Below are 572,089 nucleotides of genomic sequence, written 5' to 3' on the forward strand. Positions count from 1 at the left end.
GGCCATGCCACAGAGTGTGTGGGATCCTAGCGCCCCAACCAAGGATCAAACCTGCGCCCCTTGGAAGGGCAGAGTCCTAACCACTGGACCACCGGGGAAGTCCGAGGAAGCCAGGGCTTAAGCCCAGATGGAGCTGAGGCCCAGGGAGGGTGTCAGGCACAGACAGCCTGAGCGTGGGATGATGATAAGACCCACCCCTCAGGGCAGCCCCAGCCCCGGCTGGCCCTTCCTTCTCACCACAGAATCCCAGCCCAGGCCTGATGCCACATCTCAGGGGAGCACAGTGGTTAGAGCTGGAGATGGATCAGGGCTCCATTTCTGCCACTTCGATGCTGGGACACCTGGGCAGGTGTGTGGCCCATCTGAGCCTCGGCCTCCTCCCCTATGAATGAATCCTTCCCCAGAGAAGAAGCACAGCCTGCTCTGGGGTGGGCCACGGCAGCTTCCGGGACCCCCAGCCCACTTGCCCTCAGTACCACCGCCTCCTGTCGGCCGCAGGTGGTAAGAAGACGCAAGATGAACCCAGGGCCAGGAAGTTGAGACCAGGGCGGGAGCACTGTCCTGCAAAGGGCTTTCTTGCAAACTGTCCCCCTGGGCCCCTCACAGCCCCACACATCGAGTCATGACAATTACCCCGCTCTATGCTGTAGAGGTGGAAACTGAGGCAGAATCTGGTGTGTGCCCCCGGGGGTTGGTGTCCGGGGCTATACCATGTCCCCAGCTGGGGTGTGCGTCGGTGCAGGGCACGTGGGCACACGGGACCCCACCTACCCATGCCCACTCGCCCATCCCCTCCTCAGCACCCCCTCTCCAGGGCCTCACTCACCCTTCAGCTTCTCCCCAAACATGGTCAGGAAGACGGTGAAGTTGATGGGCCCAGGGGCCTCCTTCACCATGGCCTCCAGCTCCTCGTTCTTTACATTGATGCGGCCTGGGGGAGGGTAGGGGTGGAGACACCCACACAAACAGTGAGGGTCAGAGGGGACCCTGCCTGCAGGCAGCCCAGAAGCCCAGAGCTCAGGATCCCAGCGTCTTGCAGAATCTCCCAGCCCTACTGTCTCTCCCATCCCTCCACTCAGCCCTAAGGCCCTGCCCGCCTTTTGGTAGGGGGAGGGTCTCAGGATGGGGGCACATTTAGCTATGGGCTGCCTCCAGCCTCACCATCCCCCTGCTACCACCTCAGTCTCCCTGGAAATGAGAGCAAGTTGGTGGTTATCCCCATTTTACAGATGAGGCAACTGAGGCCCAAAGAAGCTGCGGCACATTGGAGTGGAAGACCTGGGTCCCAGGGGCTCACGTGCTGCAGGAGGGAATCCACTGGCTGCCTAGAGGCGAAGACTCTGGGATTCCCTGAGTCCCACCTCTGAAGGTCTCCAGCCTCTTCCTCATCCCCAATGCTCCCCCAACCCCACTGCCCTGCTGACTCCTCCCCCAGCCTCCCACTCCAGGCCTCTGCAAGGGCCACTCCTGTCCCTGAAATACCCACCTCCGTCCCCTGACCAGTCCTCTTCTAACACTGGGGAGTCCTCCCTTGACCTTCCAGGCAGAGCCCACCCCTCCTGGGAGCCCCCAGAGTACACCAGCCCCTCGGACCCCCTGCGCCAACCACCCTGACCTGCCCTCAGCTGCCCATTGTTTCTGAAAGGCCTGGACTCAGCTCCGCCCCAAGCCCCAGGTCTCTGGCTGCCGGTCACCCACCCAGGGCAGCAAAGGTGTCCCTCAGGTCCTCCTTGTCGATGAAGCCGTCCCGGTTCTGGTCCATGATGGTGAAGGCCTGGCAGAGACACGGGCACTGAGCAGCCACCCACCCTCCCACCCCAACCCCTCCCCAGAGGTCCCTGCGCCCTGCGAGGGGCGGTCCTCCTGCCCCTTGTTATCTCAGCAACCTCAGTGCAGGCCCTGGCCATCCCGTCATGAGAGCGATGGCTAACAGGAGCTGGGCTCCTACTGTGCACCAGCACCCCCTGGGGCTTCATGCCCATCCCTCATTTCATGCTCCCCGCAACCCCACTTTACAGAGAGTGAAACTGAGGCGCAGAGAGAGGAAAGGCTTGCTGGAGGTCACACAGCAAAGACTCAGGAATAGAGGGGGTGGGGCTGCCTGAGGGCAGCTCATCACATCTGGGGGGGCTAAGCTGCAGCCTGGCAGCCTCTAAGAATGACGTCACCACCCCCAGGGACTGAGGGCTGACCCCACATCTAAAGGCTTTCCGTGCATCCCAGTAACCTCCCAAAGCCCCAGGGGCAGCTGACCGACCTCTTTAAACTCCTGGATCTGGGACTGATCAAACATGGAGAAGACGTTGGAGCTGGCTCCTCCTTCTGCTTTTTTCCGGGCTCTTCTGGGTGCCTGTGAGGTTCCAGGAGAGGCTTTGCAGAAACCCCTTTGTTGGGAGGTACCCCGTTTGTGGCACCCAACCCTCAGGCCTCATCTCCTGAAAACAATGCCTCCTGCCCCTGCCAGGACTCTGGCAGAGACACCAGGCTCCTGAAGTCTTACAGGGAAGCAGGGTGTTTCCCAGCCCCCAGCAAGAAGCCTGCAGAGCGCCCACCCTGCAAGGTCATCCTGCCGCTTCTCACCCTGCCCCCCGCCCCCGACTCCAGCAGGCAAGTGGTCAGCGTCCAGCATGTAGAGCAGAGAGGGGTGTCCTTTCTAGCACCAGCCCCCACGTGGGGGGCCCTCCTTTCCTGCCACCCTCCCCAGTGTTCAGGGTAACACCCAGGTCCCTCGGTCCCGCGAGGTCTGTCCCTTGCCCCCTTCCCAGAGCATCCTCCCCGACCTGGGTCCCCCACACCTGCTCTGTGTGCCCCGCTCTCTTCATTTGCTCCTGCCCTTCCCACTACCTGGGGCACCTTCCCTGGCTTCCATCAGCAAGTAGCTTCATCCTTCAGGCCCAACTCCTCCACCACTGCCTCCAAGAAGCCTTCCCTGATCAACCTTGACCCAAGACGGACTAAGAGCTCCTGCCGCCCCCACCACCCCTCCCCACCAATCTTGGGCTTCCACACCCCGTAGCCCAGAGCACGCCGTCCTGCCACACCTCCCTGGGTCTGTCCCATCGAAAGTGGTGGGCTGCCTTCCCTCACCCAGGGTCTGGCTCCGATTGGGGGCCAGTTTGGAAACTACAGCCCCAGAGCTCAGGGCCTATCTTAGGGCAGCGGGTAGAGCAGGTGACCATCCTTGTGGAGGGTCTCTGGCCAGACTTCCTGTCTCCACAACTTTCTCTCCGATGTCATGGTGCCAGAGAGTCCACTCTTGGGCCTTTGCTCTCTGTCCCTGAAGCCCTCCGTGGCACCTTTCCTTCAGCAGCCATCACTAGGGCCCCCGTGTGCAAAGGAGCCCCAGACTCGGCTCATGATGTGGGAAAGGACAGCCGGGACTTCACAGAAAGGGGGAGGCGGAATGGGAGCCCTCACAGAACCCCCACGCCCACTCCCTCCTGGCCTGTACCACCCTCTGTGCCCAGCCCTGCTACCCCACCCCAGAGCGCGGGCTGCGCTGGTACTCCCCTCAGGGCCTGTGTGGTCCCCCCTCCCTCCCCTAGCTCATTCCTGTCCCCCCACCCTACGTCCCCACCCCCACACTCACCCCCATCTCCCTGGGTCCCTGGGCTCACTTGAGGAGCCGCAGCGCCTGGCTGACTTATAATTAGCTTTTACTCAGTCCTTTGTCTCCACTAATCCTTTGAAAGGGGGCTGTCAGGGCAGCCAGGACGTTCTGATGCTGTAAAACCCCTGTAATATTTATAAATCCCTTCAGACATCATAAAGAAAAGAACCTCCCTGCAGAATTCATCTCACATAATTACAGATACATTTCCTTCTGATTAATAAAAGCGATCACTTCCGTCTGGGGGGCATATTCTGCCCTCACTCTCCTCAGACCTCCCCCATCGGCCAGGGCGTGCCCTGCCCCTGTCTATCCCCAGCCTTTCGTGTCATCTGGGGAAACATCACCCTATTGTGTGCCAGACCCTGTTCTAGAACCGCTGAAGGAAGGAAGAGGTTGTTTTTCTGCTACTGCACAGGCAAAACTGAGACCCAGGGCCCTGACCGGCTTTCTGATCTCCTAGCTGGGACCCCTCTTCCAGCCCAGCTGTCTTAGAAATTCCCTTTTATAATGTGTTTCCGAAGGAAATATCTCAGAGCAGAAGGTGGGTCACCCAGACCTGAGTTCTAATCGCTGCTTTGCTGTTCACAGCCTCTGTGATGTTAAGAAAATCAGTTTTCTGCCCTGAGTCTCCTTTCTAAAATGGATATCACGCCTCCCTCAGAGCATCTGGGCAGTTTCCCTGGTAGCTCAGCTGGTAAAGAATCAGCCTGCCATGCAGGAGACCCTCGTTTGATTCCTGAGCTGGGAAATTCCCTTGGAAAAGGGATTGGCTACCCACACCAATATTCTTGGGCTTCCCTGGTGGCTCAGATGGTGAAGAATCCACTGGCAATGCCGGAGATCTGGGTTCGACCCCTGGGTTGGGAAGATCCCCTGGAGAAGGGAACAGCTACCCACTGCATTATTATGGCCTGGAGAATTCCATGGACAGAGGAGTCTGGCAGGCTACAGTCCATGGGGTCACAAAGAGTCAGACATGACTGAAAGATTTTCACTTTCAGAGCATCTGGACATTTATCAGGTACCCGCTGACCCAGGTGCCCAGTCGCACGACCCGGAACTGAGTCAGACCTGGTTCTTGTGCCCAAGGGGGTCACAGTCCAGCTAGGAGACAGACAATTGGTAGAGAGTGATGGAGGGAGGGGAGATGCTGAGATTTCAGAGAAGCCGCTGTACCGCTGCGTGGTACCTCCCAGAGGGGGTGACTTTCAGACTGAGGCTTGGCCGAGTTAGCGTTTTCAGGTCAAGAAGGACTGATGAGAGCGTGTGAAATGGAGGCATGAAAGGACAGCCCCAGTGAAGGCCCACAGGGAGCCCCAAGGGACTGGAGCCCAGGGACAAGGGGAGGGTGGCAGGGCAGGCCCCACATGGCCTGAAGGACCCCGCAGCAAGGCAGCAGCCCCCACGCCAGGCTCCATAGGACCCCGGCTGTCCTAGAATAGCGACCCCAACCCCCACTAAGAAGCATGTTCTCTCGGGTGGGATCAGAGCTCCTCTTCTGTCCTGAAACCTCCGAACCTGGCCCACCCTGGCCCCCTCCATCCTCCTCTTCCTTGCCTCCCCGCCTTTCACCTTGGCAGCAGGCCCCACCGAGTCCAGGAAAGCAGAGACCCAAGTCAGGACCCCCATGGGTGGACTGGCTGGGAGCAAGGATCACATCAAGGGAGAAGAAAAGGTCAGGACCGGACACAACATCAAGGTCAAGGATGTCAGTGAGAGGGACAAGGTCAAGGTCAGGGTGAGTTCAGGCAATGAGGTGAAGGTCAGAATCACAAATGAAGTCAAGGTCACAGGATGAGGTCAGGGTCAGCAGGCAGGGCAGCGCCAGCCTACCATGATCTGGAGGGCTCCCTCGAGTGCCGGCAGGGCTGGGGGAGCTCGGCGACGGCTCTTTAAATAGTGTTCCAGGGCCGGACAACAGTTTGGAAGGTGACAAAGGACACAGTGGGGGCAGCCCTGCCAGGCACCTGTCTGGGGCCATTCCGAGTGGGTGGGGTTGTGGGTTCCGGAGACCGTTCAAGCCACAAGGATCTTTGCCAGTGGGGGGCCAACCGGATCTCTGCAGCCAAGGGCCCAAGGCCCAGGAAGGGGCTCCTGGCCGTGGACACACAGTAAGTTGAGGCCTGGAACCAGCTGGGAAGACTTGGCCCTGGACCACACAAGTTCGGGAGAGCTCCCAAGGCAGGGCCACCCACACCAACTGGGGAAACCCCGGGCCGGGCCACAGCCCGACCCCTCGAGCCGTGTGACCCTGGGTGGGACACCACCCTCCAGAAGGCTCGGTCCTCTCATATGAGAAGTGGGGAGAACGTGACGCCCCACCCCGGTCAGCCCACGGAGGGGGTTTCTGCATCAGCGTGGCCCCCAAGGGCCCCTCAACCGATAGGACCACGGCCACCGTTACCAGGGAGCTGAGAAAGGAAAGAGACAAACGAGAAGAATGGAGGCGACTCTGGAGAGGGACAACGGAGAAATCACGCCCCATCCATCCGGCCACACGCACACACTGGGATGGGGCCCGTCCCCACCAAGCCTGGTCCAGCCCAAGAATTCTCCAGTTTGTGTGCCAAGCCGAGCCTGCACCTGCCCGTGGCAGGCCCCCCATGTGTCCAGTGCTGCCCCGGCTGCCCGGTCCGTCCTGCCAAGTCGGCCCCCGCCCAGGACCGCCACGTCTGATGGGCTGCCAGGCCCGGCAGTGCTGGGCTCAGGCCGTGAGCCCACCCACCCTCAGGCACAGGACAGCTTAAGTGTCCCCGGAGCTGGCCGTAGGCCGCCAGGCCCCGGTACGGCTGATCCCCCATCCTGGGGGAGGGACTGTGATGACAGTGAAAACAAATAGCTAACACTTGTAAAACACCGACAATCAAGCTGTGTTCAAAAGCCTGTATCTTCACCCTGCCTCCTTTACCCCACTTTACAGGTGAGGAAACTGGGGCACACAGGGGTTAAATCACTCATCCCAGGCTGATCTCAGTGCTCCCCTCCCTGAGCCACCTGGACTGGCTGACTCTGACCAGACTCCTGACCTCTCCATCACCTCTGATGGAATTTTCTGCTCTGAGCTGAGGCCAGACCCTGCCATACTGCCATACTGGTCCCCTGGTTGGACAGGGACCAACCACACGGGCCACAGGTGTTCAGCAGGTCAGGGTGAAAGGAAACCGGCTCTGGACGCAGAAGGTGGGATTCCAAGTCCCTGCCCTACCTCGACCCACTGAGAGATGAGCGGTGTGAGCATGGCAGGTGCCCATCCCTCTCTGGGCCTGAGCAGAGGGGCAGGTGACCACTGTCTGTGCCAGCCCTAGGGGAGCAGCCCTTCCTGACCCATCCCTGAGCCTTGCCCTGGAGCCTCCTGGCTCGGGACTTGCTGAGTGCGGAGAGATGATGCCATCCAGGGCTACCACCCCTGCTTCCTGCTGGCTGGAGGTGTCTTTATGGATGTCCTTGGGCTCCTGCCTCTGGGGGTCACTGCCCAGGACCATGCAGGGGCTCCTGAGGGCGCAGGACAGCTCCTGAGCACACGGAGAGCTGCCCAGCCTGCCGGGAGTGGGGACATGCAAGAGGGGATCATGATGAAACCCAGAGTGAGTGACGGCAGAGCTTACAAGTGCTTAGCAAACGAGTCCCCACGGTTTCCCCCACTGGGCTCCTTCTCCTTCATATTAAGAAAGCAGGAAGAGCTGATCAGAAATCTGGTGGAGACCATGGAAACCCTCGGGACAGATGGTCAGGAAACACTAGTCCCCGGGGTAGGGGAGTAGCGGGAGAAGTGGGGAGCATGCAGCGGTCCTGAGTAAGAGGAGCTCTGAGTTCTGCCCGAGCTGTGGACCCTCATCAGCAAAACACAGACCCTCAGTTTTTCCCATCTGAGAAATGGTGCCAGCAACCTGGCCGCCTGGAAGCAGCCATCAGGCAATCCAGTGTTATGGGAAGGAGGTGGGCTCTGGAGTCACTGGCAGAGTGCTTGCCGCCCACCCCCCCACCCCCCGCCATGGATGGAATTGTTGATGAAACTCACCATCTCAGTCCCCCTTCAGTCTGATGGGGCCATGGCCAGTCTGTGGCCACTGCTGGGTCACGTTGTTCAGCTCAGCTGACCACAAGGAGATGGCCAGTTGCTGGGGTCAGAGAGACCCTTGAGGGGCTTGTGCTCCTAGCCTGGCACCTTCCGGGGTCAATGAACCTTGGAACTGGAATTCCAGCTTGGCCCTGGGGAGTCAGAGGACTTAGCTGCTTGTGAAGAGCAACCCACTTTCCAGAGATCAACCGTGAGGTCTCCAGGGTGACCAAGCCAGGAGGGGAAATTGAAAGAGACCAATTGCCTTAAAACACAGCCACCCCCCTGCAGGGTGACAGCTGTCACCAAGACCACATGAGAGCAAGCTGGAGCAGGTAACTTTACCAGTCACCCTCACCCCTAACTTCTCGCCACTAACTCCCCATGATCAACAGGCTGTCCCCTGCCCTCCCAGGCCCACAGCCCTGGGACACCACCCCCCCCTCCAACTGCTCCAGGCCACCGCCTTGACTTCCGATGTTTTCCAAATGCTTCCTTCATTCTCCTTCCTCTAAGCCTTTGCCCAAGTCACACCTCCCCTCCCCCACTGGAATCACTGTCTCCAACCTCCACTCTGCAGAGCAAGGACCACCTGCCTCACCACGACTGCCCACCTGGCCTATCGGAGCATGAGGGGGATCCATCAGCCCTCTGAGTCCAGCCCTGCTAGATGCCGAACATCTTTTAAAACTTTCCCATCAAGTGGCTGTTCCTTGCATACCACCTGTGATGGGGAACTCATCTTCCGCCCCCAGGCAAAGGCAACTCAAATTGACACTCGTTGACTGTCTACTGTAGCCCTCCACTGCATGTTCTGGAGGAGTAAGAACTTGTCCTTGACAATCCCCGCACTTGTAGTAACCCAATCAGACAGTGTACGCTTGAGTTTGTTCATTCATGCATCAATTATTTAGTGGCTGCTGGGCACAGCGCTGAACAAAACAGGCGTGGCTCCCAGAGTGGGGACACAGACAAAAAGTGCACCACTGGGACTTCCCAGGGGGGCCAGTATGTGGGGATTCTGCGCTTCCACTTCAAGGAGCACCGGTTTGATCCCTGGTCTGTAGCCCACCAGGCTCCTCTGTCCACGGAATTCTCCAGGCAAGAATACTGGAGCCCTTCTCCAGGGGATCTTCCCCACCCAGGGACTGAATCCAGGTCTCCTGCCCTGCAGGCAGATTCTTTACCATCTGAGCCACCAGGGAAGCTCTAAGATCCAGCATACGGGATTTTAGTTGTCAGTTTGAGTTTGTCAATTTGAGTTGCCCTTGCTTGGTGGGGGGATGAGTTCCCTATCACAGGTGGTATGCAAGTAACAGCCACTTGATGGGGAAGTTACAAAAGACGCTCAGCATCTAGTAGGGCTGGACTCAGGGGGCTGATGGATCCCCTTGTGCTATGATAGGCCAGGTGGGTAGAAGCCTCTTGGTGGGGCAGTCATGGTGAGGGAGAGGCAGGTGGTTCTCACTCTGCAGAGTGCAGGCTGGAGACAAGGCCAAAAAAAAAAAAAGTGGCACCACCCATGCATTCAGAGGGGACATTTTGGGCTGGAACCCAATGAATTGGGCCATGAAGGATGAGGAGGGCACAGTGGCAGAGGGCATTGCTCTGGGAGGAGGGCAGATAAAGGTGTGGATGTCTCAGGGCACCCACAGAGCAGCTCAGATATGAAGGTGCTGAGTAGGAGGGGCCAGAGTCCGGTGGGAGAGGGGAGGAGAAGGGGCAGGGCTGCTCAGTGGTGACATCCCAGCCATTAAGAGGTGACCTCGAGGGCCCAAGCAGGACTCGGCAGAGTCCCCAGACCTGGCTTGGGGCTCACTCTTCTCTTGGTTTAGGGAGACTCTTGGCTGACTTAGCAGAGGAGTCCTGCCCCTTCTCCTCCAACAGCCTTCAAACCCTCGGTATTTTTATAGCAGGATGCTGTGGTCACAGGCCCCTTGAATGGGGTGCCTCTCCCATGCTTCTGCAGACCGAGCACGCTCGCCTGCCTTCTCTGCCGCAGCTATAAAACAGGCAGGAGGCATCCCGGGAGACATTCTTCTTTTCCTTTGAAGGCTTCCTAGTCTTTTCTAAGTAGCTCCAAATGAGAGGAAGGCTCCAGACAGGGGCGGGTCTGGGGAGGAGGGGATAGCAGGGAGTTTGGGAAAAGTCAGGCCTCCCCTAATTGTCCTCAAGATCTTAGTCTCCAGTCTGGTAATTAGAGAACTGATGGAGGCGCAAGGCAATTTCCTTTGGGGTAAGAAGGGGCAAGGGGGCTTCCATGGTGGCTCAGTGGTCAAGAATCCACCTGCCAATGCAGGAGACAGGGGTTTGATCCCTGGGTTGGGAAGATCCTCTGGAGAAAGAAATGGCAACCCACTTCAGTATTCTTGCCTGGGAAGTCCCATGGACAGAGGAGCCTGGCAGGCTATGGTCTATGGGATCACAAAGAATTGGACACAACTTAGCGACTAAATAAAAAGCCGCAAAGGGTAAATTGGCCGTAAGTCTGGGTTCTGCTTGAAATATGAACTGCAGGTCGGTGGCCTGAGTCTGGCCCCTGGTCACTTGGTGGGGGCGTTGGGATGCCTCAGGCGTTTGCACGGGGACTACTGTGCCTGCAGCAGGGGTTGGCTGTCCCTCGGCCAAAGCCGGATTTGCTGGTCTGGATCCTAAGTGGGGAGTGTAGTCCTCAGGAAGCATGCACCTCCCTGGTGTTAGGGCCCCGCCTCCCAGAGATAATTAGGGGAGCCTCCTGGGAGTAGAGGACTGCCCCCTTTGCCCAATCTCTGATCTCACGACTGGGAAAGGGATGGAGAGGTGCGGGATTGTGAAGAGCAGGTATAGGAACCCAGACATCCTGACTCTTGGCTTGATCACCCCACCTCTGGGGCCCCCAAGGAAGATCCTTCTCACACGCTCACATCGCTGAGTGGCAACAGAGGCGGACGTGGCAGTTTAGTGACCAGGTCACAGCCAGGAGGCTCCAGGCACCTGGGGGTGGAAGGGAGAGCCTCTCGCCGCAGTACCACCGTTGAGAGTGAGGGTGACTGACCTTCCCAGCTGCAGCAGCAACAAAGCAGGTCAAACCTAGCTCTGACTTGTACTGCGGAGTCGCAGGGACGATAAGACCACAGGAGCAACCCAGGGATTGTAGCTCAGTCAGTTCAATTCAGACACGTGGGTGTACAAGTGCAACTATTCTTTGTTGCTGGTATTCAGTTGCTAAGTTGTGTCTGACTCTGCAACCCCACTAGCACGCCAGGCTTCCTTGTCCTCCACCACCACGTGGAGTTTGCTCAAACTCATGTCCCTTGAGTCAGTGATGCCATCCAACCACCTCATCCTCTGTCATCCCCTTTTCCTCTTGCCCTCAGTCTTTTCCAGTGTCCAGTTTTTTTTTTTTTTTCCCAGTGAGTCAGCTCTTCACATCAGGTGGCCAAAGTAATTGGAGCTTCAGCTTCAGCATCAGTCCTTCCAATGAATATTCAGAACAGATTTCCTTTAGATTGACTGATTGGATCTCCTTGCAGTCCAAGGGACTCTCAAGAGTCTTCTCCACAGTTCAAAAGCATCCATTCTTCTGTGCTCAGCCTTCTTTATGGTCCAACTCTCACATCTGTACATGACTACTGGAAAAACCATCGCTTTGACTATACAGAACTTTGTCCTCTTGAGCGCATTAACAGAGGTCTAGGTCCTCAAGCCAGGGAGATGACAGTGCTACCTTCTGCTGATCTACACAAACAATAGTTGACTTAGGTTTGGTCCTAGTACTGCACTTTGTGGGGAGGGATTTTTGGAGAAGAGCCACCTGAATTGTAGCTGAGGGGCTGGAAACTCTTAGCTGGAAAGGAACAGTGTTAGCTGGTGGGTTGCATGATTGTGGCAATTTATCAGCTTGGCCATGCATGGCCTGTACCCTCTCAACGGTGATCATGCCTCAGTTCTCCAGCCTCTATCTTTTTTCCCCCTGGTATTTGCAGTCAGTCTCATAGGCCTTCTCCAGGTTCAGTGCCTTGGAAAGAACTTTCCATTATCCCATTTTAATTCCACCGTTTGAATTATTAGCTAGTGCTATGTAAAGAATCACTCCGATCACAGTGGTGTGTTCACAGTTCTATGGGTCAGACATTCAGAAGAGGCATAGTAACAAGGAAGGCTTGTCTCTATAATGTCTAGGAATAAGTTTGGGGGTGGCTGGATAGCTAGCACTGGAAACATCTGAAGGTTTAACCACGCATGGGTTTGGAGTCTGGGCAGGGAAAGGGTGAGGGGGACGAGTGGTGAATGGTGGGGATCAGCCCCCGGTTCACAAACCACAGGCCTCATCCCATCAGACAGCTGAGAAAACTGAGGCCTGGGGCAGAGAAGGGCTGGCTCGAGTGCTGCTGGAAGACTTTTTCCCCACCCCGGAAGGGATACCTTGGAGCCGAGCTGGGGAGGTCCAGATGGGTGTTCCCCTCTTCAAGATGTAGGCTTCTGTGGTGGCTCAGATGCTACAGAATCTGCCTGCAGTGCAGGAGACTCGTATTTGATCCCTGGGTGGGGAAGATCCCCTGGAGAAAGGAATGGCAACCCACTCCAGTATTCTTGCCTGGAGGATCCCACGGACAGTGAAGCCTGGCAGACTATAGTCCAAGGGGTCGCAAAGAGTCAGACACGACTGAGTGACTACCACACTTTAACACTCTTCAAGATGCAGGGCATCCTGGCAGCAGCTCGTGGCATAGGGGATGCTTGGACTTGGGGCCCTCCCAGGGGCCTGGAGGCTGCCAAACAGGCCAATTTGCTGTACTAATGTGTGCTTTCTGCTGCTTGGGGGCCTCCTCACACCCTCTCCTGTGAGCGGGCCAGAGGCAACAGAATGAGCTATAATTATGTCAGGCCACGCCCTGCTGCCCTGGCTCAGCAATTAGCCAAGTGGCCCCGCACCCAGTGGAGCACCCAGCAGCTTCCACCCCCGCCTGGCTCCGGACGGGGTGAATCAGAAGCTGGGACAGGGAGGGTGGGGTGGGCCACCCTCCTTTTTCGTGCTTCCTCCTGCTCCCTCCCCGCCCCAGGAAAAGAGCCTGAAAATGGGCCTTCCTTCTCCCGTGAAAGAGATCTCAGACAGTGCACCTCCCAACCCCACTGGTTGGAGCACCCCCAGTGGAGGAGACAGTGAAGAGCAAGGCCCTCCTTGGAAGGTGTCCCCTCCTCTCCCCAGCGCCCCGGCTTGTGGTTGACCTGCAGGGGGACCGGCAGTACAGCCACGATCTCCTCAGGGTCTGGGGGCTGTGGACAGACTAGAGCTTGCATTTGGGTTCGGGTCCTGCTGGACCTGACGTCTCTGTAAACTCTGGCACATCACTTACCAGCAGGGTTTCCCTGGTGGCTCAGACGTCTGGTAAAGAATCTGCCTGCGATTCAGTTTGATCCCTGGGTTGGGAAGATCCCCTGGGGAAGGAAATTAGCTACCCACTCCAGTATTCTTGCCTGGAAAATCCCATGGACAGAGGAGCCTGGTGGGCTATGATCCTTGGGGTCACAAAGAGTCGGACCTGACTCAGCGACTAATGCTGACTTCTATGTTTCTTTGCCTGTAACCTGAAATTTTTTGTACTTTTAAAAGTTTACTGAAGTATAGTTGATTTACAATGTTGTGTTAATTTCTGCTGTACAACAAAGTGACTCAGTTTTACCTATACATATTCTTTATCATATTCTTTTCCATTATGGTTTATCACGGGATATCGAATAGAGTTCCCTGTACTATACAGGAGGACCTTGCTGCTTATCCATCCTATACTTGAGAATTTGCATCTGCTAATGAAATTAGTTATGTTTGTGCTCAGTTGCTTCAGTCGTGTCCAACTCTTTGCAATCCTATGGACCATAGCCTGGATTCTCCAGGCAAGAATACTGGAGTGGGTTGCTATGCCCACCTCCAGAGGGTATCTTCCTGACCCAGGAATCGAACTTAATTAATTAATTAATTAATTAATCGTAAGTGTCTCTTACGTCTCCTCTCTCGGCAGGTAGGTTCTTTACCACTAGCGCCACCTGGAAAGTTGTTATGAGGATTAAAGTATTGCAGCTGGAACATTATCGGCGCTTATCAATGGGGGCTCTCTGGTCAACAGCAGAAGACACGGCTCTTGGTGACAAGATCCCCCAGTTTCAAGGCTGCGTGGTCTAATCGTCCTCTGGCTCAGCATACATGCCAGCTGTTGTGTCACCGTACCTGCAGATGGTGACTTGCAGGGGAACGTTGGCTGTGTCTGCATCACCCCAACACTAGCTTGTACCCCAGCCCGAAGCAGGGGACCCAGACCTCACTGGGCATTTTATTCTTGACAGCTGTGGACTGGGCTTTGCGTTGATTCCTTCTTCAGATGCTGGCTTGACCACAGGCCAGGCTTGCATCCTCCACTCTTCTGGACTCAGAGTAGCTTTGAACTCACACCAGTTGCATGGTAACTGTTCTTAGAGACGGTCTGGAAAGATCAAGGAAGCATCAGCATCTTAGATGAAATGGAGCGCAGAGATACTGGAAGGATGGTGGGTGGGAAATGGTGGGGGTGTGTGTGTGTGTAGAGATGAAAGCTCACCTCCTTTAGTAGGAAGTCCTTAGATAATCTTGACCCTGACAGGCCAACTGGTAGCGACACAAGCTTGTTCTTTAGTGCCACGGAGGGAACTCCGGAAGAATCATCCAGAATTGAGAGCTGTGGCCTCTGAGGCGGGGGAGCAAAGGGGCAGGACGAGGGGTAGGTCTGGGCAACGAGTAACTACACGGCTCTCACCACAGCTTCTAACTCAGGGGCCTACCTCCACTTGACAAATTAAAATTGAAAGGAAGAAATATGTACTGTTGAGTCGGCCTCGGTCTCCCCAGTCTCGGGGGCCCGGGGGACCCTCAGGGGAATGGGGTGGGGAGCAGGGCTGCCTTGGGCTTGCTGCAGCCCACGCAGGGCTGGGCACAACGAGGTCCTCGGGGAAGCCACCCGGGGTCACCCTCTGGCTGTCACTCAACCCTGGGGCGCAGCAGGGCAGCAGACGCCTGGCGCTGACCCCGGGGTGCTCACGCTCTGGGGAGCCTGCGAGGCGCCCGAGTGACCCAGGGGCACTGTTTGAAGTCCCGGTACCTTCTAAGGATTCAGTTTAACGAGCTAGGTGCTGCAGGCACCTGGATGAAAGATGCTATCTGAAGACATGAGATAATTACCAATTAAAACCATTTTCTTAGAAACAGGAAGGTCCCATTTGCCAAGAGTAAATAGTGGGGGCGGGCCCAGCCTGGGAAAGTCATTTTGGGTGGGCTCCGAAGCCAGTGTGAGTCAGAGTGCGGGGTCAAGGGAGGCCAGAGTTCCCTCCCCTGAACCCTGAGGGTGAGAAGTCAGCGGAGATATAGTGGCAGAACCCCCACTCCCACTCTGGGGCGGCCCCAGGACTCTCCACCCTGCCTGGCAGGAATGGAGGAATTACTAGCCCTGCCCAGATGGTGGGGCACCTCCACTAAACACAGGGGCATCCTGACCTCCTCTGCGGGATGTAACCTCAATGACAGCACCAGCACGGGGCAGAGGACCCTCAAGCTGCCTTTCTTTTCTTCTTTTATTTTTTTGGCCATGCCACATGGTTTGTGATCTTAGTTTCCCGACCAGGGATCGAACCCACACCCCACTACAGTGGATGTGCAGAGTCTTAACCACTGGACCACTGGAGAAGTCCCTGGAGCTTCTTTCCACTAATTCACAAGCCTCTGATGAAGGCCTCCTGTGTGATGCTGGCTTCCTGGGAGGAGACAAGCACACCAGCCATCCTAGGTCATACATCTTTGCAGCCATGCCTCACTGGTGCTTATCACAGACCAGACTACTCTGCCGAGTGCTTTAGGGGCTGGTTCTTTTCACCTGCAACCTGACCCTAGAAAGTGTTCTGTTAGGATCCCCATTTACAGAGGAGGCCAAGTGACTTCCTGAGGTCCCTCGGCTAGTGAGTGAGAAGCTCCAGGCTCTGAGCTGTAACCACTGCAGCACTGTCCCGTCTCCTGGGCATCTGCCCTGCTGGCAGGTGGGAAGTTGGTAAGCAGACTGGCAGCCATCTCCTGATGGGCAGCCTCGCCCTGCAGACTCCCAGCCCACCTTCTTTCCTGGAAGCCCCTCAAAGCCGGATCTGGGAGTCTGGCACTCCCGCCACACACCCACACTTGACTGCTTCCCCATCACTGACACCCATCCATTCACACTTCCAAGCCAGCGAGCTGGGACCAGTTCTGACTCCGCCTGCCCCCCACTCTCCACATTCTGTCAGCATACAGAGAGCAGAGGCTTCACGTCTCTGATGGGCCAAGTGGAACCGGGGGGCCAGGACCCAGCAGCCCAGAGCAGATCCACAAACAGACTCGGCTCCTTTTCCCACGCACCCTGGTTCCCTGTTTCCCATTGGCCGATGGATAATTCCTGCTCCCCTGCCCATGGGGAAAGTTCTTTGTAAATTATAAGGCCCCTAATAATGGAAGCAATTCTTACAACACTCAGGTCAAATGTACACGTACAACTATTTCCCAAAATCGCATGCTGCTTGGAGATGATGGTATTCAGCATTTCACAAAGTGACCTGACACCTACTCTGTGCTGAGTGGATCTCAGATCTTAGCTGCCCCAACGTATCTCCAATAACCCATCCTCACAGATGAGGGGCTTGACCGTCAAGGAGTATAAGTTCTGCCAGAGGGGAGGGACTGCTACATTGAAGAGCAGCTCTTTCCACGATGCCTCCTGGATTAGTTTCCTGTTGCTACATAAACACATAACTGGAGAGTTAGTGACTTAAGACAGCACACACATTTGTTATCTGACAATTTCCCTGAGACAGGAGTCTGGGCACAGCTGGCTGAGTCACCTGCTCAGCATCCTACAGTCAAGCCATCAGCCTGGCCGTGTTCTCATCTGGAGGCTCGGCTGGGGAAGAATCTGCTCCCATGCTTATTCTTGTTGTTGCAGAATTTGTTCCATTTCTTGGGATCTGTATGATTGAGGACTTTGTCTGAGTCTTTAACTAAGGCTCCATGCCATTTCCTGCTACCTGGACTTCTGCAACATAACTACTTGAGGAGCCCGGTAACAGGATCCTCTCTCCAGTCTGCTCAGAGGGAGTCCTCCATAATGTAACATGATCATGGGAGTGACATCTCAACACGTTTGCCATATTTTTTGCTGTTCTCGTGAAAAGTTAAGTACAGGGACTTCCTTGGTAGTCCAGTGGTTAAGAACCCGCCTTGCAATGCAGGAGATGTGGGTTCAATCCCTGGTCGGGGAACTAAGATCCCACATGTCACAGAGCAACTAAGCCTGTGCTACTGAGCCTGCATGGTCTGGAGTACGTACGCACAAATGGAGAGCCCAAGCTCTCTGCAACTAAGACCCAACACAGTCAAAATAAATAAATAAATAAAACAAAATAATTTTTTTAAAAAAAGGAAGTTACAGGTTCACCCACACACAAGGGGAAGGGATTATACAAAAGGGTGGACAACAGGAGGAGGAAATCACTGGGAGTCTTTGCCTGATGTGCCCCAGGAAGGATGAGGGACACTCCCCAGCCCAGTGGGGTTGTCACCGTCAGGCCTCCAGAAGGTTGTGCTCACATGCACACACACACACGTGCATATGTACACACACCCACACACACCCCAAGCATTCTCCTACTGGGAGCTTCCCATCAAAGGCTCCATAAAAAGTTCTCACTTTCTTGGATTCCCATTTCAGGAAATCCTCACCAGATCCCCTGAGCGGGAGGCAGGGCAGGGGTTACTGTCCCTTCATGAGCAGGAGAAACCAAGGCTCCCAGTGGGTCTGTGACCATGCTGTCCTCAGGCCTCTTGCCTCCACTCAGCTCCTCCACCTGGTGCACAGCCCTCACCCTGGTGCCGAGGCTGTCACCTCTCCTGTCCCGCAGCATCAGCACGGCCTCAAGCCAGCGCACTCCCTAAGCCTCGGAGGAGTCGGGGCATCACTTACCGGCAAGCGTGTTTCTGCAGCCTCGTTTACAGTTGTTGAACTATTTTTGTCAAATTAATTAAATACATGCTAAATCTTCTCCAATTTGTTGTACAATAAATTAAAGATGCTAAGATTGTGAAATGCACAACAAAACCTGTTTATTCTGATAAAAGCCCGCATGACAGCCCCGAGTCAAGCTTCAGATGGTCCGGAATCTGCTTCTGCCACTGGCTTTATCAGAACGGGGCTTCCGGCCACCAAGCACCTCGGTGGCTGGGGTCCCAGTGAGCCCACGTGGCTACCTGAAATGGGAACTTGAGGCTCAGAGAGCAGGAACACATCCTGCGTGACCAGAGAAGATGCTGCATGGAGGCTGGGACTGCAGAATGCAGAGTCCCTCCCCAGAACCTCCTGGGAGATTTCTGCTGTCCCAGGGTCAGCAGCTTATAGGAATATTATCTAATGTGGATCTGAGGTTGTAGTATATAAACTCAAGTAATCCTCATGCAGCCCTTGGAAGGAGGTGCTGCTATTACCCCATTGCACAGAGGGGTAAGTACAGGCATATAGCCCAGAACATGGAGGAGCCTGGGTGAGGCAGAACAGTCTGGCTAGAGTCTGTGCCTCTCACCCTTTGTGCACGGGATCCTCCTTCGGCTCTGGCCACCCATCCCTGGCACCACAGGCCAGGCTATGCTCCCTGTAATCGAGGACACCTACCACCACCACCACCACCACCCACCCCACAGCTAATGTCCACCTCACTCCTTTGCTTCTCAGGGCAAAGTGCTCTCTTTGAGCATGAGCATGACAGGTCACCTGTGAGAATCCTTTTTACCCACACAGGGGCCTCCTGGAGCTCCTGGGAGGGAGAAGGCAAGGGCATTCCAGCCAAACTAAGCCACAGAGAGCCTTGCATCCATCCATCAGCCTGGAACTCCGTCTTTTCCCGAGTACGTGGATGCACAGATCCAAAGTGACTCCACAGTCACCGCCTATGTGGGCTGCTTGGCAACCCCCAGAGCTGTGTTTTATTATTCCCATTTTGTGGATGGGGAGACTGAGACCCAGGGGAAAAAAGGGACTTGCCCAGCTCCCATAGAGAGATGGCAGGAGAACTAAATTTAGAGAAAAGGTTGAGCTGCCAGCTTCTGGCAGCACAGCCTGGTCAACCCTGTCACTCAGCATCCTCTTGGCCTAACCAGGTGCTCTGGGCATCTTGGGGGCCAGAGAACACTTCACAGAGGTCCCAATGTAAGAGAAATGGGGCCTCCGGGATGCACCCCCCACTTTCTTTGACGTGGGTAAGGGGGTGGGTGTCATTTGGGCTCAGTCAGGGAAGCAGAACCCTGGTGAGTATTGTAGTGTAGGAACTAGCCTTCATACCCCTGGGGAGAGTCTTGGAAGGAAAGTCCAAAGTAGGGAGCTATGTGGGGACCAGGGACTGTCACCAACCAGCCCTCCTTAAGCAGGGGTGCAGGTGGAGCATGTAGAAAAATCTGGAAGCCAAGTGGGTCTGGCTGCTGGAGTAGGAGGCCAGAGCCAGTGTAGACACTGATGGAAGTGTCTTCACAGCCTCCGCTCTGAGGTCATAGCCAAGCATCTGGTGGAAGGTCAAGGTCATTGTGAGGCAGGAGGCCCAGCAGTCCACAGGAGGAGGACGGAGGAATGGACAGGGATGAACTGGAACCTGCTGGCATCTCTGCGTCTGTCTTTCCCAACTCCAGCCTTGATGGTCTCAGAGCACACGTTTCTCTTCAGGCTGACTAGGGAGGAGGGAATTCTGGGAAACAAGGTTCCCGCCCACCTGACCTGGCACGAGCCACCTGGAGGGAATGACAGAACCATTCGCTAAGACCTGGCTCCCAGGAGGGTCACCTGGTGTGGCTGTGCTTGCTGCTCACTGCTCAAGAGCACTTGGCTGAGAGATCAGTGGGGGCTGAACCCCTGACCCTAGCATGGAGCTGCACTTACCTGGCTTCAGAGGCATCTTTTTCCAATTTATGTAAGATGCTCTTTGAGGGAGGGTGCAAGAAAAGAAGATATATTCCAGGTGGGATGAGGAGTATCTAGGTACCTGTAGGGATGGCCTTCCCCATCTGTAGCCAGTGCTGAGGAAAGGACCATTTTCCTTTAAGGGCTGGGCACGCAGGTTTCCTGTTAATGATTGGACTGATCAATAATAGGTATGGGGCATAAGACAATCATCCTAAATCCCCAGGGAACTGAGCTACGCCAGAGGAAGAGGCACAAAAGTGGGCCGAGGGGAGCTTACTCTAAGGGAGAATTCTGCCCTAGGCAAAACTATTTCAGATATAACTAGCTGCTTTTATAGGTGATGAGGCCCCTGGCAGTGGAGATATGCAAGCAGGGCCAGAAGGATGCTTAGAGAGTCTAGTACAGGGGATGTTATGAAGCGTCAGGTGGTCTTTCAGCTATCTGCCCCTCCTGAGCTGAGTCAAACAGGAGAGGGATCTCTTGAGGATGGGAGGGTGGGGCTCACCCCACCCCAGCCCACCCCCACACTTTCTCTCTGCTCACTTCTTTTTGGAACTGCTTTGGGTATTCAGAAGATTAATTTTATGTTTGTACAAAGCAGGGGATTAGAAGGGAGGAGACTGAAGTTCTGTAGGTTGTTAGGAAAACACTGTCTTAGACTGGTAAAATCGCTCTGGATACAAGTTACAGTTGAATGCCCTACTTACCACCAACAACCCGGGGCTTTTCATTGTCAGTAATTTGCTCTTATGTTCTGCAGTCTCAGAACCTAAACCCTTGGGCTCTAGGATGTTAAAAGACACAGTGTGGTGGGGTGGCCTCCATCCCTCAGGGCAGGGAGAGTGGGGTGTCCAACCACCACCCCTGTTCTTGCCAGGGTCTGGGCTGCAACCTCAGACAGAATTCTTCCACGGGGTCCACCGCTCCTCTGTCCCCTGCTGCCTCCTGTATCACTCCTCAAGGAACCAGGGGAGCGAGTGCGGCTCAGAGATGGCACAGGCTCACCCCAGTATGCACAGCAAGTTGCTGACTCCAGGTCCAGGGCTCCTTCTCTGAGCTTCCACTTGCTCTTTAAGATCAAGGTGGTGGGAGATGCTGGACCACAGCAGGACTTTCTGTGGGGAGTTGGTGGGGGCGGGCCTGGGAGACACAGCTCATGCCATCCAACATCCTATCCCTTTTTTTAAACAGCTTTGGTTGCTGTTGTTCAGTTGCCATGGACTGCAGCACACCAGCTCCTCTGATCTTCACTGTCTACCGGAGTTTGCTCAGCTTCATGTCCGCTGAGTCAGTAATGCTATCTAACCATCCCATCCTCTGCTCCCCGCTTCTCCTGTTGCCTTCAATCTTCCCCAGCATCAGGCTCTTTTCCAATGAGTTGGTCCTTCGCATCGGGTGGCCAAGTGACAGCTTTATTGAGATATAATTCACATACCATACAATTCACCCATTAAAAAAATGTAAAATTCAAGAGCTTTTAGTATGTTCAAACTGTTGGGCAACCATTGCTACAATTGAATTTAGATCATTTCTATCACCCCCAAAAGAAACTCTATACTTTTTAGCAGTTACCCTCCAAGCCCTCCCCGTGGTTGCCTGAGCCTTCCCCAGCCCTTGCCAATTGCTAGTCTATTTTCTGTCTCTATGGATTTGCCAACTCTGGATATTTCATGTAAAAGAAATCTTATAGTACTTGGTCTTTGACTGCCTTCATTCACTTAGCATGACGTTTTTGAGGTTCATCCATGTTGTAGTATTGAACAGTACTTCATTGCTTCTTATGGCTGCGTAAAACCCCATGGTATGGATACACCATGCCTAGCTTATCCATTTACCCACTGACAGACATTTGTGTTGTTTCTGCTTTGGGGCTATTATGAATCATCCTGCTGTGAATATACGGGTACAAGTTTTTGAGTGGATGCCTGTTTCCACTTCTCTTGGGTGATTCGATTCATAAAAGAAGAGAAAGGAGCAGACCAGAAGTGTTTTAAATGAATCTGAGGATGGGTGATAGGAAGGGCAGGCAGGCAGACTTCCTTGGTGGCCCAGTGTTTAAGACTTTGCCTTCTAATGCAGGGGGGTACATGTTCGACCCCTGGTCAGGGAGCTAAAATCCCACATGCCTCGTGGCCAAAAAACCAAAACACAAAACAGGAAAAATTCAATAAAGACTTTAAAAATGGTCCACATCAAAAAAAATTTTTTTTAAGTTCAAGCAGGAAAAATCACAAAGGGTAAGGTAGCCTTGGCAGGCTTCCTGGAGGAGGAAGCACTCCACTGGGGCTTAGAGGAGAGATGTGAATTAGAGAACGTGAACTAGAGGAAGAAGCTGGGGAAGGCAGCCCTTATGGCAGAAACAGCCTCAGCAAAGGCAGGGAGAGGAGGTGATGAGGGCCCTATCCTAGTACCCCGAAGTATTGGACAAAGCCTTGGACCCAGAACTGTGGGAGGTGTGGGGCCCTCCCTGGACAGGCAGCATCAGCAGCACCTGGGAACTTACTAGAAAAGCAGATTCTCAGGCTCCACTCCAATCTGCTGAATCAGAGACACTGGGGATGGGGCGCAGACTGATAACTCTTTCCAGTGTGAGACCCACTGCTATAGATGCTGTGGGCTAAGGCATCACACCTAGGTATGAATGGCATAGAGGGAGAGAGGAAAAAGAACCAGGACGCCATCACTGTGGCTCCAGCCCCTGTCCACTCCCAGCCCCGAATCACAGCTTCCAAGCCCTATCTTTGCCCACATCTTTCCCTCCCCTGGGGGATGTGTCCCATGTTTTAGGATGTGGCCTAAGGCTTACCTCTTCTTTGTCATGTATCATCCCACCACCAGCTGACCACTAGCCCTTTCTCTGTGCTCCAATCCCCACCCAATCCCAACCCAACCAGTCTTTATATCCTCTGCAGGGGCCAGTGTGAGCAGGGCATACAGCAGGTGCATTACACAGATCACAAACCAGGAAAGAGTCAATGAATCAATGATCCCTGGAGGCTCTGGGGATGCGTCCTCTGTCTGCGTGCTGGTGTCTTGGCTGTTCACGCTGGCTGAGAACTCCCCATCCAGACCAGGAAGGATGGCCCAGCAATTCCCACCACCACACAGATGACTCTCACAGTCACGCATGTCCAGAGGAGCCAGGCATACTATGGTACTGTGCGATCCCATTTATCTGCGCATTTATCACCACATCCCTGGTGACTCAGATAGTAAAGAACCTGCCTGCAATGCAGGAGACCTGGGTTCAATCCCTGGGTCAGGAAGACCTCCTGGAGAAGGGAAAGGCTACCCATTCCAGTATTCTTGCTTGGAAAATTCCACAGACAGAGGAACCTGGTGGGCTACAGAGCAAGGGGTCACAAAGAATTGGACAGGACTGAGTGATTAGCACTTTCACTTTCCACACTGGTATGTGCACAGGAGAGAGTGGATCTGATTTTCGGACAGATCAGCAGTGATGTTGGGAATGAACTGAGACACTCAAGAAGTTTTTCTGGAAGGAGAAGATTGGGGTGGAGGGCAGGGAAGACCAGGCTGCTGTCGGCACACATCTGCAGAATGCCCAAGAAAGAGAAGTAGACTGACAGGTCTGGGACCTCAGATGGCTGAGCCATCAGCAATGGGTTGATGCTACAGACAGAGTTGGATTCAAATAAGGAAGTCCACTTGATGGAGTGCGTTCCCCCCAGGGGAGGTGTATAAGTAGAGACTGCGCCTCCACCCAGCTGGGATGGTTTGGCAGGATTCCTTCATGGGATGAGAATCCTCCAGTCCTGAAATTCTAAGAAAAGGAGATGAAGAACAGGAACAACGTGAAGGAAGGTAGAGCAAAACAGGGCCCAAGGCAAGAAAGGAGATGCTGCAACAGCAGCTGCTGGAACAGCGGCTCAAGATGGAAACATGCCCTTATTTGTGGGGAGTTTGTTTCAGCAAATGAGAGACAGTGATGGTGACCAGGCTGTCTTCTGAGATGAATACCATCTGGGAAAAAAATACCAAATTCAACAGGACTCATTTCTTCCCCCCACAAATGAACTAAGCCAAGTTTTGTGCCCATTCCGATTTATCTGTTTAGAAAGAAGCTCTTTCTTTCCAGGAGCTGGACCGTCCTTTGGCCAGACGAGGGCTCATGACCACAGAGAAGTTCCATGTCTGAGGCTTTTTGGTTAAATGACATTTCTTGTGAAATGTATCAGCTCACACAGAGTAAATTAAATGTATAGGTATGGTTTATCTGATAAACATGATCTTGACACCCAAGTACCTATTCCCTGGATTAAGAGCTAGAATATTACAAGAACCTTAGAAGCCCCCTGTGTGACTTTGAGGGCAACCACTGTTCTAAACTTCGGTTTAATTACTCCCTTGCTTTCCTTTAAAACCACCTACAGTTCAGTTCAGTTCAGTTGCTCAGTCATGTCTGACTTTTTGCGACCCCATGGACTTCGGCATGCCAGGCTTCCCTATCCATCCCCAACTCCAGGAGCTTTCTCAAACTCATGTTCATTGAGTCGGTGATGCCATCCAACCATCTCATCCTCTGTTGTCCCCTTCTCCTCCTGCCTCCAATCTTTCCCAGCATCAGGTCTTTTCCAATGAGTCAGTTCTTTGCATCAGGTGGCCAAAGGGATACATGTAGGCCAAAACCACCTATCTGTATCCCCAAGTAGCATGTTTTTTATTTTGCTTGCCCATGACCTTAAATGAACTCATACTGCATACGTATTTCTATGACTTTCTTCTTTTGCCAAATTTTGCTTAGAGGTTTATTTACATTGATGTGTGTAACTTTGTGTGTGCTGCTATGTCCAACTCTTTGCAACCCATGGACTGTAGCCTGCCAGGCTCCTCTGTCCATGGGATTTTTCCAGGCAAAGAATACTTGACTGGATTGCTGCTTCCTCCTCCAGGGGATCTTCCCGACCCAGGGATACAATGCATGTCTTCTGCATCTCCTGCATTGGTAGGTGGTTTTTCTACCGCTGAGCCATCAGGGAAACCCCTATGTAACTATATTTACTTCGTTTTTATTCTCCATAGTATCTTACTCCATGAATATGGATATTTTTGACTGACGTGAATTGAAGACATTTTTTTAAAAAAAATTGTTAAAGCATACGGGTTTTCTTGTTATCTACTTATTATTTATTGGTAAGTTAATTTTACTGTGGTTCTAGAACAGTCTTACAATACACATCCTTTGAAATGTGTTGAAGCTAGCTTTATGAACTAATGTGTGGTCATTTTTCATAAATATTCATGTGCCTTGAAAAATATAAATATTCCCCTCTGGTTGGGTATTTAATACAATGTTCTCTGTGTATCCGCTTGACCAAGTTTGTGACATATACCATTAAATCTTTTAAATACTTTCTGATTTTTATCTACTTGACTTATTGATTATTATAGGCAATAATTTTAACTGTCCCATATCATGTTGGACTTTTATATTCCCTGTTATATCTCTCCATTCTGGCCTTAAATATTTTAGGCTATGTTATTAATGCATTAAAAAAATAAGAGTTTGGGACTTGCCTGGTGGTCCAGTGGTTAGCACTTCACCTTCCAACCTGCAGGGGATGCAAGTTTGATCCCTGGTTGGGGAGCTAAAACCCCACATGCCTCGCGGCCAAGAAAACACACACACACACACACACTTATATGGGCTTCTCTTGTGGCTCAGCTGATAAAGAATCTGCCTGCAATGCAGGAGACCTGGACTCGATCCCTGGGTTGGGAAGATCCCCAGGAGAAGGCAAAGGCAACCCACTGCAGTATTCTGGCCTGGAGAATTCCATGGACCGTATGGGGTTGCAAAGAGTAGGACATGACTAGCAAATTTCACTTGACTTCACTTTGTGCATATATATATATATATATATACACACACACACACAAAACAGAATCAATATTGCAACAAATTCAATAAAGACTTTAAAAATGATCCACGTCAAAAATATCTTAAAAAAAAATAAGAATTTTTCTACCTTCCTGGTGAATTAACTCTTCTTATTCCTCATTGATCTTCATCTTGCATAAAACTTTTTGCCTTAAGGGCAATTTTTCCTGACATTAATACAGCCTTGCCATTTTTCTTTTCTCGTCTGCTGTGACATATCTTCCCATCTTTTGCTTTTCGATCTTTCTGTGTCCTTATGTTTTACGTGCATACCTCGTAAACAGCAAATGGTTCAGTTTTATTTTAATGTTGCTTGACAGTCTTTGTCTTTTAACTAAAGAGTCTTTCCATGTACATTTTAGTGATTGGTGATCAATTTGGGTTTATTTCCACCATCTTATTTTATTTTCTAACTTGACCTGCATTTTCTGCTTCTTTCCTCCCTCTTTTTCCCTGTCTTGTTTTGATGTGTGTTTTGATCTTGTTTTGATATGACTGCCATAATATTGCAACGGATAACCTCAAACTCTGGGTGGCTCATAACTACGCAAAGGTGTTTCTCACTCTCAGTCTGAGGTTGGGTACAGCTCTGCCTGCTCGTCCCTTTATTCTGTATTGTGGGTCGACTCCCAGAAGACTCGCTGAGACCGGGCTTAAGGATTACAGGCTCTCTAGGGCAGGTGGCAGTGGCAGGAATGCCGGAGACAAAGCCAAGTTGTGCAAGGACACCGAAGCCTCTGTTGGGGCCACATCTGCTCACATTCCATTGGCTGAATCTAGTCACGTGGTCAAGCTCAAGCTTGGTGACGTGGAGTACCTATTCTTCCCATGGAATGAGGCATAGACGGAGTGAATACTTGCTAACGGATAATACATTCCACCATGAGTGAATAAAGTTTTTAGGGGAATTTCTTCTCTCTTTATTTTTCCATTTTATTTTTCCACCTTGCCCCCATTTGTTTGAGTAATAGGTTATATGTCTATTCTTTTAGCCTTTATGCTATTTTAATAGGCATACGAGAACCCTAGAACTCTTTAAGTGAAATCACTTCTTCCAATTGCCATGCTATTTTTGACCAGCCTTTTAGTGTTAAACCATTTCCCTGAACATACATTAGACATTATTCTGTTTTATATAGGCAATGTTTATTTTTGCCCCCACATTTTCCATTAATTTTTTCCCTTTATTCCTTTTCGCATCTCACTCTTTTCACCAGAGAGCATTTGCATTCCTCAAGCACAACCAGATTTTATCTTATAAAGGTCTGGCAGATGGGACTTCCCTGGCTGCCCAGTGAGTAACACTTCACCTTCCAATGTAGGGGATGTGGGTTGGATCCCTGGTTGTGGAGCTAAGAGTCCCTGCAGCCAAGAAAAAAAAAAAATCAAAACATAGAACAGAAAAAATATGGTAACAAATTTAATAAAGATTTTTTAAATGGGCCACATTAGAAAAAACTTAAAAAAAAAAAAAACTGTCCGGCTGAATTTTCACGTATCTGAAAATGTCTTTATCTCCTTGCTGTTGCTCAGTCACTAAGTCCTGTCTGACTCTTTGTGATCCCATGAACTGCAGCATGGCACGCCAGGCTTCCCTGTCGTTCATCTCCTATTCAGGCTGAATATAGAATTGATTCATTCATTCAGCATATACTCATTTAGGGGCCTACTGCATGCCAGGACATATTATAGGGATTCGGGATGCCTCAGCGAAGAAAACTCCAAAACTTCCTGCCTTTGAAGATCTTACCTTCTAGAAGACAAGGCAGGGATAAGAAACAAAGAGGACAAACCAAGTGTCTTGTATATTACAGAGTGAAAACCCACATCAAAAAGAAAAGAGCAAGATGAGGGAAGTCAGGTATGCCTGCAGAAGAGACGGTGGTCAGAGCAGACCTCTGCGGAAGTGACTTGTGAATGAATATCTGAAGGAAGAGTATTCCAGTTGGCGCAAAGGACTAGTGCAAAAATCCCAAGACGAGAGTGTGGTTGGCACATTCAAGGCACAGCAAGGCAGACTTCCCTGGTGCTCCAGAGGTTAAGACTCAGTGCAGGGGGCACGGGTTCAATCCCTGGTTGTGGAACTAAGATCCCACAAGCCTCAGTGAAAGTGAAAGTCGCTCAGCCGTGTCTGACTCTTTGCGACCCCATGGACTATAGAGACCATGGAATTCTCCAGGCCAGAATACGAGTAGGTAGCCTTTCCCTTCTCCCGGGGATCTTCCCAACCCAGGAATCCACATGTCTCAAGGTGTGGCCAAAAAAAAAAAAAACAAGGAACAGCAGAGAAGCCAGAGTGGACAGAACGCAGTGTGTGAGGGGAAAGGACTGAGAGGCAGTCAGAGCTAACAGAGGGTCTTGCAGCTTTTGTAAAGGCTTTGAGCCAAGTGAGCAGTACTGTAACATTTCAAGCAAAATGACATTTATCTGAGTTTTTGTAGTGATCCTTCTGCCTGCTGTGCTGATAGATAAAAGTAGTTTTATTTCAGCACATTGAAAATACTATTTTCCACTGCCCTCTCACTTCCATTGCTGCCGTTGGGTAGTTAAGAGGCCCCAGGAGATTCTGGGGTGCTGGTGGGAGACCCAAGTGGGGAACACATCCTCCTCCCCCATGGGCCTTGTAGCTGGAAGTCCCTGGGTTCTGCTGGGCTCCCCCTCCTGGCCCCAACTGCAGCCATCTGGGCCCATCATCTGCACCCCACTCATGCCTTGTCAGCCCTGGGGAGGAGGGGGCCACCTATAAAAAGTCTGTTGATGACCATCATTCACTTCTCCTACCTGGAATTTGGGAGTGGGGCTGGGGCATGGGGAGCAAGTGAGAAGTAGGGGGCCGGGGAGGCTTGGAGCACAAGCAGCCCCTCCCTTCTGGCCAGCCCACCCCTGAGGACTCTGCAGAGGGACCTTATTAGTGACTGGAAAGCTGGCCCTGCCATCTCCCCAGGCTTCGCAGGAGCTGAGAGGTGGAAGCCACGGCCTGACCGTCTTCCTGCAATCTGTCATTATCCCTTCCCTCGCCCGCTCCCACCACCAGGTAATTCCATTGTTAATTAAAATCCTGCAGCCTTTAATAACACAGCTCATAATTGCTGTTTTCACTAGACCTGGATTGGCTATGCAGGCCTTGGGGGGACCTGGGCTTTCGTTTCCTGAGCCTGACTTTGGCAGAGCTGCTCCAGTTGTATGTTCACCCACTCAGATGCAGCCAAGTGTCCCCCTGGCTTCAATGGTGGGACGAGGGGCACCAGTGTCCCCCAGCCTGGAGGCCACCCCAGAAACCCCTTGATGTGTCCCAGGGAGAGAGGTTAAGGCAGGAGGCAAGGCTCCAAGGTGTCAGCCCCAGCAACACAGCCTGGGCGAAGACTAGATCCTGAACATCCAGTGGGCCCATGCAGGCCTCCCACTGAGCTTCTTCACGTGTGGCCAAGCTCATTCGCATCCCCACCTCCTCCGAGGCTCCCACTGCTCCAATTCCCTGTTATGCAAGTGAGGAAGCTGAAGATCAGAGAGGGAGGAGACTTTCCTGAGGCCACACAGCAGGCAGGCAGCAGAGTCAGGGGCCTGGTGTCCAGACCCGCCGTTCCTCCAGCTTACTCTCCGCTTTCTTGCTCACAGCCTCCACATCCTTTCCCTCCCTCCCAGCTCACTCCCACTCCCCGCAGCCCTCCTCCTCTTAGGTGAGCATTTTGGGAGAGGACCTGGGGGCCGGGATTGGGGAATGGGAAGGGGACCAGAGGACCATGGTTCGGGGTCACAAAGTCCCAAGGCGGGGGGAGGGGGACCCTGTGGCCACAGTGGAGCCAGGACAGCCACCCTCATGACCCACCAAGTGGGTGCTCTACTGCCCACTCCAAGTCTCTTTAAGGTCCAAAGGACCACCCCCACTGGTTGGGAAAGTGTTCCTTTGCTGAGAAGAGCCACACCACCCGAGGCCAGATCCTTGCCTGGAGCAGGGTGCAGGGTGGCGAAGGCCCAGCCCCAGCAAGGAGGTCCTGCAGGCTGACTGATGTCCGTCTGCAACTCCCAGCTCTCCCTCTGTGCCCCCCGCTCCTATCCCCCGACCGGGGTGCTGATCCCTGAAGCATCCCTATTAAACTCCCCCCCCAACACACACACACACACATACACACACCCCATCCAGAACCCACTTTCAGGGACCCTGACCTTCTAGAACCATCCTTCCATGTGGAATTCCGGGTCTTGCTCTCTTCCCTCTGCCCATCCCTACTCCCTCCTTTCCCCAGAACCCCAGACCCACCACCCCACTGTCTGTTACCCCAGCCCAGCTCATGCTCCTGGCTCCTCTGCCCCCTCAGAAGGGACGACACTGCCATCAAGCTAGAAACACCACCAGGCACCCCTGTCGAGAGTCTCCGGAGATCAAGGACCCCTCAGTGGCCTTCATAGCTCCGAGGTCTGCTGTACCACTCTCATCTTGGAGATGAAGGAGCATCATGTGCACAGCTGGAACATGTCAGCACTCAGGCCGCAGCTGGTTGTCATCCAGCACCCAGCTCACAGCTGCCTCGGCCGACCTCCTAAAACAGCCTCCCTTGCTGCTGGCTTTGTGAAAAAATCAGCCTCTTCACTCCCCTGCCCTCGCTGGTGCCTTGTAGGGAGAATCACGTTTCCCAAGGACTTCTTTCATTCATTCACTCCCCCTATTCATTCATTCACTCATTCATTCATTCAACAAATACATTTTGAGCCTCTACCTTTTACCTGACACTGTGCTTGGTGCTGGGGGCACCTTGGTGAAGAAGTTGGACAAAGTCCTTATCCTCTCGGAGCTTATATTCTGTGGAGGGAGACACACAATAAACACGATAAATAAGTAAAACAAATATACGCTGGGTCAGGCACTTCCCTGGTGGCCCAGTGGTTGAGAATCCGCCTTGCAGTGCAGAGGACGTGGGTTCAGTCCCTGGATGAGGAACTAAGAGCCCACATGCCATGGAGCAACTAAGTCTGTGCACAGAAACTGCTGAGCCCACACGCCACAACTAGGGAGTCTGTGAGCTGCAACAAAAGATCCCACATGATGCAATGAAGATCCTGTGTGCTGCAGCTAAGACCCAATGCAGCCAAACAAATAAGTAAGCAAATATTTTATATACATACATACACACACGAGGTCAGATAGTGGTAAGTGCCAAGGAGAGAAAGGGGGACTGAAAGCCTTGGGGTGGGGCCAAGAGGGTGACAAGACAGCATGACCAAGGGAGGCCCCACGGGGAAGGGGACATTCAGCTAAGGGGTGCAAGGCCCACTGGCGAACGACGGGGCATGTGGAGCCCTTTTCCTGGGCTCTTGGTGGGGGTGGGGACGCTCCTCCACGCAGGGTCTGAGCAGAGTAGATGGCCACCCCACCACGCCCCTACTTGTCTATCCAGTGGTCCTGATCACGTGGCCAGCAGGGCTCAGGGCCACCCCCCCAGGGGAGGCAGCCTGTGAGAAGGCAGAAAGCCCCCTTGTTCCTGGGGGGACAGCCAGGCTCCCTAACTCTAAGCTCTGCCCAAGCCCAACTCCCCACCCTGGAGGCCCTTCCTAGCCCCAGGACCTCGGGTGTCTCCTAGCGCAAAAATACCTGCGTGCTCCTTGAAGAGATGACTGGGTGTTGGCAGAACCCAGAGACCCCACACAAACGGAACCACTTGCCCAGAGGTGACGTATGTTCCCCAGAGCAGATTCGAGCGGGCCCCAACTACTGGCTTCAACCAGGGCCCTTAGGGCCTGTGGAAGATATACCTGGTCAAGGTCATCCTGGGCAGAGTTCCTGGGAAAACCCGACCGTCAGCACATCCCACAGATGCAATTAGCTGGCCTCCATGTCCTTCTCTCTGTCAGGCACCCAGCCAGGGACAAGGCCCAGGCCCAGGCTAGATCACTATGGCCTGCCACTAGAGACCTTTGGTGAATCTGTGCTGGCCGCCCTCTCTGATGGCCAAAAGGAATGGGAGATAAATGGGCATTTATTCTCTCCACTATGTGACCAAAACATGTCTCTTTGGCTCTTTATATGTGGAGGAAAGCCTGAGGAAGAGCCAAACGGAGGACTGAAAACATGACCAATACAAAACAAACTGCACAGGCTCCTTTGGAACTGAGGTGACCCTGGGAGGTGTCTGAATTCACAAAATTCTTAGGACTATCGAAAGTGTTAGTCACTCAGTCATGTTCAACTCTCTGCAACCCCATGGACTGTAGCCCGCCAGGCTCCTCTGTCGGTGGAATTCTCCAGGCAAGAATATTAAAGTGGGTTGTTATTTCCTTCTCCAAGGGATCTTCCCGACCCAGGGATTGAACCTAGGTCTTCTGCATTGCAGGCATATTCTTTACCGTCTGAGCCATGAGGGAAGCCCCTAGTGGACTATAGGGAAGTGATTGTTATTACTATTTTTACTTTTTGGCCATGTCATGTAGCATGCAGGATCCTAGTTCCCTGACCAGGGATCAAACCCTTCACCCCTGCAGTGGTAGCTCCGAGTCTTAACTGCTGAACTCCCAAAAAAGACTTTCTTGTTTTTTTTGGCCATACTGTGCAACATGTAGGATCTTAGTTTCCTGACCAGGGATCAAAGCTGGGACCCCTGCATCAGCTGATTGCTGCTGCTGCTGCTGCTAAGTCACTTCAGTCGTGTCCAACTCTGTGCGACTCCATAGACGGCAGCCCACCAGGCTCCTCTGTCCCTGGGATTCTCCAGGCAAGAACACTGGAATGGGTTGCCATTGCCTTCTCCAATGCATAAAAGTGAAAAGTGAAAGTGAAGTCGCTCAATCGTGCCCGACTCTTAGCGACCCCATGAACTGCAGCCTACCAGGCTCCTCCGTCCATGGGATTTTCCAGGCAAGAGTACTGGAGTGGGTTGCCATTGCCTTCTCCGAAGAACAACATTACTCAATGCTAAACCCAGGTCTGAGTAATCCAGAAAGATCAGCTGCCTATCAGGGATCACACTTGCAGTTACCTGTGTCCTGATCCAGGTTCCACGACGCAGAGCTCAGAGAGAATGAATATAACTCACAGCCCATGCTGCCCATGTGCATTGTCCTCAAAGGAGAGTCCACTCAGCAGCATGATGTGAATGCAGGGGTTCGATCATCCTCCCCACCATCAACACAGAGCTGTAGGGCCTGCCCTCAAAACTCGCAAGGTTTTGAGATTAGTGACATTAATTCCATCTGCAACCTTTTTTCTCCCTTGCCACCGAAGGTGACATCTTCACAGGTTCCTGGGAATAGTACACGGGCATCTTTATGGGACAGATTAGGGAAACAGTATTATTCTACCCACCACACCCACTTTCTTTACTGGGTGGTTATTAAATTGATGAGTTTGGGGAATTCCCTGGTTGTCTGGTGGTTAGGACTTGGTGTTTTCACTGCTGAGGCCTGGGTTCAATCCCTGGTTGGGGAACTAAGATCCCATAAGCCCTGTGGTGTGGCCGAAGAAATGAGTTTGAGTGATGAGAGCCTCAAGCCCAGTGACCATCAAAAACTGATGTCTGGGACTTCCCTGGTGGTCCAGTGGCTAAGGCTCTGTGCTCCCAATGCAGGGAATCTGGGTCTGATCCCTGGTTGGGGAACTATGTCCCTCACCCCACAACTAAAGATCCCACATGCCACAACTAAGACTCAATGCAGCTAAGTAAATAGATAAATATTTTTAAAGTAGATATTTAATAAGTGGCGCCCCTGGGTATTTGTTTTTTACATTAAATTATTTAATAAAAAGCCATCTAGCGGGAAGTGCAAATGCAATGAGGAAATGCAAATCAAAACCACAAGGAGATATCACCTCATATTATACCTGTTAGATGCCTGTCACCAAGAAGACGAGAGAACAGGCACTGGTGGGATGTGGAGAAAAAGGAGCCTTTGCGAACCGTTGGTAGGAATGTAAATTAGTGCGGCCACTACAGGAAGCAGTATGGAGGTACTCAAAAAATTAAAAATAGAACCACCAGATGATCTAGTCATCCTGCTTTGGAGTATTTATTCAAAGAAGAAGAAAATAGGATGAAAAGATGTCTGCTCCTGTGTTCATTGCAGTGATGTTCACAATAGCCAAGACCTGGGAAAATCTAAGTGTCCACCAATGTGTGAAAATCACTCAGTCATGTCCAACTCTTTGTGACCCCATAGACTATACAGTCCATGGAATTCTCCAGGCCAGAATACTGGAGTGGGTAGCCTTTTCCTTCTCCAGGGGATCTCCCCAACCCAGGGATTAAAACCAGGTCTCCCACATTGCAGGTGGGTTCTTTACCAGTTGAGCCACAAGGGAAGCCCAAGAGTACTGGAGTGGGTAGCCTATCCCTTCTCCAGGGGATCTTCCCGACCCGGGAATCGAACCGGGGTCTCCTGCGTTGCAGGCGGATTCTTTACCAACTGAGCTATGAAGGAGGGAAGCCCACCAATGGGTGAACACTAAAGAAGATGTGATATATACAAATTATGAAATATTATTCATCCATGAGAAAGGAGGAAATCTTGCCATTTGTGACAACATGGATGAAGCTCGAGGGCATTGTGCTAAGTGAGATAAGCCAGACACAGAAAGACAAGGTGTCACTCACACATGGAATCTTAGAAAAAAAGAGTCCAACCCTCAGACACAGAGTAGAAAAGTAGTTGCTGGGGTAAATAAGGAGAGATTAGTAAAAAGGCACAAACTTTTAGCTTTAAGATGAATAAGGTCTGAGGAACTAATGAGTAACACAGCAACTGGAGTTGATAATCCTATGTTATATAATTGAAATTTGCTGAGAGTCGAACTTGAGTTCACACACACACATACACACACAGGATAAATGTGCGAGGTGATGGATGTGTTAATTAGCTAGATGGGGAGACTCCTTTCACACTGTTAGTGTGTTCCAATCACCAAGATGCATCTTATAATTTTGTTTGTCAATAATACCTCAATAAAGCTGAAGTGAAAAAAAAAGATAGAATGTGGTCACCTCACTAAAGGGATCACTTACAGGATCCATGGGGGTCTTCACTTGTGGTCCAGTGACTAAGGATCCATGCTCCCAATATAGGGGGCCTGGGTTCGATCCCTGGTCAGGGAACTAGATCCTGAGTGCCACAACTGAAAAAGATGTCACAATTAAAGATTCCTACCTGCCATGACGAAGATGGAAGATCCTGTGTGCTTCAACAAGACCCGGTGCGGCCAAATAAATGAATAAAAATAAATATTAAAAAAAATGGATCTACGGGCAAGTCACCCCTGCACCCCCAAGCCCATCCCTGGTCAGCTACAGGCCTGTCCATGAGGGGGTCCCTGGGGCAAGTTCTCTCCCTTGCTAGAGACCCTCAGCCCCCTGCTAGGATACCCTCCTGGGAGGTGAGCTGGCCTGAGTCATGTGCCAGGATTTAATTAGCCCTGGCACAATCAGAACTAAAAACTCTGGAATTGCTGGGGGTGATCCAGACCTGGCATTCTCCTAAACAACCCCAGGTGCAACGGGCTGGGGGGGCCACCTCCCAGTCAGCCCAAACCAGCTGGCTCCTGGCCTCCAGAAGTGCTGGTACTTGTGGCCCACTGAGCGTTCTGGCTCTTCCTCAGGTGTTTCAAAGAACCCTGGCCTAAGTGAATTTGCTACTTGAGGTCTTGTGCACTTAAAGTGAAATTCAAGCCATTGATTCCAGGGTCTGATGTTATAGGCTTGTTTTACAAAAAACGGCATGCAAAGTCCTAGGATCCTTCAGTCCTTTTCCTTGAGAGACTGGAAGTCAGATTTCTCTTGTGAGGTATGCCCTGCATCTTCAAAGGTCTAGGGAGGAAGAACAAGTTTAGGCTCTCAAGTCCTCACTGCAGTGGCAAGCCTCCACTCCTGGCTACCATGGACAGTTGGGCAGTCTGTGCACTGCACAAATGTACCCGGTTGGGGTGTGGGAAGGGGTGGGGGAGGGGCTGAGATCCAGCCCACACTGCACTCTCCAATGGCATGTATGACCTCCAGTTGGCTCCTCCCACAGGGGGAGGCACCAAGGCCCAGTAATGGCTCGAACTCAGCTTCTCAAACTAGATATCCATCAGGGACAGTGCATTATCCCACTGCACACCATCAGGACACTGCTTAAGCCAAATGTGACACATCTCACAATTGTATTGTCACAAGTTGACAATGGCCAGTTGTATTATATGATATCTATTTTCTGTTCAAGGAGACAAGGCTATGGGTCAAAGCTTAGCTATCATTGCAATGTCAAATTTTCCACTCGATTGTCTAGACCCTTATGTTCAGTTTCTGTGCTCATCTTATCTGGACCCTACAGGCACGGGGCTTGGGGGGCAGCCCCGCCACACTCTTCGAGACACTCTTTGAGACACCCCCAGGGACACTCTGGGACCTTCTGACCTCACTTTTTGGGAGACAGTCAGAAAGCAAGGGCAGATAAAAGTTGCTAAGAGTGACCTGAGGTACTGGAGGACTGTCCAGAGGGGGAGGGCATTGAGGCCCTCTTTCTCAGCTGGTGTGGACAGGCCATCTCTGGTGTAACATGACTCTCTGGGCTTCAAAAGGCTGCCTGGCTTGTGTCTCATTTGTGAGAAGGCTGATATTTGAAACCTCCGTGTCACCCCAGAGCCCAGATGCCATGAGCAACACGAGGTGTTCTGGTGGTCTATTGCTACATAACTAGCCAGCCCCAAACACAGTGACTTTAAAAATGTTTTTATTATTTTCCTCATAGTTTTATTGAGCCAACCAAGTTCATCTGGGTGAGTGGTTCTGGCCTAGGGTTGCTCATGTAGTTGCAGTTAGGTGGCAGCAGGAGTGAGAGTCCCCTGAAGACTTGACTGGGCCAGAAATTCAGGATGGTTTCTTTATTCACACATCTGGCACCTCAGTGGGGGCCTGGGCCAGATCCCTCTTCCCCTTCCCTCCCCCTCAACCCCTACCTCCTGCACCAGACTTCTCTGTGTGGTTACCTTGGGCTTCCTTACAACATGGCGGTCTCAGAGTAGTCAGACTTTGAACATGGCAACTGGCTTCCCCCAGGGCAAGCCTTACCAGAGATCCAAGCGGGAGCTGCAGAGCCTTCTCTTGCTGTGGGCTTAGAAGACACATAGTCAAGTTCACCGCATTCTATTGGTGCCCACGGGAACAGCCCATATTCAAGGGGAGGGGCTATGACTAGCAGGAGGCATGTTCATTGTGGGCACCATCTTTGGAGACTACCTACCACAAGGGGGTCTTCCTTACAGCAGGGGTGAGGGGATGGATGGGGGAAGAAGGCCAAAGGCAGCCAGGAAAGGACAATCTGACTGTTCCCTCTGGCTCAGAAATAAGCTGGACTTTTTCAGAAAGATCGTCATTCACTAATTTCACAGTTGTTCTCTGGCACCTACCACAGTGATAGCTCAGCAACAGCCCTGCCCTCAGGGTGCCCAGAGTCACCTATTGTCAGGAATGAAGTGAAGTGAAGTGAAGTGAAGTCGTGTCCAACTCTTTTCGACCCCATGGATTGTAGCCTACCAGGCTCCTCCCTCCATGGGATTCTCCAGACAAGAATACTGGAGTGGGCTGCCATTTCCTTCTCCAGGGGATCTTCCCGAACCAGGGATTGAACCTGGGTCTCCCACATTCCAGGCAGATGCTTTAACCTCTGAGCCACCAGGGAAGCCCAAATACATGTGTCTATTTCCTATAGGAAGTTGTCCTTTAAGGTGGGAAAATAATGTGGGATATTTCCATCCTCACCATTCAATCCAAATCATTGATTAAAGATCTATATTTTTAATTAACTACAGTTCACTTTATGGTCCAGCTAATTCAGAAATGCTTGGGAATTTTGTCCTTAAGCACAATCTCAAAATTACTTAATTCGCTAGCTGATTTATAGCCAGACCAAGGAAGTACGCAGCTCTATATCTTTCCTTTGTGTGATTCTGACCAAGCTTTTCCCTTTTCAAGTCTTGGTGTTTTCTCCTGTTAGAGAAAGGATTACAGGAGGGAGGTGAGGTTGACCAGATGACTGGACTCTAAGAGACACCATCATGACCAATGGGTTCAAAATAGTAGTTAGTAGTTTAGTTGCTAAGTTGTGTCCAACTCTTACAACCCCATGGACTGTAGCCCACCAGGCTCCTCTGTCCATGGGATTCTCCAGGCAAGAATACTGGAGTGGGTTGCCATTTCCTCCTCCAGGGGATCTTCCTGACCCAGGGATCAAACTTTTGTCTCCTGCATTGCTGGCAGATTCTTTACCATCTTAGCTGCCAGGGAAGCCAAAATACTTCTATGGCCTTGGGCAAGTCCCTACCCCAGTCAAGCTCTTAACTTCCCACCTGTAAGTCAGACAAGATGACTCTAGGGTCCTTTGAGGACTATCATTCTTTAATTCAGACTCCCACCTGGACCCACTTAGGCATTTACAAAAATGCATCTATCACCTTAGAACTGGGATTTAAGCCCAGCTGTTCAGTGCAGATTGTTACTTCCAGATCCAAGCCCCACCAGCAGTTCAAACCATTGTGGACAGACAGACCCTGCCATGGAAACTTATCCAGAATCCATTCACTCACACCCAGCTACCACTGAGTGATGGGCCAGGCTAGGTGGCAGTCTGGTACAGGAGAAAAGATTGAGATGAGGGGTCAACCAGGCTGGGTAAAAATCCAGCTCCTACTTGGGAATGCATGACCTTGAGAAATTCCTTAACCTTTCTGAGTCTCATGTTCCCCATCTATAAAATGAAGGTCCCAATGCACACCTCCCAGGAGAAGCCCAAGGATTCGAGATTCTATCTGAGGATCTTGAGGATCTTGATGTAGTGTCTGATATTCTCCCAGCTGCACGCTGGAAAGCAACGTCTGTCTGCAAGGCAGTGGCGCTGATTCTTGTCACTGGTGCAGAGCCTTCCCTGAGATAATTTAGGAGATCTGCTCTTGGGAGGGCTCTGAGGGCAGAGCTGCCATCTCCCGTCGGCCACGGGATGGATAGGTCCCTAGCCAAGCTGGCAGGGCCATCCATGCTGCCGCCTCCAAAGATGCTCTGGGCTGTCGCACTCTCCCGCACGCCGTGCTAAAAAATGACTCCAAAGAAAAGTAAGCAGACACTCCAGGCCATAAATATTTCAGAGCGGAATGAACGTCCTTCCCCCAGCACCGACTCGCCGTATATATTATTTATAAAACCATAACTTGAGTTGAAAGGTAGTCATCTAAAGAATAGACAGTCTCGCTCAGATCTACTTGGTGGCTGGAAAAACACCCGAGAAGGAGAGGAACTGGTGTCTGGGCTGATGCCACGGGAGGACGTGTGGCCCCACCCCCCGGCTCCCGCCTGGCCCAGAGGGGCAGGACTGGACCGCAGGGAGAAGCACTGGACACCAGCAAACTGCTGGGCTTCCACAGCCCAGGGCCTCCCTGGGTTTACAGGAAGTCTCCAATAAATTACAAACAAAACTCCACAAGTTAAAAAAACCTTCTAGAAAAATGGTACAGATGAACCTATTTGCAGGGCAGGAATAGAGATGCAGACGAAGAGAATGGACATGTGGGTACAGGGTTGGAAAGAGCAGGTGGGACGAATTAAGAGAGTAGCATTGACATATACACACTGCTGCTGCTGCTGCTGCTAAGTCGCTTCAGTCGTGTCCGACTCTGCGACCCCATAGATGGCAGCCTACCAGGCTCCATCGTCCCTGAGATTCTCCAGGCAAGAACACTGGAGGGGGTTGCCATTGCCTTCTCCAATATATACACTACCATGTGTAAAACAGATAGCTGGTGAGACGCTGCTATATAGCACAGGGAGCTCAGCTCGATGCTCTGTGATGGCCTAGATGGGCAGAATGGAGGTGGGATGGGAGGAAGGTCCAAGAGGGAGGGGATATATGTATACACATAATTGATTTTCTTCACTGTACAGCAGAAACTGGGCTTCCCTGGTGGCTCAGCTGGTAAAAAATCCGCCTGCAATGCAGGAGACCTGTGTTCAATCCCTGGGTTAGGAAGATCCCCTGGAGAAGGGAACAGCTACCCACTCCAGTATTCTGGCCTGGAGAATTCCATGGACTGTATAGTCTGTGGGGTCGAAAAGAGTCAGACAGGACTAAGTGACTTTCACTTTCACTTTTCATAGCAGAAACTAATACAACATTGTAAAGCAATTATGTGCTTAGTCTCTCAGTCATGTCCAACTCTTTGCAACCCCATGGACTGTAGCCCACCAGGTTCCTCTGTCCATAGGGATTCTCCAGGCAAGAATACTGGAGTGGGTTGCCATGCCCTCCTCCTGGGGATCTTCCCAACCCAGGGATTGAGCCCAGGTCTCCCGCATTCCAGGCGGATTCTTCACCAGCTGAGCTACTGGGGAAGCCCAAAAAACAATTATATTCCAGTAAAAAAAAATCTTCATCCACCTTTTTAGTAGGGAATGGAGTTCATCAAGAGAGAAGAGGCTGAGAAGGGCTGTTAAAAGCTAATGGGTGAGCAGAAAGAGCCCTCAACCAGGAATTGGGAGACCTGGATCCTAATTCCGGTTTCGCTTTTTCATGCTGTGACATCCGGCAATCACTGTGCCTCCTGGGCTCGATTTTCCCATCTATGAATTGGGAGGCTAAGTGGTCCATCAGTCCCAGCATCCCTGTCCTACAGCAGATGCTTGGTAACATCTTTTCTCCCTAGAAATAAAGTTCATTGGTACTTCAATCTACCCACATCAGTTCAGTTCAGTTCAGTGGCTCAGTCGTGTCCAATTCTGCAACCCCATGGAATGCAGAACGCCAGGCATCCCTGTCCATCACCAACTCCCGGAGCTTACTCAAACTCATGTCCATTGAGCCAGTGATGCCATCCAACCATCTCATCCTCTGTCATCCCCTTCTCCTCCTGCCTTCAACCTTTCCCAGCATCAAGGTCTTTTCCAATGAGTCAGTTCTTCGAATCAGGTGGCCAAAGTATTGGAATTTCAGCATCAGTCCTTCCAGTGAATATTCAGGACTGATTTCCTTTAAGATGGACTGGTTGGATCCTCTTGCAGTCCAAGGGACTCTCAAGAGTTTTGTCCAACACCACAGTTCAAAAGCACTCAGCTGTCTTTATAGTCCCACTCTCACATCCATACATGATCACTGGAAAAACCATAGCTTTGACTAAACGGACTTTTGTTGGCAAAGTAATGTCTCTGCTTTTTAATATGCTGTCTAGATTGGTCATAGCTTTTCTTCCAAGCAGCAAGCATCTTTTAATTTCATGGCTGCAGTCACCATCTGCAGTGATTTTGGAGCCCCAAAAAACAAAGTCTCTCACTGTTTCCATTGTTTCCCCATCTATTTGCCATGAGAGATGCCATGATCTTAGTTTTCTGAATGTTGAGTTTTAAGCCAATGTTTTTACTATCCTCTTTCACTTTCATCAAGAGGCTCTTTAGTTCTTTTTTTTTTTAATTTTATTTTATTTTTAAACTTTACATAATTGTATTAGTTTTGCCAAATATCAAAATGAATCCACCACTGTAGTTCTTCTTTGCTTTCTGCCATAAAGGTGGTACATCACTTAAAAAATCAGCGTAGTAAAGTGTTAAGCCAGTGATGTGTACCTGTTCACACATTCATCATGAATATGGCATTTCCAAACGCAGGCTGACACTGTGCTCTTGTATTGACCACTCAGATACCACGAGAGGCCTTGCATTTGGGAATGTGATCGTCTAACTGAACAGTCTCGGTAAAATCCTGCAACGGAACAAAGGACTATCTTTCTCAATTTTCGCTGTAGTAGCTGCTTGGGAGACTCCATGTGGGTTAAAACCGTGCAAGGGGAAAAAAAATTACTGTGTATTAGGATGTAAAACACACTTCAGTTCTCAGTTCAGATCATTCTAAACAGGTTTCTCACCCAGAGGAGTATCTGGCCAGATATTTACAATTTGTGTGGGATGCAACAACCTTTCTTCGTGGAGGGGGACTGTTGGGCACACTACAGTCCCAGGAACCCCCCTCTCAGCCTTGTGATGACCGATTAAACACTCCCCTGTAGTCTAGTGGTTAAGAATCCGCCTTGCGATGCAGGGGTGGTAGCTTTGATTCCTAGTCGGGGAACTAAGATTCCACATGTCGATTCCTAGTCAGGGAACTAAGATCCCACATGCTACGGAGCAACGAAGCCTGTGCGCAGCAACTACTGAGCCAGTACACTCTGGAGCCCCCTCACCACAGCTAGCGAGTCCATGCACCACCGCTAAGACCTGATGCAGCCAAATAAACACATGTTTTTAAAAACAGTCCCATTCATTGTCCAAAACATCCCCAGGATGCATAAGCCCATGGAGAGCCACCAAATAAGCTGTTCCCAAGGCCCTTCTGCGTTTCTCTGAGCGACTGATGCCTCCCACAAATGGCTAAATGAGAAACACGAACCTTAAGGCCAAGCTGGCCACAAGGTGACCACTTCAGTTCCTGCCTTGCTGTCACATTCTGGTGGCAGCAGTGACTGGACTGTCCAGACACACCCACCACCGCTTGAATGGACGCTGGAACCAGGGTGTGTGGAAGAGATGCCTGATCTTTCCCCTACTCCACTCAGCCCACTGGGGAAGTCAGGGGGTCTAATGGGCACCCAGGAAGCAGGGACTCCAAGTCATTCAAACAGCAGTGCCGTGAGTGCTCTAGAGGAGGTGAAGGGGGCTGAGCCAGGCTCCCAGGGCTGTGAACACCGGTGTCCTGAATGGCAGCATCCAGCCTGTGGGAAAGGAGCAGAAAGGGGACAGCTGCCACAGACAGGTGGCAAAGAGAGCGTGGATTTTGCCTCTGAGCACTGGCAGTGGTGAGGGCTTGTTGCTAGGTTGAATGTATATAGATGAGCCTTAACTCTTTCTTGTGTCCCAGTTGGGGAGCAGCGGGAGGGTCAGAAATGAGCTGTAATTAACTGTAAGAGTCAAGACGTCTTGAAGATAAAAGCTGTGCTCCGGAAGGTCTAGGAAGTTCCTGGGTCCTGCCTGTGAACAGACATCTCCCCCACAACCTTGCAACTGCCACATCCCATCCACAGCCCTGGGCTGCCCACCCTCCTCCAGACAGGACCAGACACGCAGAGCCCTAGGGGGCTGTCATTCAGGCCCAAGAAAGGTTCCCATTGCAACTGCCTCGGAGGGCTGGTGAGCTGGGTTTGGTTTTAATTTTTCTATTATGTGATCACTGTAGGAAATTGAGAAAACACACACAAAAAGCATGAAGATAGAAATAAACATCACCAGTAATTCCATGACTCAGACGCAGTTCCAGTTGTTAGCATTTGTGGGTTGTGTGTGCATGTGTGCACGCATCTATACATATAAATATATACATACACACACGTGTGCATGCATGCTAAGTCACTTCAGTCATGTCTGACTCTCTGTGACCCCATGGACTATAGCCCTCCAGGCTCTTCTGTCCATGGGATTCTCCAGGCGAGAATACCACAATGGGTTGCCATGCCCACATAGATACATATACATAGATATGCTACAGAATAGTAAGAATGAACTTTAATTAACTTAAACTTCCCTATTTTTGCTCCCATCTAAGCTGTGGGATTCCCAGCTTCCTGTAGGAGAGTGATGGTCACCCAGGGCCGTGCCCTTGGAGACAATGAGATAGGTGAGTCACAACAGAAATGTGAGCCTCCTGGCGGAAGGAAGAGGGCTTAGGAGACCCAGAAGACCCTTCTGGCATCAAGGCTGTCCTCTGAGCCTGGGATGCACAACACTTGGGGGCTGATGAGGAAGGATCGGAATCCAATGGGGCCTCTTCGGCCACGTTATTTGACGTGAATACAGCACACTCTCACCTTCCCAGGGCTTCCCTGAGAGCTCAGTTGGTAAAGAATCCGCCTGCAATTCAGGAGACCCTGGTTTGATTCCCGGGTTGCGAAGATCCAGTGGAAAAGGGATAGGCTACCCACTCCAGTATTCTTGGGTTTCCCTTGTGGCTCAGTTCAGTTCAGTCACTCAGTCGTATCCAACTCTTTGCAACCCCATGGACTGCAGCGTGCCAGGCTTCCCTGTCCATCAGCAATGCCCAGAGCTTACTCAAACTCATATCCATCAAGTCGGTGATGCCATCCACCTTGTGGCTCAGCTGGTAAAGAATCCTTGGGCAATGCGGGAGACCTGAGTTTGATCCCTGGGTTGGGAAGATCCCCTGGAGAAGGGAAAGGCTACCCACTCCAGTATTCTGACCTGGAGAGTTCCAGGGACTGTATAGTCCATGGGATTGCAAAGGTCAGACACAGCTGAGCAACTTCCACTTGTCACTCACCTCCCCAACCAGAGGTTGCCCTAACTTCCTGCCCTCTGCTGGCAGTCAGCAAACAGTCAGGGACATGGGTGTCCCCATCAGAGAGGATCTGGGTCTCTGGGAGCCACTTTGCAGCTGCCTGGTCTGTGCCAGGAACCAAGAGGGTACCAAAGCTCTGAGGGTGACACCCAGACCTGGGCTCACAGCTGCTGTAGGGGGCCAGACCCAGCCTGGAAGCCATGGAGGGACATCGCATAGCCGTGTGCCAGCATGGGGCGGCCTATGCAGCGCCTAAAGGTGGCCTTGCTGTCACACTGCTCTGTCACTCACCAGTTGTCCTCTAAGCCTCAGTTGTTCAGCAGAAAAATGGGTATAAAGACTGTGCCCACATTATCAGTGTGTATTAGGGGGACCCAATGAGACAATGCATGTAAACTGCTCCATAAACAGTCACCTTGTAATTATTCTGTTGAGAATTTCCCCAGGCCTCTCCAGCCACTTTCTTATAATAAGCCCCATCCCCTTCTAATGTAGGACCTCAGCCCAAAACCTCACCCAGCAGCTAAAAGTGGTGCTTTCTCCCTCCTGGCTAATCCACTTATCTGCACAGGAGCCCCTTCCTCTCTGCCTGCCAGGACATCCCCATCTGCAGTCCCCATCCAGAACTGTGTCCCTGTCACCCAGGCTCTGGGCAGAGAGCTTGGTACCTCAAAATCCCACAGTTCCCCAGCCCTACTGCCCCAGCTCCAGCTGGCAGCTGCCTCTGCATGGACCAGGTCCCAGGCCAGGGACCAGGCTGGGTTCCGCTTACCTTCACCCCCTGTTGAGACTGATGGCTCTGGGTGGGGGAGCCCATCCCCCCCATATGTTCAGCCCGCACACACTGGGACATTTTTCTGTGCCCACGGTGAACACACACCTGCCACCCCAAATCAGCCTATCAGGGTGCAGAGCAGTGGGGTATTGTGCAGGGGGAGGGGTGGGTACATGGGCTGCGAACGGTCTAGAAGATGTCTCAGAAAAAGCAGAAGGTGAGCTGGTAAGGGCCGATGCCGAGAGAGGGGTGGGCCTCCCGGGAGAGAAAGGGCGCGCACCCAGGCTCCAGCCACACGCAGATGTCACCTGGCCAGCTGGGAGCACGCAAGTCCACAGCGTCCCCCAAGGAGACCCTCCCCCAGGCGCTGAAGCCTCGGGCACTCTCAGGCTTCTTAAGGTCAAATACCTTTTTCTCTCCCCCAGCGTTTGAGAGGAAAAAGAGCACGCTGCCCCATTGAGATGCCAGGGAACAACGTCTGGCATCACCGCGTCACTTCTCGGAGAGAAAAGGCTGCCCTGTGTTTGCAATACCTGCCTTACGGGGCAGAGGTAAGAAGAAAGGGCAGAAGTGGAGGGACAAGCCCTAGACCGCAGACTGGGCTGGTGTGTGTGGCTCTGGGGCCTTCATGCGCGCACAGGCAGGCCTGATGGAATCTTCCAGACCGAGAGCATCTGTCAACGGGACGGCACGGCACATCCCAAGAGGCCTGCTCCGGCCCCAGGAACCTCCCCAACTTGCTCACAGAAGGGCTGTTCTGTTCTTCTAGCTGATAGGCGTGGAAAATCATCCAGGAAACATGCTATGTGGGCACACGCCTCCTCAAATGTGTGTTTCTACCCCCAGGCCCCCGCAGGGGGACCCCTGTCCCCAGCTTAAGCCTGGATCCACCTTCCCTCGAAGTCTATCCTCAACAGCCCTCAGGCACTCTCAGAGCAGCGGCCTCAGCTCCGCCTCCGGCCCCCACCAACCTCCTCCCCATCTGGAACGACCCACCCCCCAAATTAAAGAAATAGACATAAAAAAAACTGGACGAGTTAATTTGCTAAAATGGAACGGAGTGCAATAACTGATTACATTTTTCCCCAAAGGAAACTTGAGTTAATTTGGCTGGTGACTCATATGCCAGGCTGCCAGTTACAACACACCATCCCAGACACGACTCCTCTCTGGGCCCAGCTGGCAGCCGCCCTCCCCACTCACTGTTGCGGGCCCCACTGCCCCCCTGTGAGAGGTGGGGGCTGGGGGAGCAGAGCGCCCACCAGATAGAGAGCAGTCTGTGACACTTCTGAAAGTGTGGGGCACACACATGTATGTCCATACAGAAGTATGTGCGTCTACATCACACCAGGCAGAGAAGCACACAAGTGCACACACACACATATCCATATATGTGCTTGCGCACGCACATACACACACATGCACACTTGGGATGCCACAGTAAACTCTGAGATGGGCCACTCAGTAAATCACCCAGCGATAACCTCTGCATACCAATACTGGGGGAAATCCAATTAAAGTAACTCATTTTTGAGTCATTTCTATTTTCCCAGCATCTTAGAGATCCTGGGGGTAGAAGAGGCTAGCCAGTGTATGAATATGAAATCTGCTGAGCTTTGGGTGGAAATTTCTTGCCAGCATCCCGTGGGTAGATGGGCTTTCCTGACTGTTTGAGATGAAGGGAATATTAAGACCCCACTCCATCTACCAATATGCCCCACTTGGCCACATTTCTAATGAAAGCAGCTCCCAGCTCAGGCAGAAACCCTCAAGGCCCAATCTTGTTATTCACATGCTGTGTGACTTGGAGCAAGGTATGTACCCTCTCTGAGCCTCAATTTTTCTTTATATCTTCCACATCCTGTTGTACAGTAATATGAATGCACTTAATATCACTGACTGGTACACTTAAAATAATTTCATGCTATTTATTTTATCACTGTTCTAAAAAATTGGGGGCAAAGGTCATAAGGTTTCCACCCTTTTCCCTGCTTGCCACTAGTTGGGATGTAGAAATGATGGCAGGAGCTGGGGCTGCCTTTTGGGACTCAAATATGGAAGTCACCTGTTGAGCGTGGAAGAACAGCAAGATAAAAGGATAATGGTTTTGGTGACATTATAGAGCTGACATATAGGCCCTGGATTGCTTGTGCTTGGACTGTTATACATGAGAGAGGTAAACTTTGCTTCTTAAAAAATATTTATGCTCAAACATGGAGAAAACTAAAACCATTCAAAAGGGTTCATTCATTGGGACAAGAAAAAGAGATGCTCCCTAGGACCCCTCACCCAGTCATCCCTAGTGAGGGCACATGACCCCAAGGTTCTGGATTCTGGCCCAGCTCATCCACCAACTTCTGTGTGAAGTGAAAGTGAAAGTCACTCAGTCCTGTCCGACTCTTTGCAACCCCATGGACTGTAGCCTGCCAGGCTGCTCTCTCCAGGCCAGAATACCAACTTCGTGTAACTTCAGGTAAGTTATTTTTTTCCGGAAGTCCCAGTTTCCCTATCTGTCTTCTGACACTAACACTATCAGCCTCCATTTTTCAAATCTGGTTGATGAGCGGCTCAAGCAGCAGGAGCTTGAAGGAGTGGGGAGGGGCAAGAACAGGGTCTAGGTGGATCTGATGGAGGGCCACAGCAGAAGGGGAGAGGGAGCTTGCAGCACCCCAACATGGGCCTCTCACTGAACCTATCTTATAGGAGAGGAAGCTGTGGAAGAGCAGGGAGGCCCAAGAGGCTGCAGAGCCCAGGGAGAGCCAGGAAGAGTGAGCGGATGAGGAGAGAAGCAGGGGCCTCACCATGCAGGCGCAGGTGGTCACAGCTTTCTGGAGCTGGTGCCTTTGCTCCCAGACGAGAAAACGGGAGCAGAGGCCCCCCGAGTTCAGGGCTCTGTGTGGTCTCCCAGCCCCTGCTGTGCCCCCTTAGTCTGTGGGTCTTCCTGGGGCACTGTGGGTCAAAAGGGCAGCCAATCTTTCAGAGGAAGACAGCAAAGACCCTAGGGGCCAGTCCTGGCACTTCGGGTCGAAGAGGGAAAGGAAGTCCAGGGATAGGGAATTGCCGGGAAGTGGGGAGAGGTGGAGAAAGGTTTGCTGGTCTCCCAGGAGGGCCTCTTGCCTCCTTGGGAACCCCAGGAGTGGTTATCAAAATGAAGGACATCAATGCCTGACCCAGGATAAAATCGGAGAAATCTCTCCCTATAGGTTAAGACTCGAAGCAGTGTTCTCTTTGTTAGTTTCTTTGTCTATTGGTTGTTCTGGCCAGGTCATGTGACATGGAAGATCTTAGTTCCCCCACTAGAGATCGAACCTGTGCCCCATGCATTGGAAACACAGAGTCTTTACCACTGGGTTGCTGGAGGAAGTTCTTGTGGGCATTGTTAAGGGAGGCAAAATTCCACCCCAGATTCTTGCCTAAATTCGGGGCCCAAAACCCAAGCACAGAATAACCATCCACCCATAGGGGAGTGTGGGGAGAATGGATACATGCATACGTATGGTTGAGTTCCTTTGATGTTCACCTGAAATTATCACAACATTGTTAATCGGCTATGAAAAATGTTAGTTGTTCAGTCGCGTCTGACTCTTTGGGACCCCGTAGACTGTAGCTTCCCAGGCTCCTCTGTCTATGGAATTCTGTAGGCAAGAATATGGGAGTGGGGGACTTCCCTGGTGGTCCAGTGGCTAAGACTCTGCGCTCGCAATCCAAGGGGCCCGGACTCGGGCCCTGGTCAGGGAACTAGACCCCACATGCTGTAACTAAGACTAGGCACAGCCAAATAAATACATATTAAAAAAAAAATACTGGAGTGGGTTGCCATTCCCTTCTCCAGGGGATTTTCTCAACACAGGGATCAAACATGGGTCTCCTGCCATTGTAGGCAGATTCTTTACCATCTGAGCCACCAGGGAAGCCCATACTCCAGTATAAATAAAAAAGTTTTTTGTTTTTTTTTTTAAAGAAAAGATTTGGAGCTAGATTCTCACACACACTAAAAAAAAAAAAAAAATAACCACATTCACCCATGACATCAAAGGCCAGCCTAGCAATGGCCAGGTTTCTGGGCAGCTGGCACCAGCTGTTCCCACTCTGAGGCTCACCCTGGCCCAACCATGACCTTGACACTGGCCAGGACCCCTGCCTTTAGGCATTTGGACAGCCCTGAGGCGGGTTGAGCCCTGGTGGAACCCTTTGTCACTTAAGGAGGTTCCCTGGCAGAGGAGGTTTTAAAACCTCCCAAAGCTTCAGCCCCTGCCTCTGTAAGGAGGTACCTACCCTGGGGGATAAATGAGTCTGAGGCCCTCAGCCAAGGCAAACCCCCCTCCCTCCCCCTCTACCATGGACATCTGTGGCCAGTTTGCTCCTGGGAAGGGCATTACAAAAGGACAAACAAGCCTGGTCAAATTTGTGGTCGGCATCCTCCAATTTCCACAACCATTGTCATTTCAAGAAACAAAACATGTGCTGACATGTCCCTTCCTCTCCAGAATACAAAGACTCCGGGCTCGGCCACCAAGGAGGCTCAGCAGCTGCCCAGGTCCATGAGGCCCCCCCAAGAGCATCTGGGTCTCGGTCAAAGCTTAGTGTGCTTCCCTGCCTCCCTCCAGCCCCTGCCTCTGCGCATACAGACCCTTAGGAGCACCTTCTGCTCCTCTGGGCGACGTCCAGGGGCGGCCTCTTCCTCCTGGTCTCACCTCCATCGAACCCAGGACCCAGACAGAGCGCCGGGGACGAGGTGGCGCCGTCGCTTCCCGCCGGCGCCGCTAGGTGGCGCCGCGCTAACGAGGATGGGGATAAACCGGCAGGTTTGCGCAGCGACAGCCGGTGCGTCGCCGTCAAGCCCTCCTACGCGGGCCGCGGCCATCAGGGTCCTCAAACCTCCCGGCCCAAGCTCTCCTCAAGGCTCCAGACTCGCCCTGGGACTCAGGGCGCGCCCCCTAGGGCCCTGTCCACCGCCTTTGCTCTTGTCCCTGGGCAGCTCCTCTGGTCCCACCAGCTTCCCCAAGGCCTTATCTTCTCTGGAGGAGGTGACCCTGCTTCTGGGCGCTCAGGGCAGAGTGGATAAATAGGAAAGTTGGTGAGGAGGAAGACACTGAGCGTCTGGGTTGGGGCCAGCCCCTCAGGCAGGTCCTTTTCCTCCCTCTGAGTTTATCTATAAAGTGGGATTGATCTGGGCCAGTAGAGTAAATGAGGTCGGCACAGATGAGTCCTGGCATGAAGCATGGCACAGACTGGGTGCTCCGTTAGCAGCAGTGGCTCAGTTCCCCCTTACATCTCCCAGTGATCATACCTGACCTGTCTTTGCCTTCACACAGAAAGCCAGAGCAGAGACTAGACATAAACCAAGGTTTTATAAAAAGGGGGAAAAAAAGAAGACCAAAGGGGATGAATTTAAAGCACACATACTCACTCAAGAGGCTGGGGAAAGTGAGATTCTAGAATGTAGCTAGAGGGGGTGACTGCTGGGAGTGCCCTGTGCTGGGCACTAAGCCTCTGCCCCACCCCCACCCCCACCACCACCACACTGCATCATCCAGTTTGTGTAACCAAGAAAGCTCTGCCATCCACCCGCCAGGACTAGTGGCTCTGACCACCTACAGGTACACGGGGCTTGTTCAGACCAGGCCAGCCCCTCTGTCCCCAGCAGGCCAGAACCCCACCAACACTATACTCTTCCTATCTCAAGCTGAGATTCTCCGAGTGTTCTGGACATTGCCCTCCAAGATGGCATCATATGGGATTTCCCTGGCAGTCCAGTGGTTAAGACTCTAAGCATCCACAGTAGGGGGTATGGGTTCGATCCCTGGTTGAGAACTAAAATCCCACATGCTTTGAGGTGGACCCAAAAAAAATAAATAAATCAACGGCTTCATGGAGCCAGCCCTGGACTGGGGGTTGAAGTAGTTTCTGGCCCTGCTCTGCCCCCGACCGTGGGTAACCCTGGGCCCTTCTTTGAGTTTCATCAGCACAACAGGGTGGGATGGGTGGACTCTGAGCAGCGCTGTGCTGGAGGCAGCTCACCCCCTACCCACTCTAGAGAGAGGCTGTACCCTTGGCCACAGCAGGAGAATCCCACCATGGAAAGCAGCAAGGACTATGCTTCTTCCTCTCTTTCTTTCCTTCTTTCTCGCCATCTCTTTTTAGAGCCAGTTGTTAATCATTTATCTTGAAGGCTGGGGTATTTGTATATGTGCTAAGTCACTTCAGTCATGTCCAACTCTTTGCAACCCCATGGACTGTAGCCCGCCAGGCTCCTCTGTCCATGGGATTCTCCAGGCAAGAACACTGGAGTGGGTTGCCATGCCCTCCTCCAGGGGATCTTCCCAACCCTGGGATGGAAGCTGTGTCTCCTATGTCACCTGCATTGGCAGGCAGGTTCTTTACCACTAGCACCACCTGGGAAGCAGGGACATAATTCCTCCTCTACCAACAGGACTGGCCTGCCCAGGAAGGCAGCCAACACCTCCCAGCAGTGGACCTGGGTCCTCTGGTGCCCTGGGGCCTGCCGGCCACACAGAACAAGGACACAGCTTCTGTTCTGTCACTTCTTTGGTTTCTTCTTTCTTGGGAGCACGGGAAACCGAGCTGATCCCTCCACCTTAACTTGCCACATGCCTTGAGCTTGTCTGGTCCCACATGGCCCTGGAGGAGACAATACTTTTAACAGAGCCACCTCTAGTCCTCACAGGGACCATCAAAAACCTCAGAAAAATGGTTTCTGAGGTTCGATGCAGTGGAGAGGGTGGGTCGCCCGGGGCACCCAAGTTACCGAGTGTCCGCTCACTCCGCCCGGAGGGACGGCAGAGAGATCAATCAGAGAGCTTGGAAGGCAGGGCTCTCACAAATTCAGGCAGCCCCAGCGTGCAGTTGGCCTAATTTGGACACGGGCTCAGCTAAACCTGGCCTTCGAACACTCTAAGGAAAATAAAAAAAGAAAGGCTTTACTAAGCTGTAAGGATTGCCACGGAGATGCTTAACTTGCTCAAGGAAAATGATCACTTTCAAACACTTTTAAGGCAGGGGGTTTAAGCACACCCCAGACTGATAGCCTGATTATGACTGCCCTTTGTTCCTAGAGATTGACAGCCTCCTTAGCTTTACCCAGAAGGCAGAATTGCTGTTCCTGCTGAGTGTTAATAAAACTCCCTTTTGAGAATATGCAGCCGTCCATTCGGCCAGCCAGCTTTGCTCTTTTGCATTTAGCAGCATTTCTTGAATGACAGCTGGGGCCCAGTCCTGAAGAGTCCACACACTCAGGCACTTTCTGGGTCACACTGGCCTTGCCACCACCCCCCAGTTAGGGGATCTGACTGCATCAGACCACCGGCACCCGCAGGTATGCAGGCGCTGTAGCTGGCTTCCCGCCCTGGTCTTACTCCCCACACGATCGATGTCGGCTTGATGGGTGTTGACTGGTCCTGCTCACGCCTCCAGCAAGTGGCTGGCAGGGGGAACCCGGGGGTAGAAAGCCTATGTAAATGCATGCTCTGGATAAGCTCACTGGCTTTTCGTTCTGTTTCAGCCACTGAACTCGCTTTACACGTGAAATCACAGGCAGGACCCTGGAACGTAAAACATCTGATCCACCAGGGAAGCCGTGAGAACACAACAGTCCAGCTGAAGTGTGAGCCGCCAGCTGCCCCTCTTCCTGGACCTCCTCTGAATCTTTCAACTTTAATGACCTTGATTTCCACTGAGACCTGATCTTCCCCTTCATCTGGGAACCCAGGTTTGCAGTCACTCCAACACAGGGAAGTCGAAAAAAGAGTGCAGGAAGCTGGAGCTGACAACATCAAACTCCCAAAACAGGGCTTCCTCATCTTCCCGAAAGTGGAAGTGAAAGTCGCTTGGTCGTGTCCAATTCTTTGAATTCTCCAGACCAGAACACTGGAGTGGGTAGCCTTTCCCTTCTCCAGGGGATCTTCCCAACCCAGGGATCAAACTCAGGTCTCCCTCATTCCAGGTGAATTCTTTACCAACTGAGCCCCAAAGGAAGCCATCTTCCTGGGCTCCACCATTATCTTGGTTTTTTGTTTGCTGAGTCACTAAGTCATGTCCGACTCTTTTGCAACCCCAAGGACTGTAGCCTGCCAGGCTCCTCTGTCCATAAAGTTTCCCAGGCAAGAATACTGGAGGGGGTTGCCATTTCCTCCTCCAGGGGATCTCCCCAGACCAGGGATCGAACCCACGTCTCCTGCACTGGCAGGCAGATTCTTTACTGTTGAGCCGCCGGGGAAGCCCTCACCTTTATCTACTTTGCCCTATTTAATCTGTGGATACTCTCAGAAACCTCCAGACAGGAATTTTTTGTTTCCTGGTTGCTGGCAGCTCTCTCCCCTCTACTGCTCCAGGTCACTGTGGCAATGATGGTTCTGGTACATGTGTGCATGCGAAGTCCCTTCACTTGTGTCCGACTCTTTGTGACGCTATGGACTGGGGCCCTCCAGGCTTCTCTGTCCATGGGATTCTCCAGGCAAGAATACTCGAGTGGTTGCCATGCCCTCCTTCCAGGGATGGAACCCGCATCGCTTATGTCTCCGGCATGGGCAGGTGGATTCTTTACCACTAGTGCCACCTGGGAAGCCTGTTTCTGGTACAGCCTCTGCTGGATCAGTGGGTGTTGCGCCCTGTCCCCTGCCCGCACCTGGAACAGACTAGACCAGGAGCCGCCTCCATGACAGCCCCAATGACAGCCCCTCTCTCAGTGGTTCATTCATTCAACATCACCTACATGCCAGGCCCTGCACTGGGTACCAGAGACCAGATGGGGCCCAGGTGAGACAAAACTGCTTCCTCCACGGAGAGTGAGCAGGTGATGGGAAGGATGGAGGCAACTCCGGCCTGGAGTCCTATGTGCATTCCTGAGGGTGGGAGGGGAGCCTTTGGGGGCGCGTGGGGAAGAGCTGGACTCAATCTCGGTGTCAAGGATCTGTCAGGACTTTGCTGGTCTGGGAAGCGTCCCTGGCTCCCAAGGCGCTATGCCCTCATTTTCCAGAAGGGCTCCTCGTGGGGCTGAGAGGTAGAGAAAGAGCCTCGCATTATTGTGCACTTTTTCTTAAGTCTGTGATAAGCTCCTTCTATTAGACTATAGATCTCGTCCCATAAAATAGATTTGTGGACTCGAAGCCGGGGGAAGCCGCGTTGCTGAGCCGCGGAAATGGCTCATTTCGGTCCCCCCCTCTTCCTTGAGTAACTGATGGTTATGAATTTTTCACCCAAATGTCGCCACTAAAGATGTCACCAGCCTCCCTCCCCTGGAGATTTTATGATCTGGCTCTAATGGGGTGGGGGTGGGGGCAGGGAGTGTAGGGGACGTCTGTGTCCTGGAGCCGGAAGGACTCTGAATGTAGAAGGTTGGGGGTGGGGGGAGGAGTGGGGGGACAAAGGCTGGGGTTTCAGCTCTGTTTATTGAGCAGTTACTGTATGGCTGAACAGAGCCAAGGACTTTCCTTTCACTAACTAGTCTCAGCTGCCAGCAAGCTGGTGAGGGAGGTGGGCACATGGGCTGGGACTCAGAGAGACTGAGTAACTCACCCGAGGTCACAAAGCTTGTTAAAGTGGCATTGGGTGAGTATGAGGCTCCCGTTCCCACCTCTGTCCGCCCCCCACGACCCCAGTGCCAGACAGGAAAGAAGCGGGTCTGGAGGTTGGGTGCACTGAAAGGTAGGCTAAGGGAAATAAGTCTTAAAAGCAAACACCAGAACCTTTGGGGGCTGGAGAGGACAGATCAGCATGGATGCAAAGCTTCCATGTCAGGGACAGCTCTGGCCTCCGTTTTCACCCTGCCTGTGACAAGGAGCTCTCTCCCTCCCAAGCCCACTCAGCCCATCTTACAGCTCCGACTGGAGGTCAAGTGGACTCAGCCCCTCTGTAACTCTGGCCTCTTCATCGAGCTGTTCTCCTGGGGATTCTTAAGGCAGTTGTCGGTTCTTCCCAGGTGGCACTAGTGGTAAAGAGCTCACCTGCCAGAAGACACCAGAGACGCGGGTTCCATCCCTGGGTTGGGAAGATCCCCTGGACTAGGAAATGGCCACCCACTCCAGTGGGTGGAGTGCCTGGAAAACTCCACGGACAGAGAAGCCTGGTGGGCTGTATAGTCCATGGGGCAGCAAAGAGTCAGACATGACTGAGCACAAGACAGTGGGCATCCAGCAATGGCGACCCCACCAAGTGTCAGAGTCGGCCCCAGGGCTCCCAGAGTATCCTCGTGCCTGCCGTCTACTCAGCACACAAGCCTGTGAGGCAGGAAGCCCAGGCCAGGGTTACTGTCCCATTTTTCAGATGAGGACACTGAGGCCTCATATAAAGGTAATGGAGGGGGCAGCTGGAAGAGCAGGGCTGTGTCCCTGCTGGGCACCTGGTAGCTATGCCCAGTCCCCGCCTCCCTCTTCCCCCTCCCCAGCTTCACATCACCTGCTGAGAGCCAGCAGCAGCTGGTCTCTGGCCTTGCTGTGGGTCCAGCCCTGACTATGCTGAACCCTCTGAATCCGCTCTGCCAGGCCCCAGGCACCAGGTGGGAAATCAGGGTTACCCAAGGAGGCCGGCTGTAGGGGCAGGGGCTGTCCCCAGTCTGTCCAGCCTGGTTCTGGTCCCCTTCCGTCCCTCCTGAGCAGAGCCTCAGTTTCCCCCTCTGAAAGATAAAGGAAGGGGCTCCCGATGAGATGAGACCCTCCTTCGCATCCTCTACAACCCAGTTACAGCCAATGCATCACCCTTTACGACTTGTTGCCCACGAAGCTGCCAGGACCTGTGACTGGGGGTGGGGTTATGTCAGCTGGGCCCTGTGGCATGAGTCACAGTGAGGTGTCTAAGAATGAGGGACCACAGCCCTTCAGCTTTCCAGGACAAGTGGAGGTCCGGGCCTCGGCCACTCTGCACAGCCCCGTCCCCAGGAGGCCCAGCCCGGGGGCCTCCTAGAGCCTGTGGGAGGGGCCAGCAAAGCTGAGTGAGGGGTGGGGGCCACGGGGGATGGGAGACCCACAGCACCCTGCCCCCCGGGGGAACTAGAAAACGTCCAAGGATTGATCGACACTTTACAAGAATCAAACACTTTGCTTGTGGCACTCCGGGCTGCAGCCAGATTATTGCCCTATAAATGGGTAAAGAAGCATGTTGACTGATTCACGACCAGGAGGAATCCAGCCCAAGACAAGTAAACAGGAGATTACAATGCAGCCCAAAAACTCTTAATAGGTGCGGAGGCTCAGAGCGCTTGCTGAACCAGTTACTAGCTCTGCCCAGGGCTAAGGAGATGGCCAGGAAGACTTCCTGGAAGAGAGGACAACTCAGCTAATAACCATTAGGGGTGCTTGATTCACACCCTGGGGTGCGTCAGCTGTGTGGAGAAGAGAGGGGCTGGTGCAGTGGGGGAGGAAACAGGGCTGGGGGCGAGCTCCACATTGCCTCAAAGCTGAGAGTTTGGGGACTTCCCTGGTGGGTCAGTGGTAAGAGTCTTCACTCTGAAAGCAGGGGGCCCAGGTTTGATCCCTGATCAGGGAGCTAGATCCCACATACTGCAACTTAAAAAAAATTCTGCATACCAGTACTAAGAACTGTTTTTAAAAAAAACTTAGCGTTTTATCTTGAAAATACATTTTCAAATTACTTATCACACTCATGAGTAGATAGATCCATGGGACAGAAAAGCAAGCCCAGAAACACATGCTAAAACACACTAGAGTTTAGGATGTGATAGAAGTGGCCTCTCACATCAGGGTGTTAAAGATGAGAGTTTTAATAGATGGTGTCAGAATAAACGGGAAGCCATCTGGAGAGCAATAAATCTGGATCTATTCCTCACCAGAACACCAGGAGAAACTCTAAGTGGATCCAAGATTTTGATGTAGAAATTAAAACCATAAAAGAATCAGAGGAAAACATGAGTGGATCCCTTTATAACTGTGGCATGGGGAAAGTCTTCTAACCACTCAAAATCCTAAGGCCAGAAAAGATGAGTTAAATAATAATTATTAATATTATAATGGGCTTCCCTGGTGATTCAAATGGTAAAGAATCTGCCTGCAATGCAGGAGACCTGAGTTCAATCCCTAGGTTGGGAAGAGCCCCTGGAGAAAGGAATGGCTACCCCTCCAGTGTTCTTGCCTGGAGAATCCCATGGACAGAGGAGCCTGGCAGGCTACAGTCCATGGGGTCACAGAGTTGGACATGATTGAATGACTAACACTTTCACTGGCATGAAGAAAGTCTTCTAAATCAAAACCCAAACGCCAGAAGAGAAAAAATAATGAGCTAAATAATAATTATTAATATTACTATAATAGTAATACCAAACTTCTACATGATAAAGAACACCATAAGCAAAATCAAAGACAAACAGGGAGAAAATATTTGTGACTCACATCCTAGTCAAGGAGCTTATCTCCCTAATAGGTGAAGAGTTCCCAGAAAACAAGGAGAAAAAGACCAACAATCAAACAGACAAGTGGGCAGTAGATTTAAACGGAGTGTTCAAAGGAATTGAAATATACATGGCCCTTAAACATATGAAGGAATAGCTCACCTCATTCAAGTGAAAAGAAACAGGGATTAAACTACACTGGGATGCCATTTCTTACCTACCAGATAGGCAGAAATCCAAAAATATGACAACACAGCCTGTTGGTAAAGTTGTTGTGTTGGGAAATAGACACTGGCACATGTTGCTGGTAGGAATGCAAAATGATACAACCTGATGAGGGACGGTTTAGTCACCTCTTGTCAAAGTTACAGATGTTTTTACCCTGTAACCCAACGACCCCACTTCTGGGAATTTACTCAACAGACACCTTGGACACGTGAGAAATGAGGTATGTACAAGCCTTTGGGTCACAGCAAAAACTGCAACAACCCAAGGGTCTATCAAAAAGGACTAGAGAAAGAAACAATAGTACATCCACACAATGGGGTGGGGGGAGGAAGGGGAGGAAGGGGAGAGGGGGAGAGGGGAGGAGGGGAGAGGGGGGAGAGGGGGAGAGGGAGGGGGAGGAAGGGAGGAAGGGAGAGGGGGGGGGGGGGGGGAGGGAGGAGGGAGGGAGGGGGGAGAGGGGAGGAAGGGGAGGAGGGGGAGAGGGGAAGAAGAAGGAGTATGAGCAGGCAGCTCCTACCTTCTGATATGCAGAGTCTCCAGTATATATCATTAGGTAAACGCACAAGAAGTAGAGCAGCACACGTGCGTGCATGCTAAGTCGCTTCAGTCGTGCCCAACTCTTTGTGACCCTGTGGACCTGTGGACCGTAGCCCGCCAGGCCCCTCTGTCCATGGGATTCTCCAGGCAAGAATACTGGAGTGGGTTGCCATGCCCTCCTGCAAGGGATCTTCCTGACCCAGGGATCGAACTAGTGTCTCTTACATCTCCTGCATTGGCAGGTGGGTTCTTTACCACTTAGTGCCACCTGGGAAGGCCGGAACTGCAGAGATGTATGCAAATACCTACTACTTTATGCATGTACATAAAGGAATACTGAAGGACACTTAAGAAAGTGCTTCTCTAGGAAGCAGGGGCTGGGACATGGGTGGAAAGTTCTGATGAATGCTTTCTTATAAGGATTTCAGACCATGTGACTGTATTATACATTCAAACTTTGATAATGGTGTTAAAGTAAATAACTTGCCAGGTAAGTAAACATCAGCGTTGACAGTTAGCTGTTTATCCCTAAGACTTAAGCCTGTAAGAACTGTCCCTCAATTTGAGAAAAGGGCTGTCGGCAGTGGGTTCAGAGTAGGGTGGGCACATGGGGGCGAGAAAGCCCACAGCCCTGCCACCAGGGCTCAGGGTCAATGGACATCTGCCAGCAAGGGGACCTGTGGCCAGAGTCCTGGAGGCAGCTCTGGACCAAGGCAGGACCTCTGCCAGCCCCAGCCCCCTCCAAATTCCCCTGGAGGCTGCTTTCTACTAAGGAGGATTCTCTGATTTGGGGAGAGAGAAGCCACTTGCGGCTCAAACGGTAAAGAATCTGCCTTCAATGCAGAATACCCAGGTCCAGTCCCTGAGTCAGGAAGATCCCCTGGAGAAGGGAATGACAACCCATTCCAGTATTCTTGCCTAAAGAATTCTATGGATAGAAGAGCCTGGCGGGCTACAGTTCATGGGTTCACATAGAGTCAGACACAACTGAGCGACCAACACAAGCCACTGCAGAGGCTTCCCAGGTGGCGCTAGTGGTAAAGAACCCACCTGCCAATGCAGGAGACATAAGAGATGCGAGTTCGATCCCTGGGTTGGGAAGATCTCCCAGAGGAGTGCACAGCAACCCACTCCAGTATTCTTGCCTGGAGAATCCCATGGACAGAAGAGCCTGGTGGGCTAGAGTCCATAGGATCACAGAGTCAGACACAACAGAAGCAACTTAGCAGGCATGCATGCAAGCCACTGCAGTGGGCTTAAATAAGCCCACAGGAGCCAGTTTCTGAGCCCAGGGTCCAGAGGCTGGTCTGGCAGGACCCAGGGCCTCAGTTGATATGACAGCAGGTGGCCAGGGAAGCAGCTCTGGCACTCAGTGGGCACCTGGTGGGTCCCTCTTCTTCTTCCCTTTGAAAATGAAGACTTCCTTCCTGCCACAGACAAGGAATAGGTGGGGAAGAAGAGATTCCTAGATAGCTCTCCACACCCTCTCCTACAGGAAGCCTTCCTGGGTCCATCAGAAAGGTGGAACACCTCTTCATACCCCTTCTCCTGGGTGGGCTGCAACCTGTCCAGGGCTGGGACCCTGGATCCTGGTAGCACATCACCCCAGGAGCTTCCCTGTCAGCACTGGCGTCTTGTCGTCTGACCTGGAGCACCCAGTCTTCACTGTCCTGGACTCATCACGGGTGGGGCTCTGCTGTCTGTATAAACACAGCAGCAGGAACATTTTGCAAACTTTAAAGGGCTGTGCACCAATAATGTCTCTCTGGGGTAGGGGAGGGAGAACAGTAGGCTGTCTGACTTGGTTCCCCACCACAGGCCTGGGTTTTACTGCCCGATCTAAATGCCGTGCCTGCTTCCACCCCACCCGGTGGCTTGTACACACCTGTTCATGGAAGGTTGTAATTTTTCTGCATGAATCATGGGTAGGATCACACCCAAGTTACCGGCACTCTGCTCCTTAGGGCGAACTGGCCGGGCAGTCGCCTTTGTCTTCCAATTATGTTGTTTTTTATTGCTCTTTTAACTATAACAGAAACACCCAAAGAGGCAGGGAATGGAGGGCAATTAATGACATGGAAAAAGCCACATAAAGCCATTAGATTTGAGGCCCGTAGGAAGCTCTGTGTCTGAACAAGGCACTGGCCATCTAGCTGGGTGTGAGGTTGTGTGGGGTAGTAGCTGGCGCATGTGCTCTGGCATCCTGCAGGTTCTGGTACTAACCAGCTGTGTGACCCTGGACAAGTCACCTCACCTCTCTGAGCTTCCATCTCCTTTACAGAATGATGTTGCGGATGGTGTGCCACGCACTCCGAGTCCCCAGCAGGCCCTGCTGCTGTTCGTGCTTATAGTTTCATAGACATGTTTCTTCTCCCTCCAACTTCCTGTCATTTTCTGTAGCCCCTCGCACACTGTCCTGCACGCACTAGGTCCACAGGACAGCAGAAAGAGCAAGGGGCTTTGGAGTCCATTTTTCATCCATTCCATAAATATTAACCAAACACCATGAAGTGCCAGTTGCTGGGGGTCTGGAGACCCAATTTCTCCTCTCAAGGGGCTCACAGTCCAGCCAGAGAGGAGACCCAGAGCAGTAACAGATGAGACAAGGCAGGTGGCAATTACTGCCGTCAAGCCCAAGGGGCGTCCCTCCACTTCCGGAGTGGGCCCAGGACTGGCTCGAGGGTGCCCAAAGGGTGATGCACGCCTGACTCTGTGCCCTGGAGGAAGAGTGGGAGGGAACCAGGTAAGGAGGAGAGCCATGTCACAGGCTGGGGAATGGCTTGTGCAAAGGCCCAGACGTGAGACACGCTGGAGGAGGTGCTGAGAAGACTGCACCATGGAGGGGAGGACAGAAAGAGATGAGGTCCGAAGAATCACTAGACGTGGGATCTGAAGGGGCCTTTCCACCCAGGCAGAGGCATCTGAGCTCTATCTAGAGGACATGAGAGACCCCTGGAAGCAGGTAAAGTGTTCTAATGGGACTTCCCCAGTGGTCCAATGGTTTAGAATGCGCCTTCCAACCTGCAGGGGATGCAGGTTTGATCCCTGGCCGGGAAACTAAGATCCCACATGCTGTGGGGCAGTGAAGCCAGCACACCGCAATAGTGAGCCCCACCGCCTCCCCACTGAAACGGAGATCCAGTGCACTCAAAATAAAATAATTTTTTTAAAAAGATGAAAAATAAAGTGTTCTGTAGTTCTACTGTTAAGGGTCCGGGGAGGGGACGTGAGCTACGAGGACAACAGTGGAGGCAGACAGGTCAGAGGCCACCGCAGTGATCCAGGCAAAAGATGGAGGGGCCTGAATCTGGGATAATTTGGAAACTCCTTGGCCACCTATGAGGCAAGACCCTGGGGAAGGGATTTCTACTCCTGGCCACCATCCCTCACTCCTAAATCTCAGTAGCAATGCCGAGTTCTCAAGGTAGCAAGAGTAAAGAGGGATTAAAAGAGAACATAATACACTGATATAAATATATAATTCTCTTTTCCTTTCAGTTGTGTCCGATTCTTTGCAACATTATGGACGGTAGCCTGCCAGGCTCCTCTGGCCACGCAATTCTCCAGGCAAGAATACTGGAGTGGGTTGCCATGCTCTCCTTCAGGGGATCTTCCCGACCCAGGTATCGAACCTCGGTCTCCTGCAGTGCAAGCAGATTCTTTACTGTCTGAGCCACCAGGGGAGCCCACACTGATACAAATCCATAATTGGACAAATAAACAAAGGAGGGAGAAAGGATCGCTCTTCCATACACTGAACGGCAATGCCGTAAAACGGAAAAAGGAAATAGAGAAGTACCACGTGGCAAACACCCCAGGAACAACTGCTGCAAATGGTATGTACCAAAGGATGCTAAAATTAATGGACAAAAGTCTGAGGAGAAACAGGAAGTGCCTCATTTCAAAGGCTCACTCCTCAGATGTATTAATCGACAAGGGAAAGACAGTGATTGTAACCTTAGAGGGAGGAACCTGGCCGACACAGCATAACCAAATGGTCAAGGCTGCCGAGGAGAGGAGATGTCGGAGCACTGAGACAGGTCTCCGTGTTCAGCCGAGGCCTGGGGTCAGCAGCCCCCTGGCTGCCCCTTGGCTGACCAGCAGAGCCGAAGTGCCCTTCCACATTCAGCTAGCACCTGCTGCGAGAGCCCTCCTGTCCCCAAGTTCAGCATCACCTTGACCCCGCGGTCCCCTCCAGCAGAGGCACCCACAGGTCTTCACATTCCACATGCATGTTAACCCTGTGAGTCACGTGCTCTCAGGGTCCCTAACGCCCATGGAGAAACTGAAGCTCAGAGAGGCGAAGGCATGCACTCAGCATCACACAGCAAGTGGAGCCCAGGAAGGACTGTCTGGCCGCCCCAGGCTGACTGCTCCAGGCTGGGTCCCTAACTGGACCACACCTCTTCCTCAGGAGCCTGGAGGCTGACGGGAGGTGTTGACAGAAAGCTGCCCTGGCGCTCTCTCTGCAAACAGGGGCGGGACGGACAGCCCGAGCCAGGATGGGGCCATGTAGCCTGAAGATGGCAGCATTTGCATCTCCAGGGTGCCTGGGGCCTCAGTTCGGGAAGAAATGCATTCTCACTATGGTGTGAATGACTAATAGCTAGTCCTTTCCTCAATGGGAGAGAGCACATGGGGTTATACGGGTTCCAGAAGCAGGAGAAACGAGAAGGTATTAAACAGAGAGACTATGAGCCCGCCCCCTGCCCAGGTGCATCCTTTTGGGAGTTATGACCCCTTGAGGGCCTCACTCATCAGCTGCAGGCTTTCACTTCATTCTTCACTTAAACAACAGATATGGGAGCCCTCCACAGCTGGTGGCTGTGTCACTTCTCTGGCTTGGATGCCACCAGGGACAGGGCGTTTTGCTTATCAGGGGAGTTCATTATTTAACCACGGTTACTAGAAAGTTCCTTCGAGGGGTTCCCTGGCACACTTGCCCCTCCACTTGCCCCTCCACGAGCAGCCCCTTTGGTTAAAATATGGCTTTCCAAAGGCTACTGTGAGGCACGGATGTGGGAGACAGTGTGATGGGAACCCAGGCCTCAGAGTCCAGAGTTAGATTCAAGATGAGGCTTCGTCCCCAGACTAGGTGGGATGGGGGACAGCGGTCAAGATATCACCTCTCCGAGACACACTCTGAGCGAAGCAGAGCCCGGATGCCCAGCTCCCGCGGGCCCTGACGTGGACTCCCTGCTAGGACGGTCCCACGCATAGTCCCACCCCTGCAGCGACTATGGGACTCGGGGATAAAAATTTTTTAGAAGGGTGAAGTCAGACAGAGAAAGATAAATATCATATGATATCATGCATATGCGGGGCCTAATTTTTAAAAAAATGATACAAATGAACTGATTTACAAAACAGAAACAGGCTTACAGATACTGAAAACAAATTTCTGGCTGCCAAAGGGGAAAAATGCCGGGGAGGGACAAATCAAGAGCTTGGGATTAATATATACAAACTACTATATATAAGAGGGGCTTCCTCAGTGGCTCAGTGGTGAAGAATCTGCCTGCAATGCAGAAGATGTGGGTTCGATCCCTGGGCCAGGAAGATCCCCTGGAGGAGGGCATGGCAACCCACTCCAGTACTCTTGCCTGAAGAATCCCCATGAACAGATGAGCTTGGCGGGCTGCAGTCCACGAGGTCGCAAAGAGTCGGACACGATTGAAGTGACTGAGCACACACATGTATAAGATAGATAACCAACAAGAACCTACTGGATAGCACAGGGGACTCTACTCAATATTCTGTGATAACTCATATGAGAAAGGAAGCTGAAAAGGCATGAATACATGCACATGTAGAACTGAATCACTTTACTGTCCACCTGGAACTAACACAACATGGTAAGTCAATCAAATTCCAATACAATTTTAAAAAAATAAATGAATAGAATTTTTTAATGTAGGGATTTCCCTGTCGATCCAGTGGTTAAGACCAGGCACTTTCACTGAAGGGGGCATGGGAACTAAGATCCTAAGATCCTGAGTGCAGCCAAAAACAATTTTTTTTTTTTTTTTTTCAAAGGGACAAAAGAAGCCAGGCTCTCCCCCTCCTCCCGTCTGTCTGTGCCCACATTCCTCCAAGGCTGACCCACCCCCGCCCTGTTCTCCCAGGGACACTAGGCCGCTGCATCCTCCCACCCAGGCCTCCCTCTGCCTCCATCCAGGCCCCCTCCCTCCCTGCGCAAGGCTGCAAACGCTTCTGAGGGCTGGAACATCTGGCTAATGACGGGGAAAGTGCTGAGACGACAGGTTATTTCAACACTGCCATCATCCGTTGGGTATTTCAACACTCAGTGCTTGTGCAAGAGACATAATGGGACCTGTCATAAACTCACGCCGTCTCAAAGCTCGGGCACGTCGCGGCGGGGCCGCCTGCAGTTGCTGGGGCTTCGAGATAGGCACTGTCTTGGGGCCGGCAGCCTCCTTAGGGTTATTTTGGCTCCACTGCGCAAGGCCCCCGAGAGAAATCTCAAGGTGTCAGAGAAAACCCAGAGCAATTACCTCTCGGGGTAATTAGATGGTGGCTGAGATAGACCGCCGCCTTCCTGCCTTCCCTCCTTCTCTCCTTCCCTCCTCCTGCCTGCCAGGGACAGGGAGGGGGGGCAAGACGGGAGGACCAGCCTGTCCCATCTCACCCGGCCGCCCCCACCTCCCCCAGCCCCCTGCGGGGAGGAGGCTGCAGATGACCTCATGGAAGTAGCAGCTGTGAATCACTGCCCTGACCATGTTCCCACTTCCCTGGGGGAGGGCAGGCATGTGGGTCCTCAGAGGACCCATGGCTCAACGCCCCCCAGCTGCACCCCCTTCCCACCAAAGAGCTGCGGGGAGGTTCTGGGACCCCCCACTCCCAGCCTCTCTGCAGCAGACCAGAGTCACAGCTCGGAATCCCTGATTCAGCTCAGCCCCCATCTGAGATTTCATCTAACTCCCAACCCCCCCGCCCCAGCCTTGGGAAGCCAAGTGGAGGGTGGAGGTGGCGTAGAGCCAGCTGCAACAGGGAGGTGAGGTCCAGGGGAGGGGCACTGCCAGCCAACACACCTGGGGTTCAAGCAATGCTGAGTCCCCCCATCCACCCATCCCCAGCTCTCATGGGGTGAATCAGAGTCACTGCCTTGAGCTGGCAAAGTCACAGAGGCGAGTGATCAGAGACCCCAGCCCGCCAAAGCCAACTGGAGTCCAGGCTGAGCTCCTCCAGGCTGAGAGCTGGCCCCCACCCTCCTCCTGAGCCTCCACCCCCATGCCTACCCTGACCCAGACACACACATCTCCAAAATGTTCACAGGAAAGGGTCTGGGTGGGGAGCTGCAGGGACCCTGGGGATAACAGGCTGGGAAGGGAGCTGAGGAGTCACAGCCCTAGAGATGAGGGGGCAAGAGGGGCGGGATGAGGACGCCAGGGAAAGGGAGAGTGGGGAGAAAGGCACGCAGCCTGGGCCAAGCCATGGGCCAGGCGGGGAGCGTGCAGACCCAGATGTGGCCAGGCCTCAGGCAGGGAAGGCGCAGGGGTGGGGATTCCTTTGATTGGGTGCTGGGGAGCCAGAGAAGGTCTTCGACCACCAGAGTTCCCAGAGCATAACGGTGCCCTGAGCCCCTTCTGAGGCTCCATCTGGCAGCCAAAAGAGCAGGTAAAGAGTTCCAGGGGAGGGTAGAGGAAGGCAGGAGGCCAGAGCATGACCAGGAAGCCGGACAACAACCAGACAGGGGACAAAGGCAGAATGTAGGGGGTTGGGGAGAGAAGCACAGAGCCGTGTGGGCTGGAGGACATTTTGGTGGGGGGCGGGGTGGGGCAGGAATCCCAGGATCAAGTTCTATGCTAGGAACGCTGGGGTGAGGAGGGGGCCCTCCTAGAAATGGGCCACAGAGGTGGGAGGGGCTCACATGGGACTTGGGGATCTTTGTGGACATCAGCCCCCATGGGACCCTAGCTGGTGCCATGCTCTCCACCAGCAGGGACACTCAACTGTTGGCCTTGATGAGACTTTTGGAGCTCATCAGGTATTCCCCAAGGGACACACCAACCAAGAAAAGGGTTCTATAATGTTCTTGGCTTCTGGTTCAGGACCCAAACCCCTTCCTCCCCACAATAGCCTTCTCTCCCTGGATCCCACCCGCTGGCCCATCTCCTCTTTTTCCAGATTCACCTCCCTTAGCCTCTCGCAGGCTTCACTGAAGCCCCCCCCCAACACTCCGTAGGGTCTTCAGAGCAGCCCTCCGCAGCCTGCAGCCCCCTCGGCTGACTCCACAGGACCCCCACACACAGCCCATGCCAGTCCCTCCACTATTCAGTCTGAAGCTCAGCCCCCACCCCCCTGCTCCCCCCAGGCAGGCTCCCACGGCTGAGTCCCCACAGGAAGCGTGGGTGCCTTGCCCTCAACCAGACAGCCGCTAGTCCTGGGGCAGGGAGCTGTCAGCAGAGCTGTCATGTCCCCTCTGCTAGAGGCTGATTTCCAAGTGTTGTTTTTATAGGAGAGCATCACCACCTCCAGACAGGCAGTGGCTGGGCAGGGCCACAGTTTCCTCTGACTGGCACCTGGGTCAAGCTGATACTCACGCTTGTCTTATGTGCTGGGGGCTTTCACCAACCCCTTGTACAGGTGAGGGACATGCCTCTCCCAAGTGGCGGGGCCCAGTCCAGACATCCCTGCCCTCCAATGCCTGGGATGCCCTTGACCACAGTCCAGTAGCCTCGAAGTGGGTATGACCCTGGCCTTGGAAGTGCCAGTCCCAGGTCTGCCCTTGATTATTGTGCCATTGTCTTGGGGAGACATTTACCATCACGGGATTTCCTTTTTTAAAATATATGCGTGTGTGTTAGTCGTGTCCAACTCTCTGTGACTCCATGGACTGTAGCCCGCCGGGTTCCTCTGTCCATGGAATTCTCCAGGGAAGAATACTGGAGTGGGTTGCCATTCTGTTCTCCAGGGGATCTTCCCGACCCAGGGACTGAACCCGGGTTTCTTGCATTGCAAACAGATTCTTCACTGTCTGAGCCACCAGGGAGGACTTATTTTTATTTTACATTTTTTCCGACCTCTTATTATAAAACACATCTTAAAATTAATGAATAGCTTATGTTTTGGTTTTATTTTGTTGTTGTTGTTGGGTAGCTAAGTCATGTCTGACTCTTTGTGACCCCATGGACTGTAGCCCGCCAGGTTCCTCTTTCTATGGGATTCTCCAGGCAAGAGTACTGGAGTGTGTTGCCATTTCCTTCTCCACCGTCACAGGATTTCTGCCTCCTCCTCTGCAAAGGAGGCAGTGGCTTCCATTTCTCTGTTGAGGACGTGGTGTCATGACGTGGTGGAGGCAGGCCCTTGAGCACAGGCTGGTCACTGGTCTGTCAGCTGTGCCTGGAAGCCATCCCTCCTCTGTCCTGGGCCTTGTTTTCTCGTCTATAAATGGGGTATGATGCCCTCTGTCTCATTCAGAGCCCAGGGTGGGGTGCACAGGGGGTTCTGGGGGATCCTTTCAGTGACGGTCAAGGTTCTAGAACCATCTACAGTGCCCTGACAGATCATCTCCCCAGGGCACAGCTCAGCAGCTCTGAGGCTGGACCACCAACCCCTCGCCGAAAACAGGCCCGAGGTCTCAGTAAAGCCGCAGCCACAAACCCAGAAATGAGCCCCTTCCCCAGGGGCCCTCAGGGAGCTGCCAGAGCCAGGCTCCGGGACTCTTTGGGGGCTGGACACCCCTGAGGCTGGGCAACTGCCCGGGGGACACCGCAAGCCCCTACCCACCCAGTGGGGGCAGAGCAACTCTCCCCCTCACCCCACCGCTCATCCTCTCCCCATATCCCCACCTGCCCCCAACCCCAGGGATGCTCCCACCCAGGACCTCTTCTTTGCCCTGGACGCGTCCCTTTCATTGTAAGGCACATTCAAGGGATTTGAGACTGAGCCCCACGACAAGATAACCAAATACGGAGGGAGGCAAAGGCGCAAGCTACTCAGGATGGGGAGCGAAGGAGGGCTGGGACAGTGGCTCAGAGGAATGGCTGCATCTCCTAATCCAGGCTCAGTGCCAGCCTCTGGGGTCAGAGGTCCCCGCTCCCCCCTGCTCTAGGAAACACTCTCAGCCCGCAGCAGGTGGCCCCCAGGGTGAGGAGAGGCCCCCAGCCCTGTCTGAACGGGGTGCTGCAGGAGGCCCCAGAGGGCGCCCCGTGGCCCCAATCCCCCCGGGCGCTGGAGCGGCCTGGCCGCCTGGCATCCTGCTCATCCAGGGCTGGCCGGGACACTGGCAGCACAGGCCCCGGGCCTCGCGTGGCCGCCTCCCCCACGGCTCCGCCGGATGGCACCGTCTCCTAATGCATCTGCCTGTTTACATTCCCCCAACGAAAAGCAGCTTTGTTTATGGAAAAGAGCTATTTTAGTTCCACGTTTTCTCTCTCAACTCCTCCGGCTCGCAGGCAGAGTGGCTGCTGCTCTCTTGAGGAGCTGAGACGGGGATGGAGCCCGTCTCCTCGCCCGGGGAAGGTGCCTCAGGCTCCCACGTGGGAGACCCAGGACTGGGTACCAGGGTGCAGGGCTGTCTCCTCCCAGCATGTCTTCAGGAAAAGCACCAAGGTCCTACATAGGTCAGGCAAGTCTCCCCTAGGAGCAGGACAGTGGTCCCTGCAAGCTGGTGACTTGGGGCACCACCTCCCTCAAAGCACCCCCCCACCCACCTTGGGCTTCTCAACGAGGAGCCCAAGTTGAGGAGGCTCCTCCCCCTGCCCGGTGAATAATGTTATCCCCATTATACAGATGAGAAACTGAGGCTCCCAGAGGTGAAGTGGCCTCTCTGATGTCACAAAGCTAGAGACAGCCAGGGGCTTAACTCCAGATCTCACACCTGTTCCCCACCATGCCGCCCTGGGATGGGAGGAGATACGCCTACCTGATGGGAAGGAGTAGGGTAGGACTCCATCATTACAGCCACTTCTGTAAAAATCCACGGTAAACATTTCCTGCCAGGCTCCGGAAACAGCGAACACAGCGTGAGCGGGAATAATCAAATTCAACCACATGGGTGCTTCTCCAGAGGGAAGCTGTTATTTTCCAGATGGGAACCCCAAAGATCGGAAAGGGTAGGAGGAATCAAGCCATGACATTCCTCTAAGAAATAACAAGGGGTGGGTTCCCTACACCCAGTGCGCCTGCCTCCCCAGGTGGGAGAAGAAGGGGTGCTGGGTGACAGCAGAGGGGCCTACCCAGGGCTCGCCATGACCCCCTGCTGGATGCCTCTCCCACCCTCCCTTCCTCCGTCCACGGCCCTGATCCCTTCCTCCGTGGGATTTGTGGTTTCTGGTGCACACACGTCCGCTGGATTGCCAAGGCAGGTCAACAGTGGTCACCATGACAACAAAGAAAAAGAAAGGTTGATGGAGGTGGGACACAGGAGCTGTCATCGACGACTAGCCAATGGATGAATGAGCAAAAGGACAAATGGAAGGTGAGGAAGCAGATGGCCCCAGGCAGGCCATTGGATTGGGCTGTGATGTCAGTTCTTGGATCGTGCCAGATAGCAGGGTTCCCTTGCCAGTCAGAGCCTCCCCCTCAGTGTCAAAGAGTGCCCATCCATCATTCCTTTGCCTGCCCAATGCTGCTGAATGTGCCCCCTATGTCTGGGGAGTCTCCCACCTTCTGATTGTCCATCTTCTTTCACAAAAACCAGTCATCTCCCAGCCTCCCTTGCAGCTAGGATTTAATCATATGATGTAGGCTCCTCCAGTGACACACCTGTTAGATTCAGGGTGGGAGAGGGTGACCCAGGAGGCAGATTCCCTCCAGTCTAACTGGAGGGAGGTGGATTCCCATGGCATTTCCAAGGGCAGAGCTGTGACCAGTGTGGGAGCCCATGGGGGGCCTGGCTCCCATCTGCACTGGGATCCTGGGGATCTTGTTTCCCAGGGGAGTCTGGGCTACAAGGTGATTTTGGGTAAATTCTTTGTGTGCCTCGTCCAGCTGGAGTTGGCTTCTGGGTCTGAAATTCCAGACTCACAGTGATAGAGTAAATGCCCCCAGGAAGTCTCATGCAGGCCTGGCCTTGTGCGGGGCAGCAGTTGGGTGGGGAGGGAATGGAGGTCAGCAGGCTGGGCCCTCCCTGGCTTGTGAGGGACCAGGACAGGAATCTGAGTGGCGGGGTGCCCTGGGATCCCGAGGCCAGCCCCTGGTTACGGGTGTGGCTTTCCTCTCCATGCCTCTGCCTCCCTCCCCCAACTCCCACCTCCACTAACTCCTTCTCCTCATCCTTTAAGACTCAGCTTCTCATCATCTCTTTCAAGAAGGTTCCAGCTCCACCCCTTCAGGGCCAGGTGCCTCCATGGTGCTCCCAGGTCACAGGAGCTGCCAATGCCCTTCCACGCCGTATGGTAACTGCCCATAGCCATACCTGTCTCTCTACTAGATGATGACCCCTTGGGGGCAGGGGTCATGTCTGGTCCACCCTGAGCAGTTGCACCAAGCATAGTCCTGGCAGTTAGGAGCCAATCAGGGAATGTTTGCTGAAAGACTGAGTGGCAGTGAGTGTGCTCACCCTAGGGAGAAGCCAGCAGTCTCTGGGCTCCAGAGAGGAGTGATGGCAGGGTGGCCTTGGGGCTTGGTGACCACACCTACCCTGGCCAGAACCGCCCCTACTCAAGTCAGGCTCAGCTTGTGCCTGTGCAAAGGGGGTGTATAGGGTGGGGCAAAGCCTGCCACTTCATCCCCTGTGGATTTCTCAGAAAATCTAGTGGGGAAAAAAAATTCCCAGGAAATAAATCTGGAGCCACTGACTGGCTTCAAGGCCCCCATTCTACCACACTGATCTGAACTTGGACATTTCAACCTCTCCATTTGTTTGCCAGGGACATTTGTCAAGCAGATGCCCAGGCAGGAGGCAGCAGTAGAGATTCCCTGAGTGCACTGAGTAGAAGTCAATTCATCCCTTTGGAATCACGCTTTCCACCTGACATGTAGGCAGGGGAAGTTCCCCAGAAGCTCTTGGAGGGAACCAGGCCAGTGTCCAAGGCTGCAAAGAGTCAAAGCATGAGGGGTCTCGGCTCCTCCATGCAGTGGCCACCAGAGACTCACGTGCTGGTCTTGCCAGCTGGAGTCAGGAGGGTCATGCTGACCCCTGCAAGGCTACACCAGAATGATCCACAGCCCCTGGATGGTGGAGAAACGTCAAGTCCTTTCCAAGATGGCTGTGGAGTCTTGGGTTGAGGACAAGACTGGTCGCATCTCGGTTGTCCTTGACCGGGAGCCCTGCTTCTACTGAACACCAGTTTGGAGACGGTCTCGGCTCCTTGTTTAAGACGCCTTAGTCCTCCACCACGGCCGCCCTGATATGGAAATTCTTTTCCTTAGCTTCTATCCTCAATCCCACTCACACCAGGCATCTGTGTGGGTAGTAGGTTTACTGACGGTTGGAGAGGCAGAGGCATCTGCTTTGTAATTATAGGAACCTGTTAAAATCCCTCCCCCTAGATGTCTGTCTGCCATCTCTGCCCTGCCATTCCCCTTTCCCCCTCCTCCTCCCGCCCCTCAAATCCTGCCTCCTGTCAAAGCACAACAGCCCAGCCCCCGTGGTCCTGTTCTCTAGAGAGTCCAATCAATTTTCTGAAGCAGGAGGATTCACTTCTCAAAATGATGGGGTTTTTATCCCACTGCCCTGATACCAGACTCATCATCACAGAAGACACAGTAGTTCCTGACACTTCTTGCTTTAGGGGCATCCAGAATTGAATGGAGCCCTGATCCAGACATCAAGGAGCCCCGAGATCAGGGAAGCCCCTCAGAAGACCTCCCGGGCAGAGCAGACGGGAGATGCTTGGAAAAGGGACCCACGGTACAGACCCAGGGAGGATGGATGAGGGCAGCTCCCTCTACTTGGAGGAGCCACAAAGCTTCACCAACGAGGTGACGGGAAAAGTCATCCTTGAAAGGTCCACCCAGGGAGGAGGCAGCGGAAACGGAATCCTCCGTCAAGTCCCAGCTCAGTCTGCACTGTCGTCGTCAGACTTTGTGTCTGCCTCTGTCATCAGACTGGGAGCTCCTGGAAGGTGATCTCCTGTTAAGGGCCAAGTCTCAGTACTTCTCAGAAGGAAAAAAGGGAGGAAGATGAGTAGGGGTGGGACCTGCCGGGACAATGAAGCATGACAGGCAGCCCCACCCCGTGTGCTCCTGAGCTCCAGACCTGATGCTCCAGGTGCGCTGGAGCCAGATCTTAAGCCTGGTGACAGTCTGGCTACAGGAACTCCCTCCTTAGGCCAACGGACAGTAAAGGAGTTTTAAAAGCAGAATTTTGCTGTGGTTTTTGTTAACTTTTAATTTTGAGATATTTCAGACTTTCCAAAAAGTTGCAAATATAGTACGAAGAATTCCCATATAGTCTATCCAGGATCTCTAAATATTAACATCTTACACAATATGATGATCAAAATCAGGAAACACTATGACCTAATCAAAACCCTTACTTGGATTTCCCAGGTGGTCCAACTCTTGTTCTTTTTTCTGATCCAAGATTCAATGCAGGATCACTTTGCTTTTAGTCACCACGAGCCCTCGCTGCTGCTAAGTCACTTCAGTCGTGTCCGACTCTGTTCGACCCCACGGACAGCAGCCCACCAGGCTCCCCGTTCCCTGGGATTCTCCAGGCAAGAACACTGGAGTGGGTTGCCATTTCCTTCTCCAATGCATGAAAGTGAAAAGTGAGAGTGAAGTTGCTCAGTCGTGTCTGACCCTCAGCGACCCCATGGCACGAGCCCTTAGTCTCCTTGAATCAGAAACAGTTTTTCGTCGTTGTCTTTCATGACCCTGACATGTTTAAACAGTACCGGCTGCTTGTTTTCTAGAATGCCTCTCTATTGGCATTTTCTGATGCTTCTTCACCATTAATTTCAGGGTAGGCATTTTTGGTAAAGATACCACAAAGCAGGTTGTATCTTTGTTGCTGCATCATACCAGGGGGCACGTGATGTGTTTGTCTCTGATATTGTGGATATTAATTTTGACTTCTTGATCAAGTTGTCTGCCAAGTTTCTCCAGTGTAAAGCTGCTATTTTTCCCTTTTGCTATTAATAAGTGTCCAGTGGGGAGGCTACTTTTAAGACTCCAAATATCCTGTTTCTCATATACTTTTTTTTGTCCATCAATTTTAACATCCATTCATGATTCTTGCCAGAAACAATTCATAGTGTGGTATTTGCCAAATGGTGGTTCTCAAGTCCATCATTCTTTCTACATGTATTAGTGGGAATTCCACTAAAAGGAAAAGAAAAGCAGGGTATCCACACAACGGAAAATGGTCTGCAGGGATCAAAATAGTCTGCTGTATACATTGTAAATCACATGCCAGACAAGGGACTTGTATCTAGGATATATATATTACAAAAAAAAAAATCCTTCCAACTCAATAATAAAAAGATGAATAACCCATTGAGGGATTTTTCTTTTTTTTCTTTTTTATTTATTATTATTTTATTTTTGACTACACTGGATCTTCACTGCTGCATGCCAGCTTTCTCTAGTCGAGGGGATCAGGAGGGCTACACTCTAGCTGTGGTGTGAGGGCCTCTCATCAAGGTGGCTTCCCTCGTTGCAGAGCACAGGCTCTAGGGCGCAAGGGCTTCAGTACTTGTGGCTCGTAGGCTCAGTAGTTGTGGCACACAGACTTTTAGTTGCCCTGGAGTATGTGGATTGCATGGTATGTGAATTATATCCCAATAAAGCTGTTATTTAAAACACACACACAAGGCTTCCCTGATGGCTCTGGGGTAAAGAATCTGCCCGTCAATACAAGAGACTCGAGTTCGATCCCTGAACCAGGAAGATCCCACCTGCCAAGGAGCGACTCAGCCCGTGCACCCCAGCTATTGAGCCTATGCTCTAGAGTCCGGGAGCCACAGCTATCGAACCCAGTACACCCTAGGGCCTGTGCTCTTCAACAAGAGGAGTCAACAAGAAGACCCACACCACAACTACAAAGTAAGCCCTGCTCTTTGCAACTAGAGAAAAGCCCGCAGAGCAACAAAGACCCAGCAAAGACAAAAATAAATAAATAAAATTATTTGAAAAATAAAACACACACAATAGCAGCAACCCTCTTGCAGCCTCAGGGGAGGAAGAGGCCTCCACATACCCGCTCAGCCCAGCCAGCTCCACTCCTGCCTCCAGCAGCCGCTCTTTCCCTGCAAAAGTTACTTGCTCCCAATAAGCCAAGCAGAAAAACAGCACTCTCAGGCTGAACCAACCCAGTACCAACTGGACAGAGTTTCTCACGATTCAGACTAGGGAGATTCAAAGGACTTCCCTGGTGGTACAGTGGCTAAGACTTGCACTGTAGGGAACTAAGATCCCACATGCTCCTCCTCCCCTCAAAAAAAAATCCCAAATTCCTATCCTAGACTAGAGAGATTCACAGGTGCATTTTGATCAGCTATCTCTCCCGTCCCTGGTGAAATATCCTGAGCCAGACTGTGGTTTTGTGACTAGAAGTCCGAGGTCATGAATCAACATCATCTACTTATCAAGGCCAAAGGCTGCAGTCACCGAGACTGTAGAAGGAACAACTCATACTTCTTGGCGCCTTCACGCCAGAGGGCTGGGCCGCACCCCAGGGCCACGGGGGGCTGCGCACAGGAACCTGCCCGACTAACCACACGCCGCCCAGGGCCATAGCTTCCCCGCCGCCGTCATCGCTGTGCCGCCGTCACGGGTGTGCCACTTGGAACCTGGCAGTCTAATTCTCCACTTACTGGGTCAGTGACTCCTGGTGGGTGATTGAGGCCATGCCAGGCCAGCGCTGGGCTCTCTGGCTTTGGCTCTCTTGCTCTTGTTTGTGTAATGTTGTAAAACACAATACCACGAGAAGTGAGAGAAGTGGGAGCTGGGGGTTAAAAAGTACAAACTTCCAGCCATAAAATAAATAAATGCTTGGGATGGAATGTACAATGTGGGGACTATCGTTAATCATACATTTGGAAGATGCTAAGAGAATAGGTCCTAAAAGTTTTCATCCCAAGAGAATAGGTCCTAAAAGTTTTCATCCCGGGACTTCCCTGGTGGTCCAGTAGTTGAGACTCTGTGCTTCCACTGCAGGGGCGTGGGTTCGATCCCTGGTCAGGGCACTAAGATCCCACATACCATGCGGAGAGGCCAAACAAAGTTTTCATCCCGAGAAAAAAATTTTGTAACTAAGTAGTGACGGAGGTTAACTAGTCTTCTCCTGACGATTACATTGCAATATATACAAATATCAAATTACTATATTGTACACCTGAAACTAATCCAACGTTACAGGTCATTATATCGAAAACAAACAAACAAAAAACACAACTTAAATCAGGACCCCTTCCTTGGGTTAAAGCCCTTCCCAGGATAAAGACAAGGTTCCTGAGTTTGGCCTGATGTGTCTTCTGGAAACCCCACAAGCTCAGAGACTTCCCAGCTCATGGCCACCACAGTATCCTCACACTGGCCTTATTTCAGCTCTTCCAATTCCCCTGTCCCCTCTCCCCTCCAGGCCTCTGGACAACCTAGTAATTAATTCACTCTGTCTTGAGTCTCCGGCTGAAGAGAGTTTGTGGAAGCCTTCTCGGGTGCCCCAGGACGCCTGCACATCTTTCCGACACTGGTCAGCATGTTAACGTCGGTGAGATTTTTAATGTCTGTCTCCCTACCCAGGCTGTGCACCCGCTGCGGGCAGAGGCCTGTCTGCTTCACCCATACTGACACCCACCTCAGCTGGCCCAGAGCCTGGCACATGGCAGTGATTCAAAAAGCCTCGTAGGACTTCCCTGGTGGCCCAGTGGTTAAAAATCTGTCAGCCAATTCAGGAGTCACGGGTTCAGTTCTTGGCCCAGGAAGATTCCACATGCCAAGAGGCAACTAAGCCCGTGAGCGACAACTACTGAGCCTGTGATCTAGAGCCCACGCTCCGCAGCAAGAGAAGCCACTGCAAGGAGAAGCCCGCGTTTAGGGACTAGAAAGTAGCCCCTGCTCGCCGCAACTAGAGAAAGCCTGTGCACAGCCACAAAGACCCAGAGCAGCCAAAAACAAAAACGAGAGGAAAAAAATGTTAAAAGCCTTGTAGACAGAATGAAAGGATGTTGTTCTAAACTCTCCATGAAGCCCATTCTTACGTTCAGCTTCCTAAATTTTCCCATTCTCCCCAAACACAGATCAGATCGCAGCCCTTCTGTGCCTAGAACCCTCCAGAGGCTTCTCACCATGAGGATAGTAAAATCCAAACTCCTTGCCTTGATGGACAGTGTCCTGCGCAGCCTGGGCCCTGCACCTCTCTCTTGGATCGTTAGGGGAAGGCCCTGGAGGGTGATAAGCGGAGAAAGGTCTTGACTTCTGGGCTGCCACTTTGACCTCTTTATGCCCTTTGACCTCTCCAGTTCATTTCCTCCTTGTGCCAGATCAGTCAGAAAACAGGGCCAGCACTGAGCAGGAAGAGTCACCTGCCAGCCGCCCAGGGGTCTGCTCCCCTGCAAGACAGCAAGAGGTGGACGGTGGGCGCCGGCTGTCCTGGTGCAAAGGAGCGTCTTATCCATGACATTGTTCAGAATTGCCAGCCTACGATGGCAATAACAGAGCAAGTGATAACAGAGCAAGCCGACTCTGAGTCAGTTTTGTTGTTACTAAATTCTCTACAGATAAGGCACCCCCTTAACACGTGCACCTAGGGTCCCCCACTTCGCATGTCGCTGCTTTTGGGGACCACGTCCACCATTCACTCCCCTCTCCATCAAGCATAGGAAGAGGGAGGCTGCAATCTCCAGTCCACCCCTCAAGGGCTGTATGATGTAGGACGAGGCGGACATGGGCATGGGTTTTATGTCACCCCTTACGGCTGGGCAGGACAGTCATTTCCTGCCAGGTAGGGGAGTGGGGACTCAGTGACGTGATCACACTGCAGGAATTCAAGCAGTGACAGGCTCTCTGGATCCGGGCTTGGGGAAGGGCTCTGCCATCCCCATAGAATCTGTTGGCTTCCTCTGTGATAAGCACGGGGGTTCTGAATTCTTCTTTTGAGCCCTTGTAGAGGCGGGGAGGATACTGGGCTATGGGGCTGACAGAGGGGGAGGGGGTGGGAGCAAAACAGGAAGAGCCTCTGAACATTCTTCCTGGCTATTCCCTCTACCGGGCACTCCCCTGACCTATATACATCTCACCCTCATATCAGGGAGGCCGAGTTCTCTGCGTTTTTCTTCAGTTGAGTAAACTGGGCCAGAGTTATAGCCAGTGGGGAGTCAGCTGGTCAGACTGGGGGTGGGGGCAGGATGAGAGGGGTCTGTGCCACTTTCCTTGTTGGTTCCAGTTGGCCTTCCTAAGCCTCTGTCCCCCGCAACAATGGAGCTGGAACAAAGGGCAGCAAGAAGGAGCAGCCGGGACTTCGCTGGTGGTCCAGTGGCTAAGACTCCGAGCTCCCAATGCAGGAGGGCCCAGGTTCAATTCCTGGTCAGGGAACTAGATCCCAAACTAAGAGTCTGCATGGCACAACCAATGATCCCACATGCCAAGATGAAGACCCCCGCAGCCAAATAAATAAATAGTTTAAAAGAAGAAGAAGAAGAAGAGGCAGGATAGGGGCTCTGCTCTCAGAAAGGGTCAGATGAGAGCCCGAGTCATCGCTAGTTCGGCAGTGGAAATCCTGTGCACTGTAATACTTCATCAGAAACACCCTGAAGGAAACCCTGCCCAAACAGGCAGAGAAACCTTGGCCAGGAAAACAGATTTCTATTCCAGTTTCTGCAGGGGGATTCAAGACAGATCCAGCCGCTCACATCCAGCCCTGGTGAGGGGCCCACCACTGGCCCAAGCCTGAGCACACACATTTTGATTCACTTTGTCCTCACCCCAACCCTTGGAGGGAAGGACTGCTTATGCCCATTTTACAGATAGGGGAACTGAGGCTCAGAGAAAGGCTATAACTCTCGGAAGGAAGCCATGTTCTCAGCCTTCTAGCCCAGGGCTCTTTCCACGGAAACACAAACTCCAACCTTCCCAGCCCACCCCTACTACCCCCACTGGTTCCCTACACAAGCCTCCTCCCCTCCATGTTCTCAGCAGAGAGAAACATGATCTGATCGACACTTTTTTTTTTTTTTTTTTGATTGACATGTTTTAATTACTCGGGCTGCTGTGTGAAGGATGGATGGCAGGTAGAGGGACTGTGACTGCTCCAACATGCAGGCAATGGAGGATGGCAGAGGAGACTGGGGTGGTGGCCGTGGAGATGGTGACCAGTGAATGAGGTATATCCTGGAGCTGAAACTTACACAGTGTAACGTCAAGTTAGAGGAAGAAGGGGTAGAAGATGGAGGTGTCAGGATCCCAAGTTTCTGGCCTGAGCAACTTGGTGGAGGGTGGTGATATTTCCATTTTTAAAATGTGGCCACATCGCACGGATCGAGAGATCTTAGTTCCCCAACCAGATATTGAACCTGGGCTCTTAGCAGTAAAAGCAGCAAGTCCTAACCACTGGACCACCAGGGAATTCCCAGTGGTGATATTTCCTGAGAGGAGAAAGAGTAACAAGTGAGTTCACGACACGGGGAATTGGGGCCTGACCCCTGAGCTTCCCTGATAGCTCAGACGGTAAAGAACCCATCTACAATGCAGGAGACCTGGGTTCAATTCCTGGGTCGGTAAGACCTCCTGGAGAAAGGAATGGCAACCCACTCCAGTATTCTTGCCTGGAGAATCCCATGGACAGAGGAGCCTAGTGGACTACAGCCCATGGAGTCGCAATCAGAGATGACTGAGCGACTAACACAACCAGTAACAACATCCCTGGAGTTAGATAGGAAGAGGTGTTGGGGCTGCGAGCTGTGTGGTCTGGCTCAGGGCTGAGTGCCAGTGGGTCAGAGGGTGAATGAATGACTGGAGGGGCCAGATGGGGGCCAGATGGGCACGTGGGTGCTGTTGCTAGGGCCCTGAACCTTGGAGTTACGCTTGAGGACCTAGGAGGTAAGACTCTCTGTGTAGAGAGACCTCACATCTTGCTCTTCCTCCTTGAAGGTGCAGGAGAACTCCAGGGCCACTGAGGACTTCCACTGACATTCCTGCAGTCTCAGGGAGAGAACAGGCATTGGTGCAGGCAAGAGGGATAGAGGTGGCGTGGGGCAGCCCCTGGTGGGGAGGAGGTAGGGAGGCAGGGAGGTATGGCCTGGGAGCCCCTTCCTCAGTCTGTTTGCACAGCTGTCCAGGCTGAGCTGGGCAGAGTGAGTCACTGGCCGCCCTCTACTCCCTCTACCTCCTGGGGAGGGTGCCTTGTTAAGGCAGGGAACTCAGTGACTGAGTCCTGGCCCTGGGGACCATCCTCTTTTCTCCTTCCTCCCCTCCCTCCTCCCGTGCTTCTCAGAGCCCCTCGCAGAGCACCCCTGCACCTAGAATGTCCTCTCCTCCCTGCTCCCTCCCTGCCGCCTCCCAGGGCCTAGATCCCTTTCCCCTCCTATCTTTGACACTCCCCATCTGAATGAGTGGCCATCTCTGTTTTCTCTGTGTCCACCACCCGGCCCCACATCACAGCCTATAGGACAGCATCCATTTCCAGTCCCACACTAGGGTGATGGCTGAGGACACATCCTGGGTAGCGCTGGCATCTTTCACCCTCGCACCCTGCACAGAAGCAGGTGCTGAATCAATGTCCGGTGTGTTCAATGAAAACTGCTTGATTTGGGACGCCCCTGGCAGTCCAGTAGTTAAGACCTGGCACTTCCATGGCAGGGGGCACAGGTTTGATCCCTGGTTAGAGAATTAAGATTCCAAGTGCCACACTGTGGGGCAAAAAGATAAATAAAATTTTAAAAATACAATACAAATAAATAACAAAAAAATTTAAAGGGCTGATTCATAGTTCTCAAGCTCTGAGTAAGACCTCTCTCTCTCTCTCTCCTTTTCCTCTGAGATGATGGGTGTCCAGGCTGGGGGTTGGAGGGCTTCTTCTCCAGGAGACTTGCCCCAGCTCCAGATGGTTAAGGAATTTTTTTTTTTTTTCCCTCACCCAGTTCCAGGTCTGCAAAGTGCACCACCCAGCCTTTCCTCAAGCCTTGCTGAGCCGTGGTGCTCACCGTACGGCAGGCACCGAGCTAGCCTCTTGGCCTGAGTTATCTTGGTGAGTCCCCTCAGCATCCCCACAACGTGGTTGAGGGGGTACATTCAGAAAGGTCAGGGGACTCAGGAGGGTCACTGACTTCCCAAGGACAGTCAGCAGCCACCCTGTGACCAGTCTGGCCTCGGGGCCTCCGCTCCCAGTCACTGCCTTCACGTGCCACTTGGAGGGACCTGGGCAGGACCCAGAGCATCACGGGAGGAGATGACATGACAGTCACTCCGCTCCCCAGTCCCGCCCCCTGGCAGGTGTACCTCGACCCCCTCTGTGACGCCCCCATCCCAGGCCAGCCCGAGAGCCAAAAGCGCAGCGTCTCCAGCCTGGGACGGAGAGATGCAACCCTCACATCGACACCAGTAACGGTTTACCCACTTGGCTTCCTGTTAGGTTTTGTTCTTCCTTCCCCGAAGGGGTGTCTCTTATCTTAAACTTCTTAGGGGGGTTTTGGCGCCGGTTGTTTACTATTCAGTGACAGTTGGTGCCAGAACCAGCCTCTTGGGACAAGCGAGGCGGAGCCAAGCAAGTCCCCTCGGTCACCTGCATGGCTGCAGGGTCCATGTTGGATGGGACATGCCAGGGCCCATGCAGTCAAGGACCCCGTCCAGCTGCCCTGCTGTGTCAGGCTCCGTCTTCCACACGGGGTTGACATGGGCGAGTGGAAGTGAGTTGGCCTGTCCTGAGCTCCTTCCGCTGTGGGGAGAAGGCTGCTGCTGCTAAGTCGCTTCAGTCGTGTCTGACTCTGTGCGACCCCATAGATGGCAGCCCACCAGGCTCCCCTGTCCCTGGGATTCTCCAGGCAAGAACACTGGAGTGGGTTGCCATTTCCTTCTCCAATGCATGCAAGTGAAAAGTGAAAGTGAAGTCGCTCAGTCGTGTCCGACTCTTAGCGACCCCATGGACTGCAGCCTACCAGGCTCCTCCATCCATGGGATTTTCCAGGCAAGAGTACTGGAGTGGGGTGCCAGGGGAGGAGGCAGGGAGCTGCAAAAAAAAAAAAAAATCCACCAAGTAGATAACTAAGAGGCACTGGGTCTCCTGGGCTCAGGGACTTGTTATGGTCTCTGAATTAGGACCTCTGGGTTCTTTGTGACAAAGCACAGTGAGAAATTGGCTACAGAAACTTAAGCCTCCTATTTCCTTGGGTAAAGACCTCCTGACGCTGGGGGCTAGGAGCTCCATCGGACCCCATGGCCCAGTACTAAAAAGTGTCCTTCATTCTCTTGGGCTCTACCCTGTCCTTATCAATCTGCTCAGAACGCTTGGTGGTCTGGGGTCACATCCACACCTAGCCATCCTCATCTCTCCCAGACACCAGAGCCCTTCATCAGCCTCACTCAGCACTGCCAGGCTGCCCGCCCATCCTCCTAAGAGCTCCTGTCCCCAGATGCCCATCCATCTAAGATACACCACCTCCTGACCAAACATTACTCTGCCTCTCACCGTGGGAGGCGAGGGTCTGGATTCCTGATCACCAGTCACTGGAGGTCAGCCAGCTCCCAAGCCCCCTGAATAGCCCTCGGGGCCTGTCCAGGGTCCACGTTCAAGGTCGACCCAGATCTCACTAACCTTGAACCTCTGTCCAGTTCTCCCAACCTGTGCATGTAAGAAACAGATGTGACGAGTGAGCAGAGAGGTAGAGATGAGTCGGGTCCAACTGGAAGAAATTCCCCTACACCAGGGACAGAGGCATGGCCTCGGACTGGGTTGGCCAGACTCTGACCAGGGACGGAAAAGGAGATTTTTTTTGACTTGTTATCTTGAAACAGATTCCTTCTGCCAGGGAGAGCTCATGGAACCAGACCCCTGGAGTCCAGACTTTAATTCAGGCAATGAAAACTCAGAGGAAGGGCCCAGATGGAATCGAAAAAGCGTGACCACTCTAGAACTCTGAGATTTTGCAAAGAAGGCAGTGCCTAAGAGAATCATGGCATTTCTCAGATGTTGCCACAGATCATGGCCGTGTAGCAGGTGAGGTGTAAGTGAAAACGCAACACCTGAGGAGGGAGGAGACCGTGAGAGAGCCAGGTGGCCATCTTCAGTGCCCCTGCTGCCTGGCTGCCCCCGCCCCTCAACACACATGCGCACACACACACACACACATGCACACACACATGTGCACAACCAGGCAGGGAAGTGCTACCTGGGAGGTGATTGAGGGAGGACAGAGAAAAGCAAGGGACGGAGAGACAGCTGAAAATGCAGAAACCGCTGCTCACAAACTGCACTGTGAAGGCTCAGGTGGGGACCGCACATGCCCAGGACCACGGGCAAGATGGGGACACCAAGGCCCCTGGGAGTGGAAGGAAAACTGACTTGTTTGAAAGTTTCTGAAGTCACTCATCCGCTTTCCCATTCATTCCCTCAACAAACATTTATTGAGCATCTTCTAGGTTCCCTGGTGGCTCAGATGGTAAACAATCTGCCTGCATTGCAGAAGACTTGAGTTCGATCCCTGGATAGGGAAGATGCCCTGGAGGAGGGTATGGCAACCCACTCTAGTATTCTTGCCTGGAGACTTCCATGGACAGAGGAGCCTGGTGGGCTACAGTGATGGGGTCGCAAAAGAGCTGGACACGACTGAATGACTAACACGTCACTTTCACCTTCACTAGGTTCATAGTCCAGCTCAGAGCCAAGAGCACAGACTCTGGGGCCAAATGGCCTGAGTTCAAATTCTTGCTCTGCTTCCACCCCTCCTACCCCACTACCGCCCGCCCCCCTGCCACCTGATTTATGTTTACTGTTGGAAAATATATATCACACAAAATCTACCATCTGAAGCATTTTTCAATGAGCACTTGATCAGTCTGTACAAAGGGATGGTCTATGCTCCTGGCTCCACCTAGCAATATGGTTTCCAGTGCTTTCTGTCTCCTGGGGGGCAAAGGCTGGGAGGGACATAATACTGTGGATAGAAATCCCGGGACCATGGGCTTGTCCCAGCTGAGCCTCTCTTAGGCAAGTTGGCTTCCTGTGTGTGTGTGTGTTGGGGGGGTGAGTCCCCAGGGAAGAGTCCCTGCACTTCACTCCCGCACCTCCCCAGCCTCCCCTCTAACTTTGAAAAGCTCAGAGGTTGGGCCACCTGCGAAGTGACTGGGGGAGGGGGCAGAGGCAGACTGGACCCCATGCTGACCACTCTGAGATGCAAATCCCCAGGGGGAAGTTGATGAGTGGTGGGGATCAGGGCTAGGGGGCTTTAGAGGAGCCAAGGCCTGAGGGAGGGAGGGCTGTGATGAAGACCTAAGAGGTGAGAATGGCCAGAAATACAAAGCCTGGAGGGACAAGGTCACCTCTCCCACAGAGAAGGGAGGGTCCCCTGCTCTCCTCTGCAGGGACAGAGCAGTGAGTGTTCAGGAAGGTGGGTTTGGCCTGGCTCAGAGACAGATGCTCACCCAGAAAACGTCATGGGCTCTGGAATGTGGAGGGAATGCAATGACAGGGGCCTGGCAACAGGCAGGAGGCGATGAGGGCCCCGCCCCGTCCCCACCCAAAGCCTGGTCCTTCTCCTTCCACCAGCGACACTCACAGGATCACAGGTGACTAGAAGGGGACTCTCCGAATGTCCCCACTGGAAATGCCCTTCCGGTGGACAAAAAAAAAAAAAAAAGACCGAAACCATCTGTGGTACAGACTGGGGGAAACTGAGGCTCAAAGAGGTGGTCCCAGCCCCTGCCCACCCCCACCCCGCCACCCCACCCCCACCCCGGCGTGCAGTCCTGCTTTGCCCCGCCAGGCAGGTCCCCTAAGGGAAACCCTCTTAAAGAGTTTTTCCTTTCGCGTGAACTCACAGCCTCCATCCAGCGGCGCGGTCTCAAAGGTGAACATCCCTTAAATGCGTTACAGATGTTCCTCCTCGCATTTTTGGCTACCGCGGCGCGGCGCGCCTGGAGCGGAGGCGGCCACCGCGCGATCCAGGCCGCGTTTTCCGTCCCGCCCGCCAACTTTTTCAAGCTGTAGTTATTTGATAATGATTTTTTTTTTAACCTCTCCCAATAATTGTTATCCTCCCCGCCCGCCCGGTGCAGCTCAGGTGATGGGCACAGGACTGCAGACGCCTCCTCCTTCTCTGAGTGCCGAGCTCCCGCCCCAGGCGAGAAGCCACTGTCCAGGCGCCTTCGGCAAAGCCAAGGTCGAAGTCCGTGTCTGACCCAGCCCGGCCGGCAGGACTACCCCTGACTGCCCACAGTGAGGCCTCTGCAGAACCCAGCACCCTCCTCCTCCCCTGCTCCCCCGCCCTCACCCTGCAGCCCACTGTTCAGGGTGTATGGATGTCTGATGGATGGCTGAACAGAGAGGGTGTGCTGGGCCCAGCGTTTCATGCTGCAAACATTTATTAGGCACCTACTGTATTCACAGGCCCTCTAGCAGAGTGCTGGCCTCAAAAACAAGCAAGATCCCTCTGCCCTCAGGGACCCCTGTCCAGAGGAGACTGGGGCCACACAGCCCTTATCTGGGAAGACTAGAGGGGCATCCAGGGTGGGATTCCAGACAGAAGCAGCTCAGAGCGGCAGGACTGTACCAGGAGGGCTCAGCTCCCAGCAGAACTCCTCCCGGCCCCCATCACCTGCAAAGGGTCACCACCAGCCTGGAGGAAGGCTCTCTCAGAGCCTTTTCTAAGAAACTGCGTGCTCAGTCGCTCAGTCGTGTCGGACTCTTAGTGACCCCATGGACTGCAGCCTCCCAGGCTCCTCCGCCCATGGGATTTTCCAGGCAAGAGTACTGGAGTCGGTTGCCAGTGCCTTCTCCTTCTAAGAAGCTACAGGGCTCAAAAAATTGGGTCCTCCAGGTGGGGTAGTTAGGGTCAGGGCCCAGGCTCGCTGAAGCCACCCAAGCAGACAGCTGAGAGGCAGGCCCTGGACAGAAGCACTGAATCTGTTTGGAGTTTGCCCCCCAAAGGGAGGAGCTGGCTGGGGAGCTGAGCACCTGCCTCCCCACCTGAGGATCACGTGTGTTTTTGATGCTAAACCACAGTGGTTTGAGTGGAGCCCTTTGCCGGGTTAATGAGTCCATGTTCAGCTTGGTTACACCCCCAGAGAGCCCGAAGTGCTTTCCTTAACCCTGGATTAAGCTTAAGTTTTAAAATGAATACATTTGAGGTGGAATTTGGGCATCCAGCAGCAGGGGGTGAAAGAGGAGGAAGTGAACGGTGAAAATGGCAGAGGCGCAGGGTTGGGGGTGCTGGGAAGACTGGGGTGCTGGCTGGGGGCTGCTGCTCCAGAAAGGGGTGTCCTTGGACAGAATCAGGGAGCAGGGTGGGTGGGAGGTGTGCCAGTAGTCCCAATGTCTGGAGAGGATTTTGTGGGGTGTCTGGGAGGGGCCCCAACTTGCTCACTGATAGTGGTTCCTCATCCTTTTCTAGGTAAAACCAGTCTCTCAGTGTGGCTTCATGGGCCTCCTCTGCTGTCCGTCCCTTACACAGATCGGTACCAGCTCCTGCCTCGGCCTGGTCAGAGCAGTAGAGCTGATACACTCCCTGCCCAGGAATCACTCTGGGTTCAGAGAAAGCCACAGAGTTGTAACAGCAAGGCAATCCCCTGGCAGTCGAATGGTTAGGACTTGCACTGCTTTTCACTGCTGGGCACTGGGTTTGACCAGGTGAGAACTAAGATCCCCCATAAGGAGCAGGGTAAAAAAAAAAGATTACCCCCGCCCCCTACCCTGGGTGCCACCTCCAGCCTGAGCACACCTCCACTGCTCCCTGGTCCTAACACCCCCCATGTTGCACTTTCTTACATCCTTCTGTGGAATGCCTCCCCACACACCCCCACCAGGAGCTCAAATACTCATTCACATTTTCTGCCCAATTTCCACTCAGCGAGTAACAGGTAACACCTGAACTTTTGCATAAGGCACCAGCAGGACCAAAAAAAAAAAAAAGACAGAAAAAAAAAGTTTGCTGAATTTTCCTTGCCCTAAAGTATTCTGAGATGATCAACTCTTCTCTTCGTATTTGTCCACCACTGCTAAGCCTCAAAGTAATTTCTGTTGATACTTGTGATTCCATAAATGGTATATTAAATTCATCATTTGACAATTTAACTGGCAGCCACCTAATAAATTTATTTTGCAGTTCTATTTTTAAAAATCCAACATTTTTGAATCAGAAAATCTAGAAAGAACTCTTTCATTCTTCACGTAAGTTTTATGATTTAGGGTTTTAAGTAGCTTTTACAATTTTCAATTTTCTATGGGCAGGGCGTATCACCTGCCCAGTATGGTAGTTGCCCAAGGCCCAGATCAGAGATGCCTCCTCCAGGAAGCCTTCCGGCTCCCTAGGCTGGGTCAGGTTCCCTCAGCCCCTGGACTTCCACTGTTGCCACTCCAACACACAGTCTGTTTGTGAATCTCTCTCCCTCACTGCAAGCCTGTGGGTGCAAGAAGTGGGGTATCATTCTTCCTAGTGTCCCCAGCAGTGCAAAGAAGCTGTCAGGAATGGTTGGAGAACTGAACACCCATCCACAGGATTTCCCTCCTGCCCCAGCTTGTGGCTCTGAGTCTTTCTGGGATTAGGTATGCCCAGCTGACTCTTTGCAAGCCTGCCCACCCCAACTCCCTGCACCCCCAGTGGGTGTTAGGACCCTCTGTGGAGCCTTGGACAAATCCCTGTCTTCCTGTCTCCCTGAGTCAGCCGCAGCCTTCACATCATCTCCCAGAGATGTCTCCCCTTCCAGTGTAGCCTGGAGGAGGGGGATCAGATGCAGGGTCGGAGGCCCCTTTGTCTGCACGGAGGCAGGATTTATCTCAGTTTGGGGAGGTCCGGGGCCCCGGAGTCCTAGATCATCATTAGTTCCATCAAAGAGGCGGCTGTGATCTGAAGGGGCAAGATGCATCGTGTCCAAATTGGAAACAGCCTGGTGGGCTCTGGGGCAGGAGCCCGGGCGGGGAGAGGGCTCGGGCCGCCCTGGGGGAGCCGGGACACCAGAGGAGTCCCACAGACAGTGCACAGGAAGAGGAGGAGGAGGAGGGAAGGGAAAACATTCCGCTTGGGCTCCAGGGAAGAGAGCCGCGCAAGATGGAGTGGAGCCAAGCCTGCAAGTCAGCGCGACCTCCCCAAGGAGGCGGGAGGAGGTTGGGGTGGGGAGGAAGGGATCCCGCTCACGGGACAAGGGCCTACCGTGTGTCTGCCCCCCACCTCCCCTACCGTGTCCACTCTGACTCCCAAGCTGCCGAAATGGAAGGCAGAGCTGGGGTGCCTCGCTGAAACAGTGGAGCAAAAAGGAATTTGGGGTTCATCAAGTTCTCCATCCTGGTACATCCCTGTTGGCGGCCAGCACGGAGGCTGCACTCTGATGATCAGCTCCAGGTTTAACACAGAGATGGAGAAACAAGACAGAAGTATCTTCTAAGTATTGGGAAGGGGCGAGATTAGCAGACAGAAATGAAAAGCAAATGACACGTTCAACTAGAAAAAGAAATTGAAAAGATCTTTCCTATCCTGTTGCTTTTTGCTGATAATCATGTTCTTTCTAGACACACACACCCCCGTCTCCAAAAGTGTCCTCTAAGCTCTGTACCCCAACAGGTTTCCTGGCATCTGACCCCCACAGTCCCCAACAAGCCCCTCTCTCCAGGGGACAGAGAGGCGCTGGAGCCAGAGCCCCTGTAATAACTAGTGGTTGGCCACTTGGCTGTGGTCCTGCCCCTCCCCAGGCTTCAGTGCCTGGCATGGGAGGGAGAGAGGGACTCTGGCTTAGCAAGTGCAGCCTCCAGTCCCCAGAGGGGCCCCTGGAGGGAGCCCAGGAAGGACACTAAAATGTCTGCAAGGGAGATGGTTCTTTAGTCAGGTGACGAGGCAGAGCAGCACTCAGTCTAGGAAGCCATCCGGATGGAAAGGGAACAGGAATGAGTGACAAGGCTTTTCTGCCCAAGGATGTTCCAGAAGCTTCTAGGCAGGCCTCATTTTATCCCACTTTGCTTTATGGTGCTTCTCAGATACTGCATTTTTCTTTTTTAACAAATTGAAGGTTATGGCAACCCTGTATCAAGCAAGTCTACTGTCGCCCTTTTTCAACAGCATTTGCTCACTTTGAGTCTCTGACCACATGTTGATAATTCTCAAAATGCGTGCGTGCTAAGTTGCTTCAGTCATATCCGACTCTTTGCAACCCCATGGACTGTAGCCCGCCAGGTTCCTCTGTCCATGGGATTCTCCAGGCAAGAATGCTGGAGTGGGTTGCCATGCCCTCCTCCAGGGGATCCTCCCGACCCAGGGATCGAACCTGTGTCTCTTATGTTTCCTGCATTGGCTAGTGGGTTCTTTACCACTAGTGCTACCTGAGAAGCCCAGTTCTGGAAATAAACATCAGCAAAAAGTTGACAATTCCCTGAAGCCTCAGATGATGGTTAGCAATTTTTTTTTTTTTTTTGGTCATGCCTCTCAGCATGCAGGATTTTAGTTCCATGACCAAGGATCAAACATGTAGCCCTGCATTAGAAGACAGAGTCTTAACCACTGGACCCCTAGGGAAGTCCCTGATAGTTAGCACTTTTTAGCAATAAAAAAATTTATTTTTTGGCTATGCACTATATGAATTTCAGGGTCTTAGTTTCCCAACCAGGAACTAAACCCTGGTCCTGACAGTGAGAATGCCAAGTCCTAACCACTGGACCTCTGGAGAATTCTCTAAAATATTTTCAGAACTAAGGTATGTACATTGTTTTTTTTAGACATACACTATTGCACACTGAATAAACTAGTATAGTGTAATTGCTCAGCTGGTAAAGAATCTGCAATGCAGGAGACCCTGATTCAATTCCTGGGTCAGGAAGATACCCTGGAAAAGGGATAGGCTACCCCTCCAGTATTCTTGGGCTTTCCTAGTGGCTCAGATGGTAAAGAATCCACCTGCAATGCAGAAGACCTGGGTTCGATCCCTGGGTGGGGAAGATCCCCTGGAGGAGGGCTTGGCAACCACTCCAGTATTCTCGCCTGGAGAATCCCCATGGACAAAAGGAGCCTGACGGGCTATAGTCCATGGGGTCACGACTGAGTGACTTAGCACAGCACAGTGTGCCCTGGAAACGAAAACATTTGTATGACTTTACTGGTGTATTCGCTTAATTGGGGTGGTCCGGAACAGAATGAGCAATATCTCCAAGGTATGCCTGTACTATAATGGTGAAAAATAGGAATCAACCTAAACTTCCAATAGCAGTTAAGTAATCCCATGTGATGGACTATCATGTAGCCATTACAGATGGTGCTCGTGGACTTGGTTTATCGACCTGGAAGAAATGCTGTCGATAAGACATAACTGTTCAGTAAGGTAATTTTCTCTCTCTAAAAAAGAAATTCAGGTTCTTTTCCTTTGTAGGTTATCATAAGATACTGGATGACTTCTCTGGTGGTCTCATAGTTGGGAAACTGCCCTGCAGTGCAAGGCACATGGGTTGGATCCCTGGTAAGGGAACTAAGATCCCATATGCTGCAAAGCAGCTGAGCCCATGCAGCACAAACTCCTGAGCCCACACACCACAACTGGAGAGTCTGTGCGGTGCCACGGAAGATCTCAATCCTGCATGACGTGAGGAAGATCCTATGTGCCTCAACTAAGACCTGACGCTGCCAAATAAATTAAGTTTTTAAAAAGATATTGAGTATCATTCCCTGTGCTGTACAGTAGGTCCTTGCTGTTTATCTACTTTATGCACAGTAGTGTGAACGTGGCAATTTTCTTAAAGGACCCATCGCAGTGCCTGCATGTCACAAACACTCAGAAACTGGTGACCCTGGCTGGATGTGATACAAGCAGGACTGAGAAAACTGCATACAGAACAACCCCAACCTTGTAAAACAAGTACTTCACACAGACACTGAAAAAGGCAGGAAGGAAACGCAAGAGAATATTGTTGAGTTGTGAGATTAGAGGTTTGGGAGTTCATTTTTCCATACTTGCCAGATTTCAACAATGAGTAGCTATTTTTTAAATTCATTCTCATTTGTTAAATTTTTCCAGCATTTTATGATGAATGATTTTAAATATACCACAAAGTTGAAATGATGTCACACATACCTCTTCCTAGGTTCTCTCCTGAATTTTTTTTTTAAGATTTTTTTTTTAATGTGGACCATTTTTAAAGTCTTTATTGAATTTGTTACAATATTGCTTCTGTTTTAGGTTTTGGTTTTTTGGCTGAGAGGCATCTGCGATCTTAGCTCCCCACCTGGGCCTCGAACCCACACCCCCTGCATGGGAAGGCAAAGTCTTAACTACTGGACCTCCAGGGGAGTCTCTGAATTTTTTTTTTCAATAATACTTTATCCTGTATCCATCCATCCATCTATCCCTCCCTCTGTCCACCCATAAATCTATTATATTTTTTTCTTATGCATTTTAAATTGCAGACCACAGTACACTTCCCCCTAAATACTTCAACGTGCATGTCAGGAAAAAAACATTGTTTTTAGTAGTTATTGAAAAGACAGACTCTGCCCTTACCCCTGAGAAAATCATCCCCCAGACCCTCCCTCCTTGCAGAAGGCAGGTCAGGAACAGCTGGAGCTTGGTTAGGTTCAGGCCCCACCCTTCTGCCTTACTCTCTGGGTGACTTGGTGAGTCCCTGGAGCACTGAGCTTTCTCCCCACATGGGGCAGGGATAAAGAGATGTAAAAAAACCTCTGCTCTCTCCATCACCTGGGGTTGTGGTCCAGATTCCAGAGATAAGGCCTGCCCTCACCTTTGGCTTCTTTCGAGGAGAAAGTTCTCAGATTTAGCAGGTAAAACTATGGGTGTGTGTGCTTAGTCACTCAGTCATGTCTGACTTTTTGCAACTCCATGGACTGCAGCCCACCAAGCTCCTCTGTCCATGGGGATTCTCCAGGCAAGAATACTGGAGTGGGTAGCCATGCCCTTCTCCAGGGGATCTTCCAAACCCAGGGATCGTACCCAAGTGTTTTGCATTGCAGGCAGATTCTTCACCATCTGAGCTACCAGGGAAGCCCAGTGAAATATAAACTTCAGATAAACACACTTTTTAGTATACTTTTTGTATAAGTATGTCTTTCAGTATAAGTTTGCAATATTTGGGACACACTTATGCTAAAAAACGTTATTCAGTCTGTGTTTTATCTGACAACCCTATGGACGATGGGGAAACAGAAGCCCTAGGAAGAGACACACGCCAAAAGTTCAGGCTCAAGTCGGGATTTGTGATAGAAATGCCTCACGTCTGTGCTGTGCTTCATATTTCACAGAGTGTTTTTCTGTCCATCATCTTGCTTAAGACTCGCTGTCATCCTCCAAGAGAGTAATATTTTATTCCCATTTATTTATTGAAGTATAGTTGATTTACAGGGTCACGTTAGCTTCAGGTGTACAGCACAGTGAGTCAGGTTTGTTTTTTTTTTTTTCAGATTTCTCTCCTTTATAGGTTATTACAAAATATTGAGAATAATTCCCTGTGCAGCACAGTAGCTCCTCATTGGTTATCTATTTTATATATAGTAAAATTATATATGAGATTAACTATATGTTAATCTCATCCTCCTAATTTATCCGTCTCCTCCCTTCCCCTGTGGTAACCACAAGTTTGTTTTCTATGTCTGCGAGTCTATTTCTGTTTCGTAAATAAGTTCATTTGTATATTGTTTAGATTTCATATAAAACAGTATCATGTGATATTTGTCTTTCTGCTTCAGACTTCCTTCACTCAGTATGATCATCTCTATGTCTATCCATGTCGCTGCAAGTGGCATTCTTTTATTCTTTTTAATGGCTGAGTAGTATTCCATCGTATATACATACCACACCTCCTTTATCCATTTCTCTGTCGATGAACAAATTGCTTCCATGTCTTGGTTATTGTAATCAGTGCAGCAATGAACATAGCGGTATGGATATCTTTATGAATTATAGTTTTCTCAGGGTGGAGAATGGTAGTTCTATTTTTATTTTTAAAAGGAACCTCCATACTGTTCTCCATTGTGTCTGTACCAGTTTACATTCCCACCAACTGTGAAAAACCTATGAAAACACAGCAACCCATCCTAGAGTTGGAGAAACTGAGGCTCAGAGAGATCCAGGGCCCCCACCTAGCTGACCAAGTGCAGAGTCAGAACTCAGCCTCAGTGTCTGGCCTTCAGGGGAGGCTCTCCCCCACCCTCCTTCCTCTCTGTGACCCTGGAAGAACACAAACGTCAGCCCTGACACCCACCAGTGGGGAGTCAGGCCAGGGCCTGCCCAGCCCACTGCCCCAGTGCTCTGGGCCCACGTTTACCTCTGCGATGGTTCATTTCATGCATCAATTTGACCGGGATACAAGATGCCCAGATATTTGACTAAGCATGATTTCTGGGTGGGTTTGTGAGGTGTTTCTGGCTTAGATTAGCATTTGAATCAGTAGCCCAAGTAAAGCAAGTTGCACTTCCCAAGGTAGGCAGGCACCATCCAATCTGTCTCAGACCTGAATAGAACAAAAAGGCAGAGGGAGGAGGAAGTGGCAGGTCAGGGCACCCTCAGGTGTGACACGTGGCTTCTGGGGGAGGGCACAGCTACAGATGATGGCAGTGTGGAGTGACAGGAACTGCCTGATGAGGCTCTGCAAACGATAAAGTAGGCATCCCTGAGCTGGTTAACCTTGCAAAGCCCTCCTTCTAACTCCCCAAACCTGTCTTGTCCCATCCAGGGTCAGCCACCACCTGGAGCCCAGTGCAGAATCCTCAAAGGAATCAGACCCAGAGTCTGGAGTCTGTGGCGAGGAGGCTGGACCAATCGCCCTGCCACCCTGCCATGCCTCCTGGGCCTGGGCTCTTTGCCTCCAGCCCACCAGACCATCCTGTCCGCCTGCCTTCAGCCACGCTGGAGACTTTCCCTGTCACCCATTCATTCATTCATTCATTTGGTAGAATCTGATTGAGTCTTTGACAGGCAGAGGATGTTCATGTACTGGCACGCAGTGATAACTCCCTCTCCAGCAAGAGAGGGAGTTGACAAGGTGTCTCCGGCTCACTATTTTTTCCAAAAAAACGTATTTATTTTTTTGAGAACCTGTGCATATAGTTTCACAAAATAACATGGTAATTTCTAAATGTGTCCTTCCGACAACCACATCTCATTCAACTGGGCAGCCAGTTTGGGGAACTGTGAGTTAAGTTTTCAAGGGTAAAATATGGAAAGTGAGTCCATCCCAGGGCCAGCTTCTCAGAAGTGAGATGTAACTCACAAAACCCACCACCTCTCAGATGGTACCACGTGGTTCTCTGAGGCACCACCAAGCTCCTTCATTTCCCTTGTTTTGGTAACAGCAGCTGCCCAGATGCTCTTAGTATCAGACCCCAGATCCATCACAGGGTCAAAAATGTACCTCCTCACCAGCCACAGGGCTTGGCCAAGCTGGGGTCAGGTGCAGAGCTGAGAGGCAGGCGGCTCATGGACGATGGTGTAGACGCCCCAGTTGGGATAAGTCATCATGTCAGAGGTCGGGCTCTGGTGAGACTCAAGTTCTAGATTCATTCTTCCATCGGGTCTGCAAATGCATCCCATATGTCTGGCCATTGCTTCACATACTGGTACATTGCATTTAAACAGTTGTTTAAAAACATAATTTGTTTTGCTGTAATCATTTGCTGAAAAGCCCGCCTTTAAATTTAGTAATACAGTAACCAAACCTTTATGAGTTGACTATTGTTGGATGCTGTTCTGACAAAACAGAGAAACATTCACCATCTGAATTTCCAAGACCTTCCCCCCACACCACACACACCCTGCCCCATGCCAGAATTTTTCTTCTCTGAAGGGAAGGGTTTTTTCCCTTTTGTTTTGCTTTTACTTTGAACCCCCGAGATTAGTTTTTGGCAAGTTTCCTTTGCTCTCCACCAAATGGTTTTGAAATAGTCATCATTTCTCTGAGATGATAAACACTACAAGATTGCTTTTACTTTTGAAGGCAATGAAAACACGTCTATGGTTTTGCTTTGAAGCTCATCAGAGGGGGGCGAAAAAAAAAACCCTCCTATAACCTTTAGCATGTGTACAGGAATTCTCGTTTCATGGGCCACCTGTGTGTCTGATCATCATTTAGCAATGCTTCCAAAGTTTTGATAATCTTTGGGAACCCCTCAATCGCATCAGACAAAGCTGGTGTTGGACCCAGTCTGACTTCAACAAACCACTTTCGTGTTGCTTAGACCATCCTGTTACATGTGTTCTGGGTAATAACCAATCTTTTCCCAGATGAACATATAGCTTAGAACAGAGTTGAACGCAGTATGTCAAAGGTTCTTCCTGTTTCTGCAGTCCTCAGCATTGCCGTATCCAACTAACAGGCGTGATTGCTTCTCATGCCATGCTGCAAGGCAGCCAGGTTTTCCCCGTGATGTCAGTGGTGGATTTGACCCTCCCTTTGTTAGGAACCCCACTTCTAAAAAAATGTTATGTTTCTTTAATTTGTATTTTGGCTATGCTGGCTCTTTGGTGCTGCTCCCGGGACTTCTCTAGTTGTGGCACTCGGGCTTTGTTGCTCTGCAGCATATGAAATATTCCCAGACCGGGGATCAAGCCCGTGTCCTCTGAATTGGCAGGCAGATCAGCAGGTCTGGTAGTCCTGAACCCCTCTTTGATTTGTTGCAGATAACACCTTTTTTAATTGAGAAAGTATTTTTTTAATTTATTATTTATTTCGGCTGTGCTGGATCTCCACTGCTACCTGGGCTTCCTTTAGTTGCAGTGCACAGGCTTCTCTTTGCCGTGAGTTCTCTTGTTGCGGAGCACAGGCTCTGGAGTGTGCGTGCAGTGGTTGAGGCACCTGGGCTCAGTTGTCTTGCAGCAGGTGGGATCTTAGTTCCCGGACTAGGGATCAAACCCATGTCTCCTGCACTGGCAGGCAGATTCCTAACCAGCGGACCACCAGGGAAGTCGCGTGATGTGCTGCAGATAATTCTTTATGACCACATCTACGTTGATCTTCATCATCTTTTCAATACTACAAAAATCCGTGCATCTCTATAATTGAGAAAGTGATGGGGATTTTTCTTACATAAGCTCCAGTGATTCTTTCACGGCCCAGCCAGTGGCCTTGTCACATGTTATTGAGTCAGGAACTAAAGATTTCATCTGCTGTGTCTTGTAACATTGCAGCTTTTATTTTTGCCCCTGATTTCATTTTGAATTTGCTAACTTCTCTAGGCATCAACTGATTTATAAGTTAGAATACTTCGCTTGATCTCTTCTAGCTACTCCCTCCAAATTGCCTTTATTCACAGATGAAATATACTTGTCATGACTTCTTAACGCTAAACACTGTTTTCCAAAGAATAAAATATGTTTAACTCCGAATTTCAGGTATGTTCGAATTTCCTCAAGCTGTTATGAGTGAACAGATAATAATTTGTTAGTGACAGTTTCACCAGGAAGTCTATATTCTCTTCCTCCCAACTGCATTGATTTCAGATGTCTTTGATGTCTCCTGTGTTTTCAGAATTTCTATAAAGATTTTTTTTTTCCTTCCAAACAGAGACTCCTTCTGAATAATTCTCCTCTACAGGTGTATTTTGTTGGCAAAACATTGACACAAAGTAGGGAGCATGCTTTATCACCCCAATTCTTAGCCGTATGAATCTGAACACCAGGGGTCTTCAAAGCTTCCAGATTTACCTTAAACTCCTCATATATTGTGGCTTTCCTGGTGGCTCAGACGGTAAAGAATCCACCTGAAATGTAGCAGACCCAGGTTTGATCCCTGGGTCAGGAAGATCCCCTGGAGAAGGAAATGGCAACCCTCCTCAGTATTCTTGCCTGGGAAATCCCATGGACAGAGGAGCCTGGCGGGCTATAGTGCATGGAGTCTTTCAAAGAGTCAGACATGACCTAGTGACTAAACAACAGCAACAACAAGCTAAAATTTATTTGTTGTGTATGAGATGTGTGTGTGTTAGTCACCCCTGCATTGGCACGCGGATTCTTTACCACTGAGCCACCAGGGGAGTCTAAATATTAGCTTATCCATCATAAATTTCAAACTATGTGTGGTCTCCTGCCTTGAAGCCCTATTATTTTCTATATCGATATTGACATCATTTCTATATAGATTAATGGCTGGTGATAAGAAAATAAAGCCCAGGATCCCACCATCTGGACTCCGTCTTAGAGAAAAAGAAACAAACAAATAATATATTACTGGTTTCCCTAAGCACCAAGGGGTCAATACCCTCAGGGTCAGACCATCCTGTACTTGATGTACCCATTGAAGCCACTTTTTAACTATACACATGGTTTTTATTTTAATTTTATTTTTTACACATAATTTTCAGATTGGCCCAGCTGAACTCTTAGAAAGATGAACACAGACTTTGGCTTTCACATCTTTTTCCAATAATCTCACTTACTAAAGAAAGAAACCATAGCTGACCATGACCAATATATCCGATAATTGAAGGAGAGTAAGACATTTGTCTTGCTGGCAACACAAAGCTATGCACTTGTCAACGTGAACACAGGGTTTACTTCAGTGATCCGGCCGTCTTTGTCAAGGGAGAGGAGGTAATTGATGGATTCTGCTACCGTGCAGGCGGTGCTGTTGGCTTTCATCTTTTATCTTGATGAGAAGACGATTTTTTCATACTACGGCAGCATAAAGAGAAGTCTGAATTGTGTTTTCCATGTACGCAGCTAATTCCTTGTCTTTTGGACTCTATCACGTTCCTGACAGGTTAAGAAGTTTTTTCTTCTCCCTCTCTTCAGAAAATCGGAGTAGCTCCTGGAATGCTCCATTTATCCCCTTATTTCCATGCACAGCTGGGCTCTGAGCACACGAATGACCTATCCATCCATATCCTAGGAAGCTCATAGCTCAGAGGGCAAGACAGATGCTAACCATTCTAAAGTGTTTTTACCAGCACCAAAGGTGTAGAGTTTTCCCCTGACACTAACCAACCTTCCAGGTGCCAACGGGGCATCCTACCATTCAATTCTGACACTAACTCCCTGGAGCAATGGCAGACCCCACAGGTTAAGGGCTCAGTCCCAGAAGACTGCTCCCCAATTCAGATGGGTCTTCAGGCGGGTCTTCAGGCAGGTAAAGAACCCGCCTGCCAATGCAGGAGACGTAAGAGATACGGGTTCCATCCCTGGGTCGGAAAGATCCCCTGGAGGAGTGCATGACAACTCACTCTAGTATTCTTGCCTGGAGAATCCCATGGACAGAGGAGCCTGAAGGGCTACAGTCCATGGAGTCACACAGAGTCAGACACAGCTGAAGCAACTTAGCATGCACGCACGTATGTATTTTTAAATCTTTCCATTGTGAAGATGTTTCATTTATTTATTTTTAATGTTTATTTATTTATTTGACTGTGCCGGGTCTTAGTTACAACATGTGGGAACTAGTTCCCTGACCAGGGATGGAACCCAGGCCCCGTGCATTGGGAGCCGTCTTCGCCACTGGACTACCAGCTAAGTCCCTGATTATGTCTTTGCTCATTCTGCTGCTCCACTTGCATACCCTTCCACTCCTTTTGTTTTGTGAACCCCTATGCATCCTTCAAATCAAAACACAAAATCCCACTGTGGAGCCCTCTGTGACTGCCCCGGGCTAGCTTCTCCATCTTCTTGTGTTCTGTCCACTTCCACACCAGCATATATCACACTGAGCCCTGAGCCCACTTACTGTCTACTTCCTCAACTAGACTGAGTTGTAGTTACACTTCCCAGTGCCCACAGGGCTGGTTGGTTGAATCAATGAATAACATTTCAAAAACAGTGATAGCAGATTTTTACCTGGGATCATCTTTGAGAATAAACACTCAAGACCACATGATAAAGGAGCAACCTGATTTCTATTTCTACCATCTTTCTTCAAGTTGTAAAGACTCACTAATGTTTCCAAAAAGGAAGAAAAATGTGAACAACTCAATAAGAGGTTGGACTTTTTTTTAAATATTAGAGACATAATAAAATAGAAAACCTTTTTTTGTTTGTTTAATTAGTCATTATGAACAGGTATTATGGAAACAACTGGATGTTCACACTCAAAATAGACAATCATCTCTCCATTGAACAATGTGTAATCAACACAGAAGTTGGAGCTTTGAGAGACAATCTTCATCCCTTTGATAAGTGCTCCTTGATCTTGAGTGATATGGTGAGAAATCAAAAGTCAATCCCTGGGGACTTCCCTGGCAGTCTGGTGGTTAAGAGTCTGTGCTTCCACTGTGGGGGGGCATGGGTTTGATCCCTGGTCAGGGAACTAAGATCCTGTAAGCCAGGATCTTAAAAAACAAACAAACAAACAAAAAAAATACCTCAATTCCTGCTTTCACAGGCACCACAAGTCAACAGGCAACGTCAGCCCCCCTTGTTCTGAAGGGAGAGGCGTGGTCAAGGGAAGGGGTGACAGAGCATGTTTGCACACCAGAGGGGAAAAGACCCAGCAGCAAGGGAGAGGAGGTGAACCAGGTGGGAGAGAAATGTAGGGGCAACATCCTTGAGAAGATTGGGTGGGGACATCAACATCAAAAGGGAACTTCTTGGGATCACAGAAAGTTCTAGAACTCGATGGCAGAAAACTCTAGACCTTGGAGGGGTGATGGTTACGTAAGTGTATACAATCATCAATATGCACTTAAAATGGGTATATTTTACTGTATATAAAGTATATCTCAATAAAGTTTATTTAATAACATTGATTTATGTATCACAATAAAGTTGATTTATTCAAAAATATTCATCTATTTGTTTGTTTTTGGTTGCACTGGGTCTTCACTGCTGCCTGCAGGCTTTCACTAGTTGTGGCCAGCGGGTGCGGCTCTTGGCTGCGGTGCACACGTTTCTCGTTGCAGTGGTTTCTCTTGTGGACCGTGGGCTTTGGGTGCACAGGCTTCCGTAGTTGCGGCTCATGGGCTCTAGAGCTCGGGCTCAGTAGTTGTGGTACACAAGCTTAGTTGCTCCAAGGCATGTGGAATCTTCAGGGACCAAGGATTGAACTCATGTCCCTTACATTGGCAGGCAGATTCTTGTCCACTAGACCACCAGGGAAGTCCAATAAAGTTGATTTAACAAAAAAAAGTCCTGGAGAGGAAGAAAATGGCTGTTCCTTATGAGTGTCCCAGGGAATGTTGCATGAGGGCAGGAGTAGATGTGGAAGAGAAGATTCTGAACGCGAATACGGTGAGTTACAGGTATCTGTGGTCTTCTGTTAGAAGTGCCATCTTGAACACTCAGCATCAGCTTCACCTGGTGACAGACAGTGTCTCCTTGACCAAAGTCTACTCAGGCTCCCCAGAACTTTGTCAACTTGGCCCTGACTTTTGGACTTCCGTGTTCGTTTCTGTGTCGCCCAATTGTAGCAAGAATCCTGCTAAGTCAGTTTAACCAGAATCCCACATCCTCTGTGTCTGATCACCCTTGATATTTGACCAAATTCCTCATCCCCTTCCACCCTCCCCTGGTGATGTCTTACCACCCCTGCCTGCCTTCTGCAAGAATTCTGTGAGGTTGGTTTAACCAGAGCCCCCTGATCCCTGATGCTTCAGTTTAGTAATTTTCCATCGACTGAACTCCCTTGCCCCAACACTTGGCTACAAATTTCCACTTTCCTTTGTTGTATTCAGAGTTGAGCCCAACCTCTGTCTCCTGCAAGACGCCGCTGTAGTGGTCCCTCTACTGTTGCTCAATTGTGTCCAGCTCTTTTCGGCCCCATGGACTGTAGCCCACCAAGTTCCTCTGTCCATGGGATTTCCCAAGCAAGAATACTGGAGTGGGTGGCCATTTCCTTTTCCAGGGGATCTTCCTGACCCAGGGATTGAACATGGGTCTCTTGCATTGGCAGGTGGATTCTTTCCACTGAGCCACCAGGAAAGCCCTTTGCTTACAGTCTTCAGAATGGGTCATTGAATTATTTTCCTTTAATACTGGGAGCTGGTTAGGAATGACTAGATCTCAGGCTCCACCCCAGACCTACTTCCCAGAATGTGCACATTAATGAGATCCCCAGGTGATCCTTGTACATGTCAAAGTCTGAGAAGAGCTGATTTAAGGGGGCTGGAATAGCTCCCATGAAGCACACACAGCTGTGAACACTTACAGCCACAGGAAAAGCAAAAGGGACAGACGGGGTGGTGGGCCTACATGGAACACCCCATTCCTTAGGTGGCAGGCTGGTCAGAGCAGGAGGGCAAACTGAGGAGTCCAGAAGGAGTGCTGATTTGGGTCCTGGCCAGTTTCCCAGGGAAAACCAATCTGGTCATCTGACTGTCAAATTCACCAAGGGCTTTTCATACTTTCGGTCTTATGTGAGTCTGGTTTAACCCTATGAGAGTGCATTGAAATCGGAATGGGCTTTATCTCAGCTTTAGAGGTGAAGAAGCTTCAGTTTGGAGAATGCAGACACCCTCAAGAAGGCCCAGGTGGGTGGCCTGCGGTTGTGCTGCACAGCTGAGAGGCTGGGCTGGGTGGCTTCATGGGCAGCTGCAGGTGGGCCCTGGGAGAATGGGGCTGGCTCTGGCTTGGAGGGCCTTGCCTCGGCAGGCCATTGCTTGCCTGAGCGCCTGGCTCGCAGCTGGCTGGATTTCCAGGAACTCAGGACAGCTCCCTGCTTTACCCCCGCAGACCCAGGTTTTCCGGGATCAGTCTGACCCTCGGGGACTGTACAGACAGCTGTGCCTGTCACCTGGATAGGCCGGGCCCTGGGGAGCTTGACCTCAGCCACAAGTGCCCACTTTGAGGCTCACGCCTCCAGCAGCTGAAACCACGGAGAGGTGGGGGCTCTGGGGGGTTGGGGGGGCACGGGGCAACACTTTGCGGCTGTAGCTGCTTCCTGCCCTCACCCTACCCGTAATCCCTCCACCACAGTTTCGTTAGCTGGTTCCAGATTTCAAGTTCATCTGTGTTAGTTCATCTGTTGTTCAAGTTCATCTGCACCCTCGGAGTGCAGGCCAACCCTTCATTGTGCAGAGAGAGAAACAGCCAGAGGGGGAGAGGGAGCTGTCTTGGTCACACAGCAAGCCAGTGGCCTAGCCAGCCCCGCACCCAAGCTTTCCCTTTTCAGAGCCTCAGTCTGCTTGTGTGCCCCAACCTGGATGTAGCCAGAGCCTTGCTCACAGGAAGCAATTCCTGAGCAGCATCTGTGGGCCACACTGTCTCCAAATGCCTCCTCAGGGCCTTTGCACTTGCCATTTCCTCTGTCTGGGATGCTCTTCCTCTCAACATCCCCAGGGCTTATTTTCTCAGGACACGCTGTTCTCTGCTCACAAATCAGCTCGTCGGCAAGACCCTCTGTGGTCCCCGTTTGTAAAACAGCCCCCCTCACTGTGCTCTTCACAGCTCTGAGCATCCCCTGACATTTTCTTCTATATTGTTTTTATTTTGTTTATTTTCTGTCTTCCCTGGCCTGTGGAAAAGCCAGAATGGCAGGGACTTTGTTTTGTTAATTGCTGTATTCCCCAGGACCCAACACTACTCGACATTTGAGAAGATCTCACTAAATATCAACCCACTCCAGTGTTCTTGCCTGGAGAATCCCAGGGATGGCGGAGCCTGGTGGGCTGCCGTCTATGGGGTCGCACAGAGTTGGACACGACTGAAGTGACTTAGCAGCAGCAGCAGCAGCACTAAATATTCATCAAATAAATGAATTAATGAATTCAACTTGTGCTGTCAGGATCAGAGAGTAATGAGGAATTCCTTCACTAGTATGTTGGGATTTAATTTTGGTGAATGTTCCCTTTTTTCAAAGCTATGGTTTTTCTAGTAGTCATGTACAGATGTGAAGAGCTGGACCATAGAGAAGGCTGAGTGTTGAAGAATAGATGCTTTCGAATCGTGGTGCTGGAGAAGACTTGAGAGTCCCTTGGACTGCAAGAAGATCAACCAGTCAGTCCTAAAGGAAATCAAACCTGAATATTCTTTGGAAGGACTGATGCTAAAGCAGAAGTTCTAATCCTTTGGCCACCTGATGCAGAGAGCCAACTCATTGGAAAAGACCCTGATGCTGGGAAAGATTGAGAACAAGAGAAGAGGATGAGATGGTTGGATGGCATCACTGACTCAATGGACATGAGTCTGAGCAAACTCCAGGAGATGGTGAAGGACGGGGAAGCCCGATGTGCTGCAACTCATCAGGTCATAGCGTCAGACACGGCTTAGTGACTGAATGGCAACAACACTTGTTTCCACCCTCTATCTCCTCCGTGGTTTGCAGATTCAGCCTGTCACACTTCACTTTTCCTGGGGAGGTGGGAACCTCATCTTCCTCTTGACCTTGGATGGCTGATCTTTCCCTTCCACATGTGGCCCTGACCAGCAGCACTACCTCCATCCCCAGGGTCCTTCTAATTCCTCATCTGAGAAAGTTCTCTCCTACCTCCCTATCAAAGTGGCAGATAGCTTGCAATTCTGTGTCATTGCTTCTTTAATCTTCACAACCACCAGAGAAGGCAGACATAATTACATTCAGAATCACAGCTCAGGAAGGTTAAGTAACTTCCCTGAGGCCACACAGCTAGTAAAGAAGCAGAGTGGAGGGACTTCCCTGGTGGTCCGGTGGCTGAGAATCTGCTTTGTGATGCAGGGGGCATGGGTTTCATCCCTGGTTGGGAAACTAGAATCCCACTTGCCACGGGGCTACTGAGCCTGCACTCCACAACTGGAGTCCATGCGCTGCAAGAAAGATCTTGTGTGCAGCGACTAAGACCCAGTGCAGCCAAATACATAAAATAAATATTTTTTTTTAAAAAAAGAAGCAGAGTAGAGACTCAAACCTAAGTTTCCTGAATTCTGTCATCTATCTGTCCCCATGGATGCCAGTCCCAGGGTCTGGGTGAGGGCCTGAGAACCCAGACAGGGCTCTGCTCATGGAGTTTGCCCTCCTGGAATGTTGTCTGACAGGTCAGGCAACGCTCTTGGGTCCCAACCTTTAGAACACCCACCAGGAGCATGTGGGACACGAGTCTATGTCACACCACACTGGGTACCTCTCTCCCGGTTTGTAGATGACTCCAGTGGTCAGGAGCAGAGGCGGGGCTGGGTGGGTAACCGGGCAACCCAAGAGGGGTCCAAGCCAACCATCCCAAGCAACCTCTCTCCCTGGGGTCCTGATGCTGCAAAGAATAAGTCCAGCCCTACCTCCATGACTTGCTACTTCCTGTCCTCAGCCTCTGCAAGTAAGCAGTGACAGACATGTTATTACCCCATCACATTTCCTGACAGCTCTGATGGGAAAGAATGTTCTTGCCTACAATGAACTGAAACCCTCCTTCCTGGAAGCTTTGTGGCCTCACAGAACAATCTTTCTTCAGGGAAGGGAGGGTCTCTTGTCCCTGAGTTTTCTCCCAGTGAAATGATCGTGGGTCCCTTAACTGTTCTACACATGACACAGCTCCTGCATCACCCTGCTCCTTCTCTAAAAACATATTCTAGACAACAGGATTGTCACCTCCCTTTTTACAGCCATTAGGCCTCTTGTAATGTAGCTTAAATTCACATTTGCTCTCTGGGCAGCCATCTCCTAGAGCCTGAAAGCTAGGATTCTGAGCTTTGAAGAATTGACAGGATTTTAGTCCAGCATCTAACACAGAGATGAGCAGATTGTTGTCCTAAAAAGTACATAGAAAGTAGGTAAAGAGAAGATGAGTTTGGCCAAATCTGTGAAGCTGGGAATGACCACGGCCTTCTTGGAGGAAAAACAGGTCTGGCCAAGCCAAGGATTCACGAACAGGGAAGTTGGGACAGATCATGGGATGCCTTGAATGACAGGTTTGGAGGTGTGGACTTCTTGCAGGTCAAGGGAAATGACTGAAGGCTTTTTAGCAAAGTCTTTGATACAGTAAGTTTATGGGATGGACCGTAGGAGTAGGTAGAGGGGAAGGAAGCCCACATTAACAGGCTGCCCTACCATCCAAGCGGGAAATGAGGAATTAAAAAACATCACCCTGGGAGGATAACAAATGAATGATCTATATCTCCTATCATCCATAGGTGAGAAAATCAGGGCCCGGAGAGGTAAAGTGACTGTCCCAAGGTCACACAGCTACCAAGGAACACAGGCTGGCCCAAATATGATTTTTTTTTTTAAACTTTTCAGCCCAGATGTCTTTCTGCTACATGGGCCCTCCCAGGGGGGCAATTCAGACCTTGGCACCCAAAAGATGTTCAAAAAATAAACGTGGACTTGGTTCTATGTGCTGCCTGATCTAGGTTGGTGGTGATAAGGAGGCATTCCAGAACAGGCAGCGAGGAGAAGAGATCAGGGCAAGGTTCCAGGGTAGGTCTGATGGAAGGGGAATTACTCCAGAGCATTTCTTCCAGGGGTCAAGATGCTGAGGGGCCCTGTGGATGGAGATGGCTTCAGACATCTCCCTGGTCCACAAAGCTGGGGTGCAGGGACACCAGGGAGTGGTCCTCCTGACCGCTGGAGAGAGGTGATGCACAAAAATCCCCAGGGGGCCTGTAAAGAGGGCATCCTGGGGATGCTCTGCCATCCTCCCTCCAAGGTGGGGGACCCAGCACAGGAGAATGGACTCCACAGAGTCAGCTGAACCAGTGGGCTCTCCGGGTGACCCTGAGCTCATCACCTCCCCGCTTGGTGTCTTGGCTTTCTCATCTGTAAAATGGGAATGATGATACTTACCTACCTCATCGCCGAGTTATGAGAATTAATTAATGTTTATAAAGGACTTAGAGATCCACAGATGAAAGGTGCCATAGAAGTACAAAGTATCATTACTGTAATTACATTACACTATTATATCTCAGGCCAAGGGCTTTCTGCAGCTTTGCTTATTATCAAGATTGGCGATGGGGTGGAGATAAAACCCAATCTCCCTCAACCATCGCTCCAAACTCCAACCCAGCTCAGTCCAGATCTCAACTCCCAGAGATTCCATCAGCCTTGGAAGACATGACAAGCGTCTCCAGTCCAGAATTCCCCAGGGGCAGGGAGACAAGTCGTCTCCTCCTAGGAGCAGCAGTTCTGGGGGGTCTGAGGGGGTTGGGGGCTGGACCCCAGAGGCCAGTCTGGCTCTGGGTCATCTGGCCAGCTTTCCCTTTGGGAGGACCCTCTTTGTGTTAAATTGGAGTCCTTCCCACAATGCCCCTGGCCCCAGAGTCAGACTCAATTTCCAGACCGAAAACAACAACCAAAAACAGGCCGCTTGGCCTCAGATGTCGAGCTCCCCCGCGTTATTGAACCACCGATAATTCCACGCTCCTCCATCATCGCAATTTCACAATACCCTGACCTGACCGGGTAAGCGAAAGCTAGATCAGAAAGAAATATAATTACCTTTTTTTACGAGCTTATGACATGGTTGCACCCTCCTCGCCTGCCAGCTTGTCCAGTCACTCACAAATGATGATATACATACTATAAATTATATCATTATCGACCTATAATTACAGGCAACATCTATATGAATCCCCCTGAAGGAGACTGAGGCTCCAAGATTACGTACCCTCGCCCCTCGGTCCCTTGGGAAAAGAGCTCAGTTGCCAGGAGGAGAAGCTACTTTCTTCCAAGTTTCATGGACACTGGGTTCAAACAGAGACCCCCTTCCCATCATCATACACACAACCGCAGCACCCCCCCCAGGTTCCCCCAGAATGGATCAGGTCTCCCCACAGAGCACACAAAGCCTGAGAGAGGTTGGCATGGACAAATCAGGACATGTGAGGGCATCTCTCTAGGGGAGACCGAGAGCAGAAGAGGACCTGGGTATGGGGAGCTCTGGGGGGAAGGGACAGAGGGAGGAGACCCTCGGAGACTCCAACTCAGTGGGCTGGAAGCCTGGTGGCTCCCCTTGGGGCTCAGAAGACATGCTCAAGGACACCTCTGCCTCCCAGGACTCACCGAGCAAGGGTGCCCTCTGAGATGACCTCACTCATCTGGGCAATACCCAGGGCCTGACCATGGTCTGGTGATACCCACAGCTCTGCCTGGTCCTGGCTGAGGTGGGCTGTGGCCCCTTGGCTGATGGCAGAGAGCAGGAAGGTGCTGAGACCAGCTCAGTTAGAAGGGAGATGGCAAGCTGGACGTGAGGAGAGGACAAGGACTGCTTTTCCAGGTCGCACCCTCGGCTCCCCATGGGGTGCAGGAGACTGACATCCACTTCCCTTTATCCCTCTTTCCTTATTCTCCTTCCTTCCCCCCTTCCTTCCTTGGGCCTCCTCTTGCAGCTCTGAGCCAGGCTCTGGGAGGCAGCCATGCGAAAGGCACAGGCCCATCCTTAGGGAGTTCATAGCCAAAGGAGCCCCTGTGTGTGTGCTAAGTTACTCGTCACGTCTGACTCTTTGCGACTCTATGGATGGTAGCCCACCAGGCTCCTCTGCCCATGGGATTCTCCAAGCAAGAATACTGGAGTGGATTGCCACACCCTCCTCCAGGGGGTCTTCCCGATCGGGAGATCGAATCCACTTCTCTCACACCTCCTTCATTGGGAGGTGGGTTCTTTAACGCTTGCGTCACCTGGGAAGCCCTAAAGGAGACCCTACGCTGAGATAAACGTGGGACCTGGTCAGGACTCGGGGGCAGGACAGGGGGTCCTGGGGTGGGACTGGTCAGGGAAGGCAGAAGCTGGGATTTAAGAGGTGGCTTCTGGGTAACCAAAGAGATTATGAACAGAGGGAGCATGCCCCCTCCCAATAAAGTCATAAGGGACGGAGGAGAGAGTCTGGTGTGTTCAGGCATCGGGGGACTTCCTGCAGGACACACGCAGCGCAGTGCGGGGAGGGGGCTGTCTCCCGCCGGCCTACCCCGCCCACCTCACCACCCGTTCTTCCTCTGCGATGCTCCACTTGACCCACCCGAGTCCTCCGTGTCCCCTCCGTTTCCCAGACGCTCCTCCGGTCCCTCTCCCTTCCTCCTCCTGTCAGTCCAGCTCTGGGTCCCCCTCCCCTCTCCAGCTCACAGAGCCCTCCTCTGTGACACCCCCTCCTCTGGGTCCCACCAGAAGGTCTGGTGACACTGGGTGTGCAAAGGTCTGGGTCATTCTCTACCCTGATCTCCAAATAGCCAGGTCCTGCTGGATTCTGGAACCAGCTCCCAAACCCATCCTCCCCGCCGTAAGGAGCAAGTTGGGAGTTGGAAGGGGTGGGCACCAGGGCTCTGCCCAGAGTCCCAAGTGTCAGGTTCAAGGCAACAAGGAGCCACCTCCATCTGGATGGCAGGTGACCCCAACTGAGGCTCATCCTTGAATCACATCTTATAAAGAATCATTTGCACATTTGAATTCAAAGCCCCTCAAACCAGTATAAACACCACCACCCCGAGTACCATAAAAACCACGTTGAGCGTTTATGGAAACTAAAACATGTGTATTAACATATGGCAAAAATTTCACTTGCCGCATCTTTTTAGCATTGGGCTGATGCAGGAGGCATCTGTGCTGAAGGCGTTCGAATGGAAGCTTCAGAAAAGAGCATGGTGAGAAAAAGGCTGTCACAGACTGGGCTGCTTGGCGAGGCTGCGAGGAAGCCTGAGGATGGGTCCCTGGCGACGGCGGGGTGTGGGCCCACCAGGGTGTACATGCAACATGCTTCCTTCGTCCCAGGCCCTCCAGGTCTGGCTCGCCTCTCCTGCCTACCCCTCTCCTTTTCTCTTTCCTCACTCTCTTCCCCTCCTATCTCAAAGAGCATGGGTCTCAGGGCAGAGGTGGTCAGGGTTGAGAACTGGAGAGGGATGCTCTCTTGGTTCTTTTTTCTCACCTCAGGTCCCAGCAGGAGAGAGCTGAGTCTTCCAGTTCCCCGTCAGCCAACTCTGATGGGGTCCTGGAGCAGGGCTCACACCAGCTTCTCCCTGGAACCAACAGCCCAGAGTCCCCTGCAGCTCTCCGAGGTGGGCTGCAGCCTCCCTGGTTACTCCATTCCAGACAAGACAGCCCATCTGGACTGGGAACCTCCATGGATTCTTCTGGACGGCAACTTTTGGGGTCCACCCTGGAGATTTGTTCTGCACCAGTGTCCTGTTTATCATCTGATGAGACAAACTGAGGATTGCTGGTGCCTTTCAAAAAATAGGGAGGCCCCGGCTTACAGAGAAAGAAGAAAATTAACCCACTGCCCCCTGACCTGTAAGAGAGCTCCAAGCTGCCCCTAGAGGCGCAGTCTGCAAAGCTCTTTCATATACATGGTTGAGATGGGCAACCACCCTGTGGGGAAGGAGTCAGATGGTCATCTCTCTCTCACGTGTAGGAGACTAAGAATCAGAGATGAGAACTGAAGTGAGCAGCCCAAGGCCGCATGGTGGATGGTCAGTAGGGACAGCCCTCAGAACTTTGAACATCGGGCCTGACCCTTGTTCCATGGGCCCCTCTCCCCCCAGATGACCACAGCCGGGAAATCTTGACCCCTCCACTGAAAGCCTATCTCCAGAGAGGGACCCCACCCCCGTGTCTTACACCCTGGATGCTAGCTGGGTGTTTGCTGACTCCTCCCCAGAAAGTGACTTCTTTTAGTCAACCCAACTGCCTGGTCCTCCATCTTGGGAACCATCAGAATCTGAGATCGAGACAAAATAATATCTGGCTTTCCTATCTTCTTTGATAAAGATCAAAGCTCCAGAGACTTCCCTGGTGGGTCGGTGGTTAAGACTCTGGGCTTCCACTGCAGGAGGCGTGGGTTCCATCCCTGGCCAGGGAACAAAGATCCTTCCTGGTGTGTGGCATGGCCATAAAAAAGAAAAAGATCAAAGTCCCAAAGGTAATGTCAAAGGTCATCAACCTTGCCCCAAGCCAGCATCCTGGATTTGGGGTTTACCCCCAGGCTGGTGGGGGTTTATGGCCAAGCAGAAGAGACACAAGCCTTCCCAGCTCACCCCTCCTTTCTTTTCTGTTCCTCTTAAAAGAGAGAGAGAACAAGCAAGCCTGCGGCACAAACTGTGAGGAAATAAGATGATAGCCTCTTGCCACCTTCCTGGTATTTTGACGTCCAGAGATGGCATTCCAGTGCTCGCCCTGGCAGAGAGAGTGGGATCATTGATCTCCCTTATGACATCTTTCAGAATGGGCTCCTCCCTGCTTTAATTTCAGCCTCAAGATGTGGAGAAGCAGGTTGCTCGCCATAAAACAAGAAAAACACATCCTCCCGTTAACTAGTGTTCAAAATGGTTGCTAGCCTTTCCCACACCTGCAACCAGAGAGGAACCTCCCCCCTCCCACGCCCAACGACTAGGGGCCCTGGATTGTCCAGGGACCTCTTCATCTGGATCTACCCCCAGCTTCTTCCTCCTGTGGATGAAATTCCGGGTCCTTCTGTCCTGAGTGGCCATGGAAGCCAGGCTGTGGCCTCTGGAATAAAGGCCCAAAGACAAACGCATAGAAAGGGAAACACAGTCATGGAGTACAGGTTGGATGTTTCTGACATTCAGTGCTCCCTGATGGGAAGAAGAGGCCCTCCTGATTTCCCAGGGAACTTTGGGTGGCCTCCCTTGGAAGCAGGCATTTGGGTGTCCAGTGGATATTTGCCAAGAGGCAGGACCTGGGATGGGGCTTCCCTGCTGGCTCAGCCGGTAAAGAATCTGCCTCCAGTGCAAGAGACTGGGGTTTGATCCCTGAATCTGGAAGAAGGGAAAGGCTACCCACTGCAGTGTTTTTGCCTGGAGAATCCCATGGGCAGAGGAGCCTGGCAGGCTACGGTCCATGGGGTCGCAAAGGGTCAGATATGACTGAGTGACTAAGCACGCACGCAGAACCTGGGATAAAAGGCTTGGAAAGGGGGCTGCTTCACAGTAGTGAAGAGGGGTGGAGACCCAGTCAGAACGTTTAGCCCACACCTGGGGAAAAGGTCACCTAGAGAACCTGACCACTACTGGCTGGATGACCTCATGCTGTCGCTTCTGGTCTCTGACCTCAGAGTCCTGCTTTGTTGTAACAGGTGATAACTGACCTCCCAGAGCTCCTAACAGGTCAAGTGTGAGGGGCATACAGAAGCCTTGTTCTCCATCAAGCACTCTTCAAAAGTCAGGAGGAAGCCACATGAGTAGACGTTGGTCCACACCGGAGTGACATTTCTGAAGTTCCCCTGAGTATCCCTCACCATCTGCATTCCTTTGGGAAGAGGCTGCATCTTAGAACAGCCATTGAGGAGTGGACAGGAGTGGGTATATTTATCGTTTTCAGAGGGGAAAAAAAAGGATCATCTGCACTGGCTGGCTCACGGTCACACAAAATTTCTGGGTCCTTCCCAAGCAAGCAATGACATCTGGTAACCCCATTGTCTGCTATCTGCAGGAAAGAAAGTGTTAGACACGAGGGGCAGATGGAGTTTGCCTAACGTGTCTGTTCTCTTCTTTGCTGCCTTTTCAACTCTTCTTGGGAATGCAGCAAAATAGCAGCTGTTCATAATTTCATGAATAAAGAACTATGTAAATTTCAACTATGAAAATGTGTTGCATCTCTTGTGGGCAAAGTGTGGGGTAGGCTCCCGCTCCGTCTCTATGCATATCTTGTGTGCATCTTGGGGTTTATCTAAACGGCATTCTCCAGGCAACTGCTCAGTTTCAGAAACCATCTTGGCTAATTGATGACAAAAGGTATTACTCTCTGTCCCTCCTGGCCAGAGCAAGAGGCTTGTCAGCCAGGTTCCTGGGTCCCACCTTCATCGCTTCTGAGAGTCAGTCTCTATGTGTTTCTTTTTACTGATCTGTAAAATGGGTATATGATGCTTCTGTCTTTCATGGAACACTTGCATAACAATTACATATTTGTGAACTACCTTTCTGCAGCCTTGGAATGGGGAGGCCAAGCATGTTCACAGTCTTCTTATAAATACCTGCACGTGGTAAAAACGTGTCAGCAAGGATTCCATCTTGATCAGGTCCAAAATCCCATTTTCTCTAGTCCTGGGGCTTCCAGGAAGCCTCCAAAAACTGTATTAACACTATGTTTCTGAAAAGCACGCTGTACTCATTAGTAACAATCTTACCAGCTCAGCTCAAAAATGGCGGGAGGGTCCCTCTAGGTTTGATGGGTGTCATATGGAGAGATAGCAAGCCTCTTGTGAATGGATCCAAGGTGTGGAGCTAGAACCTGTGGGTGGAAGCTGTAGTGAACCCAGATGCAGCTCTTTAAAAGGGAGTATTTTTGGTAGTGCCATAAGACAGTGGTCCCCAACCTTTTTGGCCCCAGGGACTGGTTTTGTGAAAGACAATTTGTCCACAGATGGGGGTAGGGGTGAGGGGCAAGGGGATGGTGCAGGCTGTAATGTGAGTGATGGAGAGCAATGGGAGAAGCAGGTGAAGCTTTGCTCGCTAGCCTGCCGCTCACCCTTTGCTGTGCAACCCCGTTCCTAACAGGCTGTGGCCCAGGGATTGAGGATCCCTGCCCCGAGGTGGACCACGTCCCTCTGGGAGGATGGCTAGTTGATCAGAATGCTATAAGCAAGTGCCACTGTTATCCTTCACGATACACGTGACTCACCTGAAGGAAGACCTGGTTAAAAGGCAGATTTGACCCAGCAGGTCCAAGGGGGGGCCTGAGGTTCTGCATTTCTACCCAGCTCCCATATGAGGCCAAGACTGCTGGTCCCAGGACCACACTTAGGACAAGCTGATCTCTGACCTCTCCTCCAATCCTGAGTTCCTACACTTCTGTGATTCTATGATCAGATGACCATAGAGTTAATTGCCCCCAGGGTCCTGGTCAGCTTGGGCAATGGAAGGCAGCCATGGAACATTCAAGGGCCTCCCTCCTCCCTAGGAGCGGTCTTTCCAGTAACTCCCACTTGCATCCTCCTAGACCAGGGGCTTTCTGTTTTTTGATTAATAAGAAAGACATCCCTGGTGACCAAGTGGCTAAGACTTCACGCTCCCAATGCAGGGGGCCTGGGTTCGATCCCTGGTCAGGGAACTAGATCCCACATGCCACAACTAAGATCCAGCACAGCCAAATAAATAAATAAATACTGGGGAGAAAAATGAGAAATCAGTTGCTTCTGACACTCCTCACTATGGCCATTTGAGAGTCATAGATTTGGGATGCTTTGGAAAGCTTGGTCTCAAAAGGCTTCCGTGGAGACTGGGGGCCGGTGTGGTCAGTAGGTTTCAGAGACAAAGGTCCTTTCTATAGTCAAGGTGAATAAAAGAGAGCAAGTGACAAGAAGGTCATTGTGCCCACAGGTAACTGGCTGGCCCAGCCAAGGGACTTAGTGAGCATGACCTTGTTTCTGCAACTTTGTCTTGTTGCCCGAGGCTCCCTCCCTATCCAAGCCCAGAGCACTTCTGCTCACTCCCAGAGACACTGAATTCCATCACATCGGGCCCAGCATGCAGTTTGCTAGGGTTTCACACCTTTGGCCAGATAGCAGGATTGGCTCAAGGGAGCACAGAGGTGGACCAAGCACAGGTTGGTACCCTGTGCTTGTACCATGAAGACAAAGCAACCAGTGCACACAGAGAGAGGAAGACCCCTGTAGACTGAATTAATCAGGGAAGGCTTCTTAGAGGAGGTGAGGTTTTAGGTAGAATTTAAGAATTATAAAGATAAGGATCATGGAAGTGGGTCAGAGGTAAGGATGGGGAGGGGGTGAAGAATGCACATCCTAGAAAGACCCCCATAGGAAAATCCTATTCAAGAAGCCCCTCAGCCTTTGGAAAACAGTCTAAAGTTCCTCCAAAGTTTAAATATAGAGTTAACCTTTAACCTAGCAATTCCACTCCTAGGTATGTACCGAAGAAAGAAGAAAGCACACGGTCTGTTCAAAACTTTTACATAAATGCTCACGGCAGGGTTTCCCTGGTGGTCCAGTGGTTGAGAATCCGTCCACTTTGCAACACAGGGGACACTGGTGTGATCCCTGGTCCAGGAAGATACCACAAGCCTCGAAGCAACTAAACCCTTGCGCCACAACTACTGAGCCCATGCTCTAGAGCCTGTGAGCGGAAACTAGCGAAGCCCGCGCCCAAGAGCCTGTGCTCCACAACGAGAGAAGGCGCAGCAACTGGGAAACGACACACCACAACCAGAGAGTAGCCCCTGCTCACGGCAACTAGAGAACACCCATGCAGCAAGGAAGACCCAGCACAGCCAAAAGTAAACAAATTAATTGACTGATTAAATTATATTTTTAAATGTTCATAGCAGTCATTACTCACAATAGCCAAACAGTGGAAACAGCCGAAATGTCCCTCACCTAATGAATGGATAAACATGATGTGGTTATATGTGCAATGGGGTATTATTCAGCCATAAAAAGGCTTGGCCTCATAGAGAAGGCAAATTTAATTTGAAAGGACTGTCTTAGGATATTCTTTAAAAATAGCTGCAATAGAGAACATTGCTGCTGCTGCTGCTGCTGCTGCTAAGTTGCTTCAGTCGTGTCCGACTCTGTGTGACCCCATAGACGGCAGCCCACCAGGCTCCCCCGTCCCTGGGATTCTCCAGGCAAGAACACTGGAGTGGGGTGCCATTGCCTTCTCCGATGCATGAACGTGAAAAGTGAAAGTGAAGTTGGTCAGTCGTGTCTGACTCTTAGCGACCCCATGGACTGCAGCCCACCAGGCTCCTCCGTCCATGGGGTTTTCCAGGCAAGAGTACTGGAGTGGGGTGGCATTGCCTTCTCTGATATAGAACATTTCTAGAACCCAATTCTTGAAGTCTCTTCCATTCTTTCCTTGTTTTCTTTTTTTTTTTTAATTGAGATAAAATTCACATACCACAGAATTATTTCTTGTTTTTAATCTTTTCTCACCTTCTACTGTTTGAAGGCCTTTGTAGTACAAGGCTCACCCTTGAAGGAGCAACACCTCTGACAGTAGAGAAATAAAGACCAACAGAGCACTTAAAATGGTGATAATGACAGTCAAGAACTGACCTGCTACTTATTGGAGAATTGGGAAGTCACTTCTTATTCAAAGAGCTGGGATTCTTAGAAAAGTTATATACTGTGTCTCTTCTTGGTTATGTATATAAACCATTAAAAACATCCATGGGAAATAAAAAGAGACAGGCTTTCCCTTTGAATATTTTTTCAACAAAGAAGAAGGGAAACTGCAACTTCCCTGGTGGCCCAGTGGTGAAGACACGGCTTTTCAATGCAGGGGGGTTTGGGTTTGATCCCTAGTCAGGGAACTAAGATCCTGCGTCCTACTGGGCATGAAACAGAAGCAATATTGTAACAAATTTAATAAAGACTTTAAAAAACAGTATACATAAAAAAAATCTTTTGGACATTTAAATTAAAAAAGAAAAAGAAGAGAAATTGAACTTAGGGTATTGTAGCAGCTTTAGAAGGAAATAACATACAATGTTCTGTCTCACAAATGAAAGCAAGTTGGATCATCAAATTGCCTGAGTCACCTGAGAAGCCACCTTTCGATACCCAGAGCTCCTATCTCCAAATCAAATTAAGCAGAAAAACAAGTTTAAAAAAAAAAATCCTTAAATAATTATGGAAGTGGGCAGAGTTTCTTTTTCATGATCGAAACAGCTGATAACGCTTGTATGAGGAGTGAAAAACATCTCGTATAAAAATTTAATCTGAGTGTTTTTGTTGTTAAAAATCTCATGTGAATCATGAATTATGAAAAACACGACTGGGGAGAGCTGTGAACAAGTTGATTCAAGTATTTCAGGCATCCGATGATCTCACGCCCCAGTCCGGCTTGGCTTCTGGGATCGTCAGGATTTTATCAGGTTCAGAGCTTGTTGATGGCCTCATGTTGGCTCCAAGCCTTGGCTGGCTCCTTTCACAGGCTCAGGGAATCATGGAGGACCAGAGCTCAGGCTGGTCACCAGTGACCATGGTGGTTGGTGGCTGGTATTCCTCTGCTACTGTTAAATATGAAGAAAGCGAAACCCTGGAAATGAAGGGCATGGTAAGATGGACTTAGACCTCATGACCCTTGACCTTTGACTCTTAACTCGGGAGTAAGCCAGGCTCATTCCTTCCTTCATCATACATTCATTCAACCCCTACTATGAGTCAGGCCTGGGAATACAAAGAGAAATAAGACAGGTCCATGTCCTCAGATAGCTTAGTTTGGTGGGAGAAACAAACAAAAAAAAACACAAAATGTGGTCAAACAGATTGCAGGTAACATTTGATTCTGGAATGGAAGCTGTGACATGGTCTGGGGCACCAAAGGATGGCCTTGACCTCAAGTGTCACGCTGATGGCTGCACTGCCTGGTGAAGGGGCCAGCAAGGCTCGCCTGCCCCTTGCATGGGTTGGTTAAACTCTAGGCAGAGAAAGAAGTCAGTGGGAATTCCCTGGTGGCCCAGTGTTAGGACTGTGCTTTCACTGCAGAGAGCGCAGTTTCAAACTCTGGGGAGATAACTAATAACCCGCAAGCGTGGTCAAAGAAAAAGAAAGAAGTCAGTGACAAATCAGCAAATCTGGTGCCTTCGTGTTAGAGAACTCTAGCAACTCAAACAGAATAGATGGGCCCTGACCCATCAGAGTGGACACTGGATCATCAGAGGACTAGCCAGGCTTCACTTGGGTGAAGGTTCGTGAAGCAGGGAAGAGTCTGGTGTGGCTGGAGCATTGACTACAGAACCAGGAGAAATGGGGGGAGGCTGGGATGGTGGGTGGGGCTGAGTTAATCTCTTAACTCAGGAGCCGATGGGGGAGAGCCTGAAAGACCAGCAGAAGAGAGACCGGAAGAGAGTGTTTCAGGATGCTCCCCTGGGTGGCCCCGTGTTGTGCCAAGTGGGTGAACAGGTCCCTACGTCCTGTGTATCTGAGAATACTAAAGCCGCGGTGGACGGGATGAAGGGAGGTGAAGGGCAGAGAGCTGCGAGTCATCAGTCCCCATCTTCCTCTCTTTGTAAAGTACCAGGCACTTTTCACATATCACTTAAGTTTTAAGTAGGCCCTCCTCAAAATCACAAAGTCACATATTACATTCCTCAAAATGGGTCCACAGTGGTGGGCGGAGTCCAACAAGAATGTCAGGCCATATGCTAGGTAAGTCTTTGGCAGGGTGACCAGCTCCTGCGCGCTTGCCTGCTGGCCTCCAGTTAAACTGCAAATTAGCCTGGACCAGAGACCTTCAGGGCTGGTCCCAAATCCTGGGATCCACGAACGTTAGGTCCACCTGTGCTGAGGGTCTACAGAATTATCACCACTTTAGAGATGAGGAAGCTTTCCTTGTAGTGGAATCTTTCCCATTTCCCACCTAGGCTTAGAAACCACAAGTCTCCCTGGAGAGCCAGGTGGGGCACACCGGTGTCTCCTGTAAGATTGCCTAGGGTCCATTTGAGCCATTTTCAGGAGTCTAGAATTCTTAGCTGCCTTTTCCACTCTCTGTGTGGCAGGAAACAGATTAAGCCTTCCCACCTTTGAGAACATTGGCTAAGTAGCTCCTCTTAATCCTTGCTGTTATTGTTCAGTCGCTAAGTTGTGTCCAACTCTCTGCAACCTCATGGACTGCAACATGCCAGGCTTCCCTGTCCTTCATTATCTCCTGGAGTTTGCTCAAACTCATGTCCATTGAGTCGGTGATGCTATCCAACCATCTCATCCTCTGTCGCCCCCTTCTCCTCCTGCCCTCAATCTTTCCCAGAATCAGGGTCTTAATCCTGAATTGATGCTTTCGAATTGTGGTGCTAAAGAAGACTCTTGAGAGTCCTTGGTCTGCAAGGGGATCAAACCAGTCCATCCTAAAGGAAATCAACCCTGAATATTCATTGGAAAGACTGATGCTGAAGCTGAAGTTCCAATATTTTGGCTAACTGATGTGAAGGGCCAACTCATTGGAAAAGACCCTGATGCTGGGAAAGATTGAGGGCAGGAGGAGAAGGGGGTAACAGAAGATGAGATGGTTCGATAGCATCACAGAGTCAGTGAACATAAGTTTGAGCAAATTCTGGGAGATGGTGAAGGACAGGGAAGCCTGATGTGCTGCAGTCAATGAGGTCACAGAGAGCCGGACGCAATTTACCAACTGAACAGCAACAACAACAAATTCTGCATGCCAACAACAGGGGACAAAGTGAACCCAGTCCTAACTGAATTCCACCTTGCCGAGTTGCCTGTTTTCTTTATTCATTTTCATTCACTTTGATATAAATTAAATATATAGTTTGAAATTCCTGCTATATCAGTCAGAGACCTAGCAGGAAACAGAATTAAATGTAGATGATTCAAGGGACATGAAGAAGAGACAAGGGACCACATGTGGACAAAATAAAGGGGGTCAATTAGGGGTGTAGTGGCCCCCAAGATCAGTAATAACAGTAATAGCAGGAACTTCCTGGTGCAGTGTCTAAGACTCTGGGCTCCCAATGCAGAGGACCCAGGTTCGATCCCTGGTCAGGGAACTAGATCCCAATTGCTACAACTAAAGATCCTATATATTGCAATGACGATCAAAGATCCTGTGTGCCACAACTAAGACCTCGCACAGCCAAGGAAATAAAAATAAATATAAAAAAAAAGTAGTAATAGCAGAAAGCACTACCCCTAGGCCAGGGCAGGGGGGCGTGGCCACAGGGGCCTGGTGGAAGCCATAGATGTAGGAAGATGCTCAAATTCCAAACACGAAGACAGAGTGGGGAAGCAAAGTTCCAGTCTCTCCTTCCTCCAGTCTCTACTCTCGTACCTCCTACAAAGCAGGCACCTCCATAAGCCCAACCCAATGGGAAAAGAGTGGAAGGGAAACAACAAGAGTTGCCTCCCTGGGGCTCAGGTATGGGATTCAAGGGCAGACGGTGGCTGCAGGTGTGGAGGAGGTAAATCAGAAGACCTGTGAACCTCTCAAGGATTTCAAGGATTGGCGGGGTGGCGCAGGACTTCTCAGGGAAATAGACGAAGGTGTCCAGGGCGAGAGCGTTCCATAGGTGAACGTTGCAGAGACAGTGGTGTTGTTGATAAAGTCTTATCACAGAAGGAAAATGAAAGTTAGGTTAGCTGGTTAAGATTTAGTCTCAAGTTGGGAGAAATGGGAGGGAGGGGTGGTGAGTGCAGTAGCTCCTCCCCCGCCTGTCTGTATTGATCAACCAAACCGATAACTGCCAGCTGTCCCATCCCTTTGTGCTGTGAATTCACAGCCATAATGTGTGTGCATCTGGCCCTTGACGAGAGTTCATGGAGGCTGAGTAATGTTTGGATGGAGGGAAAAAAAAATGATTGCGTATGGCAATATGATCCCCGGCAATCGACAGCTGGTGATAGAGGCGCTTTCAATCTTTTATTTTGTCTCGGGCTGAGCAGCTAAGTCTGGTGTTTAGCCGTATTTTGTATTGATTTCCAAAATGACAAAGAAAATTTCCAAAGCTGTCAAACAAACACGAGATGTTTATGAAATGAAGTGACGTTTCCCTGCCATTTCTGCTTTCTTCCTCATCTATTATGGATATTTCATTAGCGATTAGTCAGAAACTTTTGAAGCTAGCTTTGGAGTTTGTCATTTAGAGCTTTCATATCAATTTCCTTAAAAACACGAGAAATATCACTCCTATAAATAAAGCACAAGGCTCAGCACAGAGGCAGGGAATGCAAGACAGAAAGGCAAACATGATTTCCAAGTATATGCAATTATGAAAAATAGAATAACAAAGTAGGCAATATTTCAAATTAAGTTCCTAAATGTACATTTCATTTAAGCTCAATAAAATATCACTTAGATTGCAGTAATACCACTTAATTATTAAAAATCCTATCCAACCAGATTAATAACTATCTAAGAGATGCTTGTCTAAATTCTAAATTTCCCCTCCACTCAGCAGCCCCTCATTATGAAGACTATCCCTCATTTTAGAAAGAATTTTCTTCTGTCCCTCAAAGACCTGCTGAGAACTCATTTTTAACACTGTAAATTATTTACATCAGGAGCTTGGAAATGCAAAGCAAAACAGGAACGTTGTCACAGATGTATCGGTTAATGTTTATTTTTCAGCTACTATATCTTCTTGGGCTCAGGCGAATTTTAAAGAAATGTCATTCCCAAAGATCTACAGCTAGCCTGAGCTGGTACACGTGCTAGGTACTTTCTCAGACTGTGAACATCTGTTATCTTAATTACTCTTTGCAAGAAGTCTGGGAGGTAAGTATTACTGCCCCCGTTTTACAAATGGGAAAGGAGAGGCTTGAGGAGGTGAGGTGGTCACTGTGAGTAAGCAGGAGGGCCTGCTGACTTGTCCTGCCTCACCATTTGAGCTTTGGGGAAGATTCCCTAGAGTAGGAAATGACAGCCCACTCCAGTATTCTTGCCTGGAAAATTCCATAGACAGTGAAACCTGGTGGACTATAGTCCATGGGGTAGCAAGGAGCTGGACATGACTGAGCACGCACATACACCACTAAAACACACGGCTAGGGCAACTTGCAATAGTTACCACTATAACTCTCAGCACCGCTGTTCACCTCAAATTCCATCGCCTTGTGGTCTGGGTCAGTAGCGACCTTAGCGGCTGATAACAGCAATAGGGCCAACCCCCTTCCTTGACACACTGTGTGAGTGTCTCTAAACTGATGCTTTTATTAACCAGTGATTCGCCATGGAAGTTCAATCTCACAGAGAAAGAGTTTGGGGACTTGGGAAACAGGACATGCTGAGGGAAGTTTCTGCCTACATTTACATTTTGTTTTTGAAGTTTCTGCTGTCCTTTGTGGTTGCCTTTGACTTGATGGTTATTGTAATCTCAGCCTCGGGACACTAAACAATCAGTTCTCAGTTGCTCAGTGAAATCTGTGTTGGGTGGGGAGTCTGTTTTTATTCCGTGGGATCCATTGCTTCTTTTGTTGAGTTTGGGCTTCAGAGCCTTTGGGCTCCAGGGAAGCTTCAGGATTCACTCAACTGTGGCACCGTGCTGGCAAGTCAGGGTGATGAGGCCAGTAGTTCAAGAGTAGAGGCCCAGATACTGAGGAAGGCAAGGCCATTACCATGGTTACAGCAAAGCCCAGAATTTGACAGGTTGTATAGTGAGGGTGCGGAGGAGGCAATGGCACCCCACTCCAGTACTCTTGCCTGGAAAATCCACAGACGGAGGAGCCTGGTAGGCTGCAGTCCATGGGGTCGCTAAGAGTCGGACACGACTGAGCGACTTCACTTTCACTTTTTACTTTCATGCATTGGAGAAGGAAATGGCAACCCACTCCAGTGTTCTTGCCTGGAGAATCCCAGGGATGGGGAAGCCTGGTGGGCTGCCATCTATGGGGTCGCACAGAGTTGGACACGACTGAAGCGACTTAGCAGCAGCAGCAGCAGCAGCAGCATAGTGGGGGTGGGAGGGAAGGATGGTGGGAAATGACAGATTGTCCTTCCTCCTCTATGAACTGGGAGACAAGGAGACAAGGAGACAAGGGCCATCCACTCCCAGTACTATTTACCCCAGAACTTTCGAGGCATTGAAGGAACCTTGATCCAGAGATTCCTGGCTGGGCCTGAGAAGGTCTTCTGTTTGGTTCACTACCCCCAGGGACAAAGCTGGCTCATTGTGGATCATTAGCATATGACTTGAAAACAAGATAACAGTTGTTAATTTCAGGTCCTCCAAGAAGAGAGGCTGTCACTTCCTGGCTGCGAGTCATTATTTGTCAGTATGTTAGGCAGGCCAGGGGCACGTAAGAGCACTTTCTTTACTTTTTAAAAAATACACACTTTAGAACAGGGTTTGTTTGTTTGTTTGTTTTTAATTTTTTGACTGCACTGTTTGTCTCAGAGGACCTTAGTTCCCCGACCACGGATCAAACCCTGGCCCATGGCAGTGAAAGCACCGAGTCCTAACCACTGGACCACCAAGGAGTTCTTAGGATAGTATTAGATACGCAGAAATACTGAGCAGATAGTACAGAAGTTCCCATGTTAGGAATCCCATTAACATTTTGTGTTATTATGGTACATTTGTTACAATTAATGACCCTTATTGGTGTGCGATTATTAACTAAAGTTCACAGTTTACATTAGGGTTCACTCTTTGTTTTAAAAAAATCATTATTACTTTAAAATTTTTCTTGAAATAGAGTTGATCTGGGGGCTTCCCAGGTGGCGCTAGTGGTAAAAAGAAAAATCCTTCTGCCAGTGCAAGAGACTCGAGTTCGATCCCTGAGTAAGGAAGATCCTCTGGAGTAGGAAATGGCACCCCGCTCCAGTGTTCTTGCCTGGAAAATTCCATGAGCAGAGGAGCCTGGTGGGCTACAGTCCATGGAGCCACAAAGAGTGGGACGTGACTGAGTGACTGAGCACATACATGGTGATTTACGCTGTGGATTTGCTTCAGGTGTACATTAGTGTGTTATCAGTTATACATGTGTATATGTATCTGTGTGCATCTGCACACTCGGACTAAATCTCTTCAGTCGTGAATGACTTTCTGTGACCCTGTGGACTGTAGCCCGCCAGGCCCCTCTGTCCATGGGGTTCTCCAGGCAAGAATACTGGAGTGGATTGCCATTTCCTCCTCCAGGGGACCTTCCCAACTCAAGGATCGAACTCATGTCTCCTGTGTTGGCAAGCATTTGTTTAATACGGAGCCACCAGGAAAGCCCGATATATATATATATTTTTTTTCACGTTGTCTTCTCTCATAGAATATTACAAGATATTGAGTATACGACCCTATACTATACAGTAGTATCTGTTTTATACATGGTGGTGTGTATACGTTAATCCCAAACTCCTAATTTATCCCTCCCCCTACCCAGGGTTCATTCTTTGTGTTATGTATTTATTGCGTTTTGAGATATGCATAAGGGCGTGTGTCTACCATTGCAGCATCATTCAGAATAGTTTTCCCCCTTTAATCTGCAGTGCTGTGGACCCACTCCTCAGGCATTTTGATCATCTTGAAATTCAACAGAAACCGTACTCCCGGAACAAGAAAGTGTAGACAAGTCTCTTACTCCCAGTGAGCTGTGAACATTCTACAACGTGGAGCTGGTGAACAAACACTGTGATAGCTAGGAAAAAGTTAGAGACAGAAAAGTATAAAATGGAGTTGTCAGGGGAGAGGGGAGCCAAAAATTCCCTTCTGGAGTGAGGAATAAGGAAGAGGAAGCATAAAACTTTACTGAGTGATGTCCGTGCCCATGTCTAATACTTTCAGTGTATTAATTAATTCTTCAATCCTACAAGGTAGGTACAATAATTCTTTTCTTTCACGGCTAAGGAGGAACAGGCACAGCGTTTAAGCAGTGTAGGTCCAAGGACATAGAGAAAGAACATGTAAGAATTAGGATTTGGATCCAGGCAGCCTGGGAATGCGCTTTTAACTTCCATCGTGAGGCAGAAGTCAGTACATCACTTCATCTGTTGTTCACCACAGCCTTGTGGGATTTATCATTGTTGTTTAATTGCTAAGTCGTGTCCGACTCTTCGAGACACCATGGACTGCAGCGCACCAGGCTTCCCTGTCCTTCACTGTCTCCTGGAGTTTGCTCAAATTCATGTCCATTGAGCCTGTGGATGCCATCCAACTATCTCATCCTCTGTCTCCCCCTTCTCTGCCCTCAATCTTCCCCAGCATCACGGTGTTTTCCAATGTGTCAGCTCTTTGCATCAGGTGGCCAGAGTTTTGGAGCTTCAGCTTCAGCATCAGTCCTTCTTTCACCCTATAGGATGGGTTAGTTTTGATTCAGATAATCCAGGAGGGGACACGGAGGCTCAGAGAGGTTAAGTAAGCAGCTCAGCTACTCGCCTAGCTACGAAGCTACAGAGCCTAGGGTTTGCACACAGGTCTGTCCCGTCTGAAGTCCATGCCCGTGACCTTCTCTGCCCCTTGGCCGGATCTCCACTGAGGAGGGTGGGTGAGGGGTTTCACTTTTCTGCTCCTCTGAATAGCGGTCGCTGCAATTGTTCCAGGGAGCTCAAGAGAGGCAGTTTTTAAGAGAAGCGGCGGCAGGAAATTTGGTCTATTGTTTGAAACAAGAGGTGCAAACAAGTCTCCTCTTTGAAGTGCTGAATAACAGATTCCACTGGGAATGGAAAGGCGAGAAGCTACAAGATTCTTGAGCTGGTGTCAAATGAGCTCGGCCGAGGGCAGAAGGGGAAGAGGCGGCCCTCAGGGAAACTGGGGCAGGGTTTATTTGAAGACAACGTCTTAAATAGACCAGGCTACAGAGGACAGGAGCGGGGAGGGGAGGGGGCGGGGGGGTTGCCAGCGATCATTCCTTTCCGCCGCCCCCCCTCCACTTAGGAGCCTGTTTTTGAAGGAAAACATAGCATCCAAAGGTGTTGGGGGAAGGCGACCGGCTCAACGGTAAAATGCAGAGCTGTTTCAAAAGAAAACAAAACCAAACCCCACCACCTGGTTCGACTCGGTTGGTAATAAAAAGCTATCGGATGAACGGAGCTTGTGTAAACTAATCCCACCTCCCACTCACGAGTCAGCATTAAATTTTGGAAGGAGAGAGGGGAAGATACCGAACTTGGAATGACTTGTAATCGCTTTACTAAACTGCACGCCTTCAACTCTGATAGAGTATCCAGGACCCCACCCTCCCAGCCAGACTCGAAGCCGGAATGGGATTGTTAATCAGATCCTTCCCCAGACAGTCCATTAGACCAGACTCCCCGAAAGTGAGGAAGTCAGAACCCTGGGCAATTAGCAAGGAGATTCCCAATGATGACTAGGGAAACATTCCCTTCTCCAACTGTTTAGATTGCCAAACATCCCGTCTTCTTGTACTTAAGGGGGACTTTTGACTCTGCCCATAGTCTGTCTGTTTGCAATCGATGACTCATTCAAGACCAAGGTCAGGTGATCGATCTTTATTATAGATGCCCTGGACCAGGGTGTCTGGAGCCTTCACTGCTGCAGAGAAATGTCTGGAGACGATAGCTCCCCCGGGAAGGACTACTGGCGAGCGGGCTGCTGCAAGGTAAGATGGAGGGAACCCATCCTGGGCAGGTAATACCGGGCACTTCCTGAAGGGGTGGAAGAGAGGCGACCTGTCCGACCTTCCAGGTAAGTTGTGACCAATTTGGGGCTCAGGTGTGACGGAGCATCTTCTTACATGTAAAAGGGGGAGAAGGCTTCTTGCTTTGCACACCTGCTTGGGGATCAAAGATAAAGCCGTGTGTTGGACAGGACAGAGGGCAGATGCCGGATGGATAATGATTGTTGTTATTAGACGGTTTCACAGGCAAAGGTGACTCTTCCAGGCTTGTGACTTTCAATCTGGCCTTTCCACCCTCAGGACATCAGTAGATAATAGGATGCTCTACATGGCTCTCTCATCCCCTCCCAAGAGTTCCCATACATGTGTTTCATTTGGGGGAGGTAGGACCTCAAAATTCCCCAGAGGCGAACGATGTCTAATGGAGGTACAGGACTGAGGCAGAGTGGGGCTGGGTGCCTTGGACCCTGATGTCTCATGAGTAGCAATACACCATCGTATCGTTGGGGTTTTCGGGGACTTTACCTCCACCAGAGACTATTTTCCTGCGCCTATCCAATAACCTGCAAGACGGAACCAATTTTGTGTTTTTAATGTCTTCTCAGCCAGATTGTAAACTCTCACCAAGGCCGGAGCTGCTGTATTTCACAGGGCTTTACCTACATCCGCTACCTTGCCGTCTCAACTCCAACTTGGTGCACATGCCCGTGTGCACACACACACACATATTTTCCTTTACTTTTATTAAAGTGGTCCAATGTTTCCCTACCATTAGCTGCTCCAAGATAACACTAGAAAAGCATCCTGTTGCAGTTTTATATACCTTAAGATGTGTTCTAGACTAGCATAAGCATTTGATGATGGGACAGTGGGCCAATAAATCCAATATCATGTACAGAATACAAAGACAAGTTTATTGAACAAAATTAAGACCTTCACAGTTCATAGTTCACTGAGGCTAAACAAAGGCTAGGTAATTTTTAAAATCCTTTACAAAAATTTCACATATGCATCCCCTTTCCCCCCAATGATTAAAATGGCATACCCAAATGTTGTCAAAACAGAATTGCTTCGGGAACAATTGCAGGTTTGGATTGCCTTTATTTCATGGCATGTTTGGGAAAGCTGGAAACTTTGCTTCGCTGTTGGTGGTTGTGGTCTCAATTCTGATGCACAAAATGAAAGATTCCCAGGTAAACAGGCCTGGAAGCAGAACACCAGCGTAGTCCTTGCCAAGGTCAGGCCTATCAAAGGTTTTATTCTGGTAATAAGGGCTTACGTTGCCAAAACAAAGAAGGCTGAAGGATCACAGAGCTCTGTGGCAAGAAGAATGAAAGTCAGGAAAGTGAAAGCTGTTTAATAACCAGCAACAATCTGGCAAGAGATGGGAGGGCAGTATGGGGAGGTCCCCCCTCACTTTGGGATTTCTTCTTGTGGTGCTCAGGTGGACAAGGAGCAAGGAACACTCTCAGGCTCCAAACCTGGCACACAGCAGGCCCTCGAAAATAATTGCTGGAGGAATAAATAAATAAACTCATCAATTACTTCTGAGAGGCATTTGGGAGGGGGCAGCTGGGATCATGTCATTAAATGGTGATCAGAAAATCAAGCAGGTGCTTGGCAGCTTGGTTGAAAAAAAGATCCAACCTCTTCATCAAATAGCTTTTGGGTGCTCTTTTGGGTTCACTTCAGTCTGCTTGTCTGTAAAATGGTATGAAAATATGAGCAGGAATGCAATGAAGCAAAGTTAGGGTAGGTGGTTATATTGCAGTTGAAGGAGATTAAATAACAACAACTGACTTTTATGGGGTGCTTAGCGTATGCAGGTAGAGCTCGAAACATTTTATGTGATTTTCTGCTTGACATGTGCAGATAGACTCGACAAGGTTAGATAACATGCACAAGGTCAAAGCATTTTTCACCAGGATCTCAGCCCAATAGGACCATGTAGCTATGTGCTTCAGTGCAAACTGCTTCTCCTTAATGCTGTTGTTTAGATGCTACCAATAGGGTAAAGGTCTTTTTGGAGATGATGAGCTGAAAACGGACTTTCTCCTGGAAACGGGTCATTCTCTGGAACAGCATGCCACTTGGCAGCACCATGGCTCATCATCCAAAATGGCAGACTCCCACTTGCTTCTCCCCAGATGCCGCCAGCTTCGTCCCACTTGGCCAGCCTTTAAGATCCCAGCCTGCTCTCCGCCTCCTGGGCTTCGAGCCAAACAGTCCACTTGCTGTTTCCATTCCTTTTGTGAGCTTTCTTCTGGGCTACCTTGTGCCTTCTCCTGACCCCACATACCATCCCTGTTTCTTTCCACGTCTTACATCCTGCCCTGTCCAACACCCCATCATTTCTGAACTCTTTCACTCATGTCAACTGATAACGAATCTCAGTTCATTGCTCAGATCAAAACTAATGCTCTGGGCGCGGTCAGCCTTGTATCAGTTCCTTCCCTGGGTATTGTCTTTTGCTTAAGTTGAATTGTTGTCTTCCCTACTCCCCACATGTTATTGCTCTATTTCCAACAAAAGTGTAAGCTTCTAAGTAAGGGCAGAGGCCTTTCCCACTGTTTCTGTGTTTCTTTATAGTGTCTGACCCAGTGCTTTGCTCAACAGATTGTGATTGGTGATGAGACAGTGGACATCCCAGCATGACTGGTACAACCCTTATCTGCCCCCACCTCTCAAACCTTTTTTAAAGAACACAGAATTCTACACACCCAGTTTGGCATCTGGCCTCATGATTGTGGTCCCTTTCTCCACTCGACCATAATGACTTCAATTTCTCTCTAACACCTCTATCTTTTAATATCCACTTCAATTAGCAATAATAGAATAACACTTTGCACCTTTATATGATCTTTCCTTAGAGAACGCAAAAGCATTTTACAAGAAAGTATTAATTATTCCCATTTTACAGGCAGGAAACCCAAGGCAAAGTCAAAGAGTGACTCAGTGGCAAAATTAGGAGAGGATCTTTCCCTCTCTGTTTTCAGTGGTCTGTGCAATCATTAGATCATGCCACCTCTTCTAGTTTAGAGTTAAGTTACTGTTGAAAGACAATATACCAGGCCTTTTCACCATCCTTTATTTTACCATCCTAATATTTCCTACATTATAAAAGTACTATATGCTCATATAGAAATTATATCAAATAGAGAAATATTAAAGAAAAGAAAATTTACTCATAAATTCATTGTCCAGAGACACTCACTGTTGTTTCAGCAGTCTATGTGTCTATGGAACATTCTATTCTTTGTAACTGAGCTCACTGTATATCCTATTTTCCTCTTAAATAATAAATGTTTCACCATGTCACTACACATTTTACTAAACATAATTTTTAGTGGCTACCCAATATTTCACCATTTATTTAATAATTTCTGTGTTGCTCAGTTATGTTCAACTGTTTGAGGCCCCATGGCCTATAGCCTGCTAGGATCCTCTGTTCCTGGGATTCTCCAGGCAAGAATACTGGCATGGATAGCCATTCCCTTCTCCAGGGGATCTTCCCAACCCAGGGATCGACCTAGGGTGTCCTGCACTGCAGGGAGATTCTTTACGGTCTGAGACACCAGAGAAGCGTACGGTTGGACTTTCATTTCGCTCCACTTTGTTGTTTTTGGTTTGTTTGTTACCAGAAAAATCTCTTTGATGAAAGTATTTGCATTTTATTCTTTGCTTTAACATGTATGCTTTCCAGATTATGTGTGCTTGAATACTCCCATAAGAAAAAAATATTGCTAGCTTAGAGGCCCACTTTCCTGGCATCTTCCCTCGATCTGACAAACAAACAAAATTCTGACATCCTGTGAGATCCTGCTACTAAACCTCTAAAGATATCCTAATACAGATTCTCAAAGCTGACACTAGATCGAATATTTAATGTAAATGAGCGAATGAAAAAACTTTCTTACTCCTTGCTAGATATATCAGATTCCCTCTTTTCCACTGGAACAAGTTTTCAAAATCTTACAAACCACACTTACCCAGGAAAAAATAATATACAGTCTGACAACGCTTATGACAAAAGAAAATCTAATTACATTTCACGAAAACAAATCTTCATTCAACTCCAAGTACAACTGCAGAGATGTGTCATCAAGGATCTTGCGGAGAAACAAAACAATATTTTGCTTCATGACATGAATAGAATTTCAAAAACCGTGTCCCTGCCCTAGAAGTCCTGGCACCGGGGACATGGATGTGTGTTTAAAATATTGGATGGCAAACTGATATTTTAAAAGCAATATTAATAAGGAAAGGTCAGTATAAATAGAATGCATAGGGTTCATGTCTCCCAGGAGGAAAGAAAAGGAATTAATATAGGGCCTTAGCACAGAACATGAACTTTGCATTAAACAAGATAATAATAATATTTATATAGTCCTTGACATATATCAAGCCTTTCAGACTACTGACGATATACACTATTAATTTCTAGTGATTCAGCAGTGACATCAGTGAGAGTCATACAGGATGGCGTTTATTTCAATAGCATACAGGAAATATGTAATATGACACATATGTGGGCCTCTAATGAGAAAGAAGAGGCAAAAAGGGAATTGAGATGTGATATTCTAATAAACTCTGAACTTTAAGAAAGTTTATATTTGAACATAAGTTTGGTAAAAAGAGACTGAGACAGGGGCCATGTGGCTGGTAAGATGGACTTTGGGAACTTGTGGGGTGATGAGGAGTCCTGGATCCCTCTTAAAGGGTTGGAAGTCCCAAGGTTGTGAGCCCTTGATTCCATTGTGTTAGTGATTCAGTCACGTGTGACTCTTTTTGACCCCATAGACTGTAGCCCTCCAGGCTCCTCTGTCCACGAAGTTCTCCAAGTAAGAATACTGGACTGGGTAGCCATTCCTTTCTCCAGAGGATCTTCCTGACCCGGGGATTAAACCCAGGTCTCCTGCCTTATAGGCAGATTCTTTGCCATCTGAACCACCAGGAAAAGCTAAATGTATTGTCTAAGCATATGATGGAGCTCCATCTGAAAGATCCAACAGCAAGCCTTTTTGTTTGAGACATGCAGAGAACACAACGTAATCATTAGAGGTGTGGAAAGATACCTAGAGCTAGCGACATTGACATATGCTGTCCAGAAGTGGAAAGCAGACTTAAGTGGTGGGCCAGAAATTAAGTCTTTGAAGATTCCAAAAAAGGGTCTTGGAACTGAGCAATGCTGTCACCAGAGAGAGGGGCTGAGGGGGTGGTGAATAGGAGAGTCTACTGTTTAGAAATCATTATAGTTTGTTCTTACAAGTTTGGCAGATTCTTGGTACAATTATACAACTACACATACATTTGGCGTATAGAGATGAATTATGTACTCTGCAGGTAATTACATGTAGCAAAATGTGTACTTTTATTTGGTGGGTATTTACATAGTACAGTGAATCGTGTACTCAGAAATAATTAACATAAAGTATTATTTAGAAAAAACAAAACAATTAAAAGTAGTTTGGTTTTCTTGAGCTTCAAAAAAAAAAAAAAAAAAAAAGAACCTGGAATCTTTCTTTCATTTATTCCAATAGTCCATGCCAAATTGTTCTGGAAGGCCGTTGCCAGAGAAAAGGAAGATGCTGTAATTTCCCTCTGTTATTCATAATCTTTTGATTTAAAGAAAAGGCCTTTTCAAAGTTAAGTGTCTCAACACTGCTGTCTGGACTGAGATATTCTTAAATTTAAAACATTTGCAGTTTCAGTCAACTTGAATGAATACCTAGATATCATTTTTAGCTTCTCTATTTGTAAAACTGAGATTCTCATATGACTTATTAGGAGTATGACTCGTTTTTTTTTTTTTTAACTAGACATCAAAAAGTAGCCATGTCTTTATGTTTATTTATGAGTAAATTATAAAGGACACATTTAGCCTTATGTATTGTCTTTGGTTATCCGAAATATTTCTTGTTGGAAACTATTCAAAACCATTTCTAATTTGAATGCAAAAATACTCAGAAAGTGAATTAAGGTTTTAGAACTGAATCTCTTAAGTTTTGTTTTTAAAACTATCCCATGGGACACAAGATTTCTGAATTTTTTCATTATTCTTGGAGTTGGGTTAAAACCTATTCTCCAACTTTTTCTGGAGATAAAGTTTGTAGGTGAAACTTAATTTTAAGAGTTTGTTATAAATAAGATCTTAGAAGATAGGGACTCTTTTGTGAGGAGTAAAGAGAATGGCTTTTTTTTTTTTTTTTTAAATAATGGCCTACATTGTAAGACATTTTTCAGTTTGGAAGAAATTCTTGATGTTTAATTCCTTGAAGGAATCAGGTTAACTATATCAGAATGATTACTAAATTAGAATCTTTAGGAAACAGGGTAATATATTTTCCTTTATTGGGGCTATCAAAGGAGGACCAATTTAGTAATAATCAACCCATATGGCATTTTAGAGAATTTGCCAATTTTCACCTTAATTGATTTAATCAAGTATATGTAGCTGTCGGGAGACAAGAGGGTCCGCCAATGCCAGGAGGGTAGGAAAGTGTGAACTTCTGAAAGTGCTTTATAATGTTCTGTAAGTTACATTCATTAGTATTATCACAACCCCATTATGGCCCCTGAATTTTTCTGAGGCAAGATAAAATGGGTCAGAAAAGAAATTTAGGCATTCTGGAGTCATATTTCTTTGTCTGATCTGGTATGAAACTGTAATTGTTTAAAGGTTTCAGGAACAAACATCATTTTGGTCAGTCCTCCCTTCTGATTACTTGGGGCTTGATTTTTGAAAGATTGAGATGGTGAATTAGTCATATACTTGGGAACTGGGAGTTTTCTTTCCCTAAAGGGAGAGCCTGAATATCAATGTCTCTGGGTTGTTTTTTCTTGTGCTTCATTCTAAGTAATACCGTTTTCAAGTCAAGATGCTTCTTGTTTCCTGGGCCAGTTATCTTGCCAGCCTGTCATTGTCTCACACTTCGTTCTAGGTGCTTATAGCCATTACTCTTGTAGATGCTAATACACTTCTAGGTCCTAAAACCTTTCCACTTTCCGAATATTTTATATAGTACACAGTTTATATATCTACTATATTTGGATGTTAGCAGGTCCTCATGATCTACTATGTGGAGGTTGAAAGTCAATCTAAAAAAAAAAAGGAAGAAATTAACCTTTTAAATTAGCTCTAAGTTGTTCTTATTCTATGTCTATCCTCAAGAAAAGTAAAATGTTCTTTAAAAAGTTTTTTCAGGTCTCTGCTGATTCTTTCAGTCAGCTAATTTTTGATCAGTGACATATCTATAGTGCTTTTCCTTTGAAATGGTAACATGTTGTGGTGCTGGCAAAGTTATTCTAAACTCCCCCTCCCACCCCAAAGAGCAGTTTGCCTTGTGTAACTTAAAACGTTGGTAGAAGAAATCTAAATTTTATTTTAAATAGAGCTTAACATCTGGGCCAGTCAATGTAATGTTTTTTTGCCTAAGTCCAGTTAACATCTAAATAACGTAAATATTACCAGAAATGTGACCAGGGTATTTAATACGCATCCAAATTTATTTCTGAAATATTGCCGTGGATTCAGAATCTTGAATTCTAACCAGATGTATTTCTGGAGTATTACACAGGTCATATATATTTCACTTTATTTTGGTTCAAACCCTGGGGATCGACACGATAATTAGATTGAGAACATCTGCACCAAATCCAAACCGTTTCCCTGATCCTTCCTTGAGCCTTCCCCACGGGAGGGTTTTTGTGTTTTTTTTTTAACCCCTGCACATTTTATTTGTCTAGTCACCTTTAGGGCAATTCCGAGGTCTCGACTGTCTGCCACCGCACAAATGGGAGGGAAAGGCAGACGTATCCTCAAGTGTGGGATACAAGAAATCTTTAGATGTGGCATTTCGTCGGGACAGGAGTCGCCAGAGGTGGCCGTGCCTTTTCCCGCCAGGGCCTGGCTCTGGGACAGGGCGTGGCCAGGCGCGGGTCGCGCGGGTGGGCACGTGCGCAGGGACCCGAGGACGCGAGTGTCGGGGCGCCGCTGCCCTCTACCGGGCAGCGCGGTCGGAGCTACAGCGCGGACGCCGGCCGACCGCGCGCGGGCTCGGGCGCCCCACACCGGGGCGGCCCTCTGCGTCCCGGGGTCGACAGTGCCCTGCCTGGCGCGGCGTCACTGCATCTAGGGCCGAGGCTCCCGGCGCCCGCGCGCTCCCACCCACCTGCTTCCTGCCCCCGCCGCTGGTCAAAGCTGCGGCCGAGACGCCCAGGGAACCCCCCTTTGCGGACCTCGGGAGTCGTGCGTTGTCGAAACTGACGCTCGTGGTCGCCAGTGCCAGACTTGGGGGCGCGTGTGTTCTCCAAATCCTGGGGACTTTCATTTCCAGTCCCTTCATTCAAAAATGCAGAGTTCACTCCAACGATCAGCGTTAAAACTTTCGAACTCAGTTGAAAAGCAATTATATCCCGCTTACATATTTTATTTTGTATTCCCTACAGATTTTATTTACATATAATTTTCAAGATTAAGGAATTTGGGGATTTGTTTTAACTAATTACACGTTAAATGAAGTGCGAGAGAGTAAAAGAACTGTATTCCTACTAGAAACTCAAACTCACACGTGTGTGTAATCAATTAAAGATGACGATCATAAAACTTGTGCTTTTTGCCAGGTTTCTGCGAAGAAAGAAATCAAAAGAGAATTGACTTTGGGGTTTTAGCATTCCTGTAAGCCGGGGACCATGCTTTTCCTTCTAAGTGTACCCACACTTTCCAAGTTTTTGCACCCAAACCGATGTGTCTGAACCACAGGAAGTTTCTGGGGCTGTTTCGCTGAAGCGGTGCGGGGGGATACAGAACTGGGCTCCAAGACTTTTCCTGTCGTGGCCCAAGCTGGCACAGCTCGGGCAGGTGGGGGCCATTGGGGCCCCTGGCCACCGGGGGTGAGGTACGGCGCGGCTACCGCGCGGCCACTGTGCGGGACGCTGACGGGTGCAGCGACACGGGGGGTCAGTGCTGCCTTCTCCCGGCTCCGGTATCCCCCAACGTGAAACGCTGTTCCCGGCTGACTCGGTCTCTGAATCCGGCTGGGGCGCAGCCAAGAGGGGTGTGCGGCCGCCGACCGCCGGCACGCCTCGTACCCGCCCCGCGGCCATGGGCCCGGTTCTCGCCGGGTCGGGGCTTGGGCAGGTGGTCGCGGCGGCTCCGCGCGCTCAGCGCCCCGCAGGAGGGCGATCGCAAAGCGGCGCGGGGCCGGCGCTCGCCAGACCAAACGGCCGCCTGCTCCCTGCCCGGGATCCAGGAGGGGCTGCGCGGAGTCGGCGACAGCGACCCCCGCCCCCCCCCGCCAGCCCCACCCCCGGCGCGCCCGCAAACCGCCCCAGGTGAGCCAGGCTCGGGGGGCCTCCCGCTGGGGGCCCGGGGGCGCCCCGCTCCCGTCGCCCTCCAGCGCCCCCTCGGGGCCGGGCCGGCGGCCGTCGCTGCCGCCCCGCCGGGGCCGGGGTCTCGGGAGGGCGGGGTCGCGGGCCGGGCGGCGGGCGCCGCGGGGAGCGGACAGGGGCCGCGCGCGCGCGCGCGCGAGGGGCCCGGGCGGCGGCGGGCCGCCGCGCCCTCGGGCTCCGGCTCCGGCTCCGGCTCGGGCTCGCCATGGCTGCGGCGGCGCCGTGAGGAGGAGTCCGCGTGCTCCGTGGCGGCGGCGGCGGCCGGCTCCAGGCCGGGTTTTGGCGCCGCCCGCCTGCTGCCTCCTGGCGGCTCCTGAACTCCAGCCCCCTCTCTATCAGCCTCTCACTCCGTCTCAATATGTCTCAAGATGGCGGCCAATGTGGGATCGATGTTTCAATATTGGAAGCGCTTTGATTTACAGCAGCTGCAGGTCAGGCTTCTCCTCGCTCGGCCTCTCGCCCGGGGGTGGGGGCTGCGGGCGGTCGCGGCCTCCCCCGGGGACCCCGGGCCGCCTGGCCGCCGGGGGGCCGCGGCGGCGGGGAGGAGGGGGGTGCCGGGGGAACGCGGGGCCGAGTCGGGGACAAGTCCCTCTCGCTCCCCGGCCCCCATTGATAACTCGCTTGATCAGAAATTGATCCTCTTTGTTCAATTCATCGATCAGCCCAAGATGGCGCCGGGAGCCGTCGCCGCCGCCACCGCTGCCCCCGGTGTCGGCCCCCACCCCGGGGCGCCCCCCCCCCCCGGCCCTGCGCCGCCGCCGCCGCGGGACCCGGGGAGGGGGCGGCCCCGGCGGCCCGCGGGCGCGCGCGCGAGCCGGGGGAGCGGGAGGCTGGCTGGCGGGCGGGCGGGCGGCGGCGGCGGACGCTGCGCCGGGAGGGGCTGCGGCCCGGCGGCGGCGGCGGCGGCGCCCGGCCGCGCGCCCCGCGCCCCCCGGCCCGCCGTATTCCCGGGGAAAGTTTGTGGGGAGTTGCTGTGGGGGTGAAGCGCCTGCCTCTCCAGGAGGAGCCGCCGGCGCGGCGGAGCTGGGGCTGGTGGCGCTGTGGTGCCGCCGGCTCGGGGGAGGGTCAGAGCGGCCACCGGCGGCGGCGGCGGCGCGGCCCGGCTCGGCTCCGGCCAGGCGGGCGGGTGGCCGGGCGGGCGTCCGCGCTCCCCGGGCCCCGGCTGGCTGGGGCCCCGGCCGCCGCCGCCCCCCGCCCCGCACTCCGGGCTGTTAGCGGGCCGGGACCGCGCCGCCACTCCCGCGCCCGGCGTGGGGCTCCCCCTGCGTGGACCCCGGGGTTTGTTTACGTCCGGGCGGGCGCCCGGGGGGCCACCCGCAGACCCCGCAGCCGCCCCGCTCTTTTGTGTGCCTGCACCAGCGGCACGGACTGGCCCCTCCGCGGCCAGGGACCCGGGTAGGGGCGCTCGGGGAAACTTGCGGGAGGCAGCGGGTGCCCGGCACGCGGACCCCGGGGGTCGGGTGCCCCCGGGGCGCGGGTGCGGGCGCCGGAGGAGGACTGCAACTTTCCCCGAGCGCAGGCCCGTCTCTGCGCCTGGGTGCGCGGTGTGTCGCGGCCCGGGGCGCTTGCTCCCGCTGCCTATCCGGGCGGCCTTCGCCCCGTGCCCGGGGCTTCCTGCGGCTGCCAGTGACCCATCAGCTCCTCTCGGACCCTCTCCTCTGAGGTCCTGCCCTCCTAGCAGGGTCCGCGGCGGCGGCGGCGGGTGGAGGGGGGTGGGTGGGCAATGGAGAGCGCGGCGGGTCCGCTCCGAAATGCCTACCCAGATCGTGTTCTCGAAAGCAAAGCCCCGGGTGTCCCACTGGACAGTGGTGTGCCGGGCCGTGGTCCACGCACCCAACCCCAGGCGCCGAGAGGGGATCGTGCTGGGGCTCCCCATCCGTCTCCCGAGCCGCAGCCGTGCCCAGGGAGCGCGTTCCTGCCTGCCACCCCCCACCCAGGGGAGCAGCGCGCCCTCGGGGTCCGCCTGGGACCTGCCAGCTCCGCGCTGGCGGCTCCTGGACAGCCCCGAGACTCTGCCAGGTGGATGTTGTGCGTAGCTGGAGCCAAGTTGAAGGTGAGCTGAGTGTGGGCCCGAAGCTCAGCGAGCGCTGGCGTTGGGGGTTGGAGAGGTGTCTGCGGCTTCGAGGGGCCCAGGGCGGCCAGGCGCTCCGGGTTGGGGAGGGTCCCTCAGCGTCCCTGTGGGACAGCTATTGCTCTCAGCTCTAAGGTGTGCTTGAAGGTAAACTTGGCCGAACTTTCCTAACCCGGAGCACTGGTGATAGTGACCTACAGTACTTTTAGGAGGAAAGGAAATGAACTCCAGATGCAGACTTGCATGAAATGCAGTGGATTGGATTAAAACGTATGTAAACGGAGTCTGACAACTTTAATTGTATATGCTTGTTTTCTGCTCTTGCCTGCGTAGTAAGAGCGATAAAGCAGACTCACGGCCGTTATGAAATTTCTTCAAATTTCTCACTTAACTAGGAAGAAGACTATGTGAAATATGTATTTACGATAAGATTAAAACTTAAAGGAGTTTGAGTGTTTATTGACTAAAATAGATTATTCCGAAGTGTCTATTGTGTAAATTAGATTCCTGAATGTAATGAACACAGCCGAATGGCATTTTTGATAAATTGGTCTACCCTGTTTTAGTAAAAATAGCTCCCTTTTACCATAATTTAATTCCTGAGCTTACTGTAAAACCCGTTGTGGAGTTTTAGGAGACAAACCTTAATTTTTTTTTTTTCCCCTTGTCTTCCTAAATGTGACATTCCAGTCTAATACCAAGGTGGTTTCTTCCTTAAGTGTCCTGGCAAAAACTGCTTGGGAGATGGATTCGATTTCTCCGGAGTTATTAGATTTTATGACCTCTTTGATGCCCTCACCCACTCCTTGGTGATTAGTTACATCTTCACTGGAGCACTTGGTGGGGGGGTGCATTTAGGTGTATAACTTTAATGAAAAGTTTCCCTGTCAGTTCATGTTCAAGAACTTTCAGATGTTGATCTTGAATTTAAAAAATTCTTTATCTGAGCCTCGTTCTCTTTACTGAGCAGCCTACTGGTTTTTGGTGGTGGATGGAAGATTTGGCCTTAGACGGTTTTCGATTGCCACTTCATCACCTGTTTGAAAGCCTTCAATTGCCTATGGGATGCCCAGGTTCTAGAACGTGAAAGTGGTTCTTTCTTTGGGCCCTGAAGAGGCCTTTGGAGTTGATATCTGGTTTAGCGTCGTCTCTGTTCCCACAGACAGTAAGTGAGCCAGGGCAACTGCAGTTTGAGAAGAGAGAATCCATTAGTTTCAGACTCCTCTCGTCTTTCCAGAGCCCCTTCTCCTGAGCTCAGGTTGCCTGCGGAGCCAAGTGAGGGTGGTGGTATTGCTACCTGAGGATAGAGAGACTGGGTCCCTGAGGGTCCAATTGGGAGCTCCTCGCTTGACACAGGGACCTGGGGCTGAGCCCTGGGCCCTCTGCTCGGTCTGCCTTGAAGCTGCCTTGGGTCGTGGAGTGAGTGCCCAGGAAGAGTTTCTGCAGACTGAGCTGTATTTTGTTTCCTTTTTAGTCCCAAAGTCTTGTGGTATGGGAGTTTCAGGGCTCTGGCCTTGCTAAGACTAGTTGGACAAGTTTTTTATCCTATCCCAGACTTGTAAAAACGAGGCTTTTTTTTTTTAAGTAAGAAAAACACCATTGTATAAATTTGCCTTTTAAATACACGTTTGGAAAGAGGACACTTTCTAAAACAAGCTCATGTAACTCTGTATGTTAGGGTAGCTTTTTGCCAGTGCCTGGCTTCCCTTCGGAGCATTATTCCTACATGGTGACTAGTCTTTCCCTTTAAGGAACCTCTGCAGAAGTAACCTTTAAACGTTTTTTTTTTTTTTTTTTTTTTAAATAAGAAAGCAATTTCATTTTTGCTGCAAGTCCATTTTCTGGTTGCTTTTATTTTGTTTTCTCCTGTTAAGGAAGTGTGTACATTACCAGCCATCCAGGATGCTTCCCCAAACGAAGTATATTATTTTGATTATAATTTGTATCTCATCTAGGACCGTTTAAAATAAAGAGTAAACAAATGGGGGACGGGGCTCCACACAGCTGCTGCCTTTGTTTTTTTGGTTCTCTTAATAATATCAGTGTCTTAGAGATTGTGTGTGGGAAGGGGTCATTATCAGTTGATTAAAGTTTTTGTCCCCCTCTATGAAACTATGCGTAGGTTTTTTTCGAGGGGGAGGGGGTAGGGGGAGTTGTATGTTTGCTTGCTTTTTTAAAAAAGTGTAAGTCAGGGAAGAGGTTAAGTTATGCAGCACCTCTTGCAGTGGTGGGTCCGTAGAGGCCCCCTTCTCCCTTTTCCCCCAGTTTCCCCCATCTGCCTGTAGTTAGCGACATGAGAAAGTGGGGAAGGGACAGATTGCCCGTCCTCAGGAATAGCTCTCCTAATCAATCCACTGAGCTGACCTTAAAAATGCTGTCTGGTGAGTCAGTTGAGCCCAAGACCTTTAGTGACTGTTGCAAAAGTCCTCTGCCCTGTTGTATGCAATTCAAACAAACCCACCAGGGTTTGCTTGGGGTGGGGTTGGGGGAAGTAGGCTGGGTGGGGGCATAAGGGGTCCCTGTTCAGAAGCACCAGGCTGTACCTTGGGACCCCCCAACTTTGCATCTACCTGGAGCAGTCAGTAGTCTAAACTCCTTCTGAGGCTGGGATCACATCCTGAGAGGAAAAACCAAGGCTCCCAGTAGAAAAATCCGTGTGTGTTTCAGCTCATCTGTAAAAGCACAAGGAACATCCACAGTGAAATGAAAGGAGGACAAAATTGTTGAAGGAAAAGTTGTACATTTTTTAAAAAGAGAAATCCATTGTGTGAAAAATCCTGCGAGGGCTAGGCCGGATTCCTACCTGTGCTTCCATATTTTTTCAGTTCACATGATTGGCCTCATGTCAGTTTCACCGATTTAAAAGACAGTTGTATCTGATGGACTGTATAACACAGCGATAACAAAAAGTTTCTATAAACATTAAATATATAGGATCTTGTATTTTTAGAAATTATTTAAAAACCCACTTTAATGTATTATATACATTATATAACATAAACATCCGTATATGTATATATACATAAAGTAGCTTTCCCTATGAAAGGTCTGATTTTTACAAGTAATTGTCAAAGACCGAAATTCGTGTATTTCATCCTATTGTTTTGTCTGAAGCCCTTGCGTTATGGCTGCAGAGAGATAGTTTTGGTTTCAGCTGAAATTCTCCTGCCTCTGATTGTTTAAACCAGACCCTTAATCTTATTTTAACATACTTAAAATGTTCAAAAAACCCAGAAGAATTGTTTTGTATAAGTAGCAAGTGAATGTAGTTTAAACACTCAAGCAATTCTGGTATCTAATTGAAAACAGGTGGAATTCTTGGAATCCCGTGTTTGAATCTTTATTATAGCAAAGCACAGAGACACTTCTTACGTATGGCCATTCATTTTGTCCAAGCCTTTTGAAGAGGGGCTCTGTGACCTCTCCCTGTGCCCCACTGCAGTTTATACCTGGATGTTCAGTCGTGCTGGGCACTTTAGGGACCGGATGCCCGTGTGTGCTTGGACACTGAGAGAACTGTGTGAAGGTTGATCATGGAGTGAAAAGGGAACTTTAATGGCATAATTAGACAAGCGATTTGATATCTGTATTATACAACTAAAAATGGCACAGAAATTGTGAATCCATTTGTGATTTCTGATTTAATAAACATTTGTTGACATGAGTATTTGGATACATTTTATTACACCCCGATAAAGATTTAGAATAAATTAACTTTCCCTAAGCACATCTAGGGGGTCCGTCTAGTCAAGGCTATGGTTTTTCCAGTGGTCATGTATGGATGGGAGAGTTGGACTATGAAGAAAGCTGAGTGCTGAAGAATTGATGCATTTGAACTGTGGTGTTGGAGAAGATTCTTGAGAGTCCCTTGGACTGCAAGGAGATCCAACCAGTCCATTCTAAAGGAGATCAGCCCTGGGTGTTCTTTGGAAGGAATGATGCGAAAGCTGAAACTCCAGTACTTTGGCCACCTCATGCGAAGAGTTGACTCATTGGAAAAGACTCTGATGCTGGGAGGGATTGGGGGCAGGAGGAAAAGGGGACGACAGGATGAGATGGCTGGATGGCATCACAGAATCTATGGACGTGAGTCTGAGTGAAGTCCGGGAGTTGGTGATGGACAGGGAGGCCTGGCGTGCTGCGATTCATGAGGTTGCAAATAGTTAGACACGACTGAGCAACTGAACTGAACTGAAGCACATCTAGAGATGTAACCTGAAATACCAACAAAACCAAACAAAAAGCCAGGTTAAGGGGATATGTCAATAATATGTCATGGTGGGGCCCTCTAGATTATCCCAGTCATTTTTCCTCTTTTACTTTTCCCAACCAGCTGATAGCCTTGGTTTCGTTGTATATTTAAGAACCAAGCTTCAGTTGGTGTTTAGGTGCTGATTTGTATTGACCTGTTGGTTCTGTCAAAGTCTTGGATTTCCTGAGGTGTAGTCTACTTTTCAGCTGCGTTCTGAGAAAGTTGGTGGAGGAGAAGGGTCTCGGGCTGGGCTGAAGGTGTTCCGGCAGGGGGCTACCTGGGATTGAGGGGGGACCTGTGGCATTGCACTCATTAGTACAGTGGCTTGAAGCCATGGCTTTCAGACACCTGGGCTAATGCACCTGGGCTGTGACTTTAAAAACTGTGTGTGCTACCCTGTTCGTTTAATGCGACACAGTTAAAGAAACATAATGAGGGCAAACAGCTCTTCCTGAAAGACATCTAATTTGTTACAGAACCCATCAAGAACCTTTCCTTTGAAAAGTAAACAACTCTCGAATAAAAATAATTCTAATTCTTGCTATAATTAAATTCTGATAGGGTGATGTTAATGCGCAAAATAAATGTTGTCAGTTTTCCTCATTTGAGTCTGCAGACTTTTCCTTCCTGCAGGAGGCCCCAGGGCGGGCAGGCAAGAGGCAGAGATTTTGTGTTTATTAGAGCCCTGGGCCAGGGGCAGCCCTGGGGAAGTTCTTCAGATGTGATTGGTAGGATCCCTGCGCAAGAGGTCTCCCCCTACCCAGTTCTTAGGAACACCACCAGGGGACAGGTAACTGGAAAGGATTGGGGATGGGAGTATTCAATCCTCCCAAGAATTTACCCAGCACTGCAGAGCGGCTGGAAGAATAGCCAGGTAGGAGCCTGACATGAAACTGACTAGATTCCATTTCCTCCTCTGAGGCACTTGTGAAGTTGGGAAAGGTGAGTGATCCCACCTTTTATAAAACACGAGAGGCCACGGTCAGGGCTACCAGATCTTCCTTGTGGCCAACTCAGTCAGCTGACAGTTGAAATCCTGGATGCTTCTGACTGTGATTTATGAAGTTCATGTCGGAAGAAATTACCAGAGCTTGCTCAGAAGCTTGTTCTTTCTTAGCATTGACCCGAGTATACCAGCATGGGGCCTGTTTTCTTAAAGACATCATTCTCTTTGACTGTGTTTATCTAATAAGTTAAAGCAGTTAACTTTTTTTTTTTTTTTTAAGTTATGCATAGTTGAGGTGTCTTGAGTTTGGTTAAGGGAAAAACAAATTGACAAATTAGCTCTTTCTTAAGTGAACGTTGTGAAATTGTGAGAAATAGAATGCCATTCTTACTGTCATTAAAATTTTATTTGGGTGTTGACAGCTTTTTGCTAAATGTAAGACGTTCAGATCCTGTCCACCCAGCTGTAAAACAAAAAAAGAAAATACCCAAAAAACAACCCAACCAGTTCAAAACCTTCTTTTCCAATATCCCCCTAAAAGCAAGGTAGTCTCTCTTTAACATTGGGTCTTTCCCCCTAATGAATTGTTAGTATTTTGTTTTCTAACATAGTTGTATATCTTAAGCATCTTGATTCGGTTGTTATTTTGGACCTGCGAGGGTCTTTGGTTTGTTGCCACTGCCCCTTGGGTTTTAGAGGAGCAGTCTCTGCTTAGATCAAAATAGTTTGATATAAAGCTAGTAAGTGACACCAAAGGTAGATCCTTGTCTTGAAGATGCAAACAGAAGCAAGGCCTGTGGGCTGTTGACAGAGGAAGGGCTGGTTCGGAGCCGCCCTCAGCCTGGGCGCTGCCAGCCCCGAGCGCCTCCTGTCACCCTGCCTGCCACTTCTCGTCCCTCCTCCGAGCTCCTGCCCCGCCACGCCTGTCCCCTCCTTCGTTGTGACAACTTTTCTTTTTTTTTTGGTTTAAAGTATTTGTGGAACTCCATTATTTTGAGATTCTTGGAAGAAAGATACTATGTAAATGAAAATTAAAAATAAAATTCTTGCTGGAGGGAATTGTACATTTAATTTTTTGATTAGGTTTGGAAAAGACATTTTTTCCCCCTCACCCTGAAAATAAGAACATTCTGTTGCTCCTATCACCATTTTTGCTTCATTCTGAAAGGTGCGGCAGATAATGGTGAAGCATGTCCTTTATTTTCAGTTTTTCCCCACGATAGTTGACCTATAACTTGAACCCATGCAGCTCTGTGTACAGTGAATTATTTCTGTTTCACATTGTTCTGCTGTGCCCTCGCCGAGCGTGTAGGTAGCAGCTGCCCATGGAATGCAGACCTTTCAAAGGGGAAAAGATTTTGGGTCACCAGTGTGCAGAAATTACAACTAAAATTGTACATAGACCTGCAAATAAAATTCCATCTTCCCTTCCTGTTCACACAGCAGAGGTGTTGTAAGCTGTACCCTTTTGAAACAGAAAGCTTGAGAACAGGAGCGGTCATGTAAACCAGTGGAGAAACCTTAATTTGCTGGAATTGCTTCATTTCACTTGTACCTCAGCTCGTCGTTACATAACACTGTGTGCTGTCACACCACGCAGCCAAGTAGGAGACAAGGTCAGGTTCGGAGTCGTGCTTCTGCTCCCTAGGCATGTGTGGGACCCAGGACCCAGACAGGAAGCCCAGGCTGCTGCCAAGATGCCCTGTCCAGGTGCCCTGGTCCACCAGGGACCTCACGGTCACGGGCAAGCACAGAGGATCAGTGCCGTGGCCAGGGTCTGCCGAGCCCTTCCCTCGCAGGGCAGTGTGATATGTAGTCAGGAAGTTGTCACCTGGAGCCTGCTAACCCTGGGGCTGGGTGGGTGGGGCACACGGGCTTCCCCCCGCCCCCACAGCTCCTCCGCCCCAGCACCCTAATTTGTCAGTGTTGACGTAGAATTGGAAGAGGAAGGATATTGCCGCTTATGGTTGAACGTCATTGTCAGGAGTAAGGAATGGTTTGCGATTGTTTTACATTGCTCTGTGTTGGTATGTAATTATGCTGTCATTTTAATACACACTGATACTTTAATACATCTTGTGTGTGTGTGTGTGTGTGTGTGTATGAAGTTAGTTTTGGGGGGGGGTGTTGTGTGTGAGAGCCAAATCTTCCTAACACACAGGAGCTGGGAGTATTAGCCTTTACCAACACAGTTTCAGAACTGCCTGTCTGAAACAGGTCGTAATCATTATAGGTGCGACAGCCAGATGAACCTTCCCCAATCATTGATTCCATCGTCTCATGCCTCTCCTTAAACATCCGCGGTGGCTCCCGCTGGCACAGGATGGAGAGCACACTCCTCAACAGGCAGAGTTCCTGAAGGGTGTCTGTACATCGCCTACACCTTTTCCCCGCTGTGGAAGGATCCCCGGGTCGGTGCTCCATGGAGGGGACCTCCCCCTCTTCCCCCTGCACATTGGGGTACCCAGCCTGGTTTATGCACCTCTTTTTCATCTTAGCCAATGCCACAGAGGGAGCCCCCTCATGCACCAGGCACTGTGATGCAGGGCCGGAGAGCCAGCAGCCCAGATGCGCAGAGAGGGGCCGGGTGGCTGGAATGCGGCTCTGCTGGTGTGTGCCTGTAGGATGGTGGAGGGCGGCAGAGGAAGGGCGTCCTGACTGTGGTGGGGTGGGCAGGGAAAGTGTCCAGAGCGGGAGAGGCTAAGCTTGAGCCGAGTTCTGTGCAGCTGGGGAAGCACGGGAGAGGGGGTGGCTGGTGGTCTCTGAGTGCCCTCCTTTGCTGTCTCTGATGGACCCCACATAACGCCCTCTCAGCTTCTGATCGCCCTTCCTGGGCGCCCGCCTTATGCCTTCAGTGCACCCACTGAATACCCTGCACTCTGGCATGCATCCACCCCAACTCGGGGCTCCCAGTGAGTCCTGTTGTAGGAGAACTTTGGGCTTCTCTTAGCAGGCAGACCTGTGTATTCCTGATTTGAGGCTCACTCAGCTAGTTAATTTCAGAACTGCAAATGGAAGTCTTCTTCCGATTGTGAAAGGTAGGTAGAGTACGTTCAAATGGCTGTGTTTTGAAAGCTACTGATAGGTACACAGGGCTAGCGCATGTATTTCTTTTCATTTGTTTTATTCCCGTGTATTAAAGTCCTCCATTGCCAAGTGACATATAGGTTGGTTAAGATACACATAATCGTATTTGTGGCACATAATGCAAAAAGTTCACATTTTTAAAAATAGAATTGAGCAGAACAATTCTTTGACAGAGAATTTATTCTCCAACTCTGCCCACAGCCTGAATGGGAGGAAAACTTCCCCACATGAACCGGGGGAAAGTCGGTATTGTAAGGATCAGAACCCCACCAACGCAAGAGAAGGCAAGTGGCAAGCAACACGAAGGCTTGGGGGTCAGCACCGGAGAAACGTGCTCGGCACCCCGGAAGCTGGCCCGTGGGCGTGGGTGCAGCTTGACCGAGTAGCTCCCTTTCAGAGCAGTGGCCTTCACAGCCTGCGTGCTTTCTCTGCTTCTTCATTTACAAAGTACCTAGGGTATTTCTGTAGGGGTGACGTCACCGTCTGGCTGCATGAACATTTGCATGGATTTGGGGAAGTGAGGGCTGCCAGGCCTTCCCTGAGAAAGGGTGCGAAAGGAGCCACCATCCCTGGGGTCCAGCCTGGGTGGCCGATTGGGGGGTGGGGCAGGGCCTGGCATCCACGAGGAAGAAGTGGATGTGCTCCTTTGCTGGGCTACGGGCACTGGGGGGAATGGCGGGGGTAGGGGGCATGGGGAATTCAGGGGCTTAGCCCCTGGCAGAAGGAGGGGTGAAGTGTAGTAGAGAGGTTTTGGTGTTGAAGCCTAGAAGATGGGTTGAAACCCGGGGTTTGAAGCACCCGGAGGATTTGTTTGCGTTTTGGTTGGTGCCTACGAGTTTGCCGTCATTTGTGGCGGGGAGGGCTGAAGAGTTCATCTTAGCTTGGGGATCCCCCCTCCTACCTTGTGTTGTAACTTCGTCAGTTCTGGAGCTGGGACTGCCGTGCGGCTTCAGGAAAAGGCAGAGAAGAGAAGGAAAGCATTGCTGGGAGTGCTTGGATTCCTCACGTTCTGGCTGGTTTTATGTCCGCTGGTGACACAGCAGATGCTTTAAAAACATTTGTATGTATAGATAGATGCACACCCACAGTGTGTGCTTAGTCGCTCGGTTGTGTCCCACTCTTTGCGACCCCGTGGACCGTAGCCCACCAGGCTCCCTCTGTCCGTGGGATTTCCCAGGCAAGACTAGAGGAGGGGGCTCCTTGGGGCTGCCTTCCTCCTGCCTTCCCTCTCCCTGTCATCCCGGCCGTCCCCGAGAATGGCTTTCCCTTGAAGGAGGGTCGTCATGATGAGGCTGCCAGGGGATCAGAATGGGTTCCCTGTCCACAGGGCACCCAGGGTGAGCTTGGGGGTGGGTGAGTCCTTTCACATGAACACTGAACAGAGCCTGTGTGGTGGACGTGGAAGCCACCTGGGTGCCCAGTGGACAGACACCTTTCTGGCCGAGGCCTCGCTAGATCCGAGACACTTTCTCGAGCCTCCCCTGCTGTGAGACTTCAGAGTCAGCGCCCAGCATTGGAGCTCCAGAGAGAAGGACTGTCTGACAGATAATCCTTCCCCAGGAGGTGAGCACTCAGGTTAGCAAACCGTATCTAATAAATAGTTGGAGTGCAGTTACAGCATCGGGCTGAACATAACCCTCCCTGTGTCACCTGCTACCCTCAACGTCCCATCGGTGCATAAAGCAGATTTGTGGGAAGGGTTGGGGGGAATTGGAAGGCAAGAGAGACGCCCAGGGGTGGGGCCTGGGGTGGGGGGTGTGGGAGGGAACTGGCTCAGGCAAGGCCGTGCCCTGTCCAGCATGCAGTTCAGCCGTGAGCGCTGGGCTGAGGAAGCGTCTCTGACCAGCACTGTTCTCTGACACCCCTGGCTTGATACTGGTACAGGGGAGCCATTTGCTGTTAGATGCTAATATTTGTGTTTAACCTCGAGACGGCCAGGATGAAACTCCCTCCGCTTTCAGTCCCTGGGAGCCTAGTCGATTTAGCCCCTGTTGTGATACTGGACTCAAATCCACTCATATCACCGAAAGGCACCCAGGACACAGGGATTTGTTCCCAATTGCACATGAAGGTGTGGTGCTGGGCCGTGTTCACTAAGAGGGCAGCTCTGTAAGGGTCCTCGGGAGGACCTCCCTCCCTTGAGAAGACGCCTCACCAGATGACGCTCCTTATTTTCCTCAAGGAGTCATCATGGAACAGCTGAGTGTTTAGGTTCCTCTGGACTCAGATGATTGTTTTTTTGCACGCCTGTTTGTTTGGGCTGATACGGCTCGTTTGATAATGAAGGTGTACATTTAGTAAGAAAACACGCACAAGGGTGCGCTGCTCTCGGAAGTAACACAGCAGGTTTGAATGAGGTGGTTTGCAGTCTTGTTTGTTTTGGGGGGACGAGTCATTTTTCTTCATAGAGTGTTGGGGCCCCTCATTCATTCCTTTATTGAGCGGGTCTCCCTGGTGCCTGATGTCGGCCCTGGATCCTGGTCAAGCCCCTGGGGTACCAAGAGGAATGAGCCCCCGCAGGCCACACGGCCCCTGCAGATGTCAGCTTATAGGGGCTAGGGATGTCTGATGTGTGCGGAGGGGCAGGACAGGGGTCTGGAAAGATGGGAAGTGGTATTCCACTGACCCACCTCCTCCCCTGGTGGCCAGGCGCTGCTGTAGCACAGCCTTCCAGTGTCCAGAGCAGCAGGATGGCCCTGCCCTCGAGGGACTTATGATCTAGCAGGGGAGATGGAAAGTGAACAGAGGAGGAATAAGTGTATTACAGCGTGGGATTGCCCGGGGCCTGGGCCCAGACTTCTCAGTGCAGAGTCCCGCTGAGTCACTTCTGTGTTCTGAGGGCCCCCTGAGAGAGGCTGCTTCTCAAATGCAAGAGGGACCATTCAAAACTCATGTTTGTGTTCAGGAGGATCCAGAATGCAAGGGGAAGGGATGGTGAAGGATGGCGCCGGGAGGGTGGGGAGTCATGGTCCAGAACGAGATGGGGAGGGACTGGGCGGGGAGAGAAGGTGCCAGGCTGCGTGCTGGCAGGCGCCAGGCCCTGGCGTGACCCGGGAGGCCACTGGGGTCGTGGTGGCCATGGCAGAGATGGGCTGAGCGAGTGGCATTCAGAGACGTGGGAGGCCTCAGCAGAGGGGACTGAGGCCGGGGCGGGGCGGGGAGCAGCGCCTGGAGGGAGGAGAGGTCTTCTGTGTCAGCTGGGGCCTGGCTCTGGTCCCCCCAGAGGCGGCCCGTGTGTACAGCCGCCAGGCTGGGCCCCAGAGGTTTATTAAAAGCAGGTGGGGTGCCAGGCGCTGTACTTGAGCGTTGGGTGTGACTCAGACAGGCATGGAGTCAGCCTGGAGTTTCTTTATTCATCCCTATTTGCTTTTTGTCGGTAATCCTTTGTAATTCCCCAGTTTCATGATGTAATTTTAATGGAATTACACTTGAACACTTCAAAATTATGTAATTAATTACGTTCGGCTTCAATTACAATGACTAATTACAGTGTGATACCTGGTGGCAAGTCAGGTATGTCCTGGTGGGGGGTTTGTGCCTGCCAGCTATTAGGACGGCCACTGTCTGTCACCAGTGGGTGCGGCTGCCATGGGGGCTTCTCGGTGCCTCTGCCCCCCTCCCCTCCCCCAGGAGCAGCTCTGGGACCTGTGAGGTGTGTGATGGGGAACGGGGGTGTGTGCAAGGGGTGGGGCATGGTGGTGGCGATGGGCATGGAGGCCTGTCGTAGGGCACAAAGGTTTGAACTTGTTTGCAGGTAGAAGAGCAGGACTCACGCTAGGAAAGCAAGTTTGGGGGACTCGGGCGGGAACCAGGGTCCTGCCATGGGATTCCTCTGTTCACTCCGGGATGTGGGAGGGAGGCTGCACTGAAGTCACTGTGAACACGGCCTCAAGAACGGGTAAGACGGCTTAGGGAGGAAGGAAGAGGTGCCACGAGCCACCAAGGGGTCAAAGAGGAGGGTGAGAGCCAGAGCCTGGTTTAGAAATGTCACTCTGGGAATTATTCCCAGCGGCTAGTGCGCAGGGCTCCGGGAGCAGCAAACTGCGCCTCAGACCCCAGGACGGAGCTTTGTGTTCGTGGGCTTCCTCTCTGCACGTGGCAGTGGTTGTATTTTGTGTCAGGAGGAGGGGGTCTGACTGAGAAATCTTTACGCCGAGTGGCCGTCGCCTCTGAAGCGAGGCCCTCCCGTCTCCCTCTAGGATCGGCAGCTCTTCCAAGCTGAGTGTTGGGGGAATGCGTGCTCACAGGAGGGTGGCCCCCACTTTGCCCTGGTCCCCATACAGCCTCAGGCCCTGGTCTCCCTCCTTCCAGGGAAGTTTCTGGAACAGACTTTGAACAGCAGTGCCCACGGGAAGCATTCAGTGACCAGTGCTGCGTTTCTTCCAGATGCCTGTTATTTATTTGAGAGGTTCAGGGCATCCTTTCAAGAGCCCATTCTTAACATTTGAGACTAGGGAGGTTTCCTGACCCTCTCCTGTGAGTTTTCCATCGTTTCCTGTGGGGTGTGCAGAGTGGACCGTTGCTGGCCAAGGAAGCTGGTTTCAGAAGCTCAAGCTGAGGCGGAGGTTTGGGTTCGGCCTTGAGGGCACCCCAGAGTCTTCTGGGTGTCCGCTCTTTAAGGGAGAGCTCGTTTCACCCTCGGGGAGGGGGCTCGGTGGTGCCCCAGGGGGCTTGGAGCCCTTCCCTGGGGGTCCTGCTGCAGAGGGTGCTCCCTCGACACAATGCCTGATACATTTAGTCTGTCACTTTTTACTTTTTTAAATAATATGCACACAAAACTCATCATTTTAACCTTTTGAAAGTGTGCCATTGGTTATTCTGTGCCATATTCACACGTTGTGAATATGTGACGGCCACTTGGTGTAACCATCACCACGATCTAATTCCAGAGTGTTTCTATCACCCCAACAAGAACCCCATACCCGTCAGCAGTCACCCTCCTTTTTCCCAACTCTCCCCAGGCTCTGTTTGTAGCCTTTGGTCTGCGTCCTATGCCTCCGGGTTTGCCTGTTCTTCACGTATAAACGGCATCATACAGCATGTGTGTGGGCTTTCACGTCTGGCCCCTTTTCTCTCACTGTGAGTTTTGCTGGTTCATCCATGTTGAGGTGCGTATCAGCGCTTCAGTCCTTTTTATGGCTGAGTAACAGCATCCTGTGTGCGGATATATACAACCTCTTGTTTATTCTTTCATAAACTGATGGGCATTGGGATTGTTTCCGCTTTGGGGCTAGCATGGAGAAGGTGCTGTGGACATGTGTGTGTAAGTGTTTGTGTGACTGTAGGTTTTCGGTTTTCTGTTTTCACATTGATGCTTAGGAGTGGAATTGCTGGGTCCTAGGTAGTAAGTCTGTGTGTAACGTTTTGAGTCTGCTACTTTGTGGCCTCTTCTGTGTAACTCCTCTTTTCGTTTTAAGGCCCAGACTGTGGTTCCATCTCATTCTGTTCTGCTCTGGTCTTCCCCTTGACTCCTCCTCCTCAGGTGCCTCTCTGGTGGGGGTGCCCTTGGGGACCACGGTCACGTGCAGACGGACTGTGGAGAGCCTGGGAGCAGTTTGAATGAGCACACACACTCTTGGTAGCCCACCCGGGGTCTCTGCCCGTTTCCACCTTCCCTCCTTACTCACCAGCAAAGGGGCCTCTCCCCTGGCCCAAGTGCGATGCTCATTTCACTTTGTCTTGGCTGGAGAGATAGGGACTGTCAAGCAGATTTGCTCATGGTGCTGCTTCTGAGATAAAAGGCGATGAGCCAGGACAAAGTGCCATTTTCTGCCTGTGAACACACCCGTGGGAGAAGAGGCCGTCCAGGCCTGCTGATAGGTGGCAGGAACCTGGGCCCTCTGTCCTGCCTGCTGCCCTCCCCCAGCCCTCTGCGATGCAAATCCAGCATTACAACCGACATCCCCCTGACTGCTCTGGCTGGGTGTGGATGAGAAGTCACGTTTCTGAGATGTGATGGTCCCTACTGAAGGCAGAGCTGAGCTGAGGGTGTGAGATGAAAGTGAGCGCTGAAGCTCTCTTCCGAGAGCAGGCAGCATCCCATTTGCCAAGCCAGATGTCCCGCAATACTTCAGATGCTGCCGATAAAGCATCAAGCAATTAGAATGGTTAATATTCAGTTAAGTATAATTAGAAGCTGGTGTAAATTGTGAATGAAATTGACAGGTTCCACAAGTTACAGCAAAATACCAAATCTCCTTCAGTTGTGTGTATGTATCTCTGTGGGTCTGTCAATTCAGACAGGTATATAGTCTTACCTCCTAGGAATCGAAATGAGGGCCTGCTGTCAACCCAGTTCACTATAATTCTGAAAGTTTAGGAACTTCTTGCCAGATGTTTTATGTTAAAAATTGAAATCCTTAGGTCAGAGCTTTAACGCTCTCATTTCTATGCTACGGGCAGGAAAAACTAAATCCGTATTTTCTGCCTGCCTTCAGGGCATGTGTGTGTGTGTGTGTGTGTGTGTGTGTCTTGTATGTGTGCATGTGTGCACACATGTGTGTTTCTCCCCATCCCTGAGTTGCATTCATCACTTCTCACTTCACAGCACATCATGATTTATCTTATTTTTTTCTCCGTTCTGCTCCATCCCCATGTCTAGTCCCCTCCTCTTCTCATTCTAATGTGTTTAGTGTACCTCTATATGGGTGTATTGTAAAACATGTGGCCTGTTTTGTATGTATAAGTAGCTCTAATCCATAATTGTGGCATCGTGCTGTAAATCTTCCCTTCCCTTTCACTCCTCACTGTTTCTGAGATCTGTCCATGTTACCCCCTGCAAATTTCATCATTCATGAGTGCTGCATTGGATTCCAACTGAAAAATCCACTTGTCTTAGCTCAGACTGCTGTGTACCATACACACAGGGACTTTAAGCCACAGACATTTATTGCTCACAATTCTGGAGGCTGGGCAGTCCAAGATCAAGGTGCCTGCCGTCCAAGATCAAGAGGGTACCTGGGGAAAGCCCTCAAGTAAAGTTAGGGAGCTAACTTGCAGACAGCCCTCCTCTTGCTGTGTCCTCAACACGATGGTGGGTCTTGAGACTGTGAAGGAGCTCTCTTTTCATAAGGACACTAATCCCATCATGGGGACCCCTACCCTCATTACCTTATCTAAACCTCCCAAAGGTCACACCTCCAAACACCATCACTTCAGGACTGAGGCTTCACCGCATGAATTTGCGGGGGTGGGGTGCAACACCATTCAGTCCCTAGCACCAACCCTAGCTCACATGTCCGTCTCCCCGGGGATGACCCTGCTCGGTGGCCTCGGGCACCCTGACACGCGTCTCCTGACTGTTGCCCAGGGGTAGGATTGCTGAGTCCTAGGGTGAAGAGTGTTCTTCATTTCACTGAGTGCTCCAAGGTTGCTCCCCCGCGTGGCTGGCTACACCACTTTGCTCTCTCTGCCTGTCTCATCAGCGCTTCCCGGAAACCTTTATCCTGATGGTTTTAGAGTGGCACTTGAGGGTTGTGATTTTTCTCTGATCACCCGTGTGTTTTCTGCTTGTTACCAACCTTGTTTTATACCTGTCTAGATTTTCAGATTTACGTTTTCATAAGTCGTCTGGTCCTGTGTCTTGTCCCTTGTTGATTTGCAGGAGTTCCTAACCCTTTGTTGGTTTTTACCTTCCTAAGTCGCTTCTCCCCATCTTTCACTTGTTTGTCGATTTGTCTGTCGTGTCCTTCAATAAACAGAAAAACTGAGCTTTGATGAAGTCAGATCTATCAGTTTTTCATTTCAGTTTTGTTTGAGAAAATCTTTTCCCCACTCAAGATCACAAAGATACTCATACTTTGACAGCCATAGAGATTTGTCTGCCGTGTTTAGATTTTTAGGTTAGGGATGGTTTCCGTGTAGACTGTGACGGAGTCAGTTTTTCTCCAGCACTGCCTGCCGAGCAGGCCAGTCTCCTACCCAGTGATTTAGGAAGTTGCCTCCACTGAATGCCAAGGCCCTGCATATATGTGGGTGTGTTTCCAGGTCATTCTTTTGTTCCACTACCCCGTGTGTTTCTTCTTGCACGGGTGCCTCACTGTTTGATTACTGTGGCTTTATACAATTTTTACTTTCAGATTGGGTGAATTTGCACTTTGCCTTTCTCTTTCAAAATATCTCAACTCCTCACTGTCCATTATTCTTTAATGCTGATTTCCATCAAGCTCTCCTTAAGTCCCACTAGATTTTCTTTATTGGATTTGGAATAAATACACAGATTAATCTGGGAGAAAAGTAAGAAATTTCAAGTTTTCCTATCTGTGACTGAGACCGTTTCTCCATTTACTTAGGTCTTTCTTCAGAAAGGTTTGGTACCTTTGTCACGAGGTTAAAGCCGAGTTCTGTGTAGTTTCTGTAGTAGTGTGAGCAATGACTGTGTGTTTTTTTCTTCTTGATTTTTTTTTTTTCTTCTTGATTGACTATTCCGGTGTGGAGGAAAAAACTGGTTTTTGTTTACTGATTTTGAAACTGGCCAGGTTGCTGAGTCTCTCGTTGGGTTTGCTAGTTCACTTGAACCTGTTGCATCTCGGGAGAGTATCATAGGCAAAAAATGGGATGCTTTTGTTTGTCCCTTTCCTTCCACTCCTCATGCCCAAGAGACTTGTGTTGTCGGCCAGAAGGCCAAGGACTCTGCTGCAGGCTGGTGATGGGGCTGTGTGTCTTCTTTCCTGGTCTTAGAGGGAATGTACCTGATGGAGATTTTTGGTAGCAGTTTTAATCGGATTAATAACTGCATGACTCCATTGTCTCCACTTTTCTGAGAGCTTTCATCATGAGTCAGTGTGGACCTTTTCCTTTAAATCTATTCGTATCTGGGTGGTTTTAAACCCTCAGCGATGAATGTGGTAAATTACAGTGATCAGCACTCCGATGTTGAAGTGTCCATTGTGTTCCTCGATCAACTCTTCCCTGTCTTATATTTTAAAATATTGTTGGATTAGATGTATAGTTGCCACATCTGTGTTATTAAGTAAAATGGCCTACAGTTTTCTTATTTTTATCCAGTTGGAATTGAGGTTATACTAGTCTCATAAAGTGGGTTAAAATGGCTTTGGAACCATTTGTATAAGATGAAGATTATCTGTATCTGAAATTGGATAGGGCTCACCTGTGACCGTGGGGCCTGAGCCTCAGAGTGGGCTCAGAGGAATTTATCATTTCATTTTCTTTGTTATTCTATCTGACTTTTCTGTCAATAGACTTATTTTGGCATTTTATAATTTTTTAGATATGTGTCCATTTTATCTAGGCTTTAAAATTTATTGTGTGATTATTTGTAGTATTTCCATTGTTTTTTAAAAAATTCTGTTTGTTTTGATATTCAAATTTCTTCTTCTTTTTGTTCTTCCCTTCATTTTTTAGTTTCTATTTGCCTGATAAAGCCTCTCCTCTTTCATCATTGCCACACTTTCCATGTCCTTTTACTGTGTCTGCTATAGCTACGTGATGCAGGATCTTGTTTTCTAAACCCTGGTTGAGAGTCTGTCTGATTAGTGAAATTAAATGGTATACATTTATAATAATCGTGGTTATATTAGGACAAATGCAATTTTATGTTTTCTATTTTACCATACTCTTCGGGGAGGGTACCTTTAAAAATATATATATATATATATTTTATACACACACACACACACTGGAGTATAGTTGATTTATAAGGTTGCATTGGTGTCAGGTATGCAGCAAAGTGATTCAACTGTACATATACATATATGGAGCTGACTTTCAGGTTGAAATTTCTTCTGCTGGATTTTAAGATTTTGTGATTCGTTTTATTCTTCCGAAATTCAGAATCTGAATTATTCCTGAGATTATTAAGACCCATCCATGTGTTTGTCTTTTTTCCTGTCAGTTTCTAAAGCTCTTCAGCACCTCTGTCCTGTTTCCGGTTTCACCAGCCTCTCTCCTCTCTGCTGGTTTTACGAGGCTCACTTTACGTTCTTGCTCGTGAACGCTGCTTTCTCTCTGCAGGTTGTTGGACTAGTTGGTCTGTGTCTTCAAGTATTTGTTCTCCTGCTGGCTCTTTTTCCCTGTGACCTGTGGTCACCTAGGCCCCAGGGTATCAGCTGATCCCTTGTCCCTGGGGGTAGGAGTTTGGTGGAGAGAGGTGTGTCCACAGGGTCGAGGGCTTAGGTAGGGGTGCAACCAGGCCCCTGGGGCGACCTCTTGGTGCCTTACTCCAGCCACGCTGGTTCTCTTGGGGCTGCTGCCCTCTCTCTGATGTTACTGCCCGAGACTCATTGCAAGATCTCCTGGGGGAAGGGGTTACCTGCAGAGATTTTGATCCTGCTAGTCTGGGGTGGGCACTGATGTTTTTTCAAAGCTTCTCACAACAGGAGTGGGGTGTGGCATAGACTGGCCATGAGCTGATAAATGTCAAAGCTGGGAGATGGGGGCTTAGGGGTACATGGCAGTCTTTGTGTACATTTGAGGTACCGTCTGTGTATAGCTGCAAGTCTGACTACGTCCTGGCTGAGACCCACTGGCACTAACGTGGTACCATCCTAGGTAGAGGTGAGGAGGGAATGAAACCTAGCAAGACCCTATGGGGCTCCTGGGCATGAAAGCCTTTCAAACAGTTGCTAAGCAGGGGAGGGAGGGGATGCAGAGACAGAGGGGGAGCAGCTAAGAAACAGTAGTGCAGCCTTGGGGCCTGGTTCCACCTCAGGGGATACACATAACAATATCTTTGAGCTCTTTACAGAACTAGAACCCCAACACATAGAAGATGTTAGCACCCTTCATTCCAGAGAAGACCACAGTTTAATAATCTTGAGAAGCTCATTAGGAGGAGATCACCTGAGGCCAGATTAAAGGAGTATAGGCCCTGCACACACCCTAATCTTTATTAGCTACCCCGCCCTGAACCATTGCTATAAAACGCCTCCTCTCCAAATCCTCCCAGGTTGGGGACACACAGTTTTGGGGGGCATGAGCCCACTGTGTCCCCCTTTGCCTGGCAAAGCAATAAAACTTTTCTTTTTGTGGTTGTTTAGTTGCCAAATCGTGTCCGATTCTTTTGCGACCTCATGGACTGTCAGGCTCCTCTGTCCATGGGATTCCTCAGGTAAGAATACTGGAGTGGGTTGCCGTTTCCTTCTCCAGGGCATCTTCCCGACCCAGAGACTGAACTGTGCCTCTTGCACTGGCAGGCGGATTCTTTACCACTGAACCACCGTGGAGATGCTACTTCACCCACAACTGTGTCTCTGAGATTCGATTCAGCACCAGCATACAGAGGTTGTTTTCCATATCAGGAACAGAGAAGGCTTGCTAGATAGATCTGGGGCTGACAGAACACTGAACATGGCTTATGGGGCATGTATTTTATTTCTCTTGGAAAGCGCCGTTCTAATCTAGACCCTCATACTCCAGTGCTCTGTGAACCAGCAGCAGCAGTTAGGAGCTTGTTAGAAATGCAGAACCTTAGTCCCCATCGCAGACCGACTGAGTAAGAATCCACAGTTTTGTGAGATTTCCCAGGTGATTCATATGCACATTTAAAGTTTGAGAAACACTAAGTCCAGATCTTTTTTAAAGGGATGATTGGCTTTATTTAACTCCTATTTTAATAGAGTGACTCCTCCTCCCTTATCACTCCAGTTGAGCTTTTCCAGGACAGAGGTAGCAGCCAGTGCTCTGAGGAGCTAGAAAAGGTTCACACCCTCAGTGAGGTTGTGCAAGGGAGGCCCCCAGGCCCTCTCCCAGACCTGTTTTAAACCTAGCTCCTTTTTGATGCACAGTTCTCATAGTATCGGCTGTCTGCTTTTCAAAGTCCTGTAACATATTAAAACGACAAATCAGAAGAAGGCAAGGCAGATCCTAGCGGCAGGACTAGCGGTCTGCTTGGGAGCTAGAGACCAGAAGACAAGTCTTCAGTCGGGGGCGCTGTTTGCTGGAGAGGCAGCCCCACCCACCCACATGTGGAGGTTGCTGAGAAGCATGGGGATTCTGCAGGATTCGGCCTTGGCCTTCACTATGGTCCATCTGAACCACTGGGAAAGGACCAGCAGACATCCTGATGAATATGCCTGCCACAGCCCTCATGTGGGGAGGGCAGTATTGTCACCAAGTCCAGAGACAAACACTTGTTTGGAAGATGTGCTTTGGGGAGCATCTCCTCCGCTCCTTCCATCCCCTGGCGGGGGGCGGAGGCGGGGAGGGGGCAGCTTTCAGTGTGGGAACATGGGGTTCCTAGGTGGCCTGCCTTTGGGTGGCCCCGACCCGCTCGCCCATCTGACTTGGGATCTCCACTTAGTGGCTGTGCGACCCGGGCCCTTGGCCTGCTTTCTGTGCACAGTGGCGATGATAAAGCTCCTTACTGTCTGGGATCTGGCTATAGGACAGTGCCTGATGCACTAGCCCTAAATGTCTTTTAGCCTCAAAATGACAAAGTCAAGGAAAAGGCATGATGTTGGCAGCTGACCAGCGAGACGGGCTTCTAGTGACAGCGTCGCCCTGTGGCCAGGTGATGTCCCGTGTCCCAGCGCCAGTACCAACACCTGCACCGTCCGGGCCACGGTTGCTGTGTTGTTTTCTACTCTTTTTTCTTTTATGCTTTTCCCCAGAGGTCATTTTCCCCTTTCTATGGTTAAAAAGAAAAATACCCGCTTACACGTTAAACCCACCTCAGTTTGAATAACGTATTTTTAAGGCCAAGGCCTGCCCCTGGGTGTGAGTAGCTTGCACAGTGAGTATTCAGCAGGCAAATGAGAAATGTGAGTCATGCAGTACTTGGCATCTCTAAGCTCCTGATGTTTGGTGGCAGACTTCCTACAGAGAGGAGGAATTGCAGAGTGGAAACCCTCTCAGAGCCAGACAGCCAAAGGATCCTTCAGACGAAACGGGCTGACTCTCAGTGTTGATTGGGACGAGTGGTTATTTGAGTTTTTCTCCTCCTCCTGTTTCCTCAGCCTGCGAGGCCTCCATGGGGGCCAGATTCATCCTAGATTTACCACTTTTGTGCAGAGTGAGGCTTATCCTAAAGATGACAACCATTTCTGGTGCCTTTTGCAATGCACAGTAGATGGAAGCCCCGGAGTGCCTGGACCCACAGACACTTGCAGGACGTCTCCCTGCCTGTGCAGAGAGCTCGGGTTTGCTGTCGCTGGTGGCTGCCCGCAGCCGTCAGCAGGAAAAGCCACAGTGCTCCTTGACTTACCTGTCGGGCTCCAAGTTCTGTTTTCTTGGCCAAGATCTTGAAGACGGTTTCCAAGTAGGTGTTTCTTCCTTGGCAGCGGATTTGGGCTCTCAGTCTCGTCAGCCCTGTCCTTGTCTGCAGGGGCACCGAGCTTGGGGTTTGGGCGCGGGGCAGAGCGGCTAATGTGACTGCTCTGTCCTCTGTCGTGAAGATTCGAACAGAGCGGCACCACTGGCCGAATTTCAAACGTAGGACATTCATATAAAGCACACTTTGATCTGACTTCTAGATAGATAATAACTGAACTATGAAACTGGGAGAAAGTGGCCAGATAGTGGTACAGAATATGCATCAGCAAGGGTTTCAGGAGCAAAGTCTGAAACATCTGGTAAAAAAATCTTGGATGACAAGGAAGAAAGGACTCGACCCTCAGGGGTCCATGGTGCCCTGCTGTGCAGGTACCCCAAGGGCCTGCCACTCCAGGAAGTGGAGGCCGCGGTTGGCTCATGTTTTCGGGCCTCCTGCTCTGTGCTTTCAGGCCCTGGTCAGTCTCCTCCACCTGACATTTTCAATTTGGGGGCAGAACCCCAAAGTTCAGACATTTAAGAAGGGGTCATGGATGAGAGAAGTATGGGAGTGGAAAGAGTTATAAAGCAGAACTAATGCTTTTCCACATGGCCCCTGTGGTTATCACTTTTTAAAATGATCCAAGGTACTACACCCCCCGCTCCCGCAAGTAGTTGTACATCTTGAATGTTTTTAATTTTAAAATAAAAATTGTCTAGAGGTAGTCATCATTTTTGTATATTTTCTTTCTTTCAAAACACTTTATTTTCACTTTTTATCAAAAATCCTCTAAGGCTTAGTGTTAAAAAGAACCAGCCCCTGCCCACGTCTTCAGTACCCGCAGCCTGGAACAGTGTCTGTGGTCTGAATGCTGGGTTTCCAGCTCTGGGCAGTTTGCTTACTGATGTGGCATCGTGAGACGCGTGTGGGGGTTTAGGCCTTCCCAGAGCCATCTCCCCACCCCTCCCATCACAGTCTTCTTTTTGGCTCAGTCATTGTCCAGGGATTCAGCATTGATAGCTGTGACTACATAAATAAATACTAACTTTCTGTGAGATAGCTAATTTATCCCCGAACCCTCCTCCAGCAACGTAAGTCTCTTAAGACATGGGAACCTATCGTATGGGTAGGGTTTCATCTCTTCTTGTCGTCACCGGCTCCTGGTCCCCGTGTTCTGTTCTGACTGGAGTGGCTGCTGCCTGGTCCAGGTCCCCTGCTGCCCTCTGTGTTCCTTTCCTTATCATCCTGGGGCCTCCCTTTCTGTCTCTTCTGCTCTGTCTCCCGAGTTCCGTGGTTTTGTCTCTCTCGGTTAATCTCTCGCTTGGTTGGGGTGGATCTCCAGCAGCTTCCCGACGAAGGGTGTCTGCCTCTGCGATCCGACAAGGTCTTCATCTCGCCCTGTGTCATCCTAGCTGAGGGTGGAATTCCAGGTTGGAAAGTGCTGCCCTCGGGACTGGAAGGGCCCAGCCTCATACAGGAGCCTGTTGGCGGGCATTCTGACTTCCTGTCCTCTGCCGTCTCTCTGACACCTTTTAGAGTCGGGTCTTCCTCTTTTTTTTTTTTTTTTCCTTTTTTCAGGCATCAGGAAAACTTGCTCTTGTCTGGGTCCTGTTTTCCTGCCTATTTCCTGTCCCGTGGATCTCAGTGTTCATACAGTGGGCCTCCTGTACTCATCTGCTAATTTTTCTCCCCTTTCACTTTCCATGTCTTTGTCTTTGGGGATATATCTTCCTGGAGAATTCTCAGCCTCCCAATCTTTATAAACTTGCATCTGTCACATTTTTTAACTCAGGTGTTTTCTCTTGTTCCTTGAACGTTCCGTTCTTTGGACCTGTTCTTATTTCAAAGATTCAGTATCTTATCTCACTGGCTGCATTCATCACCGTTAAAAAGAAAAAGTTTTCTTCTGTTCCCTGAATTGACTTTGCTTCATTTTTACTTTTAAAAATCTTTAAGAAAACACTGAATTTATGTAAACAATTGTATGTAACGCATTTTGGCTACAAAGTGTAATAATGTAATTAACACCTGTGAACTCTCCCGCCACAATTCAGGAACCAGACCTGGCCAGGCCAGTAATTTGCATCCGCCTGCATTACCCTCCCCGCTCCTCGTTTCCCTTCCTCCCTGAAGGACAGGTGGCCACTGTCCTAAGTACTGTATTTATTATGTCATGACCTTAAAATAATGTTTTATCACAAATCTATGCATGCTTAAAGTGTTAGTCGCTCAGTCGTGTCCGGCTCTTTGTAACCCCATGGACCGTAGCCTGCCAGGCTCCTCGGTCCATGGGATTCTCCAGGCAAGAATACTGGACTGGGTTGCCATTTCCTTCTCCAGGGGATCTTCCCAATTCAGAGATCGAACCCAGGTCTCCTGCATGGCAGACAGATTCTTTACTGCTTGAGCCACCAGGGAAGCCTTAAAGGCTATATTATTTACAACTGCTTGGTTTTGAGCTGTATTAAAAAAAAAAATGGTATTATTCTGCGGGTAGACTTCTGGAACTTGCCTCTGTGACTCGTTCTGTAAGGGAGAGTCATCTGCTGTAGTCAGTGTGGTCTCCCTTGTCTCTGATGTTTAGGCCCAGTGCAGTGACCAGACTCAAGTTTATTTATCCTTTCTCCTTCCTGTGGGTTTGTCTCTGCTCCTTCTCTCTCCCTCTCTCCCTCTCGGTCCCAGTTAGAGATTTCTTCAAATGTCGGGTGACATTTCATCATCTGTCTCTATGTAAGTGCAAGGCATCAGCATGCTGATATGGGAGCTCGTGTGTGTGTGTGTGTGTGTGTGTGTGTGTGTCTCTCTCTCTCTCTCTCTTTCTCGAGGGGCTGGTTTAGGGGGCAGTCGACTGGTAGCCTTCACTGTAAATACTCAGCCCAGGTGTTTTACTCGGGCTGGGGGCGTTTGCTGTTTGCTCTTGGGCTGACAGCTTCTCCTGTAAACGCCCTGGGTTCCCTGCTGGGTGGGATGGCTCAGGCTGAAAGTCTGACGGCCTGTCCCCAGCTTCCTCTGGTCTGTGCAGGCTGCTGTGGCTGGCCCAGTGGCTGGGAAGCTTCTAGGATCTGGTGGACTTTTCCTTTGCTCCCGGCTCCTGAGAGACTAGACCTTGCTGTTCTGGAGGGAGCAGAGAGAGCTCGGGTGTCAAGCTGCCATTTTTAAGCTGGAAGTCACATGCCTTCAGAATGCCCCACTTAACATATGGGGTTAGGCTGTTACGTCTATGACGACCCCAGTTTTCTAGGAAACACGTCGGTTTTCTTTTACAGCCATCTTTCTGGAGCACCTTCCAACCAGGTTGCCCGTGAGTGACACGTGCTTGACGCACTTTGAAGATCACCTTCAGAGCGACTTTGTGAAACACAGTGAACGCTGGGCTCACTAGCCTAGGAGCCTTGGTTGTGACGGGATGGAGGCGGCTGTGTGGGCTTTGGGACCGGAGCCTGGGGTTCAGATCCTCCACCACTTCGTGGTTGGATGCCTCCACTCCCTCATCTGAAAGCAGAGTCCTTCCTAACTGGGTTGTTACAAAAAAGAGGGGATATATGTGAAGTGCCTGCTGGCAGCTGCTCTGTAACTGGGAGCTATTATTAACTATGGCATCCTTACTGGACTAAGAAATGGCACCCCCATCTCGCATTCATGTAGCACCTCATTCTCAGTAGTGCTTATTCACACACACACTCAGAAGGACTAAAAACAGACTCAGCTCGGATTGTGCCGATCAACTGCAGGGTGGGCTCCCTCCCTCCCCACCTCTCGCCTGTAATCTTCCCCAGCACATGGACGTCCAACTTCCTGCCTCAGAACTCACTCTTCTCCCCTCTTGCTGGGAGGCGGACTCTGTCCCTTGGAGCCCCCAGCTCAGGCCCTGCCTCCCTGAGCAGCCCTTTCTGCCTTCCCAGCCCCAGCAGCTCTGTCTCCTTGGAAACCCCTCCCTCCTCTGGTGACACTGAGCCCCACTCACCTGGCCAGGGGCCTTGCCTGCCTGGGGCCACCCTGAGGGGTGAGGTCTTCTCCTCCTCCATCCAGGCTGATCATTTCTAGTCAATTGACAGAGAAGACAAGGCTTGGGGAGAGGTAGGGTTTTACCTGCATTTACAGGTGTCACGGTGGGAGAGTCGCCAGTGGTTTTGCAGGAATTTTACCATTTAAGTCATAACATTCAGTCTGGTACTTCCGATGTGTTCTGCCCCTGCCTTAAGAAACAGCTCAGGGGACTTCCCTAGTGGTCCAGTGGCTAAGACTCCATGCTCTCAATGCAGGGGGCCTGGGTTTGATCCTTGGTTGGAGAACTAGACCCGCATGTCACAAGTAAGCATTTGCATGCCGCATTGAAAACTGAAGATCCTGCATGCTGCAGTAACACCTGGTGCAGCCAAATAAATAAATATTAAAAAAAAAGAAGAGAAAACCAAACAGCTGAGGTCGGCAGGAAGTGTGCAAGGAACCATCCGTTTTAAGTCATCAAAGATACATAAGGACCAGAATGTTATGCCTCAGTTGCACTTTGTTGATTTCCCTGGCCTTGCTTCACCCTCCATCCGCCACCCCAGCCTTCGTGGTTTACCCGAGCCAGTGTTCTCCATCCCCTAATTGAAGGCCCTAAACGTCGGCCTGCCCAGGAGTCTGGTGGGTCTAGAAAGTGAGGGGGACATCACAGAACGGTGACGGGAGCAGACTTCAAGCCGCCTAGATGGAAACCCTTCCGAGGGCGGGGCCTCTCCCAGCCGGACAGACGCAGCCACGCAATCTGCTTCCTGCAGCCCCAGGGCACACTTCCTCCTTGCGGTCAGTGACTTCAAAAGCTGCCCCAAGTTCAACTGTTTCTCCAACTTGGGGGACTTTGGGGGCAGCCAGCCGCACGTTGAGGGAAAGCCTCCTCCTGACCCGTCTTCTCTCGGGCTCCCTCTTCGTCATTAAACTGAAACTGCTTTATTGCAGTCGGATGAATTGAACCCTGTGACCCTTCCTTGGACCTCGTCCTCTGTGACCTGCCCTGTTCCCTCACTCTGTGCTCCCACGCCTGGCAGCCGACCAGTCCCCAGGGTGTAGAACCTGCCCTCCCCGGTCAGGGTCTTCTCCCGCTACGCCCCCTCCCTCCCTCCCCATCCTTCTTCCCTTGGCTTCTAAAGCCCTGCCCCTGCCCGGCTCAAGTTCCTGTTTCTGTTTGAATGAAGCCCTTCGGATCCCCTCCAGCAGATGGACTCTGTCCTCCTCTGACCCCCAGGGGCACTCCGGGCCTGCCCTACATTTCTGCCCTCACCGCACCTAGGATGACCGGCCTCTGGGTCCTTGCTTTGTGCCTGGGGTCAGCTTATCAGCAGAGCGGCTGTGCCCGATTGGGGACTCAGCACCTCCCACGGTGCCTCGCAGAGAATAGGCATAGCATTCAATAAATGTCATAGTTTTGAAATATCTGTTGAAATAAAAAGAAACGCTTTTTTTTTTCCTCCAGGAGTCAAAATGCATGGCTTTCATCCACTTTCAACACATAAAAGATGTTTTCAACACAGAAAGGCCTTTCACCGCTCTTACTTAATAGTCGGCTTTTGGAATGATGTGGACTAGAATGAAAGATGAGGACGAGCGCCTCTGAAATCAGCTGTTTTGAATTAAATAAAGCAAAGTAAGGTTGGAGTCAGGTGAAGCGAAAGGATGGGATTCAACCAAGGGAGAGTTAACGTGTGTGTGGGCACCTGGGAACTCTGAGGGCTTGTCTTCCCACCTACCTAGGAGGTGGCGCGGGAGAGGAGGGTGGGCTGTCCCCACGCCTGCCGGACCAGCCTGTCGCCCCATACCTTGACTTAGATCAGAACCGCTTAGCCCTCCTGTGGCTTCTCAAAATCGCAAGGAGGTTTTTAGGTTTTTTTCTTGTTTCTTTTGGGGTTTTTCAGAGGCAGAGGTGTTTTTTTTTCCCCCTTAGTTATTCCTGGTAACTTTCAGAGTTCAGCTTCCTCAGTAAGGATGCTGAGTCCAGGGAGCGAGGTCATGTGAGCCCGTGCGGAGGCCCTCGCTGCTCCACTGGCTGGGCTGTGCGTCCACGTCACGGGCGCTCAGTTTCCCTGCCTGCTCCACCTGGAGCACCGGAGCTGGGATGCTCTGTGTCCACAGCCAACTTGGTGGAGTCTGCATGTTAGCTGTGCCTGTGAGAACCGACTGAAGACACTAAATGTGATGGTAGTCTCCTGGCAGTCCAGTGGTTAGGACTCGAGTGCTTTCGCTGCCGGGGTCCGGATTCAGGCCTGCCTGCCGCACGGCGCAGCCAACAAACAAAAACACTTAATTGTGAAGCCACCCTTACTCAGGCCCCACAAGACACGCTGATCTGAATTCTGTCTCAGCGAGGCCAGGCAGCCTCTGACTGACATGAGGGGTTGGGGGGGTGGAGGTGACGCCCCTGCCCGAGACAAGCTGTGTCATAAACTTCACCAAGAGATGGGGGGTTCTTGTCTCCATTCTGACTGAGGCCAAGTCAAGGCCTTGGTGTTGGTTGGTCAGCTGATAGAACAGACCCCGGGAGATTCTGGGGCCTCCAGGCTGGCTGACTTGCCGTGGATTGTGTGGCCAGCTCTGACTTTGTCTGCTCCCACATGTTTCCTCCAGTCAGGCTTGTACCCCGTGGGTGGGTTGGCACTGGGCTCTGGCAGTTCTCACAGGAGCTGAGTGGCCCCCTCAGGGCAGCCCTTTCTGAGGTGCTGTTTGGAGGGTCACCTGGGGCCATCCCAGGGGTGTGGTCCAGTGTGGATCAGCGTTGGCCTCCACCTCAGACCTGACGTTTTAACTGAGTGCTGAGCGCACAGGACACAGGCAGCTCCACTGGGTATGAGGATTTTCAAAACCCGATACTGTGTTTCAATTGTTACCAAGGAGGACTGCTCATTACCAGGGAACTGATTTTTTTTTTTTTTAAAGCTGTATCTAGATTCCTCAAGGTTATGACAAAGCTTAAGCAGCTTGTAAGCAGGCAAACGGATGAAAGTCTCTCCCACAGCGTTTGGTTTCTCATCTGCGGGTGCTGGGGGGGTTCCACTATAGGGGCTGGCTTTGGTGGGCTTTACTTTGTTGAGGCCTCAGGTACTCCCTTCCTGCCCTTTATAAGCTAACACCCCCTCTTGACCCTGAACCTCCTCTCCCTGGACCTTTTCTTCTACAGTGACTTACTGTCACGTGAAGCACTATTTATAAAAGCTGCCCCCTCCCCCCAGGTAAACTGTGGTGCCTTAATGAAGGTACACGTTGGCCCTTAGGACGGGAACAGCTTTTAATCACAAGAACATCCTCCTCCACAGCTCCGGAGGATGAGGACGTGGACGTTGGGGCAGTGGGGGGAACACCATTCAGCCTGATGCGCGTGGCCTGTTGCATGTGAGGGTTGTGGAGTGGGTGGGAAGAAAAAGAGGATCCTCCTATTTATCCACGGATCGTGAAAACAGGTACACCTGTACCTTTCCTTCGTGGAAGAAGTCCAGTAGCATCAAGCTTTCTGCATTCCAAGTAGGTCAGATGGCTAGTGATTGAAAGTGGACCAGCATCCAGCATGTCTTTAGAAACAGAAAGCCACAGAGGCTGTGTTTTTGTTTATCCCCTTATCATTCAAGTGACCGGGTGGGGGCTGCGTCTGCAGGCTGCTGACCAGGGGTTAAGGGCAGAGCTGCAGGGAAACGAAGTTAAGGCTTCCCTCCTCCCCGCTCCTGCCACCTGAGCCACGAGGGAGGCAGGCTTATGATTAACTCAGCGCCATCTCAAATGCGATTTCTGGGGGCTGAAAACATTAACTTTTAAAAAATGATTTAAAATTACCAATTGACCATATCCGGGGCCGAACCTGCATGATTCAGCTCCTTTTAAAAATATCTTTTCTCAACAAATTGCTTCCTTAACATTTTAATTTGTTGATCGTAAAGGAAGCTTGCCAAATATTAGCCGTTCTTTTCCATTTCCTACAGCTTCAAGCTTTCCTTATTTGGCATATTTCAGTGGAACTGTAAGGTCACTCCCTATTTTTCTTCCCAAATAACTATATTTATTACTGTCAAGTATTGGCGGGTTTGATCCAGCTGTCATCAGAATGTTTGGAAATACTGTTTTTTGCCAGAATGCTGATTTAATGATCTAATACTGACATGGCTTGTTTTCTCTGCCGACTTGATAACTTGTTCAATAGGCTCCCCTCTTTTTTTTTTTCCCTCCTTTCTTTTTCCTTCTGCCATATGCTTTATGGGGCAGTGTGTGTGTTTTTTTTTTTTTTTGGCCATGCCTCAAAGCACGCAGGACATTAGTTCCCCAACCAGGGAGTGAAACCATGCCCCTGCAGTGGAAGTGCAGAGTCCTAACCACTGGGCCTCCAGGGAATTGACAGTGTCTTGAAGAGAGTCACAGAAGGGTTTTTTTTTAAATTATTCCTTCTCCCCCGCCCCCTCCCATCCCCTCCTCTTTCTTTTTTCGGAGAAGACCTAGATGGTAACAAAACCCTCCTTCAAGAAGCTGGCATAGCTGCTGCCTGGCATCTTGGAGAATACTTAAGAAAAATTTTCCTTGTGAAAACCTTCAAACATATACCACAAAGTAGAAACAACTGTAGCAAACCTCCACCTACCGTCACCGGCTTTACCAGTTAGCAGCTCACGGCCCCATCTAGTTTCATTTATACTCCCGTCTAGTTTCATCTATACCCCCCATTTCTAGAAGTTTGAAAAGACCATCATCATATTTTATCCATAAAGATTTCATTATGTATCTCTAGAAGATAACATGTCCACCTTTTTTTTTTTTTTTTTTCAAAAACCCCCAAACCCATCATTCCATGACCACACCTAAGAGGGGACATTTCTACCAAGGGGCGCAGAAGTGAGACAGTCCTGGGTGGGGATGGGGCGGGGTGTGTTGCAGGGGAGAGGTGGTCTGGTCCAGGACTCTGTCCTCGCCTGTCCCAGGGCCTGGGGCTGGTTACTGCTCTTCATTGAGCCTCAGTTGGCTTCATCCAGAAAACACAGATGCACTAGTTCTCCTATCTCTGAATGTCTCTTTTCTTTCTTTTTTTAATATGTCATCTATATATTTTAAAAACTTTTTAAATTAAGATATAGTTAATTTGGCTCTGAAGACCTCGAGTCTCTGAATGTTCAAGGCGCTGCCTTGCTTCAGAATCAGTCCCTGGGCCCCGAAGAAGGAGGGGGTGGGCAGGCGCCCCACCGTTTGGGGTTCTGCCTCCTTCCTGCCGGCCGTGGGAGTTTGGATCTCTGACTCCAGCTGCCTCCATCTGGCAGCTAGATGTGCGCCCAGTCATCTCTTTTATCCCAGCAGAGTTCTCCATGGGCCCCAGATTGCCCTTGCTTGCCGCGCTGATTGTCTGAAACTCTGTGTAATAGTCGCTCCTCTGAGTGGAAGCTGCTTCCACATTTGGTGGTTAGCGGTTAAGGGTCAGTTAACAGGTGTCACATTTGCAACCCATCCTCACCCCGATCTTTTGGAACTGAAATGTTGTGGTCATTCAAATTGCACAAGCTGCCTGGCGCTGCCCTAGATGCTGGGGCTATCATTCAGTGCTGGCTGGACCCCCCGGGAGCCCGCATCTGACGAGGAGAGGACGCGTGCACAGTGCCTCTCCAGGTGTAGGGCTGGTGCTCAGGGCTGGGGGCGGGATGGGCTCAGGTTCTGATTTGGCGGCGATGGTGCTGCTGGGCCTTGAAGCGTGAGTGGGGTTTCTCCATGTCCAGGCCGCTGGGTGCTGGTGGGTAGTCACGTGTCTGACACCTGTAATCCCACCCGTAATCCCAGGGTTAGAATCAGCCGTTAATGCTGTGACTCATTTCCTTTGGCTATTTCTCTGTGAATACACAGATTTCTGCCATCTACTCATGCAGTCAGTAACTCAAGAAACGCGTCTTGAGCATCTGGCCACGTGCCAGACATTTTTCTTGGTTCTGAAATGGTGGGGAAAGAGGTCAAAGTGATTCCTGCCCTCAGGGAGCTTACACTCTGGTAGGGTTACATAGTAAATGGCGGCATATAGCAGATGCCATTCATATTCTGTTTAGTTCACTTTACTACCACCAGGCTATCCAAGGATTATTCGCCTGCCCTTCCAGCCTGCTATTGCCCTTCAGTTTGACAGAGAACAGCTGCTTGTGAAATGTGACCCTGACAAGGGCAGCCCTGCCCCCTGTCCCTGCCCCGCCCCGGCTCACAAGGTGCTCAGGGAAGGTTTTCTTCTGGGCGGGCTCAGACCTTCGCCCTTCCCCTTTAATTGCCTGTAAATGGGTGGGGTTTTCCTCCTTTTGAGTAATTATCCCGACTCTCTTTGCATCAAGGAACATATTTAAAATCTAAGTATAATTTGCAACCCAAGTGTGCCCTTAAATCATTTCATCAGCAGGGTTGGTGTGGGCACAAGTGTTGTTTTCTTACAGGGCTTCCCAGGTGGCGCTAGTGGTAAAGAACCCGCCTACCAATGCAAGAGACTCAGGTTCGATCCCAAGGGTTGGCAAGATCCCTCGGAGGACACGGCAGCCCACTCCAGTGTTCTTGCCTGGAGGATCCCATGGACAGAGGAGCCTGGTGGGCTACAGTCATTGGGGTCGCAAAGAGCCGGACACAACTGAAGCGACTTAGCACACACACACATGCACGCATTCACAATGCATATTGTTTGTTTGACATCTTCGTTTTGTAGAATCCCCCAAATTGGACTAGCCCTCCCAGTTAACCACAAAGAAACTGAAACTCATACGGGTTGAGTTCTTGTCCATGGCCTCAACCGTGGGAGAGGGAAGATGAGGCTGGGGCCCCAGTTCCTGGGTCTGAGGTCTCAGTCTCCTGCCGGCTCTGGCCTCCTTGGCCTTCCTCCCCACTTCCAGACCCGGCTGTGATCCTTGGGTGGGGAAGGCCAGGTGCACAAAGCCCTGCTTGTTTGACTACACATGCCTACCAGCAGTTGCTCTTATTATAGAGCAGTTATTCTTATTTGTCAAGAAACTCAGAACAACTGTTTTTATTCTTCACAGTGAATGCTTATGCACATGACCTTTTGAGAACATATTTCTGGATGCTGCAGAGGCACTGATGTTCATGCAGATTAGCTAAGTTAAACTTTTCTTTCAGCTGAAAGTTGCCTCTGTCCCTTTAAGAATTCCACTTTGCAGAGCGCTTCTCCTATTATTAAGTGTTTATTAGGAGCCCCATGTCAATTAGTATATTTTCAGATGACAGAAGGGCCCCTTGGCAGAGCCAAGTGTTAAAGTCTGGTGTCGGTTAAACCATACCCGCCTCCTGGTGGCAGTGAGGGATGCACAGTGTTGCTGCCCCTGGGCAGGATGGAGTGGAAGGGTGGTCTGCTGGCCCAACAGCAAGCAGCCACGTAGCACGGGTCATGTAGCATGTTCTCCTGGGGGGCAGCCACATTCATTCGCATGTTTGTGTTTAGTGTCTGAACACAGATATTTACGAATGTGGGAGATATATACCTCCACCTATATGTATAATGGCCACAATGGAAAATTCACTCACCCAGTAATTATACTAATCTTAATTGTTTGGTTAGTAAGGGCCAGGAACAGTGCTAGGTATTTGGGATTAGCGCTGAATAAATGACAGCACCTGCCCTCATGGGACTGACATTTTAGTGGTTTCAAGGGAAAGCAGCACTTGTTTTTAAGAGACCTTGGCAAAGCAGACGACCTTGAAACCTACCAAAGGCAGCAATAGTTGGCACGCTTGTTTTACAATCTCCAGACAAAAGAATCATATCAGACTCTTTATTGCAGACGTGAACATTTATTTTAAGGACTGAAATTAAACTAGAGGAGATAAATGAGCCGGCATAGTTGTTTGCTGATCATTCACGGCTGATACAATGAGCAGCTCATTAAATCGTTGGTAACAAATGGAGTCTTGAGAATTTCAACCCTGAGACACTCTGAACAACACAAACCGTAAAATGTTCCATTAAAGGTGATTTTTCCTTTGCCCTCAAAGCATCTCATTGATTTCAAAGTGTATAAAGAAGGCACTCCTGGGGCCTTTGGGGGAAAGTGCCATGTAAGAAAGTTCAAGAAGTTTCATAAAAGTTGTATTTGAACTTTCAGTGTGATTTCCATGGTGATACTTAATATGCTGTGTATCACTACAAGCATTTTCCCTTCTGTTTTCTTCTATAAATTTTCCAAAGTGGAGAAGAATTTTCCAACAATCGATGAAATGATGCTGCTTCCTTGCACAGCAAGGTGTGCTGGGGTGTGAGGGGGCTAGCTCAGGTGTCAGCATCTCAGTCGTTTAGGAGGCTCTCTAGGTGGTCCCTTTTATTTTTATTAAAAAAAAATTTTTTTTGGCTACACCATGTGGCATGTTGGGATCTTAGTTCCCTGACCAGGGTTTGAACCTGGGCCCCCTGCATTGGAAGGGCAGCGTGTTAACCACCAGACCATGAGGGAAGTCCCGGATGCTCAGCTTTCATAGCAGGCTATTTAAGTCTGGCCTCCAAGTCTCGTGTCTCACAGCCGGAGCCTCACAGAAGCCTTTCTTGTCCTGGGGTGCCAGCAACCTCTGGGGTGAAGTCACACCCAGCATGTCAAGTGTGTGGCCATGGCAGGCCTGAGGTTCTGTCGCAGGGCAGAAAGGGGGAATGTGGTGAGGACAGGCACGTGGGACACTAGGGAATTCTCTGTGCCTCCTCCCCTGACACCTGGCCTGGGGGGCCCTCCTCACAGGCCCCCCCCAACACTTCACCTGCTGGGTCGTTTCCTTTGGCCCTTCATTCCTGGGTGTCTCCAGAAGCTCAGACTGCAGATAATTTCCTCTCGCTTTAAGTCAGCTTCTTTGTAGAATCACTCACTCATAACTTTATCTGTTACCTCGATGTCCGAGTGTCAGAAGTCCAGTCCTTCCTGACTTGGTCCCTGGGTGGCCCACCCTCCCTTCAGTTGGCTGGGACAGGTCTCATCCGTTCCCATTCCCCTCCGCAGAGCTGGCCCCAGAGCCCTGGCCTCGCTGTGGCCCAGAACCTCTTCTAGCCGGCACAGGGTCTTGAACTTGCCCCCAACTCCGGTCCCAGGGGTTCTGGCAGTTGCAGACAGTGTCAGGGTGCCGGGAGGCCCTGCCCCCACTTCAGTCCCTCTTGCGCTGGGGGTGTTCAAGCTGCCTGCCCTCCTGGAATTGATAGAGAAAGGCCCCTGTGCACACACGGGTGCTTGAGGATGCTGGGCTGATCTGAAAGGGCGCTGGGGAGGAGGGAAGCATTCGTGAGAGCTGGAGAGCAAAGGGCCCTGAGTGTCAGGCACAGGCATTGAGGCCTGACCCGCCAGGGGGTGGTTCACCTACAGGGACTCCCCTGCAGAGAGCCTCCCCAGCTTTGAGGGCGGATGGCCTGTGGTGGTGACAGAGGTCAGAAGAGCAAGAGGAACCCCACCCAGGATGTGGTGACTGTTGTCTGGAGGTAGGGAGGGAGCACACTGGAATGAACCCACATGTGCACTTGGGCATGACCAGGAGGCAAGTCAAATTCTGTGTCAGAAACCCAGAGGCCAGGAGGTGTGTGGGGGAGGACAGACATCCTGAGTAGAGAGAAACGCTCAAGAGGCAGGGTGGGTCTGTCCGGTCCCTGCCCGATTCCCAGTGCCTGGGACACAGTAGGTGCTTAATAAGCCTGTGGACCAAACACACAAGGTTGATCAAAGTCAGAGCTGGCTGCAGGTCCTCCCATGCCTGGCAGCATGTGTAAGTGGATGAGTTTCCCAAGGGGTAGAATTTAAGCAGAGAGAGGCTGAGGACTGAGTTCGGGGGAAGGAGTTTGCAGTTAAGGGTGCAGTGGAGGCCAGAGGGTGTAAGGTCAGCTAAGGTCTGGGGGCTCCCAGTAGATGGTGGATACATGAGCACAGGGTGGTTAGTGACCTCACCGTGGAAAAGGCAGATGGGTGAGTGGCCCAGAGAGGTACAGGAGGGCTTGTAGGGCTGCGCTTTGCTCAAGTTTCTGGCTTTCTCCTGCCACCGCTGCGAAATGCAGCTATTGCTGCCGAGACCCGCTCTGCTCTGCTCCCCACAAGAACATCATTTCCCACTTTTCTTTAGGTCTGCATGGTCTGCAGTGCACTGTCCACCCACTGTGTGCACCCACCAGCCTCACCAGCCCCCCTACCACCTACCTCCTGGGACCACCACCACGTGGGAAGCCAGGCCCTTGTCCCACTTGGCATGGGCTGCCCTCCTGAGACAGCCATGCTGACCGGAGTCCTTGTCCCCTGCCCTCCTTTGCCCTGTGAACCACCTGAGCACAGGTGTCCTCGTCCCCTGGAGCCCTCATGAGGTCACGTTGGCCAGAGCAGCTGCAGCCGCCTTGTCCCGATGTTTTACAGCCGAGAAAGTGTTGTCCGCCCACCTCCTGGCCCAGAGTGAGGTGTCCCAGGGAGCAGGGAGGAAGTCAGAGCTCCTTCTTCACCACCTTTCATAAAACCCTTGTCTGGAAATTAATGGATGAGAGAATCTAGGGAGCCTTGGCCGATGACACCTTGAGGAAACCTCGAGAATATGAACTTGAAACATCACAGCTGTCTCATTAAGAATGTGGGATGGCAAATTCCTTAACCTTAAGTGGCCGAGCTGGTTTAACAAGATGTTTCTCTTTGTGGTGAAATTTTCACTTTTCCCCTTTTAAAGTTATTCAGATAAAGCTGTGAGGGTGGTATAGAGTTTTGATTTTTTTAAGTTGATAATGAGTAATTTTAGGATAGATGCTTATGAACTCTGTAAATAATCATTTAAAAAACCCTTGCCTAGTGCCATGCTCATATCTCCTTTATAAATATTTGTGTAGCTGGACTCATCTGTCTGCCATGGAGGGGCTGAGCGGGTCTGTAGGGTGTGAAAGTGGCTTAGAGTGGGTGGACACCCATATTGTGCCTCTGACGTTTTCTGCTCAGAAAGAGAAGGTTAATTTTAGTCTGTGATCCTAGCACCCAAGGTGGGGGAGATTGTGGAGTTAACCCTTCTGCATGCTCATCAGCAGAATATAAGCCTCAGCTCTGCTCAGTTTGGTCCCGGCCTTCTCTGATGGTCCAGTGGTTGCTGCTGCTGCTAAGTCGCTTCAGTCGTGTCCGACTCTGTGTGACCCCATAGACGGCAGCCCACCAGGCTCCCCCGTCCCTGGGATTCTCCAGGCAAGAACACTGGAGTGGGTTGCCATTTCCTTCTCCAATGCATGAAAGTGAAAAGTGAAAGTGAAGTTGCTCAGTTGTGTCCGACTCTTAGCGACCCCATGGCCTGCAGCCCACCAGGCTCCTCTGTCCATGGGATTTTCCAGGCAAGAGTACTGGAGTAGGTTGCCATAAGACTCCGCAATTCCAAGGAAAGGATCAGCAAGTTTGATCCATGATCGGGAAACTAAGATTCCACTATGCTGCTCGGCTTGGTCACATCATGAGGACTTAAGAGGGGGGTGGCTTCAGTTACATGATGGCTTTTAAGACTAAAAGCCTTTTTTTTTTAAACACCCATCAGAGTGACAAGATTTTAAGTCTGAATCCATGGAGGGTTCATAGCATGATCTCTGTGTCCTGTTGGTGGGTGTGTGAGCCAGAACAACCACTTCAGAGAGGGATTTTGAAGGAGCCCGGTAGAGGGGAGCAGCTTCCCTCCAAGATGAAATGTGCCCTTAGAGATGCTCGAGGGTGTGTATTCTGGGAGACGTGCATAAGAACAGGGGTGAACACCTGGGGAGGACGTAGAGGTCATTGGAGGAGAGTAGTATCGTCCAGGGAGTTCTAGAAGGCAGGCCGCACGTGCAGATGGACCTCACAGACACAGCAGAGAGCAGGAGGGGACAGCTGAGGGGCTTGATAGCATGATCCTATTTTTATATGGCATTAAATACGCAAAGCCATATTTTATGTTGTTCGTGGCACCATGAAAAGCTAGTGAATATGGAAAGATTTTGAGGGGAAATATAAATGCCAAATTCTGGAGATGTGATTTTTTTTTTTTGGTGGTGGGGAGGAGGAAAATGGTATTGAAGTGGGTTTAATGGGTTTAACCAACTATAATATCCTTTTATTAATAACAAATATGGCAGAATGTTAGAATTTGATGACGCTGGGTATAGGTACATAAGAATTTGTGCTTTCCTGGATGATTGAAATATATCATTATTAAAAAATAATGTATACTAGCTATCTGAACGTATATGAACAGGCTTTAGTAATTATTGTACTTATAGCCTAAAGTTTTCAAGATCAGGGTGTTTTATGTGGGGCCCTTTTAGCTTTTTCATGCTCTTTGCTGCTGCTGCTGCTAAGTCGCTTCAGTTGTGTCCAGCTCTGTGCGACCCCATAGATGGCAGCCCACCAGGCTCCCCCGTCCCTGGGATTCTCCAGGCAAGAACACTGGAGTGGGTTGCCATTTCCTTCTCCAATGCATGAAAGTGAAAAGTGAAAGTGAAGTCGTTTAGTCGTGTCCGACGCTCAGCGACTTCATGGACTGCAGCCTACCAGGCTCCTCTGTCCATGGGATTTTCCAGGCAAGAGGAATTCTAAAATTATAGTGACTTTAATTGTGTTTGTTGAAGAAGTTTTGTGGTCTCTTATATTAAATATTGGGAAATAGGTGAAACTTTAGGTCTCTGTACATTTTAATAAAGTTTTAAGGTGTATTTTCTTTCTTTTCTAAGATGTATTTTCTCCTTTGGAGTATGCCTCTTTTTATTTTTAAATTAGGAGATTTATCCTTTTTATTTTATTTATTTGTTTGTATCAGATCTTAGTTGTGGTACACAGGCTTAGTTCCCCAGCCAGGGATCTCCTGTGTTGAAAGCGGATTCTTAACCACTGGACCACCAGGGAAGTCCCTATGCCTTTTTTTTTTTTTAATGGTATGTTTTGTTTTATTATTCATTTTTAAAAGTATGATGTATTTATTTGGCTGTTCTGAATCTTAGTTGCAGTTTGTGGACTCTAGTTCCCTGACCAGGGATTGAACCTGGGCCCCATGTAATAGGAGTGTGGAGTCTTAGCCACTGGACCACCAGGGAAGTCCCTGGATTATGCCTTTTGATAGAAAAATAGGTCCTTGCCTCTGTTTCAGTACAGTAACAGTGAATTTTCTAGAAAAACAAGGACAGGGGAATGGAACAGAAAAGACCTGTGATGTCCACACCCCCTTATGTATAGCCCCTAGGATACTCAGGATCCTTGACAAAGTACATACCTACTATTATCCTGGCCATGGATCTGAGATGGTTTCATATTGTCTCTGCGACTAGAGATGCTTCTCAGAATGAGATTCTGGCTTAATTGAATTAAACTCCTTGCAGTCAGGATGGGAGTGAGATGGTGCATTCCTGTCGTGCCAGTTGCGGGGTATGCTATTAAAGCCGGCCGTTGATGGAATAATATCCTTTACTCACTAGCCATCTCTCTCAGGAAATAGGAGCTTAATATGCCCCATTCAGTTAATCCCGACAACATCCTTAGAAAGGTGAGTAGAAGGCAGGTAGAGTGGTACCGGTGGCCTCCCCAGCCCCAGCCCGGGGTGTGGTGGGCCCTTCCCTTCTCCCTCCCTGGCGCCTGCCGCCCACCCACCGAGCAAGCGGGCAGGCGGGAGCGCGGCTCCAGGGGCGCCAGCTCCCGGGCCTTCTCGGTGGTCACAGGCTAGCTGGTGGGGCCAGTGGCGGGCTGAGCCCACGGCACCCGCCTCCTCAGATGGTGATCCTAGTGACCCTCTCTACGTGGCCACCATGGTCATCACTGCCTGCACGCCTCGCTCCGCCGAGGGCCGGAGGAGGACATTGCTGGAGGGGCCAGTACGTCTTTGGACTCCACAGCTTTCTGCCCAGGGTGCAGTGGCAGCGAGGCAGGCACCAGCTGTAGCAGCGGCCCTGCTCAGCTATTGGCTGGCACCACAGTGGGCCCCTCCCCCAAGCAAGAGACCGTTAGTGAGCAACTGTCCACCAGCGACCGTTAGTGGCCCCGCTCAGCCATTGGTTGGTGTCTCCGTGGGCCCCGCCCCCTGCCGTCTCGTATATAAAAGCCCCTGAATTCAGACTGTGGGGGAGATGGTTTTTTGACACTATAGTCTGCCATGTTGTCTGCTAGCTTTCAAGTCGTTATTCCTTGTTCCAACAACTCATTTCCTGATTTATTGACCTGTGGCGCCGTGAGCAGAGCGAGCTTGGGCTTGGTAACGTTATTATCTCCTTTTTACTCAAAAAGTGACTGAAGTGTCCCTGGGCGCCCTCAGCCTTCTCTCAGAGCTGTGGTCAGGGTCAAGGTTAAATAACTCAGGGAGGAGGAAGGAAGGAAGCACTCGGGACACGTAGACTCGGAGACCAGCCCTTGTTAGCCCAGCCCTGTTGGGAAGTCTCAGGATCACGATCTCTTTGGATCCTGAGAACAGTCCTTCCGGGCTGTCCACGAATTTTCCTGGCTTCTCCTTGGGATGTGCAGTTTCTGGCCCGAGTCCCCAGGCTGGTCAGCGACAGACTTGGCTGGGTTTTGCCAGACTCTGGGTTCCCGCCTGGTCACCACCAGGCCCTGTGTCCAGCCTCGGGGGAGAGGGTAGAGGGGCAGGGAGGGGATCCATCAGATTACTTCAACAGGCTTGAAGCAAAGTTGGCAGGTTCCCTTCTGGCAGTGGCGTCATGAGGTTAAGACCGTTGAACACAGATTCACCTGAAGGAAGTAACTTGGCATCGTGGAGCACAGGGTTAAGGGCGTCCCCCCTCCCACTTCTTCACCCTGAGCAGGGCTGACGACCCCCGAGAGTCAAGAAGGGATGCATGGCATTTGTTGATAAGACTTTATTCCGCTGCTCAAACCACGTGCGGGTGCGAGACCACCATAATCTCGAAAGATTCTGGTTAGAAATCGTAGGAGGCAGGAAGAGGAAGCTAGGTTGACAGGACCCTCTGGTCTTTGTTGCTGTGTCTCGTGTCCTAACTAGGCCTTGAAGCCCCGCTGCTTTACAGGTGGGGAAGGGGCGGTTGTTATTCAGCCCTGGAGCTGGGGTCCACACCCAGACCTCTTTGATCCTCTCAGGGAAGATACCTGGAAGCTGATTTGTTGTTGTTGTTGTTTTAGAAAATGTTGCTACTCATTCATGAGACATGAGGATGAAAGCTTCAATTTTAGCTGCTTTGAATCAGACAAGGATTGCTCTTATTATAAGCAGAGCTTTTTATTAACTGAAAACACTTGGCTCTTAAGATGTGGTGGTTAATTGCTGTTGAATGTATTTTTGTTACACCGCCCTGTGATAAGCCAGAGAAGGGTTTGTGCCCAACACAGCAGGAAAGCGAAGGGGGGAATGACAACCTTGTGCTCCTCCAGCCCCTCATTGCAGCCTGTGGTCTTGTGTTTGCTGTGTCAGGTTTATTTCTGTTTCCCGCACCTGGTCTGAGGCTGATCAGGACCGATGATGGGAGAGACCGTCACTGAAGTGCTCAAATGTGTCCCTCTCCCTGCCTGGGCCAGTGCTCATCTCTTCCTGGTCTTTCATCGGTTGTATAGGCCTTCTAATGTCCTAGCACTGACAGAGGAAAATCAGCTATTGAACCTGGCCTTGTGTTTTGGGGGTGGTTTGTTTGTTCGTTTTTTGCAAAGTGGAAATGATTTTGTGCTTTGAAAAAGTAAGAAATGCTAGTAAAAATAAGAATCTATAAAAACATAGGATGAAGGAAATAAAAAGTCACCCCTCATCCTGTTCTTGTTCGCATTCTGGTGTAAGGCCTTCCAGACGCTTCCCTGGCTAAGGGCTTAGGACACCAGCTGATGGAAGAACACTTTGGATACCGTTTGCTAACAAATCTCTCAGCAGCTTGGAGTTTGCTGTGCTACTAAGTATATCTCCCAGTGTTAGTTTAGAAAGATTAACATGCCGTTTGTTGAAATTACCCATTACATAATATTTCACTGATTTCCTGTCTTTCATTAAATTGTTCTCTTTTTCAACTTTGTACTAATACACAAAAGAGTCAGACACGACTTAGTGACTAAACAACAACAAAAAAGACTACGTTTGGATGAACATCCTTGTGCATCTATGCATCTTTTAAAATTACTTTTAATGTCTGATTATTTCCTCAGGTTAAATTTCCAGAAGCAGAAGTGCTGAGTGAACAGTGTGTGTATATTTTTAAGACTTTGAGTACTTGTTTGGAGAAGGCAATGGCACCCCACTCCAGTACTCTTGCCTGGAAAATCCCATGGACAGAGGAGCCTGGTAGGCTGTAGTCCATGGGGTCGCTAAGAGTCGGACACAACTGAGAGGCTTCACTTTCACTTTTCACTTTTCACTTTCATGCATTGGAGAAGGAAATGGCAACCCACTCCGGTGTTCTTGCCTGGAGAATCCCAGGGACGGGGGAGCCTGGTGGGCTGCCGTCTATGGGGTCACACAGAGTCAGAAACGAGTACTTATTACCCAAACTTCCCAGAAACATTGGACTACTTTACAGCAGCAATTGCACTAAATTCCTTGTATTAACTTTTTTCTTTTGAGTAACATCTCATGGTTCCCCCTGCAAAAAAAAAACACATAAAGACAAGTCTATCTGCCTTGAACTGCTCCTCTCCCATTGTTGATTTCTTTGTGTATCTTCCTGAGTTTCTTTATACACAGAAACAAATACAAGTATGTTATTTTTTCCTTATCTACACATAGTCTGGCATGCTGTGCATACTTTTCTTCACTTTGCTTTTTAATTTTTAAAAATGATTGGTGTTCCTTAGACTTTCCAAATCAGGACATGAAAGCAGAAAATTCTGTTTCTGTTTTCTTTTTGAGTAATTTTATTTCTTTATTTTTGGCTGTGATGGGTCTTTGTTGCTACACAGACTTTTCTCTAGCTGAGGTGAGCAGGAGCTACTCTCTAGTTGCCGTGCACAGGCTTCTCATTGCAATGGCTTCTCTTGTTGCGGAGCACAGGCTCTAGGGCGTGCGGGCTCAGTGCTTGGGACTCCTGGGCTCTAGAGCACGGGCTCAGTAGTTGTGGTGGACGGGCTTAGTTGCCCCGCGGCATGTGGGATCCTCCTGGATCAGGGATTAAACCGGTGTCTTCTGCGTTGGCAGGCAGATTCTTTCACCACTGAGCCACCAAGGAAGCCCTCTATTTCCGTTTTCTGTCTCTCTCTCAGAGCACCATGGTACTCCCTGATAGGGATAGCTGTACCTTCACCATCTGGCGAGCTGTGCATCGGTGAGGACCCTCCCCTCAGTACCCCAATGTGAGATCCCTCCTCCCCTCCCCCTGAAATAACACCACTTCCTTTTAGGGATGGCAGTGGCTCTCCATGAGCCACCAGGAAAGCCACGAGGCCTTCTAGAAGCCTGACCTCCCACAGAGACAGCCATGGACTGTGGCGTGGCTGACTGGGGTTCAGGGTAAACGGTCTGACAATGCAGAGCTTGAGGAACTGAAATGATCACAGCTGAGATGACGAAGTGCAGGCACGGCCCAGAAGGGAAGTGGCGGCAGTGCCCCTGTGGGCCGCAGCCCCACCACAGCTGGAGGAGTCATCAGTGAAGTTCCCGCCAGGATCTAGGTGGTTCAGATAAGCCCACCTTCACACAGCTTTGCTAAGAATAGTTTGGCTCCCAAACCATGAAAGCAAACTGATACTTTTTAATACAATGTAGTTAAAAATTTTTTTGTGAGTAAGGAGAAAAAAATGGTCCAAGAGTAACTTAAAGTTTTTAAGCAGAAGAAACTCTCTTCTTCAGTACACTGTTAGGGTCTGGAGCCTGTTTGCCTTGTGATAGGGGATCTGGGCCCTGTCTGTTCATTGCAAGTGACATAGACCTACGAGCTTAAGTATCTGGCATCTTTGGGTTTCAGGGTCTTCTTTGCGAACTCCTCTGGGAGACAGTGCCCCGGGGCTGACTGGTGCCGTGGAGTGAGTCCAGGAGGAGTTCACAGGTGCCTGTGGGGACACAGGAAGGGCGCCACCTGGTAGTTTTGGGTGACCTTGACTCTCTCCCTGCCCCACCCCAGGTCCCTTTCTGATGGCTTTAACAGACAAATATTTTAAAATCATCTACCCTGTGCAAGAGTGAAACTGTTAATCGCTCAGTTGTGTCCAACTCTTTGTGACCACATAGACTGTAGCCCACCAGACTCTTATGTTTGTGGTATTCCCCAGGCAAGAATACTGAACTGGGTTAACATTTCCTTCTCTAGGGGATCTTCTCGACCTAGGGATTGAACTCAGGTCTCCTGCGTTGCAGGCAGATTCTTTACCATTTGAGCCACTAGGGAAGCCCAAGAGTGGTCTCCTCTAAAAAAACACTTTGAAATTAGGAGGGTTCCTACCCTCTCTCCTCCCTATTTTATTTCTAGTTTGGAGCTGTTGAGCGTAATATAACTTTCTGCTTTATTCTTCTAGATAAACATATTCCAACCATTGGCATTTCAAAATTTCTTTCTCAGGGGCCCCTTTCTGGATGAAGCTGGTCTTTTTGGATGAGATTGGTCTTGTGTGGCTTCAGTGGTCTTCAGCTTTTTTTCTTGGGCTTGTTGCCTCCCTGAGGCTCGGGCAGTGTGACCCCACAGTAGGCTTGCCTGGCCCACCTGAGGGTTGGTCTGCCTATTTCTGAGACTCCACGTGGTTCTCCTCTCCCACAACCTAGGAGATGGAAGGGGTCTTGCCTGGTGCTTGGCAGGTTGCCTGGAGGGTCTGCTCCTGCCCAGAGGCAGCACAGTGGCTCCATGGGAGGCATCCGGGTAGGTGAGCTGTGGTCACCAAGCACACGTGTCTTTGCATGGGGGAGAGGGAACGGTAGGATCATGCTCTGATCTTCCCCCACTGTGGACATTGGTGAAGGGTGGGAAAAAACAGGAGTCAACTGGGACAGAAGGGAAAGATGGCTTCGCTTGTGGATATAGTGCACACCTGGTCCAGAAAGGTCTGAGCACCTGCAGGGGGAGGCTTGCTTGAAAAAAATAAAACCAGCTAAAAGCACACAAGACTCAAAATCAAAACACAGTAACATCCAGAATGCATTATATAATGTGCTCCATTGAAAGGAACACTGTGAACCAACTTAGGGAAAGGATCTTTTAAAATGGCTTTCCTAAAAATACTCCTAGGAATGGGTCAGAGGGTTTGGAGAATTTGCCTTTCAGAAAGTCCTAATCTGACGTGGAGATTGTTGCTGGAAGCTCCTTGTGAAATGTGCAGAAGCCCACAGTCCTTAGGACCAGCCACGTTAGAAACGCCAGTGCTCTGAGTGTCAGGAGGAAGGGGTGCAGGAGTGGGCTTTGGGGGCCTTTCCTCCTTATCACACCTCCCCCAGACCCCTCTCACTGGCCTCGTAAAGAAACAGATGGCGCCCCAGGAATAGCTCCGAACTCCCGTTGGCTCCTGACTGTATAAAGAGAAAGGCCGGGTTCCATAAAAATTTGAAGTCTCCCAGGAAAGGAAATTATTTCCTTCATGAAATATCGATGGAAGGGAACATTTAAAACGACAAAAATTATGAACCCCAGATTCAAGTGGAACCAGATACTACACTTTAACCTTTTTGAGAATTGTTAATTTAAAAGCAAATAGAATGAAATATAGACTATAAAAGCAAAGTAAATCATTTTTATGCTTCCTGGGTTTTTGATGTCACCCAATTGGAAAAGCTCACAGAAGAGTGGGTTTTGGAGGGAGGATGGAGAGGCAGGTCAAGCACAGGCTGGGAACCTTGAGGAGCAGGCGGGAAGAAGCCAGCTGACAAGAAGCCCAGGGTGGAGAGCCCTGCAGATCCAAAGAGACCTCCAGGACAGAGTCTTCTGTTAAGAGCAACTTTCTCGGGCAGAAATTGCCCATCCTGTCTCCAACCAGAGGGAGCAGATGTTTAAGAAAGGTATCTTTGTCCAATTGATTTGCAGGGAGCCCCCCAGAAGTTGATGTTTTATGTGGAGGTGGCGAAAGCTGGGGCCCGGTTACATGTATGTACCTGCAGGAATAAATAATTCTTTTGAAACATCATGAGAGAGAAAAAAAAGCAGCTTAAGATTTATCTGAAAAGGAAGTGGGAAGTTAAAGTTGCTGGAGATCTCATTACTGTCTGTCTCGCTCACCGTAATTAAAAAATGCCTGAATGATCTTAATAACACATGATTCAGCTGACAAGCACTAATTGCCCTGTATCAGGCCAAGAGAAGATGAATGTTGTCAAGAAAACCACAAGTCAGACAAGCTGATTCTCTCTTAGTCTGACACCGTGTTCCCATGTACAGACCAGTTTTTACTGGAGCCTTTCCAGCATCAAAAGAAGCTCTTTACCTTCCCATTAATTTTCATCGCTGGCAGGCCTGGGTTGTTTGTGACGCGCTGTTCTCATTACTCCTGCTCGCCAGCTCAAGAGCTCGGGTCGGCAGACAAAATGTAAATATGTTTTCTTGCTCTTATCTTGGTCCTTTTTAAGGAAAGAAATCCTTTCCCATTCAATCCAAATGCCCCGGTGGGCTTGTCGGTGAATTACATGGCATTTGGGAATTGATTTTCTGACGCCGCCGATTTGTCAAGAATTTTCCCTGCCTTTCCAGCGATTTGACAGAACCTGTTGGACCCCACTGCATCCTCTGAGAGGGTCTTCTGCAGGCAGAGAAGGAGGGATGAGGGCTCTGTTGTTTGGGCATCCAGAAACTTCCTTGCAGGGGGTGGTTTTTGAGGAAGGAGGGAGGAATAATAATCTTGGCTCAGCCCTACACATCTATAGGATGGCTGAGTCATCCTGTCATACCAGAGCCAAGTCACAGACTGAATCAAATGAAGCTCATTTCCCCTTGAAAGGCCAAGCACCTATCCTGGGACAGTGCGCTGGGGAAGAAGGGACCACTGAGGTAATAGCACCCTGGCTGTCCCCTGGCCACCCCCCATGTGGGTGTGTGCCTCAGTCCCTGGTGTCAGCCCTGTGCTGGGGAGAGGCCCCCTGTAATGGGAAGGGAGATGGGCCAGTGACCTGCTCTCATCTGGGCTGGATGGACCTCTGAAGGGAAACACTGACACACAGCACACCGAATCCAGCTCAGACCAGCATCTCTGCCCTGACAGCCCTGTCCCTGCCCTCCCGGGAGGCAGGCCAATGGGGAATGGAGAGGTTGGTCCTGAGCTGGTGGCTGGGCTCTGGCTGTGGGGCCCAGGGCCTGGTGCTCAATATATCTGAACTGGGGTCCTTGTCTAAGAAAGTACCTCCTGGGACGGTGTTGTTTAGTCTCTCAGTCGTGTCCGACTCTTGTGACACCATGGACTGTATGTAGCCCACCAGGATCCTCTCTGTTCATGGCGTTTCCCAGGCAAGAACACTGGAGTGGGTTGCCATTTCCTTTTCCAGGGGATCTTCATAATCCAGGGATCAAACTGTGTCTTCTGCTTGGCAGGTGGGTTCTTTAACCATTGGGTCACTTGGGAAGCCCAGGATGGTGGTGCAGTCTCAACACAGCAGTGCTCTCTATAACGCTGCACTAGGAGAATGCCGGGCACACATCCGTCAGGGTGATGTCTGTCTATCGTTGTCACCCTCTGGGGTTGGGAAATTAGATGAGAGGGTTCACGTCGCCCAGTACTGTGAGCTGCATTTGTTAGGAGCACAGTCAGTTGCTGAGAGAGGAACTTACCTCCTACAGAAAGAGGCTGATAAGGCTGGCAAATAAATGAGCAGAAACAGTAAGCCATTTAGTCCATGGACTTGGTGATGTGACAGTGGCTGGTCCCCCAGTGTTCCCTGCTGGAGAGGGGTGCCTGGCTCACGGGAGCACCTGGAGCACCCCACACCAAGCTTCGGGGTTAGTCTAGTTAGCAAAGATGGTCTCTTACCAGAGACCTGTTTTCCTGAAATTAAAGTGAAAATTTGTGATGATTATCAAATACTGTCAATGTGACTTAGTCATAGGAAACAAAGATCTTAAAGGAAGTGGTTCATGGAAGTAAAGCCACAGTGCCCTTTTTGGGTCTCTGTTCAGAACCTGTGGCCTCTTTTCTTTCACTAGCTTTTGTCTTTGAACCTCCAGGCCTCAAGCAGTGTGTCACCCACAACACTGTGCAGCCCCTAATACACAGCTTCAGGAGGACCCAGCAAAAGAATCTGTGTGTGGGATCCCTGCTCTGAGCTGGGCTCTTTGGTCAGAGTCTAGCTCTTTTGATGACCTGGTGGCCTCCAGAGTCCTTGGAGGCCTGGACCTCCAGCAGCAGTGGACAGGCTGGCCCCTGCCTCCCCTCAGCGGGCAGGTAGTCCCAGGATTTGGACATTAAGGATGAAGTTTTTGTAGGCCTGATTCTGTGTGTTGCAAGTAACAGCACCTCATCTTGCCACCTTTGTTGTTTAATTTATGCATAGCCCTGAGTCACTGGAAACCAGGACTAGAGGATCCAGATCGGCGACTGATTCCAGACCTCAGCCTTGCTGGCTTGGCTTTTAAAGTCCTAGGCTGTGCAAGGGAGGGCCGTTCATTTAATCTTCCTGTTTCACCAATTTTTCATGTGTAGGAGTGGTGCTCATCACCCTGATTTTTTTTTTTAATCAAGTTATTTACATTATGGGGTGAGTCTGTCACACAGTCTGAATGGGGAATGCTGCCATCCTTTTAATCAGAATCCTGCCAGTAATTTCTGTTTACAACAGTGCTATTGAAAATTATATTGGGATGAAACTAACATAATATAGAAATTGTTGGCTTGTGTGCAATGTTTATAATCTGTACATACAGACAGAGTTGGCTGTCGTTCAGAAGGCTTTTTCTATTTATCGTTGTGCTTTTTATTAGCTACCGTTCAGAGCCCCCACAATGGGCCAGGTGCTCTTGGGGAATTCGGGGGATTGGAGCCCCTGGCTGTGGACCTGGAGATCTCTGTTCTTATCTGTAGAGTTGTCCTGTCAGAGCCCCAGAAATTTGTGATTCCAGAACTCTCTTCTCCTCTCCCATGTCTTAATCCATGATTGCTGCAGGCATAGTTTATAGATGGGGTGGAAAGGCAGTATGCCCCCCGCCCGACAGGGGCCTCCTCTGTTTTGGACAGGTCATCGTTTAAGAGATAGGTGTTGTTAAACTCCCAGCCCCAGTGTCCCAGCCCACCCAGACTTTTCTCCCGGAGAGCAGAACAGCTGATGGGAGGAGTTTTGAGACAAAACTACATGCGATTGTCAATTTCATGGATTACAGTTAATTCTGTTTAATGTTCCTTTTTTTTTGCCCCCTCTCCCTTTTTGCCAAGTCCTATGCATTATAGAACATCAACTTTAGCACAGAAGTGCTTAAAACTTGATTTGGTGCTTAAATGGATATTTACGCAGTGACACCACACATGTTGGATAAACAGGGGATTTGTTCTAATGAGACCTTCAGTGATTCGAAGCCGTTTTCCCCTGTTGCCTTGTGGAATCCTGGGCTCCTCTCCTGCTTAGTTCTGGTGATGCCGTGGCAGCCGGAACGCTCGTTCGTGTCCTCCCTAGGTTCTAGGTTCTCTGAAGTGCTGGCCTCCCCCACTCACTCCAGGTGCCCTCAGCCACTGTGCCTCTTTCTGGGATTTGCATGTAGCGGAAATATTTGTTGAACTGAATTATTTTTACACGCAGGCCTTTCATGTGGCCAATGTTCTGAGGTCTGTTTCCTTTGGCCGGAGGCTGGGAGAAACCTTCCAGTTCACCGAGGAGTGATGAAGGCTTCAGGTTCAGGGGTGCCCTGCACGGGGCTGCATGCACCCTGTCTCACCAAGGAGGCTCTCCAGCCAGGAGGGGGAGCCGAGGCAGGTGCCCACATGCCCCCATGGCTCCTGCTGCAGTGTTAGGGAAGTCTAGGAGGCCTTTGGAGTGACGCTGCTGGAGAGGCAGTTTCTTCCTGTGGCTCAGAGGGGAGGAGGGGGGAAAGAAGGAATCAGAGCCTGGAGGATCCTGCCCTGGGGACCCTGGACCTCAGAGGCCTTGTGACCTTAAAGGCCCAGCTCAGTGCTGTTGTGATTTCTGCTTTGTATCTCGTGAATTATTTAAGAAATATCCATGTTTTCCAAGGCTATGTTGCCTGGCATTTTTTTTTTTTTTTTTAATATATTTGGCTGCACTGGGTCTTGGTTGCAACGTACATCCCGTGTGCATCTTCTCCACGGCATTCAGGATCTTTTAGTTGCTGCATGGGGGATCTGGTTCCTTGACCAGGGATAGAACCCAGGCCCCCTGCATTGGAAGCGCAGAGTCTTAGCTACTGGACCACCAGGGGCGTCCCACCTGGCTTTTCCTGATGAGGCTGTTGGCTTCAAGGAATAATCTCCACAGCCCACACTTAGAGAATATTTACTTTGTGTCAGGGGCTGTTCTGTGTGCTTCTCACCTTCTAGCTCACTCAGTCCTCACAAGCTACATTCACAGCAGAGGGAAATGAGGCTGGGGGCCGGTGCCCCTTGGGAAGACACACTGGGGGAGGCAGCTGAAGAGTTTCTGAGCCTCTCCCATCTCGTGATGGACCCAAATGCCCACGCCATTCTGAGCCTGCTGTGCCAGGGTTCCCTTCCTCAGTGCCAGTCCCAGCCTCGGGAACCCTGCAGGGCCTTACCATCCTCCAGGCACCACTGCTCCTTGGCAGTCAGGCAGGCCTGGCTTTTGGGGGAGCCCCCCTTCCTCCCACAGGCTCTGGGTCACTCTCTTCTGTTGCCATGTGGTGGTGGTGGTGGTTCCCATGTTGCCACGTGAAGGTGGCTTAAGAGCTGACACATGTTTTCCAGCCCTCCCGGGTCTAACGCTGTTCCACGGTGATGAAAGAGCCCCCAGCACTCAGCCACAATGTAGCCCCGACCCGTCCCAACTGTGGATCAGGGAAAGCAGTTGTGCCCGGGAACATGTGTCCTTACAAACAGGGTCAGTGAGGGACACTGTTGGGAGTCATCACCTCTAGGCTGGTGGGCTCAGCAGGGGAAGCTTCTGCTAGTGGAGGTTTCTAGGAGGTCCCCTGGCATGGCAGAATCTCACTTGTCTTTGCAACCACTCACTTCTTGTCACCTCTCTGAATTATGTGTGCACAGGGGTGGGTGAGAGCTACTTAGGATCAGTGTTGGGAGCACTTGCATGGACCCAAGGCCATGGGTGTCCCCAGACCCGGATGGGGCCTTCGGAAGAAGCCCATGGGCAGGGCCGAACCCACAACTGCCACCCATGTGTACAAGCCAGTAAAGCATTTGGTTTTTCCGTCCTTCTCTGGAACTTGTTCTCTGATGTCATTTCTTCTTCTTAGTATCCATGGACCCGAAAAACCAAATCCCACCTCTGTACCTGGTGGTGGAAATGACCTTTATTTTGCCTTGAAGCTTACAGTTCTTAGGTGTCTTCTGGTGTATGTGCCCCCTACCCCACCCCACCACTGATTATGGGCCCCTATGTATGCTCACCCCAGGAGAACACATCCAATGCCAAGAAACTGACGTGTGAAGTTGAATTCAGGGACTTAAAGGATAAAGCTCATTGAGGGTTAGGTCAGTAAGTTCAGTAAACATTTTTCGGAGAAGAGAATGGCAGTCCAACCCAGTATTCTTGCCTGGAGAATCCCATGGACAGAGGAGCCTGGTGGTCCACAATCCATGGGGTTGCAAAGAGTCGGACACAACTGAGGGACTGACCCTACTAAACATTTTTCAGTGTTTCCTTGTACTGTGCTTTGTCTTTTTCAATTCCACTGGATAATAAATGAAATTTATATTTGTTTCTGGACTTGTAGATATCTGTATACTCATAATTACTTCTAAATAAAATTTTAACACCTTTGGTTTATTGTCCTTCTCCCTATCTATACTGTTAGCTTGACTGTCTCATTGACTCTGATCATTTCAACTCCCAAACTGCATGCATGCATGAAAGAGTGAATGAGTGAAGCCCAGTTTTTCCTTTCTCCCCAGGATCTGGCACATAGGAATTGGTCATTAATGTTTACTGAATATAATCAGTTGTAAAAAAATCCTACAGAGTTACTGTCACTCTTCTTTTGCGGGTTAGAAAACTGATGCTCAGAGAGAGAGAATCTTTCCACCAGGATGGTTTCTGGAAGAGCATCGCCTTCATCCCCTGTTCGCCATCCGATGCCTTCTCCCTGTCTCACAAAACCTTGTCTCCAGGTGCACATTAGGCTTTTTTCCCCCTGTCCTTTATAGTTTTTCATTTTAATAAGCTTTAAAGTGAAAGCTTAATAAACTTAAAGTGAAAGTCACTCAGTCGTGTCCAACTCTTTGTGACCCCATGGACTATACAGCCGATGGAATTCTCCAGGCCAGAATACTAGAGTGGGTAGCTGTTCCCTTCTCCAGAGGATCTTCCCAATGCAGGGATAGAACTCAGGTCTCCCACATTGCCCGTGGATTCTTTACCAGCTGAGCCACCAGAGAAACCCAAGAATTCTGGAGTGGGTAGCCCTTCCCTTCTACAGGGGATCATCCCAACCCAGGGATCGAACCCAGGTCTCCCGCATTGCCCGAGGATTCCTTACCAGTTGAGCCACAAGGGAAGCCCAAGAATTCTGGAGTGGGTAGCCTGTCCCTTCTCCAGTGGATCTTCCTGACCCAAGAATCGAACCAGGGTCTCCTGCATTGCATGCGGATTCTTTACCAACTGAGCTATAAGGGAAGCCCGATAAACTTTAAAGGATTCATAAAATAGATTTGAGAGAAGTACACCAGAATTTTCTTCTAAGACATCCAGTGCTTGTGAAGTGTTCAGGAAATAATTTCTCAGAAGAAGGAACCTTGGAATTGCAAATACCATATTTTTGCTGGTTGCACGCAAACTGAAACTCTTTGAACCCAAATGGTGGGAGATGCTGTCTATTTTCTGAAAACCCAAGCTTTTCCACCCCCGCTTAGCTTAGACAGGGCTCCAGGGCCTGTGTGGCAGAGACACAGCTGCCCTAAGAGTAGAACCATTCCTGCTGGCATGCAGTGGGGTGGAGAAGGGGACACCAGCAGTAGGAACACACTGGAAGAAGGAAAACGCTAGGAGAAAGGTGGGGTTCCAGATGGACCGGTGTTAGTATCAAGGAGGCCTAGTTAGTGGGACAGGAGACAGGTGAGTACTCAGAGATCCAGAGACTGCGGGATCAGAGCAAAACGTGCCCCTTACGTTTTTAAGCTTCTACTTTTGTGGGTCAGCATGAAGCAAGATGGTGGGTCTCTTATATAAAACATTTATATAAAGGTTTGGCTGAAAAAGTAGGAGATCAATTCTATTTGTGCATTTGCACTAATTGCTTAGAACACAAATCTGTTTTCCTCCTTTTGAATTGTAATTATTTGAACTATGATTTAATTGTTATTTATTTAATGAATTGGCCATGTTAACCTTGAACCTTTTCCATGGCTATGGTTTTTACCATCTACCCCTTCTCACTTTACATGCGAACATGAGATCTTTTTTATTTCTGAAGTGTGGCTTAACATCGTTTAAGCTGTTGCTTGCTTCTTATTTTTGACTCTTCTTTGTCACTTAAGTAGGATGTCTTAATTCTTGTTTCGTGTTAGATTATTTAGCAGATTTGCAGATTTTTTTTTCTTCTTTTTAAATAATGTTTTTGTATTGCATTTTGAACACTTTCTTATGGAGGTAGGTTTTAGAATTACTACAGATCCTGTAATTCTTTTCTCAAAGACATTTAACTATTAGATGTAAACACTAGAAACACGTTCTTCAATCATATCATTTAGAGCTGCCGCCCAGGAAGACTGACTGTTTGGAATGTGCCCCAGAGTCTGAGACTGGATCTCCTTCCAGCTCAGAACAGACGTTCAGACTTACTTGAATTCCAAATTTGGGGGTGTTGGATTCAGTGGTGATCTTGGGGGCAATTGTCCAGTTGCTAAGCCATGTTCGATTCTTTGCGACCCCATGGACTGCAGTGCACCAGGGTTCCCCATCCTTCACTATCTCCTGGAGTTTGCTCAAACTCACATCCATGGAGTCGGTGATGCTGTCCAACCATCTCATCCTCTGTCATCCCCTTCTCCTCCCACCCTCAATCTTTCCCAGCATCAGGGTCTTTTCCAGTGAGTTGGCTCTTTGCATCTGGTGGCCAAAGTATTGGAGCTTCAGCATCAGTCCTTCCAGTGAATGAATATCCAGGGTTGATTTCCTTTAGGATTGATTAATCTTGGGGGCAGTAGTCCTTTACATTTATTTCCCCCTAAATTCAAAGAAGTGGTGACATTTTGGTTTTTAAACCAGTTGTTGTAGGTGTTGGATCTCTGTATGGAGAGCATCTGTTTTTTCCCTCAACTCCTCCACTTCAGAGTGTCAATGAATGTTAGATTGAACTAGTTCAAAGGCTTTGTTGTGGTTGTCGCTGTTTATTATCTGGGCTGTGTCTTTTGTTTTGCACTATGTGGACTGGAAGCTCTGAGTGGGTAGGGCAGTGGCCATGTTAGCTTTTTGTTTCTACAAATTGACTTATCACAGGTGGGCAACTCACTCAGGGCTTGTTGAATGAGTCAGATCCCAGAGCATATTTTTTGAGTTTCAGTGGAGAGTTTGTCTTTCTGTCCACCTCCTTGCTCTGAGCTGGTCTCCGGCAAGTTGGGGGCAATTGGACTTCTGAAGCATCTAGAAGCTGATGGTTGATCAGATTCTTTTAATTTTAGGGCCAGTATTGTTCTGTTTTCTCCCATTTAGTGAAGTAGTGTGATGGTTTAGCACATTTTAAATAAGATTACACAAGCTGCTGTTAGCTGACTTCAAGTGTCTTTTAATCTGGAGAGAAAATGTTACCTCCTCCATTTGCGAAATAGAGTGTTTCTGGCACCATATCCCAGAGTGTCTTCTGGTTTTCCCGTTTTTCAGAACTTACTGTGGGCTTCTAATTACCCTCATTTAGATGTCCAGGGCAGAAATTGCCACTTCAACAAGAAAATTTTGTAATGAGCCAGAGGAAGTGGGCTGGTCATTACCATGTTATATATATGCAGCCTAAAAATCTATGTGGATTTTTATTTCATGAGAATGTGACTGTTTAATTGAAAAACATTGTTCAAATGCCGTTTTCTCTTCCCCTCAGTCTGTTGTTAATGCATATATATCCAAGCCAGAGTCAGTTAAGGTGGGTGTCCAATTGCCAGAATGCTTCTTTTCATTTCTGGTGCAGGGTTTTGCGTAGCTAAATCTATTTTTGTTTAATTAGGCCCCACAAGAAAATAAAGGAGGCTGTATTTAAATTTTTAGACCATGAAAGGGCCTCAAACTATCCGAGATGAAAGGCTCAAAAATTAACTTTAATATTTATTATATGAGTAAAACCAAGAGGGAGAATAGTTCCAGAAACTCTTCCTCTTTTTCCTTGTTCAGACAGCTGGCTTAGATTAATAGCAGGCCCCAAAGCAGGCACACTTGCTACTTTTCCTTGTTCTCTTACTAGAAAATAACTCTGAGGGAGCAGACACTTTCCATCTCCTTGAATTTGGGGGGCAGGTTGTAAACTTTATAACTCACTCATATAATAAAATGTGTGTTGATCTCATTATCATATTTTGCTTTCTGGTAGAAGAATCCTAGTTTTTTCCTTTTATTGGGATTCCTCTTGCAGTTTTAATCCAGAAAACAAAACCACGTGTGTGCGAAAGACTTGCCTCATACACAGAAAGTTCTAAAAACACCAGTTCCAAGGCTATGGAACCATCCTGGCTCCTGGCCCAACAAAAGCTTGGAGGGATGCCCGTCTGGGGTCTGGCCCGAGAACATTCCTCTCATCATTCGACCAGAGATACCCTGTGTGGGTTGCAGGTCAGCCAACGACTCTTCCGCAGAAAGATGGTCAGACCTAGTTTCTTCAAACGAAGACAGGGGGCAGAAGGAAGGAAGGGAGAGCTCCTTCCACCTGAGCTCCGGTCTTTCTCCCCTCCGTTGGATCCCGCACGGTGGATCGGCCGCTGTGATGGAGAAGATTGTCAGCACTATGTAAATGAGAAGGAAAGTGAAAGTGCATCTCGTGCAGATAATTTCTATGTAGATAATTTGCCATAAAAATTTATATCGCAGTCCTTAAAGCCCTCGGAGATGTAGTCTGTCTAGGGAAAGGTGATTTATACGGTATTAAAACACTTTTTATGTTCCAGTCCTTTAGATTTAATGTTTATTGCCTATAAAAATGAAATCTTCTTGTGGATATTTAAAAGTTTGGGTACTGTGTGAAATATATATTCAGGTTAGAATCTGAACCGCTTTGGGGATGTTGTAAATAAGTGGCAAATCCTCTGCTCCAAAGTGGGCTCCACCGTCGGGCCCATGTCTCCGCTCTGCACACCTAGGAGGTAGCATGCATTCAGCGTGTCATCACCACAGTCAGGCTGCCAGGTAGGAAAACATCTTCCATGGGGATGGTGTTGATTGCTTTAAAATTTTTTTTTAAATCCGCTCATGAGTTCAGAAGTATCACCATTCCTCAGAAACTTGTGCAAGGTGTGACCAGAATGTCATACCAGCCCGCAGAGGAGCGTGAGTTATGGCCCAGCTCGTAGAGGATGGAGGTGCTCTGGCAATGCTGTTTCAAGTACAGAGCGATTTCTGGACTTTTGCGGCCCCTTGGATTCTCAAGTCGTGGCATGCTTTAGTGCTGGCCTTAAATAAAACCCCGAGAGGGCAAGTCGTGCAGTGGGAGGCAAGGCTGCTGGAAAGGGGGAACTGTGTGAGCGTTCTGGGGGCCCCCAACAGATAATCTTTTGAATGGACACCCCTGGAGATGAGGACCTGGTTTGATTTCCAGCTGAAGCATAGTTTCTGTAGCCCTAGCCTGTGCTCTGCTGGACTGTCCCACCAGATGCTCTCTCTGCCGGGATGGTGGCCTTTGTGAGTTTTGTGTCCCAGCTGAGCCCTGGCAACCTTCCAGGCTTTTTCAAGGCTGGTCATTTTAGAAGTTTTGGAACTTATGTGGGAAATGCTTTTTTTCTGGAGATTTGCAGGAAAAGGTGAGACTCCTCAGCGAGGCCACCCCAATATAGCCGCGATGGGAATTGCAGGGCCATTGGAACACTGAGCCTGCCCTGCAGTGCTGGCCACTCTTTGAGGCCTGGAGTGGCAGGGAGAAGAGACAGGGTGTGGAGGCTTGGGTCAGAGTGTTTATTCACTGGTGGAGCCTCTCAGTGAGGACTTCTTGGTTCAGCCTCCAAAGGCAAAGAGGAATCCACATTCTTAGAGAATCTAGGATAGGTAGACGGAGAGAGCAGTAGGAATTCTGAAGCCCTCAGGAGGGGACTCAAGTGGCTCCCTGCAGGGAGGTGCCTGTCCAAACTTGCCTCCAAAGGACGTTGCAGCACCTGAGGGAGTTTTCAGGCAGAATCAGTGATGAGGTGATGGCTGCAGCCTAATCATGGCAGTGGGCAGTGAGTAAGAGGACAAAATTACTGAGGATTCTGGGGCCATGTTTCCCTGTGTCACCAACACAGTGGGGCGGGATACGTGCCCCAGGAGAGCAGACCACCGTCAACAGCCTCCTGATTTCCAGCTTGCCTGAAGCTATGCAGCAGGCTTTCCACTGTGGGGCAGGGATGTTTGTGATAGCAGTGATGTCTGAGAAAGGACCCCAGTAGGGGAGCCAGAACTGCCAGGCACTGGGGGGACAGTCCCTGCCCATAGTAGGTGTGTCATCAATGTGCACTTGTTGAAAGGCGGGAGGGTGTGTGCAGTGACAGTCCCCTCCCTGACTGGGGAGGGGTCAAAGTAACCACAGTCAGCTTTGTGTCCAAAGGGCCAATGCCCAGGCTTCCAGCGTGGCCTCCCCCAGCTCCTCTGCAGGCCCCTCGGGAGCAGGTTGGGAGCTCACCAACTTCAAGTTCACCGTTCCCTCTCTGCCCCTGCCCCTCCCTGTTGGCATGAACCCCACAATCCGAAGGAACAAGAACATGCAGACTTTCCAGTGACAGTGTGTGAAGCGAGGCCACTTACACATCTCTGTCGACTAATATTTTTGGTATAAAGCCGTTGCTAAAATTAATTCCAGTCTGAAACTTGATGAATTCTCAGTCATGGAATTAACAGGTTTAAAATGGGGGGAAAAAAAATTGGCTCGATTAAAAATAAATGTTTGTGCCGGAAATTTGGAGCCTGTCCTTAACAAGCTGAATATGTTTTTTTTTTTTTCCCTCCCCATTTCAGAGGGTCTGTTTGCCTCTTTGTCTTTACGGGGAGAAAGTACTCATTCACACCAGACCACAAGCCATGACCCACCGGCACTGATCTCTCATGAGCTGTCGGTATTGTCCTTTATGCCTAAGGCCAGCCTTTGGTCCACGTGAGGAATGAGATGCCAAATGAGATGCCACCAGGCTCCGCGGAGGACTCTGAGCTGCCTGTGGTACAAAGCAGGTCACACCCATGCTGCTGTGTGGGGGGCATGTGGTACCCAGAGGGCAGCCTCCTTTCAGCCCGTGCACCCACCTGATTGCCTCTTGTGCTTCTGGGTCTTCCTCTGAATCCATACCAAGTAAACCATGTAGGGCACTGTCTGGGTTTCATTTTTATTTTCAGTGGGGTGTCAGACTTCCTCTGCCCATCTCTGTCCTCTTGAGTGACAGGATGGAACTCCACATCATTCCACATTAGACACCTGTGATTTGACACCTTGAAGGCTCGGCCACTCCTGGGCGTGCTGGATTAACACAGCCAGGAGAGGACAAGAGGCCATTTATTAGGAGTCTGGGGATTCTGCTCTCAGTTAACGAGGAGACTTCTAACAGCGAAGAGCGAGTTAGGCTTCCTTAGTTATGCCGGTTTAAGGTTCACACGTGGGGGCATTGTAAACACTCGACTCTTTTCATGCCCGGCTTCAGTGTTGAAAAACACCCAGAATGCAGCATCACCAGCCGCCCCCCCAACCGCCCTTCCATCCCCCCAATCTCAGTAGGTTTAGCTGTAAGAATCAAAAACTGGGGAACCCCCATTTATTTTAATGTGTGTGCATGTTTCAACAGAAACTTTCCTTCCTGGATTCATTTAAGTAGCAACAGTAATACAAAAAAGCTGGATTTTATCAATAGTTTTTGCTTAAAAAAAAAAAAAAGCATACCCAGGTGTCCCTGTAGTAGCAGCGCTGTGGAGTAATCCGTCCCACCTCCCTCCAGCTGTGGGACCAGTAGCGCGCCCCCGTCTGCCCCATCGAGCCTCTGGCAGCCAGCCGGGCCCAGGATCCAGCGGGGTGAGGTCAGCACGGGAAGGGCAGATGTGCAGGGTAGGGGAAGCCCGTTCCCCTGCTTTAAACCACAAATGTCTTTTGATAACTAGTGAAATTGGCAAGCAGAATGATTGAAAACATGTGAGAGGTAACTGGATCTAAGTTGCAAGTAGTACATATTTGAAAAGTTTTCCCCAATGTAAAAGTTACTCTTTAAGAGCCTTAAACTAATAAAAACAAGGAAATTCCATGTTACGGCTGCCACTCGGCCTTTCCATTTTTATTCCAGCAGTCAGATTTGACAGGTCCGCTGCCGATTGGCTCCAGGACCCCCACAAGCGTGTGAAGCCGGGGTGGCAGGAGGTGGGGGGGAAACCAGGGCAGAAGCTGGCAGCAGCCTGGGTGGAGAAAGTCCCCGCCGACTTTCAGTGCCAGGCTCTAATTCCATTTTAGTATATCCTATTTTCCCTTCTTGCGGCGGCTTCCTGTATTACTTTGTTCACTGAAGCCAGTTCAGGACTTGCTTAGAGACGTTTTCTTGTTCCTTTCCCTTTTCTTGACCTCACTGCAGATTTTATGGGGTGGCTAGGCTGGCTCTCTCTCTCCCTTAGCCGCCGCGTTCCTTGCCCCGTGGCTTCTTTGTTGAACTGCATGACCTGCTCTGGCACAGGTCAAGAATCGACCTGCACTGCAGGAGACAACGGTTCGATTCCTGGGTCAGGAAGATCCCCTGGAGGAGGAAATAGCCACCCACTCCAGTATCCTTGCCTGGGAGATCCCATCAACAGAAGAGCCTGGCAGGCTACAGTCCATGGGGTTGCAAAGAGTTGGATGCAACTGACTACACACACACACGCAACTGACTACACACACACACACACACACACACACACACACACACACACACACACACACACACACACACACAACTGCTGTCGTCCTCTCGCTCGAATCTGTTCTTCCTGTCACCGCCAGAAGGAGCTTTTTAAAGTAATCATCAGTGGTCTAGCGAGTCAGCCACACATGGATTCAGTGCAGAGTCTGATGTACATTGAAGGCTCTGACAAGGTACCCCCAGACTGTTCCCATACCCCGCTCCTGCCTTAGTAACCCAGCAGATAACCAGGAGCTGCCACCATCTTGCCTTTTTTCACCTGTAAGCCAAGGGAACTGCCTCCACCCCTGGCGGTAGGGGATTGGGGGTGACAGGGACACAGAAAAGGGAGGCGGGGGGACTTGAAGACCTGGATCCCCAGTTCTACCATTAGGACATAATCAGAGCTTGGAAGAAGCAGGAACCCTGTAGATCCCCCCATTAGGTCCTTGGAGCCCACCATCCCCACATCAGCCCCAAGCCCAGTGCCCTTTGAAAGCATTCTTCTGCAGCGAAGGGAGCAGTGTTAAGTGCAGAAAACAGGGCCTTTTACGTCTCACTCCATTCATGCGTAATCTCCACCACACATGAAGGTCCCCTTCACCTCCGAACCTTGGTGTCCTTGCTCATCGGTGGAGCGGGTGTGATGGCTGTTGTCAGATCACCATGGTGATGAAAAATGACGTGGGGTGTAAAGCATGAGTTGATAAGCTGTAGCTGCAGCTGTTTTTATTACATCTCTCTGCCCATCCTGTACCTTCTGGACCCCCCTCTCCCCGCCGCCCCAATGAAATCTCATGCATCCTTTGGGGCCGTCAGTTACTACCTCTCCTATGAAGTGTTCTCCGATTCTCCCAACAGAAGGCCCTGTCTCTCCTCTCAAGTCCCAGCTGTCTCAGAACCGCTCCTGGCACATCCTGACTCAGCACCTGGTCATCTTTCTCAGTTGTGAGCTCTGAGCACTGGCATGTGGATTGTGCCCTCGTGTGTCCTGTCATGAGGAGCTCGGGAATGCCCCTGCTGGGTGGCTAAGCTGACCAGGTTGGGCGCTGGGCAGAATCCTGAAGCATTTGTGCTGAGTGGCTGTTCTAAGGGAGAGAAACCTTTGGTTTCCACTGGCTGTTGTTTGACACAGGCATGCACACTCGATCCAGCCGTCCCTGAAACCAGTCACGTCCTTTCCCCTGAGAGTCTTTAGGGGTGCAGATGGAGTCTTCATGGTCTGCCCGTGATTCACCAGACCTCCCCATTTCAGGGGTTCCCCTGCAGCCCCGCATGCCAAGCCTCTGCTCTTGGCAGTTATGTGCAGTTTCTTTAGTTTAATACAGATGTGTAGAAATCCAGTGAAACCCGTTGATTTGAAATCCATTGAAACCCACTAAGCAGACCCTTAGGGATGGGGTTGTAGCTAAGAGTAAAGCAAGATATCCTCTTTTGTCTCAGTCCTTGTTGAAAATCTTGATCGAATAAATACACCAGTGTGCTTTCCAGATTTAGTCTGTAGAGTATGCAGGGAACACAATTGACTGCTTTTGCTTTTGATGGTTGAAGAGCTCGATTATCGTTTCGGATGCATGGCAATATTTCCTTTCTGTTTACATTAGCCTGGCAGGACCAAATGTTTGCTGGTAAAGAAGACAGTGGCTGCTGCTTGTACATCACTGTCTGTAATGGGATGATGGGGGCAGAGAAAGGGCCAGAGAGTGTGACCAAGGCCATTCAGCCAGTGTTGCCTCTGAGGCTGCGTGGGCAGCGCCCTGGGGTCCAGGTCTCTGACTGGTATTACCCAGGGGGCCGTGGGGTGAGAGGTGTCCTTTTATAAATTTTACTCTACTGGGAGCTGCCGTTTGTCCCCACACCAGGTCAGGATCCTCTGTTCCCCTTTGCCCCTCAAGAAGTCACAAGAATGGATGGTGCAGAGAGATGTCATTCCAGGGCCAAACAAGTGGCTGCATTTTACCAAGTTCAAGAAAATCTTAATGTGTGTGTAGTTAAGAAATAGCATCTAGCGTTATGGAGAAACAGGTGATGAGACCTTGAGCTTGGAGAGGTCATAGATAATGTTTTGTAACAGGCGTTGATTTTTTTGCCTCAAGAACTAGTCCCCTCTCCTACCCCACTCACTCCCTGTGGGGCAGTAGGGAGACCGTGGGGTCACCCGTCCACACCAGGCGAGAGCTTGGAGGGCGCTGGGCGCAAGTGCGTGCCGGAGCCCACCCCAGAGTCAGGAGGAGACTGCTGCGATCCTGCTGGGCCCATGTGTCCGCGTCCTTTCCTGTGACTTAGTGAACAATAGCTCTGCAGCTGACTCTGTAAAGTCTGATTTAAAGTGCCCGTCCAACTGTTTTTTTTTTTTTTTTTGGAGGGGGGGGGCTTCCCTTGTGGTTCAGCTGGTAAAGAATCTGCCCGCAATGTGGGATACCTGGGTTCAATCCCTGGGTTGGGAAGATCCCCTGGAGAAGGGAAAGGCTACTCACTCCAGTATCCTGGCCCTGGAGAATTCCATGGACTGTATAGTCCATGGGGTCGCAAAGAGTCGGACACGACTGAGCAGCTTTCACTTTCACTTTCCAACTGTTTTTAGGAAGCTCCCCAGCAGGATGGATTGCGCCGGCAACTGGTGTTGCCATTCTGGTGCCCAGAGTGGGCAAACTGGCAGCAGCATTTCCAGGGCAGCTCTCGGAGCAGTGTGCGCCCCCAACCTTTTTTTTTCTCCTTAGGTGTCCCTTTAGCGTAGTCAGAAGTGAAACTCATTGGGGAATTAAACGGCCCCTTTAAAATCTCACCCCCAGTCTCAGCACCTTCAGCCCTCCTGTGATGTCACCTGTTGGTGCCCAGCACCCAGGTCCCCTGATGATGGCGACCAGCCACTCTGGTGCCGGGAGAGAGTGAAGAAATCACACGCGACGTTCACTCTCTCTGCCACATGAGTGTCATTCTGCCGGGCCATCTGGCCGGCAGCAGCTCTCAGCCAATGGCAGGATGTCGTAAACCTCGCTTGCTGAACACGGCACCAAAAACCTTGAAAATTAACTGCAGAAATAAAATCAAAGCTGGCTCAGAGGTGGCATCTCTTGGCCTGACTCGAGCTATTCAAATGAACCTGCTCTGCGTTGCTGATAGATGTCTGTTTCAGGTTTGGTTCCCCCCAGGAGCCACTTGGCATCGTTCAACTTTTACTTATAAACTCCAGGCAAAAACATTTTGAGAGTTTTCTGGAGTTTTTATTTGCTAATTAAAATGTGAGAAGGGAACACAGCTACAGGTAGAGTTCTAGTGCAAGCCACAGCTGTGATATAAAAAAAACCAAACCCGACAGTTTCAAAATGAAGTTATTAGCACTTCACCTATAACTGTGATAGCTTTTAACTTTCATGATCTGTCTCTTAAGCCCCCCTCCGCCCCCGTAGTGTATAAAAAAGGGAGCTAAGTGAGGAAATCGGAAGATACTTTATCCTCGCAGGAGAAAATAAGAACTACCATCTCTGTGAAACTTCTTTAACTTACAAGAGTTTTTTTTTCTTATTCTTTATGTCATGCAGTTTTCCAGCAACACCTCCAGCATATTTTACAGATGAGAAAACCAAGGTTTAGGGCATTCTGGTGACCTTTCCAGATTTTTGTAAGCAGGATGGAGCTGGCTCTTTCCCAAATTCTGTTACTTCCTAGACTCCACTAATGCTGGGCAAGACAGGGCTGTGTGAAAAATCACCCGGTATTGGGTTCCATGGCTTCCCTGATAGCTCAGTTGGTAAAGAATCTGCCTTCAATGCGGGAGACCTGGGTTTGATCTCTGGGTTGTCAAGATCCCCTGAAGAAGGGAAAGGCTACCCACTCCAGTATTCTGGCCTGGAGAATTCCACAGAGTAGGATCGCCAAGAGTCGGACACGACTGAGCGACTCTCAGGTTGGGTTCCATGTCTTCTACCATCTTCAGAATAACTAGAGGAAATGCCTTCTGCTCCTGGAAATCACGTTCAACCGACGGGCCGCCAAGCCCAACTGTATATCCCTAGGAGGTCCCAAAGTGGGTCTGTCCTTGCACACGCGCTGGGTTTGCTTCCCAGCCCGCGTCCTGACCTGCAGCTGTTTGTGGCCGGGGGCGCCCCGGCAGAGAATGAGCGAGCTGCAGGGCAGCGGATAGATTTGCCGCCAAGTGTTTTCCCAGAGAAGTGGAAGGGAACCTTTGCCAAAGTGGCTGGTGCCCTAACAAATTGATTCCTGCCAAACAATAGAAATAAATATTTTCAACAGACAAATTTTGGCTCCTGAAGTATTCAAATTAAAGGCTTATTTCTGAAACAAATACTTTCGGAGGAAAACATTTACCAGCGTAGATGAGATCAGAATTCCTCCTTTTGGCAGTGGCATGATTATTTTTGAGGCCAAAACACGTTTTTCCTGCTCCTGCCTCATTTTTAGCCCATGGCCTTGCCGCCTACTTCCTGGAGAAAGTCAAGTGTGTTAAGCCGCAGCTCAGGGAAGAAGCATCGTCAGGGTTTGTTTACCGCCAAGAGCCTCGACTTCCATGGAGTTAGCTGTCCAGAGCTGGATTAAGATCTCAGCTCTAACCCCTTCGTGCTGTGATTTGGGTGAAGCCTGGCTATCTGATCATGAGTTTATTACTCAGTCTGTGAAATGGGGCAACAGTTACTAATGTTGTCCTCAGAACCTGGGGAGCCCTTCTAGGCCATCACTGTCCAACAGAACTTCCTGGGGTTAATGGAATAGTCTGTGTCTGCACCATTGTCTACAGTTGTGACTAGCCCTCAACGTGTACTCCCGCAACGGAGGGATCTGTCATTTAATTTCGATTCACGTGTGGCTGGTGGCCACCGTTTTGAGGAGTGCCGTTCCCATTCATCCACCTCACCCCATTCATTGGTCCCTGGTTTTCCAAAATTAATTGGTTGATGGCTCAGCCCACCAGAGACCTCTCTCCACTGTGAATCCGGGGGTTTGCATGGATCTCTTCTCTCGGACGTCCATCTCCTGTCCAGCAGCTAGACCAGTGGGCTAGGTTGCATCAAGCTAGGCAGGGAAATGAACATTTTAATCACAGATTCTCCCCCGTCCCCAACCAGATCTGCCTTCATGGACATTTTAACTTTTTAACGAGATTCCATTTGGTTTTGGAGTTTGTCTCATAATGTGTACCAACTATAAGGAGAATGGGAAAAAAGGTGGAGACCAGGATCCTCCTCCCTGGGCATTTGTTAGCAGGTACTTCACATCCATGCCCGGCCTTGGTCTCCTCATCTGTGGCATGGCCAAGCTCCTGCACTGCCTCTCCCCCAACTTCATCCAGAGGCCTATAGGACAGGGGCTGCCAATCCCCTCAGCAGGGGAAAAGTGGAGGCTCTGGCCTCAGGGGATGAGCAGAAGACAAGAGGCTCACCCAGGAACAAGACGGCCGGAGAGAGAGTGATAGCCCAGGAAAGTGAGATAATCAAACGGCCAGGACCAACCCCAGTGGCACCATGGGGCAGGTGGGAAGGCTTTTGGTCAACTCAGAGAAGCACAAGATCAGAGAGGGGTAAACTCTCCTGCCATTTGGAGCCGAGGCTGCTAGTGCAGAACTGAGTTTTGTTTTGTGACGTGGCCAAAGAGAGCAATAAAGCACTCTTCTTATGACACAGACGTTGTTGTAGCTCGGAACTGGTCAGAAAGCAGCAATTTCATTCGGTTTGATAAATAACGTAAAGCAGAACCCTGTTAGTTGGGGTTAAAGGGCATCCTTTCCTGTCCCCGCACCCGTCCTGGGCCACGTGCACCCACAGCGACCTGGGCTCTGATTGCGTGTGTCTCATTATGCATCACTGAGACGCCGTCTCTCACGTCTCACTGTTCAAACGAAAGTCTGGCAAGTGTTACATGTAGTGCAATGCCTGTCGGATACATCTGGCATTCTTGTCTTTGCATAGTGGGTTTCCAGCGGGGTGAAAAACAATAAAAAAAAAAACCCAAGTCTTGGTTCTCTGTTGAAATTTCTCTGTCCCGAGGAATTCACAGAAAGGCTTGTGTGAAAGCTTTGTACTTGTACTTTTGTTCGGCCGATTGATTTATTTTTATTCAGTTTTATTCTCCAAATAGGTAACGCATTCACTTGATCTGCAAGCAAAATTCTCTTTAAAAATATGAGAAATCTGCCCCCACTTCTGTCCCTGCCCACCTTTAGGTGGGAAGGCCACAGGCAGGAAGTATATGTTGGAGTAAATTGTTTCACTGGAATTTCTTAGATTGGGGGTTGATATCAACTCATCTCCCAGAACCAAGAAATACTGAGTACATACGGGATGTGTACTTGACGTAAGATACCTTTTTTTTTTTAAGAGTTAAATGAACATGAGAATGTAATCTTTATTTGAGGCGGGGTCTAATAGTATCTCAAAGAGCATCTAACACTTTCACTTTTTACTGCGCTAGTAGTATCACTCTTAGAGGACATTTCATCTTATTTAGTCCTTGTAGCAGCTCTGCATGCATCAGCGTTGTGATCCAAGTTAGAGATCTGGCTTTGTCCAGAGGCAAGAGGTGGTGGGAGTCTCTATGCAAACGAATCTCTGCATTGCCCTGCAGGTACCCCCTCCCCAATTCCTGGTTCCCAGAAGTTCCCTCTCCTTTGTCTGGGTACTGGGAACCGTACTGTGCTGTGAGACCCACCCAGCCAAGAGGTTTCAGAGTTCTCTTCATATGGACTCTAAGTTAAGATGGGAGATGAGCTGACAGGTTTCTGCAAGGGTTGAAACAGTGTTTCTTTTTTCATTGGAGTATAATTGCTTTATAATGTTGTGTTAGTTTCTGCTGTAGAATAAAGTGAATCAACTGTGTGTCTGCCTATCTCCCCTCCCTCTGGAGCCTCCCGCCACCCCACCCCGCCCGTCTAGGCCGGTTTGGAGCGCTCCGGTTCTGTCCAGCAGCTCCCTGTGTTACACGTGGCAGTGTCTCCCAGTTCATCCCACCCTGTCTTCCCCAAAGCTCCATGTCTGTTCTCTACCTCTGGGTCTCTATTCCTGCCCTGCACGTTGGTACATTTGTGTCATTTTTCTAGAGTTTGTCATACAGAGAGGGAGTCAGTCAGAAAATGAAACAATGTTTCTGAAGAAGCCCCCAGACCACTTGCGGCTTCAGCTGTAGGCAGTCTCTGGCATGTACCCACACTTGGTTGGGGACCCACAGGGTGTGGTTGACCCAGAGAGCTCACCTCCCATCCGTCTGCTCAGCCCAGCGCGGCCAGCTTGCACTGCCTGCCGTGGGCTGGGCTCTGTGCTGGGTGCTCCTCGCCTCCCAGTGCCTTCTGGATGGGACCTCCCTCATGGGGAGCTGACACAGGCCCTGCTGATGGGCCGAGCCTCCACAGCGAGCCCCCCACGTCTGCTCTGCTGCTCCCTGTGTCCTCAAAGCACTGTTGGCACGGACTTTCCTGTCCCGGTTTTCCTGTTTCCTCTTCTCATAGTGGAGCATTGATGACAGTGACTTCCTCGACTGCTTGGAGACCTCTCTTCAGCAGAGATGAGCCCCCCCCTTAGTCAGGTGATCCTAATTGTTAGGAAAAAACGGCACCACCCTAGGGAGCCACCCACAGTCCTTTGAAGCTGAGAGGAGGGGGTGGGTCCTCCAGGCGCCCCTTCCCTCCCTCCTTATCTGTTCTCACCTTCAAGAAGGTGCCTCTGTCCGCTTGTCCCCTTCCTCCTCAGCTCCCACAGCCTTCTGGACTGGTCTCTGCCTTTCTAGGGTCAGTACCTGGGCCAGGCTTTTTCTGGCAGCCTCTCTCTTTCCCACGGGAGGCCTTGCTGTCTGCAGTTCTGAAATTCGACCCCCTTTGTCGGTCCCTCTGTCTGGAGTGCATCCTTGCCCACCCCAGAATTCTCTCGAAGGTGCTATTATTTTTATGAAGCTGTTTCTGATTTTCTCTAAGTAGAAGTAAGCTCTCTTCCTTTGAGCCCTTTTGTACTTACTCTGAACTTCTGTTAGAGCATTTAGTTTCTTTTCCTTTTTTAAGCTTACCTTTCCTTTGGCAAATTCTGACTGTTGTAGTCCCTCAGTGTCAGCTCAGGTCCCGTATCTAAAATGGGTTAGCATTTGCATATAACCTAAGTACACCCTCCCTTATATTTAACCTTCTCTGAATTACTTATGCTACCTAATATGATGTAAATACTATGTAAATAGTTGGAAATACAATGCAAATAGTGTGTAAATAGCTGCGGGCTTGTGGTGAATTGGAGTTTTGCTTTTTGGAACTTTTCTGGGATTCCCCGCCCACCCCCACCCCCCCAAATATTTTCGATTGCTTCTGAATTGAATCCCTGGGTGCAGAGCCCACAGTTCTGGAGGGCCGACCATGAGGTGCCCCAGCACCAGGCGAAGTGAGCTCAGTCCTTCCCAGAGCTCATAGCCTATGGAGTATGCATTGTTAAGCTAGCACCCAGGGAAACACCGAATCACAAACGAGGGTCGCTGCCAGGAGGCACCGTCAGGGGGCCACGTGCACACCTTCCAGAGGGGCAAAGAGCATGAGGGGCAGGGAAGTGGCATTTGAGCTCCGACAGGTTCCTGGGAGCGAGAAGGGAAGGGCCTCTAAACAGAGGGAACGACCTGTGCTGAGGGCCCGAGGGGAAGGAGGGTCCCCACCCTGGCGGCTGCAGGAGAAAGGCCAGCGTACAGGACGGGGCTCTGGTGGTCTCATCCAGGCCCCCTGGGAAGCCCCTGAAGGCTTATGCAGGGGATGACATGTCCCCTTTTCTGCAGGGTGTGTATGTGGGTGTGTGGATGTGTGTGTGCTGGTCACCTTACAGTTGTGTGCCGATTAACACCCATGAAGGGACCAGGCACCTTGGTCTCCCATTCAAAGACCCTCCTTCGAAGCTCCCTGTTCACACGCTGGTGCCTCCTGCTGTCCTGCCTCTCATGGCTCTGCTTCTCTCCCCTGTCCCCCTTTCCTGCATCGCCTGCCTTCTGTTAAGACCCTCCTGGGCTGCGTGCTGCTGTTGCTGCTGCTGCTGCTAAGTCACTTCAGTCATGTCCAACTCTGTGCAACCCCATAAACGGCAGCCCACCAGGCTCCCCCGTCCCTGGGATTCTCCAGGCAAGAACACTGGAGTGGGTTGCCATTTCCCTCTCCAATGCGTGAAAGTGAAGTTGCTCAGTCGTGTCTGACTCTTAGCGACTTCATGGATTGCAGCCTACCAGGCTCCTCTGTCCATGGGATTTTCCAGGCAAGAGTACTGGAGTGGGTTGCCATTGCCTTCTCCATGGGCCGAGTGCAGGTCCATCTAATTCTGCAGAGAGTACAGAGTCACTGTTCTTTCCCAGTGGGGCTTCCTGGGCGGGGATGCTCACTGCCCGTCCTCGGTCTCAAGCACGTGACACAGTCCTGCAGCCAAAATTCAGATCTTGGTATTGCCCAGCGGTGAATCCAAGAGGGTGAGTGGGAAAGTTATGGGTAAGAGTTAGGTGTCAGAAGAAACACTTGGAAAATACAGGGTCAGACTTGGTTCTCTAGCTAGGCTTATGAAATAAGTGGAACTTTTCTCTAGGGAGTTCTGCAAGTTTCTCCTTGAAACAGAGACTGTCCTCCGTCCACATACCCGTGAACAGAACAAAAAGCATTTCCTGCGGGACCACGTGGAGGGCTCTGCCGGGAATGAGGCATTCATAGGCCCTTATCAGTCCTTCAAAGCTCATGTCTCATTATGGGGGAAAAAAAATGAGATTTTAAAAGATAAATGTTTACTTTTTAGGAGTAGTCATTACATTTACATGTTCAAAATCCGCCAAGTACAAAAGGGTAGTCGGTGAAAGGACCTCCCCAACCCCCTGAGGCCCCCACCCGTTCACTTTCCTCTCCAGGATAAGGAATAGCACAGGGATCTTGTATATAAGCACATTTTGTGTGTGTGTTCCCACTCACAGGGGATCATGTCCTGATCACTGTCTGTGACTTCTGACTGAACACAGTGTGTCCACTCTGGCACCAGCCCCCTCTCGGAAGCCCTTTCACCACCTGCGTGCCCAAGCCAACCTTGCCAGGGGGACCTGACCCGGCTCCTGCTTCTTCTGAGCCCCCATTCATGGTCTCTGTCAGCAGAGACAGAGGGTTGTGGTTGTGCTGGAGACTCAGTGAGCCCGGAGGAGGAGGAAGTGGAGGGTAATGGGAACTCAGGCCATCCCATCCACAAGCCTCAGCTGAAATGGGCATCTTTCATGAAAACCTGGAGCCCTTTCTTGCTGGCATTGTGTCTTGCCTTATCTAACGTCTCTGCCTGTTTTTGTTCTACCAGCCTGGTCCCATCTGTCTTGTTGCTCTTCCATGCCAGCCTTGTCTCCTCCCCTGGACTGTGGGCACCCTGGAGCCCCCGGCCTAGTTGGGGATGGTGGTGGCACAGTGCATAATGGCCTGAGGTCAAGTACATGGTTCTGAGAGAACCAAGAACTCCCCTTATGGAGTACTCACCGTGCCTCGAGGTGGAGGTGCAGTCCCTTAGTGATCTCCAGGGAGGGCACATCATTTGACAAAACCACACAGGTGACAGCAGGGGTGGAGCCTAGAAGCAAAGCCAGGGTTCCCTGAAGAGCCTTCAGGTGTCCCCTGTAGGAGGCCAGGGAGCAGGTAACAGAAGAAGGCAGGTTGGTGGGCTTGGGTCCTTCACCCCTTTCTAGCCAGAGTGGCTTCCACTTGACCTGTGATTCCATTGCAAGAAACAAAATGGAAAATGCTCAGAGGACTACTTGGTGCAGAAACCATGGCTGGCCCTCCCCTTTTGCACAAGTGCTCTCATTTTCTCTAGTAAAGCCACTTGAAATTCTTATATAGAATTTGCTGTTGATAGATAAGCCCTAAAGAAGCATAAGATGAACCAACTCTTTGGATCAAAGATAGCAACAGTGAAAAGACAATACTTTACTCTGATGCTGGGCTGGCGTGTTTTCCCCACCAACCCCGGGGCGGGGGCTGGGGGAAAAGGGGGCCTGTGTGCCTCTACTCAGAGCACTGGCAGGCCTGGCCTGGGGGCTTCAGGGAGAGAGAATCTCAGAAAAGTGGCGGCAGCATTGCAGGTACCCCCCGCAGTTTAAAATAGACAAACAACTGACACATTCACTTTGAAGGAAAGCAGTTCCAAACTGAAATCATTGACATTAAGACATGTGTTTTCTTGGGGATAAACTTCCATGCGGAACTTCCCTGACCAGAGATTGAACCTGCACCCCCTGCAGTGTAAGGGCAGAGTCTTAACCACTGGACCACCAGGGAAGGTCCCTCAGTTTCTTTTAAATTACGTGGTTACTTCTTATTTGTGTGTGTGTTTAATAAGTCTTTAATGCTTGGCTAAGAGGCTGGAGTTCAGGAAGAGAGAAACTTCCAGTGTTGAGAGCTCTGCCCTTTGAGGATCTGTTAGAAATGAAGGAAAAAACATCCCAGTAGAGTCTGTGAGGAAAACAGGATTGCAGCTTCCATAGCTCTTGGGCCAGGTCCCCAGTTTCCTGGGTGAGGTGTCCAAAGCCAGGGGTCTTTCCCTGGACCTTGATGCCTCCTGACATTGGTCATCCCACAACGACTTTGAAAGAAAACTCCAGAGTTTCTGCATCCAGGTGCCATCCTTGCAAGATGCTCTATCGGTACCGTCAAGCTCTTTCAGCTGAGTTGGAAATACCACTGATCAGAGCCCGTGGGTTTGCTGCCAACTTCCATCACCTGGAACTTGGGTCTGCAGTTGTTTCCGCAGAACAGTTCTAAGTAGTTCAGAGGGGACACCCTCCTCTGCCCTACCGTGGGAAGGTTGGGGCTTGACTGAGTGTGGTGTTTTAGGCGACCAGCCACCTTCTCCTCGTTCACAAGCCCCGAGATTGGCCCATGTACAGCACGTTGTGTAAGAAACAGCTGTTGTTTTGACAAAGGACGTGCTTGTCTCACTTTTTGAATCACCAGTGTGAGTCAGGGGGTCATCTATTCCAGGACTCTGCCCCTGGGCAGGTGGACGCAGAGACCATGCTCACTCGCATATGGGACGCAGCATGTAAAATATGTTTCTGTAATTACGTGTGCATTTTTTCACATTAGCAGTTTTGAAATATATATATATATATATATTAATTAATATGTATTGCAGTTTTTCCAATCAGGTAATTTATGCATGTGGCAAAATAGCCGAAAGATACATGAAGAGCAGGTCACTTCCTTCCCTTGGCCTCTCAGAGCCAAGCACAGTTTCAGGTTTATCTTTTTAGAGACAATTGAAGCGTATGCAACCGTGTGTGTAGACACTCTTTTAAACAGTGTGGTACTGTTTTGCACTTTGGTTTTGTTTTTTGTTTTGGTTTTTTTTTGCTTCAGTTTATTTATTTTTTTGCGGGGGGTCAGCGGTAGGCTGCATCAGGTCTTAGCTGTGTCATGTGGAATCTTTTGTTGTGACGCAGAGACCCTCTAGTTGTGGCACGCAGACCCTCTAGTTGTGACGCACAGACCCTCTAGTTGTGGCACACAGACCCTCTAGCATGGCATGCAGATTCTCTAGCTGTGGCTCACACACTCCAGAGCACGCAGGCTCAGTGGTTGCTCTGAAGCACATGGGATCTTAGACCCCTGACCAGGAACCGAACCCTCGTCCCCTGCATTGCAAGGTGGATTCTTAACCACTGTACCACCAGGGAAGTTCCTGCTTCAGTATATCTCAAATATCATTCCACCTCATATAGTACATGTAGGAATTTTTTTTGTTTGTTTTTTTGGTTCTTTGTGAATTTTTAATGCCTTTCAGATGTGGAGACTCTCTGTGCTCCTTGTGACATGTGACTAGCGACTCAGGGGCTGAGGGTTCTGTATTTCAGGCCTCCACTGCCATCTCCCCGAAACATTAAATTCCCTTGATAATGCAACATTGTATGTGCAGATAATAAAACAGTATTTGGGTTAGATTGACTAGCCATCTTCTGCTTTTGTGTTGTCCCCAGAGCCTTCTTACAAAGCCTTGAGGTCCTCCAGGGGACTCAGTCAGGGAGCAAGAGCCTTGAACCTGAGCTGCCAAGCTGCAGCACTGGAGGCTCGGGCCCTCCTCCTGGTTGTGCCAGTCTGTTTCCGTGGTGGCAGGTGGCCATACCGGGTGCAATTTGGAGAGCCTGGTTGGTTTTTCACATGGGCCTGCTTGTGTCTGCACGTGTGGGGAAGGGGTGTGGGCCCCCCTCCCCCAAGCATCGCCGCCTGACAGCAGCAGTTCACCCCAGGTGCCCTGGCCTTGCCATCCCCATGATAGGGGTGGGTTAGGCTGCCTTCCATCGAGTGACTGTTGCCAGTCTCAGCCTTCCTGAGGGGCACATGGGGGATCGAGGGGCCCAGAGGGACCCCCAGACCATGTATTGTTCTACTGTGCGCAGGGGAAGACACACAGTAGAAAATGGGAAGGCAGGGTCGGGTCTGGGATCTCAAAGTCACCCATGAGCCCCTGGCATCCAGCGCCTGGTGGCAGAAATCACCAGATGTCTTCCGCCTAGATGACAGCCCCTCCCAGGAAGCAGGGTCTCCACTGAAGGCGCTTTGTTTTTCTCTTAAGTTTTCTGCATCTGTGTGTGATTGGAACCAAACATCAACTTTACTTTTTTTGTCATATTTCAATATTGGCCTTTCTTTTCCTCCCCCTTTCTTGAAATCTCCTTTTATAACTTCTGCTGCTGCTGCTTAAATATAGATGTCTTAGTCCTCCTCCTTACCAGATTGTTTATATTTTTGAGAAGCCTTCTGCTTATCTGCGACTGCTCTCTCCTCTGTCTCCATCCCCACGCTACCACATTGGTTTTGGTTGCTCTTTTCTTCCCCTGCCTTCACTTGACTGGGATGTGTTTCAAATGTGGTCTATCAAAATGTGCAGTGTTTCCCTCTTTTCTGCAGTAGCTTTGACATCTGTTCTTGAAATCGAGCCCACGTTATTCTTTTGGACTTGCTTGCCCAAGATCTGCTGCGATGCCAGAAGCAGGGAAGGAAAGCGGGAGAGAGAGAGTGGTGTGGTGGTACCTCCCCCATCTTCTCGTACCGCACCCCCACTTTAAAAACTGCCTGCCATTTCCAAGTTGACAGCACCCTAGATGTTTGTTCCAGCACTCTGCCACCCTGTCTGGCAGCGGCCCACCCCACAGGGGAACGAATGAAGTGCTCAGCAGCAGGGGCTCACAGACGCCTTCGGTTACTTCCGCCAAAAAGGAAGCCGGGTGGGTGGCAGGCGGGGGAGGAAGGCTCTTGGCTTCCTGGGTGTCTGTGGATGGCTCTTCGGCTTGGTTTTTCCTCGCCATCCTTAGCCCTGCTGGGCCTTGGGGTGTTGGGCCGGGCCATGGAGAAGCCACTTGGAGCCGCCACTTGATCCCAAGCAAGATGTGTGTCTTTAGCAGCCGAAGCCACCCAGCGCAAAAACGCGCCTCTCCATGGCTTCCGGAATGTGTCCTCTCACTCCCGCTGTCCGCCCGGGACACCACCCTGGGCCCATCTGCCACAGGCTTGTTTGACACACAGCCTCTTGGCAGCTCATCCCAGAGCTCCTGAGGCCAAGACACAGGCTCTCTGATGCTCTGAGTGTCGGTTTGTGGTGTGTGATAGAAGTCATCTCACGGGGGACCCACTCCTGGTGGTTCTCAAGAGTCCCAGGGGCCAGTTAAAGAGTTGGTGGGTAACACTGTTTCCAGGTGCTTCACTTCCCAAGTCGATACAGTGCTGGAAGTCGTTATCCTTGGGGCTCGCCTCTTAAGGTCCCTCTTGAGAACGACTCAATGATTGCAGCCGTGAAATTAAAAGATGCTTGCTCCTTGGAAGGAAGGTTATGACCAACCTGGACAGCATATTAAAAAGCAGAGACATTACTTTGCCAACAAAGGTCCATCTAGTCAAGGCTATGGTTTTTCCAGAGTCATGTATGGATGTGAGAGTTTGACTATCAAGAAAGCTGAGCGCCGAAGAATTGATGCTTTTGAACTGTGGTGTTGGAGAAGACTCTTGAGAGTCCCTTCGACTGCAAGGAGATCCAACCAGTCCATCCTAAAGGAGATCAGTCCTGGGTGTTCATTGGAAGGACTGATGTTGAAGCTGAAACTCCAATACTTTGGCCACCTGATGCGAAGAGCTGACTCATTGGAAAAGACCCTGATGCTGGGAAAGATTGAGGGCAGGAGGAGAAGGGGACGACAGAGGATGAGATGATTGGATGGCATCACTGACTCAATGGACATGGGTTTGGGTGGACTCCGGGAGTTGGTGATGGACAGGGAGGCCTGGCGTGCTGTGGTTCATGGGGTCGCAAAGAGTCGGACACAACTGAGTGACTGAACTGAGAACAACTAACAGGTCCTGAAACATGCCTATAGTTAACCCACTAAGTATTTGTTAAACAAAAGCAAATCAGATGTGGCTGCAGAAGACTCCAGGCCCAGACTGTTGAAGGAGAGTCAGAAAGATGCCCCGAGTCGAGCAGCAGGACTGGGATCTGGAGACGTGGCAGGAAGAGGTGCTTGTTATGAGCAGAAGCGAGCGACTCTGGGGAGGGATGGCGTTTGGGCACTGGCCTGACTGGTTAGCAAAGCAGCATGCATCTGCACGTTGTGTTGTAGAAGCCACCGCTTGTGAGGTGTGTGTGGGTACACAGCACGTCAAGTTGAGTGGGTTTGGGGCATGGATGGGGTGGTGGGGCCGGATGAGAGCCCAGGCCTCTTTCCGCTGGTCCCCAGTCCCTCCTGGGCCACAAGGCAGTGATCCTTGGCACCACAGGCTCTCCCCCGGTGTCCTGGTCATGTGCAAATACGCTCTCCTCTGTTCAGAGTGTAATTACAATCTGGTCTTACCTTTTTGTTTCTCTCAACAGAGGGAACTCGATGCCACCGCAACAGTATTGGCAAACCGGCAAGATGAAAGTGAGCAGTCAAGAAAGCGGCTTATCGAGCAGAGCCGTGAGTTCAAGAAGAACACTCCAGAGGTAAGCGGCGTCTCTGTGCTGGGCTTGGGCTCTCTGAAGGAGGGTAGGGTCTTCCTGTCCTAGGGCGAGTTCAGAAGATCAGCTGTCTGCTGCTTCCTTTCGGCCGTCCTCAGCCCTAGTGGTGAGCCCCTGTGCGGGCTGGGGACTGGATTAAACCCTAGCTGACTCTTGATGCAGATGCTGAACCAGCTGGGTGGCCAGGTCAGACCCCCAGCCCCTCTGTGTGCACATCTGTAGGCAGGGCCCTGGAGGGGCGCATGAAGGCTTCATGCGTCTGAGGATACAATATGCTGACGATGCTTCTTGCAAAACATTCAGTCTGGTCAGGCCTTTTAGGACCCTCTGTGTTTCCTGAAATAGGCGTTAAAGGGCGTTGGAAATGTGCTGTTCTTGCGCTCCTCTTTTTTTTTGGGAAGTATGTGTTCAGAGGACAGTGTTTAGAGTGGCTTGGGCAGCCTTTTCTTGCCCTGTTTTCTTGGTCCCTTGTTCCCTGAGTCTTTATCAAAGGATTCAGAAGACGAAAAAAAAAAATAAAGGAGAGTTTTACAGACAGTCAAGCAGACATGGGGATTGCTTTCCGGGAGCTTCTGCCAAATGAGTCCGCAGTGGTTCTTGTGCCGGGGGCTTGCACCCAGCCTCCTGCACCCCCCATGGCAGGTGCTCAGAGCTCCAGCCCTGGCTCCCAGGCCTCCCCAAATTCTTCCAGGGAGGACAAAGGAACAGGCCTGGAGGAAAAGGTGATTTCTGGGAGGGATAGTCTAACTTTCATAATAGTCCCAAAAAATGATGTGTGACTTGAAATTTTTTTTTTTTAAAGTGGACTCATTTTAAGTGTTTCAAAGGAGCTTGCCATTTAAAGGAGTGTTACCATGAATCATTTGGGGAAACAAATAATTAACCCTCGATTTTCAGAATAAATATTTCAGGAGAAAAAAATCTTGGTAGTCCAGTGGCAAGAAACAAGGGAGGAACAGCAGGAGCACCCAAGGATTTTGCGTTTTAGACCCACTGCTTGTCCTGTCTGCCCCCTGCCCTGAGGTGTGTGTCGTCAGTGTTGTTACTGAGCAGACACGTGGGTCAGTAACTTAGGCCTGGGAGGTTGCCGCCCTCTGTGCTGCTGGGGAGTGCCAGGTGGGAAGGGGGAGAAGGGACTGGTGGTCCCCACGCCCCACCTCGTTGTGACAGTAAAGACAAGAGGGGAGAAGGCCGTTGAGCGACCAGCCACCTTCCTCCTCTCAGACTGCTCAGAGCAGACCTTCCTGGAGGGTCTCACTGTGGGGTTCCTCATGCTCTGGTCTTTGACTTTGTTTCCCTAGACCCACCCCAGTCAGGTATGTCTCTCCAGCCACGCTTGGCCTTGATCAAGCACCTAGCTATCCCCACTGTCCTGTGTTCTCACTGTCCTTTCCTTGGTGACCATATATCCAGGGTGGTCATCGGAAACCTAAAAGAGAAGGGCAAGGTCATGCTTCCAAGGCCTCAGTCACCAGTAGGTAGATATAATCCAGCCTATGATGAAATGCCTTGAAGAGAACTGGATTCCTGGGTGTTCCTCTCAAGTCCCAGGGTCCTGCCAGCTGAAGGTGGTGCCCGCTGAGGAAAGGCATGTCCCTCTCCAGCCACCTCGGGCCCAGCACTTAATAAATGTTGACTGGACTGAATGGGCCCCGTCCCTCCACTGGCGTATAAACAGGCCTCATCCTGCTGGCTCCCTAGGTTTGGGTTAAATCCCACGCCAGTAACTGGCCTCAAACTTGGTGTTTTATCTCCTAATCCCAGTAAACAGGAGAGGCTTAGGGTGGAGCAGCCTGGTGGGGAAAAGCCCTCTGGGGCATTGCCTTCCAGGGCATGTTTTGTTTGTTTGTATATTCTTGATTTTTTCTTTTTGATTTGTTTTTGTTTTTATTGGGCTGTAGGATATAAACTGGGAAACATCTCTGCAAGTTACGTCAGGGCATGGTTTTAGACAGTGTCTTCCGCGGAGAGGGGGCTGCAGAACACCTCCTGGAAGGGAAGGACACTGCCATCCTGCCTGTCCCTGGCTCTGGCAGGGGGTCGGGGCTGGTGCTCACTCGGGCTCCTCCTGCTATGATAAGGAGGCCTCGCTGTAGCACAGATTTCCAAGACGTGTGGAAGACAGGCGTGCAGAATCTTCTGTAGGTTTGGAAACCTCTTAAGTGGAGGGTGGGAGTGGGTAACTTTGGCGAGGAGTACAGAGGGGGATTCTTGGGGGTTCTGTGGTGTGAGGGGTGTGGAGGCACACGGAGGGCTCTGATGAGCGCGGGGCCTAGGACCCAGATCAGACAGTGGGTCGTCACTTTATCTGGGGCTTCAGTGCAGAGGAGCCCAACTTGTCTCTGACATCAGTTATTTCTTCTGATTATTCAACAATGGAGGACAGATTAACACTTACTGTTGAGGGAACACTTCTAGAAATCAGATGTGTGAAGATGAAGGTTGCTTAGAACTTTATTCTCAGGGGTTAAAAAAAAAGTTGGCTCGTTGGTAGGGAGGGCATCTGTGGGTTTGGACACAGACCAGCATCCTCATGCCTCACACAGTCAGCCAAGGGAGGACCAGGCTGGCGGGGCAGAGCCAGGGCCAGTGATCTTGCCGGACTTCCACCAAGTGGATTGATTCTTGGTGAAAACCTTGATGTTCTTCTTTGTTCCGGGAAAGCAGAAACTGTCCTCCCAGGGTCCTTTGAGTGTCTGGTGGGTCTAACAGGCAGATGCAAGCTCCAGTCGGGAGTCAAGTGAATGAGGTTATTCCCTGGCAGGGAGTTTGTGTTTTCCTAAACTAGTGCTGCCCACGGGCAACTGGGAAAGCCCAGGGCCTAGGGTGGGGGTGGGGTGGAGGTGAGGGGCCCATGGAACAAGCCAGGAGCACGAAGGTGCCGCGGAAGGCAGAGCCCTGAAGGTTTTTTTGTTGAGAATGAAGTTCTTTCAGTTTCAGTTTTATGTCATTAGATGAATACATTGCTAGTCAATTGATATTATCGCTTCTGTCTTTTTAAACTCAAAATTGTAGTTAATCTGAAGGAGATGGCCATTGCTCTGCATATTAAGTTTCATGCCTTTCTTTGACTCAAAAAGAGTCCCCTTTGAAGAAAAACGTTTTAAATTTGAATTTTGTGACTAAACATCCACTCCCTGTTGAGTTAATGATTGATAACTGAACATCCAAGACTGAGGGTATTTCTAGGTTGGGTCACTTTCTATATTTATCAGTGCAGGTGACTTACTGGCTGGTGTCATTGGGCAGATGACTTAACCTCCCCAAATCTCAGTTGCATCATCTATAAAAGGTGTAATGGCAGGGCCCAGCTCACAGGGTGTGTGTGTGTGTGTATGTCTGTGTGTGTGTGTGTGTAGTACCTAGTATGTGTGTGGCATGTAGTACGTGTGTAGAGCTCCACACAGGCCAAGCACCAACAGTTCGGTTCCTGTTTGTTGTGAGCATTAATTTGGAGCACATATTACCAAACACATGAGATGCAGTTGATTTCTGCTCCTCAAAGTCAGCTCCAAGAACTTAAAAAAGAACCCACAACAAATAAAGGTAGTTTTCACCCAAAATGTTCCAAAAGTTGGTTTGTAATAACAGTTAATCACTTTATAAATATTTTCCAGCACCTTCCACGTGCCAGATGGTTTGGCTCTGGGGATAAGATCCTCTCCCCAGTCTTAGAAACTTCCTTATATTCTCACCAAGGAGGTACACCATCCTGATAAGGTACCTTAAGTGTAGGATAGTGTCTGGAATCTTCTAAATGCAGACTTTCCCCCAGAAACACTCTGAGATCAGTGGGGTTAGTTCCAAACTGCCTGTGTCACAGTGATTCTTACTGTAGGTGAACAAGGCTGCTTTCTGAGGCTTGATTCTCAACCTTTGAAGCAATGGTAAATGTTAAGGGTCACCCCCCCAACCCTGAGAAATGCACATGTTTGCACAGTTTCTCCTGGACCCCTTGAAACTCACTGGGGAGCCCCTGGCTTAGCTGCAAGGATGGCGTTGGTTGTCTCCGTGGTCTCAGCCACTGTGCTGGGAGCTCTGTATGTGTCCTCTCTTCATGTTCCTCCTAGTTGTGCCCAAGCTAGGGGCAGGAGGATGAAAGATGAGGGTGGGGGCCACATGAGAGATGAATGCTGAGGCTTCGGCTGCTGGGCAGAGGCCACTGTGCTCCGGCCTGTGGGCTGGGTGCTGGAGAACAAGAGGTGGGTGGAGGAACTGGGCCACCCCCACTGATGAGGGTCCCCCAGGCTGGCAGCAGGGACAGGTGCCTCTGTGCTGGTGACACGTCCTTCCTGCCCGAGACTGGTGAAGAGCCTGGCTGGGCTGGAGACGGCTTTCTCTGAGTTCTTGAAGCTTTGTGCTGTTAGAACTGTGGGTTCAGTGCAGGCCAAACCCCATGCCCTTTGCTCTTCTGTTGCTTCCATCAGAGCCGAGGTGCAGGCCAGGATTACCTTTGATGCCTCTGAGTTGATAAACCTAATGGCAGGTTAGATGACCAGGGATGTGGAAGGCCCTGACCGGAACCCACCTAGAATACCAGGCTGGCTCCTTATTCTGGGAAACTGAGTTACTTCCCGTGGTGGATGGGGACCAAGGTGGGGCAACATCGCTAGGGTTTCATGATTCTACCTAGGAATTGCTTTTTTCTTATTTTCCTGTTTGGTTAAATTTTAAGTTTGCTCCTGGGACCAACATTTGTCTTGATAAGGATCTTACAGCTGCTACTCGGCCGAGCTGGGACTTGAACCCAGGCCACCGGCTCCCCAAGTCAGTGCTTTTAACTGGTGCACCAGGCTGCCTCACTGACGGGCAGAGCATCCAGAGCAGTGCTGGCCCACAGGGCCCGCTCACAGGACATTTTCAGGGGGTGCCATCCCAGCCCACTGGCTGCGGCAATTTGAATGCGATGCTCGACTATCAGAAGAAGGGTCTCCAGTGGAAGGCTTGGTTCCAGGCAGAGGACAGAGATGGGTTTTGTTTTGTTGCCTTCTTCTCAACAATAGAGAAACTACCTTCTATGGGAAGGAAGAAAGGAAAGCCTCAGACTCGAGATGCCACAATTTTATCATAAAACCATCTTTGGGCCTCTTTTTGTCCTGGCAGTATCAAGTTCCTACCCCAGACCTGTCAGACTTTGGTATTAATCTGTGTTATAAGGGGTCACATCTCTTCTGTGAGGTTTAAAACTGACCTGCAATTCAGGAGCTCTCCTCGGGCATTTTCCCGCCCTGATATATTTTGCCAGAACATTTCTTGCTGTCTTGAGCGTTAATCCTCATGACACCTGGTCCACCAGGCTGACATCGCTCCTGCCAAAACGCACCTGGCCCCTTTCTCTCGTCATCATATCTCTCACTCCTGTCGTCAGGGACAGAGCTTGTCCCCTACCCTGACCAGGGCCTACCTTCCTGGGATCATCACCAACACTGACCACCCTGGATTCCTTGCTGCCCTCACCAGAGAAGGTGACCCTGGGCCTGACACCAGCCACAGCACCACAGCCCCACAGCCCCGCCTCCCAGGTCAGCAGGCCCGGCTTCAAGAAGAAGGGAACATTCTCTTTCCTGCTGACATAACCGCCTGTTCACGAGTGTTCATTTCCTGAGTGCCAGAATCTTAGGTTGCCCTCTCTGTCTCCGGCCAGAGTGTTTTCCTGATTTTTTTTTTTTTTTTTACATTCTTGGGAAACTGTTATAGAAATATCAGGAGCCGTCTTGAGATACGACTCCGGAAGAAATCTCGACCAATGGCTAAAATGAACTAGGTTTATGGATTTCTCCCCAGCTCTGGCAAGTAGGGGAGGGGCGAGGGCATCTGTTTTTGGAAAATCCTCGGTCACTTTTTCATTGATCGGACTCCTTCTCAGTGAGATGTGAAGGCGTGCGCCCCCACCTGCGGAGGTGAGAGGGACAAGGGACGGGAAGTCGCTGCAAACTTTGTGACTCCTTTCGAGCTCCCTGTGAGAGGAGTCAGCAGGCTGGGGGAGGGAGGGGGCAGTAATATATAGTCGTGGCCTGGGCCCAAATGCATTTAGTCACTGCCTCTACAGCCTTTATATAGACACTGCTAGGAGTGACTCAGCCTGGAAAAAGAGAGTCACTTAAAAATAAAGTTGCAACTCAGATGGACACGTCCTGCATAGGCTGCCCAAGACAGCGTGGCTCAGGCTCGGTGAGAAACCCGGGGGGCACCTTCGCCCGACGTGGCCCTGCAGGGGTCCCAAGGTGAGGATGGTCATTACAGCTGCGTCATGGAATTGGCACTAGAATTAAATAAGTTCGTGTAAGACTCCCTATTTTTAAACTCTCAGGGTTCAGACATTCTTTGCTGCAAGTGGACACGTTTGCATGTTGAGCAGTGACTGAATTCTTAGCTTTCCTCTTGTTTTTGGCAAATGGACTGACCGTGGAGGCCTGTGTTGGCTTTCGTTGTTTGCATCCGTCCTCGTGAGAATTAAAAGCCAGCACAGATGGGAGACTGGAAACGTTTTCCTTGTGTCTTAGTTTTCCTTGTGTCTCATTGGACACGGGAATGGATTCACTGAAGACCCACTGCACTGATCTGACAGATTGTGACTTTTAAAGAGGAGGACCAACCAGACACACACCTAGGGACACGGGCCTTTCAAGAAGGGTAGTGATGGGAAGGAGGCCTGTAAGCTTGAAGACCAGGGAGGTGCAGATGGACACCCTCAGTGTCCCGCAGACTGCTCACACTGAGGGTCTAGGAATCTAGATGCACCCCTCTGCTGAGCCTGCAGCTGTGGTACAATCGCTTGCTTCCACTTCTGAAGAGGACGGGCCTGCAGGTCGGAGCTGTGCTTCCATCCCTTGTGTATATTGAGTACTGTGTATATTGTGCACCTTGAGTACTGTGGATGCTGAATGGTCATATTTATAGCATTCATTTAGTAATCTTTTCTTTACAAACAGAAATAAAATATTAAATGTATATTGAGTACTGTGTATATTGTGCACCTTGAGTACTGTGGATGCTGAATGGTCATATTTATAGCATTCATTTAGTAATCTTTTCTTTACAAACAGAAATAAAATATTAAAAAACGTCAGCTACAGGGTGCTACAAGATTCATTTCTCAAACAGGCAGATAAAATTTCATTTAACACTTCAGTTTTACTGTGTGTGTGTGTGCACAGAGTTTTTTTTTTTTTAATTTCAAGAAATGCCTTTCTTTAGCAGTTTCTCAAAATGTTAAACATAGAATTACCCTATGAACCAGCATTTCCACTCCTAGGTATAAATCCAAAAGAACTGAAAACACATCCTCGCAAAAACTTTGTGTCTACTCAAAAAAATGTTGATAGCAGCGTTATTCAAAATAGTCAAAAAGTAGAAGCAACTCATATGTCCATCAAGAACTGACTCGATAAACGAAGTGTGATACACCCATACAATGGGCTGTCATCCAGCAGAGGAATAAGATGTTACCACGTGCATGAACTTGGAAGCATTTTGCTCAGTAAAAGAAGCCAGACACAAAATAATGGCGTGTGTGTGAAATGTCCACAGTGGGCAAACCCATAGAGTCAGAAAGTAGATGAGGGTGGCCCGGAGGATGGGGGTGACTGCTGGAGCTCATGGGTCTTTTTGGCGGGGTGATGAAAGGGCTCAGGAGTTAGGTAGTAGTGATGGTTGCACAAGTTTGTGAGTGTGCCAGACACCACTGAACTGTACACTTTAAAAGGGTAAGCCTTGTGGTATGTGAATTATATCTCAATTATGATTTTCTTAATGGCTTTCTTTGTGGGGTGCGGGAAATCCCTGCACAGGTGGTCTGTTCGCTTGCTTGCTCTCATCCTCTGACGCAATTCCTCCACATCAAAGGATCCTGTGGATTTCGTTTTGGCAGTAGCCAACCTGGTTTGGAAAAGGCCACTCCAATATTTGGCCCAATTATAAAGCCCAAATAATCAACTTGGATGCTTAATCATTCTAGAATCACCCACCGTTAAGTTATAAGAAGACTTTAACTAGAAAAAGTTTAAACATTAAAAGTGAACTTTTAACTGTTACCAACTGAATTCTTGAAGCCCATTTATCAGCCCAAGAGGTTATTTTCTAGTTTCTTTGGGGCCACATTATTCCCCCTCGTTCCAGAGAGACCCTGCAGCATCCTCCCAAGACATGGAGGAGGCCTACTCTAGAGCAGAGCGTTCAGCTCAGGCTCGGACAGCTGGATCGAGTTTAGTCCTTGCTGCAGCGTTCAGTAGCATTGAGACAGAAACTTATCCTCAGTTCCTCCATATGTAGTAATATATCCTGTCTACTTCAAGACGTCATAGTGAGGAACATGTGAGATTCCTGGAAAGTAAATGGCCAGTCCTGGGCCAGACTGGAGTGGCTAGTCAGTAAACAGTGACTGGGGTATTCAGGCCGAGTGACCTTGACCAAGATCACCAAATGGTCAGGGACCCAGATCCTATACTTATAAAGGGAACTGACGGTATTCCAGCTGCTGGGCAGGTGGAAATGAATTCAGTTGTAAGGGACATATAGTAAGTAAGTGCTCAGTACACACTTTTTTTCCTGTTTCCTCCCTTCTTTCCTTCCTTCCTCCTACAAGTAGTTCTGAGCCCTTTCCTGGAGCCAGGGGCCATCCGAGGTTCTGAGATACGGCAGACACCGAGAGAAGGTTCCAGCTTGTGTGGGGGGCGGGCAGGCAGTGACCACATAAACAAAGGACACACAGGATAATTTCAGGACAACATGGCAGTGAGTATGGATGGGTGAAGGATCTTCAGGGAATAGGGCAGTTTCATGAATTCAAAAAATGAAAAATGACCCTTTGCCCCTCTCCCTGTTACTCTTGCTGATTTTGAGCAGGCTGTTTAGCTGTGGGGGAGGGGTGCCTGTAATTTATTCCTTTCAGCCTGATGGCCTCGGTTTGCTCCTCTCACTCAGTGACTTTGAGACACCAGATTCAGTCCCTCTGCTTCCTAAGACCGGGGAACTTTTCCATCCGGACGTCAGAAAGTTGGGTTGGTAAACATTTGAGTTGGAGGGAAGCCTTGTTCTGTTTGACTGCCTTTGGCCCAGAACAATGAATTCTTAGGTAATCAATGAAGAGTTAATCTCTCGGCCTGTGTTGGTGACACAGGGTGCGAGCAGAACCGCTCGTGGTGCCCTGACCTGGGGGCCCCTTGGTGGCATCTGCAGAACCCCCTGGCCATGCTCGCCTCCTCAGAGCGGCCTGACCTGACTCCCTCACTGCGACGTCGCAGGGCTGGCGTTCCCTTTCCTTCCTGAGCCTCTGCGCCGCTTCCTTCATCTGTCTAGCAGTTTTCAAAGGGCTATTTTAAGCCCAACAGACAGATTCTCTGAGAGTTTAATAACCGTCAGAAGGAAAAGGCTGTAATTAGATGCATGTGGCGTGGAAGTTTAGCCGAGACCATGCTGAACTGTATAACCTCCGAGCCTCCATTTTCTCATCCAAAAAATGGGAGTGATGACAAGTCTCGCAGAATTATTACGAGTCAGACAAAACGCTGTAAACGGTCCAGAAGAACCTTGGCAAATAGTGAGAGCTCAATAAATGGCCTGTTGAGTGTAGGTTATAAAAATCTAATCTTTTGAAAGAAGAAATTGTGTTCACAAGTGAATTTTAAAGCTATAAACAAACTGTACTTTTTTTTTTTTTGGCTGTACCACGTGGCATGTGGGATCCCAGTTCCTTGACCAGGGGTCAAACCCAAGCCCCCTGCAGTGGAAGCACAGAGTCTTAACCACTGAACAGCCAGGGAATTTCCCTCCTTCCCCCAACCCCCCAAGACTGTTAAAGCATTAAGTAGACTATAGGCCTATAAGCTATAGACCTAGTTTCTAGGGCAGACTTGAATAGATTGACTAAAATTAAAATACGTGCCTTCCCTATGCATCTAGATGGTCATTTTATCTCCCTTTTCACTGGTTTTCCTGTTCATGGAGTGGAAATATTTGCCCTGGACTCTGTCTCTGGAAGCTCTGCTTTGGGAGCAGCCCATAGCTTGTCTTTCTGGTCGGCAACCTCAACCGAAGTATGTGTTGGGTGGAGAATGACATTCTCCACTTAGGTGTAGATAACCTGGGTGTAGAAAGGAGCTCACAGCCTCTTCTCAATAAACATCTTGTCATGTGCAGTTTGTTAGGAATGATGTCTAAATGGGAAAGCCTGAAAATTTGGTTGAAATTGTGATGAGCTGTTATTTATTAATGTTTATTACAGCGAAGCATTATGCTAAGTGCATCACAGTCACTCGAGAAGGCTGGTGTCTTTAGTGCCACTTTACAGAGTATCAGCCACCTGCCTCCCAGGCAGATTCCCGGGAACCATGTCATAACCACTGTGCCAAACCGTCTCCTTTTAGCTTTCAGAAGTCAATTTTTAGTTAGTTAATTGTAAGCTGTTTCTCTTCTATAAGTTAAAACAACAACTAAAATATATCTAGAGAGAAAGAGTATTGCTCTGAAGTGACATACTCATATAAAGGTCACTGCGTGTGCTGGGAGTGAATTTTGTGTGGTTAATACCCAGGGAAGAGCAGTTAGGCTGAAATCTGGCATTTACTTGAGAATGCTGGTCACCTTATGGGAACTCTTATAACCCAAAGCACAGGAAAATTTGCCCTTCTGTTTTGAGATTTTTGTCAGTCAAGAAAGAGACAATCAGATGACAAATCCCCCTGACCCTGAGATCTGTTGTCTTGGGTTTTTCTTGCTTTGTCCAACGGGGCTATGGCCATTGAGCCATAAGGATTGAACCTGGGTTTCCTGCATTGCAGGCAGATTCTTTACCGTCTGAGCCACCAGGAAAACCCAACGCATAGGAATGGTCAGGGTTAATCATTGAGCACTGATTTATTTTTTGGCTGTACCACTCGGCATTCCAGATCCCAGTTCCTCAACCAGGGATCAAACCTGAGCCCCTTGCAGTGGAAGCGCACAGTCTTAACCACCAGGGCAGTCCTGAATGCCGATTATTGACTGCTGTCAGCTCTTGGTTTAACCTGAAAATGTGAATTGCAGAAAAAGTAATTTACAAGGAGCATTACATGAACCTACCAGGCAGAGTGTAATCATTTTGTGTGTGGTCCAGTGTTTTAACAGGAAGATAATATGATATCATTAATACAGTTAAGGAATGCTGTATTTGGAATCAGGACACTTAGATCCTGACTCTGGTTCCACCACTGACTGGGTTTGAGGGCTGAACAGGCTGGTTCCCGGTCGGGTCCGCTCTGTTGCTCAATGGCCATGCAGTGTGGCCAAGACCCAACGGCCCTGGAGCTGGGCCAGCTCTTTCCCGCTGCAGCTCACTCCTGTTCGTCCTCCATGGACCCAAGACTTCTGGGCAGTCCTTTCTTCTCAGTGAATCACCTACTTTACCTCTTGGGGGTTTTCTATTTAGAATTAATTCTTCACAGCAGCAGGTCAACGAGGTGATCTCATTTTATGTGGGATGGCGTGTACCGGGGCCGCTCTGTTTTGAGGGCTCTGGTCACTTCAGGGACACAGCAGGAAGAGCTCATAATAATGCCCAATACTTACTGAGCTCCAAGCACTGTTCTAAAGACTTTTAACAGTGAAAGTGAAAGTCGCTCAGTTGTGTCCAACTCTTTGTGACCCCATAGACTATAGAGTCCATGGAATTCTCCAGGCAGAATACTAGAGTGGATAGCCTTTCCCTTCTTCAGGGGATCTTCCCAACCCAGGGATTGTACCCAGGTCTCCCGCACTGCAGGCAGATTCTTTATCAGCTGAGCCACCAGGGAAGCCCAAGAATACTGGAGTGGGTAGCCTATCCCTTTTCCAGCAGATCTTCCTGACCCAGGAATCGAACTGGGGTCTCCTGCATTGCACGTGGATTCTTTACCAACTGAGCTATCAGGGAAGCCCAATACTCACAGGAGCCCGGTGAAAGTAGGTGCAGTATTTTCTCTCTACATCAAAGAGAGGGCAACTGAGCCCCTTAGAGGAGGAGGAGGTCCCCTAGGGCATCACAGCTCAAAAGCAGAGAAGCCGGCTAGAGGTTGGGAATGCAGGCCTGCTCGTGGCGGGTTTGAGCAGCCCCTTGGGGTGGGAAAGGCCCCCCAGCCGCCTCCCCCACCCCACACAGTCCCCTGCCTCCCCAACAGCCAGACTCCCCAGCACAGTTCAGGGAGGGAGTAGTGACTGGACTGCTTCACCTGTGGCTAACTTGCATCCTGGGCCACTTTAGCTGCAGGACCCACCCTTGGTGTTCCCTACTTCGCATTTGAAAAGTCACTGTTTTAGTTCTGAAGTCCAGATGGGGCCCCAATTTAACCCCACATTTATTCATTCGTTCACTGACTCTCCTTCTGCCGCCAAGAGCATCTGCAGTGAAGTACCCTGAGACTGGACTCTCAGTGCCAGCTGGGCTGTTCCTGGGGACCCCCAGCCTTGGGGAGGGGGGATGACCTCAGCTCCCCACACCTCCCACTCCACCTTCAACACTGTACCACAAGAAGGGTGCATTTGTAAGGTACTGGGTTCATTTTAACCCTGCAAACGTTTTGAATCAAACAGAACTTGGCGCACGCATCTTCTTCTAAGAAGTTTTTGTGTGAGGGAATAGCCCTCGGGCAGAAAGATTCAGGAAGTACAACTGCCTTGGCCTCCTCTGGGCCCCACTCAGAGGCCTCACACAGGATTGTACCTGCATGACATTGTCCTTATATAATCAAAGCCGTGTAACCAGGCTTATTTTTTTTAATAGGAAGTATTTCTGGCATACCCCAAAGCATAAAAACAGAACGCATAGTCCTGTGCCCTTTGTGATGACTGGCAAGATGTTAATGTTTTGTCCATTTGCTTCTGATGCCCCCGTTTTTCTTTAAAGGGAAATAAACTGTTACATATGCAGCCAAAATCTCACCTCCATGCCTTGCCTCTCCTTTCCTCCTCAGATGTAAGCTCATCCTAAAGCTGATGTTTCACCACCATACGCTTTTCACACTCACAGCAATGTTTATGCATGCATGAATAACCATAAACAATAGATATTGTTTTATATCTATATCTGTTTTACTATTTATGCACATGGAAGGCAAGTGGTATCTTGCAATGTCTGGATATATCCTCTGACACCTGGCCTCTTTAAACATTTATTCCACTGTGTTCATGAATCACAGAAGATGTGTCCATTGCCCTCCTGAGATGACACGTGGATTCTCCATTGTTGTTGACACTTATTATTACACCTGTCCTGGGGAGAGGGTTCAGGAGTTCCCCAGGGTGGACCCCCAAAAGCATGGTCTCTGATCACAGCTTGGCCAGGTGGGTGCGTGTAGCCTCGGTGGCTCCATGCCACCACCCTCTGCACCCCTGCAAGCCCCCGGTAGCTGTTCTGGCCATGCCCTCCATGGGTTTTGCTGTTCCCTTGTTTCTCATGAGGGAGAACATCCCCTTGTATGATGACTGGCCTGCACAGTTTCCTCTTCTGCATCTCAGCTGCTTGTATCTTTTACCCATTTTCCCATCGGGCTGTTGGCTGTTTTTTACTGACATGTAGGAAATTTTTATATCCAAAATCTGGATCCTCGTTGCTTACATACATGGCTGCTCTCTCCTCCCAGGGCCTGTCTCTTCACTATGTTTATGTTGTCCTTGGTCACCTGGAAGATTTTAATTTTAACGCAGGTGACTTCTCCTCCCCACCTTCCCCCCCCCCACCTAGTCTTTGATGTAAAGTTTGGTTATTTGAATCTTATTTCAGAAACTCCCTTTACTGATGTCATAAAGATAGTCTCCTGTGCTTTCCTTCAATCGATCTTTGTTTTTGTGTTTTACATCAGGCCTGTATGTAGAGCATCATGTGGATGGTGATTCGATGAGGCTCTAATTTTATCTTGGTCCATTGAGGGCTCCTCACCCCAGAACCATTTACCATGGGGTCCACCTTTCCCCAGGATTAACTTTCCCACCTCTGCCAGGTACCACACCTGCCTCCAGACCCCCAGGCTGCCCAATCCCACACTGTTGTGTGGGATGAGTATTACTATATTACTATCATAATCATTTCCACACTGTTACTAAGTCTTGATATCTAAAAGGAACGTCCTCTTGGTTCTTCAAAACCATCTGGACTGTGCTTCTGTATGACTTCTATTTGGTGTCATTTGAAAAATTCTGTTGGGATTTTTATTGCAAAAGCATTGAATTTGTAGATTAATCTGGAGAGACTTTATAAGGTGTTTCGAGTTTGGATGGAATGACTCTTGATCTTATTCTTAGGTGGGTTTCATTCCATGCTGGACTCCAGGGATCCATGAAAACCACACTCTGTTAACTTACTCTGGTTCCTAGTGTGGATACAAAATAGTCAACATTGAAGGATTGATCATTGTAGTCTGGAGCCAGGCATAAAAATAAACCCCACTCTGTTATCATAGGTGGCTGTGATTAAGATCAGGGGAAAGGTCGGCGGTGGGTCCCCTCACATTGACAGTTTTCTTCAGAAGATTAAGTGGTTCTTCATTTTTGGCCCAGGTCATCAGTAGCTTAAAGCCATTACTGTCTATTGGCTGTTTGGTTTGTCTGAAATATGGGGCTAGTCTCAGCCTATTTCCCTGGGGTCAGGTGTGTTCACATAATCAAAGTGCCAGGAACCCCATATCATATGCATGTGTGTGTGTGTGCGTGCGTGTGTGTGTGTATACACAAAGCAGCCTTCTCTGGGGAAGAATGCACAGTGCCAGGCTACAGAGATGTCCTTTTGTGCCTCTGCATTTTAAAATGTGCGTTCTTTATTAGTAGAGTGTTTTCAGGCTTATTTTTAAGACAGGCTTGTTCAGCCACAGTTGCATGCACTTTGGAAAATGACCATTTGTGAAGCTGTCAGCCATGGGCAAACTGAAGAAAAATGAAGATGCCTTTTCTGTTGATGTGTGTTCAGGGATTTTCATCAGCCCAATGCAGTTCCCATGACCTGTTCAGGCAAGGGCGATAGCTTCTGTTTCCTTTCATTAAAAGTTGAGGACGAGGATATTTTTACTTATTTTGTTTAGATGTAAGCAACCCATGGAAAATATCCCATGTATATGCAAATGGATACTTTGCCACAGTAAAGCAAAAAAAAAGGACTAGTTCTGACAGTGATTGGAGACCAAAAAATGGGGGGAAAAAATGACCTGTGAATAGGGATGAAGAAATTAAAGTGAAAAAATATGGGAAGAATAGGTTGGGCTGATAAAGTGTAAAACTTGGGGTTTAACTCTTTTTGCTGTTGTTAGGGAAATGTTTGGCTTTCTTTCTCACTTTTTTTTTCCAAACCTATTTGCACTTGAAACTAGATAAAATGTTTGACTGTATTAATTTTCCTGATTATAAGTGTGGGAAAGGAGTTCCATGGTAACCCTTCTTAAGTAAATGAACTGATATGTTAGAACCAGAAGAGTTGAGAGTAATTTTTATTTTAAAATTCTTTTTGCATTAACACATCTGCAGTGTTGAGGAATATATGGAAAATTGAAATAGTGCTTCTATCCTGCCGTGTCTCCAGCATGTCAATAAATCACCTTTTTTTTCCTTTTAAAATGTCTGGCCTTGTAATTTATGTTTGCATAACCCATTACTAAATTCATAGTAGGTGTTTTAGTTGGCAGGCATTATTCCAGGAATTCTGAGGATCTTAAAAAAAAATACAGAGTCTTTGTTAGTATTTATATTTAAGTGGACACTTTCCTTTAAAAAAATGAATTAGATTAAAAAAAAAGAATTTGGAGCTGACTGTTTACCTTATTCTTAAGCCAACAATATTAAAGCTCTTATTTCCACATTATCAATTGTCATGAATTTCTTAATAGACTTTATTGTTATTCTTTCTCTTTAAAATTAAAATTGGCAGAAGAAAATGATATTAAGCTCATACTAATTTCTAGATAATTTTCCATAGGTTTCATATTGCACAGAAAATAAAATTTCGTTTCCCTAATTTTTAAGTTTCTTGAATGCCACTGACCATTTTAGGAATAAAGTGAAGATGAATATATTCATTCATTTACACTGTTTGGAGCTTGAACAGAAATAGCAACGTTCAGGGTTAGTTCGCATACTTGTGGCTTACCTTTGAGACCTTCTAATTTTTAAGCAGACATTTAAAAATAATCATTATGTCTTCTAGTCCCAAGTTAGGAGAACTTTTAGAGCTTTACTTTGAAATTATGAAAAAAGTTATTTCTGTTTTGTATTGTAAAATTTTTTTAATTGATTTTTTTAAATGGTAGTTAGAAAGCCGGAAAGGACACTTAGAGTTTTCAGAAGAAGTTTGTTGTATTTCAACATGCTTCCCTTCTCTTTTCCCAACCCCCGTCGACTGGTTAGTAACATTTTCAATATAAAATATGTATTTCAGGCCATTTGAAATCTCTGTGGCCAATCAGAAGAGAAATTGTTTCTTCCCTGGGAGCCTTAATATATTTATCAGGAGGTCTACAGCCTCTTCAGTGTCTTTGTGAAAGAGAATACAAAGTTATCAGTGGTATGTTTAAAAATTCAGAGTTTAACCCGCTCATACTCTGTTCTAAAAGTCCACTCGTGCTATAGAAGTTTGACAGCTTCTCTTACTTTCTCCTACTTTAGTTAGGCATTAAAAGAAACGACAGCTTTCTGTTGTTCTTGTTTATGTTAAAGATGTAGCTAATTTGACATTTTAAAGTACCTTATTTTCATTATAATTTTAGTTCCTTATCAGAGGTGTTTATTTTGGTGATATTACTCTGACAACCTTCTACACTTACAGAATAATTTCTCTAGGGTTCCGAAGGTGCTTCTTCCATTTCTGCATTTATTTCTGGAAACTTTGGGCTCTTATTCACTCTTGCTGGAGAGGAGCAGGGTTTTGAGAATCTGTCTGACTTCTAAAAACCCAGCTCTCAGTCCAGAGCCTTTCTTGCAAGAACAATGAAAGTGGATTACAGAAATGGTATTGCAGCTTTCAGGAGATGAGAAGCACACTTTCTGGCTTTTTGTGGAGTTCTCTTCCCCCGCTCAATCTCCCCTGGAGTTGGTGGCCCCATCGGTCGTCCTGAGCCCTGTGGTCATGTCCCAGAAAGCGTTTCCACCAAGGGAAGGTGCTGTGCCAGAAGCCGGGAGAAAGGAAAAAGGAGGTGTTTATCGTCCCGAAGACGCCTTCCAACTTTTATTATTAACTCCTTTCCAAAGTAAACTTTCGGGTTTGTTTCAAGTCACTTCTGGCCAAAGTACAGTTGGGTTTGCTGTGTCCTCTAGGGGGAGAGGCGAAAACAGCATCACCCTGGGCGAGGACGAGGTGGGGGCCTGTTCCTTTAGGGAAGGGAGGGGGTCTGAGTGACAGTGAAGTGAGCGGGGACTGAGAATCAGGGTGCATGAGTAAACGCGGCCACCTCAGCAAGACTTCCACAGCTCTGTGCAGGGCCATGGACTGTGGGCTGGGCCCTCTGAGAGGTGCTGAGGTATGTGGAGACCCCCAACTCCACCTGCCCCCCACCCTAGCCCAGTCAGAGACTGGCGTGGAATTAGATTGTTTGGATAAAGAGTCATAAGTGACAAAGTGGTAGGGGCAGTGCCCAGCGGACACTTAAGAGAATGGGCTCTGGAGTGAATGCAGGAGCCCTGACCTGGGTCAGGGCCAACACATGGCCGTCACCAGGAGTGGACAGTCCGGGGAGGACGGCTCCAGCCACGGCTGGAGAGGCTCCAGGGCAAGGCTAAGGAATGTGGACCTTGCTCTGCCCAAGGCCCTGCCAGTATTACAGGGCACATGCCCAGGAGTGACCCGGCCCACCTACACGTCCCAGAGTTGGTGCCACACTCTGTGGCATGGAGCATGGATGCCCCCGGAGCAAAGGTGGGGCCGGAACCGCTGGGCCCCTGCCCTGAGGGGCTCCATGGGAAACAGCTGTTCTCCCACAAACAGAAGATGTCCTGTCCACTCAATACACACCTGTCGTGTGCCTTCTCTGGGCCAGGCACTGAGGATGCAGCAGAGAACAAAGTACCAGCCCCTGGCCCTGGCAATGTCGCATTCGAGTGGAGGAGACAGCCAGCCAGCGAACAGATGGGAGCGGGTTCCAGGGTATGCTGATCATGGGATGGGGAGAGAGAGACGGAGAATTTAGCAATTGCTTGGCCAAGAAGGGCAGGAGGGAGGCACAGGGTAACAAGAGAAGGTTTTAAGGGGGTGGCTTTGCCACCCTGGGGGGACCCGAGCTTGTTCTAGGCAGGGGCAGGACGGGGGGAAGGAGAATCCATGTGTGGTGGGGTATACTCCCAGAGCAAGGTCAAGGTCACAGAGTGGAGAGGAGAGGGATCTGCGTTCCAGAGAGTGGCATCAGCTTTCCTGGAGAAGTAGGAGCCGTTGTTCTTGAAGAGCGAGCAGTAGACTGAGTGCTGGGGAAGTGGACAAGGTGTACAGCCTTGAAGACGGTTGGGGAGGGATTCAGCAGATCACAGATGGACGGACAGTGGTGGTGGCCATCTTGGGTGTGTTGTGGTGCCCAGCCACCAGGTGTGCAGAAGGGGACAGCGGGTGTCCTGTTGAGCATGGCGGAAGTCAGGTGACCGACCCTGTGGTCCCCACTGGAAGCATTCAGCCTTCTTGTCTCTTTACCAACTTGCCCTGGCCTGGATACTTTTGAAGTCTTGCCAACCAGTTACTTATAGGTCATGAAGCCAAAGTTCTCATGTCTCCGAATTTTAAAGGTTAAGAAATCAGCTTCACTTCCAGCCATGCAGGAGCCACCCTATGTCAGTTATTTTCCTAATTTAGCTAATTATAAAAATCTCCTGGGTGTGTGCTTGTTAAATAAAACTACCGTCGCTGGGCCCCACCCTAGACAGAGTGAGACATAATCTCCTGGAAAGGGCCTGGGGACCTGCCTTTAGAACCAGCACCTCAAATTCTTTCTCGGGGGCTGACTGGGGCACCAGCCTCCCTCCGTCTGACCCCAGCTGGGGTGATTTCTTCCTCCACGAGGATGTAGGATGGGGAAAGCCAGGGCTGTGGTTGGGATCCCTCCGTCTCCCCACAGTGATGCTTGGGGAGCGTGTGTCCAGTGGCCACCTGAGCCGGGTGGTCAGGGCAAGAAGGCATGGTCAGCCTCAGTCGTGAGTGAGGAAAGCAGCCTGTGAACAGTGTTAGTGCTGCCACTCCTGCCAGCAGCTGGGAACCTTCTCGAGGTTCCAGAAGGCCTCTGGGAACGAGCATTGTCACAGTTGCTCGGACCTGGAGGTGTTCTCCGGGTTGTCTGGTCCAGTCTGCTTATTATCGCATGTGAGGAAACCTAGGTCTGTGTCTGGCCCAGCCTCCACGCTGCTTGCGGATGGTGCTGGGCATCTAGGATTGCTTTTGCTCAGTGATCACCAGGCTTTGGCTTCGGCCTCGGTTGTTCAGATGTCAGAGCCCCGGGTGGTAGGGGGTGCTCCAGAAGGAGCAGGCGCCCAGACTGGAAGTCCCCAAACCTCAGCAGGACAGCGAGTGGGCGTCCTGTAGAGATGACTCTGCCTTCTGAGTGTGGTGAATGGTAGAAACCAGGTCTGCGAGCCATGCCCAGAGGAGGACCTGGTGCGGATGGTCCCTGCAGGGCTCCCCTGACGACTCCTGCAAGTACGGGCATGCCTGTGCTTGCGCGCATGTGTGTGTGCTTTGAGTGACTTAAAGCAGTTTTATAGGCAGGAAGTGTGGCTCCAGTACTGACCGTGGGTGCTAGTGCTCAGAGCTCATGGCACACCAGGCACTGTGCTCACGCACTCTGCATGTGTGTTCCACGTACTCGTCACAAGGGGCTCCAGAGGCTGGCTGTCTCGCTGCTCTGTCCTAGAGAGGAGCCCAAGGTTGGACTTGACTGGGACATAGCAAAACCAGGACATCTGAGCCAGCCAGCCTGGCCCCAGAGCCCACCTCTGCATGCTCAACACCCCTGGAGTATGGGACCCTGTGCTACCAGCTCTCAGGCCAAGCAAGTCTCCTGTTTTTCCCATTAATGATTTTAGTGATTTTCTGGCTAATTCATTTCATGCTCACTAGCTCTCTCTAGCAGATCGGATTTTAACAGACACCAAAGATTTTTATAAATCATGGGAGATGGTCTTAAGTGGAGAAAATTCTTTCTTCTTATCCACTCTCTTACCTCCTCCTCATCCCCATGCCCCACAAAAGTTGGGAGAAGGGCGAATAACAATTACCATAGTGAGTATCCTGGTCTAGGTACTCCCTCGGCTTTAAAGATACTGGTCAGTGAGAATGGATTTGACCTTTCTGGCTACTCCCTAATTCCATTTGTAGTACTGGCATGAAGGTGTTGGTGTAAAATCAGTGCTTCACTTGGGGAAAATTTTTTAAAAGTCAGATTTATATTCATTCACTCCTTTTTAAGTCTCCACTTCTGTGAATTTTGGCAAATGTGTACCATTGTGAACCACCACCACAATTATTACGCAGGCCAGCTCCCTCGTCCCCGGGTTCCTCTGTTCCTCTTTATAGTCAGCCCCTTCCCTACTCCCAGGCCCTTGGTGACCACCCATCTATTTTTCTGTTCCAGTTCTGTATCTTCCAGAATGTCACAGAAGTGGTTACAGAGCCCCCAAGTCTGGCTTCTTCCCTGTAGCGTAATGCATTTGAAACTCAGCCGTGTTGTTGAAAGTACCTGTAGTTCCTCCCTCTTTAGCGTTGAGTGGAGTTCCTTTGTATGGGTGTGGACCACAGTGGGTTTAGGTTCATGCTGCACTTTATCTCAGGATCCCCAACATCCAGGCTCCTGGAAACGTTTAAAGCTGTACGCAGCCTTGCGCCCAGTGCTGCCTGATAACCCTGATCGGTTTGCTAGGGAGGCCGGACAAGTGCACTCTGATTCCTGGCAAGAACAGTCATATCACTGCCCTGTCGCTTTGGTTTGCATCACCCACCCACCCTCCTTCTAAGTGCCAGGGTCTTCCTTGAAGGAGACGGGGTTAGTACTCAGTCGGTGAAGCTGACCAGTTCCTGGTCCTGTGTTCCAAACAGAAAAAGGGCTTGAGAGTCACTGGAAACAAGCTCATGCAGAGGATTCCAGCCCCCTGGTGACGGAGGTGGTGGGCGAGGCTGGAAGGCCACACCTGCGCTGAGAGACTTCCGTCAGCCGGGTGCCTCGCCCCCTTTGCCCTGTGGACTGTAGATGCTCTTCCTGTATTTCCTTATGTTGTTACTTCATTCCTCTGCCCTGTACTTTCTGCTATGTGTATGCTCCGGGAGGGTGAGAACCATACCTCTGTTCCTTCTCCATCCTTGGTTGGATCTGGGATTGGTTGATCCATTAGACACCCTAGTGCAGGTGTGCAGAGCGGCCCAGGCCTCCCTACCTGGCCCAAGGATGCTGTCATCACAGCTGGGCAGGGAGTGGCGAGGGGCTCAGCAATCACTATCCCACTCCGTCACATTCTTCTGGAGAAAACCGAGGTCCAGGGAAGGACACCAGCTTGCAAAGAGTCACACGACAATCCATCAGAGGGACCGGGACACGCCGGAAGGGTCTGCTTCCCCACTCCCCCTGCCATCAGTTGCCCCGCACAGCTCATCTCCACACCTTAAATTTGAATAGTCAGAAGGAAAAGGGCAGTGTGCCGGGCTTCCTTGAGCCAGGTGGCTCTTTTAAAGCCGGGGCTTGTTGCCAATCTGACCCCGTTTCCATGGAAGCAGCCAGCGGGGGCAGCTTGTTCCTGTCAACCTGAGGTCTGGTGGAGCCTCAGCCCCTGACGGCTCGCCAGCTCGCTCCCTCGGAGGAGGGGACCCAGGAGCCCTGTGAGAGGCTCTCTCCCTCTTGCTTTTTGCTATGGAATTTGGCTGGAAGGGAAAGTTGGTACATTGCTCATACCAGCCTGCACTTCCCCCAGGACTGGCACAGAGTGGACTTCGTCACTGCCCTGGGGAGACCTCCTTTGGGGGCCCTGCTTAGGGGTGGGGTCCCCCTTAGAATGTGGTTCTCCCGTCGTGCCTGGAAGCTTGGCATGCCGCAGGCCATGGGGTCGCAAAGAGTCGGACATGACATAGAGACTGAGCAACATCGTGCCTGGAGATCCTCAGAGATGGAAACAGCCATCTCATACGTTTAAATTTTGTGCTACAAGTGAGCTCTTCAAAGGACTATCTCAATGGAATCTATTTCTTGAAGTTAATTTCTTCAAGCTCCCGACCTCCTTTTCTCGCGGAGACTGCCGTCCAGTGGTTGTGGTTTGATGACCCGATGGTGAGAGGAGATTTGCCTGCTGTCCTGTCCAGCAGTTTTAATGTCTTGGCATTCCTGAGCAGGGTCTGCTTCGTCTCACGCTGGGATCACGGCTCGGTAATGAAGCCTTTATTACATCCACTCGTCAACAGATAACATTCTTTGAAGAATCCTGAGTTTTTAATTACCCCGCTTAAGCCTCTGGACACATGCGTTCTGAGGGGCATTTTTGCATTGCTAAATTCCAAAGTTGATTGCAAACCTTAAAAGACTAGAAATGCTAGGAGCAACTTGCCGAGTCACAGACCGGGGAAAGGCCCACATCCTCCCCCTGCCTGCCCCTCCCCCGACCCGGTTCGCCATGCCTTTCTGTCTGTGGTGTTTAAGTGCACTTTAATCAGCCGTGCCAGCACACAGTGTCTCCCAGGTCTGTTTCTGCATTCGCTTGAGCAGAAACGTACCCAACCTCTGTTCCAGTAGGTGGAGAAAGAGGCTTCAATCCTAGAAGCACGACTCACCTACCTTTTTAGGGTATTGCAGGTTTAGCTCGAGGGCTGGAGGGCTTCCAGAAAAGTATGACTAAGGGAGAAAAGGGACTACTCCCAGAGCTAGCAGGGTGGAGCATCGCAGCCAGGACAGGAAAATTCCCAGCAGGGAAAACGTCTCGTCTGTGATGCGGACACACTGGGTCATAGATTTGCTTTCACAGAATAAGTGAAACGAAACCAAGTTTTCTGAGTTCTCCTTCCAGAAGGCCCCGTTTCTGCAGGTGTGTCTTTCGGTCACAGATTTTATATCCAGTGTGATTTCAAACACATCTGCTCCAAACCAAAGGGCTGGCTGAAAAAGGGAGATGTTCTGTCTCCCGATCACTCTGCCAACCACCTGTCTTGGGGCAGAAAGTGAGCAGCATCTTTGCCTGAAGGTCCTGCCACCCTGAGACCCTGCTGTTTCCCTCCCCTGCTGTTGTTTTTCCTTTGCTCCTTGGCATCTGGCAGTGCCCGCTGGCCCTTTGAGAGTCAGGATGTGGTGTGTGCATTGTGTGTTTGTGTTGTGTGTGTGTGTGACTTTGGAGCAATACAGTCCCATGTCCAAATGTTGCCTCCACTGGCTGCTGGTCGATCACTTGTCTGTAACTCAGTTTAACCTGGATGGAATCTGTCCTTCTTACAGTGGCCATGATTAAATAACCAAGGTCACTTCCCTGCTTGTCATAGCTTGGCTGCAAGTGTCTGGGGGACGTTTGTTTTCCTCTCCAACTTGGTAAATGCTCATATACTGACTTGCAGAAAAATAATCTATTCATCTAACTCTGAGCAAGTAAGTAGATGCTTTCCAACATGCATGTGACTGAGCTTAGCCCTTCTTTAGGCATCTTCTCGCCCAGTTTGGGTGTTTTCTCTCAAGTGGGCTCTTCTCGGTATTTATTGTGTGTCATAGGCAGGATGCCAAGTGAGAGCCAAGCTCAGAGAGATGCTGGTGAAAGGAATAGGGAGGCCAGAAGTAAGGTGGGAGCAACGTCCTCTAACGGTAAGAGTTTTCATTTAAAAAAAAAAAAAAAAGGCAATTAGGGGCTTCCCCAGCCACTCAATGGTAAAGAATCCACCTGCCAATGCAAGGGACACAGGTTCAATCCTTAGTCTGGGAAGATCCCACACGCTGCAGAGCAGCCAGGCCCATGAGCCACAGCTATTGAGCCTGTGCTCCAGAGCAAGAGAAGACACTGCAAGGAAAGGCTCGGGTGCTGCCACCAAGAGTAGCCCCCACTCGCCACAACTAGAGAAAAGCCCAAGCAGCAACAAAGACCCAGCACAGCCAAAAATGAATGAATGAATTAGAACTAAGTAAAATAAAATAAAAAATTTAAAAGGCAGTGATAGGTTTGTGGACACTTGTTGGCCTTTGGAGGTTTAGAATTTAGTTTTGGTCACTGCCATAGACACAGCACAATGCCTGCCACATAGGCATTCAATAAATGCCATTAAAGAAATGAATAAGTAACTTGTGAAAATATAGCTGCTGCTCTTGGCATTTTGCACAGACACCTGATTGCAACTTTTTGTTGATTGTGTCTTCGTGCTGTCCTCCAGTGGCGGGTGAAAATCTGTCCATATAGAACACCACCTATAGCCCACACTTTTGTCTTTTCAAAATGCTGGGCAGGGTGGGGGGAAGCTTTGTTATTTCCTTATTATTAGGATAATAAGGACCAGTTGTAAAACATTCAGTTCATGAAAAAACAAAGAACAGTCAGCTTAAATTCTGCCATCCTGAGATAAACACGGTTAGCACTTTGCAAAAAGTGTTTCAAGCATCTCTGTGCTTAGATGCACGTCCAGGCTCAGTTCTGCTCGGTGATACTGAGAAGTGCCGACTTGCGCCAGGGACTCGGGGGTCCTGCCACTTATGTGCCCTTTTGCAAGCTTGTGTGTTGGGGACGTCTGTCCCGCGGGTCTGCCGGGCCTGGCCTGCACTTTTTCATGGCCGTGTAGTGCGCCAGTGCTTGGCTCAGACTGGCTAAATGCAGTCTCCTCTCGGTGGAAGTTCAGGTCGCTTGTTATTTTAAGTAAACCGTGTCTAATCACACAACATGACATCTTGAGCCACTGCAGGTTCTTGCCAAAGCCTCCATTAGTGCTGTAACTCAGGAAAGATTGCTCATTTTTCCTTCACTTACTGGGCTCAGCCATTCCCAGATATGAGTGACCCAGGCTTGGAGAGCAGGCAAGTTGACTGTCAGAGGCATGAGAGGGGCCCCCATCCCCACAGAGAGGGACTGCCGCAGCCCCTCCCAATGGCTCTTTCCAGATAGGGGTTGGAGTCAGTGTGGACAGCTGTGGAAGCGGGTCCTCCATATTCCAGCAGGAGGGGACTGCAGCCCCCACATTCTGGCAGTCCCAGAATGATGGGAAACACCTTTTCCTGAGAAGGGTGTTGATCAGTGGTAGGATGGTGCTAGCCATGAGTCGTGTACCCCAGCCGCCTCAGTGGTGACAGTCACCTAAACCCACCCACTGGGAGGTAGCGAACAAAGTGGGCAAACACTTGCTCTTTCTGTCCAGCTTATTGGCCCCACAGTAGCCAAGGACAGTGACACATCACTGTTAGGAGCTCTGTGTTCTGCCCGACTCACCTCTACTTTCCAGGGGCAGCCAGTGAATCCCCAGTTAAGCCCAGTGGTCCACCCCTCTTAATTCCACAGGCGAGGGAGACAGGGACCTGCTCCTGGGCGCACTTCAGTGAGTTATCAGATTGAGCCCAAAGTCTTTACCCCGCCGAGTGCCCAGCAAGAGGGGGCGTGTGCATGTCTCTGCCTAATCACCATTTGCCACCGTGCGTCCGTGTGTTGGTGATTCTGCTTTTGTTTTGTTTGATGGTTTTTTTTTTTTTTTAATATTTATTAGTTTGGCTGTGCCAGGTTTTAGTTGTGGCACACGGAGTCTTTAGTTGAAGCATACACATTCTCAGTTGCGGCATGTGGGTTCAGTCCCCTGACCAGGGATCCAACCCGGGCCCCCTGCATTGGGAGCATGGAATCTTAGCCACTGCACCGCCAAGGACGACCCCTGACTTTGTTTTTAATAAAACCCTGTGCCTGTTGGTTGATGCTCTGACTCCTCCAGGGCTCCATCCGCCTCCAGTGGACACCCCAGCGTCCCCAGAGAGCAGGCAGCCATGGGCAGCTTGCTCCCAAGAGAGCCAGAGCCCCCCATGCTCCTGCCTGTCCTCTTTTCTGGAGCAAGGTGCTGCGGTCTGGCCTGGGGAAGAGCACGAGGGTCAAGGTCAGCGCCGCTTCTCCCTTTACCCAGTTTAGGCTGAATGCCACATGGGCGCAAAAGAGCATCACACTTTTCCCAAGTGCTGGCACTCCTGGGTGCCGTCCCCACCCCCAAGCTGGCTTTGGAAATTCCCATTCAGCTTGCAGTCACCAAGAGACTACCAAGCCTTGGGGCAGGTGCCAGGTGTGTGCAGGGAGAGGGTCAACGTGGCTCTCCCGGGCACAGCAGGGCAGAGGCACCCAAGGCCATGGACTGCAACCCAATCCAACCCAGGCCAGGCCCCAGTTCCATGGCTTTAGCTCCAGGATCTGTTTGCTTTCGACATGTCCACTATCATTTAGATACAAAGCATAACACAGCCGAAGCCAGTCAGTGGAATTTAGAGTTCATGCCAGGAAAATAGAATAAATCAAAACAGTCATTAATAATTTTCTTTAAACTGTGAGTAAATCCCCTCCCTGTTTGTTGCATTTTGTAAATTATATCCAGCAATTAATTTATTGCTATTTAAAATAGCACAAGAACCCATGAAACCCAGTCTGAAAATTGAGTGCCTTCTCTGTGCCGGGCGCTGTGCTTGGGGCTAGGGGTACCAGAGACGATCCTGCCCTTGTGGAGCTAACATCCGCCTGGGAGTGGGGTTGTCTGGGAGCATCCTGAGAGCAGGGCTGGGGGTGACAAGTGGAGGAGCTGGGCAGTGCAAGAAACAGGGAGAATCCCTGGGATTCTGAACCCAGGACTGCAGGCCTGATAGAGGAGCTGGAAGGGCTGGCCTAGACCAAGCTCAGGTAGGTGGGCACATCTGTGGTTCTGACCCACTGCACACAGGAGTGTGGTTCTGACTCGGGAGGTCATATCTAGTGTGTGTGCCTTCTTTGCTTCCCTCTCTTGGATCTGGGTGACAGAATTGGCCCTGTCCTCCAAGACTGGGAACACCAGCAGTGAAGGGCTTGGCTTGAGAATCAAGCTGAGGCATTGGCTAACATAAAGAATGAGTTCTAGCTCTTTCTCCACTGGGTCAGAAGGCTGGGACTCAGAGGGAGGCAAACTAGTGTTGTGTGTTTGCAGCAGGGTGGCAGGGGAGCCCCCAGATGAAGCCAGTGGTTAGAGACTGAGGAGGGGCTGGCATTCTCTGGCATGAAACATAGACCTCGAGAGCAGCTGTGAAGTGGCCAGGGTGTCAGGAGGAAGCTCTGAGATCCGAGTTGGAGTTCTAGGAGGGTTTGCAGTGGCTGCCAACGCTGCAGAGTGAAGGTTGGATTTGGAGTTTGAGGCAGATGGGTTTTAATGCAGAGGAGCAGGGGAAAGGAAAGGTCTCGTTAGTTGAGCCGCAGAGCCAAGGGTGGTGCCAAGCCCATTATGTGTGTCACCTGTGGTCATCCGAGGTGGGTGTCGACATCTTAGCTTCACACAGAGAGCTTGCTCTGGCCTTCAGCTGGATCCTAGACTGGTTCCGCTGACTCCAGCTTGGTGCCCACCCCGGGCCAAGGCCAGGGAGGGCTAGCATGCACGTCAAGGCAGCACCCCTGGGCCAGTCTCCCCATGGACTCGGCATCGAGGAGAAGATGCAGAGCAGAGGGAAACAAGCATCAGCATCCCCGTTTTCAGCTGGGGGGACGGTGGTTATGGGTGGGGAGGATGGAAGCAGGTCTGAAAACCAAGGACGTGATGATCAGCCTTTATTTCAGATGCTTTGGTGACAGACTTAAACGAGACCTACTCCACTACAAAATGATCTCACTACCCCGAGCTTGAACGTTTTCCCTGCAAATCCATGGGTCATTGCTGCCTGTGCCCAAGCCCACCCATTTCATAAAAGTAAGGAGCCGACCAGCCTGGAACATGGTGATGGGTCAGATCAGCAGTGCCTTGGGCAGGGCAGGGAGGTGGGTGGGGTGGTGGAAAGAATCCAGTCTTGAGTCTGAAAGGACGTAATGAAATCTCTAAAATTAAAAGATTTATTTTTTTTTAAGCCTACAGTGAAATAACTGTCTCAGTCTGCAGATAGAGCTAAATTTGGGGGAGAACCACATATTTTGATTTCTGGAACTTTTTTTAAAAGGCAACTTTCCAAGCCGTAAATTAAATATTTGGGGGCGTTAGACTAAGATGACTGACTTAGCTATTTCATCAACAACATGGAACGCGTGAAGACAGATTTGGGGATAGCAAGGACACCTTCACTAAGTTTGACCTCTGTAGATTGTTGACCTCAGCAGGAAAATGTCCATATTTTCTTAGGGCTGCCGTTTAAGAAATTAATTGGGAATAATGTCTGTTGCACTGGATCTCCAGCCAAAACATTCACATTTGCCTCATCTGTAGAGAGACCTGAGCAGAGTTTTATCTCTGCGTCTCTTTGCTAAGTGTTCCCGCTCCGTTAGCAGAGCTATAATTAACTCACAGGACGCCAGGCAGCCAGATTCGGCCAGGCGCCAAGAAATCAGCCCCAATTACTATATTCACATTGTCAGTAATGCCCACTTCACAGCTTCTGCTAATTTGAAATGGCAAGTTCCAACTTTCCATAGTAAAATTACCATTTTTGTACTGTTCTATTACATGGTGATATTTGTCCATTATTTTGGCAATGTAAACTTGGTATTATAATGACAATTAGTTGTCGAGCAGTTTCTGAAATGATTTGCAATTACATCTCTTAAATGCAAAACTCATGTCCGCCCTGATGGAGTGAGTCGTGCACTCCCTCTGCGCCCTGAATTCTCTGTAGGGATCAGCTTTTCATATGAGACTGATGTGCCCTGGGACTGTGTGATAAAGGTGGGCATTTAATATAAAGAGAAACCTCTGGTTGTTGCCTGTTCTGTTGATTTTCGGCATCAGAGTTGTCTGAGCCAGAGAACTGTCCCCGCCCCTCTGTCTCTCTGAGGTACCTCGGGGCGGGTGCTCTGGTCTCTTTGCTGGCCAGCTGGTCCCTGCTGTGCTGTGCCAGCCCAACCACTGAGGGTCTGGTCTGTGCCCCAGACGGGCAATCACAGCTTCTCCCCTGACCTCCGGATTGTGAGGTGCCGGAGGCGGTTGGTTTTCCTGCTGACACACAGCGAGGTCCCCTGCATTCCAGGGAGGTCTGTCCTGGGGGATCGGACTTGCTGGCCCAGTTGGGTTGTACATTGTGCTCTTTTCAGCAGAGAAACTTCAGGAGGCATGATCTAGGCCAGTGTGCCACTTGAAGTGTGTCAGAGTGCCGCCCGAGGACCAGGAAACAGCCATTACTGGCCTGCAGCTAGATAAGCACAGGGGTTCAGAGCGGCCTTTAGAAACATTCGTGGCCTCTTGATATTACAGTGATGTCCACGTGGCATTTTTCTTGTATTTTGTAAAAATACCAGTCCAAGGACTTCCCTGGTGGTCCAGTGACTGGAACCCCATTTTCCCAATGCAGGGCTCGGGTTTGATCCCTGGTCGGGGAACTGAATCCCACATGTTGCAACTAGGAGTTCACATGCTGCAACTAAAGATTCCGTGTGCCGAAACTGGGACCCAGCATAGGTGAATAAATACATCAAAATATTAGAAAAACAACAACAGTCCACAGAAGATTGGAAATTTAGAAATTTGTGTCATGTCCTTCCCTACTGATTGTTTGAGAAAGATTGACTATTATTCAACCCCCAACCCCTGACTGGATTGCATAGTGATAGTTTATTTTGGATAAGACAATTTTCTTTGTTTGCAGGGCAGGGGTCCACAGGGCACAGCCACTGAGGGGAGAGGCTTCTGAAAGGAGAAGGCAGGCATCGCCAGACGCAGACAGGGGCCTTTGGGAGTGACCGATGACCCCCAGAGGCTGGCAGCCAAGGCATGGGCCTGACTGGGGTTGCTGGTGTCCCCCAAACATGTCCATCAGGACCTGGCTTCTCTCTTGAGACCTTTCCTTTCACATGCTGGCTGAGCATCTGGACCCCCTCTGCCTGCTTCCACGATGCCCAGACCCCAGTGGGGAGGATGTGGATTCCTCCCTGCCCCCGAGCTAGCCTGTCACCAGTTGCTGGTTTGAGCTCCTGACCGGCTGTCACTTTTGCTGCCTCCTCTGCACCCTCTGCCCAAGTGCCAGGGTCTGCAAGTCATGTGTTTGCATGCCCATGAACTGAGAGTAGTGTCTGCATTTTTTTAATGGTTTAAAGAAAACAAGAGTATGTTATGATACACATGAAAATTATGAAATTCGAGTTTCAGTGTCCCTAGAGGGTTTTTTGTGTGTGTGGAAAAAAATTGTTTTCTTTTATTGTGTGTGCATGCTAAATTACTTCAGTCATGTCTGACTCTTTGGGACCCTATGGATTATAGCCTGCCAGGTTCCTCTGTCTGTGGGATTCTCCAGACAAGAATACTGGCGTGGGTTGCCGTGCCCTCCTCTAGGGGATCTTCCCGACCCAAGGATCGAACCCAGGTCTCTTATGTCTCCTGCATTGGCAAACAGGTTCTTTACCACTAGCATCACCTGGGAAGCCCATGGTAAAAGATATCTAACATAAAATTTACCATTTTAACCATTTTGAGTATATAGTCCAGGGACATTAAGAACATTCAGGTTGCTCTGCCACGATCGCCACGATCCACCATCCCAGACTGAGACTCTGTAAACAAAGTTTTATTGGAACTCGGCCATACTCACTTGTTTGCTTGTTGCCTTTGCCTGCTTTTGTGCCACCAGGGCAGAGTTGAGTAGTTGCAACAGAGACATCAAGGCCTGCAGAGGAGAAATATTTGTTGTCTGGCCCTTTCCAGAAGAAGTTTACTGACCCCTGCCCTAGTGCATACTTTTGTCACGGCCTATGTGGTTACCATGGCAATCATCTAACTGGTCTCCTGACCTCCACTTTCATTCCTTTCCAGTCTGTCTGCCCTTGGGGTGATTTTCCTAAGAGACAAGTCTATCAATGAACGTCCTTGGTTAAATTCTTTAGTGGCATCTCACAGACTAATGTTGTGTTATTGGAAACACCAAGAAAAATAAGTTATTAAAGGCTCTGAGAAAGTCCTGCAGAAAAGAAACCTGCCGGGTATTGGTTAATTTAGTACCATCCAAGATGAACTGGCCACAAAGTTGTAATTGTTCTTTCCTAATCACCTAAGCCATCCTATAGCAGAGGTTGGCAAACTTGGACTGCAAAGAGCCAGATGGTAAAATAATATAGGCTTTGTGGGCAATCCAGTCTCTTTGCAACTACTCAGCTCTGATGTAAAGTCACCGTAAGTAATACATGAATGAAGGTCCAGTAATATTTTATGTAGAAAAGTAAAGCAGGCCATGAGCCAGATTGGGTGTGCTAAGCCTTGCTCTTACAGGTCCTCAGTGTGGTCCCAGACCCGCAACATCCCATCACCTGGGCCTACTCCAGACCTGATGAACTGGGGACTCTGGGGGTGGCCCTACAGTCTGTGTCTTAATCAGCCCTACCCACCAGCTAAGGTATGAGACCCTCCCTCCAGTCCAGAAGCACAGAACACACTTAAGGAACACCCCAGGAACAAAGCCAACATTAGCAGGGAAGGAAGGCCCTTCGAGAACTGGTCTCTGGCCGTATCCCTCCCTCACTAGCAGAGTCTGTGCTTCAGGTGGACTACCTGTAGGTTCTGGAACACAGCATCCTTTCCCCAACCCATGCAAGTGCACAGGAACCCTTCTGTCTGGAACAGCTCTTCTCTCTGGCTGCCTCCAGCCTCGTCCCTAACTTCTGGTCACTCTTGACTCAGCTCAGGTGTTCCCTGTCTTAGAAGCATGTTTGGAGCCTCCCAGCCCCACAGCTACCCCACCTGTGGGGTTTTCCTCCCGGATGCTTCCGTGCCTGCTGGTGCATCCCCAAGTAGGGTGCTTCTTGCGCGTTCAGAATGCAGTTTATGGCCTGGATGGGGACTCAGATAGGGCCATTTTAGTCATCTCTGTATTCCCAGCACACAACACCCCAAAATATTTATTGGGCAACTCAGTGAATGAGCAAAGGAACCCTATGCTTAGGGCGTGACTAATGGAGGTGCTTGGCCCCCAGGTGTGAGGACTGGGAAGTCAAGTCCCCACCTGGACTTCCTGGCTCGGCGGGGTTCTGGAGGCGCTCAGGGTAGGAGGCTCCGGGTCATTTCCTCTTCTCCCCGCCTCTGACTCACTGATTGATTGATGTTTGGAAATTGTGACTCATCATGTTAGAGAAGAAAAAGGAAATTTTACTCTCCTCTCCCTCCCTCCCTTTCAAATAAGCAATAAATAAAAGCAGCTGACATTCTACTTGGTGCAAGAAGAAGCATTCAAATGCATTTCTGGTTTTCATAATTGGTAGCTTCTTGTAGAAAGGTGCTTATTAGAAGAAAAAAACCTTTTCTTGTGTATCTGTTTTCAGCCTTCTTGTCTGTAAAACTCATAAAGTGAGCTGGTGTGGGAATTGGTCTGCCCGCCCCCTGCCCCCTTTTAAAGACATTGTGCCAGTTCACATTTTGCCAGTGGAGAGCTAAGCTACTTCTCTTTTAGTGAGAAATGTGAGGTATACCCTGTCCGCCTTCAGAGTTTCAAAATGAATTCACCGGGGTGGTGAGTAATGATGTCTTAAGCTGGTTTATTAAACATGAAAGAATAAGATGTTCTAGGTTGACATCATGCACCAAATATAGATAACGCCCGGATCAGCTGGACTTGAGGCCCGGTGCTCAGGCCAGTTCCAGAACACAGTTGAACCCAATGATGCCTGTTTTGTCTCGTGACACCGATGACTGAAGTGGACACGTGGCCTTGACTTTTAAGCGTCTCCTCACAGGAAATCCAAAAAAGAGAGAGAGAGGCGTTAGTTCACTTATCACTGTAATGTTAGGATTAGAGCTTGCTGACCTTTTATTGTATTAGTCTTCAGCACGTCCTAAACATGTTAGACTCTTGGTTCTGGAAAACTTACCAGTGAAGTCAACATCTTTTCAAAACGTGACTTTGAGTATGGGCTCAACAAATGTCGGTTGTAATTATTTTATCACCACCATCCTTCTTATCTGCCAGGCAGAATTCTCACGTCTAGGTGGGTACCTTGCTGGATCATCTAATTTCATGTGCAAAACAGCCTTTCGAGACGGAGGCCATGCCCTCCCCATAGAGAGAGGAGGCTGAGACTTGGAAGGACGGGGACTTCTGGAGTCACTTGCTTTCAGCCGCACAGCATCCGCAGGTGACGCCCGGGTGCACACCTGGGCCTGTGTGCTGCTCGCTCGCTCTGCAGGGCAGAGCCCCGCTCCACAGTGCTCTGGTTTACCTGGTGCCCATGCCTGGGGTCTCACCAAGTGAGAAATGGATCACAAATGAGTATTTTAACTGAGGAGCTGTTTCAGTGCAGGATCTGGAAAGGGAGAAGCCGACGTGGGATCCACGCTGTCCCTTCTCCCTGGAGGTTCCCCAGCTCCTGCTGTGCTGGCGCTGGGAAGGGGTAGAGGGGGAGGAGCCATGCACTTGTCAGTGGTGAGGCAGCAACCTTCTCTTACTTCATTTTGACAGTGCCTCATGAGACAGGCGTGGTATCCTGCCTGTTTCAGGGGCAAGGAAACCCAGGCACTCACTCCACCCTCCCCAGCTGCCTGCTCTGGCCCAGGTCTGGCCCTTCCTGGGCCAGCTCAGAAGCCCCAGGCTGCAGCCACATGCTGGCCCCGTCATCACCAGGTCCCCAGGCCTGGGTCTCAGAGCTGGACTGGCCTGGGAAAAGGCCAAGGAGCTGGGGTCCCACCAAGGGCAGTCACCAGAGCGGGCAGCAGAGGGTGGGGGCCTAGACTCGGACCTGGGATTTTGAGCTGCCCACAAGGGGTGCCGACTGACAGAGCCGAGAGTCACAACTTGCTCTCCACCCTGAAGCAGCCGGGACTTGCCAAGGCTTGTTTCTAAAGTCGGGAATGAAAGCGAGGGTATCTCCCCACACCTCACAGGAGGGATGCGGTGCACACAGCTGCGTCCCACAGGAGCATCACAGGCCCCACCACACTGCACCAGGCTTAGGTCATTTCCATTTCTGTGCTGGGAATGGCCTTTTGCAGATACCAGTTATATTTATCACCAGTCAGCTTATCAGCTTACGACGCCAGATACACAAAACCATAAACTGACTCATGAAAGAATAGATAGTTCATGACTTGATGGTAAAGTAGATCAGCTTTAAAAAATCAAAGGGATCGTGCAATCCAGTTTTTACCTCAGAAAACTTTGTGAAATGTTTTAATAGGAATGTTAGTTCTGACCTTTCTGAGAACAGTGACCTTAAATACACTCTACTGACTCACTAATCCCTGTTTCTTCCCTCTCCCCCAGGTGAAAAAATTAGAAATGTGGTCAAAGCTTTATGAGCACGAATGCTTACTGTAGAGTTATTTATAATACTAAAACATAGGTGCAGCCTAATGTCCAATCTAGGGGAATCGTTAATTTATGTTAAATTCATTCCTTGAAATGTTTATGTAACTGATTTTCTTTCCCAAGAATATCTTAATAACATGGAAAATGATCATGATATGAAAGAGGGTAAGGTACTATATTATCATAGTTTTATGGGAAAAATATGCAAAAATGATAGACAACATGAACACATCCATATATAGCATGATGTACATGAATATCTATTATGTATACAGAAGGCCTAGGGCACCTCAGTACATAGAAAAAAGACTAGAAGATAATTCAGAGTCTTAGCAGGGATTATTTCTGAATGGTGTGAGATTGTTTTTATTTTCTTTGTCATGCCTAAGTTCTCCAAATTTTCTGTAGTGAGATTTGTTATTAGTCTTTATTTTGAAAATAATAACTAAAAAAATGTTTGACATTTTGCAAAAGAGAAGAGTCTCTTTTGAGAGCCTATGGTATTTAGTGATCAATTCACCAAGCATCTGTAAGTTGGAAACAGGTTAAGACCGGAATCTCAGCCCACCACTTGCTCGCTGAGGTCCCCGGGCAAGTAAGTTGGCCTCTAAATCTCAGTGTCCCCATCTGTAAAATGGGAGCACACTAGCACCCACCTCTTAAGAGCTGTTGGGGTGATGAAGTGAGACAAGGTACCCGAGCCCCTGGCAGGAACACATGTCTGGACCATCTGCTGTTACCGTTCGTACTAATGTCGTTGTGCTTGAAGCCCCATCCGTGTACCAGACTCAGTGTGAAGTGTGATGAGTGTGAACGCAGGTAAAAATAGTCCCACTCACGCAAGCATGGGACCTGGTGGTGGGAGGGGGCGCACAAGGCAGAGAAACGCATCGCTGGAGTCCGAGAAGGCCGGCTTGCCAACTTGGGAAAGTGGAAATGGGGGTATCATGGGAACCCAGCTGGAACCAAGGGGTAAAGGTTGCCTCTGCCAGCCAGCTCAGGGCAGACCAAGGCCACAGTCAGAGTCCAGAGCATTGAGCGGTGGGAGAGGTGACCAACAGGGAACTGGAGGTGACACTGAGGCTTTAACTGGGGCATCTACCCTAGAGAGAGTTCTTTTTATATCTGAAGGAGGTGATACCTTTATTTTAAGGAAAACCAGACTCTCTTCCAAAGTGTTCACTGCACCTGAGAGAGAGAGAAAGAGTGTGTGTGTGTGTGTAACAGGAGAGGGAGTGTGGCTGTGATCAGGAGCATTTGCCCAGCATCACCGTTTCTGAGTCGCCTCCTTTCTGTGGCCCCCCTTTCTTTAACTCACTCCCCGCCTCAGCTCTATCTTCTTTTCCTTTCACCCCACCCCACAGAAGGAGAATCTTACTCTCTTCTCTGGAGCACCTGGCTTTTCCAGCCTCTTATTACGAGGCCGAGCAAAGAGCGCTCCCGCCCTGGGACGGGCACAAAGGAGCCCGAATGCCCAGCTCCCCCCCCGGGCGCCCCTTAGAGCAGGGAGCAGAAACCATGGAAGCCCACGTAAGATCTCTAATTATTTCTGTTGAAGCTGATTATATTGAGGGTGGAGTGCCTTGCCTTTAATTTCATTGTGCGTGTGTGTGTGTGTGTTTTTTTTTCCCCCGCTCACAAGAAGTATATTCTTTTCTTTCCTGTTTGTTCCTGCTTGATTCGGGGAGGCTGCTGTTTTCATTGCCTAATTAATGGGGAGACGTCCTGTGGAGGATTTCTTTGTGGACGGATTCTCTGAACATGGCACAACCTGTGGCCCCTTTAAAACATAGTTACATCCTTGTCTCTTTATAGGGCAATAACTAGATTAATTTTGCAATGCTTTTCGAATGCCATTGTTCTTTTTAAGAGAATAGGTTTGTCGTTTTAATAAGACTTGAATGCCATCGAGACGCCTTGAATTGGCACAGTCGCTTTGTAACAGCACGGTCCCTTGAAACGAACTTAAGGGAGCGTTTTACGACTGCCTGGTCAGCTCGAAGCTTCTTCCGCCCTGGACCGCAGTCTAACTGTGTTTACCCGAATGTTCTTTTCAGTTGCATTGGTCACCGTCTTTTTAACTTAGAGCGAGGTTCATTGTGTTTGTCTTGCCCCACTCCAGGTTTTACTAATGAGATTCATTTTGTAAAGGAGAATTGGAAATTAATTGGATGATTAATTGTGAGATTCTTACTCTTATCAAGGAAAGCTCTAGAAGTCCTGGCTTCAGATAAAACTCGTAATGAGCCCTTAATATTCCTTTTTTTTTTTAATTTGTTATTTTTAAGAGCCTGATCATGTAAAGAGAATTCAGTGAGATGGAAAAAAATTTTTTTTCCTGTGCATTTGCCATAACTTTAATTCCATTGTAAGTCCATGCGTTGTTGGTAACAGAATATAGTGTATGGAGTCAGAAGACCCGTCCTTCCCTCCCGATGCCCCTGGCTTGCCAGTCACTGTGCCCCGTGACAGAAGATGAGCTCAGCTAAGGTCTTCCCGTGTCATGGGGCCTGAGCTCTGGGGCTGCCTGGATGGAGGGGTGAGGGAGGAGGGGGCTTCTGGCTGGGGCTGTTGTGGGCCGTGCCACCAGTGAGAATCCAAGAGGGATTAGTTGGGGAGGGGTGATGACGAATAAGATTAAAACTTAGAAAGCATGAAATACTAGTGGGATAGTGTGTGTGTGCTCAGTCTCTCAGTCGTGTCTGACTGTTTGCAACCCCATGGACTAGTAGCCCACCAGGCTCCTCTGTCCATGGAATTTCCCAGACAAGAATACTGGAATGAGTTGTCATTTCCTTCTCCAATGGTTCTTCCCCGCCCAGGGGTCGAACCTGAGTCTCTTGCCACTCCTGCATTGGCAGGGGGATTCTTTACCACTGAGCCACCTGGGAAGCCCACTGGGATAGTAGGTAGAGATCTGCAGAAATGGGCTTCTCAGATAGGTCGGTGGGTAAAGAATCTGCCTGAAGTGCAGGAGACGTGGGCTTGATCCCTGGGTCGGGAACATCCTGGAAAAGGAGATGGCAACCCACTCCAGCATTTTTTCCTGGGAAATCCCAGGGACAGAGGACCTGTCAGGCTACAGTCCATAGGGTCACAGAGAGTTGGACACAGCTGAAGCAACTGAGCACACACACTGACTAGTGAGGTGTTTCCAGGATGCCTCCAAGCGGGGGTGCCCAGCAGACAGCCTGGCCCTCAGGAGAATGGTGTTGATATGGCAGTCACTGACCTGGAGTCAGGTCCCATCTCTGTGCCCCTGCCGCCTCTGGAAGTGTGATCATGGGAAAACCATTTAACCTCTAATCTTTGGTTTTCTTTTTCTGTCACGTAGACAGAAAAAGAATCCTTTTTGAGGTTGCTGTGAGGCTTGAATGAGCTAAATGCACGCAAAAAGTGCTTTATAAACTCTAAAGAAAAAGAAAGTGAAAGTGAAGTTGCTCAGTCCTGTCCGACTCTTTGCGACCCCATGGACTGTAGCCTACTAGGCTCCTCCCTCCATGGGATTCTCCAGGCAAGAGTACCAGAGTGGGTTGCCATTTCGTTCTCCATGGGATCTTCCCAACCCAGGGATCGAACCCGGGTCTCCCGCATTCCAGGCAGATGCTTTAACCTCTGAGCCACCAGGGAAGCCCTTATAAACTCTAAGCTAGGTATAAATATCAGTTATGATTGTTATTGGAGAAGGAAATGGCAACCCACTCCACTATTCCTGCCTAGGAAATCCTATGGACAGAGGAGTCTGGTGGACTATGGTCCATGGGGTTGCAAAGAGTCGGACTTGACTGAGCTACTAACACACACACGATTGTTGTTATCATTTTTACATTAGAATGGAATCTACACAAACCATTTGGAAAGCGTCGCACACTACCCCCACGTGGAGCCTTGCAGTACATATGTTATTGCCTGTTTGTTCAGTTGTTTGCTCATTCAGTCACAATATTGATCAGTATTATATTAGAACTAAAGCAGTATATTTTGAAAAGCAACCAGGAGTAGCCACTCTCTAAAGTGTTATACAAGCATTAAAAATTTGTTTGCAGAGAGCGTGTAGTGTCTGGGCAGGCTTCAACAAAGCAGGCAGCTTAGGAAGTATAGAGAGTGTATTATTACAATTATAAAAGAAATGCACAGAAAAAAATACTGGAAGGAACTATGCCAAAATAGTAAGTGGGTACCTCAGGGCGTGGGACTTGGAGTAATTTTTCTTCTTTATTATACTTTTCTTTGCTTTAAGCATACATTGCCATGGCCTTCCATTACTCTGTAATCAGAAAGATAAATTCATGAACAATAACAGCAGCACCTCACCACCCCCTCTCCAATACAGGTAGGAATTAGATGTCTGACGAACTGAAAGCTCAAATGTATTGATTTCATCTTTTTAGTATTTTCCTGGTTCATCTTGCCTTCAACAGTCTTCCTCATCTGGCAGAGAAAACGGAACTCTGACTGCGCAGAAACCAAACCAAACTATCGCTGAGCAGAGTCTCGAATTGCTCAGCCCTGTTGGGACCTCCTGCTTAAATTTTTTTTATGATAAAATTTGATCTTGACTTCTGCTAAAGCTATTGTGTATAAATCTTGCATATCTACTTAGTCAATGGATTTGGCAGCCTGTAGAGGCCAGAGATAACGAATTGTTATGTATCTTCCATTTGGCCTGTGTGAGCCATGAAATCGGGTTTGCAGGCGTGTGTAAGTGGATGCATTTGTGTGTGCCCTGGCACGCGTAAGAAGATGGGAGAAGCGTGCTGAGTGTTCTTTTCTGGGAGAAATGGGTTTCTCTACTCCTTTCCTCATTCTTGACCCCTCCCTTTCATTATAAGGATTAGTCATCAATTTCATATTTCTTATTCGGCCTGAGGCACTTACTGTTTAAGTGTAGCTGTAATTGCTGCCTCTTTCCTGCCCTTGGGGTCTCCCTCTTCGCCCCTGCTAGGGCTCTTGCCCCTGCTTGGCTGTCGCCCTCTATATCTTGTGGTTTCTCCCAGCACCTGCTGTGCTATCACCTGCCACCCTCTCTAAAACCACCCTGTTCTCTCAAAGGAAAATTCCCCCAATTCTAGTTCCAGAAAGTATGCTGTCCATCTGTACTTGGCTAGCCAGTCCTCCTTTTAACTGGAATTTTGCTGCTAATTGGGTTGGGGGAGGAATCACATTGGCTAACTGCTCATCCGCCCTCAGAGTGGGGAGTCTGGCCCTGCCACTTCCTATTTGACCTTTGGCAAGCACTTAACCCCTCTGTGTCTTGGCCATCTCAGCTATGAATAATGCCCCCTCGTCAGGTTGTTATGAGAATTAGCTGAGTTAATACAAATAAAGTCCTCAGCACAGTAGCTGGTGCCTGGTACATGCCCAGTGCTTGTTGGTATTATTACTTCTGTCATTGTCATTGCTGGTGCTGGCTTAGGGCACAGATGGCTTGAAACACACCTGGCCTCTAAGAAGTCAAAGGAGAGACTGTCAGCTTTGTTCCATCCGGTTCCCGTTCTCTTTTGCCATCATCCTCTTTTGATCATAAACACACCCCCTGCGTCCAGAAGCCATGGCTCCCAGGACACACAGTGGCAGCACAGCTACAAGCAATTGTGGTGACTTTGCCCCGACTTGGGATCCGGCACTCAGACCCTAGGGCCTTCGGGCCGTCTCCAGGCAGGGGACTGTCGTTGTGTCAGGGCCACAGCAGCCCACCCGCCCACCCTGTCTGACTGCAGGCCTCCCACGGAGGACAGTTTTATTTGGATCAGAGCATAAAAGCAATCTCTTTCCTATAGCCTCATAATAAAACAGAAGGCTCGAGGAACAGGAGGGGAGAGAGCCTTTCCCTTCCCAACACGTGTATGTGTGTTGAGTTTAATGGTGATGGCATGTGGATGTATGTGTGCATGTGTGTGAGTGGTTTAGTGGTGTTTGGGTGTGTGTGTAAAGTTTGATGGTGATGTAGGATGTGTGTGTGCATGTGTGGTTTAATGGTATTTAAGCATACGTGTGGGTGTGTATAGGGTTAATGGTAATGGGGTGTGTGTGGTTTAATGGTATTTGGGATGTGGGTGTGTGTAGGGTTTAATGATAATGGTGTATGTCGTTTGATGGTGGTGTGGCATGAGGTTGAATGGTATTTAGGTATACATGTGTGTGTTAACTTTAACGGTGATGTTGTGTTGTGGTTTAATGATGTGTGGGTGTGTGTTAGATCTGACAGTGATGATGGGTTTCAGCCGAGCCCTCCCCACCCTTGCCACCATCACACCTTCTGTTCTGTATCCAGCCCACCTCAGAGAGCACCTGAGGGCACTGAACCCATCTGCAGCCAAAGAGAAGCTCCGTTCCCATGCTTTGCCTCTTCAGGCCCTGGGAGAGATCGGGTCTGTGTGTGAGGAATTGTATCTTCCTCACACAGCAGCGCGTGGTTAGGGCTACTCTCCTGACTCAGCTTTGTGGATCCCACCTGAAGAGCCTCGCCATCAGCCACTCCCCCCACAGGAGCCTGAAACAACGGACTTGGGTTCAAGTTCATGGGAACGGACATCCGTGTTGTGTCCACAGTGACTACACAGTGGGCCCTGATGAGCCATCAATTACAAGTGGACTCCACAAAGTATACAGCTTTAATGCATCACAAATATGACGTATCTAAAACAGATCTGTTGGGACATAATAAAAATTAGATATTTGATTATGTGGGATGCCGTCTTCAAGTCTTGAAGCCTCAGTAGTCTCAGAGCCCCAGGAGGAGAAGGACTCTGTGTTCTTTGTGCAGTAAAGATGCAGGGTAATTCTTCCAGTTTTTAATGTGCTCGGGCTTCCCTAGTAGCGTAGATGGTAAAGCATTTGCCTGCAATACAGGAGACCTGGGTTTGATCCCTGGGTGGAGAAGGTCCCCTGGAGAGGGAAATGGTAACCCACTCCAGTATTCTTGCCTGGAGAATTCCAAGGACAGAGGGGCCTGGTGGACTACAGTCCATGTGGTTGTAAAGAGTCAGACACAACTGAGCAACTAACACACACTGTTAATGTGCTCACACAATTGGGATTGGCCTTTTCAAAAGCGCCCTTCTCAGGCCATGAGTGGCCCTGTCCGTGACCTTCACTGTGAGAGTCCAGAGAAGAAGGATATGTGGCACTGGGTTTTCTTGGGACGTTCTGGGTGTCGAAGAGGGTGCTTGGTCCTGTCCAGTGTGGGATGAAGGGCCAGCTCCCTTCATCCCTGGGTTTGCACTCAGCTCTAGCCCTTCCACTGAACGGTGCCTCCCATGTCCTCAGCTGAAAAACTGGGGTGTGGGGGGCGGCGGCAGGACGTTGTCGTGCACTTTTAATGAGTCCATGCAGGTAGATGTTTAGACCAGAGGGTGGCCTGGAGTGAGGGCACATAGGCACCTGTTATGGTGTGGCAGAGGCTTGACATGAGTCCTGCAGCGGCAGGATGCACCACTTGCCACTGAGATTTAGAAAGAAGCCAGGAGCCCAGGAGGCACCTCTGGGTGCATCTCTTGTGTACACCAGCACGCTGGGTCCCAAATTGGGCCCCGCTCCTGCACCCACGGTGCTGGGCATGGGGCTGACCTGAGAACAGCCATGTGGTTTTTAGGAAATAATGGGTTGGCCAACCCAGTTTAATATGGTATGTCTGTGAAAGGTAATGAGGGGCAGAATGGTTTTGAAACCCCCAAAATGATAGGTTAATTTCAACCAGAGGATTTGAGAAGATGATACTTGCACTGCACCCTGCAGGGTGAGCTGCCCCAGTAGGCGTTGCTCCAGTCAGGGGCCATCATCCAGAGATGCTGACCAGGAAGCATGTCCTCGTCCACCCCGCCCCAGTTGATCTTGAGCCAGCAGGTCCCTGGGGCATAGACTGGGGCGTCCAGACTCAGGCAGGAGCCTCGCCGGTCACGCAATGACCCAGTGCCATTGTCAGCGGGCTGTCCCTTCCCTCACCTCCTCCAGGTCCGCTGTCCCACCTCTCAGGCAGGTCTTTGATGGAGATCGCCCTGGGCCAGCAGGCTTTGTAGGGACTGAGGACCTTGGTGGCTGGGGGCCTAGGCTAACCATTAGGAGCAAGAGAGGCTCCCACTGGTGCCCACACCACCCTGGCTAGGACCAGAGCCCCTTTCACCTCCCACTTGCTGGCCCCACCTCCTGAGCCCAGCGTGGTCAACTCCATCCCCATTGAGCCCTGGAGGCCACGCTCAGTTCACCGCAGCTGGATTCATGGAGATTTCTCAGTCACCCATTCTTAGATCATGGGTGGCTAGTCTCACTCTTATTTTTTCCAGTTTTATTCTCAGAGGGTGAAAGCATACCTTCTTTGGTTTGGAGCTATCTTAACCTTAATCCCTGTTTATCATTGGCTACTAGCATTTAAAGTAGGGAACATTCCAGAGGAAGGGAAATATAGTCTGCAGAGAATGGTGAGTTGTCCTCTATTGCTGGATTCCTGGGCACGGGGAAGACATAGGGTAATGGGTGTTATATGTTAGAAAAGCTCTTTATTGCTTTTGGAGGAAGAGAGGGAGGAGGAGGAGAGAGAAGGCAGTCGGGTGGGGGATGTCCCTGCTCAAGGCTGTCCAGGAAGGGAAGGCTTTCTGTGGGATGACTGTGCAGATGACTGGGGCCCGCCCTGCCCCTCCCCCACTGGGTGCCAGGGCCCCCACCCAGGTAGCACTTGCCCTCAGGCAGAGTTTGCATCCTTGGAAGGAACCAGAGAGGGAGAAGTAATGCAAGGGGAGGACCCCCGGGCCTGGGTTTATAAATGCCTTTCCCCTTAGAGCTGGCCTCACAGTCATCAAGATGATTGTCCTGAGTCTGTGAGTGTCTGATCTTTGCTCAGACGTGCTTTTTTTCATGTCCTATTTGCCCTGAGCGTCCCTGGTGACCAGAGACTGTGCTAGGTGATCAGAACCTGGTTTCTCTCTCATGCACGGACGTGAGGTGGTCCAATCTGTGCCCCAGAAAGGCCACTCTGTGACAGCTGGCGATGAGCAGCGAGGGGCTTGCCAGACGTCACACAGCTGGTCACTGGCAGGGCCTGCCTGGCCGGCACCCCAGTCCTGCCTGTCCTCTGGGGCCCCCCGGTGCTGCCACATGCCCCAGCTCTGATATTCCAAAGTCTCTTCTGAAACACAGTTGAGAAGGGAGGGCACAGGGTCCATGGTGGCTGCTCCTGTGTCTCCCAGGGCTCGTTAGCCATTGCTCATGGGCTGTTTCCTGAGCAGCTACTCCATACTGGCCTCGTGCCAAGATGTCCCCACCACGCGAGAGGGACTTGACAGGTCCGTCCCAGCATCCACACCCAGTCCCAACTTGAGTCCCAGCTGCCTTTGTAAGGGCCTATTTGGAATCTTTTTCCATTTAACACATTTGAGACTTAGCTAAGTGTCTTTTTCAAACACTAATAAAGCCTTAACAGCTTCTGAAACACCGCACTAGACCTGAGAGTAGCTGACAATTTGGATTCTGTCTCCAGTGGGAAAGATTCGACACCGCAGGTTTTAGGAGCTTTTAAAAGCTTCTTGTTTGTGTAATGTTCATTGAACACAAATTCTTTTGCAAATAATGGTCTGCAACTGCTTTAAAGAAATAAACTCCACTTGCTTGGCTGGGGCATGTATCTGTCAATGGTATAACCACAAGCACACATTCTATTAGCTGAATTGTTTAATTAAACCACATCCCTGAAATGATCCGCGCCATATGAAGGGACAAAACAGGTACCGCACGTTCTGAAAGATAAGTAAAGGGTCCCCAGAAACAAATAACCAGAATCCATCCTAGACAAGTCATTTCCTCTCTCTGGACCTGTTTCCTCATCTGTAAAATGAGGTAGCAGGCTTGGGACACCCACAAAATCCTTGGGGTAATGCAGTGTGAAGAGTCTCTGTTACTCGGAATATTTGTAATGCCTTAGTGTTTTATCCATCTCCCCCTCTCTGTCTTCCCTTGAAAATTAAATGGTTGGAGATTCCTATATCCAGTGCAGGTCAAAATATGAGAATTGGGGGACCAAGACTCTGGTCCATGTGGTTCTCCTGGCTTGGCCTTTGGTTTCAAAGTGGCTCAGAACCTTGAGCATGTGGGCGGAGAGGGCACCAGCAGAGTCTTGAGAATCCTTCAGCATTTTCCAAGATGTCCCTGCTGCCCACATGGGAGGCAGAGCCGTGGAGGAGAGATCCAGGGGCTGTCCCGGCTCTGCAGCCCATCAGCTCTGCGGCCTTGGGTCTCCGTGTGTGTCCTTCCCCCGCCCCCTTCCTCGGGGGAGGCCAGGCCCCCTCATGGACTGGTGCTGAGAGCTCCTGGAGCTGGAGCCTGGGCTGTGAGAGGCAGCACCCAGCAGCTGACGGCTCTCGTCGCCCTTAGATCAGACTGCTGGACCCAGTTTGAATAAATAGGCCCCCAGGTTTCCCTGAGCCTTAAACAAAGCTTGAGCTTAGGTTAGGAAGGCCCCTCTCTGTTACAAACAAAAAAGTGACCAAATCATATTTTTGTAAATTTCACTCCCCCTCACCTTTTTTTTGGTAATAAAACTTGAATCCTCACTATAAAGCAAACTCTGATGTCAAGTTAGTCCTAAATTTTCAGCTCTTCCAACATGCAGGTTTATAGAATCCTATGCTTTTCAGTGGTTGAAAGGAACTTAAGATGTACCAGTTATTTCAAAGTTGTGAAGCAGAGACTAAAATAGTTTGAAGCTGAATTTTTAAGCCTCTTTTGGCCGGATCAAAGAAACCCAAACTTCTAAAAATACCAAATTAGCTTTTTAAGCACAGTTTCTATCTTTAGTTGAAAAATGTGTGCAGTGTGGGCTCCTGGAACCTCCTTAAATGTACCCATTGATATCAGCATTTACCTTGAAAAATGAGGTCTTTGGCCTGCGCTAATAATTAAGTCACTTTCTCTGCCCTTGACTTTCCCCCTCAGTGTCAGGATTCCACCACGTAGACAGAGCCTCCTCCCTTCCCTTTCTGACTTCAGCCCCCTGTCTTCTTGCAGTTTGTTGTGGTCCAAGTTATATTCTTGCAAACCATGATGAATAGACGTGAGATTGAACTTTGAGTTCCCATGTCAGAAATTAAAGTGGATATTCCTACTCAGGGCATAATCTGAAATGTTTGTGTTTGGTTGAAAATGTGTTATATGATGCTCTCTGTAGCAGATTGGCCTTTCTAATTGCTGAGCTTGTTAAAATTTAAATTGGTTTTCACTTTCGTAGCAAATGTTGACTGACAGTCACAGAAAGTGGCCCAGAATCCTGGTGAGTGATGGGAGGCTGGGTGGCCTGGGGTAGGAAACTTGAGGCAGACCATTTGAAGTAGTTAGATTTGACTTTCAGTGCTTCCACGATGGCCAGAGCTCCAGGCCATACCCAGCTGGCCATGGGGAGCATAGGAGAGGCAACTCTTCCTGCTGTGGCCCTTGAGGGAAGCCCCATCTCAGAAACCGGCTTCACGTGGGCAGGCTAGACCTCAGCCAGGCAGGGGACAAGGGAAGCGTGGACTACACACCCAGGGTGGTAGAGCCCAAGTTCCATGAGTAGGCCACGGTCCCCCAGGCCCCTCCTTGGAGTGTCGAGGTGCCCAGGACTGTCTAGGGACTTTGGGTGGGATCTCTGCCAGTTTTGTTAAGAGGAGAGGAGACAAGGGAACAGTACCAGGGAAAGGAGGAGAAATGACTTTTCTTTTTTTTTTAATTTATTTATTTTAATAGGAGGCTAATTACTTTACAATATTGTAGTGGTTTTTGCCATGAAGTGACTTTTCTTAAACCCCAACTTGGTGCCAGACACCAGGCTGAGCGTGTTCACACGCATCAGATAATTTTATCCTCACAGCATCCCTGAAAAGATACTTTCCCGTTTTGCATCTAAGGAAACTGAGGCTCAGAGAGTTTCCTGGCCTGCCCGGGGTGGTGTAGCCAGTAAGTGGAAGTGTTAGTCGCTTAGTTGTGTCTAACTCTTTGTGACTCCATGGACTGTGGCCCACCAGGTTCCTCTGTCCATGGGATTTCCCAGGCAAGAATACTGGAGTGGGTTGCTATTGCTTTCTCCAGGGGATCTTTTCAACCAAGGGATTGAACCCGAGGCTCTCTCAACTCCTCCCCCATCAAGCCAACACCAGACTGCAACCTGTGGATGGGAGAGTTGGGAATGGAGGGAGTAAGTTCTTTTTGCTTTGGCCACTCAAATTAGGATTGATATACCCACTGAAGTGCTTCCCAGGTGGTGCTAGTGGTAAAGAACCCTTCTGCCAGTGCAGGAGACATAAGAGAAGTGGGTTCGATCCTTGAGTCAGGAAGATCCCCTGGAGGAGGGCATGGCCACCCACTCCAGTATTCTTGCCTGGAGAATCCCATGGACAGAGAAGCCTGGCGGGCTACAGTCCATAGGATTGCAAAGAGCTGGACACGACTGACAGAACTTAGCATGCACATGTACCTACAGAAAGATGTGCACTTCGTTAAGTATACACTCAAATCGTTTCCCAAACTGAACTCATCCATGTACTGACACCCAGATCAAGAGAATTACCAGCATCTTCAGAAACCCCTCTTGAGGTCCCCAGCACTGGAAAAAGCTTTAAAGAAAGAAGAAAAGGAAAGCAACACTTGATAGTTAGCTTTTATGGGACAGGCTCTGTGCACCCTCTCTACCATGCCCCAGATCCTCTTTTGAGAGGTCAGGAAGTGGACCCAGAAGAGGACAAGTGGCTTGACCAAAGCCTAGCCATAGCGCCCGGTCCCCTCAAATCCACACACAGCACACTTTGATCTCCACCCTGCCCCTGCCTTTCATTCTCTGTCTTTTACAGATTGTTAGGAAGTGGGATAGCATATTAATATTTCCAAAACTTCTTATGAAATTGGAAGTGTTGTGCAGTGATGAAGATAGAAACTAGGAAACAAGAGCTTTTAATCCCAGCTTACAGGAAATTCTAACTAGTAGGAAATCTAATTCAGGCCGTCCTGGGAAACGTCACACACTCAGAGATGAAAGTCAGCTAAATTGGGATCTAATTCTATAATCTAAATATAGATGTAGATATATTACAGGTTGGCCTTTTCCGCTTGGGAGAGGATCATTCACTCTAAAAAGTACCTTTTGTGTCACAGAGCGTGGCCGGCCAGGGCGACAGCACAAAAAGGCAAGGAGGGACTTTGACTTTTTCATTCCTTAGTCTTCATTGTCTTAAATTTCATAAGAAGAATGTATTGGTACATTACATGTGTAGTACATGAATTTAACAGGCCAAAGGGAAGACTCTTTACAGAGCGTCTTCCAAGTGGACAGGAGTTTTGCGTGTAGCATTTGCCTTTTCTACCACGGTGACCACGGACCGTGAAGGTGCCAGCTTCTGTCATCCATCCTGGGGACACAGAGACCCTGTGTCAGAAGTTGACTAGCTCATTGGCCTTTGTGTGGCAAGGGTTCTTTTATTTTAAATACGTTTGATTACAGAATAAACATGCCTATAAAAGTTCAACCATTGAAGACGTGCAAGACGTAAAATGTAAAATTCCTCCAGCCCCTCCCCCCGCCCCCATCAGATTGGGCTTCTCTGGTAGCTCAGCTGGTAAGGAATCCACCAGCAATGCGGGATACTTGGGTTCAATCCCTGGGTTTTGAAGATCCCCTGGGGAAGGGAAAGGCTACCCACTTCAGTATTCTGGCCTGAAGAATTCCACGGGCTATATAGTCCATGGGGTCGCAGAGTCGGACTTTGATTTTCCCATCAAATTTCAGAGGTAACCACTGTTAACTTACATAGTATGTAATTTTTTATTTATTTGTTTTTCTTTTTCTTGGTTGCACCACTTGCAAGATCTAAGATACCCAACTAGGGATTGACCCCAGGTCATCAGCAGTGAAAGCGCAGAGTCCTAACTGCTGGACCAGTAATTTGTAATTGTTTTGATTCTTGTTTTTCCCTATTACAACCTAAGGGTGGGCATATGCTCTCTGTCTTATTAACTGACATATCTCAAGCATGGAGAATGGTATTCTTCTTGAAGTAGGTGGCTCGTCAATGTCTGTGGGGTGTGTGGACACTTAGGCAGATGTCTGCACGAGTCCCTGACCATTCATGCAAGAGTTACTGCAGAACGGATTCTTAGGCGTGATGTTGCTGGGCCAAAGGGTATGCGCGTGTTTTCCTTTCCTGGTTCTGCCAATTTAGCATCCCAAATGGCAGCTCACTTGTCACTCAGTCTTCCTTGGGGGACAGAAAGGACAGTGGGACTGTCCTTTTCCTCACCAACACTGAATAAGTTAGTTACTGAATCTTCCACTGGCTTTTTTAAAAAGTGTGTATTCCTTTAAATTCAGACTTCCTCAATCAACAGTGAAATCGAACGTCTTTTAGTATATTTATTAGCCAATAGTGTCTCTTGTGTAAATTGTCGACGTCCTTTGCTAGTTTTTTTTACTTGGTTGCTTGCCTCATCTTCTTGGTTCTGCTGGGTTTTTTGTGCATGTAGTAATAATTCTTTCTCTCTTATGTGTTGCAGATATTTTCCCCAAATCTGTCATCTGTCTTGCAAATATAAACATGTCTTTCTACATCCATTCTCTTATAGTATTAAGGTTTTCATTTGGCTTTTTTCCCTCTGACAGCAGTGTTGTGTATACGGTTTGAGGTTTGGGATCTAACAATTTTCCCCTAGATGAATAGTAATTTCCTTCGTGCAGTATTCTTTTTAATACTCTGAATAAAGGAATAAAATTTTGTCTTTGAGAGATGGGGATGTAGAACCAGAACATGCGGTGCAATTTTTACTTAAAACCCCAGACCCACAGCAAGAGCTTAAAATGAACTTTCCCTAAAAGCCAACACTTGTAGAAGTGGCGGCCCAAGGGCTTTCCAGAGGGCTGTAACTGAAAGGTTTCTACCATCGGTCTTCCCTCTTCTTTCCCCTTTTCGAGCAGCAATTAAAGATCTGATGACGAGTGTGAATGTGGCAGCATTTTGGCATTTCGGATGGCGCCATAAACACACATATTGAAAAACTCTAAATTTACATCGGTTGGTCTCCTGTGTCTCATTCTGCTAGAGGCGTAAAAATTTCATGTGCCTTTTTGTACAACCGTCCTGCTGTATCATGGTTCAGGGGAAGCAAAAGTAACTAGAACGCATGTTACCGAGAATTATTTAAATTAGGCTTTATTCCATTTAGTTGATACTGAAACTAGAATCTGAATATTCTTTTCCTTTTCTCCTTTTCACTTCCCTTTCATAATGGAGTTCAGGGACTTCCCTGGCAGACCAGTGGTTAAGAGTTCACCTTCCAATGCAGGGGATGTAGATCCAGTCCCTGCTTAGGGAGATAAAATCCCACATGCCTCGGGGCCACAAAACCAAAACATAAAACAGAAGCAATATTGTAACAAATTCAACAACAAATTCATTTAAAAGTGGCCCACATCAAAAAAGGAGTTTTTTGTTTTTTTTTTAATAATGGAGTTCAGCTCATACAGCTGCCCAGACTGGACCCTCTGATGCCTTCCCACCCACCCTTCGCTGGGCTGTGGGGTACCTGCAATGGTTGGCACCACTGACCTTACCTGTCTGCACCTGGTGGGTCGTCCTCCCTGGCACGCCCTTAAACCCCACCACTGACATTCCGATCTGAGGTCATTATCCTGTGATGGTCACACACTGTCTCCCCTGCCTGCCCCGGCTTGCATGTTAGTCCCACGAGAACACGACCCCGTTGTAGTCATCTCACGCTGTACTCCAGCCCCTAGCACAGAGCCTGGGGTGTAATAGGTGCTCAGTAAATGTCTGTCGACTGGCTGACCGGATGGGCTTCCCTGGTGCTCAGTGGTGAAGAATACAGCTGTAATGCAGGAGCCACAGGAGACTCGGGTTTGATCCTTAGATGGGGAAGATCCCCTGGAGGAGGACATGGTAACCCACACCAGTACTCTTGCCTGGAGAATCCCATGGACAGAGGAACAGTGGGCTGCAGTCTGTAGGGTTGCAAAAAGTCAGACACAACTGAAGTGACTTAGCACACATGCCTGTCTTGCTGGATTTTCTTCTGGGTGGGATAATGACCAGTGATCAGAGGTTTCAGGGTGGCTGCCTGCCCTTTCCCATAAAGCTGGGAGTGCCCATTTAATCTGCAAGGAACTCAACCTCCTGGACAAGCTGTATGTACAGATGTGAGCTCTCAGAGGAGCGTTTTTACTGCTCAGACAATGTTCCAGGAGGTAACTAGAGAGATACCAACTTGTCCCGGCATGTGTGCCTGGGAAAGGCACACTTCTGGGCCAGATTGGGTCCTGGGCTCCCTGTGAAGAAGACTGGTGTTTGAGCACCCAGGCAGAAGAAGGGCTTCAAGGGGAGGAGGCCCTTGGGGCTCTCACCCCGGAGCAGGTCATCACACACTGAAATGGAGCCAAGGCTTGAAAGTTTGAGTCTTTGGCAAAAGCCCAAGTCAGTGAAAAGCCCAAGCACGGAAAATTGATGTTATTAGATCTTGAATTGTAATTAGAGAAACGATGTAATTAATTATCAGTACACTATTGTAAATCAAACACTGGGTTAAAAGGATAACTTCTGCAGTCTTATGCATGTAGTGGGAACTCAGAAGAGACCCATAGGCCTTATTAATAAGCCCACGAGTTTGGGCACAATAGCCCCTCTTCACTGGGTTTGGGTTTCTTTCATCTTCATCCATTTGTTCAGTCAGGAACTAGGATTTGAGCACCTGTGGCTGCCAGGCCCAGAGGTAGGTGCTGCAGCCAGATGAGCAGGTGAACAGGGCCCTTCCAGCCAGTACCATGCTAACGAAATAGAGATCAGCAGGGTACCTGGGCCACAGAGATTGTGATTAACATTGTGATGAAAAGAGGGCCACCCCAGGTTCTCGATCTTCTTCTCAAGAACAAGATCTTACAGCCTGAGAACTTTCCTATGAGCAGGTCTGACCATTGCCTACCTAGGGCTGGAGCAGAAAATGACAGCATGGGGGAAGGTGGCAGGTCGCTTCCCAAGGGGGCCCCAAGACTTTGGCTTTTCTTCTTGTCTGACCCAGGAGACAGCTGCTGTGATGCTGACAGCCTTCCTCTGCTATTAGTCAGCCCTTTACTGTGTACTTCTCCAGCCAGATGGGCAACCCCGTGATCCTCGTAGTCAGAAGCCATGGCTCCCTGTGTCATGGAGGGCTCTATCCCCAAGAGAACCCACACACCCTTCCTGTCCTCTCTCTGAATCCAGGCTTCTAGGTGCTTGACTCCAGAGTTGCTATTGATGTTGTTGTTGTTGTTTTAAAGTCACTGAGTTATATGCTGTGTCCTTCAGAATTTGGAAAATAAGTGGAAAATTAATGTGTGGCCATCAGGTTTTTCCCAGCGAGCGCTGCAAATGCCCCTCCCTTGCCACTTAGCCAAGCAGGGGTAGGGCTGTGGGGTGAACTCTCCTCCCTTTCCTTTTGTGGATCCTGAGCCAGCACTATGCCCACCCTCCACACTCACCCCCATCGCCTTTCCTTTGCTGTCTTCTCTGCACTGCCCTTACCATCTCCTGATCCATTATGTGTCACCCGTCTCTCCCCATTAGGATGTAAGTTAAGTTCTATGAATACAAGAACTTGTTGCATTTCTGCAGCCACCAGAGTGGCTGGCATGTCAGGAGGCACTGAAATCTCCGTTTCATGAATGATGACCATCAGGTCAGAGTGCAGAAGGTTGTCTGGCTTGGGGTTCCTGGAGCCACCCATTGATAAGTAGCTCCTGAGCCATCCCCACGAGGGGCGATCAGTCATTCTCCCTAACAGATGTGTGTTGGTTATGTCTAAAGTGTTCCAAATGGTATTTAAATTGTGAGGGCAACCATCAGGACTCTTTGACGTCTCAAGTCTCAATTCTAATGAAGCCAAGAAGGTCTCACTCCATCACATACGCAGGTGGGAAAGTCAACTGTTGTTTTATTTCTGTATTCAACAAGATGACCTGAAATAAGAAAATAGCAAATGCAAGGAAGGAAACAAAACCCTAGGGTGTTGTGCAAGTATATCTTTGCAGGTATCTTCTTGCCTGTTGACACTGGATCTACTCTTTACCTGCATCTCAGGCTACAATGTGTGAGTCAGCTACGGCCAGTAACACACCAATAAAAAGTCCAAGTTTCCCCTCCTGCTGTAGTCAGGAGTGCTGACAGCCTCTACAGGAAGCAGGAGAGTCTGGGTTGGCTCTGGCTGCCTCAATTCCTCACTGAGGTCTTATGGGCTGGAGCGGGGAGGCTGGGGGCTGGTGCCTAGTGGTGGTCACACCTGCCCTCGGCCTGCTCTGTGCTCATGGGTGCAGGAGCCCGGTAGCTGTCAGACATCTCCTGCTTCTCCATCACCACTCCCACCAATGAAGTCCCTGAACATGCTCCCTGGACAGTGAAAGAGGGACTAGTGTTAGGAGAAGGAAAGAAAGGTCATAGGGCCTCTTGAGTTTCTTCACCTGCAAAACAGGGATGGTTAATCCCCTCCCTGGGCAGTGACAGGGCACCCACAGAGGGTGCTATGGGTGGCAGTGTGCTGGGCCCAGGTAAAGCCCCTATCAATGACTCGAGTCATTCATTCAACCAGTCGTTAGTGACAGCCCACCTTAACAGGAAGGAGCATCACACAGCCTCGAAAACCTAGAATCAAGAATATGTTCCTACGGGATGGTGGTGGGTGTTTCAAACAGAAAATCTTTCTTTAACGCTGTTATTTGTGTTTTCCTTAAAATGATTACTCTTAGGGAGGCAACTTCTCTCATAGAAATTAAATCTTGGAAAGAAAAGGAAAAGCAAGAATTTGTAGAAGATAGCCCAAGTGCAGTGTCCTCTCCCAGGCGCTCTCCCTCCCCTCAGCCCCCAACCTCAGCCACATCGCCTAGGGCTCCTCCCTCTACGGCGCATGGGGTGGAGCCCCTTTTCCTCCTGCTGCTGCCCACCACACTCAGCAGTTACTTACGTGTGGATCGCAGCCAGGAGACCAAGGTGTTAGGTATGGACCCTGCGTCTCCTTTACTAGTGTCTTTATTTCCTCATTGGTTCACATGTTAGGTGTACCTCCTCGGGATAAGAGGAGTGTATGAGTCACCCTTCTAAACCTGTTTCCTAATCTGTTAAGTGTACCCACCCTGCAGTATGGTTGCAAGACAACGTGTGTAAAAATCATGGTCTAGGCCCTAGTCCACAAAGGAGAAGTAGCCTCTTAGGGACTTCCCTGGCGGTCCAGTGGTTAAGACTCTGCGCTGCCAATGCAGGGCGCATGGGTTTGATCACTGGTTGGGGAACTAAGATCCTGCATTGCTCTACAGCGCAGCCAAAAAAGAGAGAGAGAAAAATAGCCTCTTCCCATCTTTTGTGGCTTTCATTTTCGAGTGCTCAGATTATTTTCTTTAAAAAAAAAAAATGGCTTGTACCCAGAACTGCCCTACACTCAGATTATTTGTATTTAACTGTTCTGTGAGTGTGCCATGCACGGGCCATGCAGTCCCTGAGCTGCACTGTCAACACGGTGCCCCGCGAGGCCAAGGCCCAGCGGAGGAGCGGCCGCAGCCTGGGAAAAGTGGATGTCAGTGAAAAGTGCTGGAGGTGGTTGGCACCCGCCAAACCCGGTCATAAACCCAGCGCGTTCTCAGCACAAAACGAGCGCTGTTAAAAATAAAACGTACAAGAAGCAATATATTTGAATACGAGGGCACTGCAAACAGTTTCGCAAGGTATTAAGAGCGCATTAATCTTAATTTTATTATATATTAAAGTTTCTAACTTTTCAAATAATGCAGTTTTCATTGTTTCAAAATGTCTGAGAATTATAGAGCTATTTGGTGTGGCTGTCAGGCAAGGACTCCTGCCATTTATTGGGGCCCTGGTTTTATTTAATAGCCAGATGAATGGAACAGTTAATAAAAGAAATATTGCTTTATTCCCTGACATTTATGTCCTTGGTTTCCAATAAAGAATTGAAATTATGAATAGTTGATGGTTTAAATTGATGTTTTATGTTGAACGCTAGCTATAATTTGCCCTCTGAGGATTGTAATACCGAGAAACAGATGGTTTTTCACAGTAACAAATTGCTATGTGTATACAGTCTCCAGTCTTGGCTTTCAGACACTTTCACCTTTGGTTCCGAGCTGCCCTGCTGCTGGCTGCCGGGGGGGAGAAGACACAGTGTCTCTGAGAAGGGGCTTCCTGTGCCGGGGGGGATACCCAGCCAGGCCCCCCGCCACCCCCGGGGGGTTTCGCTGCAGTTCAGAATCAGATCACAGGCGAGTGCTGTGCCTAAGTCTCAGCCAGTACCTGCAGTTCAGGCCAGGCGCTGGGAGCCAGCTGCCTTTGGAGGCGGCTCCTCCAAGGTCACGGTGGTGGCTCCGAGGCAAGGCCCGCAGCCTCGCTGAGTGTGACAGCCCGAAACCACGTGCACTACAGACCTCACAGCCCTCTAGAACCATCAGAGAGATGCAACGGAGACAAGCTGTTGTGTTCTGTGGGTGCCCCACAGGGGAGAGATTAAGAGCTGGGGCTCTGGAACCAGGCGGCTCAAGGGCTGGGCCTGACTTGAGTGACCTTGGCTGGCCAGGTGACCTTGGAGGAGACCCCCAAGGCACCACCCCCATGTCAGTTTCCTCATCTGTAATGTGTGAATAATAGCAGAAACTGCCCACCTGCGCCCACGTCACCCCTACCCCCACCCCCTGTTTGGGAGATTGAACGAGACGATCCTGTAAGACAGCACTTAGCGCAGCACAGGGCACAAGGCACAGTAAGTGTTGGTGTCGCCAAGCGCGAGCAGCGAAAATTACGAAGCAGACTGATGTGGGGTGATTCCTAGTGTTACAAAAGCCTTTTTGTTCTTTGGGGCAAGTTCCCACATGGGGTTCTTTAAACAGGCTATGTGTTAGGGCTGCAGAAAGTTACTCTGCAGAACCTTTTAAAGGAGCGTGGCTCCCGTGGGGCGAGGCATCTGACACAGTACCACTGCAGAGAGTGTGTGTGTGGCGCTGGCCTCAGAGGCGCCCTCTGGGGAGGAGGGCCTGGGCTGTCTCAGGCCCCAAGGCCGCTGAGGCTGGTGCATCCCTGACAGAAGCCTGGAGCTTGTTAAACTGTTGAAATGTGAACCAGACCTCCAGGTAGACAATTCAGGAACACTTACAGCTGGGAAGTAGTGTCTGGTTTTATGTGTAATTTTGCACAAGTGATAATAGCACTTGGTAATCGGAACTGGTAATGATGCCCTTGGGGTTAGATCTTAATATTTTTGTAAAATTTCATCAATTGAGATTGACGGTTCTATCTTCTCCGAGAAGAATGTTGAATTCCGTGTTTTTTGTTGTGTAGGTTGCAATCCAAGAACTTGTTTTCAAGGCATTTATTTATTACTTGGGTTTCCCCGGTGGCACTCGTGGTTAAGAACCTGCCTGCCAATGCCGGGGACATAAGAGACGTGGGCTCGATCCCTGGGTCAGGAAGACCCCCTGGAGGGAGGGCACGGCAACCCACTCCAATATTCTTGCCTGGAAAATCCCATGGACAGAGGTGCCTAGCAGGCTACAGTCCATAGGGTCGCAAAGAGTTGGACAGAATCTAAGCGACTTAGCATGCATGCATGCCTGCCTTTATTACTTAGAATGCAAAGCTCCTTCTACAAGGAAAGAAAGCAGACAAGCATTTGAGCTCTCAGTTGATTGGATAAAAAAATAAACCTGTGCATCTTATGCTTCACTTAAGAGAGAACCAGCAGTGATTCCCAAACACCTATTGTGTGCTGCACTTTTTCCTTTTAATCCTCCCACAGAGGGTGAGAGGCAGGCCCTTCCCAAGGCCCCATCACCATTCCAGTGAGTGATGGGGCCTAGATCAGGCGCAGTCTCTGCTCACCTGCCTCTGTGGAGGGTCCCAGGGATGAGCTCTGGAGGCCGCCCTGCGGGCACCATCGCCTGCAGCTCGGGTTCCGGCCCCAGGGCAGAGCTGAGTGGTCGATGTCCTCCAAGTTCACGTGAACCAGCGATGATTTGGAGATAGAAGTGGTACTGGGTTGGCATAGGGAGACCAGCCTGGACCCTACTTGCTCCAGAACAGGTGTCTTTCTCGACCTCTTCCCCCTCTGTCACATGGGTTATTGAGCTGGAAAGTTCTTTCTCCAGCACTAAGCTCATCCTCTCAGGGGCCTGCTGCAGGTCTCTCAGCACCTCCCTGCGGCCTGAGGGCGAGTCCAACACCTTCCCCGGGAGCCATGGCAATGGCCCCAGCTTGTCTCCAGCCTTGCTGGCCTCTGTGGAGTCCCAAGTCCCTTACTCTGGGCACTTCCTGTCCACCCACTCCCCTCCCCTGCCCCCATTCTCTTCACTCAGAGCTCAGATGGGATGCTGCCACTCAGGAGCTCTGCCTCCCACCATGGCTGGGCCTGGGGCCTCTGCAACGCCCAGGTCAGCTCCACCACCTCCCGATGCAGCGCCCAGCACACAGCAGGCACCGTGCATGGGGAGTGGAGGCGTGTGCAGATGTGCGTGCAAAAGTCGTCATGGGCTGAGCAGTGCTGCTTTTATCCTAGTTGTGAGATTCTTCATGAGGAAGGGGTGTGTAGGGCTTGCCCATCAGTTACAGCTCAGATATTCTGAGAGCTTGGTAATTTACCAGCAGTACTTCCTAATAGATTTTCATGGAAGAAGTGATGAATCCAGGAACACTGCTTGTCTGTCGTAGATCAGAGTCATGTTTCAAATTTTATGTTTGTTTGTTTTTAATTAAAGACAGCTTTGTTTCACAGGTTGAGTGTTAGGGGCTGTTACCCTGGTTGCTCCATGTGACTGGAGACCCTCAGGGTCCCCCACAGGAAGCAAGGGCAGGGACAGCACCTCTCTGTCACTGTGGTGTTCCAACAACTGGGGGGAACTCGGGAGCCCTCGGCAGACAGGAAAGGGCAAGTTACCAGAGTCTCTCTAGCCCCATGTCCTTCCTTAACGCAAGTTAAAAACAAATGTATGATATAATTTACGCTGGAAAGAAGTCTGAACTATTGACAAGGAAAGCCAAGGTCAGGCAAGGGGAAGGTTTTGGTGGCAGAAGCTCCTCCGCATGAGTCACCCTGATGTCTGCTCAGTGTCCCCAGCTCATTCCTCACAGCTTGAATCATCCCGTTGGGGGGCTGGGGTGGGAGGTGAGAAATCCAGGCCGAACCCTGAAGTTCTCAGTGAGCTACGAAGAAAGTGTCACCTCTCCTGGCTGTGAAAGCTCCAACTCTATTTGTGGTGTCCACGCCCCGGGCAGTCCTCTCAGATGAGTCAGCGTCCCCCTTCCCCCCACCTCCCGCCCCACATCTCCCCAAAGTCCCAGGGCTCTCAGCCGCTGTTTCCCTTTCGTTCCTGAGTCCACAGCACTGCTCAGGCTCCCCAGGTCTACCCTGCAGCCTGCAAATGGCCTCCCAGCCTCTGGGTGTGGCCTGGCCAACCCTCTCTGTCACCATCGTCCCCAGGACCTTCCCCTTCCCATGGCCTTTGAAACGAGACCTCCACACTCTGCCTGTACGTTGAGCCTCTTTGAGTTGTGTCCCGCATGCTCATACCAGACAGACGCAGTCTCTGCAGAGCGCTCAGGCATCCGGGGTCAGGATGCTGAGTCCCCTCTGGAAGCCAGGGCTCCTGTGTTCTGACACCTTTGGGCTCATTCCTCCTTCTCTTTCTGTGTGTTAGTATCCCACTCACGCATCCTCCAAGGCACCTCTGTGAGGCCCTCTCTCCTTCTCTAGCTCCTTCGTCGCTCCGTCCTACCTCCCTGCAGTCGTGAGCCCCCCTCCTCCCCAGACGTGGAACCAGAGACTCCAAATGGTGCTGTTCCCAATGTTGTCCACAGTGGCACGTCGCCTAGGACTTTGCGCGCACTGGACAGTGGTAACAGTGACACTAATAGCCAGAATGGTGGCATTATCCCAGCAAGTCACCGTGCCAGCCTCAGCTTCCATCAAACCTCAGTGCTGCGCCCGTCAGCTCCAAAGTGCCCTCAAACTCTTAAACACCACGGCCTTCAGAAGACACTGGAAACGTGATGTCTGTGTGCACACACTTTCTGTGGCTGTCATTTGTACGGAGGGTCTTACACTCCAGGGAGTGTCTCTCAATGAAATGACAGCCTCACCTCAGTGGAGACGAGACGTGACAAGGGAGAGGCTGGGAGGCGGAAGGCATCTCTCCACACCGTGGGTTCCTGTAGCCTCGGCCCTGCCAGGAAGAGCAGTCCGCCTGGCAGTTATGTAAGTTCCAGTCTGCGTGCGTCCCTGCTCATCTGCCCCACAGTTCGTCCGAGCGCGTATTGTCGCGTCCCCTCAAACAGGCAAGGGACCCTGAGGCTTTGTCAGCCCTGGGCCCTGGAGTTGGAGGGAAAGCCTCCTAGGCCCCTTGTTCTTCCCTTTGGGGTGCATTTCTGGGTGCGACTGTTGGAGATAAATGCCGAAGTGAACAGTTTTGAGTTAGAATAGCATCTGCATGCAAATAAGGGTCAAGGGGGTAAATGGAGAAGATGAACTTGAAGATGAACTTGAAACAAGACCAGAAAAGTGCAGGAGCTGCCGCACGTGAGGAACAGGAAATGGGATTTCCCCGCATGCGGTCTGGGGGAACCCCCCGGGTGCCTCTCTGCTATCATCATCCCCAGCTCTTAGCCTTTGCCCCAGACGATTCGGCTCACATTCCTGGTGGGACTCCAGGCGGTTGGGGGGGGCCAGTTGTAGTCACAGGATAAAGGGCACAGGAGAATTCCAAAATTCCCTCTCCCTCTCAGTATATAGTTCTTCATTGTGACTGAGCCCAGTCAGTGCTTTTTACACCCTCACTGGATGTGAACTAACGCTAGGAGACACCGGTGGCACGGCATACCGTCCCAGCCCCCACCCCGGGGTCAGAGGGGAAGCACTTTCCCTCCCCACCCCGGATGGGGTTGGGGGAGGTCTCCTAAGACCCAGCACCTCACGTCATTAAAAAGAAAAAGGAGGGCTTCTCTGATGGCTCAGTGGTAAGGAATCCGCCTGCCAATGCAGGAGACAAGGGCTCAATCCCTGATCCAGGAAGATTCCACATGCCTCAGAGCAAGTAAGCCCATACACCACAGCTACTGAGTCTCTTCTCTAGAGCTTGGGATCCGAAACTACTGAAGCCTGTGCACCCTAGAGCCCGTGCTCTGCAATGAGAGAAGCTACCGCAGTGAGAAGCCTGGGATCACAACTCTAGAGCAGCCCCCACTTGTCGCAACTAGAGAAAAGCCTGCATAGCAACAGAGACCCGGCACAGCCAGAAATTAAAATTCAATAAATAAATAAAAGATTATCATTAAAAAATAAGAAAAAGGCTGAAACACTGGCCTCCCCACCAGCACTGTGAGCAGAACATTGAAGTGCCAGCTAAAATGTTGTTCCCAAGAGATTCCAGGCATGTGAGCCACATGGCCAGGGTCACTGCCAAGACCACAGTGTGGTCGTGTCCCTGGAAAGTACAGCCACAGTCACTCAGGGCTGACAAGAGCCTGGGGGTTCACACTAAGTTCCTTGACCCTCAAAGGCGGAATCCCACCCGTTTCTCTTGTCTCCCACCAGAGCCTCTCTGTGTTCCTCCATTCTATGATTTTGTGCATCCCTGTGAAGTTTTGCTTGAAAACAATCTTCTACAACTGAAGATACAAAAAAGTTTGAAAATCACTAACTTAGACTCCAGCCTATTTGTTTTTTTGATTTGGGAAGCTCAGGTCTGAAGAAGGGAGGTGACCAGCCCGGGAGCTGGGCCTCGGCTATCACCGCGCCTCAGAGGCTACTCCTAGCTGCCGGGGTCCCCGAAGGCCAGGCAGCGTCCTGCCCAGGTCCAGTGCCCAGTAAAGGGACTGTCCATGTTGGTAAATGAAGTAAGTAGGTGTCCCACGGGGGCACACGTGACAGCGATTTAGGCCTTCTTACTTCAGGGATGGAAGCTCAGATACAAAAGAGCAGAAATCTGACCGCGGTTCTTGGTTTGGAAAAGGGTCATCAGACCAGGACGTGGGCTGCCCCCACTTTGATCTTTTCTTGTATCATTTCAGGGGGAGGGTTTGTTGACAACAGTTATATGCTTTTAGAAAATAAAAGTTCCAATTTCAGAGAGAATGATAAAAAATGTACAAGTATGTCACCCCTCCAGTCTTCGGACCTGGGGCCCCTCTGAGTGCCCCTAGGAGGCCCAGGCTCCATGCTGACCACATCCAGTTCAGGATCTGTCTTCCCAGGCTTCTGCTTTTCCCTGAATGAAGAGAAGGGCAGGGCCTCCAGTCCTCACCTATTCCGACCTTCCCTGGCTCCTTTGCATGGTAATGGGTCACACGAAGGCCGTTGAGATCCAGAAGACACACCTAGCTGATCCAGTGCAGATTTCGAGAAAATCAGAAGACAGGGAATTAGGTCGGAGGCGGGAGGTGGGGCTGAGAGCTGCAGCTGCGCTGAGGAGGGGTGGTGTCTGGGGTCCACCAGGGGTGACTCTGAAGGCTCTGAAGTCATGGTTTACTTGGGAAGTGATTTTTTAAGATTCAAAAGCGCAAAAAAAAGAAAAAGAGCCCCGCAGACTCTTAGACAGTAGCTGTAAGAAGTGCGATTTACGTGTACAGAACTCTGGTCGATGTTTGGAAAAGCACATGGGTCTGGCCCTGGTCCCACAGGCAGGCCGGCATCCTGGTGAACACAGAGCGATTTGTGTTTACGGGGACTTAGCAGATTGGTGGGTAGTTTGCAGTCAGCTTGGCAGTGCTTATTCGTATTTATCCAAGAGCTGCAGGGCCATCTGCCTATTTTGCATTTTGGTGGAGATGTCTGACCTTCTCGGGGAGGAGAGCTCCCAAGGAGGCCGTGCACATGAGAGTGGCTGGGCCAGGCAAGGGATGCAGGGGGAAGGCTGCTCCCAGTCGGGTCCCAGTTGACCCTCGGCGGCCCCCGCCCCTGGGCATCCAGGCACAGCTGCTCAGGAATCTTGCGATGATGAGCCCTTCTTTCTGGTCTGTCTCTGTCTCGCTGGGTGTGGCCAAGCCTGGGGAGCCCACCCTGGGGGTCCACCCAGGACCCCCTGGCGGATCTGGGGGTCCACCTAGGACCCCCTGGCGGATCTGGAGGCAGCAGTGCCACCGTATACACAGCAAGGGAGAAAGTGCAATGACGATCCCCAAATGCAAAGCTTTCACTATGGCTCCCTCCTGTCGATTCCGCCTCCTTGCCGTCTTCTCTTTCTCCTCTACCGTGACCCTGTGTGGACCTTGTCCTCCGATGTCCACCCAGAAAAATCATGCACATACTTCATGTGCCTGTCCAGAGCAACCTCCTCTAGAAACTTCTCTGATGCGCTCATCTGCCCTGGGTTGTGCTGATCTGAAGTGAATTGTTGGTCACTAAGTCATATTGGACTCTTTGCAACCCCTTGGACTGTAGCCCACCAGGCTCCTCTGTCCATGGGATTTCCCAGGCAAGAATACTAGGGTGGGTTGCCATGCCCTCCTCCAGGGGATCTTCCTGACACAGGGATCAAACCCAGTTCTCCTGCCTTGTAGGCAGATTCTTTACTGTCTGAGCCAGTTTGGGGAAACCCAAACACCTCTATTATTTCTTACCCATTTTATAACTGAGGGAACAGACATGTGATAAGGCAGCTGGTGGCACCCCACTCCAGTACTCTTGCCTGGAAAATCCCATGGACGGAGGAGCCTGGTGGGCTGCAGTCCATGGGGTCGCGAACAGTCGAACACGACTGAGCGACTTCACTTTCACTTTTCACTTTCATGCATTGGAGAAGGAAATGGCAACCCACTCCAGTGTTCTTGCCTGGAGAATCCCAGGGACGGGGGAGCTTGGTGGGCTTCCGTCTATGGGGTCGCACAGAGTCGGACACGACTGAAGCGACTTAGCAGTAGCAGCAGCAACCCTAACCTTAACCAGTGAGTGGAGGAGGCCAGTGAGAGCAGCTCAGAGCCCAGCTTGAGGGCCAGGCATCTTTCGTCCCAGGACAAGGATCTCAGGGAGGCTTACTCTGGGTCAGAGCATCTGGTCTTAAGGCCTGCTCCTCCTCTCCCTCCCACCCAAGTCTGCTGGCCCTGCTGGCACCCACCCAGCAGTTCTCACTGGTTTGGCTTCTGTCCCCATCTCAGGGATTCCAGGCAGTAGGGGCACACGCAGCCCAGGTGTCAACCCCACAGCTCAGTCACTGTGTCTTAAATTGCAGGGCTCAGATTGGGGGCCGTGTGCCCCCCTCACCCACCCAGGACCTTTCCCCACTTCAGTCTTCCTGGAGGTGAACCCATCCCTGGTTAAAAAAAAAAAAATGAAAGAAAGAAAACTGGCTTTTTGGATCTATGAGTCGACCTCGGCAACTGGTCCCCAAGCAGACCCCGGTGGGCAGAGTGCCCGCTTCCCGGAGCTCTGCAGCCCACGTGGGCAGGGAACTGCTTCCTGGTCTAACTGCCGGCATCCAGCTCTTTCTTCCTCCTTTTCTGAAGTTCAGGGAAGTTGTTAAGTTGGGGATGATAGATAAAAGCCCCTGGCCTCCCAGGTTTTCGGCAGGGCTTTGAAGTCTGTTTCCTCTTGGCCCTGGGGCCACTCCTCTGCACTCCCTCCCATGGCGGTTTCCTCCTCAGTTCCCTCCTCGAGGGCCGGCCCACTAGCCCGCCAGCTTCCTCCAACCCTGCAGATGGGCTCTGCCGCGCCATCAAACCCTGCGTCTTGGAGCATCTGCTGTCCTGCGCCATCTCGAGGTGTGGAGAGAAAGGGCCACGCCCCCCTACCCTAGGGTCCCCCCCTGGCCATGATTGTGGCTCTCTCCTCCTCTCCCCTGCTCCCTGCCCCATGGCCGAGCCTCCACGCACCTCTTTGAACTTTATCGACAATGCACACGTTAGATTACTTTGAAATCTCAATTCTCCAGCACAGACACCAACTAAGGAGCTGGCTTTCCTTTATTTACATCGGCCTCATCCAGTCGGCAGGATGCCCCCCCACCACCCCACTATTAGAGTGTTTGAGTGTGGTTTCTGCTCCACTGAGGCCTTTGACAAATCGCCTGAGAAGACCCCCTGACAGCGTGATGTGTTCATCGCGGCAGGGCCACCTCGGTCCCGATCACTTCCAAGATTAAACCTTCCTGCGGGGGCTGCGCGACCCCGTGAGCCGTCAGGCTACAGGTTTAAGATTACTGATGAATGTAGTGAGTCAAGCCTGGTTTAAAACCATGTAGGTTTTGAAGTTTTTAGGTTTGGTGAGGAAATGAGACCCTTTGTCCCAAACCAGAGCCTGTCAGTCTTGTCGGCGTCGTGTGCGTGCGGCGTGTTTTTGAGCGTCTCTATTTTGAGCTGTTTGGAAAAGCAGCTGCCCTGACTTAGGACACATGTGTCTCCATCTCGCTTCCCGACATTAGCACCAAAATAGAAATTGGACTCTGTCTGTGGCTTGTCTCGCCAATGAAACCGCTTCCAAATGTTCTCCCGGAGCACCCCACTTTTGCCTCATCCACCTTGGGTGGAAGATCACATTTTCAGTTCTAAAGAGTTTTCAACAGTTTCTTCTCTGGGGAGCAACATCTACCGCGTATACACTGAACCAAGAAAAATTCCCAGCCGAATCAGCCCTGCTTTGGAACCCTCCAGAAAGCAGCGGGCTGAGGGCTGGTTGAAGCCACAGCAGCGAGTGCACTGTTGCTCTGCGTGCACCTGGCTTCCTCCTGCAGACGTTCATTTGCACTTCAGCAAACCGTTTATTGGAATGGGTCTGTGCAGTGCCCGGAATGCCAGCGGGCTAGTACCGGCAGGGGTTCGCCGGTACTCAAGGAAATGTATCTTTAAAACATGATTTACTTTCATGTCCTGCGAACTTCACTTGGAAATTCACAGGACAGATCCGGGTCTTTTACAAATGGCTGAGCCTACCCTCCTACCAGACTAAGGCTGGAAGGATCTCCCTGAGCATTCATCTCAGATACTCCAAATAGCACCAGCCAACCTCTCCCTCTGAACAAAATGATGTTTAGTTTTGGGGTTCCTTGTGTTGTAACTGAAAAGCCCTTGTTTATTAAGCTTTGATGGTTGTGGGGGTTGGGGGGAAGCATGGGGAGTGGAAATGCCCTCTTTCCACCTTTACAATCTGTAATAAATGCGTGTATTATATGTGTTCACTTGCCAGGCCCTGTGCCCAGAATAGAAACGTCAGTGAGGCATGGTCCAGCACACAGGGGCCTCTTGGTTGTGGGGCCTGGGGGGGTGGTCTCGGACCAAAATCAGGGTGCCGCCTCGGGTGTGGGGACCCAGGGTCAGCCGTCAGTCCTCCCTGGGGGAGATTGGGTGGGCTTCGTGCAGGGGCGACCTGGCACCTGGCACCGACAGGGTGCCAGGCTGCAGGACAGAGACTTGGGTCAATGTCTTCCCTCTGGGCCCAACAGCTTCACCTGGCTGGTGAAGCTCTATCAACGCCCAGGTGTGCTCTAAGGCCCACCTCCTCTTCACTCTTGTCTTGGACGTGCTCTTGTTTCTGCCTTTTTCACACTGCGTTACCATGATTTGCGTATTTATCCTCCTTGTGGAACTCCAGCTGTAGAGGCAGGGTGATGTTCCTGGCTGTGCACACACAAGGCACAGAACAGACCCTCTTTGAAAGTGGGTGCCAAGCAAAGCCTACCGCTTCCTTCCAGAGAGAGTCAGCACCACTTACCTCACCCCTGCTCAGAGGGACTTAACTGCTGTTACTGGATGTCCTCAAGGCTGAGACATCACTGTCCGTTCATCAGCTGTGTCAAAGGAGAAATGTGATTGATTTACAAAAATTTTTAAAAGGTGGTCAGAGAACTGCTATATAAGACAAGGTAAAACTGTCTGTGGTATTGACTTTTGCACATTGCCTTGGGCTCGGGGCAAGGCTGCAGGAGAGAGACTTGGGTCAATGTCTTTCCTCTGGGCCCAACAGCTGTGGGGGTCGGTCTGGTTCTGTTGCTCCGTGGCGTGTCTCCACCCCTCAAGATTCATCACAGATCTTGCCCCCCTGGGGCTCTGGGCTCTGATCTGGCCCTTGGCAGCTGGAGCAGAATTCCAGGTGGTGGCCCAAGGGCGCCTGGAGGTTGGGCCACAGCCCTCTCCATGAGCTCAGCGCCCTACTTGCTTGAGGCTAACATGAGGTCTACGTGGCTGTTTGGGATGGGGCTCCCCCAGCGTCTTTGCAGGCCTCCAGGGAAATGGAGGTGCACTGTGGCTCTGAGTGTAGCCCTGGGCCACAAAGCCTCCCCACAAACAGCATCTACCTTTTTAACAGCCTGCCCCCAGGCCAGAGTTCTTCGCTCCTGGATGGGGGGGTCTTTGTTGCTGCCATCTATGAGTGACTCTCCAAAACGGGTCCTCTGACCCGTCGGGTGTGGGGCTCTCTGCCCCAACAGCTGGCGTACTCTGTGACTGGGGGAAGCTGTCATAATAAAGGAGGTTACTTCTCAGCTGCCCGGAAGGTGACCTAGAGGGCTGACCACCTGCCTTGAATTTGCAGATACTAGAGCTGGACTGCCTTGTCGAAAGGTGCTGGCGTCAGATAAGGGGGCTCCCTTGGTCAGAGCTGGGCCTCCCTGGGCTCAAGGGCTTGGGCTCTGTGCCAGCCCCACCCTCTGTTCAGCCAAAAAAGCTGCCAATTTCTCACTCTTAGGGCAGCAGGCTTGTCCATCATAGGCCATTCCATTAAGTGATCGGGATTCATGGATATGAAGGTCACCACAGTGTTGCTTAAGTTAAACCTGAATTGTGCCCCCCGGCTTCAGCGTGACCTCAGATATAAAAATCACCCGTCTCCCAGAGTTGCTCAGTGCTTCATGGATAAGATGTCTAGAGAGTCTGGGTTTCCTAAAATATACAGCTCAATCCTTTGTCTCCCTTCACATATGTCTGGATGCAGAGTCACAGAGATGTTCCAAACAACAGGGTGCGGGCCTGCAGGCTGTCCCCGGGGAGATGGACTCAGCCAGAGAGGAGCAGGGAGGTCAGCCTGACCTGCTGGTGAAACTGGATTGGGGAGAGCAGAGTGGACGGTTCAGGTCAGCTGAGCGAGGCCCCCACGCACTGCGTATTTGGGTGGACCGGGAGAGAAGGTCAGGCTTCTGTGTTAACGAGAAAGGAGAAGAAATTTGGCTGATAAACCAGCTCATAAATAATCTCCAGTGACAATAGGCTTTTATCCCCAAAGTCTTCTGAGCTTTTAAAGGAAGACATTCATATCCCACATCTCATATGATGTTCACAGCCACCTTTCAGCTGGAGTCACTGGGTGGGGGTGGGGGGGTGGGAGTGAGGCTGGGGGCTGAGGCCCGCCTGGGGTCTACAGAGTGATGAGGCCGGCATGGATGCTGTTCTCCTGGCTCCGTCCATGTGGCCCAAGTACCCGGATGTCAAGCAGCCGCTCACCCTTGTCACAGGTACACACACATGCAATGGGGGCTGGCGAGGCCAGAGGAAACTGAGAGAATGAAGGAATAGGTGGAGGATCCAGACTTCCTCTTACAGGGCCAGATACTAAATATTTTAGGCCTGGCCAACCAAGAGGCAAAATCAGTATATTATGTACATACTTACCTGTTGTTTCGTTTTTGGGGCTGCACCTAGAGGCATGTGGGATCTTAGTTTCCCCAACCAGGGATCAAACTCTCACCCCTTGAAGTGGAAGGGTGAAACCTTAACTGCTGAACCGCCAGAGAAGTCCTTTATCTGCTCATTTTAAATGCAACCATTTAAAAGTGTAAAAACCATCCCTAACTCAAGGGCCATAAAAGTACCAGCAGGCCTGTGGGCCAGCGCTGCTCTCAGCCTCTAGGGTTGCCAGTCTGTGCCTGTCAGGGACGGGATTCTGCAGGTTGTCTCCCCGCCCCCCACCCATCCCACCACCCCCGCCACGCCCCCCCTATGCCTCCTGCAGGGGCTTCTAACCTGAAGTCTCTGGTGGACTTGCCCTGTATCACAAAGAACTTGGCCTCTGATAGAATCAGAAGGACTCATGGAAAACTCTGTGGACACGTGCGCGTATGTCTGTGCGCTGCTTCTCACCACCGGCCTTGTTCCCACCTCCCTGACTGCTCTTCTTGGTACTTGGCCCCAGGCCCGCTGTCCTGGACTGCTGGCATATTCCTTCTAGAAAGAGGGCTCTTTTGACCATTTGCAGGCACTTGCCTGCGCCTGCCTTCCCAGTTCTTTGTTCTCCTCTAAGCTCAGCACTGTCCATCCCTGAGAAGCAGGGAATGGCCAGGCCCAGCCCTAAAGCACTGCCTTCATGGCGGGGGGAGCCACCTTCTCATCCAGCCCCTTCTCATCCACCTTCTCATCCAGACTCATCCAGTCTCATCTCATCTGAGACCCAAGTCAGGACTGCTGGCCTCTTTCCTCTTGAGCAGTTTTCCTGCCTGCGCGGTTCCCAGACCTCTGCCCCATTCATTTGGGGTCTGTCTCCTCTGGGCTCCATCCACCGTGGACCCTGGCCCACCTCCTGGCTGAGTCACCAGCACAGCCTGTGGGGAGCACATAGGTCATTTTGCCTTCTGCAGAAATCATGCTCCTTCTAGAACCTGCTTCTATAAGGCCCTTTTTCTGAAGAAAGAGCAGCTCCAGGGGTCCCGGGAGAATGGCAGTGAGGACTGGGCAGGAGTGAGGGCACACGTGTGGGTGAGTGTTGCCAGAGCGGCCTTGAATCTTTTTTTTTTTTTTTTTTTTTTTTTGCAGAGGAGGGAGGTGGAGGAAGATAAGCTCAGGAAGATAAGGCCCTCCCTGGAGTTTAAGTCTGGTTGTTGGTCACGGATCTAGGAAAGCAATAGGGTTCCTGGATTAAAAGACCCTGATGCCAGGAAAGATTGAGGGCAGGAGGAGAAGGGGCGACAGAGGATGAGATGATTGGATGGCATCACTGACTCAATGGACATGAGTTTGAGCAAACTCTGGGAGATGGTGAAGGACAGAGAAGCCTGGGGTACTGCAGTCCATGGGGTCGCAGAGTCACACACACCTTAGTGACTGAACAACAAGGTTCCCAGGAGGAGCTGCAGCCTTTCAGAAATAAAGCCACCTACGTTTAGTATCAGCGTTGAGAACAGGTTGGCAGGGGTTGACCTACACACTTGGTAACCTCCATTGATTGAGAGCAGCTTTAGAGGTGTTCTTTTAAACCACCAGGCCAGTTGTCTCATTACTGTTTAAACAGGGAAACCTTATTATAATCTCTTGACATCTAAATACACCATACACTTCCCTTACTGGGAACCCTGGAACCCCAGCACCTGTCAGAATCTAGGCTGAATGCATTTGTTTCAGGGAAAATAACGTTCTCAGTGAATGAGTTTTGCCCTTCATCTTCAGAAAGTGATTTAATCTGGAACAAAATGCGTGTGGCAGAGATGGAATTAAAGCCATTCTCTGAGTCAGGTTCAGCACCATTGCTGAGACCACGACAAGACACTGCTGTGCCCTGGGGTCACGCGGGCACCGGGCAGCAGCAGACGAGGCTGCAGGGAGCCTTCACTTTTCCCACTTCTCCACCAGGAAATAGCTCTTTCCAATCTTGTCAATTTTCGCTCTCTGACCTCTGCAGCTGACCTTCCAGAGGATCAGACTCTGTCCCCAGGCCGCTTACTGCCTCAATCTGAACCATGTTAAAAATTCAGGTTCATCTTCACCTCTGACTTTTGACTGCCCCGTACTCTCTGAGGTTATGCCCCCACCCAGGCCTTTGGCTTTCTCATTGACTTTAGGCTGTTGTCCATTTCAGCGTCTGTGTCCTCAGTGCCTCTCCCAGAGCTTTGGCCGCCTTGCCCCCCATCGGTCTTCACACTGTCTCCCTGGCCTTCCTCTCCATCACTGCTGCCCCAGTCCTGGTTTTATTCCCTTTGCCTACAGTCCATTTCCCAGTCGCTGTCCTAGGCTTTCCCACCCTGGCTTATCCTGTAAGCTGCTTCTCAAGTGGCTCTCTGGCCCAGTCTCCTCCTCAGCTCTCCCGCTCACCCCTCCCTCCGTATCCAAGCCTCAGTTGGCTCCCAAGCACCCTCTTCCTTGCGTCCTTCCCCAGCCCAGTGGGCAGCCTCTCCCCTGGGCTTCTGTCATGTCTCACCTGGGCCCTTCCTCCATGCCACCCTTTTCCAGCTTTGAACTGGAAGCAGGCCGCATGCACACATGGCTACTCCGTGTGTGGAGTAGCCACTTGGTTGGAGTGGCCACTTGGTCCCCATTTGAGGGGCCCCAGAACACTGGATCCTCCATCTTGCTCTGCCATGAACCTGCCCGCCTAGTGGGGAGGCCCCCATCCTCACCCATAGTCAGACAAGGCACATGTAGGGACTTCACACGTAGCAAAGATCAGATTGCACGCTGAAGGTGAACAGAGTACATTTTCCAGAGGAGAGACTGCTGTCCAGTGGTAGGAAATCCTGGCGGGCACAGGTTCCCAGGGAGCACCCATATCAAAACACGCCACGTTCTTGGTCACTCACCACAGCTCATCACTGGCCAGGAGTGAGACCGGGTTCCACTCAGCCAGGCAGGGGATGCAGCTCAGGGACCCCAGGCCCTCATGCTCCAGCTGGTCCAGTGATTCCCTGGGGCGTAGCACCCAGGCGGGGCCTGCGGTGGCAGCTTTGGGTGAAATATTGCTTGGGAGACAGCACGGCGCAGCGGCTTTGGCACCAGCCAGCCCCCAGGTCTGTGCGATAGCCAAACAGCCTCAGGTGAAACACAGCCTCTCCAAGCCCCAGATTTCCTCTTTACACAGCGAGGATGATCCCAGGCGCCTGCAGCGCACGGTACAGTGCCTCCACCAACCAGGCTGCCCACACGAGCCAGGCCCCAAGCATGCCTCAGGGGACGCGGCCCGGTGTCACCCACGAAGGAAAGGCGCCACGGGGGCGACTGGGCCACTCAGTCCAGACTGGGGAGCCGAGCCTCTTTTCATAAGTGAAATGATTCAAGCGCGTTAGGGCCCAGGCCAGGCCCTGGCCTCTGCCCTCTGCCGCTTCTCTCTTACCATGGGATCACTCTGCTTCCCCACCCCAGGGCAGGGGACATGGTTCAGCCAGCCTTTCTGTACTTCTTTATCTCTAGTGTGTGTTTCTGTAAATTTAAACTTCCTTCGTTGGGTAAAAGCTTTAGAATTACTAAGATTCCTTTTGTGTTGCATAATGTTCTTGCCATTTAACAGATTAACAGGCATAATTTCAGTGAGCCTTCGTGAATGGCATGCCTCACTTAGCTTAATCTCTCTTCGGTACATGTTACAACATATAAAGAGAACGTCTCCAGCACACAAGGGGAGCTTGAGAATGAAAGATCACTCTGATCCAAACTCTGAGAACAGGGGATGACCTCTTAAAAAACAGAAGATGTGGCGAGTGGCCTCACCTGCAGTCAGTGCCGGATTCCCGAAACAGAAACTCCAGGTGCCCTTGGGACGGGAATGGGATGTCACACCACGGCACCTGGGGGAGGAGGGCAAGGCAACGAGTTTGGGGTAACACTGCAGGAGAAAACCAGCCTTCCCTGGCCACAAACTTGCAGGCAGACACTACCTTTGGAAATCTCTGGGAAAGCCGAGCCCTGTGGAAGATGAGCTGTGTTGAGTAGCCTGAGGGACCAAGTAGGGAAGAGTTTGAGAATCCAGCGGTTTAAGAGACCCCGAAGTCAGCAGCCTGGAGAGGACCACCCCATAAATGCCAGGCCCTCAACTAAGTTCCCAGGAAGAAATGACAGCGTTGTTGTCTAGTCAGGTGAAATACCTGAGTGCCCACCTGGAACGAGGTACACTTTGCAGACCGTATAGAGGGTCAGGGGCTCTGAGCTTTTTTCCCGCATGGACAGGGGCAAGGTCATGACCGTCACAGTCACAGTCACAGCTGCATTCAGGACCTCCTGTGTCCATTTGTTCAAGAATACTTCCAGGATGCCTACTGTGTGCCCCACACTGTTCTCATAAGGCCAGCAACACGCTTCCTTCCTGACAGGAGGGAGGCCTGAAATGCCGGGAGGTGAAAGTTTAGTAAGCAGTCCAATTCACTCAGCTATTCGGTGGCAGAGCTGAGATTCCAGCTCAGGTCAAGTTGAATTTTTTTGTGTGAGGATGACTTTGCAGACATGCTTACATAAGAAAGGGAGATTTCACAGAGTGACTGAACCGTGCACAGCGTTTCTTGAATCAAATCTGTGTGCAGGTAATAGGGTACTGGGCGTCTGTTATAAGGCCACACCCAGGGGTGTATGTAGTCTGGAAGAGGAGACAGGTAGAGATGAGGTAATTGGTTTGTTGGTGTGTATATGTGTGTGCATGTGTGCATATCTACATGAAAAGAGTGGGTATGTCCAGAAGCAGCCCCGGTGAAGCACTGACGGAGCTCTGGAGGGTGCTGTGCGTGTGGACCCCAGTGACTTGCTAACCTGAGGACTCTTCCTGAAAGTGCCGGTCAGACACTATCAATTTACATTGCTTGGCCTGAGGCATGTGTTATATTTTAATTTATTGAACTTTATTTCTGTAACCCCTCCACACGGTGTTTTGTCTAGAGGAACCCCTGTCTGGATATATTCTTTTACAGTAGATTCACGGTCACCTATTCTTACAGCATTGCCATCACATTAGGGGAACAGCCTCTTGTTACAAAGAACAAATCCTAAGAGGTGCATCAGAGCAGGTGCTGCAAGCCCAGGCATGACGTGGAGGTGGCGGGGGGCGGGTTGGGGGAACTTTCAATGGAGGGCACGTGTAATTCCATGGTCCCTTGCCTGGCAGAAACCACTCATTCCCCTGAAATTTTTCTGCAAGACCACCAGAAAGAGATGCCTTTCTGGAAAGGTCTGATGCTTTCTGGGTATGGCGCTGTTACTGGGAGTCAGAGGTGACCTTTTCTGGCTGTGTCCGTGAACCCTGTCTGAGAGAGGTCTGCCGTGTGAAGCTGGTATCTGGTCAGGGCAGGAGACCAAGCAATGCCTCCTGATTCAGGGGAAGAGGTTTTTATTCTTTTGCCTAGACACTTGAATTTGAAATTACATGTTTTGTTACACGTAATTTTGGAATATTCCAGAAAGGACTCTCCTACACAGTATTCCAAAATAATTTCATTACATTTTTTATCATTATCATTATTATTTTTTTACAATTTATTTACTTATTTTTGGCTGTGCTGGGTCTTCATTCCTTCTCGGGCTTTTCCTCTAGTTGTGGCGAGTGGGGGCTACTCTCTAGTTGCAGCTTCGTATTGTGGTGACTCCTTAGGGTGTGTGGGCTTCAGTGGTTGCGGTGGGTGGGCTCAGTAGTTGGGGCTCCTGGGCTCTAGAGCAGAGGCTCAACAGCTGTGGTGCACAGGTTTAGTTGTTCTGTGGCACCCATGGCACGGGATCTTCCCAGATCAGGGATTGAACCCACATCTCCTGCATCGGCAGGTGGATTCCTAACCACTGAGCCACCAGGAAAGCCCTCACCACATTAAGTTTTAAGCATGGGTTACCATCTGGTTGGTTTTGCATGATTTGTTTTTGTAAGCAGACCTCCCAGTGGTCTTCCAGGTACATACACATCCCCAACAGACTCCTTTTGTTTACGTAACATCTCAAAGAGCCAATGGAGTCACGACTTAGTCTCCCCTGCACACCTACAGACAGGTCTTTCCAGCCTCGGGTTGGGTACCTAAATATTTGAACCCCATGCTCTACAGCCAGTTTTCTTCACTTCTCTTTAGTGAGCCTTCAGCATCTCTTAAAGGTTATGTCTGAAGACTTCTCACCTGCAAAGCCATCTCTCTCTGAAACCTGGAGCCCTCCATCCCCCACTTCCCCACGTGTCCTGCTCCCACTCTGTCCTCAGGGGTGGGCAGACCTGGGGTCGTTCATCTGTGTATATCTGTAAGCTTGACTCTCTGTACACATTTATTGCGTGAGTGAGCGAATGAATGAATGCACGCACTCATGCACTCAGTGAGCATTCTCTCGGAGAATTCGTAAACTCTTAGCCAGTCATGGAATTTCCCAGCAGCCAGCTTCTAGAAGCCTGAAAATATTTTTGATATTTATCTCTTTAAGGAATATGTCAGAAAAACTCAGCGCCAACCACTGTTTCTCAACTGATTTCCTGAACGTGTGATAAGAAGCACGATTCCTTGGGGGAGATAACCCGTTCAGGTTAAATTCTTGTGGAATTCCTTATAGCCCTGTGTTGTTCAGCTAAGATGTAGCAGGAATGTAAATAGCTAGGTACTTTTTGACCTACCTCAAATATTTACCGATGTAAAACATTTTGTCCTCATACCAAACACACACAGCAACCCCAGCCCTGGGTTATGAATACGAGGACTGCGAGTGGTAGCTCTGTCTTGTGTGGCCAAGCTGTAGACCAAGAGAAATTTTAAGAACAATAGTAAGGTAAGAAAAGGGCCAAACTCAACTTGAGATGCTAGGAGATAAATAGATGTATATTTGCCATATATGGTAATAAAGAAGTCCGAGCAGAGGCTCTTGGCATTTATGGACTTCTCAGTGATTCATCAGCAGGACTGAGAGCTCCAGCCAAGAGATATAGAATTTGTTAAACTGTATCTCTTTCCTGAATTGTTTTGCTACAAAGAAGCCATGCTGTGTGTTCAAAAGAAAATTCCAGGACTGTGTCAAAGTTAGTGTTTGGTAACAGGCCTGAGAAAGAGGCATTCCAAAAGCGTTTGGAAGCCATTCGTTTACCAGAGGAGAATCACCCTCTAAGAGTTAGCCATTTTTCTAGATTTTGTCGACTCAGGTTTGTCAGAAACGGAGGGGTCTGGGCTTTCTTCTTCTAGCTGCTCGTGTACACGCCCTGCCTGCTGTCATCTGTTAAGGAGGTAGATGTTAATCCGTGGCTCCATCTCCAGGATGGGATCACAAACGTCTTTACCTCCTTCCAGCCTTCGGTTTCTGAGCTGCGCCTGGTTCCTGCCGTCCAGGCCCGCAGCACAGCTCCCGGCAGCAGCCCAAGCTCCCTGGACTCCCCAGCGGGCCACTGCTCCTGCCCCTGTAGGAGCTCCGTGACCACATCCCAGAGAGCAAGCACGAGGGACACTGGCTGTCCCTCTGCTCCCGCAGCATGGTCATCCTGTCCCACCCCAGCCACCCCATCCCTCCCTGGACATCCCATGAAATGTGCTAATTTTGAAACGAGTTGTATGCTTAGGAACTGTAAAGTTAGGTGTACCAAGAAGATATCATTTTAGACATGGTCCTCGAGCTGTGCAGACTAACCAGAGGGAGAGAGTCAGTGGATGAAATCATCTTTGGACCTTGAGGCCACAGCATTTTTTTTTGCACAGAATTCTATAGGAGGCATAGCAGAAAAATATATTTGTTTGTTTAAGGAGGCTACCTATAGATGGCTGGAGGAATATACAAAGGAAAGCTATCTTAGAAGTTCAAAGAGTTGTTTTTATATATTTTTGTGGCTGAACCATGCAACATGCAGGGTCTTAGTTTCCCGACCAGGAATCAAACCCATGCCCCTTGAAGTGGAAGCTTGGATTCTTAACCACCGAACTGCCAGGGGAGTCCCATCGAGGCCACAGCTTAATCAGCAGGATGGGCAGTTCTCCTCTCCTCCCTGCCCTCACCAGGCATCATAACCCTCAGGCCTGACCTCTGGGGTCTCTGAGGGCCTGCTGGATAAGCCTGGGTGGAACTAAGGAGGTGCCTCTTCAGTGCCCTTGCTGGATTTCCTTTGCTGGAGTAATGTCGGGTCCCCTCCCTGGAGTGTGCCAGCCTGCCATTTGGGATGCCGAAGTGCACGTGCCAGGAAGCCCCCAGGGAGCTTCCCTGTGCTCTGGAAGCTTATATTTCTCCTCAATTGCTAGGTTGGGGTAATCCCTTGGGAAGCCTCTGAGCATCTTGAAACATCAAGCCTGATTCCAAAGGTTTAAATTCCCCCATTGCCACTGAGTCACATGTTCCTTAGACTTGGTTTTCAGCCATATGATATAAATAATTCCATTTAGAAATTAAGAAATTATGGTGTGCATTTCATATGCCCATGGCTCTGTAGTATTTTCCAAAAAGAAAAAATGCATGTAAAAATTATAAGATCCCTGTTTGTATCCCTTGTCTGTGGGGCCTTCTTGTTGCCCGGGCGTCACCAGGAACCTTGTTTTGCTGCGAAAGCCCAGGACTCTGTGGCTGAAGGATCCTGCCCTCATTTCCATTTGTGTGTCTGCATGAGTGTCTGAGGAAACATTTAGAGTGTGCCCTCCATCTGCAAGGAGATTTTCACATCGTGTATTTTTAATTATTCCTCTGAGCAACTCTGTGAAGCAAGTAAATATTAGTTAAAAAAATACGTACTGATTATTAAGCCAAGACAAAGGTATATCTTTTCTGTGCTGCTTAGTTTTAGGTAAGCTCATTGCACACAAGTGATGAATAAACGTGAAGTAAGGCCTTCAGGTGGGGAAACAAAGAAAACTGAGATCAGAACTGGAGAAGAGTAGGTTTACAATCTGATTTTTTTTTAATTGAAATATAGTTGATTTACAATGTTGTGTTAATTTCTGTTGTACAGCAAAGTGATGCAGGTATATACATTCTTTTTGAAACATGCGTTTCCATTATGGTTTATGACAGAATACTGAATATAATTCCCTGTGCTGTACAGTAGGACCTGATTGTCTATCCATTCTGTATGCAATCTGATTTTAAATCTTTTTTTATCTTCTTGGTGATATCTGCCTTTGTTTTATGATTTGCCTGCTGAGTCCAGGGTCTGTGGCGGGGTTGGAGGGGGTGGGTTGAAGGGGGCTGTTCTGCCCCTTTGGTGCTGGTTTGAGATGATATTTTAAGTGTCCCCAGTACTGTCTGAGATCTGAGACTTCATCTTCTGATTACAAAAAGTATGAATGTTCATTACAGAAATTTGCATATAGCATAAAGAAGATAGTAATAAATCACCTGTAATCCAAGACATAAATGTTAGCGTTTTTGCTTTAGATCTTTCTAATCCTTTTAGGTTCATAAATATTACATATGTTAAAACAATAGAGATTATTCTGTATGTGCCATTTGTAGCACAGTTCCCCCACCACCAGCACCATAGTATTATATTTTATATAAATGAAAAAATGTAAAACATAAGATGGACCAGTAGGCTTCCTGCTAATATTTGTTGTACTTATGAAATAATTCTCCTTTGGAGATCTATGTCTAGTTTAGCTATGCATTAGCAGGTACCATATTTATTTTCTTTATGAGCTGTGCACAGGCTGAAATAATGCCCGGCCTTTTGCTTGGCCACGTGGACAGCGCTGTGTCAGGGATTCTGCCATCACAGAGCCACAGCCGGCAGGGGGGTGACCCTGTGTAAACCTTAAAGTGATCTTACTCTTTTGAACTATTGCTCAGTCTCCATCCTTAATTTTAAAAAGCAACGGTCTTGAGGTTAAAAGGATACAATTTACTTAAAGCCAAGAAAGTGAAAAATAAACCATAATCCCACTCAATCCACCATTTAACACTGATGTCGTTCTCACCATCCTTTTCCAAACACCTACAGATGTGCATTTATTCATTTTTACAACGTGGGATCAAACTGTAAACCCACCTTGTAGTCTGTGGCTTCTTTCCCCCTCTCTTCTCCCCATTTCACCTCTAGTCATCCTCCAGATCCTCAGGGGCCCCTTCCTCTGTCCTGCAGGAAGTGCCCACAGCCCCAGCCGGGCCTGTGTCACAAGCGTGCTCACAGTGCTACATGCCTCCTCTTCATGTGCACACGAAGAGCCCTCCCCCAGCTCGACAGGCACCCTACGAGTCACAGGGACCCACTGGTTTTGCTCATGACCGAAGGAACACCTGGAGCAGTGTCTGAGAGCCTATAATAGCTGCTCAACAAATACTTGTTGAACAGATGGCAGTCATATGTGTTACTCCATGACATTAGCTGTCCTCTGAAAAATAATTTTACCAACTACCTAATGTGCCACTACAGGGCTTCCCTGGTGGCTTGGATGGTAAAGAATCTGCCTGCAATGTAGGAGACCTAGGTCGGGAAGATTCCCCTGGAGAAGGGAATGGCTACCCACTCCGGTATTCTTGCCTGGGAAATCACATGGATAGAGGAGCCTGGCAGGCTACAGGCTCCATGGGGTTGCAAAGAGTCAGACATGACTGAGCAACTCACACACACAACCTGCCACTGTATCACTTTATGAAAGTTTATTTAGTAAAAGTATCACTTCATGGGAAGTAGATGGGGAAACAGTGGAAACAGTGTCAGACTTTATTTTTTGGGGCTCCAAAATGACTGCAGATGGTGACTGCAGCCATGAAATTGAAAGACGCTTACTCCTTGGAAGGAAAGTTATGACCAACCTAGATAGCATATTGAAAAGCAGAGACATTACTTTACCAACAAAGGTCCGTCTAGTCAAGGCTATGGTTTTTCCAGTGGTCATGTATGGATGTGAGAGTTGGACTGTGAAGAAGGCTGAGCGCTGAAGAATTGATGCTTTTGAACTGTGGTGTTGGAGAAGACTCTTGAGAGTCCCTTGGACTGCAAGGAGATCCAACCAGTCCATTCTAAAGGAGATCAGCCCTGGGATTTCTTTGGAAGGAATGATGCTAAAGCTGAAACTCCAATACTTTGGCCACCTCATGCGAAGAGTTGACTCATTGGAAAAGACTCTGATGCTGGGAGGGATTGGGGGCAGGAGGAGAAGGGGACGACAGAGGGTGAGATGGCTGGATGGCATCACTGACTCGATGGACATGAGTCTGAGTGAACTCCGGGAGTTGGTGATGGACAGGGAGGCCTGGCGTGCTACGATTCATGGGGTCGCAAAGAGTCGGACACGACTGAGCGACTGATCTGATCTGATCTGATCTGATGTGTATAATATGTAGTTCTTCTCTTTGACAAACTCAAAACCTATTGATGTTCAGATCCATAAACAAATCTCAGCAGTATTTTTAAAGTTCTGAAATAAAACTTAAGGTTTAGAAACAAGCATTTATGCAGAAAGCAACCTGGAAGAACATTTTGAAATCAGGCCAGTCAGATGTAATTAGAGAATCAGAGGGACCTGAGGTGGCCTCCTTCTGGGCCCCACCTCTGAACCCCTGGCCACCAGAAATCCCGCAGGAAGTCCCTGCGCCACCGACAGGCACGACGCCAGTCCAGGCCAGGAGAGCCAGATGCTGCGAGATGCAGGGGAGGGCCCAGAAGCGCCTGGCTGTCCCAGCTGCTTCACGGAACTCAGGCAGTCATCAGCGGGTCCACAGCCTTGACCTCTGGAGGAGGAGCCATTCTCTGCTCTCAGACTAAAAAACCTTAAAGCTGCCATTTCCAAACATCTTGATCTCTTAATATTGAGCATTCCCAGAGAGCTTTTTGTGTCTGTGTGCATATTGATCAGTAGTGACCATGTTAGAGATTCAAAAAGGACGTGTTTAAAACCCAGGCGCACGTGCCATCTCTTTAGGGCGATGACCTCACCTGGCGTGCAGCGTCTGGGGAACTCCCCCATTCATGTATATGAGAATGACACTGGAAAAGGAAAATGGCAAAAATAGTTTTTACCTCGTGCACCCCTGGAAGAGTCTGAGGGAGAAGCCAGGAGTCCCAGACCCCACTCTCAGGAGTGTACAGACTCTGCTGTATCACTGAGCTGAGGCCATGTGCTACCTTCAAACCAGGACCTCCGTGTATCTCAAATCTGTGTCCTAAGCACCGTCCTCAGCCTTCATCACCTTTGGGCCAGGTTCAGGCATCACGGATCTGGTAAACCTGCCCCTGTTCATCATCCAGCGAGTTCCCCCACCACTTGCTGTTGCCCAGGAGCACAGGGGTCCTCCCCTCCGCCTGCCTCCTTGGGTCTCCCTCCGTCCTCTGCCCGTGGGTGCCCTCCGCTGGCCCTCGCCGCTCGTGCCAGGAGCCCTCCACTCAAGCCATGCACAAGCTCCCCTCCACTCAGCCCCACACAGCCAGGCCTTCCCATTACACAGTTTTATTAGGCACCGCACTGAAGGAACATCCATCAGTATTAGAGCTTTTCTGCCAAGATACAGAACATGTTTTAAATGGAGCAAAGAAATCTAAATGGGAAGAAATTATAGCATGAGTGAGTTTATCCCTTTCAAGATAATCTTATTTAATAACCAAAAAACTCACAAAGATGTGCATTCTATCCAGCTACAAGGGCAGCGTGGCAGGTTATATATTGTGGTAATTACATGTTTGGGGTTTCATTCCTGCTTTAGACTCGATTTCTATTATCTCAGAAAAATCAAGCATTGTAGAAAAGGACTATTCATTTATTTCATTGCTGGGTGGCCCATACACTGTAAAAATAGGTCAAGAACAGTAATCTAAATTGACTGCTGATAAATAATTAAAGCTAATGGAATTTTCTCAAATCTGTGAACTAAAATCTTTGAGAAATTGCCAGGACATACTGTCTGCTGTTGTATAGAAAGATATTTTTTATGTAACACTTCAGTTTAAATGCCATTTAAAATTACTCTCTTCTATCACAAAGACTGGAAGGAGCCTGTGTATATCTATAAAAGTAACCAGAAGTAGGGTGCTCCATTGAGAGCCCCATGACTCATCTTTGGATGACGAGATGGGAAGCGAAGGTTTCAGGATCCTGGAACAAAGAGAAACTTCTCTTTTCACTGAACTGCATTTTACACTGAGTTCTACAGTCTGTGGGTCACACAATATATATGGTCTTGCTTGAAAAGCTCTGTACCTGGCATGTGCTCCTGTGTACACGATAAAGGGAGAATTCAGCCATCTTCAGTGACACAAGTACCAAGAACTATCTTTCTTTTGTAGATAATTGTGATTCTCTCATTGGTGCCAAGACTTTACAAAAATACACTTGACAAGTATGCCGAGAGATTATTTTTGAAAGAGATGGCTTATCAATAAAGCAGATTGTTATATTACAGTCAATAAGAAAACTGGCCCTAGACATGACACACTGGTGGGTTTTTCTTTATTAATAAGGACTATTCAGCCATCAGCAGGGTATTTTAGAATCCCAAGGACATCAGAGTGAAGAATCAGTAGCTACATGCTTTTAAACAATATGTCTTCAGCATTTTGGCTTTAAGTTATAGAAAGAGGGTCATTTTCTCCTTTCAGTTGAATTAAATGTCTTGGTTGAAAAAAAATCACCTATTTGCTACTATTACTTTTTAGCAAAGTTGCAGTTGTTAAATTGCACTACCTATATCTAATAGTGTATTTACAATGTTTCAATGTATTTATTAATGATGGACCCCATTTCTGAAATTAAACTTTTTTGCATTTCTCTTTATGAAAACACCATGTATGGAAATTTCTTGATTTAAAAAGAAACTACCTCATTCAAATAGTCCCATCTGGCATCACTATATTCTGTATATCTAGTGTCTAGAATCTGACTATTTGTATTTCACACCGTAAAGGTCTTTTATTCTGGGGTAGCCAAGGTCGCCGGGAGACACAGTGGGTATTGTCCCATGGCCATCAGGAGGGTCCCATTCCTCCTTTTTTCTTCTCTAGAACTTTGTTCCAACACGACTGAGGCCCTTTTCGGTGCTCCTCATATACATCGCAAGTCATGGGAGCAGATGGTGTTAGAGACACTGGTGGGGACTTGGAGCAACACCGTCTGTCCCAAACGGGAGAGAAATGAGAGACCGTGGAGAGAGGACTCTGGGCAGGAAGGCTCTGTTGAGGTTTGTCAGACAGCAGTGGGGAGAGTAGCACTTGGTCCAGAGTAGGGTGTGGGAAGGAGATGAGCTGAGCCCTCAGATACCTGCAGGGCTCCATCTCTAGGCCCCCAAGAGGAAGGCTCAGCCATCTGTGCTCCCCTGGTCGACCCAGGGCTGTGGGAAACTGCTTCTCTGACCTCCCACTAAGAAAACGCATTATTAAGCAAGTCCATGCAATTGCCTTAAATCTGATCTTTTTTTTTTTTTTGAGTGAATTATTTACCAACAGACTGCTTCTAGTAATGACATTATTTGTGCTCAGGACAGCTTCCCTCTGAACGTCAGCATTCCATCCGGGAGAGAGAGAGTGGCCTTGGGAAGGGGAGCCATGTGGCCAGGACACCACAGGTCTCCTACCTGGGGCAGGAGATAGGACCAGACGACCCCAGATTTCCTGGTTAACCTGATAAAGTATACAGTTATTTAGCTGCTTGGCTGTATTATAACTTAACAGTGACAGTCCCTCACCCCTCATTTCCCTCATTTCCTCTCTATTCTGTGTGATTGGTCAGTTGAAGGCGTCCAAAGAGTGAAATATGGTGCCTTGAAAAGCTTTCATATGTCAGACATACATGAGAAAAGGTGAAGAATGCATTGAACCCACCCTCCATCTATGTCATCCTTAAGGTTCCCCATTATCCGCCCCCCCATTGAATTATTTTAAAAGAAAAATCTTATTTCATCCATAAACATTTTAGTATGTGTCTCTAAAAGACAATAGCCCTTTAAAAACAAAACAAACAGCTACACTAACTAAAACGTAGACCATGTCAATTAAAAATAAACAACTCAGGATCTATTTTAACTTTGGTTAATCTTGTGATCATCTCTTATCAGTTTTATAATGCATACATTTTAACACATTTCACCATGTTCAAATCAGAGTGAGGATGAAAATCAATGACATCACAGTTGAATAAGCAGCATTTTTTCTCTTTCTGTGGTATAACAGTACCTCTTACATTTGACAGTATCAAGGTTAGTGAAAATAAGCTATATTATACAATGATTTTCTTTGAATAAACACCTAAAACACTTTCAAGTCAGAATTTCCTTACTTTGAAACCTGAGTAATGAGGAGGAATTAGTGAACTCATTTGGAGATATTTTCAGCCCTGGGTGGGTATGTAGCACAGAACCTCCTCATTGAGAAACACTTCCTAGGGTTTTAAATCCTGGCCAGGTTTATATTTTCTTGGGCTCCAAAACCACTGTGGACGGTGACTGCAGCCATGAAATTAAAAGACGTTTGCTCCTTGGAAGAAAAGCTATGACAAACCTAGACAGTGTATTAAAAAGCAGGGACATCACTTTGCTGACAAAGGTCCATATAGTCAAAGCTATGGTTTTTCAAGTAGTCATATACAGATGTGAGAATTGGACTACAAAGAAGGCAGAGTGCTGAAGAATTGATGCTTTCTAACTGTGGTGCTGGAGAAGACCCTTGAGAGTGCCTTGGACTGCAAGGAGATCAAACCAGTCAATCCTAAAGGAAATCAACCCTGAATATTCATTGGAAGGACTGATGCTGAAGCCGAAGCTCCAGTACTTTGGCCACCTGATACGCAGAGCTGACTCACTGAAAAGAAACTCGAAGCTGGGAAAGATTGAGGGCAGGAGAAGGGGGCAACAAAGATTGAGACAGTTGGATGGCGTCATCGACTCACTGGAATGAGTTTGAGCAAACTGCAGGAGATAGTGAAGGACAGGAAACCTGGCATGCTATAGTCCATGGGGTCACGAAGTCAGACACGACTGAGTGACTGAACAACAACAACAAACCACAGGCTTATATTTTTGCCTGGCCCTTGTCAATTGTTAAACTCCTTTCCCTACCTGGATGCAGTGCAGGAAATGTGAGCCAAAACCCCGGAAACAGAAAAGGCTGAGGGTTACCCCGGGCTGAGGTGGTTCTGAAACAGAAGCTAAAGGGATGAAACCACTTCTGAGGATGGTCTGAGTCTCTAACGGCTACTGTACCCACACTAGGTCAGGTGGCTGGCAACCACAGGGGAGCTGGAGAAGGGGCCCTTTAACACCTATCCTCCACTCTGTTCCTGGTGGTCTTGGGGAAACCCTGTTGTCACCACAGAAGGCAGGACCCCACTTCTGGTCCATGCCACCAAGCACAAGGTATCACTGAGATGGCAGCTGGATGGTTCAGAGCCTTCAGCTTAGGCAGTCATTCAAGAGGAAACACACCTGAGTTACAGAGAAGCAAAGGGGAAAGGGCGTTATAAAATTGAGAAAAACATCCTGGAAAATCTGGAGCTTCGAATCTTCGGGAAATGGAGATTGTTTTATGACTTGGACAGTGCATTTGTGATTCACAGCCTCCTTTTGTTTACACATGAGTCCTGGCTGTTGCCCTTCATCTTCTTGTCCTTTCAAAGCTGAACAGCTTTGTCCTGGGCACCATTCTTTGCAAGACTCAGAGGTGGGCCCCGGGGTGGCCCCCAGGTGAATCCACAGTGTGAGGATTCTGTGACGCTGGCCCTGGCATCGTGTGTCAGTGTGGACAGGAGAAGTGTGATGGAAGCTGGGAGTGCCAGGCCCCAGAGAGGGAAGAGAGCCTCCCAGAGGCCACCCAAGCGCTCAGAATGGGCAGAAATTCAAAGATTCAGACCATCTGGATGCAGGGACTGTGTGTCTTGTGTCTCTTGCTGACACCTCGCAGGTGTGACTGAAAGCTGCGTGGCGATTTTGTCATTTTATTTCTGTTTCGCTTTTAAGTCAGACTGGTTTTCCAGTGATAGTCATTAGATAGAAAATTCCTCAATGGCATTTTGCTGTTCAGTTTTCTGATCTAAACAAAAAAACAAACAAAAAAAAACAACTGTGAATCAGTGGTTTGGAGAATAATGAAAATCCTTTTCACATAGAAGCATCTCTTGATAAACATCACTTATTATTTGCAACATGCTCAGGGGGGAGAAGGTTGCAATGCAGTTCTCTGGCTTTGCCAACAGACATCCGATATTAATAATCTCAAGGGCATTGCTCTCTGCGTGTTAAGATGTTTGCTGCTTTCTGTTCAATAAATGATGCAGAACTGAAGAAAATTTGAAACAGTGCTGAAAAACTGTCACTGAATTAAGTGTTATAAGGCTAAAAAACTTTGGGGACCTTCTATTAATTCCCTAATTCTCTTTCATGCCAGTGTGCTGTTGATCGGCCTGGACCCCTTTTTCTTCAGTTTGCGGTGGCAGAGAAGGGCACATAGCTGCCTGTGATGACCAGGGGTGACAGAGCCTATAGTTTCTGGTGCTGTCCAGACAGCAAAGTCCACCCTGTTCTTAAACGACAGTGCATTGCATCATGTCCTCATTAACCCACGACAGAGCCGCCCGTGGATCAGAAGTCAACATCCTGGGTTCTGGGTCCTTAGTTTGGTCCTAAACCAGGTGATATTTGGAGGTAGCAGTGTTGGTTAAGAAATTTCTCAGACTGCCTTCCCCCCAGCAAAAAAAAAAAAAAAAAAAGTGAATAGGTGATTTTTTTTTTTTTAGCTGATGACTCGAAATACATCACTTTGTGTGTATATGGTTGTGAATATTTAGTGCCTTTTTTTTTTTGTCCTCTGCTGTATTCAGATAGATGGGTGTGCTTGAGTACAAACACATCCAGCTTTAGTGTCTTTAACGGGTTGTTTTAGCAGGTCTGTCAGGAGACACGAATATGCCCAAAGACATGATTTCTGAAATATACAGGCTGGTTAAGACCAGGGGCAACAGAGAGCAGTTTAGTTTATTTACTATCGTTATGAGCAGCATGACTCTTTCTCCTGCCGTGCTGGAGTCCTCTGGAAATACTTCTGCCATCTCCTGAGCTTCTTAAGGCTGGTGTTCCCTGGAGGCTTAGCCGCCTGTGCAGGTTGGCAGGGCTTGGGGCGGTCCTGGCACAAGCCTCGTAATAAGCACGGTTTGTGGGCCAAGCGCCAGGGCTCCTGGTACCTGTACCCAAAGCCGCCCTCCACCCCCAGGAGCTCTCCGTCCTCCTCTCTACACAGGGTCTCAAATGCCTTGGCACCACCAGCTCTCACAGGCTATGACCCCATCCAGCCTCACCATTTCCCCTGAGTCTGGGCCTTTTCCTTACAAGCCGTCTGAATGGTCCATGTATAACCCCCCACACACATACCGTGTTGCTGTCCAGGTGGCCTCCAGCTGTCATCCCTGGGCCACACCAGCCAAGGTGATTCCTTTATTAATCTCCATGTGGGCCCCTGGAGAGAGCTCTGGGTTCACATCCTGACTCTTCCCCACTGTGCAACCTTGGACATACCTCCTTCCCCTTCCGAGCCTCAGGCAACCCTGTCTGTGACATGTGGGTTCCAGTCCCTTTGGTTGGCAGAGTGACTGTGGAAAGCAATGAATGCCCTGTATCTGAAGCCCCTCACTGATGTAGACTCTCTCCAAGTGGTAACTCGTTAACTTCACCTGCAACCCCCTTCCCTGTGGGGCTCCCCAAACCCCATCCCCTCCTTCCTCCCCACACAGTCCCTGCAGCCTCTCCCTCACACCTGCATCCCCCTCAGCTCCCTCCAGGTCAATTTCCAGCCTGGGACTCAACTCAGCTGCACTCAGCACTACCTGGACATTCCACCGAGTGGTGTTCTCAGGCCTGGTATCTGTGGCAACATTCAACACAAATACCTTTTCCCTCTTGATATAGCCTCCTCTCAATCTGTGTTCTCCTGATTCTCCTACTTCTGATTTTTGCTCTTCACCTCTCCCTCTGGCTGTCGGGGAGTGAGGGGTCCACCAACCTTGACCCTCCACCCCCGTCACCAGGGCAAGCCCCAATCGGCGCATGCAAGTGCATCCCTCAGCCCCCAGCTGCCTGATGTGGTGGCCACTGGCCACATAAGGGCCCACCTGACATGCTGCTGGTCCAAATGGAGATGTGGGCGGGAATGCACCCCAGGTTTCAAAGACTTAATATCAACAAAGGATGTAAACTATCTTGTTAATGATTTTTGTATTGATTATATAGGAAATGATACTATCTTGGATATATTGGGTGAAGTGAAATCGAAATTGATTTCATCTGTGTCTTTTTGCGTTTTGAACGTAGCTGTAGAATGTCTTAAGTCACACAGGTAGCTGGCACTCTGTTGGTGTTGGCAGCGCTGGCCTGGGAGGCGGAGCCCAGCCTCAGAGGCTCACGTCTGTCTCCCATGAATAGTGCTCGGAAATAGCAGCTGAAATGCAGGATGGTGACCCAGGTCCATTTCAGATACAAACAAATCAAAGCTACATTATAATACCCTATTTTGTTCTAAGCAAATTATCTTAGGCTGACACTAGCAAAAACTTGTGTCAAAATGAGGTGTATCTAACCAGAACTCAGAGGAAATAAATCCTAGTTGTATTCTTAAGTGAGTTCTCTCTCTAAAAGAGAGAGAGAATTTTAAAAAAATTCTTTTTTAGTATCGTTACCGAAATTAAAAAAAAAAAAATTTATTTGGCTGCTCCAGGCCTTGGTTGCGGCATGCAACGGTCGCTTGTTGCCGCACTGGAACCCCTGGTTGCAGCATGTGGGATCTAATTCCTTGATCAGGGATTGAACCCAAGTGCCCTGCATTGGGAGCACAAAATCTTAGCCACTGGACCACCAGGGAAGTCCTGAGTGAGTTCATTTAAGCTAAGGGGCACAGTTGGCATGATTTGTGTTGTATGAGGGAGGGAATGATCCAGGAGAGGCATCGGGATTGCTTTATGTAACAGAAAACAGCACTGAACTCTTAGGAGACCTTAATGAATGTTTTCCTTCTCTTTTCTCCTCTGATGGCTCTTCCTGACCCACCTTCTCGCCCCAGGATTTGCGCAAGCAGGTAGCACCGCTGCTGAAGAGCTTCCAAGGCGAGGTAAGCATTTGGGCTTCTTTTACATCCCCTGTTAAAGCCACCTTCCCATTCATTGCGCTTTCTTCCTGTTCTCATCACGTAAGCGCCACTGGCACAGGTGCTTACTCAGAGGCAGCCTCCCCAGCCGCACCAACCCATAATCCTCAAAGTGATGTTTCCACTGAGTCCGCCGTGGAAGCCCACGTGGGAGGGGAGGCGGGGTTCAGGATGTCAGAAGGGGCAGCGGAATCTGGGGGGCAGCAGCCGGCATGTCACACATCCCCCAGTGGAGTGGGCTTGTTCCCACCCCAGCCTCGGAGCTCACGGGTCCCCTGAGCTGTTCTGAGGCTCCCACCCCAAGGCTTCCTGTGCAGAAGGACACGCTGCGTCAGTCTGGTGCCTTGGTGCACAGCCCCGGGGGGAAGAGGAACTTCACAGGCAGAAGCCACGAGGGGTGGTTTGGGGCTCGGTAGAAGGAACGTTTTCTAAAGAATCCTTTCAGAGAAGGGTCAGCAAGCTGGCAGGTGCATGGCCAGTCACCTGAGACCTGTGCACCCTGAATGCTGCTCATGCACCAAAAGGCAGGTGGTCCAAGTGGGTGACACGCCAGCTCCTCCACTCTCTGTGTGAACGCTCGGTGAATTTCAGAAAACCAGAAATGGTGTTCGTGTGGGGAATTACTGCCTCTCTGCCTCTCCACTGGGAATGATAGTGTTGTAATATTTGCGAGGACAGTTCCCAACCTTTTTGGCACCAGGGACCAGTTTCACGGATGACAATTTTTCCATGGACCAGGATGGGGGAGATGGTATTTATTGTGACTTTATTTCTATTATTATTACATCACTTCCACCTCAGATCATCAGGCATTAGATCCCGGAGGTTGGGGACCCCTGCTCTAAAGAACAGGAATCTCAGAAATCTCAGAAATCTTGTGTTCCTGCAACTTCCCAACTCTCAGAGAGCCTGGGGAAGGGGCAGGATGTGGGGGTGGGGTGAGGGGGCGAGTTCAGGAGAGATGAGAGCAGGCAGGCAGATGGTCCTGCAGGAGGCTGGGGAGCGGGAGACCAGGGCTGCCACTGGGCAGACTCTTCAGCACTCAGGTGACAGCAGAGGCTGCAGAGGAGATTGCAGGACAGCAAGGGACATGTGTGGGAGCAGCAGCCACACTGCAGCTGTGGCAGCTTGCAGATCTGAGAGCCGGGCAGACGGGCTCCTCTCCCTGTTGATAACTTCCTGCCGCAGGAAGCACCCCCCCACCCCCACCCACCGCCGTGCTTGGCTCCATGAAACACAGAAGGACATCAGTAGCTAAGGTCTTCGAAGGACTTGAATTGCCCTTCCCTCAGAATTATATCTCCATACCCTCGTTCTCAGTAAAACCGTCACCTTACGCCTGCCCACGTGTGACCTGACCTGTCCTTCTACCTGTTCAGCAGCTTTTGTGAGACCCATCGGCTTAGTGTTTCTCTGGCTGAAATAGCTCAGGGTGCTCTTTCTGTTATTTGCTTGCTTTTCCTTTCTGAACAATTTCCAATCTACATACAAGTATTAGTAGAAAGGCGGGGGATAGTGAACACCTGAGCCTTCTTTACCCAGACTCCTCACCTGTGAATGTCATGCCATGCTTGCGCCCCTCCACCCCTGCCCCCCCCCCCACCTTGTGCTCAGCGTTTGAAAGTGAGTTGCAGAGAGTGGAGGCAATTATGCCCTCAGCTGCATGGGCATCTCCTAAATTCAAGGGCATTTCAAATGATACTGAGTTTCTGTAACTGTCGTACTTTAACCCTGTGTATCACAGCTGGGAAAATAACATGAATTTCATAATATCTAATGTTCTACCCAAAATCACATTTCCCCAGTTGCCCCCAAAATATCTTTTATAACTGCTCTGCATTACATTTAGGGGGTATTTGCATTTCTCTTTTAATATAGACACTCTCTCCATGCCCTCATCTTTGTTATTGACTTTTTTTTTTTTTTTTAAAGAATCTAAGCCAGTTGTGTAGATTATCCCAGATTTTGATGAGGCGACAGATTTAGTTCTGGCAGTATAAATTACATTTAAAACGTCTGTGAGACATCTAGGCTTCCTATTTGCCTGATTTTTTTTTTAAGGCTATTTGAAAAGTAAATATTTTTATAACACCCTTAATATCTACCAAGCCTCTGCTAATTGCTATATTTATATTAAACAATGTGTGCTTTCTAATAAGCTGATTTGAGTGGAGGGAGCTAAATCCTGCTTGTTTCTGAGCTCACATAGGAGCAAGTAACTGCACGTGGGGACCACTCACGCAGGCGGGGCCCGAGGCAGCCTGTCCTGGTGCTTAGATGGGCAAGATCCGTTGGTATTTGAAAAAGCCACTTTCTCTGGTAACTACAGGCTTGTTCTCATACCCATCACTCTAGGGTCTGCTGCTACAAGTTTATTTATTGGATATATTCTTAGAGTTCATCCCAAGGTGTCTGAGCTCCCCCTGGAAGAAAGTACCGGGTTAGTGAAACATGATCTTTGCCTCAGAATTTGTATAGATAGCTTTCTTTCTTGAGATCCCCAGAAGAAAAAAAACAAACAAACTAAAAATGAAGTTTTCCGACAGTGTGAAATTCACAGAGGCCTTTAGAGTTCCAGCGAGAACACTCCTTTTTTGTGTCATAACATCATGGGAAATGCTAGCCTGGCCAGGATGCTGCTTATACCCTTAGGTGTTCGTTCTCCTGTAAATCCAGACACCCTCCTTCCTGTGGTTTGTGGGACCCGTGTGACTTAGTAACTGCTCACCTTTCTAGAGTCCACTTACCTCTTCCCTCGTGTCTCAGGATCAATAGCCGTCCCAAGTCTCCGCCAGGCCCAGGCCCTCACTGACAGCCCCTGGGCCTTTGCACGGCTGACTTGCTTCCCGAAACGCTCTGCATTTACCCTCTTTACCCGGCTTGCTTTCTCAAGGAGAGTCTTCCCTGAGCCCTAGATGACAGGCCAGGTCCCCCCCGCCACGTGCTCTGAGCTTGTCTTCATGCCAGAGACCACCTGCCATTTGTATCGGTTCCCCTTTCGTCTATATAATGTGTGAAGGCAGCTGCTGTGTGCTGTCCTGTCCACCAGCCATTGTGTCCCCAGCAGCAACTGAGAACCAAAAAACATTTGGCCTCTCAGAGTGGTTATTGATAAGCTATGGAACAGCCAGGTTTCCTTGGAGGCAGTTTTAAAAGCACTTCGCCTCTGTCCTTTCTCCAGGATCTATTGCTGTTCATAAGGTGAGAGCGACCCCAGAAGGTATGCTAGAGAAATACCTTTAGAAGAAACTAGTAAATAATGATTTGTTAACCTTGATGGAAATGTTTGGGATCATATAGTCATAATGGTTATTCATAGTTGTTATAACAGAGTCACTGAGTTTAACTCATACTGAAATTATAGTTATTTATGGCTTTACCTAAATTTTGTGGCTTCCCTCGTGGCTCAGTGGTAAAGAATCTGCCTGCAATGCAGGAGACTCATGTTCAATCCCTGAACTGGTTGGGAAGATCCCCTGGAGGAGGGCATGGCAACCCACCCCAGTACTCTTGCTTGGAGAATTCCATGGACAGACAAGCCTGGTGATTTACAGTCCATAGGGTCACATACAGTCAGACACGACTAAAAGCAACTAAGCAGCGGCAGCAGCATACCTAAATTTTGGGCTTCCCTGATGGCTCAGACAGTAAAGAATCTGTCTGCACTGCAGGAGACCCAGGTTTGATCCCTGGGTCAGGAAGATCCCCTGGAGGAGGGAATGGCTACCCATTCCGGTATTCTTACTTGGGAAATCCCATCGTCAGAGGAGCCTGGCAGACTACAGTCCATGGGGTTGCAGAGAGTTGGACACAGCTGAGCAACTAACATTTTCCCTTTAATACCTAGATTTGTGTTTCATAAGCCCGGCTGGGCAGGGGCAGGGTAAGGGTATCAGTCCAGTTTAAGGCTTAGTTTAGTCCAGTAATTCAGACAGTCCCTTCAGTGAAGTGATGTTCACACTCTAGGAAAATGATAAGTCTTCCAAATGGTCTGCCCTGGCTCCTTGCTCCTCTCCCTGAGAAGGGTCTTCGTACAGAGGTCTAGGGGGTGAGGAACTGGCTCAAAGCCCTACTCCTCTTGGCTGTAGGGGAGCTAGATACTTAACCTGTGTCCTCAGGGAGGAAACTCCACTTAAGAACTAATTTAGTTGCTTATCCTAGAGGGGAAATAAAAGACTAAAAATGCATGTGCTTAGCATCCAGCTTAAAAAGTTATAAAAGTGCGATAGAATAAGCTCAAAGAAAAGTGGAAGAATGAAATTTTAAAACATAATTAACAGTATTATATAAATTAAAATGGGCTTCCCTGGTGGCTCAGCTGGTAAAGAATCCACCTGCAATGCGGGAGACCTGGGTTCAATCCCTGGGTTGGGAAGATCCCCTGGAGAAGAGAAAGGCTACCCACTCCAGTATTCTGGCCTGGAGAGTTCCCTGGACTGTATAGTCCGTGGGGTCTCTAAGAGTCGGACACGACTGAGCAACTTTCACTTTATTAATCAAATGAATGAAAACGAAAAAGACTCGAGAGAGAAGCAGCCCAAATGTTGATTCTTTGAAACAAACTACTACCAGAAACAAACCACCTTCCTAAGTCAAGGAAAAAAACCGGTAAGTAATAAAAACAGGACAACTTCGCAGCTGCAGCACAGAGAGATTAAAGAGAAGATAAGGGAATGTTATGATCTGTCTTATGCCAATAAAATTTAAAACCTAGACAAAATGGACAAATTTCTAGAATACTGTGATGTACCAAAGTTGATTAAAGAAGTAGAAAACCCAAATAGCCTTGTAACTTGCAGAAATATTCCCACAAGGCCTGGACAGTTTTATGGGAGAATCCTATCAACCATTCATGGAACTGTTCTGTTCTTTTACAAAATAGGAAAACTTCTTTTCCTTCAGAAAATAGAAAAAGAAAACACTTCCTAACTCACTTTATGAATCTAGCGTAGCCTTCATACCAAAACCAGACAAGAACAGTGTAAGAAAGGAAAAATTAAAGCCAGTCTTATTTATGAATAAACAGAAGTCTTTAAAAAAGTACTAGTAAGTTGAATCCGTCAAGCTCTATGTATCCCAAGAATCTGTTTGGTTTAACAGAGTTATTAAGGCAAGTTAATATCATTTGCAGATTAAAATGGAAAAATCTCAAGTGTGACAGGAAAAGAATTTGGTATACTTCAACATCCATTCATGATTAAAAGCAAACAAACAAACCTACCAGCAAAGCAGGGACAGAGGGGAAGTTCCTTAACCTGGGAAAAGGTATTTATCAAAAGCTACGTCAATCATCATACTCATTGATGTTAAAAACATTCCCTATAAAATCAGGAACAAGACAAAAATGCCTGCTATTGCCACTTTTATTTAACGTTGTACTGGAAGTCTTAGCTAGCATGGAAAACAAGAAAAAGAAATAAGTCCAAGTATTGGATCAGAAGAAATAAAACTGTCATTTTTCAAGTGAGTCTCAATTATTTAACAAGGCTGCTAGATACAAAATCAATATACAAAAGTAATTGCCTATCTCTGCATCAATAGCAAGCAAGCTGAAAAAGGATACCATTGCAGATAGCAAGAAAAAAGTAAAGGATACTTAGAAATAAATATAATAATGCACAGGAACTCTTTCTGGAAAACAGTATAATGTTCTTATTGAACAATATTAAGGAATATTTTAAATGTAGAGAGTTAAGGTATTCAAGGATAGAAATTCCCACTATTATTAAAAACATCAGGGACTTCCCTGGTGGTTCAGTGGTTAAGACTTCACTCTAATGAAGGGCGTGTGGGTTTGATCTCTAGTTGGCAAGTTAAGATCCTACATGCCTCAGGGCCAAAATAACCAAAGCATAAAACAGAAGCAGTATTGTAACAAATTCAATAAAGACTTTAAAAATGGTCCATATCAAAAAATCTTAGGAAAAAAAAAAAAACATCAATTTTCCCCAAATTGACGATAGAGAGTCATAGTAGTTTCAATCAAAATTTTAGCAGTATTTCTTATGAAACTTAAAAGCTGATTCCAGAATTTACATATGCAAGAGCAAATGGTCAATAATGGTGAAACTGAAAGTCTGTCAGTCATATCCGACTCTTTGCGACCCCATGGACTATACAGTCCATGGAATTCTCCAGGCCAGAATACTGGAGTGGGTAGCCTTTCCCTTCTTCAGGGGATCTTCCCAACCCAGGGATCAAACCCAGGTCTCCCGCATTGCAGGTGGATTCTTTATCAGCTTTGCCACAATGGAAGCCCAAGAATACTGGAGTGGGTAGCCTACCTCTTCTCCAGGGGATCTTCCCAACCCAAGAATCGAACCAGGGTCTCCTGCATTGCAGGTGGATTCTTTACCAACTGAGCTATGAGGGAAGCCCAGTAATGATGAAGATAATAATAAATAAGAATAAGACAGAGAATTTGCCCTACCATATTATCAGAGCTACAGTAATTGGCACAGGTACAGATAAATACACCCGTGGGACATAGTAAAGAAATCAGGAACTGACCTGTGCACATACAGAAGCCAAGTATATTGCAAACATGGCACTGCAGATGAGTGAGGTAAGGGTGGGCTTTTCAATAAGCGGTCTCCTGACCTTTGGTTATCCTTATGGAATTAAATGAAATTGGATCCCTACCTCACATCATATGCAAACACAAATTACAGATACAGACTTAAGGTAACACTTTAAACCTTTTAGAAGAAAATGTAGAATATGATGATTTGGGGCTATGTAGGATATTTACACAGAAAACCATAAAGGAAAACATTGTTACATTTGACTATATTAAAATTTTAAAGTAAAAGCTTCCTTTTTCTCCCCGTGGAAAGACAGCCTAAATAAAGTGAAAGGTGAACCCCGGGCTGTCATCGTTTTCGAACTAGGAAAGGGAAAAATGAAAATGAAGAATGAAAGACATTTTCATTATCTGTTGGAAACTTATCAGCACAAAGATTCAAACCTATCTCAACCTTTTTCATAATAAAAGTCAAATGCCCCTGATGTGAATGTTGCCCCCTCAGGCCGTAGCATGAACCAGTCCTATGTGGGGTGTCCTTGGCCGCAACACAAACCAGGAGGAGACAGTTGCCACACACATAGTTGACAAAGGATTAGTATTCAGGAAAAAATATATATATATATATATTTTAGTTTTACCTGTTAATAAGAAAAAGACATGAGACTTCCCTGGTGGTCCAGTGGTTAAGAATCCACCTGCTAATACAGGGGACACAGATTCAATCCCTGGTCTAGGAACTAGGGTCCTGCGTGCCAGAGCTTCGAGGCCCAGGCACCGCAACTATTGAGCCTCTGCGTTCTAGAGCCCGAGCTCAGCAACAAGAGAAGCCACCACAACTGGAGAGCAGTCCCCACTCACAGCAACCAGAAAAAGCTCTGGGTCAGCAAAGGAGAGCCCATGTGCCAAAAACAAATACATAAAAATAAATTTAAAAAAAACAAAAAGGAAAAGAAAAAGACAAACATCTCAACAGGAAAATGGACAAAACCATGAACAGCACTCTCAGAAGAGAAAATCATTCAGTCAATGCACCTATGAAGAGATGCTTAACCATATAATCAGGAAAATGCAAATTAAAATAATTTTGTTGTTGTTGTTCAGTCACCAAGTCGCGTCTGCCTCTTTGCGACCCCATAGACTGCGGCACGCATCAACTCTTTGTCGCATCAACTCTTCGTCACCCCGCCTTCTTTATTGTCCAGCTTTCACATCCGTACATGACTACTGGGAAAACCATAGCCTTGACTATATGGACCTTTGTCGGCAAAGTGATGTCTTTGCTTTTTAACACTGTCTAGGTTTGTCATCGGAGAAGGCAATGGCACCCCACTCCAGTACTTTTGCCTGGAAAACCCCATGGATGGAGGAGCCTGGTGGGCTGCAGTCCATGGGGTCGCGAAGAGTCGGACACGACTGAGCGACTTCCCTTTCACTTTTCACTTGCATGCATTGGAGAAGGAAATGGCGACCCACTCTAGTGTTCTTGCCTGGAGAATCCCAGGGGTGGGGGAGCCTGGTGGGCTGCCGTCTATGGGGTCCCACAGAGTCGGACACGACTGAAGCGACTTAGCAGCAGCAGGTTTGTCATAGCTTTCCTGCCAAGGAGCAATCGTCTTCTAATTTCGTGGCTGAAGTCACCATCCGCATTTAAATCATTTAAATGCCCCTTATTCACATCTACCATGTTGGCCAAAATTCAAAAGTCCAGATAAGATCATAAATGGGTGTAACCTTTCTGAAAACCAGTCTGGTATCAGATTCTCCAGCTGAAGAAGCACATGTACTTTGACACAAGATTTCCACTCCCAGGTATAAATGGTATCCTCCGCCCTAAATAAATGTAAACATGTGCCCCAGGAAACAAGTTCAGGGATGTTTGCAGATGGTAAACAAGTGGAAACAACCGGCTTTCCATCAGCAGCAGGAAGAGTAAGTAAAGAGTGTTGTCACACAGTGGAATACAACACAGCAGGGGAAAGTGAGTGAAACACAAAACCGTGCAGTACCGGGCTGTTTGTTTAAGGACACAGCTTTATCACTACATAATAAAAGCACAATGAAAAGGTTAAACAGGAAGTCCAGAATGGAGTTCACTGCATGCAGGCCCAGAGGAGGTTTCCAAGGTTGTGAGAATGTCCTCCCTTACAGGTGTCCATTTCGTTGTTTATGATTTATGTATTCTTTTGTAAGGATGAACTACTTCTCTCCAAAAGAAAGAACTGTGCTTACAAGGCAGTAGCTCCATAATTCTATTCTTGCATATCAGAAGCTAGATATTATTTTCTCCCACCTCTTTGCATAAATGCAACATTTGCGAGGATGCTCTGAATGGCATTTGTGGGACACTCGCCCAGCCTTCATGATTCCAAGAAGTGGCTGCTGCTCTTACCTTTCTTGTCACTAGATCTCCAGCTTCCTGGGTGGTGCAGTGGTAAAGAACCCACCTGCAAAATGCAGGAGACATAAGAGACATGGGTCCAGACGTGGGTCGGGAAGATCCCCTGGAGGAGGAAATGGCAACCCACTCCAGCATTCTTGCCTGGGAAATCCCACGGACAGAGGAGCCTGGTGGACTGCAGTCCATGGGGTCACAAAGAGTTGGACACAACTGAGCAACTGAGCACTGGATCTCCAAAGCTGTACCTATCTTCTGTTTTGGCTCTCACTGTGAGGGGGAGGTGCCCCTTCCCATGGGCTTGAAGCCCAGCTCCTGCTTTCTCAGGAACTACAGTCCTGCAGGGACCCCCTGTGCTGTGCCTTCAGTCTCTGTGAGTTCCTGGATGGTCTCAGCAGCGTTCCTACAAGTGGTGGCACGTGCCATCCTAGGAGGGAGGGAGAAGGGGAGATTCCTTTGTCCCCCAGCCCTCTCAGCCAGGCTTCTCCAGAGAGCTGTCCATCCTGGGCACACACCCACCGGGTCTGGCCTCTGCCCCTCTCTCCCTTGACGCTTTTAGTCCTCAGCTCACTTCCCCCAGCAACATTCAGCCCACCTGACCCCTCTTGAAAACCCCTTCTTTTGACATCCCGTGATGCTCTGCCCACTGAGTTTTCCATTCACCTTTCTGCCTGTTGATTTTCAGTCTCCTTGGGCTGTTCCTCCCTTTCCTTCAGACCTCTGAAGAATGGCCGTCTTTGCTGTATCATCTCTGAGGATCTGTCGCTGAAAACTCAGGTGTCTCTAACTCGGTCTTCTCTTTGGAGTTCCAGCTCCTGTGAGACCTTCTGAGTGACATGACCTTGCAGTTCTCTACAGGAAAGAATTCTTAACCCACAGCCACCTCCCCTCACCGGCTCACACCTGTTGAAATTCCCTCCTCCTCCAGCCCTTACCTTCTTGGGGATCACTGTGGGACACCTCCTCTCTCCCACACCCCTGCTTCCTCCTTCCCTCCTCCAGAGAACACTGTCGTCACCTCCCATGTGCTTGTCCGAAGCTGTGTCATCTGTCATGGAGACCATTGCAGTGGTCCCCTAACTGATCTCTGTTTCCACTCTTACCGCCCCCTCATCCCCCGTGACCTCTCCTCTGTGCCTCAGTCCTTCCCTGCCTATGGCCTTGCAGGGCCTCCAGGTGCCCTCAGCCGCTGGGGTGCCCTGGCCAGGCCGCTGCCTGCCTCCCAGCGCCCCTGCCCAGCCCTCTGCTACCCATCCTGTAAGGCTCACTTCAGGTGCCAGCCCTCACAGTGGTCTCCTCTGACAGTCGGTCCAAACCAAGGCCCCCTTGCTGTCCTCTTGTCGCGCGTTGTTCTTCTGTTCAGGGTTCCTCACTCTGTGCGTGTGAGTTTTCACTTCGCCACTCTCTAGATTTCCCACCTGTGTTGGCCTCATCTGTGTCCCCATTCCTGGCCCCAGGGAGCATGCACCAGGTCCCCACTGGACACGTGGGTAGAAGCAACAGCCTCACTTCACAGATGACAATGCTAAGCCCAGAGGAGGGAGAAGCAAAGCACCCACCGTCACCCAGGTGACAGCGGCGGGGCTGGGCTGCTGGCCCCCCAGCCCGTGTTCTCCAGTGGTGGTGCTTGGGGAGCGGGGAGGCAGTGCCTTCTGCCCCTCCATCGTCTCAGTCAACTCCCTGGTCTTCGACAAGGACAGTTGGTGTCCATTTAGTGTGAATTGCTTGGCAGACACAGCTTTGGGCTCCCTCCCCTTCCAGCCCCCCTTCCAGCTCCTCCTGTGTCTGATCTGGTCCCCACAGACGTAAATATCCATGACTGTGTGCAGACCCTTTGTGCAGCCAGTCGGGGTCGGGTGGGTGGGACCTCAGAGGTCACAAGGGAAAGCTGCCTTGAAAGGCTGTCGTCCAAAAAAGTCCAAGCACCACAGAAAGCAAAGGACTGTGCATACTTGGAGGGCTGTATGACAGATTTAATAAAAAAAAAAAAAATGAAGTGGATTAAGTTGGATAACTGTTTCATGAGTTAGTTAAAGTGACTGAGAGTTTCAGGGGTGGCCCATGGCCCGGGTCTGTTGCCCTGTCATATATTTAAGTGTCCAGATCTAAAGGCCAGGGCTAAATAAAGCCAGGGTGTCCAAGTGCTTTTCTACCAGGAGCATTTTGCAGGGGGTCAGAGGCCCTGGGCTCTGGCCCAGGTGCTGCCGCTCAGTCTCCTGTGACCTCAGGCGGCTCCTGGGCCTCTTTCTTTCTGACTTTGCTCCTCTGTAAAGTGAGTGGCTGAACCGAGGTAGTCGGCAGGGAGCCCTGGGACTCTGAAATCTGCTGTGACTCAGTGACCTGAAGCGTAGGTTGAGTGTCAGCAGCAGAACAGAAGAGGGGACATTTTCCAGCAACTCTATCTGTTCCAAAATAGAACGCACAGCCATCCAAGGTAGTGAGTTTCCCATTCCTGGGAGTGTTCAAACAAAGGCCAGAGGACCACCTGTCAGGGGTGTCATCAGCTCCTACCCCATTCTTCAAGGCCCAACCCAAATGCCAAGGCCTCTGAGTCATTCCAGAATACCCCTCCCCACCTCTGGTAGAGCTTCATTTGTATCTGTCTTGTGATTTTGAGCCTAAAGACATTCTGCCCTTTTTTTTTTTTTTAAAGTTACTGGAACACAGTTTAACTGGCCCTATACTAAGTCTCATGCTTCTGAAATCTAGAGGTAGGGACTGTGTGTGGCACACACGTTTATGTCCCCATCATGCCTGTACTCAGCGAGTACCACATTAAGTACCAGCGGGTGGGCTGGTAGTCGAGAAGATTGGACCAGACTGATGGTTCCCAAAAGATGGTCTTCAGATGGCTCAACTGGCTGCCTGAGAAGCACCCACATGTTTCCAGAAATACAGCTCCCCAGGCTCCTCCCTCCAAGGTTCTGATTCCGCAGATGCAGCAGAGATGGAGTTTGCTAAGAATCTGTCATTTTACAAAGTCCCCACTGATTCTAATGCATGACTGGTTGTCAGACCCACAGGCTAGGTGTCCCCCAAGGGCAGCTCCTCTAGATCAGGTTCTGGGACTCAGTGCCCACTCAAGCACCTCAGATCCATGTGTAAGCAGCTCCATGATTTAGCTTTAAAATGTATTTCCAGGCGTCATGTCCTTGGCTCCTGCTCCTACCAGGCTGGTCTATTTACTGTCCCCGAACATGCCTGTGGTTTCCTGCCTCTGCCCTTTTCCTAAAGGCACGGCCTCCGTTATTATAACCTTTTGCTCTTCCTCACCTATAAAAATCATTTCCATCCTTTAAGACTGAACTAAAAGTTGGCCTCCTTCATTCCTTTTCCACACCACCTCAGCCCGTTGCTAACTTTTTCCTTTTGAGGACCTGCGTCTTCTCCCTGACTGTATATTGCCCTCTTTGCTAGACCAAGCAGGTTGAGGCGGGTGTTTATTCTCAGCTGAAATCCCCTTCTGCTCACCTTTTCCTCGTTCACCAAGTCCTGTGTTTGAGGCTCTGCCCCAGGTTCCTAGTGACCCAAAAGAAAAATAAGGCAGCCTCCCCACTTGGAGGGCATCAAAGACACCTGCCGGTTCGCGGCCCAGGGTCCTCAACAGGTGAGTGCAGGGTGGGCCGGGCACCCTGAGGACACGACCGGCTCTGGCTGGAGGTCAGCAAAAGCTGCTGTCCTGTCTCATTTCCAGAGGAACTTCCTTCTCGGCCAGCACAGCCATCTTCGGACTCTTGGGCCTCTCTACGTGCCTGGTAGTGGGGTGACTGTGGTGGCAATGGTCATAGTCATGGCAGGGGGACGATGACAGTGTATTTTAACTCTCTTCTGCTGACACCCAACAGCCTGGTGGCTGCGGCATCTTCCTGTAGGCCCACTCCATGATGGCTCAATTAGGGGAGCAGTAGGACTGCGGTTCAATATTCAGGCCAGCTTCCTAATTGAAAACACATTTTCTCCTGCAAAGCTGCAGCTGGTTTGGTTCTGCTCATGCAGAAAAGGATATAACCTTGCATAACATAGGAAATGAACGGTTGAGAGAGAAGCCAAATTCAATTTCAGTCAGATACGTTGAGGCTAAGCCCGTGATCTATGGAAGCCAGGGAGCGAGCCGAGCGCATGTGGAGGGGGCGCGCTCAGCAGCCCATTCATCACGGCCTCCAGCCCGGCGCTTGCTGCCACCGCCGCCACACTGCCCGTGCCATCGCGCCCGCCGCGCCCGGGCCGGGGCTGGACCGCCGCCAAGCGCTCCAGAAGTTAACCTCTTAAAGACCCGGAGCTGCTTTCTGTTGAATAAATGTAATTTTGTGGTCAGAAATAAATGCTTGTGATGGAGCTGGAGCTTTGAAAACAACAGCCCACCAAAGCTATTACAAATTGCTGCACGCTGGGGAAGTCAACAGCATACATCAAGATTCCGAGGGTACGGCAAATTGATTTCGGCCCAGAGCTCTGCAGCTATTCAATAAAAGTCCTATTAAGCCATTGTATGTAATGAACAATCCAGAGCAAATCTAATATTTTCAGCAGATAATTATTTTTAACATCCTCTCAGTAACCATCGGCAGAGTTTGTGGATGTTTACAGCGCGCGCCCGCGTGCGACAGGCCCTCCCCAGCCTACCTTGGCTTCTGCTGGAGGACCCGCATCAGGCGCCCTTGGACGTGGGGCTCCCTGAGGGTGCAGCAGCTGACCCTGCCATGGAACAAGGCCACAGAGGGCTCGGGCTGGTCTCCCAGGGCCTTGGCACACAGTAGGTGCCTGGGAAATGTTTGTTGAAGTTGAAATGCAGAAAAAGGGAGCTCAAAGAACTCTAGAACAAATTAGTAAAGCGATAACATTGGCAAAGTTGACTCCGAGCCCGAGGCTTTAGTGATCAGAGTCACAGGTTTGGGATTCAAGGCCCCACATGACAGAGGAACCAGTACCAGTGCCCACCAGAGCCTCCAACATGCCCACTGTGCTTCTCTGCTCCCTAAGAGCTGGAGAAACAAGGTCTGTGTCAGGGAGCCTGTACTGAGGGAGCCACCAAAGTGACCTTTTGTTCAGCCAGGGCCACCTGCGCTCCTGGATTGCTCCACTGCTCTGTTTGCGACCATGAGCTCCTGGAGGACAGGGTCTGCGTATTCATTCTTTCCTTCAGTAAATATTTACTGAACATCTACTCTGTGCCAGATTAGACCTAAACTATACCCCAGTATGTGGTTTTAGGTAATTACATCAGATGCGCCTTTCATGGAGCCTAACAACTGGGCAAGATCTGTACCCCCACATGGCACAGTGCTTGGCATGTGGCAGGCACTCAGGACACGATGGATGAATGGGGACGGATGGATGGATGGATGAAGGGATGGGCATGTAGGTGGATGGCTAGGTGGGTGGATGGGTGGATGGATGAATGGCTAGTTGAATGGATGGATAGATGGAGAGTTAACACCCTTGGCGTATAAATCAAAAGCATTCTCTATTGATTGAAAAAAGGCTCAATTCTGTGTGTTCACAGTCCCGGCCTCATTCAGGATGCCAGCAGGCAGTTGTGATATGCAGGTAAAAGCCTTGGACCTAGAGTTATAAGGCCTAGGTTTGAGGCCTGACTTGCCAGTGACCTTGACCTTCATAAAGTCAGTTCATCTCTCTCTTAGTGCCTGTTTTCTCACATAATATGTGAAGAAGTGAGCAGAGGTGATTTGAATGAAGATTAGAAGTAGTATTTGTCTGTGAGAATAGACTGACTCTTAATAGTTATTTTTTTTTCCCTGAACTAAATTTATCCAGCTTGTAATATTCAGCCAGATAGTATTTATTTGAATACTGTGGAATTTAAATTATTAGGGTATTTTATTTTCTACAGATCTCCCTTCCCTTGGAAAAACTCAGTCTGGATGTTAATTAGATTTTACTAAATGCTCCATCAATTTAATGCAGTAATTCCTTAAATGAAACTGACACCGACGACCAGATGGTCAAAAGAAGGACTGTGAACGTATGTGCATGACTCAGGAGGGTTGGTGGGGAGCACAGGGACACTGATCATAGCTGAGAGCCAGAGAGGTTCTGTTGCCCAAAGGTGGAGAAGTCCACATTCCAAATCTTTCAGACTCTGCCCCTGCTCTCTTTGCTAGTAATTATTTGCACAGCATTTTGCTTCTACAAATCACCATTTCCATGATCTCACGAAGCCTTCCCCCACCCCAACCTGCTCTGGGGACATTATCGCCAACCAGAGTGGCGGGTGGAAGGGGAGGAATGAGTGTGAAGAGCAGACGGGGTGCTCTCAGGGGAGATCTGTGCCCCCTGCTTCTAGGCTTTTGGCTCTCCTCACCTCTCACCGTCTCCTGGTCCCATCCCGGAATCTGTGGCTCCCTCGTGCCCAGCCAGATGCCACCCTCCTGTCACTCCAGCGAGGGTCCCAGGCTGAAGGAGCCCACCCTCGAGTGATGTCCAGTCCCTTGCATGTCAGCCCCCTCCAGGCAAGCTTCACAGCTGCCCTTGCTCTGTGAACCAACAGTTCTAGGGGTGCTGGGCACGTGCACTGCTCCTCCTTGCTGCCCCCAGCTTCTCTCCTGTGTGACACCCTGCCCACCCCCTGCGCCCCCCACCCTGCTGCCTCTCTGGTGCCTCCTCTCCAGGGACACAGCTGAGAGTGGCAGAGAAAACGAAACAGACACATCCCAGATTTTGAAAGGAGACAGAGCTGGATTTGAATCCTGACATCATCTTTTACCTGGGTGACTGTGAATGAGTCATTTTAGCTTCTCCGTGCCTCATCTGTATAACGGAAAATCTGCACTACATAGCAGAGACGTGTATGTGTGTGTATTTAAAGATCATGGTGTCAAAGCAAGGCTGGTAAAGAGGAAGCTCTGGTTATTGATCACAGACTCCTCCGGTTCCTTCAGGACTCTTAAATCCCCCCGGAATGAGCCCCAACCTCCCAAGGCTCTCATGCACACCTGCCCATCCCTGCTCAGGTGATCCTCTTCCTTCCCCTCCAGAGCAACCCTATCACTTCCTGGTTGACAGCCTCTGGGACTCCCAGAACCTTTCAGCATGAGGCTGTGGCCCCAGGCTTCGCCCCTAGGCTGCCCCGTCCCCACCTCACACCCGCGATCCCGCCCCCCGCCCCCTGCCCCCTCCGCCGACACACACACAGACACAAGCTCTGCTCCAGGCATAGCAGATCCTGCACTTGTGAGCACGCCTCATTGTGTTTGCACGGGCTCCCCCTGCCTGGAAGCCCTGCCCCTCCCATCACATAGGGAGCTGACCTGAAGTGTGCACAACACGAGATGCAGAACAGTATCTATAACACCCTCCCGTGTGTGTGTGTTTTAAGGGAGACAGTGTGTGTATACAGATCCTTTTAAGTGCGTAAAATATTTCTGGAAAGATACTCGAGTGACTCTTTTCCTCCAGGCCAGGCAGCTGGGTGACAGGTAGATGAGGATGGGAAGGAAACCAACTTTCCACGATATGTTTATACTTCTTGTTTTTGTCTCTCTTTTCTTTTTTACAATTAAATGGTTTTTCGCGTACTCACAAACTTGGGCAGCCATCACCAAAATCCAGTTATGGAACGTTTTCATCATTTCAGAAAGAAAGCTCATACCCGTTAGCAGTCACTCCGCCCCCAATCCCTGCTGCTGCTGCTAAGTCACTTAAGTCGTGTCCGACTCTGTGCGACCCCATAGACAGCAGCCCACCAGGCTCCCCCGTCCCTGGGATTCTCCAGGCAAGAACACTGGAGTGGGTTGCCATTTCCTCCCCTAGTCCTGGCAATCACTAATCGCTTACTTTCTGTCTCTAGATTTAACCATTCTCAGCATTTCATGTGAATGAAATCATTCACCGTGGGGTCTTTTGTGACTGGCTTCTTTCACCTAGCATGTTTTCAAGAGTCACCCATGCTGAGGCCTGTATCAATACTTAATTCCTTTTTATGGCTGTGTAATATTCCGTTGTGTGACTATGTCACGTTTTATCTGTTCATTATCAGTTGACAGCTGGTGGAATATTTTCTACTCTTTGGCTATTTTGAATGATGCTGCTAAGAACATTGATATATAAGTTTCTTCAGAGATAATGATTTTCATCTTTCTTGGATATATACCTAGGAATGGAATAGTAACTCCGTGTTCAATGTTTTGAGGAGCAGCCAGACTGTTTTCCTGTGGTGTACGTCATTTTATATTTCTACCAGCAGTATGTGAGGATTCCAGCTCCTCTACATCCTCTCTAGTGCTTATTATCTGTCTTTTTTATTATAGTCATCCTCGTAGGTCTGAAGTGGTATCTCACTGTGGTCTTGGTTTGCATTTCCTGATAACTATTGATGTTGAGTATCTTTTCATGTGTTTATTGGATATTTGTATATCTTCTTTAGAGAAATGTATATTTAGATACTTTGTCCATTTTAAATTTATCTGTTATTATTGAGTTGTAAGAGGTCTTTATGTATTCTGGATACTAATCCTTTATCAGATATATGATTTGCAAAACCTTCCTCCCATTCTGTTGGGTTGTATTTTCATTTTCTTGATAGTGTCCTTTGAAGCACAAAAGTTTTAAATTGTAAAACTCAATTTATCCATTTTTCATTTGTTATTTGTGCTTTTGGCATCACAGCTAAGGTCATGAAGATTTACCTCTGTGTTTCCTTTTTAGAGTTTTTGCAGTTTTACCTTTTACATTTGGCCTCTGATTCACTTTGAGTTGGTTTTTGCATACTGTGAGGAGGGGTCCAGCTCTGCTCCTCTGCACATGGATGACCAGTTGTCCCGGTTCTGCTGCTGCTGCTCTTTCACCCTTGCCACAAATCGTTTGACCAAGGGTTTGTTTCCGGACTCTTAGTTCTAGTATGTTCTGTATATCTGTCCTTGAGCCAGTGCCTCACAGTCTTAGTCAATGTAGCTTTGTAGTAAGTTCTTATAGTAAGTAAGTTGTAATGAGTCCTCCAACTTTGTTTTTCTTTTGGGGTTACTTCATTTGCATATGAATCTTAGGACCATTTGCATATGAATCTTAGTCTTATCCTTCTGTGAAGCCCGCTAGGATTTTGATGGGGATTGCATTGTACCTGCAGACTGATTTGGAACTTTTGCCATCTTAACAATAAATTAAACCTCCCACACCATGAATATTTCTTAATTTCACTTCCAGATTGTTTACAGCTACTGTATAGAAAGACAGTTGATTTTCATATATTGATTTTATGCGACCTTGCTGAACACCATATATGTTTTTATACTTAAAATGAATTCTGTTTACTATATACATATCATCTGTTCACAAAATAGTGTTTTAAGTGTCTCAGGTAGGCATTCAGTCTTGGGGCAGCCTCTCCTCTAGCCCTGCTGTGGCTTTCCTGTGGAGGGTTGGGGGATGGCCCGCTCCACCCTGTGTCCTCTGAGAGTGGAAGTAGAGGCTCTGGCCACAGAGAATAGGCTGGCACACCTCCTGGCACATTTTGCCACTCCTTAAATGATTTTATTGACAAAAGTGAAGGAATGAATGAACTAGTAAAACAGGCATCAGCACATCCCACCTCGGAAGTGCTCTGTGGTTTGCAAAGGTTTTCCTGCTGTTAAACTGTGATCTGCCTTCCTGTAACTTCTACCTGTTGGTTTTGGTTTCTTGCTCCAGGGAGAGACGAGATAGCTAATCCTTCTTCCTCACAACTGCTCTTCAGATACACCTTGACAGCTGGAATGTCAGATGTACATGAGAGGGCTTTGTAAACCGTACAGGAAGACCGACGTGCTTGTTGCTCTTTTATCATCTTTACTGTGCTCTTGCTATCCTCCGCCATGGGTCTTCTTTGTGCCCCCCCACCCCCACCCACTCTTCATGGCACTGTCTTCTGGAATTCTCCAGTCTGTTACTCCTGGGAACTTTGGGGTTGGAGGGATAGTTAAGGACTGTGTCATCAATTTATGTAAGACCTACTTTCATGTCATGACCCAGGTCTGCACTGCATTGCCTTTATAACCAGACCTGCCCTATGGGGTCTGTGCCCCCTGCTCTGAGCAGGGTAGGGATTTCCACCAAGTCCTGTTCAGTTCTCTTCAACAGGGAGTACCGCCAGCATGATTCTTCCTCACTGCCCTCTGGGCCTGGGTGCTGGGAGTCATGAAGGAACGTGACCTTGAGCGACAAAGCTGCTGGTGGCAGCTGGGCTCCCACTCCTGTTTCCAGCCTCTCATCTCTCCACATCGCTCCAGAGATGGCCGGAGGGCGTCTCCTCCAGGGTCCTCTCTCATCTCTCTCGGCTATAGCAGGATTGGTACTTGCCAAGCATTAAGTAGACGTATACTTAGAGGAGAATTCCTGGGCTCTCAGCTAATGCGATCTTCTCTCAGAAAGTATGTTCCTTTTACGTGGCCGGGCTCAGTTAAAATTAGAACTGGGAAGCTGTGGCTCCATCCACATCTGTTTTGGACAGGACCTTGGTCATTCTCCGTTGCCTTCTGGAATTCCACATGGCTCTTGACATCGTGTTTTGCTCTGGAAAGAATTCTGCAGCCAGACGTAGAGACAGAACTATTCTTTCGTATCCCTGCAGCTCTTCCTGATCCTCACTGGCCCATAGTCCAGCAACGCGCATCAGTTTGAAAATTGCATTAACGGTCTGTGTTTATTTCTAAACCATTAGTTTGTACATTCCCAGGGTGTAGCTAGCAGATTGTTCCTGAGTGTGCTGTTGCCACCACGGTGCCTTAAATGTCGTTTAAGTGTCTCTGTCCTGGAGCATTTCTGGCTTTCTGCTGGGCTGGATGGCAGCGGAGGCCAGCCTGTGCTGTAGTGGGAAGAGTGCAGATTTGGGGTTATTCAGGAAGACGTGGATCTTTACTCAGCTTCTGCATGCTCCCGACCATTCCAGATACTCACATTTCATTTCACAACCACTCAGCAATGCACTAAACAGATGAAGAGACCCAGGCGTAAATTAAGTAACCCGCCTCCAGATCCTCCAGCCATCAGCACCCAAGTCTGCATTCCTTCAAAGCATACATTCTTTCCCACCCGCACCCCCCCCAGCCACGTGGCCCCCAGTCCCAGTGCTGTGCAGGGGATGTCATCATATTGGAGTAGGGGTTTTGCTTGGGGCTTGGTTCTGAGCAATTTGGTCAGTTTCTGCATCTGAGCAATGGCACTGCCCATATGGCAGTCCCCATCACCAATCACAGCACGAGAGTTCTTCTCCCCATTTTGCAGACATAGACCCTGAGGCACAGAGAGGCTGATTTAGGGGCTGCGGCTCAGCCTTGCTTTTCTGGCACTGTACCATCTCCTGGCCCCAGGTGCCTCTGCCCTGCCTACCACCTGTGCCTGGCAAGTTCGAGCAACACCCTGAAAGGATGAGCCATTTCCACTTCAAAATACGCCCCACTGAGCAGTCATCAAGGCCCATCATTCTGTTTCGTATCTTTTTGGTGATCCCTGGGCCCTTGTACCAAGTCCACGCTGTTGTCCATCTTCATAGCTGGCATGACAAGGCACTCTGTGTGTGGCCGTGGGGGTAGCCCAGCTGGGCTATGTCCAGCATCCACAGCAGCCCATTCAGGGTACCCAATGAATAGCATCCTTTTCACTGTGAGTGGAGTGTGCAGCAGTCATGGCCCTGGGACTCAGGCCACCCCGGCAGAGATGCTAGAGTCACCAGCCCACAAGCAGAGCGTAACAGCAGCTACCAAGGCTCCATGCCTCCCAAGTGCTCAGTCCACTTGCTGGCAATGTGCACACATTTTTAAAAATATATTTACAAAAAGCCTGTGAAGAGGTCTTATTTACTCCCTTTTAGAGATGACTTACCCTGACTGGTTCCTCTCCACTCACAAAGCCCTTCCCTTCCCTGCCCTCCACTGACACCTCCTCCCCAGGGTCCTCTAGTTCTGACTAGGGCAGTTGGCGCCCCTAAACCAGACCAGAGCTTGGCTGTCACGACGCTGCATTTCTTCTTGTTGTTGTTCAGTCACTCAGTCATGACCGACTCTTTTCAGCCCAATGGACTGCAGCACAACAGGCTTCCCTGGCCTTCACCATCTCCCAGAGTTTGTTCAAATTCATGTCCATTGAGTCGGTGATGCCATCCAACCATCTCATCCTCTGACATCCCCTTTTCCTCCTGCCTTCAGGCTTTCACAGCTTCAGGGTCTTTTCCAGTGAATCAGCTCTTCACATCAGGTGGCCAAAGTATTGGAGCTTCAGCTTCAGCATCAATCCTTCCAACGAATATTCCGGGTTGATTTCCTTTAGGATGGACTGGTTTGATCTCCTTGCAGTGCTAGGGACTCTCAAGGGTCTTCGCCAGCACCACACTACTTAGACTAAAGTGCGGTGGATATTACCAACCTTCTCGAAGCTCTCAACTGTAGAAAACTACCTTCTCTACCCTGATCTTCCAAGGTCCTCAATGTTATAAAAGTCACCAGTGAGCCTCGAGGCATCTCTTGACCAGCGCAGACTTCTCAGCCTGGAATCTACCCTTGTTCATGCACAGACATACCCCAGGAGGCCTCCCATGTTAGTCAGGACCTGGGGGCTGGCGGGGGCTTGGTAGGGGGCGGGGTGGAGGTCAAAAGAGGAAGGTGCTGCTGACCTGCCCTGGGACAGACCGTAGGGTGGGGAGAGGATGCTTCCAGACGTGAGGCATCCTTGCTCAGTGTGGGAAGTGGACAGAAGGAGACTCACCATGAGCTCAGGTGGTGCAAGGACCAGCACAGCCGCAGCGTGCAGGCTCCTCACTGCGCTGACTTCTCTTGCTGCCAAGCACGAGCTTTACGGCTCTCGGGCTCAGTAGCTGTGGCCACGGGCTTAGTTGCAGGAGGCATGTGGGATATTCCTGGACCACGGATGGAACCCACGTCCCCTGCATTGACGGGCAGACTCTTAACCACTGGACACTGGACCACCAGGGAAGTCCCACATGTCTTTATTCAGAGATCCCAGTGCAAGAAGTGGCTCCTCTGAGGTTGTGCTGTTCTCACAGCAGAGAGAGAGCACGCAGAGCTGAACCACACACTCACTCTTAGGTCTTACATGCAGACGAAGCACGTGGCACCACCACTTACGTCCCGCGTGGCCCCATCTGCCACCTGTGGTCCAGAAAGCCCCCACACGTCATGTGGCTACGGGCAGAGACAGGCGACGCCCTCCCTCACAGGGAGGGCAGACGGTGGGGGAGCAGTAGCAAACACTCTACAGGACGCCCCAAGCCCCATAGTGCAGCTCTGCTAGCGCCCACAGGTTGGGTGTTCCCTCACCCCTTCTAAATCTCGGGAGTCTCATCATCAGTTTCCATTAGCTTGGCCTCTAGCCCTGGCCTCTGAGTTCTCATCCTGCTGGAGGCAAATATTAATTAAGATTTAAAATAAAACCCCTTTCTGTAGACCTTTATCTTGAATGTTAATCCTTATAACAGAAAAGCCCAACTCAGCATTATAAAAGTGATGTTGAAAGGATAACTGTTGGATCCAGGAAACTCTCAATAGAATCACAGGGTGGGCATCTGAGTGGGGTGGGGATGAGAAGTACAACGTAGGAGGCCGGCCGGAGACCGTGGACATATGTGATGGGAAAGGATGCTCCCCTGTGTTGGCGCCAACTAGGTGCCTCTCATCAGAGAAGCAGGTCACCCACCTGCTGACGAGTCACAGCGCTGTCTACATAGTAAGCATTTTCATAGACCTCAAGCTGTACCCCTTCACCATGTGCTCACTTCTGCAAATAAAACAGTTGACCAATGTAGGTAAATATTTATTCACACAATAAATATGTATTCAGCACCTACTATGTGCTCACCATCGGGAGGAAAGCCTAGCACAGGCTCTCAGGGAATCCTGGGTCTCCCGACGGAGCCTCGTCTGCAGTCCTGGACCTTCGGGACAATCCTATGTGGTGACGGGAGTGGCCGGCAGCCCAGAGACGGATCAGCTGAGCCTGGAGGATCAGAGGAACATTCCAAGGAGGCGCCTTCCAGGCTGCGGGGAAACTGCTCACTATTGAGGGAATAGGGAGTAACCGGGTGTGGCTGGAGTGCAAGGCGAGGCGGATCCCCAGAGCAGAACAGGTTTTACCCAGGGCCTGAGCACCGCCAGAACTTCTCCAGATCTGTCCAAGCTCCACCAACAGCAGCCCCTCTGTACTCTACTGTTCCTCGCGGTGGCCCTGCATGCGTGTGGGCGGTAGACAGCATCTCTGCCTCGGGCTAGCTTTGCACATTAAGTAGCCAGAATGTCTAACCTAGGACCTGACATCCAGTCCGTGCCTAAGACCTCACTGCAGACCTCTTCTCATTCACAAACCTCTTACCCCCTGTGCCGAGGGGCTGCCACGCTGAGTTCTGGTTCAAAGGTAGGCGCTCAGGGCATGAGGATGAAGATGATGCCGTCTCTTCCTCTCTCACAACATGATAAGGGGGACAGATGGGGCCCCACTTCCCTGCGCCAGGTGCTGAGCACTTCACCCCTCTGGGCTCCCCCACCCACCCAGCCCTGGTCGGTGGGGCTGGCACACAAGGCCGGCCGGCCTGGCTCCAGGAAAACCCGGCACAGGCATCCTGGGGCCACTGGAGCCTGCACTGTGTCTGGCAGCACAGCCAGATCTTCAGGAGGCATAGATGCCAACAAAGGGTGCTCAAGGAAGAGAAAGCATGGAATTGAGAAGCCCCAGGCCACAGCAAGGGAAAGCCCACCCCAGAAAAGATGGAGCTGGGCAAGGGGGAGGACACACCCAAACTCTGAGCCCAAACCCATGGAAGGAGTCAAAAGAGTGAGTGAGCAGAGAAAGTCTCAAAATTGCCAGAATCAACAAATCCTTCCAGGTTTGGAAACCTTGGAGGAAGGCTTGGGGGTCTTCATCAAGGAGAAACTCACCCACACGTGGCGCTCTCACCACCTCTCTTAAGAATCCTCAGCCCAGGTGCCTAATGTGTTAATAATAAAGCTCAGCGGCCTGGCCTCGTTCTCGCAAGTCTGGGTTGAGTGTTCCTGCATCTGTGCAAACAGAGCACAAAGAAGACACAGGTTCAAGGTTCCTGTACTAATTTGCTAGGGCTGCCATAACCAAGTGCTGCAGACTGAGCAGCCTCAACAGCAGACATGTGCTTCTCATAGTCTGGAGGCCGGAGGCCAAGGTTGGGGTGTCGGCAGGGCTGGTTCCTTCTGAGGGCTGTGAGGGAGGGTCTGTTCCAGGCCCCTCCCCTGGCTCCTGGTGGTTTGCTGACCATCTCTGGTTTGTAGGTGCCTCACCCATATCCCTGGCTTCCTGCTCACGTGAGCTTCTCCTGTGTGCATGACTGTCTCTGGGTCCAGATGTCCTTTGTTTATAAAGACAAGGTCATGTTGGATTAGGGCCCATCCTAATGACCTCATCTGAACACGGTCATCTGCAAAGACCCTATTCCCAAATAAAGCCATGTTCGTGAGTACTGGGGGTCAGGACTCTCAGGACAGGGATACGGTACGATCCATAACAGTCCCAAGTGTGTTGTGTAGGGTACTCACCCCTCCCCCACATCCCCACCAACAACCCAGACAGGAGAGAGAAGACAGTGTTCAGGATCCTTCCACATCCCATTCTCTGCCCCCTGTAGAGGCAGCCACCTTTGTGGGTTTAGGCCGAATTCCTGGGACGCAGATCTGGAGCTGAGCAGAGAAGCGTCTGTAGGTGTCTAGAGGCGTGGAAAGCAGCTGGGGCCCCTGCCCTACTTCTGGGGCAGATTCTGATGCCCATGGGCACAGTGCGCATAGGAGGTGGCAGAAAGGCCCGGAGTGAAGGGAGAACTCGAGACATCTGGAAAGGCAACTCCAAATATCTCTCTTTGCTCAAAACACTGATGTAAGTGGTGGTTAGGAACAGCTGAAATAATACTGCTAAGGCATTCCCCAAATTATATAATAGACACTGAAAAGACTTTATATGTTCATGAAAGCCCAGTACAAAATTTTCCATACAGTTTGATTTTAATACATATACACACACACGTTTGAAACAGCTTTATTGAGATATAATTTACATACCATATAATTCACCCATTTAAACCTGGCATTGACTTTTACTACAGTCATGATCAATCGTGTGACATTTCATCACCCCAAAAAGAAACCCACACCCCTTAGCCATCATCCTCCGGGTCCCCCGCCCTAGACAACCACTAATCTACTGTCTCTATAGTTTGCCTACATGCGTACCTTTCATTCAAAATTAAAAGGGAACCGCAGACAGAGGAATGACTTCCACTGGTGAATGGCAGAATTATGGGGTTAATTTTCCTCTTTATTTTTTAATATATTTCTAATTATACAATGAATATGAACTGCCAAGAATCAGAGTGGGGGAAGGATTTTATTTTAAAAATAAAGAGAGGACTACCTTGACATTTTTAAGTAGTCCTTATGGATTATTTGGAAAACATGCCCAAATCACCACCTTGTTTTATTAGGGGAGAAAGTGGGTCTGAGTCCTCAACAACTGCCTTCACATAGGCATTTTGCAGCACGAGTTGGTAGAAGTTGGAAGTCCATGCACTGTGCTTTTTTCCCACTGCCTTGGATTCCCCGAGACCGGCCCTGCTCCCCCTCCCACAAACCTTGTGTCCCCCTCCCCAGGGTCTTCCCGTCTTTAATCAGGTGACCTCTGTCAGCCCTTAACAAATTGTTGGTTGGCTCAGGTGAGAGTCCCTGTAATTATACCACATCCTTTTGCCTCTTTAATAACGTTGGAGACAGAGTATAATTCTGTGAGGGGACAGAGGAATATATAATTTAGTGTCCTTTTCCTGAGCCAGCGTGAACTCCGTGCGTGTAGCATCTTGCACACTTCAGGGGTAAAAAGTGATCTGTTGTCTGAGCAAACGTGTTTGGGGAGCAAAATACGTACTGAATCCAGCCAGCCGCCAGAGCCTCTTTGGATGTGTGTCTGGTGTGCTGGGGACACATCACCTTTCTCTGATGAATAGGCTTTTCACTGGAGGGAAACCAGCTCAGCTGGGTTGGTTCATGAGACACACTGATCCTGGCCACTGAGGCAGAAACTCACCGTCGCCTAAACTCGAAACCGAGACACCATCCTTAACACTCCTGGATCCTCTGAGTCTCACATCAGCTCAGCTGGACCTGGGCTCTCTGCTCGGCCTCTTTCCTGCAGTCCCCACTCCGCTGCCCTGCACGTTCTCACCGGGGCAGAGGCAGCAACCTGGTGGGAAAGGTCGTCTCCTTCCTGCCCCTCCTGGCCTGCTTCCACTCTGACTCAGGTCCAGATAGTGCACTGACCCCCTCACCTGGCCAGTCTCACACCCATGTATCCGTGCACTTCGCCCCCAGCAGCCCCACATTCCCTGGGGTGTAATAGCCCCATCTGGGTTTCTTCATCTGGATTCTATGGACAGAATACAGGTGGACACATGAGTGTCCTACAAGTAGAGCGTGTAACCGTGTGTGTTACAGGTGTTTCTAGAAGGAGGGTCTTTGGTTTTCAGAAAATTCTTGGAGAGGACCTAAGGGCTCGCAGGTTTCAGAACCTTGGAGTTTGAATGTGTTCCTCCCCTTTTCGTGTCACCTCTCCACCTGGTGAGCTGCTCTTGAGAACTCTGCTCAGATGTCACCTGTTTTATTGCTCAACTCCCGTCCCCTTCTTGGTGTCCCCAGGACTCTGCTTACCGAGCACTTTCCTGGCTGGGATTCATTTATTTGTCTTAGTTGCAGCACACATGATCTTCAGTTGTGGTAATGTGGAATCTTGTTCCCTGATCAGGGTTCGAACCCAGGTCCTCTGCATTGGAAGCATGGAGTCTTAGCCGCTGAACCACCGGGGAAGTCCCCTGGCTGAGATTTCACTACTCATTTACATACCTGTTCCCCAACTGGACCACGAGCCCCTGGGGCTGAGAGCTGTCCCTCTCTGCCCTGCCTCCAGTTCGGAGTCTGGCGTGTGTCAGCTCTTAGTCTATACTGCTGGAAGAAGGAAAGAGAACGTGTTCTCTTGGAGAGCCCCAACTTTGTTGGGTGATGGGACTGCCCTGCCTCCTTCCCCTTCAACGGGCTGGTGCCCGTGGATTTTCTCCCTCTCATGTGTTTGTAGACATTTACACTAAGAGGTTGAAGGCCCAGCTGTCCAGCATTTCCATGAAGAAATCAGCCTCCCATTTGCCATGGGAACTCAGTAGACATGCAATGATTATTAAATCACCTCTTGACAAATTTTGAGCTCTTTGTTCTTCTTGTCTTCCTCCCATTTCCTTTCAGATTGATGCACTGAGTAAAAGAAGCAAAGAAGCTGAGGCAGCCTTCTTGAATGTCTACAAGAGATTGATTGATGTTCCAGGTAAGCCCAGCACTTGCAGCCCATCCATGGGTGTTGTGTCTGGTGAGTCGGTGTGTTTCTGATGGAGCTGCCACGTTAGGCTTTGGTTTAAAATGCTGCATGTTTCACAGAGAAGAAATAGAACCTGTGTGTGCACTGTGCAGACGCCCTGGATGTTCACGGTTCTGGGCTGACCAATTCCGTGTTCAGGAATGGCTTCGATAGGGCACCTCGCATGCCTCGTTCCTCTCCCAGGTCATCCAGGGAATCAGTGACCTCTGGCCAAGTCTTTCACTTCATATCAAAGGGCAGGTGGTAACCCATTTAACTACAATGTGTAGGAGATGTTTCCTCTTTTGAAGGCAATAAAGAGCTACAATTTTAATAACGCTTGCTACGGCATTCAGAGAAATAATGGCTCCTCATTCCTTATTTTAGAAAAGCAAGATGGAATTTAGAGCCCCCACTGGTCCCATCAACCCTCTGTCCCCAGGTGGTCCACTCAATCCATGGGGAGGTGACAGACACAATCACACGGGTCCCAACCCAGTCCAGAAAAGACTCAGATCAGAAAATGAGCCACTCGAATGCCATCCTCTGCTGACCAAGGAAACCAAATTACCACCACCCTCCCCACCCCGCCCACTAGAGCTGCAAGCGTGCCCTTATTAGGAATCCGGTGTGCGTCACCAACACAGCTAGAACTGTCTTAACAAAGCAAAGCAGAAACAAGTCTCCTTTGTATCTGTATTGTATTCTAATTCAAGTCCACTGAGGGCTTTGTGTCCCCTCTGGGAGCCAGAGGCCACACCAAACTAGGATCAGGAGAACTCACTTAGACACTTGGGACAAGGAGCAGGGAGATCCAGATGCCAGGGTCTCCTTATAAGTTCTTGACCACATCCCTTGTTCCTCTGTGAACCTCAGTTTTCCCATCTGTAAAATGGAATAAGGTCGGGAAACAGCCTAGTGATGGAGAGGGATTGCCTTTGTTCTAACCCTTTTGCTATCTCAGGAGTTTATCCAGCTCTTAGTTCCAAATTCTAGCCTTTCAACTGTACCCACCTAGGGTTTCCCAAACACTCTGACCGAGGCTCATGTGAAGCCTCTTCCACGGTGAGTGAATCACTTGTGCCGTCCTTCTCAGGCATCAGCGGCTTGGGGGACCTGCTTGCGTTTTCTTGTGCCAGTGCTAGCTCTGTTAGTGACTTAGTTGAAAGGGGCCAGCTTACTTTGCCTTTTGCCAGAGACCCAGAGAGCCTACAGCTCTTGTTTTCTAAATAACCTACACTCTTTTTTTAAAAAAAGTCCAGCTTGTCCCTGGGTCCTCCCTTAGTGAGGTTTCTCCACTGGGAAGCCACTTGAACAAGTCGTTGGGTTTCTTTGTCTGCAGTTATTTGCCATCTTCACTGCCTATCAATAGAAAAGAGACCACTTTTCTCATCAGCATGCCTCTTTACCTGAGCAGTCCTTATTCATATACATATATAATTTTTAAGGAACTTTGATCATGAGTATATAGTTATATTCTGCTTTTTCCACTTAATGTTATTCCATCATCATTTTCCTTGTATTGGTGATATGCTTCATAATTGTCCTTTTTTGGCTGGCAGTTTTAATTTAAGGTGGTGTGAGCAAATAACATTTGATGTTTTCTGTAATAATAAGAGTTCATCAGAGTATATTTGCATGCCACATAGATCACGTTTACCTGCCTCCCAGGTACGTCTTTCTTACAAATGCTGTGGTCTGACACATCTAACAAGTACTTGAAAAGCAGGAATGGAGCTTGGCGCTCTCAACCTGTGTTTTGAAGTCTGCTTATCGCTCAGATGAAGTAATAATGTGGCTGAGGCTTACAGGAAGGGCCTGGTCAATAGCAATGCATTTATTGACGGTCAGTCACATAAATGGGGAGAGTCGGAGGGCCTTAACTGTCTGTGGGCTCCAGGCTTCAATCCAGCCAAATTCAGAAACATAGGTGGGGTGTGTTAAGTTACGGTTTCAAGAAACAACTTGAACTTCCCTGGTGGTCCAGTGGTTAAGAATCTGCTTGCCAGTGCAGGGGACATGGGTTTGATCCCTCTTCCCAGGTTGCGCTAGTGGTAAAGAACCTGCCTGCCAGTGCAGAACCTGTAAGAGATATGGGTTCAGTCCCTGGGTCAGGAAGATCCCCTGGAGGAGGGAATGGCAACCCACTCCAGTATCTTTGCCTGGGAAAATCCCATGGACAGAGGAGCCTGGCGGGCTATAGTTCATGGGGCCACAAAGAGTAAGACATGACTGAAGTGACTTAGTATAAGGAAGACCCCACATGCCTCAGGGCAGCTAAGCCCGTGCATCACAGCTACTGAGCCTGTGCTCTAGATGACTGCGCTTAGCATCTAGATGATCCTTAGCACTCAGGGTTCATCACACCAGCACATGCACTTCAGAGGCCTTGGGTTTTTGTGGCTGGTGCTAACATGTGTTAGGTTAACACAACTAGAATGTGTTGGGTTAAGTAGCTATCCAACCAGCATCCCAAGCTCGACACACCCAGCCTCACGCATGGAGCAGGGGACCCCCTCTGCCCCAGCCCTTTCCCTCCCCCAGCGGTGCAGCTCTATTGTTCAAAAGAAGCATTGAGGTCACCAAGCTCCTCCCTCTTCTCAGCTTCCACATCTGAAATCCCAAGTAGCGCTATTTCTCCTTCCAAAAACCTCCTTTAGATCAAAGACACCGAGTAAACATTTAAATCCACGATTGTCCTGCTGTGTCCTCTGAACAGTTGCCACCATTAAGAGCTCATCTTTACCTCCCTTCTCACTTGTCACCAGATGTGCCTCATTCCTTCATCAGTTTTGAGGTTATTGCCAGATACTTGTTATCAGAAACATCCTGCTACTGTGGCCAGTGTATGCTATCTTTCCCCCCTGCTGTGCCCCTTGGCTCCATGGAGCACCCCCGAAGCCCCGTCAGCACTGAGGATGCTGTTCCCTGGCACGGTGCTGAGTACCAGGGATGGACTAGGAGCAGGTGCGACAAACAGCTTCCTGTTCTTGTGGACTGGAGAGTCTGGTGGGAATGTGGGCATCCAAAAGTCATCACACAGATCATTAGTGAATTTTAGGTGTGAGCAGTGCTCTGAAGGCAGAGCCCCGGGGCAAGAGAGTGTAGATGGGGAAGGACAGGGCAGGGTCAGAGGTGGCAGTGAATGAGCCCCAGGGAGCAGGAGGAGGAGAGGGAGATGATGAGAGTGGCCACGAACCATATCATCCACACCGGGACACCATTAGTAGTCCAAGAGCCCTGCTCGTCATTGAGCTGAGTCAGGGAATGCAGTGACTCAGGAGGGAGGGGCCCAGGCCGCTGGAGTAGACGAAGGGTTCTGGACTTTGTCTCACAGACAGACCATTGATGGATTTTAAACAGGGAAATGACGTGATCAGATTTGCATAACGAAAAAGTCAGTCTGACTGCAGTGTGGAAGCAGATCAGAAAGGGATCCCAGGTGGTATGGGAAGGGAGAGGTGAGGTCACTGGGTTTCTACTGGAGGAGGTAGACTGGGAGAGGAATGGACAGTGGAGGAAAGCTACTCAGATGGCTCTCGCCCAGGACCCAGTTCATGCAGTGTTACTTCATCCATCTCTAAATGACAATACTGTTTATGTGGTTCTATCTGGTTTACAAAATTAAAAAGAAGACCAGCGAAAAGTGTGCCAAGTTAGCCTCCAGTCACCAATTCTATTATTGTTCCTCATCATTATTCTAGTTGAATGTGGCCTTTGCCTTTCTTGTCAACGTCATGGCAGTAGTAAAGTAGTTTTATATTGAGATTCGTAAAGTCATAGTTTTACATCATCAGCCTAAATGGCTTCATCTGTGACTCTTATCACAGATTTTATATCATTGTTTATATGATCAACGTACAAATAGCTTACACTTGCAAATATTTAAAATTTTTTATTTTAATAACCTCTGATAGGGATTTATATTAATTTGCTAATGGCCACTCACATGAGGAAAAGAATCATAGCCTCTGCCAGCAGCGTGACGTGGAGAGGACACCCGGCGAGGCCCCGGGTCGGGAGTCCTCAGCAGCGGACACCCTGACCGGGAGGCTAGCGTCCTTGTACACTGGAATCTATGTTTGTGGGTGAGAGCAGAGGTCAGCAACTGTCAACCACACTGACCCCAGCAGTGCAAGAAAAAGTTCAAGGTGTGCTGTTCCGAAGTACACACTCCCTCTGCCTATATTTCTGGGAGCCACGTGCCAGGCCCAGCACCACCCACCCAAGATGCAAATGCGGCTGAGAGGTGACCCCTGCCCTCCCTCGGGTGGTGTGAGACTGCGGAGCGTCTTTGAGAGAATATCCCACAGTTAAAGCTGGTGAAGTAGGCAGCCTCCTTCCCTCACTGTAACGGAAGAAGAAGTAAATGTCTCCACTCTTAAAGTGTGACCCTCTCAGATGGCTGGGAACATTCTGGAATGATCTCCTCTTAAAGGCCCTTGCATAACTGGAATTTTTACTGTGTTCTGAGTAGAGTTACCATGGTATGCATAATCTGCCAGGAATTAACCTCGCGTGCGTGACTTTGCTCTTGCTTCTTGATACTTTTTAGATTCTTTACAATGAGCTCGTCTCTATCTCTACAATCGGGGCAGAGGGTTGGGAGTGGGGATGGGGTGGGAGCATACATTTATAAAATATTCAACTCTCAATCTCAGTTGCTGAATAGCCCTTAGTAGCGGGTTAACCAGATAAGAACGTAAGCAGTAATGGGTGGAGTATTTGTCCACACTTAATAATTGGTATAAAACACAACTGTGCCTTTTCAGTCCCACAAACATCTCTGCAAAGGTTTTTTTTTTTTTTTTAGAAGTTCCTAGAAAGAAAAGTGTTGGAGAGCTGGGCAGTGGTGCTGCAGAACATCTCTGCCCCAGTGTAGAGTCCATTGACAGAGTCTTTGCTGGTTCTCATCATCTTCTGGGTTCTCTCTGGGCCCCTCCCACCCCAACACCAACAGAGAGTCATCGCTCAGTCCTTGCTAAGACATGGTTTAGGCCCTATAGACCCAAACCCTTCAAACACAAAGGCAGTGCCCAGAGGGGTTGGTTTTAAGATTTAAATCTTAGGGAGCCCATAATGAGATGCTTGTGCTCAGGCGTGTCCGACTCTGTGCAACCCCACGGACTGTAGCCCACCAGGCTTCTCTGTCCATGGGATTCTCCAGGCAAGAGTACTGGAGTGGGTTGCCGTTTCCTATCATTACCAGTGATATAAAACACTTATGGACTCAGGAAACTCTGCTGGAGCACAGTGTTTCCTGACTGGCCCAGCTCACTTCATTCCCCTCAGATGACTGGCCTGCAATCAGAAGTAAAAAGTGTTAGTTTTCAGAAGTCTTGAAAGGGCACCAGCAGAAGGGAGCCCGTTTTGGAGGCTGCTCTGTTTGCAGCACCCACACCAAGATGCCCCTGCTCCTGGGTGCTGCTGCTTCGGGGGCGGCGGGAAGTTTCCATCAGGATTTAAGAAAACCGTCTCTTCTGGAGAAGGTCCCCATTGGCCTCACATCTGAGCATCCAGAAGTAAAAGAGGACCATCATCCGTTCTGAGAGCTGCTTTTTAATTCTTTTCTGTAAGAATAACAGGGCTTCCCCAATGGCTTAGTGGATAAAGAATCTGCCTGCAACGCAGGAGACACTGAACACACAGATTCAGCCATTGGGTCATGAAGATCCTCTGGAGAAGGAAATGGCAACTCACTCCCATATTCTTGCCTGGAGAATCCCATGGACAGAGGAGCCTGGTGGGCTACAGTCCCTAGTGTCGCAAAGAGTCGGACACGACTGAGCAACGAAACAAGCACATGAGAATAACAGAGTGAGCCGGTCCCTTGTGCCCAACAGGCTGTTTAAAGTGAAGACATGCTATCAGTTACCGGAAGCGCTGTTCAGTCTTTTTTTCCTTTCTGTCTGTCTTTTTTCTTCCTGTCTGTCCCCTGATGAAGGATGCATAGTAAGACTCCTGGCCAAAAAAAAAAGCAGCGAAGTCTTATACGATCTGTTAGAACTACCCCCTTGCTTCTCATACCAGGCTTTTCACCAACATGCATCTTGGTGGCATTTTTGAAGGCCATGTGATGTGGCCACCCCAGCCTGCTCCTGGGAGGCTGCTCCAGTCCGGGTCTTCTAGGCTCCCAGGGTTGGCAAGCAGCCCACGGGTGCCCAGGTCCCTCCAGAGAGAACTCTTAACCTCGGAGCCTGATAGCAGGAGCCCCTTTGCATGTTTTCAGGTTACCTTCCTGAAACATCTCCATTCACATGTGAAAATCAACCACCAGCTCCATGATAGGACAGGAGAGGGACGGGGCCTCAGCTGTGGAGTGAAGCTGTGGGTTGCAGGTGCCCCCATTCCCCCTGCTGGGCAGCAGGACCAGAGCTGGTCCAAAGGGGCCAGGGGGTGGTCAGGCTCTGACCAGTGCTGGGGTGACTGCAGCCGGAAGAGGAGGCCGCCTCTCCACCCTCCTTGACCAGCCTGAAACAAACTCGGGTCCCGAGGAGCAGAACGTTTGCAAGCCAAGCAAGCAGCTGCACATGCACTGAAGAAAGGCCAGCCTGACAAGATGGGCATCCGAGGCGCTTGCCGCCCCACCCTCAGGGTTCTCCCTCTGGACTCCTGTCCCTGGCCCCCGGCCCAGCTCACTGGTGGCAACTTGGTGACTTGGCTTGCAGTGGGGGCGGGGGTGGCGTCTTCCCCCCACTGCCGTGACTGGGGTGGTCCTGGCACACGCGCTATCTAGACAGCTTCTCATCCGTTGCTCATCAGCATGCTAATTGCTGTATGACTAATTATGCCCTGAATTCCAGTTGATTTTCTTAATGAGACAGCTGGGTTAATTATGTAATCGTATGATTACATTAGCCCAGAGTGCCCTGGTGGAGGGAGCGTCTGCTGCGTTCTGATGTCGTCACGGGGTTGGCGCTCATGGGCCGCATCCCCTCCTCTTCTGCGCACAGGTGGACTGGGGTCCAGGGGGTCAGTCTTTGCGGGTCTTTGCAGTCCCTCACAACAGAAGCAGCCAGCATCCCGCTGCCCTCCTGCACACACACCCTAGCACCCTGCCACCTGATGGAATCAGAGCCCCGATTCCCAGCCCCACAGCTCCCCTCCTGCCATGTGGTTGTGGCACCCTCTTCCTCCTCCCAGGACATACCTGCCTCGGGGCTAGTGGTGTGACAGTGACCAGGGCATCCACACCAGTGTCCTGAAGTTCCTGCAGAACCACGCTGGTCGTTCTACATAAGGTCAGAGCAGCCCAGACGGGCCCCACCCTTATTCCCAGCATCCCCCTTACAGGTGCTGTTTCACACCTTTCTTCAGCCCTGATCTCCACACACCTCGCATTTCACTGAGAAGACACGTGTGCTCAGAGGACGGTGGCATCTCCCTCCACAGCCCAGCTCTCTCATCTAAGAGTCCACTGTGCCCGCAGAACCCACCTCCGCCGTTATGCTCCTCTTCAGACCCTCTCCTCTGCAGGAGTGTGGGTTTCCCAGACTCGCCCTGGGTGACTCTGACTCTGTTAGGCTTGCAGACGCCGTGTGGCCACAGGAGAGCAGCTGGTCCCCCACAGTACTACTTCCCACCAGAAATTAGATGACATCTCCCCCCGCCCCCCACTCCCCGCCACTGGAAAGTAGATGACACCACCACGCACACAGTGGGTTTGGCCACAGAGGCAGGGTCAGCCTGCTCTCCTTTCCCTCTCTCACACTTTAGAGCTATCTATCAGTGAGTCCTGCTGACCCAGCCTCCAGGGTGCAACCCAAATCTGACCACTCACCCCGTCAGCCACCCCTAATCCAAGCCTCCGTTACTTCTCACCACCTTGACTCCACCTTCTCTGTCCATTCTTTCTACAAAGTCCATGGTCTGAGTGGACTTTCTGAGCTACTTTTGTTCATGTCCCCCAACAGTAAAAAAAAAATTCAAATTTGTACCCCCCAATATATACTATTTAGTTATTTAAATGATGTACATGTGTCATTACAGCAGTGTATGAAATACATTGCCAGTCATGTACTAAAAACAGAATTTAAAGGATGTGATGAAGACTCAAAAGGACTTAAAATTTACATTTTATTAGCAGTACAAAAAAACATTTTGCTCTCAGTAAAAAATACATATATTTTAAAATCAACCTCATTGAGGCATAGTCTGCACACAATAAAACACCTATTTTGTATACAGTTTGATACAATGGCCAGTAGACAGTCAAGATACAGAACACCCATAACCCCTCAAAAGTTCCCTCACAGTCTCAAATGCCAGCAACCTCTGATGTGCTTTCTGTCAACCCTGGTTAGGTTCATCATTTCTGGAGTTTCACATAAATGGGGTCCTTGGGTAGGTACTCTGATGCGTCTGACTTCCTCCACTCAGTGTGGTGTGTTGGGGGCTATTTGTGCACATTTACTGGGGAGCAGTGTTTCACTGTGTGGATGTATAACAATCTGCCTTCGCATCCACCTGTTCATGGACTTTTGAACTGTTTGTGGCTGTCGTGAATAAGCCTGCTGTAAGTGTTCATAGACAGCTGTATGTGGATGTCTGTTTTCATTTCTCTTGGATAAATAGCTAGGACTAGAATTCCTGGGGCATAGGGTGGCGCATGTTTAGCTTGACAAGAAACCGTCGAGTGGTTTTTCCAAGTAGTGGTGTCACTTTGGCCCCTCGCCCGATGCGTGTGGGACTCCAGTTGCTCCCCGTCCTCCACGCTGTGTGTTGTTGTCAGTGCTTTAGGTGTTAGACATTCTAGTGAGTGTAGAGCGTGTTTCGTTGTGATTTTAACTTGTGTTTTTCTCAGTGACTAGTGATGCTAAATTTTTATTCACATGCTTTTGGACCTTCATAGAACTTCATTTCTAAGGCATCTGTTTAAATCTTCTGCCCATTTTTTTAATTGGATTGTTTGGCCTACTGTTGAATTCTAACTTTTATATAGTCTAGATACAAAAGTCCTCTGTCAAATATATTCCCTGCAAATATTTTCTCCCAGTTTCTGGTCATATAAAGAGCAGAAGTTTTTATTTTACTGAAGTCCAGCTTATTATTTCATTGATCTGAATGTCTATCCTTATGTTAGTATCATAATATCCTGACTCTTGTGCCTTTTTAGTCAATTTTGAAATCAGATGATATATAAGTTCTTACCTTTGGTCTGTTTTTTTCAAAATTGTTTTGGTTCATTGAGTTTCTATGTAAATTTTAGACTTGACTTGTCAATTTGTACAAACAAGCCTGCCAGGATTTTGATCTGGATTCCACTGTATCTATAGATCAATTTCAGGGAAACTGACAACACTACTGAGTCTTCCCAGGAGTCTTCTTTTATCTGGTTTTAAGACTTTCCTTTTATTCTTCTCTTCAGTAATTTGACTGCTTATTGGTGTTCTTTGCATTTATTCTGCCTGGACCTTGTTGAGTTTCTTGGATTGGGGGTTTATAGCTTTCTTTGGAAATTTTGCCACTTCTTTCAAATACATCCCTCACCCCTTTTGGGGACATGTATGTCAGATTGTTATTGTTTCACAAGTTGCTGAGGTTTTAGTAACTTTTTTTTTCCAATCTCTTCTCTGTGCTTCTATTTAGATAGTTTCTGTGACTATATCTTTGGATTAGTTCTGTGATCTTTTTTATTTTGCAGTGTCTAATGTGCTTAAGCCATTATAGGGAATTTTTTTTTTTTCATTTCAGATATTGTATTTTAAGTTCTAGAATTCCATCTGGTTCTTCATAGCTTCTATTTCTCTCCTTGTTCTGTTCATGTTTTTCTTTAATCCTTGAGCATGCTTATAATAATTGTTTAAGTCTTTGTCAGCTACTTCCATTGTCTCTTATAATTTCTGGTTCTGTTTTTATTAACTGATTTTTTTCCCTTCTTTGCATGTCTAGTAATTTTTGATTGGATGTTGGACATTTTAATTATTAACTGGATTTTGTTGTCTTTCTTAAGAGTGTTGAAATATTTGGGGCGGCAGTTAAATTACTTGCAGATCAACTCAGTTATTCAGAGACATGCTTTATGCCTTTGGGGACAGGTCCAAACTAGCCTTTACTTTAGGATTAGCTTAGCCCTCCACTCTGGTGTGGCCCTTTGCTGTCTTCCACTGAATGTCCTGGCTGTTCAACAAGCCTCTATTCTAAGGCCAGTCGTAACTCAAAAGCCTCCTAACACTCTGCACACTCTAGGATTTGTTGACTTAGACCTCCCTTGCAGTTCTTTGCCGAGCCTTGTGGAGCTTCACCTGATGTGTACGTATGTACCTTATCTTTTATCAACAGGTTTTAGATTACTCCTCTGCAGATTTCTCTCTTTCTCTGCATATCTCCTTCCTTTCCAGTGCTCTGCCCTGTAAATTCCAGGTGCTTCAGCCTACTGGTCTTCTGAAGTCTATCTTCTCAATCCAAAAGACCATTATGCTCTGCTTGGGTTTCCCCCTTGCCTGTGCTGCAGTCCAGGAAATATTTCCTGGCAGAAAGTCAGGGTGATCATAGGGCTCACCTTACTTGTTTCCCTCTCTCAGGGATCACCGTCCTGCTCTGCTGGTTGTTCAACATCTGTAAATGGTGGTTTCATTTAGATTGCCTAGTATTCCAGTTTATGGCCAGAGGTCAGGTCTGGTGCCAGTTAATCTGTCAGAGCCAGCAGTGGAAATCTCCCAAGTTCTGTTCATTTTGTTGTTGGTTTCAATGGCTGCCATAAATGGCTGGAAAAGATAATCACAAAGATACATAGCACCAAACCAAAGCAGTACATTATTAGCAATCTTTACAAAAACATGATTTCTACCTTTGAAAGCTGCATACCAGTTATGAGAAAATATTAGTTGAAGTTCAGCTAGTAAATTTTTATTTACCTTGGTATTCAATTTTTCTTGCTAACTAGTCAGAAGATATTGTATTTTTTATATTATCAACAAATGGGTTTGAAACTCCTTTTGACAAATATTTCCTCAGGTTTGAGTTAATTGATAATAGGTAACATCTGTTGAGTGTTAACTCCAAGCCTGGCAGTGTATACACATATTATGGTAATTAATCCTTACAACAATTTAATGATATTGGCATAATTATTATGCCCAATTTATAGATGAAGAGAGTACAATATGGAGACATTAAGTAGCTTCTCTAAGGTTGCACATCCAGTAAGTGGCAGAACTGGGATTCAATAGCATGTAGTATGGCCCACACTCTAAACCATTTCTCCCTACTCCCTCTTGTTTGATATGAGGCACTGAGATTTTTTTTTGTAGACAATGTTGTCTTTGCCCATAAGTTTATGTGACAATGGGAACATTTCCAAATATCCACTTTTAGAATGCTGTCACTGTAGATGAGTTTCATTCAAGAAGCAGTTTTTTTCCCCCCACTAAGTATTAAAACATCACATTTACTTCGAAGGCATAGATTATGTGTTTATATTTTTTTAAATGTCTGCCAGGCAGCATATTACTGATAGCCATCTGCCATCACAGAACAGGGCAGCTCATTTAGAACACTTAGCTTTTTAAAAGAAAATTGTATAACTCATCTTTAAGCTTAAAACTCTTAAATACTTTGCAGCTAGGAAACCAACAAACCCTTTCGTGGCACTGCAGTTTCCCTCATGCCGCAGTGGCTCATCTTGCAAGAGTCCTATTCTCTGAGGGCTATGTCCGTCACAATGGAATTGAATCCAAACTCAGTCCCTTAGCTCACTTTAGACACTATTTTTATGGGACTGACACACTGCCTGCCGTGCAGCAGGGCGTCTCCGACACAGTAATTTCAGCTCTGAAATTCAGTTTGATCCTTCTTCATATTGTCTCTCTCCCTCTCTTTTTTGTTCATATCTTTCTTTAAATCTTTGCACTCAGGGCTCCCCCTCTGGCAGCTTGTTCTTTGCCACTTCCCCTTCCTTTCATCATACCTCACTGGCTTCTCTCTAGGCCTTATATGTGCCTCCTCACGCTCACCCCTGGACCCCTGCATGGCCATTCCCTCTACCAAGAGTCTTCACATTCTCTCCTCTTCAACATCCAGATCTCAAACCCAGGGTCACCCCCTCAGAGTCCCTCCCTGTCCATCTGTCTCCAGGACCCATTTGCCATTCTCCACGCACTGTCTCCTCTCATCCTCACGCTTGGCAGTACTGAAAGCACCCTGTTTTGTTTGGTTTTGCTGTCTGTCTGTCTCCCTCACTTCAGTAGAATGTCACGTCTTTGAGAACAAGCATCTTGTCTTGTTCACCGTCATGTCCCCCCAGCACCTGGCACAGTCCTGATGTCATAGAGTGTGTACATGGGTGCCAGTAGTTGGACTGAACTGTTTCTGTGGCTGCTCCTGGCCCTCCCCTGCTTCTAGCTCCATGCTGTTCCTTCCATGTGAATTTACTGCCCCAAAGTCTCCATGGGTCTAAACTCTGGCTCTTAAAAAAAAAAAAAAAAAAAGGTCTCCTTTTCCTGGTTTCTCCATCTGGAAATGGTCTTCCATTTGGCCCTTCTTGCTTTTACATTTGTTGTTTGTGAACATGGTTTATCTCTGATAGGTTGGGCCTGCCTGATTCGCCTGGACGTCCATCCCAGTGTCTTACCCAGAGCAGACAGATGCTTAGGACAGACTTGTTATATTAGTACTTGAAGAGACAGTATAATTTAGTCGGCTGCTGGTCCAGGAAGCAGAAATCTTAATTAGACTTTTGCATACCTGTTTGCCTGGCCGACTTCTCTCCTCCCCGTGTTCCCTGGGTGAGACACCGGTGCCTGACATGCTGCAGGGCCCCCTCCCCACTGACCTCTGGCTGTGACGGCTAGAATTAACGAGATAATGTCCCATGTACGTAGGCGAAGGTGCTGAACACATGCAGGCGATGGTCTTGTTGTTGTTTGTTATAATTACATTCTTTGAGTCCTGTGTTGCATAATGAGCTATAACATGCCTCAAAGAGCGTTTCAGGAATGAACTATGAGACGGCTGTAGTACACTTGGCAACTTTGTCACGTCGGGAGCATGGCAGCGGCAGTAAAGCACGTTGACTGGGAGGTGGCAGGGATTTCGTGTGTTCCTGTTCCACGGATGGGTGTGTGCTCTCACCTCCCCCAGACAGTTCCCTAATGGAGCTGCTGAGACGGGCGGCTTGTGACGTTCAGAATAAGACCTAACAATACTTGTGTGGGGTTTAAATGGCATTGGAAATCATTAACGAGACAAAAAGCTATGATTTCCCCTAGATTAACATGCAGGCTGGGGTTTGGCATGCCGAAATTCATTGTTTTGGTCTCTAGCCCAAACATGCTAGAGTCATTATATTGTCATGTGGTAATTAGCTGTTCCTTTAATGCAAGTAATAAAGGTTAAGCCTGAGAGGTACTTTAGCAATGCCTTTTACATAATCCAAAACAATATTCAAATGCTGTAGGCGTTGAGTCATTCAACTGTACTGTAGTAAAGTTTGAAGTTTAATGCATAGAGATGTTTGAATCCAGTTCATTCTTTATTCTTTGACCAGTTTTGCTACTTAGGCGTTAACCTTTAATCGTGTTAAATTAAATATACATGCCATAATGAATAATTATGAGCGTGCTAGAATTTTCATTTACAATATAATGCTTTGAAAATGTGTCTAAAGGTCCTACTTACCCTTCACTTGACAATGTGCATGCTATTTTTATATGTCACTGAATTCCTTGCTGAATCAAAGGAGGGAAGCTATTTTTTTATTCGAAGCAGATACAGTGGGTCCTGGCCTCTTAAAAGGAAGGGACTGGAAGAGTTGTCAACAGAAATTTTGGGGATGGAGGGCAGTGTACTAGCTTAGCTCTTTAAAAATATAATTTGGACTGGCAGTTGTGCCGGGAAACCTACAGGAGTTGATGTTCATAGAATTTTATAGAAGCACAGTGGTTCTCCTCCTCAGTTCTTCCCTGATCTCTGTTTCAAGTTCAAGTTGTCATCGTACGTGGAAGGAGCCAAGGGCATGCTGCTTTATCTCCTTCAGGCCATTTGCCCGGCATGAGACCATGGTGGGAGAGGAGAAGGGCGTGGGAAGGTGTCCAGGGAAGATACTGAAATTTAAAAATAAAAAAACTGCACCTGAAATGTTCTGAGGATGTTCATTCTATAGTATTATTACCACTCCTACTTACAAGGAACCATATCCCTGAAATAGCTTTTGAGATCTAATTTAATATAAATATTTTAATGCTGATAAAAATAATCATGAGAGGCCACAAATGAGAAAGCAGTGATGTAGTCATAAGCTGTATATACGCACAGAATCAGTGCCCAGCCACTGGGGTTTCATGTGATGGACGGTGTTGGACGCTGTACTGAACGAGCCCTGGGGCCTGAGTTTTGTAAACCCCATGAAGACACTGGCATCTCAGAGCGCTCCTGGCTCCTGGTGGCTGTGCCAACTGAGGCGTGGTAGGCTGAGCCCTCCCTTCCAGGAACCAGGGGTGGTCTGAAAAATTAACGGCACTGGTATTTGAAAATTAAGTGAGCGCTTGAATATATACCCTTGTTGATCCACAGGGCTCGGTGTTTAGCATTCCTCACCCAGAGACTAAATCTTTGCAGCCGTCTCACAAGTGATGCTGGCGTCCATACCAGAAATATCTTCCGTAATCTCTTCTAAGCCCAGCAGACTCGGGTATGCTTCTGCTCTGACAGGGCCCGAGAGTCCTAGAGGAAGTGCCCCACTGGGGCCCAGCAGGTGGATTATAAGTGCAGCAGAAATAAAAATAAAGACCCAGTTGATGCCAGAAGAACATTTAATATCTCTCCATTTTTGTGCTAAATTAATGGTAATGGCAAAGACCTCACTAGTACCGTAAATTTCCATGACCACAGTGTCCGGTTTTAGGTCCAAATCCGTTACAGGAACCGGAACCCCTTCCAGGGCCCGAGAGTGGGCTCTTGTCTAACACTCGGAAATGAATTTTCCTAGGAGACACACATGCTGACAAAGCAAGAGACTTCCCTGGGAAGGGACACCCAGGAGGAGAGCGTCAGGGTAGGGGCCCAGGAGAACTGCTCTGCCACACGGCTCACAGTCTCAGGTTTTATGGTGAAGGGGTTCCTTCCCAGGTCTCTGGCCAGTCATTCCAACTCAGCATACTTCCTGGTGGTGCACACTTCGCTCTGCCAAGGTGGATTCCTACGAGGATTCTGGGAGGTTGGTAGGACGTATGGACTGGCGTCTCCCCTCTCCTTTTGACCCTTCCTGAATTCTTCCAGTTGGTGGTAGCTTGCTAGTTTCTTATCAGGACCTCCTGTTGGAAGATTATTCATGTCAAGTGGTTACTATCATGCCTGGGCCAGGATGGGTGGTTTCAGTCAGTGGTTCACCTAATTAATCCAGTTTTTTTGTAAGGAACATTGATGGTGGATAGCACATTGAATTGTCTGCAGGGCCTCTCATACCTGGCCTAGATCTCCATTCTCCTACTGTTTGTACTATAACTCGCAGTGTGGTGGCCTCCTGGCTGGCTGGCTCAGTGGCCCAGTACAGGTCACCATGGCTTGGTCACCAGGTATGCCTCTCGCAAAAGGCACAACCACCGTGAGCAGAAACTCGGGTTTCTCCTGTCTTCAGATCACCAGCTAGTAAATCCTGACTGTCTCCTGAGCATGCTTCATCAGTTAAAGGATGACCATCTTACAAGAGCCCCCCTCAGGGGACCTTCCTCATTGGAAGGATGATCACTGATCACACAGATCTAGGTCCGAGTTCTCTCTGCCCCTTGTTGCTGTTGTTGCTAAGTCATTCTGACTCTTTGCAACCCTGTGGACTACAACCCACCAGGCTCCTCTGTCCATGGCATTTCCCAGACAAGAATTCCGGAATGGGTTGCCATTTCCTCCTCCAGAGGATCTTCCCGACCCAGGGATCAAACCCACGTCTCCTGCATTGGCAGGTAGATTCTTTACCTCTGAGCCACCAGGAAAAGCCCTCTGCCCACTAACCAACTGGAAACCTGGACGCATCACCCTGCCTCCCTGAGCTTTAGTTCCGACTTCAGCGAAAAAGAAGGAGATACATGTCACACATCTTTCTCCCAGGATTGTCCTAGGGCTCAAATGAGAAAATGTCCATAAAAAGTGTTCTGTGATGAGCAGACGCTCTCTGGGCAGCAGCTCTCATTTCCAGCTTCACAAGAATTATTAGAAACCTGAGGCTTTTGGTACCTTCTCCAAGCGGGTGCTGGGAGATTTTTCCAGGTTCCCCCACTGCCCCTGCCCACCCCACCAGCCACCATGTATATCTCTCACTCTTCCTAGCAGATCAGGGAATGAAAAATCCTTCAAGTGTCACACCAGGCCAGGGCAGCGGGCAGATCCCAGGGAGTCCATGGTCAATCTCACCCCATTCTCACGCACTGGATTCTACCTCTCCGTCCCTTAGTGGCTGCAGAGATGAACCCTGTCCACCCAGCGGGGCCCCGGGAAGCTGACGGCCTGGGAGCCAGGTGACCTGCTCCGAGCCTCTGCAAGGGTGGCTCAAGTGTGTCCAGAGGAGGGTGACCCGTGTGTCCCTCTCTTGCAGATCCCGTTCCCGCGCTGGACCTTGGGCAGCAGCTCCAGCTCAAAGTGCAGCGCCTGCACGACATTGAGACAGAGAACCAAAAACTTAGGGAAACTCTCGAAGAATACAACAAGGAATTCGCTGAAGTAAAAAATCAAGGTTGGTGGAAGATGTATTTGTTCCTTATGTTTTCTTTTCTTCTTTCTTTTTTCTCCTGTTCCTTTTTTTCTTCTCTTTCTTTTTTTTTTTAATTGATTTACCCATACTGTTGGGACTAGCTCTGATTGTCACCTATGTCATAGAGTCCAGGTGGGGCAAGAACCTGAGTCAGTACAGAGAGATAATAATAACACTTAGCTATTGAGAAGGAAAACTTTTCCTCCACACTATGTCCACATATGATTTTATTGCCTCCCTGATGGGACTGATCAGGAGTCTTTAAAAATTCTTCCTGAATCATCGTGTGATAGGGTCTGCCTTTAAAAGACGGATGTGTTGCCTGCGGGTGGCACCTGTCAGACAGCCAGCTTATGATCAAAGGGCCACATCCAGTAAGTGGTTTAATAATTGCTGCCGATACATTAAGGCTTTAGACGAAGGCTCCACGTCCCCACACTTAAGAACCCCTGTGTCCTCGTCAGGGTCACCTGTTCATGGCGAATCTAAAGGAGGAAAACAAAACTTAGCCTCTTGGTGTGGTTGTCCAGCTGTCAACAAGGAGAGAGGGCAAAGGTTGCCCGGCTTTTCCTGCCAAGGAAGACCGGAGAACTCTCTCCTACACCTAAGATGCAGATGTGTCCCAGTTCAGGCTTCCTTGTCTCAGAGAAAAACCGCCGCCCCATCTGACAGCTGCAGCAGGTCTCAGCCAAGTCCAAGTGGAAATGGGCCTCTTTGGTTTTGTCTGGGGTATGGGTGAGGAAGGTGACAGAAAAGAGAGCAACCTGCTTGAGGGACTTCCCCTGAGGGCTGCAGAAGGAATTACGTGATGACAATTTTTAAAAGCATCCTTGGAGGACTTCCCTTGGCAGTCCCAGTGGTTGAGACTTCGCCTCCCAATGCAAAAGATGTGGATTCACTCCCTGGTAGGAGAGCTAAGATCTCACCTGCCTCACGGCCAAAACATAAAACAGAAATGATACTGTAACAAATTCAATAAAGACTTTAAAAATGGTCCACATCAAGAGAAATCTTTTTTAAAAAAGAAAGAAAGGCTTTTTTAAGAAAAATTTAAAAATTAAAAGCATCCTTGGGTTCTGAGACCTTTGGACCCAGACTGACGAGGAGGGACTGTCCACGGAAAGGACCCAGGAAGAGTCAGGAAGGTCCAGGCCTGGACAGTGAGGCAACAAGCCTGAAGGCCCCTTCCTGGGGGACGCCCCCTCGTTCTGGCCCCACAGGGAGCGGAGAGGCTGTGGACTGGAGGGACAGCTCGGTCCTGCTGGGGAGCGAGGTGTAGACTTAGGAGGTGGGCGGGGGGGGTCCAGTGAGAGAAGTACTCCCTCCCGGCTCTGGTCAGAATCACCCACGCTCAGGGGAAAGAGAACCCGGAAATTCTGGTTCTGATGTTTCTGCAGCACCAACCCAAAGCAGGGGGGCACTTGTTGTTTCCTTCCAGCGACCCCTGCCATCTTATTTGGACAGATCCACCACCTGGGTTTCCTTCAGTATGATTTGGTTCTGGTGAAAGGCGTGTGCCCCCTCCCCACCTGCCTCATCACCCACCCCACCCCAGGGGCCAGTTGCCCAGTGTGAGGCCATCACCTCCCCCAAAAGTCTCACCTGATGGGCATTTTCAAATGAAACGCAGAGCCCAAGGGTCTTCCCTGGCAGTCCAGTGGTTAGGACTCCACGCTTCCATTGCAGGGGGCACGGGTTCAATCCCTGGTCGGGGAACTAAGATCCCACAAGCCCTGAGGCACAGCCAAAAAAATAGAAACACAGAGCCCATGCCTTAAGAACAAAGGCTCTGAGGCTGGCAGACCAGGCCGGGGGTTCCCTTGGTTGCCACCACTTCGCAATGGGAACAGAGCTCTTGAGTGTCCTCTGCTCCTCCACACTGCTCGCCCTGCCCTCCGCCTAACCTAACCGCACCCCCACCCCAACCCCGCTCCACTCACACAGAGGGGCACAGCTGGAACACACCCAGGGCAGTGTCCTGGCCCCGGGCCCAGGTGGCAGAGGAGGGACAGAGGCTCCAGCACAAGTCACCCTGGCTTACCAAGCAATCCCCCCGGGGTGGGGTGGTGAAGAGACCCTGTCAGACAGAGTGGAGCTCCCAGCTAGTGCCCCAAACTCCCCTGGAAGGAGCATAGATGGGTCAGGGGCTTCCCAGATGTCTCCAACCCGTTGTTCAAAGCAGAGATGCCGCCTGTTTACAGCCTGTAGACTGTCGACTAAAGAGAATATGCAGGTGTTTCCAGAGGTGATCTGTCACGTGTCTGTTTTGGATGCGTTCCACTCCCACCCAGCCTGCGCCCCTTTGCTTGTGTATCACTAACCATTGTGATACATTTTTTCCCAGCCTCAAACACCAGCCCAAGGGGCAGGAAGCCCCCTGTTCGTCTCTCAGATGCCTTGCCAGGGTCATTGGTCTTAATTCCCTCTCTCCTCCTCTGAGGAGATTCCCCCTAGTTCCATTTAAAGAAAAGCACCAGTTTCTTATTTTAACAAAAGAGCTTCTAGCTTTTCTCCATAAGTCACGTGGGCATAAACGCCCGGCTGTCAAGCTCCTGCCTGGGCCAGTGTGTCCGTGCAGCTCAGGGAGTGGAAGCCAACGTGAGTTACAGCCCAGAGGGACCAAGGCCACCGGTCCAAGCACTTACATGAGCAGAGACCTGGCAGGCGACCTTGTCACGTGAGCCTGGGGCCCTGTTGTCGCAGCCCCTTCATGGCCTCACCCTACTCAGTCTGCTGAGCGCCCACCGTGTTGGGTACTGGGACTGTTAAGGCACTCAGTCCTGCCTCCTGTGTGATGGATCCTCATCTGAGCAAGTGTAGTCCCTCAAGGGCTTTGCTCACCTTGGAGATGGGGCTGCAGTACTTGGCTGGGGGCCGGCCAGCGCCCCCAGCGAGGTGGAGGTGTCCATGTCAAGGCAGGTAGAGCGATGCTGCCCTAGCCACCAACAGGTCTGGGTTAGGACCCTGCCCTGTTCGTTGCATCTACTCTTGTGTTCCCGTTTTGGGCCCATAAACACACACTTGGTGGACAGCAGAGCCCGGGCCTTCCGGGGGGCCCTGCCACCAGATACCACGGGGCTTCATCTCACAGCACCGCCACCTGGCACATGCCCTCCCCCCAACGTGGCTCCCTTGGGCCCTAAGTCATCCACGCTGCACACGCAGCCCAGGTCTGCCAGACTCTGGCCAGGGAGGAGGGTGCTGTCAGCACCCAGGCTCCGGAACTGGTCCCTTCCAGCCGGGGAGACGTGCCCCAGACCCACAGTGCACCATGTGTCTCATGACTCGTGAAACAGCGGGGCTGCAGCCCACAGCCAGGGAGGGAGGTCTGTAGGCTTCTTCCAAAATGTGCACACAATTATGAACTGTTTTCTTTGTAAGAAAGTACTTAAACCTACACTAAAACGTTGTTAATCTTCCCTCAGTAGAAGGCTAATTTCAGATTCATCAATACGATGATATTATATTTTAGCATTGATTTCCCCCCCTTCTTTTTCTTAAGTTGTATTAGAGAGACATAGTTCTTCTTCCCAGCAAAATCCATTGATCCTCCTCAACCTAAATGTTTAAAGTCAATTTAACATTTAGGGAGTAAAAGGTCTCTGAAGAGACTCGTAACCATTGATTTTGTGTCAGGGTTGAAGAGCTAAAGTTTAAAACACACCGATCCTCCTAGGTTACGAAAGCCTAGTATATATAGCTGTGTGGAACCATGCTTCTCTTACTGGAGTTTTTTTTTCCCCTCCTTCTGCAGAGGTTACGATAAAAGCACTTAAAGAGAAAATCCGAGAATATGAACAGACTCTGAAGAACCAGGCTGAGACCATAGCTCTCGAAAAGGAACAAAAGTTACAAAATGATTTTGCAGAAAAGGAGAGGTGAGCACGTTTTGGGGTCTGCAGGCACCCATGTGCCGATGTAAGGTTTTACTTGTTTATATCACAAGTTTTGTTTTTGTTGTTGTTGTTAAAGCAATCCTGTGAAATAAGCCCAAGTTGGAAACCAGAATCCTAGGGGCTCTAAGGCAGTAGCCTCCAAACTTTTTGGCACCAGAGACTGGTTTCGTGGAAGATTGGTTTTCCACAGAATTAGGGAGGTGGGGATCGGATGGTTTCAAGATGATTCAAGCACATTCCACTTCCTGTGTGCACTTTATTTCTCTTATTATTAAACCGGCTCTACCTCAGATCATCAGGCATTAAATCTGGAGCTTGGGGATCCCTGCTCTAAGGCACAATTTTGTTTGAAAACTATAGGTGTCCCTTGTTCTGTAATTTGTAAAATGGGCTTGAGTGAAGTGTACCAGTCTCTCCCCATTGGGGAATGGTGTCTGGTGGTCCAAGGGTGTGTCTGTTGGGGCTGCGTGAGGCGGAGCTTGAGCACAAAGCTTGTGTGGTTGACACATGGGGGTTGTACCCGAGTGAGATGAGAGGGGCAGGACTGTCTCCTGCTGCCTGTCCTCTCTAGGAAGCCCTGGGCGACCCCAGGCTCCTGCTACCTTCGTCAGTGGAATATTAGTATTTAACATCTCCCTCTGTCTCTGTCTCTCTCTCTCACACACACACAATATCTTGGTTTGTTGGCACTGGTATCAGTAAAATATGTTCATGCACCATCTAGGGGTTGTGAGTGTTAGGTTTCCACTGGCTTGCTTCACCCAGAACTTTGCCACAAATAATGAATTGGATTTTCAGCTAGTGTGACGACTTAATGAAAGTTAGATTTCCTGTGAAAACCATAAGGACTGTTGAAGTCACCAATTCAAATTGCACAAGTCAGGCTCTCAGAACTCTGGTGAAGCCAAAGTGTAAAAATTTCAGCCTGCCGTGGAGAATCATGAGACCATTAATGAGAGGCACTACATGTCTGGTTACAAGTGAGAGGCAGGCCCATGATGGCGTCCTGTGGCTGTTTCCCGTGGACTGGGAAGCAGCTGCTTAGACTTCCATGAGGCGGGCCAGTGGAGCTCTCAGGCATCACCAAGCCCTCTCTGGGGTACCATGAAGCTGGCTTCATTTAGAAAAGAGGAAGAATGCCTGCTGCACTCACTGCCAGGTCCTCTCGGGGCATCGTCTCACCTAGTATCCAGCACAGAGCTGCAAAGCCGACAGTCTCATTTTTCAGGTGGAGAGACCAGGCCTCAGGTTAGGGACCTGCCCCCACTCTCCCACCCAGGCACCCAGAGGTGGGGCCGGAGCCCAAACCACCGCTGCACCCTGGCCTCCTAAGGTCCTTGCTGAAGCACCAAAGCCAATCATTCAGGTCAAGCCCAGCTCTGCAAGGAACGCTGCACCCATACCGCTGGGAGAGCCCCACAAAGTCAGGGCTCAGAAGGACGAGTCGGCTTTTGACCCAGCAGAAGTGGAACTGCTGCTAAATATGTCTCCTTGGAAAGTACTTTATGCCCAAAGAGATTTCTCACCCTGTTACTGAAAACTGGCGGACAGGGGACGTGTAAGTCATTGAAATGCCCTGCCAACAAGAAATGGATACATAAGAGAGAGTTTTGTTGAATTTGCAGTAACCCCAGAAATGTACCCAGCATAATATGAAGTGAAAAACGCATAGTACAGAATTATAGACAATGTGGTTACATCTGCACAGAGCAAAGTCATGCTTTATAGAAGTGTTACAATAAATTCCTATAGAAATTTAATATTATTAAGTTGATTTTTCAAATTAGGTTAAAAGATTGATTATATTGAAAGATACAAATAGTTGACCACTGGAGGTGGACGATAAAGCTAGATCTTTATCTCATTCTTTACCAAAAAATTGAAATGGATTAGGGTTTAAATGTCAGTAATTAAATCATATCTATATGGGAAGAAAACATGGGCATTTACTTTGTTTTGAATGATTTTGGAATGGAGAAATCTTTCTAAGCATAAAAGAAAATTTATATAAATATGACTGCCTAAAATTTCATACAAACTTTTAAAAACAAATAAAGATGAATAACATTTTTATACCATCAAAAAACTGGGAAGAAATATTTGCACCACATAAAAGAAAGGGCTAATTTTCCTTACATACAAAGAGCTCTTACAAGTTAATAAGAAAAAGTCAGCACTACAAAAAATGGGCAGAGGAGAGGAACAGACAGTTCATACGAAGAGAAATTTTCAGCTGTATTCCACAATAAAACTAAGTTTAATTTTATCCAGTGTTGGCACAGCAGAACACTCGAATGCTGTTGGCAAGAGTTTAAATTGGTGAGGTTCTTTTTGTTGGAAAGTTTCTGAATATCTATCAAAACAACAAAAACAATTGCATATACCCTTTATTAGTTCCTCTGTTTGAATTTTATTCAACAAATTCACTGTCAGAATTATGCAACAATACCTATGATGATCACTGTAGAATTGTTTAGTAGAAAGAAATTTGATAAGTCATCTAAATGCCCAGAGAAGCTGAGTGGAGTCAGTTATTTAATAAGAATGGGAAAGAGCTATGTATGCTAGGGTAGACTATTTCTACAGTACTGAGATAAGTGAAAAAGCTAGCTACAGAGGAACACGTGTGCCCTGACCCCTTTTGTGTGAAAAGAAAGGGTTTTCTGTTTATATACATTGTAATATATCACATCTGAGTTTATATTATGCTACAGTACATTACATATTACATTGTATTTCTATAAATAAAGAAAAATTCTAAAGAGCTACAAAAGAACTCTATCTGAGGAGTGCAAATAGAGCCAAGATAGAGAAAGGACAGTTTACCTTCCATCTCTTATAATATTTGTGGGGTTTTTTTCCCCAACACAGAGCATTTATTAGTTTTATAATTGAAATAGGTGCAAATGCAAGCTGTGCTTTTCCACAGATGATGGAAATTTGGGTGTCTTTTTTTAACTGTGCCATTTCTACTTTTCCGTATTCCCAGGTTTCTTCTTCATGAGAGCATGTGTTACATTCAAACGATGTAAAAATAATAGACTTATTTTTAGAGGTTTTTCTGCCGATGAGGAGGAAGGAATGCTATGTATTGACCAGGGAATTCATCTGGAGACCCTGGGAAATATAAATACATGGAATGTGGCTGCAGACATTCAGAATGTCCCCATTAGGTATTAGCGCTGCATTCGCATTCCATTCTAACAGAAACGGAGCAGCTGTCACATCTCTTCAGTACATCCTTTATTCCAGCAAATTCCTTCCTTGTGTCAGCAAAATGTAAATGCATCATTCTTGTCGGGCTAACTTCAGGAAACAATGAGTGCGTGATGATGATTTTTCTTTTATTTCTTTTTTAAAAATAACTGGCATTTCAAGAATAAGCTGCATTTAGGATAACCTTCTACATCAATTGCCTTGCATCAGGTCCTACAGGAAGTACACTTCCCCTGGGGGGTGACGTGCGGGTAAGAGTCAGGGGGTTAAAAGTCAGGGCATCAGGGCTCGTGGCGTTACTAGTGGTACCCAGCCGCACGCCTGCCGCCAGCCGTTTAAATGCAGCTCATGGCCGTAGTTCCAGAACCCACAAGACATTTGAGCAGCTCAACAAGATGACCAATCTGGCTTCCTCCTCTTCCTTTTCAGAAAGCTGCAGGAGACCCAGATGTCCACCACCTCAAAGCTAGAAGAAGCCGAACATAAAGTCCAGACTCTGCAAACAGGTGTGCTATTCTGCCTGCCCATCAGGCCACTGCCGGCCAGACTGACCCAGGACAGGTTTACTCCACATCCCAGTCCCTGCAAGTCCCCCTGACACCTGTCGCCTGCCACTGTGGTGAGCCTAGAGGAGGGAGGGAGCCAGCCCACACCCCAGTGTGCCTCAGACACCACTCGCCTCCCTCCCCCACACCACCCCCTTCCCACCTCGACTTCGTGAGTCACCCACTCTGAGTCCTGCGAGGCAAGGTGGGAGGCTGCAAACTCCATGTACATCACTGCCAGGAACCATCCTTTCTTCTTGCTCTTTTTCCAACAAACACGTCTAAATCACCAAACTGTCGAGGGCTGACTTGTCGTTTGGAACAATAATGGAGGAAAAAAACCATTATTTCTACCCTGTGAAGTTAAGGAGAACAGTAACAGCAGACCTTTAAAACTGCAGAAGTACCCAAAAATCTATGCTCAGGTTTTTCTTTAAACTTCTTTTTGCCTTTTTTTCTTTTTGTTCCGGAAGAGAAACAGGACTATATATTTAATTTAAATGTGGAAAAATAACAGAAGACATCATAATCCAGGTTTAAAAAAAAATGACAAGAGTGGGAGAAAATAATCACAACAAATTCCGATATGTAAGATCCCCAAAATATAAAGATCACCCGAAAATCAATAATAATAGATGAACAGTCCAGGAGAACAAGGAGCTAAGGATGGAAACAAGCAGTTTACAGAAGAAACACACAGCTAATACATATATGAAAAAAATGTTAATTTTGAATAGGCAGGGAAATGCTAATTAAATCAGTGAGAGATTGTTTTGCCTGTCAGATTGTCAAAAAAAAATGTTTTTAATTGATAATATCCAGTGTTGGTGAGAGTATAAGAAAAGAATCACACTCAGTATTGATGGGAATGTAATTGCCTCTTGGGAGGCCAGCTGGGTGGTATTTATCTGAAGTTGGAACGTCCCAGCTACTCACCCAGCACCTTCCCTTCAAGGTATCCTGTTGCCCCGGGCATGTGGCAAGCCCTGTGCAGGAGCTAAATTGTTACTGTCATTGTCATGCCCCAGCATAGAGAGATTTCTATGCTTCTGCTCAGGGCAAAGTGTAAATCTCAGAAGATGTTTGTATCATCCTATTTATGGGTGCGTGTGTGTTATTCACTCAGTCATGTCCTACTCTTTGCAACCCCATGGACTGTTTCCCACCAGGCTCCTCTGTCCATGAAATTCTCTAGGAAAGAATACTGGAGTGAATTGCCATTCCCTTCTCCAGGGGATCTTCCTGACCCAGGGATCAAACTCTGGTCTCCTGCATTGCAGGCAGATTCTTTACTGTCGGTATTTGGGGTCGGGGGGGGAAAGGGGGAGGGTAAAAATATACATATGTGTATATATTTTTAATTTATGGGAGTGGGTAAAAATAAAATATATATGTATATACACTTAAACATATATGCAATTATATATGGAAATATTTTTTAAATAGTGAAATTCATTTAAAAGCAGGAAATTTACCTAATTAGAGGCTCATGGGATGAGGTGAAGCAGCAGTGGAAGGGGATTTTTCTTTTCCATTCTGTGATACTTTTGTAATCTTTGCCTCCTTTGAAATGAGAATATGATTTTTTTTTCTTTCTGATTTAATAGGAATAATTAGTATCTTATATCATGATTTTATGTCCTCTGCCTTTCAGCCCTGGAAAAAACTCGAACAGAATTATTTGACCTGAAAACCAAATATGATGAAGAAATTACTGCCAAGTAAGTCTTTGCCCATCCCCCTCTGTCCGCATGCATTTGGTCGGGTAGCTCCCAGTACTGCTAATCCAGGAAAGGTCTCCCTGCTTCACCCTCCTGTTGATTGACTTTGCAAAGTGGTACAGGGTTTAGAAGATACTTGGCGTCTGAGCTGCTGTAAAGAACAGAGTGTCATTCCCATGATTCTTTGCATAAGTTTAAAACCTAAGATGTGACAATAAGCTGTGTCTGGTGCTCTCAGAACAGCCCTTCCAACTGACACTTTTTTTCTTAATTATTGTGAAGCCCGGTCACCACTGTGCCTTTTTCTAAGAAATTTTGGGAAAGCATCAGCACAGAGAAGGTGTGATACTTGGGACGTTTTGTGGAGCTTGGTGTGTGGCAGTAGCATCACCTTCTACCCGTGCCCAAAGCCTCCACTCCCACACTGATCTGTCTGTTCAAACCCCACCTTATGGTGCTAGGCGTCCGTGTGCAGACACTTACACAAAGTAGGGGTGTGTGCATCTTTGGGCAGGTATATCAGATAAAGGTCTTGTCGGGAGGGAATCAGTGATCCACCGCAGGTGCCCTGTTGCCAGCCAGCAAGCAAGAAATAACACTGACATAAATCAAGAAAGAAAAAGAACAGATTGTTCCCTGAAAACGCCAGGCTAGTGTCTAAACTACTTTTTCCTGTCCCGGGAGGCTCCTCCCATCTCCCCCAGACACCCATCCACCACTCCCTACCCCACCCCACTCCATCCCCAACAGCTGTGTCTCCAGTAAGACTCAGCTCCTGCTGTGCTCACACCAGGCCTCAGTGGGCACTGGTGGGTTTTGGGGGGGTGGCTCTGAATAGCGCCACCCTCCTCCCCTGCTCCAGCTCCAGGTGGGGCTCTGGTACTCAGCACCCTCAGTCCCACCTCAGAGGTTGCTGCTGGGCCAACTGCTCTCAGGGCACATGGGCGGGGGTGGGGATTGACCTTTGCCCTGGATTGTTCAGCAGCTGGGCCAGGTGGTCAGAACCAATTTCGATCATGAGCAGAGAACTTCCTCACAGAGACTAAAATGTCCCAGTCAGTCTTGGTGGTTCTGGCCAACGTGTTGGCACGTCTAAATCCTGGTGGAACCCTCCAGATCACTGTCCCCTCTTCTCCTAGTGTGCTGAAATGTGACTTCAGATGTTACAGAAAGGACTGGTTCTAAGGTCCCGTGACCCTTAAAATTACACTTTGAAAACTGGCAGTTCTGGTATTAACCCTTCTGATCCCGGGCATCACTGTCAATGAGCCACAGGCATGCCCTCCCCACTGAGCCCACAGCCTGAGAGCTCCTCACCCCTGCAAACATATCCTCCGAGGCACCACACCAACTGCTGTCCCCTTGGCTGTCCTAGGTGTTCGTGTCTGGGTTTCCTTTTCTACCAGCCATCTTTGTTTTTCTACTATTTCTGCTTAGACTTTATTCTACTACACAGGTTGTTTTTCACAGTAAATTTGTTTTTTTTAAATTATAATACTTTAACCTGATACATAGTTCTAACCTTAGTTTATAGCATTTCTTTTCTAAAGGTTTAATCTGAAGATGCTATGCTTATTCCTTGATTCATTCACTCTTATCCACATCATCTCGCTGACAAAATTCATAGGGACTTTGGGGGCTGATATGTTGGATTGTTTCCTTAGCTTTTTAATTTATGTTTGTTAAACCACACCTCTTTCTAAAAGGCACAGATACATCTTGTGTATCTACAGTCAACAAAGTTTGGTTTATTATGCACTTAAAAAGCTTTTTTGTCTCCAGCCATACCACGCTGAATGCACCCTATCTTGTCTAATCTCAGAAACTAAGCAGGGTCTGGGCCTGGTTAGTACTTGGATGGGAGGCCTCCTGAGAATACTGGGTACTGTAGGCTTTAAAAAAAAAAAAGCAGCAGCAGCTGTTGTACAGCCAACCAGTAAGCCCATCTAAGCCCATGGTTTCCAAACTGTGAGTCGTGATTGTGAAATCTGTTTAGCTAGTGGCAACCGGCTAGTTGGGTCATAAGTAGAATATAAGGAAGGTGGTGACCGGGATGGCCTGGGGACAGGAGGAGGGAGGAAGGGGCATCTTCTCCCCATCCCTAGCCTTTCCTTGCTGTGCTTGGAGCCAGGGTGCGATGCTCAAGGATGATTCCAGTCTCCCAGGTGGTCTGCTCTCTGGGAAGGGTCAGAGGTGCCTCCTGAGATGACAGGATGATTTTCAGCCCACAGTGTTGCCTTAAGTTACTGTTCATTGATGCAGGAAACCCAGCCTGAGTCCATTCCTTAGTAGCCAGCTGCATCATTTGACGGTAAGATTGTTAAATCTCAGGTCACCTGAATCAGCAAGGCCACCCAGGAGAGCACCAGAGGCTGGTCCTCCTGACCCCAGACCTCTCCCTTGAACTTATCAGAGCCCGCTGACCTCTGATAAATGGCAGTAGTTGATGGAGGCTCAGGGAGAATCATCTCTAGACTACGTCCCACCATATCAGTGTATCTTAAGGCCAGAAAGCTTTTTTTTTCCCCAAAAAAAAATACACATAAGTGAAAATCCACACATTACTTCCGCTTTTTCATTGAACTAGAGTAAATGGAGGATAGAATCAAAAAACATGGAGTCTGTTATTCTGTCATGTAAAATGCTTTGCCTCCAAACTGCAGCTGTAGTTACCACCTGCTGACGGGGCCATAGGTGCCCTTGGGGTGCGTCCTCACCTGTGATTGTAGCAGGAAACCCTCATCTCCTCGGATGAGTGGGGAGGCAAGAGGTGCGACATGTACCTGGGCACAGAGAGAGTGAGCCAGATGGGCACAACCCAGATCCACCGTCAGCTCCACTGACATTCATGGAGACCTTCAGAGAGGCTCAGGGAGAACAGCCATTGCGATCCAGCACAATCCCTGCTGTCGGGGGGACATTAGCATACTATCTGCAGCATCGGGGTGTCGACAGAAGACAGACAGCCCCCTCCAGCTAGGACAGTCAGGAGGGAGTTTAACATGGCACCACAGGGACAGGGAGGACCAGCTGGATGCCGGTATCCTGAGCAAGCACTGGCCGGGCCTCACTCTGCCTGTATTGGGAGGGGACAGGGCTCCAGGGCAGTACCAGCAACCCCTGACCTTACCCTCCTCTGGGCCCTGGCCAGGACTCCCCACTGCCAGGGGAGGACCAGCAGGAGAGGGAGCTGGTGAGGGGGATAGTGGGTCTCTAGCACAGGCCCCACCCAGCTGGAGCCAAAGGAGAGGCTGTCAAGGAGGCCTTCCTGCAGGTGGTGACCTGTGATTTGAGGCACAAAGATGCGCTGGAGTCAGGGGTTGCTGGAGGCAAAGGAGCTCCATCTGTGGAAACACCAGGCATCAAGGCCAGTCACCTGGGGGACAAGCCTGGAGCTCTGACAGGCTGATCTGCCAGGCAGGTGGGCATGGTGGACGCCAGGGCTGGACAGAGACTCAGAAGGGATCAGCCCTGTGCAACTTTTGTGACCCCATGGACTGTAGCCTCTGTCCATGGAATTCTCCAGGGAAGAACACTAGAGTGGGTAGCCATTCCCTTCTCCACGGGAATCAAACCCAAGTCTCCCACGTTGCAGGCAGGTTCTTTACCGGTTAACCAACAGGGAAGCCCCAGATGGGGGTCAGCAATTCTAAATATTAATAGAAGCAAACGTCTAACACAGGGCAGCTGAGGGCCCAACCCTTACTGTAGATGATTCCCAGAGGAAGTAATCCATAAAAAATGTAGAGAATGGCCTGAGATAATAATTGCTACTTTCTTTTAACTTCAGAAACAATCGCTTCAGTCTTAAAGCTCCCACACGGAGCCGCCCCCCGCCGCGCTCCACCTCTCAGTTCCCTCCCTTTTCATTTTCTGGGAAAGGTCTGTCATTCTACCGTCTGCTTCCAGCCTGACTTACTTGTCCTGTGTTCGACTAGACAACTTTCCATCTAGTCTAACACTTACCAGTAGAAGCCCACCAGGGCCCAAGCTCCTCACAAGTGGTCTTAAAACATTTTAAAACAATGTATTTTTCTCCCTTCTCAAAGGAGAGATTCTTAAAAGGGTTTCTTAAAAAACTTCCCTGGCAGTCCAGTGATTAAGACTCCACCCTTCCACTTGAGGGGGCACAGGTTTGATCAACCTGGTCAGGGAACTGAGATCCTATATGCTGAGCAGCAAGGCCAAAACAATTTGTTTTTTAAGTGTTGACAGAAAATGCAGAACAGGAAGTGGGTGGGAAAGGCATCATGGAACATGGGCTTTGAGTGGGTCATGGCGGGGAGGGGTGGCGGGTCCGCTGTCCCTACCCCATGTGTTCTTGGATAAGCTGCTTGATTTCTGGCCTCTCTTTCCTCACCTGTAAAATGGGCAGAATAGCAGTCAGAACTCTGGGTGGCAGTGGAGGGTAATGAGGAGTTATGCCCACAGCCCCCAGCACAGTGACAGCTGTCAGCTCTTCTGTTGTCAGCAAATAGAAGCTGTTCCCGACAAGCTTGCCCTGAGCTTGGTGTATGTGTGTGTTTCTGAAATTACGGGTCTTGGGAAAGTCTGGCCTGAATGGCATCATGTCCCCAGAAGGTTTGAAGAGTACATGTTGCCTCTCCCTCCCTGGGACGATGTCACTGGGATGACCATCCTTCGCTGCCCCCACTGGGGACCGAAGCCCACAGGTCGGAGGCAGCGAGGCTGTCAGGAGCCCCTGCTGACTGGGTGCAGCCGTCAGCCTGCGTCAGCTGGGCCGGCCCGCTGGCTGCGGCGGGGACAGCAGCAGGAAAGTTTTCCATGTGTAGGCTTGAAGCGAAATGTAATTAGCCTTTATGTGCAGAACAAGGCTTCATTGATGAATACAGCTGGTCTTTGTTTTGTCCTGTCATTGAGAGTGGGAGGTAAAAGTGTTCTTCTTCATGTTTATTAATGCAAGATTCCTTAGACAAATGGCAAGCACAGTTTAATATTTGTTGGAACATCAGGGGGCTTGCCAAAACAGTTGTTGTGTAAGAGGATTGCAGGGTTTCAGATTATAACCGTTTCTGGGTTAAATAAATGAATTATTTCTCTGCTTGTTTTTTTTTTTTAAATGGAAAAAGTACCTCCTCCTCAGCTGGTCAGGCTATGTACAGATCTTCTGCCTTCTCTTAGCAAATAGAGACTTAGCACCCCAGCTGACATTAACATGGAGATTCTAGCAATGTTGAGCAGGTTGGGTAAGATTTCAATGGCTTCCTGGGATGGCCTTGGAGGAAGGGAGACAGCTTCTCAGGCCCCAGGAGAAAGGTCTGGACAGCTCCCCCCCGCCCCGACTCCACGCCTGTCCTGTGCAGCTGTTCACTTGTGGTTGGGCTTAGGTGACCACTGCCCATGGCGGGAGGAATGTTACCCTCCAGCCGAGATACCAACATTCTGGGCAAATCTGCAGGAAGTCCCATTTTCACTAAAGTCCACGGCCACCTCTTTGCTGTGTCCCCCAGAGTCCTGGTTGCAGAAGGAACTTCAGTTGTTAACACACACAGTCAGCTTGTTAAATTCCTCCTGACTTGTGGGTGGAGGCTCTGAGCCTCCGATGAAAGGAAATATTGAATCGCACTGAAATACTGCCTTTTTTTTTTTTTTTCTATAGCTAATGTTAGTCTGAGGAGAATTTGCACCTCCCAACCTTTCCTGCCAGTAAAATTCATATTTCTTAAGGTTACTCATGTTGTATTTCTTGCCTATATGCTTTTTAGAAAGAACCACATTGCATGCACACATGCTTAAGCAGTTCATTACGAAAGAGACGCCTATGAAGAACTTCACTTGGGATCATTTTAGAGTGTTTTCTCTTTATCGTGTGTATACAACCAGTGTATAATCACAAAGTGCAATATGCTCTGAGAAAGCAGAAAACTTGCCCAGGTGAGCTTGACTTAGGGCTTTATTGAAATTGCTTATGGGAGCCTGTACTCCGCACCCACATTATGGAGGGAGGGGATTCCTGTGTCCCAGCAGTGGGCACAGGGGGACCTGAAATGTTTGAAAACATGAGGATGCCCAGGGTTGAAGACATGATTCTGCAGTTGATAAATGTAGCCAGTGTGCAGTCAAAGGCAAGGGGTCGAGCGCGTCCACACGTCCAGATCACTCTGGACTAAGTCATGATGCCTTCTTGCATGCTCCAGCAGTCATGGAGGATGTACCTGTTGCACTCATTTTATAGACAGGGAAACTGCCCTGGGAACATGGAATCAGGCCCCAAATCCAGACCTTTGGACTCAAAATCCAGTGTCCTTTGCACTTTCCCACCATGACCTGGAAAGTCTCTTTCTGTGCTGCCTTCAGAGAGCAGTGTTACTGACCTGCTGCTCACCAGGTGATGGGTCTTCTTGAAGGGTTTTCCATCTTCTCTCCCTCTCCATGAGCCCTGATGTATTTACCCTCACAGACTGATTTCCCTTTTATTTATTTATTTTTTTACAGTTCCACATGCAAGGCTCAGGAAACTGAGCCAGGTAGAGCCGAGTAGCCAGCATACTCCCATTAGACAGACTTTGCTTCCCCCAACTGAATTTGAAAAGACCACCTCAGTGTCCGGAAACAGAGTCTCCCTGCTGTACCTTTAAGAAGAATGTAACATTTTCTATTTCCTGGCTTTTTGATGAGTCATCAGTTTCCAGTACGAGTTGCTGTAATTATCCTGGTTAGATTAATTTCCCTAAAAATGGAGAAGCAGCTACTTTGATGGTTTCAAAGAGATAGACTTGAATAAAGAAACCCCTGTCCTTTAAACCTTAGAGAGAAATCAGACGTGCCAGGAACAAATGATGCTTTTTTTTTCCCCCTATACCTTATCTGCAAAAGGGTGTGTGCATTTTGCAGAATTCCTGTGATTTTTCCTCTCTAAGCATTTTGCTTCATACCTAAAGCTCCATGCCTGCATGAGTACCAAAGGACTTTCCTTGGCTTTTGCACTGACTGTATCTGTTTTGCCTTCTCTTCTTGTACAAGCAGTACAACCCTGATCTGAAGTTTTTTCCAGTCCGAGAACTGTGCAGAAAGAAGGGCCTGGCTTCCTATTCTCAAATCCAGATAGAAAGTCCTCTCAGTGCTAAACATTCTTCACCTATTCCGTGGACTCTAGGCAGGTCTAAAAATTACATGGCATCAATGAGAACTGGCGCTCTTTACCTCCCTTCAGCTAATCTTAAAACACTGTGTTGAAACGCAGGCAATGTGTCAGGTGCTAGAACTACAGAGTAAAGAGGGCAAGGGGAGTTACGGGTGTGATATGCACACAGACACGGATCACACACTCTGTACATAAAAACACGTGCCACACACATGTACGTAGAGCTGTCCGGTATGTGTGTGTGTAAACATGCTTATGAGTATAGAGGTAGTAATGATACTCATCCAGCATTCTTCCAGCGGTATTGTAGAGAAAAGGATGCATAAGCTATCACCTGAGTTCGGCGTGCTTTTATAAAAAACTGGGGATTTTTCAGAGATCCTTGAAGTTTTCCTGATTCACTGTAAAGGACAGTCTTGGCGAAATCACAGTTGGAGGCTAAAGGAAACAGGTAAGGGGCTGTTAGAGAAGACATCCGTTTGTAGAAGATCAAAGCACATTTGATGAGCCACAAATTGGGCATCATAATGGGCGCCTTCCTGCCTGCAGAGCTCGAGGAAGAGGACGGGTGTGTCCCTGTGGACCACACAGAGGTGGCCAACACCGCCTGATCTGCCTGAGGAGGGGCCCACCTCAGTCCCTGCACCCCACATGCCCGTTGGCATCACTGACACTGAGGGCTTTTGTTGAATGAATCACTCTGTGGGCGCCCTCACTGTTTAGACCAGTGGATTATGGAGGCCAAGGGACTAGTCCCGGCAGTGCTGACAGCCTGACCAGCAAGGCCATGTGCTTTCTGGAAGGAAAAGCAAACTACAGAAGCTGTTGGCATTTGAGAAGAAAGCAGGAGCCACCTGAACCTCTGAAGTACGTCACAGAGATATGATAGCATAGTGGAAGCCGGTCTGGACCATTCACACAGCCTTCTGCCCTGAATGAAACTCCTCCCAAAGCCGCTTATTTCTGACCTCCACCCCACCCCCTACCCAGGAGTCCCTGGCTGCAGAGAGGACCCACAGCCATGCAGGTCATCATGACACTGCTTATCTCCTTAGCTTCCAATATGGAGGGAAGAAGGGCCCTGACCAGGCAAGGGCCCTTTAAAGGGAGAGGCAGGAAGTCGAGAAAGTGAGAAACCATCCTTCCCTGGAATTGCCCCAAATCAATGAAGGCTAATTCCTTTTATATAACATTTATGATTCTTAAAATTCATGAAACTCACACATGTTTATTGTATAAAATTTAGAAAATTTAAAAATAGGTCATCACTCATTATCCCACAACACATGGATAACTGGGTTTTGTTGTTATGGTTTTTTGTTTCTTTGGTTCATTTCTGGCTGTACTGGGTCTTTGTTGCAACTCAAGGGCTCTCTAATTATGGCACTTAGGCTTCGTTCCTCTGAGGCCTGTGGGATCTTAGTTCCCCATCCAGGGATCCAACCCACATCCCCTGCATTGGCAGGCGGATTCTTAACCACTGGACCACCAGGGAAGTCCCCAGATAACTGTTTTAACATTTTGGCATATTTTATTCCAATCTTTTTTCTATATGGTACTCTATTTTTTTTCTTTTACTGTTCATGAATGGTATCAGACTGGTACAAGGTTTTCATTTCTAGGTGGTGGTTGTTTTTTACTTGGCATGTAAATATGTCTTTCTTGTCATTACCTGTTATTCAGAAACGTGATACATGCTGCATGACATCCTATCAGTAGACATCCCAGGAGACTGTCACCCATTGAGTTCCCTCTTGTTTGGGGGCCTGATTTGTCACGTTGCCCTCATTGCTGTGCAGGTTGTAACTAGGAAGCTTCACACTTGCTCTGTCTTTTGGAGCCTTTACGTTCTGCCAGTGGCTATGGCATCTTTCAGAGGCTTCCCTATGGCATCATCAGACCAGAATTCTCTGAGGACCCCGTTACCAGGCCACTGTCTGGTGACACTTACAGATGTCCCAGCCTCCCCTTGATTGGTGCACAGTGGAAGGTGCTGGGCCCAGAGCCGGGAGATCCTGGGTCAGGTCTCAGCTCTGTCACCCGGTCTGAGCTCTGTCACCCGGGCAGCAGCAGTGTCCTCAGTAGCAAAACAGGAAGATTGGACCAGAGCTCAGGCAGACTTGAAGGGCCTGCCCGTTTCTCAGCTCCTTGAACTTGATCACCCAACTCCTTCCCCAAAGCTGGGCTCTCTCGTCCTCCCCGAGCTGGCCCTGTGCAGCCTGTCTGTCGGGTGGCCTTCAGGGAAAGGGCTCCCCAGGACGTGGGGGGCAGCATGAGGGTCAGGGGAAGAGCCCAGGTCTCAAGGTCATTCCAGAGTTTGATTCCTGGTGCTGTGAGTACAGAAACCCTGGGCAGGGCTCTCAGTTTCCTTACTCTGGCCTTAGTTTCCTCCTGAGTAAAGGGAGGCCTGGCGCAGCATCTGCACGCACGCCATCAGCAAATGGCTACCAGACACCCTGCCTGGCCCATTTGCAAAATGTTGGTTCACTTCCCGCACCACCGGTCTCTTCCAGCCCTAAGGAACCCAGCATCTTCCATGTTTGACTTGTGAAAATCAGGCCAGTCCATCTGCATCACAAGACCCCTGTATTTGCAGCTGCAGGTGTTGGGTAAAGTGCCCTGTTTTCGTGTTGTATCATCATCCTAAGAGACTCTGAATTTAAAATCTTAACTAGTTCCCCTTGGGTGCTGCTAACACTGGCGGCAAAAAGTTCTGAGTTCAGATGATTGAGGGGCCGTTAGTGCCTTTAACCTCTGGAGGTTAATAACCACAGAATAACTGCCTTCCAAAATCCACACGCCACGTGTGTGTGGAACCCACCTTCTAGAGCAAGAACAGTGTGGTTCCCTCCAGCCACACGTCAGAGGCAACTCCGAGAGTTCAGCAGAGACCTGTTTCCACGTGGCCTGGAGAATTTGGGGGCCCCTGGGCTGATATAAAACAAATTAAGAGAGGTGCCAAGCATCTGGGCCTAAGCACAGACGTCTGGGGCTCCTGTTCTGGGATATCGTTAAAAGAAACTTTGGGGAACCAGCCTTCAGAATGAGAAGTTTCCTATAGGAAACTGAGGGAGAGCCAGATAATTGAACTCATTGATTTCCTTCACGGCTTGTTTGCCCTTTCATTCTCTTCCTGAGGTGCTGTTTGTTGAGGAATGTCTCCAATTGCCAGAAAGACAGTGGGGTGTCTCGTATTCCCCCCTCCGCCCCCGCCAGCTCTCCTTTCAGCCAGAGCTGAGCTCTGAGGCGAGCCTGCAGTATGAATTTTTAATGCAGAACTTTATGGCATCGCTCTGGCAGCCTGGCCGCATTGCTCTCCTGAGCTTTGAGATTTCATGCTCTGCTGAACAGAGCAGAGACTCAGGGCCTTCAGCATCAGTGAGGATTAACCCCCACGTGACTGCACGTATGCCCTCCGATTTCCCTAAAGGTAAAGTTGGGAGAAAATATTAAAATTATGTGGTGTTTGGAATGTTATCCACAGAGCCTGGATGCAGAAACAGAGCATAATCTTGAAATTTCATAGGAAAACATATATTTTTAGCTTTTCATTTATCTTTCTTTTAAAATTTGCCTATTTTTATTTTGATGCATTTGTGTGGTCTTTCTACCCTAAAAAAAAAAAAAAAGCGCCAATCTATAGAATTTATGCAACATAAAGATTATTAGATCCTTCCGTTTTCCATGGAAAGCCCCCGGGTACTTAGAAACTTAGGATTTGTTGTCGATAAGGGGGAAAGGACCAGTTATGTGAAGTAGGTAATTCTGTGTGTAGGCATATGGTTGATTGGCCTTTTCTTCTGATAGCCTTCTAGTATTTTTCAAAGTTTCCAAATTAAAGGGGGGAAATTTTTAGAAGTTGTCTATAAAAATGACTTGAGCTTAAATGAGTTGGGGAAGGAATGGAGCCTTCGATCAGTGGTGCCAGAATAGCTGGCTAACACTCAGAGGATGAGAGATGAGGCAGAGCCCTGTGCAGAGTCAAGCCTCAACGTTTTAAATATTTACATATGAAAAACAAAGTCATAAAAACACTAGGAGAAATTTTAGATGGATATTTATATAATGTGAGGGTGGGAAAAAAATCTTTCAAAGCATGATGCCAAAGGTAGAACTCACAAAGAAAATTTCACAGCTTGCTGGTGATTGATGAATGACTGGTAGATCAAATGGCAAAAATATTTGCATTGTGTATGACAGGGAAAGAGAGTCTGTGTGTGTGTGTGTGTGTGCACGCATATATATATAAGCACACCTCATTGGTGCCATTTTCCAAAAGTATTTGCTTTTCCTTCATGTCTGTGTGTCACAAGCTGGTGATTCTCACAGTATTTCAGACTTTTTCACTGTTATTATATTTGTCGTGGTGAGGTTGCCATTGCAAAAGTATTACAACTCACTGAAGGCTGAGGTGATGATTAGTGTTTTTTAGTATTAAATTTTTTTTAATTAAGGTATGTACTTTTTTTTAAGACATAATGCTATTGCACACGTAATAGACTACAGTCTAGTGTAAACAGAACTTTTATATACACTGAGAAACCTAAAAATTGACATGACTAACTTTATGGGGACTTGCTTTATGGAGGTAGTCTGGAACCAAGCCAGCACTATCTCCAAGGTATGCCTGTATATATAAAGAACCCTTAGAAATCAATAAGAAAAGATTTAATACCCAAAGAGAAAGCTCCATCTCCTTACTAGACATAGGCCTCTCAGACTCAAGCAAACTCATGATCCCTCCTGACTTCCTTCTTGCCTGCAGGCAGCTTCCCTTCCATTTTTCCCCTCCCTGGAGCATATTTGGTCCTCCCTCGTTGCAGAGATGAAGGTTCCTCCTTGACCCTGCTGTCTGACCGTATTAGCTCCCCCTCCTTGAGACCTTCTGCACTCCTCCTGTCTTTGTCTCCACTGTCACTCCAGTAACGGGGCTCTTTTCACCTCTTGTCTTTCCTTCTTCAGTCCCTCCCTAGCAAATCTCCCCGCTGCCAATCCTCCAAGTATCTGTAAGAGTATCTTTCCAAAATATAAATCTGATTCTGTTTGTATGGCTCGTCCTTAAAATCTTTCCATGGCTTTTTAAAATTCTATATATTTTTTTAGTTGAAGGATAGTTTCAGATGTACAACATAGTGATTGAATATTTTTATAGTTTGTATGTACCATACAAAGTTATTACAATACTATTGACTATATCATTAACTGTACTGAAAGTGCTGTACATGACATTCTTGTGACCCATTAATTTTATAGCTGGTAGTTTGTACCTCTCTGTCCCTGCTTCACCTAGTTCACCAGTCCACCCACCTACTTCCCCTCTGGCAGCCGCTATTTTATTCTCTGTATCTGGAGTCTGCTTCTGTTTTGTTATATTTATTCATTCCACATACAGGTGAAAACACATGGCTCTTTCTTGCCTCCACTGAAAACTGATGCCATAGCGTCCGGGATGCCTCGTGACACAGCTCTGCCTTCATAGCCTCATTTCACACCGACTCTAAACCCCACCCCCACCCCGTAGAATTGCGGGCCTTTCCCCTGATCACGAGTTCCCACATCCCAGTGCGCTGTTACCAGCCTTTTTCCACGAGCACATCGCCTGCCCCTCCACGCCTCATTCCTGCACCCACACTTATCTGCAGCAGCCTCTGCGAGCATGTGAGGAGGGTTCTGATCTCTCCTATTCCGTGGAGAGAATTTGGGGGTCTTGAATTTGTATCCAGAACGTAAACATCTTAATTTTCACTAAATCTGACTGCAGTGTAGCATTTCCTTCCATTGCAAATCAACAACTCAGAACAAGAACAGGTCTGTGGCTTTCTTGCAAGCAGAAATCCTAGTAATTTCACATCACATCACAGTCCTCGTAGATACCTTGAATACTGTTTAGATCCATGACTGCTTCTAAATGTCAGTAATTTGGGGGGTTTCTAATTAATTTACTTTTGGCTGCTTTGCGTCTTAGTTTCCGCAAACAAGATCTTTCATTGCAGCGTGCAGGCTTAGTTGCCCTGGGCCATGCGGGATCTTAGTTCCCCAACCAGGGGTCGAACCCACATCCTGTCTTTTGGAAGGTGGATTCTTAACCACTGGACCACCAGGGAAGTCCCCAAAATGTCGGTAGTCCTTAGACCCGTTACTAGATCAGGAGACCACTGGGACAAAGGGTGTGCTGTATCAAGGTTCCTTAGTGTGTCCTTTGCAGGGGGAAGAACCCCTTTGGTACAGCAGCGCCAGGTGCTGCGGGCTCTCTCCCCTCCCCCGGCCCCAGTGTCAGAGGTGGGTGTACTCGGAGCTGTGTTTGGCCTGGGGAGCTCACGCTACTTGTCTCAGACCTTCTGTGCTCGATCCAGGAGATAAAGGATGGGCTGCAACAGTTCCACCACCTCTCCACCATGCTATGTGGATGCTCGTAGATGCTTGACTTGATATTTGTTAGGACAAAACTCAGCACTTGCCCATTGGCTGGTTTACTCCCCATATGTTTCCTTATCACCCATGATCATGAATGTGGCTAATATTCTGGATCTTAACTACTCACCCACATTGATCATTACTTCTACCTATTAATTGATCTTCTCTTGAGTTTTGGTGATTTCATTGTCCAGAAGTAATATAAATATATGAGCTAGATCCCATCAAATTTGTCATTAATCATTTTTAACATGATTTCAATAACTGAAAATTATTATTTCCTTCCCAATCCATTTCTTTATTATTTTTTATGATTTATTGTATCTTTAACTTGTCGGAATGTATTATAGCCTATGAGGTAAGGTATGTGTCTGTTTATTATTCTTCATACCGATTCTCAGCTTGCCCAATAATTCCTTCCTTCAGTATTTAACGTTGGACAAATCAGATGTAAATAATTACATATGTCTCTGGATTGCTGTCTGAAATTTCTTTCTATTGATCCAACTTTTCATTCTTATAAGTACCCAACTGTTTTAATAATGTTTCATTTTCTGTCTTGATACCTACAATAAGTTTACTGCTATTGGGGTCACCTAAGTTTTCTATATGCATCTTGACATTTTACTGAGTTTTATAAATCAACTTGGAAGCTAAACTTATATTTATTTCTCTTTAACACAACTGCACATAAGAAATGTCATCATTAGCTTTCTTTGTCACTAGCATTTTGTAATTTGATTTTCTATAGATGAATTTATGCCATGTTATTTTAATTCCCACATGTTTAATATTTATATCCCTGTTGTAGATGAAATCATTTATTTCATTTTCTAGATATTTATTACTGGTACATAGAAGTGTCATTTTTTGTCTTTATCAAAAAACACGGGGCTTTGCTGAATTCTTGGGTCATGGGTTCTCTGCTGTTTTGCTCCAATGAATCCTTTTGGACAAGCATGTAGCCATATTACCTATAAGTAGTGAAAGGAGATCCAACCAGTCCATTCTGAAGGAGATCAGCCCTGGGTATTCTTTGGAAGGAATGATGCTAAAGCTGAAACTCCAGTACTTTGGCCACCTCAAGCGAAGAGTTGACTCATTGGAAAAGACTCTGATGCTGGAGGGATTGGGGGCAGGAGGAGAAGGGGACGACAGAGGATGAGATGGCTGGATGGCATCACTGACTCGATGGACGTGAGTCTGAGTGAACTCCGGGAGTTGGTGATGGACAGGGAAGCCTGGCATGCTGCGATTCTTGGGGTCTCAGAGAGTCAGACACGACTGAGCAACTGAACTGAACTGAACTGAGTAAATTTGTGTGCTTTTCTGATAACCAGAATACCTGATTCTCCTCTTTCATTCCTGTTTTTTAAAAGGAGCATCTCTCTTATCTGTCTGTGGAGAGCAGTGGAGGCTCTTGGTTTAAATGTCTGTCCTGTTTGAGACCCCGCACTCTTGTGATTCCCATTTAAATTAGCTTTGACCTGGCTTTCAGATTCCATGTGACTGGAACCCTTCCTCTGTGTCATTTGGTGTGGTTCATTTTCTAGTAGGAAAATACTTCTATATATTGTGTTTCTTTCCATTTTTATATTGCATATTTTATGGATTGTCTTACTATGTGATTTAAGACAAGTTCAAGCTTGTTGTGTTTTATTATTTGCTACACCTCTAAGTATGACTTCTTTCTCTGTTATTTTGCTACATATAGTATTGGCTAGTGTGGCTTTAAAACCTTACCCTAGCCTTTTGAAAAAGTCTAGTTAATCTTTTCCTCTTTTGAGGTATGATTCTATTGCATTTTTTTAGGCTTGGGGTTTTCTTCCAATACATATTTTATTTCTATAGGTGAATTTGGCCTGGTAACATTTACCAGTATAACTCTTACCTTACATTTTTCTTTATTCTTAATACTCTCCTCCCCCTGCCCCCGCCAATTCATGTCATCTCTGTCATAAACTTTCTGATCTATTTAAGGAAGATGGACCACAGAGCATAATTGACTCTCTGAATGTCCTGGGTCCTCCAGGTGAGCCCTGCTCCAGATCCCCTCTTTTTACTGAAATTCAGTGTCAAATACAGAACTATTGAACCCTTTGGAAACCTTTTAAAAGCCACATATTTATTTTAAATTCTCTTACCATACTGCACTGCTATTACATTATATGTCAAGCATAGCAGCAAGTTATACTTCACTACATTAGCCTCGCCTCCTTCTGCAGTGAGACCCAGTCCTTCATAGAATACACTGAACCTACACATTCCGGCTGGCGATTTCCTTAAAGTTGTTTCAGTTTTCCAAGGACCACGGGCTTCCCCGGTGGCTCAGACAGTAAACAATCTGCCTGCAATGCGGGAAACCTGGGTTCGATCCCTGGATTGGGAAGATCCCCTGGAGAAGGGAATGGCTGCCAATTCCAGTACTCTTGCCTGGAGAATCCCATGGACAGAGGAGCCTGGCGGGCTACAGCCCACTGGGTTGGAAAGAGTCGGACACAACTGAGCGACTAACACTTTAACTTCTGAGGATCTCCTCCTGCCTTCACAAAGCACCTGCTGCTCAGCAGGATTATCAACTACAGTGATAAGAATCCTTTATTCTCTGGCACATGGTAAATATTTTTGCACAGGAACTTGAGGCTTGCAAGCTAGGTAGATCCTAAGGCACAAACATAGATACATTCTTATCATCACATTGTTTAACTTTTACTAAACTCAGAAGTATACTTTCCAGGTATCCAGTGTCCTTGCTTATGGTTAAACCCAGGGAGTGCCCTACTCTGTCATTTGGAAAGCTGACTGGATCCAGTTTCCTGCCCAGAATCCCAGAGACATTATACATCAGTGGTCACTGCACATAGCTGAGCTGTAAGGCAGTTATTTGCTGACTGTGTCTTCCCAACAGAGGGCCCTCGGGGTTCTATCCACTGAAGTTTTCCAACCAACCATGAATGTACGGAAGAGGGTTTGGCTTGTCCAATAACAATCCCTTCCAAAATGTGAATTCTCTAATAAAACCAGGAAGGTCATTTGTTTGTTTAACTTCAAATTTTCATCACACTGACCTCCAAAAAGTATTCCAGGTGCCTTTAATACCAGATACAGAATCAGTGAAGCTCTTAGATTAAAACCTGGGAATTCGAGCTTAGAGTTCCATGGGAAAGATGCCTCTTTAAGACTTGGATTTGAATTAAAGCTCAACAACTCAATAACCTGACATGACTAAGACATTCCCCGCATAGGACTTTCTGAGTTCAGTGTTACTGTGACGCCCTGATGTACTGTTTGCTTGGCAACGAGGAAAAACTTTATGTTGCAATTAACCTTGCTATTTTTTTCCCTTATGTCTAAGTATCGTGAACTTCCTTTGTGGTATTTTAGTGATTAGACAGGATGGAGGGTGTTCTTAAAGATTCATGGCCAAACCCGATGATGTCAGACCAAAGGGAAGGGACGGTCTTCGTGGGGCCAGCAAGTCTGGCCCCGTCTGAATTGTTTGTCTAACACTTCACAAGTAGAAGAGGAACCACTGAATTATTCATTTTCAAGTTGCCCTAAAAAAAGGCACTTACACTGCCGAATTGCAGACTCTCGGTGCCAGCGAGAGGAAGAGGAAGGATGCTGTCTTTCCTTGGGACGGGCCACTGCCGTCGGCTGCCTGATTCTCCAGTTTCACTTCCCGACCCTGTGGGGTGAAGGAGACAAACCACCAGCTGCCTTAAGTGCAGGGCAGTTAAGGGGGTGGGGGCCATGGACAGATGCTACCAGGGCCTCCGAAGCCACAGGTGAGCCAAGTGCTGGATTGATGGGGGGAGACCAGTGAAGGGGAGGCTCTGCAAGCAGCTCTGAAGGGCCAGGAGGTGTGGTCAGAAGGCACCGGGGTGTAGAAGTGATCCGGAGGACAGCCCAGGGCCTTGAGGTGGGCCCAAGAAGTCCCAGGAAGTCGTCTCAGCCTTGGACTTGGAGGGGAAGGAAGCAGAGCGTAATAACTAGAATGCACCTGGAGAGGTTTCCTTATTCTGAGTTTTAACTTCTCTGCCACCAAACCTTCTCTTAACAATTCCTACCACATAGTACTTAGGAGAGAAAGGGGGTAATTAGAATCCCTCACATTCCCGCATAAACCCAAGGTTCTTACCCTAGACTGCTGCTTTCTGTGACCTTGAGCTTCTTGGTCACCACTCACCCCCCGCCCTCAGTTTCCCCACCTGTGAAATCCAGGCAGCATCCTCCTGTCCACCTGCAGCGGTGGCAAGTCCCCTGTGCCCTCGGGAGATGGTACGATGCACAGGATCAGGGGCACCTGTCAGCCCAAGGCAGAGTGCTTACAGGTCAAGCCAACAGGGAAAAGAAAACGAAATCTGAAAGGAGGCTCTGAAAGTGCGAAAGCTCACGTGGGGCAGGCCATGCTCCACCACCAAAAAGACCTATTTCTTAAATATCTGGAGGAAAGCAGCAGCACCCTGGGTCCACAGTCCTACTGGCCATGTCCTCTGCCCAAGACTCCCCCAACCAGCCAGTTCCCGGGGGACCCAGCGCTCAGGGTGGTGGCATTGGCTCCCTCCAGATCCCGCGTGGAGGCGGCTGCTGGGAGCCTCTTTCCTGGAGGGAGGAAGGTTGGGATTCCTGTGTCCCCTCCAGAATCCACTTAGTCTGTATCAAAGAGAGATACTCATGGATGATTTTTCAATCACGTTCTCCTTGCAAAAGTGTGCCTTTCATACACGTCCTTTTTCCTTCCCTTTGATGAGTTAACTGACATACTAAGAGGTTAACTGATGTGACTAAAATTAGCAAAGTACTCCTCATCTGTATTCTTTCCCAGGGGCCACTCTGTAGCATCCTGCTTATCTCTGCACGGGTCTTCTGGTCACCTCATTTCTGTGCCAACAGTGGTCAACAGCCTACGTACCGACTTTGTAGTTGAAAAGTTATAATGGAGAGACACTAAACTACTGTGATGGTCTATGCTTTTTTAATCACCTTATAATTTTGTTTGTTTGTTTGCTTGTTATTATGTTCAGTTTCTGACATACGATAGAGGACAGAACCCCTAGTGCCTACTGGACAATTCCAGCCGTGCTTTCCTGGCCCACCTGTCCTTACTGCCATTTTATCTTGAAGCTCCTTCCAGAATCCTTAGAGCCTCACATTCAGGACTCTTATTCTTTAATATAGCCACTATACCATTATCATAGGTGGTGCAGTTGTAAAGAATCCTTCTGCCAGTGCAGGAGATGCAAGAGATGCAGGTTCAATCCTTGGGTCAGGAAGATCTCCTGGAGGAGGAAATGGCAACCCACTCCAGTATTCTTGTCTGGGGAATTCCATGGACAGAAGAGCCTGGCAGGCTGCAGTCCGTGAGGCCACAGTCAACACACAACTGAGCAACTGAGCATGCACACTATTATCACATCAGAAGTTAACTTCTTTATATCATCAATACTTCAATTTCTAATTACCCCTAAACATCATACATGAAATTTTTTAAGTTGTTTTGACTCAGGATCCAAATTCAGACCCACACATTGCAATTGGTTGTTATATCTTTTAAGTCTCATTCGTTTTTATTGAGCCATCTCTTTTTCTTTTCCTTTCAACCTGTTTGAAAGAGAAACCAGCTTACTTGCCCTGAAGAGTTTCCCACAGTCTCTCGCTCGTTTCCCCAGATGTAGTTTAGCTTGTTCCTCTGTCCTCTCATCCCTGCAAGTTTGTAGTTGAACCCAGAGGTCTGATCAGATTTAGACTGGAGTTCAGGGGCAAAACCTACTTCCTAGGCAGTTGTGATTATAATCTGTTGTCTTGGGTGTTGAAAATTAGCTGTGACCAGAAAAGAAAGATTCTGATTTTCACGAACAACAATAATAATGAGTGTGTGCGTGGGTTTACGAAGTTTTCTTTTTACCCTCCATCAATATTCTTATTTCGTCCTTGTGCCAATTACTTTGGCAAAGGCCACACTATTCCTCCCAGGCAGATGACTGTCACGCTCCCAGATCTGCCCAAGGTCAAAGGACCAGGAGGCAGTGGGAGGGAGTCTGGCCTGTCTACCTGCCATGCCAGCCACATTCTGGTGACTCCAGCCCAAGGTGTCGTCACTCCATCCTACTTGTGACCCCTGCACTTGATTTAAGGGAAGAAAAGGATTTTCACACCAGACTGCTCCTCATAGCTTTTAGAGCCACAGTTTTAGAGAACGTGAGAGAAATGGCAAGAGGCATCTGAAGTTAATCCAGATGCTTATCCCAAGACGCTCCCATGACCTCAGGAGCAGCAGTCTCGTGAGCTAATTCTCCAGCCATGGCTGTCCCCGGTGCCCTACCCTGCGAGGACTGAACCTGGGTGATGGTCCCAGGCGGTTTCTGATCACATCGGACTGTACTTCAGGGAGTGGCTCAGATTAAACTAAAGGAGGATTTATTTAAATTATTTTGTGTAAGCAAGTCAGTTGAATCGTAGGGCCAGAAGGGAAATTTCCTTCCCATTTGGTATTGATGAGGCTTCACCAAAATTGATTTTAATCATTACTTGTATCACTGACATTTAAACATAACAGTCATCAGAAGGAACAAATTGTGGTTAATTTCTGAACAAGCAGAGGTGAACTTTTGGCCATTTAACTGTCTCTTGATACAGTTTTATTTGCAACAAGAGTAAAAACCACTATTTCCCGAGGGTCTGACGTAGCGGTCAAGCTCTACAACTGTTTTTCTGCCCAAACCTCGACTTGATCAAAGAGGGAGGGTCCACTCTGGGGTGACACGTTTGACTGGGGGCTTGGGGGCTTGAATGGATGCCAGGTAGTTTCACCCCAAAGCAGAGGCGGCTTAACCCGGGTGGAAAATGAGAGACAGGACCCATCATACAGCTGGGGGTTGTCAAGAAAACCCCTCCACAAAGGACGCTTTCTCCTCCCACCTCCCCAGCCAATCCGTGACGAGTCCTGTTTGTACCCAGCTCTGTGTGCCCCGGGAGGGACGGGGAGCAACAGGGAAATGAGCCAACAGCCCTGCCCGCTGGCAACTCACGCTCCCCTGAACCTGGGTCTTTAGGTACTTTTTCTTCCAGGGAGAGTGTTTGCCTCCTCTTTCAAGGGCTACAAAAAGTGGTCAGAAAAACTAAGTATTTTCCTTCTGCCAAAACAACTTACAGACTCTTTCCTTGAAAGTCATATTTACAACTTGGCTAAACAGCCCTGCACTTTCTGCTGTTTAGAATCCCAGCCAGTGAGTTGTTGCCTGTCACATGCAGGGTGGACTCGAGGAAGTGAAGGCGTCGTAGGTCCGCGTCGTTCATCAGCCAGGATTTAGGGAGCGCCTGCTGTGTTCTCTGGGATCATGGCCGTGAATAAACAAGCCATCAGTATCTGAACGAGGTACTCAGAGGCAGAAATAAGTGCAATAAAAATAAATGAGCAGATGACGAGGAGCAGGGCTGCCAGGAGACCCTCAGAAGACAGTGGGCCCTTGAGCCAAGGCCTAGATGGCGACAGCAGCAGCATGTGGAGCTCAGTAGCAGGGACAGCCATGCGGACAAGCGTGGTGGCTCTCAGGAACAGAATAAGGCTAGAGAACCCACAAGAGCATTTGTCGATTGAGCCACAAAAGGAAATGTGCACAGAATGCATGTCACTCGCAGACTAAAGCCTCAACCCCACCTCAGCGGCGCTGAGGGAGCAGTTGTGCACTTGGGCCTCTTTGTCTGGACAGCTGGACAAGCGGGAAATGAAACTGGAAAAGGAGCCGAGGTGTTGATGAGAGGTGGGCTCCCGCAGGGGTCCTGGCCCAGAGGACACTGGGAGGGAGGGAGCTGGGGAGCAGCCCGCTGAGCCTGTTGCGCTGCCTAAGGCAGACTGCCTGTGAACTCTGCCCTGGGAGCGAGAGGCCGCCAGGGGCTCTCCTGCCAGGCAACATGTTGAGACCAATGGGTGGAATGTGGGCTCAGGTTTTTTGAAAATAATATCGTCAAATCTGTGATGGCTCACTCTGTCTACAAAAAGAAGGAAATGCTTTCAAAGTACTTTGTATGACTTTACCTGACAAAGAGGAGACAAAAGAAATGAGAGGCCAGTCTCACTTATAAATATTTATGGGGAAAAATACTCAATAAAATATTAGCAAATAGAACTCAGGAGTGTGTTAAGTGCATAATATCCACAACCAAATGGGGGGGCAAGTGACTGTCAGTATAATTTACCATTTCAGCGAGTCAGAGGAGAAGAACCTTCTAATTAGCTTCATAAATGCTTAAAAGGTACTTAATAAAATCAGTGTCCTTCTTTTATTAAAAAGCCTTAATAAAATATGAACAGTTGGCTATCGCATTAACAAAATACAAACACATGTATTTAAAGCCCAAAATGAGCAAAGCGTTTGATGGTACACCATTGGAGGCCTCACCTGTGATGTCAGCCACCATCTGACATTAGGCAAGGGTCCCCACTGTCACCCTAGCTATGTGTCTGGGCTCTGCTGTCATGAGGGAAAGAAATAGGAGGCGTAGAAGGGGCAGGAAGAGGCTGGCCTCGTGACGTGGTTGGGGTGGTTGCCATGGAAACACACGCTTAACAGACTCCTACCCCATGTGGTCTGGTTCAGTCTGGTTGTGCCTCCCTCTGCCTGCTGTTCTCTGCCTCCTTCAGGTTGCAGACCAGAGGTCCTCTCCTCCAAGAGCCTCTCTCCTCCTGTTTGCAAAGCTCGCTGTCCCTCCTTCTGGGCTGTCCCTGGACCCAAATTCCCTGGTGTCTTCACTCCCCTGCGCCCACCTGAGCAGGCAGTAACAGGGTCTCCCGTCTTTGAACTCCTGGGATGTACGGCATCTGTCCTTGTGGTCCCAGTAAGGTGAATGTCAGTGCCCTGTGCACTGCCAACCTGGGATGTTTGTTTCCCCATCGGATGTGGCACATAGTAGGTGCTCTGTAAGCATCACTGAGGGCAAGCTGCCCCAACTCCACTCACACCCCTGGGCCTCAGGCTGGTGCCGCCTTCTTCCTGTGCAGCCTTGCCCTGCCTGTCACACTGGACTCAGACCAGCCTTTCCTCTCCTGAGACCAAGTCCCACCTGCGTGCCCATGTGCAGGCGGAAGAGGCCCTTTTTCTGAGGACCCTCAACCCCCATTAAGGCGATTCTAGCCCTATAGCCAAGACATCTCCTCATCCCTGGCCCTCTGGCTCCTCCTCCTCCTTGTTTTCCCACCAGTTCTTATTGCACGCGGTCCAGCAACCCTGCTTCTGGGCTCCTCTGCCCCTTTGTGCTGGGAGCCAGATCTGGAGACTGACCCGCCTTCCTGATGGGCCAGGTGGCAGACATAGCATCCAGTGGGTGGGGCAAGCATTCACTTTACCAAGCATACTGGAACTTACTTAACCAGCATACTTGTTTTTAAAACAGGGAGAATGGATCTTTAGATATTTCTTCCTCTTTTGTTTTTCTTTTATTGTTTTGTTTTTTTGACTGCGTCACACAGCTTGCAAGATCTTAGTTCCCCCACCAGGGATCGAACCGTGCCCTCTGCAGTGAAAGCAAAGGATCCTACCCCCTAGACTGCCAGGGAAGTCCCAGATATTTCTTCTTTTGATGCCTAAGAACTTTACAATCTAGAATTGAGACTCTTGACCTGGGTCCAAGAAAATACACTGACCTTTGAAGTTCACCCCGGATGCTTTTTCAACTGCCTTGTAGATTTACTTTGCTTAAATAGCTCCTGAAGTTGCAGGCTTGTTTGGGATTGAAATATGCTCCACCCTTGCCCTTGTGCCATCCCTCAGCACTCGGGAGACTAGTGTGAAAGGAAACACAGGGTTTCCATCATGCATACGATTTCCCTACCGTCAGCCTTGACTGTGTCCTTTCAAGTTCCTCATAAAAAATCATGTGCCAGCCCAGAGACTACCCTGGAATGATCTGTGGGGAACCGATTGAATGAAACTGCATATTCCAGGCCAGGCTGAAATGATCCGCAGTCTGAAGCCAGAGCAAGCACAATGCTGCTCTGGTTAATGGTTCAGTGAAAGCTGTTTTGTCAGCTCGTAAAAAGGTGAGAGAACGTAATCTTTATAATAAATAGTTTTGCTGAGCAAACAATAACGTGCAGTTATTATGGACTTTGGAAAATAAATGATTTTAGGCTAACGTCAGGCTCCAGTTCCAACCCACTGACGTGGTATTTGAGCCTGCGAAACAAAAAGAAAGAAAAACCCCCTCGGAATATTGTTGACTGCCTGCTATGAGAGCACATGCCATCTAATTCATAACTATACTTTTCAGATAACATTTCTAGTTGCTTTTTTAACCCCTGGACACTTTCATGTTACTTATTGAGGGCAGTTTGTCTGGTAGGATTCATGTTGTTGGGGAGGGACGGGGGCAGCAGCAGCTTGGCAAGGAGTGGGTTGTATGGACTCTGCGGCAGACAAGTTATAAGATTCGACCAGCACTGACAAGTCTGCCAGCGCCAAGGGCTGCACTTCATGTCTCCAGGAGCCCTGATCACATTTTGGTACCCAGTGGGTTGTGTTTTTCATCTCACCTTTTAAAAAGCATGCCCGCTTGGGAAGGTGCATCACTGAGCCTACAGACTCCTATAGTAATCATCTGAACTTTTCCTCGCCCACTGCATCTCTGGTTCGTACCACTGTCTCCTGTGACTCTGGTCCCATCTAGCCCCCCTGGGCCCTGCTGTCTTCAGGGGAGCCGGTGTTGAATTCCCTGGCCCTGGAACAGCAGGGCTCAGTGTTGGCATTATCATCTGAAAGCTCTGGAAATACGAGACTTGCTGTCATAATGAAAGGTAAGGGCCATACTTGTTATCACATTCACTATTTTGGTCAGTTTAGCAGTTGCCTAGTAACCAAAGTTAAACTGACGAGAAGATGGAAAAACTTGAAATTCATTTCCAGGGATTGCTACAGAATGCCAAAAAGACACCTTCCTGTTTAAATGTGGCTAATTTTTTTTTTTAATCAGTGACTTGAAATCTTTCAGAGCTGATACATTGTTTTCTGGGTATTAGGTATTGTAATGACCAAACAAAACCATTCACCTAGGAGGCACTCAGGCCCACCCCGGCCCCTAAATCTGGCTGGATCTGGACATCACTTCCCAGACCCTCCAGGTCCCAGCTTTGCCGACCCAGCCTCTATGTGAAGCCAGATCTCTAAGAATACCTCTCTTTTCTAGCCCAGGCCTGTGTCTGACCTTGTCCTGACCCCATGGCCAATGGCAGTGGCCAGTCAAGGAGTGAAGGGTGGATTAAAAATAAGTGAGTGTCGGTCCCCAGACAGTCACACTTCACCCTTAATCTCCAGAACAGAAGTTGGGCCATTTTACCAGGGGGATCACCTCCTCCTGATGCTGAGAATTAAAGGCAAAGCCCTGGGAATTTCCTGGAGGTCCAGTGGTTAGGACTTCAAGCTTCCACTGTAGGAGGCATAGGTTCGATCCCTAGTCAGAGAACTAAGATCCTGCAAGCCGCACAGCATGGAGCAAGGAAGGAAGGAATGAAAGAAAGAAAAAGAAGGAAAGAAAGCAAGGTGCAGCTCTGGCCAAAGAGTTTTCCTGGTGGAAAGGCGCTATCAGCTTACTCTGGAGACCTAGGGTCATTCCCTGCCTTTCCTTCCTTCACTCAGCAAAATGCATTGAACAGTGCTGTGTGTCTTTTTTTGATTCATCCTGAGAAATACACAGCAGGTCTGCCTCTCTATGCTCCCCACCTCCCTGTGTACACTGCCAGGCAGAGTAGCTGGTAACCCCAGGAAAAACAAGGCCCCAGAGGAGGACACCCATCTCTGGAAGGCAGTCAGATGGGCCCGTCATATGAAATAAGTGCAAAAAATACACTCGAGGAAACATAAAGCAAAACCAAGGAATAATTTAATAATGAAGGGAGTGGGAATGACAGGTATGAGAGACAGAAAAACTAAACCAAGGAAGCAGAGAAGAGATGGATCCCAGGCTGAGCACAAGTACAGGGGATCAAGCTGAAGAGCTGTCCAGAGGGGCAGGAGAGGATCAGGACACAGCAAATGGAGGGAAAGTTTGGACAACGTGACGGGCGGAAGTAGGTGTGCCGACAGTAGCCAGATAATGGGAGAGCCACACTGAGCAGAAGACTATCTAAATAACGGAGATAACTTAGCCAGAATTAAAGAGGAAGGGACTCGTGGAAGATACAACAGGAGAAATTCAGGAAACCCTCCCTGAGGCCGGTGCTCAGGATCTCTGCTCTCCCAGCCCCGGCCGTTCCCCATCCACCTGCTGGGTCCTGCAGCCACCAGCTCCCCAACGTGCTCCAGAGAGAAGGGAGACAGGGCCCCTGGAGGTCTTATTTCAGGTGCTCAGTAGCCAAGCGTTTCTGTCTGCCTCTTGTAAACACAGCCCCGGCAGACTTTACAGGACCCACATCTGCCTGCACCTGTCCTGTGGCCAGGGATCTTGTAGGTGTCTTGAAACATTCATGGACCAAGTGAGTGAGTGTCCAAATGATACCAGCAGCTGGCGGGCTGGGTGGGTGGCCGCGTGGATCTGGACTTGGTGAATAACTGATTTAAGTTCAAAGCTGCATTTAAAAGTAGTGATTTGCCTTAGGAGAAGGTTGTTAACTTTTTATTGTCTCGTATACACAATGAAGTTTGTGCTCCATCAGCAGGTTGTCTAGACAGTTTTCGGTTCTGACCATCAAGTCCCCTTTTCTGTCACTAGCAGATCTTAACACTTTCCATGATGGTTTTACCCTCCGGAGTCACGGCAGTTTCTCTCTGATACCCTGAAGGTTTCCTTTTGAAATGGTGCAAAGAGATGTTTCACAATTGAAGCCACCCCAAGCCTACCCCCAGCCCCCAGCATTTCCCTGCAGGGCCCCAGTTTGAGTGTTTGTCTTAGAGACACTGCCTCCTTCACCAAGTTGTCCTAAAAATAGCTTCATTTAACCAGGCCATTTGATGAGGTGTTTCAGACTTTTCTCTGATGAGTCTGTAAGCAGGATACTGTTTCAAACAGATACCACGATCTGTGAACCTGATCACCAGGCGTCTGTTACCTTGTTCAGGCTGACGAGAGTTGATGAGATTGCCTGGAATCGCAGGGCACACCTAAAGGTTGGGAAAGCCTCAGGGCCTCAGGAGGGAACACACGATGCAGCAAATAGCGAAAACAGACCGGCCAGGGCCTGAGTAGCTCATCCCACTCTCTGTATTAAGGGTAGGTGGTTAGGACCAGAGAATGAGGGTGGGTGGTTAGGACTAGAGAAGCAGGTTTGGGGAACAGAAGAACCCTGGAGTCAGCCTGTCTGGGCGCCCCGACCTGCCCCAGTGGGTAGACTGACCGACCAGCCCATCACTGGAGGGACCAGCTGCATTCAGGACCCTGACCAAAAGCTTAACACCAAGTCCTGTGCCAGCAGGGATGAGGGTGGAGGAGACAGACTCTGGTGGGGAGACTGTGCTGCCTCCTGAGATGGAGCCACTGGCAGGGTTGGGGGAGGGGTGGAAGTAGGAGACGAGGTTCCCAGAGGTGGAGGGTGACGGGACAGGCAGTATAGGTCCAGGCTACATAGGGGTCCATATGTGGTGAGACAGATTAGAGCGGAGGTCTGTGGATAGGGGCCAAGAGCCTCGATGCAGAAGGACAGCCAAGGGAGTCCAGCAGGCAAGCCGTCCAGCGGGGAGGGGTGGGCCTGAGTCCTGCAGGTGGCAGAGCCAGCTCAGGTCCGCACAGGGCGTAGAATGAAGCAGCCGCAGCCGGAGGAGGTCTGTGCTGTAATGTCCCATCCCCTCTTTCACAGGGGTACTGAACCTCTCACAGGTAGCAGTCTTGACCTTGACCTCCTTGCTGGGGCCACCGTTGGGACCGGTCTGGGGCAGCGACTACCCTGGGAGTTCTGTTCAAACCTGCCACAGACTTTTGGAATTGTCCTTCTCAGTAGAACTCTGAGCATGGTTCCCCTCTCTCTCATGATGTTGTATGTTGGAAGCATATATATGCCTTCAAATTACTCAGGAAAGGACTTTCAGAACAGGAGAAAAAAAAAAAAAGCACCTGGTAACTCCCTGCGTGTGAGCAGGCTTGGAGGTGGGGTGTGACAGTGACTCAGCTGGTTCATGGTGCAGACAGCAGAGCCTCCCATCCTGCATCCCCAGCCTCTCCCCACCTCCCCTACCTGTCCATGGTTCTCTCAGTCCTGGCAAACTTCTACTCATCCTTCAAAACCCAGTTCACACATCACCTCCTCTGAAACCTTCCTGATTCCCTCCCCCAAGGAGAATCCAGCTCTGACTCCTCTGTTTTTCCAGAGCTCTCTGTTCAGAGCTCTGTTCAGGGCTCTCTTGGCAGGAGGCACTGTCTCCCCAAGGAGACTGGGTGCCCCTCAAGAGCACACCGGCTCTTTCCCTCGACGTAAGCCCACCTCCTCCCAGCAGGCATCCGTGTCCCCTCGCAGGTCTGCAGGCCTCCCGCCCCGACACTGGCCTGGCCTGCGTGCCCATGGGCCATGCTGCCAAGTTGGGAACAGTGGTGGCCCCTGAGCCTGCCTCGCCCATCGACTAACCTGCTCTCTCCCTCTCACCTCCCCAGGGCCGACGAAATTGAAATGATCATGACGGACCTTGAAAGAGCAAACCAGGTAGGATGTTTGATGGCTTCAGACATAAAATCACAAGAGCATAGCCCTTTCTGTCCTCACGGAAGAGGCTTCTCTCTAAGTCAGGTTGATGCTTTTTCTGATGCCACGAGCTATACATAAGCAGTCCCAGGTGTGATTTCCTTGCGAAAGTCTCTGATACAGTCCCTGCATCCCAGGCATCCCGTGGTGATGCTTTTTCTTTTCCTTCATCCATCTCTTAAGTCTCTACACTGCTCCCGTGACAGCTGTTATGCAGCAGAGTTTATACCAACATGTTAACCCTGCAGCAAAGTCTGTGCCTCCACCTTCTAATGGGTTGAGCCACTTGGCTCTGGAGAAGGCTTCCAGCCAAGGGGCCCTCTCATCTGATTCTTAGTCGTCACATTGCTTTGTGGAAAGTACCCCCAGCACTGTGTCCCACACAGAATAGGCACACAGTATCCTCTAAACGGGGCTCCCAGGTGGTGGTAATAGTAAAGAACCCGCCTGCCAGTGCAGGAGACATAAGAGACACAGGTTCAGTCCCTGGGTCGGGAAGATCCCCTGGAGGAGGACATGGCAACCCACTCCAATGTTCTTGCCTGGAGAATCCAGTGGGCAGAGGAGCCTGATGGGCTACAGTCCATGGCGTCACAAAGACTCAGACACAACTGAAGAGACTTGGCACGCACGCATCCCGGGGCTGTAAATACGGAGCTGCCACCCTGCCGAGCCCAGCCCCTCCTCAAGAACTCTGCAGAAGAGGAAAACATTTTGCTTCAGCAAATGGTGCTACTGCTTTGAAAAGGAAGGGGTCTCCCCCTTTTATTTTATTTTATTCTAGTCTATTTTTTAGTGGAGAGAAGCAGCCAGAGCTGGGTTAGGTTTCTCAGCCCCAGAAGACCACACGCGGGTGGTAGTGGCCTCTCCCCATTTAGTTCTACAGCCGGGCCACCCCACACACAGGGAAGCTTAGGGTAGCCCCAAGAGGATGAAAATCCTTCTCGAATCTGCAGTCTCAGCTCTCTGCCTTTTGAGGGTCCCACAGCGTGACTGCCTCCTGGCTGGCATTCCTAACCCCTTGGCAGACATTCAGGAAAGAGCGTCCCTGTTTGATCTTTAGCTCATGAAAATACTCTGAACTCTGACTGAAATGTGAAAGTCAGTTTATGCAGGAGAACGGTCATAGGTCGTCCGGGTTCCTTTCTTCTTTCTGAGGGTCCTAGGCCTGATCCATGTGGGGTGCTCAGTAGAGACGCCTGGACTGCATCACCCCAGGTAGCATCTTTAAAGTAATTCAATTAAATGTATTTACTTACTGGCCATACTACACATCATGTGAGATCTTAGTTCCCTGACCAGAGATCGAACCCCTGTTCCCTGCATTAGAAGTGCAGGGTTTTAAGCACTAGACTGCCAGGGAAGTCCCAGTAGCATGTTTGTATGGCAACTTTGTGGTCACAAGAAGAGCTGACCATTCTTGAGTAACTTTTCTTGTGCCTGGCTCTGTTCCGAGCACTTCACATGAACCGAGCCCCTTAAACCTCACCGGTTTCCACCAAGATCAGTGTAGTTATGACTCCCATTTTACAAATAAGCAAACTGAGGTCAGCAGCCGGTCAGTTGCAGAGTCAGGCCTGGAGCCTACACTCTTCACCACACTCAGAAACAGGGCTGGAGTCCAAGGGCTCATTTTGCCTTTCTTTCAAATTCCCAAAAACACCCATTCCGCTCCCTGCCCTAAAGCACTACTTCTGCTCCAGTTCACAAAGGTGCCTAAGCATTTATTTACCTTAATTTACTATAAACTAATTTACTTTGGCCCCTTTGTTCTTATTCAAGTAGCACCGCTCAACTTTCCAGAGACCATATTTGTTAAGCTTCCCTGTCACAGGACTGTCATTCGCATTTCTCAAATTTCCACCCATCCACTCTCTCCCCCTGGCCAATCCTGGGCCAGCTACCCCTTCTGAAGGCACTCTGGGGTAAGCTCTGGTTTGTTAGATAACCCGATTCTGTGCATGTCAAGCGCTCAGGTTCCAATTAGTCTGCAGGTACTAAGCATATTTGGCAGAGGTGACGCTTTTCTCAAAATGCCTAAGGCCCTGGGTGGCTATGGGTCCTTGGAGATGCCAGGCAGGACCCTGCAGAAGGTGCTGCTTCCAAGGCGGCAGTTTGCTCAGGTCCCCACTCGGTACTTCCTGGCTGTGTGGCCTTGGATAACTCTCTTCACTGATTATATTTCTTTAAAAAAGAAAAGAAAAAGATGAACTTTGCAGACCTTATGCCAAGGAAAATTAATCCAGTCACACAAAAAAAGAAAACAAATACTATGTGATTCCTCCTATATGAGGTCCATGCTGCTGCTGCTGCTAAGTCACTTCAGTCGTGTCCGACTCTGTGCGACCCCATAGACGGCAGCCCACCAGGCTCCCCTGTCCCTGGGATTCTCCAGGCAAGAACACTGGAGTGGGTTGCCATTTCCTTCTCCAATGCATAAAGTGAAAAGTGAAGGTGAAGTCGCTCAGTCGTGTCCAACTCTTAGAGATCCCATGGACTGAAGCCTACCAGGCTCCTCCGTCCATGGGATTTTCCAGAGTACTGGAGTGGGGTGCCGTTGCCTTCTCTGATATGAGGTCCCTACAGTCATCAAATTCGTAGAGACAGTAGAAGGGTGGGTATCAGGGGCTGGGGGAATGGGGAATTATAGTGTTTAATAGGGTCAGGCTTTCAGTTCTGCAAGATAAAAAGTTTTAGAGATGGTTGCCCGACAGTGCATATATGTGTAACACTACTATAAAATCCATACTTAAAAATGATTAAGATGGTGTATTATATGTGATTGTATTTTACCATAATTTAATTTTTTTAATTTAAAAAAGAAACTTGTTAATGTTCGAGAGAGGAGGAAGGGAGGGAACGATAGCAAGTGCAGGCAGTCCTCAGAGAGATTTCGGGTTCAAGGCCGCCGCAGCAGAGCAGGTATCACAGTGCAAGTCACTCAAATGTTTCAGCTTCCCAGTACATGTAAACGTTATGTTTATGCTACACTGCAAGTCTGTTAAGTGTGCAATAGCAGTATGTCTGAACAAACAATGAACATACATACCTTAATTTTATTTTTTTATTTTTATTTTTTTTCATACCTTAATTTTAAAAGAAAGCTATTGGAAAAACACTGCCAGTGGACTTGCTCCAACACAGCGTTGCCACCAACCTTCAATTTGTAAAAAGCAATGTTTGGAAAGCACAATAAAGAGAAGCATGATAAAAGGAGGTCTGCCTGCACTTCCTTTGCAGGATTATTTGTAGAATTAGAGGCAAAATGCCCGGAAGTGGGGGGCTTCCTGCATGGCTCAGTGGCAAAAGAATCTGCTTGCCAGTGCAGGAGGCGTGGGTTCTATCCCTGAAGTCAGGAAGATTCCCCTGGATGGGGGGATGTCAACCCATTCCATCCAGTATTCTTGCCTGGGAAATGTCGTGGACAGAGGAGCCTGGCAGATTACAGTCCATGGGGTCACAAAGAAATGGACATGGGCAGCATGCATGCACACATGCCTGGAAGTGAGTGCCTTAATTCATGCTCTGTAGTTGCTAACATAGTCAGGTTCACAGGGAGAATTCCAGAGTCCCACCCTAGGGAAGTACCAGCACGGTGAGGGTATGCGGAGGTATAGGAGAGCCTAACCAGCCACTCAGGGCGAGTTCATAGCCGGATGTGGCTGCCAAAGGAGATTAATGCAACCTCAGGCTGCATTAATAGAAATAGTCTCTGGAATGAAGGAGGTGATGATTCAGCACCCATCTGTAGCAATTAGTCCTTGCTCAGGGAATTGTCATTTGTCCTAGAAACCTGGGAGGAATGCAGGCATTCAGGGAGTGCTTTCAGGGTCCACTCCATGGCCAGGATGGGGAAGGGACCCACACAGGAGGGAAAACAGGAGGTTTGGGGACATCTTTATTCTTTGGGGAGCAGAGAAAGAAAACAGAGGGACTTGACACATGGGGAACTTGGGATGTTAAGAGATTAGAAAGGGGAAGGCCTAGGGTGGTGGTTGTGGATTCTGGCCTTGCAGCTCTCCAGGACTGGCCGCGGAAGGGGTTGGGCTTTGTCATGGCTGAGGGCAGAGGCTAATGGGAGGGAGCTCCCCTCATCCCATGCAAAGAAGCTTGTTCTCAGCAGTGAGTCGCCAGAGGCGCCTGGAGCTGCCTTCGAAAGGAGTGAGCTCCCCGTCGACAGAGCTATGTGAGCAGATATGGGCCAGACCTCGCTGAGTGTGTGAGGTGGAGGATCCAGACACAGAGCAAACAGAAAGTGCTTGGACTCGATGACTCAGCGGGTGGACAAGGGTGACTCAACGAGGAGAAAAACTTCCCGGGTAGAGAGGGAGGAGGGCACCCAGGAAGGCAAGGAAGCACTCAAGGGTTCCAGGCTGTTCCAAAAAGCCACTCTGGGGACATGGGCCCAGAGGAGGGGGTCCAGCTGGGTTTAGGGTGTCCTGAGAACAGTGGAGCGGAACAGGCAGGAGTGAGACGCCGGATTTGAGTTCTAGAGGGATTGCTGTGGTACGCATTAGAAGCGGAGGGGAGTGAAAGGACCGGAAGCCAGGAGAGCAGTGAGCAGCTGCTGAGATGGATCAGGGCAGGGATGTGCGGGCGGCTCGGCCCCCCAGTGACAAGGCAGAGGCGGAAGCGGGCGGGAGGAGGGGCACCGGGAGCTGCACCAGGGCGGGCACAGCCAGACATCTGGTTCCATGGCTTTCCTATCAGGGGAGAGCCCCAGGAGGAGCAATTTACTAGTTCATTGGCATATAACATTATTTTTGCACTGGGTTTATAGTCAAAACGTTCTACTGAGGCCTGAAGCTCTATTTTATAGCTAAAGTACTTCTGTTTCTAGTGAAGAAAAGTGGAAGAGAATCAGCACCAGGCGATTAGGAGCTGGGTTTATTTACACCTGTTTGTTCAACTTTGAGATGTTTGTATTAATACCATCTTTACTGGTGATTATTAAGGTTCAGAGGGACTTCCCAGGTGGCTCAGCAATAAAGAATCCACCTGCAGTGCAGGAGATGCGGGTTTGATCCCTGGGTTGGGAAGATCCCCTGGAGAAGGAAACAGCAACCCACCCCAGTATGCTTGCCTGGGAAGTTCCATGGACAGAGGAGCCTGGCAGGCTACAGTCCAAGGGGTCACAAAGAGTCAGACATGACTTACAGACTAAAAACAACAACAGAAAGTTCAGAGCTTTGGGGGCAGGAGGAGGTAGGGAAATGTGCTCTTCTGGCTTTTCTGAAATCATGACTCAGCAGTCAGTGGACTGTGACAGTCAAGTTTATGGGAGTGGAGTGGTGTTGGAGGAGGTCCAGCTTTCAGCCTGGCTGACCCTTGAGAGGAGAAATTCAAATCAATATCCATCGAATCCCCCAGAAACACAGGCAGGGAGCCTGAACGGGACTGTAGCCACTGAACAGGGCCAGCTTGGGACACATGGCAATTAATCTCTCTGTGGACTTTTCTGACCTTCCTCCAACAGTGTCACTGAAGCAGGGCCGCCTCTGGCCCTAGCTGTGCCCCACAGCACTGGGTGGTGCTGCTGTGGAAGGGTGACCTGAAATTAGCTGTGTGCTTTCCAGAGCGATGGCATCTGTTCCCTTGGAAAGTCGATCGCTGGTCTTTGTAGTCTTGCTCCCCTTTCTCTTCCTCGAGAGTCCAGGCCCTGGAGGGAAGCAGGTCGAGAGGTCATCCTTGAGGAGACCTTGCCTTCTCCCAGAAATGGTCCAAATGTGTTATTTGTACTCAAGGAATATGGTGGCCAGGAGACCATCCCCCGAAGATGTCCAAATCCCAACCTCCATAACCTGCAAGTATGTTCATTTACTTGCAGAGTAGAGTCAAGCCTGTTAATCTGCTGACCTTGAGGTGTGAGAGTCCCTGGGATTATACAGGTGGGCCCTCCGTAGTCCCCAGGGTTTTCAGAGGCAGAGAGGGAGGCAGAGGGGTCAGAGTAAGGGGATGCGAGAATTCGATTGGCCACTGCGGGTGCTGAAGGCCACAGTGAGGAAGGGGCCACAAGCCAAGGAATGCGGGCATCCTCTACGAGCTGGAAACAGCCAGAACACAGATCCTCCCCCGGAGGTTCAGGAAGAACCCAGCCCTGCCAGCACCTTGAACTTACCCCAGTGAGCCCCGTAGCAGATGCCTGACCTCAGAACTGTGACGTGACCAACCTGTGGGACATAATAAACTCAATGTGTGGGAGTTTACTCCAGCAGCCTTCGGAAAGTCCTGCAGGGGGGATAGCCTTCCCTCAGGCCACGTTCCCAGCCATTCCCGTGGCTGCCACATCCCTGGAGGGATTTGCTCAGCTCCAGTGTCCCTAAGCCTGGGGCCAGTTTGAGCAGGAGGCTAGATCAGAGACACACCACCTCCAGCACCACCATCAACCATATAAAACCAGGGACCTCAAGGCCACACCTTAAGTGGGTAAATGGGAAAGCCTGGCCAACAGGGGAGGTGGGGAGGATTCCCTCATGTTCCAGCCTTGTTTCTGAGGGAGAAGGAAATATACCCCTTGAGAGAACTCGGGAGCACAGCCACCTTGCCCTGGGCCCGGGCTCATGTTCCACACTGGGCCAAGACCGGTGTCGCCCGCCCCCGCCTCAGGCTGCAGCTGCCCAAGCCAGTGTCATATGTGCGGAATCCTCACTGCCCTGTGCTGGCTCGACTAACAGAATTCTTGAAACAAAGTGCCCACAACAAATAAAGTGTTCTGGCTTCCTGGTCACAGACGGCGGAAGAGAGCTAGAGTTTCACCTGAAGATGAGCTTTGGTCTCTAGTAATTTTCCCCTGAAACTTTTTAAGATTTTAAATTTTAAAAAACTGTCCTCATTTTAAAGGTAAGGAAAGAAAAAAATAAATAAATAAAGGTAAGGAAAGAATAAATGCCACCTGAGGCAGCCCATGCCAGGAGGCCAAAATAATAGTACTCAGCCTTCCTCACTGGACACCTCTCACCCCGTGGTGGGTGCCATTAGGCACCCGGCTTGTGTTGTCCCCCTGGTCCCCAGTCATCCTGCGGGGCAGCCCTGTCTATCTCTATGGACAGGGTTACTACCACAATGCACAGCAAAACCCTCCTTCATTCACATGATCCCCGCCCCTGCCCACCCCCGTTTACTTTCCCTGTGCTTCCAGCATTTGCCCTCACTTCTCAGAAAAGGACAGAGAGTAAGAAACAGCCAGCAGATCTCTCAGGAGGGCAGCCCAGGCTTGGCCAGGCTCTGTCCTCACCGTGGGGGGGCTATTGAATCACATTCACAGTGCCGCCAGCTCGGGAGCCCAGCCTTGGCCCCAGCCCTGCCTCTGCAGGGAGGACGAGAAGGCAACTGTCAGTGGGGACAAGGAGCTATGTGTCTCCCGCACCCACGGCCCCGTGTCTCACGTGCAGATCAGAAACCAGCCCCAAAGCCCACCCCCTCTCATTGTTGGTTCCGGTTCGAGAAAGGAAGCTTCATCTGGTTGAACTGTGGTCGTGGGGTGAACGGGCGACCCCGGAAACAAGTGATGTCAAGGAGCCAACCCAGCACAGCACCCCTTCCTTCTACCTCAGCTGCTAACGGTGGGGCTACATCTACAGCTACAGAGGCTCACTCACCGCAGCAGCTCCTGGCCTCCACTCTCTCCTCCACCGGTTCTGGGGCCTGTTTTGATTTCCAGTTGTTCTGCTTTGTGCAGGATTAGCCGCAGAGCCATGGAGATTTTATGCCCAAAAGTGTAACTGATGAGACAGACAAGAGTAAACTTTTCAGTGTGAGCGCGGGTTCAGTCGTGTCCGACTCTTTGCAACCCCATGGACTGTAGCCCGCCAGGCTCCTCTGTCCATGGAATTCTCCAGGCAAGAAGACCGGAGTGGGTGCCATTTCCTCCTCCAGAACCTTCTCAGGAACTTGACTTGAGTGTTAGAAAACACATGCCATGGCCCATCTGGAAACAAGCTCAGGGGGAATCTTTTTCACCAGAGGGGAGACTTTCCTGCAGTTATCGTCACCCACGAGCCCCGCTCCCCCACCCCCACCACCAGCATCTTGGCCACACCGGTCACATTGCTGCCTTTCCTGACACAGGCGCCTCAAGACATTTTGCAGCAGAGGGTGGGAGGCGGCTGCTCAAGCACAGACAGGCCTGGCCAGGCGCCGTGGGAATTAGATGGAGTGCAATTCCAAGAGCTCCTGCAGCAGCATGGCAGGCAGCCTCCAGCACCACCCTGGGTGGGAGTAGCCGCTGTTAGAAATACCCTAATTTGTCTGGGTGCCGAGCAGACTGGGCCACACTGCCCTCGCAGGACCACTCGAGACTGCCAAACCCTATCCTCATACATCTAGACAGGTCGGCGAGTACTGGGCAGGATAACTTTGTACTTCTCTTTTCAAAAATTATTTCTTAGCAATTAGTAGGTACACACTGTCACACCACGAAATAAAACACACAAAATAGCCTTACTCAGCCAGGCTCTTCTCGTTCATCTTGTCTATGAGCAGAATGTACGACTGGTAGAAAGAAGCAGCGATCACACCTCAGACCATGTGCCCGCATCAATTAGTGACTGCTTCCCACCTGTCTTTGCATCTTGTCTCATAACTGTCAAATCGGGATAAGCCCATCAGCAAAGCACTCTGGACAAGTGTACTTCCAGGCGTTAATCCTTGAAAAGTCCCTGGGAGGGAAAGAGTGTTCCCATTTTACAGATGGGAAGGTGGAGGCTTGGTGAGCTAAACTATGTAACCTGTCCTCATCCCTTGATCCCAAAGGCCCAGCTCCTGCCCGCTGCACCACGGTGCCCTCTTAGGTGACAAGCATGGGAGTGACTGTTTTCGCCAGCCAGTGGGACATCGTGGTTAGCTATCCAGGGCACTGGTGTCCTTGTCCAAGAATTACAGCAAATGACAGAAGCGTCCACTTGTTTCTCCTGCAGCCTCCTCCCTGCAGGCGCCTCTGTTCATCCTCACCCCCCAAGCAATGCCTCGTTGGCCTGGCTGGCTGGAAATGACCAGCCTCCATGTTAGAAAGCTTAGTTGGGTGAAGGGTTAAATACGTTGAAATAAGCCTGGTCCTCACAAAAGAAGTGGCATTTACACCCCGTCCGTTTATGGAAATACTTGCTAGAGGAAAACAACCACAACATTGTGCGTGTTTTCAGGAGGAGAATGGCCAGAGTGTCTTTAATTCACTGTTTACCCGTGAGAATTACTCCCAGGAGTAATCCTGCAATAAAATCTTCTTGGTCTATGAGAATAGAAAGAAATTGAATCAAAAGACTCCATTTCCACTTGTATTTATTCAGTCTGGGAAATTCAGTGGGCCGGAGCACTAGTATCAGCAGGGGATTCCTTGCTCCTAGCGTTAAATTACTGTCATAATCGCTCAATTATTTCTTCCTTGTACTGTTTAAAATAAAAATCCATCACATTCTCTGTGTTTTTTTTTTTTTAGCATTTATTAGGTTGAGTGTTTAGGAAAATCAATTATAGTCAGTCAGGCATGAATTGATGAATGTTCTTGTAATAATTGTCAGTTGTTAAACCGAATGTACTTTCTCTTTCCACCCTTTTCATTTCCTTCAGAGGGCAGAGGTGGCTCAAAGAGAGGCAGAGACCTTGAGGGAGCAGCTCTCGTCGGCCAACCACTCTCTCCAGCTGGCCTCCCAGATCCAGAAGGCGCCGGACGTGGTGGGTAGCCCAGCCCCGCGGGGACTCACCTCTGTGTTACAGCCACTTTCTCCTTTGGCTTTAGAGCATCCCTTTGGCGGGGATAATATTTGAAATGGTCCCGCTGTCTCAGTGGAGTATGCTTGTGACAGCCTGGGGGTGGAAACTGAGTCAGAGAAGGAGCTTTCCTGGTGGTGTGTCAGTGCTCGTGGTCAGGGTGACGCCGCCCGGTGGGGAGCCCGAAGAGAGCATCTTCCTGGTTATGCTGGTTGCGGGTTGTGGAGGGGGGGGTGCTCCCAAGCTGAAGGCTTAACACTGCAACACTGCACAGGAAGCTTGGACATTTGGTCTTCTTCTGGACATGTGTTTCCAGAGTGAAAAACGCTTCATGATGGGGGTGGGCGGAGAAGGCAATGGCACCCCACTCCAGTACTCTTGCCTGGAAAATCCCATGGATGGAGGAGCCTAGTGGGCTGCAGTCCATGGGGTCGCTAAGAGTCGGACACGACTGAGCGACTCCACTTTTACTTTTCACGTTCATGCATTGGAGAAGGAAATGGCAACCCACTCCAGTGTTCTTGCCTGGAGAATCCCAGGGACAGGGGAGCCTGGTGGGCTGCCGTTTATGGGGTCGCACAGAGTCGGACACGACTGAAGTGACTTAGCAGCAGCAGCAGCAGCAGCATGGGGGTCAGGGTGGGGAACAGGGGAGGTGATCACACAGCAACCCACTCTGAGTTTGTGTGATAGTCCGGACCTCGCCCAATGTGCGAGCGATCCCAAGGAGCCAGGCACACGCCTCTCAGTTCTCTGCCTCTTGATTTTCCTAAGATTAATGGAATCTGCTTTTGGCTGGAACTTTCCCAGCTCAATCAGGGCAACTTTGAACTGTCAGATTCCAGACTCTTCAGTGCTGTGGGGCGACCACGGACCCTGGAGCCAAACCCCTGGGTTCCAACCCCAGCTCTGCCATTTATCTGCTGTGTGACTTGGGGCAAATGGCTTAACCTCCCTGAGTCTCATTGGTACCATCCATAAAATGGGTTTTCACACGGATTCTGGAAATTACTCTGAGTAAGGCCAGTCCTGCCACATAATCCGTCATCTGACAGACAACCTTAGTGGCGAGTCTTCTGTGGTCAGCATCAGTGCTCTGGTCCAGGAGCCCCGGTTTCCAAGCCAGCTCCATCACTATTTCACGTCCAGTGATGTAAACTCAGGTGGTAACACTTACCAGGCCTGAGTTTCCTGGCATGCGGAGTAAGGAGGAAGTGATCCTGAGGACCGCTCAGCTTTGACGGCCTGTGATGGGTGAATCACACTTGTCGGAGTCCTTTTATTTATTTAGTTTTTCTTAAGTGTTTTTTTTTCTGACTTAGACTAGTTTTAAAGTTTTCATTGACTTTCTTACAACATTGCTTCTGTTGTTTTTTTGTTTTGTTTTGTTTTTTTTGCTTCTGTTGTTTTTATGTTCTGGTTTTTTGGCCACAAGGCATGTGGGATCTTAGGTCGCCAACCAAGGATTGAACCCACGCCCTCTGCACTGGGAGGCAAAGTCTTAGCCCCTGGACCACCAGGGAAGCCCCTGTCCTTTTACTTAACAGACAGTTGGAGAGCCCTTGCTGTGAGCCGGGACCCGCAGTAGATACTGGGAGAGCCAGGAGGGACGAGCGAGGCCCTCCCCAGAGAGAGGACGATCCAGTGGGAGACGTCCTGCTGTAAAAAGGTGACACATCACTCTGACAGCATCTCTGCCACCCAGCCCATGAAGGGCATTGTCATTTCTTTATATAGATGAGGAAATGGAAGCTCCCTAGACGTAAACCCCTTGTCCCAGAATGTTCGGCCCCAGTGTCCAAGCCAGGGCTCGAGCGGGGGCCACCTCCGCCCCAGACCAGAGCTTTAAAATTATTCCCCAGGAACAGATCCAAAGCAAAGCTTTAGTGTGAGGACCCCTTGTAAGACGAGATTTTTGTGTTCTCTCTTTAAGTTCACATTTAACTAAAACATGACTTAAGCGTTTCAGGATACAGAGAAAAGTTTTCCATTTAAGGCACCATCACAGCCTTTGTACTTAATGGACTCCGGTATTAATTTTGTCCAAAACGTCCTCTCGTCCAAGTTCACCTGGATGGGACCCAGCCCCACGGCCATGGCGGGAGGAAGCTGTCGAGGATGGCGTCTACACGGCTTCTCATGGCTTCTGTGGTCGCTTGGGGTCCTTGAGAGAAGGCCATGCATCCTGTGTCCACATGGGGCTCCTGAGCTACAAGTTGTGATTGAGAGGGTTTCTGGCACCGTCCTGGACTGTAGCAACCAAAACATTTCGGAAGGAAATGAGTGTTTGTGCAGGTAGAGTAAGTTGTGGATCCTCGGGGTGCTTAAACACTTCATCATCGGCTAAGTGCAGTGTTTACATGGCACTGCTTCAGTCTCCCGCTAGCAACCCTGCCAGGGCTCCCCTCGGGGGTGCGTTCCCACGTAGCTCGGCAGCTCCAGCCCCAGCCAGTCGGGGAGCGAATGAGCAAACATAGGAAACCGGGCCAGCGGCACAAGTCTGTTAGGCTTGGCTGGCAGAACCCAGCAGAGAAACAGTCGAGGCTATAGATCCAGCAAAAGCCAAAGATCCCGGGCCACTGGGGTCTTAGTGGAATCGCCAAATCCAGAAGGCGCTGCTTCGCCCGCATGAGGGGCCGTGCGGGGCTCCTAACGGTTATCTTATTTCTACCTCATGACGCCGCGGTCGTTAGAGGAGTTAGTTGCCTTCATTTGGTACGTGAGGAAACAGGCTCAGAAGAGTTAAGTCATCTGCCCAAGGTCACACAGCTAGAAAATGACCAAGTTGGAATGTGAGCCCAAGGTTGTCTTGCTCCAAAGTCCACCCCTTCTTCCATCCTTCCACCCTGGCTTCGTGCACACTCAAGGAGACAGGAGATGTGCAGGCTCTTTGGCAAGTGTTTACAGGAAAATATTAGTTCGGGGCTTTGATGCCCCACACCAGGCCGTCTTGAACCTAAACGCCTGTCCATCAGGTGAACGTACTGGGTGGAGTCCGCCTACGTTGGCCACTTGGCATTGGCAGGAATAGCAGGTTGGTGAGGAGGAAGGGAAACTGAGCCTCCCGGTCCCTTGGCCCTCCCCAGAGAGGTCAGCCTAGACTCCAAGCATTTGCCTTGCAGGCTGGGGTTCCGGCCCACCATCACCACACGTCAGGTTTCCCGCATATTGAGTAACACTCTTGTATCTTTTTCATATTTCACCTGAAGATGGCTGCAGGGTAGCAGAGATCATTATCTGGCTTCTTCTGTCCAGTCTTGGTGTTCTGGTCTCTGTGGGAGGATTTATGTGACCTGCGAGAGTCCACACAAGCAGGTTGGCAGGCAGGCAGACAGTTCCAAGGGACAAACTTTAACAGGTGCTCCCTCAGCCAATTCTGCTTCTGCATTCATTCTCCCCGTTGAAAACACACTCCCCACCCCTAAGTCCCAGCACCCAGAGGGACACAGGCCCTTATATATGAAGCCTGGAGCCTGGGCAAGTCCCCCAAGACAGACTCCCGGGACCCCATGCTGGTGCTCACAGGGGCCTGTTGTCAAGCTGAGGGAAGTCAGTTTATGTCCTTCCACGGTTTGTCCGAGCCAGGGTCCTGACCCTGGACCCCATCCGTGTCACTGGGAAGTCCCTGGGCCCTACCCCAGGCCCCTGAACCACAGCCACCAGGGCAGGGCCTAGACCCCGTGTGTTTGTTAAACCCCTCAAGGGATTTGGGGTTTCCTGGCGGCTTAGTGGTAAAAAATCTGCCTGCAGTGCAGGAGATGAGGGTTCAATCCCTGGGTCAGGAAGATACCCTGGAGAAAGAAATGGCAACCCGCTCCAGTATTCTTGCCTGGAGAATCCCATGAACCAAAGAGCCTGATGGGCTACAGTCCATAAGGTCACAAAGAGTCGGACACGATTAGCGATTAAACAACCAAGGGATTTGGGTGTGGCTAAGTCAAGGCCTAGACAGACACGAGGGAGGCAGTGGTCCTGGTCCCCTGAGTCCACGCTTCTCAGTAATAATCTCAACTGATTAATCTCAGTTATTACTGATTATTACTGAATTGCCAGATGCCAGCCTCCTGCAGTTTTCCACCCCTCCCCAACCCTGTCCACCATCTCCTTTGAGCTGGTGCCCACAGACCAGCGGGCCACCCTCTATCTCCCAGGTGTAGGCCTCTCCTCCACCCGCGGCCCCTGGTCCACGCCCAGGCCCCTGTCCGGCTCTCCCTCCATTTCCTGCTATGTCTACACAATGGGATGACAGGATGCCCTTGTGCTGGAGATGGGAATGAGCGCGTTCAGGTGCAGAGGAGGGTGGTGTTTTCTATCCTAATTCCAAGGTCCCATTGCTTTAGGGTGTATTACCTCATCTCATCTCTCTCAGTTTATGTGAGACACGAATGATGTTTGCTATGTTACGAATAAGCACTCTCTGGCTGTTCCTGAATTAACTGGCATGCCTACATTCTTGTGGTCGACTTGTGGGCTAAGACAGGCTGGGCCCCAGGAGTTGAGTGGCCAGCCGTCCCCTGGGACAGTCCATCCCCTGCCCCCATCCTGGATCCAGGGCCACACTGAGAGCTGCTGTTTTTACACATGTCTTCTGAGCCCCTCGTCCCTGATGTGGTGACCTGCACTCACCCGTTGAAAACCCCAGATCACTTTCCAGTTTGTCTTACAGATTCTCTCCCTAAGAGCACTTTCACAGTCTCTATGGCTGCCATTCTTCATCCCTGGTAAATAAGTTCAATTAGATACCATGGCACAGCCTACCCCCACCATGAGGCCGACCTCCCTGTGTCACTGTCATCACATCCCCCTGCTAAGTCCAGGCCCCCTGGCCACCCTCCCGAGTGGTCACTTTCAGGTACCAACAGACTCGGTCCTCTTCGAGGTGGCCTCTCAGCGTCGGTCGCCCCTTCCTCGTGCCCTGCTCCCTGCCTCTCCCACCCCGTCCCACCTGTGGCGTCCATGCCTGGAGACAGATCCCCCCCTTCTTCCCACGGGCTCACCCGTCCACCCACACCCTCCCTCCATCCGCAGGCCCCTCCACTGTCCTCACTGCCGGGAGGACCTCTCTGCAGGCTCCTGACTTCGGTCCCTGCCCATGTCTAAGGGCAGAGCTTCCTAAATTCTCTGTGGTTAAGGACACTTTTATTTGTTCTGTTTTGTTTCTAATTTCCAATCTGTTGCAGACTGTTTTACAAAAGACAATAAAAACGTCACAGCAAAATCAGATTGCTGTAAAAGTTTCTAAACGCTTATTCTCCATCTCTGTGCTTGTCTCACTGTGTACCGGCCACGGTTTATGAATTGGCACCAGTCCGTGGAGCACAGTCTGAACAGAACTGGTCTGGACAGCATGTGCCTCTTTAATAAGTTGGCGAGAGAATGCTCGCTGGGGCCCCAGGGCCACGGGCAGATCTGCCAGAAGTCAAGGGAAGTGAAGGGCTTACTTTACAACATCATGCAGACCAGAGACAGAGAAGGCAATGGCAGCCCACTCCAGCACTCTTGCCTGGAAAATCCCATGGATGGAGGAGCCTGGTAGGCTGCAGTCCATGGGGTCGCTAAGAGTCGGACCCAACTGAGCGGACTCACTTTCACTTTTCACTTTGATGCATTGGAGAAGGAAATGGCAACCCACTCCAGTGTTCTTGCCTGGAGAATCCCAGGGACAGCGGAGCCTGGTGGGCTGCCGTCTATGGGGTCGCAGAGAGTCAGACACGACTGAAGCGACTTAGCAGCAGCAGCAGCAGCAAACCAGAGACACTGCCCACAAAGCTTCACATTCTTACATGGTAAAGGCCTTAGTTTCCTGGGAGGGAGATAGGTAACATTATTTCCCTGGTGACCGGCTGTCCCCAGAAGTGAGAACCCTGTGACAGGCACATCACATGTGGGAGGGCGTGGCCATCCCTGCTGACTGGTGCTGAAGCTGCCACAGTTTCCTGCCCCGGTTTAGGTCAGGCCATGGCGTGCAGCAGTACATTTCCAGGGGCCGGGGTGATGGCGGGGATGGTGGCATTCTAGACCACAGTCTGAGCCACCCCTGGGTCTCTGCTGTCACGGGGACCAAGCCATCCTGCCCGCCCCATCCCGTCCCATCCTGCCCACCTCATCCCGCCGCATCAGTCATGCCCAGAAGTTCTCCGCCCCACAGACAAGCTCCCAGAATTATGCAGGAGCTACAGTTACTTTTAAACCTGACAAAAGTACTGCTCTCCTGCTTGAGAAATGGAGTTATGGATTTGACTTTTAGAAAAGATCTTTTCCCTGTTTTGCATATTTTCTAAAATGGGCTAATTTGAGGAGTGGGGAGTAAGGTTTTTAAAACAGCAATTATCGAAAGAATTCGTAAGCAAAAGAACCCCAAATAATGCATCTTCCACATCTTTTAGCTTTTTTTTTAAATGCCAACTCTGAGAATCAACTTGTCAAATGATATCTCAGCTTCTAGATAATATAGTAATTAACCAAAAGGATATTGAATCTCATCCTGGTAGAAAAATCCGAATGCTGTGGAACATTCCAGAAGCTGTCCTCAGGACCTTCCCCTCTGGCGTCCCCAGCCACCATCAGCAGGGCCGTTTCCATCACCTCTTCAGGTCTTGGCTCAAAAGTCACCATCTCAATGAGGTTTCTCCTGACGTATTAACCCCAAATGCCCTGTCCCTGCTTCAGTTTTTTCATGGCATTTATCACCATCCGACACACTCCATGCTGCTAATAAGCGTATTTACGGCGTGTTGATAGCTCAGTTGGTAAAGAATCTGCCTGCAGTGCAGGAGATCCCGGTTCGATTCCTGGGTCGGGAAGATCCGCTGGCGAAGGGAAAGGCTACCCACTCCGGTATTCTGGCCTGGAGAATTCCATGGACTGTATAGCCCATGGGGTTGCAAAGAGTCGGACACAGCTGACTGACTTTTGCCTTCAGGCCCACCCTGCCCTGCCCCATGGGGACAGGACTTCTGTCCTTCTGTCCTCTGTCGTGTGCCTGGTACACGGTGGGTATTCAGTAAATGGTTGTTGAACAGACAAATCCAGGCAGCAGCTCCCAGGCAGGTGGGAGGGTGGCGAGAGCAGGGCGATGGGCAGGGTGGGTCCAAGCAGAGGCACAAGGTGCTGTTGTCTCATCCACGTCACCATGCACATCCTGCCCGCTGCCTGCTTTTCAACCTCAGCCGGCCACCGGCACCGCCGACCAACCCCACGCGCCCGTCCAAAGCCGGAGTGGTTTTGTCATCTCCTTTGTCCTCTGCAGGAGCAGGCCATAGAGGTGCTGACCCGATCCAGCCTGGAAGCTGAGTTGGCCGCCAAGGAGCGGGAGATCGCCCAGCTGGTGGAGGATGTGCAGAGACTCCAGGCCAACCTCAGCAAGCTGCGCGAGAACTCAGCCAGTCAGATCTCCCAGCTCGAGCAGCAGCTGAGCGCCAAGAACAGCACCCTCAAGGTAAGGGCGCCAGAGGGCTGGGAGGGAACCGGGAGGCTGAGGAGGGCGGCACGCACATGTGCACACACCACCTCCCTCCGCACGTGGTCCCGGAGGACACAGGGCATCTGGTTCCCCACCAGCACCCTGAGCTCTTCAATAGACACTTCACAACACTGTGTAATGACCGTAGCAGGGTGCCTCACCTCAAAGCCATCTCGTTGTTGTCTGTAACGATGATGGTTAAAATTCCTTCTCCTTTATCTCAGTCAAGCTCCAGCCATCAGCCTGAGTCTCTCCCTCCAATGAGGACAGTAGAAAGAGGCATGAGGTTCCCTTGGACTCGCCTCCTTTCAGAAGCTCCATTAGGCTCTTGTTTGGAGGCTCCGTGTCCTGAGTGACAACCGGGAAGGGAGCCTTGACCCCTCTGAGGTGGCCGGAAGCAGAGTCCTAAAGCCCAAGGCAGCGAGGCAAGACGGGCTTTGACCCGGGTGGCACGTCCCTGCCAGTCGGCCATCCCCTCATGTAGCTCATGGTAGAAACCCCCATCCTGGGGGCCCGCCCACCCACAGCGCCTCCTTGTCGTCCAAGGACTCAGAGGCTGTTGGTGCTGGGCCTGAGGCTGTGAGCTCACTGGCCTGGGCCAGAGTGCCGTCAGGGTGCGGCTGACATAGTAGTCCAGCTCTGCGGGCCTCCCCTGGCTCCTAGAGGAGGCTGCCGCAGGAGGACCCAGCCTTCCCTGTGCCCAAACGAAATGAACGCCAAGGGTTCACTGCCGGCAAGTCAGCACCAAGCCCTGGGGGCCCTGCTCCTGACCTGCAGGGCTGTTTTCTGACCCGCTGGCCTGTGCCAGAAGCCAGGGCCCAGAGCCCCCACGATCTGCCCTTGATCTCCCACCCGCAGTCCTCAGCCATCTAGCCAAAAACTACATCCTCTTGGGGCATCTTATACATATGTGTCCCAAATTCAGAACCCAGAACCTTCTACATTGTATTTTTTTAATTATACTTATTTAAGGTATGTCCAATCTGTTGAAGTTAGCATAATTTGGAGGTGGTCCTGGCACCCTAGACTCACACGTCAGAGCCATCAAGGACTCCTCAGTGGGATCTTATTTGATGACGAAGAGACAGGACCGGTTAGGGCACAGGCACAAGCTCTGCCATCCACCCCCCCCCGTCCGCCTGCTAGGCACCCCCATCTCCACTCAGCACCCATTCATGACGGGCATGAATGGGTAAGTGACCGACGGCCAATTATAGTCCCTGTGCATGAAATAAAGTGGATCATAGTTAATTGTAAAAAAATTTCAGGAAAACTTTCTCTTATGTAAAATAATTCTAGAATGTGGTTAGGCCCCATTTTGATATTTTCTGAGTTTTTTTTTTTTTTTTTTTTCCTTCTCAACTCATGACCATGTTTCTGAGGCAGCACTTAGTCTCCAGCAAGTCTGTCCTCCTGGCAGCTCGCTGCCCTGACCTCGCTGGGGCACCAGGGCAGCCATGGTTCACCCTCACTAGACCCTTCTCTGCCTCTTTGGATTTCTCATCCACCGCCTGAGAAACTTCCCGGTGCCCAGGCCCCTCCAAGGACACGGTCTTGCCAGGACGGGGAGATGGTTGAGGCCAGGGAGCCTCAACCACGGCATTCAACTCGCTGTTGTTACGTGTTCTCTCATCAGCTTGCACAGCGAGTACAAGTGCCCACTTTTTATTTCCAGATTCAACGTCATTCTCTCGTGTTAACAGCCATTTCTGACCCCAGAAGAGGCACAGCTATCAGATAATTCTCCTTCCCCTCCTTTGTTAACAGCTAAAGGGTGCGACTCAAGTCCATGATGTGTTTGACTACATGAGAGGGAGGCTGTAGACCCTACCGTTTTATTACAGAGCAATTTCTTCTGAACCAGTTAAGGTTTTAATGTTTGCCTTCACCAAAAATGAAACGCAGTTTCACAAATTAATGTTCTTTACCCGTATCTTGGGGGAATTCTTTAATACTGTGCAGTTAATGAAACAATTCGGCAATACTTCTTCCAAAATTATTACTCCCCTATCTTCATCTGATCTAATAATCAAAACATATCCTCTAGTAACAAGACTTCTCTGATTTTAATTATCTTAACCCCTGGTCGCCAGGAGCAAAGCTGTCCCTGATATCAGACCCACTCGTGGAAGGCGCCTGCCTTCCCCAAACGAGCGCGTCTGCCTTGCTCACCCAGAGGAATAAGGTTAATTGAATGAGATACTTCCCTGGGCTTTTTTTCCTTTCCTAATGTGTGCAATTTATAGTCTCCAATCTAAACTAAGCAGCAAAACAATTATTAGGAAACTATTTTATGAATGAGACCTGTCAAACCGACCCGATGCTTTAGCGACAGGGGTCTGGGGCCAGCCGTGGTGGCCACTGGAAGCAGCCAGGAGCCTCCCCTGACTTCCCGTTTCCTCCTCCCCCTCCTGCCACTACCAGCACCACTCCTCCTCCGTCCTTTCCTTCTTGGACCATGTAGACCTGCTTTGGGGGCTCGGGTTGGGATCGCTGGCCGAGGGCACCACAGCCTCCCGCTGTCTCGAGATCAGCCTCTCGGTGTGGTAGGTGGGTTTCACCATGGACACTGACCACGACCTCTGAGATAAATGGTGATGTGCTTGATGACGGTCTCACAGGGCAGAAGTGCAGCGGGCAAGCCTTGAGATTAGTATGTATTGAGCTTACTGGGGTCTTCTCCACCAGGACACCCTAGGATGCATGTGCTCTGTAATGAAACATGTTTGGGCACTAAGCAGTTTGCTTTCTCAAGCACCCTGACACGCCCCGTCTCTTTGTGACTGAATACTTTCTTCCCTTCGCCTCCATAACTGATTGACGGTCATGAGGATAAATTGCCGGTTGGATGTCTACCAGTCTCTCTCCTCACATTCTACTTTTTCAAGCCAAGGTCACCAGCACTATCCCAGTGCAGTGGTGCCTCCTCTAACCTTCAGACGTCGAAACAGACTCAGAAGCGGGAGACGTTTCTTCCTGTCTGATCTGACAAGTGCTTCAGCTCCATCCCACTTGTCAGGGATCATTCTGTACTCGTAATCAATGAAATAACCTGACCGCCATCATGAGGCTGCTGTCTCTGGTAACACCGCTCTGGGGTCTTCTGTTGGAACCCTTTAGTTGCCCAGGAAACACAGCTACCGATAGCTCCGATTTAAAACAGGTGTCTGTAAGAAAGACTCACTGAGGCCAGTCTCCCCTAGGGAGAAATAATATTTTCTACAGATGCTTTAAAGATCAGCAGTTCTCACTGGATGCATGGACCCATGTGTTAGAATCACATGAGGACCTTTTTCCAAACCACATAAGCCTCCCCAACCACACTGCTCACACCACCTCCCAAGGTTCTGTTGGGTCCTTTTGAGCCACTGTCTCCTTCAGGGTGAGGATGAAAAAAGACCAACAGCCACTTCTCTGCACTCGTTCAGCAACTTTAATTGTGGACACTCCCTCTTTAGTTACTTAAGTTCCCTCTCCGGCCATGTTTCCTCTGCACCAGGGCTGCCCTTGACCGCATTTTAACCAGCGTCTTATCACTGGCCCAGTGTGTGAAGCTCCAACATCCAGGTCCCACTGATGTTCACCAGGCTGGTGGGTGTGATAATGATCCATCCAGCCCGTGGCTGTAGAGGAGAGACCGGTACATGTCCCTCCACAGCCCCCGCTCACCCTGGATGGTACGAGTGATTCCTAACGTCAGGCACCCTAGCGTCAGAGAGCCCAGGGGCCGAGCCTCCCTGAGCCTCATCCTGGCTGCATCTTGAAGGCACTGTGAGCACAGATTGAAGGAGAGGAAGCAGTGAGCCTTCCACAGGGAGGAGGGGCGAAGGTGGCCCCGGGCCAGGGCCGCAGCCATTGTGATGCCCCAGAGGGAGGAACTGGGGGACTTTGTGCTAGAGGCCTCGAGGCCCGACTCTGGATTGAGGTCATAAGTAAATCGCTGTAGACTGGTGGGCATTACTAGAAATGCTTTCAGAGCTAATTGCAGGACTCTACGATGAATCCTCTTAGACACAGGTACCCTTGGTCACTGGATGAGTGACTCTTGATATTCACCTGCAGACGGTCCCCAGCTTGTGGCCCACTTAGCCGACCTTGCAATGTCCAGCTGGCTGAAATATCCAGCCAGGACCCATAAGGAGTCAGCTCCCGTCTCCTCTGTGCTGAGTCACAAGGATCGCAGCTCGAGGAAGCTGGAGATGACTTGTGATGGGGTTACCACGCAGGGGCTCCCCCTTTTCTGTCCAGAGCATGCTTCTCCAGCCGGCAGCAAGCCTCTAATGTCACGGTCACTCTCCCCACCCCCCGGCCTGAAGGGGGGCTGTCCCCTTTTGGTCTCACATCCCCAGCATCCTTGCAGAGCATGCGCAGCGCCCAACCAGGCATCTCTGGGCTTCTTGCCCAGGGATGAAAGATGAAGTTATACCAAGGGACAACTGTTGGTTTAGTCCTCCCCAGCACCTCCCCAGCATCAGCCAACCCTAAATTTACTTAACTGCCACCTCTCACCAAGGAGCAATGGAGACCTGGGGTGGAGGGGTGGGGTCACTGTTTAGGTGAAAAGGAGGGCACACTGCCTAGTTCAGCCCCCACAGAAGCAGAGTCAACCTCAGACCTCTGCCCTGGGCCAGGGAGCCCAATCATACCCACTAGGTTCTGCCCAGGGGTCCACATCAGGGTGAGGGGTCACACACCAATGCCCCTAACCTGACCTGTGGGTCCTCAGACAGCACTGCCAGAAGCCTGGCTCCCATCACCCCAGAGGGAAGAGACGGAGCCAGTGGTACACTGCAATGCAGTCGCCTCTCTGGCCCCGTCTGCTGCGTGGCAAAGAGGTGTGGCCTCCTCGACCCCTCGCTGTGTATCCCAGAGGACCAGGCCTCTCGAGGGTCTTTGCTTTAGTCTCTGTGCCAGAGACCCTTAAGTTGGCAGCCCTAGGCCCCATGTTATAACTTGACTAAGATAGATGTCTTTTATAAATTTAGTGCCTAATTTGCTGCACACCAAAATACTTTGCATTTGAAATTAAATTACCTCATTATTTGAGTCTTAGCCAGGGTTTTGAGAACTTCATATAGATAATGCTTCTAGCAATTCAAGGAACAGCTGATGAGCTCCTCCTAAGTTCTGGAGCCATTAAGCTCCAAAGCTCCAGAGCTCCTAAGCTCTGTAGAATTAAACATGAGTTCATGCATGCTAAGTCGCTTCAGTTATGTCCAACTCTTTGCGACCCTATGGACTTCAGCCCGCTAGGCTCCTCTGTCCATGGGGTTCTCCAAGCAAGAATACTGGAGTGGGTTGCCATTCCCTTCTCCTGGGGATCTTCCTGACTCAGGGGTCAAACCCATGTCTCTTAAGTCTCCTGCATTGGCCAGTGGTTCTTCACCACTAGCACCGCCTGGGAAACCCTATAGTATTAAACGTACACGACCTATATTATAAGACGTGTGTGGGAGGGTCCCTTGCAGCTTGCACTTGTGCATCTGACATTTCCTCACCTCTGTCCTCTGCAAACCCATGTTCTCACCCGCCCCCTTCCCCAGAGGAGAAGTGTGAGGTCTGACAGGCTAAGCCCATCACCCAGGCTCCCACTCAGTCATTTAGGTCTGAGCTAGAAGCCCAGCTCCGCACTAGACCTTTCCTCCCCGCTCTGTATAAGGTCTGACCTTTCCTCCCTGTTCCGTCCCACGAGCAACTTCTCAGGAAGGCAACCCGCTTCCCAGATTCTGCATTCACGGCACGAGATGTAGGGCTGCCGTTCTTGCCATTGGCGTTGAACAGCCAGAGCTGCTCGGGCATCTGTCCTCCTCCATGGATCTGCCCAGGGCAGCGGGGGCGCTGGGAGGTGGCAGACAGGGATGTGGAGAACCTCACATCCTGAGGATGTGGAGAGCCCCTGGCACAAGACCCACAGAGTGTCTTCAGAAACCGTCTAGTCATATTCAGGATGTTCTGTGCTGTTCTTAGTCACTCAGTTGTGTCTGACTCTGTGCGACCCCATGGACTGCAGCCCGCCAGGCTCCTCTGTCCATAGGATTCTCCAGGCAAGAATACCAGAGTGGATTGCCATGCCTTCCTCCAGGGGATCTTCCCAACCCTGGGATCTAACCCAGGTCTCCTGCATTGCAGGCAGGTTCTTTACCATCTGAGCCACCAGGAAAGCCCAAGAATACTGGAATGGGTAACCTATCCCTTCTTTAAGGGAACTTCCCAACCCAGGAATCAATCCCGGGTCTCTTGTGTTGCAGGCTACCAGGGAAGCCCATATTCAGGATCACCCCAGGGATAAAGTAGCAATAGCTGCCATAATAACTCACCACCATTACCGAGGGTGGTACCATGTGCTGAGCACCATGCTAGGCGCTCAGTATTATGGTGGCACTCTATCTGCAGGTTGCACATCCAGGGGTTTGCAGGGCCGAGTGCCCCACACTGTTCCGTGTAAAGGACTAGAGCGTCTGCGGACTTGGTACCTCAGAGGTCCCAGAACCAGTCCACCCTAGATGCCAAGTGACAACTGTCCCATTTAGTCCTCATGAAGTCCTGTGCCATGTGTGCCGTTACCCCCATCTTATAGATGAAGAAGCCGAGGCTTAGAGAAGTTAAGCATCTTGTCCAGGGTCATTCCTGCTCAGTGGCAGAGCCAGGACCTGGCTCGGGCCTATCGGGCCCCAGCCCACCAGCGCCTCACTGCCTCTGCACTTGCTTCAGGTATCCCACCAAGGCCTGCAGTGCAGAACCCATGTGTTTTGGGGGTTTTTCTTTTCCTTTCTCTGGACAAACAGACAGATGCTCTGCAGACATATTGAGATAATTAAATAAGATGGTGTGTGGGGTGTGGAGCCAGACCTGGGATCTGGCCCACAGTGCAACGAGCATAGCGAAGTCCAGGGGAACACTCTACCGTGGAGGGACAGCCTGGAGCGCCTGCTTCCATCCAGGCAGCATGCTCTGCAACCAGACTTTCACGGCGCCCAGCAAAGAGTCTGGGGTCAAAGAACGGAGCTGAGGGCGCTCAGGGTTTTCTCCCCGAGTTGGGCCCCCACCGTGTGCCTCCCGCCCTGCTTATCTCCATCAGGAAAGGTCCTGAGGCAGCACCAGCCCCACCAGGCCCCCATCCAGGTATCTGCTCAACCGAGGTTTGCAAGCACTGTCCTGGGTGCTTCCTGACTACTCTGCCTCCAGATAAACAATAGAAATTTCAGTGGAAACTGCTCAGTTCTCTGTGGAAACTCATATTCAACCAAACTGATTCCAGTCCTAAAACTTTCTGATCTGGGCCAGTCCCAGGTCTGCAGAGAGCCTGGAGACATGGCCTCGGACCCCCACCAAGATCTGGCAGCGACAGTGGTCCCTCAGCGAAGGCCCCACAGTGCCAGCATCTACACTGGCTCCTTGTCTCCTGCCCCTTTGCTCAACCCTCAGAGGTCATTGCTGCTCCCATCTCATGGATGAGCCGCTGATCAACGTGCCCACAGGCCTCAGCTTGTGAGTGACAGAACTGACTCCGGGTTCCGAGCCATGCCAGGTCCGAAAGCTCCATGTCCACCCTTCTTCCTATCCGTCTCCTATTCTGTGAACTCGACCACATTTTACATGTGCCCTGCATCCAGCAGCAGTGAATCTCATCCTCTGAAGGTGCTTTGCGTCCCGGCAGCACTGGGTAATCTTGTAATAGGAAGGGTTTCCCCGCTGTTCGACCACAGGGAGGAGAATGAAAGAATCGCTCCTTCGTGAGCAGCTTCTGAGCATCTTTTGTTGGAAAACGAGCGCCTGCTACCTCCCGTTTGATTGTGAGGAGAAACCATCATAATAGAGAAAGTTGGCCAGAGGTCTGAAAAAGGAATGAGGGCAAAGCAATTCTCCACAATGGAAAATACAAACACAAGAAACCGCCCTCAAAGACCGCAGGAAAAGATGAGCTAAAGGGGGCACGTGGGATTCCGGTGAGCATCGAAAGGCTGGTGGGCCACGTGGGAATCTTCTCCCCAAATTCTAGAATGTTCTGAGTCGGCTTTAAACTGTGATCATAGACGTGGCTGATCAAGCAGAGCCTGAAAGGTAACCGGAAGCCCTATAGATGGGAAGGGGCTGTTGATTCAAGGATGGAATTTGTTCACCCCAGGCTTGGAAAGACGGTAAATGGCCAGGACCCTCTGCTGGCTGAGTCTTTGTGTTTCAGGTCAAGCTGTCCTATTTGCCACAAAAAGCTTCTTTGGTTGGGAGAGAGGGGGATGAGGTTGCGGGTAAAGAACAAACTAGGCCAAATGCACCTTCATAGAAGGAAGCACCCTCTGCTCACCACTGTATGCCAAAGGCTCTTCCTGGCGAGAAGGCCCTGGCTCTGGATGAAATCAGCCACATGGGCTCACAGAGTTGAGTGGAGCACATCAGAGCATCCTCATACCCACGAAACTTATGGTCACACCCCTGGGCCTTGCCAAAGAGCCCCTGACCTCCTACCCAGTGGACCGTCTCTCCTCCTAAAACCCTGGAGTCTGGGGGAAGCCATCCATAAATGCAAATGCATTTCCCCTGATACCTGATACCAACCCCAGTGACAAAGGAGCTGTGACTCTTATCAGCAGGGTCCCACCAGAGGTGTTGACAACTAACCGTCCTCATCAGCTGGCCTCGCGTAGTTTGTGAGAAGCCACACGCTGCTTTTAAAATGCCAGGACAGCATTTTTTCACCCAGTTTGCCATGTTGTGGGATTTCATACAAAGCAGCTTCTTCCTTGTTCTGTTCTGCACTTTTTTTAACTTTTTCCATCTATTTTCATTGAGTTTTGTTACAACCTCATGGTTGCCGTGTGTGTGTGTGTGTGTGTGTGTGTGTGTGTGTGTGTGTGTGTACCCACTCAACTCCAGCCCCACAAGGGAAGGATAAGGGACAACTCAACAGTTGTCACCTTCCACTGTGCATGTCTAGGCTCCCTCAGGATGCCAGATGCTTCACAGGTGACGCAGTCAGTGAAGGGCCTTAGCCTTGGGCCTGTTGTGACCGGGTACCATAGACCAGGTGGTGTGAACAGCAGACACTTACTTCTCACAGTTCTGAGGCTGGAAGTCCAAGGTCAAGGCAGTGGCATGTTTGGTGTCTGGGGGGCTCCCTTCCCTGTTCACAGACAGCATCTTCCCACTGTGACCTCACATGGCGGAAACGGCGAGGACACTCTCTGGGGTCTCTTTTAAGGCCCTGATTCCACCATGCCTCTCCATGACCTCATCACCTCCCCAAGGTCCCACCTCCCTAACACCATCATCACACTGGAGGTTAGCGTCTCAGCTTTTGAATTTGCTGAGAGGGACACCACATTCAGTCCATGGCTAAGCCCATCAGCCTGTTTCAGACACTACCACTAATAAAATCCCTCTCTGTTTTCAGCAACTGGAAGAAAAACTCAAGGGACAGGCTGACTATGAAGAGGTGAAGAAAGAGCTAAAGTAAGTGTGGAGATGCCAGCTCGGCCCTGTACAAGCCAGCGCTCCCTGGGGACATTTGCTAAGGAAGGCCTGTGCCAGCGAGGGGACAGCCCCAGGTCCTTGGCTGACCCCCCAGCACTGGGCCGAGTCCTGGGGTGCCCAACATCGCAGGTGTCTGTACTCAGACCTGTGCCTGAATTCTCAGGCTCTTTATAAGGCTCTGTGCATAGAAACTGTCAGCATGCACGGAATCAATATGCCTTTATGGGAAATATAAAATATGAGCTTATTTTTAGCTGCCAGCTCCCAAAACAGAAGGAGAACAGAGCAAGGTAGCCTTTTCTAGCCGAGGGCGCACACCTCCCTGGCCACACCTCCACCCGAGACGCAGCAGCTGAAAGCGTGTCCTCCTTCAGTCCTGACACCCACGCTCTCATGCCTAGAAGTTCCCTCTCCAGGCCCCACCGCCCAGCCTGAGCCTCCCGCCATCTCAGACTCCGCTCCCCGAGCTGCCCTGGGCCCACCTGGAGCCCTCACCTCAGAATCTCACCTGGCCTCTCTCGCCCCCACCCCCATGGCCAGGTTACCAAACACTGCAGAGGAGTGCCTGCAGGCCCGGGTCCTCTCCCCTGCTGTTGGCCAGGTCTGCTTCCCGGGGGCCCTGCCACGCCTTCGGGCACCCTTCTGCCCCCAGCTGTGCCCTGACACCCCCCACCAGCAGACCCCCTGGTGCCCTGCCTGATGGAGGCAGCTCCTGCCTTTGCCTCGAGGTGACTCCCTCTGGTCTTGGCTTCTCCCCGCTGCCCCCACCACTCCAGACTGACCCTGCCACGCTGGTCCCTTCCTTCCTTCGCCTTCCAGCTCATCCATCAGCCCTTTTCTCTCTTGCTGATAGTTTTAATTTCTCCTTTTAAAATGAGCCAACACCTACTCACCATGCTGTTCTTTGGATTCTTAATTTTGTTCCCTTGAGTTCGCTGGGGGAAAAAAAAAAGCCCACTGGAAGGCCTCTTTGACCTTCTCAACCCCTGGCGGGGTGACCCCGGCGGGGCGGGTCTCCCCTCACTTCTCTCCCCAAACATCCTCACCCCCACGTCGCAGACAGCCTTTGCGCACTTCCTTGAATGGCCCTTCGGCTCTCTGCACGTCCAGCTCCTCAAGCTCTGTCCCCTCCCCAACCCCATTTCTAGCTTAGGGAGGATATTTTTCACTTCTGTGCCCACCTCCCTATCCCTGTCCCTCCTCAAAAGAAATCATGTGTGCCCTCTCCTCGTGTGCACCCTCTCCCAGTGTGGAATCGGAAAAGCTGACATGGAGACCTTCTCTAGGCCCCCACCCTTCCCAGTCTGAGGCCCGTCCCACACGCCTTCTCCTCCGAGCTCACCTCCGTTTCCAGGAGCCAAGGCTTCTAGGCCCCTCCCTTCTGCTGTCTCCCGGCTCCACCTGCCCAGCCGCTCACTGGTTCTCAGCCCCTCCAAGAACAGAGCCCCCCAACACTCCTGCCGGCCCTTGTGTTACCTCTGCACATGCAGCCCCCCCCCACCCCCCCAACAACGCAGGCGTCTCTGAGAGCCCCATTCAGGTGGCTTTTCTGTTAAAATGCATCCCTGGCTTCCCACTTCCTGGTGATACAAGCACCCTCTGGACATTCACTGGGGTCCCTTTCTGTCCTATCTCTCCCCCATCTCCCCGAGATTCCCCCACCACCCCCCCCAACCCCAGACTCTAGAAAGCACCTTGCTCCTTTACAGCCCTTCTCAAACCCTGACAACTCAAGACAGACGCATCTCCTGCCCGGGTTTTCTCCTGCTCGTGCTACTAGAAGCACCTGCAGGGCTCCTGAGGCCGAGGAGTGGCTCTGACTCTGCACAGGCCAGGCACATAAGAGGCTGTCGGTAAATTTGTTGAATAAATGAAGAGACACAGTTTTTAGTATAAACTCAGACGCACTTAGTCTTTTCTTACATGATCCTAAAGAAGCTCACAGACAAGAATATAGTTGCAAACAACGTGACAGCCACTAAGAAAAGACAAGCTTGTCCAGACTGCTCGCCTCTCTCCTCGCAGCTGATGCAACACGGCCCAGGGTTCTTATTATTCTCAGTAGCTCATCGTAGAACAAAATTATGAGCTCCTCCTTGTTCCTGTTTTGTTAGTTTACACGACAGGAGCCACTATGAAGACACAACCGCAGGGAAACCAAGGGCGGTCGGCTCCTTACTGAACCTCTTGGGGGCCATAGCAGAGGGGGGTCCCCGGGGCCCTGGGCACTTTTCCACATGGTGCTCCCCGGATGGCACTGCCGCAGAGCTTAAAGAAGGGCCGAGGCTAGAGTCAGGGCTGGGAGAGCGCAGGTGGCCCAGTGCCTGGGATGGAAGCTGCCCTCTTTCTTGAGCGTGAGGGGAGCACCCTGGCTCCTTGGGGCCACGTGGACCCAAAGAAAGAATGTTCACGTGTGCCTCACTCTGCAAATAGCAGTCCTGGGCACCCCAGCTCACTCAGCTCTCAGACTTGTTGAAACAGGCCATGACCACAGTGGCTTCTGTGATAAGGAGGACAAAGGAGAAATGAGCCCAGTCGCCCACACCTTTGTTGTGGCTCCTTCCCATGCCTGGGGACCAGGACAGTCCCCTGCCGCCTGTGAGCCTTCTGGTCATGGGACCTCACTCTTGGCCAAATGCTGGGGCACAGGTTTATCTTCCTGACTTCCTTGTTAGAGCTTTTTCAGCCCCTCTCGGCTTTACAAATACATTCCACTTACAGCCGTGTTATGTCTGTGTTCAACTTAACTTTAAAATTATACTCCGAACAGACCTGGTGTGATTCCATATGGAGTGATTTACATGCTGGGCAAGAAACTTTCGCTGGCCAACTGCTAGTTGAATAGTTATTCCAGAGCCGCTATCGGATGATAAGGCTGCCAGCGAAGTTGTTAAAGTTGTCAGTTCCTCAGTTCCTGGAGCACAGGGAGCATTAGCAAGACTGCCCCCACCCCACCCGCCCGCCGCAGGTCCGAGCAGGGGTAACGGCTCTGTCTTGGTCTCCACAGCATCCTGAAGTCCATGGAGTTTGCGCCGGCCGAGGGAGCTGGGACGCAGGTACACGGTCTCCCTTTGCTTTTTGCGTGTGCGAGCATCATGTCACTGTTTCACCATTGAGGTTGTTTCTCCTCGGGAACATTTCACCAAGTTAAACCAAATTATCTTTAAGTTAAAAGGGGCAAAAGAGAAAAATCAGTGTTTTTCAAACTGGTTAACTGAGTTCTCCTGAACTTGCAATTTAACACAGGCAGGTACTGAGAAAGTGGGTACAAACACTCTCAGACTGTTACAGATCAGCCCCAAATGGACTGACTCAGGAATTTTTATTATCTACCGCCTCACATGGATGAGAAGCAAGATGGCAGTGGCACACGGTAACCCAGCAGCCAATTACAATCTTAAGTCATCACCTGACATCCCATTCCTGAGGCCCAGAAGGTAGCCAACCCTTGGCGGCTGGCACCAAAAACAGGTCACCTTTGCAGGTCTCTCTGACAGGTGTCAACCTGTCCCCTTACTAAAGGAAGTGGAGGTCTAGACGCTCAGATCTGGGGACAGAAGAGAGAATAATTAGCTGTCTGCAAGCTGTGTGAGCCTAGAAAGAGAAAACTTCCTTCAACCGAAATGAGTTATTTCAGAAAGGAACTTGCGTGTCCTCCACATGCATGGAGCATCCTTGGGAGGCTGGAGGCGGGTCAGATCAGAGCAGGGGCTATGGGGTCTGGCAACCTACGGAGCCAGGTGGCAGCTGGCCCCGCGGTGAGCACAGCTCTGCCCTGTCTAGGACGCATCCAGGCCCCTGGAGGTGCTGCTGCTGGAGAAGAACCGCTCGCTGCAGTCCGAGAACGCCGCGCTGCGCATCTCCAACAGCGACCTGAGCGGTAGGTTGATAAGTTCTCGCGGCCGCTCGGCCCCCACCCGGGGGTCGAGGAAGAGGAAGGCGAACCGTGAGTCTGGGCTGATGCATGGCGGGCGTCACTGGGCGATGGGCGATGAGAGCCTTGACTAACGAGTGTCCGTCTTCCTCCTCGTCCTCACCGCCCCCCTCCGCCCCCACCTGGCAGAGACCATCCAGGCGCGGCCGCAGGGCGTCTGCGGAGGGCAGGCAGGGCCATGCTGCGGGGGGCGCCCCCCGCCGGCGCGCGCGCGTTCTGTGGCTTTTCTGGTCTCTTCCGAGTTGTGCGGCCTCTCCTGTGGTGTTTCCTGGGCTACTTCCAGGGCCGGGCCCTGCCGTTCCCGGCTCAGTGGAGCTTTTCTTCCTTTGTCAGGTTGTCCTTGGGAACGCCTCCCCCATCCTTAGCCTTTCTTTGCTCATCCCAAAATGGTGGCGTCACTGACGGCTTCAGGTTTTGGCAGCTGGTAAAGCGTTTAAGAGTGTCTCGGGCTCCGATGATATTACATTCTTAAAAATGTGCGTGCCTTCGATCGAGCGGACTCGGTGCGGTACATTCGCCTCAGAGCAAGTGGTGTGAGAATCCGTTGGTCCCAAAATGTCAGTGTTTGCTGCTCCTCAGGTGGGGCCCTTTCTGGTTATAGCTCGAATGCTGGCGGCCCGCTGAGAGGCCCGCGACCTGCCGACTCTTTACTGTGTGTGGTACCGGCTCCTTGTCAAGTTAGGAGTTTGAATCTCTGTCAAGGGGAAACTCTCCAGGCTGCAACGTACAAGAAAGGTGCAAACATGAAATGCATGTTGCTTGTTTCGGGGGGCCTCGTTTGGCTAATTTACAAATTCAATCGAAAAACAAACCAACACACCTCATTGGCCCTTGTTTTTTAAAAAAAATGCACTTTTTTTTTCCCTTTTGTGGGGCAAACTTTGCATCTTGGTCTTGGTTTTTTTTCCCTTTGGAATCCCCCATAATGCATTATGTTTGCCCTTCCTTGTAGGGTCAGCCAGGAGAAAAGGGAAAGACCAGCCTGAGAGTCGGCGTCCTGGACCTTTGCCGGCCTCCCCTCCTTCTCAGTTGCCCCGCAACACGGGGGAGCAGGCTTCCAATACTAATGGTACACACCAGTTCTCACCAGCGGGGTTAACGCAAGACTTTTTCAGCTCATCCCTGGCAAGCCCCAGCCTGCCCCTGGCTTCTACGGGAAAATTTGCACTAAACTCTCTCCTCCAACGACAGCTAATGCAGTCCTTCTACTCCAAGGCCATGCAGGAAGCAGGAAGCACAAGCATGATTTTTTCAACAGGTCCATACAGCACAAACTCCATATCTTCCCAAAGTCCATTACAACAAAGCCCAGATGTAAATGGCATGGCCCCATCTCCCAGCCAGTCAGAAAGTGCTGGGAGCGTCTCCGAGGGCGAGGAGATAGACACTGCAGAAATCGCCCGGCAGGTGAAAGAGCAGCTGATCAAGCACAATATCGGACAGCGCATTTTTGGACACTACGTCTTGGGACTGTCTCAGGGGTCCGTGAGCGAGATCCTGGCCCGGCCCAAGCCGTGGAACAAACTGACGGTGCGTGGCAAGGAGCCGTTTCACAAGATGAAGCAGTTCCTCTCAGACGAGCAGAACATCCTGGCTCTTCGCAGTATCCAAGGCAGACAAAGAGGTGAGCGACTCGGGGTCAGCACCCACATGTGAGCCTGGCACGGAGCTGCGTGTGTGCACGTGTGCATGTGTGATGATACGTGTGTGCCTCACATCAGGTACAGCTCACAGTCCTGCCATTTCCAGAGCTCAGGGCCCACAGGCACGAGCCCTTAGATTCGGGGGGCCCAGCCTCTGAAACTCACTCCGCACCTCACACAAGGTGGACTCGCTGTTCCAGCACCACATACTGGGTCGGAGGGAATTAACGCACAACGTCCTGATGCGTTTCGTGTCCAGCAGTCCTTTCGGCCTTGGGTGCTGGCCTCGGAAGGGGAGGGGCCCGTGGGTGCCACCCAGCCCTAGAGCAGCAGCAGCGGCCAGGGCAGGCCTATCATGGCGCTGGGTCCCCAAGGAGGGTGAGCCGACCACATGGGCCCCCTTCCTCCTCCCTGCACACAGGCCGGTGGCCTGCGATCAGCGCACTCCCCATGTGTTAAGTCCCATTAGTGACCTGTTCAGCATCATGAGCAAACATACCTGCCTTGAGTAAAATACATTAAAGTATTAAAACACCCTTTGTACCCCGACCCCCGTAAAAAGATAAAAAGCCCGTCCCATCCCTAATTGCAGGAACTCCTTCCCTCTTTAACAAACAATAGGAGATCCTTCTGCCAAGTCAGCGCTGATAGAGAAAGGGAACTTATCAGACAGAAATACAGACTCAGAGAAGGGAAACATTTCCAATAGTGTCCGTTTGCACAGAGGACATTGAGCCTTTTACGGCGACGTTAACTGGAATCGACTGTCTTTGGATGATTAATGTGAGCTTTGTTCCGGGGCTGGTGGGCGATTCGCTGGGCAGCAGAGCTCCCTCCATCTGACCCCCACGGCGCTGGTGCCGCAGGCCGCCCCCCAGTTCTGTCCGATCCCCTCTGGCAGCAGAGCCATGGCCTCTGCAAGCTGGTCAGCCAGGGAAGGGCCTCTCAGAAGTTTCTAGTGACTCCCAAGCGGCACAGGAAGCCCTGAGCCCTCTCTGTAGCAACAGGCGGCTCAGATTTCATGTCACGCAGCCCATATCGTCAGCACCACCATCCCCCTGATTGTTTTGTTCTTACCACACTTGTTTTTCAACAGAGAATCCAGGCCAGAGCCTGAACAGACTCTTTCAGGAAGTACCGAAACGAAGAAATGGGTCTGAAGGTATGTCGCAGGCAGGTGTTTTTCTTTGCAGTTAGTAACCTAGGAAGCAGCATGCCCTTAGCTGTGTATTTGGGTTCAAACTATACAGTGTGATTCTGGCCTGGAACCTGATGGAAAAACAGAGCTAGTAAGTATAAAACAAAGCACGGGTTCAAGTTCACACGGCCCCTCCCTCCCCCCACCGTGGCCCTGCACTCTACCCAGTCCAGGAGGGGGCGGCACCCCTAAAAATCAGCCCCAAACTGCAAATCACGCCCCCCCTTCACATTCAAATTACAACTCTCCCCGTGTTCTCAGAAGCAGGTGAAAGAATAACCCTTTGTTGCTCTGAAAAAAATCAGGTGACTGAGTCAGATGAGATACTGCTGCTTCCTTGTCCCTTCCCCGAGCTCGGAAATCCGTCGAGGGTGCGACCGATCAGACAGGTTGTGGCCGGCTCTCTCGCCCACGGGTCCCAGCGAGCCAGCCCCCACTGCCCTCCTTGGAGCCGCAGCTTTAAGGGGGTTCTGTGCCAGTGGTTGGCTTGTTTTTAAATGGTTTGATGTGGCAGTTCATATTTAGTAAAGGTATCAACCAGTTAAAACATGTGGACAGCTTCCGGGAAGCATCGAGGCCAGCCCCCAGGCCATAGTAGCTGCAGTGCATCTGGACACGTGGCTGCCCACCATGTGACCAGAAGACAGGGATTCTTGTCCTTTAGAAATGTCCTCAGGCTCCTCTCTTTGTTCAAGTGATAAGAGACCCGAAATTTTTAACTTAAGCCTCTTCCCTTTGTACATCCAAATGATGGCGGGAGGATCAGCCTCGACCCCTTGCTCCTTCTGCCCATTTTTCCTCTCTGGCCTCAAGGACATGTACAGGGAGGGCCTTGAACATATCCCAAGCCAAAGCAGCTGCTGGAGTTGCTTTTAAATGACTCACACACACACAAAAAAAAGCCTTGCCCTTTAATCCTTCATTTATATATAATTTTTATACACACACACACACTGAATTAAATGATTTGCTCTCCCTGGTCCCAACCCACGGGTGATATCCAACTTGGATAGTGTCAGAGCTGGTCCCACTGGCCAAACACTGTTTGACACCAGGTGGAGTCAGCAGGAAGCCCTTCCTGCCCAGGGTCGCCGTACCTGCTGTGAAGTCACCCGCACAGCAGGTACAGGTAAGCAGGAGGCCAGCCTGCCTCCTTGTCGTCGCCGGCCTCAACTCACCGGCAGCTGTTTTTCAGAATGCCATCTTTGTGCAGCACTACATTTTGTTCCAGGTGTGGGTTTGATGTCATCGGTGTGGTTTCTCCCTGCAGGTAACATCACCACTCGGATTCGAGCCTCCGAGACCGGGTCTGACGAAGCCATCAAGTCCATCCTGGAACAAGCCAAGAGGGAGCTGCAGGTCCAGAAAACCGGTACGGAGTCCAGGACTTCCGCCACTGCCTTCCACGCTTACGTCGTGAGCGTTCTGTTCGGCAGTAATTAACTTCATTTAAAAAGAAATTGAATGTGTGTTTTCAAGCCTTTAGTACAGGGGGGAGCAGGTCTGTGTGACATGTGTTTTGCTAATACTTACCATTCTAGATCATTCCTTACCCCTAGCCTAGAATATCCATGACTTAAATGAGCAAGTAATCTGTATCAGATTCCCTTTCTTAAACACAACACAGGAATCTGTTATTTGGTATACACTTGACCACACACTAGTGAAAAATAAACTCTTAACAACTGCTTTACAGAACAAATATTAGCAGGAAGGAGCAGGAAGTGTTAAAGGATGGGTGTCCCCACCTCTGTAGTCAGTCAGCCCTGGGAATCGGCCCTCAGAGCTCCCTGCGAGCTGCCTTGTCTAAGAGGAGGGAACACCAACATTTCAGCTCTTCTCTGAGTGAGCAATGATTGAGAGGCGCACCAGGCTGTGGATTCAGCTCAGAGCTTCCGCTAGAGGGGAAACCGAGCACCCGAGTTCTCCTCCTGAGGTTCAGCACAGACACGCACCTGCCCTGTGCCCCTGAAGCCCCTGCTCTGCCCAGTCCTGCCGGCAGGGACCATGGCGTGAGGCCCTACCAGGCCTGGCAGCAGGCAGCGTGACACCGAGCGCCCACCACCCCCTGGCCATGCTCCTGGGTTCCTGAGCTAGGGCCAGCCCACTGGCCCCCCTACCCCAGCCCTCCGCTTCCCCTTCCCCTTAGTGGCCACCCCAGAGTCACCCACCCAGAAGGTAATCTGAGCTAACAGAACCAGTGGGATTGGAATATAGCACACGAGAATTTTAAATTTAAAGTCATCCGGGGGACTTCCGTGGCAGTCCAGTAAGTGGGGCTTTGCCTTCCAATGCAGGGGGTACCGGATCAATCCCTGGTCAGGGAACTAAGATTGCATACACCTCATGGCCAAAATACCAAAACAAAGCAGAAATAATATTGTAACAAATTCAAAAAAGACACACAATAATAGCCCACATCAAATAATAATAATAATAAATCAAATAAATAAATAAAGTCATCTGGGAAAGAGGCCAGGATGGTGTGTCTCAGAGCGTTTGCACATGTTACATCCTCCGCCCCACCCCCACCCCCATCGCACTCCTGATCGTAACTCCGTTCAGTCGGTGGGGCCACGAAGCAGTAGCTTTAGCCCTTCATCGCTAAACGGTTGCATGAACGGTTCACATTTCACGAGGCGGGAAATGCTCAGATCACAGCGCAGTGAGGTTGTCCCGAGTAACCTGCAATCCGTGGCAGGTTAACTGAGAAGGACGTGGGTGGGAAAGCCCGTCCCCACTGGGAGGTGCGCTGTCGCCGCTGTCTCACCTGCACGTTTGCTCCACAGCAGAGCCTGCCCAGCCTTCCTCGGCATCCAGTGGCGGGAGCGCGGACGACGCCATCCGCTCCATCCTGCAGCAGGCCCGCCGGGAGATGGAGGCCCAGCAGGCCGCCCTCGAGCCCGCCTTAAAGCCCGCGCCGCCGTCCCAGACAGACATCGCCCTCCTGACCCCCAAGCTGATACCCGCCTCGCCCATGTCGTCGGTGTCCAGTTACTCCCCTTTAGCCGTCTCCCTGAAGAAGCCCCCCTCGGCTCCCGACGCCAGCGCCCCTGCCCTGCCCAACCCGCCAGCCCTGAAGAAGGAGTCCCAGGACGCGCCCGGGCCGGACCTCCCCGGGGCAGCCGACCCCACCACACAGGGGGTCTTGAGACACGTGAAGAGTGAGCTCGGCCGCGGCACCGTGTGGAAGGATCACTGGTGGAGCGCCGTCCAGCCCGAGAGGAAGAGCAGCGCTCCGCCCGAAGACCCCAAGGCTGAAGACGCCAGCAGCAGCAAAGAAAAAGGCAGCGGTGGGCAGACGCGAGCGGAGCGCAGCCAGCTCCAGGGCCCCTCCTCCTCCGAGTACTGGAAGGACTGGCCCAGCGCAGAGTCGCCCTACTCCCAGAGCTCCGAGCTGAGCCTGACCGGAGCCAGCCGCAGCGAGACGCCCCAGAACAGCCCACTGCCCTCCTCGCCCATCGTGCCCCTGTCAAAGCCCACCAAGCCCTCAGTCCCGCCGCTGACCCCCGAGCAGTACGAGATCTACATGTACCAGGAGGTGGACACCATCGAGCTCACCCGGCAGGTGAAGGAGAAGCTGGCCAAGAACGGCATCTGTCAGAGGATCTTCGGGGAGAAGGTACGAGGTGGGGGTTCCATTTGGGGGCCTGGGTCTTCCCATTTCCTTTCACTGATGAGGACCGGGGAGCGGGGATCTGTCTGGAGGATGTGGCCATCACCCACTTAATTAACCAAAGAGAACCGTGGCTCATCTACTCCCAAACTTGCAGGGAGACTGGCCAGTGAACGCTCCATTTGCTGCAGCCCCGCTGGAGGCCAGGTTCCCAGCAAGGCCCTCTCACCCTCTGCGGCCATTTAGACCTCTCATCATATATGAGGGGGTGGCAGTCACCATTTGGCAGATGAGGAAACCGAGGCTCAGGGAAGTTGACCACGTGCCCCAAGCTAGCAGATGACTAAGTCAAGCCCTGTCCCTGTGGCCGAGCGGAGCCCAGAGGCACCACCTCTGTAGGCTGTTTTGGCCAAAAAGGATCTGATCACAGAGAGAGATGACCTGCCCAGAGAGAGCCAAAGGCACTTGGTAGAGACAGCAGTCAGAAGGTGCTAGGGTGTTGTCCGGCCAGAGGGGCAAAGCAATTTGCCCAGGGATGCACAGCTAGAGGTGGCACGGGCAGAGCTGTTCAGGGCCCAGGCTGTGCCCAGGACCGGCCCTGAAGGCCCTCATTTTCTCATCGTCCTTCTTGGCTCATGAAAAGCCCAGTCTGTGGATGAGCTCCCAGACACTTTCTGTTCGGGGTGCTTCCTGGTCACTAAGATTCTGGTTAATGGGGATTTACCAGGCCTGCAAAATGTAAGATAAACATAATACTCCAGGATAGTCTTAGATTAAATAACGACTGGCTAAGCAGAATGAGAAGCGCTCCAGTCCCATACAAGACAGTCTTCCTGAGGGGCATAGGGCTGGGTCAGCCGTGGCCTCCGAGAGGCCCGTGGGGGCCTCCTCCACCACCTTCCCAGGTCCTGCCTTGAGTTCAGTGTTTGCAATATACCGTGTCATGCATCCTTTCGATACAGTTGTGAACTCTTCATCACGATCTTGCAAAAGGTGATGGGGTGAATAGGAATGAGGATGAGAATTTAAAGTCCCTTGAAATTTCTAGTTCAGTGTTGTAAAAATATCATTTGAGAACATTTAAATAGACATTTGTGCTCATGCCTTAAATTTAGCAGAGACTTAATAGCATTGAACTTGTTTGGCCCATGAGCGCAGTTTATTCTGGAACTTGAGAACTTTTCAAAGAGTGATCGGATGCAGCCCCTAAATATCTCTGGGCTGCATCTGTGTCCTGTGGGGGGTGTTTGTGCCCATACATATGTATGGCCATATGTGAGCATAAGAAAAGTCGGGTATGTACGTGCAACTTGTCGACCGTCGGCACTGAGCTCCACTCCCAGGCTGGCTCCTCTGTCGCCACCAGCTCACCTCTGGGCCCCTACCGTGGAGCGATGTGATCAGAGAGAGCCGACCTTTCTAAATGCCAAGCTGGCCCGGCGTCAGCACAGGAGACAGACGCCCGAGTCCCGCCAGCATCCGTTGCTCCTGGTTTATCTGAAGGGGTCCTTGGCCCCCAGCACCCTGGCCTTTCCTGGCGCCACCAGGCAAAGAGCAACATGGTTTCAGTGCTTCCTCCTCAGGTTGTCAGGGCGACAACCCTGCAGGCTTGGCAGGATCAAGACCCTGGGGGGAGGGGGGCCCCTCCCCTCCATTTGCCTGCCCCTCTCTCCCTAGGAGCTGAAAGCAGGGACCATGACTGTGGCTCCCTGTGCCAGGGCATCAGCCCACCCATGACCTTGAAAAGCTTAGCCACCCCCCAACGCAGGCTGTCGCCACCCCCCAGGGGCCAGTTCTGTGCTCTGCCTGGGAGTGCTGTAGTGCCGTCCTGCCTGGCCACGCCCCCACACAGCGGTGCGTGTGACACTGAGGCCTCACACCAGACCCAGGCACTGAGCCCCCACACCGCCGTGCGTGTGACACTGAGGCCTCACACCAGACCCAGGCGCTGAGCCCCCACGTGTCCTTGGTTGCCGTTGCAGGTGCTAGGCCTGTCACAGGGCAGTGTCAGCGACATGCTGTCCCGGCCGAAGCCATGGAGCAAGCTGACCCAGAAAGGACGAGAACCCTTCATCCGGATGCAGCTCTGGCTGAACGGCGAGCTGGGCCAGGGCGTCCTGCCCGTCCAAGGGCAGCAGCAAGGGCCAGGTAGGGGCGGCCCCGCCCCCAGGCTGCTGTGGGGAGCGGGGAGGGGCGTCCACATGCGGCGGGGCTGAGACGCCTCTTTCCTCCACAACCTGTTGCCATGGGACTGACTCAGTTTTTAGGAAAGAGAAGATTGTGCCTAGCTAATTTTATAAGCAGCAGAAAATGAGTTACCAATTAAGAAAATGCTGTTTATACATAAATATAGGTAAAAGTCAAGTAGCTAAATCAGGGAATCGGGAAAGGAAATCAGCCAAAGGCACAGAATGAAGGCTCTCTCACGAGTGGCTGCTTCCACCTGCCCCCCAGCTGGGGGCCTCCTTGCCACCAATAGCACTTGGCCTGTCCACGTGGGTCCCTCCTGTTCTGCGCTCTGCACCCCTGTCAAGTCTGCCCCCTCCCGTAAGGAGTGAGGACCCTCCCTTGTGCCTTTTGGCCCTTATGCTGTCCCCCCTCAGCTGTGCTCAGGGTATTAAGAAACTTTAACCCCCAAGTTTGCTTCCTCATGTAACTGTCCCCCTTTCTCTCCTTTAGTCCTGCACTCCGTGACGTCACTACAAGACCCCCTGCAGCAGGGCTGCGTGAGCTCAGGTAATTAGCCACAGTTGGGGTTTGGATGATATATTTCCCTGCCTTTTGGTCTGTATTGGGGGGACTTGAAGGGTCGCTCATCCTGGATCCAGTGAGCTGAAAACATGGTATTCTGTTGGCAAACTGGGTTCTTCGAGGTCATAGTTTCTAGTGGAGAAGCAGAGGGTTGACAGCCGAGTGCAGGTCCCTCCCACATCTTCTTACTCCTTGCTGTGTTCTTTCATCAGTCTGTCACGTGAAGCCTTGCCTTCGGGGCTGGGGTGTGAGTCAGAGACAGATTCTGTGCTCAGGGGGCTTCCAGCCTTATAACAGGATATAGGGGACAAAGAATGGGCATTGCAGTTCTGGGCGTGATGCTCAGGAGAGTGGCATTGAGGTTGAGGTCCAGCCTGGGAGCAGGTGGTGGAGAGCCTGGAGCACCAGCCAAGGGGCTGGGGCTGCTTCTGACCGGCATCAGAGAGCCTCGAGGCCTGGTGTCTGAGGTCACATCACCGCCTTCCGGACTCCTGAACATGGCAGCCCCGGGCTGGCCCGCACACCAGGCTCCTGACCCCATGTGTTCCTGGCCTTCCTGGGCGTACACTTGTGCCAGCCTCTTCCCACCCAGCTCTCGGGAACAGCCAGTGTCATGAGCTGTTCCTCTTTCTTCCTTTCTTTATCTTTCTAAACATGTTGATTAGTCTCCATATCCCATTGATTCATTGAAAACACAAACAAAGCTAAGTGAGGAGCATGGAACCTGCCAGCCTGTTGGAAATTTTACGAGGGAAAACACGTGTCATGAGGGGAACAGCTGGGCCGCAGCGGCCGATACCACTTCAGAATTCCAAACCCACGCACAGATGCAGCCGGAGTACACTGGGTTGCAGCTCAGCTCCCCACCAACATTTTCTTCTGTTTGGGGTGTTCCATCTTGAGGGGTGGAAGGCTGTGTCTAACCCAGACTCTTGGCTTCCTTCGCTGCACCTCTGAAAGGAGCGGTTGGCCCTCTGAGAAGGATCAGGTGTACTTCCTCCTCCCTGCCTTTCTGGGTTGGCCAATCTAATTAGCAAGTGCTGGAGACCTTAACACAGCCCTGGCTCAAATTCAAGACACATTAGGGAAATAATGGACACAGTTGTTTGTGCTAAGAGTTTCCCGGACGTTTGCATGGAAAATTAGGCCTGCCTCTTGCTTGAACAGAAAGCCGGCCTCCTGTTAAACTCTCCAAGTATTTGCTGCCCCATCAGAGTCAGGACCCAACTTGGCAGAGTCTGACAGTTTTTAGATCAAACTCCCTTGTTCCTAAATAAAACAAGAAATCGCCTACAGTTCCAGGTCGGTTATGATCGATGCCAAAACTTTCTCTGTGTCTGAACAAATTCTTCAAGAGTGGCTTTTTACTTTTTATTGTTATAGCAAGCCCTCGCTACTGTGCTGGAACATTCATATGACAGTCCCATTTCCAACATGGGAAAAACTCACAGGGCTCCTCAGAGGAACGTAAATGATGTTTGTAAGAGATCAAATTACTTTATAAAATAAAGTGATTTACACTCTTGGGGAGTCTGCAGATTGAAGGAGGGAGGGAGGGAGGAAGAGGCAGTGAGCCCCTGGGTAAAAGTGAGCGCTGTAGAACTTTCCCCTGGTTCCTGTGAAGAGGCGGCAGGCAGGCCTCTTCCTGTGCTCATCAGAGCAAGATGGGCTTCTGCAAGGTGCTCAGTCGTGTCCGACTCTTTGTAACCCCTTGAACTGTATGTAGTTCACCAGACTCCTCTGTCCATGGGATTCTCCAGGCAAGAGTACTGAAGTGTGGGTTGCCATTTCCTTCTTTGAGCAAGATGGGAGGTAGACTGTGCTCTGTAGACTCGACACGCCCACTGTGAGTCAGCAACCGGGAAGCCATCGGTAGAAATAATAATTATGGTGATTGTGGGGAAAAGTGGAAAAATGTTTCTGATATTCTAAGAAAATATAAAACTTTTTTAATATCATGATGGTGGCCAAGCAAAAATGCTTCTCTGGATTAGGAAAGACTAATTAAGACTTAATTAAGACTAATTAAGAAAGTGCTTGTCAAAATGAAAAGAAAGATGACCAATATGACAAGATGAGGGTGGCAATTTTCCTTGTTTAAAATTTCTTTACTATCAGCCTTACCCTTTTAGGAGTGTTTCTAAAAATTAAAGTAGCTGTGCCTTTCAGGATGTGGAATTTAGATTTGAAAAACAGAATTCTCTTATAATAATGAGTGTTGACAAATCGTTGGGATGAATGGCTATTCAGTTCAGTTCAGTTGCTCAGTTGTGTCTGACTCTTTGCAACCCCATGGATGCCAGGCTTCCCTGTCCATCACCAACTCCCGGAGATTGCTCAAACTCATGTCCATCAAGTCAGTGATGCCATCCAACCATCTCATCCTCTGTCATCCCCTTCTCCTCCCACCTTCAATCTTTCCCAGCATCAGGGTCTTTTCCAATGAGTCAGTTCTTCGAATCAGATGGCCAAAGTATTGGAGCTTCAGCATCAGTCTTCCAGTGAATATTCAGGACTGATTTCCTTTAGGATTGACTGCTTTGATCTCCTTGCTGTTCCGGACTCCAGGATCTTTGACAGCTTAAAAAAATCAGTGTCTCAGAGAAAGCTTTCAGCATGTTCCCACAAAGGCAGGGGAGTAATGCCTCTAGCCTAGGGTTTCTCCAGGGTTCTGATTCCCTGCTCTCACCATGGCTACCACAGAATCCTTCCAAAGAGGCCCCCAGACCCAGAAAGATGCTCTGTCCTCTGTGGTGGCTTCATGAGGCCTCTGCCTGAGCCAGCTCAGCGTGGTGGCAGCAGGTGGCCGCAGGAAGGTAATTCTACCCTTGGGTTAGTTCTGTTTCTGAATGTTGGTGAGAAACAGTCAGTGTCTGAGAATCCAGGCTGCCAAACTGGCCTGGCCACTGGTTTAGCCTCCCAGGTGTGGAAGGACTTTGGAAGACCTGTCTTCCGTCCATAGCCTTGTTCTGAGCAGAGATCGTGCGGATCTAATGCATGGCTCTGTGCTTAGTTACCATGGCGATGAGGTGCCCCAGGAGCAGAGGGCCTCACTCATCTCCACAGCGAACTGCCGACATAGGAATCGGTTTTCTGCACTAAGAATTCCTGTCTGTCTCTTTCCACCCATCCCCGTTACCCTCAGCATCTTCGTTTTTCTTAACGATGTCTCTGTCGAACTTGCTGATCAGTTCTATGATAAAAGGAGAGAAAAACTCAAGTTTCTGGTGCATCATCACTTGTCCTCTTGGCAGTTGTAATCATTTCTAAATGTCCCTTTGATGATTCAAGCATCGGGATGATGGCCTCAGACATTGGGGAAAGTTGATGCCATTTTCAGTGAGTGACCTCTGCTTATTTTGAAGAGTAAGGAGAACAGAAAGTTCCATGTTGATCATATGAGTAGCTTAAAAAGCAAAAACGTTTTTTAAAGGACCAGACTTCAGATCAGTTACCTGAACCTTTATTTCCCGGTAGTCTAGTTTTCTACACATTTTTTTTAATAGGTATTTATTTATTTGGCTGTGCCAGGCCTCAGTTGCAGAACTCAGAATCTACATTGTGGCATGTGGGATCTTAGTTTCCCGACCAAGGATCGAACCTGGCCCCCTGCACTGGGAGCACAGAGTCTTAACCATTGGACCACCAGGGGAGTCCCTCAACGCACAATTTTGGGGTTGGCTTCTTTCAAAGTTCCCAGTGTTGGGTTGTCTTTGATCTAATATGGCAAACCTATTTGAAGGCAGAGGTGCAGGTGGTCCTTGGGGAATGGTCCTCCATGTCTCCCTTTTGTTTTTCTCCAATCTCAGCTATCATCCATCGGCTGCCCTTGCCCTGCTTAGCAATAGCAATGCTCAAGGGAACCAAAGGGAACCCTCAGAGAAGGAGAAGGGAGGGGCCGAGGGAGACTTGTCTTCTCTGAGTGTGGCCTGCAGTCATTGCTTATCAGTTAGCAGGGTGTTTTTTTTAAAGGAGGAAAACCTGGAGCAGTGATGAAGGTGTGCCTGTGTACATATGTGTAGGCAGGTGTATAGGTACATAGTTAGATATGACTCCAATTGCATTTTTTCTTTAAAGCTCATTTCATATTCATGGTTCCTTGGTGTGATTAATCTTTTTGCCCCAAGGGAAAGGAAACAGGAGACAGCTCTTAAGAGGGGAGAAAGGAAGGGGAACAGATTTCCCTGGATGCAACTCAGTCCGTCATCACCTTACAGAGAACTGATAGGGAGGACTCACCCATGCGCTCAGCTTTAACTTTTCTTTCTTTTTTTTTTTCAATTTTTATTGGAGTACAGTTGCTTTACAATGTTTTATTAGTTTCTTCTGTACAGCAAAGTGAATTAGTCACACATACGTATATCCTCTCTTTTTTTGGATTTCCTTCCCATTTATGTCACCACAGGGCATTGAGTAGAGTTCCCTGTACTATAGAGTAGGTTCTATTTTAAACATAGTACTGTATATGTTGTTGTTGTTCAGTCGCTAAGTCGTGTCTGACTCTTTGCAATACCGTGGACTGCAGCATGCCAGGCTTCACTGTCCTTTACCATCTAATCTACTGGAGTTTGTTCAAGTTCATGTCCATTGAGTCAGTGATGCCATCTAACCACCTCATCCTCTGCCGCCCTCTTCTCCTTTTGCCTTCAGTCTTTCCCAGCATCAGGGTCTGTCATCTGTGTATATGTCAAACTAAATGTCCCTTGACAGAGGAGTGGACATACCCACGTACACGCACAAGCATGCATGTATGCACACAATGGAATATTAGCCACAAAAGGAACAAACTTGCACCATTTGCAGAGATGTGGGTGGACCTAGAGGCTGCCATACAGAGTGAAGTGAGTCAGAGCGAGAAACATAAATATCCTGTATTAACGCATATATGTGCAGACTTTAAAAAATGGTACAGATGATTCTATTTGCAAAGCAGAAATAGAGACAGGGAGATAGAGAACAACTGTATCAGCTTTTGTAACTTGTTACTCTGGGAGCCCTTCCTAACTGCAGCTCACAAGCTTCCACACCCTCTTCTGATGGATTATTGCAAGCTGCACAAGGGATGGCTCAGTCTCCTCTGATTAATTATAAAACACCCAGCTTTTCCCCAGCGTGTCGGGTAGGAACTGCAGGTTCCAAGTCTCCACCCGTGGAGAATTCCATGGCTCCACATCGCTCTTCTGGCTCGGCAGAGCACCAGTTGCCTCTTGAGAAGACAGCAGCTGCATCCGTCTCTTAACGTGGGTGGTCTCATGCACGCCCCTCCCTGACGTGAGGCCACAGGGCTCCGTGCTGCATATGGCCCTACACAGACATGGCCCCCGATTAGGGACAGGCCAGCCTTCCTTTTTAATACACATAATGCCTTTTATTCAGTAACCATGACGTGGCCGGGAGAACATGTCCACAGTTTTAGTGCCTTTGATTTAGCAATAAGATCCTGCTGAAGCTTCCTCAAATAAGCCATTAGTTCCTCAATTTTAATGATTAAGTCAGGGTGGGGCATTTGAATAGCTCATTAATAAGAAAAGGAATGGCTCGTTGTACCCGCAGAAAATTCCATGGCACCATCTAAGGCAGGCAGAGCTCTTCGTTCAGTACCATCGACGAGATCTGGTTTGATTCTTTCTTCTTTTATGGAAATAGATCAGTCGTAGTAACTGTTGGTACTGTCTGAAAAGAACTATTCTAACCCTCATTTGTTTTGAGTAGCTGAAAAGATTTGTATATCCATAACTGATTTATACATGGCCCTAGACCACAAATCGAAAACAAGAGAGAATTCTGAAAAGCCGCGTGTGAGCTGGAAAATGCCCCTCCCTCAGCAGGTGGCCGCTGCTCATCGTTAGTTCGGGGCTCAGCCTCTGCCTTCACTCACCCGCCGTGGACGTGGTGGCCAGAACCAAGTGCTCGTCCATTTCTTGGTTGTGCCCTGCATGAGGGTGTTTTAATATGACCAGGAGTGCCATGATAAAGGAATTCTCTAAGATCAGAAAAGACAGGTTTCTGCAGTCAGACACAGCCTACCTTACTGTCTTCTGTTGTCTGGTACATGTGGCCACAGGCCTGGCGGGAGGGAGGCCCTTGGTGCTAAGGGAGCCCCAAGGAGGGGGCTGAGCTATGAAGGGGTCAGAGAGGAGAACATTCCAGGCCGAGACCTTTGCAAATACAAAGGTTCACTGATGGGCTAGGACATGGGGGAGAACCTTTGGGGGGAAAAAAGGGAAAATACTCGAAATCCCTACTTGTGGCTCAGCTGGTAAAGAATCCGCCTGCAACGTGGGAGACCTGGGTTCGATCCCTGGGTTGGGAAGATCCCCTGGAGAAGGGAAAGGCTACCCACTCCAGTATTCTGGCCTGGATAGTCCATGGGGTCACAAAGAGTCAGACATGACTGAACGACTCTGACTTTCACTTTCTGCTTCAGAGATGTTTTTTCTCTTAAAATAACAGAAGGAAAGTGGATTACGGAAGAATTTTGTGTTTTCTTTATGTACAACGCTGTTGCTGCCGCCACCTTAAGGCTCATATAATAAGAACCCGCCCGAGTGTGACAGCAGGACAGGAGAGGGGCTCCTTGCTCCTGAGGTGACCTCGGGGACCTGTGTCCGTAGTGGCATTGGGATTCTCAGCCTGCTGCACCTTCCCCCTATGGGCTTCCAGAGCGTGGAGAAGCAGGCTGAGACTCAGGACACTCATGAGTGTCTTGGAGGCAGGCAAGGCCGTAGCTGGGAGGCCACCTGGCCTGCAGGCCGCAGGGGAAGAGCTTCTCACAAGCTCCCCGGAAGCGTCACCCACTTCCCCGTGTCACCTCGGTGCCTGTGCTGCTCTTTGCTCACCTAGCCATTCTGAGCATCTGTGGGATTCTTGGTGGCTCCTGGCCACATGATCCTGAAACAGCCTCCCTGCAGCATTAACCAGGAAGGCAGAGGGCGCTCGAGGGTGGGACAAGCCAAGCCTGGCCTCATCTGCCCTCCTCCCCTAGGGCATGCCACACCTGCAGGCCCCACACAGGCCTCCTGGAGAGGCAGCCACCAAGTGAGACAGCCCAGTCCATGTTGCGTCTCAAAGCAGCAAATGTTGTCCTCAGGATTCCCGGGAAAGGCTGCTCCAGCACACATCAGCCCCCAAGGGTCTCTGTTCTCCCCCGAGTGGGATTCACCACTGTGTCTCCATAAAAAGAGGATAGAATCAGAGAGATTCTGTTGTTGTTCAGTCATTCCAGTCATGTCTGACTCTTTGTGATCCCACGGACTGCAGCACACCAGGCTTCCCCCCTTCACCATCTCCCTGAGCTTGCTCAAACTCACATCCACTAAGTCAGTAATGCCATCCTACCATCTCATCCTCTGAGTAACCCAGAGTTAGAGATTTGACTTTTTTTTAATTTTTATTTATTTATTTTTATTTTTGGCCGTGCTGGGTCTTCTTTGCTGTGCAGGCTTTTCTCTAGTTGCAGCGAGTGGGGCCTACTTTCTAGTTGCACTGTGCGGGCTTCTCATTGCCATGGCTTCTCTAGTTGCCAAGTATAGGCTCTAGGGTGTGTGGGCTTCGGTACTTGCCATTCCAGGCTCTAGGACAGGCTCAATAATTGTGGCAAACAGGCTTAGTTCCCCCAAGGCATGTGGGATCTTCCTGGATTAGGGATGGAACCTGTGTCTCCTGCATTGGCAGGCGGATTCTTTACCACTGAGCCACCAGGGAAGCCCTTGACTTTTTATTTATAGTTTATGGGTTTTTTTTTTTTTTTTCAATAAGTAAAATGCATCATGGCTACAAAACGCAGGATTTAAAAGAGCTTACACCCGTTTTAAAAAATAAGTCACTCTCCCACCCTCCTCCTCAAGCCCCCGGGCGCTCTCCCCAAAGGCACTTCTGCTGGTTTCCTGCAGAGAGCCTGTGTATCTAGATGTTTGCTGCACATAGAAGGGCACACACAGGACTCAAGCTGTGCCTTGCTTTTCTCACCTGGCAATAGATTGTAGAGACTCCCCCAGGCCAGCACATACAGAATTTCCTCCTCTTTTCCCTGATATAGGTAATTCCTATATCTGACCATACCATACCTTATTTAACCAATCACCAGTGAAAAATACTTAGATTGACTTTTAACAGCAGAACCTAAAACACGATCCTTCAGTGAGCAGCCTTAAGCACATGTGAGCTGCAAATTGACACAGTGGGCTCAGAGCTGACAGCCGAGGGCTCATCTTGTCTCGGCCCCTGAGCAGCTGTGTGGCCTTGGGCACGTGACTCGACCTCTCTGTGTCTCAGCCTCTCTGTGTCTCAGTTTTCTTTAAAATAGGAAACGTACCTATCTCCTAGACCACAAGGAGTTTTAAATCCATGTTTAAAAGCCTCCAGAGCAGCAGCTGGCCCTGAGGAAGTGCTAGTTGAGTGCCTGCTTTCCTGCTGCTGCCCTTGAAACCACTGCCATTAGGTCATTTCACATGCATTAGGATAGCAAGGATAGCTATAAAATCATGCATGTGCACACCTGACATGTCAGGTTCCTGGCCTTAAAATAGGAAACAGATCCAGCACTCACTTCTTGGGTGGAGACTCAAGTGGGAGCATTGCTGGGCGGTAGCTAGCACAGAGGGTCAGCCAAGGGAGGACCTGCACGCAGCTCTCCAGCATCCTGGCCTCCCTGAAATGTTGACCATCCATCTGCCATTCCATGAGGTTGACCCAAAATCTTGAGCTTCAAGAGTTAAGGACTACAGGTCATTGCTCAGGCCATCGGGGACAAACTCAGAGCCAGGCCATCGTATCTGGATGCACTCATCTGGGTGACTGTGGGCACAGGTGGCAGCCCCATCTCATTGGGCCTGGACCCTTGGCGCTGGCAGACACTAACTCCCCGTTAGGAGGAGGCCCCAGCAAGCCCTGGACACAGGCCTCTGGGCGCATCTCTTTTCTCTTCCCCTTAGACTTTCTTTGGAGAATGGAATTTACAGTACACTGGGCATTCAGTGCAAGAGGCAAAAGTAGGTCACAAGAGCAAATGAGGACTTCTGTTTTCAGTTTTGGTTCCAGAGAAGGAAGAAAAAGCTTAAATGTTTAAAAACCCTCAGGTAATTTTTTTAAAGGTGGTAAGACTACAGTGAAGAAACTCATATGTTTGCATCTTTGATGTGCCAAGGGCAGTGCTGATACCTTTAATCCCTAATCAGGGAGCAGAAATGATGCCCCCCCCGCCGCCGCCGTCTTTCAGATGCTCAGAGTGAGAAGCAGTTTGCCCCCATCAAGGAGGAGGTTGAAGAAGCACAAGCACTCTGAGGCCAGAGTCTTGCTGCCATGGGGGTGCCCAAGGACTCGGTCCCCCATGACAGGTGAAGGGTTGGTCCCTGAAATGACACTCAGGGAAGTGAAGGCCGAGTTCAAAACAAAGAACAAAACTGGGCTCAAATGATAAATGGGCAGATACTTAAAAATCAGATCCAAGATGAACAATTAACAGAAAGTCACATGCCTCAGTACCTAGGGCATCCCCTCATGTTTCAGGCTGGGAGCTGGGCATAAAGGAGGGGAACCCAGCACCAAGTCAGTGGCAGAGTCAAAGCCAAGTTCATGAAGCTCTGCAACAGAAAGGGTGCAACCCATCTGACCTGTGATGCGGGTCCATGCCAATTTCAAGCCCCTTCCAGGCTAGATCTTAGGAAGACCCACATGGTGGCCCAGGTTCTTTCCTGAGCAAGGACAGCTTCATGCCCTCTTCCTGCCAGTGGCCTTCCGCCAGCCCAGAACCCTCAATCTTGCCCCTTGCAGACTGGCCTCTGGGCCACAGCCACACTCAGGAGCGAGAAGGGGGTCCCCGGGAGAACGCAGTGAGCCAGGCAGCTTCCGTCATCGGCTTCATCTCGATTTCGTGTCTTCCTCTTCCCTTCAGAACTGGATTCCTAAATATAGCCCGAGTCTGAATTGGCAGATGTTGGGTTTGTCCTTTACAAGAGGGCCAAAATTAGCTTGTCATTTGGCACCTAAATAAAGCAGCCGAACTGCCTTTGTACCAGCTTTGCAACAAGGAGAGACTGGAGTTGCCGCGTGTTATGTGATAAGGAGACTTTTCTGGAAAGCCGGAGCATCACCTCTGAAGCCAAGAGGCTGAGTCTGGAGGGACACGCCTTCCTCCAACTGGACCCTCTCACCCATGAATTACAGTCAGTTCGTTCCACATAGTGTAAATACCTTGTGAGACCGGAGGAGGAGGATCCATACTCCACAGAAATGGCACTTGGAGAGAACAGCCGTGGTGGCTGTCAGTTGGGGAGGAAAAGAGCAATCTGTCCGGAGTGCCTGGAGCTGGGTGAGCACAGGGGCTCCCCAGGGGCAGCAGAAAGATGTTATAATCAATTACCACATCATAACACTGATGTATGATAATTACTGAGTGTTTCTCCTGAGATAGTGCAGCATTTGGCTGGAATGCAGTTCTTTCATGGTCCACTGCCTGATTAATATGCAAATAATAGGCTGATTGCATGATGAATGCAGAAAATGAGTTCACTGATAACGTGAGCACTGAAGCGGGAAGATGATAAATTACTTTTACTGACTGTCGTACATTTAAGTACCCTTTCTCAACAATTTCATCACAAATTAAGTAAAGCAGTATGGAGAGATTAGGAGGATGTGTAAAATAATGTACCTTAATAGCTTTCCTAATACCATCGCATGCAACGAAAATGTCACTCGGTTCTGCTCAGCACAGCCCAGGGCCTGTGGAGGGCCAGATCGGTGCACTCACCTGCGTGTTGTTGGGGAGCCGAGAAGCAGCCCACCCCACCAGCACATTCCATATCAGCCAGGGATTCTCTAAGGAACATTCCATCACAGTGCAGACATTGTCTGCATGCCAGGCTGCCCGGCAGCGTTACTGAGAGGAGGCAGGCTGCTCTGGGGACAAATCCCGGAGCCTCCCCACAGATGGGCACGCGGAGGCCTGCTGTCCACCAGGTGCCTCTGGGGGAAGGAAAGTTTCTGAGCTGCAGGCCTAAAAGACTCAGAAGGAAAACACAATCCAAAACCACCTCTCAGCTCCTCCAACTCTTAGAAACACAGAAAAATTAATTCCACCACCAGAATGGCGGTCTGAGCTGCCTCACAGACAGTAGCACTACCGGCAGAGGACGGGCAGGTCTGCTCAAAGCCGTAAGGAGCCCCAAGAAGGAGAGAAAACACATGCGCACAGGCACACACGCGCAGTGATTAATCTTTGATTACAGCAGAGCAATTTAACTAGACGGTTTGTTTTTTCCCATCTCAGTAATATATATTTAGACTGTTTGTATGACATACATTTTCTCTTAATGCACAGGGATGCATTGGTAAGTGCTCATACACACAGCTGGTTTGGTAATAAGGTTATTGAAGGTAATTTGAAGGCATTATTTCTAAATCAGTATGGATCTCTGGAAAGCTGAGAACAGGGCGAGCACTGTGCCTCCCGAGGCAGGGCCGGCCACGTTGCCCGGGGCGGCTTTTGCGGCCCGGGGTTCGCCAGGCTGGTGGTTCACTACCAAGGTTTAATTGTAGCCGCAGGAAAGGTTTTGACTTTTAGTATTCCCAAACTCTGCTTTGACACATGTATGTCCTTGAGGGCTCGTAAAAGATACACGAGAAAAATAATGGAAGTCTGGCAGGGGAGCAGATTTACCTGCAGTGCCCACAACCCCCAGGTGAGTGCTCAGGCCCACCTCACCTAGGCAGCTTCCCCGGGTGTGGCTGAAGTCAACTCAGAATTGCTAGGATCCTTCCCCCCTCCACCCAACACCGTGCGTTTTCCCAGCCTGGGGAGAGAAGAGGAAGGTAGGAAACCATTCTTCCCCTCCATGAGGAGGAGAGAGAAGCTCCTGGTGGCACAAGGCGGTGCTGATGGGAAGAGGCCCGCAGACTCAGTTGCGGGCAGCCTCACCCGCTGCAACCTGCTGCAGCTAGCCGCCCAGGACGGCCCTCCCACCTCCGCCCTCGTGCGCTCACCTCCGTCGCTGACCTCCCACCATGTATCCGTCGTCCCCTCCAGGGAAACACAGCCAGATCTGAGCTCAGCCTCTTCTCCCAGATATGTTCTCCACCCAGCCTTCCTTGTGAAAGCACCGCCACCGCCACCGTCACCTGAACAGGGGGCCTGGCAGCCCTCCTCACCCGCTCTCTCCTCACCCCCACTCCCAGATGCGCACACACACGCACAGAGTTTCTGGTTCTTAAACATCCAGACCCATCTCTCCAGACTGTATATCCGGCTGGGCCCCTGCCCTCCTTCGGATCCTTCCCTGGGACTAAAGTCCCGCCTTCTCAGTGTGTGAATGTCCCTCCTGCACCCCCCCACCCCCACCATCTCTTTCTTGTTCGCTGTCCCCAGCCTCAGCATCAGCGTCATAGTGCTGTGAGCTGCCACCGCCCCTGGACATCCCCCCCACCCGCCTCCTTTTCCTCGTCACATGTGTCTTTGTGACAGTGACCTTGTAATGATGTCTGCCTGGGTCACCACTGTCCCCCACCTTCTAGCACCCACCTGGCACTGACATGGTCCCCTTTATTGAATGAAAGGTTCCCCCTGCTCCCCCCGCCACTCTTCAAGTGGCTTGAAAGTCAGGCTTGGGGAGGTAAGCTGCCACAAGTTAAATAGAAACTTTGCATTAAACAAGTTTTCTTTGTTAATAAGTAAACTTCTGGCTTTTAAGTCACTATAAGAGTTCCTTGCACATGCTCAGTTGCTCAGTTAGGTCCAACTGTTTGTGACCCCATGGACTGTAGCCCACCAGCCTCCTCTGTCCATGGAATTTTCCAGGCAAGAATACTGGAGTGGGTTGCCATTTCCTTCTCCAATGCATGAAAGTGAAAAGTGAAAGTAAAGTCGCTCAGTCATGTCTGACTCTTTTCGACCCCATGGACTGCAGCCTACCAGGCTCCATGAGATTTTCCAGGCAAGAGTACTGGAGTGGGTTGCCATTGCCTTCTCCGCAAGAGTTCCTTGCTGCTGCTGCTGCTGCTGCTGCTGCTGCTGCTGCTGCTGCTAAGTCGCTTCAGTCGTGTCCGACTCTGTGCAACCCCATAGACAGCAGCCCACCAGGCCCCACCGTCCCTGGGATTCTCCAGGCAAGAACACTGGAGTGGGTTGCCATTTCCTCCTCCAGTGCGTGAAAGTGAAAAGTGAAAGTGAAGTCACCCAGTCGTGTCCGACTCTTAGGCAGACTTAAAAAAATGTTCTCGCACCAGCACCTATTATCTCAGTTTTGCTATAGAAGCAGAGCAATTTGGTAGGTTTGCTGAGATATTCAGTGACTTAAGGCAGTGCCCAGGCGGGCTGAGGGCCAAAGAGTATTGCCAGCCCAAGGCCAGCGAGGGGTGCAGGTAGGGCCTGGCCGTGGGAGGGGTGTGCACTGACACTTGATGCCGTCTCTTTAGGAGTGGGCTTTCCCCAGGTCAGGAGGAAACGCACCAAGGCCCTTGAGGATGGGGCCTGTGTCAGTGAGACTCTCCCTTTACTCCTCTGCTGGCGTAAGGTACAGGCCCTTGGTGAGCAGGCTATTCTGTGGTGGGGCCACTTCACATGCTCTGATATGTCTTAGCGTGTTGTTGGGTTACTTCTGTTCCTTTCTTGATAGCCAGTATGCAGTGGCATGTTGGGGACAGGAGGTGCGAAAGCTCCCACATGGCTCTATGACAGCTATTAGTCTCCATTTTTTTTTTTTTTTTTTTGCCATGTCAGGTCTTAGTTGCAGCATACAGAATCTTTTGTGTTGTGGCACTCGGGATCTAGTTCCCTGACCAGGGATCGAACCGGGCCCCCTGCATTGGGAGTGCGGAGTCTTACCCACCGGACCACCAGGGATGTCCCTCTCCACGTATTTTGTTTCAAGCCCCTGCTACTCAATCCAAAGGTCACTCATACTCAAAAGCAGAAAACTCCACATGTTTACATGGGCCATGTCTAGTGGAGATGTGGCTGGAGAAATAGGCAGGGTCCCGATGGGCCACGAGCATCTGCCCAGAGACTCGGAGGCAGGGGCCATCAGTGCCGCCTCCCCCACCCCACCCCCAAGGCAAGGTCTGGTGCTCAGGGATGTCAGAGAGAGGGTCCCACGTCAGCCTGTGACCCTGAAACACAGGAGGGCAGATCAGGCTGCCGTTCACCTTTGACACAGAGAAGCTCGTTATTTCTAAAGAGGGCTGTCAGCCATAAACCCTCAAGTCGAGGGTCCCTTTGGAGAGGAGCCACATGAACCTTGAGTGAGTCCTCACGTTTCAATTCGGGTTCCGTGTCCCCAGCACGATTCCACATCTGAACTCGGCCGGGAAGCATTCTGGGCTGGTGGTCACCCTGCGGTGGCTTCTGAAGCTGTCACCACTGTCAGCTGGAAGGGCCCTGAAGCTGGGCAGGGTCCTCCTATGCCAAGGCTCCCATTGCCCCTCCGGCTCCGTCTCTACCCTGTGCCTCCCTGGCACTCCTCTTCCTCTGCTCTTTGATTTCTGCCCTCACTCAACCACGTTTCCATGCGCCAGGCCATGACCTTACTGCTCCCCCAACCTTCTCCTTCCCTCTCCCATCTTCCATACTTGTCTTTCTAGTCACTTGGAATTTCCTGGCTTGGCGCGGGCTCAAAGCCTAAACTATGGACATAATGAAAAGTGGTGCATCAGACCAGCCGCCAGTTAAATAATGTTTGGGTTCTTGTCAGAATGTCACAGAGTACCCTGTCATTTTGTTTCAGCAACTTGTCCTTCTGAATGCACAGTTCGCCTTATGGCATGCCAGCAGTAAAAATGTCACTTACAATAATTACTTTTTGGTGAAAATGCTTGCTGACTTCCTACCTTCAAGCTGTTTTTTACACAGTGGGGAGATAATAAGAAATGACTTTATCCTGACTGCTCAAATGAACACTAAATGGAATTTGGGTTATTATTACTGCAGATAGAGGGCTGGGTATGGAAATTTAAACAGTGGATCGTGTAAACTGCAGAGAGATTTGTCTCTGAAAATTATGGCGGGTGTGCATTTTCAATTGGCTTCCATTGAAAACTTAAGGCAGCTGTTGTTTGCCTGCTGTTTTTGGAATATAATATTTTTCATAATCCTTTTATAGTTCCTGAAAGCTCTGTGTATTTTAGGGGGCCTTGAGTCACTGTCTGTGCTTCCTGTATCTTACTATCCAGCCTTCTTTTCTGCAATATTCGAAAATTAATCTTGGAAAATTAACCTTCCCCCCAAAATTAATCCGTACAGATCACTTTTTAAATGTAACACCTTACTGCTGGCGTCACAATTGGATTAGATGATCTGTGTAGCTGGGCTTTTAAGGCAAATTACCCATTTTCAGTTGCCCCAGTTCCACAGGCTGCAGACTCCTTGAAAACATGGTCTGTGTCTAATTTCTCTTACCCCTTGGAATTTACCTGATGGTCCAGTTGTTAGGACTTGGCACTTTCACTGCTGGGACCCCGGGTTCAATCCCCAGTCAGGGAAGTAACCTCCCGCAAGCTGTGTGGCTCGGCTAAAAGAAAACAAAAAAGTAAAAATAATATCTCTTATCCCTCTGCCAAGGAGAGTCTACAACACAAAGCAGGAGCTTTAAAAGCGTTGGCGTGGGCGAGTGAAGGAATGGATGAAGGCAGACAGGCTGTTATGACCTGCAGTGACTGACAGTGGAGGCTTCCCACTCCCAAGCCGGTCAGATCCTTGCTCCGCCTGAGTGACCTGGACCAAGTCACGCTGCCCATCGGACCCTCGGTTTCTGGGTGCAGGGTTTATATTCCCAGCACGGGAGCATCGTGAGAATTGAATGAGCCAGTGTGTAAATGCCCTTAGCCCCTGGCTGCATTCAGACGAGGTTCTAAAGATGTTCTGGTTCCCTTCCTTCATCCCAGAGGTGGGTGGGCTTTGGAGACCTTACCTTCGTGTTTCCTGAGGTGAGGTCAGAAACATGGACACATGGAGTGTGGGTGAAGAAACCATATTTTGCAAGGCTGGCCCAGTTGCTCTGCCACTGACAGTCACACGAGTCCCAGGATCTGTGTGCGCTGGTCCCACCCTACAGTAGGGCTGTTTAGAACATGGAGGGCGTGACTCGTTCCTGGCTGTGTGGCTCTGGGCACGAGGTCATGTCTCTGTCCAGTGAGGCAGCTAGATGTGTCTGCCACTCCGTGTCAGGTCATGAGAACAGAAGCATCTATCTCTAGTTCATTCCCGGGAGCCTCCGCACAGGGAGGGCACGAGAAACGTTCGCTTGAGCAGTAACTCCTGTTACAGGCAGTGATAGAATCAGGTTTCTTTCTTTTTTTATTTACTTTTTAATGGGAGAATAATTGCTTTTCACTGTCGTGTTGGTTTCTTCTGTAAAACGTGAATCAGCTCTAAGTATATACACATATGTCCCCTCCCTCTTGAGCCTCTCTCCCACCCATCCTGATCCCACCCCTATGAGGTCATCGCAGAGCACCAACAGAATAGGGTTTCTTAACATCATGTTCCTCCTCATCCCAAGATGCTCCTGTTGCAAAGCACCCCCTCTTGGAACTGCACCCCCACGCCCCGTGGTCCAGGTTACAACGTGGGACCCATCTGTTCTTGCTCAGCCCTCTCAGCACGTCCACCCGGCCCTCAGCCCTGGTGACCTGATCTCCTGAACTTCTCCTGAATCTGCATCTGCCCATCCCCCGGCCCACCCTTCTGGGGCCCCATCCACACTCCCTGTCAGCCTCCCAGCCCCAGCTGTGCTGTCCATAAGTCCGTTCTCTGTACTGAAGCAGCAGTGACCTGGCTTACTTTCTTACTCTTTGATGTTAGGTCTATAATATTTCAAACACGAATCACAGAACAACCCAGCGAATGCCCATCACCCAACTTTAACCCTAACTTTTGATCATCATTCAATCCTACCTTTTTAAAGTAAATGAAACATGCGCCTCTCCTAGCCTCATTCCTCCTGGAAGTCAGCTGTCGTCTTTCCTGAACATGCACCCTGTCTTGCCTGGATGTGATGTTATCACCTCACCACGTGTCTGTACATGGTGCATGCGGGCGCTCAGCCTGTGTACCAGCGTTGTCGTCTGTTTGGTTCCGCGCCTCAGTCTGTGGGCTCACCATTATGCTTTTGTGCCGTCCAGACCTCACTGCTAGAGGGTTTTCATGGTTTTTTTCGGTTTGGTTTGGTTTTTGTTTTGCTTTGTTTTTGGCCATGCCGCATGACTTGCGGGATCCTAGTTCTCCAGCCAAGGATGGAACCAGTGCCCTGGGCAGTGAAAGCCTGGAGTCCTCACCACTGGACGGCCAGGAAATTCCCTTCGCTGCTGTTTATAGCACATGGTGGATAGCAGGAATGTGCCCAGGCTCCCAACTGCACAAAAATTAAAACAGACACCTTAGCCAATTCCAAGGCCCTGCACAACCCAGCCCCTGGGGACCTCTCTAGGCCTCGTGTTCTCACTACACTCAATCTTATTGATGCCCCAAGCCCACCAGGGGTCTGGAACAATCTGTCTCCCTTCCTTGTCGCTGCTACTCCTCCCACCTTAGCTGGCTAATTCCTGCTCACGCCTGAAGTCCCTCTGAAGTTTTACCCTCCCGGGAGGCCTCTGCTCCCCCAGACATCAGTGTCCCCACCCCTTGCCGTGTGCTGTGTCCCACTGGCCTGACTCAGCCGACTTGGGGAGTAAGTGAAAGAATGACGCAGTGATGCGTCTTCATCCATGCTTCCTGCTGGGACTCGGTCCTAAGTAAGTTGATACTGAAATGTAATCTACATACACTAAAACTCACTCTTCACTCATAGAAGTGTTCTATGCTCTCACTAATCAAGGTGTAGGATAATTCCATCATCCTCCCCAAATCCTCTCGTGACCCTCTGTGGTCAGCTCCAACCCTTGCTTGACTCCCAGCAACACTGATCTGGAGACTTCCCTGGCCGTCCAGTGGTTAAGACTCTGCCTCCACTGCAGGGGGCCCCAGGTTCGATCCCTGGTCAGGGAACTAAAATCCCACATACTACACAGTGTGGCCAAAAATAAATAAACATCTTTTAAAAATAGTAATCTCAGGTAACTTGGCATAAACCAAATTCCCAGTCATCTTAAAAAAAAAAAAAAACAAAAAAACACTGATCTGTTGTTTTCTATCCCTGTAATTTTACCTTTTCTGGAATGTCATCTGAATGGCATCGCACAAGATGTAGCTGTTGTCTCTCTCACCAGCGTCGCAGTTATGTGCCAGGAACTGTAGAAGAAGCAGCAATAAGTCTTAAGGAGATTTACGTTGCATGCAGAGGACCTTTATGTAGACAAATATGTTCCAGTAACTACTCTATTTTTTAACATGAGATTCGGATTTACTTAGCACTGTGTGGCAGGTTCGTTCCTCACTACTACAACCCTGCCTGTGTTTTTCAGATGAGGAAACCAAGATGTTCCAAGAACTTAGGAATCACACTCAAGCTGGCATCATGAGTTAGTGGAGGCAACCCCCATCCCACGTTCAGTACCTCAGTGCCAATCCCAGGGCTCCTCCGTTTGTGTGTGTGTGTGTATGTTTGCCTTGCTTAAATTATCTTTAATTACAGAGAAGAGCACAAAACCCTGTTCTGTCAAAAAGTATCATTTTCATCAGAAAGCTCGATTTGGTAATTTTTGGAAAAGAAAAGCAGTATTTCTCCTCTGTTGACTATGTTTCTTCTCTCAAGATGCTGAGTCATCGGGCACTGGTCCTCCTGCCGCTGAGGGTCCCCCCACCCCTGGCCCCCTCACCAGGGGGCGATGGGAACTGCTTGATGGATCTGATTTTGTGGTGCTGACCAAAAGTAGCTTTCTAGTCAAACAGATGACTTTGCAGTGTGATGTTCTGAGCATATGGATTCGTGGATGTGTCCAGGAGTCTGTTTCCTGTCACCTCTTGTCCCTTTCACTCCAAAAAAACTTGGGCCAAATTCTGCTCTCGGTGACCAGAGACTGTGGTGGCACCTGTGTGTGTTGGTGAGCAATTTAGACACAGACTAAATTGTGTTTAGACAACAGTTTAGACGCAGACTCAGAACAGAGGTGCAGACACCAGCCCAGTACATTCCAAGGCCCAGTGGGGTTTTGATCTTGGTTGGGGATGGGGGTTGCCCTTGTCTGCAGTCATGGTGGGGAGCACAGAGGGACACTGGTAACGTGCAGCACACACCTCTGGTCAGTTCTTCCAGGGAATTTTCCTGGCAAAAAATGCAGGAAGGCGAGTGGCTTTACTGAGGACACCTGAAAGAAAGAAACATGCCTCCACTCCAGCTATTCTGGGGACCCGCCGGCAGCCGAAAGAAAACCTGGGGCCGGTGCTTGGGAGGCGGCGCCGGGCAGCGTGTTCTCCAGGCAGCCATTGTTCTGACCTTGCTGTGGGTTAAAGGACACCAACCTGAGAAGAAATCTGTTTATCATGTGGGGAATTCATGCCATCCTTGACAGTGTACAGTGAGCAAGATGGATGATCTGCCAAATTGGTCCCTCGCTTGGGTGAATCAGGGCAAATTTACAGTACAATTCCTCTGCTGCTTCAGATACAAAAATAACATTTTCCAGGTTTTATATCCAGTTGTACGATGACCTGGAGGTGAACAGAGAGAAGAAATCCGATTTGTAGGGTTCAGATCGCCTTCAAGATTTATATGGACCGTTTCTGCCGTTTACCTCTGCCTCTTTCACATCCTTCACAAGCCAGTGTTTGGTTTTTATTTTTAACCTGATTTTCCATGTTGAGCACACAGCTTTATGTGATGGTAGAACTCTGTACTGGTTGAAGACAATAGATGGGTTTATTGCAGTTGTTTTATTTGGTATTTTATCTTTCTAGGTATTTTTACAAAATATCTCTTGTACTTAGAATGCATTTTCCATCCTCTTGAATTCAGAATAGGTTGTTATCCTGGATATCATATGTCCAGTGAAGGACACTCCAGGTATATGATCTGTTAAAATTCAGTTATTCCAGGGATTTCCCGCCGTGGTCCAGTGGTTGAGACTTTACCTCCCAATGTGGTGGGCAGGGGACGAGGCGGGGAGAGATGCAGGTTGGGGAGCTCGGATCCCACATGCCCCGAAAAAAAACCCCGAAACATAAAGCAGAAGCAATATTTTGACAAATTCAATAAAGACTTTTTTTTTAATGGTCCACATTAAAAAAATAAAATCTTAAAAAAAAAGAAAGGGAATTCAGCTATTCCTTGGTATTACATTTTCTTTAGTCAGGTCACAGGTGTCTGGGGGTTGACGTGTGCTGGTATTCACTGCGTGGCCTGGCCTCACACACTGTTGTCTCTGGAGCTGTGGAGCCCACATGAAAGTGCCTGGCCTGCCCCTCACCCGTGATGCCGTGGGGTCTCACTGTGTGCCCATTCCTAGTGGGGAGGAGAGACTGCACCCAGACTCCAGCCAAAGGCAGGTTTTACCCTGTGGGTGGGACCGCAGCGCTCAGTCCCTTTGCATTTTCTCTGTATTTGGAAATTAGGAAGTGTCGGAAGCCTTTATTCCTGGCATCCCCAAACTGGAATGGGTGTCAGGTTTTACAGGTAGTGCCAACAGAGGCCAGAAGGTACCACTCACCAACAGGGCATGGTGCCCTCCCACCCACCGGGCACCTCCAACAGGACAGCCCCTTCTGAAGAAAGGAGAGTGTGGGGACCTGACTACCCACACTGGCCCCGTCTCTTCCAGTCTCAGTGACCACCTGGTGTAGACAGACGAGAGCTGGGCTTTCAGAATCACATCCTGGGGTCTGACCGAGAGCTGGTGGGGGCTCCTCTTCCTTTGCTTCTCTCCATGGTCACCGTGACACCCTCTGGGATCAGAGTGAGAACGGACCTGGGATCCCCACTCAACCCTAGGCCCCCAGGGGCCTGCCACCAAGGCCTTAGGTCTCTTCTTCAAGGGTCTTCATCATTGTGGTGACCACACATTGCAGACAGCCCTCATTTAAAATAATATGTCCATTCACTTTGTGCTGGAAATTATGGATAAAATAAATATGCAAATTATAATATAGCCAAGATGCTTCTGAATCATAGAATTAAGGGGTTCTGTGGGAAGGAAGTCATGACAGTGATTAATAGGGCATACTTTTTTTAACAGAATGGCCTTTATTGAGTCTTCAGAAACGTACTGTTTAAACCCCTGCTTTTACTTCTTTCGCTGTTATTATTTTTATTTTTTTAATACAGAAAATAAAAGGTTAATTCTCAGTCACAATTCATTTGGATCCACAGACTGCCATACTGTCTCCTTTTTATACAGACGTCTACTTAGTAATTCCTAGATAAGGAAAGGAGGTGCACGTGGGGAAAGACCGCCGTCCTCAGCCCTGGGTTTCTGTGTGCTCTAATTCCAGAAAGCACTCCAAAGACCTCCGCCAGCTGCAGCCCTGCACCCGAGTCACCCATGAGCTCCAGCGAGTCAGTGAAGAGTCTGACTGAACTGGTCCAGCAGCCCTGCCCCCCCATCGAAACCAGTAAGGACAGCAAACCTCCAGAACCCAGCGACCCGCCCGCCTCAGACTCCCAGCCCGCCACCCCACTGCCTCTCTCCGGACACTCAGCGCTCAGCATTCAAGAGCTGGTGGCCATGTCTCCAGAGCTGGACACCTACGGCATCACCAAGAGGGTCAAGGAGGTGTTGACCGACAACAACCTCGGTAGGTTCCCTCCCCGGCTGCTGAGTCAAGAGGCGGCAAGCCGTTTCCTGTTGGGGGTTCTCAGGAGGAGTGGGTGGAAGGGGCCTCAGGCTGGGCCAGCCAAAGGGTTTAAACGTTCCCAGGCTACCTACAGGAACCTAAAACGTCCTACAGTTGTGAGCACCAAGGGTTCGTAAGGGTGTTAGAAGTCTAAGGTCAGCCCCAGCCCACGCCTGCACCCCCACTAGGACCTCTTGGAAAACAGGCATGCCAGTCAGAGTCAACCTGGGCAGTGCAGTCTGACCACCGATTGCCCAGAGGCACTGTAAATCCTGGGGAGTGAGGGGGTGCAGAGCAGGGAAGAGTCAGCATGAGCCCAGCAGCATCTGGTTGGTGTCTCTGACCCAAAGTGGGGGCCAAATTACCAAATTACAGATGAAGCAGGCAGCTTGGTCAAGACCCAGGCATCGTCTTAACCTTTGACCTGGGATCTTGGCATATTCATGTTCATGTGTTAGTCTCTCAAAGTCGTAGTAGAATGTGTGTGTGTGTGCATTTTAAAGGGTGAGGGTTAGTAGCTTTCTTCACACTCTCAAATGTATCTGTGACTTCCAAAATGACTGAGAGCCACTGCTATGAAACCTCTAAAAGCAATACACATAATTTTCTGAAAATAATCACTTGATTCCCCCCAACACCCCCATCCCAGTACAACAGGGTGGATCAAGCAAATAGTCACTAGCTGTTCATATATATCCCTTTCCTGAACATAACAAGCTCCTTGGAATAAAATGAGATTGACTTGCCAGATTAGAATTAAGTAAAATTTATTTAAAACAACCACAGCAACAGCAGTAACAACAACAACAAATGGTAAGGGGGCTTCCCTGGTGGCCCAGTGGTTAAGAATCTGCCTTTCAGTGCAGGAGACATGGGTTCAGTTTCTCGTCAGGGAACTAAGATCCCACATGCGCCGCAATGAAGACCCAGCGCAGCCAAACTTTTTTTAATCTTTTAATAAAAAATTAAAAATTTTTTTTAAAAAATGGTAAGGACCTGGGATGTTTATAGGCTAAACTGAGAGTCTGAAAAGCAGAAAAACCACAGGTTTCCAAAATCAGTAAATGTTGGGGTTGGTAAAAATGTTAGGCTCAGTTAAAATGACTGATATCAAAAAAACTTATTTTCTCAAATCCAAAACTTTGCATGCAGTAAACTTTTACTTGGAATCCCACTTCTTACAAGGCAGCGCTCTATTAACTACCCTGTGAGCACAACTGGGGGTGTTTCCCTCTCACAGATGGAGGATGTGAGCCAAAGGGGGAATAAGCCAGTCATCAGGGTCACCCTCGGGCTTCCCAAGTGGCTCAGTGGTAACGAATATGCCTGCCAATGCAGGAGAATTGGATTCGATCCCTGGGTCAGGAAGATTCCCTGGAGGAGGAAATGGCAATCCACTCCAGTATTCTTGCCTGGAAAATCCCACGGATAGAGGAGCCTGGCGGGCTACAGTCTGTGGGGTCGCAGAGTCGAACACGAGTGAGCTCGCACTCTGGGTCACCCCACACTGAGGGGCAGAGCCAGTGTCGTGGTCCTGAGGCTTTATGGTACCAGACGCCGGCCTCTGATCCCGGTCTCCACCTCCACTCGAAGTCCGGTGCCTTTCAGTCCTCCCGTCAGGTCCTTCCAGTTGTGCCTGGTTCTCATTTGTGCCTTTCAAAGTGCTGGCCCCTCTTCACCTGCAACTGAATGGCTCTCAGAGAAGAGAAATCTTCCTTTCAAGCCTCTGATGAACACTGCAGACCTAACGCCACTGTGCTCTCCAGAGCGCAGTACCCTCTGATCAGCCCAGGGAGCAGGCTGCTTGAACTGCAGGGACAGACTTCAGAGCTGGAAATGGCCTGCTTGTCAGGAAAATAAAGCTGAGGAGCTCTTTCTCCTTCTCTTCCCTGCTGTGACCTTGGGTCAAGTGGCCTGTTTTCTCAGCAAGACCTGATAACCTTGCTAATCGTGAAAGGAGCCAGTGCAGACGGCCCGGTTTGAGGCTCTGAAAGAGAGGTCGCCCCATGAGCTACTTAACCTCCCGAGCTCAGGTTTGGGATTAGCCACCTCTGATAGACGCAGCAGGTGTTGTGCGGGCCTTGGTTCATCCAAAACCCAAAGACTCTTTCTAGAGAAACCTTGTGCGTAAGCAGAATGTAAGAGGAGTACTGACTCCATCACCCACGGAGGTTGTGACAAGTCTGGTTGAGGAAGTGCTTCTAAGAAGTGCTTGCTTAGGACTTCCTCAGTGGTCCAACGGTTAAGACTCAGAGTTCCCAATGCAGGGGCATGGGTTAGATGACTGGTTGGAGATCTAAGATCCTGCATGCCACACAGCTTGGCAAAAAAAAAAAAAAAACCTGCTTTTGCTAAACCCAGGACTGATAAGACTCTGACACCTACTTGTCCTGCCAGCTCCCTGAGTCTCAGCGATGACATCTCTCTTGGTTCTGTTCTTTCTCCAGGTCAGCGCTTATTTGGGGAGACCATCCTGGGGCTCACCCAAGGCTCTGTCTCTGACCTCCTTGCTCGCCCCAAGCCCTGGCACAAGCTCAGTCTGAAGGGACGGGAGCCCTTTGTCCGGATGCAGCTATGGCTGAATGACCCCAACAATGTGGAGAAGCTGATGGACATGAAACGGATGGAAAAGAAAGGTAACTTCCCGCCCCCGCCCCAGCCCGTTGCTTTCTCATTTATAAACCCACTGTTGCTGATGAGGGACACTGATCTTCACACTGAGCTGATGAGGGATACTGATCAGTGACCAAGGGGCTGTGTGGCACGGTGCAGGATATTTTGACAGTCATCTGCAGATGAGTACCTAAAAGGACTGGAGAGATTTGTGTTTTTTCTGCCTCAAGACCTGAACCCAAAGACATTTAGCATCAGAGGGTACTTTGATAATTCCTCGGTCGCCCTGGCAGCCAGTGTAGCTCTCTCTTCGAGAGAGAGTAAGGCCACTTGGTGTTGGCTCTTTGGTTTTGCTGGGTGGGTGGGTATTGCGACATTTCATGGCACATGCACCATCATGGCAGGGCTTCCACATACTATCCTTTCGAAGAGATCGTTTAAAAATGCATTTGTAGGGCTTCCCTCATGGCTCAGAGGTAAAGAATCCACCTACCAATACTAGAGACAAGCATTCGATCTCTGATCTGGGATGATCCCACGTGCAGTGGAGCAACTAAGCCTGTACACCACAATGTTGAGCCTGTGCTCTAGAACCCGGGAGCCACAACTACTGAAACCCAAGCACCCTAGAGCCTCTGCTCCGAAACAAGAGAAGCCACCACAATAGGAAGCTCGCGCACCTGGAGAGTAGCCCACACTCACTGAAACTAGAGAAAGACGCCACAGCAGAAACAAAGACCCAGCACAGCCAGAAATAAATAAATAAAATTATTAAAAAAAAAAAAGATTAGCACAAAGTATCCTATGAGAGCGTTATGAAGTTTACAGTAAGGAGCTTTCTTTTTTAATGCATTTATAAATAAGGCTAGCTCAGAGAAATTAGCTGTCTCCATGAAGGCCGCCTACCTGGAGGATGGCAGAGCAAGTCCCTGTAGAACAGACTTCTCTCTTGCTGTTATAGTCTCCAGGGCTATAGAGGGTATGGTCTCCCAGAGGGCTGAGAGCAGCTCCTTTCTCCAGACACATCGGAGCCCCCTCGATGCTGAGCGCAGGCTACAAATCCGAAGGGGTCTTCTTGGTGACAGAAAGGAACTCCTGCCCCATCTCGTGGCTCGCACTCCACATGCCGCCCCTCAAAAGAGACAGTCCTGGGTCGCCTGTAATGCTGCGAGCTCATTTGATGGCTGATAAACCCCTCAGGTGTGGAGAGTGGGCACCAGCTGCCGGTCTGGCCGCAGGAAGCTGTGACCCTGCCCATCAGTGTCTGCAGGGGACCTCACTAGAGAGTGGGGGTCACTACCACCCGTGGGACTGTGCCGGCCCCATGCCTAGCATGCCTGAGCTGGGCGATCGCGGGGGAACCCAGGCTCCTATCCCCTGAACTCACCTCCAGCTGAAGCACCACTGTCCTCACCAACCAGGAAAGGGCTCCAAGAAGACATGAGAATCTCTGATGCTGGCCCTGTGGAGCTGGGCTCCAAGAAGACACGAGAGCCTCTTGTGCCAGCTCTGTGGGGCTAGGCTCCAAGAAGATGCAAGAGCCTCTGGTGCCAGTCCTCATGTGACCATAGAGCCTGCAGTTCCTAAGTGCCTCCTGTCTCCAGACACTGTGCCGAGACTTCATTCAGCCCACATCACTCCATGTCATACAGATGTTGTTATCCAGGAAACATGAGGCTCCGGCATTATGAGACTTGCCTGATTTCAAGTTGGTATAAGCAAGAACCCAGACTCTTGAGAGCCCCTTGAACGGTAAGGAGATCAAACCAGTCAATTCTAAAGGAAATCAACCCTGAATGTTCATTAGAAGGACTAACGCTCCAATACTTTGGCCACCTGATGGGAAGAGCTGACTCATTAGAAAAGACCCTGATAATGGGAAAGATTGAAGGCAAGAGGAGAAGGGGATGACGGAGGATGAGAGGGGTAGATGGCATCACTGACGTGAGTCTGAGCAAACTCTGGAAGATGGTGAAGGACAAGGAAGCCTGGCGTGCTGCAGTCTATGGAGTCACAAAGTCAGACATGACTGAGCGACTGAACAACAACAAAACTTGGTCTGTCAGGCTTCACAGCCGATGCTCTCAGATTGTTCTGCTGCCCTGTGCCAGCTATACGGGGACCACAAGCCTACACATCGGCTTCCATGCCAGCCAGGGCCATCCGGTGGACTCCTGCCCTACCTGCCCTCAATGGCCAACCAAGGCCCTGCACAGGCTGCAGCCGTGGGCCAAGGTCCAGAGGCTTGGTGCTGTGTCACCCCCGCCCCCCAACAAAAACTTTTTCATTTTTTATCCTGGGAAATTGCAGACATAAATGTAGAGAGAATGGTATCATGAGTCCAGGATATCCATTTCACGGTTTTAGCAACTCACCAGTGCTTGCCTAGGAAGCTTTAAAGCTGTGTGCCCTCTGTCAGAAGGCAACACCCTCCCGACGGCCACCTCCTGAGCATGAGCCCTGGGCCCACCGCTCCCTGCTGTGCTTCTCCTTCTGGGCCAGCAGAGCAGGACCCAGGCACCCCCACACAGATCTCCGGGGGCCTCCTCAGCCGCCACCCGTCTCCTGCACAGGCTCTCGGCGCCACCTTGTGTCACAGAAGAGTTACTGTTCCACTGGGCCCAGGCCCCTCTGCATCCCAAAGTCCCTAAGCAGCTGGGCCCCCGTCTCTCACCCTAGCAGGGCTGCTCACTGACCAGCCCCAGCGGGAGGCATCTGACCCCTCAGACACAACAGTGGGTGACCCTGTGCCCAGCACTTCCTGTGATTTCCATAGACTGTCGGTCACCCGCCCGACCCGAGGGGTCTGGCGGAACAGACCAGGCCCGTTTCTTTCTGGCCTCTGACTCTTATCACATTCATTTTGGGAGGAGATTTGTCTCTCCATTGTCTGAGTTCTAATCATAGAATGGCACCTTAAGTAACTCCCTAGCCTAAGTTCCTGCATCTGTAACATGAAGAGAATACTTTCCGGCTGTAAGGATTAGAATGTACCTAGTATAACAACCAGTGCATAGAAGTGCTCAGTAATGAGAGTTATTCAAATAATTTGTATCCCTTTAAAATACGTGAAAATAAGTTGTGTCCCCGCCCCCCTGCCCCCGCCCCCGTCTAACCTAGATTAAACATTCTGCGCCAGGCAGTGCAAGCTGCAGGGTTCCCTTGGAAGCCCTGCTCCCTCCTCTTCCACGGAGCTCTGCTGCTTCTCCCTTTATCGCGATCTTTCATTGCTCTCCTTTCTTTCTTGTAAACCCCTCTCTCTGCTCTAGTCTGCCCTCTGCTTTCTGTTCCCTTCATGAGACAGCCCTGAACCAACCTGTTCACACAGTTCCAGCACATGCATGCACACACACACACACAGCCTCAGCCAGCTGGAGGGCTGGGCCCCCCTCCCTGAAGGCTACTGAGGGGCCCTGACAGTCCTCTGTGACACTGCAGACCCGAGTGTCAGTGCTGCTGAAGCTCCCAGGCTTCCTGTGGCGCCCGTGGACACAGCCCAGCCCTGCTCCTGCACCCTGACCAGGGGGTGGGGGCTCTGGCCACCATCTGGCCAGGTGGGATGGGCACAGGGCTGCCCAGAACACACTTAGGTCAACCTCAGTTCTGACACTTACTAGCCGTGTGACCTGCGGCGAATCACTGAACTTCTCTAGGCTTCAGCTTTCCCGTCTGTAGATAGGGATGTCACTGGTCTCTCTCCCATAGCATAACTATGAAGACTAGATGACAGGTGTTAGCCACTGTTGCTGCTGCTGACAGATACTGCTGTCCTGACCACTCCATGCTGTCTCAATTTAATAACACTTTTTCATATTCCACTGGGACTTCCCAGGTTGCACTAGTGGTAAAGAACCCGCCTGCCAATGCAGGAGACTTGGATTCGATCCCTGGGTTGGGAAGATCCCCTGGGAAGGAAATGGCAACCCACTCCAGTATTCTTGCCTGGAAAATCCCATGGACAGAGGAGCCTGGCGGGCTGCAGTCCACAGGGTCCCAAAGTCGGACATAACTGAGCGCATGCACATACATAAACTCATATCCCATCAGTTTTAAGAAGTTTTAAGGAGTTTTCAGACCATATTCCAAATTCACTAGAATGACCTCTGTGGAGGATTCATCCAAACTGTTGAAACCCAAACAGTTCTTCACCGGAAGCATAGTGATTACTAACACGTAACCTCAGAGAGGGGCAGACGAAGCACAGACAGCCCTGGTAGAGCAGATAACTCAAAATCCAGGAATCACCCCCATTTACCTTGCAGCCCACTCCACACACCCTCAGGTGATAGTCGCACCCGAGTCCCTGAGCCTGCTCTCAGCCGGCTCCCCACCGCCCTCCTAACCCTTATTCCACAGTGAAGACACATGAACAGCGTATGTCCACCCCTCACCTCCCCGCAGCCGCTGTGCCTTCTGGGGTGGGCTGAGCGATCCCAAGCCCTGAGCTCTGCTCCAGCCACTCCTCCATTCCTGGGTCAGGCCCCACCTCCTCCAAGATCTGAAAGTCCTACAGGCTTTCTCAAAGCTCCTTCTCTTCTCCATCCCCCAACTTCTCACTCACTCCCCACATTTTTTCAAGACTATGGCCCATGGATCACTGCCTTCCTGCCTTCCTCCATGCCCACATGCTGCTGCATCCAGGGGAATGTTATGACCCCTCTGACCTGTCCAGCACCCGAGCCACAAGTAGTTTGACCCCCTCAACCCTTGGTTCCCCAAATTTCATCATCACCCATAACTGCTCTGCCTCTCAAAGCTTAAATTCAGGTGCCTCCTCACTGATCTGCCCTTCTTTCCACGTTTGTCTGTTCATCCCAGTGGGCCCGGATGGCCTCCCGAGCTGGGATAATCCCTCCCAGGCTCCCCACCAGAAGCACACCCTCTCCTGCTCTCTCTCCTTCCTCAGACCCCCTGAACCCGCTGGCTGCAGCGCTCTATCACACAACTCTCCACTCTTCACCCTTCTGCAAACCCCGGCCTGGGGGCAGCGTTCTGCCTGTCTTCACACAGAATCATCCTTGGCACCTGGGACCCACAGGGGTTGGTGCCACCTCAGATCCATCTCTCCCGTTTCAGCAGGGTCCTCTGTGCTTCTCCCCGCTCCCACCATCCCTCCCCTCCACCCCCACCACCGTCTCTCTCCCACCTCTCTCCAAGACTCTGTTCCCAGCTCTTCAGAGCTGCCTTTCCTCCTGCCTTCGTACTTCATGAAGAAAACCAAGGCCATCAACTCTCCCCACCTCAGTCCCTATAAGTGTGTCTGAGTGTCTACCCCCCCATTTCCCTCCCTCCCGCCCACTCCTGGCCCATCTCACACACCTCACCTGGAGCACCAGCTGTCTGTCTCCTCCTCTCTCAGCTTGGAAACGTCAGCTCCCTCTCGTCTTTAAAGGCCCACCGTCAGCCCTGGACTTCCCTTCTAGAAGCCATCCTGTGTCTCACTTTTCCTTACAGTCCGGCTTCTTAGAAGAGTAACTCCTGCCCACTACCTCCATTTTCTCATCTCCTGTTCACTATTAACCCACTGCAGTCTGGGTTCTCCTGTCACAACTCCGCTATCTGCTCACCACGGTCTCCAGTTTCACCCTAATCACTTAGCACCAGGACATCCTGGATCCTTGTCAGACTTTGCTTTTTGTAGCACTGACTCGGGAACCCTCCCTCCCCACTCATCCCTTCCTCACCACCATCTCCTGGTTGGCCTCCCATCCCTCTGCATCCTTCACGGCTGCTGCCTCCTGCTTATCATCTGCATGTGAGTGTTTTCCAGGATTCCTTCTCCACCCTTCTCTGTCCATCAGTGCGTCAGGGTCACTGACTTTACTACGAGTTCTATTCTAGTGGTTCCAGGTTCCGCTCTCCAGCTTAGACCATTCTTCTGAGCTTCACACCTGTCTTTCTAACTGCCTACAGACCATCTCATTGTGGATGACCCAGAGAGCCCTCAGACTCCACGTGTCCAAGATGACCCCTCATCTTCTCCCCTTAATCTGCTCCTCCCACAGTACCCAGTCCAGAGACACCAGTGCCCCCTTCACCTTCCACGCCTGAGGCCAGGGAGCCGTCCCCAGCTCCATCTGCTCTAGTCCTTCACTGAGTCGGTCCCCAAGCCCCATCAGTTCTGCCTCTCACAATGAAACCATCCGTGTGCTTTTCTCCAACCCCGTCACCACTGCCTTCGTCTACATCTCTGTCCTCCTTCCCTCCCCACTGAGCATCTTCCCTCCAGTCCTTCCCCCTCCGTCCATCCTCCAAGCCACTGCCAGGTAGCCTTTCAGAAACAGAGAGCTCATCACCTCATTCCCTTTATTGAATCTTTGTGTCTCTTCCCCCTGCTTTCAAGGTAAAGTCCAAATTTGCAGCCTCCCCTGGCCACCCATCTCTCCAGCTTTAGGTCCAGCATCTCCACTCCCCCTCCCCCACACGCACACACCCACATGACACACTCTGACGGTGCTGTTTCCTACCTGTGTCTCTGCACACACTATTCCTGCTTTCTGGAGTGGCCTCCTGCTGTCTTCTGTCTCACCCCAGTTTTTTTCTGCTTAATCCTTCTTTGTCCTTCAAGATTCAGTTCAAACATCATGTCCCCTGATTGCCTCCCCCATGCCCTCCCCAGGTGGGGCTGAGTGCTCCCCCTCAGAGCCCGCCTCCATGGGGTGCCGTGTGCACCCCGCTGGGGTCATCTCTCTGTATACTTCTCAGTGTCCCCACTGAACCATGAGTCACGCAGGGACACACAGGGGCCTGCCCTTACAGCAGAGCAGGTCCTTGATGAGTGTGTGTTGAGTTTCAGAGTGGTTCTAGTCCAAGTGTTTTGCGATGCTCTCAGAAGAGCAGGGAGCTGCCACGATCCATGCAGAAGTAACCAGGAGTGGATAGTGTGCCGGGGAGCAGGGGTGTTGGGCGGCCTGGGCGGGTCTCCCCGCTGGGCCCGCCCCTCAGTCTGACATCTCTCCCTCCCTCAGCCTACATGAAGCGGCGGCACAGCTCGGTCAGCGACAGCCAGCCCTGTGAGCCCCCGTCCGTTGGCATCGACTACAGCCAGGGCGCCAGCCCCCAGCCCCAGCACCAGCTGAAGAAACCCCGAGTAGTGCTGGCCCCTGAAGAGAAAGAAGCTCTGAAACGAGCATATCAGCAAAAGCCATACCCGTCACCAAAAACCATCGAAGAACTCGCCACCCAGCTCAACTTGAAAACCAGCACTGTCATCAACTGGTTCCACAATTACAGGTATGGTCCTGCTCTCAGCCCAGTCAGTCACAGCTCTGCGAGAAAGCACATCATGCCCTCAGGAAGAGACGAGCCATTCACTGCGCATGGGAGGGCATTCTGGGGGCTGAGAGCTTGGTATTCAGGTAGTTGGCTTTTTCTTCTTATTGGCATTTTAAACTCCCAAAGATGGAGAGTCATACAGGTAGAGACAATCCGTGTCTTCTGTAACCAGAAAAAGTCTCTACTCAGTGCTCTCGTTTAAAAGGTAGAGTGTATGGGACTTCCCTGGCGGTCCAGTGGGTAAGACTCTGTGCTTTCAGTGCAGGGAGTGCAGGTTCAATTCCTGGTTGGGGAACTAAGACCCCACATGTTATGCAGCATGACCAAAAAAAAAACAGTTGGAAAAAAAGGGGAGAGTGTAGTCATTCTTGGTTCCACAATAGTGAGCATGTATCTAGGGATTTTCTTATGCTTTCTCAAGGTCTTTTCTAGTGGTGTTTTCCAAATTAGTTTGATTCATTTTGTAATTAAATAAATGAAGTAGTGTAAGACCCTTTCTTTGGGGAAAGTCATGAGTTCTTAAAGATTTATTGAGCATCTACTAGGTCCACAGACACTGAGCTACGGGTTTTAACTAGCACTGTATCACTTGATCCTCACAACTATATAAGATACAGTCCTGACCACATTTTATAGATGAGAACATAAAGCTCAGAGGGGTTAACTAACTTACCTGAGCAGAGAAAGGCCCAGCACACTCGTGCAGAAAAAGGGACAGGGTAAAATGTTTGGATTAGATAATGGAAATCCACTGACAGGTAATGAATTGTTGATCACCCGTATAACCAAGACTCCCTGCTGCTAGAAACGGAGAATTCTCAGTGGTCTGACGGAGAATCAGGCCCACTGAATGCCGTGTACATGGCCATCTCAGTCGCTGGTTCCTGTCAGAACATCATTTTCTCTCAGGCTCAACAGAACAGGGTAGGTGCTCCTGGGATACCAAGATGACAGGTGCTCGTGAAGAGCCAGTGCAGGTCAGCAGCAGGCAGCAGACGATCACAGACAGCCAGGGGCCAGAGGGAGGAGTTGTATCTCAAAGTGGCCCTGCCTTATCAGATAGGTTCTGCTGGAATTTCTGACAGGGCCCAACGAAACTTCCAGGTTCTGAACAAACTGGAAAATGCTTAAATATTAGATGGGAGCCAAAATAATGCCTTTATCACCAATGAAGGCTATGTTAACAGATACAGCTTAGTGTGAGAGCCAACTAGACCTACTGCTGCTACTGCTTAGTCGATTCAGTTGTGTCTGACTCTGTGCGACCCCATTGACTATACCCTGCCAGGCGCCTCTGTCCATGGGATTCTCCAGGCAAGAGTACTGGAGTGGGTTGCCATGATCTCCCCAAGGGGATCTTCCTAACCCAGGGATTGAACCCGGTTCTCCTGCATTGCAGGCAGATTCTTTACCACTGAGCCACTAGGGAAGCCCAATAGACCTGCTACCTGACTCTTAAAACCGGGCCAGTTTATCCATCAAGGCAGCACTGGCCCCAGGCAGGCCTCACCATGTGTGGGCTGGCTCCCAAGAAGACAAAGAAAGTACATGAGCTGAGCACAACCAGCTTATTCACTCCTAAATTTACCGATCAGATAAAAACAGAAGCAGAGCGAGGTCAGCAGTTGCAAGAGTGGAGCTCCCTCTACACGGAAGGAAACTTCAAGAGCAGTAAACAAGTACAGTGAAGGCGAGTGAATGGAAACGTGGGCAGAGGTTCCCCAGAGCCTCTCCTTGCCAGGTGTTATGCAATCCTGTTTTCACTTTCCAGACACAGAGGTGCATTTGAATGTGCACTTTCAAGTCTTCTTCAAGTCACATCCAATTTAATGAAGTATCCTAACCCTGGACAGGAGGGGCATGAAGCTGTAGACTGCTGAAAATCTGGGTAAAGGAGCTGTCAGTCACACAAAACATCTCCAAAGCCATTTCTCCCCACCCTGCTGGGAGCCACCTTTTTCCCAGATCCCCCTGCAGGCCTCAGTTGAGAAGCAGTGACTGCCTCCTGGCCAGGGCACACGCTCTTCAGGTTTCCCAGCTGGCCTCCTGACCCCCATGGAAATGCCATCACATGATGGTCAGCTGGTCATTGTGGAGATGCCTGATTTGAGCATTTAAACAAATCCAACTATAGAGAAGGCGGAGATGGGAAGAAGAGCCATGGAACCTCAAAGCTTAATCATGAGCTTAGATCCAGACCTAGAGTAGATGGATGCTCAATAAATGCCGTCAAATACACTCCACAACAAAGCAGGCTGGTAAGTCCAGTGGTAGAACCAAGGGCAGAGACCAGTCTCACCTGCAGAAATCTGGATGAATATCCTAGAAGAGGTATAATGTGTGCAGGGTATTGAAAGAACTGAACTAGAGAAGAATTTTATAAGTCACAGAATAGGTTGGATAAGAAGTGGCATCAGGTCACTAGGAATGGCATAAAGCCCAAAAAGAACTGAAGTCCCTCACCTAAGGCCACCCAAAGGAAAAGTGCAGAGATTCCAGCTGAGCCACAGCCCTCTCTCCACGGCTTCAGCTCTTCCCTTAAATGCTCAAGACAGACCAGCTCACCTGGTAGGTCCTATAGCACTTCACATAAGGATGAGCATACAGCAGCACTCAGCACACAGGCACTGAATGTGTTTGATTCCTAAACAAGAAAGCAGTTACTTTTTTTTTTTAATTTTATTTATTGTTTGTTTGTTTGGGGCTGGGCTGGGTCTTCGTTGTAGTTCGCGGGCTCTTTGTTGCTGTCTATGGGCTTTCTCTAGTTGTGGTATGTGGTCTCTAGTGCGCCTGGGCTTCAGTAGTTGTGGCACAGGGGGTTGGTTGCCCTACAGCATATGAGATCTTAGTTCCTGGACCAGGGATCAAACCTGTGTCCACCTGCTTTGGCAGGCAGATTCTTAACCACTGGAGCACCAGGGAAATCCCTTCTTTTTTTTTCTTTCCAAGATATTTTTATTACTTGGTACTAAGAATTTTTTAATAAAGATTAGAAATATAGGAAAACCTAAAACCATCTAGTAAAAATAGCTATATTTGACTATATGAAAGCAGAAAACGACAGGATTCAAGATATCACAAAGTCCCAAAACAAACACAGCAGACTGGGAAAAAGTGAATATTTTACAATACATGTAATAAAGTGTTCCTCTGTCCATTTTTATAGGAATTGATTTTTAAAATCCTACTGAACAATTAGTAAAGAATATGAATAGGCATTTCATAGGAAAAGAGATAGGTACTGCTAATATATGAAAAAATGATCAATTAGATTAATAGTTTAGAAATCTAAAATAAAAACAACATTCCACTTTTTTGTTACCACTTGGCAAATCTTTGAACGTGTTCCAGTATCTGGTGAAGATGCAGAAAAGTGGCAGAAATATAGTATTTGTAGGGGAGTGGATTATTACTAATAATTTAGAAAGTGATTTTGCAGTTTCTATTAAAATTAAATAAGCACAGATCTTTTGGCCCAGCCATCTCACTTTTGAGATTTTTATCCTAGAGAAATAATACACCAATTTTTAAGGACTTGTGGTCAAAAAGGCAGTTTCTTAGGTTCTTTCCACAGGAGTTAAACAGAAGTTGATTTAGTTTTTTCTGTACCACTCGAACCCATAGGAAGTAAATGCTTGGGATTGATTTTTACCCCCATCAAAAAATAAACAAAACTTTACTTCCTCTTCTTTTACCCTAAGGCCATCAGAAGTATTCTAAGGTGACCATTTACCCAGGAACACCAGAACAACATAGCCCAGGCAGGACACCTGCCCTCCTGGAGAACAGGTCCACCCAGCAGAAGCTCTTCCAAGCCCTAAAAGCCACAGCATTCTGTCAGCCTTGCATGACTTGTCTGAAAACCAGATTTGCTTCTGGGACCTGGTCTTTCTAGACCAAAAGATAATCTTCCTCAGGGACACAGAGACCAGTCTAGGCTGAGAAGGGTGACGCCTCTTATCTGCTAAGCGCGTAACATGTGCCAGTCCCTGAGCCAAGAACTTTATGGATGTTATTTCACATTTCCTCCCACCTGCGGTTGAATTCAGAGCTGCCAGCCCCATTTTACACGTCATACATGTAAATGTTTAAACATCATACGTGTCATTCTAGCCAGTGAGGGTCACAGCCTCCATCCCAGGTCTTGGACATGAAGTTGTCCCTCCCGGTCCCTCAGCCCTTCTGTCTCAGCCTTAGCACTTACAACAAGGACTTTGTCATTCAAAAGGTAGCTGGGTGGTAAAAATAGAAAATTTTTTTCCTATTTTTTTGGTCTACTTTGTGTCCCATATTTAATATTTCATCATGGTGGTCCTGTGGTTAAGACCCCATCCTGCCACTGCAAGGGGGCGTGGGTTCTGTCCCTGACTGGGAAACTAAGATCCCACATGCCATGTGGCGTAACCAAAAAAAAAAAAAACGACAACAAAAAAAACCAACATTTAGTCATAACATCTCTGCAAGGAAGACACTATTTTCCATACTTTTCTGATAAGAAAACTGAAGCACAGAAAGCTTAAGGAATTTGTCCAAGTTTTGTAGCTAGTAATGACAAGGCAAACCCAGGTTTGCCTGGTTCCGAAAAGCCTATGCTCTATTCTGAGCCAGGCTGCCCCTGGGATTCCAGTTAGTCCATGATGGACCTGTGGCCTGGATCAGACCAAACCCTTAGCTGCCCATCTAGCCTTCCCCAGCCAGGGTGGAATGGGATTGAGTGTTCACCCTAGTGGGTATTTTTTAGCTGTTAAGGGGCTTGAAGTCCAGCAAAGTGCAGGTTCATCCTCCTAGCAAGGAGGATAAGCATTTCCCCTTAGCAAAGTGCCCAGGGATCTGTTGATGGGAATTACCATTTCACAGGCTCCCAAAGTAGCCCCCAGGAAGGAGGAAAGTCTTCCATTACCTCCTGGGAACTTCTGGGGGGGCTTCAGGACCTCCCCCTGCAGCTTTGGCTCAGGGATCATCTTCAGGACAAGGGTCAAATTTCACCCTTTGTATGGAGCAAAAAACCATGTAGCAGATAACCACGACCTGACTTGTGATATACTCGACTAAACTATAGCCGAATTCTCCCTGGCTCCAACCTCCCTACATCCAGCACAGAACCTGGCATACCGTGGGTTCTCAAAAAATGTCACCTTTATTGAGTTACACACACTGCAGAAAATATCTTCACACATGCCTGACCCCAGGGCTTTCTGTAGGCTGTTTCTGCAAGACTCTGGACTTGGTGCTAATTTCCCTGAAGATGCTTTTCCACTGACAGTTGGCTCATGATCAGAGGTTTTTAGGAAGAAACACCTAGAGAGATTTCTGATCGAACCAAGTACTGTGAGCATGATAGGAAGAGAAATTCTGACACAAAACAAAAGATTTAACAAAAGCCCTTTCATGACATCACCAAGGGCTCCAAAATAGGGAAGGCCTGGGCCCTTCTGTAGCTGTTTCCTCCTAGTGAAGCACACTTTCCATTGTAGGCTGAACTCAGCTTAATTAAAACATGGTGTCTGTGTTGGAGCACATATTTGATCTCCCTCCTGATTGGTCAAAAGTGACCCTTCCCTGGTTGTCTTTTAGAGGACGGAATTAGTTGAAATTTAATCACACAAATTGATAGAATCCCACCTCAGCCTTGACCGGAGACTCTGACCTGTGGCTCAGAGCTCAACACTGAAGATTTTCACTTTGGGCACTATCTAATAATTGGTTCTCTCTCAGGAGGTCCAGAGGGGGAGGCAATGGTTACCATTCATACTTTATCTCCTTGTTTGAATTCATTCCGCCTTATGGCTGTACACCAAGCACCAGTGCTAGGTGTGGGTGTGCAGAGGACAGGGCCTTGCCGTGCCATTAATGTTGGCGGTCCATCCTAGTGAAGAGGAGACTGGCATTCCAACCAAAGGACAGGTTACTCAGAGGCCCCAAGCCTGGGAAACTTTCAGCTGGGAGGGTTGCCGGCTCCTGCCTGGGGAGAATGGGGCGGCTGTAAAGAGGGGCTCTACTCTGGGGTCCGCAGGAGCCTGAGCGGCTGTCAGGCCGGTGGGAGTGAGATGTCGGGCAGTGGACGGAGATGGCAGGAGGCCTGGGCCGCGAGGGAAAGGACACAGGGAACCCGTGCACAGAGGTCCCCTGACGGCGCCCCCACTGCTTGTGTCTTGTAGGTCTCGGATCCGCAGAGAACTGTTCATTGAGGAGATTCAGGCCGGGAGCCAGGGCCAGGCGGGGGCCAGCGATTCGCCGTCGGCCCGGAGCGGCCGGGCCGCACCCAGCTCAGAAGGCGACAGCTGCGACGGCGTGGAGGCCGCCGAGGGCCCGGGCGCCGCGGACGCCGAAGAGTCGGGCGGCCCCGCGGCCGCCGCCAAGTCTCAGGGAGGGCCGGCCGAGGCGGCCGCGGCCCCGGAGGAGCGGGAGGAGGCGCCGCGGCGGGCGGAGAAGGCAGAGCCGCCGCCCTCGGGACCCCGGTCCCGACGCCGCCGACGACGGCCGACCCGGCGCCGCCGCCGCCACACCCGAGGTCCCAGCGGACGGCCCGGGCCCGTGCAAACCCGCCGCCGCCGCCGCGCCCGCGGCCGGGGAGGACGCCGCTACCTCAGCCGCCCCGCCCGGCGAGGGCCCCTGCCGGGCCCGGGACGGCGCCGACAGGAGTTCCGCTTTGCCAAGCACCAGCGCGCCCGCGGCCGCCCGCAGACCCAGCTCGCTGCAGAGCCTCTTCGGCCTCCCGGAGGCGGCGGGCGCCAGGGACTCGCGAGACAACCCCTTGAGGAAGAAGAAGGCCGCGAACTTGAACAGCATAATCTACCGCCTGGAGAAGGCTGCCAGCCGCGAGGAGCCCATCGAATGGGAGTTCTGAGAGGGCGCCGCCCGCCCGCCCGTCGCGCCGCGCCGGGCCGAGTCTGGCCGGGCCGGGCCAAGCCTGACCGGGCCGGGCTGGGCCGAGTCGAACCGAGTCTGGCCGAGCTGGGTCGAACCGGGCCGGGCAGAGGGGCGGGCGCCGACTCCGCGGCCGGGACCGTGTTGCGCACTTAACCGCCCTGCGGGCCACAGGGCAAAATCGCCATAGGCCAAGGTGCATATAGAAAACAAAAGGAGCATTAAGCCCAATCTATGTCGTGTTTTCAAGGAAGAAAACGGAAATGTGTAGTCGAGCTTTTTTGTACCCTGAAGTGTTTTTTTTATTGCCCTAAGTGATTTCCACAGGTTCTGGAATAACTCTTACAGCTTTGCCTTGCGCCCTCCTCTTTTCGTGTGGGCTTTAAAAAAAAAAAAAAATCAAACCCACATATTGAAAGGGGGCTTTTTATCTGCCATCTAATGGCTTCAGAGCGATAATACACTATTATCTTCTTAAACCAGGAAAAAAGGGGAAGGGGGGGATTTTTCAGAAAAAAAATTTAAAAAAGAAAGTTTTTGTAGCTGTTCAGTTGCCACTAAGAGATTGCACAGTCAAACCGACTCTAAACACACTAGTTTGGATTCCTAAATATTTTCAAGTAAAGAATCTTCTCCTTTGAAACTTTGAATTAAAGTAAAACACATTTACTCCACATATTTTTTAACAAGAAAAGTCACATCAGGAAAATATCTGATTTTGTGGTAGCTGACGTAGTGTTTTCTTGTACGTGAATAGAATCCTGACATGTAGTGCACATTGATCCATAGCTTTAACTGACTCTGGGCTTTTGCTGACCAGGGTTTGTTTAATACACTCCATTCTAGGCCAAATCAGGACAAAAAGAAAAGATCCGAATCTAGGTATTTTATAATCTGCTTTTTAACCTCTAACCGCAGAGCACGCTGATCAGACCTCATATCTTGGAGGTGTAGGAGACAAGTTAGAACTGTAGCATGTACCCGTTCATTTTGTTTAATTTATGGTGTCTTATGTCTGTGTTAGTGCGTCTTGCACATGTGCGAGCGTTGAAAGAAAGGAGGAAAGTGTAGGCCGCGAAGGTCGCCGCAGGCAGATCTGGGGCCCCTCGGGGCCCCTCACCCCTCGTAGGCAGCAGTCTTTCCGTGACACAGAAGGCACCACACCTCACACCACTCTCCCGGGCACCTGATGGACTGAGCCCCACCAGGGGACGCCACTCCCTGGGCCTGGGCAGGGCTCATGCGTGCGCCCAAGCACGCGCATAACTCTCTCTCTGTCTCTCTATCTCTCCCTTTCTTCCCACCACAAGCACTGATGACTGTTGACGTCGTGGGAAGCCTCCTTCCTTCCCTGCAGAAGAGAGAACGTGGCAGTCTGGGCTCGGCTCCCACCCCCGTAGTCTCACACCAAAACGTTGATGCTCTTCACTTCCAGACCAGATCATTGGCCCTCCATTCATTTTGCCTCTTGGAACGTTCTTTTTATGCACAGTTTAGGGCAGTCTAAGTACAAATCAAAAGTCTAACTTGTCTCTGATTCCTCCTGTCGTCTATGTGTATATGCGTGAGAACAGAGGTGGATGAAAGTGTGCGTGTGTGCGTGTGTGCAATTTTATACGTCTGTGTATTTTCTTAAGTACCTGTGCACACATAGAGTGCATTACTGCCACCTTTTTTCAATAAGCTGTTTTATCAGTTATGGCTTCTACAAGTTTGCTAATTTAGACTCCTTTATTGCCATATCTTTAAACTAACAATAGATGATTTCGGTATATATATATATTTTTTTTTGCTTATTTATAGGTGCTGTATTTTATTATCTGATTGTTAGGAAGGGATGAAAGGGGCAAATATTCTTTAGAGAGATAGACTGCCGGCAGTATTGGGAATAATTTACAAGATGTAGTTGTCATACTGTATATTACTGATTGAAACCTTTTTGACCGTATTGTGTATCATTGAAACCTTTGTCTTAGGTCAACATCTTTGGATGACATTTTAATGGTGCATTCATTATTTCTTAAGTTTAATTAATATTACCTTTTTTTGATTTGGGGGGGTGGGAGGGAGTTCTAATTTTAAAGGTATGCTCCCGCTATTACACCTCAGTGTGCTTGTATTAATTAACTTGTAGGACTTTGACTGTAAGATGTGAAACCACATTTCTTGCATGACGTTTTAGAAATTATGTATTTCATTTACAGTCTTTTAACCTGCAACTGCAGCACTTAGTTCAAGTTTTTCACAAATTTAAGAGTCACTACACTAAAGACAATGCCTTTTCATGAAGAAGAAGTTTGCAGAAGGCTCTAGGAGGCTGGGAGGCAGGCCGTTTGTCTTTTGATGGTTTCATATCATTCTGAATTTAAAATCTGGTTCAGTGAGCAGAGAATTCAACACGGAGGAGCTTAAGGGGAAAATGGATTCCCATCTGGCTGAATCCAGGTGCGTTGAGAAGAGGGCGTTTGCATCCGTGACCCTCAGGACAGTGCGTAGCAGAGCCCCTGACAGTACTGTGGTGTCCTCTCCACAGAAACCTCAAGGAGGAATTTTGTCATCACATGATGAGTCTCCAAATACCCAACTTTCAGTAGAACGAAAAGCAGGGCGTTAACAGGGAACGCCAGGGTAGTGTTTTCGATTTAAAGGCATGACTGTTATTTACTAAGGAGTTAAATCGAAGAAACTGATAAAAAGTATAAATCTGTCCATCCTTGTGGCCAAATAGTAACGTCTAAAACAGCCACTTTGGCTCTTCCAGGCAATTTAGTCATTTTTGTTGGTTTTGTTTCTTTTTTTAAAACTAGGTTATTGTTGATTTCCATTCTGTCTTTTTTTGCCAGACTTACATCTGGGTGCTCGATACAATCAGTTGGTTAAATTTTGCTTGCAGTTCCGTGTTTGTATTCTTTTTCTATTTATTTTTTTTTTTAATTGCGATCCTAGTCTTAGATCTCTTGTGTTTAAGCTGTCACTGTAATACTTACAAGAGCTGCCACTAAATAACAGAAACCTGGGATGGGGTGTCCCCCTCCTCTTTGTGCCCCTCAGTCTGAGTCCAAGGGTTGACCTTTCATCTTGATAAGCAATATTCAAGTGCCTTGAACAGCATCCCCTCCATGGGCTTTACCTTCCGCTGGCTGGCGTTCCAAGCAGTAGCTCCCACAGGCAGCCGACCTCTTCCTCTTTCCGCTCCATCAGTTTAAAAAGCTGATTTGTACCTCTCCCCTGGGGAACACGGTTCCATAGAAAACACTAACACTTAATTACAAGCTCCATTATACCATTTTAAATGGCTTCTTTTTGTTAATTGGAGGCAGTGTTCATAACTTAAGGTTTTTGCCATTACTTAGCTGGCTAAGTGGAGGCTCCGCATACAATCAGTGTTCAAGTTCAGCCTCTTGACCTTTGGTTCCTGCCCACATTCTCTTGGGTGTCTGAGGTAGAAGGGGCGTGGCTTCACTCCCATCTCCTGGCTCCCAGACAAGGCCTCTTCTCTTGAACTTCTGGATGAGTCTTGTGATTTCTGTCTAGCAGGTCGCCCTTCTTTAGGAAGGATTACCACAGCCATCTAACTCCATCTCGGTTTTCCTCGGAGCTTACCTGCCCGAAGAACATCGCGACACAAGGTAGCTTGTGGTCAGGAGACTGCGGAGGCATCCCCAGGATCTGCCAGGATCCTGACTTGTATGACTACTCCCAAGTCATGGCCACTATGTCTAGGCCAGTAACCAAGGCAGAAAGATAAGAGTTCATGGCCTCCCTGGGACAGTTTCCCTATACTTCCAAAGCACAAATGCCTCCCTGTTCATCTGTCTTCCTCCTTTGGGCATCTTTGTGTCTCCCTAAAAGCCAGATGTGCTGGTTGGTGGTCCAGACCCAGAGTGCAGCGGAGCTTTGGGTGAAGTGTTCCTCTGTGTTCCCTCTGGCTTTGAGGGACCCTCCCCAGCTGCCCTTAGCCCCAGGAGGAAGGAGACACCCGAATGCCTCCACACCCAGGGCTGCCACAGCCCCATGAGCAGACCAAGCAGAGGACAGGTTGTACGCAAGTTCTGGCATCTGCTACTGACCCTAAGATCGATCACCCAGCAGTCATGCCCTAAGAGGTTGGGATGAGAGTCGCGGGACAGCTCTGTCCGCAGGCAGGTGCCTTCTCGCCTGAAGTTGGCCTGGATTTCTTTGTTCTCCCTGAACTCGTGTCCTGTCATGCACGGGCGATCGTTGAACTCTGTTGACTTTCTATGCAATGTTCTTCATTCCTCTGATGGTAGGAAAACAGACCTCCCTGAAAACAGCAGAGGAGCCAGTGGGGGCAACACTCCCGTCCTTCTGGGCTGAGCACACAGTGAAACAGTGTTGGTGATTTCCTAGATCTTGAGCTGGGGGACAACAGCCTTTGCCTTAAATGCACCACAGCAGACGCCTCTTGACAGGCCTATGAAAAACTAGAGTCTGCCCTGAGCCATCCCGGGCCGCTCCCCTCTGAGGCCAGTAAGCCAGCTGCTCAGGGGAGATGGAGCCAGGCAAGGTCCTGGCGACCGTGGTGGGCGGGCAGCCACTCCCCGTCAGGCTGCAAGTTGGCTCCCTCCCCGAATGTCCTCCCCTACCCCGGTGTCATCACACTCATTTGTCCCCTTCTACCTCATTAACCACGCTCCCACTGGACCTCCCCCCACACCCCTCAGAACCTCGAGGCAAGTGGGATCTGGGAAGAGAAAACCTAGAAGTGTGGCATCCATGAGTGTAGCTCAGCCTGGTGGGCAGGCAGCTTCCCTCTTGTGAGCACAACCCGGACAGACAGCTGTGCTCTGCGAGGCTCAGGGATCCTCCTCTTGGCCTCCACCTGCTCCTAACGCACTCACAGCTGTTTCCTCTGCAGGCAGGGGTGGCCTCGGGCCTCACAGGGCCTTGTCTCTGGCTCGCCTGCACGCTGCCCATTCCCGCTCAGCTGTTAAGATCTGTCAGAGCCGCTTCCCTCGCCCCAGGCTGCCCCTCCATGGCCACGTGTGGACACTTCACTTCCCCAGGATTCCCACCTGGCACTGGGGAGCTCTGTTGTCTCTGGCACCAGGAAGTTATAATCTCAGCCCTTCTGTGAGGTCTCCATGGGAAGTATCCAAGGACAGGAAAGGATTTGGCCTTCCCCAACCCACGTGCCCAGTCTTCAGGCATGTGACCCCTTCTTCCCTGAAGAATAGGCCAGTTTCTGTGCTGTGCTGAAGAAAACCAGCTCCTAGGGCTGCTGGTTGGGTGTGGGTCCACCCAGTCTGGTGGCCAAAGTGCTCTCTTGGTGGGAGGAATTTGGACGCGCTTACTGGGAAGAGCTCACATTTAGAAATCCGCCTCCCTGGTGCTGCCGTTTCTTTGCATCTTGATGGTGTTAGGGGAGCCTTTGTGAACCCCAAAGCAGAGCTCCTGCCCTAAGTGGCCAGGTGGTGGCCTGGGACTCCCAACACAGTGTGCATCTGTTTCCCTGTGCAGTGAATGTCAGTCCGACCAGTACATCTGCTCGCTAAGAGGATGGTCCAATTTGACAATGTTACTCCCATTCGGATTCTGTACTGCCTTTTGGTAGATGAAAACTACCAGGAAAAGAAGGGAAGGGAAGTTCCCAGTTAAAAGTTCCCAGAAGATCGAGGCTGTGAGACTCATAGAGGTGTACAGAAAGCTGAGGCCAGAACGCTCTGGTGGTGGGGCGTGCAGATGGAGGCAGCAGAGGAGGGGGTGTAGGGAGCGAGGAGCTGAGCATACAATGAGCCCCACCCCAGAGCCTGCCCTTCCCCAGCAGCCTGGGAGCCTCATCCTTGGTCAGGGAAGAGGATGGAAATGTAGCTTCCCCACCCCCGCCCTGCCCCGCCCCACCATTGGTCCGTGATGGGAACTGTCCCTGCCTGCCCAGGCCTTGCCACCGCCCTTCCAACGCCACCTCCCCTCCAAAGAGACTGTGTCCCTGCCGTCAGTGGCATACTCCCCATTTTCATTTTTGGATGAAGTGACATTTAGCTTTAACGAGACATTTCCAAAGCGCTTAGTCTCCTCCAAAATGCTAACTTTAAAAGTTGGGCATCGTAGGTGAAGAACCTTTTAAAAAAAAAAGGCTAGTGAAAGACATTAGGCTAGGCATAAATGTGCACTTCCCCATCCTTGCTATTAAACATTTAGAATACCTTTGAGTTGCTTTTCATGGATCATTATAGCTTATCCAATAATGTAAAGAAGTCTGTGTTACTGTAATTCCTGTAGTGTTTAGGCTCTCATTTCTACCACAAAATATGCTGTACGCTATGTATCAAGCTTTCTGTGAACAGAAAGGAAAGGTGCCTTATATTCCAAAGTCGTGGCTACACCCCTGTGGACAGTAATCAGAAGCACAGTATATACAGAAGCATTGGGACTTCCGTGGGTAAAACCAGATACCAGTCAGCAAGACGGATTGAAGTGGCACGGGGCTCCTTTGTTTTCTGGTTCCCTTTTTTCCCCCCTCCGTTTTTCATTTCCTTTTTTTTCTTTCTTTCTTTTTTATGTTCTCATAGCTTGCTTTAAACAGAAAGCACTTAAATAGATGACTATGTGTAAAAAGCTCTGTGCAATAGAAATCATTTCCCTTCATTTTTAAGAGAGAACGTATTGCACACCAAATGAACTCAAAGTAAGCTTTAGACCAGGACGATTCAGGTTGTGGAGGAGCAGGACGAGTGTGTTCACTGTAGTTCCGTTTTGTTTGGGAACTGAAGGGAAAACGGGCCTCCCCAGCACTGCCTCCCTGCCCCTGCCCCGCAACCCCATCTCAACCTGCCTCTTGCTGCCCACCATGCTAGTCACGCAGGGCCCACGGGCACCCACCAGAACCTCTGGCTGGGGCAGCAGGGCAGGTGGAGCGGGCTGCGACTCGGCGGCTGAGAACCCTCCCCAGTGAGCGTGTGACCACAGGCGTCCCTCCCAGCACTTCACCTTTTTCTTGTTGAGATGGATCGACTGCTACTGACACCCCTCCCCCCACCTCCCCACAGCGTGCGTGAGGATAATTATAAAAGGATATTTCCTTGAGAAAAAAAAAATTGTTTAAAAAATATTTCTATTCTCTTCTATTTATTATTAGGTTAATCCTTTAAGTACTTATCAGGAGTGTATTGTTATTTTGTGTCGTTGTTGTTACCATAAATGCTTCTGACTCTCACTCCAGCCTTTGCTGTCTTCTGCCTCCCTCCCTCCCCTGTCCCCAGAGACCCAAAGGGTCTTGGGGATGTGATCGGAGGGCAGAGGGGGGTTTCTCTGAATCAGCTGTCTCTCTCCAGAGTAGCCGCTCAAAAACTGGTGGTCTCCATCACGTCCCACTTTTCAAAACGAGAGAGTTGATGAACAAAACAATCTCCCAATGTTAAGGAAGCGCCGGGGTTTGAAGTTTGCTCGTGTGAGGAGCTGTAGAGGAGACTTAGAAAAAGCAAAGCTTGGTTCCCCCAAAGCCTCCTAGAGCCTCCGGTCAGACTTCTGGGTTCATGACAGTTCAGAAGCCCCGGGGCAGGGCGGGCGCGGAGGCCTGGTCGAGCCTGAGTTCGGGTGAGAGAGGTCTCTGGCAAGGCTCACTGGGCTGACAAGTTTCCGTTGGCTTTTGTTACAGTTGTTGTTTTCCTTGCCTACAAAGTTGGTCAAAACCATCTTGCGGAGCAACCGTGTTTTTCTGTCCAGCTGTGGCTTAAGGACCCACTCTGGGGGAGCCGGGGTTGGGGGGAGCCCCTTTCCCCCTTCCTGTGGTTAAGCGCAGAGGAAGCATGGGCCAGGGGCACAGCTTTCCGTGGCTAGAAGCACAGCCAGCAAGACACCCAGTGGCTTGCTCCTTGGGTATCGGGGTGGTGGAGGCTGAGGCTGGGTGCTGCCCGCCGCCCCGAGGTGGGGCTCCCAGAGGGTCGGCAGGCTCTCCGTGTCACCCACGGCTTTTCCCCCCTCTGACATCGTCTGGGGTCCTGATTCTGTCCTCGTCTCTTTGAAAGCCCTCTGATGAAACAACGGCCCCATCCCTCCCCTACAAGGGTTTCCATTTCCCCCAAGTCGTCTATGCATTTCTCTCTCACCGTTTTCTGCCTCATTCCTAGAGAAAACGGGCATCTCATGTTCCACCCTCTGAGACCCCCCCCTTTCAGAAAATGCTGTGCATTTTGGAGACGTGAGGATTTCGTCCAAAGTTCTGAAAGCATTTGCGGAGAGCTCGTTAGAAAATAAAAATGGGAAAAAGCAAAACGAAAAGGCGGTGTCCCCCCACGTCCCTTTCCACTGAGTAAGACCTAGCTCTTTGCGATTGTGCAATAAACTACTTGCCATGAGAGCAGGTGGCCACGCTCCTGCCCAGACTACTAACTGACACAGCACAGGACGGCGGGCTGCGCGGGGGCCTCTCCCAGACGCCTCCCAGTGAGCTCAGCTCCCCCCACCACCACCACCAGCACCGTGTCTTGCGGTGTCTTACATTTTAGCAGTATTTTATATTTTCTGTAACGCACTAAGTCTTAGGTGTTTTTAGAGCTCGTTTGTTCATACTCACAATCAGACTTTTTTTTTTTTTTAATCCTCACAATGACCCAATTGACCAAAAAAAAAAAAAAAAAAAAAAGCATCATTTTTGTACAAATAGCTTCGAGAAAAGCCTCTGTTGTGTTGCTGTGACCCATCTCCGGTAACATTTTGTTTCTTGCTATTTGTTCTCGGCACGAGAAGTCAGAAGTTGATCCGCCTGGCATGGGGTGGGGGAGCACCCGTCGTCCCTTCTGTCCTTGGTTAGCCATACGATGTTTGTTCTCAGCACTGCACCACGGTCCCTATACGATATGGAGAAGCAATATCACTGTATGAAACTCACACCATGTATTATTATTATTCACTAGCACCCTAGGTGTGATAATTGAAGTAAATATCTTTTATACAAACACAAGAACGTGTGGGTTGTTTTTATTCAAAGGGCTCTGGCCTGAGGAGGAGCAGCAAACACTTTCCATTCTGGGTCCAAAGGGCACCTCGAGCACTGCCTTCCTCCCGCGCTTCCTCGGGCGTGTGGCGTCGGGGCCAGGCGTCGGCAGAAACCTGGGTTGGATGCGAGCGGGGGACTTGGGGGCCAGCCGGCCCCGCTGCCCACAGGTCTCCCTCTGGGTGCACGTGAGGCCCTGCGTCCCCGCTGGCTTCTTGGCACCTGCGGAGTCCGGGCCCTCCCAGCACCGGCTCCCTCGTCTGTGAAACAGGGCTGCCACCACGTGTCTCACAGGCTTGTGGAGACCAGGAAGGGTGGCCGACCACGCCGGGCCTGGCAAGGGCTGACTGATGGCAGCAGCCTGCGCCCAGCCAGCCGCCCAGCCTCAGCCTGCAGGTCTGAGGGGTGTGGGGGGTCTCTCGCTTTGTTCCCTAACCCCTGTGATGTGGACAAGGATGAGCTCAGGGCACCTGTGAGTGCTGGCAAGTGAGGGAGAGGAGGAAGGAGGGAATGGCGTCTCATGGGCTTCTGGAAGGATCAGGCTCCTGAGAAAGGGCCTCTCCAGCCAGCGCTCGGGGCTGGAGGCAGGAGAGCCCTGCAGAGTCGGCTGCCAGGTGGTCCACAGGCTTGTGACCAAGGACGTTTCTCGTCTCGGGATCTAGAGGGTTGGAAGACAACCGCCATCCTCCCCGACCTGTGACTGGTGGGTGGGGCAGGAGTGTATTTGTTGATTGTGCCTTGATCTGTGCATTTCAGAATGTGAAGTTCCCACTGGTGATACAGAAGCCTGAGCTAAACTAGACTCAATGCGCCCTCCACAGGAGACCCCAGAGCAGGGAAAGCCTCCCACCAGAGCTAGGCCCTCCTGAGCCTATCTCCTCCATCACCCAGATGTGGAAGTGTCCAGAGCTGCCCCCAAATGTCTGCCCATCTCCCGCCACGGGAGAAATTACGTAAAACCAGTAAGGCTTTCCCAGTTTGGCACTGAAAAAACCTAACTGCAATCATTTTTTGTTTGCTAGTTTAGGTACACTCCTACTTTTAAAAAATCCTTTAAATTAAGATATAAAATGTTTTTTAAAAAAAAGAAAGAAAGAAAAGCACTTAACACAAAGTCTTTTTACCCAGAAGCTCTCCCTGCTCTTGCAGTGACATTTAATTAAGCAGAACTGCAATTGCACGTGGTTTTGTAGCGCCAACTCCTGTCTTGGTGAACAGCCAGCACCAGAGGCAGAGAAACAAGCAGGATGTGCCGACCGCAGTCGGGCGCTGTCCCCACGCAAGCAGTGTTCAGCCTCCCTGTGCACAACTTTTCTCCTTTCTCTCTGGTTAAGTGGATCTGAACAAAACTGTACCTTATTTGATGCACTGGGGAATGGCAGGTTTATACCTCGTAAGGTGACATGGTGATATTATTAACATGAGTGACTCATCCACAGCTTGTGTTTTAAAGGGCTTTCATGTGGCAGCCTTGGGGTGTGTTGCTACCTCTTCCACGGCCCTATTTGTTGGCTTTGCGGGGGGCGGGGGGGCATGCATTTTGTGGGTCCGCACGTGGGGAGCCAGGGTAAGAACACAGAAGACTGGGGAGAACTGTTGTGACGTTGGTGGGGACTTGCAAAAGGGCTAGCAGATTCCAGCCTGGTGTGGCCTTGAAGTGGGAGGAGGCGTTTGTGATGGACAGGCAGCGAGGATACCCAAATGGAGGGGCAGCATGTGCCCAGAAGCAGGGTGACGATGTGGCGGGTCAGTGGAGCAGGAAGCCGCGGTGCTGGGGTAGGGTGTAAGTGAGGGAAGGCATTTGGAGTGGGGATGACCATACCGTTGGTAAGAACAAAGCCAGGTGTGGAGGTGACATCTCACCAGGTGATGCTTTTTCTGTGAATAACACCAAGAAGAAATTCAGATGTCGCTGAGAGTGTCTCCAACCATGCTGGGAGTGACAGGGCCCCAGCCGGGGAGGAAGTACCCCCGCCCCCCTGGAGGCTACCAGCAAGTACACACCCACTGGTGAGGGTGTAGGGTCGCCCTGGGGCTCCGCTCTGGCAGATCTTCAGGCAGGCCCAATGCCAGGGCACGGCCTGGAGGGGCCCGGGTGAGGCCTGAGCCTGAACCAGGCGGTGGGTCCAGCCGAGGCCAGCTGACCCAGCCAGGCTCCTGCTGCCTCTGCCCCCTGGGAGACCCTGCAGCCTGAGGACCCCTGTGTAGGCTCCCACCGAGTCCTCTAGGGAGGCCACAGTGCTTCTCCACCAGGCCGGGTCCTCCAGCTGATAGCACACTGAGGGCTCACCGTGGGCCACTGCTCTGGGCGCTGGGGGTACAGCCAGGGACAGACAAGAAGCTGAACTTCCAGTGAGGGAGGAAGACAACAGAAATAATAAATGAATCACTCGGCCACTTAGACGGTGATCAGTGTTACGGGAAAGAAACACGGCAAGGGGACAGGAAGGACACGTGGAGGGGTTAAAGTTGTAAATAGGTAGTCAAGGACTTCCCAGGGCTTCCCAGGTGAGGCTAGTGGTAAAGAACCCACATGCCAATGCAGGTAGACATAAGAGACGTGGGTTTGATCCCTGGGGTGGGAAGATCCCGTAGAGGAGGGCATGGCAACCCACTCCAGTATTCTTGCCTGGAGAATCCCATGGATTCTGGTGGGCTACAGTCCACAGGGTTGCAGAGTCAGACACAACTAACTCGACTACACACACACACACACACACACAGGGACTTCCCTGGTAGTCCAGTGGCTCGGAATCCGTGACCAACCCCGATGCAGGGGACCTGGGTTCAGTCCCTGGTCAGGGAACTAGATCTCGTGTGCCACAACTCAGAATTTGCCTGCTGCATCTAAGACCCAGTGCAGTCAAATAAACAAATAATTGTTTAAAAAATAAATAGGCAGTCAGGATAGGCCTCACTAAGAAGGTAACATGTAGACAGTCTTGACAGAGGCAAGGGGATGCACCGTGCAGATGCCCAAGGAAAGAACATTTCAGGCAGAGGGGGCGGCAAGTGCAAAGGTCCTGTGCACAGAACGTGCCTGGAAACCAGTACAGCTGGAGCAGCGTGACCACCAGGAGGGACGGGTGGCAACGAGGTCAGAGAGGCAAGGGGGAGGCGCGGCAGGTTTCGCCTGCTGGGGCTCTGGCTGCTGCTACTCCGAGGGATGCAGGGGCTGATGGGCTTTAAAGGGAGGGTGGTCTGGTCTCACTGTTTAAAAGGCTCTCCGGCTCTTGCTTCGTGACTAGGTTCTAAGGGTGAGGGCAGGAGAGGGGAAAGCAGGGGCTGCGGCCACAGTCCAGGTGGGAGGTTGTGACTTGGACCAGGTCGGGCAGTGGTGAAACCAACTGGATTCTGGATCTATACGGAAGGGAAAGCCAAAAACAAGCCATGAGACAGAGGACCTGTCAGGAGGGATAGAGAAGGGCAGGGAGGGCCCCAGGGGTTCGGTCTGAGCCACTGAAGCGTGGCCTTGCCTCTCAGCCCTGAGGACACTGCCTCCTGGGGCCGTGTGCCAGGGGCTTCTGCTGGGGTGAAGCAGGTTGAGGGGGTGAGGAAGTCAGGCTTCAGTTTGGACCTGTCAAGTCTGAGATACCATTGGAGGGTGAGCCCAGGAAAAGGAGTGCACTGGAGATGTCTGTGCACTGGAGGGTCGTTGGCTTATAAATGTCACTAGAGGTGGCCAGAGTGAATGAGAGCCGAGAGAAAGGCATGCAGGGGCAGCACCCTGGGTGCAGCAGCGTTGGAAGCTTAGAGGGGAGGAGGACCCCCAAAGAAAACCACTAAGGAGCGGCCAGCAGCGGGCAGGAGGCCCGGGATGGTGCCCTGGGAGCAAGTGCTGATGAGTCAGTAAGATGAGGGCTGAGAAACAAGGACAGAGCAAGGTGCAAGGTCATCGGTGACCTTGGCCAGTACCGTTGGCATAGCGGAGAAGGTTTAAGGAAGTGGACGCTTGAGACTAGGCAGCTTCTTCAGGGAGTTTTGCTGAAAGGGGCCATGGAGTCAGAGAATGGCAGGGGGGTGCATTTCAGATGGGAGAAGAGTGTGCTTGTGAGCTTGTGGAAAGAAGCAAGGGCTGCAGGATATGGAGGAGACCTGCTGGGGAACACCCTGGCCGCAGAGCCAGGCGCGGCATCTCAGGCACCGTCTCTGGCCGCCTGTGGGGCACAGAGCGGGGAGGGGGTGGGTGTGCTGGCAGCCGAGTGCCCCTCAGAGCCCTCCAGGCACGCTGACCCCCCCTCCCAGAGCTCCCGCCTGGCTTGCCTGTGGCTGACTGAATAAAGGGGTCCCCCCACCTTCAGGAAAGCACCCGATGTGATGCCCCCAGGCCTTGCCCCCCGACTCAGATTGGGATAAGTTTCTGCCCTTGATCATCCTGCCATCGTCAAAGTCACTCTGCTTTCTTTCTCCCCTCTGTGAAACGCATGCCCTAGAAGGCCTTCCTGGATTCTCCCAGGGCAAGGTCCCATGAACCTTGATAAGGGGACGGGTGCAACATTTCAGAGGTGAGGGGTTCTCTCTCCACACATCCCCGCCCCCACCCCGCCCCCTCCAAGACACACCCTCTCCTCCGGGCTGCACATACTGTGTCCTGCAGCACCCTCCTGACGACCCCCTGTCTCGAACACACCCCACCCCCATCTGGTGTCCGTCTGGAGTGGGCTTGTCCCCACATTCCCCCCTCTGCACCCCTGCCAGCCCTCACTCCACCACCACCCTGACCAAACTCTCCAGCCTTTCTTGAGATACCGGTGACCCCCTCTTACTCACGGATGGTCCTGATTCAACTTGGGGCTTTAACATGCTTCCTCCTGATCTCGCCCTGCTTCCTGCATCTCCTCTCTGGGTCATTCCGGGGACACCCCAGAAAATGTCAACATCCCCAGAAGTCCTGTCCAGGTGTTTTTCAGACCCCTGGATGTCTCCCTGACCTGCATCTCCAGCCTCAGACCCCTGGGCCCCACTTTCCACCACGTGCACCCCCCTAGGTGTTCCACTAAGCACTTCAGACTTGCCAGAGCCCAGCTACACAGCCGCTCGCCCCTTCCCTGTTTGGGGGGCCAGTTCCAGGCACAGGCCCACCCTCGTGTGTTCTCTGCGACAGTGGGGATCACGGGTCTTTCCAGGACCTTCTATCGCCATGCCGCAGGGCCAAAATTCAAGCCCAGGCCTGCCAGACTCCAGCTCAGGACCCTCCCCTGACACCAAGTGGCCACTCAGCGATGTGATCCCAAAACCTCAGTCTGTTGTGTTTCCACCCTCAGCAGAGGAGACGGAAGGAAGGGAGGGGTGGCAGGTCTCCCGCCGCCCCCCAGGGCCCTCTGGTAGCCCCCTGCCCCATCGCCTCCGCTGCCCTGCCTTTGCCCAGCTTCTTCCCTGTGCCTCCTGGGCAGTCACCTCCATGCCTGCCAGGATGGCCCTCAGCTTCACCCAGAGACACTTCTTGGGGAACAGCCACCCACACACTCAGCCTTGCACACCCAGAGGTCTCCTCAGTGGCTCACCGAGTGTCCGGGAACGTTGGCAGCAGCGGCCGTGACCTGGCACCCGCTGGCTGGGGGAACCGCGTAAGACAGAGGGCTTGCCGTCAGGGACCTCCATGGGAAGGGACCGGCGTGCCCACCCCCAGGGCACCAGACTTGGGCACACATGCGCCCACAGATGGCTCCTGGAGCTGCGAGTCGCTCCTGCCCCAGACCTGGCTGTGGGATCATCTCACCAGCGTTTTGTCCAACCTTCCGGCCGCGCTTGGGTCCCCTCGGAATCGCTCGGCGCACACCTCGTGGGCCCGACACCGGGCTGCCTCACAGGCTCCCCAGCCTCCGCCTTGTCCCTTCTGCCCCTCGGGGTGGGCGGCTGCCCACCTGAGCCCTCTCTGGGCTCCCCACCCTGCTCATCCCCTGAGGCCTGTCCGCCCAGAGCCATTTCTGGACCTGCTCCTGTTTGTGGCCGTCCCTCTGGACGCCCAGTGCCCAGAACCAAACCTGTCCCCTCCCTCGGTCCAAGCCCTTCACCACTAATCACGCCGCCCTCTGCCTACCCCTCACCACAAGCCCCGTCCACCTCCCTCCTAAGTGTATGCGACGCTCACCAAGGCCTCCTTGCGCAGCCCAGGGGGCGCTGCATTTTGTGGGTCTCTCTGGGCCTGCAGGTTGAAGGCCAGACCCTAAACCTGCCCCCCACAGCCCTCCCTCCACGCCCCAGCCCTGCCCTCAGGTGTGGCCTCTTTCCCCGCCTTGTCTCAGACCCCTCATGTTAGGCAGCACCACCTACCCACCGGGTGAAGAGGGAGCCCAGTGGTGACGGACGGGTCAGGTCCACTCGGGGCCTGAATCCTGGCGTGGGGAGCGCATCATCACGGCGGAGGGTGCACACCCTGGGGGGGTCTGGTCCCAGGCCGGGAAGCCTTGGTAGTTCCGTCTGTAAAATCATCGTATCCGACCGATCGCACCGTGGTGAGATGTGTGAAGAGCTTGGTGTGCACCGGGCACCTAGGAGATGGAGCAGTTGCGGGGGGGGGCTGGCCGGCGAGCAGGCCCCATGGTGAGGGGTGTCTCCCTGCCTGCAGCCCGTGGCCTTGGGACATTTCTGGGGCCACACTGCCCCCTGGTGGCCGTACCATCTACCCTCAAAGGCCTCCGGCCTGGGCTACCATCTCTGCGGCAACCAGCAGGGTTTATTATTCTGTAAATGCGGCCCACACAGGGCAGGTCGCTGCCCAGAGTCACACAGCCAACCAGAAGTAGGGTTGCTGTTGTTCAGTCGCTCAGACGTGTCCGACTGCGACCCCGGGGACTGCAGCACGCCAGGCTTCCCTGTCCTTCACCCTCTCACGGAGCTCGCTCAAACTCACGTCCGTCAAGTCGGTGATGCCATCCAACCATCTCATCCTCTCTCACCCCCTTCTCCCCCTGCCCTCAATCTTGCCCAACATCAGGGTCTTTTCCAGTGAGTCGGCTGTCCGCATCAGGGGGCCCAAGTAGTGGAGCTTCAGCTTCAGCATCAGTCCTTCCGATGAGTACTCAGGACTGATTTCCTCCAACCCAGGCCTGCCCTCTCCTGGGCCACTGCTGTCCCCACTGTCGACAGCAGCTGAAGGCACCCACGGGGAGACTCATCAATGTCTCCCACCCTCCCCCAGCGCAGGGAAGTCTCCACATAGAACTACTCGGGATTTGCTTTATTGTAAAGACGACACCTGGTGCTGGGACAGGGGAGAGGGCCCCGGGGACTGGGGACCAGGGAGGTCCCGGGGGCACCGCCCCATCCCTGACGTGTGCTGAAGCCTGTTGGGGGAGGGGCTGAGCAAGTCTGAGGTCCATTCCAGAGGCAGCACCCCTTCCTGTCGGGTCTGAGGGGAGTCTACCTGCCCCCCTGCACCGCCCAATGCACCTCCCTCACCTTCCCCCCTTCCCTACCCGCCGGGGCCTCCCTCTGGTCCTTATCGCAGAGCATCAGCCCTGGAGGAAGTTCGGGGCTCCATGGGTTCAGCCTCCTTGCCCTGCTTGATGGGGCGTGAGGCCTGCAGAGGGAGAGGGGCTGGTCACTGCGGTGCTGGGGCTCAGTGGGGGGTGGGGGGCATTTCTCCTAAATCTCTGACCTGGGCTCCTTCCTTCCCAAACCTAGAGAATTCTTGGGCAGAGTGAGTTCCCACGCCAGGAGTGCCCTGCCCCTGCCTGCTGCTCTAGTGCTGGGCAGGGGCACAGGCTGTGTGTTGGGAGGCACAGGGCAGGGCGTGCACCTCAGGTCCCTCTGACGGCCACGTCTTCCTTTGGCCCAGGGCGCTGCGCGGAGCTGCAGGTCCACGTCACCGAGCTCACGGCCACGGCAGCTGAGCAGAGGGAGCTGATCGCCCGCTTGGAGCAGGACCTCAGCACCATCCAGTCCATCCAGCGGCCAGACGCCGAGGTGAGCCCACCCCCGCCCCCGCCCCCGCCCCGCCTGCCCAGGCTTCCTTCAGCCTCACAAAACGCCGACTGTCCAACCAAGCCGGCCCATCCTTGGGCAGCCGGTGTCCTCTGGGCCCACACTAAGCCTGACAGGGACTGTCACCTACAACCTCCAGGGTCTGTCTGCTCACTTCACCACAAAGCCCCTATTTGGGGCACCAGGCCACAGGCTAAGGGCACAAAGCCCCCTGCCTCCAGGCGCTGGCTTGGCCCTCGGCCCTGGGAGCTCTGGGCAGAAGCAAGGCCAGGACTGCCCACCCATCTCACAGCTAGAGGACCTTGGGCCCTGAGATTAGGGAAGGCTGGAGTCCCAGGATCCTCAGGGGTTATTATCACATCGCCCACCTCATTTTACAGACAAAGAAACGGAGCCCAGGGAGAGAAACGGGCTGGACTGGGGTGACATGGCAGGCTGGCTGATAGGGCCGGGGTCACCCAGCCTCCGAGGCCTGTCAGGGCCAAGTGGCCGGGTGGGAGCCCCACGCTGAACTCCAGCCTCGGGGTGAACCACCTTCGCTTTGGTGGCCCACGTGAGGCACCCTCTCCGGGCCCTCCTGTGGCCACTGCCGTGTCCAGCCCCTGCCGCCAGACCACCCCACCCGCTTCTTGCCCTCTGTGTGCTTGGCCCCCTGGATGGCTGTGTTCACTGCCAAGTGTGGAGGCGCCCCGCTAACCTCGCCCTCCCACCTGCAGGGCGCAGCCGAGCTCGGCCTGGAGAAGATTCCCGAGCCCATCAAGGAGGCCACCGCCCTGTTCTATGGTGAGGAGGGGCCCATGCTGTGATGGGCTGGCAGGAGAGGGGGACAGGAGCAGAGGTGGGGTCACCTGGGCCCTAAAGAGCACACACCTCCATCAGAGGAGCCAGGCCCCCGGGCCAGCAAGGCAGCAGAAACTCACAAGAAGGGTGAGCCCCCCACTTGCCCCTCTAGACCTCAGTCTGACACCCCCACCGTGGGAACCCTGACCCCCTCAGCCCTGCCAGGGGCCTGTCGCAGGCTGGTGGGTGTTGATCAGCTCCCTGGTGGGGGTGAGGCCCAACCATGAGAGGCAGCCAAGGGCTGGAACAGAGGTGCCCCCCAGGTGTTGAGGCCAGGACACAGTGGCGGTGGCAGAGCCACCCAGTCCCCTCAGTGTCCCTTTGCTTCCGCCCCATGGCACTCGACCAGAGCCCCCTCGGAGCTGGTGACCTGAAGGCCCGCCGCTGGGCTGGGCCTCCCCTACCCCCAAGCCACTGTCCCTCCATCCTAGGTCCCTCAGCGCCTGCCAGCTCCCTCCCCGAGGGCCAGGTGGACTCGCTGCTGTCCATCATCTCCAGCCAGAGGGAGCGCTTCCGGGCCCGGAACCAGGAGCTGGAGGCGGTGAGTTGTGTCCCTCCCTCTGCAACACTCCACGGACCTGAGGACAGGGCGGAGGACACCCGGGTGTAGGGGAGAAAGACCACAGACCTCAGTGGGGTTAGGTTTGTTCTGTGCGGTCAGGGAGGGCTGCCCAGAGCAGGTGAAGTCACGCTGGGCTTTGAAAGGAGAATCAGACCCTCCAGGCAAATGAGTGAACAGAAACATGGGGTCAAGGAGCCGGAAGGGAGTCCAGGGACAAAGCAACGAGTCGCCAGGCAAGGTCCCTACTGCCAGGCTGGGGTGTGACGGAAGGGTTTAAGCTGGGGACCAGCACCACCAGGATGGAGGGTAAGGCCACTCGGGCAGCCAGTTTAGAATAGAGGCTTGGCCCAGGAAGACGGTTTGGTGGTGGTCACCGTGGTCCAGGAAGAAACATCTCAATCAGGTGGAGGGGTGGGAAGCAGGGGCAGGTCCCAGGGAGGAGGGTCTTGAACCCTATGAAGAGGAACAGTCTAGAGAAGGCGCTCTGTGGGGTCTGAGAGAGTGTGCTGGCTGCTAAGCACCCAACTGGTGGCCCTCCTGGAGAGACCTCGTAAGGAAAGGGCAGTCTAGGCTGCAAAAGTGACCAGCCCAGGGACTTCCTGGTGGTCCAGTGGTTAAGAATCTGTCTTCCAATCCAGGGGACACAGGTTCAATCCCTGGTCCGGGAACTAAGACCCCACGTGCTGCAGGGCAACATTTGGGGGAAAAAAGGTGACCACTCCAGCTGCACGTGGGTCTTTCCCAAGCAGTGTCCCCTTGGGGACTCTGCAGACCACTTCCTCCATCCCACAGAGCCAGCCCAGGTCCTCCGTTCTCTCTCCCAGTAGAAAGAGGAGCCAAGAAGGTTTCCATCTTCTCCAAGAGTCACCGCTTGAGCAGGTGGTGGAATATCTAGCCCCTTCCCTCCGCACCCACAGCTCCCCTATGGGGCTTCCAGGTTGAGGACTCTGGGAGGCCGACATCCACTGAGCACCCATGCAGGCCGGGCCCCATGCTGGCCCAGTGACAAGGGTGAGCCAGATCCAGTGAGACCCCCTGTGAGCTGGGCTGCAGAGCAACAGGCTTCAAATGGAGGACCATCAGGACAGCTCCCTTCACAGCTACCTTCATGAAAGTGGACGGGGAACACCCACGCCCCTTGACGGCTGGGGACAGTCAACGTGGAAGGCTAGGCAGCCCTTTAAAAAGGTCTTCAAACTAGATCAAGTAGGGTGGAAGGGGTATTTATAAGACTGTGCCTTCAGCTTTAAAAATCTAGACTTTTTTTTTTTTTTTTTACCATGTATGTGTTTTAAGTTGTGGTAAAATATATATCTGGAGGAGGCTAAAGTTCACAGGGTCGCAAAGAGTTGGACACGACTGAACACACAAAAGATACATCACTTAAAATTGATCATCTTAACCATTTTTAAATGCAGCACAGTGGCCTTAAGTGCATTCATGTTGTTAGGCAACTCTCACCACCACCCATTTCCAGAACTTTTTCATCTTCCCAAACTGAAGCTCTGCAGTGTTTATAAACACTCACTCCTCTTTCCCTCTTGCCACCTCCCACCATTCTATCCCGTCTCTATAATTTGGCCACTCTAGGTATCTATATAGGTGGAATCATAGAATATTTGTCTTTGTGTTTCTAGCTTATCTCACTCAGCATAACGGCCTCCAGGTTCATCCACGCCGTAGCAGGTGTGAGAATTCCCTTCTTTTTAAGGGTGCATAATATTCCATTGTGTGGACGGACCACATTGTGTTCGTCCTTCCATCTGTCCACGGACACTTGGGCTGCTTCCACCTTTTAGCTCTTGTAAATATGCTGCCGTGAACATGGGTGAGCACATTATCTTACAGCCCCTGCTTTCGGTTCTTTGGGGTGTACACCCAGAAGTGGAATTGCTAGACCATACGGTGGTTATATTTTTTACATTTTTGAGGAACCGCCACACTACCGCGGACATTTTTGTCCTTTTGACTTTTTCACAATGTGAAGAAAACACCTATTTAAGCATTTTAATAAGTTGGAAGATGAGTTCACATGTCACTTTGCCCCTAGGTTGGCAAACATTAAAATCACATATTGTATGGTTTCATTTATATAAAACATCCCAAAGAGGCAAACCCACTGAGACAGGAAGTAGATTAGTGGCTGCTGGGGGCTGGGGGAGGAAGGCATGTGGAGTGAGTGAGGACAGGTATGGGGTTTCTTATTAGGGTGATAGAGATATTCTGAAATTCATTTTAATTAATTAACTAATTAAAATGAATTTTGATTCTGAAATTAAATTAAATATTTAATTTGCATGTTACATTAAATATGCAAATTAAGATGGTTGCAAACATTGTGAATGTAGTAAAAAAAAACTGAATTATACATTAAAATGATGTTTATGTTATATGAAATTTATCTCAACAATAATATTAAGCTGATACCATAAACAAACAACATGAAGAAAGTGACCCAGGAAAATAAGAAAGAAAAAAAAAAAAGAATAAAAGAAAATGAGCCAAGGACTGTGGCTTCTGCCTGCTGTGGGGTCTCCCCAGGCTTTGAGCAGAGGCTGGCAGGTCCAGGACATGAGCTCAGGCCAAGCAGGGGCTCGGGGTAGACAGAGTGGGACCCTGTGCCAGCATGGAGGCCTCTCCCCCAACTCCTTCCACTGCGGGCCCTGCCCACCCATTCACCCACCCGGCTGCCCCCAGGAGAACCGCCTGGCCCAGCACACCATCCAAGCCCTGCAGACCGAGCTGGACAGCCTGCGCGCGGACAACATCAAGCTCTTTGAGAAGATCAAGTTCCTGCAGAGCTACCCTGGCCGGGTAAGCACCCCCCACCCTGCCCCCCTGCTTCCAAGCTGAACCAGTCTAGGGAGAGGAGTGGTCCCAGTGGATGGCTGGGGACAGTGACCTGCTGGGCAGCAATAGGCCTGGGAGCCCCAGAGACCATCCCACACACACACCCCCCGTCCCAGGCTTGCCAGCTGTCCTCCCAACCTGTGGAGCCCTGATGGAGTTTTGTTCATCAGACGCCCCAGCCAGGAAGTAATGAGGTTCGGAAAGAGGCACGGCTCACAGGACTCAGGCCCACATGACTCCTCTGTGGTGGGGAGGGGGTTTGTAACTCTCCCTCGCTGACCCCAGGATCTGGACATTTAACCCTAGGGATGATGAACATACTGGACAACCGTGGGGGATTCGTATGTTTAAAACATAAAACATAAAAACTTATATATTTTTTAAATATCAGAATTGGGTCCAACATTCCAAAAACCTATCAATCAGATTGGAATAGAAAACTACCCACTCTATTCTGAGCTGGGAGGGCCCGCTCTGGCTTCTCTCAGCCCCCAGGGTTCACAGGAGACCACCTCGTGCAGGAAACGCCTTCTGAGACCCTGGGGAGACGGCGTGGTGTAGCAGGATGGAGTGGTGGCACACTGGCTGGGGGGCCTCCCTAGGACAAGCCCCAGACGCAGCCACCGGCCCCCACACCCCCAGTTGAAGCTGTTCTCAGACCACCAGAGGGCGCCCAGGCTCCATGCAAACGTTCTCATTCACTGTGTGGCCTGCTGCAGGGCAGGAGGGCGGCCTTCATCTCCCAGGTGCTGGCCTGTTCCCCACAGCCACCCTGCAGTCTCCCAGCGAAGACCCTCCAGACCCACCTCCCTGCACCGGGCCCCGCCCTGTCCACCTTGTACATTCCAGCCACCCTCGGGGTCTTAGTTCCCCCAACCTGTCCTGAGGCACTGGGGTCCCGACCCCAGGGGGAGACCCCTGATCCCGGGCAGTGCCCCTGGAGACAAGGCACCATCCATGTCGCACCGTCACCCGGGGCCCTGTCCCCGCCTCCACCGTGCAGGAAGAAACTGAGGCTCCCTGTGATGTTGTCGGGCTGCAGTCCATTGGCTCTGGCCTTCCTGTTGGGTCCGCTGACAGGGTCTCTCCTCCTCCCTTTCCTGCAGGGCGGCGGCAGTGACGACACGGAGCTGCGCTACTCAACCCAGTACGAGGAGCGCCTGGACCCCTTCTCCTCCTTCAGCAAGCGGGTGCGTGGGCCCAGCCACAGGGCAGCCTGGGGTGCCCACCCAACTCACCTGGCCTCGGGCTCACTCTGGCCCCCCTCCGCCAGCCCTGGTCTCACCCTGCACCCCTCCCCCACACTGCACCTTGACACCCCAGACCACCAGGGCAGCCCCCACACTCATTTTGGTTCCGGGGTGGCCTGGGGTCCACCAGGATGGGCCTGGCATGCCAGGAACACCAGCTGACGCTGACAGCCCGTGAGGGTGTGCGGCCGTGACCCGGTCATCCCCAGGCGCAGGCACTCTGGGGGGCAGGCACACCGGCAAAGAGCCTCCCTGTGTCAGGTGACTTACGGTGGTGGGGAGGGGGTTTGTAACTCTCCCTCGCCCACTCTGAAGACCCTCCGTGTTCAGAATTGGCCACTGCAGAGGGGGACAGCAGCTCCCATCACTGGCCCTGAGTGGGACTGGGCACCAGGGCACCCCTGGCAGCCTCTGCACCCGGGGCCCTGCAGGGACAGCAGGGCAGGGTCCCTCTCTGCAGTGAGCTGGGGCTCTGGGGGCCTTTGGGGGTCTTCTCCTCATCGCTCCTCACCCTTCAGGAGCGGCAGCGGAAATACCTGAGCTTGAGCCCGTGGGACAAGGCCACGCTCAGCATGGTGAGCCGCCCCGACCCCCTACCCCACCATGCCCCCGCCCCGATTGGGCCTGGGCCTCCGACCCTGGGCACCTGGTCACCTGTCCTCCAGCCCGGTTTGGAAAGCCCCAGGGACCCCGCTGCCCCTCCCAGGCCCGGTCAAGAGTGGCTGTGTGACCCTAGAAAGAGGGAATCTGTCCGTCTCCGTGACAGCCCTATTATTCACGGTAGATTCTGGACGTGGCCACACGGGGGCGCCATTCCCTAGCATTCCCGCTGCCCCGAGTTCCCAGCCTGAACGCTGGAGCAGCCTAACTTGCCTGCCTTTCGCGCCCCTTGCTGCCCTGGGTGGGTGAGCCCGGCAGGGGTGGGTGAGCCCGGCGGGGGTGGGTGAGGCCCGCCCCACCCCACTCACGCCTTGCGTGCTCCCCAGGGGCGGCTGGTTCTCTCCAACAAGATGGCCCGCACCATCGGCTTCTTCTACACGCTGTTTCTGCACCTCCTGGTCTTCCTGGTGAGTGAGGATCTAGGCACAGCCAGAGATACATTCACCACGGTCCCCCCACCTACCACCCTCAGGCACAGAGTCTGTGCTCGCCCACTTCTGTCCCCATCGGGGGCCTCTGGGGACGACAAGCCCACCCAGCAGGCCCTCTGGCTGGGGCAGCAGCCTGTCCGACTCCATGCAGGGCCCAGCCCTGGGGGCGGGGCGGGCGGGGGGGGGGCTTGGTGGAGGGAAGGGCCACGGAGGGAGGCTGGCGGATGGGAAAAGAGGCCTAACGGTAGAGTCATTGCTAAGGGACAGTCAGGTGGGCCGCTCAGACAGGGGACACCTTGAGCTGAACCTCCTGGGGGGCAGAGGGGCATTCTAGCTCCCGGGCACAGCACATATGGGGGCCTGGTGATGCCCATGTGTCCGTCCAGCAGGGGTGGGGGCGTGCCTGTAGAAGCCTTCAGCCTCAGGGACTCCTCACCCCAGCGAGGCCACAGTCCAGACGGCCCCTATATGGCCAATCTGGGCTCCAGCTCTGACCCCAGGGCCCAGCTGGTCCTGGTGCTGCCCAGCAATGTTAGGGATGGTAGCTCCATGCCCAGGCCTGTCTGACCAACTGTGAAGCTGGTAGGCATGAGAGGTAGCATCTCTAAGGCCCCCCTGCCCCTCAACTTGGGACTGCGGCCACAAGAAACGTCACGTGTCAGGAAGCCAAGCCCAGGGGCCGCAGGTGGATGGCCGGAGTGGCTGCGAGGCAGCTGACCGTGTCTCTCCCCTGGGGCAGGTGCTCTACAAGCTGGCATGGAGCGAGAGCATGGAGCGGGACTGTGCCACCTTCTGCGCCAAGAAGTGAGCAACCCCTGCGCCCCGCTCGGCCCACTGCTCGGCCCCCCGCACCACCCATTCTTATGTCCCCTGCCCCCCGCCACCCCCTACATTTCTTTCTTTTTCGGCTTTTGCACTCGGCTTCAGCAAATGTTTCTGTGGCCCCCAGGTTCGCCGACCACCTGCACAAGTTCCACGAGAATGACAAGGGGGTGGCCGCCGGCGACTTGTGGCAGTGATGTCCCCAGGCTTCCCGGCTCGACAGTGGTGGCTGCGTTCCCCTGCTTGTTCAGCTGCTTCCAATGACTTAGGCTTCCCTGGAGAATCCCCTGTGTAGATGACTCTTGCCCTCCACCCAACAGTGCCAGAGGTTCCCAAAAGTCTCCTCAGTCTCCCTTAAAAGAGGGTCTCAGCCTCGTCAGGCTCCCTAAGTCCAGAAAGCTCCAGAGGCCAGACCAGACCATCTCAGGCTGGTGACCCAGCCTGGGTCCCGCCCAGCAGCCTGACCTCTAGCCTTGGGGACAGAGACCTCTCAGCCATGACACTGAGTTCCCACTGATTCTGGCCGTGGTTAATCCAGTTGGGGTCCCCCAGGCCGTCCCGGGATCCCCTTGGGCTCCCCTCAGATCCATCACCATCCCCCCAAGGCATGGAAGCTCTTCCTGGCAGGACAGCAGGCTTTAAGTCCAGCCCCCAGCACCTGCCTTTATCATGGCCCCACCCAACCCCTAAAAGAGAGGGAACCCCAGAGGGCAAGATAGTTTGTTACCCCCTCCCAACCCCTTAGACGCACTATGATTTTTGCTTTCTTCTTTAGCAAGATATTCTGGCTTTTAGGTGAGGATGACTCTCCAGTGAGCACCCACACCCCAGGCTCTTCAGACCTAAGGACTGGTCTGAGGGGCCCCCGGGGCTTCTCAGCCAGGAACTGGCGGTGGGCCATCCTGGCATGGCCACCCTGGGGCCACTGGCAGATCTTCCTAAGTTAGGCTTGCACCTGCGTGTTCAGCTTTGCATATTTTGAATAAATACCTGTTGCAGCCACACCAGTGCCCTTGTGATGGTGAGGGTACAGGAGACTGGCAAGTGGGTTCCTGTAGCAACACCCCCAGGAGCTGCGGCTGGACCTGATGGCTGCTCTGCTGCCGTGGGGCACGGTCCCTCACACGGGGGAGGCCTCACCCCCTTTTCTCATCCTCGAGATTCCCTGAGTGGGTCCAGAGCTTTGATGAAACCCAAACCCACAGTGTCTGAGTTCCCTTGAGCAGACAACCCAACCAAAGAGAGACATCCATTCCTTTTTCAAATCTGCTTGTCAGGCTGCGGTAGGATGTGTGATGTCAGCTCCTGGGGACTCCCTGCTTCCCTTTCTGTGTACATTGGAGCCAGGCTCTCTGTCCCTTTCCCTTGAGCCCTGCCTGCCAGTGCCCATCACGTCCCCTGGACCAGCCTAGGGGACACCCCTGAGTCACAGGTTCTGAGCCACCTGGCCTCCAGGCCAGCCCCACTGGTGAAGGCCCCCTTCCACTCACCCACACTGAGGGCTTCCTCTTGGTCTGTGATGGTTGGCATTTATCCCACTGACCAGGCAACCCACGAGGCTGGTTCCACACCCTGCAGTCCACCAGGCCAGAGGCCCCTGTGCGACCCCTGTCTGAGTTTTAGCCCTGAATGCTCCAGAGTCTGTACCTCCAGAGGCTCCCCTTTGGGGTCCCACCCCCAGCGCCTATCACTTCCCCCATCAGGACTTTCTCAAAGGCCCCAGAACTCCCCACCCTTGGGGACCCTAGATGGACCTCTCCTCCCTGACCCTCATTCCTGTCCCAGGACAAAGCTAATCTTGGCTAATCACACACACACCCCCACCTTCTTTCCCCGCCCCAGCCACTTCCACTTCTCCCACCAGTTCCTTCTTGTAGGTCGGAGTCCCCCTCACTTCCTCCTCCCTGGGTATCAGCGCTATTGTCCTGCCTAGGGCTCCACACTCCACGACCTTCCCTGGCCAATGACTGGCCACCAGTGGAGCTCAGCCCAGCACTCCGAACCAGGTTAGTTCTGGGCAGGGGGCGCGGGGGGGGGGGGGGCAGGCTCTCTCACTTCCCAGGAAGGTGGGGTCCACAGCCAGGCCGCCCAGTGTGGAGCCCCCCTCCCTCTTTACCACTCTTCAGGCAGTCACCCTCCCACCCACCGAGGTACTCCCACACCCCTTCCAGCCCCATTCAAAGGTTCGAATCCCAGCCGGATGTCCAGGCCTCCGTGTAGCTCAAGGATGGCTGGTCTGCATTACGCCTAAGCCTTCAAGGGTTTGCTAGGCAGGTCCTGGCGAGATAGCGGCCAGTCTGCATATGGAAGGGTAGGGGCCAGGTACCAGGGCCTCAGACCAGGCCTGCCTTGCTTTAGCGCCACTGTGGAGGGAACCCAGGGCTGGCAGGCAGGAGGGCAGGAGGCGAGGCCTTGGTGGCAGTCTCCACCTTCACCAACCCATGGCTCCTCTTGAGGCCCCACCCTTTTCATCCTTAAGACTGGGATAAAAACCCTTCTTTGCCTCTTCTGCAGCCTGGGAAATCAGAGATGTGAAACGGCTTTGGGAAAGGTTAAAGGGCTCTCTACAAAGGTCAGAGGTCAACGTGGGTGGGGGTGGGTAACAGATGGAGGCAGCTCCCAGCCATAGCTCCTGGGAGACCACGGCAGATCACAGAACAGCCAGACATGGGGCTGCAAAGGCTTAGCAAGGGCCGGGAGACGGAGACTGTAGTGGGGGCTGAGGGCCTGGGGTGCGGGTAAGAAGGGAGGAGGAGCCCCGCGCCCCAAGGAGCAAGCCCTACGTCTGATCTCTGAGCCGGCTTCCACACTTCTCACACTGATGCCCTTCTGCTCCTCCTGGGCGCCTTCCAGGCCTGCAGGAGCCCCTCTGGCTCTTCTAGGAAGCCTCCTGGAGGCTCCCAGCTCACCAGCAGTCAGTCCACAAGTTTTTGCAAAGCCAGCAGCAGTCTTTGTTTTTTTATCCAGACTAAGATCTGCAGTAACTTACCCCCCAGGTTTGGTGGGCTGCAGAACCAACTAGGAGTGAGGAAGACAGGGCTGTGTCTCCGCCCCGCCCCCATCAGCCCCGTATGTGACCTCTGAAGACCTCCCTCCCTGTGTGGCGTCAGTGTCCCCATGACTGTGAAGATGGGGAGGTGGGAACCCTGCTTAGGTTTTCTCTGCCCCGTTGCCCTGGGCAATTTCCGGCACTGAAAGCGCTGAGGGGAGGGGGCGTGGTGCTCGCCGTCCGGATTTATGAGAACCAGACGTCGACTTCCCCCCGTTGCGACATCTGGGCTTTCTCGAGACTCCCATTGTCCCCACGCCGGAGGGTCCCGGGTCCCCGCCGGGCGCCCGTCCCCGAGGAGCGTCCACGCCCCAGACACTCCACTTACTCAGGCCACCCAGCCGGCCCCCACCGGCCGCGCTCACGGGGCCACCATCCCGGACTCCCCGGGACGCCTCAGCTCGGGGCGTGGGGGACCTCGGCGCCTGGCCCGGAGCCCGCTCCACGAAGCAGAGCAGCCGCAGACGTTCGCCCCGAATGGGGCGGCTGCAGGCCAGTTCCTAACCCCTCTGGGCCCCACGGCTCGTCAGCCCAGCCGCCGCCACCGGAGGCAGCTAGCAGCAGCTGCGGGCGCCGAACAGGCTCCGCGGAGGGCGGGGGGCGCGGCGGGGGCGGGGCCGGCGCGGCGGGAGGGGGCGGAGCTAGCGGCGGGGGTGGGGCCGGGAGGGCGCGCGCCGCACGGGAGGAGGGCAGGAGCGGGAACCGGGGGGCGCGCGCACCGCGCGGGGCTGAGCTCGGAGCGCGCGGAGCTCCGCCGCCAAGACAGCCGAGCCGGGGCCGCGCCGGGCCAGCGAGGAGCGCACTAGCCTTCGAGGTTGTGGACGACGAAGGGAGGAGCCGCCGCCAACTCCAGCTCCCGCCTGGAGGGAGCCTGAACCCGCCGCGGGCCATGAGCCGCCGGGCCCCGGGAGGCCGGCCGCGGTCCGGGCAGCGCTCCGCCGGCGCCCCGGCCCGCTCGGCCGCAGCTGCGCGCCTGTAGGTACGGCCTGCTTGTCCTCCCAGTTCCCTCGTCCCCCCAGTCCATCACTCTGAACCCGGTCGGTCCCTGAGGGCGAGCGTGTTGTGTGCGCACCGCTGCTCCGGGGAGCGCGGCCCCACGCGCTCCAGTCCGCGCGTGTTGTCTTTGTGTGCGCGGGTGGGAGGGAGCGCGACGGAGGAGATGCGCCCCCGGCGGAGATCGGCTTCTAGACCCCCCACCCCCCGCCGCTCCACCCGCCACCAGCCCGGGCTGGGCGGGAGTGGCGGGAGGGGCCGAGCAGCCTCGGAGCAGCTGCGCCCCCCGCCCCTTCCCAGGGCCGAGGCCCGGTGGTGGGCGAGCTCGGTGGGCCCCCTGGAGGAGGGGGTCTCTGGCCAGGGCTTGGGGTGGAGGGCGGGGCGCTGGGGGTCTCTTCCCTAGGCTGCGGGGGCGGGGGAAAGGCCGACCTGAAATGAGGGTGCGGGACACAGGAGGGACCCTGTCCAGATCGGCGTCGCCCGGCCGGCACGCCCTCCATCTGGCCCAGGCCTTCTTTCTCACGGTCTCAGTTCCCGACCCGCCCACCCCAGGAGCTCTCCGGCAGCCCTCGGTAGTGTGGGGAGGATCGCTGCGGGCGCCGGAGAGGCCGGCTCCTTTAAGAAGGGGCGGGTTCGTGCCCTCCATTCAGGCCCTCCGGCCTCGCCATTGATGAACCTGCGGGCGGCGCGGGGCTCGGCACCGCGCCAGCCAGCGGGCCGAGACCGGGCAGAGGCGGGGACCCCAGCGGCCCACGAAGTGCTGTCTTCAGCGGGGAGAGGTCTGCAATGACTGGGACCCCTCCAGAACCGCGCAGGGCGGACTCGACAGCCTCGAGAGTGACCCGGGAACAAAGATAAGCCAGTTGGTGCAGGGGAGAGCCTTAGGGCTGGGAGTCAAACCTGGAGTGAACCCTCCACCGTCTGCCCTTTGAGCCTCCATCGTATACCCAGTAAAATGGGGGTGGTGGTGCCTCCCTCCTTGCTGGGTGACTAGCAGAAGTTGCCCCCCCAACACAGGTCGCTGAGCATGGGGTGAATGGGCACCCCTGAGAGGGTCGGAGAAGCCAGGGGGTGGTTATCCTAAGAGGCTTTGGCTGCCTCTGTTGCGGGTGCGGAGGGGGGAGGATGATCTGAACCCTCCCATCCCTGCCCCCAATTTTGAACAGATCTCTTCCATCCTGGCCTCCCTGCTCCATCCAGGAGGCCAGTTGACTGGGAGTGACCTGGAACCTATCTGCTCTAAGAACTTTGGGGGAGGTCTGGCAGTCGGGGGCAGACGTGGGGTTCAGGGTGTTTGTGGGGTTTGGGCGACAGGTTCCCACCAGCCGCCTCCCTCCACTCCTCTCCCCCTCTAGAGGGCGTGAGTGAGAATGGGCAGGAGATTCTCATGCGGGATAACTGAATGGGTCTAAGTGATCAAGAGTTAATGCATGTGCTTTTCTTCTTACCCTTACTCTGAAAAAAACCTGTTTAAAATTTTTTCTAACCCCCTCCTCCCTGCTTTGTGGGTCTCCTACGGAGAACACACAAAAGGGTGAACTTCCCTGGGAGGTGGGACCCCACCCTGGTGGAGCCCTCCCGCCCCAGTCCCAGGGCTGAGCGGTTGGTTTCGAGCTGACTGCTGCTGGCTGAGGGCGTCTGTGCTGTTTCTCATGTAATCTTCACAACAACCCTGGGGCTTGGTACTATTATTATCCCCATGTTGCAGAGAAGGAAACAGATTCAAGGAAGTGAAATGATTTGTCCAAAGTCACTCAACCAGTAAGCCAAGCTTCCAAACCACCTCTCTGACGAGAATCCGGTTCCTACCCCTTGCACTTGCCTGTCTATTCTGGGTTGTAGGAAATTGGGGGTTGAGGGACCTTGGGCCTCCTGCCTGCTGTCCCCATGGCATTCAAAGGTCCAGTCTTAGGGCCTGCCTCGGTTCCTGCTCCTTCACTACCTGAGTAGGAGTGCAGGGGCGATGGCCGCTTTGGGAACTGGGGAGGTTTCTCTTCCCCCGCCTCACCTGGGTGGGTCTGTTTAATGGCTGAGCTCTGTCCCAGGGGACAGCAGGGTGACTCTTCAATATCTAGGGGAGGTCGTGGCCACACCTGTCTTTGGGCAAAGTGATGTGTGGGAGTACAGCATCTTTGGGCTCCTCCGGTTTGGGCTCCATTCTCCCGAAACTTCCAACCCACTGTGTCGAGGGCCGGCCTCGGCGGGTGTGACACCCAGCTGGGGCTCATGGTCTGGTGGAGAGGACAGGGCACCGCCATACAGTGTTGTGGAGGGATGGGGGGTCAGGCAGAGACAAAAGAGGGTCCTTGGGCTCAGGGCCCCATCAGGTACTGGGGTAGAGGAGCAGGTGAGGAGATGCTGGGCTGCACGTTGAGACCCCAAGCAGTGGACAAGCAGGGGTTGGAGGAAGAGGATGTATTAGAACTTGGAGGTGGTGAGTTTGAGGTGCCTGGAGATCAGCCAGGCTGGGAGATCTGTTGCCCAGATGCCCGGGGAAGCTCTATAAGCCTCTGCAGTACCCAGGGGTCTGGGATACTCAACCGAGGGAGGTGCTGAGGTCTCAGGAGCCACCGGTGTGTGTGTTGTGATAAAGCCAGAAGGCAGACTGGTGGGCTAAGTGGTGGGGGTTGAAGGGGGTGTCCGGCAGATTTCAGGGGCTGGGTCACTGCCCAGGGAGGTCTGGGAGGGGTGTGAACCGGGCCCTAGGTGAGATCCCTATCACTGGGAGAGGAGAGACTGCGGGGCCCAGGCCAGGGCTGGAGAGGGGTTGGTGCGTCTGCTCCACACCCCAAGAAGGGCAGGGCCCGTGCAGCTAGAGCCATCCCAGCCTGCTCTCCACGTCCAGAGCCCATCCAGGAACTGTCCAGCACCAGGCACTCCTGAAGGAGGACAGACTCCCCCTAAGCCCCGAGGCCCTGACACAGCTTCTTGCCCTGGATCCCACTCCCTGCTCCTCTGACACTGGCTTCCTGCAGGGCCCAGCCCTGGCTTCCCCTGCCCCCCTCTCCAGGAGTCAGAATGGCTGCCTTCTTTCCCAGGGCGGGGCCTGGGTTCCCCTATTGTGCCCTAGGGTGAGGGCTCCCCAGGGACAGGGCCCTGTTGGGAGCAGCATGTGCTGTAGAAAGGGACAGACCTGAACTTGACTCTACATGACTCCTTTCACCCATCTGGGGCCCTGGACCCGCCAGCATGGCTCCCGACCCATAGGGGAGTCCAGGGTACATCTGGGAATGGGGGACCAGTCACCTCCCTTCCCAGAACCTCACTTCCTCATTTGTGTGATGGGAGAATCCTCCCTTCCTGGCAGGGAGGAGGACGTGAGGGCAGGGGCATAGCCCCGCTGGATGTGGGTCCCGGCCTAGGAAGATGACCTTGGCCTCCTGTGGAGCCTGGATTAGTCAGGGGCTGGGGAGGAGGGGCAAGTGGCGATCTGGAGAAACAAGGAGGTTCGGGAGGAATCCTCTGCCCAGAAGAGTGGGAGGAAAAGAGGGAATGAACACAAGACATTAAGGAAGTAAAAGCAGAGGAGCTTTGATTTTTTTAAAAATTGCTTATTTAATCCTCATAACAGCCCTTTGAGGTCAGTGCTGTTTTACCCACTGATTTGATGCATGAGGAAACTGAGGTCCCCCAGAGGCTGAGTCACACAGCGCAGAAGCGGAGGAGCTAGGATTCAAACCCAGCCAGTCTGGCTCCAGATCTCAGGCTTTTAACCACTCCACTGTCCCACGTGTGAAACAGTCAGATGTGGAGGAGGGGAGATGCCCCGGCCACGGGGCCCCTGTGATGTGAGCAGCTGTCAGCTGCAGCTCTGGGGGTCCCCTAGGACCGGGGTCTGCAGGTCCCAGAGCCAGCAACACTTGTCAAGGTCAGGGGCATTGGTGACATCCTGGGGGCTCAGCGGAAGGGCTTCCCTGGTTCCATGATGGCAAAGGCTGGGAGTTGTGTGGCAGGCCTGACGGCACAGGGCTTTTAACAGCCGCCTCCCTGAGACAGTCCTTGGCACCGGCCTTGGGCCAGGAGCAGGCAGGTCTGCATGGGCGAGCGTGCACTTTACAGCTATGGAAACTGATGCTCGGAAAAGCCAGGACCACCTGAGTCCCGTGCTGCCCCTCCTTCCCACCACACACATATACGGGGTAGAGTATTAAGAGGGCTCTTAATCCGCACCTGTCCCTGCGTGTCACTAATCAGAGCAGCCTCCTCCCCACACCCACTCTGCAGCAAAGTCCCCACCCAGTCAAGAGCATTAAGACCAGAAATCATGCCCACTTCTGCCTCCTGCCAGGGCCACAGGTCAGCACAGGTGTTCTGGGTGGGGAAGGTCTGGGACTTTCAGCCGCACCTCCCTCTCGAAAGAGACCTTGGTTCAGAGCCTGCCCTGTGGGGCACCTTCTGAGGGCCCAAAGGTTGTCTGTGCTGCAGGGGACAGGGTGCAGACAGCGGGCTGAGGGATACGGACCCAGGAGGCCACGAAGGCAGCTGGAAGGAGCCTTGGTGGTAAAGTGCACAGTCAGCTGGGCCGGGCCGGGTCCGGAGATGCCCAGAGGACAGGACACCAGTGAGCATGGTTGGGGCCGGCTTCCTGGAAGGCCAGGAGCAGCCAAGGGAGACCCTGTCTCCTCTTCTTGTGTTGGGGGTGCCCCAGGAGGAGGCCTCGGTTTCCCCACTGTATGTGGTTCACAGCAGGGGGCAGGGCGGGCACTGCCCAGCCCAGAACAGAGCACAGAGGAAGGGTGCCACTCAGGCCCTGCCCCCTGCCTAGGAGGCAGCCTTGCTGGGTGCTGGGTGGCTGGTTTGCTCTGCAGGGCTGCCATCCCTTCCTTGGGGGTCTCGGGCAGTAGGGAGGCCAGCTCCAGCTGGGGCTCCCAGGAACACCCCCTCCCCCGCAAATGTGGCCCTGGGCCCTGCTGGTGCCTCCCCGCCCTCCAGGCTGCTGCCCACCGCACGGTCGATCGATTGGTCGCCAGCCCATTAGCGGGGTGGCTAGGCCGCCTCATTAATATTTTAAGGAATGACCTGGCCGAGGGGTCCGGAACTGCGTGCCACTGGGGGCTGACGGCTGGCTTTCTTTTTTTTTTTCCTTTTCCAATTGTCAGCGCTATTTTTACCACCGGAAGGCCAGCCGCCCCCTCTCCCCAGCATCTAACCGGGGTGGGGGTTGGGGGATTCTCCCATTTGGGTTCTTGGCAGAGGGGTGAGGAGAGTCCACGGCTTGGAAAGGCACCAGGCAGGGACATGATTAGGCTTCCCTTCCCCGCCCACCCCTGCCCTGCCCTGCCTCCCTGAAGCCCCCCATCCCATCGCCCTCCGGCCCTGGCATGATGGTGTCTGGGAAGGCTTCCTGGAACAGGAGAGGGTTTTTACACAGCCCAGAGAGGGGGCAGAATTTGAATAGTCAGCTGAGTGAGGCAGAAGGTCCAGCCGGCTGGAGAGCCATGCAGGCAGAGACGGAGGAGGGAATTCCCGTGGAGCTGCTGGAGAAGGAGGAACCCTGGGCCCGCTGGCTTCAACCCATAAACCTTCCCCACCAGCCCAGACCGTGGGGGCCAGTGACGGCGCCCACCCTGCTTCTGGGACCTTCGGGGTCCCCTCCCCCTGAAGCTCTGTTTTTCGCACCCCTGGGCCTGTGGTCCCCTCCAGAATGACTGATTGGGAGTCACCCTGGCGGGTCCCTGGAGACTACCTCCTGGCTCCACCCAGAGGTGAGGGGAGCCCCAGCCCTGCCTACAGGGACACAGGGATCGGAACACTGCAGAGACCACCTCCTACGCTGTCCTTCCAGTGAAGGGCAGTCCCTCAGGCTCATTTTTTTTTAAAATATTTATTTGATTGCGTCGGGTCTTAGTCGTGGCATGTGGGGCTCTCTCATGGCTTAGTTGCCCCATAGCGTGCATGAGTGCTCAGCTGCTCAGTCGTGTCCGATTCTTTGCGACCCCATGGACTGTAGCCCACCAGGCTCCTCTGTCCATGGGATTCTCCAGACAAGAATACTCGAATGGGTTGCCATGTTCTCCAGGGGATCTTCACGACCCAGGGATTGAACCTGCATTGCTGGTGGATTCTTTACCTCTGAGCCATCAGGGAAACCCAGCAGCATATGGGATCTTAGTTCCCCGACCAGGGATCAAACCCGAATCCCCTGCATTGGAAGGCAGAGTCTTAACCACTAAGGTGCCAGGAAAGTCCCTCATCCTCACTCTTAAAGTGAGGAAACAGGCCCAGAGGTTGGAGGTGAGGTCAGCAGCCCTCACCCAGAGAGCAAAGATGTCAGGCCTGGAGCCCAGTTGAGCAGTCGCGGCGCTTGGTCTCTGCCTGTCTGGGCCCCCAGGCAGTTGGGGACAGTGCTTCAGTGTCCCTGCTGGCGCTGAGCCCTCTTCCTTGTGGCTTGCAGCCTCCCTTTCACAGGGAGCCATGCCTGTAACTAGCAGGGCCAGCTCCCTGCTGGCCCGCTGCCCGTGGCTTTTACCCCTGGCTGTACCACCCCTGTCACTTCTGCGTAGCCCCTGCTGGACCCAGGGGACATCGAGGGCTGCTGGTCCGGGCATCGGGCCCACGGGCTCCTGAGCCGCCAGCAAGTGGTTGGGGCGGGGAGGCGGGGAAGGCAAGGCAGGGCCAGTCTCAGTGCTTCCCAGGCCAGTCCCTGCCCAGGGCACGGCCATCGCCCCCTGCCCTTGGCAGACTCCTCTCTGAGTCCCGCCCCTGCCTCCAGTGAGGCCTAGCTGGGCCCCCTCCCCATCTCGAGAGCCTCTCCTGCGGCTCCTGTCCCTGCACTCGCCGTCTTCTTGCTAAGAGGACTCTGGGCCAGCCGGAAGGGGGTGGGGGGGACGGGGATCGATGCCTGAGCTCACAGTGGGACCGGCTTCCTCCCCACCCCGACCTGCCCCATGAGCTGGTGGGCAGCATCCTCACCTGCTGCCGGCTAAGGGGCGAGCCCCTCCCGGGCTGCCCTCTCACCTGGTCTGACCCGCCTTGGTGGTTGCAGCGGAGCAGGAATATCAATGCACCCTGTGGGGAGAGCTACCTTGCTGCGTCAATGGATGGGCTCGGAGCCCAGGGCCGGACTTCCCACACATCCTCAGGGACCCGTGTCCCCATCCCACCCCCAGAAAGGCCTGCTTGCCGCACGTTCCTGCCCCACCCTCACTCCTGGCATAAGATTCAGACCTGCCTTCTGCCCCCAGGAGTGCCTGTGGTAGATGGGAGACAGGCAGACGCTCTGCCCTTAGCACCTCGCTAGCTGGACACACAGGAGGGGACTGTGGGAGCTCAGCCTGGGCTGGGGAGGTCAGGGAAGGCTTCCTGGAGGAAGTGGCCCCCTGAATTCATTCTTGAGGGCTGAGTGGGAGTTAGCCAGATGAGAAGGGAGGAAGGGCAGGGCAGGGGAAAGGCCCAGCCTTAAACAAGCTCATGGGTGCCTCAGCCCCACTTCTCCCCAGCCCCTCCCCTGTCCTGAAAAGTCTCCCTCAGGTTACTGCTCCTGCCTGCAGGGAGGTCACTCTTGGTCCTCTTTGCTGGCCTTCCCAACTCCCCGCTGGATGCGGCCTGGGAGTCTCTGAGCAACCCGCTGGTTTGGAAAACTGTCTTCCGGGCTCAGTGGCCTCCTCACAAGGAGGCCAGCTAAGACACTGTTGCCTCCCCCAGGGCTGTGCTGTGGTTACTGAGTGCAGGTCGAAGGCCGAGGTTGCCCCCCAGGTGAGAGGGAATCCCCCCGTGCCCTGTGGCACAGAGGCCCTGCGGATGATCTCACAGAAGTGGGGGAGCTATTTTTACCCGGCATTTAATTACACAGCTTGAATCCCAGAGGACAGATGAGATGGTGCTCCCAGGAGCTGTGAGGGAAGGGCCAGGCCAGGAATCGTGGGGATCCTGGGGAAGGCACGTGAGGGCACGACCCCTCCGTCTCAGTTCCCCTTGCACCCACCGGCACCCCCAGACAGGGCAGGTCCACGTTGCCCCACTTTTTCTCCAGTAATTTTCACCCTGGCCTGTTGCAAGGGGGAGAAGCATAAACAGAATGAATGGCCTGTGCCCCCAGGAGGGGTGCCACCTGGGGGATGAGGAGGCAGGGCACCCTGATGACCAGTCACGCACCATGCAGTCTGGCGATCCTGAGTGAGGAAGGGTGGAAGGGCCTGGCGACAGGAGGCGGAAGCTGGGATTCCCGGATTCAGGCCTCTTCAAGAAGGTCCAATTTGGATGAGGTTCAGGAGGAAACAGGGCTTCCCTGGTGGCTCAGATGGTAAAGAATCTGCCTGCAATGCAGGAGACCCGAGTTCAATCCCTGGATTGGGAAGATCCCCTAGAGGAGGGAATGGCTACCCACTCCAGTATGCTGGCCTGGGAAATCCAACGGACAGAGCTGGCTACAGTCCATGGGGTCGTAAGAGGCAGACACAGCTGAGCGTGTGCACACACACACACACACACTGGAGGGAACAATTAGAGAAGGTAGTCAGTCCACCATAATGGTAAGAAGTATGAAGAAGCAGCACCTTCCAGGCCAGTATGAAAAGATAGTCATACTGGATCCACACTGGGAGGTGACCCTCGAAGTCTCTGAGTCGGCGTGAGAATCCCAGACTTGTCACTAACAAGCTGTGTGTTCTCTGGCCCTGTGTGAGGGCTTGGGCAGTGACAGCTGTGACATGCCTGGTGTGTTGAACACATCCATCCATTCATTCATTCATTCAGTGTTTACTGAGTGCCTGCCACCTGCCCAACACTGGGGACATAGCCACTTAGAAGATGTCAAGACTGCTGCCTCGTAGAGGTGGCATTTCCAGGGGAGGGTGTGGTGCCTGGGAGACAACACAACCAAGCAAATGGATAAACAGTATGAGATGGGGATACACACTGTGCCAAAAAGTAAGCACGCAGGATCCCAGTTCCCTGACCAGGGATCCAGCCCACACTTCCTGCAGAGGGAGGATGAGGTCTTAACCACTGGACCACCAGGGAAGTCCTGAGACCTTCTTGTTCTAATGGAGTGGGGGTCAAGGAAAGCTATCGGGCAAGATGGTATTTGAGCAGAAACCTGGAGGACATGAGGCAGTGTGAGGGAAAGGACATTCCAGGCACATTCAAGAGAAACTCTCAAGTGCAGAGGCCCTGGGGTGGGACTCGGGTGGGACTCAGGTGGGACCTGAGCAGAGGGCAACAGGTAGAGTTGTGGGAGTCGGATGGAGGCAGGTCACGGGAGGTGTGGGGGCCAGTGGCTTTTACTCTGAGTGGCTTGGGAGCCATTGCAGGGTTCTGAGCAGGGGAGGGCCTGATCTGTCTTTAGAAATGGTGACTGGGTTTCTGGGTGGAGAACAGGCTATGGGGGATAAGATCAATTTCCAGAGGGGGGTGCGGAGGGAGGGCAGTGAAGAGGCGGCTAAGGTACTGCTGGTTGAAAAGGGGTTGCCTGGGTCCCGGACAGCAGCCTGGATGGTAGTGAGTGGAGGAGGAGTGGTGTTCTTGGCAAGTTTCAAGGGCAGAGCCAAGAGGGTTGCACATGACTTTTTCCTGTCCTCCAAACTTCCGGGACCCTCAGAAGAGGATCACTGGAGGCTCATTAGGGACCCCACTTGAAAGCACCTGTCATCACGGCCTCCTGCCCCAGACCTAGGAATGACCTTGGGGTTCCCTGAGACTGCTGTTTGAAGAGAGAGTGAATGGAGGGGGGCATGGTCCCCCTCCCTCCTGCAGACACATGTCCCACCTCCCCGGTTGTCCTCACACACTGGAGCTGCCGAGAAAGGCGGCTGCGCACCGTCCCGGGGAAGCGGGAGCGGGTGGGCGCTCCGATCCAGGGGTGGGGAGTTGACTCACCGGCTCCTCTCGCCCGCAGCCTCCGGGGCTGCGATGGGACGGGAGCCATGAATGGTGCCGCCCCGGTCCCGGTCCCGGTGCCGGTCCCGGACTGGCGGCAGTTCTGCGAGCTGCACGCGCAGGCGGCCGCCGTGGACTTCGCGCACAAGTTCTGCCGCTTCCTGCGGGACAACCCGGCCTACGACACGCCCGACGCCGGCGCCTTCTCCCGCCACTTCGCCGCCAACTTCCTGGACGTGTTCAGCGAGGAGGTGCGCCGCGTGCTGGTGGCCGGGCCGGCGCCGCCCCGAGGGGCGGCCGAGCCCCCGGACGCCATGGAGCCCGGGCCCGCGGGGCCCCCGGCGCTCAAGGCCGCGCCCTACGGCCACTCGCGGAGCTCGGAGGACGTGTCGGCGACCGCGGCGGCCAAGGCTCGCGTCCGCAAGGGCTTCTCGCTGCGCAACATGAGCCTGTGCGTGGTGGACGGCGTGCGCGACATGTGGCACCGGCGCGCCTCCCCCGAGCCCGGCGCCGCCGAGCCCCCGGCCGAGCCGCGCGACAAGTGGATGCGGCGCCTGCGGCTGTCGCGGACGCTGGCGGCCAAGGTGGAGCTGGTGGACATCCAGCGCGAGGGCGCGCTGCGCTTCATGGTGGCCGACGACGCGGCCTCAGGCCCCGGGGGCGCCGCCCAGTGGCAGAAGTGTCGCCTGCTCCTGCGCAGGGCGGTGGCGGGCGAGCGCTTCCGCCTGGAGTTCTTCGTGCCGCCCAAGGTGAGTTGCCCACCCCTTTGCCCTGGGAGAGGGGATCGTGGAGGACCAGGCTTCCAGCACCCCTCGGTCTTAGCTGGTAGGCAAAATGGAGTATTCCGGGTCAGGAGATTGGAGTCCGGGCCCACCGCCCCACAAGTCATCCCTCAAGCCTGCGAGGGGTCAGAAAGACCCTCTGGCTACAGAAGGGGTTCTGGGTACTGTTCTAGGCGGGGGGCGGGGTACGGGAGAGCCTGGCTGCCTGGACTCCTGTCTTCCTCACCTGGAACCGCTGGGTGGCTGGAGCCTCCCCAGAGAGGCAGGCAAGGAGTGACAGTGGCATGCCCGGGGCCTGCCGGAGGTCTGCAGTCGGGCTCAGTAGACATCTGCCTGACAGCCAGGCTCCAGCCCAGCCCCGGCCCAGATGACTCCCTTCTGGCCCAGGTTTCAAAAGCTGTTTCTTGCCTTTAGCAGCATCTTGCTCACCTGAGTGCACCACGCCCTCCCCTCCTCCTGGGGGTCACCATCAAAGCTCTAGGGGCAGCTTTGGGTCTCCTGGGGCAGGCAGGGGGAAGAGGGGGCAAACCTGCCTTGTTTGGAAGGAGGGAATAACTAACCATAGTGCCCGCTTTCTGAGGGCCGTCATCCTCCCAGGACCCCAGCAAGGTGGGCATCAATGGTCCCCAGGTCACAGAAGAGAAAGGAAAACTCAGGGAGGGGGTGTGGCGGCCCAGAGTCACAGAGCTGGTGGATGGCAGAGCTGAGCTAATTATACCCATCACCCCGGTGGTCCTGGGAACGAAAGGAGCTGGGAGGCGGGAGCGTGTGCTGGTGCAGCAGCCCCCAGAACCGCCCAGGGCCCCCACCCACCTCTGGGCCCACCCTGTCCCCAGGGCCTTTAGTCACCCTGAGTCTCGCCTCCTTCCCCACCTCCCTGTCTGTCTATACTCCCCATCCTCTTCCTTGCCTCTCTCCCCTTGGAGGTGGATGGGGTGGGCTCCCCAAGGTCTGGGGCCCATGAACCATAGGAGAGGTGATTTCCTAGGGGGACACACTAACTCTCTGAAGCACTCTCACCAAGTCCCAGGACCCCCCAGACTTCCCAAGAGCTTTCTGCCTGCCCAGGCCCCGCCTTTAGGTCCCTGAGAGAATCACAGACCACTAAGCCCGAGGCCACCGCTCGTCAGACAGGGAGACCAAGGTCCAGTGAGGGTGGGAAGCGGGATGGAACTTGCCCAGGGTCACCCACAGGGCAGGGCTTGAGCGCCTCTGTGCCCTGAGTGGCAGCCGCAGCTGCCCGTCTGAAAATAGCTGCCCTCGAGGGAGGGGATGTAACAGCTGGTGCCCCCTGCATGAGCCCCTCCTGAGCCCACCGCTCACCACTGGCAGAGAGCAGGGTTCCTGGGGGGCCACTTTCCCAACCTCTGAGCAATCACCTTACCAACCTCTGAGAAAGGCCAGTGGGTTCCTACCCCCTGATTTGGCCTCAGACCCTCCGTTTTTCATGCAAATGTTTGCAAATTCAGGAGCGACTTCGTGGGAAGGGGGAGCAGGCCTGGCGAGGGGTCAGATCCCATTTCACAGATGAGGTTGATCTAGGATGTATGTGCCCCACGGGAAGCCTCAGCTGACACTCCTCCCACCTTTGAGTCCTGTTCACCCACCCATGGTCCAGAGCTCTTCCTCCTCTTGCCCCTGGAGGCCTAGCTGCACCCTTGGAGCTGATGGGGCTTGGGGTCTACAGGCTCAGGGATTGTTTCCGGGACCCTCAGAGTGCCCTTTCATATGGCCCGTGTGTGTCAGACCTCCAGCCCCCTCACCCGCCCTGCAAGAAAAGTCTCCTGGACCCCAGGTCCCCTCATAGCCCTAGGCCGGGCCCCAGGAAGATGCTGGCCCCCTGCCATCAGGGAACCACCAAGAAGCTGTTACTTGCTGGGCTGGAGGGCCAACCCCAATGGAGTTAGTGCAGGATGCTCTGGGGGCCCCGAGGAGAAGAAGCCAGGCTGCCTAAGTGTTGACCAGTGGACAGGACCCCAGGACAGGCATTGCTGGCAACTCAGGCTGCATAAGCCAAGGCCTGGGGTCGTCAGTGGAGAAGGAGATGGCAACCCACTCCAGTATTCTTGCCTGGGAAGTCCCATGGATGGAGGAACCTGGTGGGCTACAGTCCCTGGGGTCGCAGAGTCAGACACGACTGAGCAGTTAACAGTTTCACTTGGGGCATGAAACAGGCTGATAGCTCCAACCACGCAAGTGGGAACAGTGAGCCGGAGCAAAGGGAGAGGCAGACGGGCCTCCAAGGCCAGGCAGAGGATCCAGCGCCTCTGGCCAGCGAGAGCCCCGTCCAGCTCTTCTCTGTGGACCTGTCTGTTCTACCCGATCCAGGACCGCAGGCCCCGCCTGGCTGGCTGGCACAAGGGCCTGCCGTGGTCAGCAAGCCCGCAGTCACCACCCCGAGCCCAGCCGGACGCCTGCTGGATGGCAGCCAGTGCTGCCAGGAACCCCCACCCGCCTGCCCACTCAACGTGGGGCCCTTCCCTTTCCTCCTAAGAAAGTCCCTGTCCCAGAGCTCAAGCTCTGCCAGGAATCTCAGTCTCAAGCCAGCCCGGGGGCCTTCGGGCCAGGGCCAGGAACTCTGGGGCAGAGTAGGGGGGCAGGCACAGAGCGGCCCTCCCAGAGAGTCCTGCCAGCTTACCTCTGTCAAATCCCACACTGGCCTCTTTTCTTCCACCTGGCGACACGGCCCTGCCCAATTCCAGGAATCCCATTCTGCATCAGGGTCTCCAACCCTGTACTGTGGTAAATCTAATCTGAAGGAGGAGACGAGCATTTTTTTTTTTTTAAATGAACTAGAATAGAAAGTGTCACACTCCATCACACACAGTCAGAGTAAATATTATCTGGTGAAACGTGTGTTTCAGAGATATTTTTACCTAGGTGTGTGTACTGGGTCACCATGTCAAATGTATTTCTTACTATAGGTCAAGGTGAAAAATGTAAAAACCACAGATCTGGTGGGTGTGCTGGGCGGAAGGGTGGCCAGAGCAGAGCTCACCCCACCTCAGAGCTTGGAGGTGGGAGACCAATGTCCATCCCAGCTCTGTCCCTGACTTGCTGTGTGACTATGTGAGGAGGTCCCTCCAGTTCCCAGGAACACCCTCAACTTACCCATCCGTGAAATGGGGATTGGGACACCTCCACCCGAGGCTGCCTGGCATCCTAAGCTGGGGCGGCTCTGACCTCTGAGAGTGGGGGAGGTGAGAAAGGACTTCAGGAGGCCCTGGGGCCACTGTCTCACCGCCCTTCGTCTGGCCTCCCAGGCCTCCAGGCCCAAAGTCAGCATCCCCCTGTCGGCCATCATCGAGGTCCGTACCACCATGCCCCTGGAGATGCCGGAGAAGGACAACACGTTCGTGCTCAAGGTGAGCCCCACCCCTGGCCCTGAAGACCCCTGTGGGGGTGAGGGTGAAGGGCCAGCAGCAGGGTAGGGGCAGGGAATCCCAGATTGGGGGGTGGGGGTCCCAGGACCCTCCACAGATGTCAAGCTAGGACGTGAATCCTGGCCGAGCTCCAAAGACAAGTGGCCCAGGTGTCGTCCACCATGTGGGTCCCCATTCCCATTTCCTCCTGGGCTGGGGGAAGGACCTGAGTTTCACTTCCCCTCTCCCGCCCCTTCCCCCACTGGAGTCCCGCCACCCACATCCACCCCATAGGCAGGAACTGGTAGCCAGCCTGCAGCAGTTATGCAAATGCCCCCGTCACCAGCACTGGAGTGTGGGAACCCGCCCGGCCCCACCACGGCACAAAGGCCCTGAGGGTGGCCAGGGAGGCACCCCAGTGAGCCTGGGGGCTGCCCGTCCTTTTCCCAGGCCCCGCTTCGCCGGGGTGGCCTGCTCGGGTTGCTGAGGACACGGCTCTGGGCTGCCAGGGCTGTGGCCCCGAGCCTCGTTGGAGAATCAGAGGGTGTTTGTGAGGCCAAGTCCCCAAGGAGGCCTGGTTCCACCCACCCGAAGCTGCATGGAGGGGCGCCCCACCCCACCACCGCCCCCCCCCCGCCACCCCACCTCCTCTCCAGGGGCCCAGTTGGGTTTATGTTTTTACTCGGCCCTGTTTGTTTAGTCATGAACTCCTGTATTCATTTAACAAACATTTGCCAACCCCAGACCCTGAGTCACCCAGGCTGGGGGCTGAGGACATGGCCCCTCCCTGCCTGGCTCTCTCATCTGCTGGCCTTACTCCTGACATCCGGGTGGCCTCTGTGTCTCAGTAGGCTCAGGAGTCCTGAGGCCACGGCGCCCACCTGCCAGGCCCGCTCTGGGCCTCAGTTCCCCATCAGTTCAGAGCAGGGTGGAAGTCAGTTCCAAGCTCTGATGGGATGGGAATCCCACTGCTCTTTACTAAACAAGAAACTCAGAGGCCAGGCCTAGGCATTAGAGACCTGGGTTCAGGTCCCAACACCACCACTGAGCGCTCCTGTGACTGAGCCAGTTAGCGGACCTCTCAACCTCAGTCTTCCCATCTGTACAATGGGGAAAGTGTCACCTCTCTCTCCTGCGGCTGTTGGGAAGAGTTTATCAGATAGTGTGTGTGCCTGATCACCCTCTGGGTTGGGCTTTCTCCTCGCTTCCCTTCCGGAGGCTGCTTACCCCTGGGGCATGGCCGCAGAGGCAGAGTTCCAGGTGCAAAGGCAGGCGAGCCCCACCACTCAAGGCTGGGCCTGCTGGCCCCCCACAGACTCAGGGTTGTGATGCCTTTCTCCCACCCCCACCCCAGCCCTTACCCAGCACGGCCTCCTCGGGGGCTGCATCCACAGGGCCTGAGGATGACCTCAGTCATCCCGGTGATTTCCGGCGGTGGGCCCAGGGGGAGGGGCTGCTGCCTGCGTGGGCTGCCCTCTGCTGGGGACCCCACTGTCTTCCCAGCTGCTCAGACCAGGGAGCTCCCCCCGGGAGCGGGATGAACCTCTGGACTCTCGACACCCCCCTCCCCAGGTGGAGAATGGAGCAGAGTACATCCTGGAGACCATCGACTCCCTGCAGAAGCACTCGTGGGTGGCTGACATCCAGGGCTGCGTAGACCCCGGGTGAGACCCCTGGGATGGGTAGACAGGGTGGGGGGCCTACGGGGCTGTGTCCTGGCTGGAGCCTTCATGGGGAGCACCTTTCTGGTGAGGGCAGGAGCTGAGCTTGAGAAATGGGCCCTTCTCACAGCAGTCCAATTCAGGTGGGTGCTGGCCGGGACCCTCCCTGTCCCCACACACCCCCACTCCCAGCAGGCTCTGTAGGTTCAGGATCCCGAGGCCTGGAGGGCAGTTGAATCATCTTGTTCTCACTCCCAGGGGAGGCTGAAACCATGAGGAGTTAGACAGATGGTAGTGACGGTGAACCCAAAGGGCCGGGGATGGAGGACCAAAGGGGAGGCCCCCTAATCCAGTCCTGAGCTTCAGAGAAGCTGTACTGGTAGAGGGGCCCTTTCTCTGAGGCTTAAAGAAAGGGGGGCCTGGGCCAGGCAGAGGGGGCTGGGGGCAGAGGAGGGCAGTGGAGGAGCGCGAGGGCCTGGGACCCGCGGGGAATGTCAGCACCGGGGAATGTCAGCACCGTCGGGTGGCTGGAGTTAGAGCTAATGAGGCCGCGCCTTTAGCCCGGGAAAGCGGGTAGGTCTGGGCAGCGGGGAGCCATGGCTAATAATAAACCGGGGGGCAGAAGGACAGCAGGGAGGCTGGCTGCGCCATCCGGGAGAGGTTCCCCAGCCCAGGACTAGGAGGGGCGGGCAGGGCACCGGCCGAGCTGTTGGCAGCGGCTCCTCTGGCTAATGGAGTGAGCCAAGCCCAGGGGGAGGGGCTGTTGCTTGCTAATTAACAGCTTCATTTAAGGAAGCACAATTAAAGTCCTGAGAGCCTCCCAGGCGCCACCCCCCCCACATCCCCGAAGTGGTTCTAATCCCTCCCCTGCCACCCTCCCAGCCATCTGCTCCGCACACTCTCTGCCTCACCCCCGTGAAGGTGAACCTCACTTTGCGGGTGTTTCAGAGCCGCCACAGATGGGGAGACAAAGGCCCGGGGGAAGGGAGGGGAGGGGCCGGCCCAGGCCCCACCCACCCCGTGTCCCGCCCCCAGAAGGGGTCCTCCGTGGGATCCTCAGAGGCGGCCAGCCCCTTTTGGGGGTTAGCGGGTAAGGGGTCGTGTGACCTCAGGAAGGGCTGCACGCACTTGGAGACCTATCCATATGGCCCAGTCACTCACGTGGTGGCCACTGAGCAAGCTGAGGGTGTGATCGCAGGGACACGGAGGCAGAGGGACCCAGGCGAGCCAGACAGAGCAGATGCTGGCCGCGGGACAGTCAGCCTCTGCCTGGCTGCGTGAGCAGACCGCGGTCAGGGTCCGAGTCGCACGGCCGAACACAGTTGGGCTTTCTTGCCTTCGCAGGGACAGCGAGGAAGACACTGAGCCGTCCTGTGCTCGGGGAGGCTGTCTGGCCAGCCGCGTGGCCTCCTGCAGCTGTGAGCTCCTGACGGAGGGTAGGTGGACACAGAGCTGGCTGGAGCAGTGGAGGGCAGGGCTGGAGACTGCGGTCGCTCCAAGGTGGCCAGACAGACACGCGTGTTTCTAACCTGCTGCTTCTCCAGCAGTGGACCTGCCCCGGCCCCCAGAGACAACGGCAGCCGTGGTGACAGCCCCACACAGCCGCGCTCGAGAGGCCGTTGGCGAATCCCTGGTCCACGTCCCGCTGGAGACCTTCCTGGAGACCCTGGAGTCCCCAGGCGGCAGCGGCAGCAACAGCACAGGTGCGATGGGGCCCTCCCTCTTCCTGCCCCTGCCCAGCCCACAGGCACCCACAGGCCCCTCCCAAGCCCTTCCTGAGCCTCCGAAGCTGTGACCTTTCAACCCCCTGGGTCCTTTGCACAGCAACTCGGTAGTTTTGGCTTTTGCAGGCCGGGCTGGGAGCCTGACCCCTCCCATGGGCCCCAGTTTCGGTAGAAAATACTCACGGAAAGGGGTACCAAGGGTCAGAACCAGGGGGATGGGGACAGACACTTGATTTGTTCCCAAGTTTGTTGCTGACCTAAGAGAGTGACCCCAGGAAATTAAGCAACCCCACCAATTTTTTCCAGAGAAAACTGCTCGGTGATTGTGAAATAAGCATCTTCTGATGTTATACATACAAGCAGATAGCCTGAAGTCTGCACCAGCTGGGGCTATTGAGGACTTTAGTTACTGGTTCATGAAGTGCCAGGACATTTAATATCTCTTGAGTGAGAACAGAAACCATTGGCCACTTGGCTGTTAACGAGACAAGAGGCTCCTGTTCCCTCATTTGATACATTCTCATCATTAAGCTATTTGCTAAACCAGACTTGTCAGTTTAAATCTACCCTCTGTTAGGCTATCATTTTCTCCTCTCTGTGCCTCGGTTTACCTCATACATTTAGTGGGCTGGGTCCACTCCCTGCCTAGTTCTCAGTTATTCAAAGAGCATCTTACCTGCAAAAACCCAACAAGCTGATCAAGATGACCCATACCTGTTCTGCTTCCTGTGGCCCCTCCGTCCCCACACCCCTCACTCTGCCCTCCTCTGCAGCAGAGGAGGCAGCAGAGCCAGAGGCCCAGGCCGAGGCTGAGCTGGAGCTCTCCGACTACCCCTGGTTCCACGGGACACTGTCACGGGTCAAGGCAGCTCAGCTGGTGCTGGCGGGAGGGCCCCGGAACCATGGCCTCTTCGTGATCCGCCAGAGTGAGACCCGGCCTGGGGAGTATGTGCTGACCTTCAACTTCCAGGGCAAGGCCAAGGCAAGTTGGCGAAGGGGTGCTGTGGGGGCGCACACAGGGGAAGCCTCCAGCCCGGGGTCGGCGGTGGGGGTGGGGGCGGCCCCAAGGCTGCACCCCTGCCGGGCAGTAGGCTCCCTGGGGGTGGGGGCGGCATGGCTTCCCACAGGCCAGGCCTGCTCCTGCCTGTGCTGAGCGCATGCCTCCCTCCTGCATCTCCCTGAGGGGCTGCAGGCTGCCCCAGCCGTGGTGTCTCCACGAGCCGATGGGGTCCTGCCTGTGGCTGAACCCACAGGAGGCTGGGCCCTTCTGAGAGTCTGGCTTTGACCCTATGCATTGGGGATCACGTAGCACTGGGGCTTCTGAAGGTCTCCACCTGGAGCCACCTGGGTACAGGGGCTGGGGTCAACCAGCACCCCTCAACCCCACACAGCCCCTCTTCTTCCCTGCTCAGCACAGTTCACCAGCCCCTCCTGGGCACCAATCCGGGCCAGGCCTGTGCTCAGACCAGGCCGGGGGGTGTGGAAAGGAACCACACAGTGGGCCCCAGAGAACCAGGCAGGAGGAGCTGGGCAAGAGAGCTTTGGGGAGCAGAGGGCACCAGGAGGCTCCTGACCCCACCATCCCCACCAGCCCCACCAGCCAGAGTAGGAAAGGACCTTGAGGATGGATGGGGAATCCTTGAGGTGACGACAAGTGAAAGGGTAGGCCAGACAGGACAGGGCCAAGCCCAGATGGCGGGCTCTTGAGGAAGCGCCCTGTGTGCTAATAATACCTAAGGCGCAAAGGGAAACATGACAGAAAGTCCAGTGACTGTTGGGGGGGCGGGGGTGGTTAGAGTGGGCAGGAACCTCAACTCCCCTCTCCTCAAGTTTCCGATAAGGAAACAGACCCAGCCCTGGCTCCTCCCAGGACACGGGTTCCCGTCAGTCCCCGCCAGAGGAGGGGGCACCCCAGGACTCCCGCTCCAGGCCTGCACTGGGCCAGCATCCCAAGCCTGGGCTGGCCCGGCTCAGACCGCCCCCCACGACCCCTGGCTCCCTGGGCAGCATCGGCCCCACCATGGAACACTTCTTTCCCTGCCAGGGCTTCTCTCTCCTGTTCGTAGGTGCCCAGGCTAGCTCCCCATCGCAGGCACACCCTGAAACCCTCCTGTCACCCCCCTTCTTGCCACACACACCCCAGGGACAGCCACTCTTCCCCATGTGGGATACATTCGGAGCAAAAAGGACTGAGCCCTATGGCTCACCCACCATTCAAGACCACAGGCCTGGGCATCCCCCCTCTCCCTGCGGTGCCTGGCCCAGGTGAGCCCAGTTCCCCGGGCTCCTCCTCGACAGCTTGGATGAGTGGCACCTGTGGCCACGCCCCCAATCAGCCTGGGGTTGCTTCCAGCCTGGACCTTAGCTGGCCAGGGACGGACAGCAGACCCCTAGCTGGGCTGGGAGAGTCACCCCAACATGAGTTCTATTCTTAGCTCTATGCCAGTGGCTGTGGGTGAGTCCCTCCCGCCTGTGCCTCAGTTTCCCCATCTCTAACACGGAATCTCTGGGCTTCCCTGATGGCTTAGACAGTAAAGAATCCACCTGCAATGCAGGAGACCCAGGTTCCATCGCTGGGTCGGGAAGATCCTCTGGAGAAGGGAATGGCTACCCTACTCGAGCATTTTGCCTGGAGAATCCCGTGGACAGAGGAGCCTCCCAGCTACAGACCTTGGGGTCACAAAGAGTCAGACACAGCTGCTCAACTAATACAAACAAAACACGGCATCTCTACCTTCTAGGGCCTCTGGAGACTAGGGATGGACGGGGTGCGTGAAGGCCCTGATGCTGGTGCTCTCGGGATAGGGACGAATGCATTCCCCCTCCAGCCCTCGCCTGGCTCTGTTACCCTCATGCCCATCCCCGCTACCCACGTGACCCGCCACCGGCGTGACCCTCCCCTTCCCGAGACGGGGCTCCTGGGTGAGAGGCCCTTGCTCTGACACCACCCCCATACGGCCCCTATGAGACCTGGCCCTCCCCCTGACCTTCAAAGGCACTTGCCAGTCAGGGGCGGGTCCAAGCACCCCTCCCTCCCCTCCACTGACCACGCCCATCTCTGCCCACAGCACCTGCGCCTGTCCTTGAACGGCCACGGGCAGTGCCACGTGCAGCACCTGTGGTTCCAGTCTGTGCTTGACATGCTCCGCCACTTCCACACCCACCCCATCCCGCTGGAGTCCGGGGGCTCTGCCGACATCACCCTACGCAGCTATGTGCGGGCCCAGGGCCCCCCACCCGGTAAGACACCCCTAACCCGGCCCGCGCAGACGGACGGGTGGGCAGTGGGGGAGGGCGTCACCCTGCTGGCCCCCGCGGGGTGAGCACCAACCAGGTCTGGTACCTGTTGTAAACCACCTGGACCAGCCGGATGGGTGGGAAAGACAGCCCCAGCGGATCCGTGTCCGGAGTAAATTCCTGGCGGGCGGAAGGGGGCGCCCGCGGGCGTCCCGGGAGTGGGTGGAGTCCCTTAGATCCCGCACGGGTGGGGCTGAGCGCCGAGGGCTAAGGAAGGCAGCCTGGGAGGGGTGAGTGAAGGTGCGGGGCACGCGGGTTGCGCGTTCGTATGTCCGCCGCACCTACGAAAAATGGAAAGTGTCAGTCGTGTCCGACTCTTTGGGACCCTGTGAACTGAGGCCCTCCAGGCTCCTCTGTCCATGGGATACTCCAGGCGAGAATACTGGAGTGGGGTTGCCAGCCCTCCAGAGGATCCTCCCGACCCAGGGATCGAACCCGGGTCTGCTGCATTTGCAGGCAGGTTTTTTATCGTCTGAGCCACAGCCGCCTATACCCAAGACTTTCTCTAGGAGGTGGGCTGGAACTAGGGGCGCGGGATTTGGGGTCTGAGCCTCCCTGTGTGATGCTAGGTCACCCGTTCCTGGGGCGCTGGCCTCTGCCTGCACGCTGCTGGGGCGGGGGAGGGGGCAGTGCGTGGAAGGAGGGAGGACCCGGGCTCGGCCCTGACGCCCGCGGTCTCCCGTTGCAGACCCGGGGCCCTCGCCCAGCGCCGCGCCCCCGCCGCCTGCCTGCTGGAGCGAGCCGGCCGGCCAGCACTACTTCTCCAGCCTCGCCGCGGCAGCTTGCCCTCCCGCCTCGCCCTCGGAGGCCGGCGGCGCCTCGTCCTCGTCCGCCTCGTCGTCTTCGGCCGCTTCGGTGCCCGGCGCCCCCCGCCCCGCCGCCGAGGGCCCGCTGAGCGCCCGCAGCCGCAGCAACAGCGCCGAGCGCCTGCTGGAGGCAGCGGGCGGGGGCGCCGAAGAGCCCCCCGAGGCCGGGTCAGGCGAGGGCGCCCGGGGCCACACGCGCGCCGTGGAGAACCAGTACTCCTTCTACTAGGCGGGCGCGCCGGCGCCAAGGCCCTGGGGCCACCGGACCCGCCCCCGGCCACGGGCGATGGCCCACGGGCGTCCAAAGCCGGCCCCTGCCGGCCCCCCGCCCCGCCCGGCGCTGGGTGGGAAAAGCGAAGCTCTTCAGTGAAGACATAATGTTATTAAAGAGCCTGTTTTAGGGACTGCACCTGGCTCTCCTGTCGTCCTTGCCTGGGTCCCCGCTCCTCCCGGGCCTGGCGGGGAGGAGGGGGCGCCGCACACCGGCTCCCTGGGGAGCCTCCGCCACTCAGCTGTGTCTCAGGGGGCCCGGCCTCCCCGTTGGGCGAGTGAGGCTAGGAGACAAGCGGCGGCAGTACCTGAAAGGTGCAGAAATAAAGCGCTGGGCCCAAGAAGCCCACAGGGATTGGGGAGGGGGCTTTGGCAGAGCTGGGCCAGAGGTGGAGTTGAGCTTTGGGGGTAAGAACGGGAGGTGGGGCGGGCAGAGGAAAGATGAGGCGTGACAGTAGGGCCGGTGAGAGCGGGACCCTGGAGAGGAGAAGGACCGGGACCTTGGCTTCCTCACTGAGGTCCTGGCAGTGTGGACAGGAATCCTCCGCACCATCCCACTGGGGGACTGGGCAGTTCGAGAGGCTGGGGTTCTCACCTTTGATCTAGATTCAAACTTGCAGCTGGCCCAGAGAGCCTCTGACCCCACTCTCCCCTGCAGGCGGAGGTCCAGCTGTGGCTCCCACCTGGAGACCCGGCCAGCTCCAGGTCCCAGCACCCCACCCTCGGGCAGTGGTTCTCCTGAGAAGGATCTTGTTCCTGCTGAGCCAAAGCCCCCACCCCCTCCCCCCGTACAAACTCAGCCTCCCCCCTGGGGCCACAGACCTATGGTCCCTCTGCCCAGGAGCGCTCCTGTAGGGCCTGCATCCGTATGCATCTCAGAGCCCCAGACAGTTCATCCTCCAGAGACCGCCCCTGCAAGCCTTCCCCCATATGGGGGGCTACAGCGCCCCGGAGGGCACCCAGAGCTTTGCTGCCTGAGTTACCCAGTCCCGACTCCCACGATGACCAGGAAGTGACCTGGCTTCACCCCTGCTGCCACCACGGTGAGGGAGTACCAGGCTGGTGCTCAGAACAGCCTGTAACTCAGCTTCTGGCGTCCCCATCCTTGTGGCTGGAACCCGTCTGTGCTTTTGCCCTGGGCCCTGGTGGGTTGGGGTCTACACCAGGCCAAGTGCAAACCGCCATCCCACAGAGCCAGGGTTTGGGGTGAGGCTCAAGCTGGACAGAGGACAGGGGGCTGGTGAGAGCTCTGTCTGGCTGCCATCTGCCTCTCCATCAGCTGGTGTCTCCCCTCTGGCAAAACAGGTGAGCCCCAGACATCACCCCCAAGCCTGAGGCTTCATCCTTGCTGCCTCAGTGGAAGGGTTTGGAGGTGACCTCATGGGCAGAATGGAGACTTGAATGTGTGGTCTGCCATTCTTCAGCTGTCTGTCCCTCCTTCCTGAAACGATCTACCAGCTGAGAGCTCAAAGCAGGAATCTGGGCCGGGGAGTAAGCAAAAAGCACCGAAAGCTGAAATGGGGGCCCAGAGCATGAAACAGGGGGAAAGGATCTGCGCCCACTCGGTATGGATGACAGGCACTATTCCTAAGGTGTCCCCAAGGTTAAAGTGGATTCAGGGGAGAAGGGTGGAAGAGATGACAGCCATCACCCAGGGCCCTCCAAGGGGTGTGGTATGGAGGCCTGGCACCAAGAGGTCAAGAGAAAAGAGGGGCGCTCTCCACAGCGTGACCTCCAGGGTGAGACCTTCAGGCCTGTCACTCAAAGTGGTCCTGCCAGAAAGCCCAGACTCGGTGGGAAGCTGGGGAAACCATAGCAATTGCACAGACTGTAGTGACATCCTTAAGATTTGCTCCTCAGCAAGCATTTCAGATGCCTGCCTGGTGCCTGACCAGGCCCGCAGGTGCCTGGGGTAGCTGGGTGGGCAGCCAGACAGATGAGCTATGCCCGGTGAGTGGGAGGACCCAGTGATGGGGGGGAGGGGGCTGGGGGCAGGGAGTGGGAGAATGAGACCAGCTGGGTTGAGAGAGCCTTGAGTGCCAGGCCAGAAATGGAGGGTTGGGGGGAACAAGAACCAGTCTGAAATGGGAGTGGAGATGGTCAGTTTTAGACCCATCAGCCTGGGGTCTAAGGATGAGGGGAGGATGGGTCAAAGTGAAAGTGTTAGTTGCTCAATTGTGTCCGACTCTTTGTGATCCCATGGACTATAGCCCGCCAGGCTTCTCTTCATGAGATTTCCCAGGCAAGAATGCTGGAGTGGGTTGCCATTCCCCTTCTCCAGGGAATCTTCCCAGCCCAGGAATGGAACCCAGCTCTTGCACATTGCAGGTCGATTCTTTATGTCTGAGCTACCGGGGAAGCCCCAAGGATGGGTTGGAAGGGGCAAAAATAGGCCAGGGAGGTTGCAGTGATGCATGGGGGGTGATAAACTGGGCCAGGACAGGGAGAAGACCAGTGATGGAGGAAGGACCATCCATAGACTGATGGGAGGGCGGAGGATGGGACGGGGGCCAGGGGATCCCTGGCTTGAGGCTTGGAGGATAGTACGGCCCCTGCTGGACCCGCCTGGATTGCTCCACCTGGAAGGGGCCGTGGAGAACATGAGACCCCACCCCATGGCTAAAGAGAGGGAAGAGACATCTTGCTGTCTTCACCAAGAGGCTCTGAAGGACAGTCAGTCTCTCCAGCCCAGGACCACGTCATCCAGGCCTTCACTGTCCGTCCCCCAGCTCTTCTTCAGGTAAGAGGTGGGGCTCGGCACGCCCCTCCATGAGCCCCAGCAGGGTGACTTGGTGTACCTGAGAATCTTCAGGCTGAAGCACTGAGAGCCGTGGAGGGGCAAGCCGCTGCCGTGTATACGATCTCCTCGGAGGGGGCCCTCGACCCAGAGGCAGATCCACACTGAGGCTAGATCAGGACGTGCACTTGACCAAGGGTGATGGGGTCTCAGAGGGCTCCAGGGTAAACCGAGGGTGCAGGGTCTCCCCGCGAGGGCGCCCAGGTCCGACCACATGGGGTGGGTTTTCCCATCCTTAGCCACCCACCAGCCAGGCCAAGAAGCAAGAACTCCTGTGTCCTGTCTCCAGACGTGAGGCTGAACCTGCTCCAAGGAGGTCACTGTCATAGCACTGCGGTATGTGAGCTGGAGGAGGGCGAGGGTCCACACCCGCGCCCCCATCAAAATAGAAAGCCTGGTGTTTCGTGGCTCTGAAGGTATCAGTTTCCTTCAGAAATGAAACTGGTGTACCAATGATGGTTCAAATCTTTTTTTTTTTTTTTTTTTCTGGTGGGCACTGCTAACTCAGCCAAGTGTGAGCCCTTTTGTAGTAGAAGAAGTAAAATTCCTGGCACCTATAAGGATTCTTTAAAAACAAAAATCTTATTTGGTTGCCCTGGATCTTCGCTGTGCAGCCGGGTTCTCTAGCTTCATTGCAACATGTGGGCTCTTTAGTTGCCAACCAACACTTAGTTGCCTCATGTGGGATCTAGCTCCCCAACCAGGGACTGGACCCAGACCTCCTGCTTTGGGAACACAGCCCCCAGCCGCTGGACCACTAGGGAAATCTCCTAGAAAGGTTCTTACCTGCCTAGGATTAAGAGACAGCCAAGTGGTACACATCGCAACATTGTAAATGCTGAGTAATGAGTCTCAATCCTTCAACCAAAATCCTTTAAAAAGATGCATCTGGCCTCAAAGGCCATCCTGCAGGGAGGAAGTCTTCTGCAGCGCTCCCCCAAGACCACGGGTTCTTAATCTCTTTTCTGTGCCTCAGACCTCTTGGCAGTCTGGTGAAGGGTAGGGACCCCCTGCACAGGCTCAAAACATTTTTTAAAACTCTAAAGTAAAATATGTCATCTTGCAAAGAAAACCAACTATACTGAAATTCAGTTGAAATATTAAATGTAATCAAAAAATAATCAAAATATTTTTTTAACTCATGATGTGTATTATTTGTGTTTTGTTTATTAACACTTTAAATAGCAAGCTCTAGCAGTGCCTCTGTGGACTAAGGTAATTTCAAAGTAGTCTGAGTATAAACAATATTTCAAGGTTTCTGCAACAACCAAGATATGATATGAAAGGATCACTGGTTTCTACGGGTGGGAACATGTCAGGTGCTGTTACTATTGCTGTGATTTCTCCTTAAATGAAGGAAATGTTTTTTTTAAGATTTATTTATTTATAACAGCGCTGGGTCTTCACTGATGCCCGTGGGCCTTGTCCAGTTGCGGCGAGTGGGGGCTGCTCTTTAGTTGCCGTGCGAGGGCTTGTCGATGTGGTGGCATCTCTTTTGGGACAGGCTCTAGGATGTGCGGGCTTCATAGTGGCACACGGGCTTAGCTGTTTAGATTCAGACGGCTTAGCTTAGATGTGCCATCGAACCCATGACCCCTGCATTGGCAGGCAGATCCTTTACCACTGAGCCACCAGGGAAGCCTAGAGATGTAGTTTTTAGTGAGAGGTTAATTAAGACAAAGATATCATTTCATTCCCATTGAAGTTCATGGGCTCAGTGTATGGTTTCTCCACAAACCATCCTAGGATGTCAGGTGAACAGCCGTGCTCTAAAGAGTGAGGACAGATGGCCTTTTTTGAAACAGAATGTTCAGAAAGAGCAGAGAAACGTTGGTGTGATGAGGAATCAGATACCCACCATCCAAAAAGGCCTCAGCTGGTGCCTGATCTGACGGTTGACGTAGCAAAAATTAACCTCCTGGTTTCTACTTTAACATGAATGAAGAATCCTAATGGTAGGAAGAGAACTGGCCAAGGAGCCAGGTCTTTCTTAGAGGGGAGAGGAGGCTTGTGTGGTTCTGGAAAAATGATCTCTCACTGACCTTATTCTCTTTGTCTGGCACTGGATACAGAAAGCTAATTAAAGGTTTTATGCTCATGTCGATGTTTGCGTTATGATTTTCAACTTAGAGCTGTTTAAGTTGGACACATATTTGGAAACTAATTGAGATGAAAATGTGGTGCCCAGAAGCTTTAAAGAACACCATCAAATTCACAGAGACAAAAAGTAGATGAGAAGTTACCCGGGACTAGGGGAAAGGGGAGCAGAAAGTTGCTTAATGGGTCCAGAATTTCTGTGTGGGGTGATGAAAATGTTTTGGAAGTTGCTATGATGGTTGCACAATGATGTAAATGTAATTAATGCCCCTGAATTGTACGCTTAAAACTGTCTAAAATGGCGCTTTGGCAGCACATACACTAAAATTGCAACAATACAGAGATTATTATTCTCTGAGCAAGGATGACATGCAAATGTGTGAAGCTTTCTATTTTGTAGTAGATGATTGGAAGCATCTCTTTATATATTCCAATTAATAAGTAAATAAAAAAGGAGACATAATTTGAATATTATTTTGAAACTCCCAGCAAATAAACAAATGTAGGCATTAGGCTTCAACAACTGCTAACATCAAAAAAAAAAAAAAGGAAAGCAATAGTCAGACATTGATCTTATGTCTAGAAGCGGATGCAACTCCACTGTTTAAAGAGTTGAAGTGTTTTAACTTCGCAGTGACAATCTGTGTATGGTTTTCATTTTGCCCTAATAAGGAGAACAGTTTATTTTCATTATGTACTCACAAAAAGGGTTACTTTCTCCAATCTATAAAGAATGGTGTCGTATACATTTTTAAGTGGCAACTTTTATGAGAAATATTTATATGTAGTCACAATAAAGATAAACAAAATTAAGATAAGCTGTTTTTAAAATGAGCAGAGCAGCAGTGAAACGTGGGATGATTTCAAACAGCTAAATATACGTGTAATTGGAGTCCCTAGAGGAGGGGAGAGGGAGAGATAAGAGGACCCCCAAAATTAAGGCAATCATTGCTAAAATTTTTCAAAATTTGATGCAAACTGTAAACCTACAGATCCAAGAAACTCAACAAAACCCTAAGTGCAAGAAACATTAAGAAAATTATGTTGACGTCAGAGCCCCGAGGGTAAGTGTTTCTGGCCATTCATACACCCAACCTCAGCTCTCAGTGGTCGGATTTCGTGTCCTATCGGCCGAAAGGGTGACGGCACCACCAGGATGAAGCTTGTGAGATTTTTGATGAAATTGAGTCATGAAACTGTAACCATTGAATTAAAGAATGGAACACAGGTCCATGGAACAATCACATGTGTAAATGTCAGTATGAATACACATCTTAAAGCAGTGAAAATGACCCTGAAGAACAGAGAACCTGTACAGCTGGAAACACTGAGTATTCGAGGAAATAACATTCGGTATTTTATTCTGCCAGACAGCTTACCTCTGGATACACTACTCGTGGGTGTGGAACCAAAGGTGAAGTCTAAGAAAAGGGAAGCTGTTGCAGGAAGAGGCCGAGGCCGAGGAAGAGGACGTGGCCGAGGCAGAGGAAGAGGAAGAGGGGGCCCTAGGCGATAATGTCTCTCAAGACTACTATCTCAAAGTATAGTTGAATGCAAGCAGAAGGCAAAGGGACCCAGTGTTCATCAAGGTGGGGACCTACAGTAAAGCAGAAGTTGTGAATAAACATGACTCCTGACTTCATGGGACTAACAGGCTGAAAGGAAAACATATACACAATGCAAATTGTGAATACTCTGACAATACTTTGTATTATCTTGTCTGTTTTAAAAACTGTGGAAGCTCATTTTAAGTCAAATGCCAATAACAAAAAATGTTTTAACTGTAAAAAAAAAAGAAAATTATATCAAGACATATCATACTCAAATTGCTTAAAGTCAGGGATAAGGAGAAAATCTTAAAAGCAGAGAAAAGAGACATATTACCCGTTTCTCCTTGGACAATAGTTTTCTCCTTGGAAATAATGCAAGCAAAATGACAGTAGATTAACATCTTTAAAACTGTCAACCTAGAATTCTATACCCAGCAAGAATATTTTGCAAAAAACTGAAGGGAAAATGTAGAGAAAATTAATGAAATTAAAAAGTCGGTTCTTTGAAAAGATCAACAAATTTGGCAAACCTTTAACCAGACTGGCAAAAGAAACTAAAAAAAAACTAAAATTAGAAATAAAAGTGGAGACATTACTATTGACTTTATTGTAAAAAATACTGGAAGAGAATACTATGAACAATTATATGCCTGTTTACTCAGTCGTGTGCAACTCTTTGGGACCCCATGGACTGTAGCCCGCCTGACTCCTCTGTCCATGGAATTTTCTAGGCAAGAATACTGGAGTGGGGTGCCATTTCCTTCTCCAGGGGATCTTCCAGACCCAGAGACCAACCCAAGTCTTTTGTGTCTCCTGCGTTGGCAGGTGGATTCTTTACCACTGGTGCCACCTGGGAAGCCCATGAACAGCTGTGTGCCGAGAAACTAAATAATCCAAGAGAAATGGACAAGTTTATTGAAATACAGAAATTGCCTCAAGTGACACAAGACAAAATAGAAACATTTAGCAGGCCTGTAACTAATAAGGAGATTGCATCAGTAATCAAAAACCCCTCGACTAAGGAAAGTCCAAAACCAGATGGCTTCAATGGTGAATTCTACCAAACATTTAAAGAATTAACATGAATAATACTCCAACTCTTCAAAGGAAGTAAAGATTCAGAAAGTATATGAGGTGCCTAGAATAGGCAAATGCTTAGAGACAGAAAGTGGAACACCAGGCCCTGGGGGTGGAAAGAATGGGAAGTTGTTGTTTAACGGGGACAGAAATAGGTTAAAAGTAAAAGGAAAGAAAATGATATGCTATGCTGTCACTAATCAAAAGGTAACTGAAGTGGCTATGTTAATATCATATAAAATAGATTTTAGAGTAAAGAATATTTACCAAGGACCAAGAAGATCATTTCATAATCATAAATGGGTCGGTTAATCAAGAGGGCATAACAATCCTAAACAATTATGGACACTAACAATAGAGATTCAAAATACATAAAACAAAAACTAAGAGAAGTACAAGGAGAAATGGGTATTCATAAATTGTAGTCAGAGATTTCAGTACTACTCAATAGTTGATAGAAAAATAAGCAGAAAAGCAACAGGAATAAGAAGACTTAAAAACGCCATCAACTAACTTGACCTCATGGACACGTGTAGAATGCTCCACTCAATAAAAAAAGAATACAAAGTCTCTCAAGTGAATAGTGGCCATTCACCAAGATACATCATGAGGCAAGTCCCAATAAAATCAAGAGGGTTCAAGTCATATGCACGGACCACATGGAGTTAAATAAGAAATCAGTAACAGAAAGATCCTTGGAAAATCCCCACATGTTTGGAAGTTAAATCACACACTCCTAAATACATCAAAGGATAAGTCAAAAAGGAAATTAGAGATTGCTTTTTCTTTATAATTATTTAGTTAGCTATTTGGAGCTGTGCTGGGTCTTTGTTGCTGGGTGTTTCTCTAGTTCCATTGAGCAGGGGCTACTCTTGATTGCGGTGCGTGGGCTTCTCATTGTGTTGGCTCCTCTCGTGGAGTGTGGGCTTCTCTCCTGGAGCGTGGGCTCTAGGGTGCCCGGGCTTCAGTAGCTCTGGTTCCCAGGCTCTAGAGCTCAGGCTCAATAGTTGTGTGGCTCAGGCTTAGCTGCCCCGAGGCATGTGGGATCTTCCCAGACCAGCGATCTACTGGGTGTCCCCTGCACTGCAAGGCTAATTCTTAACCACTGAACTACCAGGGAAGCCCTAGAGAGTATTTTCAACTGAATGAAAATAAAAGCACAACATTAGAAGGTGTGGGAAGCTGCTCTAACAGAACCTCAGGAGAGATTTACAGCACTAAATGTCTGTCTTTAGAAAAGAAGAAAGGTCTGAAATCAATGATTTGAGCTTGGTTTTTTTTTTTTTCAGCTTCAGTTTTAAGAAACCAGGAAAAGCAGAGCAAATTAAGTAAACAGGGGAAAAAATGGAAATAATAAAGATCAAAGAGGAAATCAATACAGAAAAATCAATGAAACCAAAAGCTGCTTCTTTGGAAAGATTAATAAATGCTCATCGGCTGATTCTGTGTCTCCTGAATCCACTGCCCTAGTTCGAGCATGTGGAAGAGTTGAGAGAAGGGAGAAGGAGAAAAGGAGCTACAGGTGTGCTGAGTTCCTTCCAAGGAGGCACGTGGGGCATGGTGCTTTCCACTTGGTCCCTTGCATCTGAGAAAGGGTGACTGGTTCTCCATCTCAGGTCTGAAAACGTCTTTTAAGCAGCCTGCGACCTCAGGACAGAGGAGTCGGCACGTCTGGAGGTTCTTTAGATCACGTGGCAGGAGATACCTCAGAAAGATTCTTCAATATTTGGTCCTCTGAAGCATACAAGCAAGTGCCCACAGGAGGAGCCCTCTCTAGACTTTGGCCAGGCTGAGAGAACGCCGAGGCATCCAGCTAGGTAGGAACCGCCTCGTCACCTTCCCCCCTGTCTCTCGGCCCCCACCAGGATCAAGACAGTAACAAGAAAGCAAGGGGACAGAATCCACCCACAATCGCCTCCCTGGACTGAAGGCTCTCTCCTGCCTCCAGCCTTAGCTGGGGAAGGAAGAGAAGTCTTAACCCTGAAAGGGAAATGGTTCCTCCTCGTGGCCCTGGCGATCATGTGCATCTCTACCTGGGTCATGTAGGCAAGACTTAACCACAGCTGACCTCAACCTTGGCAGAACCCGGTGTGATCCTCCCAGAACATGAGAACTTAGGGAGCTTATGGAGGGGCTTCCTCTCCCTCTTCCAGGAAGGCCTTTTTCTCCTTTCCTCCTGGGCTCTAATGACATAGGAGGCTTTCTGCCTTGCACGTCTTAGAGTACAGCTGCAGGTTATCAAACTGCGAAGAACTGACTCCTGGCTGTCAGGATGCCCCACCCCTCATGTTGCATCGTCATCTTTTGTTTTGGGGTCATCCTTTTGAAGGGTCATGGGAAGCTGCCACCCTAACTGATCTTGCTTTTGCTCTCGATGTACATGATAAACTGTCTGAATTGAAAAAGATTTGTTTCGGAAATTCCCGGGTTGTCCAGTGGTTAGGGCTCCATGCTTCCACTGCAAAAGGCATGGGTTCGACCCTTGGTCAGGGAGCTGAGATGCTGCAAACCTCGCACACAGCACGCCAAAGTAAATTAAAAATAAAAAGGTGTGTTTCTTCACTGGCCAAATCTGTCAACCTTGCTTGATACCCCTTAGTGAGTGTGAGGTTGCGTCATAACTCAGTCTGAACTCGGGCTGTGTCCTGTGCTTTAGAGTGACGAGGGAACTCTATTTGGTCTCCATATGAGATGATGGGTGCTAATTAAATTTTGCAGTAATTATTTCACAATAGATATAAGTTGAAACCATCTTAAACTCTAATTCCACTGTGATCAGAAAATATGTCTGGTATGATTTCAGTCTTTTGAAATGTACTGAGACTTGTTTTATGACCCAAGTACAAGGTCTCTCTTGGTGACTGTTCCGTGCACGCTTGACAAGAATGTGCATCCTGCTGTTCTTGGTTGGAATGTTCTATAAGTGTCAATTAGGTCAAGTGAATTGAGAGTATTGCTCACATCTTCTAAATACTCATTAATGCTTTTGTCTGTGTTTATTTCTTTATTTTTACTAACTGCCAAGGCAGCAGTGTTAAAACATCCAAATATGCTTGTGGGTTTGCCTGTTTCTCCTTTTAGTCTGCCAGTTTTTTTCTCCTGTACGTTGAAGCTCTGTTATTAGACTCAAATCCATTTAGGTTTGTTATGTCATTCTGTTGAATTTATCATTAAGAAATGACCCTCTGTATCTCTGATAGTACTCTGTCTTACAATCTACGTTGTTATTAATAGGGTCACCATTCCAGGGAAGGGGAGCCTGGTGGGCTGCTGTCTGTGGGGTCGCATAGAGTCGGACATGACTGAAGCGACTTGGCAGCAGCGGCAGCAGCTCTGTTAGAGTTGGTATTTGCAGGGTATACCTTTTTTTGTCTTAATGTTTTCAGCTTTTTGTGTCCTTATGCTTGAAGTGTGTCACTTGTTGAGAGGCATACAATTGGTTTGTTGTTGATTTTTTTTTTTAACTCCAGTCAGGCAATCTCTTTTAGCGATTGTATCTATCATCTGGCTACTTGTTTTCCATTTGTTCCAGCTGATTTTTTTGTTCTTCCTTTCCTTTATTTAATCTTTTGGATAAATAAGAATTGTTTTTATTATTGTTTTATCGCCTCTATGACATTTAATTATACCTTTTTATACATTTTTTCAAATGGTTAATCTCAAGATTACAGTATGCCTTTTACTTTATTACAATCTACCTTAAGCTGCATTTTGCAACTTCAGGAAAGATGTAAGAAATGGACAACAATACAGTTCCGTTCATACCTCTTCCCTCAGCCTTCTGCATTGTTCTATTGTTTACGCGAATTAGAAACCTCAGTATACACTGTAATTATTGTTGCCCTAAACAGTTAGTAGTCTTTAAAACGTTTTTATATGGAAAAATATACAAGACATTAGATATACTCCTTTAACCATTTTTAAGCATACACTTTAGTGGCATTAAATACATATTTGTTGTGCAACCAATACCACCATCAGTTTCAAAAAAATTTTTTTAAACACTTAACTCCTCATCCCCTCCCCCGCCCCACCCGCCCAGCACCATCATGTCTCCGTGAATTTGACTTCCAAGTGCTTTGGCTAAGACAAACATGCGATGCTTGACTTTTGTGTCTGCCTTATTTCACTTAGCATAGTGTCTTTAAGGTTTACCTATGTTGCAGCATGTGTCAGAACTTCCTTTTTTAAGGCTGAATAATATTCCACTGCAGGTACACCACCTTTGTTTATCCATTCGTCTGTCACTAGCTATTTGGATGGTTTCCACCTTTTGTAAGTTGTTAATAATAGCTGCTATGAATGCAGTGTCAATGTTCAGGTATCTGTCCAACCCCTGCTTTTGATGCTTTGAGGTATATATCCAGAAGTTGAATTGCGGGATAATATGGGATTCTATCTGGGTCGTGAAGGTCTTTTTTGTACAGTTCTTCTGTGTATTCTTGCCATCTCTTCTTAATATCTTCTGCTTCTGTTAGGCCACCTGATCTGCCTCTTGAGAAATTTGTATGCAGGTCAGGAAGCAACAGTTAGAACTGGACATGGAACAACAGACTGGTTCCAAATAGGAAAAGGAGTTCGTCAAGGCTGTATATTGTCACCCTGTTTATTTAACTTATATGCAGAGTACATCATGAGAAACGCTGGACTGGAAGAAACACAAGCTGGAATCAAGATTGCTGGGAGAAATATCAATAACCTCAGATATGCAGATGACACCACCCTTATGGCAGAAAGTGAAGAGGAACTCAAAAGCCTCTTGATGAAAGTGAAAGAGGAGAGTGAAAAAGTTGGCTTAAAGCTCAACATTCAGAAAACGAAGATCATGGCATCCGGTCCCATCACTTCATGGGAAATACATGGGGAAACAGTGAAAACAGTGTCAGACTTTATTTTTCTGGGCTCCAAAATCACTACAGATGGTGACTGCAGCCATGAAATTAAAAGACGCTTACTCCTTGGAAGGAAAGTCATGACCAACCTAGATAGCATATTCAAAAGCAGAGACATTACTTTGCCAACAAAGGTTCATCTAGTCAAGGCTATGGTTTTTCCTGTGGTCATGTATGGATGTGAGAGTTGGATTGTGAAGAAAGCTGAGCACCGAAGAATTGATGCTTTTGAACTGTGGTGTTGGAGAAGACTCTTGACAGTCCCTTGGACTGCAAGGAGATCCAATCAGTCCATTCTGAAGGAGATCAGCCCTGGGATTTCTTTGGAAGGAATGATGCTAAAGCTGAAACTCCAGTACTTTGGCCACCTTATGCAAAGAGTTGACTCATTGGAAAAGACTCTGATGCTGGGAGGGATTGGGGGCAAGAGGAGAAGGGGACGACAGAGGATGAAATGGCTGGATGGCATCACTGACTCCATGGACATGAGTCTCAATTAACTCCGGGAGTTTGTGATGGACAGGGAGGTCTGGCGTGCTGCGATTCATGGGGTTGCAAAGAGTCGGACATGACTGAGCAACTGATCTGATCTGATCTGATGGGATTCTATGTTTAATTGTTGGAGGAATTGCCATACTGTTTTCCATAATTTTAAAATTTTCTCCATTTATTTGTACATTCCATGTTTCTTCCTTCTATCCTAAAGTTCCAAACTAGCTTTGGAATATGTTCCTTCTGCCTTGGGAGGGGGGCATGGTGGTGGTCTTTTAGTGCAGATCTATTGGAGACAAAGTCTCTCAGCTTTTGTTTGTCTAAAAAAATTTGCCTTTGTTTTTTAAAATATTTTATTTTTAATTGAAACATAATTCCTTTACAGTGTTGTATTGGTTTCTGTCATATTTCAACACGAGTCAGCCATAGGTATACACATATCGCCTCCCTCTTGAGACTCCCTCCCACCCCTCTAGGTTGTCACAGAGCACCAGGTAAAGCTCTCCATGTCAGACAGCAAATTCCCACTGGCTATCTATTTTAGTTTGCCTTAGTTTTTACAGAATATTTTCACTAGCCATAGATGGCTAGGTTAGCAAGGGCTTCTCCTTTCAGCACCTAAAAGGCATCATTCCGTTTGTTCCGGTTTCTATAATTACTCTTAAGAAGTAAGCCATTGTTATTGCTATTCCCCTGAGTTTAATGTATGTTTTTTCCTGTGGATATTTTAGATTTTTCTCTCTATACCTTTGACTTTCAGAAGTTTGATTCTGGAATGCTGAAGTACAGTGTTTTGGTATTTATCCTGCTAAGGATTTACTGAGCTTCTTGAATATGTGAATTCGGGTCTTTCATTAATTTTAGAAATTTCTCAGCCATCATCTCTTCGAGTGTTACTTTGGTGCCTTCTTTCTATCCTCTCCTGCTGGGTCTGTTTTTCAACGTAGACTTTCCTCCAGATACAGGAAATGAGAATCTCTTTAGGTGCTGCCATGTGGGCAAGTCTTTTGGTGCTAGGTTTCATTGGCTGCCCTGAGTCTGTTGTTCTCCTTTTTCCAAATTTTCTAGGGCAGTAAAGAAAAGCCAGCCAACTCTACAACTCATATCATAGTCATTTATTTCATATCCTTCAAGATCTAAGGCAACAACATAAGGGATCCACCTCAGGTGAGATTCTTGGCAACTGATGCTATATCCAAAGAAGCAGAAAGACATGGGCGTTTGGGATGGGCAGCTGTCAGTGTATATGGTCAACTCAAAGGGAGCCCAGAGAAATGTGGTTGTGGTGTCAATAGCAGCTCCTATGCAGGATAATGGGCAATGAGGGAAGTTCTTGGGAGAAAAATACCGGCTTAAAAATGCATAAAGAATGCTGAAATTAGAAGTTCACTGCTTTTGTAGCACTCAATGAAATAACGGATCCAAGAACACCCATTATAGTCTGCAAAAAACCATTAGGTCAGGTTTTGGGAACTTCATAATGGATGGATTATACTGCCGACTTCTAACCCCCAATCAATCCTAACCTGACTAAAAGCAGAACAGCCAGTCACAGTGGGGACCCTCAGGTCAGACAGAGGAAAGAACACAGCACCTCCTGTGAGGCAAACAAGCCAACAAAAGTGAATCTGAATTTAAATCCAGTCTCTAGATCTAACTGCGTTTACTGCCCCCAAGAAAATAATAATAATGATAAGGCTATAGAAGGACATGTGAGAAGATACTTTTAAAAAAAGCAGTGGTCCCAATCCCAAACTGAGAAATTCTATAGGAAAAAATATTCTGTTTCTTCAACAAATAATTGTCATGAAGAAGAAAAGGGGAAGGAGAACTGATGTAGGTAAGGTAAGACATGAGAACTAATGAGAATAATCCAATGGTTAAAAAAAATTATGAGACAATTGAGACATTTTAAAAATTGGGTGTTAGTTGATACTAGGGAATTACTGTTAAAGTTAGATAATGGATACATGGGAACTACTTGGTATTCTGTCTTCTTAAGACTGTTTATCTTCATGACTAAAATTTTTGGAAAGCGGTTTTGTGATAGAGAAAAGGAGAGCGCATGCAGAAGGATGTAGATTCCGGGGAGACGGAGCATGTTTTTATGCTGAAGGAGATAGTGAGGACCCCAGAAAAAGGAGAAATCGCTGGTGGAGCCAGCTCTGGAGAGTCCTGGGAGACAGGGTGCTGGACCCAGGTGGCTGGCCTTGTCAAGGATTCCAGCTCCTGTCCTGTTCACAGATTTGATCTTCATTAGCCCTTAACTCATCCCATTAGATGAGTGTAATAATTCCCATTTTAGAGATGATGAATTAAAACTCAGAGAGGTTGATGACTCACTCAGAGTCAAAAAACTGTAAATGGCAGATCCAGGATTTTTACTTTTTTTTTTTCATTCAGCTGCACCAGGTCTTAGCTGCAGTATGCAAACCCTTGGTTGTGGCACGTGGGATCTAGTTCCCTGACCCAGGGATTGAACCCAGGCCCCCTGCATTGGGAGCATAGTCTTAGCCACTGGACCACCAGGAAAGTTCCTAGATCCAGGATTTAAACCAAAGTTTCTGTGCTTCAAGCTTTTGTGGTCTGCGTGGCTGCAAGACAGGCTGAAATGTCTCATGGGGTGGGGAGGGTGACATTTCAACCGTTGGAGGTGAAGAGGGAACAGCAGATTCAGACTTCATGACTGATGGCCCGTGTTCCTCATGAAGCTGGGTGGGAGGTTCTTGAGGACAAGGGTACAGGCTCTACTGCTCTTTCTGGGGCTGCCAAGGAGCTGGAGGGTAGTGAGTCACTTTCCTGGTCCAAGACCATCTTTGCCTGCCAGTGAGACAGAGGTGTCCCCACAAGGAATTCAGCAGGGAGAGTGATCAGGTCCCTCTCGTGGCCCTTTCCCACCCGCTGCAGCTTCAAGAAACATGGATGCAATATAGAGAGTGTTAGTTGACCCAAGCTGTATGTGGGTGCACGCGTGCACAGTTGCTTCAGTCGTGTCTGACTCTTTGCAACCTCACGGACTGTAGCCTGCCAGGGTCCTCTGTCCATGGGATTCTCCCAGCAAGAATACTGGAGTGGGTTGCCATGCCCTCCTCCAGGGGATCTTCCCGACCCAGGGATCAAACCCTTGTCTCTTAGATTTCCTGCATTGGCAGGCGGGTGCTTTAGCACTAGCACCAGCTGGGAAGCCCATATGCATCAGCACACAGTGGAAAACTTCCAAGAAAAGCTCATGCAAGCTCAGCTGCTACTGAGAGCCCCAGTAAGGGAGGAGATGTCCGAGCCTCCCTATCTCACTGTGCTCTGATTGCACCTGAACTTCTGTTCTCTGCATAGGTCTGCCCTGCCCCTGGGTGGTGACCTGTGTGCATGGAATGAGGCTAAAGGAGGAGCCCAAGAATCTTGTCTGGGTGCCAAAGAATCTTGTCTGGGTTCTTTGGGGGCCTTAGGCAACAGAGAAGGGAGAGATGAGGCAGGCTGCAGGGAGGAAGCAGGACCCATTGCATAAAGAATTTTAAACAAACGAATTGGGTTACGTTGTGGCTTTATGGCATAATAATAATTAAGAACTTTGGCTTTGAGGTCAGATTCATTGTGATTATCCCAGCTCCATCATTTACTGCAAGCTTGGGCAAGTTATTCCACCTCTCTGGGCCCGGTTCTGGTGCCTCAGGGGTCCCGGGAGCTTGTGGGGCTGGGTAAAGCTTTGTTGCCCTCTGGTGGCAGACAGAGGGTGTCACTGAGAGGCTGAGTCCACTCTTGGACAGCTGGTGAGGAGTGAGGATGGGCACTCTTTCCTCCCACAGAGCAGACCTCAAATCCGGCTTCAGCATTAGGAGGGTGCCAACCGGAGGGCCCCACCAGGGTCTGCTGAGGAGCCTTGGTCCATCTCTCCGTGACTCATGAGGTGACTCAGGCCCTCATGGGGGCCAGCCAAGCTGGGTTTGAGTCTGGGTGATCCTGAGTTGGTCTCTTGCCCCTCTAGGCCCTCTCAGTCCTTATCAGGATGACAAACATGTCAAAACACTAGGCTTAGGCATTGAGGTTGCTATTACCTACATGCCTTAACGCTCTCTCTCCCACCTTTGTCCATTCATTTATTTCATTCATTTAACTTCCAGCCAGCAGCTGTCTGCCAAGCACCAGCTCTGGGCCAGACCCTGAGCTGGGGTATCAGGGACATGGCTGCCCTCTTAGCTCTGTAACTGTCTGTTCATCTACTGTGGTGTGCGCTTTCATTCATGGAGGATCCATTTCTTTACTGAGTGTTCATTCATTCTTTCTCATACTCACTAACTTCCTCATTCACTCATCCATCCATCACTAGGTTATCTCAATTGCATATTCATTCATTCTTTACTTTTTCAGACTCCTTTCCTTCCTCTCTCCCTCATTCCTGTGTTCTGCAAGCATTCTAAAAGCACCACTCTAAGCCAGAATTAGATGCTGGGTTTCTGGCACAACCCTCTCCCCAGACTTCTAGGTAGACAGATGGTGAGGACACCCTGTGACTGCCACATGCCAGCCATCGGGACTCAGAGCAGGGGGAGCACCAAGAAGGGAGCAACTGACTGCCTGGAGGAGGAGGCTGGGTCGGGGCAATCAGAGAAGGCTTCCTAGAGGAGGTAGCATTTAAACCACACTAAGCAGGGTGCAGGGCTTCCCAGGTGGTACTAGTGGTAAAGAACCCTAGAGCCAGTGTAAGAGATGTAAGAGGTGCTAGTTTGATCCCTGCGTTGGGAAGATCCCCTGAAGGGAGGGCATGGCAACCCACTTCAGTATTTTTGCCTGGAGAATCCCATGGACAGAGGAGCCTGGAGGGCTACAATCCATGGGGTTGCAGAGTCAGGCATGACTTAGCAACTAAACAACGAGGAACACACCTGTAGTTGAACAAATTGGGTTTATCGCCTCAGTTTGAGAAGGAAGACCGCATTTACCTCAGTAAGACAGTGTTTAGGGGATTCCCTGGCGGTCCCGTGGTTGGGACTCCACACTAGAGTTTAATCCTTGGTCAGGGAACTAAGAGCCTGCAAGCTGCACTAATGGCCAAAAAGAAGGGTGGGGAGGTGGTTAAAAAGGCTTAGTATGGAATTTGGGCCTGGGTTAAGTGATTTGGGGGAGGATTTGAGTAAATGGGCTTTTACTCTGGAATAGATGTTAGGAATCAGGGACAATTTTATGATTGAAAGCCTTAAATATTTAAAGTCTAACAGGATAAAGAAGCAGCGGTTACTCATATTAGTCAGAATGGGGGAAACGTTTGGTCTTTTTCTTGTTCCAACGATATTCTTGTTTTCATCCGACTTTAAACGTGATTACGGAGCAGTCTTCTTTATGCCTTGCGACATCATGGCCCTAGAATGGCTTTGCACGACAGTGGTGTTTAGGAAATTGTCTATGTCCAACAGGAGAATCCCAAGGTCTAGCTGTGAGTGCCAGGCCAGCTCCCAGATGCAAGGGGCAGCGCTCCTCTTTCTCGTAGGAAAGGCCCGTTCACGCGACCGAGGTGTATCTGCTGGGTGCCAGGCGCAGAGTGATTCGAGGCGGGCAAAAGAGATAGGGCCCCAGTCCTCCGGGAGCCCACATTGACGTCGGTGCTGTCTTAAACAGATCGTCAGCAAAGGCAGAGGGAGTGGACCAGACCCAAGGAACAAAGGCCCGGGTGAGGGGGTGGGGGGTGTCGAGAGAGTTAGCAGGGTGGTGGGCGAAGCCACAACTCGCGCCGGGACTGCAGAGGTCGGGGGGGCCAGAGCACACAGGGCCACCTCTCCCCCAGGAACGTGGGCGTTCGCTGCGCTGATCTGCTCAGAAACAGGGAAAAGAAATCAAGCCGCTTTAATCAAAATAACCCACCCGGGCCTCGAGCTTATGAATATTCAGCAGCCTGCGGGCAACTCCGCTCCGGCCGCGCCCACCTAGGAGACTGCGGTTGCGTCACTGGCGCGCGACTCTGTCGTCACACACGCGCGCCGCCGCCCGCCTGGGAAGGCAGCTGTCATGGCGAGCTCGGCGGCCTCTTCTGTGAGGCCGCCGAGGCCCAAGAAGGAGCCGCAGGCGCTCATCATCCCCAAGAATGCCGCGGAGGAGCAGAAGCTCAAGTTGGAACGGCTCATGAAGAACCCGGTGAGACGGGGCGCGGGCTGACGGCCCTCCCGAGTCCCAAACCCCTTCCCTTCCAGCGTCTCTGGGAGCTCGCGGGCCCTCTTCCCCCGTCTCTGAACGCGGGAACTCAGGAGCCAAAGCCCAGGGTCAGACCTTGGGAAGGAATAGGCGAGCCGGAGACAGTGAGCTTTCTGCTGCGGACTGGCTTCCCGTGCTTGAAGACTCTTTAACTTCGTGTGAAGGGAAGCCTTAGACTGGAAAGATAGAGTCCTTGGGTTAGCACAAGAATTTATTCTAAACAGCATTAACTGTTAGGCATTGGCCGAGAGACCTGGGGGTTGGAGGTCTCCAGTGATAGATAATGACTGACGTTCTGACTTCTGCCCTGATAAGTTGAGTTTAGCCCTAACAAGGCTGTGGGCTGTGATAGGACACAGAATATACAGGATGAAGTAAAGCCAGAAGGGAGAAAATAAACTCAGCTTTGGGTCCAAGAAACAAAGCAGCCTTACTTCACTAGTTCAGTTAAAGAATTTTGGTTGTAAAAGACGTCACTTTGTCAGCCGGTTTATACATAACAAACGCTTTCACGTTTAAATGTTGCAGGATAAAGCAGTTCCAATTCCAGAAAAAATGAGTGAATGGGCACCTCGACCTCCCCCAGAATTTGTCCGAGATGTAATGGGTAATGTCTGTGTGTGTGTGTGTGTGTGTGTGTGTGTGTGTGTGTGTGTGTAAATACAGTTTTTAAAGTGTAGGTATAAAACCTCTAGTTTTTGTTAATTATATCCCCATGGCGGGGTGGGGTGGGGAGTTCATTGATCCAATGTTTTACTCTTACAATGAAGGGATATTATTGGTTATGGTTTGGCATTAGAGAATCTTCTTTGTTTTTTAATGATATCTTGTTTTTTTAAAAGTGGAATAGTTTTTATTTTGTTGGGTTGTAAATTAACACAGTTCTAAAGTAGAGTAAAGAGCAGGTGTAAAAAAAATTAGAACCACCTGTAGTTCCGTGGTTCTACTTGTAACATTTTGATACAGCCTTGGAAACCTCTTTATAGTCAAAACCACGCATGCTTCAGAAAAAATGTTTTTACAAAAATACGGTTGTTCTACACATACTATTTGAAACTTACTCTTTTTAGATCATGGCATCTTTTCAACTCAGTAGAATCCTAGCATATCGTGTGAAATCCTCTGCTTGGGGAGGGGAAAGGTCACAGACTCTCTTTTAGGTTTCTGGTCTCTGAACCTTAATCTGCTTGTTCTGTTAATACTGTTTGAGAGTGGAATTTTTAGGGACTTCACATTCAGCATTCATGTGACAAGTATTTAATGCTACCTACAGTATGCCAGCCACTGTGCTAGGTTCTGGGATACAGTGGGGAATAGGGCAAGCTTGATCCTTTCCATCACTTCTGGTATCTGTCTTTGGTCCACTTTGATTAAGGGTAGCCTGTATTGGTAACTGGATCTCATCAAGAGCTCTGGACTGTCCTGGCTCTAGGTTCAAGCGCTGGGGCTGGCAGCGGAGAATTCCACGTGTACAGGCATCTGCGCCGGAGAGAGTACCAGCGCCAGGACTACATGGATGCCATGGCTGAGAAGGTTAGTGAGCCAGGAGGCTGGGGTTTAGGCGATGTGTACTGAAACCTGAGGAGAATAAGCAATTGAAGAGTAGATACATCTGGGTGTGGCTTGAGTGAGGGCTGCCTTCTGAAGTCAGCACGAGAAACAGATGGAAGGTAGAGTCCAGGTTACTTCTAGGTCAGGCCCAGCACAGCAGGGCGCTCCCACTAGGAAGTGAGTGAGGGGAGTGCGTCTGCCAGGTGGTAGAGAGCCCAGCGGGGTCCCCTGTCCCCGCCAGGCCATTTGCCATGGAATAGGAGGCAGGCTCTCACATCACTGGAGTTATTATTTCTCTATAATTTTCTCTCCTTTTGGCTGAATGTCTGTAATTCCAGTTGGCTGTGTGTCTGGTGCGAGAACTGTGCTTTCAAGTGTTTCTGCCTCTTTGAGTTTTCTAGCTTTGAGGCTGGCATTTCTTCAAGACATAATAATTGATTAAGAATTGAGAATATCTGTGAGTTTCTGGTGGTCTAGTGGTTAGGACTCAGGACTTTCCCTGCTGTGGCCTGGGTTCAATCCCTGATCTCAGAACTGAGAATCCCACAAGCCTCCAGGGCGGGGCATGGCAAAAATAAATACAATTTTTAAGTTAAGAATTGAGAATTGCTTTAGAAATTGTATTGTATAAGAACTCTTAAGTTCTCCATTGCTTGATAGGAAAGGACAGAAACCTCTCTCCTATTGCTCTTAAGAAACATTCTCTTGGACATTTCACTTGTTTTCTTTTTGGAATTGGGTTTTGGAGTTCTTTTATCCACACCAGGAATCTTGTTTGATTTTATACTAGATTTAAATTGAGTCTGTAACTTAACTTGAATGAGAATGGATGTCAGAGTGTTGAGTCATCTTTTCTAGAAACTTTGTCTTTTTTGTTTGTATCTTTTTGTGTCTCTCAGTGATCATCTATGGAGATTTCACACATGTCTCACTTTTTGTTCAAAGATTTTTTTTTTAAGTATTTTGATTGTAGTGATCCTTTACATATTTATTGGCCTGGCCAGAATTGAGTTTGAAAAAGTACCTTTATGATTTTCGAGCGGAAAGGGGTAATTGCCGTGGTGGTTTTCACCTGGTATTTGTGTGACCTCCAGCCCTTAACTCGGCCCCCGGCTGTTGGTGGTTCTCCAGCTACTGCTCATCTCTAGTGTTTAGTTTCAGGTGACTGGTCACACAGCTTTGCCAGGTCACTGATGGCTTTGCACTGTCAGGAATAGCAAAACTCTGAGTATAGACACTTAGTTCAGTTCAGTCGCTCAGTCGTGTCCGACTCTTCGTGACCCCATGGACTGCAGCACGCCAGGCTTCCCTGTCCATCACCAACTCCCAGAGCTTACTCAGACTCATGTCCGTCGAGTCAGTGATGCCATCCAACCTCTGTCAGCCCCTTCTCCCGCCTTCAACCTTTCCTGGCATCAGGGTCTTTTCTAGTGAGTCAGCTCTTCCCATCAGGTGGCCAAAGTATTGGAGTTTCAGCTTCAACATCAGTCCTTCCAGTGAACACTCAGGACGGATCTTCTTTAGGATGGACTGGTTGGATCTCCTTGCAGTCCAAGGGACTCTCAAGAGTCTTCTCCAACACCACAGTTCAAAAACATCAATTCTTTGGCACCCAGCTTTCTTTATAGTCCCACTCTCACATCCATATGTGACTACTGGAAAAACCATAGCCTTGACTAGATGGACCATTGTTGGCAAAGTAATGTCTCTGCTTTTGAATATGCTATCTAGGTTGGTCATAACTTTCCTTCCAAGGAGTAGGCGTCTTTTATTTATTTATTTTTTGTGTGTGTAATAAAGTTTTATTAAAGTATAAAGGAGATAGAGAAAGCTTCTGACATAGGCATCAGAAGGGGTCAGAAAGAGTACCCCGAGTAAGCGTCTTTTAATTTCATGGCTGCAGTCACCATCTGCAGTGATTTTGAATCCCAAAAAAATAAAGTCAGCTACTGTTTCCCCATCTATTTGCCATGAAGTGATGGGACCAGATGCCATGATCTTAGTTTTCTGAATATTGAGCTTTAAGCCAACTTTTTCACTCTCCTCTTTCACTTTCATCAAGAGGCTTCTTAGTTCTTCACTTTCTGCCATAAGGATGGTGTCATCAGCATATCTGAGGTTATTGATATTTCTTCTGGCAATCTTGATTCTAGCTTGTGCTTCATCCAGCCCACCATTTCTCATGATGTACTCTGCATATAAGTTAAATAAGCAGGGTGACAATATACAGCCTTGATGTACTCCTTTTTCTATTTGGAACCAGTCTGTTGTTCCATGTCCAGTTCTAACTGTTGCTTCCTGACCTGCATACAGATTTCTTAGGAGGCAGGTCAGGTGATCTGGTATTCCCACCTCTTTCAGAATTTTCCACAGTTTATTGTGATCCACACAGTCAAAAGCTTTGGCATAGTCAGTAAAGCAGAAATAGATGTTTTTCTGGCTATCTCTTCCTTTTTTAGTGATGGAGCAGATGTTGGCAATTTGAGCTCTGGTTCCTCTGCCTTTTCTAAAACTAGCCTGAACATTTGGAAGTTCATGGTTCACGTATTGCTGAAGCCTGACTTGGAGAATTTTGAGCATTACTTGACTAGTGTGTGAGATGAGTGCAACTGTGCAGTAGTTTGAATATTCTTTGGCATTGCCTTTCTTTCGGATTGGTATGAAAACTAATCTTTTCCAGTCCTGTGGCCACTGCTGAGTTTTCCAAATTTGCTGGCGTATTGAGTGCAGCACTTTCACAGCATCATCTTTTAGGATTTGAAATAGCTCAACTGGAATTCCATCACCTCCACTAGCTTTGTTCATAGTGATGCTTCCTAAGGCCCACTTGACTTCACGTTTCAGGTTGTCTGGCTCTAGGTGAGTGATCACACCATCATGATTATCTGGGTCATGAAGCTCTTTTTTGTACAGTTTTTCTGTGTATTCTTGCCACTTCTTAATATCTTGACACTAACAAACACTTTTTTTAAACTACTTTAGAGGACAGGAGATAGAGCACAGGTGTTTCAAGGGCCATCAGTTAGTCGAAGTTTTCATGTATTGATTAACAACTCAGAGAAAATACAGAAAAATGTTTCACAAACCTTGAATCCACATAGTTGCAAACTTATTTTCACATGGTGAAGGACAGGCTCTGAGATTAGAAGGAAAGAGAGATGCAAGAGAATCCTTACCTTCCACATGACTGAGAAGAGTGTCCCCACTATGGACAGAGCACATCTGACTCCTGCTGGAGCCTCACCAGGGCCAGCAGCCAGTGGGGGTTCTGTCTTGGTCCCTTGGAAAGTGCAGCTGCTTCAGACATTCACAGCTCAGCTTCTAAACAGACCAAGCGCTTTTAGGTTGAAGGCCTTGCTTTCTAGTTGAACTCTAATTGAAGTTAGGTCCTGGGAATTCCCTGGCATTGCAGTGAATCAAGCTCAATAGACTTGAACTTTCACTGCCAAGGGCCACAGGTTCAGCCCCTGGTTGGGGCACTGAGATCACACAAGCTGCATAGCACGGACGAAAAAAAAAGACGCTGATTCCTTTCTTGGAAGGAGACATTTCTTTTTTATTTCATAATTCTGCTCTGGAAGAGTGTTTCTGCATCAGTCTCAGCAGAACCACCCAGCCCTGGCAGTTCAGACCAGCAGAGGTGATGAAGCCACCTCTTCCTCTGCTAGCTCCCTTTTTGAACACCCTCGCCCTCCCCCGCCCCAACCTTTATGGCCAAAACTACCAGAAGTAGAGGTGACACTCTTTTATCAGAAGATATCTTTATAGTGTTTTCCTGTAGGTTATTGCAGTTCATTGTTCTTCCTAAAGGCTCAGAAAAGGAAGAATTACTATTCCCCCATTTTATAGATGTAGAAACTGAGGCTTAGAAACAGGTATAGCTGCTAGGAAGAAATAATACAAGAGGTGGATATATGTACGTATATATGTAGTCACATATACATACGTAGCACATGTATGTATAAGTAATGGCAGTACATGTTATCTGCCTTATAATCTGTCTGTTAATAACTGTAAGTAGTCAGGACTTAAAAGTTCCATGGTCCCAGCCCTCTGGCCACTCCACCTGGTGAACTCTGGTCACTGTCTCTGAAGGAAAAACACACTCTTATGTGTCTCCTTACTCTGAGTACTCTTAGTACATTTCTGACACTTCTAGTCACCGAATCTATGGGAATTTCCCCCACACCAAGCGGTTCTGTGGCACCAGGCGCATGTCCTACAGTGTAACTGTTTGCACACTGCCTACGTGGAGGTGACTTCAGATCTCAAAAGGAGGACTCAGTCCTACAAGACTGCCTCCCACCCACAGCTTCAGAGGCCTGCTGCACGTCTCCGTCGTCGTCTGTGCTTCTGGCCCACTGGCTGTAAGTCAGGCTTCCATGACCCCCTCCTCAAGGCTCCATTAATTTGCTTAGAGAGGCTGACAGAACTCAGTGAAGCCTCTCACTCACTAGTTTCCAGTGTGTTATGGAAGACTGGAGCTCAGGGAGAGCCAGTGGAAGAAGGTGCAGGGAGAAAGAGTGGAAGCCCTGCACCCCCATGCCCTCACCAGCTCAGGAACTCTCCATACACACCCTTTGGGATTGGAGGCTTCACTACGTGGACATGGTTAAATCATTTGGCCACTGGTGATTCGTTCAAGCTTCAGCCCCTCTCCACTCCCTGAAGGTCAAGGAGGCGGGGCAGAAAGTTCCCGTGGCAACCAGCCTTGTTCTTAGGGGCTTTTCCAGAGTCACTCATACACTCCTGTAGTTGAAAGGGGCTGGTTATAAATAACAAAAAATACCCATTTCGTCTTTATTTCTAGAGCTTTATATCTGGAGTTAAGGAAGAGACTGGCAACAAAACTAATTATCGTAAAAGATCCCCCTGTGGCTCTTAAATAGGAAATTTATAAGAGTTTTAGGAGCTATGTGTCCAAAAAGTAGACAAAAATCAAATACATATTTATTTTAAACCACAGTGTAACATTTTCCGAGGCCCTAGTGGAGAAGAGCCGGTAGTGCCGCCTCTGCCCTCAAGACCCTCCGTGTGCTCCCTCATGCTCTGTCTCTTCGTTTGCTTGTGCATGAGTGGTATCTTAATGAGCTGAGTCGCTTCAGCGTCAGAGACCTGTATGTTGATTTCCTGCCCCGCCTGTTGGGCAACTTCTTAAAGTGGCCCCAGAGATCTGGCTGTGCCTATAGCACCCCCAGAGGTGTGACTTGTAGAGTTTTCATGCCACGCCAGAGTTTGTCTAAGTGATGTGGTTTTTTGCAGCAAAAATTGGATGCAGAGTTTCAGAAGAGGCTGGAAAGGAATAAAATTGCTGCAGAGGAGCAGACTGCAAAGCGTCGGAAAAAGCGGTGAGAGCTTTGTGGCATCTCATAGCTAGTGAGACTTAGGGCAGGAAGTGTAAAAATAGATGGTTGGCGAACAAATCCTTCTTGTGGTCAAAAGTTTACCTGTATGACCTGTTGAGGTCTTGGCTGTTAAAACCTACAGTGGAGCACCCCAGTAGAGAAATGACTTTTCTTCCTGGGGAGAGATCAGTTCATTTACTGCCCCCCACCCCCAGCTTGCTACAGATTTTCCAAGGCTTGGGGGTCAGCACTTCAGTGATGGCATGGATTTCTGTGTCTCCTCTATGTCTGTATTTTAATGAAAGCTTTAGTAAGTTGCTATGAGCAAACTTCACAGTTAGCCTCTCCCCGAAAGGAGGGCCTGTAACCCCCCTAAGTGACTACATACAGGCTGCATGTGTGTCTGTATTTTAATAAACGCTCCCTCAACTGTTAGAGAGGTGAGCAGGATTCTAAAAGTAGTCCCTAAATATCTTGGAATGAAAGAGTATCGCTGGTAGCAGTATCTCTGGATTGCTTTAATCACCTCAGGACTGCAAAGAATTTGATCTTGATTCATGAAGGACACAGGTTGATGATGTTGGAGTAGCAGAGTCATGATGACGTACTTCCTTCCTTTTATTGTAGCGTTTGTGTAGGGTCTAAGTCCTGAAGCTTCCATAAATAGATGTTTAGTCTCTAAAATAGAAAATGGGTGGTTAAAGAATTCATGTATTTGTTTTACATTTGTAGCCAGAAGTTGAAAGAGAAGAAATTACTGGCAAAGAAGATGAAACTTGAACAGAAGAAGCAAAGTGAAGGTGAGTGGTGCCCCCTTTCCTTTTGTGGCCCTTCTCAGCATTGATCACGGTGATTGACCTGTCAAGACTGAGGTTTTAGAGTTTGGAGCTGGTCAGCTGGCCTCTGAAGAGATGAGGGCTTGTTTCTGTTAGTTTTGACTCATTTAGTTTTCAAGTGTCAGAAAGGCAAGCTGGTTTAAGCAAAACAGGAAAGATACTGGCTCGTGTTTAGTCCAGGACAGACCTCCTTTCAGGCCTGGCTTGTAAAGGAGCGCTGATGTTACTGGCATTTACTATCTCTTTCCGTCCCCTGGCTCCCCGTCCTCAGGGGGGCTCATTTCTTCCTGATGGTTTTAAGGTAGCTGTGGCTGCTCCAGGCTGCACCCTGGCTCATTCTTGTCCAGTAGGAAAGACTGAGGGGGTGTCTCCAGCAAAAGTGTTTTTGTGTCTCTCTGGCTCTCATTGAGTCATTTGGCAAGTCAGTTAAGAATGCTCTTGGCTACAAGAAATAGAAAACTCAACTAGCAGTAGTTAAGCAAAGAGGAGTTATTTTTTCTCACATAGCAAGAAATCTGGTGGTAGTGTGGTTGAGCAGGTCAGTAGTGTCAAGCTCAGCATCTCTGCCGTTCTTTTGACCTTGATCCTGGGGCATGAGGTGGCTGCTGCAGTTCCTGGGATCATACTTAGGTTTAAAGCAGAAAGAAGAGGGAAAAGAAGTGGTACTTGTCTGGTTTTGTTTTTGTAACTGGAGAGCATCTGATCCCCCAGAAGTGCCCATCAGGTATTATTTATATCTCATTGGTCAGTACCAGGTCACTTGATGTCATCAGGCTAGATGAATAGAAAACAGAACTGTCACAACTGTCCTTAACCTATCGTGATCCATCACTGGATGGATGGTACATTGCCACCCTAGACAGAATTGAGGTTTTGTTACAAGGAGTAATAGGGGGCGAGTAACGTGTCATATTCCACAGTCCTGCCTACATCTGAACCCATCACAAGGCCAGCGGTGTCAGTCACTCCTTTTGGAGCCCCTGGGCTGAGAATCAGAGAGAGGTCCCAGATGGGAAGGATCAAGGAGGCTAAGAGACCCAGAAAATGACAACTCATCACCACATGACTGAATTGGGGGCTCTACTATGATTGACTAGACACATTTCCTGATTGGACAGTTGTGATGTTTGTTCTCAAGATAAAATCAGACCTGCGTTGACATACTGAAACATCAGCCCCTCTAGGACCCGTTTTCTTATGAGTTGTAAATGTACTACGATGGGCTTCCCTGGAGGCTCAGTTCATTAAGCGTCTGCCTGCAATGCAGGAGACCCAGGTTCAGTCCCCAGGTGGGGAAGATCCCCTGGAGAAGGAAATGGCAACCCGCTCCAGTATTCTTGCCTGGAAAGTCCCATGGACAGAGGAGCCTGTTGGGGCACAGCCCATGGGGTCACAGAGTCAGACAAGTTAGTGACTAAGTCACCACCATGTGACGCACTATATGTGACATGATTTTAGCCTGCTGCCCACCATTTCTGAGAGGAAATTATTTTACAGTGCCAAAATGTGATGGCTCGGACCTCATCCCTCAAATAAACCGCCTCATCAGTCCCGTCCTTCCCCAGCCCCTACGCACAGAGGAATGTGGGTGTACTTGGTCCGAGGCCAGGAGGGTTGGGCACAGGTGCCCGTCTCATGTTCTGTTGAAGAAGGTACTATGGCTTGGACCCCAATACATTGAGACATAGAAAGGTCTCCTTGGCTCTGGGAAACCTGGCCTTCCCTCTCCAGGACTTGTTGTCTTTACTGCTATTTATGTGTTCAGTGAGTTTCCTGAACTAACTCTCTAACTACTAACAAAGCTTATATTCTTTGTTGTGTGTGGCAGCTAAAGTCTTTGCTAGGTTAGCTTAGTGGTCAGCTGAATATTAGAGATTTCCTGAAATGCTTTGAACCAGTAAGTCTCCTGATCCTTGCCAAGGGCCTGTGCTGTGTGTGGTGGAGCATGTCTTCAGCTTTCTGGCAGGCAGTTTACAGCTTTGCCTTAGCCTCCACCCCCTTGCACAGAGCCTCAAGGTTAGCCAGAGGTGAGATTAGGGCCGTGGCTTGTCTGTCTGAGACTTGTGCACAGCTGTGCACACGCATGTAGCCTTGTAGATTACCAGCCTTTCCTCTCACTTTTGGTCCGTTTCTTGTTTGTTTCAACTGTTACCACTGCCTCTGGCAGCTGTGATGTTAAACAGTAGCCACTGATGGTTTCTGACAAATACCTTGGGGAAAGGCTGTTCTCACTGAGTCAGTTTGAATAAAGCAAGCCTCGGGAGTGGAAGTTTCCAGGGAGCTGCCAGACAGGTCAGATAGGGACAGTGCTCTGGGTATGGGACTTTGGAGGAACTCCCACCAGGGGCTACTCGTGGCTTTTCACAGCTACTGCGATTAGGAGGCTGTTGATTGAGCGGCTTCCTTGGATCTGGGGAGAAGGAGTAGGGAACAGGACAAGTTAAAACAACCACAAAGCTTGCTGTTCTTACCAAAATTCAACCATTTTTTAATCAAACCATCCAGGGAACATTTCTAGAGTTCTGAAAAGGTTGATTCTGACGATTGTTGTCAGTGTTCTCAACAACACTGCTACTTTTATGGAGGAGCAGATTTTAAGAGGTCCCTTCTGAAAGTGCTACCATCTCTCTAAATTTTAACCTGCCTGTATTTGAAATATGTTTCCTGTAGATATCAGATATGTGGGTCATGTTTTCATCCATTCTGACAGTCTCTGTCTTTCTGATAATGTTTGATTTTAGGGCTGCCGCTTTAGTTCTCTTTGTTTGTTTGTTTCTGTTTCTCCTGCCATCTTTTGGATCTACTTGACCGTTATTCTGTCTCTCGTGTTTCTAACTATTTCCCTTTCTACACCCTTTTAGTTTTTCCTCTAGAGCTTACTCTATTCATTCTGCTTTCACAGTCTACTTAAAACCAGCATTTCACCACTTTAAGTAGAATGTAGATATTTTTCATCACATAGATCCCTTTAATCCCTATATTACAGTTGTCTTAGGTATTCTATCTCCATACACTGAAAAGCCCTTCAGATAACGTTACTTTCTTTTAAGTTGACATGTAGTTGATTACAGTACTATTTCAGTTTCAGGTGTGCAACATTGTGACTTGGTATCACCATAGGTTTTGCACCATAGTTATTATATCATCTTTGGTTGTATTTCCCATGCCATACATTGCATCCCTGTGACTTACTTATTATGGAACTGACCGTTTGTACCTCTTTGCATCCCTTCACCTGTCTTGCCCTTTCCTCCATCCTCCTCCCCTCTGGCATCCACTAGTTTTTTCTCTGGATCAATGGAGTCTGTTTCTGGTTTAAGCAGATTTTTAGATTCCACATATAAGTGAAAACATGCAGTATTTGTCTGTCTTCGTCTGACTTATTTCACTTAGCATAATACCCTCTAGGTTCTTCCATGTTCTTGCAAGTGGCAAAATTTCATTCCTTTCTTATGGCTGAGTAATCTCTCTCTCTCTCTCTCTCTCTCTCTCTCTTTTTCTCTCTCTCTCTCTGTGCGCGCACATGCACACATCTTTATTCATCTGTCAGTGGACACCTAGGTTGCTTGTGGTGTGCATATGTGTGTGTGCACATGTGCACACGCATGCACACATCTTCTTATTCATCTGTCAGTGGACACCTAGGTTGCTTGTGGTGTGCATATGTGTGTGTGCACATGTGCACACGCATGCACACATCTTCTTCATCTGTCAGTGGACACCTAGGTTGCTTGTGGTGTGCATATGTGTGTGTGCACATGTGCACACGCATACACACATCTTATTCATCTGTCAGTGGACACCTAGGTTGCTTCCATATCTTGGCTTTGTAAATAATGCTACATTGAACTTTGGGACGCATGTATCATTTTGAACTAGTGTTTTCATTTTCTTCAGATAAATACCCAGGAGTGAAATTGCTGGTCATGCAGTAGTTCTGTTTTTATGAAGCAGAGCTATTTTTATTACTATCTTTTATTTTCAATCATCAAATATATTTCAGACTCAAGAGGAGAATACTCTTGAATAGTGACCAGATAGCATTTCTGTTGCTTTTTTCTTTGTTCCTCACGTTCCAGACTTCTTTCTGTCAGTCTGTCTTTCTGTCTTCTTTCCCTTCTGTAAGAAAAACTCCCTGTAAGTCATTCAGTGAGAATAGGTCTGCTGGCTGAATTATCTCAGCTGTTCTTCATAGGTGTCTGGCTTTGTTTCACCCTTGTTCCCCTGGGGACATTCTCACAGGATAAGAATATTGGGTTGGCAGATGTTTATTTCAGTACTTTTGAAATGCTGCTCCATTTCCTCTGGCCTCCATTTCTAATTAAAAAAAAAAAAAGTAGTTATTCAGATTGTTTTCCTATCATTGTTTTTCCCTGGCTGCTTTCAAGATCTTTAGGTGTCAGGAATTTGATTACGATGGGTTTGCACATGGATTTCCTTGGGTTTGTCCTGGAGTTGCGTTTGGAGTTCACTGAGCTACATGAATCATTGGTAAGCACGTGTCTTTGTCAAATTTGGAATTTTTTTCCAGCCTTTTTTTTTTTTTGCTTTGTTCATATTGGATAATTCCTGTTGATCTGACCTTGAGCTGTCTCTTTCCTGTGTCATTTCCAATCCACTATTGAGTCAATCTAGTGAATTATGTTTTTCAGAAAAGTTTTTGTTTCCATTCAATTCTTTATTACTTTTTCTTTGCTGAAATTTTCTATCTTTCCATTTGTTTCAAGATTCTTCATTCTTCCTGGAAAAATATTTCAATAGCTACTTTGAAGTGTTTGGTAGTTCCAATATCTGGGTTATCTTGACATTAGCATTTGTTGATTGTCTTTCCCCGTGCAAGTTGAGATTTTCCTGATTCTCCACATACTGAGTAATTTTCTGTGGCTCCTGGACATTTTGAATCTCATGAGACTCTGATCTTGCTGATGTTTGTTTTAGCAGACAGTCATCCTGGTTGTGTTCAGGACACAGGTTCTAATCGGCCTCCTGTAGATTGTGGCTCTAGGAACCAGGGTTTTGAAAGCTTTTGCTGTGCTCTCCAGACGTGTCCTGCGGGTGCCACCCAGTGGCCAGTCAGGGTTGAGTTGAGTTCGGTTCTCAAAGTGCTCAGCATGATTAGGGCAGATCCAGGCATGTGCCGTCAGGGCGGCCCCAGGAGTCCGTGAACGACTTTATGGTGTCTCTTCTAATCTCTCTGTGACCTCCCCAGTAGTTCCTGGTTTCCTGGAGCTCCCCTTTTCAGATCTCCAGCCAGAAAGTCAGAGCTCTAGGTACCTACTCTGCCACACGCTCCGTACACTTGCCCCTGCATCCAGGGCTGTGGTGGGCGGACGAGGAAGAAAAGTAACAGTTTGCCTGGCCATCTCAGGACCACGGCTCCCCAGTCAGAGAGAAAGGCTCCCCTCCTTCCAGGTTTTGTGCAGCAAGCCCCCACTGCCCCTACAGTCACTGCGGCCCTCCTGATGCTGGCAGAGAGAAAAGACAGAAGCGTTTCCCCTCCCTCTGAACATTGGGAACCCACTTTCTTACTCCTTGAACCGGAAGTCGAAGGCTTCTCTCCAAACTGTCTGTGCCCAGTCTCCGCTTCTGTGTATTGGGTCGCCCCGAGTCCAGGCCGAGGGATACTGGAGAGTAGAAAGAAAGAAACAGGAAATGCAGTACTGTTCCAGTGGTACTTTGTATTCCTGTCTCTTCTCCCGTTCTGCTTATCTTTCAGAGTCCATGCCTTCTGTCCTGGTGCTATAAGCAGTGTTCAGTGGAGAAACAGTCAAATGTGCTTGCTCTGCGTTACCTGGAACCCACCCTCCATTTGTTTTGGGGAGTGTGGTTTTTTTTCTTTTTTGGTTGTGCTGGGTCTTCGTTGCTGTGCATGAGCTTTCTTCAGCTGCAGTCAGTGGGGATGGCTCTCCAGTTGTGGTGCACAGGCTTCTCACCGCGGTGGCTTCTCTTACGGTGCGCGGGCTCGGCAGTTGCATCTCCCAGGCTCCGGAGCACAGGCTCGGGAGTTGTGGTACATGAGCTTAGCTGCTCTGCAGCGTGTGTTGTCTTCCTGGACCAGGGATCTAACCAGTGTTCCCTGCAGGCAGGGCGGACTCTTAACTGCTAAACCACCACGGAAGCCCTATTTGGTTTTTTGAATCCACTTACAGGACTTGATATTTAGCTCTTGCACATTTCAGCTTCGTGTTACAGGCTCTGTTGGTTCAGGTCTCCACAGTCCTTTTGAATTCTGATTCTGGGATTCAGCATGTTACCATGTCTTTCTAGTGTTGTGATGGATAGGTTTCATAAACATGCCTCCTTTCTGTCATTGGTAAAAATGCTGAGCCAGCCAGACTGGGCCAGGGAGCTCCATCTAGGCTGGCATGGACCTGTTCACTGAAACGCTGCTGCTGCTGCTAAGTCGCGTCAGTCATGTCCGACTCTGTGCGACCCCATAGACGGCAGCCCACCAGGCTCTGCCATCCCTGGGATTCCCCAGGCAAGAACACTGGAGTGGGTTGCCATTTCCTTCTCCAGTGCATGAAAGTGAAAAGTGAAAGTGAAGTCGCTCAGTTGTGTCCAACTTCTTAGCAACCCCGTGGACTGCAGCCCACCAGGCCCCTCCATCCATGGGATTTTCCAGGCAAGAATACCGGAGTGGGGTGCCATTGTTATTCTCCAGCCAAGAATCAGCCAGATTCCCTCTTCTTTGATCTGACCCACAGAGGTGAGATAGGAAACTGAGAGGTCCTCAAGGTCATGGAGTAAGCACGGCATCTGTAGGGTCTTAGCTCAGCGCTCTCTCCGGCTCACCTTGACCTCAAGCATCTCTTTGAGCAGATTTTTCCCCCCCTTAAAATGTAAAATGATAAGCTCTCCCTAGATCTAAAATCCACAACTTGGTATCTTTGCCACATACCTTGCTGTAATGAAGATACACCATCTTTGGTGGGGGGGGGGGCGGTCGGGGGGAGGGGTTCCCTCCCCTGTAAATCCAAGAACCCTTTCAGAGCAAGAAACTGAGGTTACTTTGCTCTGAGTTTGTATTTATTGAACCTGTGATGGGTCTGCAAAATCAGAGTAACTTTTTAGTAATCAGTTGTAGAATTGGAGAGAGGTGGCAGTGTCCCAGACCTGAGATTTCTTAAACCCCCTTTTCTCGCGGCGTGCTCCCCTTAGGTTCATGTTACCGCAGTTTCCAGTCCCTTTTCTTTCATTTGCCCAAGGCTGTGAGGAGTCTCAGAGGTGAACGAGTGCACCCAGGGTGTCTGCCCTGATTAAAATGGCCCTGGGTCTCCCCCGTCCTGAGCTTCCCTTCTATCAAAAGGATAAGTGTTTTCACCACGTCGCATCGTAGTAGTGCAGTGTTTTTTCAGGCTGAGGGTTGTGATCCTTTACTTACTGGGGCATGAAGTTAGCTTAGAAGTTACAGATTTTATATATTTTTTTTTTCAAACATGCATACCACAGACTAGAAAACAACAGAATGCCTCACATCCTGGAGTAACTATTTAGTGAAATTTTCTTTTCGGTTTCTAGGTAGGCCGTGGGCCGCAGTCAGGCTTGAAACTCATTGTTATGATACATGAGCCCCACTCTTCCTGTGCAGTTCTCACCTGTACATATTTTTGAAATGATGAGTAATAATGCATGGCTGTATATGCGTCTCACCAAACGAGCAGGCAGAGTGTTCTGGGGATAACTTCCTAAAGGGGGTTGTGTGCCTTTCCTGCACCTCTCAGTTCCTTGCTTATTTTTCATTTTCTGAGCGGGAAAGGAGGATTTCTAGGTGGTTGGAATTAATAAATCTAATGTGGTGATACTCAGTTCCGCCACAAGGTGGCCTCAGTGCGCCTCTGGGTTCTTGATGGACTTGGCGCTAAAGCACTTGAGCTTCTTGGCTCCTCTCCAATCAGTGGTGAGGGGCAGCTGGCTAGGAGTTCCGGTTCTGTTGCTGGAAAGGAAATATCCCGGCTTGTTGTCCGTGCCGGTTCAGTGAAGTGAGAGTTGTCAGAATGATACCACAGGATGGCGTTAAGCCAGTCTGGATTATTAAAGCCCAATCCCCAAACAATATATTCTAACACCAGTGTTAATCATGAGACTGGCTCACCTACCACAGAAACCTTAAGGTGATGTGTTACTAAGTACCTCAAGGGCAGTTTCTCCAGGGTTGGGGTGGGGGGAGAAGCAGGTGAGGGAGATGAAGTGGTATAGACGTTCACTTACAAAATAAATGAGTCACAGCTGTGAAATGCATAGTGTGGGGAATGTGCAAGAGCTAAATATCTTAACAAAGATAACGTTAATATCTTTGGTGTCAGATGACAGCTGGACTTATCGTGGTGATTGTTTTGAAACATACAGAAATAGTGAATCACTGTTGTATACCAGGAACCAATATAGTACTGATACTTCAAAAACATTCCTGGAAAAATAGATCAGATCTGAGGCTGCAGAGGTCTGGAGAAAGGGGAATTAGATGAAGGTAGTCAAAAGGAACAAACTTCTGGTTACACAATAAATATACAACATGATAAAGGTAATACTACTGTACATTATAAATGAAAGTTAACAGACTTCTCTGCAAAAGGAGAAAAAAATTTTTTTCTATTTCTTTAACATTATTGAGAGACAGATGTTCACTGAACCTGTTGTGATTACTTCAAAACTGGGGTGGGAGGGGCAGTCTATCGGCCTCAGCACTGTGGACACTCGGCCAGATGCTCTGAGGGATGGTGTCCTGTTCCCTGTAGGATAATTAAGAGCATCCTGGCTTCTACCCCCAGATGCCAGCAGCGCCCGCCCTCCCCTCCGTCACTGACAAAAATAAATGTCTCCAGACCTTTGCCGAGTGTCTTCCCCATGGGGGAGAGGGACGAAAGTGTCCCCAGTTAATACGACTCCTGTTTCAGCTGGCATCTGGTGTTGGGAGGACACTCAGTTTACGTTTTGGATCGAAGTGTTTGAGTGCCGCAGTTCTCAGCCCTGCTGTCTATACTGGGAAACCGTGCGTAACCTTTGTGTCTTCTGAGAGTAAAGGTAATACAGCATCACTTTAGAAATGTTTAGAATACGCAGGAAAGAAAAAAAGTCAAAAATAAAAAATTATCCGTAATTCTTACTTAAAAAAATCACTTTAACATTTTCATGATGTTTATTTCAATTTTTATCATATAAACTTATTTACATAATTATCATATTTGTAGTTGTCCTTTTATCATATTTCATTGTATCACAGATATTATTCCATGTTCTTATAATTCCATGGTGCAAGGAGGGGTTTTTTTTTCCAGTCTGTTCATTCATCTGTTGTCTTAGGTTTTTGTTTGTTTTGCTTTTATTAAAGTTAACATCAGCCTCAATTACACTCTGGCATTTTCCCTAGTATTCTTACAGTCTTGTGAATAAAATCTCAGATACCTAGACTGTAAAACCGTCTGTAAACAGTAGTGTAAGAATAATGGGGAAGGTCAAGTATCGCCATCCTAATGGACCACCTTTCTCTCTATCCATTTTCTTCTTCTTTTTAAATGTTTGTTTGACTGTGTTGGGTCTTAGTTGCGACGTGCGGGATCCTTCATGGCAGCGCGGGCGGGTTCAGCACTCGCGTTGCTGGTCTTAGTTGCCCTGAGGTGTGTGGGATCTTAGTTCCCTAGCGAAGGATGAAACCCGCATGCCCCGCATTGCAAGGCGGATTCCCAGCCACTGGACCACCAGGGGACATCCCTGTCCGTTTTGTTTTAATCTCACCATGTGAACATACCACCTATATGTAGTTATAATTGTAGTATACGAACATGTTCCCGTTTGCTTACTTTATTTAACATTATAAGCACTTCTTGTCCTTCATAACTTTTTCAGTGACTGATCATATCCAGCAAGTGACATGCCATGATATACCTAACACTTTCCCTTTGTTAGACAGTAGACTGATTCCAGTTTTTCTCTTCTTTAGAAGATATTTTAGTGAATATATGAACCTGTCTCCCTTCCCTTTCTGGGTAAAATTCCAGCAGTGGCAATTATTAGATCACAGAATATAAAAAGAGTTTTTGGCTCTTGAAATGTATTGCCAGTTTCTTTCCAAAGAAGTAGTACCAAAAAAAAAAAGAAGTAGTACCAGTTTTTACAGCCATCAGCAATGTGCAGTGGTGTGCATTTTACCATATTAAAAAAAAACTTACAAAAATACAGATCCAGATCTGGCAGGACTGTGGTAGCAGCCTGCATGCTCTTCCCACCCACCCTGAACAGCCTCCAAAGCTCTCTCTCAAACAGGCTGGATTGTCATTTGTTCTCCTGCACTTCCTGATGGCTCAGACAGTAAGGAGTCTGCCTGCAATACCAGAGACCCGGGCTCAATCCCTGGGTTGGGAAGATCCCCTGGAGAAGGAAATGGCAACCCACTGCGGTATTCTTGCCTGGAAAAATCCCATGGATGGAAGAGCCTGGCAGGCCCCAGTCCATGGGGTCACAAAGAGTCGGACAGGACTGAGCGGCCCCACTCTTACTTGTAACAGTCCTTAGCATTATTGAACATGTACTTTGTAGCCCCAGTTCTCAGTGCTCTGCAGGTATTAACAGAATCCTCACAGCAGCCCTACAGCTATCCTCATCTTACAGTTGAGGGGCCTGAGGGACCAGGCAGTAGTGGGCGCCCACAGAGCACGCAGCTAATCCCAGACAGTGTGTCCCCACTGGCCTCGTGCTGACCCCCGAGGTGACTGTGCTTGAGCCCTAGCCAGCAGCCCTGCACGCCCACCCTCTCCGGCCTCCCCGCCCTTGTTCTCTGACCTCGGCTCCCTTCCACGTGTCCCCTGCTCACCGAGCTTCTGTCCCGTCCTCCCCGCTCTGCTCCTGCGCAGGCCTCTGTGCTCTTTCTCGTGCTCCCAACTCCCTGTCTGCCCAGAAAGCTTCTGCTCACCTTGCACCTTCCTCTCCTTGTAAGACCTTCCCTACTGTCCCTCCCCACCCCAGCCTCCTGCTTTGCTCCCACAGGGTTTGGTTATGGCATCTGCTAAATCACATAATGTGTTTATTCAGTCGCAGCCTCAGTTCCCTGAGGGTAGGCAGTGTCTTTTAAGAAAAATAATAACAAGCTTGGTTTTAGAATGATTTTAGATTTACAGAAACACTGCGAAGATCGTATAGTACAAAGAATTCCCGTATGCCCACTTCCCCCTGTTGTTAACATCTTAAGTTAATGTGGTTCATTCATCACAGTTCATGAACCAGTCGATACACGTAGTAGCTAAAGTCCATACCCTCTGTTTCCTTACTTTTTACCTAGTGCCTTTTTCTTGTTCCAGAATCCCATGCAGGGCGTCACACCACATTTAATCATCATGTAGCCTTCGGCTCCTGTGCGCTCTGACAGTTCCCCAGACTTTGTTTTGATGACCTTGAGAGTTTCAAGGGTCAGGTGTTCCGTAGAATGTCCCTCGGTTGGGATTTGTCTGGCGTTTTTCTCATGAGTTAGTTATTTGGAGGAAGAAGACCACAGAGATAAGGTTCCGTTCTCTCATCAGGGCTGGATGCTTATCAGGAGGACTTGTCGCTGTTGATCCTGCCCCTGATGCCCTCCTCAGGCAGTCTCATCAGGGTCCTCTACTGGACGGCGACTCTTTGCTTCCCCTTCCCACGCTGTACCCTTTGGGAAGAAGTCACCCTGCACGACCCACACATAAGGGGTGGGGATTCCGCAGCCCCTCCACGAGGGCAGAGGCGCTGCATCAGCTGTTTGAAATAATGCATGGATTTGTCTGGTCCTCATTTTCTTTGTAACTGTGGACTCTGAGATGCTTATTTTCTACTCTTAAGTTTAATCCAATACTGCTTTATTTTCTTGCTCAGATTGTTCCAGCTTTGCCCACTGGGGGCTCTTTCATACAGCACCTGTCCCTTTCACAGACTCCCGTCATTGGTGGAGTTTGGGGGGTTTGTTTTGTTTGCAACAGTACTTCTCAGCTTCCTGGTACTACAGGGTAGACCAGACTTGTCTTATGTATTTTCAGCCCCTAACCTAGGATTCAGCCGTTCCTCTGAATCCCATTTCTTTTCGTTGGAGAATGAAATGATTTTGTTGAAGAGTCAAACGACTGTGCTGGGTCTTAGTCCCTAAGTTTCTCGTCTCCAAGAGATACTTCTAGGCTCCGACAGCCTGTCTCCTGCGTGCAGGAACCAGTTGTGTTTAGAGCTTGTCAGCCACAAGCGGTGCTTTGAGCTCTCCTCAGCCAGTCAGCGTCTCGGGCATCCAGACACCACATTCCCCAGACACCCAGATTAATGAGTGTTTTACTCAGTTTTTTCCTCCAACAGTTAACAAAAGTTTAACAAAAGTGTTCAGTAATAAAATGTACACAACCCAATTTTATAGTGAAATGCAGGGGAGGGGGGCATGTGGACACCATTGAATCCCTGATGAGCACAGCCATCGTTCGTACTGGATCCCAGACTGTGACAGGATGATGTCTCCTCACGCTGCCACCACTCCAGTAGGGTTCTGTTGCCCACCAGCAGCCATCTCCACGCTCATCTATCACAAGATTCGTAAATGATCAGATCCCCACAGCATTCCTTGGACATGTCCGCCACCATTTAATTTCAGCAATAACTTCTTGTCCATACATCTCTTCAACTCGGGAGGGTGAGCCTTGCTCATGCTGTCTACTCGGTGAGCTCAAAGACATCTCCAACTGTCCGGTCCCTTTAAGATCAGAATTCAAGATGAAAGTCTGTGCACTTGCCCTGCCTGTTCAGACCTCTTTGGATATGGTTGGTGGTTCTCAGGCTTGAGGCCGACCTGTGATGACTAAGTTACAGAACAAAACAAATAATCAGCAGCTGCGCCCTGGGAGCGCAGGTCCTAGAGCAGAGCTCCCCGGCTGGTAAATGGGGAATGTGTACACGTGGCAGAGACCCCGATCGCCTTGCCTTCAGGGTGGAGACTGAGTGCCCACGACCTCAGGCCAGTGCTCAGTGAGTCCAGGGAGCTCAGAGCTATGTGTCTGGTCCATAGCGTGTGTTTTCTTTCTTTCTCCCCTTCCCAGCTCCCCCCCCTTTTTTTTTTTTTAACAATTTTGGTAAAATACACACAACACAAGATTTACCATCAGTACAGTTCAGTGGTACTAAATACATTCAGGTTGTCATGCAACCATTATCACTGTCATCTACGCCCATAACTCTCTTCATTTTGTAAAACAAAACCTGTGTTTTGAAACGGCAGTTCCCCGTTCCCTGCTCCTCCCAGCACCTGGCAGCCACCTGTCTCCTCTTCTGTCTCCGAATCTGGTGCTCTCAGGACCTCCTGTAATAGAGATCATAGAGCATTCGTCATCCTGTGACTCCCGTTTGACTCAGCGTAGCGTCCTCAGGGTTCATCCCCGTTGCAGCCCCAGTCAGAACTTTTTCCCTTTTCAGGCCGAATCCTGCATTGCATGAACGGGCCGCGTTCTCCTTGTCCATTCAGCGTGCTCATCGTTACTGCTTGCACCTTGTTTTTCTTACTTCGTATTGGGGTGTAGTAGCTTCACGGTGTTGTGTTAGTGTCGGGTGTACAGCAGAGGTTCAGTTGTACGTATATCCTTTTCCAGATTCTCTTCCCATCTAGGTTATGTGTTTATCTCGGCTGCCCTGACTGCTTGCTCTGTGTGGGCTTTCGCTAGCTGTGGTGAGGGGCCTCCCATTGCAGTGGTTCTCATGCTGTGGAGCGGGGCTCTAGGTGCACGGGCTTCAGTAGTTGTGGCAAAAGGGCTTAGCTGCTCTGGAACGTGTGGGATCCTCCCCGATCAGGGATCAGACCTGTGTCCCCTGCACTGGCAGGCAGATTCTTATCCACTGCACCATCGGGGAAGCCCTCACATAGGTCATTGCAGAGTATTGAGTAGAGTTCTCTGCGCTGTACAGAAGGTCCTTGTTGATTATCCGTTACATGTAGCAGTGTGTGTATGTAATTGATCCCTCCCTGACACTTCCCCATACCATACGTTTGTTTTCTAAGTCTCTGAGTCTGTCTCTGTTTAGTAAATGAGTTCATTGTGTCGTTTTTTAGATTACACATATAAGTGATACCATAGATGTTTGTCTTAGTTGATCACCTCAGTCCGTCCATGTTGCTGCAAAGGGCTGTATTTCGTTCTTTTCTATGACTGTCACCTCAAGTTTCGTCTCCATTTCCCTATGCATTTTTGCAGGCAAGGTAGGCAGAGGCTTGAAAGTCACATAGTCCAGGTTGGAATCCTAGGTCCTGGTTTTACCGATTGGGAGACCTCGATTAGCAAATTACTTAAGCTCTCTGAGCTTGATTCCTCATGTGTAAAATGGATATAGAGGAGCGTTACTCATCTCATAGACCGTTGTTAGAATTAAACGAGGGTACAGACGTGCACAGACTTCACACAGCGCCTGGCATGTAATACGTGTTCTGCAAATCTTAGCTGCTGGGGTCCAGCCCAATCAGGATCCAGGGATACCCTCAGGATGATAGCGTCGGTGATAAGAGAGAGAAAAGAGAGAGAGAGAAAGAATGACATGGGGAGACCAAGCTTCAGTGAGCGAGGCCCATAATTTTATTTTCAAAAGGAACTTTTTATACCTTGACTTGTACATAGAAGGAAATGAAAGATGCAAAGTCATACAGAGTCAGCCTAAACATTACATCTCTTTTGTCTTTATCAAAACCAGGATTTTTTCTGCATACCTTTCCCATAAACAATGTTGTGTACATTATCTTCCAGCCTTGGAGGCCTGTGGACATTTTATGACCCTTTTTTGATAAAGGCTACTCAACCAGAAAACTTATTTTCCCTTGTTTTTTTTTTTTTTTTATTTCTCATCTATGTCAGCCTCAGAAAGTGCTAAACAGAGTTACATTCTCATAGAGCAAAGGTGCAGTGAGTTACAACAGAGAAAGAACCAATTAGCTCAAAGGTCTGATGTGGTTGATTCCAAGGCTGCTGCTTGTTTTTCTTACATTCCAACTGTGTTAGCCAGTGCACTCCCAGGTGCACAGTGGGTAAGGGACGTGGGCACTTGGCAGCAAGCACTGGCTCAACAATGAAATCCTACACCAGCCCTACTCTAATAGTTTTTAACTCTTCAAAAGGTTCTGTATTTTTAGAATGTTTTAGGCTTCCCGTGTCTTTCAAGGCTGGGGAGTTGTGAACAATCATATGCGTAGCTGCAAGTCTGGATGAACCTGTCAGGCAAGCTAGAAAGCCATCAGAGGGGTTTGAATTGAAACACTCCTATCATGCCCAGGAGACTTATTAACTAAAGCCCTAAGTTGACTTTTTCCAGAGAAAGGTGGTCAGGGAGAGCCCCCTATTAATGTCAGAAGAGTTGGTGAAGAGCATAATATAGTAAACAGTAGACAGACAGATTTTGGTTTCGGGGTAGATGCTCGAGCAGGTCCAGGGAGTCCCTCGAGTCCTGATCTGCCTTTGCCTGTCAGGTCCTCTCCGCATGACCTTTGTCATGGGTGGGACTTCCCATGGTGCTCCCGGCACTTAGCCACTAAAACATGCTCATCATTTTGTACTTTCTCATTCTTGTTGGCATGAGGTTCAGTTCAGCTCAGTCGCTCAGTCGTGTCCGACTCTTTGTGACTCCATCAATCGCAGCACACCAGGCCTCCCTGTCCATCACCAACTCCTGGAGTTCACCCAAACTCATGTCCATCGAGTCAGTGATGCCATCTAGCCATCTCATCCTCTGTCGTCCCTTTCTCCTCCTGCCCCCAATCCCTCCCAGCATCAGAGTCTTTTCCAATGAGTCAACTCTTTGCATGAGGTGGCCAAAGTACTGGAGTTTCAGCTTTAGTATCATTCCTTTCAAAGAAATCCCAGGGCTGATCTCCTTCAGAATGGACTGGTTGGCTCTCCTTGCAGTCCAAGGGACTCTCAAGAGTCTTCTGCAACACCACAGTTCAAAAGCATGAGGTTAAGGAGGAAGAAAATCCTAAGGAATTAAATCATAGGGATGATTTCAACCCCTTGCCATGAATACGCTTTAGTGTCCCAGCCAATGGTGTAAAGGTGGATAATAGACCGTGCTGTGCCGGGGACCAGCCCCGGCTGATCCAGGGTATTCGAAGGAGAGACGGCGTAGGCGAAGATCAGGAAACAATTGCTTAATTAAATGTTAATTAAGGATATAAAGAGTAATAGAATGAGGATAGCTCAGTAAAATTCAGTGAAGAAAAGAGGCTGAAATAAGGATAGCTCAGTGAGGAAATTCAGTGGAGAAAAGAGGCTGAATAATTCAGCCAGAAGGTAAGAGAAAGAACGACATGGTGAGACCAAGTTTCGGTGAACAAGGCCCGCACTTTATTTTCCAAAGTAGTTTTTATACCTTAAGTTATGTATAGAGGATAATGGGGGAAGGGGTAGAGTCATGCAGTAAGCCAGGCTTTCTTCCTGCAAACTTATCATATGCAAAAGCTTAGGTGATTTGCATCATCTTCTGGCCCGGAGGCCTGTGAACATTTTAAGACCTTTTCTTCAGAAAACTTATTTTTCTCTAAAGGTGATTGGTCAGGAGCCACCCTCCAAAAGCATTAGATAAAGTTGCATTCCTACAGAGCAAAGGTGTGGTGAGCTATAACAAGAAAAAGAATTAACTCAAGGGTCCCAGGTTACAAACATTAAAGCTACTACTTACACCAACTATATTAATCAATACACTGCCAGGGACACAGCAGGTAAGGGATATGGAAACTTAGCAGCAAACATTGGCCCAACAAGTGAAAATCCCTTCACCAATACAATTTCTAATCAATCTTTTAACTACTCAAAAGAATCTGTGTTTACACAGTTTAGAACATCTCCTGCCTCTCACAGTTGGGAGGCTCTGAACAATCACATGTGGCGGAAAAACCTATTCAGGCAGGCTAGAGGATTTCCAAAGGAGTTTGTAGGTTAAACACTGTCACACCCAGGAATTATTAACTGGAGCTGTAAGCTAACTTTTTTCAGAGAGGTAGTGGGGGACAGCCCCCCGTAAAGTCAGAGGTGTAGGTGAAAGCACAAAGCAGAAAGTAGGCAGACTCTGGTTTTGGGGGTACATTGCTCGAGAATTTCCAGGGAGACTCCTGAGGCTTGATCCCGCCTTTGCGTATGCCAAGCCTCCTTCCTCATGACCTTTGCCAGAGGCGGAGCTCGCTCCCCGCAGTGCTGTGCCCTGGGCACCCCCAGGCCTTGAAGCTCTTTGGTCCTTTGATGAGATGACAGCAGTAACCAAGCTCTGGGTGCCTGTGGGCGCTGGATTGAGTTCCTACACTTCTGCAGGAGGTGCCCACCATGCCCATGGATGGCCACCTGGCGTCCTCAGGGAGCCGGAGGGCAGCTGCGGGCTCCGTGGGCTCTGGCTCCGCCTCGTCCCAGCTCTCGCCCACTGCCCTGCTGCAAGAAGAGGGGGAGCAGGAGGAGGCGGGCACAAGTTGTCTTGGTGCTCTGCTCTTGGTCTGCTCAGCGGCACTGTGGGAACTGGCAGACACGCCAGGGAAGACACTGGGACTCAGAGGCGCATGTGGAGTGTTGGCGGGAGGCTTTCTGGGTCTGTGGGAAGAGCTGGGAGCTGCCATGTTTGTTGTGGCCGGGGCCCTCTGCTGCATGGTTTTTGAAAGTCCCTTTGCAGATGGGGCGAGAGCAGGGACGTGAGCAGGTGTAGTCATTCTCATTCAATGGCAAAGGGCGGCTTGGGGCGTTGCCTTGCCAAGACAGTGGACTAGGGAGGGGACCACACATAAAGCAGTGAGGCCCGATTTCTGGGGCGTCAGGATCTCGTGTGGGCTGGACCCTCTTAGAGGGATGAGGTCCACCCTCCAGCAGTGGTAGGTCGGTTCTGGGACTGGCCGTTTATTCCCAGGGTGGCCTTGGGGGTTGGCGGGCATGAGGACCTCTCCGGCTCCTCGTTGTCCAGTCCAGAGACGGCTGGCGCCTGGGTTTTCCCCAGGAGTCCGTTCTCAGGGAACCCGATTCTCCGAGTGGATGGGTGTATCGCTGATCCAAATGCCGTGTGATTGCAGCATCCAGTGAGACCCAGGAGCAGCCATCCAGTGGCTCCGAGGAGGCATCTGGGACGGAGGACGAGGAGGAGGATGCACCCAGCTTCGTCACGGGGCGATGACGGGGCTGGCCCCGCAGCTGTCTGAGCCTGGCCCATCCTTGGCCCGGGGCTCTGAACGCCCTCCCAAAGCCTCATGGAGAGACGCGGTGGGAGCTGCTCCCGAAGACTCTCAGCCCCACTGCGGGCAGGACTCAGCCGGCAGGGAGAGGACTAGCCTCCTGGACGCTCGAGGGCGCTGCCAAGTGGGGTCCGTTAATGTCCTTGTTGAAAGGGGGGAACCTGGGGCCTGCTCTCACATAAGTGGACGGTGACGAGCTTGGCGCTGGTTTCTGTGAAACGAATGTTTAGTAAAGAACAGAAAAACTCCAGATTTTGTTCAGATCTGTGACATGCTAATTACAGAAGCTGCAGAGAGGCTGTGACGTGACACAACGGAGCGGGCTGGTCCCAGACTCAGGAGACGGCCTCGGCTCTGGAAGGAACCCTCACTGCAGGGCGTGGGGCCTCCGTTTCCTTCAGCTGAGGGTGCAGACTGCGCCCCAGGACTTATCTCCTCTCCCCGCATCCCAGCAGCTGCAGAGGGAGACCTGGGACTGAACCCGGGGCAGAGCCGGCAGAGAGACCTGGCGTGTGAGGAGGACTTCAGAATACCAGCTGGTCATAGAAAATCAGCAGGTAGAGGAGCCAGGCTGGGCTGGACCAGAGCAGGTGGCCCAGGGGACCCCGCTGGGCCACTAGAGAAAGTTTGATAGAATCAAGGAAATAGTGGTTTCGAGTGAAGGGAAATGAGGAAACATCTTAGGTTTCTTGATTCCCTGGCTCCATCCTGAGCCATGTGGCGTCTGTGATAACGTCTGTCTTTCCACAGTTTAAGTCACAGGAAGTTTCTTTCCCAGGAAGCTGAAATGGAAAGTCAGCCCTCATAATTAGCACACAGCCTGACTGTCTGTTTTGAAAGTGGTGTTTCTCTTTCATTAGGGACTGACCGTTAGTTCTGTGTCCTCCTGTCTTTGAACTGTTGGTTTCCTTTGTCCCCTCAAAGTGTGTGTGTCAGAGCTCGTGCTTCGAGCCTGGAGCCCTGGGATTGAGTCCTGGCCCTGCCTCTGATGGGACAGAGAACTCCGGGCAAGTCCCTGCCCGGTGCCCCCAGCCAGGAGCTCGGAGCTTCCGCAGCAGATGTGTGCCGGGCAGGTGGGCAGTGACTAGACTGGTGCTTGTCTTTACCTTTACTGGATGTCAGAAGACGCTGCTCAGGGAGATGCCCTCCAGCAGTTCCTGGTGATGTGCAGTGGGCTTTTAGTGCCTTAGGCTGAATGATTTGCAGGCTTTCTGTTACCAGCGGGAAGCTTGGATCCACTCTCCCAATCCACTCAGCAGAACCAGGCGACTGACACCGTACTTTGTGTTACCACAGCCAAGTTCACTGCAGGGCATCAAGCAAGGAGAACAGGCCAGCTGGTGCTCAAAAGCCCAAAAGACTGCGAGGGAGAGGGGCACAGGGTGCGCCGTCAGCTCATGCACCATTCTGATTGGTTGATGGTGAGCAACTGGGTGATGTCTGGGGACTCTTAGCTTTCTGGTTCCAGCCCGTCTGGAGTCTACGTTGCTGGTGGTCAGCAGGCAGGTAACTTCTTTCACCTCGTGGGAAATCTTAATACCTGCAAAACAACTCAAGGGTGTGGTTCAGGACACTACTTATAGCCCGTGAGGAGGAACTGGAGGGCCTTGACTTTGTTTGTGGCTGAATTATTTGTCTTTCTTGACTGCTTTCCTTTGTGTCTTCATTTTCTCATTTGTAATTAAATTTGTGCAAGAATGTGGGAGAAAGGCATTGACTTTCTTTTCATTTTCAAATTCTTTTCATTTTTAAAAGAATTCTCAAGTTGCTTGGTGCCAGTACTTTGTATTATGAAAACATTACCTCTCTGATGGCTTTGTCACAGCACCTGGACAAACGCTTGAAAATCAGACACAGTACAATGAGGATAGAGATCCAAACGCACCTGCCGTATACCCAGAGTCTGTTATAGATGGCAACCAGGAAAATCAGTTTTGGGGGTGAGTCATTTTTATATAAATTCTGTAACCAAGGAGTCTTTTGAATTAACTCTATTTGGGTTTCAGCTTCTCCAGGGCTATTTTTTTAAATATATATGTGTGTATATATATATATAACAGGAGCTGTGGGCCACTGCATGTCTCTTTTGTGGTTAAAATGTAAAGCAGTTTTATCATCTGGTACTTTTCTGCCGAAAGAATCTAGCACCTTCTGCCGGGAAGCTACAGCCTGAGCTGTCTTGCTAATTACTGCAGTAAGCTCCCTACATACAAACCTGCACATTTTGAACTTTGAAAGATGTAAATGTGTTCCATCCACCTGGGGCATGAGGGAAGCTGCACCTGCCCTCCGTCTCCTGTTGCTGACGATCCTTCAGCTCCGTCTCCCTCCTCCTGTCGGTGACTCTTCTTAGCTGCTCACTCAATGCCAGCTGTTGTATGACTGTACTTTTCAAGGTACTGTACTGTAAGATTAAAAATGTTTTTTCTGTTTCTATATTGTGTGAAGAGCATGAACCTAGCGCAGTGCTGTAGAGCGGCTGTGTCGGTTGGGCACCTAGACTAACTTTGTTGGACTTAGGAACTCATTTATATGTAGGGGACTCCCTGTATTCCTATACAGAGACACTTCATGGCAGCTGAGAGTGTCCTTGAGTCTGATACAGTTCAGAAAGGTCAGGTTCTCAGTAATGCAGGAACATGTCTGAACCCATGTCCGTAATAGGCACCCAGGTCCATACTGAATGTCTGAACTACGGTTACGTCATTTTGATTTTGTAAATACATTCTTTAAAGTAGATGTATGCAGTGTATGTTTGACGAACTAGACAGCCTGTATAAGGCAAAATACTTCTCTATACCTGGGGGTGTGAAAGTTGCCATTATTTTCCTCCTTTTGTTTGTAAATCTTTCAGGAGAAAGCACTGATGATTCAAAATACTTGTCCCTCAATGCTAGGCCTCCTTTTATATATATTTATATTTAAATATATAAAAATATTAAATATGAGAAAAACTAATCAAACATAGTGAACCAGCTCACAGGTGCGCTAATTTTATAGGCTATACATTATCATTTATACCAAACTGTCACACAAACATCGTACACATGCTTTTAGAGTAGAGTTAAAAGCAAGTGGTGATAAATGTCATGAGTACTCAACTTGACAAGAGAATTTTCTGTCTTGAACATTGGAGTCAGAAGTACGATTAGAAGTAAAACCTTCTGTTTTGAGAGGGAGACCATTGGTGAACAGTTCAGTTGAATTACGGTGGATCGTACAGACCTGGCTCAGATTCCTGGCTCAGCTGTCTACACTGGGTTCTCTTCTCATCCTGGGGTCAGCGTTGTTGGAGGTCAGCAGTCCTCTCTATAGACCAGTCCAGTGCAGAAGCCCTCAAGTGGGAAACAGTTCATTCAAGAGTCAGTTTCTTTCCATTTCCACTGTGCACGAGCTACTAGATACCTGACAGATCTTTCATTTAGGTTGGAGAGAGTCTGAATAAATGATGTCTTTTCCAGTATGTATAATCTCCTGGTTGTGGATCACGGGGCATCTGATCTTCATCCAAAGACAGATTACTGTGATCAGCTTCAGAAACAAGCTTGGAATATTCCTTTAAAACTTAGGCTTTATAATATAACATAACAACAAGGTCATCTAATACAACAACCTCAGCATATACAAAGCCTCAGTATCCACAAAGGTATGTTATCAAAACATAATCTCTCTAAATTACCCTTTGTGGCTCAGGCGGTAAAGAATCTGCTTGCAACGGAGAACACCTGGGTTCAGTCCCTGGGTCAGGAAGATCGTCTGGAGAGGGAAATGGCAACCCACTCCAGTATTCTCGCCTGGAGAATTCCATGGACACTTCAGTCCATGGGATTGCAAAGAGTCGAAAACGAGTGAGCCACTGACACTGCCAAGTTAAGTCGTTTCGATAAACTTGGCCTGATTATTTACCTCCGTGTAATTGTCGTATAGGCTCTTTTATATCGACTGTGCCAGAATTCTTCCTGAGGAATATCAAATTTAACTTTTTAAAAAGATTTCCTTATGTCTAGAAGATACAGACTAAAAACTGTTATAACTATATTCATCAGTTAACTCAGTCCCATGTAACTAATCCTTAATCTTGTTAACAGTTTGATGAAACCATCAGGGTTTCCATTAGAATTAATTTCTCGCCCAGTTCAGCAGTATGATCTGGAAGTTATCAGAATCTTGTGCTTGCCAGAAAGTCCTTTCTGTGAGACTTCTTAAAGATGAAGCATTTTTGCAAAAGCATCAGTGAAGTATCCCCTGTGAATGACAAGGGACTTGAAGAGGCGCAGTTAAGGATACGCAGTGCAGCTGACAAAGACGCCTAACCACGTTGCTGTGACGTACAGTATTTTAACAACTTACTGACCAGAGACGTTTCAATACGTCTTTTGTTATCTGAACACTATTGATCAAAGATATTTCCACATTCACTTACATAACAAATTGCTGGCCAGAGGCATTCATTTCTGCAAAAATTCCCCAGTCAGTAATGTGTTAACAAGAATTAAGATTGATAACAATACCATTCAGTTAAGATTGATAACAGTGGTATAGTTTCTAGAACACTTAATGACATTTACCCATACAGTATTACTTAGGGCTTAGCACTCATTTGATAATGCTTCTCATGTAGTTTTAACACATTAACTTATAGCAGTTGAAATAAGTTTCACTTGATTTTAAAAGGCTTTTCCATTTCCTTTCAGTTCAGGTTCTACCTATTAAGCTAAAACCATAGTCTCAGACAGTGTGAGCTGTGTTTGCATTTAAAGGAAATGGGAGTTACAATTTTGGCTTTGTACCTAGGAAAACTTTTGCTCTCGGGGTCGGAATTTTGAAAAATTTTATCAAGCCAGATTTCTCTAACTGCATATGCAAAAAGGAAACAATTAGAATGTCAAGAGTTTTATCTTGGCCATTTTTCTCCGGAGGTCTAAATAACATTGTGGCCACGTGGTGTTACACTGAAGTCATCTTTCTTTTCATAGAGATCTAGCTGAAAATTCCCCAGTTTTGTAAGACACCCTAGGGGACTAACAGGAGGCATAGAGCTCTCATTTCTTATCTTTTCAAAGAGCTGGGATTATCAGAAACAGATCAGAACCAGGCAACCAGTGCTCAGAGGCCCCTCAGATCATAGTTCCCAGCACGAGGATGGAAGATTTCCTATCTGTTGTTCCAGAGAAGGGTAAGGACAGCCAGCTGTGGTTTAATGAGGAGTTTCCCAAGTGGCCCACGCAGTGCGGGGTGGCTGAAGGATTCCTCAACCCGGAAGAGAAGGCTCCACTTAGAGCAGCATTGTGCTCAAAACCAGATGACCAAGTCCTGTGCTTCCCCCCCCAAACTCCCCCCCACACCAAGGACAGATTCCAGCCCCAGGAGCCCAGTAGGGGAGATGCCCTGGTGTGATCGCACGCAGAGTCCCACTGCTCACTGGTGACGTCTCCCAGACCAGAACTGGAGCCTCGAGTCCTTCACCACAGAACCGAAACTGCTGTGGGCCAGGGACGCCGAGTTGGCAGTCAGCACTCAGAGCCGTCCCAGCGACACAGCTGCTCAGACTGCTGCTGGACTGGATCCGAGAGCCGCAGCCGGCCAGGGGCTGACGTGCCCCTCGGTGCAACAGCACAAAGTGACTGCACCAGCAACCCTACTCCCGGGCGCATGCCCAGACTCGACTGTCATTGAAAAGGGCACACACACCCCTATGCTTGCAGCACTGCTCACAATAGCCAAGACATGGAAACAAACTGAATGACCATCGACAGATCGCTGGGTAAAGATGTACATATGTACAGTGGAAAATACTTGGCCATACAAAATGAAATCATGCCATTGGCAGCAACATGGATCCAACTAGAGATGATCATACTAAGTGAAGTCAGAGATGGGGACTTCCCTAACAGTCCAGTGGTTAACTCTGCTCCCAGTTCAGTGAGTGCCGGAAAAAGAAAGAATACGATATCGTGTATGTGTAATACGACACAAACGCACCTGTGGAACAGAATCACACACAGGACAGACTGGTGGTTACGGGGGAGGGGGTGTTGGGAGAGGGGCGCAGTGGGAGGTTGAGGTTAGCAGGTGGAAGCTTTTATATTTAGAATAGATAAGGTCCTACTGTATGGCACAGAGCTATATTCAATATCCTGTGATGAACCATAACGGAAAATATTTAAAATGTGTATATACATACACACACACACACACATATAACTGAATCCCTTTGCTCTACAGCAGTAAATCTACACACAAGAGGCCGTCCCCAAGAAGCCCAACCCCCAAGTCCTGCTCAGTTTCATTTCTTCAGAAATGAAAAATGTTTAGAAAAAGGGAACAATTAGGTGTCATCAGTGAGGAGGAGAGAGATCCACCCCCGCAAAAAAAAAGATTAATGCCCTTTGTGACAGTTACCAAACCAGGATCATTTGGCCCAACATGCAGCAGCCAAAATGCTGAGATGCCAGGGTTTGCAGCAGAGAGGGTTTATTCACAAGGCAGTCAAGCAACAAGACACAACACGTCTCTGAGGTTCACTTCCTGGAAGGGGAAGGGCTCCTGGTGTTCACGGTGTAAAGAAGCGAGGCGGCCTGAGGCGTGAGGGTAGTGGGGATGGGGAACTGGAGAAAGCTGTGACAACCATCATTCTGCGCAGACGCAACTAAGCTACCGGCCTCTGCACGTTCAAAAGTGGATCTGCTTATAGCACCATCTGAGGGTTACCCTTCAAGGTCAGAAGGTCACCATGTGGACACACGGGCCGGCCCATTTGGGGAGTCATTGGTCCTATCCAGCCTTAGCCAGCTCAGCTCAAACTAGACACAGCGGACTCCACGCCCCCGGGAAACAACTGACAAACACCGTTTAGGCTCTGTGCTTCTTGTTGACACACACGTCTCAGAACAAATGACCCTGATTAATGCAGGCAGAGGAAATGGATTTCGCTGATAATTGCCCTCAGTTTCATTCCCCCGTATCTTCTGATCATTCTTCAATCTTGAGAGTGGAGGGGCGATGACAGATTTACAGAGCTGTGTTAGCCCTCTGCCTCTTATCAGTGTTCGCACATGCTCAGTCGTGTCCGACTCTGTGAACCCATGGACGGTAGCCCACCAGGTTCCTCTGTCCATGGGATTCTCCAGGCAAAAATACTGGAGTGGGTTGCCATTTCCTTCTCCAAGGGATCTTCCCAACCCAGGGAATGAACCCACATCTCCTGCATTGGCAGGCGGACTCTTTACCACCGAGCCACCTGGGAAGCCGCCCTCTTAACAGCACAACGTTGTACATCAGCTGTACTCCAATTAAAAGTTTTTTAAAAAAGCATAGGGCTAACAAGGGCTTGAAGAATGCAGCTGCTGAGTGCTCATTTAAACATTCTCTTGTTCCCAGTTTCCAGGGAGCACTTTGATCCCAATAAACAGATAACCACCTCTGTACCAACTGTCACGGGCTCAAGACTGATAATCAAAACGGCAGACAAAGACCAGCTCTGAGGGGGACACCACACACTGTTAAAATTTAGGCCCCGGATCTCATCTAGGACACAGTCAAGCCAGGGAATCAGTGTCTTACCTCCTTACATACTGGAGAGTCCCAATCATTAGCAGTTTGGCTGAAACACTTAGATACTAAATATGGAAGGAACACAGGCTGGAAAAATCCGTATGTTTTCTATTCTCACCTAACAGAACCTTGACGGTAGAAAAGGATTATTTTTTTTTTTAAATCTGAGGTCACAAGGACCAAATTTCAGCTTAAACAAGGAAAAACAGGACAGGAAATTCTGTTGAGTAGACTAATCAGATATGTCACATTGGAAGTCACAGTGAAGTTAGGGACAGCTGAAAAATTAATGACAGGCAGGACAAGAGGTAGGTATCATTACATACAGAAAAAGATTTCGGATGAAATTTCCAACAGCTTGGACAAAGGTCTGTATAGTCAAAGCCATGGTTTTTCCAGTAGTCATGTATGGATGTGAGAGTTGGACCATAAAGAAAGCTGAGTGCCAAAGAATTGATGCTTTTGAAGTGTGTTAGAGAAAACTGTTGAGAGTCCCTTGGACTGCAAAGGGATCAAACCAGTCAATCCTAAAGGAAATCAGTCCTGAATATTCATTGGAAGGACTGATGCTGAAGCTCCAATACTTTGGCCACCTGATGTGAAGAGCTGACTCATTAGAAAAGACCCTAATGCTGGGAAAGACTGAAGGCAGGAGGAGAAAGGGACGACAGGATGAGATGGTTGCATGGCATCACTGAGTCAATGGACATGAGTTTCAGCAAGCTCTGGGAGATGGTGAAGGACAGAGAAGCCTGGCGTGCTGCAGTTCATGACATCGCAGAGAGTCGGACGTGACTGACCAACCGAACAGCACCACCACCAGGACTTCCCCAGTGGCCCGATGGTTAGGAATCTGCCTGCCAATGTAGGGGACACGGGTTCCATCGATGTTCCGGGAGGATTTCACGTGCCAGGGGCAACTCAGCCCTCGAGCGGTAACTACTGAGCCCACACTCCATGACCACTGAAGTCAGAGCCTGTGCTCTGCAACAAAAGAAGCCACTGCAGTAAGAAGCCCTCACACCACAACTAGAGAAAACCTGAGCACAGCACCGAAGAGCATGCACAGCCATACATGTTAAAGGAGCAAGTGTTAAAGACACCCAACAGCTAGAGAGAGCACCTGCCTTTGCCCAACTTTGAGAAGTCCTGATCACTGAATTCTTTCCAAGCCTTAATTTCTTTTCATTCTGAAAAGCTGCTTAAGATCTGTTCGGGGTTCACCTGCCCAGTGGGAGGAATCAGTGTAGGAGACCTGGAACCAGCCAAAGCTTGGATGATCTCTGGACAGTTCTCCATAGTATGGTTTCCACTTCCCATCATGCTCCACAAAGGGACTTTGCTGGTGATCCAGTGGCTTAAGACTCCGAGCTCCCAACGCAGGAGGCCCAGGTCCAATCACTGGTCGGGGACTAGATCCCACATGCTGCGACTAAGACCTGCTGCTGCTAAGTCGCTTCAGTCGTGTCCGACTCTGTGCAACCCCATAGACAGCAGCCCACCAGGCTCCCCCGTCCCTGGGATTCTCCAGGCAAGAACACTGGAGTGGGCTGCCATTGCCTTCTCCAAAGCATGCAAGTGAAAAGTGAAAGCAAAGTCGCTTAGTCGTGTCCGACTCTTCCCAACCCCATGGACTGCAGCCTACCAGGCTCCTCCACCCATGGGATTTTCCAGGCAACAGTACTGGAGTGGGGTGCCATTGCCTTCTCCACTAAGACCTAGCACAGCCAAATAAATAATATATTTTTTTTAAGTTGTGGATCCAAATGCTTCAGAACCTAGCCATTCTCAGGAATCCCCACAACTGTCTCCTGATAGTGGGAACTGCAAGCCCGGCTAGAGCTTCCTTTCTGTCAGGGGACAAGACTCTGTCCTTGTGAGAGTTCAAAACCCAAGGGGTCAACAGACAGCAGAGAACTATGCCTTTTCCTCGGACACCTTACAGCTTCATTCAGCCATAAAGTTCAAAGTCAAAACTGTATTCTGGTCTCAGGGGTCCTTTGTTTTACATGCAATCAAATGGTACCATCCTCATACTAGAGCGGGGCTCCCTCTTTTATTTCAAGGGCCTTCAAATCTTTAGCCAGGATTTCTACAGATATCGTGCAGGAATTTTTAAGTCTCTGAGAACTTCCTGTCCAGCAGAATGGTTGTTTAACTCTTGTATCTAGATCTTTCCATTAAAAGCAAACAATTCTTGGGATTCAAATCTCAAGGGTATGCAAGCACACACACGCACACACACACACACACAGCATTCTTCAAATCCAGTAAGTAAACCAACAAAAACCTCGTGTGAGCAGAGCAGTGATGAGAAGGTATGGGTTAGGGACTCATGGACAAGTATCTTCTACAATTTGATTAACTGCCTGTAAGTCATGCACAAACTAATATTCATCTGTGCTCAGTTTCTAGATAGTAAAATTGGATTTCCCTGGTAGCTCAGATGGTAAACAACCCGCCTGCAATGTAGGAGGCCCAGGTTCGATCCCTGGGTCGGGAAGATCCCTTGGAGAAGGAAATGGCAATGCACACTAGTATTCTTACCTGGAAAATCCCACGGACAGAGGAGCCTGGAGGATCACAGTCCTCGGAGTTGAAGAGAGTCAGACATGACTTAGTGATAAACAAAAACAACAACTGGAGTGTGAGGTGACTCGGAGACACGTTAAGCTGTGTTCCATCCAGGAGGGCTTCAGGAGGGATTGAATTCTGTGCTGCGCTGCTCCTTTAGCGGGCAGGTTTATTCTGATACAGTAACAATCGACTGCACATAAGGTATTTCATCCCGGTGTTTCTTCCATTTACAGAACAAATCTAGTTGCAAATTTGTAACATAACTTAAGGATCCATTTTTAGGCCCAGAGTCCAAAGGATGTCTTGGCACATACAAACCAGACCAGAAATAAGACCAAAGACCAGAGCCCTGGGCGTCCAACCCAGGTATGGAGTACCTGAGCAGCTGGGACCTTTTATACTTTTTTACCAAAATTCTGCTGACCCTATGGTCTTTGTCCCCCATGTCCCCTGCCTGCCTTTTGGGGAAAAAAACTTGAGTCAAAGACTAAGTTTAATCAGAGAAGAAGATGTAGAAACAAAAAGAGAGTCAAAGGAGGACCAGATAACCATAGTTTAGTCATACGTCAAGGACCCCTAGTTCCTTCTCAAGGGCTATAGAGCATGTTCTGAGCCATATCCTGTGACCTGTCTTATAGATGCTGAAACCTCATCACGTGGAAGAAGTTAACTACATGATGACCAGGCTGTAGCCCTGACATGCCTGTGTGCTCAGCCCCTCAGTCGTGGCCGACTCTTGGCGACCTCCTGGACTGTAGCCCGCCAGGCTCCTCTGTCCATAGAATTTTCCAGGCAAGAATACTGGAGTGGGTTGCCTTTTCCTTCTCCAGGGGGACCCTTCCTGACCCGGGAATCAAACTTGCATCTCCTGTATGTCCTGCATTGGCAGGCAAGCTCTTTACCACTGCATCACCTGGGAAGTCCCACGGCCGTGACAAAAGCTACCACAGTTTCAAGAACTGGCCTCAAGGAAATGGGAACAAGCCGGCCCTGGAACTGAAGACCAACTGTACTTAAAACAATCAAGGTAATGCTGGGCAGACCGCTGTGTGGCCAACTTCAGGATGACTGTCAGAGCTGACTGTGCTCTTTCTGCATGGAGCCCCTCCCTCAGTCTATAAAAGCTCTTGGCCCTGGACTGTCGGAGTCGGGGTGGAGGGGGAGTTGGCTTTTCGACAGGCATCTGCCCTGCGCCCTCTCTACCCTGGCATCCAAAATAAAACAAACTTTCCTTTCCACCAACCTACCTCTTTTTATCCGCTTTTGAGCAGCCGGGCCCTGGTTTCCATTACACTGCCAGGTGGGCCTCTGTCCCTTCCCTCCCCAACCGCCCCCGCCCAGTCTGGCCAGGAATGCCAAACAAGCTAGGTACTGGTGTGTTCAGTCGCTCAGTCGTGTCTGAGTCTGCCACCCCATAGAGGACAGCACGCCAGGCCTCCCTGTCCATCACCAATCCCCCAGAGCTTACTCAAACTCATGTCCATCGATTGGTGATGCCATCCAACCATCTCATCCTCTGTTGTCCCCTTCTCCTCCTGCCTTCAGTCTTTCCCAGCATCAGGGTCTTTTCCAAAGAGTCAGTTCCTCGAATCAGGTGGCCAAAGTACTGGAGCTTCAGATTCAACATCAGTCCTTCCAATGAATATTCAGGACTGATTTCCTTTAGAATGGACTGGTTGGATCTCCTTGCAGTCCCAGGGACTCTCGAGAGTCTTCTCCAACACCATAGTTCAGAAGCATCAATTCTTCAGCACTCAGCTTTCTTTATAGTCCAACTCTGACATCCATACATGACCACTGGAAAAACCATAGCTTTGACTAGATGGACCTTTGTTGGCAAAGTAATGTCTCTGCTTTTTGATATGCTATCTAGGTTGATTATAGGTTTCCTTCCAAGAAGCAAGCATCTTTTAATTTCATGGCTGCAGTCACCATCTGCAGCGATTTTGGAGCCCAAGAACACAGTCTGTCACTGTTTCCATTGTTTCCCCATCTATTTGCCATGAAGTGATGGGACCGTGCCGGGGTCCAGCCCCGGTGCATCCAGGGAATTCGAAGCGGGGACGGCGTTGGCGAGGATCAGGAAACAACTGCTTAATTAAACGTTAATTAAGGATATAAAGAATAATAGAATAAGGATAGCTCAGTAGGAAAATTCAGTGAAGAAAAGAGGCTGAAATAAGGATAGCTCAGTGAGGAAATTCAGTGGAGAAAACAGGCTGAATAATTCAGCCTGAAGGTGAGAGAAAGAACGACATGGGGAGACCAAGTTTCGGTGAACAAGGCCCGCACTTTATTTTCCAAAGTAGTTTTTGTACCTTAAGTTATGCATAGAGGATAAAGGGGGAAGGGGTAGAGTCATGCAGCAAGCCAGGCTTTCTTCCTGCAAACTGATCATATGCAAAAGCTTAGGTGATTTGCATCATCTTCTGGCCCGGAGGCCTGTGAACATTTTAAGACCCTTTCTTCAGAAAACTTATTTTTCTCTAAAGGTGATTGGTCAGGAGCCACCCTCCAAAAGCATTAGATAAAGTTGCATTCCTACAGAGCAAAGGTGTGGTGGGCTATAACAAGAAAAAGAATTAACTCAAGGGTCCCAGGTTACAAACATTAAAGCTACTACTTACACCAATTATATTAATCAATACACTGCCAGGGACACAGCAGGTAAGGGATATGGAGACTTAGCAGCAAACATTGGCCCAACAAGTGAAAATCCCTTCACCAATACAATTTCTAATCAATCTTTTAACTGCTCAAAGGAATCTGTATTTAGACAGTTTAGAACATCTCATGCCTCTCACAGTTGGGAGGCTCTGAACAATCACATGTGGCCGGAAAAACCTATTCAGGCAGGCTAGAGGATTTCCAAAGGAGTTTGTAGGTTGAAACACTGTCACACCCAGGAATTATTAACTGGAGCTGTAAGCTAACTCTTTTTTCAGAGAGAGGTAGTGGGGGACAGCCCCCCGTAAAGTCAGAGGTGTAGGTGAAAGCACAAAGCAGAAAGTAGGCAGACTCTGGTTTTGGGGGTAGATGCTCGAGAATTTCCAGGGGGATTCCTGAGGCTCGATCCCGCCTTTGTGTATGCCGAGCCTCCTTCCTCATGACCTTTGTCATGGGTGGAGCTCCTCACGCTGGCTCCCGGCAGTGATAGAATTCCAGTTGAGCTATTCCAGATCCTGAAAGACGATGCTGTGGAAAGTGCTGCGCTCAATGTGCAATATGCACTCAGTATGCAATATGCCGGCTCCCGGCAGGACCGGGTGCCATAATCTTAATTTTCCAAATGTTGAGTTTTAAGCCAGCTTTTTCACTCTCCTCTTTCACTTTCATCAAGAGCCTCTTTAGTTCCTCTTCACTTTCTGCTATAAGGGTGGTGTTATCTGCATACCTGAGGTTATTGATATTTCTGCCGGCAATCTTGATTCCAGCTTGTGCTTCATCCAGCCCAGTGTTTCTCATTATATACTCTGCATATTAGTTAAATAAGTAGGGTGACAATATACAGCCTTGATGTACTCCTTTCCCAATTTGGAACCAGTCTGTTGTTCCATGTCCAGTTCTAACTGTTGCTTTCTGACCTGCATACAGATTTCTCAGGAGGTGATCTGGTATTCCCATCTCTTTCAAGAATTTTCCATAGTTTGTTGTGATCCACACAGTCAAAGGCTTTGGCATAGTCAATAAAGCAGAAATAAATGTTTTTCTGGAACTCTCTTGCTTTTTCGATGATCCAACGGATGTTGGCAATTTGATCTCTGGTTCTTCTGCCTTTTCTAAAACTAGCTTGAACATCTGGAAGTTCACGGTTCATGTATTGTTAAAGCCAGGCTTGGAGAATTTTGAGCATTACTTTGCTGGTGTGTGAGATGAGTGCAATTGTGCGGTAGTTTGAGCATTCTTTGGCATTGCCTTCCTTGGGGATTGGAATGAAAACTGACCTTTTCCAGTCCTGTGGCCACTGCTGAGTTTCCACGTTTGCTGGCATATTGAGTGCAGCACTTTCACAGCGTCACCCAAAGAGGTCTTCCAAAGGACGAGGCAGCTGCTCTCGACAGCACCAGCTATCAAGCCCGGGGCAGAAGGCCAGTCTGGGCTTACCCCCAGCCGGCTCAGACCATCACCGAACCCAGTTCATCTTGCCTGATGCCCAGCAGGCCAAGACGCCGAGACGCTGAGGCTCACAGCTGACAGGGTTTGTTCACGAGGCAGCCAAATGAGGAGAGAGAACAAACCTCACGTCTGCCTCCCAGAAGGCAAGAGGCTTGGGGTGCATTGTGGGAGAGCAAACGGAGAAACAGGCTGGTCCTGGGTGAGGAGGGCATGGGGCGTAGGGACAGGTGATTGAGAAAAGGTGTGGTCATCATCGCCCTGTGCAGGTGGAACTCAGCTACAGGCCTCTGCACCTTCAGCAATGGAGGCACGGGATTTCCTTGGTGGTCTAATGGTTAAGACCCTACACTCCCACTGACGAAGGCCCAGGTTCCATCCTTGATTGGGGAACTAAGATCCTGCAAGCACCATCCCCCCAATTCCCCTGGCGAGGCCAAAAAAAAAAAAAATGGAGACGTTTAGCACCATCTGAGGGTGGATCTCTGACATCAAAAGGTCACCCGTGTGGAGGGTCAGTGATCCTGTGTGGTCTTAACCAGCTCAGCTCTAACTGGGCACAGGTGCCTCCAAGCTCCTGGAAGACTACTTAGCAAACACCTCACTGTGAAGGCTCCGCACCACTAAGGGGACTGCAGCCTAAACGACCTTGATGAGTGAAGGCAGGTGAAGTGGGTTTGACGAATTATCCCCCAGCAAGGACGTATCGCGCTGCCACCTGAACCTGGGCATGACTGCAGTGTCCATCCTCCCAGCTCTGGCCACTGGCCGGGCCACTGCAGGGAGGGGCGTGCAGAGCTCAAACCTGGCAGAGAGGGTGCCAGGCTGAAGGCCCTCCTGTAATGAGCCACCCCCGCCCCGAGTGTGGTATGTGAGTGTGTTTGCATAATAATATAGGCTTGTGTCACAGCGTCTAATAGTCTTAAATACAGTTGCTCCTCGTGGTCCACACCTTCTGCTTCTGTGAACTGGCCTCGTCAATTTGATTTTAACCCAAATCCATACTTTTGCAGCCAGGTGCAGACATGCTCACAGTGGTGAAATTTTGAGTTGCCCCATGCCAGCTGAAGTCAAATAAGGCAACACTCAGCCCTCAGGTTTCAGCTCATACTTGTCTATTTAATGGCGGGCCTTTTCTGCATCTTTGTGCTTTTTCTCCATGGTTTTTTCATTTTAAACGGCCCCCCGGGCATCATGTTAAAGTGCAGAGACTAGCGTTTCTAAGCTCAGGGAGGCTGGGTGTGTCTTAGAGCAGCTTTGCTCAGGCATGAATCAGGTGCTGGGAGTTCAAAGATGGTGCATCAGTAATATCTACCGCTGAAAGGGTCTTTAAACAAACACACACATAAATCAAGGTTGTGGGACTTCCCCGGTAGTCCAGGGGTTAAGAATCCGCCTGCCAGTGCAGGGGACATGGCTTCAGTCCCTGGTCCAGGCAGATTCCACAGGCCGCGGGGCAGGTGAGCCTGAGCACCTCAACTACTGAGCCCGTGCCATAGAGCCTGTGCCCCGAAATAAGAAAAGTCACCCCAAGGAGAAGCCCACACGGTGCAGCCAGAGAGCAGCCCCTGCTCTCCACAACCAGAGATGCCCTCGGGCAGCAACAAGACTCAGCACAGCCAAAAATCATAAATGTTAAAAGTTGTGTATTGATCTTTATTGATGGGACCAGAGGCTCACAGAAACCTAACCCCGTATTTCCCCGGGGAAGGAGCGGTTCGTGCTTGGATGCTAAATCACTTCAGTCACGTCTGACTTTTTTCAACCCCCACACTAGGCTCCTCTGTCCATGGGATTCTCCAGGCAAGGATACTGGAGTGGGTTGCCATGCCCTCCTCCAGGGGATCTTCCCGACCCAGGGATCGAACCCAGGTCTCTTAAGTCTCCTGCATCGGCAGGCAGGCTCTTTAGCACTAGTGCCGCCTAGGAAGCAGTTCAGCCTCTCGGGGGCACTCCGTGGGTCGCCATTGGAGAATCCCATGGACAGAGGAGCCTGGTAGGCTACAGTCCATGGGGTCGCTAAGAGTCGGACACGACTGACCGACTTCACTTTCACTTTCCATTTTCATGCAATGGAGAAGGAAATGGCAACCCACTCCCGTATTCTTGCCTGGAGAATCCCAGGGACAGAGGAGCCTGTTGGGCTGCCGTCTGTGGGGTTGCACAGAGTCAGACATGACTGACGCGACTTAGCAGCAGCAGACCTTCCCTGAGTTCCAAAGAGCGGACTTCAGCAGTTACTCATTAGGGAAGGACGGGAACACAGAAGCAAAGAGCAGGTCCGAAGGAGCTTGACAACAGCAGGGGCTGACCAGGAAATTCTCAACCAGTCACTCGGCTCTAAGTAAACAATAAAATGCCTCGACCATCCCTTTTGCTCTCTCTGAGAAAGAAGTTAAGGAACCACAAGACCATGATTTATTAGTTTGTTTTGCAGGAACACACAGATCGCCAGTGACACAGAGTCACAGGATGGCAGAAGTACTGAGAATCGGGCAACTGAGTCTTTTCAGGAAACTGAAATCACAAAGATCCCTCCTCTTTACTTTTTTTTTTTGCCTTTATAAATCTTGCACTCCAGCCAGCAAGATGGATTTGAGACAAACCTCTTATCCGCCCAGTTGGCACCTCCTGGACTAGTAAACCTTTCTCTGCTCTAAACGCCAGTGTTTCAGTTTATTTGGCCTCACTGCATGTCAGGCACAAGAATTTGATTTTGACGACACCCCCTACCCCCAAATCTGTTCCCCACACAGCAGCCAGAGTGATCTTTTAACAGAAACTAGAGTTTTCCCTGACAATCTGGTGGTTAAGACTCCAAGCTTCCAATGCAAGGGCTCAGGTTCAATTCCTGGTCAGGGAACTAAGATCCCACATGCCTCATGGTGAACAAAAGCAGAAACCAGATATTGCCTCCCCTCGGGGTTCAGTCCTCAAGGTCGGGCTTCCATTGTCACCGAGTCCAAGCTATCTCTGCTCGCCGCACGACAGGCCAATGAATCCGAGAGACAAGGTGTTGAGGCAAGCAAGGGAGAGACTTAAATTGGAGAGTCAGCAGATTGAGAAGTGGTGGGCTAGAGCCTCAAAATAACCTTCTTATTGGGGCCTGGATGCCAGGTTCTTTTATAAATCAGAGAGAAAGCAGCAATGAAGAACTAAAGTCAAAAGGCAGAACAGAGAGTGAGAAGCAGGGGGAAGGGTGTGCTAATCTGGTCTGTTCACAGGTGGGCAAGGACAACCCCCTCTCTCTGAGCTGAACAAAGGCGTTTCCCGTTCAGTTCAGTAGCTCAGTCGTGTCTGACTCTGCGACCCCATGGACTGCAGCGCGCCAGGCCTCCCTGTCCATCACCAGCTCCCGGAGTTTGCTTAGACTCATGTCCGTCAAGTCAGTGATGCCATCCAACCATCTCATCCTCTGTCGTCCCCTTCTCCTCCTGCCCCCAATCTTTCCCAGCATTTAAAAGGCACATTAGTTTACAGTCAAGAAGAGGGGCAGGGTCCTCCAGGCAAGCCACTGAGTATGATTATAACAATAAAAGCAATGAAAAGCAAGTCAAAGAAACAGTTCCAACATGGGAGTCAGAATTGGCTTTCTCCTTGAAACATCATTACACTTAAAATAGGAGCTGAAGGCCTTCAACCCAGCCTCTGCCTCCCACTCTTGCTCCCAGTGACCATACCTCCGGAAGCATTTCCTGCCTCTTCTCTCCCGTAGGCCTCAGTTTTCCACCCACTCACCACCTGTTCCATTTCTTCCACAGCTCCATCACTGGTTCACCTGCTTGCACCCTGCCACACCCGCAGCCCCCACGCCCCCAGACTCCACTCAGCTTCTGACAGTAAGGACCCACGTGTTCTGTTCCTTGTTGACCCCCAGTGCCAGCAGGGCGCTTGGGATGTCATAGGTGTGAAACAGATGTCACTCAGCAAATCTCAGTGACTGAAAGCAAGCAGGTTAACTTGTGCACATCTGAAAAAACTGCTCCAACGGCAGGAAGAACCTACAAACCTGCAGGTAGACACAGTCACTTTTGCTGCCTTTAATGCCCAGAGCTCAGCAGCAGGGGAGGAGCCTGCCTGAAACACTCAGACCCACCCCGGCCACGCCCCCTAGACTGAGTCATCACAGCTCTGGCCATGATTACGCATTTTAAGCAGGTATCATTTGAAAAGACCCTGATGCTGGGACAGATTGAAGGCGGGAGGAGAAGGGGACGACAGAGGATGAGATGGTTGGATGGCATTGCCGACTCCATGGACATGAGCTTGAGCAAGCTCTGGGAGTTGGTGATGGACAGGGAAGCCTGGCGTGCTGCAGTCCATGGGGTCGCAAAGAGTCAGACACGACTGTGCAACTGAACTGAACTGAACCTCAGGAGACGCTACTCTGGATCCCCACACCACACCCCCACCACCAATACCTTGAGAAACACTGGTTTGGAGCATAGAAAGTACCATCATTATTTTAATTCTCTGTTTTCAACATGTATCATATGGGGGGAAAAACTGAGTTAGAGGAGAGACGTTCTATTGACTTTTGAAAATAGGAACATAACTAAACCAACGTTAACTAGACTCGGTTTCCAAGGTGTGTGGAAGGAGGGCTGTGTGGAAACCGTTTCTTCCATCATCATCACTGGAAACAGGCACGGTTTCTCCTCCTCCCCTTTGGAAGTTAATCTATATTTACTGTCCAGCATACACGACTAAAGTGATCTACAACCTCTATCTAATAACAGATCAGGAAGGAGAACCACCTGAGAAATTAACCTGGGGTAAGTCCTCAGGCAGTTTTCCATTTTCTTGTTCCCCAGAATGTAGCAAAAACTTTTTTTGCGGGGTGGGGCGCAGCTGCGCCACGGCAGGCTTCTCAAGTTGTGGCACGTACTTGGGATGTTACTTCCCTGACCAGGAATCAAACCCACGTCCCCTGCATTGGCAGGTGGATTCTTAACCACTGGACCACCAGGGAAGATCACACAGCAAACATTTATTGAGCAAACACTAGGCTGAAATCCAAAGGGTTCTGAAGTGCACTTTGTTGGGCAACACGATCCTCACCTTCAAGGACTCCGGGTCTGATCAGGGACACAGACAAGAAAGTCAGGCTGATGACGCTTGGGGTGCTGCGTGGGTATGGGCCCCAGGCCTCCGGGATGAGGGGAGGCTAGCTCAGATCAGAAACTCAGATCAGAAACCAGAGGTGACGATGGCCTGAATTAGAATAGACAGGAGGTGTGGAGAGCAAAAATGAGGGGCTCGGGGGATTTCAGAGACATTTCAGTGGGAGAATTCACAGGACTTGAATTCTCCTCGTGGGGAGTCAGGATCTATAGAGTTCTACAGATTTACAGAGTTACCAGCTGTGCCGAGTGGTGGAACCCTCCCTAAGGGAGCAGGGGACCAGGAGGTGGAGCAGGTATGTGAGGGAACGATGAGGACTCTAACTGTGGGCGTGGTGAAGCCGGGGGCCATGGGACACGTCCTGCCAGGCTGGGAAGAGATCAGGGTTGTAGGTGATGATACAGGAGCCCTCAGGCCAAACAGTGAGTGGGTGAGAAAACTCAGGGCGAAGTGTAGAGAGAGGGACCCGGACAGGATCCTGAGAAACACCCGTATCGAGTGGACAGACGGAAGAAGAGAAGCCCGTGTGGGGTGCAGGGCACTGTCTGGTGGGCTCACCGGAGAAGGAAAGAGGGTTTCCGGGTGGAAGGAGGGGGACGCAGGGACAGACAGGGCAGTGGCTGGGACATGTG

The 572,089-nt window shown here is 50.3% G+C and overlaps 4 protein-coding genes, 1 non-coding gene and 2 pseudogenes across 10 annotated transcripts in view; 5 read left to right on the plus strand and 2 right to left on the minus strand.

The window, feature by feature from the left end:
- MYL10 (myosin light chain 10) overlaps window positions 1–2,350 on the minus strand; it is an 8,272-nt gene extending 5,922 nt beyond the window's left edge. Inside the window, exons 1-3 of the mRNA XM_014477317.2 lie at window positions 2,258–2,350; window positions 1,699–1,774; window positions 827–931 (exon numbers count right to left, since the gene is read on the minus strand). Of these exons, the coding sequence (XP_014332803.2) occupies window positions 827–931; window positions 1,699–1,774; window positions 2,258–2,293 (217 nt within the window). The 5' untranslated portion in view covers window positions 2,294–2,350. The remainder of the gene's footprint in view (window positions 1–826; window positions 932–1,698; window positions 1,775–2,257) is intronic.
- A 130,683-nt stretch (window positions 2,351–133,033) lies between these two features.
- On the plus strand, window positions 133,034–464,028 carry CUX1 (cut like homeobox 1). Its single transcript, XM_070362072.1, is given in 25 exon segments — window positions 133,034–133,329; window positions 210,256–210,366; window positions 297,225–297,272; window positions 324,472–324,550; window positions 341,106–341,243; window positions 345,016–345,139; window positions 348,803–348,879; window positions 350,573–350,639; window positions 378,730–378,778; window positions 388,382–388,486; window positions 395,772–395,960; window positions 405,373–405,431; window positions 408,460–408,508; window positions 409,236–409,332; window positions 410,339–411,010; window positions 412,126–412,191; window positions 413,498–413,599; window positions 415,017–415,849; window positions 417,826–417,991; window positions 418,523–418,579; window positions 439,947–440,249; window positions 442,736–442,924; window positions 449,870–450,134; window positions 456,335–456,628; window positions 456,630–464,028. Coding segments are annotated over 25 exon segments (4,596 nt in total). The 5' UTR covers window positions 133,034–133,266; the 3' UTR covers window positions 457,024–464,028.
- On the minus strand, window positions 248,247–248,318 carry TRNAS-GGA (transfer RNA serine (anticodon GGA)). The gene has a single exon. It is a non-coding gene; the product is annotated as a tRNA-Ser (tRNA).
- Window positions 464,029–485,992: 21,964 nt separating the features above from the next.
- SH2B2 (SH2B adaptor protein 2) lies at window positions 485,993–507,233 on the plus strand. Of its 3 annotated transcripts, none has more exons than XM_070362380.1 (8): window positions 485,993–495,947; window positions 499,244–499,345; window positions 500,915–501,006; window positions 502,348–502,439; window positions 502,548–502,706; window positions 503,501–503,709; window positions 505,796–505,967; window positions 506,713–507,233. In XM_070362380.1, exons 1-8 carry the CDS (start codon window positions 495,042–495,044, stop codon window positions 507,057–507,059), a joined length of 2,079 nt encoding a protein of 692 aa, XP_070218481.1. In that variant the 5' UTR covers window positions 485,993–495,041; the 3' UTR covers window positions 507,060–507,233. The 3 variants fall into 3 exon arrangements, with proteins under 3 accessions (XP_070218481.1, XP_070218483.1, XP_070218482.1); XM_070362382.1 differs by having other exon boundaries at window positions 485,994–495,947; window positions 502,551–502,706; XM_070362381.1 differs by having other exon boundaries at window positions 485,995–495,947; window positions 503,504–503,709.
- Window positions 507,234–512,295: 5,062 nt separating this feature from the next.
- Window positions 512,296–512,393, plus strand: LOC138985667 (U6 spliceosomal RNA; annotated as a pseudogene).
- A 757-nt stretch (window positions 512,394–513,150) lies between these two features.
- LOC102278219 (small nuclear ribonucleoprotein Sm D1 pseudogene) lies at window positions 513,151–513,510 on the plus strand (annotated as a pseudogene).
- Window positions 513,511–525,961: 12,451 nt separating this feature from the next.
- PRKRIP1 (PRKR interacting protein 1) lies at window positions 525,962–563,456 on the plus strand. 4 transcript variants are annotated; one of them, XM_070362431.1, is made up of 8 exons: window positions 525,962–526,128; window positions 526,714–526,792; window positions 527,618–527,718; window positions 532,999–533,084; window positions 533,814–533,881; window positions 551,931–562,421; window positions 562,503–562,586; window positions 562,859–563,456. In XM_070362431.1, exons 1-6 carry the CDS (start codon window positions 526,003–526,005, stop codon window positions 552,029–552,031), a joined length of 561 nt encoding a protein of 186 aa, XP_070218532.1. In that variant the 5' UTR covers window positions 525,962–526,002; the 3' UTR covers window positions 552,032–562,421; window positions 562,503–562,586; window positions 562,859–563,456. The 4 variants fall into 4 exon arrangements, with proteins under 4 accessions (XP_070218532.1, XP_070218531.1, XP_070218533.1 ...); XM_070362430.1 differs by having other exon boundaries at window positions 551,931–562,586; XM_070362432.1 differs by lacking the exon at window positions 562,503–562,586.
- Window positions 563,457–572,089: the final 8,633 nt, after the last annotated feature.

This window comes from Bos mutus, chromosome 25 (assembly GCF_027580195.1).
Source record: "Bos mutus isolate GX-2022 chromosome 25, NWIPB_WYAK_1.1, whole genome shotgun sequence".
Lineage (NCBI taxonomy): Eukaryota > Metazoa > Chordata > Mammalia > Artiodactyla > Bovidae > Bos > Bos mutus.

Excerpts from the sequence above, each read along its gene's own strand:
- SH2B2 (XM_070362380.1), top strand. The coding sequence starts at position 495,042 with ATGGAGGGGGGCATGGTCCCCCTCCCTCCTGCAGACACATGTCCCACC. Across the intron at positions 502,440-502,547 it reads CTGTGAGCTCCTGACGGAGG|CAGTGGACCTGCCCCGGCCC; the intron begins GTAGGTGGACAC and ends CTGCTTCTCCAG. Across the intron at positions 505,968-506,712 it reads GGCCCAGGGCCCCCCACCCG|ACCCGGGGCCCTCGCCCAGC; the intron begins GTAAGACACCCC and ends CTCCCGTTGCAG.
- PRKRIP1 (XM_070362430.1), top strand. The coding sequence starts at position 526,003 with ATGGCGAGCTCGGCGGCCTCTTCTGTGAGGCCGCCGAGGCCCAAGAAG. Across the intron at positions 527,719-532,998 it reads TGGATGCCATGGCTGAGAAG|CAAAAATTGGATGCAGAGTT; the intron begins GTTAGTGAGCCA and ends GGTTTTTTGCAG. Across the intron at positions 533,085-533,813 it reads GCAAAGCGTCGGAAAAAGCG|CCAGAAGTTGAAAGAGAAGA; the intron begins GTGAGAGCTTTG and ends TTACATTTGTAG.